General features: G+C 40.5%; 1 protein-coding gene across 1 annotated transcript; it reads right to left on the reverse strand.

Annotated features, from left to right (window-relative positions):
• Positions 1-97,541: 97,541 nt before the first annotated feature.
• Positions 97,542-108,091, reverse strand: LOC149147109 (uncharacterized). The gene is made up of 2 exons (XM_089442256.1): positions 107,118-108,091; positions 97,542-98,056 (listed from the first exon to the last, which is right to left on the reverse strand). Exons 1-2 carry the CDS (start codon positions 107,380-107,382, stop codon positions 97,737-97,739), a joined length of 585 nt encoding a protein of 194 aa, XP_089298382.1. The 5' UTR covers positions 107,383-108,091; the 3' UTR covers positions 97,542-97,736.
• Between the last annotated feature and the right edge of the window lie 468,625 nt (positions 108,092-576,716).

Here is a 576,716-nt window from a genome sequence, read left to right on the forward strand (position 1 = left end):
GTCGAGAAAAAGCTAAAGATGACTCTAGTCTCCTTCGATGTTTTAACGAGCCCGAAGTGACAAATGCTCGGATGGACTTTTTCTGTTATAGAGTCTGAAAAAGGCCAAAACAAACTGCTCTGGAGATCTAGGCAGAGGGTGTGCCAAACTTTTCGCAAAACCGCAGAATAATTTTTAGGGTACGGGCGGTCGATCTTCGTGAATGCTGTGTTCACTGCATTGCGATCAGTAGGGCGGCCGACACGGCTTCCTAAGGATAAAAGATATATGCCTATAGGGGTCTCCCAATATATACACGACGGTACGTGGGAGCACAAATCCGTACTAGCGCTACCGTCTCTCAGGAGGAATCACCCACCTTCTTCGAGATCGACAGTCACTAGGCTTAACGACGTCGGAACACGTCTCTAGCCTAGACCTCTATGTTGTGCGTTATGTTACAAATCGTTGTTAGGTTCATTCAGTTTATTTTAGGTTGATCTTTTTAAAGTTTGCCTTTCAAGGTTCACCACGAGATGTATGATACAAATTCCTAAATGCAGTCTAAGATGATAAGCAAGCTTTATAATCTTTTCAACTTTGAAAATCCTAGCTACTAAGGGAAAAGAGAAACACTATCTTTTCTCAAAGAGCAATCAGCACACTCTAATGCACTTTCCCTAAATCCAACATGCAAACTATCAAATGCAAAATGCACAATGCAGGTGTTTGTTTTCCACTTTCTTAGTATAAATGCCTACAAAGAAAGCTTTTTGCACAACTTTGAATTTGCTTTTAAAATGATCAATACAAACAAGTTCACTCTTTCGAAAACAACAAGGGTAGAAGAGATTACAATCACTTTGCTACTTTCGAAATAAATACTTGTTTTGACACTTAAAAGACACAAATTCAAACCAATAAGCAGAAGTAAATCTATAATCAATCTGCAAACAGCCAATGAACTCTCTTCTAAGACCACAATCAATCAGATCTGAATCAAAGGCTACAGGATGACTACTTTACTCATGCAAAGGAAGACTGTAAATGACACCACAAACACATAAAAACATTCACAATCTTTTTGTACAAAAGAAGGCTGAATCTAAGCAAAGAAAAAGGTTTATCAGACTGGTACCTATGCTAGTCAAAGGCTGCAAAAAACAGAGATCAAAACAGGGCAACAGATAACAGAGAACCCCAGCTGCACAAGGCCAAACTGGTTCAGCGCAACCTCAACACTGAGGACTTGACATTCAGCGCAGGTAGCCCCTTCGGGACCTGCGTTGAAATGCAGACTGCCTTCACAGCAGTTGCGCTGAAAGAGAAACTCTCGTTTCCCTTGGGTTCTGGGTCATAAAATGCTCAAAAATCAACTGTTTGAGGCCAAATCAGAAACACAATAAAGGTATAAACAGAGGGATGCTTTGAGAGGGTACTAAAGACTATCACAAAGGATCATCAAATCATTTGTGGATCTAGTTTATATCATAGACAAGTCCAGCAACTTTCTACTTTGCATCCGGGAAAGATGCAGTTCAATAGTTACTGCCAAGTCTATGAAATAAACAAATGACGGAAATACAAATGAAATGAATAAACAAATTCTTCCCCAGCGGAGTCGCCAATTTGTTGTGGGGAAAAATGCCTATGCAGGACGATCCTATCCACCTAAGGTGTGACAGTGCCTTAGCAACAAACGAATACAGCTACACTGGTTTCTTCCTTTATGAAATATGAAAGAGAGGAGATCGATAGACTTATCGTTGTCTTCCGTTTGTCCCTCGATCTAGATCCTCTTCTCTTTGGATGTTCACAGCTACTTGCCTCCTCGCTTGCTCAAGAGAACAGCTACTTGATTCCACGAGACCACAAGAGAACAGCTACCTGTGACAAGAGAGCAGCTACTTGCAACAAGAGAAGAACATAACACAAAGGCAAATATACATATTCATAAATGATTCAGGATTAGAAGTAAATCAAATACACTAATGCAATCATACAAATACACCAGCATATAGGAGCAAACCAAGATAGCTTTATTGATAAGTAACAGGGTTCAGGAAGAGATACAACCCATAGGGCTCCAATCCAGCATCTCCTTCCCAGCAGAATGGAATTCCTTCTTCAGCTCCCTTCAAAGCATTAAGCACCCAATGATCCAGTCTCAAACCAACAGCAATTCTTTACATTCACAAAATTCCAGCCTCCTCTTCCCATGGAGGAGAGATCTATATATAGATCTTTTGGAGAGAGGATGAGTCAGCTTGAGGCTGGTATGAAGCTGACTAGTGTCCTCTCCCTCTCTCAGTTCTTGAGTCCACTTGGAGGTTCTTGCTTCCACTTGGAGATTTGGAACCTCTTACTCATCACCAGTCGAATTCCCTGATCCAAGTGTCATTTTGGAAGCTTCCTGGGCATTGACACCTTGAGGAATGACTCTGCCACTTGTCCAAACTCGCTCAGCGCAGGTAGCCTTTGTTGGAGTTGGCATTCAATGCAGGTAGACAGTGGAGCAGTTGACATTCAGCGCAGATGCTCAGTGGAGCAGTTGACATGATCCAGAATTGGCTTGTTTTTGAGTGTTTTCAGGTGGAGAACTTCTGTGAATTGCTGTGGTTAGTTAGCCTTGTTCCTCTAGGGGTAGGAACAACATGTTTAAGGACTTTGGATCCCTTAGATTATGGACATTTCATGCTCAATGTTGTAAGGCACAAAAATGTCTATAACAGCAGGGAAGGGCAATGGCTGTAACGTCCCTGGGGATATGATTGTTTCTCCTTTGTGGCGCTGACACACATCACACTCAGCTACAAAAGTAAGAATGTCCTTTTTCATGCCTATCCAAAAGAATGAACGTCAAGGGTGAGCATAAGTCTTCTAAAATTCTAAATGGCCTGCAGTGGGAGATGAGTGCAACTCTGCCAAAATGCGACTTTTAAGGGTGGATGTTGGTGATATCACTACTTTGTCCTTATAGCGAAGAATCTCAGCCTACCAAGAGTAGCCTGCTATACTACAATTTATTAATGAGTTGGGAGAGCAAATGATGTGAAAACCATTCCTTGCGAGCCTCTTCAATCCATTTGGAATGAGAAGAGAGATTGCTAGAAGGGTGCTTTCCTCCTCAAATTGGCATGATAAAGCATCTGCTACGACATTTTCTCGCCCTTATTTTTAAATTATCTCATAATCATATCCCAAAATTTTGGCTAGCCATTTATTTTGTTGTGGCGAGGATAGGCATTGCTCCAAAAAATATTTAAGGCTTTGATGATCTGTGTGGATTTGGAAACGCCACCCCAATAAGTATGGTCGTCAGGTATCCACTACATGTAAGATGGCCATCATCTCCTTCTCATAGGTAGATTGTCCCATATTTGTCCCACTTAGTTGTTGGCTAGTGAAGGCCAATGGGCAACCTTCCTGCATTAAGACAGCCCCAATACCCGTACCTAAAGCATCACATTCAATCAAAAAAGATTTGGTGAAGTCGAGTAGTGCCAATACGGGAGTGGAACACATGGCATGTCTGAGAGCTATAAATGCCTGTTGTGCTTCATCATTCTAGAGGAATGAATTTTTCTTAAGAAGGTGAGTGAGGGGTCTAGCAATGTGACCATAATTGTGGAAAAATTTGTGAGCAGCCCGTGAGACCCAAAAATCCTCTCAAGCTCTTCAAGTCCTTTGGTTGAGGCCAATCCTGCATTGCCTGGATCTTTTTGGGATCCACCCTGACACCTTCACGCCCCACAATGTGGCCCAAATACTCAACTTCTTCCATGCCAAAAGAGCACTTGGACAATTTGACAAATAATTTATGCTTCCGGAGCAGTTGCAAGAGTAGATATACATGTTGAAGATGTTTTTCCCAGGTGAGGATGTAGATGAGGATGGCATCAAAGAAAACAAGGACAAATTTTCTGAGATATCGTTTGATCAGTTGATTCATGAGGCTCTGAAAAGTGGATGGGGCATTACAAAGACCAAATGGCATGACCAGGAATTCATAATGGTCTTCATGAGTTCGGAAAGTAGTCTTTGGAATGTCTACTTCTTTCATGTGAATTTGGTGATAGCCCGAGTGAAGGTTGAGCTTAGTAAAGAATTGAGCCCCATTTAGTTCATCCAGCAAATCATCAAAAACCAGGATGGAAAATTTATCTTTGACCATCAACTTGTTGAGGGCCCTGAAGTCTGGACACATATGCCATTCCCCATCTTTCTTGAGCACCATGACCACAGGCGATGAATAAGGACTAATGCTAGGACGAATGACACCGGCTTCCAGGGGTTCCTTGATGATTTTTGCAATTTCATTCTTTTGGGTGAAAGGATATCTATATGGGTGCACATTTTTTGGTTGTGGCCCTAAGACCAGAGTAATGCTATGATCATGTTCCCCTATCGAGGGTGGAAGCTCATGAGGCTTGTCAAAGACCTGCAGATGGTTGTTTAAGACCTGTTGCATCTCAGGATGAATATGAAGAGAAGTGGGTTCGAAGGCCTGGATGGAATTAAATTGGGCTATAACTCCATGGTGGCCCTTTTTTAACAATTTTTCCATCCTATGCAAGCTAATGATAGAAGGAGCACCTGCCTGGAGTCCACGGAGGGTATGTGTGTGGTTATTCTGCTTGAAGCTCATATATAACTCCTGGAAATCCATTGTGATTGGGCCAAGTGTGTGGAGCCATTCAGCACCCAAGACAATGTCACACCCACCCATGTTGATGGCAAACATGTGGGTCTTTAGGTGATAATCCCCCATTTGAAGTTTGACATTTTCACAGCGGCCTTCACATTTCATTGTCCCCCCATCAGCAATCTGGACCTGGAAATTAGAGACTGCTCTAACAAAACAATGCACTGCTTCAACAACTCTTTGTTGGATAAGTTATGCGTACTGCCACTATCAATCAAGACTACTATAGGGCAATGCTTAATAAAACCTCTGATTTTGAGAGTTTGGGGAGAAGAAATTCCTGCCAAAGCATGAAGAAATATAACTAGTTCTTCAGGTGTAGCTGGGAGCTCATTGTCCAGCTGGTTGTCCTCATCTTCTTCCTCTGGTCCCTCAAATGGTGGGGCTTCCTCAGATGGACTATGATCAGTAGCATCAATTTGAAATCATTTGGGTTCCTTACATTTATGTCTCAGGGAGTATTTCTCATCAGAGTAGTAACACAATCCTTCCTTTCTTCGTTTTGCCATTTCCACTGGTGACACCTTTTGAACCTTAAGTGTTTGGGTAGTGCTCAGAGCCTCGGTGGGGTGTCCCTTGGCTATGAAATTTGGACGAGTCAATTGGGCCGCTTACGCGCATTCTACTTCACGAGCTATCTTGCAAGCTTCCAGCCATGAGACTAGGTGTTGTAGTCAAATGTGGGCTTGTATGGCATCTTTGAGACCACCGATTCCAAGTAGAATTCATCTGCTAGACCTCCTGTGCGGAAGGCTAATGCTTCAAAGGCTTTAATATATTCTTGCATTGTGCCTATCTGTCGGAGCTTAGTATGATGACCCAAAAAGTTAGATTCATGGTCAAAGCGATTAGAAAGGGCTTTTGAGAATATCTGCCAAGTCAGTGGCATTGCATAGCAGCGTTGATGCCACTACCACCATTGCCATCTTTCTTGGTCCAAGTACAGGCTTCCCAGACTTAGCTTAGTCGCATCATCACTGATGTGATTCAATGTGAAATATTGCTCTAGTTGTTCTAGCCATATGGCTGGATAAGAGCCATCAAATTTATACATGTCAAGATAGGGTGGTCGAAGCTGGGACTGTCGGTGGTTTCCATAGAAGTGAAGAGAATGGCTAGAGTCGCCCTCAAGGTTTTCATTAAAAGCATATGCCTCTGATTGTTCCCCCGACTGTTGTGGAGAAAAATGCCTATGCAGGACAATCCTATCCACCTAAGGTGTGACAGTGCCTTAGCAACAAACAGAAACAGCTATTCTAGTATTCTTCCTTTATGAATTAAGAATGAAGAGAGATGGATGGACTAACCGGTGTCTTCCGTTTGTCCCTCGATCCAGTTTCTCTTCTCTTTGAGAGTTCCCAGCTACTTGCCTTCTCACTCGCCCAGCTTCAACAGGTTCCTGCAAGATCACAAGAAGGGAACACTACACAAAGACATAGATTCATATCCATAACTAGTTCAGGATTAGAAATAAACTAAATACACTAATGAAATCATACATCAAAGACACATCAGCATATAGGAGAAACAAAGATAGCTTTATTGATGAATAACAAGGTTCAGGAGGAGATACAACCAAGAGAGTTCCAATCCAGCATCTCCTTCCCAGCAAATGAAATTCCTATCTTCACCTCCCTTCAAAGCATTAAGCACCGAATGATTCCAATCTCAAACCAACAACAATTCTTTGCAATAACAAAATTCCAGCCTCTAGATCTCATGGAGAAGAGATCCATATATATATGTTTGGAGTGAGGATGAGTCAGCTTGTGATCTGACTAGTGTCCTCTCTCTCTGTCAGTTCTTACTTCCACTTGGAGACTAAGAGCCTCTTACTCATCACTTAGTCGAACTCGGCAAGGCAAGTGTCGTGGAGGAAGATTCTGGAAGCTTCCACAGTCTTGACACCTCTCACAAGAGACCCTGACATTTGTCACTTCCCGCTCAGTGCACCCTGGTAGTGCTTCCACCTGCGTTGCAATGCAACTAGCCAGTGTAGCTTCTGCATTTCAACGCAGGCAGCTAGTGGAGCTTCTGAATTGATCCTGAATTGACTTGTTTTTGAGCAGTTTCTGGTGGAGAACTTCTGTGAATTGCTGTGGTTTGTTGGCCTTGTTCCTCTAGGGGTAGGAACAACATGTTTAGGGACTTTGGATCCCTTGGATTATGGACATTTCATGCTTATAGCTGTAAGGCACAAAAATGTCTATAACAGTTTCCCTCTAAAGTATGAGGCCGTTTATCGAGTGAAATGCTTTATTAGGAGGATCCCAAGTTCTTTCAATGTTGGGAGGAGACCTGTAATACAATACAATACAATACATTATTTTCATACTTTTTTCATGATCTAGCTGAGGCGGGCATTCCCATGCTCAGCTTTATAAATTCATTTTCATGTACATATAACAGACAATCGTCTGATGATAGACTGATGATTCTGATAGAGCCATCATCCTTTTGATAGGATGATTATCTGTGCTGTAAAGCTGTACATTTCTATGTCTTTATTTTCTGAATATATATCGCAGCCCAGATGGATGAAACTAGATCCGGGGTCTTCAATCTCGTCCGATCTTCACTCTAAGTACAAGTCGATCCATGTGAGAATTGCTCTGAAGTCGAACATGGAAAGACATCGCTTGATTACCAGTCAATGATGTAAACTGTTAACAAGCGCGAGAGGAATCACTGATAATGAAGATGACCCTCAAGGTACTGCAGTACAATTCACGTGGTGTGAATAGAGGACTTGGCGTTGAACACCACGCAAAATCTTTCGGTCGAAGGTCATTGATGTATACCTGTCGCCGGAAGTGAGAAACTTGCCATTGAGGCATGCAAGCTTCAAAGTACTGAAGGGGGTGTTCCTAGATCAACTTCTTGGATAATGAGCTGATGTCGACAAGAAGCGATCCGTCAAAGGAGGGCCTTAATGAATCCCACATCGATGACACAGAACGGAGCTAATGATTTTGATGGAGGTGAAAACGATCTGATGACATATGATTCAGCGTGGCGGTCATGAAAGAGTATAATGTATGGTAGTGGATGGGACACAGGTGACTTCTCTGAACGACTTCTCTTGAACATATGGCGACACTTATGCGATGGATCGGTAGCATTACCCCAAATGGATGGTATGGCGAGACCATGGTGATGTGACCGGTGAATGAAACAACCCAACCCGATTGTGGTACGGAGGAAAAGTGTCATGTTCAAGAGCGACTTGCTACCATCAAAGTTTTCTCGAGTTTCTCCCAATTTTTCCCCAGTCATTGCTGACCAGTACCTCTTTATTTTTTTCAAGCTTGAGGAGGATAACATATGCTTGTTCTATAACTTGCCCTTCGGGCAAGCCCATCGCTATGTTTTAACGAGCCTAGCGATAGTGAAACTCGTTCTCGTCTAAAGACAAGTTTGTCGCTATTTCATGCATTTAACGAGTCTAACGACAAGGATAACTCGGTCCTTTTCATTTTTAGAGAGTCTGAAAAGGTACATAAAGTTAACTCCAAAAGTCCTTTTTCGTCATCTAATCCCTTAAGTCCGAAAAAGTATAAAACAATACAGAAGGGATGAATTTTCGATAGTTTTAATGAGCCGAATAAAACAAGCGCTCGATCTGTTTGTGCAATAATCCCTCAGGTCCAAAAAGATTAAAATCTAGAGGAGGGATAGCTCTTCCGGTCACTTTAACGAGCTGGAAGGCCAAAACTCGGCAATCTTTTCATATTTTACGAGTCAGATGAAAAGAGCTTAAAGAAGACTCGTCTTTTGAGGAACGAGTCATAAAAAGGGTTAGCAGCTGATTCCAGGTAAGGTTTGGAATTTCCAAATCACGGCAGTGTCACAAGGATGGCTAGTGAAATCACTCTTCGCAGCTGTTCCTCAAAATGGGTAAACAATCATATGGAGGTGAATGATCGGCCAATGGAAAAGTGGAGGTGGTGGGCAAACACGACCAAGGCTTTAATGGCTGATGATATTACATTCACAGTGGTTATTTACCGGAATAGTTCATTTTTTAACGAGCTTAAACGCGAGTGATTTGCTCGGTCTTATGTTTATTTTTTAACGAGCATGAACTATGCGCTAAAACTGCTCGGATCTTGCGTTTATTTTTTAACGAGCATGAACTGTGTGCTAAAACTGCTCGAACTTGCGTTTATTTTTTAACAAGCATGAACTGTGTGTTAAAACTGCTCGATTATGGTCTTGTTTTGGATTTTTACCATAAATAGCTTTGTTCTTTCAACAGATAGTACTGTATCTTCGACTGCTTCATCAAACGAGTTAGAAATAAACAATATTTGTTTGAAAATGAGATTGACACACTAAGATCTTACTTTGAACTACGTGAAAAGCAATTAAAAAGTGTTTTTACCTCTCATTTTACCATTTCATTTGCACTTGGTTTGTTGGAGCTTTGGAGGTGCCTCTTCCTCTTCGATTTTCATCAGCTGATTTCGGGAGATTCTGTGGACGATTCTCGGCGCCGTCTGGACCAGGTAGGAGCTAAACCCTAGCTCTTTCTTTTCATGGTTTCCTTTTTGCATTCTGTGCCTCTTTTCCTGTTTTTCTGAGCCCCTGGGGCTTCATGAGCTCGTTTTCTTATCAACGCACCTTGTGCCTAGCGAAACCTGCGCTGAATGTCAGCCAGTATGAAGGCAGTTTGACATTCAACACAGGTGAACCACTCTTGCAGGTGCGTTGGGCGAAAAAGAGGAACTTGTTGCACATTTTTTGATGAAAATTTTGCCTGTTTTGCATCAAAATCAGGATCTTACTCCTTCTCTTGTTTGTTTTGCAGGGATCTTTGAGCAAAATGACCCTTACATGGCGAGAACGAGAGCATGAAGAAGAGGACATGATTGCCCTACATGATCCAGTTACAGTGAACGCGCTGAGGAACTGTGGCTTGCTGAAGTTCTTCCGCATCTCTAGCATGAGACAGCAGATCAACCTACTGCAGTATTTGCTCGATGCTTGGGATCCCGACCACCAAGTTTTTCAGATTAGGGGCAAGTCCATCCCCTTGACAGCAGTGGACATCTATTTCTTGACTGGTTTGTCGAGGCGAGGTGCCCCCATCTCTTTGTCAGGTTCGGTCCGGGGGAGCGATTCTGTGAGAGATTATGTCCGCCAGTATTGTAGGGAAGGATCTCAGCCGAGTAAAGACGGCAAGATCGTCATCCGCGATGTCACCGACAGGCCCCTCAGGGCTATCTTGTTTACTTTTGGTAGGATGGCCGGTAGTGCTTATCTTCATGTAGCCAACAGGTCCTATATGCAGCATGCCTTGGAATGCCTCCAACCGAAATTGTTCAACTGGTGTTATGTAGTACTTCTGGTGATGAAAGAACAGTTGACCAAGGTAAAGACCGGAAGATTGAAGAACTTTGGGTTCGGTTCTATTTTGACCGCCTTTGCCCTAGAGAGGATACCACTAATGCAGCCTCAGTACATTGCACTTGACTTACCTTCTCCTACCGAACCACGTATGCAGAGATGGGTTGTTCACGTGTCTCGGCCTGCAGGCCAGTCTCAGATTTCCTTTTCTGATACCTTCTTCAGGTGGTTCGATCGTCAGGAGATGGCTTATGCCGAGTATCCATATGTTGGCATGGATTTCCGGGGTGATCCGGATTTAGTACTGCTGGCTGGCGAGCAGTGGGGTGCTATTGGTAAAATCTCTGACCATATCACTGTTTATTGTTTTTGTTTATAATGTTCTTGTGCTTTATTCTATCAAGACTTTAATCAAACTCATGTGTACATGCAGATGTTGGTCCTGTTGGCCCAGTAGCCCATCCGAGAGTGCCAGCTGTCGCCCCAGCAGGAGAGGCTGCCGAGAGAGTTATTCTTCGCGATCTTGATGTGGCTGAGACTCTTTCAGCTGTGCAGGAGCAGGTCGAGAGCCTTACTCTCGGTATTCCAGATGTGAGGATTGACGAGTTGCCGTTGCAGCTACAGCGGCATACTACTGGTGTGCCCAGACGATGGACTCGTCTCTTGCGCATGATTGCACAGGCCGTGACTTGCTATCACGATCATCATTAGACTAGGGTGCCCCCTAACATTTTGAGTTTTTGGGTCATATGACCGATTTTGTCTTGGTTACAGAACATTATATGTAAACCATAAACAGCTATATATATTTTTGATTTTCAGAGTTTTATTCTGGTTTATGTGATCCATATGTGAAACATTGATGATGCTTTTCTTTTTATCAATTTTGCAAATGTCTATCTAACACATATTTTGCTAATGAGTTGGTTAATGTGTTTAAGTTTCTGGAAATGTGTTGATATTGAATAAAATCAAATTGTCTTTCCAAAATCTTAACCCTTAGGAACTTGCGATAAATAGCTGGATTTCGGACAGAGTAGATACCAGTGAGTTGCAGTATTACGAGTTGTGAGTCTAGCCTGACGACTAGTCGGCGTATACCATGGGTGATGGCATCAGAGAGTAGTTATATCAACGCGCTATACTCAGCGATGTTATTCGTTGATTGACCAATACATACACCTCTGAAACTTACTAACTCGCCACTTGGATCAAAAATGGCCCAGGCTGCAGAGGATAGGTTCCGCGAACTACGACTCGCTCCGTCGGCATATCCAACACACGGTTCCAATGGATTTGACATCTACAATAAATGTAAAAAGTGGACTACTTAACCAAAATAAACACTTTAGCGAAAACAAAATGTAACAAAAGCATACAGGTTACTATTAGGCATAGTAACGCTTGAGGTACAACCCGTTACGAGGTTGCGCCAGTGGAATTCCGTCATAATCCATTAACTCGTAGGCTCCTTTTGCTAATACCCTTTTAACAATATAGGGGCCCATCCATAAAGACTTAAATTTATCAGCTCCCAATTTATCGGATTCTTGCTCGTAAAGCAAGACCAAATCACCTTCTGAGAAGACACGGGGTTTGACATTCTTGTCGAACTGCGCCTTGACTCGTTTCTTATGGGCTTCGTTAGCCAATGCAGCGTCACGACAGGTTTCATCCAATTGGATTAACTCCAAGAAACGAGCCTCTTCTTCTGAAGTTCCGGGGAGGAGATCAATTGCGAGTTTAAGAGACGAGATTTCACACTGGATTGGTAGGATTGCTTCCAGGCCATACACCAATTGGAAAGGTGTGAATCCAGTTGCATTCCTTACCGATGTTCGGTAGGCCCACAAAGCTGAGTACAGGATTAGGTGCCATCTTCTTTTGTGAACCCCAATCATCCTTTGCAGCATGCGCTTCAGGACTTTGTTGATTGCTTCAACTTGCCCGTTAGCTTGCGGATAATATGGGGTAGAGCTGTCGTGAGACAACCCTAGTTTGGCAGCTAATTCGACCATCATGTGATTGCGAAAATGCGATCCATGATCTGTAACTATAGCCTGTGGTACGCCGAATCTGGCGACTACATGATTGAAAAAGAATAGGGCAGATGTTTCACCAGTATTATCTAATGTAGGCATCGCCTCGGCCCATTTGATAAAATAGTCAACCGCGACTATGATATACCCATGCCCCCCGGTCGAGGTGGGGTTACATGTCATGAAATCGATGCCCCATTTGGCGAAAGCCCCCACAGCTACTATTGGCTGTAGCGGAGCGGGAGGTCTTCTGGTTTTGCTATCAAAAATCTGACAAGCATGGCAACTTCTGACGGCGGTTATGCAATCTTTGAACATGGTTGGCCAGAAGTATCCTGCTCGTAAGATTTTTTGTGCTGTAGCATAACCAGATTGATGCCCCCCACAAGCGCCTGAATGACACTCATTCAGGGCTTTTTCGGCTTCCTCATGGGTGAGGCACCTCCTCAGAACGACGGTAAAGTGTATCACCGACGATCATGTAGTCTTTTGCTTGGTATCTAATACGTTTTTGTTCTGAGTGGGAGGTGTTTGGCCGAAATTTTTGGGTTTGGAGATAAACGATTATATCTCTGTACCACTCATTGCTTGTGGATATCAGAAACAAACTTTCGTCCACGATTGATTCTTGGGATGTTTCATCGTTGGACGACGATGGGAGATCGCACAATAATTCTGCGAAAACCAAAGCTTTCTTTGATTTGGATTTTACAAATTCCAGATCAAACTCTTGAAGGATTGCTATCCATTTTGAATATTTGCCCCCCAGCAACTGTCGCGACAATATATAAGTCATGGGGTTGCAATCTGATAGAATGGTAGTTTTCCGAAAGAGGACATAATGCCGAAATCTCTGTATCGCTTGAACAGCAGCGAGTGCTAGCTTTTCAACGTAAGAATATTTGCTTTCTGTATCATTCAAGTTTTTACTTAAATAATATATAGGATGTTCAATTCCATCGACTTCTTGAACTAAAACCATCGCAATGGTCGTATCCGCTGCAGCCAGATACAGGTTAAAATCTCTTTGATAGTCTGGGGCATACATTAATGATGCTTTTACTAGAGAATCTTTCAGAGCGTCAAAGGAAGCTTGCGCCACCTGATCCCAGACAAAAGGTACATCCTTTTTCAAAAGACGAGTATAACCTTTAGCAAGTTCTGCGTAATTTGGAATGAACCTCCTCAGAAAGTTTGCTTTCCCTTGGAGTTTCTGAATCTGAAGCAAATTTGAAGGTGGAGGCAAATTTATGATTGCCTGAACCTTACAGGGGTCGAGACGAATCCCGTCCTTGGAGACTACAAAGACAAGTAAACGACCAGAACTTACGCAAAATACACATTTGTGTGGATTGAGTCGTATCTTGTAGTGTCGGCAACGTAGAAATATCGCTCTTAAATGCTGCGGATGATCAGTCCGCTTTCGCGAGTGAGATGGAAGGTCGTCGAGGTATGGTTGAACGATGTTCTTAATGTCATGGAAGGCATAATTCATTGCCCTCTGAAACATCGCCCCGACGTTCTTTAAACCAAAGGGTAATTTTCGATATGCGAATGTGCCCCATGGACAAATAAATGCAGTCTTTGACTGGTCCTGTGGGCGGATATTTATTTGATTATACCCGGAGAATCCATCCATAAATGAAAAGATTTCACATCCGGCGCATTCATCAATTATCTGGTCGATGAAGGGTGTAGGGTAGTTGTCTTTTGGACAAGCTTGATTTACATCCCTATAATCGACGCACACTCTGATTGTTCCTTGTTTTTTCATAACAGGGACAATATTCGATACCCAATCGGTTAGAGCAATCGGGTAGATGAAACCAGCATGGAGAAGTTTTTCAACTTCTGCCTTAATGGCAGCGGCTTTCTTGGGGTGCACCTGCCGAAGCCGTTGTCTTACTGGTTTGACATCAGGATACATCTTAATTTCATGTTCAACGATACTCGAGTCGATGCCTGGCATTTCATCATATGACCAAGCAAAGACATCTCTGAACTCGCGAAAAAGAGCGTTATATATTTCCAGTTCTGAAGGAGAACAACATTTGCCAACATAAATATTCTCTACAATATCTGTTTTGGTCGAGATATTTATGGCTATAGTCTCTTCAATATTGGATAGGTTCCGCTCAGAATCCACCGTATTTACAGTATTTGATAGGAATTCAAAGACTGAAGGATGATAAAGGTCATCCTGAGTATCTTCTTCACAATCCGGAAGAAGGGAACGATGGTGGCTATCATTCCATGGTGCCCCCTCAATCAACATTGATTGTATGATTCCTTCGTCGGTTCCATGCACTTGCGACCAAGGATCTAAGGGGGTGCCATATTCTCTAGACCTATCTACCCAAACGCACGATGAGCGTTGATTTGGGTTTGCCTCCCAAGCTAGGAACATTGATTGCTACAATATTTACGTTGGGCTTGGGGGCAAAACCATTGCATGATCCATGTTAATATCGTCTTCTGAAATCTTTTGTGCGGAAGATATCATGTTGCAGGCTCCTACCAACGCTACTTCTCCAATATAGATTGGAGGTGGAAGCGCGAAAGTTCCCATTAATGTGGGGTCTTTCAGTAGACCTACCCCGATATTTTGAAGCGAAGGGTTGCTCCCATGGATCATTGGAATGCTTCCCATAGCTTGAGAACCATTGGGGAGGAAGTTTTGCTGGTCGACGATTGTAATCCCTCCTTGGAAAGGGAATGCAATCTTTCTAAAATAGGTCGACACGACAGCTGCCATGGCATAGATCCATGGTCTTCCTAGTAGGATGTTGTAGTCAAGGTTCCCATCAATGACTTCGACATCTATTTCTACTGTTTTCCCTCCTAGTTCAACTTTCAAGTTATTCAGGATACCATATGGGGTATACGATCATCCATCAAATGCTTTTAATGTTGTCGATGATCGCGACAAGGTTGGAGATCCTAATGTTTTCCAGCAGCTCATCGACATAATACATGTGGATGCCCCCTCATCAATAATCGTTCGATGAACGGTTTTGTTGAGGGCTTTCACTTGAACAAGGAAAGCTAGTTGAGCCGGTAACTGAGGATCGTATCCTTTATGATCGAAGGATACAAGATTGGAATCCTTTGGGTCAACCCCACTGATAGCCGATAACAAGGACTACCTTTGGGATGGGCAATTCTGTAGTACTTCAAGAGTCGACATAGCCGATGGCGATTGGGCCAAATCTTCCACTATGTTATAATGCTGCGCTGCCCTAGCGCGAGGATTAAATGTCGACTTGTGTACTACTCCCTTTGGCGGTTTTATTGTTAATTCAGGAATGATGGGTGGTACAACTTCTGTCGAAGTTGTTGTCGAACTGCTTGGTTGATCTTTCTCCTTGTCGTTCGACAGCTGCGGATTCCCGTAATCTTTGTTCCTTGTCGAAATCAAAGCATCATTTTGTTGCTTGGAAATTGACAACATAAGCACTTGAGACGGGGAAGCATCTCCACTATCAACCAGATTTGTTCTTGGATTTGGAAACGGATCAGTTAACACTGCTGAGGTTTTCGAACTCTTAAAGAATTTCTTCAGTTCAGCTTTGTATGGACACTCCCTCGTCCAATGATCCTCATCGCATATACTGCATGGATATTCCCTATTTCCAGGAGGGTTTGAAGAAGGTTCTTCAGGTGATGGCTCATCCTGTTTCTTCTTCTTCCCTTTGTTTTGTTTCTTCTTGCTTCCTGGTTGTTTGGTTTCTTTGCCCTTATCTGTCGATACAGCATTTACTTCCGAAGCAAGAATTTCCCCTTTTGCATTTTGATCTGAAGTCTTACGGGCCTTCTTGGAGTTGGCCTTTGTCGACTTCGCGTTTGTCGTGCCAATCACGCCATCGCCGGCGTGAGAGTCATTGTTTGATTTAGGAGGAGGAGGAATTGAGAATTCCGGTCTAGGGGCGTCAGGTATTTTGTCGTAGAGCGTGCCAGACTGAGTATAGACCAAGTCTAGATATTGCGCACGAGCGATAACTTGCTCTTCAGTTACGACTCCCCCCTTTGCCACATCTTCCGTGATGGTAGGAAGTAATGACTTTATAAACCATTCAGCTAACAGCTGATCGGGAACGTATGTTTTTACCATCCTATGACGACGTCGCCACTCATGTATATGATCAGATATGTGAGTGGCCGTTGTCTATTTGAAGTTGGTAAGGATTTCCATTCCTGTTTCATACCTTATAGGTAATTGAAAATGGGTTAAAAAGGTAGTGGCTAAGGTGCTGAAATTGTCGAACGAAGCTCTAGGTAATTCAATATACCATTTAGCCGCTGGACCCGTTAACGTCCTCTGAAAGAGGCGAAGCCTTATCGAATCATCATTTAAGGTGTTTGACGAACACCATAGATGAAATTTCATCACGTGATTCGATGGATCTTCACCCGGATTTCCATTAAATTTAGGAATGTCTGATGGAAGTTTGTGTGGAATCGCTGGCCACCATGGGGCGTAAGCAATTGGATCGTTTGTTAACCGATGTAAATCAGGTAACTCTAGAGTTGCCACGAATGGTAACTGCTGGCTCAGGTTAGGTGAAGCATACCCAGGATACGATGGGATCGCCTGAGCAGTTGGTCTTTGCATACCAGCATAATGCAGCTGATGCTGGTATGACTGGTAGGGTTGGTGGACAAGACCATTATAACATGGTTGATTTTGACTGTTTTGAATGTACGGTTGCCCACTATTTGCAAAGATCTGTTGCTCAGAACCTTGGTATACTTGTTGGAATTGTGGTTGTTGGTATTGCACCAGCCATGGTTGAGAAGCCATGTGCTGTTGCGCTATACTAACCGTTGGACCAAGGTGTGGGGTAATTGTACCCGTTTGGACCTGTGTCGCCCCACTAGTTGGCGATTGTGGTTGAGTCGCAGGGTCAAGGGGTTGTTGCATTACAACCTGAGAAATCTGAGGTTGACATAAAACAGGCAACGCCTGAACTTGCGACACCGTCACAATCGCTGGTGTAGTTGGGATGTTTGACATAGGTACACACTGTTGCATCGAATAAACAACCCTTGGTTGTTGAGGTAGCATAGGCACCCAACCACTTGAAGCAATTCCAGTGTAACCTGAACTTTGTTGTGAACTCCCGTATGGATAGCCTCCCGGAGGGGGTAATGAAAGGGCATACTGCCCCCCATACGGTGGTGACCTGGCACTGAAGGGTATTGTTTGCCCTTGGGGACCGAATTGCCCAAATTGACCTCAAAACGGATCAATTTGTCGAGTTTCAACATAAGAGTTGCGGGTATTATTCCAGAAGAACAAACAGGAACAGACCATACTGTTGTAATAGCCCCTGAATGGGCTCCTTCCAGCGGTTGAGAGCTAGTTGGGACAGATGGTATGCCGGTGAACATTGTTGGAGTGACGGCAGGGAGTTCTGTTGTCGCTGTGTCAGGTGCCACAGTCCTAGATGTTGACGGTTGTTCAGACATATTTAGTCTATCCAAGAGATTCCCTAGCGATTCTACAGGAACTTCCGCTGGTGGTAGACTAACTTCTGAAGAAGGATATAGAGTGACCCCGACTCCAAAGTGAGTTGGAGTACTTGTTGGAGGGTCTTCTACAATTTCTTCAATCGCAATCAGACCAGGTGGAAGAGGAAGACCATCAGGTCCGTAAAATATTTCTGGTGCCGAAGAAGGGGTTGTATCGACAGCGACAGATGTTTGAAGAGCACCACTCTCCGAACCGGTTACTGATGGAACTGGTTCGGTAACACAAGTGTTTACTCTCAAAATAGGATCAGTATCACTGTCCCTCTGTGGCTGTTGAACTTCTTCTGTAGAGGCAGGGATTCCAGAAATGTTTGGAGTAACCGGAACCTCTGATGTCGTCGGAACACTTGTTCTAACTTTAAGAGGAGATTTGGAACCGGTTAAACGAGTTCGCTTTGTCCGTACTGGTTTCAATTCCGGAGACAAAGACGGTTGACTCGTAAGCCTCCGCAAACGACGGGGTTTCAATTGACTTTCTTCCACGATTACGGATTACTCGATCAACTAAAATAAACAGGGGAAGTATGTTTCCGAATTGAATGAATTTTAGACGCTTTTAGACACAACTTGCTTTTTCAATTTTAAAGAGTCAAGAAAAAGCTAAAGATGACTCTAGTCTCCTTCGATGTTTTAATGAGCCTGAAGTGACAAATGCTCAGATGGACTTTTTCCGTTATAGAGTCCGAAAAAGGCCAAAAGGAACTGCTTTGGAGTTCTAGGTAGAGGGTGTGCCAAAATTTTCGCAAAACCGCAGAATACTTTTTAAGGTACGGGCGGTCAATCTTCCTGAATGCTGTGTTCAGTGCATTGCGATCAGTAGGGCGGCCGACACAGCTTCCTAAGGATAAAGGTTTTATGCCTATAGGGGTCTCCCAATATATACTCGACGGTACGTGGGAGCACAATCCGTACTGGCGCTATCGTCCCTCAGGAGGAATCACCCACCATCAGCGAGATCGACAGTCACCAGGCTTTACGACGTCGGAACACGTCTCTAGCCTAGACCTCTATGTTGTGCGTTATGTTACAAAGCGTTATTAAGTTCATTCAGTTTATTTTATGTTGATCTTTCTTAGAAGTTTGCCTTTTGAGGTTCACCACGAGATGTATAGACAACTTCCTAAATGCAATCTAAAAGATGATAAGAAAATTTTATCTCTTTTTCAACAATGAAAATCCTAGCTACAAAGGGAAAAGAAAGACACCATCTTTTCTCAGAGAGCAATCAGCACACTCTAAATGCACTTTTCCTAAATCAATCATGCAAACTATCAAAATGCAAATGCACAATGCAAGTGTTTGTTTTCCGCTTTCTTAATATTGATGCCTAAAAGGAAAGCTCTTTGCACAACTTTGAATTTGTTTTTAAATGACAAATACAAACAAGTTTAATTTTCCGAAATCAGAAAGGGTAGAAGAGATTACAACACTTAACGATTTTCGAAATGAATACTTGTTTTGACACTCAAAAGAGACAAACTCAAACCAAAAGCAAAAATGAATGTATAACCAACTGTAAACAGCCAATGAACTCTCTCCTAAGATCACAATCAACAGATCTGAATCAAGGGCTACAGGATGACTATTTCACTCTTGCAAAGGGAAACTGTAAATGATGCCACAAACACATAAAAACACTCATAGTCTTTTGTACAAAAGGAGGCGGAATTTAAGTAGAGAAAAGGGGCTATCAGACATGTACCTATGCTAGTTACAGGCTGCAAAAATCAGAGATCAAAACAAGGCAAAACAGAGCAGAGAACCCCAGCTGCACAAGGCTTAACTGGATCAGCGCACCTGTATAACAGGGAAACTGAATTTCAACGCAGGTAGCCTTCACGGGAACTGCGTTGAAATGTAGAGTCTCTTCACAGAGCCTGCGCTGAAGGAGAAACGAGAGTTCCTCACTGGGTTCTGGGTCACGGTTTGCTATTTAATCTACAGTTTCAGGCCAAATCAAAGCAACAAGCAAGGTACAATCAAAGGGATGATTTGAAGGAGGACTAAGATCTATCACAAAGGATCATCAAATCATTTGTGAGTCCATTGTTCAGATCATAGACAAATCCAGTGATTGGATCAAAGCAGCAGCTGTCTACTTTGCATCTGAAAATAGCAGATGCAGTTCGATTGCTGCTCTTGAGTCTATGAAACAAACAATGATAGAAACACAAATAAAATGACTAAACAAATCTCCCCAGCGGAGTCGCCAATTTGTTGTGGGGAAAAATGCCTATGCAGGATGATCCTATCCACCTAAGGTGTGACAGTGCCTTAGCAACAAACAGAAACAGCTATTCTAGTATTCTTCCTTTATGAATTAAGAATGAAGAGAGATGGATGGACTAACCGGTGTCTTCCGTTTGTCCCTCGATCTGGTTTCTCTTCTCTTTGAGAGTTCCCAGCTACTTGCCTTCTCGCTCGCCCAGCTTCAACAGGTTCCTGCAAGATCACAAGAAGGGAACACTACACAAAGACATAGATTCATATCCATAACTAGTTCAGGATTAGAAATAAACTAAATACACTAATGCAATCATACATCAAAGACACATCAGCATATAGGAGAAACCAAGATAGCTTTATTGATGAATAACAAGGTTCAGGAGGAGATACAACCAAGAGAGTTCCAATCCAGCATCTCCTTCCCAGCAAATGAAATTCCTATCTTCACCTCCCTTCAAAGCATTAAGCACCCAATGATTCCAATCTCAAACCAACAGCAATTCTTTGCAATAACAAAATTCCAGCCTCTAGATCTCATGGAGAAGAGATCCATATATAGATGTTTGGAGTGAGGATGAGTCAGCTTGTGATCTAACTAGTGTCCTCTCTCTCTGTCAGTTCTTACTTCCACTTGGAGACTAAGAGCCTCTTACTCATCACTTAGTCGAACTCAGCAAGGCAAGTGTCGTGGAGGAAGATTCTGGAAGCTTCCACAGTCTTGACACCTCTCACAAGAGACCCTGACATTTTTCACTTCCCGCTCAGCGCACCCTGGTAGTGCTTCCACCTGCGTTGCAATGCAACTAGCCAGTGTAGCTTCTGGATTTCAACGCAGGCAGCTAGTGGAGCTTCTGAATTGATCCTGAATTGACTTTTTTTTTAGCAGTTTCTGGTGGAGAACTTCTGTGAATTGTTGTGGTTTGTTGGCCTTGTTCCTCTAGGGGTAGGAACAACATGTTTAGGGACTTTGGATCCCTTGGATTATGGACATTTCATGCTTATAGCTGTAAGGCACAAAAATGTCTATAACACCGACTTTCCCTTTGTGAGTGTGTCAGTTAAGGTCTGGATCTTCTTCATTAATGCCTCCAACTTTTGTCCAAGGGTGTCGATCTTCTCATTGGCCATAGCTTGAGCTCTGGTTTGTACCATGCACCAATCCGGTGCACTTGTCATCACTGTGAAAAAAAAATTGGGACCACCTAAAATTTTGACACTGACAAGTGAATGGTACCACCTTGCTTAGCCCATCGACCTCATTCTTATGGGATAAGTCTCCTATAAGCATCCCGAGAGGGTTTTTACTCCTTGCTTAGGAATATTGCAGTAGCCGATTCCCAGAAAAGTTAATTCTGCCCAATGTCTTGCAAGAACCACGCCCAGGTATACGAGCCACACAAATAGTCAGATCTGTTGGTGAAACCCTCAACTGTAGAGTATGAGTAGGAATGTGGCAGTGATTGAACCCCTGCTACTAGATCTGAATGGAAGATCTGATTGTTTGGACTGCTACAGAACCCAAACTACTAGATCTGAATGGCGGATCTGATAGATCTGATTGGCGGATCTGATAGATCTGAATGGCGAATTCGAGAGATTTGAATGGGGGGACTGATTGTTGCAGCTACGAAAGAACCCAACCTGCTAAATCTGATCTGGCAAAGATGATGCGTGATCTAGAGAGAGACAAAGGAACTATGGTCTCAAGGAGTGCTAGGTGCTACAGATCACAATATACATAAGGGTCCGACAGTAGTACTCGGCCCAATCTTTCAGGGCACTAACCAAGGAGGATCAACTGTACCCTTAGCCGTACAAACCGAATACACTATCATACGCACGAGTAATCTCCCCTAGTGCTGTTCTCGGTGTACTGTAGCAGTAAGACGGCCGACGGTTTATCTATGGCGAGATTTCAAGAGAGCCTAGGGGGCTTCCGATATACCCAGTGGGTACTTGGAAGACAGTCTGTGTGTAGTTCTTTCTAATGCGCTACTACTCGAAGGGGTACCCACAGGGGTTACAAGGGAGTCCAACAAGCGTGACCACCTCTTGTATTTCCTGTGTGCATTTTTCCCCAAATATATAGGTTTATGCGCTCAATGACAAATCCCGTGGTTTAAAGACGACAGAACACGTCTCTAGCCAAAAAACATTCTACTAAAAATGGAGATCCCACCGGCCCTGGAAAGTGCTCTGATACCACTTGTTATTCTCTTGACCTACGAGAAGATACCAGAATACCACGTATGCGAAGAAATATACCCATAACACAGAACAATAAGAAATAACAACATGTATTTTATTATTCAGAAAGGAAAGCAATTTTCACTTGCCTCTTCGAGGGGGCAACCTCCAATAGAGCTGGGTTCAATTACAAAATAAGACACGACGCTCCTCAAGAGAAGTCTCTATCCTTTATATAGGATTCATACATGCAATACCATGGGTCAATACCATGGTTCTTATTAATACCATCTATCTAATACCATGGCCCATTTGCAATTAACTGTGGTCCCTTCTTTAAATGCGGGTCAACCACTTACAATTATTAATATGGGCTTTATTGACTCTTTAACTAACTATGACTATGACTCGGCCCTATTACATAAATAAGGGGGTTAGGATTGAACCCTAACATTTTCCAGCTTGTACTATGTTGTGATATTATCTACTGAGCCTTGGAGTTTGTGCACAGTCATAGATTTATTTGTCATGGTGGAATAGATCATCTCACCTACCTGCTTATGGAATTTGATCTAGTCAATAGGGTGAACATCCCTAGCCAAAAATTCAAATTCAATTTCCTTGTAGTGAGCTGATGATTTGGGCTACTGCACTGTAGGCTGCATGAATGTCATTTGCATCTTCCCAGTCATGATGTCAAAGGGTGGCATTAACCTATTTTGATTGGCAGGTGTTTGCTTGAAGTACTGGGCATAAATCTCAGCCTTCAATGCCTCATTTCTCAACTTAATTTCTTTAAATTCTCCTTAATATCTTTCTCTTTATCCACAATCTTGCTGGATGAAGAGACTTCAATGCCGAGTTTTTTCTCAATAAGTTGGGTGTTTGAGGTAGAAGGCTAGTGTGTTTCTTCTGAAGCTGTTGGGCCTTTATTCATTCCAACCATTGTTTTAGTGTTAGTGATTTCCATTATGTCAATGGCATCTTCTTGTTCAGTTATAGGGTAAAGCTTGGGCCTCTCCTCGTAACTGATCTCAAATTGGTCATCTGTAGTGTCCATTGCTGAACTAGAACCTTCTTCCCTGGTTCTTTTCACATTCCTGTCTTCATTTGCTGGAGTCTGTAGGAGGGGAGTAATAGTCATTTGTTCCTATAGTTCTGGAACCTGCAAAAAGGAACTAGTATCAATCTGCTTTTCCACATCTAATAATATAGTATCCACATTTACTACAGTTTTTTCCATATCTATCAAAGTGCTTTCCAACCATTCTAACTGGTTGGAAAATCTCTTAATGTCTAGCCTAGGATGATGTATGAAAGGACCCAATTTGACTTTGAGCCTTAGTTTATTTATGAGTCCATGAGGGTCATATTGCCACATAAAACTATTCTTGAAATTCATCTGCTGTAAAATCTTATCTGCCTTTCGTTCAGCTTTCCTAGTATTACAAATACAGGGGCCCAATCCAGATATGTTCAGAAGAATCATCCAGAATCTCAGATTGTGGGGCAGAAAGAAGCAGGTGTACAAACAAGAAGAACAGTTGCAGAAGCCTCAAGCTATTTGGCATTACTCTCCTCTACTGAACCACAAAATGTGAAAGAAGCATGCAAAGATGAATGTTGGGTGAAAGCAATGGATGAAGAACTTGAGCAAATCGAAAAGAACAACACTTGGGAGCTGGTTCCTAGACCAAAGGATAAGAATGTTATCGGAACAAAATGGGTCTTCAAAAATAAATTGAATGAAAATGGAGAAGTAATTAGAAACAAAGCCAGACTTGTTTGTAAAGGGTATGCGCAGCAAGAAGGAATAGACTTTGAAGAAACCTTTGCTCCTGTTGCAAGACTTGAGGCCATCCGAATGTTCCTTGCTCTCTCAAATTTTCAAAACTTCAAAGTATTTCAAATGGACATGAAATCAGCCTTTCTGAATGGAGACTTGGAAGAAGAAGTGTACATTGAACAGCCAGATGGGTTCATTCTTGGAAATGATCCAAATCTTGTATGCAGATTGAAAAAGGCTCTCTATGGTCTCAAACAAGCTCCAAGGGCTTGGTAGTACCGTTTGGACAAATATCTTCATCAACAAGGTTTTTCAAAAGGTTCAGCAGATAGCAATCTTTATATAAAAGTTGAAAATGACAAATTGCTAATACTTGTTGTGTATGTAGATGACATTATTTTTGGCAGCAATGAAGAAGCTATGAGTCAAAGCTTTGCCTCGGTCATGCAGAAAGAATTTGAAATGTCCTTGCTAGGAGAACTGACATATTTCCTTGGTTTGCAAATCCAACAAAAAGAAGGAGGAATCTTTTTATCTCAAACCAAGTATCTCAAACAGATTTTGAAGAAATATGGCATGGAAGATGCAAAACCAGTATGTACACCCATGATCACAGGATGTAGTCTCAGTGCAAATGATGAATCTGCAGCAGTACATCAACCAACCTACAGATCTATGATTGGAAGTTTACTATATTTGACAGGTACCCGACCAGACATCATGCATGCAGTTGGAATAGTTGGAAGATTTCAGGCAAATCCGAAGGAGACTCATCTTCAGGCAGTGAAGAGAATTTTCAAATATCTTCAAGGGACTCAAAATTATGGCTTATGGTATCCTAGAGATACAGATCTTACTCTTCATGCTTATACAGATGCAGATTGGGCCGGAAGCGTGGATGACAGGAAAAGCACAAGTGGTGGTGCGTTCTTTATGGGTTCCAGACTGGTATCTTGGTTCAGCAAGAAACAGAGTTCGATTGCCTTGTCTACAGCTGAAGCGGAATATGTTGCTGATGCATCTTGTTGCACCCAACTTCTTTGGATGATGCAGACTTTGCAGGATTTTCAAATCACTTGTACACCACCTATCCCCATCTTATGTGATAACACAAGTGCAATCAGCATCTCAAAGAATCCGGTTATCCATTCAAAAACCAAGCACATACCAATCAAGTATCATTTTCTCCGGGAACAAGTGCTTGAACAGAAGGTCAACTTGGAGTATGTTCCTTCTAAGGAACAAGTTGCTGATATTCTCACCAAACCATTGCCCAGGGACACTTTTGAATACCTCAGGAAAAAGCTGGGGGTTGTTGATGCATCATCTTATTGTTGAATCTTTTCTGATTAATGGAGGGAGCATATAATGCATTGTTGGCATTATGGAGGATGGTCAGAAGGAGATCTTGGAAATAGCTGCAATATGTCTCTATCTCTTTCATGGAGGATTATGGTTCTTTGTTGCAGATCTGGTTCAGGGGGAGCATGATCTTAGGGGGAGCATACCCTTTGCCCTTGATGTCAAAGGGGGAGAATGAAGCAAAGTTTGTGAGGTTGCCATCAAGTCCAAAGGGGGAGATTGTTGGCATTATGTTTCAGGAATGGCTATATATGTTACAGATTTTGTACTTGATGGCAACTCCCGCAACTCCCCTGGAAAGGCTCTCTTTTTATTAAAAATAAAGAAGGACGCAGGAAATCAGTTCAGAAGATGCGTACCCGCAGGTACACCATGCAGAGGCCGCGTCCAGAGACGCAGGCCAGCCGTTCAGGAGGTGCGTCCACCCAGTGCACACATTTCAAGGTCACGTGGGGGTTTCTTGTGTTTTACTCTTGGTATCTAGCCGACGGTATTGTGTTATTATGGTGTCGGCTCGTGGTATTGTTCCATGATTTGAGGAGGAGCTTGCCTATTTAAAGCAAAGGAGATCATTTGGTTTGAGCAAGTCTTTGGTTGAATATCTTATGAGGCTAGATCTGGTCTAGATCTAAAAAGGCGAATCTTCTGAAAGACTGAGATCTCTTTGGCGCATGATCAGATCTGTAGATCTGACTGTTTGGGTTACTCTTAAAGTCTTGAAATCATTCATACCCGAAGGTACGCAGGTCCAGTGAAAGGCAAGTGTGCCTGGACGCAGTGCAGTAAGAAGAGACCTGCGTGGGGACGCAGGGCAAAATAAGGATCAGGTGCGTCTGGGACGCAATACAGTAACAGGCGCACTGCGTGGGGACGCGGAGCATAATAAGGATCAGGTGCGTCTCGGAGCAAAAAGACGCGGCGCGATAGTGTTTCTGGGTGCGTCCCTGCAGCAACAGGACGCAGTTCAGTTGAAGGAACAGTGCGTGGGAACGCGGCGCAGTAGAAGGATCTCTGCGTGTGGACGCAGGGGAGCAGAAGGTTAACTGCGTCTGGTCGCAGGCCACAGAAGGGAAAACTGTGTCTCTGTCTTAAGATGTTCTGTTGATTGAATTTCTCTGTTGATAAGGTGTTCTGGGTTAGTTCTGTTATTACTGATCTGATAACTGTAGTGGACTGTAACTGTTATGTACTTGATGATCATTTGATGCTCTATGAAAAGAAGTAGGGGGTTGTAGCTCCCTTCCAGAAGTAGTTGGAAAATGAGAAAGAGTTGTAGCTCTCTGCAGGTTGCAGCCTGCGTACTGGTAAAGGACTGCACCAGTACAAAATCATTGTAAAAGGAGTTTCTAATTTGAAAGAAGATAGAGACATATTGCAGCAGGTGGTTTTCACCCACATTGGGTTTCCACCTTACATCTTGTGTTCTTTGGTGTGACTATCTGTTTTCCTTGTTCATGCTCATTATTTTATGGTACTGACATGCAAAAATAATTCAAAGATCAAATAAGGAAGATTTATTAAATTGCTAGATAATACTGATTCACCCCCCCCCCCTCTCAGTATTATTTCCAACAAGGCAGGGGAAGCAGTGTCCTTGATTTGAAATTCTCTGTCGGCTAATGCAAGGTAGTCGATATCCAGGAGAGGGGTTTGTAGGGGTATTACATCCAGAGAGGTTTGGAAAGCCATAGTTTGGTGTGTTGAATTGAATTACTCTTTCTGTGGCTTTGGGAGTAATATTTTAGAAGCTATTGACAGTGAGAGGGTAATTTCAATGTGTAAAAAAGGGTTTGGATGCACAACAAGTATTTCTTCAGTTTAGGAAGGTTTCTTAATTAATTTAATTAATTAACCATTCAATAATTATTGTGCATCTTTGAAATTCACAAGGTTGTTCTAGTTTTTCCAAGGATACCTGGAAATTGGTGATTTGGTGTGTAGTCGAGGTTATGTGGTAGCTGCAGAGGGTACTGAGGCTTGAACTGGCTATTTTCTACTTCAATTTGGTGTCCGCGGCATCTTAAGGTGGAAAAAGGTAGCTAAATTGGTTGCTCAGAGGTTTAAGGTGTGACATATGGCTTAGCAAAGGTTTACAATGAAAATGAACAAAAAGAGTGAATTGGGGCATTTTCGGCCTTTTAACCAATAACGGTTATATTTTCGCGTGGAATTTATTGAATGAACAGTGTGCAGTTTTTGGTTTGAATGGGGAGGTGGTTTTGTGCGATATCGCGCCACTTTTGGATGGTGAGCGGTATTTTTCGTGAGCATGTGATATAACCTAGTACTACCACGTAGTAGAACAGTGCCCGCCAAAACTGCGTATCTCGCGTGCTCTCTGGTCATTAACAGTCAAAAGATGAATCCGCGCGATATGGTTGTGCGTCGTTTGATCTCAGGGTGGGAGATCGGAGGGATATCGCGCAATTGAGTTGCATGGATGGAGTTAGGAAAGTGGTTGGCAGGGTCCAAGGTTTAATTACAAAGAATTGTAATTAATTAATGAATAATGTCAGGATTTTTAATATAAGCCAATGGTTAACAAAGGTGGGACCATAGGTTATACGACGGGGTTTTTTAACTGCACCAAGAGTTGGTGGGTTAAAAAGGGTGTTGAGAAATTTATAACGTGGGGGATTTATAAGCAGGACTTTAGGAAAAACTTAGGATAAAGGGTTTTTGTGGGTTTTTAAGGGGGAAAAGGGAAATTAATAAGGGGGAAAGTGATATTTTTGATGGGGAATGGGTTTCACATTAGGGAAAAGGGTTTTGGGTAGAGGGAATGATTTTTGAAGGGTAATATCTGGGGATATGTGTGAAACCAAGGGGTAATGGTCAAAATGAGGGGAAAGGGTATTTATAAGTAATGAATGGATAATGGGGGAAATTATAAAATAAGTATGTGGGGGTGTAGTGAAATGAGGGGAAATTAGTAAACAAGCTTTGGTGAATATCCTTTCTTTTTCACAATTCCTCTTGCACATGAAACATAGGTTTAAGCATAATGAATGTGCTTTTGACTTAGCAACTTTGTGCATTTGCAACATTTATTCTACCTACCATTTATTTATCCTAGCATTTTCTCTTTTAATAGGTGCATTTGAGCTTGCTGACCCTTATTTCCTTTTCTTTTGATAAGCAAACTATCTAATTCTAACCTTATAACTTCCAAAGCCTCAGATTAAACTGATGAGCTCATTATTATTCTCTACCTAACTATTGATATACCAAGATTAAAAAATTTGGCTAGATCTTTATTCTCTATATATCAACATGAAATTTAAAGCATGAATGAGTCAAGATTAAACTATTTGACAATCATGGATTGTGGCATTTTTGACAAGTTGCACACAATATTATTTTGCAAAGTAAAGTAAAGGAGTGGCATTTGAATTTGCACACTTTCTTGATCTATTTTTATCTCTTTTTTCGGGTTCATATTTTTCACTTTTTTTTTATCTTTTTCTTTCTTTTTGTCATTTGATTATTCTTTTAGGACATACCATCTTTACATTTTTTAATTTTTAATATGGAAAAAAAAATTGTAGAAAGCAAAATAATGTACAATATTGCAAGAGTAACCATAGCCAATTCAAAATTATGAATCCTATTATTATAGGACCCTAACAATGGCTCCACATGGGGATGGCCTTTCCTGATGAAATGTCAAGAAATTTAAGGTTAGTAGCCTTTAAAACTTTGACTGTGGTTGCCTTGTAACTACTCCTTTGTGATTTGCGTTATTCATATATATGATGGTACACCTTTCAAAGCTCGGGGCCTTCTTTCTGGGCTTCAACCTCAAAAGATTATCATCCAATCCAATCTAAACTCTGCAATGTTATATACAATGAGTAAAATAAAATGAACTAGTGTTGATATGTGAATAAGTAATGCTTAAGAATTCTACCATTGATTGGCCCTCCTGGTAGATCTATTCCATCTAGCTCTCTCAAGAAAAATGTATTGTTACCTCTGTAACCATAAATGATGTAAGGGCCTTTCCATAGGAAATCAATTTTTCCATGTTTACCCTTATCTTCTCTTCTAGAATCCATTTGAGTACTTTGTCACCTATGTAAAAATCATCAGCTTTGGTTTTCTTGTCAAAAAACTTTTTGATTTTATCCTGGATCACTTGTGATTTTACATAGACTTCTTCTCTAGTTTGCTACAAATGTGTTGTCTGATTTATCCTCCTTTGGATATAATTTGGTTCTACTTGCAGCTCTTGAATCATTTTCATCACTGGTACTCCTAAGAAGGATAGAAAAACAACATCCATTCCATATGCTAGTTGGTAAGGAGATGTACCAATGGACTTTTTGGTAGTTAGTTTGTCTGCCCATAAGGCATTAACCAACTTTTTGTTCCAGGTCTTCTTGTTGTCTTCTAGCAATTTCTTGATGATATTGACAAGGCTTTTGTTTGAGGATTCTACAAGTCCATTACCTTGAGGGTAATAGGCAGTGGAATGGCCAAGGGTAATGTGATATCTGTTACAAAAGTCTACCATTTTCTTGGATTTGAAAGCAACTGCATTATCAGTAATGAGATTTTGTGGGCATCTAAATCTTGACAGGATATTGTTCTCAAGGAATGAAATGATGACAGAGTTTGTGGCTTGTCTAGAAGGGATGGCTTCTATCCATTTAGTAAAGTAATCAGTGGCTGTCAAAATCCATTTATGCTGGGCTGAGGAGGATGGGTGAATTTCCCCAATGAAGTCTAAACCCCATTGTTGAAAAGGCATTTCTGTGGAGATGGGTTTGAGAGGTAATGGTAAGAGTTTCCTTTTGCCTTCAAATATTTGGCACTTGTGACAGGAGGTCACATGTTTCTTGACATCTACAAAAAAGGGTGAGCCAGTAAAAACTTGCCCTTAAAATCTTATCAATAGTAGTTTTCCAATATAAGTGTCCTCCATAATCTTCTACATGAAATTCTTGCATAAATTTGTCAGCTTCATCTTTTGACAAACAATTCAATAGAATGCCACCATTATCTTTCCAAAATAAAGCATTGTCTATGATACAATATTTCATTGATTTCATTTTCAAAAATCTACTTTTAGTTCTAGATAAACCAGGAGGAGCTTGTAATTTTAGTAAAACAAATATAATATCTGCATACTAGGGTGAATCTATGAAAGCTTCACTGATATGCAGAGTCGCCATCTCTTCCTGATCATCTAGGGCACCAATGAAATTTATATCTAAGGCCTGATAATTTGATTCAGCCATGGGTTTAGTTAAACCTTTGCCTTTGATAAGTTTTGTAGGCTTTATTTCTATGTCATATTCCAAAATAGTGGCAATCCATTTGCCTCACTTTCCTTCAAGCCCATTCTGTGTCAGAATTTCCTTCACTACTGAATTTGGAACTGTCAGGCCAGGCCGTAACTCTCCAAAGGCAGAAAAAACTAATTCGTCTTATTATTCCATAGGTATGTTATTGTTTTATACATTAGGAGTGATTGTTCAGTTCATCTTCCGATGACTGTTCACATTCCTGATTTATTTATTTTACAAATTCCCCAATCATGAAGATTAGGTGTCAACATTCCCCCCCCTTAATCTGAAGGGATGTTGGTGAGTCCAAGCATCATTCTGAATCGTTCAAGCTTTTCCTTTCCAAGTGCTTTGGTGAAGATGTCTGCAATTTGCTCATTTGTGGAACAATGACGGAGATGGATTGTTTTGGCCTCAACATGATGTCGAATCAGATGATATTTAGTATTGATATGCTTTGTTCGATCATGGAACTTTGGATTATTGGCCAACTTTATTGCAGAGGTGTTATCAATCATGAGTGGAGTTGATTGTACTTGTTTTACCTGCAAATCTTCAAGAATTTTCCTGAGCCACACAATTTCTTTCGTTGCTTCAGCTGCTACCACGTTTTCTGCTTCAGTTGTGGAATCTGCTAGAACTGATTGTTTGCGTGATCTCCAGGAGACAACTCCTGATCCAAGACTCATAGCATATCCTGAAGTAGATACCCCAGTTTCTTTGTCTCCATCGAAGTCTGAATCAAAGTATCCAATCACGCTGAAGTCGTCCACCTGTGTATTCTTGATTCCAAGGTCTTGAGTTCCCTTCAAGTACCTTAGAACTCTTTTTGCAGCAGACCAATGTCCCTCACAAGGCTTTTGCATGAACCTAGAGAGGATTCCAACAGTAAATGAAATGTTTGGTCTGGTAGTAGTGAGGTAGATGAGACTTCCTACAAGCTGTCTATACTTTGTTGCATCCTCAAATTCCTTTCCTTCAATAAATGTGAGCTTTAAGTTTTGTTCCATTGGAGTAGAAAGAGGATTGCACTCTGTCATGCCAAATCTGTTTAACAAATCTCCAATGTATTTCTTTTGAGAAAGAAATATGGATTTTGGATGTTGGGTTACTTCAATGCTAAGATAGTAATGAACATAGCTCAAATCAGTCATTTCAAAACTTCTCCCTAATTCCTTCTTTATGGATGCAATGTAGCTTTCATTGTTCCCTGTCATTAAAAGATCATCTACATATACCACAAGATACACAACTATTTTTCCAACTTTCTTGACAAATAAAGTTGCATCATCAAGATCAAAATGATTGAAGTTGAGTTTCAGAAGATGCTTAGTTAGTTTTTCATACCAGGCTCGCGGTGCTTGTTTGAGGCCATACAAGGACTTCACAAGTTTGCATACTTTATGTTCATGTCCTTTCATAGCAAATCCTTTAGGCTGGGACATAAAAACATTCTCTTTTAGATCTCCATTCAAGAATGCAGTTTTTACATCCATTTGATGGACTTTCCAACCGTTCTAAGCAGCTAGTGCAAAGAGTGTCCGGATGGTGGCCCATTTTGCTGTGGGGGCAAAAGTTTCCTCATAATCGACCCCTTCCTTCTGTGCAAAGCCTTTTGCCACAAGCCTAGCTTTGTGCTTGTCAAGTGAGCCATCAGCTTTGTACTTGTTCTTGTAGACCCACTTGCAGCCAATTGGTTTGGTTCCAAATGGAGGATCAACCAGCTTCCAAGTGCCATTCTTTATGAGGGCATCATACTCCTTTGGCATCGCTTCTTTCCATTCATCATGAGAAGCAGCTTCTTTGAAGGAAGTTGGTTCAAAATCTGTAGACAATTTCAATTCACAATTATAAGTAACATCCATATCAACATGTGAATTAGAGTCATCTACATCACCTCCATCTTGTCGGTTTGAATTTCTGGTTCCTGTTTTTCCAATTTCATCAGGATGAACACTTTCAAGTGTCTTTGTCAGCCACTTTGGGGGACCTTTCTGAGATGGTCCAGGCTGCTCTGTTGATTGAGTTGGGACTGAATCAAGATTGAGTCTCCCAATTCTATCAATTACATCACTTAAAGCATCATCCGTTGTTGGAGTTTCATGCATGGGAGATTGTTCTTCAGAAGAAGATTCCACATGTTGATCTAGTATAGGAATCCCCCCTTCAAGATGTGGAATCTGATTATCAAATTCTTGAAATGATTTCATTTTTGCGAATCTATCCAAGCGATCAAGTTGCCGCTCAACAACATTGTCAGATTTGGATGATTCAAGAAAAATGACATCTCTAGATACAACAAACTTTTTATTTACTTCATCATATAGGCGGTATGCTTTAGAGGTGTTTGAATACCCCAGGAAGATACACCTATGACTTCTAGCACCAAGTTTGTTTCTATGTACCTTTGGTATCAAAGCATAATAGGTGGAACCAAAGATCCTGAGATGTTTTACCGAAGGAACATGTCCATACCACAATTCATAAGGAGTCTTGTTTCTTATAGCGTTAGATGGACATCTATTCTTTATATATGCAGCACATAGAACAGCATCAGCCCAAAACATTATCTTTACATTTTTGAAGAAAAGCATGGATCGTACCATATTCAAAATTGTTCTATTCATTCTTTCTGCTACACCATTCTGTTGGGGATTATAAGGTACAGTTGTTTGATGTTTGATCCCATGTTGGCGAAGATAGTTTTCAAATTCATTTGATGTATATTATTTTCCATTATCAGTGCGAATAGACCCAATATGAGATTGTGCATCATTTTCAATCCATTTATGAAAATTCTTGAATGTTTGAAAAGCATCAGATTTGTTCTTCAATAAATAAACCCAACACATTCTGGTGTAATCATCAATAAATGTCATGATATATTTATTTCCATTTGTAGAAGGAACAGGCATTGGACCACATAAATCTGAATGAATGAGTTCAAGCTTCCTATGTTCTCTTGAATGTGAATCATGAAAAGACTGTTTGCTATGCTTTCCTAGAATGCAAGCATCACATTGTTTATGTTTCCTAGGAATTGTAGGCAAGCCAGCAACACCATTTTTCTTCAATAAGCGGAGACTGTCATAGTTTAAATGTCCAAATCTAGCATGCCATAATAAACTTGATGGAAGTGTACCTTCTTCATGATGAGAAATATATGAGAAATGTTGTGCATGAGCAAGGTTCCTTGCAGTTTGAGAAGTCTTTCTTCTTCTATTCCCCTCATGACAAGTGAGTGGTCAGATGCTTTTCTTACCTCAAGCTTGCCATCAAACATATGAATGGAGTGACCTTGCTGGCGGATGTGGACCAAGGACAGCAAGTTTCTCTTGAGCTGTGGGAGATATAGAACATGATCCAGAAGAAAGTCTGGAAGACCAGGCAGTTTAAGCCTGATTGTGCCAAGCCCTGATGGCTTGATTTTTGACTAATCTGCAAAGTATACTGCTCCATCAACATTGTCAGTGAAATCTTCAAAAAAATCTTTTCTATGAGTCATATGACAGGTTGCTCCTGAATCAAGCAACCAATCATTTTTTGAAGAAGCAAGTGAAGCATTAAACAAATCTTCATTTACTCCAATGTTACATTGTGCCTCAATGTAGTGAGCGGATTCAGGTGCTTTACCTTTGTCTGTATCATCAGTTTTACCTTTCTGCTGGTTTCTTTTCTGCTCAATTTTGTCCCATGGTAGCTTGCATGTAGAAGCATCATGTGATCCATTTCGTTTGCAGCGAATGCAATGCAGATCTACCTTTTCTCCTTGAGAATGTCTGCCCCCCCTTCCTCTGAAGTATCTTCCTCTTCCTCTTCGTCCACCTCTTCCTCTTGTAGAATCTTGAGCAGGATGCTTTTCTTTATGAGCAAGGCACACAGTCTCTTCAGAAGATTCAGGAGCTGTCTTCTTTCCAAAGGCTTTCTCTCTTTCAGCAAACTTTTTCACAAGAGAGTCAAAGGTTATATCTTTAAGATTTCCATTTGCTTGTAAAGACTCAAGATAATTGTAGTAGGTAGGATAGAGTACCTTGAGAAAAGCAATAAGAGGGATATCTAGCTCAACCTTAGTGGATTTAATATCATGCATTATAGACTTTACTTCAGATGCAAGAGCAAGAGGATCATTATTTTTCAGTTCAAGAGTGAAGAGTTTAATCATGAGCTGAACAACTTCAAGTGCAGAATGTGAGTCATAGAGTTCTTTCAGCTTTTGTAAAGCTTCAAAGGCAGTTGAATATGATGAAATATGGCGACTTACTTCTTCATTACAGATGCTGTGATCAATGCATAGGCTTTGTTGTTCTTGTTTTCCCAAATGACGAGCTCTTTGTCTGATGTAGGCTGCACTGGGTCATTGTCTCCTTCTCCGACACACGCTCCTTTCCACAACTCATTGAAGATGAGGGTGTGTTTTATCATCCGGGACCATTCAGGATAGTTCTCCTTGCCAGTGAGAACTATCCCTACCATGGATATGATTGAATGCATTCTGTAAAAAAAATTTACTTTTGCTGATAGAAAAAATACTTCTGCCAATATACAGTAAAATTGTACTCAAAAGGGCATTACTAAGACTCAGCAAACCAGTGTTGGTGTGGCAGCAATTAATGTAATACACCAAGACTGTGTATTAAACATAAAACATAATAGTAGCTTCCTTGGTACAGATTACCGATTATTGAATCTTATAACCCAGGAGAAATATATATACAGGCAGAGTTCACATCAATATGAATAAACGCACGAAGCTATATTTTTAAGTAGGGAAATAGATGTTTTTCCACCACTACCAATCACCCATCGGAGACGACCTCATTTCATATATATATATATATATATATATTATATTGGAAAACAAAAGTATTTGCATAGCTGTGAAACCAACATCCAACAAACATATTCAATCTGCCATCCTGAGATTTGAAGTGGAGAGCTAAAACTATCCCCGGCTCTCCAGCAATGTAAGCGGAACTACAAACGCAAGATAGTCCAGCAATGCAAGTGGACCTGCATGGGCCACCATGGAACTAGCTGGAGGACAGTCCAACAATGCAAGCGTACCTATCGACGCTTGAATCCAAAAATCTTTGATCCACTGCACTCGCACTCCTAGGGGTAAAAGCCCACGAGGCTTAGAGACTAGCCGGCGAGGAAAATACAGTCTATCAGGACTGCCATCTGCGATTCCCTCAAAGAACAGTGGATTGCAACGCACACGCAAGAAGCAAAGAACAGTGGATCGCACACGCAATCAAAGGCCTCGGCCTCAGGGAAGATGGCAGAGCTTTTCCTCTGGTAGCGGGTTTCTTCGGACAGCAAGAAAGATATGATTCGATATAATTCGCCAAGTCAGGCCAGGTCCCTCAAGACTTGCTTGAAAACATTTACCTCGCAGGTGCGCAGGGTATGGTGAGGCCGACGGTTTGAATGTTGGTGCGCAGGGTATGGTGAAGCCGACGGTTAGAATGCTGGTGCGCAATTTTTGTTCACAATGGAGGGCACGCAAGCAGGCAGTTTTCGTTCAGAGATGATTTCAATCACAATCACAGTATGGACAGCTAGAACTGGGCGGGAGGAGAGCTCGGACGGTTATGAATTTCGGTGATGCAGCGTAGGTTTTGTTTAGAAAATGGTAGCAGCATAACAGTAGCAGCCTTGACAGAGAATGTCAGAATCTGGCACCAATGGATATATTGACAATGTATTGCAGGGAGCAGGCTCTGTATGGAGCAGAGTGCAGGTCATGGCAGACAGACAAGACACTCAGTCAGACAAGGGAGTTACAAGGCACAACAGCTAAAAATAGGAGCTGGCTCTGATACCATGTCAGGCCAGGTTGTAACTCTCCAAAGGCAGAAAAAACTGATTCATTGATTATTCCATAGGTATGTTATTGTTTTATACATTAGGAGTGATTGTTCAGTTCATCTTCCGATGACTGTTCACATTCCTGATTTATTTATTTTACAAATTCCCCAATCATGAAGATTAGGTGTCAACAGGAACATAAGCAATAATGTGTGAATACAAGATGTACACTATGAATCTTTAATAGCTTTCACTAAATCAAGTGCTTGTTTTTCTATTATGTTGTACTTTAGTGTAGAATCTCTCAAAGATTTTCTGAAAAATGCAATAGGTTGCTCAAAACCTTGATCATTCTTTTGCAACAAGACAACTGCAATAGTATGTTCTAAAGCAAAAGAAAAAATTATAAAATCTTTTTTGAAATCGGGACTTATGAGGACTGGTGTTTTAGTGAAGGCTTCTTTGATTGCCTCAAAAGACTATTTAGCCTCTACTTTCCACTTAAGTGTTGAATCTTTCTTTAACATGTTATTTAATTCTCTGATTAATTCTGCTAAGTTAGAAATGAACCTCCTAAGAAAATTTGTTTTTCCTAAGAATGAATGTAATTTTTTTATGTTTCTAGGATGAGTGATGGTCAGGATTTCCTCTATTCTAGCTGGATATATTCTAATTCCATCTTTTGATATTATATGTCCAAAGAGTTTACCTTCTTCTAGAACAAAGAGTGTCTTTTTGGGATTCAATAAAATGCCAAATTTTCTACATTTAATAAAAACTCTTCTTAGGTGATCAAGATGTTCATTATCTGATTTTGAAAACACTGTGATGTTATCCTAGTAAACTACTAGAAATTCATGGATTTCTTTTGCAAAGGCTATGTCCATTTCCCTTTGGAATGTCGCTTCAACATTCATTAATTCAAAAGGCATCTTCAAATACCTGAAAGTACCCCAGTGAATGGTAAATGCAGTCTTTGCTTGATCCTCTAGTTGAACTAAGATTTGGTTGTATCCAGAAAATCCATCAAGCCATGGAATTCTAGATGAGCCTACTACCCTTTGAAGAATGTGGTCCATTTTAGGGATAGGGTAGTTATCTTTTAATGACGCTTTATTCAAGTTCCTGAAATCAACATAGAGTTTGATTTCTCTTGTTTTCTTTCTAGTAGTGAGCAAATTAGATACCCAATCTGAATATCTAATTGGTGCTATGATTTGTGCATCATACATCCTTTTCACTTCTTTTTCAATTAGTGGCATAAGAACTGGATTAATTCTCCTAAGCATCTGTTTAAAGGGTTTTTGATCTCCTTTGAGGGGTATCTTATGTTGAATAATGCTGGTATCATAAGACTTAACGTCTTCATAACTCCAAGCAAAGACATATTGAAACTCTTTGAATAGATTTATGTATTTCAGCTTTTCATCTGAAGGTAATGCTTTGGATATTTTGATAAGCTTGGGTTTTTCTTCAGTTCCTATGTTCCATTCTTCTATATCTGCTCTTAGAGGCTCCATTTTTTGTTTTCTAGCTACATCATTTGAATCAAACAAAACCTCTAATGGGACTAATCCCTTAGGCAAAAAATTATTTTTAAGGTTTAAAATTTCAGGATCATCATTCATTATTTCTTCTATTTCTACCTTTTCTAAGTTATCTATTTCTACTTTAGTGAAACTAGTGGGTTTCTCTATATCTAAAGCATTTATATCTGTCTCATTATCTATTGTACAATCAGTATCTATGTTACAGTTTTGAAACTCTTCTTCAGCATTCATGAAATCATAGATTTGAGAATCTTGTGAGAATATCTACCAATATTTCAAATGTCAGGTATAACAGGTCTGTGTCTTACTTCTGTTGTGTACTGGTGGTTGGGCTAAAAAGGTAATTTGCAGGTACTAGCAAAAGTAGCCAAACTGTGAGCTTGCATGTTTTGTTTCCTAGGTATAGCAGCAAAATCAATTTCAAGAAGGTCCTTAATCAAATCTAGGACAGTCTCTCTGTATTGGCTAAGTTTGGAATTATTCACAGAGTATTCTCCTTTAATTTGTTTTATAATCAATTGTGAATCTCCCATGATAGAAACTATCTTGGCGCCAAGTTTTCTTACAATTTGTAGTCCTAAGATTAAAGCTTCATATTCTTCCATGTTGTTTGTGCATTTAAAGTTTAATCTAAAGGCATGACCTTCAGAATTATTATTCTCCATGTTATGAATCCAAACTCCTGCACTTGCTCCTAATCTATTCACAGAGCCATCAAAATCTAAATGCCATAGAGACTCATGAAATATGTTTTCACTATCAGGTGCTTTGTATTTTTCTTCTACAGTTGTGATCTCATTTTTGTCATTATCTGAATTATACAAGATAAACGAGTCCATATCATAATGCGTGGAGTAAATTAGGTAATTCTGTGGTTTTTCTGAACTACTTACCATGTACTTCATCAATGTTTCTCTGTAAAGTTTTCTTTGTTGACCAAACACATATGTGGTGGCATATGACATATCCAATTGTAGAGACCCCTGTAATTTTGCTCCCCGTGAGCGAAATAAGATAATTCCATACTTGGGTGGGATACCAGCAACTACTATGTCCATGACAATACTCTTTGTTGGGCACTGGACTAGAGTCACACACCGATTTTTAATCAGACCAAGGCATTTGACTTGGCTAGAATCAAAAGGAAAAGAGGTCCTTGTAGGGTCTGGTGATATCTAAGTTTAACCCCTCCATGATTTCTTTAGGCATTAATTTATGGGATGCCCCTGAATCTAGCATAGCATTATGTAAGATTTTGTCATGAACATTTAAGCTAATGTAGAATGGATGGATACCTCCTTGTTGATGTTTGCCATTTACTTCTGGACCAAATAATAACTCAGGTTGATCATCATTAAGGTTTACAGTGTCTTCTCCTTCACCTATGTTTAGTGTTTCGGTGATTTGTGTTCTATATGATTCATTTTTTACCAGCTCTTCCAAAGGATCTGATATTTTCAACTTGGCTATCTCAATCTTAATGTTGAATGGCAATTGAGTTTTTCTTGATTGTATGGGATCTTCCTTAGAAAATATGGTCTATGTAGTTTTATCTTCTTTTTCATCATTAGACAATTACATTTGTGTACCAGCGATTTTGTTTTGAATTCTCTTAATTGGAATGGTCTGAGTCACAGTTTCAATTTCAATTTCAGTGGAATTTATATCTACAATTTTTGGGCTGGAAGGCTCCTGAGTTCCTCAAGGGAGAATTTGTATAACTTTGGTCACAGGTGATTCTATTATCTTTTTAGTTTGGGTTTGGATTGATTTCTTAGTGGGAATTTCATTATTCTTTTTGCTTCTAAGGCTATATTGTTTGTGAACTTCATAAATAGTAGATTCATAGCCTTGTTTATAGTCAAACGACTCCCTAGATTCTAATTTCAATTGTTGTAACATGTACATTTCTTGTTCTTCCTGAGTAAGAAAAACAGCATCTTCATTTTTAATTCCTAATATATTTATATGGGTATCTTCCTTTTCTTCATGGTTTTGTGAACCCTCAGCATAGTTTTCCTGGAAAGGAGGTCTAATCTACTGATCTAGTATAACATTTTTTCCAATGTTAGGATTTTTCCTAAAGTTGGGGTTTCTTATGGGGGTGGCTGTTGATTTTCCCACTAAGTTTTTCTTTCCATGTTTTCTAATCTATCCACTATTCTTTCTACACTCTTAGCTAAACTAACTATTTTACCATCTTAAGTGGATGTTTCCTCTTTAATGACAACTCTTTTCTCATTTCTCATCCTAGCTTTCTTAGCTAATAAATTTGCTTCTACACTAATAGCATTACTTTGCATTTGTTCCAATGTTCCAAGGTTTCTTTCCCTCAACTGGTAAGACATGTCAGTGTCAAAACCATCAGGAAATTTGATTAATGCTAGGTCTGGTGGAGGTTTAATATTAACATGGACTGCATTGTAGATACTATTGAACCTAGTAAAATAGTCCTGAACAGACTCATTAGGATCTCTTCTAATGTTATCATATTCAGATAATATTTGTAAGGGGTTTTTCTTTCTTTCCCATCTATCAATAAAAAATATATGGAAAGCAGCTAAATCAGCAATATGATTGGCAGGTAAACCTTTGAACCATTTTTTAACATCCCCTGTTAATGTTTGGGCAAATAACCTCATTTGGACATCAGACTCATCAATCTCATGCAATTCAAAATAGCCAGTCATTTTATTCACATGTTGTTGGGTAGTATACTAACCAGTAGCATCAAACAAAAATATTTTTCTTTGGTAATATTGGGGCATGGCATGTAGTTGAGCTGGTAAAACCAAAGGTGCATATCTATCTACCATGGCTGAGATTTTGGTTTGACTGTGGGGAAAAGAAGTGGTGCTTGAAGAAGGACTTGAGATGGTTGTAGATGAACTAGATGACCTTGAGATGTTTGGTTGGAGAGGAATTTGAGGTATGAATGGTTTAGGGGAATGAATTATGGTGGATATTATAGGTGAGGTGGTAGTAAATGAAGTTGTATTTACAGTTTTTGAAGTCTCTGTAGAAATTTCAGAGGCAACAGCAGTGAGGGAAGCTAATTCAACTGATTGTTGAAGACAGGCATCGTCGATATGGTTTATCAAGGTTGATGTTAAAGCTTATAGTTTATTAAAAGTATCCAAAACAAGTTGATCTAAATTATGATGTATAGGCACCTTTTTTGACTCAATAAATTGAATAAAATTAGGGTCTCTTACAGTTTCATGAATTGAATTTTCTGATTTAGTTCTAAATAAAGAAAGCTCAAATGAGAGATCAAACTGAATAACCTCTAAACTTGTTAATTCTTTGGGGAGTGAATTTTCTTTAACTAACTGACCACTACTTCCTTGATTTTCTACCTTTTTTTATTTTCTTAAAATTCTGTCAAGGTCATCAACTATTGTTGCAGGCTTTGGATCTGGATTTGCCCTGGGATAGTGTGTTCTCCTGGAAGCTAGAATTTTAATTTTTTAATTGTTTTATGAAAATTTTTAACAACTCTAAGATGACCTTAAGGTGCAAAAGGTAAGATTTAAGATTTCCTTAAAGTTTTATTACATTGGGGATCCGTCCCCAGTATGGTCGCCAATACGTTATCACTCCAAAATTTCTCTAGAGTTGTTGTGAAAGAAATGATAGAGGTAACCACAACCCTACTTTGGAGATTAGGATCTAGCCTTCCTAATGCTCAAAGAGGCCATCAATTTGTCATTTATCACCAAAGGATTTGGCAGACCTTTCTGCCTTAAAACATCAAACTTTACCATGAACCTGTCTATAGCTAGCTGAATGGTTTGGCATTTGTCTTCAAGGTTCATCATCAAATTCCTATTAGTGAGCACCTTTTTCACTTCTAGTATGGTTCCAGTCCCGTCAGCTATGTCCATCTCCCGCAATTCATATTTACTTTTAGAGTTAAGGAAGTGGATTAATTTGGTGGCTTCTTCTGGCATGTCTCCAAGTTCAGCCTTAGCTCTTTGAATTGCTTCTGTAGCCTCTTTGACTAAATCATTTTTTTCAACTATGACTTGTATAGATGGCCAAATATCATTGACATAGTCAATGATATTGGCCCATAGTTGTTCTTTAGCTTGGCCAAGTGGTTCCTTCAATGTTAGCTCTTTCTCTAAGTTCTTTATCCTCTCATTCATCCTGGTTGACTTCTGAATTTCATCTTTGTGCATAATCTAATCCAATTTCTTCTTATCCTCCATTACTTTGCCCAATTTACTAGCCTCATCACTTGGCTGAGCTACTGTTGTTGTGGAACTTGTTGCTGATGTAGATGTTGTTGCAGTTGGAAGTGTTATAGCCAATGGTGTTGTGGGGGCCAATGAAGCTCCCAAGGTGGATGGTACTACTATAGTGACTGTTGGAATGGCAATGGCAGTCGCTGTCTCAAGGCTGGCCTGCTTTAACTGTATCAGATTATACAATTCCTTCTCCATTTCCTTTAATTGATCATTTAATTGGAGAATGAGGTCCATCATCTCCTCTTGTTGGGTTTGGCTTTCAAGGACCTCCTTGGTCTAAGGATGCTCTAAATGAGGCAGCTTTAGCTGCTTCTGTAAAGCATCAATATCCTCATTCTTTTTCTTTATCAGTTTCTCTGCAGCTTTAACATCACTGGGATTATACCCAAGCTCAATCACCAAGTCTTCTAGTGACTTGATTATGTTGTCCTTGGCCTATGAGGAAGCCTTTTCCAGCTTGTACTATGTTGTGATATTATCTAGTGAGACTTGGAGTTTGTGCACAGTTATAGCTTTATTTGTCATGGTGGAATAGATCATCTCACCTGCCTGCTTATGGAATTCAATCTGGTCAATAGGGTGGAAATCCCTAGCGAAAACTTCAAATTCAGTTTTCCTATAGTCAGCTGATGATTTGGGCTATTGGACTGTAGGCTGCATGAATTTCATTTGCATCTTCCCAGTCCTAATGTCAAAGGATGACATTAATCTATTTTGATTGGCAAATGTTTGCTTGAAGTACTGGGCATAAATCTCAGCCTTCATTGCCTCATTTCTCAACTTAATTTCTTTGTACTTCTCCTTAATATATTTCTCTTTATCCACTGGCTTGTTGGATGAAGAGACTTCAATGCTGAGATGTCTCTCAATAAGTTGGGTGTTTGAGGTAGAAGGCTGGTGTGTTTCTTCTGAATTTGTTGGGCTTTTATTCCTTCGTACCAATGTTTCAGTGTCAGTGATTTCCACTGTGTCAATGGTGTCTTCTTGTTCAGTTATAGGATTAAGCCTGGGCCTCTTCCTGTGACTGATCTCAAATTGGTCATGTGTAGTGTCCATTGTTGAACTAGAACCTTCTTCCCTGGTTCTTTTCACATTCCTATTTTCATTTGCTGGAGTCTGTAGGAGGGGAATAATAGTCATTCGTTCCTATAGTTCTGGAACCTACAGAAAAGAACTAGTATTAATCTTCTTTTCCACATCTAATAATGTAGTCTCCACATCTACTACAGTTTTGTCTATATCTATCAAAGTGTTTTCCAACCATTCTGGCTGGTTGGAAAATCTCTCAATGTTTGGCCTGGGATGATGTATGAAAGGACCCAATTTGACTTTGAGCCTTAGTTTATTTATGACTCCATGAGAGTAATACTGCCACATAAAAATATTCTGGAAATTCATCTACTGTAAATTCTTATCTGCCTCTGGTTCAGCTTCCCTAATATTACAAATAAAGGGGCCCAATTGATTTTTCATTTTGAACTAAGTCTTCTTCCTAGCTCATAGGAAATTGACTTCATCAGATTTTATAATCTACCTAAAGTATTCTAATGCAAATATCCTCATGGGGAGGTATTTGGGAAGTTTGTAGGGAGCTAGTTGGCATCCATATATTCTTATCTCTGTGTGGTCCTGGTATAGATACCAGTCTCCCACTCTATTGTTCTTTGACAACTATAAAATCCTTTTAATTTCCTAACTGGTCCTGGGTTTATAGCTACTGGTTAGCATAAACAAGATGCACAAATGAATCAATGAAGTCTTTATAGGAAAACATAGTGGAGTATTTTTGGATCAATGGTGTCCAATAAATGACAGATCTTAGATTGCCTTTGGTGTCTAACTTCTAAATGTTGACTGGAAATTTGTCTGACTTAAAGTACAAGAACATATGAAATAACACTGATGAATATTTGAAGACTCTCACATTTGGTAGTCTGATGAATTATTCATGGATTCTATCTACTATGAACTGAGCATAGTTGTAAATTGTAGCAGGAGGCTTCAAAAAATAGAAAGGAAAGCAAGGACAACCTCATCCACATGTTCATTTGTGGTGTGCCCTAGAATGCAAGAGAGCATGGTTATGATTTGACTTCCTCTCTCAGAAAAATGGTGGCAGCATATGGAGGACTATCTATTGGAGTATGAGATTCCTCTATGATGAAGGTTTGAAAAATATGAGCTTTCTTGGGAAGGTCTAGCTTGATGTAGAGGTCAAGTAAGCCTTCAATTGAATGTGGAGTCTCATTTTGGCCTGGTTTAATTTGTAGCATTTGATTAATTGATTCTGCAATAATGGTGAATAAAACTTGTTGGTCAAGGGTGACTATGGCTATTTGACTGGGAATATAGCAAGCTTGGAAGAAGTGGATGATTTCTGGGAATGGATGTACTTTTGGGAACAAATACTTGGGAAAATTGGACTCCCATAGGCAAATGTCATCATTCTGGTTCAAAAACTTGTCTTTACTCCAGCAGTAGAGTTTCAATAGGTAGGCAGGGGAAGCAGTGTACTTGATTTGAAATTCTTTGTTGGCTAATGCAAGGTGGTCGATATCCAGGTGAGGGGTTCGTAGGGGTCTTACATCCAGAAATGTTTGGGAAGCCATAATTTGGTGTGTTGAATTGAATTACTCTTTATGTGACTTTGGGAGTAAGATTTTAGAAGCTCTAGACAGTGGGGGGTAGTTTAAATGTGTAAAAAAGGGTTTGGATGCACAACAAGTCTTTCTTCAATTTAGGAAGGTTTCTTAATTAATTTAATTAATTAACCATTCAATAATTACTGTGCATTTTTCAAATTCACATGGTCATTTTGGTTTTTCCAAGAATACCTAGAAATTGGCGATTTGGTACGTAAACAAGGTTCTGTGGTCGCTGCAGAGGGTGCTGAGGCTTGAACTAGCCATTTATTGCTTCAATTTGGTGTCTGCAGCATCTTCAGGTGGAAAATGGTGGCTAAATTGATCGCTCAGAGGTTCAGGATGTCACATATGGCTTAGTAGAGGTTTACAGCGAAAATGAACGAAAAGAGTGAATTGGGGCTTTTTCAGCCTTTTAACCGATAGCTGTTACATTTTGGTGCATAATTTATTGAATGAATAGTGGGTAGTTTTTGGTTTAGGCGGGGAATTGCTTTTGTGAGATATCACACTGATTTTGGATGGCAGGTGATATTTTTCACGAGCACGCGATATAACCTGGTGTCATCACGTAGCAGAACAGTGCCCGGCCAAAACCACAAATCTTGCATGCTCTCGAGCCGTTAACAATTGGATGATGAATCTACGTGATATGGATGAGTGCCGTTGGATCTAGCGGTGAGAGATCTGAGGGATATCGCGCAGTTGAGTTGCATGGGTAGAGTCGGGAAAGTGGTTGGTGGAGCCCGAAGTTTAATTATAAAGAATTGTAATTAATTAACAAATAATGTCGGGATTTTTAATATAAGCCAATGGTTAATAAAGGTGGGACCATAGGTTATATGGCAGGGTTTTTTAACTGCACCAAGAGTTGGTGGGTTAAAAAGGGTGTCGAGGAATTTATAACGTGGGGGATTTATAAGCGGGACTTTAGGAAAAACTTAGGATAAAGGGGTTTTCTGGGTTTTTAAGGGGGAAAAGGGAAATTAATAAGGGGGGAAGTGATATTTGTGATGGGGAATGGGTTTCACATTAGGGGAGGGGGAATGAATTTTGAAGGGTAATATCTAGGGATATGTGTGAAACCAAGGGGTAAAGGCCAAAATGAGGGGAAAGGGTATTTATAAGTAATGAAGAGATAATGGGGTAAAATAGCAAATAAGTATGTGGGGGTGTAGTGAAATGAGGGGAAATTAATAAACAAGATTTGGTGAATATCCTTTCTTTTTCACAATTCCGCCTACACATGAAACACAGGTTTAAGCATAATGAATGTGCTTTTGACTTAAAAACCTTGTGCATTTGCAACATTTCTTCTACCTACCCTTTATTTATCCTAACATTTTCTCTTCATTTTAATGGGTACATTTGAGCTTGTTGACCCTTTATTTCCTTTTCTTTTGATAAGCAAACTATCTAATTCTAACCTTATAACTTCCAATGGCTCAGATTAAACTAATGAGCTCATTATTATTCTCTACCTAACTACTGATCTGCCAAAATTAAACAGTTTGGCTAGATCTTTATTCTCTATCTATCAACATGAAATTTAAAGCATGAATTAGTCAATATTAAACTATTTGACCATCATGGATTGTGGCATTTTTGACAAGCTGCACACAATCTTATTTTGCAAAGTAAAGTAAAGGAGTGGCATTTGAATTTGCACACTTTCATGATCTATTTTTATCTCTTTTTGGGGTTCATATTTTTCACTTTTTTAATCTTTTTCTTTCCTTTTGTCCTTTGATTATTCTTTTAGGACATACCCTCTTTACATTTTTTAATTTTTAATATGAAAAACAATTTTGTAGAAAGAAAAAGTATGTACAATATTACAAGAGTAACCATAGCCAATTCAAAATTATGAATCCTATTATTATAGGACCCTAACGCTGCAAAAAATCATCAAGCGATTCATGCGGGTCCTTCCTTTGTTGTAACAGTTTGATGTCAAGATGTTCTAGATCAAAATGATGGAAAGTATCTTCAATAGATCACAAAAGTTCTCAAGTGAGTGCACGTTGTCAATCGGTAGGCTGAACAGCCACCGTAGTGGGAATTCGTGCAAGTGTGTATGCAAGCAATAGAGTGGCTTGTTCGTCAGAACATCCATTTTCCTCGTCAAGCATGGCAAGGAAGTAATATAAGAACATAGGCCAAGCCACTTCACATTCACCATCATACGTGTATTTAGACAAGAGATAAAAAAAACTCCCTCGTGATGTGGACAGGTTAAGCATGCAAAAAACATCGTGGAGGGTTGAGTGTGCAAGACTCCATGATAGATGTGCAAAGGTTCAAAACAAGATGAGAGGCAGATCTTGTCATCTAGCCCTCCTTCTAGCACCAGAAATGTTTATGGTGTTGGACCCGCCAACATGTCAGGGGATCTCCCCGTTAAGAAGTCCCAATTAGACATCAGAGCGTTTGGTGTAGGAGTCCCAGCAGTGGGTCGTACGATATCTCCTTGACCGTGGTTTCACATAGAGGCAAGTAATATGTCCGTGTTGGTAGCAAGGGTGTGACATATGCAATAAGTCAAAGAAGGTGCATGAGTAGTTCTAACACACGGAAGGTGAGGTAAGTGCACCCCTTGGAAACCTATGAAAGCGTGAAGTGAAGAAGGGAACACACAAGTAACGATGCATTAGAACATGGAAGGCAAGTGAGCTAGCAATCCAAAGTGATGGTTAAACCAACAACACGTTTTAGTAAGATTCATACATACATATACAGAAAATAGCTACACATGCATGCGTAAGCAAATAGATACATATATCATTTAGAGTAAAAATGATAGATGAAATACAATACGACATATGCATGAAACGTGTTGACTCTGTTATATTAAGAAGTTTAAGTTCCAGTCATATAATACATACATGTCCAACAACTAGTTCTGATAGAGGAACATTACAGTCACTGTTGCATGCTCATCCAAAGAGATATACTATCTCTGCGTAGTGGAGAAGCCAAGGCTCCTTACATTATTGTCCAATCTCTCTCTAAGATATTCCTATCAGAAGCTTGGTTGATCAAAAGCCCCTACAATGAGTTATGAGGGACTATATATAACAGAGGGTGGGGTGGCCCCTGACATTCCCCTTTGTGACAGTTCAACTACCCTCATGACTCTTCATCTACTCTATCACTGTTACAGCTAACTATCGACACTTGAACTTAAACTTGACAAGACATTACATACAATCTGCACATGTACCCATGTGAGACAAAATAGGCTTGAGCGTGCCATGCAAGACATCACTATGACTCGGACAACTGTTGGAAGACTAGCTCTTCGACATCCTCATGGTGGTTGATAGTAGTGAATTGATGCCAAGCTCGTTAGTCCGCGCTGGTGTCTGTGTACTCTAAGGTGACGTCTTTCTAGAAACGAACCCTTGCATCCATAGCATCTGGGTACACTACTTGGGCTCCTCTATCTAACTCGTCTGATAGCATGCACATCATTGTCTTGAGTGTGGCTAGACTAGCAACATACATGTGCATGGTGTCTACACTAATCAACAAGCCTGGGTTGGTGGTTATGCGCATCAACTCGTCAAAGTACAAGTCAAGCTCCAGTCAGACTTGTGTCTTTGTCTTCACCTCAGCGAGTGTCCCAGTAGATGGGATCACATGTGCATGCACAACAACATCCATACTCTTGAATACCCGTGCATGGGAAACTTTTAGACTAGTGATGAGCTGCGAGAGATCTTCACAGTTCTAGATCTGACTGTGGATGCGTGCCTTCAGCGTGACCACTCTGGGATTCATTATCTTAAGGAGGTGTAACAAGGCTCCATTTTATCTTATTTTCCATGTTTGCATGTAATCAATAGTAGCATGCACATTCGATAAGATACATGCTCTTCTAACACATCATTGCTGCCAACTGTTGAGATGGACAACTGTCTTATGCACAGTACCAAACCCGGAATATGTAGGAATTTACAGGGTAAGTTCCTCAGACAGAACACCAAAAGGACACCGCTCACAACCATTTCGCAGATCAATACACCAGTATTTTGACGTGGTTAAAACCCTCAAAGAGGGAAACAGTCCACGGCCTGAGCCAACGCGGCCACTTCAGGCAATTTATTAATAGAAGAATGAAAATTTACATATGTTTCTCTCATGCACGGATTACCCTACAAATGACCCTCCATGCGCTTTAAATAGAATTCATGGACCAATCGGGTGTCAAGCCACGGATCAAGTGTCGGTAATACCGAGGAGAGAATGAACCGTCGGATCACTACATATCGTGACCGTCGGATTGTAAGTTACAAAATGTACAACGGTAAAGAAACACACTTTACCTAACTCTACACTAGACCAAGTTGTACTTAACTATTTCCTATGTGTCGGAATATCCTAACATCCCCCCTTAAGAACAACTTGGGATAGGATTGAAGGATTTACAAATATGACACAATAGGAGAAGGAAGGAGGCACTAGAGCCTATCCCCCCTTAGTGACAACTTCCTGAACTCCAACCATAAATCGAAGTTTAGTGAACTTCGCCTCTGTGAGAGCCTTTGTGAAGATGTCTGCAACTTGATCATCTGTTGAACAATATTGCACTTCAAGAACATGGTCGTGAATGAGCTTTCTGATGAAGTGCATGTGCAGTTCAATGTGTTTGCTGCGCTGATGTTGGACTGGATCTTTGCATAGCTGAATGGCACTTTGATTATCACACCAAAGTGTAGTCGGATGCTGCTGCTGAAAGCCAAACTCTGACAGGATCTGACGAAGCCACAAGGCTTCCTTACTAGCTTCTACGGCACCACGATACTCTGCTTCTGCTGATGAAAGAGAAATGGCAGCTTGTTTCTTACAAGCCCATGTAATAGGTCCTGAACCAAGAGTGAACACATAACCGGCAGTAGACTTCCAATCATCAGGGTCACCAGCCCAATCGGAATCTGTGAAACCAACCAATAGAGGAGATGCTGCGGCACTGTAATGAATCCCAAACTGAACTGTACCTCGAACATAACGAAGTATTCTTTTAGCTGCTTTCCAATGACTTTCACGGGGGTTTTGCATGAACCGAGCAACAAGGCCAACAGCAAAGGAAAGGCCAGGACAAGTATGAGTTAGATACAAGAGTTTTCCTACAAGTTGACGGTATAATGTAGCATCAACTTCAGGAGAAGTACAAGTGACTGAAAGTTTGACTCCAGACTGAAAGGGAGAAGGGGCTGGCTTACAGTCTTCCATGTGAGAATGACGTAGAATATCACAAGCATACTTGGACTGGGAAAGGGAAATACCCTCCTTGGATTGCAAGACTTGAAGACCGAGAAAATAGTGTAAGTGTCCTAAGTCTGTCATTTCAAATTTCCTTTTAAGGCTAGACTTCACATGGTTTATAAGGTTGGGATCACTACCAGTAAGGATAAGATCATCAACATAAAGAACAAGGATGATAAGAGAGTTTCCCACTTTCTTGGTGTAGACAGTATTGTCAGAATGACACCTAGAAAAGCCAGATTCTAAAAGAAAGCTATCCATTTTGGCATACCAAGCCCGAGGAGCTTGCTTGAGACCATAAAGGGATTTCTTAAGTCGACATACAAGGCTGGAGTCTGTTTGTATGAAGCCAATGGGTTGTTCCATATAGATTTCTTCATGCAAGTCCCCATGCAAGAAGGCAGATTTAACATCCATCTAATGGACTTCCCATTTGAAAGAGGCAGCAAGGGAAAGAACAAGGCAGATAGAGTTCATTTTGGCAACAGGGGAGAAGGTTTCGCTGTAGTCAATGCCTTCAACCTGTGAAAAACCTTTAGCAACAAGACGAGCTTTATGTTTATCAACTTTCCCATCTGGTCCATACTTGGTTCTGTAAACCCATCTGCATCTGACAAGTTTTCGTCCCTTTGGTAGAGGAACAAGATCCCATGTATCATTTGCCAATAATGAATGATATTCTTCATTCATAGCTGCTTCCCAATCTGGATGGCCTGAAGCCTCTGCAAAGGTGTCAGGATCATAATTTACTGGAGCTTGAGCCAGTAAAGAAGAGGCTCTCTCGAACTGAGAACGTGTACATCGCTGATCTGTAGGATCACCGGCAAGATCACCTGCTGCATCTCGATTAGCATGAACCCATTTTGGAAGCTCAGGAGCTGAAGGAGGATCCTGAGATGGTGGGGGGGGATTGTCATCCTCACTTTCATCATCTGAAGAAGAAATGTTTTCAAAAGTAGAAGAGATAGGGAGAGGTGGCACAACCGCCGGACTAGGCTCGCGGGCCGATATATTTTCATCAAATTTTACATCTCTTCTAATGATAACATTTTTGGACTTAAATGGAATAATTCTATAGCCTTTGACATCTTCACAATATCCAACAAAAGTACATTTTTCACTCTTAGGTTCTAAAGCTTTATGCTTTCCATCTGGAATATGGGCCCACGCTTCACTTCCAAAAACACGAAAGTGACTTACATCTGGTTTGATTGAGCTCCATGCTTCTTCTGGAGTGATATTCTTTAAAGCCTTAGTAGGAGTGCGATTTATTATGTAATTTGCACAGTTAATTGCTTCTGCCCAAAAACTAAGACCAAGTCCTTTAGATTGTAGCATACAATTAGCCATTTCCTTTAAGGTGCGATTCTTCCTTTCAGCTACACCATTTTATTGTGGAGTATATGGAACAGTATGTTGCATTTGAATTCCATTCTCAGTGCAATAGTTGATGAATGTGTTTTTAACATATTATCCGCCATTATCAGATCTTAACTTAAGAATTTGATGTCCAGATTGTTTTTCAACAAAGGCTTTGAAGGCCAAAACAGTGTTAAATACTTCACTCTTGAGTTTTAAGAAGTATACCCAAGTGCGTCTGGAGAAATCATCAATGAAAGTTAAGAAATACTTGCAGCCAGAGAATGACACAACTGGAAGTGGACCACATAAATCACTATGCACAAGCTGTAAAGGGGCTGAGGCGTGCCAAGAGGCACGTTTTTCAAAACTGTCCCGATAATGTTTTCCGAGTACACATCCGGAACAAACACCATCTCTGCAAGATACCATAGGAAGACCTGTCACCATATTTTCTTTACATAGATGCTGAAGGGAGCGATAGTTTAAGTGACCAAATCGCTCATGCCAAAGTTTGCTCACTTCATCGTTATGAGCAACAAATACTGAGGGAAGATTTGATGACCCAAAGTTGTGAAACTTATACAACCTTGTGGAATCATCAGCAATGCCAGTAGCCAAAATCTGTTTAGGATCTCTTAAGTCCTTGATTACAACATCATGAGGTGAAAATTCAACGATTTTACCTTCACCTGAATGAGTTATCTGATATACAGATAGAAGGTTGCAGGATAAGGTTGGAACACATAATACATCATTAAACTGACCATTGTCTAGATGAACAGTTCCAGTCCCTACAACATTAAGAGATCTATCATCACCAACATATATATTTTTGGTGTTACAATCATTTAAAGAAGAAAACATGGCTTTGTTTTTGGCCATGTGATAAGAAGCTGCAGAATCAATGAGCCACTCATGAGAATGAGAAGAAGAAGATACATTTAATGCATAGCCAGACCGAGATGCTTGACAACCACATGCAGAAAGTGCCATTCCTGAGGATGAAGTTGAAGTTGAGGATTGCCCCAAATGGATGTTATGCTTCTTCATTGCTGCTTCCAAGGCTTCCATCTTCTTAAAGCATTTTGATTCTAAGTGGCCATCTCGATTACAAAAATTGCAATGTCTATCAGTCTTCTTCCCTTTGTTTTTGTTTGTCTTATCATTTTGTTGAAATGATTTTTCATTTTGGGGCTGAAATTGCTTAGGACCCTTGTTTGGTTTAGGACCATTCTTTTTAGGATATGACTTCTTGGGATTCTTTGAATTTGGTTGCTGTTGGGCGGCTAATGCTTTCTTGGAAGAGTTTCCAAGATTAAGAAGACCAAGGTCTAAGAGTTTTTCTTGTTCTCTTATTAAAGAATCACAAAAAGAGTCAAAAGAAGGGGACTTGTAGTCTGTTCCTTGAGAAATGAAGGCTTCTCTTGTAGAATGGAAGGTGGAAACAAACACAGAGTAGGCTGGTCCCAACTTTGTAAGAATGGAATAGATAAGATTACTATCTTCTTTCTTAACTTTAACACCTTCCAAAAGATATCTAAGGGTCTTGAACTTGGACAAGAAATCTTCAATGCAAGAAAAATTATTAGGGTCCAATGTAAGCAACTCATTTTCAAGTTGATGGGCTCTAATTTCATTTTTAATGCCAAAAACTTTATTGATTTGTTTCATTGCTTCATCAGGAGAATCAATTTCTGCAATATGGAATCTAAGATCTGAAGAAATAGACATCCCTATCAGTCCACGTGCTTGATCTTGCCTATTTTCCCATTTAGCAGCCTTATCTTCATCCTTCGGTTTCTTTTCTTGGCCTGAGGCTATTCTGAAGAGACCTTTACTTCTAAGTAAATCCTCAATGTAAGCCAACCATTGGAAGTAGTTGGTGTTGTCAAAGGTAACTTGGTATTTACTTTCCATTTCAATGGAAACTGAAGCAAAATATGCTGAAAATAAGTGTTTCAATGGATAGATCTCGAAAAATTAGGCTGGTTTAAAAAAACGGCTCTGAAAACGGCTTCCGGATGAAGAAGTTATGGCTTTTTGAAAAAACGTTGTTGAAGTTGCCGACGAAGTGCGGGAATGTGCGGAAATGAAAAAGTCCGCCCCCACAAAATGGAGACTTGAACCCAAGACCTCTACTCTCTTAAAATAGCTTTGAACCAATTGATCTATACAAAAAATTTGAGAGAGAGAGAGAGAGAGGGGGTGCTTTGGGTTGCGTGCTTGCCTTGAGAAAGCTCTTTTTCCCTACAAAACACAAAACACAAAACCCAACACGGACATGCAAAGAAAACGAACCTTATGGCTCGAAGTTAGCTTTAGCCGAAAAACTAAATATTTTCAAAAATGAACCTTGCAGCTCAAAGTTAGCTTTGGCCGGAAACTAAATATTTTTCTCAATGTTTCTGATTTTCCGAGATCACCCTAAGGCGCAGGGAAAAGAGCATACGCATGAGAAAAATCCGTCCTTTCTGTTTCTGATTTGCCCAGATCGCACAGAGTCGCAGGGCAAAGAGCATACGCAGAAATGAAAGGTATAGATCCGGTAATAAAAAGGCTAAATAAACCGAAACCGAAATAAACAGAGAGAAAATAACAGTAAACTGCAAATAAACACTGTATACCTCCAGATCTTAAAAATGACGCAGCTAGGGCTACCGGAAACCTTTTCGCGTGAAACGAAAGGGGTTCCTCACTGGAATAGATGCTCCGAACACAACAAAGCAGTTCTCTCGGCCCAAAAGCAGTCAGAAACAGCAGATCTAGGAAATGGCAGTCGGATGCAGTTCTACCGGCTTCAGATTTGGATCACCAATGGACACGGCCCTCAAATAGCTCTGATACCATGTAGGAATTTACAGGGTAAGTTCCTCAGACAGAACACCAAAAGGACATCGCTCACAACCAGATCGCAGATCAATACACCAGTATTTTGACGTGGTTAAAACCCTCAAAGAGGGAAACAGTCCACGGCCTGAGCCAATGCGGCCACTTCAGGCAATTTATTAATAGAAGAATGAAAATTTACATATGTTTCTCTCATGCACGGATTACCCTACAAATGACCCTCCATGCGCTTTAAATGGAATTCATGGACCAATCGGGTGTCAAGCCACGGATCAAGTGTCGGTAATACCGAGGAGAGAATGAACCGTCGGATTGTAAGTTACAAAATGTACAACGGTAAAGAAACACACTTTACCTAACTCTACACTAGACCAAGTTGTACTTAACTATTTCCTATGTGTCGGAATATCCTAACAGAATACAACGCCTGCATGACTGTGTCAAGGGACAATACTTCATCTAGTATTTCCTTCTTCAACTTTGCTCGGGTGGATGTGTAACCAATTCTCCTCCCTTCTTGGCTGTCTATAGTTCCTTAGCCATTCACTCGTTCTTAGCTCTCAAAAAGCGAACACTCGAGCTAGCGGCTTCGGCATATGCTCTGGTAGCATCGGCTAATGTTGATGGATGTTTACGCGCATCAAACATGATCACTCGTTTCTCAAATTGCACAAGAGATGTATGATCATCTGGAATTGGCACTACGATATTTCACAACTCTATGTTGGGACTCGTCGAATGAGATGTTGTGCATCTCTCCTTCCCATTGATCTCCAAGGATATCAATGTCTCCTTGTTCGCTTGGGACTTTCTCCTCTTCTGGGTGTGGTGAATTTGGTGGGTCAACCTCTTGGTGGTGAGGCATGAGGTCGATTTCTTTCTCTAACTCCTATTGCTTCATATCCATATCCATTTTTCAAGTGCTTGCTCTATCTCTTGAGCGAAGTCCTTCTCCTATGATGGTTCACCCTGTCTGCCTGATGCCAGTTGTTCTGATGAGTCTACTACTTGTACGGGCGCAGTTTCCTATGTCTATACAAGTTGCACCCCCTGTTATACCTTTTCCTGTTGCACTTCCTTCTCCTATTTGCGTAGCTCCTGTTCCTTCAGGAATTGCTCCTTCAACTCATTCAACTCCTTCTCTGTTTCCTCGATTCTCTATTTTTCCCTTTTCCTTTCTGTGTTTCTCTTGTCGCATTGTTGCCTCTTCGACTCTATTGCCAAAGATGGTTTCTTCACAAGTGGGTCTGCTCGAAACTTGCAACTTTTCTCTCCCTCCATGTTGTCGACAATCTTCCTCTTGCCCTTGTTGCGCACAAGTATGTTTACCTATATTGTTGTTGCTTCTGGTGGTCTCCACAATGTTGCTTCACTACCCATTCCAAAGTGAGGCTGACCAGTTCATTGGGTCTGGAGAAACTGTAACAATATATCCATGGGTCTTCCTCCGCCTAATGACATGCCTTGTGGATCCAGTGAAACTATACTCTCGTTCAGTGGTCTTTCACAAGACAATGCGGGTCATACGAATTGTAACTTCGAAAGGCGAATGGATATTTCTTCATCTCCTCTGCTTTGACATCCGCTTGCTTGAAATTTTGTATCTCGTATAACCCGATCCGCAACGGAAGGGCGGACCAAGGTGCCTTCTTCTTCCAGTGCAGCCTACCTAATAATCATGTCAAGATGTGATATGATACTTCTTGCATGACAAGTTTGTCCAAGGAAAACTTCAGTAGAAAATGCAAAGGCTTCTCCGCATTGTACATCTGTATGAAGGTGCGAGATGGTAATGCATACCAATCAGCTATGTCAATCAGTGCCTCCATTGTTGCCTTCAACATGCAGGGTGGATCCTGTTCAAATATTATCTTGTAAACCAGGGTGACAAAATGATCGGACAACTGTGTGATAACTCCTCTAAAGCTCCATTCGGACGACATATTACAATAAGTGTTCACAGAGGTCTTCGCTGATGTCCATGCCCACTTCAAGCCCGGGAACTCCTAACAGGCAGAGATTGTATCCAAGATATAGGCGGGCATGTAGATTTATGTTTGCATACCTTTGGGCGACTGTAAAGCCCTTGTTACCTGTTCCTTCAACTGGTGAGCCAACATGTCGAACCAGTTGCATACTTTGCCTTCTCTGGCCAGTTGGTCCAACATGATCAGCCAACTCTGTGGGAAGGTTTCTGTGCTTTCTTGGCCATATAGACGACATGCAAATATGACCAAGTATGTATACACCTTCTACAGTATCTTCATCTTGTAGACCTAGTTAGGTGTCATCCTGAATTTAACTAGCTCCTTCACCCAATTCTTCAAGATATCTCTAGAATTGGCATTGTTGATGGGAAGGGAGTCTCCATGGTGATCACGGGCTTCAACATATGATACATCTATTCATAATCTTGTGCCCTAAAGGTAGCAATATTTGTTCCATTGACGTTGCTCAATGTCATCGTCTCAATATTAGTGTGCGAGACGATCCAATGTATCATGTCTGCTACTTCCATGCAATCTAGTACAAGACGGACTTGTGGATGTTCACATAGACTTGGCGGTCTTCAAGGTCTTCCCCAAATGTGCCTGCAAATGCATCATTGACCTCTTGCCATTTCATCTTGATGTCCTTCTTTACAATCAACTTAGTGTCTTCATATATCGGTAAACTTGTAGACACTCACTCAACTGCTACTCCAGTTGCACTTTCGTCAGTGTTCTTTGATCCTGGTCTCTTGGAGGCCATTGATCTTGAACTACTAAGAGTCGAACAAACACCTGCTAGATTTGGAGACATAGTGACATGCATGGCAAGAAATATGTCAGCTAAAACAAAATCAAACATGATGAATGACATGCAACATACCTGAAGATTGACTGGTAAGGATTGCGCAATTTTTCCTAGGAGGCTGGGAGACTGGATGCCGAAACTACGCAAAAGGCAGTCTGGGCTGTCTGGGAGGCTAGATGGCTGTTGGAACTGTGCAATACGCAATCCAGGCTGGCCTCCTGGCTACTGGAATTGTGCAATGTGCAATTTCAGCTAGCAATGGTTGCAGGCCCAGTGACTGCGTTATGCAATTTTCTGGCCCAATAGTCACTATCCCTAAGAATTGCACAATGCAAGACTAGAGGATAGTCACTGGCCAGAAATGTGAATTTTATGAGAAGAACACAGAGCCTTCCCTCTCAGGATTGTGCGATGTTGTCTTAGTGAGGTAGAGTCTGGGCCAACGCTGCCCAGACCTACCTGTTAGTGTCAGTCTTGTTATCCTTTCACCTGGATCAAATGTGATTTTACTATGCTTGCCGACACTATCAAAATCAATTTTTTTATGTCACTAGGTTTACACAGGAAAATTTGGTCACTGTTTGGTCAGTGTAGAGATGAGGTCAATCTTTTAGAAATTCACTCATGTTGGTCACCTATCACACTTTTATGGAGGTGTCATAATAAAAACATGTTAGTCATCATCATCATTCCATTTAGTCTCAGGTCATTCATTAGGTCGCTAGGGTTTCCAAGGTCCATTTTCATGAATAAATTCAGCAATGAATAGAGTATGACAAGCATCTCTTGGGTATTGATTTGTGAATTTTCACACATTCAACATGTTTTCATGTTCAAAAATTTCAAGAAGAAGGAGTTCCAGCACTCAGGAATGTAGAAGGCATCTCAGGTTTTCAGTGGTAAAGGTAACTTTGTTTTCATAAGTGAAAAATCAATTTTTAAAGGATGGTGGGTCCCATTTCTTTTTTAAAAAGAGAAATAATTTTCCCTATATAAACTCAAAAGCCCCCAAACTTGGTTCATCTACCTCCTATTCACTCTTGAGTATCGAGTTATCTCGTCCAATAGAGTACAAAAGTCAGTTTCCTGGGCAAATTTGGAAAAAATCTTGAGGCGTTGCACTCAGGAACAAAGCATTGCGCTCAGAGCAGAGGCGCTATGCTCAGGGACAAAGTGTTGCGCTTAGGACAGAGTGCCCAAAATTCACCCAAAACTCTCCCAAATTTCATTTTTTGGCTTGCAAGCTTAACTTCATTGACTTCTAAGCCAAGAGACAAATAATTACACCATCATTATCCCTCATTTTATTTTCAAAATCATCTCATGTCAATGATTCTTCAAATTAGGGTTTGTAGTGAAATTTTGCATGGGAAATGATATGATGATAATGGCCATTTTTATTTTTGGTTTCTAAAACATGTAAAATGTTATCCTACACCTGAATACATGTTTAATAAACCATTTTAACCATTTAATCCACCTCAAAACAAAGTTTTATTCCTCAAAAAGAAAAACCCTAGCTCATTCCTAGAGGTTTTTGGGCATTTTTCATTACAAACCCTATTTTTCCTCCTTGCAAGCATACCACTCTTCCATTGTTTCTTCACTCATTTTCATCAGCTTCCAAAGTTCATATCCACCTTTTTCAAACCTCCTCTATCATTTTGTCAAAATCCACCTTCACATCATTTCATTTCCATTCATACCTCACACTTTATTTTTCATTGCCTACTGCTAGGGTTTTTTGTCATCATGGAGGTAGAATCTTCACCAGAGAGGAAAAGACATCATAAGGGAGGGAAGATCCTTAGATATGATCCATCAAATGGTAATGAAATCAACTCCTATCCTTTCATCAAACAGTGCTTCAAGGATGTACATTGCTTAGAGTTTTGCAAAAGAGTGAGTGGGGTGGGGTTTAATGAACAATTAACAGATTGGGTGGCAACTCAGTTGAAAGGTGAAAGTGTTGTCATCGTTGGTGTTGAGTTCATTTTTTCAGTGGCCTCCATCTCACTTGCAACAGGGTTACCGAACAATGGTGACTATTGGTTCAAAGGAATGAGCCTAGATCTTGAATACTACAAGCCTTTCTTAAAAACACCATACAAGGAAAAACATGCTCACATTATGCCTTTCAGATACTTATTGGAGAAATATGCCCCTTTGATGAAGATTTTCATGAATTTCGTTACATGTGAAGGAAGACTCTCCAGGTTGTATGCTTATCATATTCGCCTCCTGATGCATTTCACCTCTCAAAATCCACTCAACATGTGTAACTACCTATCCAGGAGCATTTCCAAAATGTCAGAAAAGATATCACTGAAGAACAAAGAGCACTCCCCAAGCTTATTTCATCACAATCTAATCAAAACTGTTGTCCTTCACTAGCTTGCAGAGAAAGGTATGGCTTGGGAAGCCTTTTTGGAAACAACCCTAAAATGGCATGAAGCCAATGTAGCAGCTTAGTGTTCTAGTGTGCCAAAACAGCGAATGGAGGTGGGGTCCTCTATCAAATCAGTGGAGAAAACTCAAGTACCTAACCCTGAGGTGACTAAAGTGTGCAAGAGAGGACAGAGGTTTGTGTTTTCTTCTCATGGAGAGAAAGGGGCCAAGCCTTCTTCATCGACAAAGCAAGGAACGACAGCGAAAGATAAAGAAACAGTTGAGCATGAGTTTGAGCTAGTTGATTCAGAGGTAGAGGATCAGAATTCAAGCCTGCAACAGAAAATCAGAGATAAATACTATCAAATCAAGGAGCTTGCAATCAATATAGAAAGAGAAAATTATGTCATCTCATTCCTTGAACAGGAGAATAGTTAGTGCAAAGCAAAGGAATTGATCATGGAAAAAGAACAAGCCAAGTTATTGCAGCAGGTTGGAAAGGGTAAAGAGATCATGGAATCAAGCAAGCCTGAAGGATCAAAAGGGAAAGGAAAGAGGAAGAGGCCAAGAACAAAGGGCCTAAAGAAGGCATTGCAAGAATAGGAAAAGCACATTATGTTGAATGAAGACCTAGACCTAGAGGATAGGATTGCTCTTCAGGTCAATCAAGACAAGGAATATTGGCTCAACAGGGTGAATGAACACTTGGAGAAACTCCTTGAGAAGGAAAACAGAGATAATCAGTTGCTCAGACATATGGTGCACCACTACCAAGCTCAAAACATGATCACCAATGTCAAGGTAAAGCAGCTTGAAAACAAGTTCAAGGAAGCCAAAAAAAAAAGGATGAGGGAAACTTGGAGATGTTTGTTGAAGCATCTATGAAGGTTTAAAAAACATATTTTTACACCTTCCATCCAATTTTGAACAAATTCTAAGAACTTTAATTTTTCTGAGAATTTTTGGGCTAAATTCAAAAAATCAGCTACTCCAGAAGCATAGTGCCTCGACGCTGCGCTTTTTCATCAGGCCTCCATTTGAGGAAAATATTATATTTTTCGAAATATCTTTCCATCCTCTAAGAACCCATTTGCTCAAATTTCAAAGAGGTGGCTCAATTTTGGAGAAAAGTGTAAAAAAGTGGCAAAAAACTAGCATTCTAGACCCTTTTTTGACACGCGCTGCGCACAGGAAGTGCCCTTGGGAGAATAGATATTTGAAGGCCTTCCCATGGTCAAAATTCAAAAATTCAAACTGTTCTAAAAACTAGACTTGAAGGGCTAGTTGATCGTTCTCTCATTTTCGCATTTTGACCTTTGGAAGGCACCTGAAAATCAGCTCAAAGTCAGCATTGCGCTTTTGCACTTTTCTGTGTTTTAATTTGTAAATTTCACTATGTAAAATTTTTAGTTTCTAGTTGGACTCGGTCAAAGTCAAGATTCTCTATGTAATGGCACTAGTTTCGAGTCTAGGTGATATAGGCATGAATAAATTTACATCATAGGATTTTTTTATGTTTATTAGGCATCATAAAAAAAGCAAACTCCTAAACAAACTCTCCATGAAGTGTTTGAGTTTCACCTTCTCACTCTCACCTGTTAGTTGAGAGAATCTTGGAGTCAGTTCCTCCACCAAGGAATTCGACTCCTGAAGGTGGGAAAGTGGTCTAGGAGAGTCTATATGTATCATTTCTCTTGAGGAGAAGACAGTTGAACTTTTTGTGAAGGAAGCTTGCATGTAATCATCTTTTCAGCTAATACAAAGACAGGTTGCAGCTATTTTCAAGGAACTCTAGCCCAGTGAGTTCATGGTGCTTGTTCTTCATTCTATTTGTTTTCTAATGGTTTAAACATCTTTATCTACATGATATCTCTTCTTTCTATGGATGCCTTACAGTGAAATATATAGAATTCTTGTTTTTCAAGCTCTGTTATCTGGTTTTCATAGTTATGTTTATGTCTTCCTAAGCTAATGAAATCTCGTTTATTTATGCTCATTAGTTTCTTCTACACTTTATCCTCTATACTACACTGACAATATTCTAAATACACCATGGCTTCTAATATCTATCTCCTTCTCATATTTTCTCCTGCACTCCTACAGCTTAGACTTATTTGTGGCTCCAAACCCTAAGTTCAGCAAACCCTAAAACCCAAATTTTCACAAACAAACAAACAAATACATATATCTAGCCTAAAACTCATTTTCTTTAAAGTCATATCACTGATAAGAGACTTAGAGAGATCCCTCTCATGCTTAGTAGGGTTAGCTACTAAGCTGAAGTGGTTTGAGGTTACCCTTCTTGATTTCTTTTTCAGCCTAAGAGATTGTAAAGACTGACACAGCCAACGGGCAACTAAAAGAAAACGTGAGCGTGAATGCATAGAAATACTAAGTGTAAGCAGGAGTGAATGATCGTGCATACAAACAGTGAATGAAATATTCAAAAAACGGAACAACATGCATGTGGGTAAAGCGAGTTGCCAAATCGGCAATCGTTCATGCAAAACAGTTTCATGCATGTGACGGCAGTGAGATGCTAACAAAAATTGAAACAGTGCTAGTACAAGCTAGTATGCATGTAAACAATAACAAGCGTTCACAAAAATCAAGCACTCACACAAGACAAAACACAAAAAGCGACAGAAATGTTGCAAAAGACAAGTTATGTCGACTTACCTGGAAATAGTTGAGTTGGATGTGTTGAAGACTCCTGGATGTGTTGTGGGATGTCAGAGCTCCAAATGTGAAAAAATGAGCTCTGGAGCGCCGAATAAATAATTCTGAGGCTCATGATGCGCATGCCACAAATATAGAAAAAAGCGACACTTGGGGGAAAGTTTCTAAAACGATCTTTGCATGTAACCTCCAGTGGCTAAAAATAGCTCCCTAAAATCTAGGGATGCTTTTTGCATGTTTCCTTTTTCTATTCCGAGGAAAATCAGCCCATGCATGCAAGTCAAGTTTTCTCGGTCTCGAGTGGAACCGGTCAACTCAATGGCACATGCAACAGTCTGCTCACTTGAGGGGAAAATTTGCGCATTTCTGGGAGGGAGTTGGGTTGGTTTCCCAGAAGGATTGCGCAATTTCTGGGCTAAGCCACTGACCACTGCCCAGAATTGCGCAATTTCTGGGTTGAGCAGTCTTGCTGGGAGAGATTGTGCAATTTTTCCAGTGAAGGGTGACAGGCAGATTTGCACAATTCTAGAGCCCAGTAGGCTGCCAGACAGGATTGCGCAATTTTTGGAAGGAAGGTTGGTTCCCCTCCAGAATTGCGCAATTTCTTGAGGGATATGCTCAGCCTACAGCTGGACCAAGTCTGGGGAAACAGCGTGTGAGGGGGATGCAACAAGCTATCATGCACAGGCTAGCAGTCTGCTAGAAGATTACTGAATTTTGTGTACTTGACAAGGCAAGACATGCTGCTGAGGAAGGTTGGTAGGGAGGCCTCAAAACATATCTAAGGAAAAATTTTGGAGGGTGGTTGTAGCCGCTACAATACTTGGTGACACACTGGTAGAATTCCAGCTCTTTGAATGGACATTGTTCGTGAAAAGCAAGTCTAACACCTCCGAAAGTATTATTCATTTCTCAGTTCATCTTGGTTTCCACGCTTGATTGTAAGACATAGCATCTGCCAAGCTCTTGGTCAGTCGACTCACATTCCAGACCAATCAGCATTGTTGTTTCAATTGGGTTTGAGGGGTATATTGGTGCACAAGCAGTATAGTCATCAGAGTTTTAGTTTCATCTCCAGTGTTGCTCCACTGCCAGCAGGCCTAGACAATACCCCAGCAGAGTCACACAAGAACACAAACATCGCTCCACTGCCAGCGAGCTTGGTCAATACCCCGACGGAGTTAGTTGCATCGCCTCTCTACACAGGAAGCCTTTCTCTTCTTTCACCTTATTCATTTTTTATTTTTTCGAAATTTTTCACTTTTTCATTTTCATAATTGTGCATAGCACTTATTCATTTCAGAGGCAGAAGAGGGATCCCAACTCACTGAGAGCAAAAGAGGTTGTTCCTTCAGAGAAGTAGTTTATTATATACCTCTGACGCGCCTATTAAGCTTTTCCCCCTCACCTTACTCTACTTGACTAAGTTGCCAAGGGTTAACCCAAAAAAAACCAACTAGAGTAAGTGACACTAGTTAGTGCGAAAGTGTTGTGTTTTCACCAAGGTTCACTTCGAACAGTACATATTTTCCATTGACGTATCATGGACCAAAAGTAACAAGTTCTTCACACATAGATAGGATGATAGATAACCAAGTAGTGATAGTTGCACAAGGCCTCTTGTACTTTACCCAGATTTTTACAAGAGTCGCTCACGGTTTCATGCGAAACTAACCTAAGCAAACAAACAACAAAGCAAAGCAAAAGCAGAAGTGAAATAAAAGCGAGCAAGAAAATAAACGAGCATGCAAAGCAAATAAGCAAACAAGCATGTAAGCAAAAAATTTGAAAGAAAACACTACTACTCCTAAGCTAACGGTGCATGGCCTGATCACGTAAAGTGATACTTCCAATGCAGCCACTGGCGCATTGGTTGACCCATGTTGGTGAAGGCGTGGTCCGCGAGCAAACCGGTTGTATGAACCAACAAACAAGAAAGATATAACAATGAAGACAAACACACTTCATGTTTAAAAGTGTCCATAGAACATAAGCGAGTGAAAATACATGACATGTAGTCTGTGGACCTATCACGGTGTTGTGTGACACTATGTGCAGCTATGAAGCATATGCATACTCTTCACTATGACATGCAAGCAAGCGAAAGAAATAAAGACATCTTGCGTCGTGGACATGTGCTTGCAATGTAAGATTCCTCCAATGCATGAGTGATGGGATCGTGCAGTTCGAGTGGAGGAAGCATGATATGTGTGTGAGATTGATTTTAAATGCATACAGATGAGTGATGAGGAGCCTCAAGTGATTGAACAATTTCATAATCAGAAGTGAAACCAACCTCAGGACAACGAGGGCCTAACATAACCATCAGCTTGGGCTGAAGTGCCATGACATTTTGTGGGGTTTCGACTTCATCGTCAAATAGATCATCATAAACAGGTGGCTTCGAAAAATCAACTACGATAGAATCATGATCGTGATCGAATATGGGAATAAATAGATCACGACAGCTACAATCAAAAAAATCAATGATTTCATCGACATCGTCATGATCTGATAAATCAAACATAGGGGTAGATGAGAAGTAGACAAATTGATCCTCTGTGTTTCTAGAAAAAGAAGATGAAAGGTCAAGTGGATTTTCAATGAATAATTTATACTCTTCATTGTCAGATGATGGACTGACATCCGGTGTGTCCTACGAGTGATCAACAATGGGTGCATCCATAGATGAAGATACACATGCGAAACCATGCATGGCAAGTTCACCAGAGATATCAGGAAAGAATGAAGGAGGCTCGGACAGAAGGGAGTCATCCTTTGTTGAGTGTTGATGCTCAAGCTCCCAAGTCAAACTCTTCACAAATGATAGTGCATGTTGGTTGTGCAACACCAACTCTATCGTCGGCTTGATCCTCGTTCACAACAAGTGTAGAGTCCGGAATGGAATAACACAAGACAGTATCATCCATAGGATCATCCGAATACGAAGATGGAGGTTATGGTACAGAATGCATATGACAACTCGATGGACTCACAACCAAATATGCACGAAAATTAAGTGAAGTGATGTTGGGAGGATGTGACAGCGGAACAGATGTGTGCCTGATCTCCCGCATCACTTTTCAGTGGTGAGGTTGTTTGATAAGGGGACGGCGGACAGTCACTTGTGTTAGTGACCTTATTATTTTTTGATTACGCAGCTCCATCACTGAAGTATGTTGAGCAAGGCTTGGGCTCATATTTCTTCTTGGGATTGATATATTTGATAAGGAAAGACTTGAATCTGTCAATGAGATATTGAAACTTCATCTATCTTTTCGGAGCTTGAAACTACAAAACACGGAAGTGCTACCAAAAATCCTTAAGCGATTCATGTGGAGCCTTCCATTGTTGTAACAGTTTGTGGTCAAGATGTTCTAGATCAAAATGATGGAAAGTATCTTCAATGAGATCACAGAAGTTCTCAAGTGAGTGCACGTTGTCAGCCAGTAGGCTGCACAGCCACCGTAGTGAGGATTCATGAAATGTGTATGCAAGCAGCAGACAGGCATGTTCGTCAGAACATCCATCTTCCTCATCAAGCATGGCAAGGAAGTCATATAAGAACACCAGCCATGCCACTTCACCTTCACCATCATATGTGTATTTAGACAAGAGATCAAAAAACTCCCTCGTGATGTGGACAGGTTCGGCATGCGAAAAACATCGTGGAGGGTTAAGTGTATAAGACTCCATGATAGATGTGCAAAAGTTCAAAATAGGATGAGATGACACAACTTGTCATCTAGTTCTCCTTCTACCGCCAGAAATTTTGACAGTGTTGGACCCGTTAACATATGAGGGGATCTCCCCAGTAAGAAGTCCCAATTAGACCTCAGACCGTTTAGTGTAGAAGTCCTAGCAATGGGTCGTACGATATCACTTTGACCATGGTTTCACACAGAGGCAAGTAAGATGTCTTTTTTGGTAGCAAGGGTGTGACATATGCAACAAGTCAAGGAAGGTGCATGAGTGGTTCTAACACATGGAGGGTGAGGTGAGTGTGCCCCTTGGAAACCTGTGAAAGCACGCAGTTAAGAAGAGAACACAAGAGCAAAGATGCATCACAACATGGAAGGCAAGTGAGATAGCAATCCAAAGTGATGTTTAAACCAACAACACATTTTAGTAATATTCATACATACATATACAGAAAATAGCTACACATGCATGCGTAAGCAAACAAATACATATATCATTTAGAGTAAATGAGATAGCTGAAATACAATACGACATATGCATGAAACGTGTTGGCTTTGTTATATTAAGAAGTGTAAGTTCCAATCATACAATACATCCGTGTCCAACCACTAGTTCCGACAGCGGAATGTTACAGTCACTGCCGCCTGCTCCTCCAAAGAGATATACTAGCTCTGCGTAGTGAAGAAGCCAAGGCTCGTTACAAAACTATCCAAGCTCTCTCTAAGATAGTCTTATCAGAAGTTTGGCTAACCAAAAGCCTCTACAATGAGTCATGAGGGATTATATATAGCAAAGGGTGGGGTGGCCCTTGAAATTCCCCTTTGTGACAGTTCAACTACCCTCATGACTCTCCATCTACTCTATGACTGTTACATCCAACTATCTACACGTGAACTTACACTTGACAAGACATTACATACAATCTGCACATGTACCCATGTGAGACAAAATAGGCTTGAGAAAGCCATGCAAGACATCAATATGACTCAGACAATAGTTGGAAGACAGCGCTTTGACATCCTTATGGTGGTTGACAGTGGCGCACTGATGCCAAGCTTGGTAGTCCGCGATGGTTTTCGTGTACTCTAAGGTGACATCTTTCTAGAAACGATCTCTTGCCTCCATAGCATCTGCGTACACTACTCGGGCTCCTTTATCCAACTTGTCTGATAGCATGCGCATCATTGTCTTGAGTGCGGCCGAACTAGCAACATACTTTTGCATGTTGTTTGCACTGATCAACAAGTCTGGGCTAGTGGCTATGTGCATCAACTCGTCAAAGTACGAGTCAAGCTCCAGTCGGAACTGTGCCTTTGTCTTTGCCTGCATGAGTGTCCCAATAGATGGGATCGCATGTGCGCGCACAACAACATCCATACACTTGTTAGGGTCCCACCCTAACCCCCTTATTTATGTAATGGGATCACGTCATAGTCAAGAGTCAATAAAGCCCATATTAATAATTGTAAGTGGTTAATCCGCAATTAATGACAGAACCACAGTTAGTTGCAAATGGGCCATAGTATTAGATAGATGGTATTAATAAAACCCACGGTATTGGCCCGTGGTATTGCATGTATGAGTCATATATAAAGGATAGAGACTCCCTGCGAGGAGCATCGTGTCTTATTTTGTAATCGAGCTCTGCTCTATTGGAGGTTGCCCCCCTCGAAGAGGCAAGTGAACATTACTCTCTGAATAATAAAATCATTGTTATTCTGTGTTCTGGGTATCTTTTCTTCGCACATTCTGTATTTGGGTATCACTTTGCAGGTTAAGAGCATAACAAGTGGTATCAGAGCACTTTCCAGGGCCGGTGGGATCTCCATTTCTTAGGAAAAAAAAAATTGGCTAGAGACATGTTCCGGCGTCTTTAAACCACGGGATCTGTCGTTGAGCGCATAAACCTGCGGATTTGGGGAGGCATGCACGCAGGAAATACAAGAGGTTGTCACGTCTGTTGGACTCCCTTGTAACCCCTGTGGGTACCCCTTCGAGTAGTAGCGCATTAGACAGAACCACGCACGGATTGTCTTCCACGTACCCTCTGGGTATATCGGAAGCCCCTTAGGCTCCCTTGAAAACCTCGCCATAGATAAACCGTCAGTCGTCTTGCGGCTACAGTACACCGAGAATAGCACTCGGGGAGATTACTCGCCCGTACGATAGGGTAGTCAGGTTGTACGGCTAAGGGTACAGTCGATCCTCCTTAGTTAGAGCCCTAAAACATTGGGCCGAGTACTACTGCCAGACCCTTATGTATATTGCGATCTGTAGCACCTGACACTCCTCAAGACCATAGTTCCCTTTTCTATCGGGGGATCACACAGCATCTCTTCCAGATCCGCCTGTGCAAAGGGGTGCAGCAGCAGCAGACATCAATCCCGCAGTCTCGAGTTCGCAGATCAGCCATTCCGATCTATTAGATCCATCAGATCCGCAGAAACAGTCTGTTCTGCCATCAGATCTGCCATTCAGATCTCTCAGATCCAGGACGACGAGCTAAGCACGGTGGTACCATTCACTTCTTAGTGAAAAATTTTTAGGCGGTCCCAATTTTCAAAAAATCCGGTTGGTGTATGGTAGAAACTAGAGCTCAAGCGATGGCCAATGAAAGGATGGACAAACTTGAAGAATCAATGCACAACCTGTTGTTGGGAAAAGTATCCAATTCAGAATGCCCCTATCCCACTCTAAGAGGTGATAGTGCCTTAGCAACAAACAGGTAAACTTATTCGAGTATTCTTCTTTATGGAATGTAAATGAGGAAGAAGGATCTAACTAACCTGTGTCTTTCGCTAGTTTGCTGATCCAACTGCTCCTCTCTTCAGTAGCTCCCAGCTCTCAGCTCTCTCACTGGCCCAGCTTCACAGAATTCCTGCAAGATCACAAGAGAGAGAAAACTACAAGAAGATACAGGTATACATTCATAAAAAGCTCAAGATCAGATTAAGCTAAACATGTAAGCATAGCAAAACATCATTGGTATACAACATGTAGGAGAAACTCAAATAGTTTATTGATAGAGTAAATAAAGTCCAAGAGGAGATACAACCAAGTGAGGCCCGATCCAGCATCTACCTCCCAGCAATGGAATCCCTTCCTCTCCTCCAACAAAGCATAAATCACCCAATGTACTAATCTCAATCTCAAACCAACAGCGATTCTCTGCAAATACACAATTCCAGCCTCTTGAACCTCTGGGTGAGAGATCCATATATAGATGTGAGCAGAGAGGATGAGTCAGCTCATGTTTTGACTTGTGGCTTCTCTCTGTCAGTTCTTGCTTCCACTTGGAGGTTGAAAATCTCTTACTCATCACTAGTCGAATTCATTGAGGCAAGTGTCATTGAGGAAGATTCTGGAAGCTTCCATGGTCTTTCCACCTCGTTGAATGAACTTGCCATTTGTCATTTCCCGCTCAGCGCACCCTGGTAGTGCTTCTACCTGCGTTGCAGTGCACCTAGCCAGTGCAGACTTTGACATTCAACGCAGACAGCTAGTGGAGCCTCTGAATTGATCCTGAATTGACTGTTTCTGAGTGGTTTTTGGTGGAGAACTTCTGGGAGAAGCTGCCAATGGTTGACCTTGCTCCTTTAGGGGTAGGAACAACTCATTTAGGGACTTTGGATCCCTTGGATTATGGACATTTCATGCTCAATGCTGTAAGGCACAAAAATGTCTATAACAGTGGCCCCCTAAAGTATGAAGCCGTTTATCGAGTGAAATGCTTTATTAGGAGGATCCGAAGTTCTTCCAATGCTGGGAGGAGACCTGTAATAAGATACAATACAATACATTATTTTTCATACTGCTTTCATGATCTAGCTGAGGCGGGCATTCCCATGCTCAGCTTTATAAATTCATTTTTCTGTACATAGAACAGACAATCGTCTGATGGTAGACTAATGATTTTGATGAAATCATCATCCTTGTGGTAGGATGATTATCTGCTGCAATGCTGTACATGTCAATGTCTTTATTTTTCCTGAATATATATCGCAGCCCGGATGGATGAAGCTAGATCCGGGGTCTTCAATCTCGTTCGATCTTCACTCTAAGTACAAGTCGATCCATGTGAGAAATGTTCTGAAGTCGAACATGGAAAGACATCGCTTGATTACCGGTCAATGATGTAAACCGTTAACAAGCGCGAGAGGAATCACCGATAATGATAATGACCCTCAAGGTACTGCAGTACAATTCACGTGGTGTGAATAAAGGACTTGGCGTCGAACACCACGCAAAATCTTTCGGTCGAAGGTCATTGATGTATACCTGTCGCCGGAAGTGAGAAACTTGCCATTGAGGCATGCAAGCTTCAAAGTACTGAAGGGGGTGTTCCTAGATCAACTTCTTGGATAATGCTCTGATGTCGACAAGAAGCGATCTGTCAAAGGAGGGCCTTGATGTATCCCACATCAGTGACACGGAACGGAGCAAATGATTTTGATGGAGGTGAAAACGATCTGATGATATATGGTTCAGGGTGGCGGTCATGAAAGGATGAAGGATAATGTATGGTAGTGGATGGGACACGGTTGACTTCTCTGGATGACTTCTCTTGAACATATCGGCGACACTTGTGTGATGGATTGGTAGCATTTACCCCAAAGATGGATGGTATGGCGAGACCATGGCGATGTGACCAGTGAATGAAACAACCCAACCCGACTCAAGCACGGAGTGGAAGTGTCATGTTCAAGAGCGACTTGCTACCAATAAAGTTCTTTGAGTTTCTTCCCAATTTTTCCCCAGTCATTGCTTGAGGAGGATAACATATGCTTGTTCTATAATTTGCCCTTCGGGAAAACCCATCGCTATGTTTTAACGAGCCTAGTGATAGTGAAACTCGTTCTCGTCTAAAGACAAGTTTGTCGCTATTTAAAGTTTTTAACGAGTCTAACGACAAAGATAACTCGGTCCTTTTCATTTTTAGAGAGTCTGAAAAGGTACGTAAAGTCAACTCCGAAAGTCCTTTTTCGTCATCTAATCCCTTAAGTCCGAAAAAGTATAAAACAATACAGAAGGGATGAGTTTTCGATAGTTTTAACGAGCCGAACAAAACAAGCGCTCGATCTTTTTGTGCAATAATCCCTCAGGTCCAAAAAGATTAAAATCTAGAGGAGGGATAGCTCTTCCAGTCGCTTTAACGAGCTGGGAGGCCAAAACTCGGCAATCTTTTCATATTTTACGAGTCAGATGAAAAGAGCTTAAAGAAGACTCGTCTTTTGAGGAACGAGTGATAAAACGAGTTAGCAGCTGATTCCAGGTAAAGGTTGGAATTTTCCAATCACGACAGTGTCACAAGGATGGCTGGTGAAATCACTCTTCGCAGCTGCTCCTCAAAATGGTTAAACAATCATATGGAGGTGAATGATCGGCCAATGGAAAAGTGGAGGTGACGGTGCAAACACGACCAAGGCTTTAATGGCTGATAATGTAACATTCACGGTTGTTATTTACCGGAGGATAGTTCATTTTTTAACGAGCTTAAACGCGGAAAAACACTGCTCGATCTTATGTTTATTTTTTAACGAGCATGAACTATGCGCTAAAACTGCTCGATATTATGTTTATTTTTTAACGAGCATGAACTATGTGCTAAAACTGCTCGATTAATCCAGTCATATGATAAGAAAGTCTCATATAAAATGGAAACATTTAGATTTTGCCCCACATCCTTTCTTTATGCAAGTTAGGAAACGGCTAATCGCAAAAACAGATAAATAACCGCTCTTTGCTTGCACTCCAAAAGGTTTGCATGCCCCCAGGTATAAAACAGAGTTTCAAGGTTACCCCTTCTTAGTCCAATAAAACATTTGTTTTACCGGGAGAGGCCTACCTCTTTCAGGTTACCCAAAGATTGTTCTATTAATCTTTCAAACAAAACATTTCTTCGGCGGTGTCTACCGAGATAGACAAAGGTGAGTGACAACGAGCGCTAAACACATAACTTTGAAAAAAGAATCTTATTCCAGAACAACCCCTCTTCCATACATGGACAGGGTACGGACTAGTCATATTCTCCCGCGGAAACCTACCCTATACCCAAAGTTTTCCTGCCGAAGCAGACCAGGACGCATGCCCCCTGGGTTCCAGTCATATCCCTCCGAATTACTCCCGCTCATCGGGAGGACGAACCGTGGGTTGAGACATTTCTTGCGTGAAGAGACCATTTAGGGAAGGTATATGACTATTTGCGATGCATGATCTGGGAAATGAAAGTTGGTCCACGAGCTTGACCATTCTTCCTTCATGCGGAAAACACATTACTCTAAAGAGTGAAGAGACGATGGCTCCCATGCAATATATATAGTCTCGTCCAAGGAGTAGGTTGTAATCCAAGGGTCCTTGAATGACCATCACGTTCATTTGAACGGTCTTCCCTCTCAATGTTATGGGCACATTGGGGAGGATCCCTAAAGGTCGACTGGTTCCTTTATCGAAGCCTGTCAGATTTCTCATTTCAGGCAAAAGCGCTGGCGAACCAAGCGCTTTCCAAGCAACAGAGGAAAGGATACTCACAGATGCCCCCTCATCAATGATGGTGCCAGCCATGACCATTCTGTATATTTGGACGATAATTCTGAATGGTATGCTTGCTGGCAAACGGGGTCTGCCTAGTTGGTTCCAGTCGAAGGAGACAACTAGGTTGCTTGGTGGTGGGACCGAGTATACGGCCGGGTATCGCTCTGACGAACTTCCTTCCTATGATAAAGGAATGGGGGGAGTGCCCCCGTGCTCGTCGGAGTCTGTGTTGATGAAGAAAATTTGGATGGTGTCATCTTTATCCTCTTCAGTGACTGTATCATTCGAAGATAAATCCTCTGAAGGCAAGACCGGGTCAACTGCCGCCTCGACCTTTTGACTTTCGTCGGGTATGGATTCAGCTGGTTCATCTTCAATGACCGGCGCTTCAGCTGACCACTTGAGTGGGCCAGCTGGATTTTCAACTAACGAAGGACTCGGCAAGAGTTTTTTATATCCAGGAGGAAGTCGTAACGGTGAAACCGGACGATCATCCAAAACTCTTTTCGCTTCATCTAAGAAGGGACAACGGTGGATGGCATGGTCGCCTTTGCACAGTCTACAGGGGGATCTAGCTCTCCCTTTTTGTCCAAGGACTTAACTTTCGCTAGTTGACGGTGTGCATTCAACATGGCTATCATAGGTTGATGCTACCGGATTGTGCAAACGGGGAGACCAGTCCCTTAGTATCCGAGGGATGTAGGGACAATCTCTGTGGAAGTGGTCTCCCTTGCATATGACACATGGCGATTTAGGCCTAGTCAGTGCTGTGTGTGGATTTTTGTTAGACGACACTTGTTTGCCCCCAGTCGCTTTTGGCTCCTTCTTCTTCTTCTCTTTCTTCCTCTTTTCCTTCTTCTCCTTAGGAACTTAGTTTTTTGTTTTACCAGTTCCGTCAAGCAAAGAGGAAGGAGGAGAAGAAGAATTAGAGGAAGTAGAAGGCTGGTGGGCAACTCTGGACTGGTCTAACTGTTGATTCGACTGTTCAGGAATAGTGGTGTTCTGAACGACATTGGTTGAGAAGAGCCAGACCGGCAAGCCAATCGTTAGTCCTGGAAGCGACAATGTGGCCATATGGGGCGCACCAACATCTCCCCAAGAGGAGAAGGGACTAGGATTTCCACCAAGGGGAATTCCTTGGTTGGTGGGTTCCATTTTCTCAACCTAAAGATCAACGTAGGAAAAAGGGGTGATTGTTCCGTTTAAAATAAATTTTAACGACGCTTTAGACACAACTTGCTTTTTCAGTTTTAAAGAGTCGAGAAAAAGCTAAAGATGACTCTAGTCTCCTTCGATGTTTTAACGAGCCCGAAGTGACAAATGCTCGGATGGACTTTTTCCGTTATAGAGTCTGAAAAAGGCCAAAAGGAACTGCTCTGGAGTTCTAGGTAGAGGGTGTGCCAAACTTTTCGCAAAACCGCAGAATACTTTTTAAGGTACGGGCGGTCAATCTTTCTGAATGTTGTGTTCAGTGCATTGTGATCAGTGGGGCGGCCGACACGGCTTCCTAAGGATAAAGGTTTTATGCCTATAGGGGTCTCCCAATATATACTCGACGGTACGTGGGAGCACAATCCGTACTGGCGCTATCGTCCCTCAGGAGGAATCACCCACCATCAGCGAGATCGACAGTCACCAGGCTTTACGACGCCGGAACACGTCTCTAGCCTAGACCTATATGTTGTGCGTTAAGTTACAAAGCATTGTTAAGTTCATTCAATTTATTTTAGGTTGATCTTTCTTAGAATTTTGCCTTTTTGGATCACCACGAGATGTATGATACAATTCCTAAATGCAGTCTAAAGATGATAAGCAAGCTTTTATATCTTTTCAACAATGAAAATCCTAGCTACAAAGGGAAAAGGAAGACACAAACTTTTCTCAAAGAGCATAGAGCACACTGTAATGCACTTTTCCCTAAATCAAACCATGCAAACTATCAAAATGAAAATGCACATATGCATGTATTTCTTTTCGCTTTCTTAATATTGATGCCTAAAAAGAAAGTTGTTGTACAAATTTGAATTTGATTTCAAGTGAAAACATAAACAAGTTCCTTTTTCAAAATCAAAAAGACGATTACGACACTTTATGATGTACTTGTTTCGACACTAGAAATGCATAAATTCAAACCAAACGACAAAAGTAAAAGCTCAATCAACTGTGAACAGCAAACAAACTCACTCCTAAGATCAAAACGGCACTTATGACAGGTCAAGATCTAAGGCGACAGTATGACTAGTTTACTTTTGTAATGGGAAACTGCAAATGATGTAACAAATACACAAAGAACAAATACAGTTTCTTTATACAACTGAGGCGGAATTGAGGCAAAGAAAAGGGGTTTCAGATAGGTACACTGACTGATAACAGGCTGCAAAAAACAGAGATAAAACTGAGCAAAAGGAAGCAGGGAACCACAGCTGCACAAGGCAAAGACTGATCAACGCACCCCCAACACAGAGGTTTTGACATTCAGCGCAGGTAGCCTTCACAGGACCTGCGTTGAAATGCAGAACCTCTTCACAGAGTCTGCGCTGAAGCAGAAACGAGAGTTGTTTATGGGTTCTGGGTTACGGTTTGCAGTTAAATCTACAGTTTTTGGCCGGATCAAAGCTATCAATTAGGTACAATTAGGAGGATGATTTATAGGAGGACTAAGATCTATCACAAAGGGCTGTTAGATCACTTGTGGATCAATTTGTTCAGATCATAAAAACAGGTCCAGTGAGAGGACTAGAGTGGCAAATCTCTACTTTGCATTTGAAAATGGCAAATGCATTTCGATTCGGCACTTCTGAGTTTATGAGAAGAACAACAATAGAAACACAAATAAACCAACAAGATACGTTCCCCAACGGAATCGCCAATTTGTTGTTGGGAAAAGTATCCAATTCAGAATGCCCCTATCCCACTCTAAGAGGTGATAGTGCCTTAGCAACAAACAAGTAAACTTATTCAAGTATTCTTCTTTATGGAATGTAAATGAGGAAGAAGGATCTAACTAACCTGTGTCTTTTGCTAGTTTGCTGATCCAACTGCTCCTCTCTTCAGTAGCTCCCAGCTCTCAGCTCTCTCACTGGCCCAGCTTCACAGAATTCCTGCAAGATCACAAGAGAGAGAAAACTACAAGAAGATACAGGTATACATTCATAAAAAGCTCAAGATCAGATTAAGCTAAACATGTAAGCATAGCAAAACATCATTGGTATACAACATGTAGGAGAAACTCAAATAGTTTATTGATAGAGTAAATAAAGTCCAAGAGGAGATACAACCAAGTGAGGCCCGATCCAGCATCTACCTCGCAGCAATGGAATCCCTTCCTCTCCTCCAACAAAGCATAAATCACCCAATGTACTAATCTCAATCTCAAACCAACAGCAATTCTCTGCAAATACACAATTCCAGCCTGTTGAACCTCTGGGTGAGAGATCCATATATAGATGTGAGCAGAGAGGATGAGTCAGCTCATGTTTTGACTTGTGGCTTTTCTCTGTCAGTTCTTGCTTCCACTTGGAGGTTGAGAACCTCTTACTCATCACTAGTCGAATTCATTGAGGCAAGTGTCATTGAGGAAGATTCTGGAAGCTTCCGTGGTCTTTCCACCTCGTTGAATGAACTTTCCATTTGTCATTTCCCGCTCAGCGCACCCTGGTAGTGGTTCTACTTGCGTTGCAGTGCACCTAGCCAGTGCAGACTTTGACATTCAACGCAGGCAGCTAGTGGAGCCTCTGAATTGATCCTGAATTGACTGTTTCTGAGTGGTTTTTGGTGGAGAACTTCTGGGAGAAGCTGCCAATGGTTGACCTTGCTCCTTTAGGGGTAGGAACAACTCATTTAGGGACTTTGGATCCCTTGGATTATGGACATTTCATGCTCAATGCTGTAAGGCACAAAAATGTCTATAACACAACCTCCACCTTCAGCTTACCGGACTATGTAGCATGGTCGAGAAAATAGTCCCGAAGGGCAAGGAGCAAGCCCACGAGGAGGAGTATAATGGCACTAAACACAATGAGGGTGAGTCTAGCCACTCTCCTCACGTCTGGCACACCCACCCACCACCCAGTCAGCGACCTCCCAAGTTGGATATGCATAAATTTGACAGTTCTCACCCGTCGGCATGGATAGCACAAATGGAGCAGTATTTCAAACTGAATCACATCTTCGATGATGCGACTCAGCTTATGTTGGGGAGCATGTACTTGAACAATGAAAGGTGGCAATGGTGGGAATGGCATCAGCATTGCACTGGACCTTTTAGGACTTGGACCAAATTCACCAAAGCTCTTCAAGACCGCTTTGACCAGGAATCATCTTTTTTGGGTCGTCTTACTAAGCTCCGACAGACTGGTACAGTGGATGAATATATTACGGCTTTTGAAGCCTTAGCCTTCCGCACTTGGGGTCTCTCAGATGTGTTCTACACGGAATGTTTTATCAGCGGTCTTAAAGAAGCTATCAAAGCCCAAGTCCTACTGCACCACCCTCCCACATGGACGAAGGCTTGCAAGGTAGCTCGTAACGTGGAACGTGCATTAGCAGCCCAATACAGTCACCCAAATTTCTCCGCTAAAGGTCGCCCCCCACAGGCTCACAACACGACTCAAACACTTAAGGTCCAAAAGGTGTCACCTGCGGAAATGGCCGAAAGAAGAAAGCAAGGCCTATGTTACTACTGTGATGAAAAATACTCCCCAGGTCATAAATGCAAGGAGCCCAAATTTTTTCAAATTGATGCCACTGACTACAGCTCAACAGAGGAAGATCCACCACTGGAGGAACAGGAGCCGCTAGAAGAAGACAACCAAAAGGACAATGTATTTGACGAACCAGTTATTTCGTTGCATGCTTTGGCAGGGATTTCTTCCCCTCAAACTCTCAAAATCAAAGGTTTTATTAAACATCGCCCAGTAGTAGCCTTGATTGATAGTGGAAGTACACATAATTTCATACATCAAAAAGTCGCAGAAGCAGTGCATTGTTTTGTACGAGCAGTTTCTAACTTCCAAGTTCAAATTGCGGATGGAGGCACAATGAAATGTGAAGGCCGCTGTGAAAATGTCAAACTTCAAATGGGGGATTATCAGTTGAAAACCCACATGTTTGCCATACACATGGGGGGTTGCGACATTGTCCACGGCGCTGAATGGCTCCGCACTCTGGGGCCAATCACAATGGATTTCCAGGAGTTATATATGAATTTTAAGCAGAAAAACTACACACATACCCTCCGTTGACTCCAGGCGGGAGCCCCCTCTATCATCAGCTCGCATAGGATGGAAAAATTGTTAAAAAAGGGATATCATGGAGTTGTAGCTCAATTTAATGCCATCCAGGCAGTCGAAACAAAGCATCTACCAATTCATCCTGAGATGCAACAGATTTTAAATAACCATCTGTCGGTATTTGACAAGCCTCATGAGCTTCCACCCTCGCGAGGGGAACATGATCATAGCATCACCTTGGTTCCAGGGGCCCAACCCCCAAATGTGCGCCCATACAGATATCCGTTCACCCAAAAGAATGAAATAGAAAAAATCATCAAGGAACTTTTGGAAGGAGGTGTCATTCGTCCCAGCATTAGTCCTTATTCATCCCCAGTGGTCATGGTGCTCAAGAAAGATGGGGAGTGGCGGATGTGTCCCGACTTCAGGGCCCTCAATAAGTTGACAGTCAAAGATAAATTTCCCATCCCGGTGGTTGATGATTTGTTGGATGAACTCAATGGGGCTCAATTCTTCACTAAGCTGGATCTTCGCTCAGGCTACCACCAAATTCGCATGAAGTCGACATCCCCAAGACTGCTTTCAGAACTCATGAAGGCCATTATGAATTCCTGGTCATGCCATTTGGTCTTTGTAATGCCCCCTCTACTTTTCAGAGCCTTATGAACCACATTCTCAAACCATATCTCAGGAAATTTGTCCTTGTTTTCTTCGATGACATCCTCATCTATAGTTGCACTTGGGCCGCACATCTTCAGCATGTAGATCTACTCTTGCAACTGCGCTGCAAGCATAAATTATTTGTCAAGATGTCCAAGTGTTCGTTTGGCATGGCAGAAGTAGAGTATTTGGGCCACATTGTGGGGCGTGAAGGTGTCAAGGTGGAACCCAAAAAGATCCAGGCAATGCAGGAATGGCCTCAACCTAAGACCTTGAAGAGCTTGAGAGGATTTTTGGGTCTCACAGGCTATTATCGTAAATTTGTCCGCAACTATGGTCGCATAGCGAAGCCCCTCACCCAACTCCTAAAGAAAAATTCATTCTTTTGGAATGAGTAAGCACAACAGGCCTTTACAGCTCTAAAAAATTCCATGTGTTCCACTCCAGTCTTAGCACTACCTGACTTCACCAAATCTTTTGTCATTGAATGTGATGCTTCGGGTACAGGTATTGGGGCAGTCTTAATGCAGGAAGGGCGACCGTTGGCCTTCACAAGCCAACAACTCAGTGGGAGGAATCTGGGCCAATCTACCTACGAGAAGGAGATGATGGCCATCTTACATGCAGTCGAGACCTGGCGACCTTACTTATTGGGACGACGTTTCCAAATCCACACAAATCATCACAGTCTTAAATATTTTTTGGAGCAACGCCTATCCTCCCCACAACAAAATAAATGGCTAGCCAAAATGCTGGGATATGATTATGAGATCATTTACAAGAAAGGGAAAGACAATAGTGTAGCAGATGCATTATCTCGCCAATTTGAGGAGGAAAGTACTCTGCTAGCAATTTCCCTCCCCATTCCAGAATGGATTGAAGAGGCTCGCAGGGAATGGTTTTCACACCCCGGGCTCTCCCAACTCATTTCTCAATTGCAGGTAGATCCAAATTCCACCAAGGGCTACTCGTGGCAAGATGATATTCTTCGCTACAAGGACAGAGTCGTAATATCACCAACATCCACCCTCAAAAGTCGCATTTTGGCAGAATTGCACTCATCTCCCATTGCAGGACATTCGGGTTTTCAGAAGACGTATGCTCGCACCAGAAGATCATTTTTTTGGACAGGCATGAAAAAGGACATCCTTACTTTCGTAGTAGAATGTGATGTCTGTCAACGCCACAAAGAGGAAACCATCAACACACCAGGCACATTACAACCATTTCCCATTCCGGCATCAATTTGGACGGAGGTTTCTATGGATTTCATTACAGGTCTTCCAAAGTCAGGGAACAAGTCAGTCATCATGGTGGTTATGGACCGACTGTCGAAGTATGCTCATTTCTGCGCCCTACCCCACCCGTTTACACCAACTTTGGTTGCTCAATCTTTCATGGGTCAGATCTTCAAATTGCATGGCATGCCCACTTCTATTGTGTCTGACCGCGACCCGATCTTCACCAGTAATTTTTGGCAGGAAATCTTTAGAATACAAGGCACTCAACTCAAACTCAGTACTTCCTATCATCCGCAAACAGATGGTCAAACCGAAGCCGTCAACAAATGTCTAGAAACCTACCTTAGGTTTTTCACTTCAGAAAAGCAACACCTTTGGGTACAGTGGTTACCTCTGGCTGAATGGTGGTATAACACCAACTATCATGCCACCACCAAAATGACTCCCTATGAAGCAGTATATGGTCAACTCCCGCCTTCACCTACTTCGTATCTCAAGGGATGCTCAAAAGTACAAGCAGTGGATCAACTTCTACAACACCGCGCAACCATGCTCGCCCATCTTCGAGCGAATCTTCATCAAGCTCAGAACCGCATGAAGCAACAGGTAGACCAACATCGCTCAGAGCGCCAATTTCAAGAAGGGGATCAGGTCTTTTTACGGCTACAACCATATAAGCAAACATCACTCAAGAACAAGGGGTGTCAGAAACTCTCTCCCAAATTCTACGGACCATATCAAGTACTTCAGCGCATTGGAGAAGTGGCCTACAAGTTGGCCTTGCCACCTACTGCAAAAATCCATCCAGTTTTCCATGTCTCATGCCTCAAGAAAGTGATTGGGAACAATTGTAGAATTCAGACCAGTCTACCTGAATTGGACGAAGAAGGGTCCATCTGGCTTCAACCCGAACAGGTCCTAAACACACGAGACAAGCAACTGCGCGGCCGCATGATTAAGGAAGTCCTCGTCAAATGGAAAGACACCTCTCCGGAAGATGCAACTTGGGAACCAGCGACTATTCTTCAGCAGTTTCCGCAACTTCAGCCTTGAGGACAAGGCTCGTCTTAAGGGGGAGGGCATGTTAGGGTCCCACCCTAACCCCCTTATTTATGTAATGGGATCACGTCATAGTCAAGAGTCAATAAAGCCCATATTAATAATTGTAAGTGGTTAATCCGCAATTAATGACGGAACCACAGTTAGTTGCAAATGGGATGTAGTATTAGATAGATGGTATTAATAAAACCCACGGTATTGGCCCGTGGTATTGCATGTATGAGTCATATATAAAGGATAGAGACTCCCTGCGAGGAGCATCATGTCTTATTTTGTAGTCGAGCTCTACTCTATTGGAGGTTGCCCCCTCGAAGAGGCAAGTGAACATTACTCTCTGAATAATAAAATCATTGCTATTCTGTGTTCTGGGTATCTTTTCTTCGCATATTCTGTATTTGGGTATCACTTTGCAGGTTAAGAGCATAACATACACTTGAATACCCATGCATGGGAAGCCTTTAGACTAGTGATGAGATGTGGGAGATCTTCATAGTTCCAGATCCGACTCCGGATGCATGCCTTCAGCTCGACCGCTCTGGGCTTCATCATCTTAGGCAGGTGTAACGGGGCTCCCTTGTATCTCATTGTCCATGTTTGCATGTAATCAACAATAGCATGCACGTTCGACAAGATACATGCTCTTCTAGCACATTGCTGCTGCCAACCATTGAGATGGACAATTGCCTTATGCACAGTACCAAACTTGGAATACAACACTCGCATGACTGTGTCAAGGGACAATACTTCATCCAGTGTTTCCTTCTTGAACTCTGCTCGGGTGGATGTTGTAACCAATTCTCCTCCCTTCTTGGTCGTCTGTAGTTCCTTAGCCATTCACTCGTTCTCAGCTATCAAAAAGCGAACAGTCGAGCTAGTGGCTTCGGCATATGCTCTGGTATCATTTGCCAATGCTGCTGGATGTTTGCGCACACAATCACTCATTCCTCAAATTGCGCAGGAGATGTATGATCATCCGAAGTGGAAACTCTGCGAGATTGCACAACTCTATGTTGGGACTCGTCAAATGAGATGTTGTGCATCTCTCCTTCTAGCTGATCTCCAAGGATTTCAGTGTTTCCTTGATCGCTTGAGACTTGCTCCTCTTCTAGATGCGATGAAGCTGGTGGGTTTACCTCTTGGTGGTGAGGCATGAGGTCGATGTCTTTCTCTAACTCCTATTTCTCCACATCCATATCCATCTATTGAAGTGCTTGCTCTATCTCCTTACTGAAGACCTACTCCTGCAATGGTTCACCCTGTCTGCCTAATGTCAGCTATTCTGATGAGGCTACTACCTGTATGGGCGCAATTTCCTTTGTCTGTACAAGTTGCACCCCCTGTTGTACATGTTCCTGTCATGCTTCCTTCTCATGTCTACGTAGCTCCTGTTCCTTCCGGAGTTACTTCTTCATCTCATGCAAACCCTTCTCTGTTTCCTCCATTCTTTGTTTTTCCCTCTACCTTTGTGTGTTTCTCTTGTCGCGATGTTTCCTCTTCGCCTCTATTGCCAAAGTTGCTTTCTGCACAAGTGGGTCTGCTTGAAACTTGCAGCTTTGCTCTCCCTCCATGTTGTCGAAAATATTCCTCTCACCCTTGTCGCGCACTGGTATGTTTACCTCTACAGTTGCTGCTTCCGGTGCTCTCTAGGATGCTGCTTCACTACCCATTCCACAACAAGGTCGACCGGTTCATTGGGTCTGGAGAAACTGTAACAATATATCCATGGGTCTTCCTCTACCCAATGACATGCCCCGTGGATCCAGTTAAACTGTACTCTCGTGAAGTGGTCTTTCACAAAACAATGTGGGTCATATGAATTGTAACTTCGGGCATCGAATGGATATTTCTTCATCTCCTCTGCTTTGACATCCGCACGCTTGAAAGTTCGTATCTTGTATAACCCGATTCGCAACAGAAGCACTGGCCAAGGTGCCTTCTTCTTCTGGTGTAGCCTAGCTGATAATCCTGTCGAGATGTGATATGATACTTCCTACATGACAAGTTTGTCCAAGGCAAACTTCAGTAGAACATGTGGAGGCTTCTCCACGTTGTACATCTATATGAAGGTGTCGGATGGTGAGGCATACCAATCAGCTATGTCGATCAGTGCCTCCATTGCTGCCTTCGACATGCAGGGTGGATCCTGTTCGAATATCATCTTGTAAACCAAGGTGACAAAATGATTGGACAGTTGTGTGATAACTCCTTTGAAGCTGCATTCGGACAACATCTTACAATAAGTGTTCACAGAGGTCTCTGTCGATGTCCATGCCCACTTCAAGCTCGGGAACTCCTGACGGGCACAGATTGCATCCAAGATGTAGGCAGACATGTAGATTTATGCTTGCATACCTTTGGGCGACTGTCGAGCCCTTGTTACATGTTCCTTCAGCGAGTGAGCCAACATGTCTAACTAATTGCATGCTTTGCCTTCTCTGGCCAGTTGATCCAACGCGATCACCCAACTATGTGGGAAGGTTTCTGTGCTTTCTTGGCCATAAAGACGACATGTAAAGATGACCAAGTATTAATACGCCTTCCGCAGTATTTTCGTCTTGTAATCCTGGTCGGGTGTCATCCTGAATTTAGCTAACTCCTTCACCGAGTTCTTCAAGATATCTCTGGAGTTGGCATTGTTGTTGGGTACACTAAAGGGAGTCTCCATGGTGATCATGGGATTCTACATATGATACATTTGTTCATAATCTTGTGCCCTGAAGGTAGCAATCTCTTTCCCGTTGACCCTGCTCAATGTCATCGTGTTATAAAACCAGCTCACAAAAAGATAGAAAAGATAGTTTAACGCCTTAGAATTTAGCCTCTTCGAGGGGGAAACCTCCTTTATATTACACAAATGAACAATTCTTGGATGATACAAATGATAAGACCTCCTTTCTATATATAGGAGTCTAAGGGTTCATAATATAATCAGAGCCGACATAACAATAATAATGTAAGAGCACAATAATAACACTAGTGGGCTTCTATGGGGCATAATAATAACAATATGAGGACTACATAGGTACAAAAATATAATAAGGGGGTTGTACTAATAACAATAAGGGGTTACACTAGTAATATAGGGGCCTAACATGCCCCTCTCCTTCAAAAAGTGTTGTCCTCAATGCTTGAGTAGTTATTGATGCTTCTATATAAAATTCTTGTCCTTCCATGTGAAATCTTCAACAGGTAAGTTCTTCCACTTGATGAGATGCTTTGAAATTGATTGATTACGTCGCTGTCGAATTCTCGGTTCTGTAAATGCTTTAGGTTCCAATATGATTTTTCCTTCCTTGTCAAGTTCTGGCAATATTGTTGGAACTTGGATATTCGGCAACTTTTGAATGAGTTCCCACCCTGCTTCATCATTCTTCCATTCATACCTTCCTTTGTTTATCAAAATTGCTTGGATAATTGTACCAACCTCTACCATTTTTGCAACCATATGTCCAATTTCACTCCTTTGGGCATATGGATATCTATAAGGCTTAACGTTTGGAGGAACACATCCTGGAATAAAATGAATAGCATGATCATGATCACGAATACGTGGGAGACCTTTAGGAGTCTCAAATACCTTGGAATAATTGTCCAAGACTTTTTGGAGATCTGGAGAAATACATGATTTCGATGTGTGAACAGTTAGCGAAAATAATTTTACAATTACGCTTCATTGTTCTTTCTTTAGAAGCTTTGTCATTCCGTCAGAGTTGATTATCTTTCCTGGTTTCCCTGTGATACCCCTTAATTCAACTTCATTTCCTTCCAAAGAAAATTTCATAAATAGTTCTTGAAAATTAAAAGCTATTGTACCCAAGGATTGTAGCCATTGGACTCCTAGTACAACATCAGCACCACCCATTGGAACGGAAAACATTGGGCTATTCAATACATATTCTCCCATGGATAGCTTGATATTATGGCACTTTCTAGAGCAATTTATGGTTCCTCCACTTACAATCGTCACTTGACACTCTGGTGCTGGATCTAGGAAGGAATTCAAGTCCTTGGCTATATTACAATTAATAAAATTATGGGTACTACCCGAATTAATCAACACTATTACCTTTTTTTCTTGATATGTCCTTCTATCTTTACAGTTTGAGGAGTGGTAATTCCGACGAATGCATTACAAGATATGGTTGGATTCATTTCTTCTCTCTGGGGTTGGTTCCTGGTGAGTATATTTTTCTTTTGATGTTTCTTGATACTTTTCTTCCTGATATTTCACTGTTTGAACCTTCTTCTTCTTGATATGTCCTTCTATCTTGAGAGTTTGGGGAGTGGTAATTTCTTCCAATGCTTTACAAGATATGGTCGGATTCATTTCTTGATGCTCGATCTGATCTTTCACTTCTTGAACATTTTTCGTCTTAATATGTCCTTCTATCTTGATAGTTTGAGGAGTGGTAATTCTGGCCAATGCATTACAAGATATGGTTGGATTCATTTCTTCTTTCTCAATGTGATCTTTCACTTCTTGAACCTTTTTCTTCTTGATATGTCCTTCTATATTGAGAGTTTGAGAGGTGGTAATTCTTGCCAATGCTTTACAAGATATGGTCAAATTCATTTCTTCTTTCTCTGGGGTTGGGTCCTAGCGCATATCCTCTTATTTTGATGTTTCTTGATCCTTTTCTTCCTCCTCTTCATACTCTATGTAAAATAATTTCTTCTCAGCACACTTATGACCTTTAGTGCATTTGCTATTACGAATGTAACAAAGCCCTTTTTTTCTTTTTTCTTCCAATTGTTGTGGTGTAACCCTTGTAAGTTGTGGAAAGCTAGGAGAAACAACACTTCCATCTTTATAGTTGTGAGGGGTAGACTTCCTTGTTGTCATAATTTCGCTTTCAATTTTTCTTGCCAACTCGAATGCCTCCTCTAATGAATCAGGTTTCCAAAAACGAATCTCATGTTGAACGTTATCCTTTAAAGTCCCTATGAAGACATCAATCCTTTGTTTCTCTGGAATATAATTTACCCTTCTATTCAATTTTTGAAAGTCCTCAATGTTCTCTTCCATTGAACCCTTTTGTTTGAGATTTATCAATTGGATAAAGAATGAGTTTTTCTTTGTATCCTCATAATGTGCTATCATTTCCTCTGTGAAAATTGACCACGTAACAAGTGGTTTACGAGAACCCCTTTGTACCATAAAAATTGATCTAGTTCTAAATAAGAAGATGCAATACGTACCTTTTGTAATAGTTGCACCTCATGTAGATCGAAATATTGCTCCATCTGTAGTATCCAATTTACCGGATCCTTGCCATTAAACTTCCTCATATCGTTTTTTCTTGATTTTAGGAGCTCAATCTTGAAACGACTATAACTCTATAATTTCGACTCTTCCAGATCTAAAATTGTGACCTGCAATAGCCCTCTATGTCCTCTTACAAATGCCACCAGTCTGATCAAAATTGGATTCTTCAAGAAAGATTTATGCACAATCTCCCAAGATGACCTGATTATATACATTTTCAGAAGGGCAAATTTATATGCACAGCCCCCTTAGTACAGCCCCCTTATTAGAACAACATGCATGTGGGTGAAGCGAGTTGCCAAATTAGCGATCGTTCGTGCAAAAAAGTTTCATGCATGCAACAACAGTGAGATGCTAACGAAAACTGAAACGGTGCTAGTACAAACTAGTATGCATGTAAACGACAGCAAGCACTCATAGAAATCAAGCAAATAGCACTCAAACAAGACAAAACACAAAAAGCGACAAAAATGCTGCAAAAGACAAGTTAAATCGAATTACCCGGAAATAGTTGAGTTGGATGTGTTGAAGACTCCTGGATGTGTTGTGTGATGTCAGATCTCCAAGATCGATGTGAAGAAATGAGCCCTGGAGCATCGAATAAATAAGTTTGAGACTCATGACGCGCATGCCACAAATCTAGGAAAAAAGTGACACTTGGGGGAAGATTCTAAAACGATCTTTGCATGCAACCTCCCACTGCTAAAAATAGCTCCCTAAAATCTAAGGATGCTTTTTGCATGTTGCTCTTTGCTATTCCAGGAAAAAGCACCCCATGCATGCAAGTAAAGTTTTCTCGGTCCCGGGTGGAATCGGTCAACTCAAAGGCACATGCAACAGTCTGCTCAGCTGAGGGAAAAGCATTTATGGGAGGGAGATGGGCTGGTTGCCCAAAAGGATTGCACAATTTCTAGGCTGAGGCATTGACTGTTGCCTAGAATTCTGCAATTTTTGGGCTGAGCAGTCCTGCTGAGAGAGATTGCACAATTTTTCTAGTGAAGGATGACAAGAAAGTTTGCGCAATTTTGGAGCCCAGCAGGCTGCCAAAAAGGATTGCACACTTTCTGGAGGGAAGGCTAGTTTCCCTCCAAAATTGTGCAATTTCTTAAGGAAGTTGCTCAGCCTGCAGCTGGACCAAGTCCAGAGAAACAGCCTGTGAGGGGGATGCAACAAACTATCATGCACAGGCTGGCAGTCTACTAGAAGATTGTGTAGTTGACAAGGCAAGACATGCTACTAAGGAAGGTTGGTAGGGAGGCTCCAAAATGAAGCTAAGGCAAAATTTTGGAGGGTGGTTACAGCTGCTACAACAGATTCCAAAAGAAACTTTAGGGAAAATTAAATGACTTTGCTCAAGACATTGATAGGAAAAGGATGGCTTTAGCCTCTTGGAAAAGGATAGCCACTCCTAAATCAATAAGGGGATGAAGTTTATAGAACATTTTCCTCTTTTTAAATCCTTGGCAAAAAAAAAAGTTTCGAGGCTCATTCAAGGAGTAGGTCTATGGGCTCAAGCAACTAAAGCAAAAGGTTTCCCCCAAGAATCAAAATAATGGATTAGATTCAGAATCTTCTAAAGAAATTTTGGATTTGGTTTATAATATGGAAACTAATTCTAATTGCCTATCCCCTTATTGGGAAATTTTTGATTAGAAAATAGGAAATAGCACACAAGTTCTACAAGGCAAAGACCCTTGGATTAGTTGCAAAAACAAGCACGCCCCCCTACTCCTCTTATGCATGCTCTACATACATTGGGTCTCTATTATTTACATCAAATTGCTCATGGGAATCATGGAATAGGGCACTATCGATGGCTTCTTGGCAAGAAGTTGAACTAGGGGCTAAGCACGTTGACTAATGGAACACTTACACAAATTCCCTTATAAGCTCTTTCATACATCTCTCAGATTTAGATGACCAACTTTTATGGTCATTGAACCCCATTGGAGCCTATGAACCAAGAATTGGTTACAAAGCTCTCACCCCACGAAAATGAAAATTGTTACACAGTAATTTGTCACTGCCTTCCTGTCAGTCACCCTGCTGTGCCAATCACTAAGCTTCATGCCTTCTGAACTGGCCCAAAAAACCCATTTTCCTAAAGTTTTATTCACCAGCGCGTCTGTTTGCAAAATACCCGCGATGACTGGCGCTCCATAGTGTATCCTGTGCGCCGCCAGCTCGGAAGGACATCACTTTTCCGCGCTGGTAGCCAGCACTCCTTTCCCGTGTTCTTCCGCGCTGACATGACTGTCCTAGTTATGTGAACGCAGCGACATTGCGTCAGTTTCCTCATAATCCGCGCTGATCCAGTTTGGGCGAATTTGTTCAAACAACCAGCCTTCCAGATAACTCCAGGCTTGGTTGTTAGCTTTGTGAATGTCGACTCCCTTCTATGGCATGTCTGTTCGACCTTTTGCAACCATTTCCCTCAAGGATAAGCTCATCCTTCCACCCTTTTAGGAGGCTCCTTCTCCTACATATACTTCCACCATTACCATGAGCAGCTAGTTAGACTTAGCTTGGAATAGCTTGGATTGTACAGAGCTTGTAGTGCTCAGATTGCTGCTATAGGTTTGGTGTGCTAGGTGTGGAAGTGATTGATTGCTTAGGGAAGGTTGTTTTGTGCCATTTGTGTGAGAGAGAGAGTTGTTTGTCTTGGGAGAATCATCCTCAAAGGTGAATGCTTGAGATACATGCTGACTGGCCCCTCCTGAGAAGGTTACCGACGTCAGAACATTTGGTTGTACTCTTCTCTATTCTGATTAATAATAGATGACTGCTATTATTGTTCCATTCTCATTTGTCTATGCAATGGTTAAATGTGAATTACATCTTTTCTGACTGATGTATGGTTGCTTTTACTAGATTTCACGCTTGTGTTTGTTTCCCCTTCGTGTGTGTAGGTATCTATTCGCGGAGATCGCGGAGGATTGTGACCAGCCGAAGCGGAGGAGCGAAGGCAACATCTCTTCGTCAAATGACAGCGCAGGAATCCAAGTAGGTGCTCTTTACCTCTTGTTTAATTGTAATTAGGAACATGCGTAGCAGCATTGTGTGATTGTTGCTAGACCCCTGCTGGGCTAGTAGGGATCGCCTCTATCCGTAGAGGGGATTTACCTCTCCAACAAAAATCATTAATAAATTTAGTGGCGGGGTGGGGCGACAAGAATTTGGAAACTAAAGTGTGTGGCATATTCTTGTAGCTATTGCTAAACAACAAGAATCTTACACGAGACAAACGTCAGAGATATGAACAAAAAAAGGGACCTAGAAAGTGCCACCTTTGTAGGCAAGATATGGAAACTAATCAACACATCGTTCTTTCTTGCAATTTCTCACTAGAAGTATGACGAGTGGTTGCCTAAATAACAATACTATCCAATTCATGGACAAGAAACTCTATTGAAAAAGCTTTGAAAAAATGGCTCTCCAATCCTTCAACATCAAATTTCAAAGCTTTACCCCTATTAATTGCATGGAAAATCTTGATAGCGAGAAATTAATCTCTTTGAAAGTAGCGGCTTTATCCCTCTTAAATATAAAGCATAAACATCATTTCAACTTTTCCTCAACTTACTAAAACATCCCAATCGATCACTTCATAGGTAGATCCAATCAAAAGAGACAAATAGTGGGCCTCTTTTATGGAGCTTCTCAAGTAAACCCTCCGCAAAGAGGAGCTAAGGGCATTATTCATCTATCCAGTGATCATTCTTATCTCTTTTTTAGTTGGAACCCAAAATGAGACTAACATTTTCTATGAGCTCATGGTTCTAAAAGTCACTCTGCACCTAAGTTGCACGAAACTCTGAAACGTCTAGAAGTTTTTGAAATGGGGACGGCCTGAAATGTGACCCCCGGAAAATGGAAACGCAGCCGACATGTCATATATATATATATATATATATATATATATATATATATATATATATATAACATTATTTTGCAAGAAAAGAAAGAATGAGACATATAAATGACATTTTAGAAGGAAATCCAAATTTATATTAACTCCAACAGATGATTACATGATGCAAATATCCAAAATTAGCCTTTATAGATGAGGCTTTACATCCAAGACTCCAAAATTAGCCTTTATATGTGAGGCTATATGTGTTAAAACTGAAATAAAACATGAACTAAAGACAATCATGGCTACATTAACATATCATTACTAATAAAACTCCCCATCCTCATCAGTGAAGATAGAACAAGATGTTTTTTTAGCAGAAGAGGCAATTCTATTAGTACTTCCAGTTGCACTTGCATCACCGCTGGCACAAATATCAAGAGCAAAAAGAGAGAGCTCTAAATCTGGACATTTTGCATCCACATCCCAATCTTTATGAGGTCCACTTGTATATTCTTCACCCCTACGAGACACAAAGCATAGGTTTGAATGCACATATACAAGGTCCTCTACCTTATGTGATCCCAACCTGTTGTGCTTCACACTATGAATGAAACTATAGGTGCTCCAATTCCATTATGTTGATGAAGAGCTTGCCACTTGTGATAGAATACGAGTGGCAAGACTTTGCAAATGAACACCACTTGACCCATGACAATTCCATCGCTTAATTGGGTCCATGGTCCTCCTCTCATCCAAAGCTTATATGTCTGCAAAATCCTTTAATCCAATAGCAAAACAGGGAAATTATTACCTTACATCATTTTGTAAAGAAGCTGGAAATATCCTCTGAAAGGATTTCTTCACTCCATTGGCCACCTCTTTGTCCTTATGTGGAGCCTTCCTCTTCCCATTGCCTTCGGCAATGAATTCTTCATCATAAAATTTTGGATTCAGAGCATGTGCCAAAGTGTGCAATGGAGTGTTGAAGCTATTCCACCTTGTAACAATAATGGACCTCACTTGTTCAGCAAAATCAAAATCCACAAAAAGAAAAGTGGGAGCCTCCAGTGTAATAATTTCCATGGTTTTTTCAACCATGGTATCCATGCATCTTTGTGTCTGCATCTCGGAGAAGATCAAATGTAGATGATGTGAACTTGAGAAAGAAATCAATTTTGTTCCACTAATCTTCATCTACCAACACCCTCATCACCATACTTCTCTAAATCTACCTGTCTCCACTCAGCCCAAGTTGGACCACCACCATACTCATTAATGCATTTTTAACTTCAATAAGGTGAGGCACCATAATGAAGTTTGAGGCATACCTTGTCTCATTGACTTTCAACAACTCCAATTTGGAGTATTCTCAATATATTTCTTGAGATTGGTGGTGGTTGGTGATGAATTTTATAATCTCCATAGTCTGCCTTGTGACCTACTTAATCCATTATGTTTTTGCCTCAATCTCTTTTAAAATCATATTCAAATTGTGGACAATGCAAGGAGTCCAAAATATGTCATTGTATCTACTCTCAATAATCAAGCCTGCAGCTTTGCAAACAAGTGCATAATATGTGATAACTTGCACCACACTGTCTAACCCTACTTGTTCAATAGCATAAATTAAAATATCAGCAATGAACTTACTATCCTTTATCTCACCCGTACAATCTTTTGCTTTGATGAACATGGTTCATTTTGGTGATGATGCAACAACATTAATCAAAGGTTTGCGTCTTGTATCGGTCCAGCCATCTGAGATAATGGAAAGCCCTGTACTACCCCATGAGTTACGAATTGGTTTCAGAACATCATCAAGAAGTTGCCTCTCTTCTTCAGCAAAATTGTTCTGACTTTTTCATAGTTTGGGCCCTTGTGACCTTGCGGAGCTTTGTTAATCACTCACACCAAATCCTGCCAATACGGGGATTGAACCACATTAAAGGGGATGCCACGAGCAAAGATGGACCTTTCCACTCTTGAGTCGTCTTCTTCTCTCCCTTGACTATCAAGCATTTTCAACAATCTAATGTATTGAATTGGAGTTGATGACTTTGATAACTCTGCTTCTACTTCTAGTACCCTCCTATTTCTTGCTTCCTGAAAAATCATTGGCTCAATGTTATCAGACATGCGAGGATTGGTAGTACCCATGTTGATTTTGCTTCTTTTATCCTTCAACCTTTGAGCATCATCGCTCTCTTTCTTGAATTTAGCCCTCACCTCTGCATTTTTGGTATGTGCACACACATCAATACCCTTTATCTCTTCATGCAAAATGTGTTCCACTTCCATTCCCATGTACCATTAGAACCTGTCTACTTCACTTTGGTAACATACTTCCATGGAGGATAATATTCTTGCTGCTTGGTTGCTCGAGTGGATTTAGGGGCACTTTAAACACAACTTTGAGAAGCCATGAATGCTACAAAATTGCAATGATACAAAATGAAAAACTCACTCAATTTAGGGGCACCTGAAACACAACTTTGAGAAGCCAGGAATGTTGCAATATTAGTAAATGAAAAACTCACCAAACTAGTTGTTGCCCACGCCCTTCCTCTTACTGCCCACACTCCAAAACATAAATAAACTCCTTGATGGTGCTATAGGAACCTGATCTTGCAAAACAATGTATGACAAATGAGTGAATGAAGTTTCTTTTTAAAGAAAAGAAGAGGCGCATAAGGTTTCTAGAAAATTTTATTCTTTTCATTTTCTAGAGAATTTCATTCGTAATCTTTTTTATTAAATTTAGCTAACAACCACATTAAAATTGGTTTATAATGTGTTTTGGTGTTAGATGGGGCCCACGCCCTTTTTCCACTCCTTGGGATGGCCAACAAAGGCCAAAAAAAAAAAATTTCCTTTCCGCTCGCTGAAACTCGGCCTGTAGCAACCAAAATGCCAGCGGTCATACCGGACAATGTTTCAAAATTGCGAAACGTTGTACAGAACAGTCGGCAATGTTTCGGCCCCGTTTCAAGTCCGTTTCGGGTCATCCCCGGTACTGGTATGCCACCATTTTTGGTGTTTCCTACAACATAGCTTTGCACCTAGCTTGAGAAAAGGGCATCTCTCATTTACACATTTATGGTGATTCTCTATTAGTGATTCAATGAGGGCTTCAACCTCTAGAATTTCTCCTTCAATCCCCTTTCTCAAGAGATCCAAAACAATTCCAAGGAATTCTCTTACATATCTTTCAACCATGTCTGCAAGGACAAGAATCAAGAAACAAATGTGCTTTCTAAAATTAGATTAGCATTGGACTCATGCACATGAAAAAAGCCAATAAAATCCCTAGCTCTCATCTCATAATATTTTTATGATATTTAACTACAATAAACACAAAATGACTTTTTTTTGCTAATAAAAATAGTTAATAAATATAACTACTATATAAATAATAAATACTAAATTGCTATTGAAATTGTGTTCCTTGTGTTCCTCTATATATATTTTTTTTTTCTATTTCTAAAATTATCAAATAATCATAGATAATCAATCACTCAAATTTCATTTATAGATAATTTCAGTAAAGTGTTGCATTTAAAATCGTAATTTTATTTTTTTTTAAAGTAAATTACACAATTTAAAGGTAAAAAATCAAACTTAACTAAAAAGTGGCCCATAGTTTTCCAATAGGGTGAAATTAATCCAAACAAGTTGAAAAAGGTCCCCACATAAAATCAATGATTGCCTAATATTGTTACCCTTTTACCATAACTTTTCTTTACTATTACCCGCCACACCGTTCATTAGGACCAAAAAAACGTGAAGAATAACGGTCCACCACGTTGGAGACAATTAAGAGATAAGTGCAACAACTCCATTAAATAAGCTTTCTAATGATGCAAAATTCCAAAGAGATTGTACAATAATATACGTCAACATATTCCTCCTTATCTTGATTATAACGAAATATAATATAGTAAAATGGTTCTCTACTTTTCACATTTACTAAGTCAAACGTCCCCATCAACGAGTGAGATATTTAATGTCTTAGTTGCCCAGAACGTCTAAGATATTATTATTATTTCTCTTCTTTTTCTATAAAGATTATAGCCCCACCAAAAAAAATCATATCTATAAAAAAAATATAAGTGAAGATTTATATTTTCAGAAATTAATATATTGGCACAATATTAATACAACTAGTTAATATATCTATACCAACTTCACACGATAATCAAACATATTTAAAATACTAAATACATATAAAATAAAAATTTGAAATTTATTAACTACAATTTTCTTATGAAGTAATTTGATGTCTTCAAAATTAAAATGTATTAAAGAAAATGAATGGCAAATACAAAATATGATAAAATATTAGAATCATATATAGAAGAATTTAATCGCTAGTCAATAGTCTTTCGTATTAAAATTATCAAGGTTACCACCACTTCCAATGCTCTTTCATCCATCCAGTTCCAATCCAACTTGATCAACATTTACTATTGGTATAGAGGATGACCCCTCGAAAGGATCACCATCTTCAAAAGTGACCAACTCTACAAAACTAATTCATTAACATTCAAGTCGACCAATGCCAACTCAATGTAGTTGTCTAAATTCATATCGTTAGAAATACATCTCACATCTTTGTCTTTCCCTTCAACCACTCATCCTTCAAATAAGATGAAAGTTGGAATGCACATAAATTAGTGTCTTTGCTTTGGACTGCCCAAGCCTTCTCTTCTTCAAAGTGTGCAAATTCTCATATGTGCTCCATACATCGATGCCCAAAACATCAAGACATAGCAAGAGCACATGTCAGACACATTTGACAAGTGTCCTAGCATGCCTAGTGTTTGACACGGTATATAAACATGCAAGCCCTTTGGGTCATGCCCTATGTCCTAAATAAAAACCCTAGAAAATTTGGATAAGAACCACTATCTACCAATAACCATGAAGTAGCTCAATTATGGAATTGCTTTTAAAATTGGAAAAAAGAGTTATTAAGCATAATTTTTTATTCAAAAAAATGATTATAAAAATATGAAAATTTATCACTACAATTCTCCAAAAACAATGATGTCAAAACAACCATCCCCATCCCCATAGAATAGGGTCATTCTTAAAAATGGAAATAGAATTTGCTTTAAATACAATCCTTACCTAGTACCCAACTAGCTTGGGACCAAGGGTGGGGAGAAAGGAGTTTCACGCTAGTGGTCAAGGTTCCAATCCCACACTCCAACAACATTTCCCAGTGCCTCAACTAAATTTGTAGAGGCCCCTGAGGTAGGGGTTGAACTTGTGACACTAGGACGTGGCATCCCACATGTACATATTATGGACCCAAACCCACCCCCACATTTTCTTCAAGGTGAACATTGTTGACCATGTTTCATTCCTACAAGTTTTACCTAGCACATTGAGGTAGCCATGGCGGCTTAGAGATAGGGGTTGAATTTATGACACCAAAAGGTGATGTTCTACATGTACATATCACTAACCCAGGCCCGCCCCTATCTTATCCTTAATACATGTCATTTTTATAGTCAAGAAATTTGTGGTCATGTGATTAATCAAGTGGGATTTCTTTAAAAAAAACTGACTTAAGCCCCTCTAGAATATGTTTGCATGTGAGGATGTCTTTCGGATTAATCACATCATTAGAATTTGGTCATATTGACCAAATCCTAATGATGTGATTTATCCGAATATGATCAAACCTTAACAATGTGATTAATCTGAAAGACATCCTCACTTGCAATATGGATCACATAAGTCTAAGATCTAACAATATGTGTGCATGTTAATGTGCCCAATTGTTATGCTATCAGGTTATATCTCTAATTAAGTAACTATAGGCAACCTATCATAGAAAGTGTATCTGAACGAACAAGGATAGTTGCAAGTCTAGGATCATGGATAGTTACACCAAAGGTAGAGCCCACTTCAATAACAAAGGGCCATTTGCCAACCAAAAATGCAATCAATCCCTTCCTAGTGAAGATAAGGATAATGAAGAACAAATCACAATCAAACACATTAAGCAATAGAAAGATAAAACCCAAGGAAATTGAACTATGTAGCTGCTGCATTATAAATGAGGGGAAATGGCATCATACAAACCAAAAGCTGTTTACAAGGACTTAAAATAATAGTATTATTCTATGTTGCACAAGGACCTGTTCCCCTAAAAAGAAAATCCACATACCCTGCTTGGGTACCTTTAGGAAACATCCCCAAAACACTCCGAGCAAATTTTAGGGGTGTTTCAGATATGTTTCAAGGATGTTCTGGCAGATTTCAGAGACATATTGAGCAGATTTCATGGATATTTCAGGCATGTATCTTCAGTTTTGACTGGCAATTATGGACATTTATGATTGGACAATGTAATCAATTTTCCCATCCATTATTTTTGTACTACATTGAATCTAAATTTTTAGTACAAGTTTCAACTGGAAACATGGGTTTTGTATGATGGCTTTAATTTGAGTTTCTAGTGATTTAAATATTGTATTTTCAATGACAACATTACAATAAGCAAAGCCTCCATGTCAAGAAAACAGAAGATGCAACATTTCAAGGCGTTGATCTTTGTGGTTATTGCTCTTGTTCTCATTTTTCAAGTTATCTTAGTTTTTACATATTGTACATAGGTTAAAATAAACATTCAAGTTCAGTGGTTCCACCATCCTAACCTCAATCATTATGAAAACAATCAAATAGCAGTGACCAAGTTTGCATACAAAATGTTTAAAAAATTCTTATTCAATGACTTAATCTGAACTATAAATTTAATCTCTTTACAAAACTAAATTGATTTATAGAGGTTTTCAAAACCGTTGTAAAGTTTGCAAGACCTATTGCGAAGGGAATGCCTCACATGTTTTAACATAACAATCATTAAGAAGAAATACGAGTAAGAAAAGCTGCTACAGAGACACTGCGATCTCATAGACCCTTCCCAAATCCTATTGCAAATTGCAAAAGGTTGCACTTGAGTTTCCTATAGCTAAACTGCATTTTACTTATGTTTACAAGCCAATAATGGAAAGCCACTCAACCTTTTTTTAAATTACTCAAGCTTTTTCAAAATTGACAAGAGTAAGGGTTGTGCATAATACTCTATGGCATAGCTTATTATGCTTATAAACTTTTAAATTGCTCAAGCTTTTTCAAAATTGACAAGAGTAAGGGTTGTGCAAAATACCCTATAATATAGCTTATTATGCTTATAAACTTCAAGCAGCTATAGGTATTTATAATAAATGTTAAATTTTTCATATATATATATATATATATATAAGCGCTTTGTCTTTTCTTCGAGTTCTCACAAGTGCTTCCCTTTTTGGTATCTTTGGATATCTGACTACACATCGTTTGTATATCTAAAGAATGTAATTTTCACTCATCTGTAAATGGAATTACAGTTTCTTTTCTAAGGATATATATAAACTTGAAGTATAAGGGTTTATGGTGAATTTTGAATTATTATTATTATTACCGTCCCCAACTCGTTATCCCCTGCAAAATTTGGGTGTATGCTCTGGCAATCCTGAAGGCATGTTCCCCATCCCCACTGTTCCCTTGTCCGGAAAACCAGTGCAACATAGGTATTATTCATACAAGCATATAAGAAAGCCAAGCAAATAATACGAAGTCAACGAAGATGCTTGAGGGTTTTCAGTTTTGCAAGCCAGAAACTTATCTTGAAATGCTGATGAAGCACTTTAGGTCGATTCAAAAAACGCTTGAAGACTTTGACAAAATGCTGGGATTCAGTGGCAAACTGAATGCAAAGAATGACCTGCATATAACAAAAAATCTGACGGATTTCTCACCTCTCCATTCATTAGTCCAGTCTCTTATCAACGAGCCTGTGCTTAAAAGCGTCAGTAAACGAATCATGTGTAAACGGTTTAGTGTGTATACAACTGTATTAATAGCTACAAATGTATAGAATAAAAGGAAAATTCAACTATATTACTCTACAGGGCATTTTATTTTATAGCAAATAACAATACAGAATTGACCTAAATATATATACAAAAATACCGCCAATCTCTTCAGGCATCCTTTTGCAAAAGTACATCCAGCCATGATAATTCCAGTGCCAAGATAATAAATAGGGCTTATTTCAAGAAAAATATCTTCCAAATTCTAACTTTCTACCACTCCACGTATTTTTCAATGCTTGCAGTTAAAGTAGTCTTGGGCACAGCTCCAATTACAGTGTCTTTTTTCTCTCCATTCTTAAATAGCATGACAGTTGGAATGCTCCTGATGCCATATTCAGTTGCAATACGTGGACTTTCATCGGTGTTGAGTTTAAAGCATCTTATCTTTCCAGAATACTGCTTTGCAAGTTCATCTATCAAGGGTTCTATCATTCGACAAGGTCCACACCATGGTGCCCAAAAGTCAACAAGCACAGGAATCTCACTGTCCAAGACAAGACTCTTCCATGTCCCATCATTGACATCCTTAACTGCAGTACAAGAGATAAAATGTCAACAAGAGTTCTACAAGTGTATAACAATCACCAATGACAAGACTATGTTAACACTGAGAAATGATGGTAATTATCCCCAGAGGTTGTGCCTCCTTTTTGATAGTGAAAGGTGCAACCATCGTAACATCTAAAAATAGGCCTTTAATAGGATCATTTGCTAGTACACCGAATTCAATCTAATTCAAAGAACTGAAATATTAATGGACAAAAAAAAAGTCACTGTATTCTAAATCTTTCTATTATTTCTTTCAAGTACAACCAAAGAAAGAAAATTACTTCAAACAAAATTTACTATCAGTGTACAACCAGCTTTATTTGTTAGGGTAGGCACTAGGTAAGTTATTTTATTGAGGTACTTCTGATTGTAGAAACTCAGTGTTGCCATTGATGCATAATACTTTCTTATACTAATATAACCATGTATGAGATAAAAGCGGAGTGTATCTATCAATAGGGTCTAGCTTGGATGATTCAAATGAAGAATTTGTTATCCTACTTGCCCAGGTTCAAATACCACTTGTGACATGTTTGCTCTTCATGAGGCAATTGATCATGGCTCACACCAGGAGGAATATCTTACCCTTGCTCATAGGTTGGTGGGTGGAGTGCTTGGTTACATGTTTAAAAGAAAAAGAAAAAAAAAGCAAAGTGGATTTTGACATCCTCTGGTACTTAATTCTTTTGACTATAAAATTTGGATAATGGCATTAATTTATTATATTTCATCTAAGATGCAATTTAGTATATTGAAGCCAAAAAAATTATTACACCAAAAACACAACCCGACATCTTTCTATAAACCTCAATTAAACCTACTTTCAATTCAAAGGATTTGGATATTACGAGACTCAGAAAAAGCCGTCCACGCAATCTATGGTTGTTTCATGAACACTGATGTTTGACCCAGAACAAAGCATCGTGAAACAGGAACAAAATCTACATGAAATGGGAAAAATCTCTGCAAAGCAGTTTGGGTGCTACTATGATGCTGTCCTTTTAATTAATAGAACCTTAAAATGAATTAGTAAAATAAAAGATTTTAATATTGAAGCATTCCCATTTATTTCTGGCCATAGAATAAATAGGGTTTGGTCTAAGGGATAACATGTAGCAATTTAGTGATTTTCAGGTAGATCCATCTCACTCTTGATGAATAAAATCTGAAACCCGGTTTAATAAAAAATAAAAGATTTTGATATGTTCTAACTTCCAATTTTATGTCTGTCTATAGAACAAATCAGTTTTGATCTAATGGATAATAGATATTGTCTGCCGTTGGTTGACTATCAGGTTGATGCTCTTACAAGTGCACACAGTATATTGTATCAGTATCTTTAATGTCAATATTTGCATGTCTGTTTGGTTTTTCAATCCTAGTGATATAATCAGATCCCATAAAAGAGGAAAGAGAAAAGATATGTCCAGTACATGCAGTAAAATCTTGATTAAGTTAGGACAGGTGATTATTAGGGCCTTTTGTTCATTCATTCTTAGCCTTTCAAATTAATCTGATAGCAAGACTTTTCAAAAATTTGTATATCTGAAATGTTAACTTTAAAATTTGAACGTTGTTTTGTATATCCAAAACGACGTTTCACGAAGCGGGGACATTTTTTGGAAGCAGGGATGTTTTTTGGAAGTGGGGGCGTGGAAGCGTCAATTCCCAAAAATCTAGGAAGTGAACGTCTCGGAAGCATCTACTATATATATATATATATATATATATATATATATATATATATATATATATATTGCATTTATATCAAAAAAACATCCCAAATACCAAATTAGTTGTAGAAGACATGAAAACATGTCTACTTTTACATAAATCAAGATAGATATGGCATCCATGATTCCATTGTACATCAATGATTAATTATTCGAGCATCAACCATCTAGATTCTAGCAATTACAAACATACATCAAATTTTTAAGCATATCATAAAACATAAAACATTTAGAAGATAAAATCATCAAACATTCAAGTAACTTATCTAGCAAGTGAGCAACTGTCAACATGAATCATGTCCAAAATTCAAATAATAATGTTTACAAAATAGGCCACTTGGCCACCACCAAGACTCAAGTACACACTGAACTAGGAAGAGTAAGACAAAAAAGTTCAAATTCACAATAGGAGTCTACAAGTCTAATCTATGACAAAAGTAGTAAACTGTGAATATATCTACTAATCTCTCCTCCTTCCACCACGAACAGGACATGAGCCTCCATGTGGTGGCAATGAAGAAAATGGTGGCTCTAGAAGTTGTGGCAATGACTGTGGAACTGATTAATATGAAGCCCCTGTTGTTGTTGTTGAAGCATGGAACCTAGAAACCAAGGGACCGGATGGGGGTGTCATCTCAACTCGATCATCATCATCCTGGATAAGAGCATCCTCTAATTGCTCTAATCGCAACACTCCATCCTCCAAATTGGGCTCGTATGGATTTGTCTCAAACCTTAAGGTCTTTATTAGTCTTTGCAACATCACAGTAATGGGACAACAATCGCAAGTTGTAGTGAACATAAACCAAGCTCTCTACCCGATCTAAATTTAACTTGTTCCTTTTAACACTGTGGATGAAAGAATAAGAGCTCCAACACCTCTCTGCAGAAGAAGTGTTTACCACCTATGATAGCACTCCCAATGCCAAAGTTTGTAGAAGTAAAGTAGCACCTCCATGCATGTTCCACCACTCAAGAAAAGAAAAATTCTCTCAATCTCTAATTGCATGCATGCTCCCAAATGGACCAATACTAAGCGTATAGTTGCTCAATTGTTTTCGTACCATGGCAGCCTCCTCCTCATCAGGGACTAATTTATCCAATGCTCTCATATAACCAGATAGAACCTCTGGATCTAGGTGTGGTTTTCTCCTGCTCCCCCCCACCAGGTGCTAGTGTTGAAAGCCATGATGGATGATAGTATTTAGGTGTCAGAACATATGCTAAGGCATGCATTGGAACGTTTAGCATATCCCATCGTTTTTCCAACTTTGCACAAGTATAATTGTACAAGGTAATATCTCTAGGCTCAACAATGTCTTTAATCTACCCCAATATGCTATCCATTTGCTCGTACACCTCCCCAATTATTGGTCAATCTGAATCTGGAAACTTGATCATGTAATAAATTGGTTTGGTGAATTGCAAAACATATTTAATCTGTGACCAAAAGAACATGTCAAGAATAGTGTCATTGGCTATATTAGCACCACCTCTATCAGTGTTAATTTCCTTCCATGATTCGGAGGTCACCATATTAGTTAAAGCTTGTATCACCTTCACTAGCCGCCTAAAGGTGAAATAATAACTTGAAAATCTTGTTTTTGCAAGTTTAAGCAACTACAACTTGGAGTAAGTGCCATAAAAGTAATTTACGTTTGTATGCCCTGTGATAAATTTAATGAGTTGCTTCCCTCTCTTGTAAAGCTCATTAATCCATCCACATTCTTTATGCTTCACAATATCATGCATCAAAAGGTTCAATGTGTGCAACAAGCACCCAGACCAAAAGATGTGTGGATAAGTATGCTCAATAATTTTTCCTGTTGCCTTATAATTGCTGCATTATCAGTGATCACTTGCACCACATTATTAGGACCAACATCTTTGATTGATCACAATAGGAGATCTGCAATGTTTTGGGAAGTTGCACTAATAGAGGAGTCATGACATGTAATAAATACTGCACCACTAGCAGAAACACTAAGAACATTTATCAAATGTTGGTTTCTAATATTTGTCCACCCATCTTATACAATGGATACCCCACAATCCACCCACTCATTTGTAAAAGGTGTCAAAGCTTTTTGAACCTTTGCCTTTTCTCTTTCTAATAACATTGTTCTAGCTTTCTCATAGTTGGGGCTCTTGTATCCTTTTGGGGCTTCATTGATGGCCTTAACCATATCATGCCAATAGGGAGAGCAAAGCGCATTGAATGGTACACCGCAAGCACAAAGAAATCGGACTATCTTTCCATCCACATCATCCATCCTAGCAACTTTCAAGAAATCTCCTATTGTTCTTCTACTTCCAAAGGTTCCAAATGTACCATGAGAATGAGCTACCAAATCTAGAGGTTGCACTTGATTCAGACTGAGTTTTTTGTTTCTTGTTTTTTTGTTGTGCAACCTCCTCTATTTGGATGTATTTTCTTCTTTGTTCAGTTGAAACATTTAGGCAAATTTGTATTCCCACAACCCTTTTTTTCATCACTGTCCAACACCCCACAAAGATGCCTCCTCACACGGGTATATGAACCACTATATGGTTTTCCTCCATGACAACCATGAGGGCACAAAAACTTGTAGCTTCCACCACCTTTTCCCCCTTCAAGTTTGGTCACATAGTTCCACAAGGGTGTCAATGCAGCTTTCCCCTCTAGTGTTTCAATGTTCTCTTCAGGTTCATCCCCTTCCTCTTCAAACCCTTCCTCCTCATCATACATTGGGTCACTCATATGGGGACCACTATCCTCTTGTTCTTTTTCTCCTCTATTCCTACTCCCCCTTGCCATCATGAAAACCAAAGTGGAATGATACATAGAAGGCAAAAGAATACCATCTTGGAATATGAATATAGGTGGTGCACAACCTGCAATTACATGAGCAAGAAGAAAGAATGGGAAAGAGTAGGAGCGGGAGGAGAAAAAAATACTAAAAACAATGACAGAAAAATGAGGGAGTTTGGGGTTTGCACTTACCTCTTTAGCTCTTGTAGATGGAAGCCCTTCTTTACTCCTCCAAGCTCCTCCTCCTTCACTGCTCCTAGCTCCTCCTTCTTCACTCCTCCAAGCTCTCCTCAAGTCTCTCTTCTCCAAGCTCTCTTCTCCTTGCTTTCTCCTCTCTTCTCCAAGCTCTCCAAAAATACAAGAGTGAGGAAATGAGAGGAAAAAAGGAGTTGTATTCCCCTCATTCTTTTCCCTAACCCAAGCTAAACCCACCCCCAACCACAATTAAGCAACAAAAAAAAAAAGAATTTAGTGGGTCGGACCCGCGAAATCGGCCCACGGGCCTCAGAACTACTCAGGATCCACCCGGAGTCGGCCCCGATCCGCGAAGGATCCACGAGTGATCTGGCCTCGGAGTTGCCGCTCGGACGTACGGAACTACGGATCAGGCCGAACAGTTCCCACATACTAGGAATCATTTTTTCTGGCCTGATCTACAGTTCCAGGTCCAGATAGGCCGTGAATCTGGCTTTTGATCTGGGGGCGGGGGGGGCCATTTCGTGCAACACTGATCCAAAACACCATCCACATCCAGTACATTTTGTTATCCATCCAGTTAAGTTCCCATTTTGTTCTTGTCTGGAGAGAGAGATGTCTCTCCAGGACATTTACATTGCGGACTCTTCCATTCAAAGAGAAGTGGCAGTTTGGGAGCTCCTCAAGAAGCAAATCCACTTGATATTGTTTTGCTTATAGAAGGTCAAAGAAATTTGATTTTGACTTTGTCGTAAGCTTGCCAAGGTGCTGAGCCATTACATTTGAGTCATGGAAATTTTGTCTAATCTAATCAATGTCTCAGTTCAGGGTTTTTGTCCTCAAGAATGCCCTAAGCACCCTTGCTTGGGGATGCAAAGACCTCTCAAAAAGGCTTCTTTCCCCATGCGCAAAATGCAGAGTCCTCTCAAGAAACTTAGGATGCATTGAAGGCCCTCAGTCTTTCCAAGTGTTAGTTATAAATCTTGATCTTTCAACAAGGAACTCAACCCTATTTAAATGAGCTAGGAAGGTGTATTCAAAGAGTCAAATACATCTCCAAAAGCGTAGAAGCCCCTCCATTAGGGTATTCCTCAATCCTTCTTGCCTTCAGCATGCCCTAGCCACCTCCTTCAGGAGGGAATTCAACATTAAGTGGGCCTTTGACCATGCCAAGTGCAATTGTAGTCCCACATGGCACCCTTCCAAGTAGGGAATTTTTCTCTTGTGCTCCTTAACTCCCTTTCCTTGCCACAAATCATGCTTTGAGCCTCCAACAAGTTAGAGAGTGTTCCCTCATTAATGGGAGATTCTCCAATTCATAGTTCACCTTCCTCCTTCAAACCAACATTACTCCTTCACACCTTTGATCTTAACCTATATGATGAGTCAAAAGGTGCTTGGGCAAAGATAGAACAAGGCACATGACCTCAAAGTCTCTCCCCACAACCTGTAACAGCCAATAAACTCAAGGATATTCTGTTGTGCTTGTCAAGAGAAGAAAGCTCATGCAAATTCAAAATAAGAATACATTTTCAAGCCATGGCACATTGTTGATAGTTCCTTAGTTCATGTTCCTCGATTGCCGACACATATAGAAAAATTCAAAACAAATAGTGGCCAATTTATCAACAATGTACTCCGTTCCTCAAACCATATGAACAAATCATGGGCCAGACCTTCTAGATAATTTGAGGCGATTTTAATTCACTCATTGTCAACCATTCTCAAAATATTTTTCAATTTCGTTAATCCAAGTTATGCTTCATCAACCATCGAACTTTGTTATTTCCGGTGGCATGGTTACCATTCCTTTCTTTAATAGATTTATTCCAGCACTTGCGAATTAGTGGGCTCAAAGTGCAAAGGACCCACTAAAATAATATGCTTATTCAAATTCAACTTGACTAAAATGATATCCCTTAGATTTAAATTTGCTAGTAAAGTGTTTTACTCAAGCTTACTTCACTTTTACTGTAATGCTAGCTCCTAGTTTCTTTAATTTCCATAAAGCATGGTCAAGATGGTTTCTATTCTAATCACAATGGTCCACAACTCGATCGTCACAGCGAACAAGAACAGTCAGCTTCACGATTATTATGACGTACCTTTCTAAGAATGTAGCATATGTGCAAAAATCATTGTGAAATATAAGGAAATTACACCAAAAGAAAAATAGGGGAAACCCTGGAAATTGAATTACATCCTAATAATATCAACCGTGAATGATATTCAAAAGCTAAGTGAAGTCTTTGGCTCACATTCTGAAAAACTCACGAAGGAATATTACCCAACATTAATGGTTTATCTATTAACTAAGGTCAGCTGGTCTGTGTGGCAAGTGATGATTATTAATATTTGGACTAAAACACTTTCTTTCTTGGTGAGTTTTTCACTCCTGAAGATAATCCTAGAGTAGGATTGAAACTTGTTTAGGCTAAAAACCAAAACGTAGTCTCCAGGTTATAATTACACGAGCAGGATTGAGTCTTTTTGAGACTAAGAACCAAAACGTAGTCTCCGGATTATCATTACAGCTTTGTACAATGACCAGGAGATAAAAATTTTATGGTCTACAAATGGGTTCTGAAAACAAACTTGGATGGTTTTGTTGAAAAACATTAGGCAAAGTTAGGAGTTGAAGGTTTCAAATAGCAAGAACGTAATTTTCGAGATTTTACCAGCTAATTTTTCAGAAAAAAACAACTCCAAACCTAACGTCCTTGAAGGTCCTGCCACACATCCCTACTACCAATGATCCTGCCACACATCCCCTAAATTATACGTTTCAGTGAACTTCTCACAACATTGCCAGTGATGAACCACTGTCACTGATGCAATCCAAACACTTCACTGGATCAATCAATTGGTAGAACTCAGGAGCGACGGGGAATGTGTATCGAGCTGATGACACATACTTACTAGGAATTCTGCATTGAAGATCAATATTGCAATAATCGATCCCCATCATGATGCAATTTGAGAAGATTTCCCAGTCCTCTTGAACCAGGGAGAAAAACTCATTGACTGCATCAGTGTAGCACACGGGCAGCCCAGAACATCGAGGAGTATTTTGTAACAGTTGGGTGTATAGTGCCAAATTTTTACTGGATTTTTTTCTTCTGTTTTTACGTGTATCGTATTGATATTTAAATCCGAACTGGATAATTATGCACAAAAAACATTGGAGCAAATTAAGGAATTGGAACAAGAAAGCATGTGCCTCAATGAAAGACTGGAGCACATGGAGGCAGTGACTACCAAGACCAGGGTTTCAAGTCCAATTCCTGAGACAGTTCTAGGCTGACCATGGAGGAAAAAGACAGCAGCAACCAGGAGCCCTGGGAAACCCAGTCACAGTCAGAATTGAGTCAGCCCATGCAGACAATCCCTACACCTGAAAAATCAACCATCCTCCTCAGCTGCAAGCCATATATTTTAGCAGGTTTGTGGTTACAGTTTTGGTTTGGGGAGGACAGAAGTGCAGATATAGGCAAGTTAACAGAGGCTTCCATAACCTCTGATTCTGTACTATAACTGGCTACATGTATTTCTGGGCATTGGAATCATGCCTGTACAATATAATAAAAAAAGGAAAAAATTATACGAGCTTGTAAGGCAATCCAAGAGGAGCAGCATGCCCTTCGCAGAGATTTCATTCTCCTGGTCTACCGGCTTACTATTTCAAGAGATGCCACTCCATCAGGCCGAACAAACAACATAAGGGACATCGTTATTCAGCACCATGGGAAACTGGTCATGATAGGTCTGTAAATGTTGCAAATTTTCTGTTCTAGCTTTGCTTCTTTTAGATCTGTGCGTTCAGCAGTGAAAGGTAAGTTTCCATGTTATTAGGCAGAGAGCTATTTTGCCAAAAACGGGCTTTGATGGTAAGTATTAATCAAGCCCGGACGATTACACAAGGTTATGCCTGTAAGGGGCATAAAGGTAAAGTTAGAAACAGGGGAAGAATAGTCCTGAAATTCGCGATCAAGGCAATGTTTTCTTCGCCAATTTGGTTTGTCGCACTGGCCAAGAAAAAAGTTGTCAAAACCCCTGGTTCGGTCTTTTTATGGGAACCCATATTCGCAAGTACAAAGACCGGGATTCTGTAATTCTAGTGTAATTTATCTTATCAAAAGAAAATTTCTAACACCAAATAATCGAATTTTGAAGACCAGTATTGTGAAGATATGAATTCAGAAACCGTCACATAGAACCAGTACAATCTGGTAATGCCAGAAAAATATAAAACCAACAACAATAACAATTGGAAAAGATATAAAAACAGCACACCGGCCATCAATCAATTCCATGAATACCTACCTTGAGCCACCGTCTCTTGTGCCTCACAGACAACGCTCCTGAAGCCACGCGTCCTCTTTTCGTTGTTGGAAACAGACTGACCCCTGCTGTCCTGACCCTCAATCCTCAATCCTCTGCATGAAGGCAGATGATATAAGTTCTTCCTGTTGAAGCTCCTCCTGCCTCGTAGGACTGATGCGCGGGCCACTGAGTTGGATGTGCAGAAAGAACGCCTGGAGGTTGTTAGGGGGGAGGATATACCCACTGTCTCTAGTACACAAGCCATTACAGATCAAACAATAGACAATTAGTACAAAAAAAATTCTGCGGCCTCAACTCTAGGACGCAGGTGAGGAAATCTGCAATAACCAAGAACCCAAACAGGCTAATTCTCGAGTTTATAGGGACCCGAGTGAGGAAACCTACAATCCAAATGGTAAAAAAAACTCGTATTGAAGAACCCAAATCAGAATATGTGCCACGAGCAGGATAAATAGTGGCCTGTTGTATTAAGCAAGAGAGGAAATCCACGAAAGCTAATAACCCAAAAAATAAAAACCAGGTAAATACTCAGATCAAACCCCAAGCCACACGTACATTGGGGATGAGAATACAAATTTAGAGGAACCCACAGACGAAATCTGTGATACTTGACAACGAGGAACGAAACAGCATTTGATTCGGATAAGACCTACTGGAAATCTGTGATAATTGACAACGAGAAAGGATACAACATTTGATTCAGATCAAGACCTATTGGAAGTAAACAACATTTCGTTTCAGATCAAGGCCTATTGAAGAACTGCCTGTCTTTGGAACCAAAACTGCAAGATCTCCTTTTTTTCATATAATCTCCTTCGTTTTGGTGACCACTATTTCCAGTGAGATTTTAGAGTGTTTTTAATGGATGCATGCTAAATTCAGTGTGGATGAGGTTCTCGAGTGTGTGGATAGAATTCCGACACAGCAAGATTTTGATAGAGTAGTTTTTCTGATGGATAACATGAAAATGACCACCAAACAACCTCCACGGATGATTTAAAAAAAAAAGAGAGATGAATTATGTGAAAGCATAAAATGTTATGTGGTATTTGGTATTTTCCCAACACCCGTTAGTGACCATTTAATGGATAGCACCATGGCAAAGAGGCATTTTCCCAATCCTTCCACGTAGACCTTGAGACGTTGACCTTGAGGCGTAGGTAGACTCCTGGCCAGTCTTAAAAACAAGTCACTAAGCCAATGATTGTCTTAGTGATTCACCAACATGCATGCATGGTATGGATGGCATGTGCATATTTCCCAACGAATTAATAAATTTTTCTGGTAGATTGATCAACGGTGATGATTGATCGCTGATTAATGAGGAAATGGGTTGATTAATTCTTATGCGAAATGGGCGGCGTACTTACCTAGTCATACGTCAAGGTGTATAATACTTGGTGTGGGAGCCATACCAAAAATCTGGCTTGAGCATTTTAAGCAGGAGCAGCAGAACAGGTTGTCGAGAGGTGTGAAAACTTACCTTCGCAAGTTGTCGAGCATAACAGGTTGGTTTCCCTATTTTATGTTTTCGCATTTATAAATTGTGAAAATATAATGGCGAACAATGAACAAAGTATCTTAATTGTGTTTGATAAATTTTGAGTTTATGTCTGGTGTAAATATAAATATTTGCCAACATGTATCAACCAATGCACGACTAGGTCTCCACCCAATCTGTAACATAAAATTACCAAGCAAAGCAAGGCTAAGGTCTCCACGCAGTTTGTAACTGTAACATGTAACATAAAATTGAGTAGTATAATTTTACAGGGTAAAATATGACTTGGAGAACATAAAATCTCAAAAAGCATTGAGAAAAAGCATAACAAATTCAATTGTTGGGTTTGTCTTTATCAACATGAATTTGAAATGGGATCCAAGGTCGCTTAATTTGAAATGGAATCCAAGGTGGCTTAAGATTATTTATAGAGTAAAATAACTTATTGGGTTTGATATATCCGATCCATATAGATTATATATTTCACAAAGATGTGATGTTATATTTCCAGTTTTATGTATTTCTGTTATGCTTTTTCTCAATGCTTTTTCTGAGATTTTATGTTATCCACGTCATATTTTACCCTGTAAAATTATACTACTCAATTTTATGTTACATGTTACAGTTACAAACTGCGCGGAGACCTTAGCCCTGCTTTGTTTGGTAATTTTATGTTACAGATTGCGTGGTCGGTAATTTTATGCTACATATTGGGTGGAGACCTAGCTGTGCACTGGTTGATACATGTTGGCAAATATTTATATTTACATCAGACATAAACTCAAAATTTATCAAACACAATTAAGATACTTTGTTCAACGTTCGCCATTATATTTTCACAATTTATAAATGCGAGAACATAAAATGGGGAAACCAACTTGTTCTGCTCGGCAACCTGCTCGTGCTCCAGCTCAGAACTTGTTCTGCTTGGCAACTTGCGAAGGTAAGTTTTCACACCTCTCAACAACCTGTTCTACTCCTGCCTGCTCCTGCTGAGAATGCTCAAGCCAGATTTTTGGTATGGCTCCCGCACCAGGTATTAAACACCTTGACGTATGGTGGTTGGCAAGCCATTTCACCTTAATAAAACAATTAATTATGACCATGTTAGATCCCTATAATACTAGTGATTACCCCATTACTATTGTAGTTGTATCCCTTATTAATATTGTTATGCCCCTATTGTCCCCATATTGTTATCACTGTGCCCCATAGAATCCCTCTATTGTTATTTTTGTGTCTTTATATTATTATTGTTAGGTCGGCTGGGTTATATTGTGACTCCTTAGACTCCTATATATAAAAAGGAGATTTTGTCATTTGAATCATCAAAGAATTGTTCATTTGTGTAATGTAAAGGAGGTTTCCCCCTCGAAGAGGCTTATTTCTAAGGCGTTGATCTATGTTTTCTATCTTTTTGTGAGTTGGTTTCATAACATTTGGTATTAGAGCTTTGAATTCTATGGTTTCGCTGCTCCAAACAGGTCATCGTGGAATTTGCGCTATAACTTTTTTTCTGCGACGTTTCAGACGCTAAAAAAACCCATTTGGGCCGAAATCGTTCTGAACTGTAGGTCTGAATTTCAGAGTTTTTTGCGCTATATTTGCGGAGATATGATCTGAGGAAGTTGGCATTTTTGCAGACTCCCGAATTACATTCCAAACAGGTGACCTGGGGAAAATAGTCATAACTTTTGTTTTGAGCATCAAATTGAAATTTCATAAGAAGTTACAGAAAGAGGACGGACTGTAGTTTCCTGTATATATTTTTCAGATCCTAAGGTCGAAACAGTGACACGTGGCACTTCCTACAAGTTCGCTCTTCTTAAAAGGTCTATAATCAGGTCATCTTGGGAGATTGTGCATAACTCTACCTTGGAGAATCTAAATTCGATCAGACTGGTGGCATTGGAAAGAGGACACAGAGGGCTACTGCAAGTCGCAATTTCAGCACTGGATGATCCGAAATTACAGAGATACATCGGAGGCAATATCGAGCTCCTACAAAGTGAAAAAAGGTGTGTAGATTTTTTTAAAGTTTTTCTTAAGCTTGGTTTGAAAAATTATTTTGAAGGAATTCAAAGGGCATAGTAGAACATTATTATCAGTAATTGATGCCCCGAGGAAAGAAAATGCAAACACCTAGTAAGCAACCTGAAAGCTCTAGTATGACTTATGAAGAAGTGGAAGAAATGCAACATGATATATCAAAATTACGAGACCAAGTACAACAAATGTCACTCGCACAAAAAGTAACAAAATCTAAGATGGATGGTTTAAAGAAAGATGTAGAAGCTAAGATGAATGACGTGGAAGCTAAGATGGACGATTTGAAGATAGATTTGAAGACAAGCATGGCAGATTTGAAGACAGATTTGACAAATTTTCTACAAGAAATACTTACTAATGGTGAAAGGGTAGTAAAGGAAACTCATGATGAGAACAAAAGAAATGTTAATCATGATTTCATAGACTCTAATGTTGGATTGAAGACCCACCATATTCCAAAAATCAATATGAGGAAGTTTGATGGCAAGGATCCCGCAACATGGATATTACAGATGGAGCAATTTTTCGATCCCAATAATGTGCAAAACATACAAAAGGAACATATTGCAATTTTATATTTGGAACCAAATCAATTTGTATGGTATCAATGGCTTTGCTCTCATAAACAAATTATCACTTGGGCAATTTTTACAGAAGAATTGATAGCACATTATGAAGATACAAAAAGCAACACCTTTTTTAGCCAATTGATAAGTCCCAAACAAAAGGGTTCAATAATGGAGTACATTGAGGAGTTCCAAAAATTGAACATAAAGGTAAAAAATATTCTAGAGGAGCATAGGATTGATGTGTTCATACGAACTTTAAAGGATAATATCCAGCATGATGTTCACCTTTGGGAACCTAATTCATTAGAGAAGGCATTCAAGTTAGCAAGAAAAATGGAAAGCAAAATTATGGCAACCAGGAAGCATACCACTCACAACTATAAAGATGCAAATGTTGTTGCCCCTAGCCTTCCACAACCTATAAGGTTGACACCACAACAATTGGAAGAAAAAAAGAGCAAAAGGGCTTTGTTACAGTTGTGATAACAAATACACTAAAGGTCATAAGTGTGTTGAGAAGAAATTATTCTACATAGATTGTGAAGAGGAAGAAGAAAAGGAGCAAGAAAGGTCAAAAGAAGAGGATATACTCCAGGAACAAAGCCTAGATAAAGAAGAAATGAATCCGACCATATCTTATAATGCATTGGCTGGAATTACCACTCCTCAAACCATCAAGATAAAAGGACAAATCAAGAAGAAAAAGGTAATAGTGTTGATTGATTCAGGAAGTACCCACAATTTTATTCATTGTAAGATAGGAAAAGAATTGAATTGCTTCCTATATCTAGCACCAGATTGTCAAGTGATGGTTGCAAATGGAGGAATGATAAATTGCTCTGGAAAGTGTCATAATATCAATCTATCCATGGGAGAATATGTATTGACTAGCCCAATGCTTTCCATTCCAATGGGAGGTGTTGATGTTGTACTATGAGTCCAATGGCTACAATCCTTGGGTACAATAGCTTTTAATTTTCAAGAACTTTTCATGAAATTTTCTGCGGAAAGAAAGGAAGTTGAATTAAGGGGTATTGTAGGGAAACTGGGAAAGATAATCAACTCTAACGGTATGACAAAGCTTCTAAAAAGGAACAAAGAGGTGTAATTGCACAATTATGTTCGCTAGATGTTTCCACATCGAAATCATCTATTTCTCCAGATCTCCAAAAAGTCTTGGACAATCATTCCAAGCTATTTGAGACTCCCAAAGGTCTCCCACCTATTCGTGATCATGATCATGCTATTCATCTGATTCCAGGAAGTGTTCCTCCAAACATCAGGCCGTACAGATATCCCTATGCCCAAAAGAGTGAAATTGAACGTATAGTTGTAGAAATGCTAGAGGCTGGTATAATTCAACCTAGTCAAAGTTCTTTCTCTACTCCAGTAGTATTGGTGCACAAGAAGGATGGATCATGGCACATGTGTCTAGATTATAGGGAGCTCAACAAGCTCACTATTAAAGATAATTTTCCCATTCTTGTCATTGATGAATTACTAGATGAATTGCATGGATCAATTTACTTCACCAAGTTGGATCTTCGTTCAGGATATCATCAAATCAGAATGAAGACTGAAGACATTCCGAAAACAGCATTTAGAACTCATGAGGGTCATTATGAATTTTTGGTCATGTCTTTTAGCCTTACCAATGTACCTTCTACATTTCAAGGTTTGATGAATTCCATTTTCAAACCCTTCCTTAGAAAATTTGTGTTAGTATTTTTTGATGATATACTAATCTACAGTAAGTCTTGGAAGGATCATGTTGAACATGTTGACAAGGTGCTACAACTATTGGAGGAGAAACAATTATATGCAAAAAGATCCAAATGTTTCTTTGGAGTACAAGAGGTGGAATATCTAGGTCATGTTGTATCTCATGAAGGAGTTAAGGTAGACCCTATCAAAATTAAAGCCATTAAGGAATGGAAAATCCCTACATCCATAAAGCATCTGCGAGGATTTCTCGGGTTGACAGGGTATTGTCACAAGTTTTTTAAGAATTATGGGAGAATAGCAGCACCTCTAACAACATTATTGAAGAAAGATGCATTTTCATGGACTCCAAAAGCAGCAAAGGCCTTCGAACATCTTAAAGAGGCAATGTGCCAAGCACCGGTCTTAGCTACACTGGACTTCACAAAAACCTTTATTGTGGAATGTGATGCTTCAGGAAATGGAATCGGTGTTGTTTTAATGCAAGATGAAAGACCCATTGCTTTTGAAAGTCGTCCAATCAAGAGAAAGTTTTTACACAAATCTATTTATGAGAAGGAAATGTTGGCAATATTACATGCACTTAAGAAATGGCGACCCTACCTAATGGGAATACACTTCAAGGTAAAAAAGGATCATGATAGCCTTAAATACTTTTTAGAACAAAGATTATCCTCTGAAGAGCAACAAAAGTGGGTCACAAAGATGTTGAGGTATGACTTTGAAATCATTTACAAAAAAGGGAAGCAAAATGTGGTGGCAGATCCACTCTCAAGAAAGGATGAGGATGTGGAAGCATTGTTGTGCACCATTTCTATTATCCAACCAAATTGGATAAACGAAGCAAGGGAGGAATGGAAGAATGATGAAGAAGTGTGGGCACTTATTCGAAAGTTACAACAAGATTCCAGTAAATCTGATACATTTAGTTGGCAAAATGATTCGCTATGGTACAAAGATCGCTTATACCTCTATAAGAATTCCCAACTCAAACAAAAGATTCTTATGGAATTGCACACTTCTCCCTTAGGAGGGCACTCAGGATTTTTAAAAACTTACCACAAGGTTAAGAAGGAATTTTTTTGGGATGGCTTTAAATTGGATATTCCAAAGTTTGTGGCGGAATGTTTCGTTTGCCAACAAAATAAAGTTGAAACAATTAAGACCCCGGGTCTATTACAACCTTTATCCATTCCAAGCCAACGTTGGGAGGCGGTTTCAATGGATTTTATCACACATTTACCCAAGTTTGAGGGAAAGAGTGTCATCATGATGGTAGTTGACAAACTTACCAAGTATGCACACTTTTGTGCATTATCACATCCATGTAAATCCAGTACAGTTTCTACTGCATTTATGGAAACAATTCAAAAGCTACATGGAAACCCAAAGATTATTGTAAGTGACAGAGATCCCATTTTCACTGGAAATTTTTGGACAGAATTATTTTATTGTCTTGGTACTCAGTTAGCTCATATCTCATCTTATCATCCTCAATCTGATGGGCAAACTAAGATAGTAAACAAATGTTTGGAAGGATATCTTCGTTGCTTTGTATATGATAAACAAACACAATGGGTCAAATGGTTGCCTTTGGCTGAATGGTGGTATAACACTCCATACAGCAACAAAAATGACCACGTTTATGGCACTTTATGGATATCAGCCACTATCCATCAAATCATATTTAAGAGAAAATTCTAAGGTTCAAGCAGTGGAACATCACATTGAGCATCAACAACAAGTCCTCCAACTCTTAAAGGATAACCTCGTGTTGGCGCAGAGTAGAATGAAACAACAAGCAGATCAACATCGCAGCGAAAGAAGTTTTGATGTAGGTGATTGGGTATTCCTACGGCTACAACCATATAAACAAATGTCCCTCAAGCAAGCTAAGAAGGATAATAAATTATCACCAAAGTATTATGGTCCGTACAAGGTGTTGCAAAATATTGGTACTATGGCATACAAATTGGAGCTTCCTGCAGCTTCTCGAGTGCACCCAGTTTTCCATGTTTCATGTTTAAAGAAGGTTATAGGCGACAAGCTCCTAGTTCAAACAATATTGTCAGAACTTGACAAGGAAGGAAAAATTATATTGGAACCGGAAGCAGTCACAGAAACAAGAACCCGACAACTACGAAATCGATCAATTTCGAAGTATCTCATCAAGTGGAAGAACTTATCCGTTGAAGATTCCACATGGGAGGATGAGAATTTTATACAGAAGCATCCATAACTACTCAAGCGTTGAGGACAACACTTTTTTGAAGGAGAGGGGCATGTTAGGTCCCTATAATACTAGTGATTACCCCATTACTATTGTAGTTGTATCCCTTAATAATATTGTTGTGCCCCTATTGACCCATATTGTTATTACTGTGCCCCATAGAATCCCTTTATTGTTATTTTTGTGCCTTTATATTATTATTGTTAGGTCGTTTGGGTTATATTGTGACTCCTTAGACTCCTATATATAGAAAGGAGGTTTTGTCATTTGAATCATCAAAGAATTGTTCATTTGTGTAATGTAAAGGAGGTTTCCCCCTCGAAGAGGCTTATTTCTAAGGCGTTGATCTATGTTTTCTATCTTTTTGTGAGCTGGTTTCATAACAGACTAGGTAAGTATGCTGCCCATTTCGCATAAGAATTAATCAGCCCATTTCCTCATTAATCAACTGTCAATCATCACGGCTGACCAATCTACTAGAAAAATTTATCAATTCGTTGGGAGATATGCACATGCCATCCATACCATGCATGCATGTTGGTGAATCACTAAGGCAATCATTGGTTTAGTGACTTGTTTTTAAGAGTTGCCTAGACTCCTCTCTCCAACCGCAACCTCGGTACTCAGTGGGGTATGAAATGAAAGGAAGTTTAGATATTCTTTTTATCATTTTTTCCAAACTTAAAAGAAAAAATAGTGAAAAGTGAAATAAGTTTAAATGAATTGTGGGTATGAAATGAAAGGAAGTTTAGATATTTGCTTTTATCATTTTTCTCAAATTAAAAGAAACTTAGTGAAAAATGAAATAAATTTAAATTAAGTGTTTATTTTAAATGTTAAAAAGAAAGTGGAAGTGATGTGTAGTGACGTGGAGAAATTATGTTGGCTCCTTTTTAAATAAAGTCTTCCTAAATGTTGAGAAAGAAAGTGGAATTGATACTTTTCCTTTTATATTAAGAAGGAAAATATTGAAGCTTCACCATTCTAATGAGCTTGCAATGGAGTGATGCATTGCTTTATTGCAATGTGTAAAGAGAAATGAATTTGTCATAATTGTATCATTTTTTTGCATTTGTTTGAAGATGCACATATTGGCCTAACTATATCATCATTTTCCTTAGTGTCATCATTTTTCTCTCAAAATAATTTTTGTTTAAACAAAATGTAAGTTGACATACATTGTTTTTGATGTGGCATAACATGTGACTCTTAATAAAGCAAAGCCTTAATACACACTAGTCTCCTTAAAGCAGCTAGCATTTGCCTTTATTTTGCACACACACAAAAAAGTAAGTGTGTGCATTAGTGTGTATTTTGGAGCAAGGTTTACAGGTTTTACCGAGAGCTACATCTTGTAGCTCTTCCCCTAATGATCTTAACCACTTTTTAAGAGTAGTTATGTGTGCCATGAGTGGAGAAGATAATCAAGTAATCTTATGCTGGCAAATTCTCTCATGATCCTTTGTTTACAATTCATTTATGATTTTAAGCACTTCTTTGAGTTAGAAAACCCTTGTTTCTTTGTCTTTCTAGTGCCTTTTAGACTTTGATAGTGGCCTAGGGTGGAGAGATCCAAAGGATGGTTTTGACTAGTGGCTTCAACAAGAATTAAGTGATCTCTATATCATTGTACTGTTGTTAGATTTAATCAATAAAAAACTCGTTCTTCTTGTTCCCAATTCAGTGTTTTCATAATATAGTATATGATTACGAGTTATTTTAATGATTTGCTTCATCTATGACAGATCTTCATCAACCTTCATTCTCCCAGGTAAGTCCTTTAACCCTAGATATTTGTTCATAAATATTTCTTGTTGTTTGTGGATTAGTTTGAGTGTTTCTTAAGTCAGTCATGTTATGGTTTTAACCCTAACCATAGGAAAGAAATTTCTACAAACATAACTAGTGATTCCACTAGAAGGAAACTTGTCTAAGTTTCTCCCTTAAGGTTAGTTGGTTGCTTAAGGGTCAATTGGACTTTCTTTTATCCTTTTTCCAATTAGGTACTACTAGATTCAACCTTATTTATAGTTTTCTTCCTTCAATATTTTATTCCATTTATTGAGTTTTACTCTTGTTTTTTTTCTAAACATAAGTTTCTTCAGAAATAGTAGTGTATACATGTGAGTTTCCTAAAGAATGGGTGTGTATATATGTGATTTGTTTTAGCAACAGTCACGTATATGTCTTGAAGGTGGAAAACTTTCCATCTCCTTGACCGTGGAAGACATTTTTAAAAGGTTCTTGGATCTTTATCTGGGTTTTTATTGTAAGTTGAGTTTGTACGCTAGAGGTTTTAGTAAGTCTTTTTAGAATTGCCTTTTGATTTTGTGTGGAATTTTCCTTCCTTTCTAGGGTTAAGTTATTTTGGATCTAAAAAGTGTGATTTGTTTGGAAAAGTTCATTGCTCTTGTGTCTAGTGGTTCTTGATTTGTGTTTTAGCTTTTCTTCAAGTCTCATATTTCTTTTTTCATTAGCTTATTTCCTATTTTCCTTGCATCTCTTACCTTGGAAAGCAATTTGAAAAATATTTTTTTTCTTATTATGCATTGTATACCTTCTTCTTTTGCATTTAAGGCTTCTATTGCTAGCCAACAAAGACCATGGCCCTTGATCATGTGAACTGGCTTGAACTTTAAGTCATACTCCTACAAACCAATCATCCAATTCGCTCTTCTTTCACCCAACTCTTGTTGAACAAACAATGATCTGATTGTTAGGTGTAGCACAAAGATAATACAATGATTTTCAAGAGATAGGGTCGGAAGTGCTTCACCGCCTTATAGATTGCATAAGCTTGTTTGTCAATGGCAGGGTAGTTGAGTTTGGGTCCTTGAAGGCTAGCACTCATGAAAGATATTGGCCGCTCATTATTCTGATCATCCTTTTGTGTAAGCACAGTGGCAAGAGAAGTATTAGAAGCGAAAGTGTAGAGCAAAAAATATTTGTTGAAATCTGGGTTGTACAAAGTAGATGCATCTGCGATAGCTTGCTTGATATAGGAAAACACATCATTTTCTCTCTTATCCCACTTATATATCGCATCCTTCCTTACCATCTCCTGCACGGGTTTCACGATCTGAGTGTAATCGATGATGAATTTGTGGAGAAAATGTATCTTTCCCAGGAAGAATTGCATAGATTTCTTGTTTACTGGGAAGGGAATCTATGTTATAGGTTGACCCTTTCTCAATCTACCTTAATGCCACTCTTCACGATAATATGGCCCAAGATATTACCCTCGGACACTGCAAAAATACTCTTCTTGGGATTAAGGGATATCCCATATTTCCGACATCACTCAAAATTTTTCTTCAGATGGCGTAGGTGGTCAAATATTTTCTTAGAAAACACTATAACATCATTCTGATAAACCACTACGCTATGCCCGATCAATTCATGAAATTCGAATGTCCATTGCACTTTGGAATGTCACGTTGACATTTACTATCCCAAATGACATTCTTCTAAATGTGAACGTACCACACTTCGTGCGAAATGTTGTCTTAAGTATGTCAGGCTCTGAGACCAGAACTTGGTTGTAACTAGAATACCCATCTAGCAAAGAAAACATCTCTGATTGCGATATTGTCTTCAATATTTGCTCCATAGACAACACAAGGTAGTTATCTTTGTTTGAAGCGCAGTTTAAGTTGTGGAAATCAACACATAAGTTAATTTCCTATGACTTCTTTCTCGTTGGGACCGGATTTGATACTCAGGTCGAATGTCACACTTTATATATGATTCGAGCATCCAAAAACTTAACTCCTTTTGAATCAAAACCTCAAGCGTCAGATGTACCTTTCACAGCTTCTGTTAGAAATGCTTGACCCCTTCTTTAATCAGAATCATGTGTTGCATTATTCACGTATCATAAGTTTTGAGCTCGTCATACGTCCATGCGAAAACATCTCGATAATGCTTGAATAAGTGGATGAATGATTGTCACTCCTGTGGTGTGCAGTAAGTACCAAGATTGAAAAACTTCATATCCTTTTTTGTTCCAAGATTTATTTGTTCGTGCAACAATGTTGGACTATGGGTTTTTGCATTGACTGGCCCTCAAAATTGGTTCTGCAAGTCATACAACTTTTCCAATGATACCACGTCTTTCGACGTGGCATTCTCCTTATTTGCGCAAGCTACATCCTACAACACTTTCTCATGCTCATCTTCGTCGATAGTTGCATCCTTGAATACATCAACGTTTGCCATAAAGTGCAATATATGTTGGTCATCATTAAAAGCGCGAAAACTAGTAATATTATCAAGGACAGATGGTTTATAAAGAATTTCTACAAAAAAACCGTCCCTAAGCGATGATAACCTAACAATAGCATTTGCTAATGCATCCACAGTTGTGTTATGCATCCCAGGAACATAAACGATATTGAAAGCTTGGAAACGAGAAATAAAATGCCATACCTCTTGTTGATAACATTTTAGATGAGGTGAAACACAATGTATAGTATCACATACCTATCGTATGACAATTTCTGAGTCACCTACTGCTTTGAGAATTCCAACATTGAGGTCAATGGCCCTTTGTAAGCCCAAGATGAGTGCCTCATATTCTAAGGTGTTATTCATGCACTTGAATTCCAAGTGGTTTGAGATCAAATGTTTTCTTTGTTGCAAGTCTACTAAAACAAAACTAGCTTTAGAGCCCTCATGCGTCTTCGAACCATCAAAATACAAGGTCCAAACATCATATGAGAAAGGACTATGTCCTACACTAATACTATTACTACTACTACTTACTGTACAAATGTCATTTTCGCCAGTTGGACTAGGAAGGAGTTCCAACTGTGTGTCAGGTGGGACTAGGGATGGTTGAGAAAGATAACACCCCAGATCAGTTTCTAAAAAGTAATTTCCAAAAATAAGATCCACGAAAGCCACGGGTTCATTTTTACCTTCAAAGGGAGTGATAATATGTTTCATGTAAGGCTCTGAGTTAACCCGGATTTGATTGTTTCTTCCCTTGTACGAAAGCCATAAGTGTGACTAGTCCGTAGAAAAATACCCTTGTAATTTTTTGGACCAATCTCTGCTTAGTAATACATCGTATGCTTCCAGAATGTCCACAATTACTATATTTATACATTGGTGAACTCGTTGGTTGGATGATAAGCGTATAAGCACATTTCTAAGTTCACCAATAGCATGGACAAGAGTCTTGTCCAACTGAATGATCTGTGCATCTATTTTATCCCATTTTGCATTGATTTTCTTTGCTACAGATAAAGGCATTACGTTTACAAATGCATCGAAATCGACTAAGAAATTGTGCACATTATAATTGAAAATTTCAAATGTTAACAAAAATGGAGGGCAGAGTGTATTTGCATCCAATGTTAAAGCGTTAAGTACAGATTCCAGGGAACCAAAGGACTTACCAGATCCCTTCTGCGAAGAAGCATCGTTACTTGAGGTAGATTGTTTGAGTGCACGGACAAGCAGTTCCCACTGGCTCACGATCTTTGTTAGTTCAAAGAGTGAGATATTCACATGAGCTTTCTTCATGTCATAAACTATGCTATAAACCAGTGCGGGAGACATTGCCAAAATGTCTGGAGGAGTAACTTGGTCTGATACTTCTGGAACGATGGGCTTGCTTTTTTTGTTCGTAGAAGCATTTTTCGTTGTAGCCACATTTCCAGACTTGTTCTGAGTGTTATGGGATGAGTTGATGAGCGATGTGATATTTCTCACCAAATTCTCTTTCAATTTCTACCTCATCAACTCTGCCTCGGATATTGGCCCTCAACTTCTTAACTTGTATCGATTGTTTTGTAGTTGGGTCAGGGCCTCACTCAGTGGCTATTCTTCAACATTCTTCTTTTCAGATATGTAAATGAAAATGAATGTATTCACTGTGTGTCTGACACTCACAGTTTCTTCGGCAACAAAATTCTCGTCCTTTTCTTCTGTCAACTCAGTCTGGTCATTTGAAAGTATTGTATCAATGAAATGTGTATTAAGAGCATTCATGTTATGGTTCCATTGCGGGCATGTTTTTCCTGAATGATACTCTTTATGAAAGGAACAATATTAGTCCATGCCCATACTCTCAACATTCAACACAATGTTCAAGCTATGTGCAGACTTGGCCGGTTGGTTGTTGTTACTACCAGAGTTAGCATCCCTTCTTAGAATATTGAATCTAGGAGGCTTGTTGCTCATGGTGGTCTCGCTTGACCTCTTTTTCAACTATGCCAACTCATTTGAGAGAGACTTAATGGTACAGGTCAAGCTCTCAAGATCGGTTACTTCCTTCTCCTTGGTCTTATTTACATAGGCCAGAGACATTTTTCCCGTGTCTTTGGAGTCCTTTGATGGCTCATCATCTACAATGACTCTATTCGCATGCAATTCCTTTTCAACTGCAATTACCTCTTCGTAATTTTCAGCCAAAGTTGGCTTCGCATTTCTCTTTAAGAATTGCATAATGCTTGTTGGTAAGGCAGATGTGTAGTAATCGATAGTGATGGAGTCGTAAGGTTTCATGTCTACGGGAAATCTATTCAAGATATGATTAAACCTCTGATTGAAATCCTTCACTTTCTATTTTTGATCCATCTTAAGATTTCCCATCTCTCTTAACAACACGGCGAGGGCTTTATCAACAACAAACTTCTCAAGAAATAGTTTCTTAAAACCCCTCCAATTATGGATTGAATTCGGATGAAGGTTGTGATACCATACAACATCTCTGCCATCTAAGGTACATAGAAAAAGTCTACATGCAACATCATCGTACCGTACCTCAATCATTTGCAGATGTAGGTAAAATTTGTCCAAGTGGTCCTCTACCTTCATTGCTTTGTTAGGGTCATACTTTGTTAACAGCTTCTCCGAGCGCCTCAGCATCTTGTGTAACACACTTGACAATGTAAGTGGGCCCTAAGTCTTCTAGTCCAGATCTTCGTATGTCATATCTTCGTCTCTATGTTCATCGTCTTCGTTGGAGTTTGATGGAACTTCTTCTTCTTCTTCACCACCTAACCCGCGAAAAGTATCATATGAGAGTACAACATTACCTGCGTCACCTCCGTTAAAATGTGGAGGCTATTCTGGTTTCTCTGCACTTTTTGTAGTCTCTGCTAGTTATTCAAGAGTGGAGAGAACCAGATCTTCAACTGCCAAAACCACTATCCTAGTAGGAGTGGCCACATCCTAGTAGGAGTGGCCACATCCTTCTTTGGAAAATAATGTAGATTGTGTACTCCAGGAATTAGTTCAATAACCTTTTCAAACTTACAGGTTATAGGTCGGATGGCCCAGATGTGCTCATAAGAATTTCACAAGTTTGTTCAAGACCGGGCTAAGAAGATTCGCCAAATTCAGGAATGTGAGCAAGGGAGGTGTTGGGAATATTGTTGCCTTGACCAGAGGATGTATGGTTAGGGTGGGTGAGGTTATCAACCATAAAAGTCTAGTTTCCCTTCTTTTAGTGCTAGAAATGTTGACGGTGTTGGACCTACCAAGTCTCCCCGATATGTGGTCCCAATTAGACCTCACATTGTTTGGGATAGGAGCTCCATACGGAATATGGTTTGGTTGTCGATTTCTTGAATATTTGCCTTGGCTCTAACTATCAGTAAGAGAGAGGAATGTAGGTGTGCCTTCTAAAAGCAAGTAAGTGTGCCTGGTGAGTGTTCGGTTGTAGGTGTGTCAAGGTTCTTCTACCGCGGAGGGAAAGGAACGCAAGCCTCTAAGATAGAGGCAATAGTACCCCTCTGGTAGAAACACACACAAACGATAGATATCCATCTGAAATCCAATGAAATAGTCCATAAAGATGTGATAATCATTGCAACCATTACAACACATTCTCAATATGATAGGCACTAAAATAACCGAAATAGTTTAACTACTTTAGTACATGTGAAAACAAACATGAATCATAAACATTCACATAACAGTCTTACAAACATTTATAATCCATGCATGAAGAATGTAGGAATTTACAGGGTAAGTTCCACAGAAGAATACCAAAAGGACACCGCTCACAACCAGATCTCAAATCAATACACCAGTATTTTTGACGTGGTTAAAACCCTCAGAGTGCAAGGAGGGAAACAGTCCACGGCCTGTCCCAACGTGGGTACAGACAATTTATTAATCAAAGAATGAAAATTTACATAAGCTTCTCTCATGCACGGATTACCCGAACAATGACCCTCCATGCGCTTTAAATAGAACTCATGGACCAATCGGGTGTCAAGCCACGGATCAAGTGTCGGTAATACCGAGGTGAGAGTGAACCGTCGGATCACTACATATCGTGACCGTCGGATTGTAAGTTACAAAATGTACAACGGTAAAGAAACACACTTTACCTAACTCTAACCTAACTCTATACTAGACCAAGTTGAACTTAACTATATCCTATGTGTCGGAATATCCTAACATCCCCCCTTAAGAACAACTTGGGATAGGATTGAAGGATTTACAAATATGACACAATAGGAGAAGGAAGGAGGCACTAGAGCCTATCCCCCCTTAGTGACAACTTCCTGAACTCCAAGCATATATCGAAGTTTAGTGAACTTCGCCTCTGTGAGAGCCTTTGTGAAGATGTCTGCAACCTGATCATCCGTTGGACAATATTGCACTTCAAGAACATGGTCAAGAATGAGCTTTCTGATGAAGTGCATGTGTAGTTCAATGTGTTTGCTGCGCTGATGCTGGACTGGATCTTTGCATAGCTGAATGGCACTTTGATTATCACACCAAAGTGTGGTTGGATGTTGCTGCTCAAAGCCAAACTCTGATAGGATCTGACGAAGCCACAAGGCTTCCTTACTAGCTTCCACGGCACCACGATACTCTGCTTCTGCTGACGAAAGAGAAATGGCAGCCTGTTTCTTACAAGCCCATGTAATAGGTCCTGAACCAAGAGTGAAGACATAACCGGCAGTAGACTTCCGATCATCAAGGTCACCAGCCCAATCAGAATCAGTGAAACCAACTAACAGAGGAGCTGCTTTGGCACTGTAATGAATCCCAAACTGTATTGTACCTCGAACATAACGAAGTATTCTTTTAGCTGCTTTCCAATGACTTTCACGGGGGTTTTGCATAAAACGAGCAACAAGGCCAACAACAAAGGAAAGATCAGGACGAGTATGGGTTAAATACAAGAGTTTTCCGACAAGTTGACGGTATAAGGTAGCATCAACTTCAGGAGAAGTACAAGAGACTGAAAGTTTGACTCCAGACTGAAAGGGAGAAGGGGCTGGCTTACAGTCTTCCATGTGAAAATGACGAAGAATATCACAAGCATACTTGGACTGGGAAAGGAAAATACCCTCTTGGGATTGCAAGACTTGAAGACCGAGAAAATAGTGTAAGTGTCCTAAGTCTGTCATTTCAAATTTCTTTTTAAGGCTGGACTTCACATGGTTTATAAGGTTGGGATCACTACCAGTAAGAATAAGATCATCAACATAAAGAACAAGGATGATGAGAGAGTTGCCCACTTTCTTGGTGTAGACAGTATTGTCAGAATGACACCTAGAAAAGCCAGATTCTAAAAGAAAGCTATCCATTTTGGCATACCAAGCTCGAGGAGCTTGCTTGAGGCCATAAAGGGATTTCTTAAGTCGACAAACAAGGCTGGAGTCTGTTTGTATGAAGCCAATGGGTTGTTCCATATAGATTTCTTCCTGCAAGTCCCCATGCAAGAAGGCAGATTTAACATCCATTTGATGGACTTCCCATTTTAAAGAGGCAGCAAGGGAAAGAACAAGGCGGATAGAGTTCATTTTGGCAACTGGAGAGAAGGTTTCAGTGTAGTCAATGCCTTCAACCTGTGAAAAGCCCTTAGCAACTAGACGAGCTTTATGTTTGTTAACTTTCCCATCTGGTCCATACTTGGTTCTGTAAACCCATTTGCATCTAACAAGTTTGCGTCCCTTTGGTAGAGGAACAAGATCCCATGTATCATTTGTCATCAATGAATGATATTCTTCATTCATAGCTGTTTCCCAATGTGGATGGCCTGAAGCTTCTGCAAAAGTGTCAGGATCATGATTCACTGGAGCTTGAGCCAGTAAAGAAGAGGCTCTTTCAAACTGAGAACGTGTACGTCGCTGATCTGTAGGATCACCGGCAAGATCACCTGCTGCATCCCGAGTAGCACGGACCCATCTTGGAAGTTGAGGATCCTGAGAAGGTGGGGAAGATTATCATCCTCGCTTTCATCATCAGAAGAAGAAATGTTCTCAAAGATAGAAGAGATGGGAAGAGGTGGCACATCCGCCGGACTAGGCTCGCAGGCCGATTTATTTTCATCAAATTTTACATCTCTTCTAATGATAACATTTTTGGACTTAAATGGAATAAGTCTATAGCCTTTTACATCTTCAGAATATCCAACAAAAGTACATTTCTCACTCTTAGGTTCTAAGGCTTTATGCTTTTCATCTGGAATATGGGCCCATGCTTCACTTCCAAACACACGAAAGTGACTTACATCTGGTTTAATGGAACTCCAAGCTTCTTCTGGAGTGATATTCTCTAGAACCTTAGTAGGAGTGCGATTGATTATATAATTTGCACAATTAATTGCTTCGGCCCAAAAACTAAGACTGAGTCCTTTAGATTGCAGCATACAATTAGCCATTTCCTTTAAAGTGCGATTTTTCCTTTCAGCTACACCATTTTGTTGTGGAGTGTATGGAACAGTATGTTGCATTTGAATGCCATTTTCGGTGCAAAAGTTGATGAATGCATTTTTAACATATTCTCCACCATTATCAGTTCTTAGCTTAAGAATTTGATGTCCAGATTGTTTTTCAACGAATGCTTTGAAGGCCAAAAAGGTGGTAAATACTTCGCTCTTGAGTTTTAAGAAGTATACCCAAGTGCGTCTAGAGAAATCATCAATGAAAGTTAAGAAGTACTTGCAGCCAGAGAATGAAGCAACAGGAAGAGGACCACATAAATCACTGTGCACAAGCTGTAAAGGGGCTGAGGCGTGCCAAGAGGCACGTTTGTCAAAACTGTCCCGATGATGTTTTCCGAGTACACATCCGGAACAAACACCATCTTTGCAAGATACCATAGGAAGACCTGTCACCATGTTTTCTTTACATAGATGCTGAAGGGAGCGATAGTTTAAGTGACCATACCGCTCATGCCAAAGTTTGCTCACTTCATCATTATGAGCAACAAATACTGAGGGAAGATGGGATGACCCAAAGTTGTGAAACTTATACAACCTTTTGGAATCATCAGCAAGACCAGTAGCTAGAATCTGTTTAGGATCTTTTAGATCCTTGATTACAACATCATGAGGTGAAAATTCAACAATTTTACCTTCACCTGAATGAGTTATCTGATAGACAGATAGAAGGTTGCAGGATAAGTTTGGAACACATAATACATCATTGAACTGACCATTGTCTAGATGAACAGTTCCAGTCCCTACAACATTAAGAGATCTATCATCACCAACATATATATTTTTGGTGTTACAATCATTTAAAGAAGAAAACATGGCTTGGTTTTTGGCCATGTGACAAGAGGCTCCAGAATCAATGAGCCACTCATGAGAATGAGAAGAAGAAGAAGATACATTTAATGCATAACCAGACTGAGATGATTGACGATGACATGCAGAAAATGCCGTTCCGGAAGTTGAAGTTGAAGTAGGCTCCAGATGGATGTTATGTTTCTTCATTGCGGCTTCCAAGGCTTCCATCTTCTTAAAGCATTTAGATTCTAAGTGGCCATCTCGATTACAAAAGTTACAATGTCTTTCAGTCTTCTTCCATTTGTTTTTATTGGGCTTATCATATTGCTGAAATGATCTTTCATCTTGAGGCTGAGTTGGTTTAGGACCATTCCTTTGAGGATAAGACTTCTTAGGATTCTTTGAATTTGGTTGCTGCTGGGCGGCTAACGCTTTTGTGGAAGAGTTTCCAAGATTAAGAAGACCAAGGTGTAAGAGTTTTTCTTGTTCTCTTATTAAGGAATCACAAAAGGAGTCAAAGGAAGGGGGCTTGTAGTCTTTGCCTTGACAAATGAAAGCTTCCCTGGTAGAATGGAAAGTGGAAACAAATACAGAGTAGGCTGGCCCTAACTTAGTAAGGATGGAATAAATAAGGTTACCATCATCTTTCTTAACTTTAACACCTTCCAAGAGATATCTAAGGTTCTTGAATTTTGACAAGAAATCTTCAATGCAAGAAAAATTATTAGGATCCAAAGTAAGCAGCTCATTTTCAAGTTGATGGGATCTAATTTCATTTTTAATCCCAAAAACTTTAGCAAGTTTTTCTAATGCTTCATGAGGAGTTTCAATTTCTGCAATGTGGAATCTAAGATCAGGAGAAACAGACATTCCTATCAAGCCACGTGCTTGATCTTGTCGATTTTCCCATTTTTCGGCCTTGTCTTCATCTTTGGGTTTCTTCTCTTGGTCTGTGGCTATTCTGAAGAGACCTTTACTTCTAAGTAAATCTCCCATGTAGGCGACCCATTGGAAGTAGTTAGTGCTGTCAAGAATGACTTGGCATGGACTTTCCATTTTTGAAAAACAACTGAAGCTGAAGATGCTGAAAGTGAGTGGTCCAATGGATAGATCTCGAAAAAATAGGCGGTTTTAAAAAAAACGGCTCTGAAAAAGGCTTCCGGATGAAGAAGTTATGGCTTTTTGAAAAAAAATTGTTGACGTTGCCGGCAAAGTGCGCGAATGTGCGGGAATGAAAAAATCCGCCCCCACAAAATGGAGACTTGAACCCAAGACCTCTACTCTCTTAAAAGGTCTTTGAACCAATTGATCTATACAAAAGATTTGAGAGAGAGAGAGAGAGAGAGAGAGAGAGAGAGGGGGGGGGGGGGGGGGGCCTCGATTTGCGTGCTTGCCTTGGGAAGACTCTTTTCCCCTACAAAACACAAAACACAAAACCCAACACGAATATCCAAAGAAAAACGAACCTTACGGCTCGAAGTTAGCTTTAGCCAAAAAACTAGAAATTTTAAAAAAAATCTCAAAGTTAGCTTTTAGCCGAAAAACTAAATATTTTCCTCAATGTTTCTGATTTTCCGAGATCACACTAAGGTGCAGGGAAAAGAGCATACGCATGAGAAAAATCCTTTCTTTCTGTTTCTGATTTGCCCAGATCGCACAGAGTCGCAGGGCAAAGAGCATACGCAGAAATGAAAGGTATAGATCCGGGAAAAAAAAAAAAGGCTAAATAAACCGAAACCGAAATAAGCAGAGAGAAAAAGACAGTAAACTGCAAAAAAAACACTGTATACCTCCCGATCTGAAAAATGACGCAGCTAGGGCTACCGGAAACCTTTTCGCGTGAAACGAAAGGGGTTCCTCACTGAAACAGATGCTCCGAATGCAACAGAGCAGTCCTCTCGGCCCGAAAGCAGTCAGAAACAGCAGATCTAGGAAACGACAGCCGCATGCAGTTCTACCGGCTTCAGATTTGGATCACCAACGGACGCGGCCCTCAAATAGCTTTGATACCATGTAGGAATTTACAGGGTAAGTTCCACAGAAGAATACCAAAAGGACACCGCTCACAACCAGATCTCAAATCAATACACCAGTATTTTTGACGTGGTTAAAACCCTCAGAGTGCAAGGAGGGAAACAGTCCACGGCCTGTCCCAACGTGGGTACAGACAATTTATTAATCAAAGAATGAAAATTTACATAAGCTTCTCTCATGCACGGATTACCCGAACAATGACCCTCCATGCGCTTTAAATAGAACTCATGGACCAATCGGGTGTCAAGCCACGGATCAAGTGTCGGTAATACCGAGGTGAGAGTGAACCGTCGGATCACTACATATCGTGACCGTCGGATTGTAAGTTACAAAATGTACAACGGTAAAGAAACACACTTTACCTAACTCTAACCTAACTCTATACTAGACCAAGTTGAACTTAACTATATCCTATGTGTCGGAATATCCTAACAAAGAATGTGCTGGCCATCATGCTTCATATATTAAGTAAAAGTTCCAAGACACATGTATACATTGAACACAACTAGCTCCAATAATGGAGCGTTGGTGCCAACACTTTCTCCTCAAAAGAACTAGCTTGTCTCTTTAATGCCTTGCGGGAGGAGCCAATGTGAAAAGTCATGTGCTCATACAATGAGGGTGTATATATAACCAATGGATTGATGCTTCACCTCCCTAGTGACTTTTTGACTATCCTCATGATTGTTTGACTTCCTATGACTTTTTGACTTTACATGACTCTTCATATTTTGTATGTGTCCTTTGGACTTCCACTTTACAATACATTTTCGAATAAGAAATTACATAATCCATAATAATGATGTGGAATATGACAACCCATGACATGACATGATGTGACACTGTTGACATGGACTGCTTGATGACATGGAAATGTCAAGCCACTTTTGCTACTCCTTGTCATCTTCTTGAGAATGATTTTCTATACACCTCCATATGGCTTAGAAGTAAGGAGTCTTCAATGATATCAAGTCTTGAGCTGAGGTCGCAAACTGATGTCCCTTTGCTTTCTCTTGATTGATCAGCTTGCATAATTAGCTACAAATATGTCTTCCATCATGTTTCCCTTCTCCATCTCCTTCTTCATCACCTTGTCATGGTATGATAAAATACCTGCACCTGCAATTCACTAATGACAGGATGACATTAGTCTAATAAACCCCTAGTCTAAGATGGTGCATGTTGATCCATTGACTGAGCCAAAATTGGGTTGTAGGCTTAGGGAGAGGCTCGGTGATTGTGCAATTGTGCAACTTGGGCAGTCAAGGGTGAAGATTGATCCTTGAGACTACACAATGCCAGTTCAAGCTGGACTGGGCAGGCAGATTGTGTAGCTTTGGGACTCATTGAGCTAGGTTGAGGGATTTTGCACTGTTTCATCCAACTACATAGTTTTGGGAGGAAGATCAAATGTGGTGATTGCAAAATTGTGTAGCTCAGGAGCTCAAGGGCTGAGCTTGAGCTTAGAGATTATGTAATGTGCAGTTAAGGCTTGCGCAATTTTGGGGGCCAACGTTCAGGCTTGAGCAGTAGAATTGTATAGTGCACAATCCTAGGAGGCAAGAATTGTGCATTGCATAGTGTCAAGGTCTAGGGTTGCAACTTGAGGGTTGGAACTACGTAATGCATAGTTGAGGAGGGTTGGATGAGGCTAAGCTTCTGTTGAAGCCGCGAAAATCGGGTCGACGACAAGGGGGATACCCACCCGGTCCGGACCTTGGTTGGCAGCTCCTTATCCGTTTGGTATAGCGGGTCCGACTGGGGATAATGGGACCAGTTTCCCAATTTAAGGGTGTGTGTGTGTGTAGAGTTGGATGATGCTGATCTAAGAGTACTTAAAGCTAATTTAATTCAAACTTCTAAACTAACTCTATGCTATTGTAATCTAATGAGAAACAACACATCTAATCTACGCTAACCCGGGGTGAATTTCTTCTATTATGCGATCTAAAGAGATTTCAAACAATAACTGGTAATAAAGATCATTCAGCTATCATAAGAATAGAAATCAATTAAGATAAACCACTTTGCATAAAAAGTTAGGCAAAACAGTTGTGAACAGCATATCGCATAATAAGTTATTCATATATCAAACATAAATAAATGACTCCACCGTACAAAAGTGCCAAATGGTAACTGATACATTCATGCAGTAACATATAAACAACTAAAAACTGTATATCACTTTAAGAATATAAACAGAAACAGTCAAGAGATAAAAGTACCATTTATGACTGGTTCCACTCATAAGCTTCAAGCAACAATGATTTATCTCTCCTTGCTCTAACATCTACTAAGAGTACAGAAGTGCAACATCAGTAGCAGATATCAAATGCAAACATTAATAAACCTTGATCCATCCATTCATCAAAACCCCCTCCGAGGGTGCAAAAGTGCATGTTCTGAGGACAAGTTTTTTGACAAATTTCTGGACCCTTCTCCTAATGCCTGAGAAGGGTTTAAATACTGCTAACTAATTAACTTAATTACATAAATTTAGGATACGGTTTTAAATGACCGCCCTTCTGCTAAAGAAAAACTATTTCTAAAAATTGAATCTAATTCCTAACCATTTCTGTATTTGCTCCTTAGTGCTGCAAGCATGCAACATTCGCCTGGGAAGAGTTGGCTAGTCGCCTTCTGCTTTCGTTTGAGCTATGAAAATAGAAATAACAAGCGCTAGCACCACTTTTTGGTAAAATAGAAGATATTTTCGAGAATCTTCCTCTGGCTAGGTGTATTCACTGCGTGTATATTTGGTAATAACCCAAATTTCTCTCAAACTGATTCTGCTTTTGCTATTTCGGTTTCTGGCCTTGCGAATGACTGAACAAGTTAGGGATTTTGCTCTTTGAATAATTTTATGCATCTAAAACTGCCTCCGTTCTTTGTTCCGGGCTTTTCTGGTGTGTTTTCTTTCTTTAGCGCCTTTTTTCTTTTTGCTTTACCCAGCATAAGCTTCAGGATCTTTTGTAAACATGCTGCTTTTGTGCGCTTTTGACTCTGGGCGTTGGATGGCCTATTGACATCAGCATCTGTTGAGTGATACTCTGGAATCTGTGGTCCTGTTGCGTGCGGCATCCGTTTATGAAGGCATCTCTTCTCTGTTCTCCGAGCATTTGACGCTTTCCCCTTTTCCTTAGATGTTTCCTGCACATTGCTTCATGTTATTTCCTATCTTACAGTTTACGCAAAGGAAAAGAGTAATGATAATAAAGATTGACATGAAAGCTTTAAGCTCTTATGAATGCATAATCATGACACCCATAACTAACTGACTCTTCAAAAAACACAAAACTGTCCTTCTTGAATAATTTGGCGTACATTCATTAATTTCCTTTAAGGCGCGCGCCCAATTTTGGTTTACGGACAGCTTTCCTTGAATACTGCGCCGAGGAAAATTTGCGATGGGTGATTTCTGCGACTCGCATCGCAGCATCGCGGATCGCGTCGTCAAGATGTGTCATCGTAGAAATTTATGATCGCATTTATCGCAAATCGCATTCATCGCAGATCACAGATTGCGCTTAGTCATTCAATCATTGTGTGCTGCTTACGCGATGTTGCAATATGCGACGTCGCATATCGGCCGTCGGAGATTTCTTAAGATTTTTCTTTTAAGAGCGCTTCATAATGTATGCGATGTGATGAATTTCGCGTCGCTTCTTCGCAGTTTATTATGCTCATAAGAAAATGTTTTATTCTCTTCTTGCGATGCGATATAGTTTTAAGGAGTTGAATACAAAAATTTTCAAAAAAAAAAAATGTTTTTTGGATTTTTTATTAAGGGTCCCCATTTGTTTGGTGTTATTGCTAATACCAAACAAAGAGGGGGGTTGTTGGTGGCCACAACAATGGCGATTCACTGGGAAGAACCAGTTATCTCTGCTTTTCTATTGAATTTTAACTTCCAAAGCAGAAAAATTTTCATAAGTCTAAATTTTGTTATGGACAGATAGAGTACATTATGCCTTATCCTATCAATGATATTTTGTTTCAACCGTTTTCTATTCCAATTGTTTGCTTCCTCAGGCTTTGTCCTTGCATTTACATCAGCCATTACTTGGTCTTTTAAAGATAAAATAAGGTCTTCTCTGTGTGCTGGCTTTTAAAATATGCTCATTTGTCGTAGGTAGAGCCTCTGCTGCCAGCAGGCGTCCATAGCCTCGACAGGGTTACCTATTACCCAGCAATGATCCCTTATCCTGCTTAAGGCTATTTACAACTTTTTAGAGAAAAACCCATTTTGACACTTTTTTCCTTTTTTACTCTCTAAAGAACAATGTCTTGGTTTGGTGGCCAAATTATGACACAGTCATTCACTTGATTTACACTTTTGCTGAACAAGCTGGCTCGTGATGAGACCCCTTGTCTTTTGATTGCAACAATCTTGAGTCGTTGCCCTGTTTTGGTGGACAGTATTGGCAAAGTCAGCAAGTTATAATATCTGTGATCATGATAAGCCGGCTCGTGATGAGACCTCTTATTCTTTGAGATATAGTGTTTTCTCGGATTGTTCCTCTGAATGCTGCGATTTTCTTTAGCAGGGAGGAAATCATTGTTTTTCCTTAAGAAAGCTCTAGACGACAATAATAGAGTTTGAAAACAACAGTTTTACAGAGAATATTTATTTTGTTATTGATACCTTTCATTGTGCTGATATAAAACAATTTCTTCGCTAAAGGTTGCTTTCATCAAATTTTTTGAAGTTGAGACTAGTATCATATCTAGGCTAAAGTAACTCTATCTGTCAATAATAAAGATCAGATTTTTCGAAAATTTTACTACTTGTACAAGCGAAAAAAATCAAAATCTGATAGAGAATTGGTGTCTTTTTCGTGAACCCCTGTAGTAACCATCTACAACTGGTTTTATTATGAAAAAAAAAGAAAAAGAAAAACTAAAACTATCCTACATAATAGAAGAGTAATCTTCTATGGAAAATATATTTTAAGGATTTGTCCATTAACAGGCAAAGAATCCCTTCTACCTGCTAAATCCTGCAACACAAACGTTGATGGGCCTATGACTTCTACAATCTGAAAAGGACCAAGCCACATCTTCTGAAATTTTGCATGTTTGCCTTTTTCTTCATGAGCCTTATCCCATTTCAAAACTAGATCTCCCATCTGAAAAAAAAATCTGGTCATTATGCTTGAATGAAAAGAGGATTTCATTAGCGCTTGGTGATGAGCATGGGTTTTCTTAGCTTGTTCTCGTCGTTCTTCTAACTTAATTATTTCCATTTGTCTTAATTGTAAGGAGGAAGTAGATACTTCATCGATGTATTGTACTAAAGACAAGGAGGGGATCACTAAGTGAGATGGGAGAACCACTTCTTTCCCATAAACTAAATTAAAGGGAGAAGTGCCGATTGAAGCTTTCTTTGTTATTCTATCTGCCCATAAAGCATTTACCAAAGTTTTGTGCCAATTCTTTTGGTTCTGGTCAACTGTTCTTTTAATAATCCTGGTTTTGTGCCAATTCTTTTGGTTCTGGTCACTGTTCTTTTAATAATCCTGATTAGGTTTTTATTTGTTGACTCAGCCAATCCATTACCTTGCAGATAGTAGTTGGCTGAATATTTCAGTTTGAACCCTCTTTTAAGTGCAAACTCAGTCATTGCATTCCCAGAAAAGTATGAGGCATTATCAAACATTAAATCCGTTGGCAATCCAAACCTAGTGATTATAAATTGATCTATGAATTCAATGATGTTTTCAGAATTAGCTGTCTTGAGAGGAACTGCTTCTACCCATTTAGTAAAATAATCTGTTGCCGTGAGGATGTATCTATGCTGCTTAGAAGAGTGAGGAACGATCTCACCTATTACGTCCAAGCCCCACTAACTGAATGGTTGCTCGATGTTTACCGACTGTAGTGGCATGGACGGTTTCTTTTGTCTTCCTGCAGTAGTTTGGCAGAATTGGCATTTCCTCACGTAACTGTGTGAGTCTTTGAACAGCGTGGGCCAATAATATCCTACACGTAAGATTTTATGTGCAGTAGCATATCCAGCATAGTGTCCGCCTGCTGGTGCATCGTGGAGTTCCTGCAAAACCTTTTCGGCTTCAGTTTTCTCAAGACACCTAAGAAGAACAGAATCATAATTCCTTTTAAACAGAACATCATTTATGAGCTGATATTGTTTAGCTTTCAATCTCAGAGCTCTTTTCTTGGTGTGATCCAGGTGTGATGGAGCATACCCGTTCTTAAGATAATAAATGGTGTCAGCATATAATGATTCTGCATCGTTTAGGCTTACCTCATACATCTGTACCTCTTCAGATGAATTTTCAGGAATTTGCGATGCTCCAGCCAACATTTTGCAGAAGCCTTGACCTCTCACAATGCTTGCTGGTTTGATCTCAAGGTCGTATTCTTGTAAAGCAATGATCCAATTTGCTCTTTTTTCACCCACATCCTTCTGTATTAGAAGATTTCTTACCGCTGGAAACGGTACTATGACCTTAGTATGGGTTTTAAGTAAGAAAGGTCTGAAATATTTGACCGCTTTGAAAACAGCATATGCTTGTTTCTCCACGTCTGAATAGTTGAGTTCAGCACCTTGTAAATTCGAGCTAAAAAATGCGATTGGAGCTTCCGCTTTCTCTTGGTTTGCTTGAGTTAGGATCGCGGCATATGATTTCTCTGAGGCAAATGTGTATAAGATAAAAGATTCTGAAAAAATCGGGGTTGCTAAAGATGGAGCGTTAATGATAGCTTGTTTGATCAGGTTGAATGCCTCATGCTCATCTTGACCCCATTTAAAATTTGAATTCTTTTTAATCATGGTTTGCAAAGGAGAAACAATTCGTGAAAAATCTGGGACAAATCTCTTCACAAAATTGATTTGACCAAGGAAAAATTGCATGGCTTTTTTGTTATGAGGTAGGGATATTTCAGAAATTTCTTTGATTCTGTCAGGCTCAATGTGAATACTAGATTTTGACACTATGAATCCTAGAAGTTTTCCTTCACTTAATGCGAAAAAAGATTTCTTTGGGTTAAGTGAAATCCCATACCTTAAACATTGTTGAAAGATTTGTTTCAAGTCTTTGAGATGGTCACTTCGCTTCTTGGAGTACACTGTTATATCATCCAAATAAATTACTACAGATTTATTGACTAAACCCTTGAATGCGATGTCCATGGCTCTCTGAAATGTAGTGCCGGCATTGATCAAACCAAATGGCATCTTCCAATATGCGTATGTGCCCCATTTAGTTCGGAATGTGGTTTTTAACTGATCATCGGGATGTACCAGCACTTGATTGTATCCTGAAAATCCATCCAAAAAAGACATTAGTTCTGAGCCTGCTACTGCCTGTAATATCTGCTCCATAGGTGGGAGGGGAAAATTGTCTTTTTGACAGGCTTTGTTGAGATTCCGAAAATTGATGCAGATTCTAATATCTCCATTTTTCTTTCTAACGGGTACCATATTGGAGACCCATTTGGAATGTCTGATGGGGAAAATTATTCTGGCTTTTAATAACTTATTTAGCTCAGTTTTTATCTGATTTTCTAAATTGGGGTGGATTTTTCTGAGTTTCTGTTGGACAGGTTTTTCGTTGTCAATCATAGGGATAGTATGTTGAATGATAGAAGTGTCGTATGTCTTCAGCTCATCGTAATTCCAGGCAAAAACATTTTTGTATTGTCTCAAAAGACGAATATACACCAGTTTTTCTTCAGGGGCTAGGCTGTGGCCTAGATTAACGTTTTGTGGTTTATCATCGGTTCTTAGGTTCACTAATTCGTAGTTCAGAGTTGAACTGTAGAGCTTAGAATTGGTAGACCTTTTAAACCGACTTTTCAAATCGTATAAGTTTTCCAACTTAACCACCGATTTAGGTATAGCATTATCAATGCTATCTTGTTGTATTTGTCGATCGTGATGGTCTTCGTCAATTATCTGATTGGAGTAGGATCCTTCATAAGTGAGGAAATTTACAATATCAGGATCGTCATTGAATACTCTCCAATTTGTAATGTTGTCAGGGATGGACGGTCTAAAGATTAATTCTATTGAGAATCTATCCGGACTAAAATCTTCGGAGGGAATAAGTCTGGAGGCTACGTTAGCTAAAAGGTCTGCGCTCGCATTTTGGAGTCTTGGGATTGATGAAATATTGAATGCTATAAAATGCTCAGTCAGATCTTGTACTAAAGATTGATAGTGTTTCAAATGACCTGATAGGCAATGTATGGTGTTACGTACCTGTTTGACGACAATCTCAGAGTCTCCGAAGACTTGAAGATACTTGACGTTCAACCCGATTGCTTTGTATAGGCCTTGCACCAAGGCCTCATATTCCGCTGTAATGTTTGTGCAATCGAATTCAAGTCTGCACGTAAGCATGGTCTTATTTCCTTCTGGACTAATCAGAACACATCCTGCTCCTGCTCCTTCGTTAGATTTAGAGCCATCAAAATATAATTTCCAAACAAAGATGTATTTACAGGTTTATCTACAAAATTAACACACTTTGAATTATCAGTTTGGGAAAAATTTTCGACTTGGGACAAAACTGAATTTTCTACGTAAGGTGATGTTTGAGCATTGAAATTGCCGAGGAAAGAATCTACCGAGTAATTGCCTATGATACTGTTGTTATATGCTACTGCTTCATTTTCTCCCTCCAATACCGTCACTATGTACTTCTGGTGTAACTCTCGTTCAACCTTTATTTGATTCGGTTTACCATTGTAGGGTAACCACATGTGCGACCAGTCGGTTGAGAAGTATCCATGGATTTTTTTGGACCAATCCCTGCTAAGAATCAAGCCATAGAATTCTGGGATATCAGCTACTAGAATGTCAATAACCTGACATACCTTCGGGTTAGACGACAATCTTATGGTCACTTGATTAAGTTCACCAATCACTTCGACTTGAGATCGATCAAGCTGAACTATGCGCACTGCGGATTTTTGTGGTTGAACATTCAACTTGGCACATATTGATCTGGGTAAAATATTCGTTGAAGCACCAGAATCTACCAAACAATTGTGTACATTTTTATTGAAAATTTCATAGGTGAGAAGAAAAGGGGGAGTGTGAGACCTTGATCTTCCTCCAATCAAGGCGATGTCATTTGGATCAATCTTATTGATCGTGTTGGTTGGAGGTCTTCCCATGTTATGGGAAGCTACAGCTGTAGGCAAATATGTAGTAGGCACGGCATGTAATTCTTTCATCATTATTTTCTGTTGATGTTTCAATTTGCTCAATTCATAAAGAGTGATATTAGCCCTAGTCTTTTTCATGTCATCAATAATATTGTATTCCATTTCATCCGACACTATCAGTGTTCTTGATGGAGGTGTTTGATCTGGTTGGACTGGGCTAGATGGAGTCGCTTTAGCAGTCGTTTTCTTTGTTGCGACTTTATCTTTTGCTGCAGGGCTTGCGCCCTTCTGCTTAGGGGTAGTTTGGGGAGGATCAAGTTGATTTTTGCTTCGTGTGCTAACCGGAAATGCTTCTTGATCTTCTTCTTGTGGGAGGATGAAATCCCACATTCCTTGTAGTTCCACAACTTCTTCGTCATCGGTCTGCCCTTCAGTGGTACTCTCTTCTTCTTCCTCTTCTTCGGATTCGACATTTGAGATAGCGTTGGGTGGTTTGACATCCATTGAAGGGCCTCTTTTAAAAGCTCTGTAGGGCTTTTTTGAAGAAGTTTCTGCTACTTGTTTTTTTATGTCAATCATCTCATTGGACATGGTCTTTAATACTTTTTGCAATCCTTCCAAATCGAAAGGGTCTTTCGTTTGCTTCTTCTTGGGGTCTTCCTTGAAGGTGACTTTTTTAGATTTGCGTTCCTCTATCGCAGATCTCTTTTCCAGGGCTACTACGCGTTTCTCTACTGCTATCGCCTCTGTCAGGTTTTCAACTAAGGTTGTTTTATTCGCCCTATCCACGAAGATTGCTAAGTTTGATGGTAAGGCCGTAATATACCATTCACATCGTACTTCTTCGCTGGGTTGGGAAGCAGTGGGAATTTTGTTGAGGATTTTATTAAACCGTAAATTGAAATCTTTGATGGGTTCTCTAGCCTCGGCTTTAAGATTGGATAGGTCATTGATTAACGTCGCCGTTGATCTGTCATCACCAAACTTGGTAAGGAATTGACTTTGAAAAATGTCCCAACTTGTGATAGACCCGGAAGGTAATGAAAAGTACCATGACCCGGCTGTTCCTTGCATTGTATAGGGAAAAAGCCGGACAACAACATCCTCGTTGGTAACTTCGTTGAGATTGACAGAAAGCATGAAATTGTTAATGTGCTCTTCAGCTAGCATGCCTGCTTCTGGATTGAATTTGGGTAGCCATTTCTCAGGATGGGCCGGTATTTGGCTTAGGGGTGGAGGCATTAAAACTGCCCCAGGATTGTTCCATGGAGACTGGGCCATCGTTGAGTTGCTGGTAAATGAAAGTGCAGAGGATGATCCCTGAGGCTGGGAAGATGAAGATATAATGATCTTAGACGATTGAAGAAGAGGGGTTGTGGAAGATGGATGAGTGGTTTGGAATGAAGATGTGGGTGGCTAACTTCGTGGTGAGGGAGTTGAAATGGACGATGTAGATGAAAGAGTCTCACTGTCAGACTCCGGTGGTGTTTTCCTTGCTCTTTTCCTGGTGGGGAGAGGGAATTCAGTTGGCTGGATGCCAAATTTTTCACTCTTTAATCTGGTCAGGGGATGAGCAGGATTGTACTGCGAAGTCACGCTGCTTTGAGATTTATCAGACCTCTGTTTAGAAATAGAAAATCTCTGGAGTTTGCGAATCAGAGTTTGAACTTCAGGGGGTTCAATGGTAGATTGGTCTGAAATATTAGGGTATGTAGTAGCGGTTAATACTCGAGCGACTTCTGACTCTGGATTTAAACGTACTGGGGAAGTCGGGGGAGTTGATGAGGGCGATTTACTCTCAGAATGGTATTTAGATTTTGATTTAGGTGCCATTCATAGTTCGGGCCCTCCTTCTAGCGCCAAATATGTTGAAGCCCCGAAAATCGGGTCGACAACAAGGGGGATACCCACCCGGTCCGGACCTTGGTTGGCAGCTCCTTATCCGTTTGGTATAGCGGGTCCGACTGGGGATAATGGGACCAGTTTCCCAATTTAAGGGTGTGTGTGTGTGTAGAGTTGGATGATGTTGATCTAAGAGTACTTAAAGCTAATTTAATTCAAACTTCTAAACTAACTCTATGCTATTGTAATCTAATGAGAAACAACACATCTAATCTACGCTAACCCGAGGTGAATTTCTTCTATTATGCGATCTAAAGAGATTTCAAACAATAACTGGTAATAAATATCATTCAGCTATCATAAGAATAGAAATCAATTAAGATAAACCACTTTGCATAAAAAGTTAGGCAAAACAGTTGTGAACAGCATATCGCATAATAAGTTATTCATATATCAAACATAAATAAATGGCTCCACCTTACAAAAGTGCCAAATGGTAACTGATACATTCATGCAGTAACATATAAACAACTAAAAACTGTATATCACTTTAAGAATATAAACAGAAATAGTCAAGAGATAAAAGTACCATTTATGACTGGTTCCACTCATAAGCTTCAAGCAACAATGATTTATCTCTCCTTGCTCTAACATCTACTAAGAGTACAGAAGTGCAACATCAGTAGCAGATATCAAATGCAAACATTAATAAACCTTGATCCATCCATTCATCAAAACCCCCTCCGAGGGTGCAAAAGTGCATGTTCTGAGGACAAGTTTTTTGACAAATTTCTGGACCCTTCTCCTAATGCCTGAGAAGGGTTTAAATACTGCTAACTAATTAACTTAATTACATAAATTTAGGATACGGTTTTAAATGACCGCCCTTCTGCTAAAGCAAAACTATTTCTAAAAATTGAATCTAATTCCTAACCATTTCTGTATTTGCTCCTTAGTGCTGCAAGCATGCAACATTCGCCTGGGAAGAGTTGGCTGGTCGCCTTCTGCTTTCGTTTGAGCTATGAAAATAGAAATAACAAGCGCTGGCACCACTTTTTGGTAAAATAGAAGATATTTTCGAGAATCTTCCTCTGGCTGGGTGTATTCACTGCGTGTATATTTGGTAATAACCCAAATTTCTCTCAAACCGATTCTGATTTTGCTATTTCGATTTTCGGCCTTGCGAATGACTGAACAAGTTAGGGATTTTGCTCTCTGAATAATTTTTTGCATCGAAAACTGCCTCCGTTCTTTGTTCCGGGATTTTCTGGTGTGTTTTCCTTCTTTAGCGCCTTTTTTCTTTTTGCTTTACCCAGCATAAGCTTCAGGATCTTTTGTAAACATGTTGCTTTTGTCCGTTTTTGACTCTGGGCATTGGATGGCCTATTGACATCAGCATCTGTTGAGTGATACTCTGGAATCTGTGGTCCTGTTGCGTGCGACATCCGTTTATGAAGGCATCTCTTCTTTGTTCTCCGAGCATTTGACGCTTTCCCCTTTTCCTTAGATGTTTCCTGCACATTGCTTCATGTTATTTCCTGTCTTACAGTTTACGCAAAGGAAAAGAGTAATGATAATAAAGATTGACATGAAAGCTTTAAGCTCTTATGAATGCATAATCATGACACCCATAACTAACTGACTCTTCGAAAAACACAAAACTGTCCTTCTTGAATAATTTGGCGTACATTCATTAATTTCCTTTAAGGCGCGTGCCCAATTTTGGTTTACGGACAGCTTTCCTTGAATACTGCACCGAGGAAAATTTGCGATGGGTGATTTCTGTGACTCGCATCACAGCATCGCGGATCGCGTCGTCAAGATGTGTCATCGCAGAAATTTATGATCGCATTTATCGCAAATCGCATTCATCGCAGATCGCGCTTAGTCATTCAATCATTGTGTGCTGCTTACGCGATGTTGCGATATGCGACGTCGCATATTGGCCGTCGGAGATTTCTTAAGATTTTTCTTTTAAGAGCGCTTCATAATGTATGCGATGCGATGAATTTCGCGTTGCTTCTTCGCAGTTTATTATGCTCATAAGAAAATGTTTTATTCTCTTCTTGCGATGCGATATAGTTTTAAGGAGTTGAATACAAAAATTTTCAAAAAAAAAAAAATGTTTTTTGGATTTTTTATTAAGGGTCCCCATTTGTTTGGTGTTATTGCTAATACCAAACAAAGAGGGGGGTTGTTGGTGGCCACAACAACTTCTCGGAAATTTCTAGAATTTGGCTAAGTGTTGGATCAATGAACTGATATGATCAATGATATGACTTGACTATGATCACACACTTAGAACACTTGGCGACACAATAACATAAATCATCCATGACACATGAACCATGCATTTCCCTTGGTGCGAAAACTTCCTCACAACTTACGACAAGTGCGACACCAAATATACACTTTGGGACGACCGTGACGACACTTGTGCGATAGTGCTTAAGACTTTGGAAATGAGTACGACAAATTTTTACATGGTAGATTGACTCATTTACACAAGAGTGACCCTTGAAACCACCAAAACATAATTATATACATCGTGCAACACTTAATAGGCGAAAATATGACATTTTTCTTTTCTCTCAAAAGGGACCAAAATACTTAAATAAAACACAAGAAATCTATTTCAATGTTGCGACGACAATATACAAGACCAAGGTAGGCTCTGAAATTTGGTGTAGGCCAAAATTTTGGAGGGTGTTGTAGCAGTGACAACAGGTTTCTGAACAACCTACTCAATGATTGGTTGATCAAGTTTACAAGCCAATGCAATATTTAGCTAATTCCACTTGATTCTTTTGGGAGGGTAAATTTTTTACCAACCAAGTCTTATACATTTCTAGTTCAAAGACTTTTGGAAAAGGGAGAATTTCGCTCACTTCCAATATACCACCTCCAAGTTCTAAAAGAGTTTCCTTATATTAGAATAATATTGTTGAACCTCACCTTCATTCTTCTACACCTTTCCAAATAAAGGTTGGAGTTTATTTCTAAAATATCTACTAATGTATAGTGGATGAAGGATATTCTACAAGTATTTTATGTTACATCCTTGGTTAGAAATTCATGTAGAAAAATATAAGAGCAAGGTCATGAGACATGTATTACAAGTTGAATGGTGGGAAAAACATCATAGTAGGTGTTCACTTTAGTTTATTAAAGGCTATGGAAATTGGCAAAGGCATTGGTAAAGGAAAAGAGGCATTGATTGACATTCATTTATGAAAATAATGGAAAATATGAGAAAAGGAAGGTGAAAGGTCATAGATTTGCATGAGAGGGAAATTAAAGGAAAAATGAAGGAAAATGAAGAAATTAGAGGCCTCAATGATAAAAAGGATTTTGAGGATTAGTACATGGATATATATATATATATATAAAGCTTGGAGCTCTCTCTCATTCTATTCTCTCTCTCATACTCTTGCACACTTAGAGAAATCTTGGAGCATGCTTGGAGCACTCTAGTTTCATTAGATTTGGAGAAAGAAGGCAAAGGAAAACAGTAGAGCACAAGGGAACAGGTGGATTAACGGCTACAACTAGATTCCTTTGTAGGTATCAAGTTTCATGTATGACTTCCTTGCTAGTTTTGGGATGTATGGTACATGCCTTCGGTTTCTTGGTTATGAGTTGTCATTGGCATGGAGGATTCCCTGGATTAACAGTGGTTTTTCCTAGCCTTTCCATTTCTTTGATATCCATGGTGTTGTGGGTTTTTCATTTTGTTTTTTTGATTGGTGCTCATGTTCCTTGTGGCTGGAAGTTGAGTTATTAGTTCTTGGAGCCTTGGTTGGACAAACGCTATGGAAGTCCTGGAAAAACTTGGGTTGAGATACTAGTCCTATAAGCCTTGGTTGGAAAAACGCTCTAGAGCCCTTGGTCGGTTGAGTTACTAGTCTGTTATAGCTCCAAATCTCACTCTTGATGTTTTTGATGTTGTACTCATGGCCTAGGGCAACCCCTCCTTCTGGACTTGGTCCAAATACTTAAAAAACAGTGTTTTACTCCCTATACGCGACATTGCCCTGAGCTAAACGCATGTGTACGCGGGTCTGTGTATACCCAACCCGCGTATATGTCTTAAAAGACTTAAAAAATTAAATCTCCTTAATTTCAGGTGGAGATCACGGGTTTTACCTGTTGATTACCTATTAGTGCCCGTGGCCCAACTGTTCCCAACGAATTCCCAACTTAAAAACTACTTTGGGAGAAGTATAAAAAGACTTCAATGGGAAGGCCTAAGGAGGAAAGAATAGAGAGAAAAATCACCCTGTTGAGATTATCCTTGATTACGTCTGAAGATCCTTGTGCTTTCAGCACTTTCCCCCCTTTATAGGAAACCCTTGTTTCCTTGAGCTTTCATGTTATTTCACTAGTTGAGATACTTTGGTATGAGTCATGGAAGGAGTTTGTTAAAGGCTTGAGATTGGACGAATTCGGAGGACGGTTCCGCTTGGAGCCTGCGAAAGGAAGATTCAGGTGAAATCATTCCTTACTGTATTTTAGTTATCTATAATAAAAGAAACACTTGTCTTGTTCCTGATATGAATCTTCTTCATGCTTATGATATTAATGTTATGATTTACATATGAATGGTTGTTTCAATTGTATAACTAACTTTCAATATGCTATGAAGTTGATTTCCTTATGATGCTTGGTCCATATACTGCTATGCTTTCTTGAATTGATTGTTTTGCAGGTTGAAGGATCGAAAGGAATTCTAAGAGGGTTTGGACCCTAGCTAGATCTACCCAAACAAAGGACCCCCAGGTGCACCTCTCTTTGCGTAGTTTGCTTATATTAGTATCATGGCTGTATGGAATGCTTGTTCTTCATTGTAGATAACCCCTGCTCTGCTAGGGTATTGACCCAAGACCCTAGGGGACTTTGTCCCTCAACAGAATTGGCAAATCCACTGGGGGCAACAGTATTGTTGTTCTTAGTTTGGGTTAATTTAAGCCAATCAGGGTTCAACCTTTGATTTTCTTGCTGTGACTGAGTTGTCTGTTCCTATAGGAACTCAGACTTTAAGTTTGAACATTTTCTTCAGACCCCTTTTTTTGCTTTTTCTTGTGAACTGTTATATATGCAATTTTTCGAAGTCACAGAAGCATATGTACGCAAGTTTCCTCAAGTGAACCCGTGTATACGCAGGTTTCCTTGGTCTAAAACAATGTATACACGTAGATGTGCATTGACACAGTCACGTATACCTTAATTTTCCAAGAATTTTGAAAATCTTTCTTGTTCAGTAAATTTGTTTGCTGGTCTGAGTGCTTCCTGAGCAATCAAGTTTGGTTGTCAGTCTCCGTTTTTACAACAAGTTTCTTGTTTTGAAGTCTCTCCATTTGTGGAAAGTTTTGGTCCTGTTTTGTTTGGTTGCAAGTGTCATCATTTGTGTTTGAGCACACAAGATTTCTCTCTGAGAATCTTGGCTGTTCTGGTCTTCCAGAGCAAAAAGATTGTTTTCAATCTTTGTGGCAAACTTTATCTTTGTGGTCTTCCTGCTTTCTGTCAAAACTACACTTTGTGGCCATTTACTTTTCTTGCTTTTTGAAAGTTGTTGTGTGACGATTTTGAGAGTTGTCTTTCTTGATCTTTTGATCGTTGTCACCAAGCACTTTTTTGCTGCTTTTTGATTATTGAGAGCACACCTATTTTGTTGAGTTTTCACCCATTTTGAGTTGATAACTTGCAAAGTGTTTTGGTTGCTTATTCTTCGGTCTCAAAGCGTTCAATAGTGTTTGGAGCACTTTTGAAAAGTCATTTTTTGTTTTTGCTTTTGAAGAAAACTTCTTGAAAACTTGGGTTTTTGCTTTCTTTGGCCTTGTTTTGATTTAGTTTCTTTTTTGCGAGTGAAAGTGCATTTTTGTTTGTCTTGAAATTTGCTTTTAGTGTTTGGATGAAAATGAGCATTAGCAACTTATATTCTATCTAAACATCTTAAGTGGCCAATTAGAATTGATAAACAAGTTACTTTCATTCTTTGATTTAGAGTAGTCTTAAGTTTTGCATCAGCATGTACTCATTGCATTAGGATAAATTTGTGCATCTTTTAGGGAATTCATAGTTTTGTTAATTTTTGTGAGTGTGAAGCTTGAGTAAAAGAAAAGAAAAGAAAAATTTATTGCTTTCTTAGAAGTTCCTCAGAACCTAGTAGAAAGTTATTTCATCGAAGAACAAAACGAGTGCATTTGCATATAGTTTGGTTTTTATTAATTTCTTTTGCGTCAAAACACTACAAGTTTCATTTCCGCTTATCCCTTGACTTAAGAACAACCGATTTAAAAAAAAGTGCTAATTAAAATACACTAGAACTTTTTTATAATTGTAAATTTAGACATATCAAAAAGTTTTAGGATATTTTAGGGCCTTGGATTAGGCGTGTGGAGAGAAAACTCTCCAAGGCCATTTAAACTGTCAAACATAGGAGTTTGAATAGTGAGTGCAAATCCAATAGCGTTAGGAAGACCAAGAAAGGTTTGGATCTGGGAGTTAAGAACGAGGGTTTTTGAAGATAAGGAGGAGAGATATCCCCTCTCCTACTTGTCAAATCTTACCTCAACATTGTTCCGCCTAGCTTCTGACACGAGTTGGTAACCTTAGTTGCTTCTCCTAGGGATCTACATAGGTGGCTGCAAAGGGGAATCCCGTGGCACCTGAGGTCGACATTGTATCACTCTCAACGGTACTACTGGAGGGCACCCTTGCGAAGCTTGGGGGTTTGCACCGGTGCAGGCTGTTGTTAGGAGGTCAACGTAACTTCCTCTGTTACCTTCGCTGGTAGGATTGGGCCGTCATTATCTCAGACTATCTCTTAAAAAGGCCCCTTACTTCACTTTCTTGTATTTTGGTGTCCGGTCCTCATCACCCGGAGCGGAAATACTTGAAAGTTGTTTGACTGGTTGACATATTTTAGGGACTTTTTAGTGTGTGCTTTTTGCTCTTAGTTGGCCTAGCTTTTATTTTTTCTTGAGTCTTTAATTAGATCTTAATAAAAAATTCAAAGTGGCTAACCGATCGCCTTGACGATCTCGAAGACTTCGTGGTCTTTCACCACCAAGTTTAGAGCCTTCTCCTAGAAGGCGCAGAGGTAATATTGCCGATGGGTTTCATCCCTTGGCAGCGGACGCATCAGGGATTGATCCTCCCTTCGAGGGAATTAGTGTTCAGGATAGGCTTGGTACTTTCGCAGATCTAGAGAGGAACACTCCAGTTCTTTCTCGAGTTCTCTTTCAATCGGAAGATAACATAGAGGTAGAAGAACTCCCAGAGTCATTTGTGGCTTCGGATTCTCCTCTACCTTCTAACCATCCAGACGTATTACAATACGTTGGGACTTTGATGCATAGACCGTCAAGTCCAGGTCATATTACGCACTTATCTTCGATGAGCACCACTGGAAGCATGGCTTCTACCACAGGCGCTACAATCATGCAGACTCCAACATCAGTACAAGGGGGAGGAACTATTTCCATCCCCTCTGCATCTTTATTTGGGTCTTTTGCTACCACATCCTTAGTTGGGTCTACCTCCATTCCTTCTACGAGTGAAAATTCCCAAGCCAATGCATCTAGTTCTGGATTCTTCCCGTTTGGAACCCATTCACGGGGTATTCCGTTAGTTCCATTTATTGCCTCCACATCCATGATGGGTGGGTCGGCTTCATTTCAGGGTTTTCCTTTTGGAAGTGGTCATATACCACATTCCAACCCAACAATAGGATCTACGCCTTTTTCTTCTACAGGACAAGGCAGCAATCCCTTTCAAGGTTGGACTAACCCTGCGGTTAGTGGCATAGGAACTAGGAATCCATTTTTCAGCCAACAAGGGAATAGGCTGTACTCCACAGTGAGTTCATTTCGAAGTATTCCTCCCTTAACTTCTACTTGGAATCCTTATCAGGGTTTATTAACTCCTTATAATCCTTTAGATAATCCTTTAGGAGGGAGCTTCTCTAGTTATGGAGGTTTTTCGGCTGGAGTTGGTCAAACTCCGAGTTTTGCTGGATCACAAGGTTCACCTTTTGGTCCAGCTAATTCTACTGGTTACTTCGGGAAGCCTGGTGTCTTCCAAAATCCAGGCCAATCTTTTCAGAACTTTGGGAGCTTCGCCCAGTCTGGGTGGAGTCCCCAAGGTCCTCCTAGGATTTCTTTTCTAGCAACGTTGAACTTGCCAGATCTCACGAAATTAACAAACAATCCAATCAAATACAATCTGGCCTGGCCTCCGGTCCCAACCAAACTCCTTTCTGACATTCCAAAGTTCGAGGGGAAGGGCAGTGAAGATACGGGCAACCATGTAACCAAATTCCATTTGTGGTGCTCATCTAACTCCCTTATCGATGACTCGGTTAGGTTGAGACTTTTTGAACGCACCTTAACTGGTAATGTGGCCAAGTGGTATATAGAGTTGCCAGGGGGCAGCTTTACATCTTTCACCGATTTGGCTAATATTTCCCTAAATCATTTCCAGTTGCCCGTCCGTTATGATGCCGGAACTGAACTTCTGGCAATTTTCGTTAGGATATGGCAACTCATATTTTTGATCATATTCAGGAATGGAGATGGAGAAAGAGGCTCATTAAAGCCGAAATTCCTCTGGAATATCGTCTCGAATGGTTTTTGAAATCCTTACAACTTGAAATCTCTAAGGATGTCTCTCTGTTTGGAGTTTATTCCGAGGAGCAAGCTATTTTTAGAGCCCAACAGTTAGAGTTGATTTACTCTCAGTCTGGGATTCTACAAAAAATCTTGCCTGATGCTCCTGGGACTAAGGTTGATATAGCCAAGTCGAGGGCAGGTCCCCATGTATATGGTATCGTTGGATCTGTAGACACAAATACGGTGAACCTGTTGAGCCAATTGCAACAATTGTCTCTACAAACTGCTCCTAACAATCAGGTCACATCATCTAACCCTTCGTCTTCTCAACCCTCTTCTGTTAATGTTGTCCAATCTTCCAACCCCAAAGGAAATCAAAATTCCAATAGGAAAAAGAAAGGACGAGGTAAGAAAAAGAGTCAAGATGGGAAGACTGACGCAAATAAACCTGGCAATAATGCTGGTGGTGGTGGAAATGAGTCTAGAAAGAAAGTCAAGCTTCCATGCAAGCTATGCAGTGGAGACCATTTAACACATCTCTGCCCAAATATTCAAGACGCTCAGCATTTGTTAGGGTAGCAAGGGACTTCTAGCTCTCAAGTTGTGTTAACCAACCCTTTCCCCAAGGGCAACAAATGCTTGCTAGCGCGAGTTCAAATCCTGGTACCTCTGCAGGGGGCAACCAGGAAGGGGAGAAATCATTAAATGTTTTCATGATGGGTGCTAACGTCCATGTGGCCACTCGGTCATGTGATTACGTTGAAACTAAAACATCCAAGGACAAAACTGCTCCCGCAAATACCGACCTTCATATTGAGCGACTCCCTGTCAAGAATATACCATGGATACCGAAAGGTTCCGCTGAACGCGCAACTATCAATCCTAATGCTAGGGCCACCCAGAATTACTCCATTATTGAGTATCTAGCTCAGAGTCCATGCACGATGTTCACTTTAGAGGTTCTCCAGTCATGTTCGGCTCAACGAAGTGCTTTTCTTTCGGCGATAGGGGTAGTTGATCCAAATAACTCTTTAGTGCTCACTTTCAACATGCTTAATGTCAAAAAGTGATTCCCTAATCACACGGTTTTTTACATAAAGTCTACATACAGGAAAATTAACATTTTTCATACTGTTATTAATGAAGGAGCTTCCACGTGCGTCATGTCGATGTCATGCTAGAAGGCCATTGGATCGCCTTCGGTTGTTCCTTCACCTACCCTCCTGACTGCGTTTGATAGGCATTCTCATAAGCCGCATGGGATTATCCCGACCTTTCCCATATGTGTTGGAGGGAAGGTCATCAACATCGAAGTAGAAGTCATTGATGCTAACCTAGATTACAATCTCCTCTTAGGAAGGAACTGGGTATACGAAATGGATGCCGTTTTTTCGACTCTGTTTCGTGTCATTTGCTCTCCTCATGAGGGGAAAATCGTTAAGGTTGATCAATTGGATTATTCTCCAGTTGATCCTCGAACAACTTCAGATTCTACTGTTCCTTTGGTGGATAACCCTCGTCCGCCTACTGAGAATCTAGGAGTTGGGATGTATTCTTCATTGATGGGTACATTTTATTTCCCCTCACCTATCGCTAGAATCAATGTCGTTTCTTCATCCAAGGAGTCTTCACGGGAAGAGTTCTTCGGAACACATTATTTTTCAGACCCTTGGACCTTGCCTTCACCTACGACCACATTAGCTAAAGGACAAGTTGGTGGAATGGCATTTCCTATGTCTGCAGTAGAGCTTAGATATCAGTCTATCATCAACCCTGCAGACAACCATTCTACTCCTTTCTCTGAGGAGGAGCTAGACGCTGATGTGGCCTCGGCTTGGACCCTTGATTCTACCTCCGCTATGGATTGCTTAGACACCATTTTACCATTAGAGGAAGCAATCCTAGAAGTATTGATGGGTGTAGATCGACCTTGGTAAGACTTACACCATCGTTCATATTTATTCCTCCGTTGTCGGAAGTAGAATCTAGGTTCTCCGAGCTATTTACTAGTGATGTTTGTATGGTATCAAATCCTTTCGCTCCAGCACACTTTCGTGCCGAATGTAATATGTCGGTGATTTAAAAAACGATATCTATAAACATCTCTAGGAATCTTAACGTGATCGAGAATCTCTTCATTGGAGCTTAATGTTCCCCTGAAGAGATTCAAATTCACACCGACCTTTTTAAGGAGTTTCGAGATGTATTTGCTTGGTCTTATGAAAAAATGCCTGGCATTGATCCATCCATAGTTCAACATGAGATCAAGACGTATGAAAATGCTAAACCAATTCGTCAGAAGCTTCGGCTGGTTAATCCTAGGAAAGCAGCAGCCATTAAAGCTGAAGTAGAGAAGCTGCTGAAGGCGGGTTTTATATACCCTGTTCCTCTTACGGATTGGGTTTCTAATCTAGTCCATGTAGATAAAAAGCAAGGAGCAATCCGAGTATGCATTGACTTTAGAGACCTAAACAAAGCTTGTCCCAAAGATAATTACCCCACGCCATTTATTTATCAGATTATTGATGAGTGCATGAGTAATGAGATTTTCTCCTTCATGGACGGTTTTTTCGGTTATAATCAGATCTCTATTCGTCCTGAAGATCATCATAAGACAACTTTTATATGTCCCTGGGTTACCTTTGCATATAGAAATATGCCTTTCGGTCTTAAAAATGTTGGAGCTACCTTCCAGCGGGCCATGTCATACGCTTTCCATGACATTAAACATATCATCGAGGCATACTTGGATGATTTAGCTGCTCATTCTCGAAGGAGAACTGATCATCCTAGTCACCTTCGTTTGGTTTTTGAGCGATGTTGTTTTTACAAGATCCGATTGAATCCTAATAAGTGCATTTTTGCGGTTACATATGGTCAGTTGTTAGGGTTCATTGTGTTAATCAAAGGGATTCGAGTTGATCCCTTTAAGGTAAAGGCAATAATTCAGTTGCCTCCCCCGTCCTCAATTCGACAACTTCAAAGTCTTCAAGGGAAGGCTAATTTCTTAAGAAGGTTTATAGTGAATTATGTCGAGATCACTAAAGGGTTTATGCATTTCCTAAGAAAAGGAGTTCCATATGTATGGGACGACTTTGCACAGTGATTGTTCGATGCCTTCAAAAGGGCATTAGCCGCTGCCCCGCTTTTGAGTCCACCGGATTATGGTAGGGATTTCCTTTTATATCTTGCTACGGCAGAATAAACCATAGGTATGGTTCTCGTTCAGGAAGACGATGCTCTCATGGAGCATATGATTTATTATTTGAGCCGAGGCTTGATAGGTCCTGAACTCCGCTATTCTCCTGTTGAGAAGTTGGCTTTGGCAGCTATCCATGCTGTCTAGTGGCTCCGTCATTATATCTTGCTATGCAAAACTTTTGTCTTAGCGGCGGTCAATCCATTCCAATTTGTCCTCAATAGGCGAGTGATTGGGGGCAAATATAATCGATGGATAGTCATTTTACAAGAATTCGATCTCGAGTTCTTGTCCGCCAAGTCTAAGAAATCTATGGTTTTTGCGGAGTTAATTTCTGAGCTACCTTGTGGAGAGGATACTGTTTATGAGGAAAGTTTTCCTGATGAACATTTATTCCTCATCTCTTCACTCGACCCTTGGTATGGAGATATCATTGTCTATCTCTAGACTTTGAATTTTCCCTCTACTTTCTCTAAGGATGAACGCCGAAAGTTACGTCACCTGGCTAAGAACTATGTCATCATTGGTGATACATTATATTGTCGAGGGGTTGATTCAATCCTTCGGTGATGTTTAACCCTAGAGGAAGCAGAGTTAGTGCTCAATGATTGCCACAATGGAGCTTATGGTGGTCATCTTTCAGGGATTGCTACAACCTAACGTATCTTGCGTGCCGACTATTTTTGGCCTTCGCTCTTCAAAGATTGTGTTGAAGTAGTCAAACGCTGTCACCTCTGTCAAGTTTATACTTAGAAGATGTGCACACATCCTGCTCCTCTTTTTCCTGTTGTCACTGTCGGTCCTTTTACTAAGTGGGGTACTGATTTTACAACTTGTAATCCGCCTTCAGCAGCGAATCACAAGTACATTATCGTGGCCATAGACTACTTCACAAAGTGGGCTGAAGCCATGCCCACTTATAAAAATCATAGTGAAACAGCGACATTGTTCCTTTTCAATCAGATTATCTCAAGGCTTGGTATTCCAAAAGAGATTGTCACTGATCATGGCAGTCATTTCCAGAACCAACTAATGTCTGAATTGGCTCTTAAATTGGGTTTCTGGTAGGAACGCTCATCTCCATATTATCCTCAGGCCAATGGACAGGTTGAGGCAGTGAACAAAGCCCTTAAGATGATCCTGCAAAGGACGATTGAAAAAAATCGGTCTAATTGGAATCTTATGTTGTATCCGGCTCTTTAGGCATATCGAACTTCTGTAAATACTGCTACAGGTTTTACACCTTTTCAGTTAGTTTATGGGATGGAATCTATCTTTCCTATTGAATGTCAAATTCCATCTCTTACGTTGGCTATTGAGCTCCTTCCAGAGACCTCTAGTCTTGAAGAGCACCTCCTTGATTTGGAACACCTTGATGAGCAGCATCGATATTGGTGGGCTCCAGTATTGTAGCAATAATGCTACAACTCCTGGAGCTTCCTTCTCTAATTTTATCAACCCAGTAGTTCGTAACAAACTTGGAAGCGACGATGCTGTATGCACAAGTACTAGCTCTTGTCGCAGCTGTCACTTGGTCAGCTGGCACAAGTCCGCTAGGGCTCAAGCCAACTTCTATATGTTCTCAGAAGAAGCTTTTTAAGTGATGAACGAAAGCTATCTCAAAGGAAATTAACCTACTTTGCAAGAATGAACTGAAAGCCAACAAAGCATGGAAACCCTAGTAAACCCTAATCTGACCAGCTTAATCCTTATGATGCAATGGTGAGAATGCAACTTCTAAAAATGATGCCATTACTTCTAGTGAGATGAGATGCATGAGTTTAAACTACTTTCATCTGAAGAGAACATGTTCTTATATTTTTGCTCAAGTGGTTGGAGTTATTATGACTGTGCTTCTTACTGGGTCTTGACTGTGCAGGGGTAGTTCAAGGGTAGGAAGGCTTGGGAAAGGTCAGGAGGACTCTGAGAGGTTCCAGGGGATCCCTAACATCATTCCACAGAAGTTCACAATGTTCAGGTGCCTGGCAACCGTGTTTGCAAGTTTCTACAGGATGTCTGCAGGGGATCCTACAGGAAGCTCAGGATTTCTACAGGAAGTCTGCTAACTTCTACAGGATGTTCTGCAGTCAGAGTTTTGGGTGATGGAGGAGTGAATGAGTTGTATGGGTGGATAGGTAGGATGAGAGGGGAGCTTGTGATGGCCTATGGACAGAGAGATGAGATGGAGAGAGGGTGTGTAAAGCTGGTTGGTCGATAGAAGGGTAGAGGCAATGGAAGGCCGAAAAGATAAAACAACGTGGATAACAGAAGAGATGGTGGGCAAATGATCCAGCTGGGAGGTAAGGAGATGGCTTAGGCATGGCTGAGAAGGATAAGGACGTGATAGAGTGGTGCTGCGCAGTGTAAATGGAACAAATCACCTCTGTCTTGCACAAAACCGAGAATTCATCAACCTATTCTAACTGTTGTATTAAAAACCCAAAGAACAGCGATGGAAGTTAAGATAGAAATCGTGCATGGTGCTGAAACAAGGAGTTATTGCTCAAGATCTAAATGCATGGACACTCCTACCAATGGAAATCTGACTTCAAAGCATGCATGAACATGTAAAACTGCGTTTTTTTGGTGGTTGGCACGGTCTACACTCCCAATCTCTAAACAGAGGTGGAAGTGAGTGTACGATCAACCTTTCTTGGAACTCTGATGAATTCTAATCCTCCTACTCTAATCTAAGCTGCTGAAAGCACTTTATCCATACAACTAACCTACTTAATCACATCAAGAAGTTTGAATCAGCAGACTGTGTTTTCCAAATGCATGTCAAAGCAAAGAAACGAAATGCTGAAAGGAAAGACAAGTAACAATACAAAGAAAGGAGGCCTATTGCTCTCAGGTTGGGCCCAAACCTGAGAGCTATAGCTCCTCTAAGAACTCAGGATTGAACTCAAATCTGCCTGCCTTTTATTAAAAGATCATAATCAGAAGTCTAACAACATGCCAAGAATGGCTTACAAAGAGCAAAACAGAGCTATAGCTCGTGATTCAAAATCTGCAACAAAGGTTCAAAAGTCCCCATCGAAGGCTACAGCCTCAATATTTATACATTATGAGGGCCAAGCTGGCCTCCTAAATTAGTGGGGCTTGGCTGTCCAACTAAAAGTAAACTGTTGTTCCTGTAGAATCTGTTGGCTGCCTTCTAGCTCGGTGGTGATAGCTGTTGGAGCTCGGAGTTGGGGTGGAGATCACGAGGAAGGTCATTCAAGGCTGTGGACAACCTTCCTATAAACCCGCAATGCCACCTTGGCTGTCTCCTTGCCTCCATCTGCGTGGTTTTTGCTCCATTTAATGTCAAAAAACCTGAAATAAACATGTATTAGCCACATAGGCATAATGACTGCCCTCCTTCCTATGAATAACATGAATATACTAAGAAATGATGCATAAGTGATAAAAAATGAAGGGTTGAGCAAGGTAAGTAGGCCAAATGAGCCCAAAATGTTACCAAAATTTGGGGCTCATCATCACCCCCCAGCTAAAATATTTGCTCATCCTTGAGCAACTAGTCCAACTCTTCATCCTTCATTGCCTTTACTGCTACCCTTACATCCCAAGCCTCTGTAGTAGTGTCCTCCTTGCTGATATGAAACCCAGCCCTTCTGTTTACCTCTTCCCACTGTTCATTATCATCTTTCTCTGTGCTGCCTTCCATCAATCCTAGCAACAGTGGTCGGCTTAGCTTAAGGCCAATCTAGCTGGCCTGGAGGTTTTGCATGGATTTCTTATAGAGGGCCACTCGTACCAGAGCTTCCCTCATCCGAGTTGGGGTATGGTACTCTCGGATTTTCAGACTGTGGGCCAATGTATTCCATCTGCGGGTGCACGCTTGGACAACGTTGTCTCCTAACAGTCTCTCCATGTCCTCAAAATGAGCTATGGCTTGGGCCTGTTGATCCATATATCTTAATGAAGCTTGAGGGTCAGTGGACAAATGTTGGTGTGCTGAGATTAGTGCAACTGGATCCCCTGGTTCTGGTCTGATGAGCAATGGCTCGTTTAGCTCTCAGTTCATGACCGCTTTGGCTTCTGCTGCTCTTTTGTCCTCATGGTTCAGCCATGAGGCAAATGCCATTAATTGCATATCTCCCAAGGCCGTGTTGGGATCCCATGAAACTACATTAGGCAGGGCCAGATTTTGGAGGTAGAACTCCGCTAATTTGGCCCTATCCTCTGACGAACTAGTACTGCATACTTCAGCGAATTGCTGTGGGTCTTGGAGCTGAGAGATACCTCTTTGCGCCAAGGTATTGATTTGAAACTGCAGCCATTGGTCTTTTAAGTACAGGCCATAGGATTTGGCCGGCTGTCTGCATTGGATAGCATCCATGGCCCAGCTGGCCATGCAGGCCAATTGTGCCTCTTTCTGCTGCAGCTGTTCTCTGAGAGATTGCACCTCAATTTGTGCTTGCTGTTCTGCTTCCTGTAGATGTGTAGTGGGCTCCCCAAGACCAGTGTTCAGTTCCTCTTTGCCTTTCTGTTCTGCTGTGGTGTCCTTGGAGGATGTGCCTGTCCCTGCCCTCAGCTCCTGTAGCTGCAATATCAGCTTTTGGTTTTCTTCCTGTAGGAATACTCGTTGGCAATTTGCCACGTGTTTAGCCATGGACAATTCACTTCTGGCTTCCTTGAGCTGCTCCTGTAAGGGACCTATGTCCGCCACACCCTTTGACTTGGCTATTTTCATCCACGTGTGTGTACGGACTCTTTCTTCCTCCAATGCAAAAAACAGGGGCACAGTAAATTTCTGAGGTATAATTTTGCCAGCCTCTAAAAAGTTGTAATATGAACTCAGACTTGGCTGAGGGCTGGGCTCTGGTATATGCTCTGTCTCCACTTCTTTTGGTGGCTCTACTTCGCCCTCCCTCGGTGGTGATAAGGGCGCTTCTCCCTCCATTCTCTCAGTTTCTTTAAGTCTGGCTAAGGTTTCCTGTAGAGCATCTTCAGCATCCTGTAGCCGAGATTTTTTAGTCAACTGGTCTAACTTTTCTTGCCACGTAGTTTTCTTCGGGCTCCCCTCTCATAGGTGACTGATATCCTCGAGGGGGACCTTTCCTTGGGTGAAGTAGGGGCATCTTCAATAATGATTGGGCTGCTGGACGGAGGCTGTGGCTTGCCCGTCTTTATTCTCACACTTCTTCTGGCTTTAAAATATAGAGGGGTCTCCCTCTTTCTCTTCTCCTTTGGCTTAGGAGGTGTGCCGAGGGCGGCCAGCACAACTGCTGCCTCCCTTGCAAGAATGTCAGCTTTCTTCTCCTTGGGTTTCACTTTTTCAGGGCTTCCTGTATAAGACCCTGTTTTAGTTAATTTCGGGCTTCCTGTAGAAGACCCTTTTTCAGTTAATTTCAGGCTTCCTGTAGAAGCCTGTTTCGGTTTTCCTGTAGAAACAGGTGTCACCGCTTTGGTTTGTTTTGCTGCATGAGTTTTGCTTTTTGATTTGGTTGCAGTTGCTGTTGAGGCACTTTTGCTGATGTGGACCTTCTCAGTCTTGTCCACTCTGCTTTGCAATCTTTTCTCTCTTGCCGTCAAAAAGGGTGTGTCATCTTTCTCTTTGTCACCCTTTTTCTCTTGTTTCTTCTCTTGCTTTTTCTTCTGCTCCGTGGTCGGGGTCTTCTGGCGTTTTTCTTTCTTCGCTGCGGGCACTGACTCTTTCTCCTCACTGCTAGATGAACCGAGCTCTTCGGTCAGCATCTTTATATCACCATCCCTGGTCAAATTTCTGAAGGCTTCCCATGAGAGAGGAACCTTGTATGTGTGGAGCGCATCCTCCACAAGGAGTTTGATGAGTCCATGGTGGGCTACCTGGTCTGGTGTGCCTTCTTTCAACTTGGTTGCACACTCAATCAGAGACTGTAGTAGAAAGTAAGGGAGACTGAGTTTGTTTTCTACAGGTAGATCCATCTGGTGCCGTAATTCAGTGAGTAACCGAAAATGGTACCCATATACAATGCTAAAACGGCCTTCGCAGGTGATGTACTTCATAATCTGCAGGCTAACTTCATTCCACGGTGGCAGTAAACTGGTTCTACGAACCCCATTTTTATCTTCTGAGAATTCCTCCTCTGGTGGAAAGAATTCTTTCTTAGCTTGTTGGCCCAATTTCCTTTCTTCTTTATCCCATGATAATCCCATTGGGAGCTCAGTAACTCTGCTGATGAATTGTGGGGTGAGTCTGAGACTCAATCCCCTGAAGTTAACGGTGGCCAATGTTTTAGATTTCGACCTCAGAGCTTGCAAAAACTCCTCTGCCACCTCGTCGTCATAGCCCTGCAATTTGTCACAGAAGGATATCCATTGCGCTCGTGTGAAGAGCTCCACCACCTCAGGATTTTCTCTTAACTTCGTTGAATCAGTTGGTTCCCTTCTGATGAACCCACCCGGCATGGTGAAAAACTGCTGCATTAGCTGGAGGTGGCGAATGCGGAAGAAATTTGGTCTACTGGGACAGAGCGTAGAATTACACCTCTGTCATGCACATAATTCACGAAGCTTATCCCCTGAGGACCTTAACACAGCTTAATTACACTGACATCCTGTAGGACGACAATTCATGCAACGGCAGACAACATTTGCAAAAATTTTCTACGACCAGACTGTAGACGTCGATTCTGCCACCCTCAAAACCAATTGCATGGAGAGTTCAAGCTTACCTTTTTAATCCGCCACCTTCTGACGTGAGGAACCCGATTTCCTGTAGAAACAACTTTCCTGTAGGAGCAACGCGCGGATTTCGGAGGATACTGCAGTGGGTCTGCGCTCTTGGTGTTGCTTCACAGGCGTTAGAATGGCCAAAGACTTGGAGTGTCGAGCTGCAGAGGGATCCGGATAATCACTCGAGTTTCAAACAGTGAATGATAAATGCATGGGGTGGCAATCTAGCCGATCAGATTTGAATTCGGCGGAATCCGTGGCGCGGGGGTGAGCTGTCCCTGCCGGACTGTTGGACGACGTCACTCCATCATTCGTCTACGAGTTCCCTTACTGCCGCATCATTCCCCGCAGATCCGCCGCCGTCTCTTCTGTTTAAACTCATTTTTCCCGACGGGATGGCTCTCACGTGTGCACTGCCCATTCCTTTTTGCCACGACCACCGCCCAAACATCCGACTAGACCACTAACTGGTCGACGTGGCCAGTCGGATGGCCATACAACCGCTCAACCCATTCACTTCACACTTGCAAACATTTTCAAAGTAAAATTCATGCAATTCGATGGAAGAAAGGGTCGAGGCACTTACCTGTGCGGCCGCAACACGATTTTTCGGTTCTTGGACGACGATGAGTGGATTCATTTGCTGCTGGTGGATTTGCACAGGTCCGGCAGTTCATATTCATAGGCCGCTGATGATGAATTTGATGCTTCGGCTGCATGCGCCCGCGTTTTTATTGCATGTGGCAAGCGCTGTGAATGGTGTACACTCTAGCGGGCTTAACTGTTACGGGACTCCTGCAGGATGTCCTGTAACAGTTTTTCCTCCTCGGGTGCATGCTGCACGACGAAGGTGGTGGCCTCACGATCACGTTCACAGAGCCCACGGATGGCTGGGATGGATATGGTATGACATCTCAGCTTTCTTTTCCTTAAAAAATTGCTTCCTCTTGATAACTCAACGATCTGCTTTGATGGTGCAGGTATCTTCATTGCATGTCGACAGGGGTGGTAGAAAGAGGTGACAGCAGTGTGTAAGGGTGACAACAGTAGCTTGCATGCGTCCAAACCGATCCTTGGTCGTTAGATCTCCTCACACAATGAATTCTGGGCCATCCCGAACTTCTACAGGAAGTTTCCTGTAGAAATACAGAACTTCCTGTAGAAAGTTTGCACCTTCCTGTAGAAAGTCTGCGCCTTCCTGTAGAAGACTTAAGCTGTGATGAAATTGTGCCCATACCTTGGAGAAGATGAGTATTCTTGGAGGAGGTGCTGGTGAGGTCTCCTGGCAGCATGATAAGGATCCTTGGCTTTGAGTTGAGAGACCTCCTCTCCTTCATAGAATACCTGCAACCTGCATGCATTTCCACATTAGAAACTTGCTGTCCCTGTCTTTTTTGCATATTGTTTTTTTTTTTTTTTTTTGAAAGATAGCAGGGGCGCCTCAATGAGGTTTTCGCCCTTGCCATCTGCCTTAAGCGCCTCAGAGAGGTTTTCACTCAAGGATCTTTTGTCAAATCCTTTTTTTTTTTTTTTTTGAAAGATAATAGGGGCGCCTCAATGAGGTTTTCACCCCTACCACCTGCCTTGGGAGCCTCAGAAAGGTTTTCACCCAAGGATCTTTATTTTTATTTTTTTTATTTTTAGATCTTTCAGGGTATGCCCAAAGCAGAGGCAGAACCCTTCTCTATGACCATCACTGATTTCTCCATAGTTTTGATGAACTCTTGTCTTGAGAAAGGTTTCCTTTAGATCTTCAATCGATGCCCATTGACAAGCATGGGGATGGCTTCCTCATCAATGGTCCGAATAAGAACAGATCCATTGTCATGGCATTTTTCCACTGCATATGGTCCTAGCCATCTGGTTCTCAGCTTCCCCTTGAAATCTTTGTACCTGGAGTCATACAACAATGCCCAATCTCCTGGCTGGAATTGCTTGTCATTGAGGTGTTGGTCATGCCGCACCTTTCTCTGAAGTTGAACCACTTCTGAGTGAAGGAGGGCCTGCATCCGGTGCTCGTCCAGTCCATTCAGCTGTAATAACCTTTCTTGTTGTGCATGGCTGAGATCTAGGTCTAGCTGAGCTGCCATCCTCAAAGTTTTGTATTCAAATTCAATGGATAGCAAAGCTTTCTTCCCATAGACCAGCTCATAAGGTGTGAAGCCGGTGGTGGTCTTCCAGGTGGTGTTGTAAGCCCATGTGGCCTCAACCAGGCGATCTGCCCAATCTTTCCTACTGCTGCTCACCACCTTAGTCAAAATCCCTTCCAATGCTCTGTTGGTGACTTCCACTTGCCCATTTTCCTGTGGATGATAGGGGGTGGAAGTCCTATGCTTGATTTTGTGGTGAGCTAGTAGGTCTTCAATCAAGTTGGATGTGAACTGGCTCCCTTGATCGGTGACCAGCTCTCTTGGGTATCCAAATTTGTAGAAGATGTTCTCCCTTAAGAACTCAGCCACCTTTTCTTTTGTTGCTGCCTTGATTGCTTTAGTCTCTGCCCACTTTGTCAGGTAGTCAGTGCACACAATGATGTAAGACCTTTGCCTCGAAGGAGGGTTGATTGGACCCACAAAATCCATACCCCACTTCTCAAATGGCTCAAGAGTCACTTGAGGTTGCAGAGGCATCTCATCCCTTTGAGTCGGTCCCCCCATTCTTTGGCATCGGTCACATTGGCTGATATACCTTCTGACATCTTGATGAAGTGTGGGCCAATAGTAGCCTGCCTGCAGGATTTTGAAGGCAGTCCTCTTTGCTGCAAAATGTCCTCCACAAGGCCCATCATGACAGGTGAGGAGGATATCAAAGACTTCCTCCTCCCTTACACAACGCCTTAAGATCTGATCAGGGCCAAGCTTGAACAGATTGTCCCCGATCCAAGTAAATGAAGCACTTTTCCTGATGATTCTGCTCTTCTCTCTTGAAGATAGGTGCGGAGGGAACTGTGCTGAAACAAGGTAGTTTGCTATATCAGCAAACCATGGAGAGAGTACTGAGATAGCAAACAGATGTTCATCGGGCATCTGGTCATCCACTGTTCCATCCTCATCTGCAGACAAATCCAATCTAGATAAAAAGTCAGCAACAACATTTTCTTTACCTGGTTTGTCAACAATGGTCAAATCAAACTGCTGCAACAAAAGTAACCATCTAATAATACGAGCATTCACATCTGGTTTATTCATTAAATATCTAATTGCAGCATGATCCGTATGTACAAAGGTTTGATAGCCAGTAATATAATGTCAGAACTTGTTCAGTGCATGGACCACAGCCAAGAATTCTTTCTCGGTTATAGTGTAATTCAGTTCAGCTTTGGACAAGTTTTTGCTAACAAAGTAAATGGCATATGGAAGTTTTTGTTCAACTTGTCCTAAAGCTGCCCTTATGGCTTTGTTCGAGGCATCAGTGTGGATGTGGAAAGGTAGGGCCCAGTTTGGACCTCTCAAGATTGGGACTGACACCAACTTGTCCTTTAATTCATTCAAAGCCCTCTAACAATCGTCAATCCATTTAAACTCCACATCTTTTGCCAACAGGCCAAACAATGGCGAGGCTAGCTTGCTGAAGTCTTTAATGAATCTCCTGTAATACCTTGCTAATCCTAGGAAACTCTGGACATCCCTTACCTTTTGGGGAGGTGGAACCTTCTTGATGAGAGCAATTTTGTTAGGATCCACTTGTAACCCTTGGCAAGAAATGGTATGGCCTAGCACGGTCCCTTCAGTCATCAGGAATTCACACTTTTCAGGACTAAGGGACAGGTTCATCTCAATGCATTTAGTTAGGACCTTTCCCAGATTGGACAATGCTTCCTGGAAGTTGGACCCATAAGGAGTGAAGTCATCCATATAGATTTCCACCGCATCATGGACCAGCTCCGAGAAGATGCTCAAGACAGCTCTCTGGAAGGTAGTAGGAGCATTGCATAGCCCAAAGGGAAGAACTCGGTAGGCAAAGGTACCCCAAGGACAAGTGAAGGTGGTCTTATCTTGGTCTTCCGGGCTGATTTGGATTTGGTTGTACCCGCTAAACCCATCCAGGAAAGAGAAGAACTTCTTTCCTGCCAGTCCATCCAACACTTGATCTATGAAAGGTAGAGGGAAATGGTCTTTCTTGGTAGCTTTGTTCAGGTCTCGGTAGTCCACACAGATTCTCCACTTCCCATTTTTCTTGGGAACCAACACCAGAGGGGACACCCATTCACTATCTGAGATGGGGTAAATGAATCCGGCATCCAACAGTTTTTGCAATTCTTCCTTGACAATGTCCTTAAGGGCTGGATTCATTCTCCTCTGAGGTTGCCTAACCTGTTTACAATCCTCTTTGATGTATATGTGATGGGTACAGACCAAAGGATGGACTCCTTTCATCTCCTTATAGCTCCAAGCAAAAGCATCTAGATGACTGGCCAACAGGCTACACAGTTCCTTTTCCTGGGAAGGAGATAGGGAGGAGCTGATCTTTAACGTTCTCTTAGGGCCGAACTCCACATTCTTGACTCTGGGAGTGACAGGGTTGGTGGCACAAAGGTCCACTAAGGTGCTGGCTTGGGCATCCTCCACCAATTTTTCTAAGGATAGCGCACTGGAAGGTGGATTCCGGATCAAGGTCTCAATCAAGTCATCCTCGGTTGGGGGGTCTCTTCTTGTGGTGTCTAGGGTGCACAAAGGTGCTGAGTACACCTCATCCTCTTCTCCTTCCTCCAACCACAGTGGTAAGTCATGCTCTAAGGAGGGTTGGGCAGGAGGGTATAGGACTAGCTGCTTGGACATAGGACCATTTTTGATGGTCATGTTTCCTGCACGACAACTTATGTAAGCATCTGCAGTGGCTAACCAAGGCCTTCCCAAAATAAGAGGATATCCAGTAAGCTTTGCCTTGGGTTGCAGAACCAAGAAATCTGCAGGGTATTCCCAAGAGTTGACAGAGACCAGGACATCCTCCACAATCCCTTCGGGAGTCACAGTGGAGCGATCTGCTAGTTGCAGGACTGTCGAGGTCTTCCTCAAAGAACCCTGAAGATTGAGTTTGAGCATGGTATCCCTGGTCATCACATTAATGGCAGCCCCCAGATCAATCAAGGTGTGAGGTATGATGGTGCCATTGATGTGGACATCTACTACAGAACTCCCAGGATCTAGGTACTTTGGGCAGATGACTTGTCCTAACATAAGGTCAGACAGTTGTCCTAAGACATTGATGGTTGAAGCATCTCTCTTTCGCCTGCCTGGGTGTTTGAAACACTTTTCCTTAACCAGTTTGTTGTATATTGGCACATCCTTGATGGCTTGGAGAAGTGGTATTTTCACACACAACTGCTTGAGCTCTCCCAGAAGCTCATCCTCCTCTCGGTTGGGTTGTGTGGTGGCTGTTAGTCTCTCAGGAAAGGGTGGAATAGCCTTTGGTTCACTTTCCTGTTTGTCTTCCTCGTCCTCTGGGGGAGGAGGTTGGCGATCCGGAAGAGTCTTTCCAGATCGAAGATTGATCTCCTGGATCTCCACAGCATAGGTAGGGAATGATGTTTCCCCAGTGTATACCTGCTGGGCCTGTCTATTGTTGGGGTTCGGGTTCGGTTGAGCAGGCATTTGAGGTTGCCTTGGAGGAGCAGGAGGTAATGGTTGAGGTTGAACTGGTGGTGGAGGCAAAATGGCGGGAGGAGTGTTGTACTAGGGCCTCCACCCTGACTGAGGTGCATTCCACTGAGGCTGTGGCTGGGCATGTGAGTGATATGAATGAGTAGTGGGCTGAGTAGGGTACTGAGGTGGATAAGACCATGGAGGAGGCATGGACCAGGAAGGATGAGCAGGGGGACCCCAGGAAGGCATAGGAGTCGATTGGTTGGGGCTGTAATAAGCTTGGGGTGCCCCTTGCATCCCCTGCTGGTAAGGTCTAGGTCCTTGTGGCCTCCTTTGGTTGAGGAAATAGAGAGGTTCAGTGGGGGCTTCTGTCCCTTGGTACATGGCTTTAAGTCCAGGTAAGGTTGGGCATTGATTTGTGGGATGGTCCTCCTCACAAACGAAGCACACTTCAACCGAATGCAATGGGCATTCGTTCTTAGGGTGTCTCCTTGTACATCTAGGGCAGAAGATAGCCAAGGCCCTCTCAGCTTCTTCCTTCTTCTGCTGGATCCTGAATGTGTCAAGTTGCATGGCAATGGTCTGTCTCACCTCACTCTTAAGATCTTCTAATTGATTTGCAAACTCATGCTTGGAGAAAGGAATACCAGCTGAGAGAAGGTTTCCTCTACCTCGTTTCCGAGCTGCCCTAGAGTGGTTTCTAAACACAGTCTTGATGTCCTCATAAGGCAGTTGGTAAATATCTCCCCCAGCTAACATGTGAAGGGTATCTAAGAGGTCTTCAGGGACTCCTCGGAGCAGGACCAACTTGAGGGATTCAGGGTCAAGTGTGCTCCTAGCCCGTTTATAGCTAAGTTGGAACCTCTCCTCATAATCCTCTAAGGACTCATCATTTCCCATGGTCATCCGAAAGATTTCCCCCTTGGTTTCCTTGGACCTACAGTAGTCTTGATACTTGGTATTGAAAGCTTGCTGCATCTGAGCCCAAGTGGTGATACTATTCCCAGGTAAGCCCATGAACCGGCGTAATGCTGCATCCTTAAGAGTCAAAGGGAAGAGTTTCAGCTTCTGCTCATCTTCAGTATAGTCATAGGTTCGACAAAGGACAACAAACTCAAACAGGAAGGTATCAGGATCTTCAGTAGTCAGTCCATGGAAGTGAGGTAGAGCGGAGGGACTAATGTTTTTCATTTTCATGTCTCCATTGGTTTCTCGGATGGGGAAGGCACCTTCTATTCTCTCATCTTCTCCTCTATTGTCAGCCATAGCTTCAGATGGGATGGTCTCTAATTCTTCTTCTGCTATAGGATCTTCGTATATCTCAGGAGGTTCACCTATAGGTTCTTCTGGATCACTGTCACCGAAGAAGAGAGAAGGGTGACTCAGTGATGTGGTGGGGGTGTTGGGTAAGAATTTGCCTGTTTTATCTCGATTCCTACGAGGCATGAAATGGAAAGACTTCTTTGATTGCTTTTGTTTTTTTTTCTTTGGTACCTGCAAAACTGAAACAGATTGATCTACAACTAACTATCTTGCTGAAATAAAAATGCAGAATTGAAATGAAAGCAGGAAAGAACTAATCTACTTTGCTCAAATGGAATTGCAGGAATGGAAATGCTAGTCTACGCTTGCAGAATTGAAATGCTAATCTATGCTTGCAAAATTGAAATTGCAGAATTGAAATGCTAATCTATGAAAGCAGGAAATGTCTATGCTACTTTTGCAGAATGGAAATGAAATAAACTACTTGGCAGAAGGCGAGAGAAAAATAGAAGAAAAGCAACAATTACTAATACTCTGACGCTTCCCCGGCAACGGCGCCAAAAAGATGGTGGGCTCCAGTATTGTAGCAATAATGCTACAACTCCTGGAGCTTCCTTCTCTAATTTTATCAACCCGGTAGTTCGTAACAAACTTGGAAGCGACGGTGCTGTATGCACAAGTACTAGCTCTTGTCGCAGCTGTCACTTGGTCAGCTGGCACAAGTCCGCTAGGGCTCAAGCCAACTTCTATATGTTCTCAGAAGAAGCTTTTTAAGTGATGAACGAAAGCTATCTCAAAGGAAATTAACCTACTTTGCAAGAATGAACTGAAAGCCAACAAAGCATGGAAACCCTAGTAAACCCTAATCTGACCAGCTTAATCCTTATGATGCAATGGTGAGAATGCAACTTCTAAAAATGATGCCATTACTTCTAGTGAGATGAGATGCATGAGTTTAAACTACTTTCATCTGAAGAGAACATGTTCTTATATTTTTTCTCAAGTGGTTGGAGTTATTATGACTGTGCTTCTTACTGGGTCTTGACTGTGCAGGGGTAGTTCAAGGGTAGGAAGGCTTGGGAAAGGTCAGGAGGACTCTGAGAGGTTCCAGGGGATCCCTAACATCATTCCACAGAAGTTCACAACGTTCAGGTGCCTGGCAACCGTGTTTGCAAGCTTCTACAGGATGTCTGCAGGGGATCCTACAGGAAGCTCGGGATTTCTACAGGAAGTCTGCTAACTTCTACAGGATGTTCTGCAGTCGGAGTTTTGGGTGATGGAGGAGTGAATGAGCTGTATGGGTGGATAGGTAGGATGAGAGGGGAGCTTGTGATGGCCTATGGACAGAGAGATGAGATGGAGAGAGGGTGTGTAAAGATGGTTGGTCGATAGAAAGGTAGAGGCAATGGAAGGCCGAAAAGATAAAACGACGTGGATAACAGAAGAGATGGTGGGCAAATGATCCAGCTGGGGGGTAAGGAGATGGCTTAGGCACGGCTGAGAAGGATAAGGATGTGATAGAGTGGTGCTGCGCAGTGTAAATGGAACAAATCACCTCTGTCTTGCACAAAACCGAGAATTCATCAACCTATTCTAACTGTTGTATTAAAAACCCAAAGAACAACGATGGAAGTTAAGATAGAAATCGTGCATGGTGCTGAAACAAGGAGTTATTGCTCAAGATCTAAATGCATGGACACTCCTACCAATGGAAATCTGACTTCAAAGCATGCATGAACATGTAAAACTGTGTTTTTTTGGTGGTTGGCACGGTCTACACTCCCAATCTCTAAACAGAGGTGGAAGTGAGTGTACGATCAACATTTCTTGGAACTTTGATGAATTATAATCCTCCTACTCTAATCTAAGCTGCTGAAAGCACTTTATCCATACAACTAACCTACTTAATCACATCAAGAAGTTTGAATCAGCAGACTGTGTTTTCCAAATGCATGTCAAAGCAAAGAAACGAAATGCTGAAAGGAAAGACAAGTAACAATACAAAGAAAGGAGGCCTATTGCTCTCAGGTTGGGCCCAAACCTGAGAGCTATAGCTCCTCTAAGAACTCAGGATTGAACTCAAATCTGCGTGCCTTTTATTAAAAGATCATAATCAGAAGTCTAACAACATGCCAAGAATGGCTTACAAAGAGCAAAACAGAGCTATAGCTCGTGATTCAAAATCTGCAACAAAGGTTCAAAAGTCCCCATCGAAGGCTACAACCTCAATATTTATACATTATGAGGGCCAAGCTGGCCTCCTAAATTAGTGGGGCTTGGCTGTCCAACTAAAAGTAAACTGCTGTTCTTGTAGAATTCGTTGGCTGCCTTCTAGCTCGGTGGTGATAGCTGTTGGAGCTCGGAGTTGGGGTGGAGATCACGAGGAAGGTCATTCAAGGCTGTGGACAACCTTCCTATAAACCCGCAATGCCACCTTGGCTGTCTCCTTGCCTCCATCTGCGTGGTTTTTGCTCCATTTAATGTCAAAAAACCTGAAATAAACATGTATTAGCCACATAGGCATAATGATTGCCCTCCTTCCTACGAATAACATGAATATACTAAGAAATGATGCATAAGTGATAAAAAATGAAGGGTTGAGCAAGGTAAGTAGGCCAAATGAGCCCAAAATGTTACCAAAATTTGGGGCTCATCAGATATGCCGCCACAATCAATGAGGCTCATAAGAAAAGGGTTAAAACTCAGTATGATAAAGCTGTCCATCCTCAAGTCTTTTCTGAAGGCGACCTTGTTTTGGTCTATGACCAAGATAAGGACGCCTTGGGGGTAGGCAAGTTCAAGCCTATGTGGTACGGTCCCTTTATAATTAAACGAGTTTTAGAAAAAGGGGCATATGAGTTAATCAATTTTGAAGGAAACAAGCTGCCAGAGCCCTGAAACAGGCTCTACCTCAAGAAGTACTTTGCTTAAGTAGCAGCTACGCAATGGCTTCTTTGTACATTTTGTATTTTTGTACATATCTCATTGAGAGTTTTTGATATCGACACTTTTTGGTCTGCTGTGACAGGTGTTGATGGATGACTTGGTCTATTTTGGATTCGCCGTTGGTGCTAGTCGGCACACTCGGATCCTCGCTTCCACAGCTTGGGTAATCTATTATCCAACTGGTCAACTAATGGTGTCAAGGGGAGTATGCATTGGTCCTGCTTCAAATAATATGGCTGAGTATACTGCCATCATTAATTTACTATTCGAAGCAATTTCTTATGAAATCGATTCGTTGGTAGTCTATCTTGATTCACAATTGATTGTGTCACAATTGAATAACATTTATCGGGCAAGGGGTCCATGCTTATATCGCCAGTATTTAAGGGTGAGGTTGTTGCAAAGATCATTTACTTAAATTAATTATTTGCACATTCCAAGATCTCATAATTGGTTAGCTGATTCTATCGCTAATCAATCATTAGACTGGCACATCGTTCATTCATCACAATAAAATCAAGCATCAAAAAGTCAAAACTGTATATATATATATCATAAAATGTCTCGAGTGTACATAAGTGTGTCCAAAACAATATACAAAAATTGGGACTCAAATGCCCATAATCATGTCCAATACATCTAATGCCCCGGCTCAGGATGAGCAACTAAGTATGCGACTACTGCTTTGGCCACACGCCTAAGAGTGTGAACCCAGTCTTGTGGCATGCTAACCACATGACGTTGCATGTCTATAGGGAGATCCTCTATAGCCTCCATCGATACTTGGTGAGCTAATCTCACCAAGTGCCGCTGAACTGTGTGTAGGAGTCACTCTATGTCCGCAACTGCCTCTTCAGAACCTCGGCCGCAACGTCCATGCCGTGGGAACCCATCTGCTCATACCGACCCAATATCTGGAACATGATCATCATATTAGTCATTTGAATCTTATCAAAAAATAAAAATCATAAAAACCATAAAATCAAAAACATTTGTTACCTATATCGTCCCATGCTGTGGTTGGTGGTAAAGCTAGATCAGGATCTCCTTGGAAGTCCAACCCAGCATAGGGGTAGTCATCTACGGTGATGATTTGCTGCTCCCACTAGGAGAAGAAGTCATTGTCAAAAGCAGTCTGTGGAACGTCCCCACCTCCTAGTCATTTCATGAAGTCAGCCCACCTGCCCATTCGTGGATCTTGTGGGGTGCTGATCGAAACTGATACTCTAGGATGGGACGTTGGGACCCTCTCAAAGAAGAAAGAGCACAAAATAGTTCCACACTCGAAGTTTTTGGTCTGCCCCTTCTTGACAGAAGTTAGTTGGCTCTTCAGGTTGGTGAGAAGAGGAGTACACCAATCAAAGACTGTGGTGAGACAGTCTACCGCCAAGCTCATGGCTAGCCGTGAAGCCTGGTGTAAGGAAGCTAATTCGTTCACTCTCGCTATAGTGAACAAGATGATCCTCAATGATAAACTCTCCACATGCTTGATTGGAATTTGATTTCTAACCTTTTCTGGATGACCCGAGCAATATATATGCACGTAGTCCTCCATAGAGAGATTACCTCGTGATCTGCCCATGGAATGTACTACCTCTCCTCTTCGGGAAAGGCCTATGATGAAATAAATATCCTCAACCTCTATCTTGAGTGGCACTTGATCAATCATAAATGAGTCATCCTCGATGCTCCAGTAGTGAATGAGCATCTCGAGCAGGCAAGTGTTTGCTTTCATGTTTGGCATTTTAAAGAACTATAGCAAACCGCATCCTCTTAAGGCATCCAGGGCATTAGGATCGTTCATAACCTCATCATCCACTAAGGAATGCTCTCTTTCCCTCCAAGTGACTGGCATCCTGAAGAAAAAACAAATTTGGATCGTTAGATTTTTGTTTTGAAGTTTCCGCGGTGTATATGCAGGTCTGTTTCATACATAGTCGCGTCTAGGGCCTGCGTATACACGGGTTGCACATAGACAACCTGCGTATACACCGTGACAATTTTTTTGACAATAATTCAACGGTGAAACTTGAATTAAAAATTCTAAAACCAATCACAAATGAGTGCAAGATAAGTTTAATGGTTACCTGGTGATTTTGGGAAGATTTGAACAGTCGAATTTGGCAAATGGCAATTCTTGCTCCTTTTTTCTTCACTCCTTTACTCTTAAATCAAACGATGATAATGATGAGTCAAAAAACTATTTTATAAGCTTTGAAAATGTCAATTTTTTTCAAAACTTGATTTTGTTTTGTCTCATGTAACTTTTAACTTGGGAGCTTGGAATGTCGAGAATGGTTTGATTTTCAGGACATTTTAGACTCTTTTTCGACAATTTCGAAACGGTTCCATGACTGCTGACCCATCATGGAAAGTATCGTTTTCTTACTGGAATATAGGTTAGGGAAGCCATTTTTTCTATTGCATTATGCATACTAGCCTTCATTTTTCGATACACTTGCCATAGGGTCGATCCCATCATGTTATGGTTCGTAGACCATCTTCACTCGCCGATTTTTAAATCATGACATGATGGTAGAGCCATCCTTTTCATGGGCATCGTGGTTAGCACCTCACTAACATTGGTTGCCCATGCTGCTTCGATTTGAGTAGGCTCGGGAGTCCTCTGTAGTCCTGCCATGACGTATGCGATGAAGACTCATTCCTCTTTGCCTCTTCGCTTCGTTCTGGCCTTATACCCTAGAGGCTCCTTTGTGTTGAGTTGTACTACTTGTTTGGTCAATTTAGTGTGTCCTAAATTGCTATTTAAAATGTCAATCCGAGAGTCGTAAACTGCTGAAGTGAAGTGCACTGTATATGCAAGATAACCGATTTCTTAGTTCTTTGTCATTTTTGAGTTTTTGGGTTTATCTTCTGTTGATTCCCTAATGTGAGATGGCAGAATTGAAAGTCAAGTATGGATGGAAATGGTGATTTCTACAATGATTTTCCAAACTTTAAAGTTCTCAAAAAGGTTTCAAATTGGCTTTGATGAAATCAATTCTCAAAAGAAAATAAAAATGTACCAAAACAGTGAACTAGTGACAATGAAGCCCAGTATCCTTACTGTTGTATAAAAAGAAAATAAAAATTGAACTCAAAGCAATTCAAAGACTGTAAGCAAAGCAAACTAAATCACACTACTTCAACTCATATTCTGACCCTTCACCTTTCGACTCGCTCTGGCTATAGGAAGTAATCATAAACAAATTGAGTAATATGATATCTAAATTGCAGGAAATGAAATTGTATAAAATGAAACTAAGATTAAACTACTCATTCATACTTCAATCCCTGAAAATAACATAAGTAATTTAATCATTAACTTGCAGGAAAGTAAACTAAATCATACTACATCAAGTAATATTATGATTCCTCACTATTTGAGTCGCTTGGCTATAGGAAGGTAATCATAAACAAATGAGTAATATGATATCTAAATTGCATATACAGTGCACTTCACTTCAGTAGTTTACGACTCTCAGATTGACATTTTAAATAGAAATTTAGGACACACTAAATTGACCAAACATTTTAATCACTAACTTGCAGGAAACTGCTTCTGGCTGCGGAAACTGCTACCAGCTGCGGAAACTGACACAACACCCACTTAGCTGAACAAAGATAGTTAGATAATAACTAACTGAGTGAAAATGGTCCTGAAAGGGACATTTATTGATGAAATGAATGAAATGGAGTGAGATGAAGCGGAGTGAAGTGAAATGAAAATGAGATGGAGATGGATTGGAATGGCAAATGAAGTGGAGTGAAGATGGAAAAAGGAGAATTTTTTTTTTTTGGAAAATATAGAGTGTCAGGTGTCCCTAATTTTCACTCTATATTTTATGTATAAGACCGCCAATCTGTGATTGGTTTTCAGGCTTATACAATTTATTTATTTTTTTTGACTGAAAGAAACAAAGGCTAGGCTGGTGGGGAAGAAGGATTCTTCTTCACCAGCCTTATTGCAGAATTCTCTTGAAATATTTTGACAAATTCCTCTTTTGAGAGTGGCTTATGATAAATTTTCAATCTGTGGCCATTCACAATAAGAGGAGTTTGAAATTCATCAATGGTCTTGATTCTTACCGCTCCATTGCTAAAGACTTTGTCAATTTCATATGGCCCAAGCCAATGGGTCTGAAATTTACCTTTGAAGTCTTTAAACTTGGAATCAAACAGTAGTGCCCAATCTCCCTCTTGAAACTTTTTCTCTTTGATGTATCTGTCATGCCACTTAGCTCTTTGATGTTGAACTAGATCAGTTCTTAAGATTGCTTCTTGTCTGATCTCATCCAGCTCATTCAGCTCCTCCATTCTGTGCTTTTGGGCTTCTGATAGATTCATCCCCAACTGAACCGCCATCTTGAAAGTCTTGACTTGAAACTCAATGGGGAGCAGGACTTCTTTCCCATAAATGAGTTCATAGCGAGAATGTCCTGTTGTATTCCTCCATGTAGTTCTGTAGGCCCACAAGGCTTCAGGAAGCCTTTCTGCCCAATCTCTTATGTGTAGATGGACAGTTTTGGGGATGATGCTCTCAAGAACTTTGTTTGTAGACTCCACTTGGCCATTTGCTTGCGGATGGTAAGGAGTAGATTTTCTGTGCTTGATTTTGTATTCTTCCATCAGCTTCTCCATCAAGTTAGATGTAAATTGACTTCCCTGATTTGTCACAATTTCTCTTGGGACACCAAAACGAGTAAAAATATCCTCATAAAGAAAATTAAAAACTGAATTTTCAGTGGCAGAAGGCAATGCTTTGGCTTCTACCCATTTAGTGACATAATCAGTGCATACCAATATATACTTCTTCTGTTTAGATGGTGGATTAATGGGTCCAATGAAATCTAAAGCCCATTTTTCAAAGGGTTCGATGAGTACCTGTGGTTGTAATGGCATTTCATTTGAAAGAGTCGGTCTCCCAACTCTTTGGCAGTTGTCACACCTTCTGACATATTATTTTGTATCTTTGAAGAGGGAAGGCTAATAATATCCTAAAGAAAGGATTTTATAGGCCGTCCTTTTGTCAGCAAAGTGTCCACCGCATGGTTCATCATGACATGCCTTGAGGATGTCAGGCATTTCATCTTCCCGAACACATCTTCTGATCACACAATCTAGCCCTGTTTTAAACAATTCGTTAGAAATCCATGAATAATTTGAACTCTCCTGAATAATTCTTCTTTTTTCACTAGGAAATAAATGTAGAGGTAGCTTCCCTGTAACCAAATAGTTAGCAATATCTACATACCAAGGAGTTTAGTAGTTACTGCAAATAAATATTCATCTGGAAACTTATCCTCTACAGGAGAATCTTCATTAGTATTTTGGATCCTAGACAAGAAATCAGCTACTGTATTTTGTTTCCCTGGTCTATCCAATACAGTAATATTGAATTCTTGTAAAATTAAGAGCCATCTTGTAACTCTGCCATTAGTAACAGGTTTGTTCATTAGATATCTAATGGCAGAATGATTAGTATGGACGAAAGTTTCATAGCCTGTTATATAATGTCTAAACTTATTGATTGCATGAACAACAGCTAAGAACTCTTTTTCAGTCATAGTATAGTTCAACTCAGTGGGAGTCAAATTTTTACTAGTGTAGTAAATGGCATAAGAAACTAAATCCTTTTGACCCAACAAAGCTCCTAGAGCTGTGTCTGAAGCATCTGTAGAAATATGGAAAGGAAGTTTCCAATTTGGCCCTCTCAAAATGGGTGCTTCAGATATTCTTGTTTTCAAAGTTTCAAATGTAGATTGACAATCAGGATCCCATTTGAATTCACAGTCTTTTGTAAGTAATTTGAAGAGTGGAGATGCTATTTTGGTGAAGTTTTCTATAAATCTTCTATAGTATCCAGTAAATCCCAGAAAACTTCTAACATCTTTTTGACAATTTGGAATAGGCAACTTGGAGATGACTTCGACTTTTGATCTATCAAATTTAATCCCATCCCCTGAAATATGATGTCCCAAAACAATACCTTAAGTAAACATCATAAAGCATTTTTCATGACTCAATGAAAGGTTTGTTTCTTTACACCTTATAAGGACTTTTTCCAAATTCTCTAATGCCTCTTCAAATGAATCACCATAAATTGTAAAATCATCCATATAAACCTCTACACAATCATGGATTAAATCAGAAAAGATTCCTAGTACTGCCCTTTGAAATGTTGCGGGTGCATTACATAATCCAAAAGGAAGTACTTGGTAAGCAAAAGTTCCCCATGGACAGGTAAATGTGGTCTTATCTTGATCTTCAGGTGCTACCTAAATCTGATTATAGCCACTAAAACCATCCAAGAATGAAAAGTACTTCTTGCCTGCTAGAGTATCTAATACCTGATCGATAAAGGGTAAAGGAAAGTGATCCTTCAAAGTTGCTTTGTTCAATTCCCTGTAATCAATGCATACCCTCCATTTACCATTCTTTTACGTACTATAACCAAAGGAGAAACCCATCGGCTATCTGAAATTGGATAAATGAAGTTTACATTGACTAGTTTTTGGAGTTCTTCTTTCACTATCTCCCTAAGGTTTGGATTCATCCTTCTCTGAGGTTGTCTGATTGGTCTACTGTTTTCCTCGATGTAGATGTTATGAATGCAAGTCTTAGGGTCAATACCTTTCATATCAGTATACTCCCATGCAAATGCAGTAGAATGTTTTTGCAAGATTTTGGTTAGCTCTCCCTGTTGTGATTTTTCCAAGTTTTTGTTGATATTCAATGTTTTACCTGGAAAGATCTCAATGGCGGAACTACCAAACTCTTCCATAGAGAAAAGAGACATTTGTCTAGATGATAGATACCCAATGTCAGAATCTAACTGAAATTGTGTGTGGTCATATTCTGAAGATGTTTCAAAGTTTTCTAATGTGTTCAGAAATTGACTTTCTTCACTGATTTCAGAAATGGTAAAGACAGGTTGTATAGTATCCTCATCATCAACCCACTCATTATCTCCTATTTCTGTAATTGCTTTTGCTGGACGATACAGATTGAATTTCTTTGTCGAATTACCATCAGAAATATACATATCCCCAGATCTACAACTGATAAAAGCATCAGCTGTGGCTAGCCAAGGTCTTCCTAAGATGAGAGGGTGTCTTCCTAAATTACTCTTGGGAGTTAAAAGCATGAAATCTATTGGATATTCCCAAGAATCTAAGGAGACCGAAATGTCTTCTAATACACCATCTGGTTTGATAATTGATCGATCTGCAAGTTGCAGTAAAGTAGGTGTAAAAAGAAGATTAGGAAGTTTTAGCTGTTCCATAGTCTGTCTACTCATAATGTTGATAGCAGCCCCTAAATCAGTCAAAGTATTTGGAATTTCTACCCCATTGATATGTGTTTTGACAATTGGACTACCGGGATCTACATGCTTCTGCATAGTACTTTTTCCCATCATGATATCTGCAATTTTTCCTACCAGGTGGATTCTTCTTGTATCTCTTGGTTTCCTTCCTGGTCTTTTAAGACTCAACTCCTTTATTGTTTTTGCTAGAATAGGAATCTCTTTAATGGCTTGTAACAAGGGAATCTTGATACAAACATTCTTTAATTCATCTAGAAAATCATAGTCATGCAACAAGATTTGTTTTTCCACCCCTTTGTCAATTTGTAATCTTTCAGGAAAAGGAGGTGTGGATGAACATGCAGGTTGCTCAACTATAGGAGTTGTGGGGGTTGACTCTTTTTCTTTTTCTTTTTGAGTGCTTGGGTTTTGAAGAGATGCTTCAGAACCTTTATTGGCTTCAAGAGAATCTTCCTCAGAAATGCTTTGCTTTTGAGCATCTATAGAAGGCTTATCTAAAACTCTACCAGATCTGAGTTGTACATCATTGAGAGGAACAATCATATAGGTAGGAAATTGTTGTCCTTCTACCATGTAAGCATTTTGAGGGTTTTTATTGTTGGGGTTCAGCAATGGCTGGGAAGGTAGTTGATTTGTCTTATGTTGGAATGGAAGCAAGAGTTGAGAATTTGGATTCTGTTGAGAAGGTTGTTGTTGTTGTGGAAATGGCGATGATAGTTGTGGATTTTGATTTGGAAGTTGTGGAGCTTGTTGATTTTGAAAAGAAGGAGGATATTGATAAAATTGAGCAAATCTCCCATAATGATTTTTCATACCTTGTACCCATGATTGAAAAGGATTTTGAGGTTGGGACCAAGGTTGTTGCTAAGGATTCCAATTTGGTGGGGGTTGAAAGTTCATAGAGTTGTTAAACCCTTGATTTTGTTGCCCTTGCCAAGGTCTCCTTGCAACAAAACAGAGAGACTCAATTGAATTTGGATCTTCTTGAAAGACAGCTTTGAGCCTAGGAATTGAAGGACAATCCTTGGTCTCATGGTTTTCTAAACAAATCACACATGTTTCTACAAATTTTGCATCCAAGGGACATTCCTTAGAGCATGTTTCTTTCTACATTTTGGGCAAAAGATGGCCAAAGCTTCAGCTTCTTCTTTATGCTTGTTTTGTATCTTAAGGGTGTCTAGTTGCTCACTAAGACTCCCTAAGATATTAGTTTTGAATTCATCAAGCATGTTGCCAATCTCAGCCCTACTTACTGATCCAGTTGCAGATTTGTTTGCTCTAATGAGAGAAGGATCTCTAGGCCCTTTTCCAGTTTTAGATTTTCCCCTTGAGAGATGGACACATAGCTCTGCTATATCATGAAGTGGAAGTTGAGATATATCTCCTTTTCCCAACATGTTCAAAATATCTATCCACTCATCTCTAATGGCTTTTAATAGAAGGGCTTTCAAGGTTTCCTCATCTAAGTTATTCATTTTTGCTCTTTTCAAGTTGTATTGAAATCTTTCAAGTAAATCCTCCAAGTTTTAATCTTCTCTTTGCACCATTTTGAATACCTCATCCTTGTGATTGGTGGGCATACAATAGTCCAGGTATCTATCCAAAAATGTTTGTTTCATATCATTCCAAGTCCTAATGGATTGAGTGACTAATCCCATGAACCATTTCAAAGCAGCTCCTTTCAATGTTGAAGGAAACAATTTGAGTTTTTGAGAGTCTTCCAGATAATCATAAGTTCGACACACGACTTCAAACTCAAATAGAAATGTTTCAGGATCCTCATTTCTTAACCCATGAAAGTTTGGGAGGATAGATGGTGAGATGTTTTTCATTGTTGCTCGAGAATCCTCATCAACTATAGGAAATCCGAATGAGTTATCTCCATCCCTATTTCCCCCATTGTTACCTCTACCTCCTCCATTGTTTCCTCCTCCTCCTCTACCTCTACCTCTACCAAATCCGTTTACTACTTCCTTTGTCATGATAGTTTCCTCAGAGACTTCAGAGTCCTCTAGTTCCTCTACTAATGGCGAACGAGGAGGAATTTCTCCCTCTTCTTCTTCAGGTGATTCTACTTCTTCAATTACAATGTGTTTTCCTGTAGAAGTAAAGAACGGGTCTTTTCCTAATTCAGATTCGGTGGATGGTGTGGGAGAGTCTCCTAATTCAACTACTGCCTCTTGAATTCTAGGAATCCTAAGGCTAGGAGTGTGAGTTGGAGATGATGGAGGTGTCTCTTGTCTATTCCTTGAAGTAGATGGAGTTGTAAAAATCGAACTCTTGGCCCTAGCTAAAAACCTTCCCCTAGAATCTCTTGCTCTATGCATGTCATTTTTTTTACTTTTCTGCAAGTCGGGCTAATAATTCTCTTTCTGATCTTCCAGGTCACTCTAGGTGCAAAAAGAGAGCATACTCAAGAAATTATTAAACCAATAACTCTCTTTTCTGATCCTCCAGATCACACTAGGTGCAAGAGGAGAGCATACTTTGAGAAGTTATCAATTTTTACCTTGAAATTTTATTGTTTTTTTTTTTAAGAAATTTGCTACCTAGTTTCACTTCCCCGGCAACGGTGCCAAAATGTTTGGTCAATTTAGTGTGTCCTAAATTGCTATTTAAAATATCAATTCGAGAGTCGTAAACTGCTGAAGTGAAGTGCACTATATATGCAAGATAACCGATTTCTTAGTTCTTTGTCGTTTTTGAGTTTTTGGTTTGTTTTTGGGTTTATCTTCTATTGATTCCCTAATGTGAGATGGAAGATTTGAAAGTCAAGTATGGATGGTAATGGTGATTTCTACAATGATTTTCCAAACTTTAAAGTTCTCAAAAAGGTTTCAAACTGGCTGTGATGAAATCAATTCTCAAAAGAAAATAAAAATGTACCAAAATAGTGAACTAGTGACAATGAAGCCCAATATCCTTACTGCTGTATAAAAAGAAAATAAAAACTGAACTCAAAGCAATTCAAAGACCGTAAGCAAATCAAACTAAATCACACTACTTCAACTCATATTATGACCCTTCACCTTTCGACTCGCTCTGGCTATAGGAAGTAATTATAAACAAATTGAGTAATATGATATCTAAATTGCAGGAAATGAAATTGCATAAAATGAAACTAAGATTAAACTACTCATTCATACTTCAATCCCTGAAAATAACATAAGTAATTTAATCACTAACTTGCAGGAAAGTAAACTAAATCATACTACATTAAGTAATATTTTGATTCCTCACTATTTGAGTCGCTTGGCTATAGGAAGGTAATCATAAACAAATGAGTAATATGATATCTAAATTGCATAAAAATAAATAAGCAAAACAGAACTGAAAGAAATGACAATGATGGAATTAAAACTCAGAAAATGGATCAGTAGAAAGGACAAGATGATCTCATGTCATTAGTCATTAAAAATATGTAATCTTCCTAGGCTGCCTACAAGAACCTGAAAGAAAAATGCTGATCAGCTAACAATCATGAGAAAGCATAAAAGAAAAGATAGACATCAGTTAACATGAATATCAGAACAATGTAATATATACAAGCAAATGATTATAAAAGCAGTGACATAATGAAAGAAAGCAAGAAACTATACAGTAGATACAGAGCCTTGGTGTACAGGGGCCCTCTGCAACCTCGGCCAATCAATTCTCAGTCACAAATTGAACTTAAGAACGTTGTCTTCTCATATATTAAAGTGCAGTAAAAACATAAAGATAGAGCACGACACAGTGGGCTCGTAAACACAGTCAAGATTACATGTAAAAGCTAACTATCAAGCGTATGATAACGCATTATTTATAACTGAAGATGCTATAACTGATTCCTAAATTCTACGCTGCCAAACAGACACGTAAATCTCCACGTCCTGAGATCTAGCAGTATGGTAGCCGTGACAAATAAATCTATGGAGTGGTGGTTGTTCGATTTGGTTCACGGATTGATCCACAGGTGTTAGCACACCTTCGGAGATTGAGGAGCTTGCCACGCAAAACTTCACGTGGGCAAAATAGAGCCGTGCCACTGCAAAACTCTTGGTTTGACCACTACTTTGACCGTCCTTGACCATGGCTGTTTGTGAGTGATTTGGCTGAACCAAGGGGACACACTCCATGTACATGTCATTTGCAGCTTGCCCATATGGCCGGATTCTCCATTGGACACCTGTAACATAGTTTTCAACAAAATGGCTGCGGAAACTTGAGCTGGCTGCGGAAAGTGCCAAGTTTCCGCAGCTGATTGAACAAAAATCTAAATCAAACAGCAGTCAAAAACATAGTTAGGAAACCATTTTATAAGCTCTTTTTAAACTAATATCCAATGATTTGACAGCTTGGTGGGTCAAGTAAATGGAAAAGAAGGCTGAAAAGGTGTATAGGGAAGATGCAAGTTTGGGACTCAACACTACTGCATTGCATTTTGGCCATTTGCACCTTTTGGCCTTGAGCCGGCTTCACTTGGACTTGTGTTTAAGCCAACTTTTGACCATGATGACTGCAAAGTCAAACTTGCATTCCCTTAACTTCTGCAACTTGACACACCTTGACCTGTGGAAGGAACACACCTTTGAGTGTCTTTAACCCGTTTTCACCTCCCTGCATTGAGCATAGGATTGTTCCAATCCCAGGAACTAGATCATCTGTTTCATCGACACTCATTCTTTCCACTGCATTATAACATTCTTTTATTCTTTTTCCAGCTTAAAGAAAAAGACAAAAAAAATTATATATTCCAAAAAGAGCCGGAATGGGACAATATTTCCACTTATTGTTGACAGTTAGAGTCAATCATGTCTCCCTTGAACAAAGCACTCAAAACGAAGTCTCCTTCGTTTGGGTGAGATTTAGTTTGACTTAGGTACGCCTTAACCTTGTTATTGAGTCAGTTCTCCCACGATTGGTTATCTCTTTCAATCATATGGAGGGTTCGTTTGTGCCTCCTGCATGATAAACTTATACAGAGTCATCATGTGCTGCCACATAGTCACATTGAGTCATGCTTTTGTTCAAGGGAAGTTAGCCTAAGTCAGCCTCTCTGCGGTGTCTCTTGACTCATTTTCCAGTTGGCCATCCCTGGTTGTCAGTGTATTGTCTATCGTCACATCAGTTATATTGGTCCTTTACTCGTGTTGGTTTGAGAAGGTCTCCATTGAATTCTTGCTGGTCTTGTCCTTATCGACGACGACATCTTGCTCTGAGGACAGGCCTAGAGCCGCACCTTGGCCCTATTTTCATTATTTATAGGTCACCTTGTGCTCAGCATCGATCAGTATCATGGGTCTTTTACTGAGTGGTTTCCCTTGTGTTCAACATCAGCTTACACTATCACACATTGAGATTCATGCAGTACCTTGGTTTCCATTTGACCCTATTGGTGGATAACTTGCCTCTGTGTCAGCTTTCATTATTGGTTGGTTCAGAGGGTTTCTGTCGTGCACTAGCCACATCTTGTGTACGCCGGAAACGTGCTTCGATCGGGTTACTACATCTTCTTCGTCCGATTCCTTCCACATTATTGGCCTACGGGTTACACTCGCACTAGATTGATGAAGGTTGCCTTAGTGCCTTCCTTCTAGCGGATCTTTCCCTATCGACTACGACTCATTGCTTTGGGGCAAAGATCTAGAGTCCATTTGGCAGTACCTTGGGGTTTGGAGTCATTAGTGGCAGATCCTTCGCTATCGACAGTGGGAAACCATCATTGTCTCCTGATTGATAGATTCTTACATGTGTTCGACTCCAACTCATCTATTCACACTTGTTTGATTGTACTGGGTACCTTGACGTTCATTATCATTATCAGTGGGTAGTCTCACGTTTACTAATGGTATACATTAGTGACCGATAATCAAATGATTTCTCACATGGTCGACTTCAGATCATTTATTCCTATGGTGTAGAAATGTACCACGGTGGTCGGTGAAGACCTCAAGTTGCATCAACATTCATTGGTTCACTTGACAGTTGCTCCTGTTGCTGCTAGTTGATACCACTCCACTTTATATGTTGCAGTCATTCATGGTGACATTCTATATGCTGGCACCCGAGTTTGCAGTGTAGTACCATCTTATTCCATCATGTTCATTTGGTAGTTTTGGGATCAGTCTTTGATATCAGTGATCAACTTCATCCTTCAACATCATTGACATTCTTATATGTGATATTCAGACATGTACTTGTTCGATCATGATCAGATGATCCATTATGTATTTTCCAGTCTTTTATACTTGTATACTTAATGGATCCGCTTATACTTGATATGCGGACATGATTTACTTTTTCTGAGCATGGGTATGCCTGCCTCGGAAGTGTTTCTTTCTGATCTACTTTTGTGGCTTGGCAGGCTGAACTCTGGTGAAGTCCTTCTCAGTTTTTGACAGGTTTCCTTTCCATGCACTTAATACATTTCGGCCATCATGTACCCCTTCTGACCTCATATATTAGGGGGCATTTGTTATAGCTCCAAATCTCACTCTTGATGTTTGTGATGCTGCACTCATGGCCTAGGGCAACCCCTCCTTCCAGACCTGGTCCAAATACTTAAAAAAAAATGTTTTACTCCTTATACGCAACATTGCCCTGAGCTAAAAAAGTGTGTATGCGGGTCTGTGTATACCCAACCTGCGTATATGTCTTAAAACACTTAAAGAAATTAAATCTCCTTAATTTTGGGTGGAGATCACGGGGTTTACTTGTTGATTACCTATTAGTGCCTGTGGCCTAACTATTCCCAATGAATTCCCAACTAAAAAACTACTTTGGGAGAAGTATAAAAAGGCCTCAATGGGAAGGCCTAAGGAGGAGAGAATAGAGAGAAAAATCACCCTGTTGAGATTATCCCTGATTAGGTCCGAAGATCCTTGTGCTTTCAACACTTCCCCCCATTATAGGAAACCCTTGTTTCCTTGAGCTTTCATGTTATTTCACTAGTTGAGATACTTTGGTATGAGTCATGGAAGGAGTTTGTTGAAGGCTTGAGATTGGATGAATCCGGAGGATGGTTCCGCTTGGAGCTTGTGAAAGGAATATTCAGGTGAAATCATTCCTTACTGTATTTTAGTTATCTATAATAAAAGAAACACTTGTCTTGTTCCTGATATGAATCTTCTTCATGCTTATGATATTAATGTTATGATTTACATATGAATGGTTGTTTCAATTGTATAACTAACTTTCAATATGCTATGAAATTGATTTCCTTATGATGCTTGGTCCATATACTACTATGCTTTCTTGAATTGATTATTTTGCAAGTTGAAGGATCAAAAGGAACTCCAAGAGGGTTTGGACCCTGGCTGGATCTACCCAAACAAAGGACCCCCAGGTGCACCTTTCTTCGCATAGTTTTCTTATATTAGTATCATGGCTGTATGGAATGCTTGTTCTTCATTGTAGATAACCCCTGTTCTGCTAGGATTTTGACCCAAGACCCTAGGGGACTTGTCCCTCAACATAGTCCTAGAGCCTTGGTTGGACAAACGCTTCAGATACCTACAGTAGCTATTGGTTGAGTTACTAGTCTTCGAGTTGGGTTGGAACAAATTCTTTGGAGCCCTAGAGACTGATCTTATGATGGTTAGTGATGTTTGGCTGTGAGGTGGAATCACTTGTTGAGGGTTGAGGTGGTTTTGCCTCTAGAAGCCCTGGTTTGGTTTTGTTTTGGTTATTCCATGAGATCCCACGTTCATGCTTGATTATGGCATAGGGGTGATTGACTAAAAGAAAGACTTGGTTCAGCCCAATATATGGTCAGGTGGTACATGGAAGTCCATGACTTGGTTGGATTTTTCACATGTTAATAAGAGCTCTTTTCATAATATATTTTATGAGTACATGTACTTGTTATTATGTGGCTTTAATGGTTGTTTTATCATTGATATTTCTCTGGTCATATGTTGGTTATAAGCGTGGTTTATGACAGACTTGAGTTATGGATCTCATCATTTTTTTGTTAGTAAATGAAATGTTAATGAATACATGACCTAATAGATGATAATGCAAATATTATGAGAGGGCATCATACCTTCTTAATGATTCTCAGATAAGTATGAGCTCCCTATGTTCAGATGTGTATTTATGACCTGTACATTACATATTCATGATGTGTTTGACAAAATGACTATCATGGCTAGGCCTTGTTAGGTCAGGTTCTTGTCTAAGTTTTGTATGGAAGACATTTTCCCTATGTCATTTATCATTATTGAGAGTTTCATTAATTTCTGGGTAGTGGTCTCAAGACTAGCATTGAAAAAGTGCCTCATATCTCGCGGTCGTGGGCATAGAACTAAGTGAAAAAGATTGCAGTCACTCCCTTGCAGGCTTGTGCATGTGACTGGAGGGTTACAGTTGAATTCCAACAATGTTATGCCAACATATAGTGGCCAGGACACAAAAATAGAGGTTTAACTCAGGGTCTGCGCACCTGGAAGGGTGGTTTAGCCCTTGGGAGTCCTATAGCACCCAAGGGAGGTTAGTAAGGTCTTGGTTTTGTCGATTCCACTTGTTGAGGGACAAAGTCCCCTAGGGTTTTGGGTCAATACCCTAGCAGAGCGGGGGTTATCTACAATATAAAACAAGCATTCCACATAGCCATGATACTAAAATAAGAAAACTACACGAAGAGAGGTGTACCTGTGGGTCCTTCGTTCGGGTAAATCCAGCCAGGGTCCAAACCCTCTTGGAGTTCTTTTCGATCCTTAAACCTGCAAAACAATCAATTCAAAGAAGCATAACAGTATATGGACCAAGCATCATATGGAAACCAACTTCATAACATATTGAAAGGTAGTTAGTTATACAATTGAAATAACAATTCATATGTAAACCATAACAACAACATCATAAGCATGAAGAAGATTGATTTTAGGAACAAGACAAGTGTTTCTTTATCGTAGATAACTAAAACAAAGTAAGGAATGATATCACCAGAATCTTCCTCTCATTGGCTCCAAACAGAACCATCCTCCAGATTTGTCCAATCCCAAGTCTTCAAAAGGCTCCTTCCATGACTCACACAAGGATATCTCAACTAGTGAAAAGACATCATAACTTAAGGAGATAAGGGTTTCCTGTAATGGGCGAAGTGCTAGAAGCACAAGGATCTTCAGACTTGATCAGGGATAATCTCAGCAGAGTGATTTTTCTCTCTATTCTCTCCTCCCTTATGCCTTCCCATTGAAGCCTTTTTATACTTCTCCCAAAGTAGTTTTTTAGTTGGCTATTCACTGGGAACAGTTGGGCGACAGGCACTAATAGGTAATGAACAGGTAAAACCCATGATCTCAGCTTGAAATTAAGGAGATTTAATTTTTTAACGTGTTTTAAGACATATACGTGGGTTGGGTATACTCAGACCCGCGTACACACACGTTTAGCTTAGGGCAATGTCGCGTATAGGGAGTAAAACATTGTTTTTTAAGTATTTGGACCAGGTCTGGAAGGAGGGGTTGCCCTAGGCCATAAATGCAGCATCACAAACATCAAGAGTGAGATTTGGAGCTATAACAGATGCCCCTTAATATATGAGGTCAGAAGGGGTACATGATGGCCAAAATGTATTAAGTAAGTACATGGAAAGGAAACCTGTCAAAAACTGGGAAGGCCTTCACCAGAATTCAGCCTGCCAAGCCACAAAAGGAGATAAAAAAGAAACACTGTCTGAGGTGGGCATACCCATGCTCAGAGAAAGTAAAGCATGTCCGCATATCAAGTACAAGCGGATCCACTAAGTATACAAGTATAGAGAACTGGAAAATACATAATGGATCATCTGATCACAATCGAACAAGTACATGTTTGAATATCACATATAAGAATGTCAATGATGCTGAAGGATGAAGCTAATCACTGATATCAAAGACTGATCCGAAAAGTACCAAATGAACATGATGGAATAAGATGGTACTACACTGCAAACTCGGGTGCCAGCATATAGAATGTCACCATGAATGACTGCAACATATAAAGTGGAATGGTATCAACTAGCAGCATTAGGAGAAATTGTCAAGTGAACCAATGAATGCTGATGCAACCCGAGGTCTTCACCGAACGCCATGGTACATTTCTACACAATGGGAATGAATGATCCGAAGTCAACCATGTGAGAAATCGTTTGATTACCGGTCATTGATGTATACCGTTAACAAACGCGAGACTACTCACCAATAAGGATAATGAGAGTCAAGGTATCCAGTACAATCTAACAAGTGCGAATAGATGAGCTGAAGTCGAACACCTGTAAGAATTTATCAATCAGGAGACAATCATGGTTTCCCACTGTCAATAGCGAAGGATCTGCCACTGATGACTGCAAACCCCAAGGTACTGCCAAATGGACTCTAGACCTTTACCCAGAGCAATGAGTCGTAGTTGATGGGGAAAGATCCACTAGAAGGAAGGCATTAAGGCATCCTGCTTCAATCTAGTGCAAGTGTAACCCGTAGGCCAATAATGTGGAAGGAATCGGACGAAAAAGATGTAGTAACCTGACCGAAGCATGTTTCTGGCGTACACAAGATATGGCTAGCTCACGACAGAAACCCTCTGAACCAACCATTAATGAAAGCTGACACAGAGGCGAGGTATCCACCAATAGGGTCAAATGGAAACCAATGTACTGCACGAATCCCAATGTGTGATAGTGTAAGCTGATGTCGAACACAAGGGAAACCACTCAGTCAAAGACCCATGATATTGATCGATGTTGAGCACAAGGTGACCTATCAATAATGAAAATAGGGTGAGGGTGTGGCTCTAGGCCTGTGCTCAGAGCAAGATGTCATCATCGATAAGGACAAGACCTTCCAGCAAGAAGTCAATGGAGACCTTCTCAAACTGGCACGAGTAAAGGACCAATACAACTAATGTGATGATAGACAAGACACTGACAAACAAGGATGGCCGACTCAAAATTGAGTCAAGAGACACCGCAAAGAGGTTGACTTAGGCTAACTTCCCTTGAACAAAAGCACGAATCAATGTGACTATGTGGCAGCATATGATGACTTTGTATAAGTTCGTCATGCAGGAGGCACAAACAAACTCTCCATATGATTGGAAGAGATAACCAATCGGGGGAGAACTGACTCAATAACAAGGTTAAGGCGTACCTAAGTCAAACTAAATCCCGCCCAAATGGAGGAGACTTTGTTTTGAGTGCTTTGTTCAAGGGCGACACCACTAACTCTAGCTGCCAAAATTAAGTGGAAATATTGTCCCATTCCCGCTCTTTTTGGAATATATATATATTTTTTCTTTTTCTTTAAGCTGGAAAAAGAATAAAATAATGCTATAGTACAATGGAAAGAAAGAGTGTCAGGTGAAACAGATGATCTAGTTCCTGGGATTGGAACAATCCTATGCTCAATGAAGGGAGGCGAAAACTAGTCAAAGACACTCAAAGGTATGTTCCTTCCACGGGTCAGGGTGTGTCAAGTTGCAGAAGTCAAGGGGATGCAAGTTTGATTTTGCAGACGTCATGGTCAAAAGTTGGCTTAAACACAAGTCCAAGTGAAGCCGGCTCAAGGCCAAAAGGTGCAAATGGTCAATATGCAATGCAGTAGTACAACTCAACACAAAGGAGCCTCTAGGGTATAAGGCCAGAACGAAGCGAAGAAGCAAAGAGGAATGAGTCTTCATCGCATAAGTCATGGTGGGACTACAGAGGACTCCTGAGCCTACTCAAATCGAAGCAGCATGGGCAACAAATGTCAGTGAGGTGCTAACTACGATGCCCATGAAAAGGATGGCTCTACCATCATGCCATGATTTAAAAATCGACGAGTGAAGATGGTTTACGAACCATAATACGATGGGATCGACCCTATGGCAAGTGTATCGACAAATGGAGGCTAGTATGCATAATGCAATGGAAAAATGGCTTCCCTAACCTATATTCTAGTGAGAAAATGATACCTGCCATGACGGGTCAGCAGTCATGGAACCGACTCAAAACTATCGAAAAAGCGTCCAAAATGTCCTGAAAATCAAACCATTCTCGACATTCCAAGCTCCCAAGTTAAAAGTTACATGAGACAAAACAAAATCAAGTTTTGAAAAAATTTGACATTTTCAAAGCTTATAAAATAGTTTTTTGACTCACCATTATCACCGTTTGAGTTGAGAGCACAAGGAGTGGAGAAAAAGAAGCAAGCTTTGCCATTTGCCGAATTCGACCGTTCAAATCTTCCCAAAATCACCAGGTAACCCTTAAACTCATCTTGCATTCATTTGTGATTGGTTTTAAAAATTTTAATTCAAGTTTCACCATTGAATTTATGTCAAAAAATTTGTCGCGGCGTATACGCGGGTTGGCTATATGCAACGCGCGTTTACACAGGCCTTAGACACGATTGTGTATGAAATAGACCCACGTATATGCCGTGAAATCTTAAAAACAAAAAACTAACGGTCCAAAATTGTTTTTTCCTCAGGATTCCAGTCACTTGGAGGGAAAGAGAGCACGCCATAGTGGATGATGAGGTTATGAACAATCCACAGGCCTTGGATGCCTTAAGAGGATACGATTTGCTAAAGTTCTTCAAAATGCCAAACATGAAGGGAAACACTCGCTTGCTCGAAATGCTCATTCACTATTGGAGCATCGAGGATGATTCATTCATGATTGATCAAATGCCATTAAAGATAGAGATTGAGGATATTTATTTCATCACAGGCCTTTCCCGGAGGGGAGAGGTAGTACATTCCGCAGGCAGATCACGAGGTAGCCTCTCTATCAAGGACTATGTGCATATATATTGCTCGGGTCATCCAGAAAAGTTTGGAAGTCAAATTCCAATCAAGCACGTGGAGAGTTTATCATTGAGGATCATCTTGTTCACTATAGCCAGAGTGAATGGATCAGCTTCCTTACACCAGGATTCACAGGTTGCCATGAGCTTGGCGGTAGACTGTCTCACCACAATATTTGATTGGTGTACTCCTCTTCTCGCCAACTTGAAGAGCCAGTTAACATCTATCAAAAAGGGCCAGACCAAAAACTTTGGGTATGGAACAATTTTGTGCTCTTTCTTCTTTGAGAGGGTCCTAGCACTCCACCCTAGAGTATTAGTTTCGATCAGCAGCCTGCGAGATCCACGGATGGGCAAGTGGGCTGACCTGATGAAACGACTAGGAGGTGGGGACGTTCCATGGTCTGCTTTCGACGATGACTTCTTCTCCTGGTAGGAGTAGCAAATCATCGCAGTGGATGATTACCCCTATGCCAGCTTGGACTTCTGAGGAGATCCTGATCTAGCTTTACCACCAGCCGTGGCATGGGGTAATATAGGTAACAAATGTTTTTGATTTTTTGATTTTTATGATTTTTCAAATATTAAAATGAACTTTGAAAAATATTTTTGATAGGATTAAAATGAATAATATGATGATCATGTTCTAGATATTAGGCCAGTACGACTAGATGGATTCCCACGGCATGGATGTCGCGGCCAAGGTGCTGAACAGGCGGCTGCCGATACAGAGCGACTCCTACACACAGTTCAGCGGCACTTGGTGAGATTAACTCACCAAGTGCCGATGGAGGCTGTAGATGATTTCCCTATAGATATGCAGCGTCACATGGTTGGCATGCCACGGGACTGGGTTCAGACTCTTAGGCGTGTGGCCAACGCAGTAGTTGCATACTTAGCCGCTCATCCTGAGCTGGGGCATTAGATGTACTGGACATGATTATGGGCATTTGAGTCCCAATTTTGTATATTATTTTGGACACACTTATGTACACTCAAGTTTTATGTATATATATATATATATATATATATATATATATACAGTTTCAACTTTTTGATGCTTGATTTTATTGTGATGAATGAATGATGTGCCAGTCTAAAGCTTGATTAGCGATAGAATCTGCTAACCAATTATGAGATCTTGGAATGTGCAAATAATTAATGTAAGTAAATTATTTTTGCAACAACCTCACCCTTAAACACCGGCGATATAAACATGGATCCCTTACTCGATAAGTGTTATTCAATTGTGACAATATCAGTTGTGAATCAAAATAGACTACCAACGAATTGATTCCATAAGAAATTGCTTCGGATAGTAAATTAATAACGGCAGTATACTCCGCCATATTATTTGATGCGGGACCAATGCATACTCCCCTTGACACCATGTTGAAGCCCAAAAAATCGGGTCTACAACAAGGGGGATACCCACCCGGTTCGGACCTTGGTTAGCAGCTCCTTTTCTGTTTGGTGTAGTGGGTCCGACTGGGGATGTGGGACCAGTTTCCCAATTTAGGTGTGTGTGTGTGTGTTGGACTGATATTTCTGTTTCTAACAGTTTCTAAATGGAATACTTCTACTCTAATTCTAATCTAAAAATAAGGAAATTTTATTCTAATAAGCAGAAATATCTAAATCTACACTAACCTGGGGCGTAATCTTTCTTTTATGCGATCTAAAATGATTTCAAATAACAACTGGTAATAAAGATCATTCAACCGTTATGAGAAAATAATTCAATAAGGATGAACCACTTTGTATAAAAAGTTAGATGAAACAGTTGTGAAAAACATATCGCATAATAAGCTATTCATACAATAAGCATAAATAAATAGCTATCACCGTACAATAGTGCCAAATGATAACTCAGGCATTCATACATCAATATATAAATAACTGAACATGAAAATCACTCTAACACAAGGGCATAAATAGTTAAGAGATAGAAATACCATTTATAACTAGTCCTACTCATGAGCTTCAAGTGATAACGATTTATCTCTTCTTGATCAAATATCCACTAAGAGTACAAAATTGCAACATCAGTAGCAGATATCAAATGCAAACATCAATAAATCCTGTTACATTCATTCATCAAAACCTCCTAAGAGGGTACAGAAGTGCATGTTCTGGGGATAAGTTTTTGATAAATTTCAGGACCCTTCTCTAAATGCATGAGAAGGGTTTAAATACTACTAACTAAATCTAAAAATAAATTATTACAAAAATGTAGGATGCGGTTTAAATGACCGTCCTCATTTCAGGAAAATAAAACAAAATTAAAGCTAGAATCTAAAATTAAAACTACTTCTGTATTTGGTCCTTGAAATCGCACGCATGCACCATCTGTTTGAGAAGAGTCGACTGGCTGACTTCCAATTTTAGCTGAGCTGAGAAAATAGAATCGACAAGAGCTGGCGCCATCTTTTTGGCCGAATTGATGATACACTTAAGAGTTATCCACTAGCTATGTGGCTTTACCAAGTATGCCCAGTAATAATCCCAGTTCAACTTGGTTAACCCTTGGATTGCTTGTGCATTTTCTTTTGCCTTTTGCTTCCAATCTGCCTCTAGTTGTTTTTTCTTGCAATTTTTGGGGCTTGCAGGTGACTGGGCAATTAGCAGCTTGCCTTTTCGAGCAATTTTTCTCGGCGATGGCGCGTCAGAAACTGCTTCTGTTTCTTGGTCCGGGTTTCCTTGATGCGTTTTTCGCCTTTTGCACTTTTTCCTTCCAGCAGATATAAAGTTCAAAATTTGTAAAAATAATAATTCCGTAAGCTCTTGACCCTAAGTTTTAAACTGTCTGTTTCTGATATCCACGCTGTCCAGTATCCTCTTCACCATGTCCGTATATGGGAGAATTTTGGGTTTTGCTGCTATCCGGTGTAAGAATGAGCAAGCTAGCTCTGTGATGGATGCCTCAGATGAACTATTTGAGCCCGTAGTAGCAGCAACTTCCATTACTCTTGGATTCTCCTCTTCAAGCAGATTATACATGCCTTCCCACATAGCAATTCCTGCGTCTCTGTTACAGGTCGTGTCTGTATACAAGGGTGCCATTTCTTTTTCTTCGGAGCTCGGAGCTTTGCTTTTCTTTCCCATTTTAACCTGCGTATTGCTTTGTATCGTCCTCTGTTCTCCGTTCCTGCAATTCACAAGTGAAGTGAAAATAATGACAAGGAAGGGTGATGGGAAAGTTTTAAATGCTGAAGACACATCAAATATACCACCTTACGTGAGATGATTTTTCGATAAGCACGAACCCATATTCCATTAATAACTGGCAACTACCTCATTTATTAGCATTAAAGCACATAACTAGGTGTCAGCTTATGGAAAATACTTTTCTTGAATAACGCGCCCGAAAGATCTGCGATGGAGCGATTTTGCGATTTGCTTCGCAATATCGCAGATCGCAACATCACGAAATGATAACATCACAGAATCGTAACATCGCATTATCGCATTGTCGCATTATCGCTGTATCGCGAGATCGCATTCGCAATATCGCAGATCGCAAGAACGTTATATATGATAAACTTTGTTAACTCGTTTTCTACGAAATGCGATTTGCGATCGGCGTCATCGCATATCGGCAAATTAAAGTTTTTCAATGTAAATTGTGCTGTATGCGATGCGATATTTTTATCGCATATCGCAATCTCGCAATGTTTAAAATTCAGCTCATAAGGAGGTATCGCGTTATCTTTTTGCGATGTGATATTCCTAAGGAAAGATTTGTGTCTTACCTTATCATAAAACTTAGATTTTTTGGATTTTTCAAGGGGGCTTCCTAAGCTTATGATGGTAATTTTATTCAAAAAAGGAAATTTAAACACTACTTTGATTTTTAAATTTTTAACTAAGGGTCCCCACTTATTTAGTATTAGGAATTACACTAAATAAGAAGGGGGGTTGTTACTGGCCACAACACACCATCAACTAACCAGTTGGATAGTAGATTACCCAAACTACAGAAGCGAGGTTCCAAGTGTGCCGACTAGCACCATCGGCGAATCCAAAATAGACCAAGTCATCCATCAACACCTGCCACAACAGACCAAAAAGTGTTGATATCAGAAAAATCCCGATGAGATATGTACAAAAATACAAAATGTACAAAGAAGCCATTGCCTAGCTGCTACTTAAGCAAAGTACTTCTTAAGGTAGAGCCCGTTTCGGGGCTCTGCCAACTTGTTTCCTTCAAAATCGACTAACTCATACGCCCCTTTTTCTAAAACTTGTTTAATTATAAAGAAACTGTACCACATAGGCTTGAACTTGCCTGCCCCTAAGGCATCCTTATCTTGGTCATAGACCAAGACAAGGTCACCTTCAGAAAAGACTCGAGGATGGACAACTTTATCGTACTGAGTTTTAACCCTTTTCTTATGAGCCTCATTGATTGTGGCGACATCTTGACGCTGCTCATCAAGATGTTCCAAATGAAGGAGGTGCTCTTCGAGACTAGAGGCCTTTGGAAGGAGCTCAACAGCTAACTTAAGAGATGGAATTTCGCATTCAACAGGGAAGATAGATTCCATCCCATAAACTAACTGAAAAGGTGTAAAACCTGTAGCAGTTTTTACGGAGGTTCGGTATGCCCAAAGAGCTGGATACAACATAAGATGCCAATTGGACTGATTTTTATCGATTGTCCTTTGCAGGATCATCTTAAGGGTTTTGTTCACAGCCTCGACCCGTCCATTGGCCTGAGGATAATATGGAGATGAATGCTCCTGCTGGAAACCCAATTTAAGAGCCAATTCAGACATTAGTTGGTTTTGGAAATGACTGCCATGGTCAGTGACAATCTCTCTCGGGATACCGAACCTTGAGATAATATGATTGAAAAGGAACAATGTCATTGTTTCACTATCATTTTTATAAGTGGGCATGGCCTCAGCCCACTTTGTGAAGTATTCTACAACCACGATAATGTACATGTGATTCGCTGCTGAAGGTGGATTACAAGTTGTAAAATCAATACCCCACTTAGTAAAAGGACCGACAATGACAACGGGGAAAAGAGGAGCTAGATGTGAGCGCATCTTTCGAGTATAAACTTGACAAGGGTGACAACTTTTGACCACTTCAACACAATCTTTGAAGAGCGAAGGCCAAAATTAGTTGGCATGCAAGATACGCTGCGCTGTAGCAAGCCCTTAAAGATGACCACCACAAGCTCCACTGTGGCAATCATTGAGCACTAACTCTACTTCCTCTAAGGTTAAACAACGCCTAAGGATCAAATCAACCCTCGGCGATATAGCGTGTCACTAATGATGACATAGTTCTTAGCCAGATGACGTAATTTTTGACGTTCATCCTTAGAGAAAGTAGAGGGAAACTTCGAAGTCTAGAGATAGACAATGATATCTCCATACTAGGTGTCAAGTGAAGAGATGAGGAATAGATGTTCATCGGGAAAACTTTCCTCATATATAGTATTCTTTCCAAAAGGTAGCTCGGAAATTAACTCCGCAAAAACCATAGATTTCTTAGACTTGGCAGACAAGAACTCGAGATCGAATTCTTGTAATATGACGATCCATCGATTATATTTGCCCCCAATCACTTGCCTACTGAGGACAAATTGGAATGGATTGGCTGTCGCTAAGACAAAAGTTTTGCGTAGAAGATATATGACAGAGCCGCTGGACATCATGGACAACTGCCAAAGCCAACTTCTCAACAGGAGAATAGTGAAGTTCAGGACCTACCTGTTATAGACATATTTGGGCATTGCAACCCCAAACTCATATGTCCATAAACTAAGGGCTCTTTAAGTCCCTAAAAGTGTTGTTTCATACCCTAAAGGATCATGGTCAACTGATTACATCATTTCCCAGAAGTTCCACTTGAAAAACTACTCAGAACTGGCCAAAAATGGACCATATTGACTGCTCCATGGTCAAGGTGCGATGCATACTGGCTGGCACACTAGCCAAGTGTGATGATATTGAAATGGCCTTCTGTGGGGTGCGATGAGCAAGAATAGACAAATGGCAGAGACAATTTGCTAAGTGGATGATCATGGACCAGAAACTTCTCATGTGACACTTGCCTCTTTGAATTCGCCCATGGATGAGTAAGAGATCAATGAAATCTCCAATTGGAACCAAGAACTATCAGTGGAATGAAACTAATCAAAAACCCAGAGCTGACTCACACCCTTGCAAAACATCTATAAATGGATCCCTCATCTGAGAGATCTAGGAGGCTGGAATTTTGTATTTTGTAAGGAAGTACTATTGGTTTATCTGTGAGAAGATACATTGCATTGTTGGGTGAGTTGCTTATTCATGAGGTGAAGAGGGCTTCTACACTGGGAGGATGATGCTGGATCAGACAGCTGGGTTGTAATCGTCTCTTTCACTATTAATAAAGTTCTTTGAGTTTTCCTCCATATAATCGTGTATTTGTGAATCTTATTGTTTATGAATGCAATTGTATGGTCAATGCATTTCTGATTCTACATTGTTTATGATGTTTTAGATGGAGATGCTTTGATGGTTTTCTATTACTTTGACTCTACAGGTACTCTTTGAAGCGGGACAAGTAGGAGAGGAGTGGCAAATTCTATTAAGGGAGAGAGAAATCAAGCAAGGATCCAAATGAGAGATCGAGGTGTTGTTGGGAAAAGTATCTATTCAGAACGCCCCTATCCCACTCTAAGGTGTGATAGTGCCTTAGCAACAAACAAGGAAAACTACTTGAGTATTCTTCTTTATGAAATGTAAATGAAGAGGGAGGATGTAACTAACCCGTGTCTTTCGCTAGTTTGTTGATCCAATCGCTCCTCTCTTCAATAGCTCCTAGCTCCTTGCTCCCTTGCCGGCCCAGCTTCACCGGATTCCTGCAAGATCACAAGAGAGAGAAACTACACGAAGATATAGATATACATTCATAAAAAGCTCAGGATCAGATTAAGCTAAACATGCAAATATAACAAAACATCATTGATACACATCATGTAGGAGAAACTCAAATAATTTTATTGATATGATAAGAAAGTCCAAGAGGAGATACAACCAAGTGAGTCCTGATCCAGCATCTACCTCCCAGCAAAGGAATCCCTTCCCCTCCTCCAACAAAGCATAAATCACCCAATGTACTAATCTCAATCTCAAACCAACAGCAATTCTCTGCAAAGTACAAAATTCCAGCCTCTGGATCTCTGGGATGAGGGATCCATATATAGATGTAAGCAGAGAGGATGAGTCAGCTTATGTTTTGACTTGTGGCTTCTCTCTGTCAGTTCTTGCTTCCACTTGGAGACTGAGAGCCTCTTACTCATCACTTGGTCGAATTCAGTGAGGCAAGTGTCATTGGAGAAGATTCTGGAAGCTTCCATGGTCTTTCCACCTCGTTGAATGACTCTGCCACTTGTCATTTCCCGCTCAACGCACCTGGGTAGTGCATTCAAGTGCATTGCAACGCACCTAGCCAGTGTATTTGGGTGCTTTACAACGCAGGAAGCTAGTGGAGCTTCTGAATTGATCCTGATTTGACTAGTTCTGAGTGGTTTTTGGTGGAGAACTTCTGGGAGAAGCTCTCATTGGTTGACCTTGTTCCTTTAGGAGCTGTAGCAACATCTTTAGGGACTTTGGATCCCTTGGATTATGGACATTTCATGCTCAAAGCTGTAAGGCACAAAAATGTCTATAACAGTTGCCCCCTAAAGTATGAGGCCGTTTATCGGGTGAAATGATTTATTAGGAGGATCCGAAGTTCATTCAATGCTGGGAGGAGACCTGTAATAAGATACAATACAATACATTATTTTTCATACTGTTTTCATGATCTAGCTGAGGCGGGCATTCCCATGCTCAGCTTTATAAATTCATTTTTATGTACATAGGACAGACAATCGTCTGATGGTAGACTGATGATTCTGATGAAATCATCATCCTTTTGGTAGGATGATCATCTGTTCTGCAATGCTGTACATGTCAATGTCTTTATTTTTCCTGAATATATATCGCAGCCCGGATGGATGAAACTAGATCCGGGGTCTTCAATCTCGTCCGATCTTCACTCGAAGTACAAGTCGATCCATGTGAGAAATGTTTTGAAGTCGAACATGGAAAGACATCGCTTGATTACCAGTCAATGATGTAAACTGTTAACAAGCGCGAGAGGAATCACCGATAATGATAATGACCCTCAAGGTACTGCAGTACAATTCACGTGGTGTGAATAAAGGACTTGGCGTCGAACACCACACAAAATCTTTCAGTCGAAGGTCATTGATGTATACCTGTCGCCGGAAGTGAGAAACTTGCCATTGAGGCATGCAAGCTTCAAAGTACTGAAGGGGGTGTTCCTAGATCAACTTCTTGGATAATGAGCTGATGTCGACAAGAAGCGATCCGTCAAAGGAGGGCCTTAATGTATCCCACATCAGTGACACGGAACGGAGCAAATGATTTTGATGGAGGTGAAAACGATCTGATGATATATGGTTCAGGGTGGCGGTCATGAAAGAATGAAGTATAATGTATGGTAGTGGATGGGACATGGTTGACTTCTCTGGATGACTTCTCTTGAACATATCGGCGACACTTGTGTGATGGATTGGTAGCATTTACCCCAAAGGTGGATGGTATGGCGAGACCATGGTGATGTGACCGGTGAATGAAACAACCCAACCCGACTCAGGCACGGAGTGGAAGTGTCATGTTCAAGAGCGACTTGCTACCAATAAAGGTTCTTTGAGTTTCTTCCCAATTTTTCCCCAGTCATTGCTAACCAGTACCTCTTTATTTTTGTCAAGCTTGAGGAGGATAACATATGCTTGTTCTATAATTTGCCCTTCGGGCAAACCCATCGCTATGTTTTAACGAGCCTAGCGATAGTGAAACTCGTTCTCATCTAAAGACAAGTTTGTCGCTATTAATGTTTTTAACGAGTCTAACGACAAAGATAACTCGGTCCTTTTCATTTTTAGAGAGTCTGAAAAGGTACGTAAAGTTAACTCCGGAAGTCCTTTTTCGTCATCTAATCCCTTAAGTCCGAAAAAGTATAAAACAATACAGAAGGGATGAATTTTCGATAGTTTTAACGAGCCGAACAAAACAAGCGCTTGATCTTTTTGTGCAATAATCCCCCAGGTCCAAAAAGATTAAAATCTAGAGGAGGGATAGCTCTTCCGGTCGCTTTAACGAGCTGGAAGGCCAAAACTCGGCAATCTTTTCATATTTTACGAGTCAGATGAAAAGAGCTTAAAGAAGACTTGTCTTTTGAGGAACGAGTGATAAAATGGGTAGCAGCTGATTCCAGGTAAGGGTTGGAATTTTCCAAGCACGGCAGAGTCACAAGGATGGCTAGTGAAATCACTCTTCGCAGTTGTTCCTAAAAATGGGTAAACAATCAAATGGAGGTGAATGATCGGCCAATGGAAAAGTGGAGGTGACGGTGCAAACACGACCAAGGCTTTAATGGCTGATAATGTTGCATTCACGGTGGTTATTTACCGGAGGGTAGTTCATTTTTTAACGAGCTTAAACGCGGATTGAAACATTTGCTCGATCTTATGTTTATTTTTTAACGAGCATGAACTATGTGCTAAAACTGCTCGATCTTATGTTTATTTTTTAACGAGCATGAACTATGTGCTAAAACTGCTCGATCTTATGTTTATTTTTTAACGAGCATGAACTATGTGCTAAAACTGCTCGATAACATGGTCTTGTTTTGATTTTTTACCATAAATAGCTTTGCTTTTTCAAAGATAGTACTGTTCTTTCAATTGCTTCATCAAACTAGTTAGAAATGAACAACATTTGCTTGAAAATGAGATTAAAACGCTAATATTTTACTTTGAACTACGTAAAAAGCAATTAAAAAGTGTTTTTACCTCTCATTTTACCATTTCATTTGAACTTGGCTTGTTGGAGCTTTGGAGGTGCCTCTTCCCCCTTGATTTTCATCAGCTGATTTTGGGAGATTCTGTGGACGATTCTCGGCGCCGTCTGGACCAGGTAGGAGCTAAACCTGAGCTCTTTCATTTCATGGTTTCTTTTCTGCATTTTGTGCTTTAGTCCCTGCTTTTCTGAGCCCCTGGGGTTTGATGGGTGTGTTTTGCCATCAACGCACCCTAGGCCTATCGAAACCTGCGCTGATTGTGGGTCATCATGAAGGTGACTTGACATTCAACGCACCCATAACACATGTGTAGGTGCGTTGGGCGCAGAAAGGAAAGATGTAGCACAGTTTTTAATGAAATTTTTCCCTGTTTCTCATCAAAATTAGGATTTAATCTCCTCTCTTGTTTGTTTTTGCAGAGATATTGGAGCAAAATGACCCTTACATGGCGAGAACGAGAACATGAAGAAGAGGACATGATTTCCCTACATGATCCTGTTACAGTGAACGCGCTGCGGAACTGTGGTTTGCTGAAGTTCTTCTGCATCTCTAGCATGAGACAGCAGATCAACCTACTGCAGTATTTGCTCGATGCTTGGGATCCTATCAATCAAGTTTTCCAGATTAGGGGCAAATCCATCCCCTTGACTGCAGTAGACATTTACTTCTTGACTGGCTTGTCGCGGCGGGGTGCCCCCATTTCTTTGTCAGGTTCGGCCCGAGGGAGTGACTCTGTGAGAGATTATGTCCGCCAGTATTGCAGGGAAGGATCTCAGCCGAGTAAAGACGGCAAGATCATCATCCGAGACGTCACTGACAGGTCCCTCAGGTCTATCCTGTTCACTTTTGGTAGGATGGCCGGGAGTGCATCTCTTCATGTAGCCAACAGGTCCTATATGCAGCATGCCTCCAATCGAAAATATTCAACTGGTGTGATGTAGTACTTCTTGTGATGAAGAGTCAGTTGACCAAGATAAAGGATGGGAGGTTGAAGAACTTTGGGTTTGGTTCTATTTTGACCGCCTTTGCCTTGGAGAAGATACCACTGATGCAGCCGCAGTACATTGCACTTGACATACCTCCTCCTACTGAACCACGTATGCAAAGATGGGTTGACCATATGTCTAGGCATGCTGGTCAGTCTCAGATTTCGTTTTTTGATACCTTCTTCAGGTGGTTTGATCGGCAGGAGATGGCTTATGCCGAGTACCCATATGCTGGCATGGACTTCCGGGGTGATCCGGATTTAGTACTGCCAGATGGCGAGCAGTGGGGCACTATTGGTAAAATCTTTGACCATATCACTGTTTACTGTTTTTATTTATAATGTCCTCGTGCTTTATTCTATCAAGACTTTTAATCAAACTCTTGTGTTCATGCAGATGTTGGTCCTGTTTGTCCAGTAGTCCGTTTGAGAGTGCCAGCCGCTGCCCCAGCAGGAGAGGCTGCCGGGAGGGTTATTCTTCGTGACCTTGATGTGGCCGAGACTCTCACAGCTGTGCAGGAGCAGGTTGAGAGCCTTACTCCCGGTATTCCCGATGTGAGGATCGACGAGCTACCTTTGCAGTTACAACGACATACTACTGGTGTGCCTAGACGATGGACTCGGCTCTTACGCATGATCGCATAGGCTGTGACTTGCTATCACAAGCATCATTAGACTAGGGTGCCCCCTAGCATTTTGAGTTTTTGGGTCATGTGACCAATTTTGTCTTGGTTACAGAACACTATATGTAAACCATAAACAACTATATATATATATTTTGATTTTCGGGGTTTTATTCTGGTTGAGTTATATGATCCACATGTAAAACATTGATGATGTGTTTCTTTTTATAAATGTCACAAATGTCTATCTAACACATAATTTGCTAATGAGTCGGTTAATGTGTTTAAGTTTCTTGAAATATGTTGGTATTGAATAAAATCAAATTGTCTTTCCAAAATCTTAAGCCTTAGGAACATGCGATAAATAGCTGGGTTTCAGACGGAATATATACCGTTGAGTTGTAGTATTACGAGTTGTGAGTCTAGCCTGACGATTAGTCGGCGTATACCATGGGTGATGGCATCAGAGAGAAGTTCTATCAACGCGCTATACTCAGCGATGTTATTCGTTGATTGACTGATACATACACCTCTGAAACTTACTAACTCGCCACTTGGATAAAAAATGGCCCAGGCTGCGGAGGACATGTTCCGCGAACTACGACTCGCTCCGTCGGCATATCCAACACATGTCTCCAAAAGGTTTGACATCTGCAATAAATGTAAAAAGGTGGATTACTTGACCAAAACGAACACTTTAGCGAAAACAAAATACAACAAAAGCATATTGGTCACTATTTAAGCATAGTAACGTTTGAGGTACAACCCATTACGAGGTTGCGCCAGTGGAATTCCGTCATAATCCATTAACTCGTAGGCTCCTTTTGCTAACAATCGTTTAACAATATAGGGGCCCATCCATAAAGAATTAAATTTACCTGCTCCCAATTTATCGGATTCTTGGTCGTAAAGCAAGACCAAGTCACCTTCTGAGAAGACACGGGGTTTGACATTTTTGTCGAACTGCGCCTTGACTCGTTTCTTATGGGCTTCGTTAGCCAAAGCGGCATCACAACGGGTTTCATCCAATTGGATTAATTCCAAGAAACGGGCCTCTTCTTCTGAAGTTCCGGGGAGGAGATCGATTGCGAGTTTAAGAGACGAGATTTCACACTGGACTGGTAGGACTGCTTCCAGGCCATATACCAGTTGGAAGGGTGTGAACCCGGTTGCATTCCTTACCGATGTTCGGTAAGCCCACAAAGCTGAGTACAGGATTAGGTGCCACCTTCTTTTGTGAACTCCGATCATCCTTTGCAACATACGCTTCAGGACCTTGTTGATCGCTTCAACTTGTCCGTTGGCTTGCGGATAATACGGAGTAGAGCTGTCGTGAGACAATCCTAGCTTGGCAGCTAATTCAAGCATCATGTGATTGCGAAAATGCGATCCATGATCCGTGACTATAGCCTGTGGTACACCAAATCTGGCGACTACATGATTGAAAAAGAAAAGGGCAGTTGTTTCACCAGTGTTATCTAATGGAGGCATCGCCTCGGCCCATTTGGTAAAATAGTCAACTGCGACTATGATATACCCATGCCCCCCGGTCGAGGTGGGGTTACATGTCATGAAATCGATGCCCCATTTGGCGAACGGCCCAACAACAACTATTGGCTGCAGAGGTGCGGGTGGTCTTCTGGTTTTGCTATCTAAAATTTGACAAGCATGGCAACTTCTGACTGCGGTTATGCAATCTTTGAACATTGTTGGCCAGAAGTATCCTGCTCGTAAGATTTTTTGTGCTGTAGCATATCCAGTTTGATGCCCCCCACAAGCTCCTGAATGACACTCATTCAGGGCTTTCTCGGCCTCCTCATGGGTGAGGCACCTTCTCAGAACTATATCGATACCACGACGGTAAAGTGTATCACCGACGATCATGTAGTCTTTTGCTTGGTATCGTATACGTTTCTGTTCGAAGTGAGATGTGTTAGGCCTAAACTTTTGGGTTTGGAGATAAATTATTATATCTCCATACCGCTCATTGCTTGTAGATATCAGAAACAGATTCTCATCCACGATTGATTCTTCGGATGTTTCATCGTTGGACGACGATGGGAGATCGCATAATAATTCTGCAAAAACTAGAGCTTTCTTTGATTTGGATTTTACGAATTCCAGATCAAACTCTTGAAGGATTGCTATCCATTTTGAATATTTGCCCCCCAGCAACTGTCGCGACAATATATAAGTCATGGGGTTGCAATCAGACAGAATGGTAGTTTTCCGAAAGAGGACATAGTGTCGAAACCTTTGTATCGCTTGAACAGCTGCAAGCACTAGTTTTTCAACATAAGAATATTTACTTTCTGTATCATTTAAGTTTTTACTTAAATAATATATAGGGTGTTCAATTCCATCGACTTCTTGAACTAAAACCATTGCGATGGTCGTATCTGCTGCAGCCAGATACAGGTTAAAATCTCTTTGATAATCGGGGGCATACATTAATGATGCTTTCATTAGGGAATCTTTTAAAGCATCAAAGGAAGCTTGCGCAACCTGATCCCAGACGAAGGGTACCTCCTTTTTCAAAAGACGTGTATAACCTTTAGCAAGTTCGGCGTAATTCGGAATGAACCTCCTTAGAAAGTTTGCTTTCCCTTGGAGTCTCTGAATCTGAAGCAAATTTGAAGGTGGAGGCAAATTTATGATTGCCTGTACCTTGCACGGGTCGAGACGAATCCCATCCTTGGAGACTACAAAGCCAAGTAAACGACCAGAACTGACGCAAAATACACATTTGTGCGGATTGAGTCGTATCTTGTAGTGTCGGCAACGTAGAAATATTGCTCTTAAGTGCTGCGGATGATCAGTCCGCTTTGGCGAATGAGCCGGAAGGTCGTCGAGGTATGGTTGAACGATGTTCTTGATGTCATGGAAGGCATAATTCATTGCCCTCTGAAAGGTCGCCCCTGCGTTCTTTAAACCAAAGGGTAATTTTTGATATGCGAATGTGCCCCATGGACAAATGAATGCAGTCTTTGACTGGTCCTGTGGGCGGATATTTATTTGATTATACCCGGAAAATCCATCCATGAATGAAAAGATTTCGCATCTGGCGCATTCATCAATTATCTAGTCGATGAAGGGTGTAGGGTAGTTGTCTTTTGGACAAGCTTGATTTACATCCCTATAATCGACACACACTCTAATTGTCCCTTGTTTTTTCATAACAGGGACAATATTCGATACCCAATCGGTTAGAGGAACCGGGTAGATGAAACCAGCATGGAGAAGTTTTTCAACTTCTGCCTTAATGGCAGCGACTTTCTTTGGGTGCACCTGCCTGAGCCGTTGTCTTACCGGTTTGACATCTGGATACATCTTAATTTCGTGTTCAACGATACTCGAGTCGATGCCTGGCATTTCACTGTATGACCAAGCAAAGACATCTCTGAATTCGCGAAAAAGAGCGTTATATATTTCCAGTTCTGAAGGAGAACAACATTTGCCAACATAAATATTCTCTACAACATATGTTTTAGTCGAGATATTTATGGCTATAGTCTCTTCAATGTTGGATAAGTTTCGCTCGGAATCCACCGTATTTACAGTATTTGAAAGGAATTCAAAAACTGAAGGATGATAAAGGTCATCTTGAGTATCTTCTTCATAATCCGGAAGAAGGGAACGATGGTGGCAATCATTCCATGGTGCTCCTTCAATCAACATTGATTGTACAATTCCTTCGTCGGTTCCATGCACTCGCGACCAAGGATCTGAAGGGGTACCATATTCTCTAGACCTATCTACCCAAACGCTTGATGAGCGTTGATTCGGGTTTGCCTCCCATGCTAGAAACATTGATTGCTACAATATTTCTATTGGGTTTGGGGGCAAAACCATTGCATGATCCATGTTGATATCGTTTTCTGAGATCTTTGTGGAAGATATCATATTGCAGGTTCCTATCGACGCTACTTCCGCCAAGTTGATTGGAGGTGGAAGAGCGAAAGTTTCCATTAGTATAGGATCTTTTAGTAGGCCTACTCCGATATTCTGAAGTGAATGGGTGCTTCCATGGATCATGGGAATGCTTCCAGTAACTTGAGAACCATTAGGGAGGAAGTTTTGTTGATCGACGATTGTAATCCCTCCTTGGAAGGGGAATGCAATCTTTCTAAAATAGGTCGACACAACAGCTGCCATGGCATATATCCACGGTCTTCCTAGTAGGATGTTGTAATCAAGATTTCCATCGATGACTTCAACATCTATTTCTACTGTTTTTCCCCCTAGTTCAACCTTCAAGTTATTTAGGATACCATATGGGGTATATGACCTTCCATCGAATGCTTTTAATGTCATCGAAGATCGCGACAAGGTTGGAGATCCTAAAGTTTTCCAGCAACTCATCGACATAATACATGTAGATGCCCCCTCATCAATAATTGTTTGATGAATAGTTTTGTTGAGGGCTTTCACTTGAATAAGGAAAGCTAGTTGGGCTGGTAACTGAGGATCGTATCCTTTGTGGTCGAAGGATACAAGATTGGAATTCTTAGGATCAACCCCACCAATGGCTGATAACAAAGCCTGCCTTTGGGATGGGCAATTTTGTAGCAGCTCAAGAGTCGACATAACGGATGGCGATTGGGCCAAATCTTCCACTATGTTATAATGCTGCGCCGCTCTAGCGCGGGGATTAAACATCGACTTGTGTACTACTCCTTTGGCGGTTTTATTGTTAATTCAGGAATGATGGGTGGTACAACTTCTGTCGAAGTTGTTGTCGAACTACTTGGTTGATCTTTATCCTTGTTGTTCGACAGCTGCGGATTCCCGTAATCTTTGTTCCTTGTCGAAATCAAAGCATCATTTTGCTGTTTTGAAATCAACAACATTAGCACTTGTGACGGGGAAGCATTTCCACCTTCAACCAGATTTGTTCCTGGATTTGGAAACGGATCAGTTAACACAGCTGAGGTTTTCGAACTCTTAAAGAATATTTTAAGCTCAGCTTTGTATGGACATTCCGCTGTCCGATGATCCTCATCACATATTTGAGATGGATATTTCAGTTTCCTATTTCCAGGAGGGTTTGAAGAAGTTTTTTCAGGAGATGACTCACCCTGTTTCTTCTTCTTCCCTTTGCCTTGTTTCTTCTTGCTTCCTGGTTGTTTGGTTTCTTTGCCTTTATCTGCTGATACGACATTTACTTTCGAAGCAAGAATTTCGTCTTTTGCATTTTGATCTGAAATCTTACGGGCTTTCTTGGACGTAGCCTTTGTCGATTTCGCGTTTGTAGTGCCAATCACGCCATCGCTGGCGTGAGAGTCATTGTTTGATTTAGGAGGAGGAGGAATTGAGAATTCCGGTCTAGGGGCGTCAGGTATTTTGTCGTAGAGCGTGCCAGACTGAGTATAGACCAAGTCTAGATATTGCGCACGAGCGATAACTTGCTCTTTCGTTACGACTCCCCCCTTTGCCACATCTTCCGTTATGGCAGGAAGTAACGACTTGATAAACCATTCAGCTAATAGCTGATCGGGAACGTACGTTTTTACCATCCTACGACGACGTCGCCACTCATGTATATGATCAGATATGTGAGTGGCCGTTGTCTCTTTTGAAGTTGGTTAAGATATCTGTTCCCGTTTCATACCTTATCGGTAATTGAAAATGGGTTAAAAAGGTTGTGGCTAAGGTACTGAAGTTGTTGAACGAAGCTCTAGGCAATTCAGTATACCATTTTGCCGCTGGACCCGTTAACGTCCTCTGAAAAAGGCGAAGCCTTATCGAATCATCGTTTAGGGTGTTTGACGAACACCATAGATGAAATGTCATCACGTGATTTGATGGATCTTCACCTGGATTTCCATTAAATTTAGGAATATCTGATGGAAGTTTATGAGGGATCGCTGGCCACCAAGGGGCGTAAGCAATTGGATCGTTTGTTAACCGGTGTAAATAAGGTAATTCTAAAGTTGCCACGAATGGTAACTGTTGATTCAGGTTAGGTGAAGCATACCCAGGATATGATGGAATTGCGTGAGCAGTTGGCCTTTGCATACCAGCATAATGTAGTTGATGCTGGTACGACTGATACGGTTGGTGGACATGACCATTGTAAAATGGTTGATTTTGACCGTTTTGAGTGTACGGCTGTCCACTATTCGTAAAGATCTGCTGCTCAGAACCTTGGTACACTTGTTGGAATTGTGGTTGCTGGTATTGCACCAGCCACGGTTGCGAAGCCATGTTCTGTTGCGCTATACTAACCGTTGGACCAAGGTGTGGGGTAATTGTACCCGTTTGGACCTGTGTCGCCCCACCAGTCGGCGATTGTGGTTGAGTCACAGGGTCAAGGGGCTGTTGCATTACAACCTGAGAAATCTAAGGTTGACATACAATAGGCAGCGTTTGAACTTGTGACACTGTCACAATAGCTGGTGTAGTCGGGATGTTCGACATAGGTACACATTGTTGCATAGAATACACAACCCTTGGTTGTTGGGGTAGTATAGGTACCCAACCATTTGATGTAACTCCAGTATAACCTGAATACTGTTGTGAACTCCCGTATGGATATCCTCCCGGAGGGGGTAATGAAAGGGCATACTGCCCCCCATACGGTGGCAATCCGGAAATCAAGGGGATTGTCTGCCCTTGGGGACTGGATTGCCCAAATTGACCTCCAAATGGATCAATTTGGCGAGTCTCAACATAAGAGTTACCGGATATTATTCCGGAGGAACAAACAGGAACGGACCATACTGTCGAAATAGTCCCTGGATGGACTCCTTCTAGCGGTTGTGAGCTAGTCGGGACAGATGGTACGCCGGCAAACATTGTCGAAGTGACGGCAGGGAGTTCTGCTGTCGCTGTGTCAGTCGACACAGTCCTAGATGTTGACGGTTGTTCAGACATTTTGAGTCTATCCAAAAGATTACCTAGCGATTCTACAGGAACTTCCACTGGTGGTAGACTAACTTCTGATGTCGAAGGAAATAGAGTGACCCCGACTCCAAAATGTGTTGGAGTACTCGCTTGCGGATCTTCTACAATTTCCTCTATCGTAATCAAACCAGGTGGAAGGGGAAGACCGTCAGGTCCGTAAAATATTTCTGGTGCCGAAGAAGGGGTTGAATCGACAGCGACAGATGTTTGAGGAGCAAGACTCTCCGAACCGGTTGCAGATGGAACTGGTTCAGTAACACAAGTGTTTGCTCTCAGACTAGGATCAGTATCACTGTCCCTCTGTGGCTGTTGAACTTCTTCTGTAGAGGCAGGGTTTCCAGAAATGTTTGGAGTAACCGGAATCTCGGATGTTGTTGGAACACTTGTTCTAACTTTAATAGGAGATTTCGAACCGGTTAAACGAGTTCGCTTTGTCCGTACTGTTTTCGATTCCGGAGACAAAGACGGTTGACTCGTAAGCCTCCGCGAACGACGGGGTTTCAATTGACTTTCTTCCACGATTGCGGATTACTCGATCAACTAAAATACAAAAGGGGAAATATGTTTCCGAATTAAATGAATTTTAGACGCTTTAGACACAACTTGCTTTTTCAATTTTAAAGAGTCGAGAAAAAGCAAAAGATGACTCTAGTCTCCTTCGATTTTTAATGAGCCTGAAGTGACAAGTGCTCAGATGGACCTTTTCCATTAAGGAGTCTGAAAAGGAACAAAAGGGACTGCTCTGGAGTTCTAGGTAGAGGGTGTGCCAAACCAATCGCAAAACCGCAGAATACTTTTTAAGGTACGGGCGGTCAATCTTCCCGAATGCTGTGTTCAGTGCATTGCGATCAGTAGGGCGACCGACACGGTTTCCTATGGATAAAGGTTTTATGCCTATAGGGGTCTCCCAATATATACTCGACAGTACGTGGGAGCACAATCCGTACTGGCACCTATCGTCTCTCAGGAGGAATCACCCAACCATCAGTGAGGCCGACAGTAATCAGGTTTTACGACGCCGGAACACGTCTCTAGCCTAGACCTCTATGTTGTGCGTTAAGTTACAAAGCGTTGTTAAGTTAATTCAATTTATTTTAGGTTGATCTTTATTAGAAGTTTGCCTTTTTGGATCACCATGAGATGTAGATACAATTCCTAAATGCAGTCTAAAGATGATAAGCAAGCTTTTATCTCTTTTCAACAATGAAAATCCTAGCTACAAGGGGAAAAGAAAGACACAATCTTTTCTCAAAGAGCATAGAGCACACTGTAAATTCACTTTTCCTAAATCAAACCATACAAACTATCAATATGCAAATGCTCAAATGCATGTATTTGTTTTCACTTTCTTAATATTGATGCCTAAAAAGAAAGCTGTTGTACAAATTTGAATTTGATTTCAAGTGAAAACACAAACAAGTTTCTTTTTGAAATCAAAAAGACGATTACGACACTTTATGATTTTGAAGTAAACACTTGTTTCGACACTAGGAATTCATAAATTCAAACCAAAAGACAAAAGTAAAAGCGCAATCAACTGTCAACAGCAACAAACTTTCTCCTAAGATCAAAACGACACTTACGACAGGTCTAGATCTAAGGGCGACAGTATGACTAGTTTACTTTTGTAATGGGAAACTGCAAATGATGTAACAAATACACAAAAACAAATACAGTTTCTTTTATACAACTGAGGCGGAATTAAGGCAGAGAAAAGGGGTTTTCAGATAGGTACACACACTGATAACAGGCTACAAAAAACAGAGATAAAACTGAACACAAGGATGCAAAGAACCACAGCTGCATAGGGCAAAGGCTGATCAGCGCACCTGTTGCACAGAGAAACTGAATTGCAGCGCAGGTAGCCCTCTCGGGACCTGCGTTGAAATGCAGAACCTCTTCACAGAGCCTGCGCTGAAGCAGAAACGAGAATTGTCTCCGGGTTCTGGGTCACGGTTTGCAGTTTAGTCTATGGTTTTTGGCCGGATAAAAGCTATCAATAAGGTACAATTAGAAGGATGATTTAAAGGAGGACTAAGAGCTATCACAAAGGGCAGTTAGAGCATTTGTGGATCAGCTTGTTCAGATCATAAACAGGCCCAGTGAGTGGAATAGAGTGGCAGATCTCTACTTTGCATTTGTAAATGGCAAATGCAGTTCGATTCGCCACTCCTAAGTTTATGAGAAGAACAACAATAGAAACACAAACAAACTAACTAGATACAATCCCCAGCGGAGTCGCCAATTTGTTGTTGGGAAAAGTATCTATTCAGAACGCCCCTATCCCACTCTAAGGTGTGATAGTGCCTTAGCAACAAACAAGGAAAACTACTTGAGTATTCTTCTTTATGAAATGTAAATGAAGAGGGAGGATGTAACTAACCTGTGTCTTTCGCTAGTTTGTTGATCCAATCGCTCCTCTCTTCAATAGCTCCCAGCTCCCTGCTCCCTTGCCGGCCCAGCTTCACCGAATTCCTGCAAGATCACAAGAGAGAGAAACTACACGAAGATATAGATATACATTCATAAAAAGCTCAGGATCAGATTAAGCTAAACATGCAAATATAACAAAACATCATTGATACACAGCATGTAGGAGAAACTCAAATAATTTTATTGATATGATAAGAAAGTCCAAGAGGAGATACAACCAAGTGAGTCCCGATCCAGCATCTACCTCCCAGCAAAGGAATCCCTTCCTCTCCTCCAACAAAGCATAAATCACCCAATGTACTAATCTCAATCTCAAACCAACAACAATTCTCTGCAAAGTACAAAATTCCAGCCTCTGGATCTCTGGGATGAGGGATCCATATATAGATGTAAGCAGAGAGGATGAGTCAGCTTATGTTTTGACTTGTGGCTTCTCTCTGTCAGTTCTTGCTTCCACTTGGAGACTGAGAGCCTCTTACTCATCACTTGGTCGAATTCAGTGAGGCAAGTGTCATTGGAGAAGATTTTGGAAGCTTCCATGGTCTTTCCACCTCGTTGAATGACTCTGCCACTTGTCATTTCCCGCTCAACACACCTGGGTAGTGCATTCAAGTGCGTTGCAACGCACCTAGCCAGTGTATTTGGGTGCTTTGCAACGCAGGCAGCTAGTGGAGCTTCTGAATTGATCCTGATTTGACTAGTTCTGAGTGGTTTTTGGTGGAGAACTTCTGGGAGAAGCTGTCATTGACCTTGTTCCTTTAGGAGCTGTAAAAACATCTTTAGGGACTTTGGATCCCTTGGATTATGGACATTTCATGCTCAAAGTTGTAAGGCACAAAAATGTTTAAAACACCAGGTTGGTCCTCTTTTCTTCCCTCTAATCTATCACACTTAAAGGAACTCTCGAAAGGCTTGGATTGTTTGTTTCTAAGATAGCTACCCATCTTAGTGGGACTAGCAATTCAAATCAACACTAGTTTTCCCTGAAACAAATTGGCGACTCCGCTGGGGATCGAATAGGTTGTTTTGTTTGTTTATTGTTTTTTTTATAAATTGCAGACGGAGCCTGAAGTTAGCCAGCTAGCTTTCGAAATGCCTTCGTTATGCAATTGCGAAGTAGATGAATGTTGCTTCAGTCAATTTTCAGGTTGGTTTATGAACTGAACATCTGACTTACAAAGCATTCTAAGTGCCCTTGTGGTAGCTCATAACCTGATAATATCTTACCCCTATACTTTGTTTTCACTGTCCATCATAACTCAGCCTAAATCACTGAACTTAGCCACAAATTTTGAGCAAAAACCAAGCTTAGTTTCGCTCCCTGGTCCATCACACTGTCTGTAACTAGGTAACCTGTATGCATCGCACCTCCCATGTGTTGCAGGTGAGATGCATCCCTGTTTCCTTGTGTTGCAGGTGCGATGATTGAGTGATACTGTTTTTCTCTCCGAGAGTTGGTTTTTTCTCCTTGTTTTCAGCTCTATTCAGTAGTTTTGCTATTCATGATCAATATCTTCTTGCTGAAACCTTCTTCCTTCACATATTTCAGCCTCCATTAGTTAGGAATTGTAAATGTTTTTGTGTATTTGTGAATCATTTACAGTCTTCCTTTGTCGAAAGTAGCTTAATCGAATTGTCGTTTTTGATGCAAGTGTCGTAATTGTCATTTTGAATCAAAAGAAGAGTGTCGTAAAGTCTTCCTCTTCTAGATAGTTGATTGTAATTTTGTCATTGTGCTTGATTTGAATTATTAGTATTTGAAGTGTCAAAAACAGTTTTCAATTCGAAATCGAAAAGTGTAGTTTTAGCCTTCCTTTCGTTTTGAAAAGAAAATGTTAGAAATGTCGCTTTAAAACAAAATAGTTCAGATCTGTACTTAGCTTTCCTTTTTGGCATTCACAGATTAAGGAAGCGGAAAACAAATACATGCATGTGCATTTGCATTTTGACTGCATGAGAAATTTGATTTAGAAAAGTGCATCTAGTGTGTGCTCTATGCTCTCTGCCGAAAGAAAAAATCATAATCTTCTTTCCTTTGTAGCTAGGATTTTCATTGCTAAAAGAAAATAAACAACTGTTTATCATTTTAGATTGCATATTTAGGAATTTTACATCTACATCATGTGGTGAACCTTGAAAGACAAACTTCTAAGCAAGATCAACTCTAAAATAAATCTCAATGAACATAAAAACACTTTGGAACCTAACGCAACACATCTAGAAGTCTAGGCTAGAGACGTGTTTCGGCATCGTAAAACCTGGTAACTATCGTTTTCATCGAAGGTTGGGTGATTCCTCCTCTTTGATACGACAAGTGCCAGTACGGACTTGTGCTCCCCATACCGTCGAGTATATATTGGGAGACCACAATAGGCTGATATCCTTTATCCTTAGGAAGCCGTGTCTACCGCCCTATCAATCGCAATGCACTGAACACAACATTCGGGAAGATTGACTGTCATACATAAGTCCTTGGTAATTTCTCTATCATTTATCACCAAGGTGTATTTTGCAGTTTTGCGATTGGTTTGGTAATCCCTCTGTCTAGATTTTCAGAGTAGTCACTTTCATTCCTTTTCGACTCCTTAAAAGAAAAGGTCCATCTAAGCACTTGTCACTTCAGACTCATTAAAAATCGAAGGTGACTAAAGTAACTTTAGCTTTTTCTCGACTCTTAAAAATTGAAAAAGCAAGTTGCATCAAAGCGTCTTAAAATTTATTTAAATCGAAATAACATCCCTATTCCTTCATTGATCTGAGGTTGAGATAATGGAGTCCACCAATCAAGGAATCCTTCTTGGAGGGAATCCTAATCCTTTCTCCTCTTGGGGAGATATTGGTTCTCCATATATGGCTACATTGTCCCTTCCAGGAATCACAATTGGCCTACTGGTATGGCTTTTCTCGACCTCTGTCATTCAAAACACCGTAATTCCTCAACAATCTAATCAACAACCAGATGATACTGAAGTTACCCCTTCACCTTCTACTTCGTTTGTTTCTCCTTCCCCTTCTTCCTCTTCGCTTGGTGAAACTAGTGACACTAAAAACCAAGTAACTGAGAAGAAAAAGAAATGGAAGGAGAAGAAGAAGATGCAGCTAAACAAGGAGGCAACCATGCATCATCCGGTGAAATTCCACACACTAAACTTTCCAAACCAAAAACTCCATGTGCAATTTTCAAGGGAGACCACTACCATCGAGATTTCCCTTGCATTCCGCAGATCTTGAGAGAATGGTCTCCCCATTTGCACCATTTGGTATCATCAACCTCTAGCAGTCAGGTTGACAACACATCATCAACTAGTGAAAATGAAGTCAATAGACAGAAAGGAAAAGTCAGATTTCCATGTAGGTTATGTGATGGTAATCATACTCTTCACCGTTGTCCTTTTCTGGATGAAGCCATAAGCATTTTGGATAACCATACTACTTCACCGCAGCGACTTCAACCTGGATACAGGAAACTCCTGCCAAGTCCTTCGCTAGTTGAAAACTCGATTGACATAACTCAATTGTCGATCGAATCACCTATCATTGAAAGTGAACCTTCTGAGTCCATACCGGACCAAAGTCAACTGGTCGAGATGGCAGTCGACCTAATCTTGCCTTCGGAAGGCCCACCTTCGGATGATACAATTTTCAAAGAGAATGAGAATGACACCATTCAAATCCTTTTTGTCGAAACAGAGTCTAATGAACTTGGGGGCAATCCACCCATTCCTTTACAACAAGAAGAGACCCCCCTAGTTCATGAGATTTATTCAGCCATTTATCCGGTACCCCCTTCGAGCAGTCTAACCGTTTTCTTTGATTGGAATCAACTAGAAAAACCTGCCTTCCATCTAATGTACCATTCCGAATCATAGTACAAGTTTACAAAATGATCGTATCTAGCACTATCATAGATGAAGGGGCTTCAGTGAGTATCCTTTCCTTAACTGCTTGGAAAGCACTTGGTTCTCCATCACTTTTTCTTGAAAAACAAAATTTGTCGGGCTTCAACAAAGGAACCAGTTGATTGTTAGGGATCCTTCCAAAGTTACCAATAACTTTGAGAAAGAAAACCGTTCATTTGAATGTGATGGTAGTCCAAGGGCCACTAGATTACAATCTACTCCTTGGACGTGACTATATATATAGCATGGAAGCCATTGTTTCCACATTCTTTCGAGTGATGTGTTTTCCACATGAAGGCCAACTGGTGGAAGTAGACCAGCTTTCATTTCCTAGTTCAAACACAACTATGAATCAACCATCATCCCTAAATGGTCTCTCTGCGTCAACAATGTCTCTTCAACCTTCATCCCATCCACCTAATTACCGCGAGTAGTTTGATGAATGTAACGAAGTTTAGGGGGCATGCAACCTAGTCTGCTTCGGCAGGCGAACCCAGAGGAAAAGAGAGATTTTCTTGAAGGTCATAATGATTGGACTGAAGAAACATTCCCGTGTAGGTTATGTGATCAGTCTGAAACAAATATTTCCTTGTATGTTATGTGATTGGAAGCTCACACCATTCACCTTCGTCTACGTTATGTGATTGAAAGCTCACACCATTCACCTTGATGGAAAAAGCAAAGGAAGAGTTTTTGTCGGCCGACAGAAATAATCCTGCCTAACCTCAGGGACTTCCATTTGGTAACCTGGAAACTCTCCTTTTACTGAAACACCTAGGGGCATGCAAACCTTTATATGTAAGCGAAAAACGACCTTTGATTTTTTTTATTTGTAGGTTCTCAACCCTTTAACCTCGTCGCTTGGTCGTTTCTAACCTACATAAAAAGGCAATGAGCACATGTTATAGTAGTGTTCAAGCTCAACAAAAAAAAAAAAATCTACCAAGAGACATCTTCAAAAGACTGGTAAGAGCAATGTTCCCGTAAGGTTCAAGCTCGTTAAAAAATAAACTTGCCACTGAGCATAGTTTCTCCTGGTTCAAGCTCATTAAAAAATGAAACCACCTTTGGTAAATAACATTGTGATCACCTTTCTATCAGCCCTTTTGAACCTTGGTTGTGTTCCTACTGTCACCTCCATTAATTTGACCAACCATACGCTTCCACTTGATTGTTTACCCTTTTGAGGAACAACTGCGACGAGTGATTCTGATTGCCACCCTCTTCACACTGCCATGTTTTGAGAATTTCCAAACTTACCTGGAACCGGTTGCTACCTGAAAATATCACTCGTTCCTCAAAAACGAGTCCCTTTTAAACTCTTTTTAGACTCGTTAGATATAAAAAGATTGTCGAGCCATTGGCCTTTCCAGCTCGTTAAAGTAAGGGGAATGCCATCCCTCCCATATATTTTAATCTTTTTGGACCTGATGGATTATTAAACAAAAAGATCAAGCGCTTGTCTTTGTCGGCTCGTTAAAGTGATCGAAAAGTCACCCCTTTCATATTATTTTATACTTTTTCAGACTTAAGGGATTATGCCACCAAAAAGTACTGTTGGAGTTTCCTTTTCATCCCTTTTCAAACTCTCTAAACATGAAAAGGATTGAGTTATATTTGCCGTTAAACTCATTAAAACAATAGCGACAAAACTTGTCCACCTAGACAAGAACGAGTCTCATTGACGCTAGGCTCGCTAAAAACAGAGCGACAGGTTTGCCTGAAGGGAAAATTATAGACCAAGCATATATTATCCTCCTCAAGCTTGACAAAAATAAAGAGGTACTGGTCAACAATGATTGGGGAAAAAGGGAAGAAAACTTGAAGAATTTTATTAGTAGTAAGTCGCTCTTGAACATGACACTTTCACTCCATCACCATGATTGAGTTGGGTTGGGTTTTTTCTGTTCACAATCACCATTGGTCCTCCTTACCATCCATGGAGTTAATTCTACCAGTCCATATCAGTGTCACCAATATTTTCAAGAGAATTCATTTAGAGAATTTTCCATCCAGCAAACACCTCATCTACTGCAATACTTCCACCCTTCATTTTTAATGATAGCCATTCCTGAACCTTATGTCATCAGATCGTTTTCACCTCCAGAAAAATCATTTGCTTCGTTTCGCGTTGTAGATGTGGGATACATCAAGGCCCTCCTACAACAGGTCACTTCTTGTCGACTTCAGCTCATTATCCAAGAAGTTGACTTAGAAACAACCCTTTCAGTACTTTAAAGCTTGCATGCCTCAATGGCAAGTTTCTCACTTCCGCCGACAGGTTTACATCAATGACCTTCGACTGAAAGATTTTGCGTGGTGTTCGACATCGGCTCATATATTCACACCACGTGAATTGTACTATAGTACCTTGAGGGTCATCATCATTATCGGTGACTCCTCTCGCATCTGTTAACAACTTACATTATTGGCTAGTAATTAGGCGATGTCTTTCCATGTTTGACTTCAGAACATCTTTTCACATGGATCGACTTGTACATCAGGCGAAGATTGAACGAGTTTTGAAGACCTTGGATCTAGTTTCATCCATCCGGGTTGCGATATATTCAGGAATATAAAGACATCAAATGTGCATGGAATCTACACAGATAGTCATCTAAGCAAAAAGAAGATGACTCTTCATGCGAAGAATCACCAGTCTGCAACAGCAGACAATTGTCTGTCCTATGTACATGAAAATGAATTTATAAAGCTGAGAATGGGAATGCCCGCCTCAGCAAGATCATGAAAATAATATGACGATGATGTATTGTATTGTATCTTATACAGGTCACCTTCCAGCTCGAATACCTCAGATCCTCATGATAAAGCATTTCACCCGACATCAGAAGATTTACGACCTCATGCTTTAGTGGGCAGCTGTTATAGACATATTTGGGCACTGCAACCCCAAACTCATATGTCCATAAACTAAGGTCTCTTTAAGTCCCTAAAAGTGTTGTTTCATACCCTAAAGGATCATGGTCAACTAATTACATCATTTCCTAGAAGTTCCACTTGAAAAACTACTCAGAACTGGCCAAAACTGGACCATACTGACTGCTCCATGGTCAAGGTTCAATGCATACTGGCTGCCACACTAGCTAGGTGTGATGCATACTGGCTTCCACACTAGCCAGGTGCGATTCATACTGAAATGGCCTTCTGTGGGGGGCGATGAGCGAGAATAGACAAATGGTAGAGACAGTTTGCTAAGTGGATGATCATGGACTAGAAACTTCTCATGTGACGCTTGCCTCTCTGAATTTGCCCAAGGATGAGTAAGAGATCAATGAAATCTCCAAGTGGAACCAAGAAATATTAGTGGAATGACACTAATAGAAAACCCAGAGCTGACTCACACCCTTGTAAGACATCTATAAATGGATCCCTCATCTGAGAGATCTAGGAGGCTGGAATTTTGTATTTTGTAAGGAAGTGCTATTGGTTTATCTGTGAGAAGAGACATTAAATTGTTGGGTGATTTGCTTATTCATGAGGTGAAGAGGGCTTCTACACTGGGAGGATGATGCTGGATTAGACATCTGGGTTGTAATCATCTCTTTCACTATTAATAAAGTTCTTCGAGTTTTCCTCCATATAATCATGTATTTGTGAATCTTATTGTTTATGAATGCAATTGTATGGTCAACGTGTTTTTGATTCTGCATTGTTTATTATGTTTTAGATGGAGATGCTTTGATGGTTTTCTGTTACTTTGACTTTGCAGGTACTCTTTGAAGCGGGACAAGTAGGAGAGGAGTGGCAAATTCTATCAAGGGAGAGAGAAATCAAGCAAGGATCCAAATGAGAGATCTAGGTTGGTCCTCTTTTCTTCCCTCTAATCTATCACACTTAAAGGAACTCTCGAAAGGCCTTGATTGTTTGTTTCTAAGATAGTTTCCCATCTTAGTGGGACTAGCAGTTCGAATCGACACCAGTTTCCCCTGAAACACTACCAAGCCTTGGCTCAAGTAATAAATCACATGCTCCATGAGAGCATCGTCTTCCTGAATGAGAACCATACCTATGGTTGATTCTGCAGCAACGAGATATAAAAGGAAATCCCTACCATAATCCGGTGGACTCAAAAGTAGGGCAGAGACTAATACCTTTTTCAAGGCATCAAACGACCGCTGCACAAAGTTGTCCCATCCGAATGGAACTCCTTTCCATAGCAAACGCATAAACCCTTTAGTGATCTTGGCATAATTCGCTATAAACCTTCTTAAGAAATTAGCCTTCCCTTGAAGACTTTGAAGTTGTCAAATTGAGGACGGGGGAGGCAATTGAATTATTGCCTCCACCTTGAAGGGATCAACTCGAATCCCTTCAGTTGACATAATGAACCCTAATAACCGACTAGATGTAATCGTGAAAACGCACTTATTGGGATTCAACTGGATCTTGTAAAATCGACATCGCTAAAAAACCAATCGAAGGTGACTAGGATGATCAATTCTCTTTCGAGAACGAGCAGCTAAATCATCCAAGTATGCTTTGATGATATGTTTGATGTCATGAAAAGCGTATGACATGGAAGGTAGCTTCAGTATTTTTAAGACCAAAAGGCATCTTTCTGTATGCAAAGGTACCCCAGGGACATATAAAAGCTGTCTTATGCTGATCTTCAGGATGGATATAGATCTAATTATAACCAGAAAAACCATCCATGAAGGAGAAAATCTCATTACCCGCACATTCATTAATAATCTGATCAATAAATGGTGTGGGGTAATTATCTTTGGGACAAGCTTTGTTTAGGTCTCTAAATTCAATGCATACTCGGATTGTTCCTTGCTTTTTATCTACAGGGACTAGATTAGAAACCCAATCCGTAAGAGGAACAGGGTATATAAAACCCGCCTTGAGTAGCTTCTCCACTTCAGCTTTAATAGCTGCTAATTTCCTAGGATTAACTGGCCAAAGCTTATGATGAATCGGCTTAACTTTTTCATACGTCTTGATCTCATGTTGAACTATGGATGGATCAATGCCAGGCATTTCTTTATAAGACCAAGTGAATACATCTCGAAACTCCTTAAAGAGGTCGGTGTAAATTTTAATTTCTTTAGGGGAACATTCGGCTCCGATGAAGAGATTCTCGATCACATTAGGGTTTCTAGAGATGTTTATAGATATCATTTTTGAAATCACTGACATATTACCTTCGGCACGAAAGTGTGTTGGAGCCAAAGGATTTGATACTGTACAAACATCACTAATAAACAGCTCAGAGAACCTATATTTTACTTCCTACAACGGAGGAAGAAAATATGAATGATGGTGTAAGTATTCCCAAGGTCGATCTACACCCATCATTACTTCTATTGCTTCCTCAGATGGTAAAACCATATCTAAGTAGTCCATAGAAGAGGTAGAATCAAGGGTCCAAGCTGGGGCCACATCACCATCTAACTCCTCTTCAGAGAAAGGAGTAAAATGGTTGTCTGCAGAGTTGACGATAGACTGATATGTAAGCTCTGCTGCAGACATAGGAAATGCCATTCCACCAACTTGTCCTTCATCTAATGTGGTCATAGGTGAAGGAAAGGTCCAAGGGTTTGAAAAATAATGAGTTCGGAAGAACTCTTCTCGTGAAGACTCCTTGGATGATGAAACGACATTGATTCTAGCGATAGGAGAGGGAAAATCAAATGTACCCATCAATGAAGAATATATCCCAACTCTTAGATTCTTAGTAGGTGGACGAGGGTTATCCAATAAGGGAACAGTAGAGTCCGAAGTTGCTTGAGGATCAACTAGAGAATAATCCAATTGATCAACCTTAAAAATTTTCCCCTCATGAGGAAAGCAAATGACATGAAACAGAGTCGAAACAACAACATCCATTTCGTATACCCAGTTCCTTCCTAAGAGGAGATTGTAATCTAGGTTAGCATCAATGAATTCTACTTCGATATTAATGACCTTTCCCCCAACACATATGGCAAAGGCCGGGATATTCCCATGCGGCCTATGAGAATGCCCGTCAAATTCTGTCAGGAGGGTAGGTGAAGGAACAACCAAAGGCGATCCAATGGCCTTCCAACATGACATCGACATGACACACATGGAAGCTCCTTCATCAATAACTGTTCGAAAAATGTTAATTTTCCGGTAGGTAGACTTTATTTGAAAAGACGTGTGATGAGGGAGTCACTTTTTGACATTAAGCATGTCGAAAGTGAGCACGAGAGAATTATTTGGATCAAATGACCCTATCGCCGAAAGCAAAGCACTCCGTTGAGTTGGACACGACTGGATAACCTCTAAAGCAGACATAGCGCATGGACTCTGAGCCAGATCCTCAACAATGGAGTAATTCTGGGCAGCCCTAGCATTAGGATTGATAGTCGTGCGTTTAGCGGAACCTTTCGGTATCCTAGGTATAGTCTCCACAGAGGGTCGCTCAATATGAAGGTCGGTAGTTCCGGGAGTAGATTTGGCCTTGGATGTTCCAGTTTCTGTAATCACGTGACCGAGTGGCCACATGGACGTTAGAACCCATCACGTGATTCGATGGATCTTCACCTGGATTTCCATTAAATTTAGGAATATCTGATGGAAGTTTATGAGGGATCGCTGGCCACCAATGGGCGTAAGCAATTGGATCGTTTGTTAACCGGTGTAAATAAGGTAATTCTAAAGTTGCCACGAATGGTAACTGTTGATTCAGGTTAGGTGAAGCATACCCAGGATATGATGGAATTGCGTGAGCAGTTGGCCTTTGCATACCAGCATAATGTAGTTGATGCTGGTACGACTGATACAGTTGGTGGACATGACCATTGTAAAATGGTTGATTTTGACCGTTTTGAATGTACGACTGTCCACTGTTCGCAAAGATCTGCTGCTTAGAACCTTGGTACACTTGTTGGAATTGTGGTTGCTGGTATTGCACCAGCCACGGTTGCGAAGCCATGTTCTGTTGCGCTATACTAACCGTTGGACCAAGGTGTGGGGTAATTGTACCCGTTTGGACCTGTGTCGCCCCACCAGTCGGCGATTGTGGTTGAGTCACAGGGTCAAGGGGCTGTTGCATTACAACCTGAGAAATCTAAGGTTGACATACAACAGGCAGCGTTTGAACTTGTGACACTGTCACAATAGCTGGTGTAGTCGGGATGTTCGACATAGGTACACATTGTTGCATAGAATACACAACCCTTGGTTGTTGGGGTAGTATAGGTACCCAACCATTTGATGTAACTCTAGTATAACCTGAATACTGTTGTGAACTCCCGTATGGATATCCTCCCGGAGGGGGTAATGAAAGGGCATACTGCCCCCCATACGGTGGCAATCCGGAACTCAAGGGGATTGTCTGCCCTTGGGGACTGGATTGCCCAAATTAACCTCCAAATGGATCAATTTGGCGAGTCTCAACATAAGAGTTACCGGATATTATTCCGGAGGAACAAACAGGAACAGACCATACTGTCGAAATAGGCCCTGGATGGACTCCTTCTAGCGGTTGTGAGCTAGTCGGGACAGATGTTACGCCGGCAAACATTGTCGAAGTGACGGCAGGGAGTTCTTCTGTCGCTGTGTCAGTCGACACAGTCCTAGATGTTGACGGTTGTTCAGACATTTTGAGTCTATCCAAAAGATTACCTAGCGATTCTACAAGAACTTCCACTGGTGGTAGACTAACTTCTGATGTCGAAGGAAATAGAGTGACCCCAACTCCAAAATGTGTTGGAGTACTCGCTTGCGGATCTTCTACAATTTCCTCTATCGTAATCAAACCAGGTGGAAGGGGAAGACCGTCAGGTCCGTAAAATATTTTTGGTGCCGAAGAAGGGGTTGAATCGACAGCGACAGATGTTTGAGGAGCAAGACTCTCCGAACCAATTGCAGATGGAACTGGTTCAGTAACACAAGTGTTTGCTCTCAGACTAGGATCAGTATCACTGTCCCTCTGTGGCTGTTGAACTTCTTCTGTAGAGGCAGGGTTTCCAGAAATGTTTGGAGTAACCGGAATCTCGGATGTTGTTGGAACACTTGTTCTAACTTTAATAGGAGATTTCGAACCAGTTAAACGAGTTCGCTTTGTCCGTACTGTTTTCGATTCCAGAGACAAAGACGGTTGACTCGTAAGCCTCCGCGAACGACGGGGTTTCAATTGACTTTCTTCCACGATTGCGGATTACTCGATCAACTAAAATACAAAAGGGGAAATATGTTTCCGAATTAAATGAATTTTAGACGCTTTAGACACAACTTGCTTTTTCAATTTTAAAGAGTCGAGAAAAAGCAAAAGATGACTCTAGTCTCCTTCGATTTTTAATGAGCCTAAAGTGACAAGTGCTCAGATGGACCTTTTCCATTAAGGAGTTTGAAAAGGAATGAAAGGGACTGCTCTGGAGTTCTAGGTAGAGGGTGTGCCAAACCAATCGCAAAACCGCAGAATACTTTTTAAGGTACGGGCGGTCAATCTTCCCGAATGCTGTGTTCAGTGCATTGCGATCAGTAGGGCGACCGACACGGTTTCCTATGGATAAAGGTTTTATGCCTATAGGGGTCTCCCAATATATACTCGACAGTACGTGGGAGCACAATCCGTACTGGCACCTATCGTCTCTCAGGAGGAATCACCCAACCATCAGTGAGGCCGACAGTAATCAGGTTTTACGACGTCGGAACACGTCTCTAGCCTAGACCTCTATGTTGTGCGTTAAGTTACAAAGCGTTGTTAAGTTAATTCAATTTATTTTAGGTTGATCTTTCTTAGAAGTTTGCCTTTTTGGACCACCACGAGATGTAGATACAATTCCTAAATGCAGTCTAAAGATGATAAGCAAGCTTTTATCTCTTTTCAACAATGAAAATCCTAGCTACAAGGGGAAAAGAAAGACACAATCTTTTCTCAAAGAGCATAGAGCACACTGTAAATTCACTTTTCCTAAATCAAACCATACAAACTATCAATATGCAAATGCTCAAATGCATGTATTTGTTTTCACTTTCTTAATATTGATTCCTAAAAAGAAAGCTGTTGTACAAATTTGAATTTGATTTCAAGTGAAAACACAAACAAGTTTCTTTTTGAAATCAAAAAGACGATTACGACACTTTATGATTTTGAAGTAAACACTTGTTTCGACACTAGGAATTCATCAATTCAAACCAAAAGACAAAAGTAAAAGCGCAATCAACTGTCAACAACAACAAACTTTCTCCTAAGATCAAAACGACACTTACGACAGGTCTAGATCTAAGTGCGACAGTATGACTAGTTTACTTTTGTAATGGGAAACTGCAAATGATGTAACAAATACACAAAAAAAAATACAGTTTCTTTTATACAACTGAGGCGGAATTAAGGCAGAGAAAAGGGGTTTTCAGATAGGTACACACATTGATAACAGGCTACAAAAAACAGAGATAAAACTGAACACAAGGATGCAAAGAACCACAGCTGCACAGGGCAAAAGCTGATCAGCGCACCTGTTGCACAGAGAAACTGAATTGCAGCGCAGGTAGCCCTCTCGGGACCTACGTTGAAATGCAGAACCTCTTCACAGAGCCTGCGCTGAAGCAGAAACGAGAATTGTCTCCGAGTTCTGGGTCACGGTTTGCAGTTTAGTCTATGGTTTTTGGTCGGATAAAAGCTATCAATAAGGTACAATTAGAAGGATGATTTAAAGGAGGACTAAGAGCTATCACAAAGGGCAGTTAGAGCATTTGTGGATCAGCTTGTTCAGATCATAAACAGGCCCAGTGAGTGGACTAGAGTGGCAGATCTCTACTTTGCATTTGTAAATGGCAAATGCAGTTCGATTCGCCACTCCTAAGTTTATGAGAAGAACAACAATAGAAACACAAACAAACTAACTAGATACGATCCCCAGCGGAGTCGCCAATTTGTTGTTGGGAAAAGTATCTATTCAGAACGCCCCTATCCCACTCTAAGGTGTGATAGTGCCTTAGCAACAAACAAGGAAAACTACTTGAGTATTCTTCTTTATGAAATGTAAATGAAGAGGGAGGATGTAACTAACCTGTGTCTTTCGCTAGTTTGTTGATCCAATCGCTCCTCTCTTCAATAGCTCCCAGCTCCCTGCTCCCTTACCGGCCCAGCTTCACCGAATTCCTGCAAGATCACAAGAGAGAGAAACTACACAAAGATATAGATATACATTCATAAAAAGCTCAGGATCAGATTAAGCTAAACATGCAAATATAACAAAACATCATTGATACACAGCATGTAGGAGAAACTCAAATAATTTTATTGATATGATAAGAAAGTCCAAGAGGAGATACAACCAAGTGAGTCCCGATGCAGCATCTACCTCCCAGCAAAGGAATCCCTTCCTCTCCTCCAACAAAGCATAAATCACCCAATGTACTAATCTCAATCTCAAACCAACAGCAATTCTCTGCAAAGTACAAAATTCCAGCCTCTGGATCTCTGGGATGAGGGATCCATATATAGATGTAAGCAGAGAGGATGAGTCAGCTTATGTTTTGACTTGTGGCTTCTCTCTGTCAGTTCTTGCTTCCACTTGGAGACTGAGAGCCTCTTACTCATCACTTGGTCGAATTCAGTGAGGCAAGTGTCATTGGAGAAGATTCTGGAAGCTTCCATGGTCTTTCCACCTCGTTGAATGACTTTGCCACTTGTCATTTCCCGCTCAATGCACCTGGGTAGTGCATTCAAGTGCGTTTCAACGCACCTAGCCAGTGTATTTGGGTGCTTTGCAATGCAGGCAGCTAGTGGAGCTTCTGAATTGATCCTGATTTGACTAGTTCTGAGTGGTTTTTGGTGGAGAACTTCTGGGAGAAGCTGTCATTGGTTGACCTTGTTCCTTTAGGAGCTGTAAAAACATCTTTAGGGACTTTGGATCCCTTGGATTATGGACATTTCATGCTCAAAGCTATAAGGCACAAAAATGTCTATAACACCAGGTTGGTCCTCTTTTCTTCCCTCTAATCTATCACACTTAAAGGAACTCTCGAAAGACTTGGATTGTTTGTTTCTAAGATAGCTACCCATCTTAGTGGGACTAGCAATTCAAATCAACACTAGTTTTCCCTGAAACAAATTGGCGACTCCGCTGGGGATCGAATAGTTTGTTTTGTTTGTTTATTGTTTTGTTTATAAATTGCTGACGGAGCCTGAAGTTAGCTAGCTAGCTTTCGAAATGCCTTCGTTATGCAATTGCGAAGTAGATGAATGTTGCTTCAGTCAATTTTCGGGTTGGTTTATGAACTGAACATCTGACTTACAAAGCATTCTAAGTGCCCTTGTGGTAGCTCATAACCTGATAAGATCTTACCCCTATACTTTGTTTTCACTGTCCATCATAACTCAGCCTAAATCACTGAACTTAGCCACAAATTTTGAGCAAAAACCAAGCTTAGTTTCGCTCCCTGGTCCATCACACTGTCTGTAACTTGGTAACCTGTATGCATCGCACCTCCCATGTGTTGCAGGTGAGATGCATCCCTCTTTCCTTGTGTTGCAAGTGCGATGATTTAGTGATACTGTTTTTCTCTCCGAGAGTTGGTTTTTTCTCCTTGTTTTAAGCTCTATTCAGTAGTTTTGCTATTCATGATCAATATCTTCTTGCTGAAACCTTCTTCCTTCACATATTTCAGCCTCCATTAGTTAGGAATTGTAAATGTTTTTGTGTATTTGTGAATCATTTACAGTCTTCCTTTATCGAAAGTAGCTTAATCGAATTGTCGTTTTTGATGCAAGTGTCGTAATTGTCATTTTGAATCGAAAGAAGAGTGTCGTAAAGTCTTCCTCTTCTAGATAGATGATTGTACTTTTGTCATTGTGCTTGATTTGAATTATTAGTATTTGAAGTGTCAAAAACAGTTTTCAATTCGAAATCGAAAAGTGTAGTTTTAGCCTTCCTTTCGTTTTGAAAAGAAAATGTTAGAAATGTCGCTTTAAAAAAAATAGTTCAGATCTGTACTTAGCTTTCCTTTTTGGCATTCACAGATTAAGGAAGCGGAAAACAAATACATGCATGTGCATTTGCATTTTGACTGCATGAGAAATTTGATTTAGAAAAGTGCATCTAGTGTGTGCTCTATGCTCTCTGCCGAAAGAAAAAATCATAATCTTCTTTCCTTTGTAGCTAGGATTTTCATTGCTAAAAGAAAATAAACAACTGTTTATCATTTTAGATTGCATATTTATGAATTTTACATCTACATCATGTGGTGAACCTTGAAAGACAAAGTTCTAAGCAAGATCAACTCTAAAATAAATCTCAATGAACATAAAAACACTTTGGAACCTAACGCAACACATCTAGAAGTCTAGGCTAGAGACGTGTTTCCGCATCGTAAAACCTGGTAACTATCGTTTTCATCGAAGGTTTGGTGATTCCTCCTCTTTGATACGACAAGTGCCAGTACGGACTTGTGCTCCCCATACCGTCGAGTATATATTGGGAGACCACAATAGGCTGATATCCTTTATCCTTAGGAAGCCGTGTCTACCGCCCTATCAATCGCAATGCACTGAACACAACATTCGGGGAGATTGACTGTCATACATAAGTCCTTGGTAATTTCTCTATCATTTATCACCAAGGTGCATTTTGCAGTTTTGCGATCGATTTGGTAATCCCTCTGTCTAGATTTTCAGAGTAGTCACTTTCATTCCTTTTCGACTCCTTAAAAGAAAAGGTCCATCTAAGCACTTGTCACTTCAGACTCATTAAAAATTGAAGGTGACTAAAGTAACTTTAGCTTTTTCTCGACTCTTAAAAATTGAAAAAGCAAGTTGCATCAAAGTGTCTTAAAATTTATTTAAATCGAAATAACATCCCTATTCCTTCATTGATCTGAGGTTGAGATAATGGAGTCCACCAATCAAGGAATCCTTCTTGGAGGGAATCCTAATCCTTTCTCCTCTTGGGGAGATATTGGTTCTCCATATATGGCTACATTGTCCCTTCCAGGAATCACAATTGGCCTACTGGTATGGCTTTTCTCGACATCTGTCATTCAAAACACCGTAATTCCTCAACAATCTAATCAACAACCAGATGATACTGAAGTTACCCCTTCACCTTCTACTTCGTTTGTTTCTCCTTCCCTTCTTCCTCTTCGCTTGATGAAACTAGTGACACTAAAAACCAAGTAACTGAGAAGAAAAAGAAATGGAAGGAGAAGAAGAAGACGCAGCTAAACAAGGAGGCAACCATGCATCATCCGGTGAAATTCCACACACTAAACTTTCCAAACCAAAAACTCCATGTGCAATTTTCAAGGGAGACCACTACCATCGAGATTTCCCTTGCATTCCGCAGATCTTGAGAGAATGGTCTCCCCATTTGCACCATTTGGTATCATCAACCTCTAGCAGTCAGGTTGACAACACATCATCAACTAGTGAAAATGAAGTCAATAGACAGAAAGGAAAAGTCAGATTTCCATGTAGGTTATGTGATGGTAATCATACTCTTCACCGTTGTCCTTTTCTGGATGAAGCCATAAACATTTTGGATAACCATACTACTTCACCGCAGCGACTTCAGCCTGGATACAGGAAACTCCTGCCAAGTCCTTCGCTAGTTGAAAACTCGATTGACATAACTCAATTGTCGATCGAATCACCTATCATTGAAAGTGAACCTTCTGAGTCCATACCGGACCAAAGTCAACTGGTCGAGATGGCAGTCGACCTAATCTTGCCTTCGAAAGGCCCACCTTCGGATGATACAATTTTCAAAGAGAATGAGAATGACACCATTCAAATCCTTTTTGTCGAAACAGAGTCTAATGAACTTGGGGGCAATCCACCCATTCCTTTACAACAAGAAGAGACCCCCCTAGTTCATGAGATTTATTCAGCCATTTATCCGGTACCCCCTTCGAGCAGTCTAACCGTTTTCTTTGATTGGAATCAACTAGAAAAACCCTGCCTTCCATCTAATGTACCATTCCGAATCATAGTACAAGTTTACAAAATGATCGTATCTAGCACTATCATAGATGAAGGGGCTTCAGTGAGTATCCTTTCCTTAACTGCTTGGAAAGCACTTGGTTCTCCATCACTTTTTCTTGAAAAACAAAATTTGTCGGGCTTCAACAAAGGAACCAGTTGATTGTTAGGGATCCTTCCAAAGTTACCAATAACTTTGAGAAAGAAAACCGTTCATTTGAATGTGATGGTAGTCCAAGGGCCACTAGATTACAATCTACTCCTTGGACGTGACTATATATATAGCATGGAAGCCATTGTTTCCACATTCTTTCGAGTGATGTGTTTTCCACATGAAGGCCAACTGGTGCAAGTCGACCAGCTTTCATTTCCTAGTTCAAACACAACTATGAATCAACCATCATCCCTAAATGGTCTCTCTGCGTCAACAATGTCTCTTCAACCTTCATCCCATCCACCTAATTACCGCGAGTAGTTTGATGAATGTAACGAAGTTTAGGGGGCATGCAACCTAGTCTGCTTTGGCAGGCGAACCCAGAGGAAAAGAGAGATTTTCTTGAAGGTCATAATGATTGGACTGAAGAAACATTCCCGTGTAGGTTATGTGATCAGTCTGAAACAAATATTTCCTTGTATGTTATGTGATTGGAAGCTCACACCATTCACCTTCGTCTACGTTATGTGATTGAAAGCTCACACCATTCACCTTGATGGAAAAAGCAAAGGAAGATTTTTTGTCGGCCGACAGAAATAATCCTGCCGAACCTCAAGGACTTCCATTTGGTAACCTGGAAACTCTCCTTTTACTGAAACACCTAGGGGCATGCAAACCTTTATATGTAAGCGAAAAACGAACTTTGATTTTTTTTATTTGTAGGTTCTCAACCCTTTAACCTCATCGCTTGGTCATTTCTAACCTACATAAAAAGGCAATGAGCACATGTTATAGTAGCATTCAAGCTCAAAAAAAAAAAAAAATCTACCAAGAGACATCTTCAAAAGACTGGTAAGAGCAATGTTCCCGTAAGGTTCAAGCTCGTTAAAAAATAAACCTGCCACTGAGCATAGTTTCTCCTGGTTCAAGCTCATTAAAAAATGAAACCACCTTTGGTAAATAACCTTTGTGATCGCCTTGCTATCAGCCCTTTTGAACCTTGGTTGTGTTCCTACTGTCACCTCCATTAATTTGACCAACCATACGCTTCCACTTGATTGTTTACCCTTTTGAGGAACAACTGCGACGAGTGATTCTGATTGCCACCCTCTTCACACTGCCATGTTTTGAGAAGTTCCAAACTTACCTGGAACCGGTTGCTACCTGAAAATATCACTCGTTCCTAAAAAACGAGTCCCTTTTAAACTCTTTTTAGACTCGTTAAATATAAAAAGATTGTCGAGCCATTGGCCTTTCCAGCTCGTTAAAGTAAGGGGAATGCCATCCATCCCATATATTTTAATCTTTTTGGACCTGATGGATTATTAAACAAAAAGATCAAGCGCTTGTCTTTGTCGGCTCGTTAAAGTGATCGAAAAGTCACCCCTTTCATATTATTTTATACTTTTTCAGACTTAAGGGATTATGCCACCAAAAAGTACTGTTGGAGTTTCCTTTTCATCCCTTTTCAAAATCTATAAACATGAAAAGGATTGAGTTATATTTGCCGTTAAACTCATTAAAACAATAGCGACAAAACTTGTCCACCTAGACAAGAACGAGTCTCATTGACGCTAGGCTCGCTAAAAACAGAGCGACAGGTTTGCCTGAAGGGAAAATTATAGACCAAGCATATATTATCCTCCTCAAGCTTGACAAAAATAAAGAGGTACTGGTCAACAATGATTGGGGAAAAAGGGAAGAAAACTTGAAGAATTTTATTAGTAGTAAGTCGCTCTTGAACATGACACTTTCACTCCATCACCATGATTGAGTTGGGTTGGGTTTTTTCTGTTCACAATCACCATTGGTCCTCCTTACCATCCATGGAGTTAATTCTACCAGTCCATATCAGTGTCACCAATATTTTCTAGAGAATTCATTTAGAGAATTTTCCATCCAGCAAACACCTCATCTACTGCAATACTTCCACCCTTCATTTTTAATGACAGCCATTCCTGAACCTTATGTCATCAGATCGTTTTCACCTCCAGAAAAATCATTTGCTTCGTTTCGCATTGTAGATGTGGGATACATCAAGGCCCTCCTACAACAGGTCACTTCTTGTCGACATCAGCTCATTATCCAAGAAGTTGACTTACAAACAACCCTTTCAGTACTTTAAAGCTTGCATGCCTCAATGGCAAGTTTCTCACTTCCGCCGACAGGTTTACATCAATGACCTTCGACTGAAAGATTTTGCGTGGTGTTCGACATCGGCTCATATATTCACACCACGTGAATTGTACTATAGTACCTTGAGGGTCATCATCATTATCGGTGACTCCTCTCGCATCTGTTAACAACTTACATTATTGGCTAGTAATTAGGCGATGTCTTTCCATGTTTGACTTCAGAACATCTTTTCACATGGATCGACTTGTACATCAGGCGAAGATTGAACGAGTTTTGAAGACCTTGGATCTAGTTTCATCCATCCGGGTTGCGATATATTCAGGAATATAAAGACATCAAATGTGCATGGAATCTACACAGATAGTCATCTAAGCAAAAAGAAGATGACTCTTCATGCGAAGAATCACCAGTCTGCAACAACAGACAATTGTCTGTCCTATGTACATGAAAATGAATTTATAAAGCTGAGAATGGGAATGCCCGCCTCAGCTAGATCATGAAAATAATATGACGATGATGTATTTTATTGTATCTTATACAGGTCACCTTCCAGCTCGAATACCTCAGATCCTCATGATAAAGCATTTCACCCGACATCAGAAGATTTACGACCTCATGCTTTAGTGGGCAGCTGTTATAGACATATTTGGGCACTGCAACCCCAAACTCATATGTCCATAAAATAAGGTCTCTTTAAGTCCCTAAAAGTGTTGTTTCATACCCTAAAGGATCATGGTCAACTAATTACATCATTTCCTAGAAGTTCCACCTGAAAAACTACTCAGAACTGGCCAAAACTGGACCATACTGACTGCTCCATGGTCAAGGTGCAATGCATACTGGCTGCCACACTAGCTAGGTGTGATGCATACTGGCTGCCACACTAGCCAGGTGCGATTCATACTGAAATGGCCTTCTGTGGGGGGCGATGAGCGAGAATAGACAAATGGTAGAGACAGTTTGCTAAGTGGATGATCATGGACTAGAAACTTCTCATGTGACGCTTGCCTCTCTGAATTTGCCCAAGGATGAGTAAGAGATCAATGAAATCTCCAAGTGGAACCAAGAAATATTAGTGGAATGACACTAATAGAAAACCCAGAGCTGACTCACACCCTTGTAAGACATCTATAAATGGATCCCTCATTTGAGAGATCTAGGAGGCTGGAATTTTGTATTTTGTAAGGAAGTGCTATTGGTTTATCTGTGAGAAGAGACATTGCATTGTTGGGTGATTTGCTTATTCATGAGGTGAAGAGGGCTTCTACACTGGGAGGATGATGCTGGATTAGACAGCTGGGTTGTAATCATCTCTTTCATTATTAATAAAGTTCTTCGAGTTTTCCTCCATATAATCATGTATTTGTGAATCTTATTGTTTATGAATGCAATTGTATGGTCAACGTGTTTTTGATTCTGCATTGTTTATTATGTTTTAGATGGAGATGCTTTGATGGTTTTCTGTTACTTTGACTTTGCAGGTACTCTTTGAAGCGGGACAAGTAGGAGAGGAGTGGCAAATTCTATCAAGGGAGAGAGGAATCAAGCAAGGATCCAAATGAGAGATCTAGGTTGGTCCTCTTTTCTTCCCTCTAATCTATCACACTTAAAGGAACTCTCGAAAGGCCTTGATTGTTTGTTTCTAAGATAGTTGCCCATCTTAGTGGGACTAGCAGTTCGAATCGACACCAGTTTCCCCTGAAACACTACCAAGCCTTGGCTCAAGTAATAAATCACATGCTCCATGAGAGCATCGTCTTCCTGAACGAGAAGCATACCTATGGTTGATTCTGCAGCAACGAGATATAAAAGGAAATCCCTACCATAATCCGGTGGACTCAAAAGTAGGGCAGAGACTAATACCTTTTTCAAGGCATCAAACGACCGCTGCACAAAGTTGTCCCATCCGAATGGAACTCCTTTCCATAGCAAACACATAAACCCTTTAGTGATCTTGGCATAATTCGCTATAAACCTTCTTAAGAAATTAGCCTTCCCTTGAAGACTTTGAAGTTGTCGAATTGAGGACGGGGGAGGCAATTGAATTATTGCCTCTACCTTGAAGGGATCAACTCGAATCCCTTCAGTTGACATAATGAACCCTAATAACCGACTAGATGTAATCGTGAAAACGCACTTATTGGGATTCAACTGGATCTTGTAAAATCGACATCGCTAAAAAACCAATCGAAGGTGACTAGGATGATCAATTCTCTTTCGAGAACGAGCAGCTAAATCATCCAAGTATGCTTTGATGATATGTTTGATGTCATGAAAAGCGTATGACATGGAAGGTAGCTTCAGTATTTTTAAGACCAAAAGGCATCTTTCTGTATGCAAAGGTACCCCAGGGACATATAAAAGCTGTCTTATGCTGATCTTCAGGATGGATATAGATCTAATTATAACCAGAAAAACCGTCCATGAAGGAGAAAATCTCATTACCCGCACATTCATTAATAATCTGATCAATAAATTGTGTGGGGTAATTATCTTTGGGACAAGCTTTGTTTAGGTCTCTAAATTCAATGCATACTCAGATTGTTCCTTGCTTTTTATCTACAGGGACTAGATTAGAAACCCAATCCGTAAGAGGAACAGGGTATATAAAACCCGCCTTGAGCAGCTTCTCCACTTCAGCTTTAATAGCTGCTAATTTCCTAGGATTAACTGGCCAAAGCTTCTGATGAATCGGCTTAACTTTTTCATACGTCTTGATCTCATGTTGAACTATGGATGGATCAATGCCAGGCATTTCTTTATAAGACCAAGCGAATACATCTCGAAACTCCTTAAAGAGGTCGGTGTAAATTTTAATTTCTTTAGGGGAACATTCGGCTCCGACGAAGAGATTCTCGATTTCATTAGGGTTTCTAGAGATGTTTATAGATATCATTTTTGAAATCACCGACATATTACCTTCGGCACGAAAGTGTGTTGGAGCCAAAGGATTTGATACTGTACAAACATCACTAATAAACAGCTCAGAGAACCTATATTTTACTTCCTACAACGGAGGAAGAAAATATGAATGATGGTGTAAGTATTCCCAAGGTCGATCTACACCCATCATTACTTCTAGTATTGCTTCCTCAGATGGTAAAACCATATCTAAGTAGTCCATAGCAGAGGTAGAATCAAGGGTCCAAGCTGGGGCCACATCACCATCTAACTCCTCTTCAGAGAAAGGAGTAAAATGGTTGTCTGCAGAGTTGACGATAGACTGATATGTAAGCTCTGCTGCAGACATAGGAAATTCCATTCCACCAACTTGTCCTTCATCTAATGTGGTCGTAGGTGAAGGCAAGGTCCAAGGGTTTGAAAAATAATGAGTTCGGAAGAACTCTTCTCGTGAAGACTCCTTGGATGATGAAACGACATTGATTCTAGCGATAGGAGAGGGAAAATCAAATGTACCCATCAATGAAGAATACATCCCAACTCCTAGATTCTTAGTAGGTGGACGAGGGTTATCCACTAAGGGAACAGTAGAGTCCGAAGTTGCTTGAGGATCAACTAGAGAATAATCCAATTGATCAACCTTAACAATTTTCCCCTCATGAGGAAAGCAAATGACATGAAACAGAGTCGAAACAACAACATCCATTTCGTATACCCAGTTCCTTCCTAAGAGGAGATTGTAATCTAGGTTAGCATCAATGACTTCTACTTCGATATTAATGACCTTTCCCCCAACACATATGGCAAAGGCCGGGATAATCCCATGCGGCCTATGAGAATGCCCATCAAATTCTGTCAGGAGGGTAGGTGAAGGAACAACCAAAGGCGATCCAATGGCCTTCCAACATGACATCGACATGACACACATGGAAGCTCCTTCATCAATAACTGTTTGAAAAATGTTAATTTTCCGGTAGGTAGACTTTATTTGAAAAGACGTGTGATGAGGGAGTCGCTTTTTGACATTAAGCATGTCGAAAGTGAGCACGAGAGAATTATTTGGATCAAATGACCCTATCGCCGAAAGCAAAGCACTCCGTTGAGTTGGACACGACTGGATAACCTCTAAAGCAGACATAGCGCATGGACTCTGAGCCAGATCCTCAACAATGGAGTAATTCTGGGCAGCCCTAGCATTAGGATTGATAGTCGTGCATTTAGCGGAACCTTTCGGTATCCTAGGTATAGTCTCCACAGAGGGTCGCTCAATATGAAGGTCGGTAGTTCCGGGAGTAGATTTGGCCTTGGATGTTCCAGTTTCTGTAATCACGTGACCGAGTGGCCACATGGACGTTAGAACCCATCATGAAAACATTTGATGATTTCTCCCCTTCCTGGTTCCCCCTACAGAGGTACCAGGATTTAAATTCGCACTAGCAAGCATCTGTTGCCCTTGGGGAAAAGGGTTGGTTAACACAGCTTGAGAGCTAGAAGTCCCTTGCTACCCTAACAAGCACTGAGCGTCTTGAATTTTTGGGCAGAGATGAGTTAAATGGTCTCCATTGCATAGCTTGCATGGAAACTTGACTTTCTTTCTAGACTCATTTCCACCACCACCAGCATTATTGCCAGGTTTATTTGCGTTAGTCTTCCCATCTTGACTCTTTTTCTTACCTCATCCTTTCTTTTTCCCATTGGAATTTTGATTTCCTTTGGGGTTGGAAGATTGGACGACATTAACAGAAGAGGGTTGAGAAGATGAAGGGTTAGATGATGTGACCTGATTGGTAGGAGCAGTTTGTAAAATACAATTATTGCAATTGGCTCAACAAGTTCACCGCATTGGTGTCTATGGATCCAATGATACCATCCACATGGGGACCTAGATTTGACTTGGCCATATCAACCTTAGTCCTAGGAGCATCAGGCAATATTTTTTGTAGAATCCCAGACTGAGAGTAAATCAATTCTAACTGTTGGGCCCTAAAAATAGCTTGCTCTTCAGAATAGACTCCGGACAGAGAGACATCCTTAGAGATCTCAGGTTGTAAGGATTTCAAAAACCATTCGAGATGGTATTCAGGAGGAATTTTAGCTTTAATGAGCCTCTTTCTCCATCTCCATTCCTGAATATGATCAGAAATGTGGGTTGCCATATCCTGACGGCAATTGGCCAGAAGTTCAGTTCCAGCATCATAATGGACGGGAAATTGGAAATGGTTTAGAAAAATGTTAGCCAAATCGGAAAAATATGTAAAGCTGCCCCCTGGCAACTCTATATACCACTTGGCCGCATTTCCAGTTAAGGTGCGTTGAAAAAGTCTCAACCTAACCAAGTCATCAATGAGGCAGTTTGATGAGCACCACAAATGGAATGTGGTTACATGGTTGCTTGGGTCTTCACCACCCTTCCCCTCGAAATTTGGAATGTCTGATGGGAGTTTGGTTGGGACCGGAGGCCAGATCGGATTGTGTTTGATTGGATCGTTTGTTAATTTCGTGAGATCTGGCAAATTCAGCGTTGCCAAAAAAGGAAGTCTAGGAGGACCTTGGGGGTTCCACCCAGATTGGGCAGAGTTCCCAAAGTTCTGAAAATATTGGCCTGGATTTTGTAAGGCACTAGGCTGCCCGAAGTAACCAGCAGAACCAGCTGAACCAAAAGGCAAACCTTGTGATCCAGCAAAACTCGGAGTTTGACCAACTCTGGCCGAAAAACCTCCATAACCAACGAAGTTCCCTCCTAAAGCATTATAGGGAGTCGATAACCCTTGGTAAGGATTCTAAAGGAGGAATACATCGAAACAAGCTAACTGTGGAGTACGGCCTATTCCCTTGTTGGCCGAAAAATGGATTCCCAATTCCTATGCCACTAACCACAGGGTTAGTCCAACCTTGAAAGGGATTGCTGCCTTGACCTGTAGAAGAAAAAGGCATAGATCCTATTGTCGGGTTGGAATGTGGTATATGACCACTTCCAAAAGGAAAACCCTGAAATGAAGCTGACCCACCCATCATGGATGTGGAGGCACTAAATGGAACTGACGGAATACCCTGTGAATGGGTGCCAAACGGGAAAAATCCAGAACTAGATGCATTGGCTTGGGAATTTCCACTTGTAGAAGGAATGGAGGTAGACCCAACTAAGGATGTGCTAGCAAAAGACCCAAATAAAGATGCAGAGGGGATGGAAATAGTTCCTCCCCCTTGTACTGATGTTGGAGTCTGCATGGTTGTAGCACTTGTGGTAGAAGCCATGCTTCCAGTGGTGGTCATCGAAGGTAAGCGCATAATATGACTTGGACTTGATGGTCTATGCATCGGAGTCCCAATGTATTGTAGTATGTCTAGATGTTTAGAAGGTAGAGGAGAATTCAGAGCCGCTAACGACTCTGGGAGTTCTTCTACCTCGATGTTATCTTTCGATTGAAAGAGAACTCGAGAAAGAACTGGGGTGTTCCTCTCTAGTTCTGCGGAAGTACCAGGCCTATCCTAAAAACTAATTCCCCCGAGGGGAGGATCAATCCCTGATGCGTCGGCTACCATGGGATGAAACCCACCGGCAGTATTACCTCTGTGCCTTCTAGGGGAAGGCTCTACACTTGGTGGTGAAAGACCACAAAGTCTTCGAGACCATCTAGGTGATCGGTCAGCCATTTTGAATTTTTTATTAAGATCTAATTAAAGGCTCAAGAAAAAATGAAAGCTAGGCCAACTAAGAGCACAGAGCACACACTAAAAGGTCCCTAAAATATGTCAGCCAGTCAAACAAGTTTCAAGTATTTCTGCTCTAGGTGATAAAGAGCGAACACCAAACTAAAGGAAAGTGAAGTAAGGGGCCTTCCAAAGATAGTTTGGGATAATGATTGCCCAGTCCTACCAGTGAAGGTAACAGAGGAAGTTACGCTGACCTCCTAACAACAGCCTGTGCTGGTGCAAGCCCCCAAGCTTCGCAAGGGTGCCCTCCAGAAGTACTGTTGAGAGTGATACAACATCGACCGCAGGTGCCATGGGATTCCCCTTCGCAGCCACCTGTGTAGATCCCTAGGAGAAGCAACTAAGGTTACCAACTCGTGTCAGAAGCCAGGCGGAACAGTCTTGAGGTAAGATCTAACAAGTAGGAGAGGGGGCATCTCTCTTCCTTATCTTCAAAAATCCTCATGCTTAACTCCCAGATCCGGAGCTTTCCTGGTCTCTCTAACGCTATTGGATTTGCACTCGTTATTCAGACTACTATGTTTGACAGTTTAAAGTGGCCTGGGAGAGTTTTCTCTCCACACACCTAATCCAAGGCCCTAAAATATCCTAAAACTTGTTGGTGTGTCTAAATTGACAATATAAAAAAGTTCTAGTATATTTTAATTAGTGCTTGTTTTTAAATGGGTTGTTATTAAGTCAAAGGATAAGCAGGAATGAAACTTGTGGTGTTTTCCAACGCAAAATAAATTAATAAAAACCAAACTATATGCAAATGCACTCGTTTCGTTCTTCGATGAAAGAAATTTCTACCAGGTTCTAAGGAACTTCTAAGAAAGCAATAAATTTTTCTTTTCTTTTCTTTTAACAAGCTTCACACTCACAAAAACTAACAAAACTATGGATGCCCTACAATATGCATAAACTATCCTAATGCAATGAGTATATGTTGATGCAAAAACTTAAGACTATTCTAAAGAAAAGAATGAAAGTAACTTGTTTATCGCATAGAGTCACCAATTCTGTTGAGGGACAAAGTCCCCTAGGGTTTTGGGTCAATACCCTAGCAGAGCAGGGGTTATCTATAGTAAAAAAAAAGCATTCCACACATCCATGATACTAAAATAAGCAAACTACGCGAAGAGAGGTGCACTTGGAGGTCTTTCATTCAGGTAGATCCAGCAAGGGTCCAAACCCTCTTGGAATTATTTTCAATCCTTAAACCTGCAAAACAATCAATTCAAAGAAGCATTGCAGACCAAGCATCATATGGAAATCAACTTCATAACATATTGAAAGGTAGTTAGTTATACAATTGAAACAACGATTCATATGTAAACCATAACAACAACATCATAAGCATGAAGAAGATTGATTTCGGGAAAAAGACAAGTGTTTCTTTATTGCAGATAACTAAAACAAAGTAAGGAATGATATCACTTGAATCTTCCTCTCGTTGGCTCCAAGTGGAACCGTCCTCCAGATTTGTCCAATCCCAAGTCTTCAAAAGGCTCCTTCCATGACTCACACAAGGATATCTCAACTAGTAAAAAGACATCATAACTTAAGGAAACAAGGGTTTCCTGTAATGGGGGAAGTGCTGGAAGCACAAGGATCTTTAGACATGATCAGGGATAATCTCAGCAGAGTTATTTTTCTCTCTATTCTCTCCTCCCTTACGCCTTCCCATTGAAGTCTTTTTATACTTCTCCCAAAGTAGTTCTTTAGTTGGGAATTTGTTGGGAATAGTTGGGCCATGGGCACTAATAGGTAATGAACATGTAAAACCCATGATCTCCATTCGAAATTAAGGAGATTTAATTTTTTTAAGTGTTTTAAGACATATACGTGGGTTGGGTATACTCAGACCCGTGTACACACGCATTTAGCTTAGGGCAATGTCGAGTATAGGGAGTAAAACACTGTTTTTTAAGTATTGGGACCAGGTCTGGAAGGAGGGGTTGCCCTAGGCCTTAAATGTAGCATCACAAACATCAAGAGTGAGATTTGGAGCTATAACACCACTTCCTTATCTAGGAGGTTGAATCATATCATAGTATCTCTTCATCATATATTTACCTCGGTGGACCGATAAGCTTGGGTAAGTGTGGGAGGAGGGTGTTGTATTTTATCCTCCTTGGCTTGGAAGGTTATGGGTTATCCAAAGCTAATGATAGCTGCTAGTTAGTTATTGGATTTTGATAGAAGACCTAGTGAATCTTTGGGGATTCCTTCTAAGTTTATCAAATTAGGTGGGAAGACTATCTTTATCAATATGGTAGCGGTGGATCGCTCATTAGACTGCAATATTCTCCTTGGGCGTGATTATGTCTATGCTATGAATGATGTGGTGTGTGCACTCTTTCAAGTGATGCATTTTCCTCATAATGGAAGTATTTCCACTATTGAACAACTTGCATCTAACAATCACCATCCTAATTCTACTTTATCTCATAGTTCCCCTTTTTATGTTCCCGACGTTCAGGTCAACTCTACCCTGCCACACATGAATTATGTGGCATCATACCCTCAAAGTTAAAGTGATTATAAGAATGGGACTTTATGCTTAGGTTTTCCTTCTTAGGGCATGGTCTCTACAATTGATCAAGTGATTTCTCCAATGGGGCATGAGATCCCTTGCTTCCCCTTATTGATATATCTAGTTCTCATGATTTATTGGATGTTGAATTGCATTCACATGAGGCTTTCCTTGAAGTTATGACTATGGTTATCGATTGCATTTTCTTATTGAACTGGATGCTTTAGGGTTTCATTACCAAATGAGTCCTTGGATTCATCCTCGCAAGGGGCTTGACTTGAAGAACAATCATGGGTAAGTTGCAAGGTTGTGTGGCTCTTTGTACCATAATGCATATATAAGGTTTGTTGTTTTTCAAGTTTTGTATTGCATAACACAAGCTATTATCCAAGGTTATGTATTGGATTTATTAATTTTTGGTCTATTGTAGTTAATTATGTTTATAGGACTTCAAAGACTCCTTATTTGGTATTTTATAGGTTGATATGCTTTGACATATAATGAATCTATAAACTAGCATATAGGTTAGGTTCGCCACCTTGCATTGTGCATTATTATTTTCTTGTCCATTTTTTCCATAGGATCAACCCCACCAAATTGTAACATTAAACCTTCTCACCCTAGAAGTGTCATAATTTGTGTGGTAGAGTCTACCATTCATGGGTGCCCTAGTTAGTATCTTGTTGTTATTTGGCACCCATGATGAAGTTTTCTTCATAAGTTTGTGAGTCTATTTTAGCCTTGGCACGACTGTTAATGAAGCTGCATACTTCCTCTTAGATATTGCTTTTCCCATTTCCCAAGGGGAACCCAATGTTGAGTTGTACTATTGCATTACATTAAATTTCTTACATTTTTGAACCTGTTGATGCCTCGAAAATCGTTGTATCAACATTGGGGGATAACCACCCGGTCCGGACCTTAATACAGCTCCTTCTCCGTTTGGAATGGTGGCTCCGACTGGGTATAATGGGACCAGTTTCCCAATAATGAATAAAAGGGGTGGATGAACGATTGATTTTCTAATCTAACGATAGGTGAATAATTTAATCTAGCAGCAAAAATAAAAGAACTACTACTAATCCCGGGAACTATTATTCTTTGAAATGAGCGCTTGATGATCTTTGTTTATTGACAGGCATATAGATGATTCTATCTAATAAACATAGACATTTATTCATTCAATGATTACTTTGTTTAAATAGTTAAACAAAGTGATTAACACAATATTGCTACACTTATCATTTATATTATCGATACATATATGATCAAAAGAAAAGCATGTTGTAAACATCCAATAGTGGAAGGAATAAAGAATGTTGTTAAAAAGACATGCATATATCCGATAATAGCAAAAGCGATCAAACGACAATTCATATAAAAAGAATGAACTCAGACACAGATAATGGTACCATATGAGCTGCTAATCACTCCCAATATCAATCGCTATTTGAAATTCTTCTTTTGACTCAGAAATACTTTCAAACAAAGATAGTAGTGCACATTCGCATAAAAGCTTCGTTGTCAAAATCAAAATGATTGGCCCAGTTTTATAAAAGAATATGCCTGAAGTACAGTAGTGCAACTTCAGGTTTTAAGTCATATACAAAACTTACGACCCTTTCTAAATACATGAAAGGGTCTATAAATACTTGATTAAGCTAACTACCTATGAAACTAAAATCCTACTTAATTGGTATAACTTGATTCTAAATATCTCCTTCACGGCAATCTGGCAGTCGGTGGCATGAATCATCACTTAGGCTGTTTGCCTTTATACCTGAGCTGGCATATCGCAAGCATTGGTTCCACTTCTGGTGGTCTGTTGAGATGAGAATTGAGTTGGGCAGCATAGGTGGCATCCTGTATATCGGGAATGATATACCCGATTGCATCTGTGAGGCATTTGAGGGCAGCTCTCTGGCTATATGGTTTGACTAAGAACAACCAATAGGTGTCCCATGTCAAACTGTTAATTCCTACGATCAATCTCCCAATTTTCTCTAGTTCCGGATAACATGACTGCTCCAATGTTTTAGCCGCTGTCAATTTACCTAGGGTACATTGAGAAATCATGTTAGACAAGTAGAGAGTATCATTAACCAATTCAACCAAATTACTTGTGGTTAATTTGCATCTTGAAACTGCTCCCTCTGCTTTCATTAACTGGGACTGCCATTCCGTAAATAATATCTCCTTATGTGATTCTAGGATTTTTGGCAAATTAGCCTCCTGTCCCTCATCGGTGTCTTGCCACTCAAGAAAATTAGTTAGTGTTTCATCGGCTTGATCTAAGTCTGTTCTAGCTTTTTCCGATTTTTCAGCTATTGATGTTGTCAAGTCGCATAAAGGTTCTGCTGGGCGATTTGTTGACATAAAAGCTTTATCTGTGTTATCAATGCCTTGTTTATCTTTAATGCCTCTGCTCTGAATTCAGCCGGCTGTGGAAGATTCTTTGTTTTCTCTAGCTGGGCTGATAGTTGAGCAATTTTCTCATCTTTCAACTTCAACATTTGTTCATTCACTGCTTTTAGTTGTGCCAATGCCTCAGACAGCTCTTTCTGCTTTTGAGCTGCACTGTAATCAATCCTCTGTTTCTCTTCCTCCAATTGTTTATTCAATTGATTATTTATTTGTTGCTATGTAAACAATTGCCATTCTGCTTGCTCTACCTTATGCTGTGCCTCTGATAGTTGTGCTTGTAGTGAAAAGATCTCCTGGTCTTTTCCTTTTAATAAATTACTCACCTCTGATGCCTTGTCTATTGTAGCTGCCGAATAGGCTCCAACATATTGGGATAGTTTTTTTAGGTCATCAGAGGGATCAAATTCCTCTTTCTAAACCACGTTTCCCGTCACTGTTTGTTCAGGGAATAGGGAAGGTTGATCAGTACTTCTCCTTTTCCACTGTCGTTTTACTACAGCCTTGTGTTTTGGGTTGTAAAAGACATCTAAGGGAGGAATTTCTTCTACTTGCAAAATAATATGATCGGAGGGATCCTTAGGGATTATCTCTACTTCTTTAGAACTGGGTAGGCCGCTGATTCCACTTGGAACCTGTTTTGAAGTTGTCTCCTGTGTGTCAGCCACTTTTGATGTTTCGGCTTCCTTCGAGCACTCAAGATTGCTGATGATTGAGTCGAATTGCTGCCATTCCTGGAGCAATTTTGGGTCAATCTGGGCATCTACATTCATCTTTGTGCTGCTCTGTTCCTGCTCTTTTGTCTGGGTTTCCTCTTGTTTTTTCATATGCACTTCCTCCTATTCTTTTGATGTAACAGGAGGTTCCTTAGTGAGTCTGTTATCACCTAGAACTGTAGTCACATGTACATAAATTGTGTCCAAAATTTCATTGTCAAAAATGGGTGTCAAATGGTTGTTGTCTTATGTTTACTACTTAGGGGTCATGTTTTTCAATGATATTGATGAGAATCATTTTCAAAACCGTTAGTCATCCTCCATCATGATTGATTAAGACATGTCTTATCTCGTATATGTCATTTGTCCTTTTCGCAGTTTCGCAGCGCAGTTTGATTGGTTGATTTTGAAGCGCAATAATGTTTTAGCCTTTTCGTAGCGCCAGCCATTTCGCAGCACATGTCGCTAAGTTATAACTGTCTGCGCTACGAAATCGCGGATTCGGGGATTTTGTAGCGCAGATCCTTAAAATATCATGTCTGGGGATGAGTCATTGTGTCCGTCCAGTTATTGTCAGTTGGCGTACATTCTAAACACTTACGAGCCATCATTCCACCAATAGGTTCATAGTCATGTGCATTAAGTCCATTCAAATGTTTTTGTCATGCATAGTTGTGTCATGATGTTCTGTTAACATTACATGAAGTGGCCAGCTTATATGTTAAGATATTTGAATTGAAATGAACCCGAGTTTCTTCTTCAAAGGAGTTGCATTTCAAGCGAGCCCGCGTTCTAAAATTTGAACTTGCTTTTTGAGTTGAGGCTGCCGGTGTTTCTCTGTGCAAAAGATTTCAAAGCGTAATGGAGAAGAAGGAGCATCGGTCTGGAAGGTGTCAGAGGGTAGAGCCCGAAGGATTGGACCTGGCATTGAGGGATGAAGGTGTTAAAAAGGCCTTTAAAGACGCTGGTTGCTGGAGTTTCTGTGAAAAGCTGAAGGGAGGTCACACTCAGGTAACAAAAGAGTTTGCCTTGAATTTTACAGGCTTAAGTTCCAAGGTATCTATGTTAGAATTCCCAGTATCTCCAGAGGTTATTGCTAGTGTAACTGAGATTCCCAGAGGGGGGCAGGAGTGGTTTAAAAATTTCAAATTTGATATGAGCCCTTGTAAAGAATTCTTGAAAGAAGTCTATGTGAATGAAGATTTAACCAAGGCTGTGCCTAGAAGTTATGTTAAGGAGAGTTATGCTATGCTTCTTACTTGTATTCAAAAGTATTTAACTTGTGAGGGTAGATATAACAAAGTTTATTCCTATCATTTCAAGTTGTTGCTGCATTTTACGGGTAAAGCATCTCTAGACCTCCCATTTTACTTGTTTCGTAGCCTCAGCAAGATGTGTGATAAAATCCAATTGAGGAAGGATGATTGTGAGACATCATTGTTTCACCATGGCCTAGTTAAACTGTTAGTGCTGGATGGTTTGCAGAAGATTGGTAGGGATTGGAATTCTTTCATCTATATGGCTGGTTTCCAGAGTAAGATAGGCCTCACCCCACAGCCACTTAGATAAAGAGAAGAATCAGTGGAGGAACCTACTATTGCTGAGCTTAGAAAGGAGGCTAGGGAGAAAAAGAAGGTTAAATCTTAGTTGAACAAACCAGTCAAGCCCTTGGTTATTAAAGAGCCATCTCAGCCACCTCAGTCATCATCAAAGGAAAAGGTCAAGCACAAGAAAGAGGTACCTGGATCAGCTGGGTATGAAAGTGTATCAAGAGTTAAAACAAGAGGTCAATTAAGCAAAGAGAAGGGCAAATCAGTAGCTGTGGAGGAAGGTCCAATTTCAAAGGCCAGCCTAAGTGATTTACTTGAGGCTATTGAATTTGAGCAGGAAGAACCAGTTCATCTTGAACCCATGCATATTGATTTGACCCAATCTTCTCCTGAGAGCACTAAGAAATCAAAAGCTTCAAAGAGATTAAGGTTTGATGAGACTAGTGAGGAGTTTATGTTCAAGCCAAGAAGGCCAGTTACAAGGAAACAAATTAGAGAAGCTGAGAAAGTGCATAAAGGAGAAGAAGCTGTAAAGGAGAAAGTGCATAAAGGAGAGAAAGCTGTAAAGTCACCCAGAACAGAGGTAATTGAAGTATTGACCAAAACAGTGGAGGCAGTCAAACATAAAGACAAGAACAGAAAGGTTATCATCACCCAAGGAGGAAATGTGATTGCCATAAAGAATCAAGTGGGAGCAGCCAAAGAGGAAATTGTCAAAACAAAGAATGTGATTAAGGAGCGTGCAGTTAGGTATGCCAACTATAGAAAAGCTGTGTTAAAGGGTAGCAGAAGCCTAGTGAGTCATGTAGATTCAGTGGCTGATGTATTTACCTGGACGGTTCCAGCCCCCAAACAAGCTAAACATATCAGGAAAATGAACATGACCCTGAGAGCTAAAAACAAAGCTTTGAAGAAGGAGATTGCAAATTTGAAGACACAGCTAGGTCAACTAGCTCACTGATTTGAGGAAAAGGTGATATTCTTAGTTTTGGTCAATTTTGTTTAAGTTCCACTATTTTGAGATTACCTAAGTCTTTGACACCTGTAGAAGAAGTTTGAAAAGTCATAAGTTCAAACAAAAGACGCTTTAGTGCAAATGTACTCTGTTTTAGCAAAAACAGCAGTTTCGTAGCGCGCTACGAAACTGCTGTAGGTGCTGTTTTATAAGAAAAACAAAGAGTTTAATGATGAGGTCAACAAATTTTTGAAGGAAATGACTCAAGAACATAATGGAGACCATAAAAGACTCTCCTAGCTATTCAGAGAATGACAGATGTACATTTTGGGAAAGGTGAAATATTTTGTTTTTAGCTAAAGCTTCGTTAAAGGTACTTTATGACCGAATTGTTAGGGTTCTGGTTAAGGTTACCGGAGATTTTGGTTTGTACACCTGTTCAGTCCACAAGGCTTCCAGCTCATTGGGGAGTATGGTGATATGCGTTGTTTTTGAAGAATTAAAGAGAGGGGAACATGTTCTTTAAGTAGTGAAGAATGATGGGAGACAAGGACCGTGAAAACAGGGCACTTATCTTGATTGATTAATGAGCCATCTACGCAGCCAGTATCCAAAGCCAGCTTGTTCAGTGTATTCTCCTCCAAGATATCTCGACCAAAACAGAAAAAAGACATGTGTCAAAGAGTCAGGAAGGAAGCATGATACGAGGAGGACAGATTTTGAGTTTTGAATAAATTAGGACCCTTTGTAGTTACAGTTCAGCAATTATGTAATTAATGAATTAGTTACATAGTAGATAGGGATAGTTAATAGCAGCCTTTGATGCTCCCCTCATGCTAGAGGAGGAAGCTCGAGGTGGTTAAGCATGTATTCCTATGTATGGATCAGACTTGGATGTAATTGGGGTTGGAGATTTTGATAAAGAACAAGTCTATTTTGGTTTATGTAAAAAAAGCAGATTTCAGTAATACAAACAGCTGTTGTTTCTTCTCAAGATTCTCAATAGATCTTATTGTTCAAATGTATGGTGGTTTATTCTCTTAGTGTTCTTTTACAGTCTTGTTACAGCATAATCACTCAGAATTCATGTTTCATGCTCTAACTTCCTATATGCTTTGCAAGCTGTGTTTTATGTAAAGTATGTTTGAACATCTGATGTAAAGAGCCTTGATTTCCATGAAAAGATAGTGTTTTTGTTTGCTGAGATGTGTGAGACTCCATAAGCCCAATGGAGATTAATTTGATATTTGTCCAACCAGCTTATTTTTCATGTGTTGTTTAAAGAGTTAGCCATCTTTCCTTGTCATTAATCCATATTCATAATCTGTGAGAGAGCCCTCTCTGACTAAGGAGGCTAAGCCTTAGTCTAAAGCCTGGTTTGAAATAGTTACATAAGATCTTGCTAAGTGGCAGCCCTTAGTACCTGATTTTGTGATAACAGAGTCACTGCTCAGGCTCGCTTGATTCTGTCGTTGGGGTTGTTGCTAACAGATCTAGAGGCAGAGTTTGCAACCTCTGTTCTCTAAGTCTGTTGAATTAAACTAACCCGTCATCCTTATATTCCATTCTGGCCAGTGATTTAACTTGGGACATTGACTCGGCTGAGGAGAACAGGTCATCGAACATATCTTCTTTATGATCAAACTTTGTCAATTTTGCCTGTTCAAGTGCATTGTAGGCGACTTTGTTTGGATCAAATCGCCTATTAGGAAGAGTTGCTAGACTTAATGCCTTTATTTTTTCAGCTTCTTTCTCTGCATGTTTAAAGTCATGCAGAGCGTAGACACCGCATCTTAGAGGAAAAGAGGGCCAAACCTGCTTCTTTTTGTTCTTTAGAGTTTGTGTAACTCCTTCGGATGTAATCTGATAGGCTATCTCCCTAGCCAACAGTTTATCAGGTATGTACAAAGGGAGGACATGAGGTTTGGCTTGGCTGCCGAAAATTCTTACATAGGTAAATTTTTCCTCTCCGAACCATCTTCCTATGGATGTCAAATCAACCCCTGCTTGGTAGGAAATCTTAGGAGCAGGTTTATCAAAAATAGAGTAGTGAATGGGTAACATAAAACCATTGCAAACTTGATATAAATGGTGCTTATAGTAAGTTTTCCACAACTTCTGATGGTATATATGAATGGGCATGGGGTCTTGTGGAATCCACCTCCATCCAAGCATAGGAAATTCAGAATTAAAACACAGGGTGTCCAAGATATAAGCACTATAGTAGAATGGGGGAATAAACCTTTCAATGATGCGAGTTTTGCTTCTAAAATCAAGAACTACGGTTGCTAGCTTATCCGACAGTACAGTTTCCCAATCCATTATTTCACTATTACATGCTGCCTCCATTAAAGGAACCATTTCTATAGTGAAATTTGCGGAATCATGTAACCCCCACAATCTACACATCATTATCCCGGCATAACAATAAGGAGAACACAGAGAATCAACAGAGTACTTACCCAAAGACTCATGCTTGTGTTTTGCTGGATTTTTCCTCCAATCCTGGATGGGTTCGGATTCAATTTCATTCTCTTTTCTGAATTTCTCCAGGAATGCCTTGTTGTACTTCTTCTCCGGTACAGGCAAATGATACATTTTCCTCAAATCATTAGGTTGAAATGAATCGAAGATTCTCCCATCCATGGTGCAAAAGTTTCTGTTTGTGATTGGGATTTCTTCAATTGCCCACCTCACTACATCTGTATATGGGAGAATTTGTTCCCGGGCTGCTATCCGATGAAGGAAAGAGTCGGCTAAATCCTTTAGAGTAGCATCAGATTTTCGAGTCGTATCTGCTGTGGCTTGTACTGCTGTCACCTCGGGTTCTTCGGCCTCAATCAAATTATAGGTACTTTGCCAAGTAGTTTTGCCGAGTCCTAGACATGTAGTGTCGGATATCAATCCTTTTCTTTTAGTTCCTGGATCAGCGATGAGTTGTCCTGTGGCTGGCGAAGCGGAGGCTATTGCAGTCTTCTTAGACTTCTTCCCCATTCTGCTTAAATCTACTGCTTCGGAAGAGCTATGCACAGGAGTGAAAATGAACGTAATACAGAGAATTGGTAGTGCAAACCAAATATGAGCGAGATATATTAATCAATGCATGATGAAGGATTAACTTAAAGTGGTCGCGGATACAATCTGTGAAAAGATTTTTAGACTTACTATTTCATTAAATGGTCGTTAAAACCTGTCAATCCTTTAATTGCCCATCATATCGTTTATTGTTCGAATGATTCGTTTAAGAGTGTCTTGGATGTTTTGGCGGTTGAGCGCAAGTGAATCGCTATTGGGAAGATAAGGCCTTTAATACGAATTAACCGTAATATCCCCGCTTTATCAATTTTTTGAAATTCGCGCTTTTAGCTTTATCGCAATCGGCTGTCGGGGAAAACTTAAATCGTTATATTGGTTCCTTTTGAAATCCCCGATTGCCGATAGCGATATCGCCAATTCGCATCGGGAGTATTAATTGAGAACTTTGAAAAGCATGCATGGTACATCTCCGATCGCCGATAGCGATATCGCATCGCATCGAAGCGAAAGGGACTTTTGTTATGATAACTCGTTATTGCCGATATCCGATAGCCTTTTGCGTGTTGTCACGTCGGAGAAAACCAATGGGTCTTTAAGTTATGCCTCCTTTGTCATTGCGATATGCGATCTTGCGATCGCTTTATCGCAATGATAAAAGATTACTCATTTATATATTATAAGACCAATTAATTGGTTTATCAAAAAAGTTTTGTAATGTTTTCATTTTGTTTTCGGATCTTTTTGAATAATAATAAGTTGATACCAATTAAAATAAAAAGGGGCCCATTTCATATTATAGTTTTGAGAACAAACTTGATATGAAATGGGGGGTTATTGTAGAGCACAACAATTGGCGATTTGCTGGAAGAAACAGTTATCTCTGAAAAGTACGGAAATACTTAAACTTTTTCAAAATAGGAATCTCATCAAAGGGGAAAATTCTAATATAACTAGGTATATATGCATTCCAAATAAAATGAAACTATCTTTGCTAATTTCCTCTCTTGTTTAAAATTAGATACATTCTAAGTTTTAAATTGGCATCTATTGGTTGATAATGATAAAACAGAAAACCCTTCCAAATCAGCTTTTAGAATTGACTCCTTTGTCATAGGTAGAGCCTCTGCTGCCAGCAAACGTTCATAGTTTCGATAGGGATACCTTTTAACCATGTTATTGTCCATTATCCCATCCATTTCAGAGTATGATTAACAGAATGAATTCAAAACATGCTTTCATATTTTGCATTTCTTTTTTACTTTTCTGTTATTTTGTAAGATAAAAAGCCATTGTCCTGGTTTGGTGACCAGCTGAGTGACAATGCCATTCACTGGTAGTAATTTAACCGAACAAGCTGGCTCGTGATGAGACCCCTTGTCTTATAATCCTAAGCCATTACCCTGTTTTGGTATGCAGTATTGGTAATGTCGGTTAAACTATTTCCCTATGATCATGGTAAGCAGGCTTGTAATAAGACCTCTTATCTTTTATATCAAATATTTTAGAATTACACTCTGAGTAATCATAAGCTTTGGTGAGTGGGATGGACAATTTTCTCCTTAAGAGTAAATGGATGACATGGTAAGAGTTAAAGATGCTGAAGTTGGATTAGTTCCTGTTTTGATATTGATAACCTTTTTGTGACCAATTTGAAAACATAAAATGATTTATAGTACTTCTAAACTTTGAGAAGCGTTCACAAAAATTGAAGTGTGGTTTCAGAATGCAATTATACCTAGTTTCCTAGAAATTATCCCTTTTGTTTAAGACTTCTATTATTTTAAAAGAAAATATCAACACTACTTCTTTTGAGCAACTTTTAAATACAGCAAAGGTCAATGGAAGATACCTTACAACTTTATTTTCTAATGGTCCTACAAACTACAAAATTCCACTAAACTAAAAAGGAGAAGGGGTTACCTCCTCAATTGAAGAATTTTTTTAAGATAAGGCCATTAACAGGGAGAGAATCTCTCAAACCTGATAAATCTTATAATATGAAGGTCGAATGGCCTATCTTCTCACAGATCGGAAATGGCCCAAGCCACATCTTCTGGAACTTGGTGTGTTTTCCCTTATCTTCATGGGCTTTGTCCCATTTCAGAACTAAATCACCGACTTGAAATTGTTTTGAACCGGATGAAGCTGAATCAAAGGATGACTTGATAATTCGCTGATGTTTTGCATGAATAACCTTGGATTTTTCTCTTTCCTCTTCTAATTTTAGAATTTAGTCATGTCTAAGTTGAATAGAAGAAGAAGGGCTTTCCTCAATAAACTGAACTAGGGCTAGAGAAGGAAGGACAAGATTTGTTGGTAGCACTGCTTCTTTTCCATATACGAGATTGAACGGAGAAGAACCTATGGAAGCCTTCTGCCTTATCCTATAAGCCCATAGTGCAAATATTAAGGATTTGTGCCATTTTTTATGATTTGTTCGATAGTCTGCTTAATAATTTTAATTAGATTTTTATTTGTGGATTTTGCTAAACCATTACCCTGGGGATAGTAATTAGTAGAATATTTCAATTTAAATCCTCTTTTAATAGCAAAATCAAACATAGCATTGCCTGAGAAGTAAGATGCATTATCAAAAACAAGAGCATTTGGGACACCAAACCTGGTAATGATGAATTGATCTATGAATTCTATAATTGCCTCAGAATTTGTTGTCTTTAAAGGAATTGCTTCAACCGACTCAGTAAAATAATCAGTAGCGGTAAGGATATACTTATGCTGTTTGGAAGAATGTGGAGTAATTTCTCTAATGATGTCCAATCCCCATTGCTCAAATGGTTGTTCAATGTTGACTGGTTGCAAAGGGAAAGCTGGCTTTCTTTGTCTTCCACTAGAAGTTTGACAATTTCGGCATTTCCTTACATATTCATGAGCATCTCTAAACAGAGTGGGCCAATAATATCCAGCTTGAATGATTTTGTGGGCCGTTGTGTCAGCTCCAAAGTGTCCTCCTGCTGGTCCATCATGTAATTCCTGCAAAACCTTTTGTGCTTCAGGTTTTTCTAGGCATCTTAATAAGATTGAATCATAATTTTGCCTAAAAAGCACATCATCAATAATTGTGAAATTTTTTGCTTTTAATCTAATGGCCCTTTTGTTTATGTAAGACAGGTTAGGAGGTGCATATCCATTTTTCAAATAAAAGATCAGGTCAGCATATTGTGATTCAGAATCAGTAATACTTATCTGGTTGATCGCTTCGGTTTGATCTATATCATTTGATTCTTGAATGTTGGATGCTCCTGCCAATAACCTGCAAAAACGTTGGCCTCTAACAATATTTGCTGGTTTAATTTCCAAGTCATATTCTTGAAGTGCTGTAACCCAATTTGCCCTTTTTTCACCTAATTCCCTTTGGATTAATAGTTGCCTTACTGCAGGGAAAGGAACTATAACTTTTGTATGGGCTTTTAAAAGGAAGGGTCTGTAATGTTTGACAGCTTTATATACATCAAAGGCTTGTTTTTCTACTTCGGAGTAATTCAATTTAGCACCCTGAAGATTTGAACTATAGAATGAAATGGGTGCTTCCAAGTTGTGATTGTTAATCTGTGTGAGTACTGCTGCATAAGACAAATCGGATGCGATAGTATACAATGTGAAATGATTAGAAAAATTAGGAGTATTTAAAGCGGGGGCATTGATTATTGATTGTTTGATTAAATCAAACGCTTCCTTTTCTGCTGATACCCATCTAAAGACTGAATTTTTCTTAATCATAGTTTGAAGTGGCAAAATGATTTGAGAAAAGTCTGGAACAAATCTTTTGACAAAATTCATTTGGCCTAGAAATGATTGCATGGATTTTTTATTATGAGGGAAAGGGATTTCAGAGATTTCTTTAATCCTATCCGGATCAATATAAATGCCATCTTTAGAAACAATAAAGCCTAAGAGCTTTCCTTGGTCAAGAGCGAAGAAGGATTTTTTTGGATTAAGTGAAATACCGTACCTTTTGCAGCATTGAAAGATTTGATTTAAATCATGCATATGATTGGATTTTTTTTTAGAAAATACAGTAATATCGTCTAAGTAGACAACTACTGTTTTGCTAATCAATCCTTTGAAAGCTATATCCATCGCTCTTTGGAACGTGGCTCCTGCATTAATAAGTCCGAAAGGCATTTTCTGATAAGCATAAGTTCCCCATTTTGTTCTGAATGTGGTTTTGAGTCGGTCATCAAGATGGACCAAAACTTGGTTATATCCTGAAAAACCGTCTAAAAAGGACATCAACTCAGAGCCTGCCACTGATTGGAGTATCTGCTCCATAGTAGGTAATGGGAAATTATCTTTTAGGCTTGCCTTATTCAGATTTCTGAAATCTATACAAATCCTGATGTCGCCATTTTTCTTTCTGACAGGCACCATATTGGAGACCCAGTTTGAGTGCCGAACGGGAAAAATAATCTTAGCTTTCAAGAGTTTATTGAGTTCTGATTTTATTTAACTCTCTAAGTTCGGATGTATTTTCCTCAACTTTTGTTGAATTGGTTTCTGTTCGGGAAGCATTGGAATGGTATGCTGGATGATGGATGTATCGTATGTCTTTAAATCGTCATATTTCCAAGCGAAAACATGTTTATTTTTCCGTAACAGTCTAATGAATGCTTCCTTTTCTTCCACGGAAAGTCCTAATCCTAAATTAATGTTTTGAGGATTTTGCTCAGTGCCAAGGTTTATCAATTCAAACCTTAAGGTGGAACTTTGGAGCTTTGTATTGGTCACAGGTTTAAACCTGTCTTTAATATCATAAATATCCTCAAGCTTCACCACAGGCTTTGGTATTGAGTTTTCCTCATGTTTTCCTCTCATTTGAAGGTCATGCTTGCTTTCCTCAATGATTTGATCATCATAGGACTTTTCGGAAGTTAAAAATTGTAAAATGTCTTCATCGTGATTGAATACTCTCCAATTAGTGACATTGTCAGGAATCGATGGCCTAAAAAGTAATTCTACTGAAAATCTATCTGGGCTATAATCTTCGGAAGGTAGGAGCTTGGAAGCAACATTGGCTAGCAAGTCGGCTGCTGAATTTTGAGACCTGGGGATGGAAGAAATATTGAATGCTGAAAAGTGGGAGGTGAGTTCCTGTACTAGCGACTGATAATGTTTGAGATGGCTAGAAAGACAATGAATTATATTCCTCACCTGTTTAATAATAATTTCAGAATCTCCAAACACTTTCAAATATTGAACCTTGAGGCCAATCGCTTTATATAGTCCTTGGACTAAGGCTTCATACTCAGCTGTATTATTCGTGCATTCAAACTCCAACCTACAGGACAACATTGTTTTTTCTCCCTGAGGGCTAACCAAAATACATCCTGCTCCCGAGCCTTCGCTAGACTTAGACCCATCGAAATATAGTGACCAAAATAAAGAAGTATTAACAATTTTATTTACAGTTTCCTCAGTATCATTAAAACATCTTGACCTATCTGTTTGTGAATAATTTTCGATCTGAGATGTAGAATTGTTTACTGAGAAAGGAGATGGTTGGGCAGTGAAGTTGCCAAAGAATGACTCAGATGAATAATTCCCCAAAATGTTGTTATTAAATTCTATTGGTTGATTTTCTTGTTCAAATTTTGTAACTGTATGGGTCATGTGTTTCTCCCGATCGATTTTTATTTGATTTGGCTTTCCCTTGTAGGGAAGCCACATATGGGACCAATCGGTAGAAATATACCCATGGAGTTTTTCAGACCAATCCCTACTCAATATCAAACCATAAAATTCAGGTATATCCGCGATTAAGATATCAATTCTTTGAACTACTCTAGGATCAGCTGATAGCCTGATAGTTACTGAGTTGATTTCCCCTAAAACCTGGACTTTAGTCCTGTCCAACTGCACAATATGAATAGCGGACTTTTGGGGTTTAATGTTCAGTTTGGAACAAACTGAAGCTGGCATTATATTAGAGGATGCCCCTGAGTCAATCAAACAGTTGTGCAGGTTTCTATTGTAGATCTCATAGGTTAGAAGGAAAGGTGGAGTATGAGAATTTGATCTATCTCCAATCAGAACTGCATCAGTAGCTTCGACCATACCAGAAGGTGGTTGACCTAAATCATTTGCAGCTTTAGCACTGGGAAGGGGTGAAGAAGGAACATCATTCAATTCTTTGAGAAGCAATTTTTGCTGATGTTTCAATTTACTAAGTTCAAACATGGTAATGTTTGCCTTAGTCCTTTTCATGTCATCAACAATATTGTAATCCATTGAATCAGATACTACCAATGTCTTAGATGTTGACGGAATATTTGAGGTCGAAGGTTGGTTTTGCGGAACTGTTGCAGGTGGCTTCTTTGGGGGTACCTTTTCCTTTGTTGTAGTAGCACCTACACTCCTTTTCTTTGAAGTTGTCTGAACAGGTTCGGACGTACTTTTACTCCTAGTAGTGACAGGAAATACTTCTTCTTCATTTTCTGTATCAGAGTTAGGCAATATAAAATCCCACATTCCATGACATTCAACAACTTCCTCTTCTTCATCAGTTGGTGAGACTGTTTTCTCTTCTCCTTCTTCAGGATCTGAATCTACATTAGATATAACATTCGGTGGTTTTGATTCAGTTTTCTTGTAATTCTTAAAGGGCCTTTTGGTTGAGGTTTCAGCTACTTGTTTTTTGATTTCAACCATTTCATTTGACATAGTCTTGAGGACCTTTTGTAGACCCTCCATGTCATATGGATCTTTAGGGGTTTTGTTCTTTGAATCATCTTTAAAAGAAACTTTTTTGGTTTTTCTATCTTCAAGAGTAGCTTTCTTCTCTAGAGCATTAATACGTTTCTCCACAGCAAGTGCTTCTTTCATGTTTTCAGCTAAAGTTGGTTTTCCAGCCCTATCTACAAAAATAGCTATATTGGCAGGTAGGGTAGTTATATACCACTTGCTTCTGATTTTCTCACTTGGTTTGGAGGCCGTTGGGATTTTATTCAAGAGTTTATTGAATCGCGCATTAAATTCTTTAATCGGTTCCCTATGCTCTATCCTAAGATTGGAGAGATCATTTATTAATGTAGCTAAAGACCTATCATCACCATACTTAGTAAGAAACTGTTCTTGGCAAGTGGTCCAACTGGTAATGGAACCAGAAGGCAAGGAAAAATACCAGGATCCTGCTGATCCTTGCAAAGTATAAGGGAAAAGCCTAACGACAACATCTTGCTCTGTTACTCCCTTCAAATTAACTGCTAACATGAAGTTATTAATATGTTCCTCAGCTTGTGTTCCATCATCTGGATTAAACTTGGGTAGCCATTTCTCAGGAGCATTAGGTAATGCATGCAATGGTGTAGGCATGTTGACTGCACCAGGCCTGTTCCATGGATCTGCCATTGTAACTGCAGTAGTGGATGATACTACTGTTGAAATTCCAGATGTTTGGGAAGGAGTTGATATTGAGGATTGCGCAGGTTGGGATGTTGAAGTTGCTAATCCCTGATGAACAACAATGTGTAATGAGGGAGTGGATGGTTGACTTCGCACTGGGGAAGATGAGATGGAGGATGTGGATGAAAGTGCTTCACTGTCAGATCCTTCAGTGTTCTTCTTCGCCTTTTTCCTTTTGGGTAAAGGGAACTCAGTAGGTTCAATACCGAGCTTTCCACTCTGAAGTCTGGTGAGAGGGTGAGGTAAATTGAATTGCGAAGTCACACTGCTTTGAGATACCTCAGATTTCTGTGGTGATATCGAGAAGCTCTGAAGTTTATGGATGAGAGACTGAACTTCAGGAGATTCAAGACTTAATTGTTCTGGAGTATCGTGGGTTTGAGCAGTGGTAGTTGATTCCTCTTCTTCTTGTTTGGATACTGGAGAACCAGCATGCAATTGGGAAGTACGAGGTGATGTGGAGGGAGAATTACTCTTAGAATGGTCTGTAGATTTGGGTTTGCTTGCCATTCACAGTTGAGGCCCTCCTTCTAGCGCCAAAAATGTTGATGCCCCGAAAATCGTTGTATCAACATTGGGGGATAACCACCCGGTCCAGACCTTAATACAGCTCCTTCTCCGTTTGGAATGGTGGCTCCGACTAGGTATAATGGGACAATTTCCCAATAATGAATAAAAGGGGTGGATGAATGATTGATTTTCTAATCTAACGATAGGTGAATAATTTAATCTAGCAGCAAAAATAAAAGAACTACTACTAATCCCGGGAACTATTATTCTTTGAAATGTAGCACTTGATGATCTTTGTTTATTGACAGGCATATAGATGATTCTATCTAATAAACATAGACATTTATTCATTCAATGATTACTTTGTTTAAATAGTTAAACAAAGTGATTAACACAATATTGCTACACTTATCATTTATATTATCGATACATATATGATCAAAAGAAAAGCATGTTGTAAACATCCAATAGTGGAAGGAATAAAGAATGCTGTTAAAAACACATGCATATATCCGATAATAGCAAAAGCGATCAAACGACAATTCATATAAAAAGAATGAAATCAAACACAGATAATAGTACCATATGAGCTACTAATCACTCCCAATATCAATCGCTATTTGAAATTCTTCTTCTGACTCAGAAATAATTCAAACAAAGACAGTAGTGCACATTCGCATAAAAGCTTCGTTGTCAAAATCAGAATGATTGGCCCAGTTTTATAAAAGAATATGCCTGAAGTACATTAGTGCAACTTCAGGTTTTAAGTCATATACAAAACTTACGACCCTTTCTAAATACATGAAAGGGTCTATAAATACTTGATTAAGCTAACTACCTATGAAACTAAAATCCTACTTAATTGGTAAAACTTGATTTTGAATATCTCCTTCACGGCAATCTGGCAGTCGGCGGCATGAATCATCACTTAGGCTGTTTGCCTTTAGACCTGAGCTGGCATATCGCAAGCATTGGTTCAACTTCTGGTGGTCTGTTGAGACGAGAATTGAGTTGGGCAGCATAGGTGGCATCCTATATATCGGGAATGATATACCGGATTGCATCTGTGAGGCATTTGAGGGCGGCTCTCTGGCTGTATGGTTTGACTAAGAACAACCAATAGGTGTCCCATGTCAAACTGTTAATTCCTGTGATCAATCTCCCAATTTTCTCTAGTTCTGGATAACATGACTGCTCCAATGTTTTAGCCACTATCAATTTACCTGGGGTACATTGAGAAATCATGTTAGACAAGTAGAGAGTATCATTAACCAATTCAACCAAATTACTTGTGGTTAATTTGCATCTTGAAACTGCTCTCTGCTTTCATTAACTGGGACTGCCATTCCGTAAATAATATCTCCTTATGTGATTCTAGGATTTTTGGCAAATTAGCTGCCTGTCCCTCATCGGTGTCTTGCCACTCAAGAAAATTAGTTAGTGTTTCATCGGCTTGATCCAAGTCTGTTCTAGATTTTTCCGATTTTTCACCTATTGATGTCGTCAAGTCGCATAAAGGTTCCGCTTGGGCGATTTGTTGACATAAAAGCTTTATCTGTGTTATCAATGCCTTGTTTATCTGTAATGCCTCTGCTCTAAATTCAGCCGGCTGTGGAAGATTCTTTGTTTTCTCTAGCTGGGCTGATAGTTGAGCAATTTGCTCATCTTTCGACTTCAGCATTTGTTCATTCACTGCTTTTAGTTGTGCCAATGCCTTAAACAACTCTTTCTGCTTTTGAGCTGCACTGTAATCAATCCTCTGTTTCTCTTCCTGCAATTGTTTATTCAATTGATTATTTATTTGTTGCTGTGTAAACAATTGCCGTTCTGCTTGCTCTGCCTTCTGCTGTGCCTCCGATAGTTGTGCTTGTAGTGAAAAGATCTCCTGGTCTTTTCCTTTTAATAAATTACTCACCTCTGATGCCTTGTCTATTGTAGCTGCCGAATAGGCTCCAGCATATTGGGATAGTTTTGTTAGGTCATCAGAGGGATCAAATTCCTCTTTCCAAACCACGTTGCCCGTCACTGTTTGTTCAGGGAATAGGGAAGGTTGATCAGTCCTTCTCCTTTTCCGCTGTCGTTTTACTACAGCCTTGTGTTTTGGGTTGTAAAAGACATCTAAGGGAGGAATTTCTTCTACTTGCAAAATAATATGATCGGAGGGATCCTTAGGGATTATCTCTACTTCTTTAGAACTGGGTAGGCCGCTGGTTCCACTTGGAACCTATTTTGAAGTTGTCTCCTCTGTGTCAGCCGCTTTTGATGTTTCGGCTTCCTTCGAGCACTCAAGATTGCTGATGATTGAGTCGAATTGCTGCCATTCCTGGAGCAATTTCGGGTCAATCTGGGCATCTACATTCATCTCTGTGCTGCTCTATTCCTGCTCTTTTGTCTGGGTTTCCTCTTGTTTTTTCATATGCACTTCCTCCTGTTCTTTTGATGTAACAGGAGGTTCCTTAGTGAGTCGCTGCTCAGGCTCGCTTGATTCTGTCGTTGGGGTTGTTGCTAACAGATCTAGAGGCAGAGTTTGCAACCTCTGTTCTCTAAGTCTGTTAAATTCAACTAACCCGTCATCCTTATATTCCATTCTGGCCAACGATTTAACTTGGGACATTGACTCGACTGAGGAGAACAGGTCATCAAACATATCTTCTTTATGATCAAACTTTTTCAATTTTGCCTGTTCAAGTGCATTGTAGGCGACTTTGTTTGGATCAAATCGCCTATTAGGAAGAGTTTCTAGACTTAATTCCTTTATTTTTTCAGCTTCTTTCTCTGCATGTTTAAAGTCATGCAAAGCGTAGACACCGCATCTTAGAGGAAAAGAGGGCCAAACCTGCTTCTTTTTGTGCTTTAGAGTTTGTGTAACTCCTTCAGATGTAATCTGATAGGCTATCTCCCTAGCCAACAGTTTATCAGGTATGTACAAAGGGAGGACATGAGGTTTGGCTTGGCTGCCGAAAATTCTTACATAGGTAAATTTTTCCTCTCCGAACCATCTTCCTATGGATGTCAAATCAACCCCTGCTTGGTAGGAAATCTTAGGAGCAGGTTTATCAAAAATAGAGTAGTGAATGGGTAACATAAAACCATTGCAAACTTGATATAAATGGTGCTTATAGTAAGTTTTCCACAACTTTTGATGGTATATATGAATGGGCATGAGGTCTTGTGGAGTCCACCTCCATCCAAGCACGGGAAATTCAGAATTAAAACACAGGGTGTCCAAGATATAAGCACTATAGTAGAATGGGGGAATAAACCTTTCAGTGATGCGGGTTTTGCTTCTAAAATCAAGAACTGTGGTTGCTAGCTTATCCGATAGTACAATTGCCCAATCCATTATTTCACTATTACATGCTGCCTCCATTAAAGGAACCATTTCTATAGTGAAATTTGCGGAATCATGTAACCCCCACAATCTACACATCATTATCCCGGCATAACAATAAGGAGAACACAGAGAATCAACAGAGTACTTACTCGAAGACTCATGCTTGTGTTTTGCTAGATTTGCCTCCAATCCCGAATGGGTTCAGATTCAATTTCGTTCTCTTTTTTGAATTTCTCCAGGAATGCCTTGTTGTACTTCTTCTCCGGTACAGGCAAATGATACATTTTCCTCAAATCATTAGGTTGAAATGAACCGAAGATTCTCCCATCCATGGTGCAAAAGGTTCTATTTGTGATTGGGATTTGTTCAATTGCCCACCTCACTACATCTGTATATGGGAGAATTTGTTCCCGGGCTGCTATTCGATGAAGGAAAGAGTCGGCTAAATCCTTTAGAGTAGCATCAGATTTTCGAGTCGTATCTGCTGTGGCTTGTACTGCTGTCACCTCGGGTTCTTCGACCTCAATCAAATTATAGGTACTTTGCCAAGTAGTTTTGCCGAGTCCTAGACATGTAGTGTCGGATATCAATCCTTTTCTTTTAGTTCCTGGATCAGCAATGAGTTGGCCTGTGGCTGGCGAAGCGGAGGCTATTGCAGTCTTCTTAGACTTCTTCCCCATTCTGCTTAAATCTACTGCTTCGGAAGAGCTCTGCACAGGAGTGAAAATGAACGTAATACAAAGAATTGGTAGCGCAAACGAAATATGAGCGAGATATATTAATCAATGCATGATGAAGGATTGACTTAAAGTGGCCGCGGATACAATCTGTGAAAAGATTTTTAGACTTACTATTTCATTAAATGGCCGTTAAAACCTGTCAATCCTTTAATTGCCCATCATATCGTTTATTGGCCGAATGATTCGTTTAAGCGTGTCTTGGATGTTTTGGCGGTTGAGCGCAAGTGAATCGCTATTGGGAAGATAAGGCCTTTAATACGAATTAACCGTAATATCCCTGCTTTATCAATTTTTTGAAATTCGCGCTTTTAGCTTTATCGCAATCGGCCGTCGGGGAAAACTTAAATCGTTATATTGGTTCCTTTTGGAATCCCCGATTGCCGATAGCGATATCACCAATTCGCATCGGAGTATTAACTGATAACTTTGAAAAGCATGTACGGTACATCTCCGATCACCGATAGCGATATCGCATCGCATCGGAGCGAAAGGGACTTTTGTTATGATAACTCGTTATTGCCGATATCCGATAGCCTTTTGCGTGTTGTCGCATCGGAGAAAACCAATGGGTCTTTAAGTTATGCCTCCTTTGTCATTGCGATATGCGATCTTGCGATCGCTTTATCGCAATGATAAAAGACTACTCATTTATATATTATAAGACCAATTAATTGGTTTATCAAAAAGGTTTTGTAATGTTTTCATTTTGCTTTCGGATCTTTTTGAATAATACTAAGTTGATACCAATTAAAATAAAAAGGGGCCCATTTCATATTATAGTTTTGAGAACAAACTTGATATGAAATGGGGGGTTGTTGTAGAGCACAACAGAACCTAATGTCAACTTCAGCTTGCTCACTTATATCATATTTCCTGTGCATTCTCTTCAATTGCTAGATTTGCATCTATTTCTTTTGCAGCTCAAAACCTTTAAATCTGGAGGGAGCATCCCCTACATGTCCATATCTTTCACACCTCCCTTGCATTGAGCATAGGAATTTTCTAAGCATTGAAACTAGTTTTCCTATTCATGACACCCATTCCCTCCACTGCATCAAAACATTCTTTTATTCCTTTTCAGGATTTTTATAATAGGAAAAAGACAAAAAAAAAATAATAACAATAAAAGAGAAGAAAAGACATATGAGTTTCTTCAATATTTTATTGGCAGTAGTCTTGCATCATATTTCCCTTGAACAAAGCACCAAGTTATGAGTCTTTCCTTATCAAGTTGCATTATAGTGTGACCTGAAGAAACTAAACCTTGTTTTTTGATTTTTACTCCTTCAATTGGATACTCTTCCAATCATATGGGGAGTGTGTTGATTCCTCATATGCCACATACTTTTATCATTCTTCATTCTTGAGTATATGTTTACCCAAGCCATCATTATGTCATGCTTATGTTCAAGGGAAGTTAAATCTGTGTTGGCTATTTTGCAGTTGTCTCTTAACTCATTTCTTGGTTGCCAATTCGCTTTCATTATCAAAAATTTATTTTTCATGTACTTGTGTCAATATAAAGGGTATTCATTGACTTCTTGTTGCTAATACATCTTCTCTTATCAACTTCGACAAATTGCTATAAGATTCGAATCTAGAGTAGCACCTTAGCCCTATTTCCATCATTTATAGAAGGCCTTGTGCTTAATAATTATTTTCATCGTTGGTCATTGTCTGGGTGGTTTCCCCATGTGTTTGATGTCAACTCACATTATCACACATTGGTATTCATTCAGCACCTTGGGCTCCATTTTCCTCATTCATGGAATTCCTCACATATGTCAGTAGCTTTCATTCTCAGTTATTACTCAAAGGGTCTCTTTCATGAATTATTCTATCTGATTTATGCAAGAGATGTACTTGGTTGTGGTCCTTACAATATTTCGTCTGATTCCTTCCAAATAATTGGCCTTTTTTTTACACTCATGTTGGTTAATGGGGGATGCCTCAATGCCCTCCTTCCATTAGATATTTTCCCATTTGCATCAACTCTTTTTCTCTAGGAATGAGGTCTAAAGTTCATTTAGTGCCTTGGGTTTTGTAGTCATCGGTGGAAAATTCCCTCGCTATTAACTGTGGAAATCCATCAATGTCCCTTAATCGATAGATTTGACAAGTGTTCAACTTCAACACATCTATTCACACTTGTTAGAATGTACTAGGTACATTGATGCTCGTTATCATCAATGATGGGTTTTTTTAATGTTTGTTAACGATATACATTAATGATCGGTAATAAAACGATTTATTTCATGTTCAACTCCAACTAATCTATTCACATGGTCTAGATTTGTATCTTCAAAAGTCAATTTGAAGACCTTGAGTTTGTGTCAGCATATTCGTTTAACTGGAAGCATCATCAATTTCTATTAGTACACCTTCCTTGTTATTTTGCTCTCCATTTTAGTAGCAACTTTCATAGTGTTCATATTCTAGAATAGTCAATGTTTCGAATCCTAAATTTGATTCTTGATCAGGACCAAGTGTTGAGTAAGAAAAAAGGAAGAGATCCGTTATTAATGGGTGAGAGATAGGAGGACTAGGGGAGGATAATGATAAGGAAAAGGAGAGGTTAACTACACAAGAAACCTATAAAAATTAGAAAGAGGAAACACACCATATAAAATAAATAATATAAATATCAGTGATAATAATAATAATACTATAATATAAAAGTATTAAAAATATAAATATAAATATGAATACTATAACATTTTTATCTTCAGGATGATATACTTTATTTTCATGATTTCAGGGCTAGTTTTTGCAACCCGTTTTTTGTCTTTTTTTGTTCCTTTGGGACAGTGGCTGAATGCACTTGATGCATATATTGTATGTTAATAAAAAAGTTATGATTTTTTATTTGGAAAAAAATGAAAATTATAGCATTGATAATATAATATGAGAAGTATACATATAAATATTAATGATAATATTATAGTGCTAATAATATAAGTAATATAATATTATGATTTATAATAATAATAATAATAATACCATAAAACTAATATTATCATATCTTCTTTTGTGTGAAGTTTTCCTTTTTATTACTGAAATAGAGATTTACATAAGATAATTCTTTGTGTTATTGGTTTGCCCTCCAGCAAAACTAGACCAGTAACATATATTGAGAGTCTTAAGATTACATATGTCCCTTTTTAATAGTTTGGTAGACAAAAAGAAAACATTTCCAATGAATACATAGAGATGCAAGAGAGAAAAATTATGGGAGCTATGCTTTGCGGAGTATATTTGGCTGAACCGTAACACCCTCCTCCACATTTACCTAAGCGAACCAGTCCACTGGGGTAAAAATGTGACGAAGAGTTACTATGATATGATTCAACTCCCCAAGTACAGTTAAGGAAGTGGAATCAGAAAACCAAAGCCAAACTGACCTTCCTTAGGACCTACAGACCTTTAGGAGCCAACCAACCCCTCTAGATGTCCAACCTCTGAGAGAACTTGTTTCTGGACTGAACTAGACCCCCAAATGCTCCCATGAAAAGCCCTCCATGTGACTGAGACCCTCTACTCACTCCCATAGCAAGGCCTCCATGCGACTGTGAATTTCTTAGGTAGTTTTGTGCCAACGACCTTGAATTATGAGCCACATTTTCAGGGCCAGGGTTCAGGCCTCTGCCCAGAACTTCATGAAACTTCCAGAGATGATAAATAATAAGATGATAATAAGATTACAAGGCCTCTAATGCAAAACTTGAACAAGGACCTGACCTGAAAAGGCCTAGCCATGACATACATTCCATCAAACACATCATGAACATGTAATTTATAGGTCATATAAACACATATGAGCATATGGACTTCATACTTATCTGAGATTTGTCAAGAAGGTATGATGCCCTCTCATAATAGCTACATTATCATCTATTAGGTCATACATTTATTATTCATTCATTTACTAATCAAAACATGATGAGATCCATAACTCAAGTTTGTCATAAACCATGCTTATAACTAGCATGTAACCAAAATAATAATAATGATAGAACAACCATTATCATCACATAATAATAAACATATTTACACATAATACACAAGAGGAAAAGAGCTCTTATCAACATATGAAAAATGAAACCAAGCCAGGGACTTCCACATACCACACGACCATAAATTGGTTGAACCAAATATTTCTTTCAGACAATCACCCCCGTGCCATATTCCAAGCATGAATGTGGGACTCATAACAAAACCAATCAAGGCTTCCTCGGGCTTTACCGTGTATCCCACCAAGGGATTTCTAGTCCCAAACAATAAACATACACTACAGGCTTTATGAAAATCCCGCCATATATCGATCAAGGGATCACTAGGCCCTAAACAAGCATGGATGCCTCCATATCTCTCCACCTAAACTGTGAGGAATTTGTCTATCTCCACCCTCTAGGATTTACTATGTATCCCACCATTACCGGTCAAGGGATTCCTAGGCCCAACGAGGGTATACACCTTTAGGCTTTACCGTGTATCTTGCCATTACTGGTTAAGGGATTCCTAGGCCCAACGAGGGTATTCACAACCAAGATTTACCGTGTATCCCGCCATTACCGGTCAAGGGATTCCTAGGCCTTGTGATTTTTCCTGAGACCACCCCACTTAGTTTCGAAACCATATGGCAATCCAAATCAACCAAGTAAGAGAGACCTCATCACACCATGGCTATCCGGAAATGGAAATGCAAGGCTAAAATCCATTGTCACACCTAGCAAGTTTTGGCATTATGATGAATGTGTTGTACTTGATGGCAACCCTCCTGTAGTAGAACAACTCACTTATACATGGTAACTAGATGAATCTACAGAAGAGATATCAGATGTGACAGAATGCATGACAGTAGTATTTGCAGGGCAGCTTCAAGGAATCAGTTCAGATGGCAACTCACTCAGATGACAGTTCAGGCTCTCAGAATGAAGAAAAGATATATATGCAGGTTCCCCTTGACCAAGTCACATATATACGCAAGTTAGCAATACAGAAGGCGCGTATACGTATACACGCACTTTCATGCAAGGAAAGGCGTGTGCATTTGGTTTTGGTCCATGGTATTTGGACCATGGTATTATGATCCATGGTATTGGTCCAAGGTATCTTGTCCGACGTGTTGACCCCAGGTATTTGGTCCAAGGTATTGTTCTAAGTGGTTTTGGACCATGGTATTGAGTAAGGCCTAAGACGATAAAAGGAGGAGAAGATCATTAGGCAAAAGCACTCAGAAAGTCTCAAATATCTGATGAAGTGTGAGATCCAATATGCAGGTTATGGGTTTATAATGCTTTACTTGATTTGAGCCAAGGAGGAATCTCAGTGGTTGATGGAGGACAAGATCTAATGGTGGATCAGGATCTTATGGCTTGGAATGAATCATCTCTATATGGTTTAATCATGCTTATTCTAGATCTGTATACTGACACATGTAATGTTATGTAAATATTATGATTTGGGTATAACTCAAGTTTGGAATAGCTGCAAATCATGAATGAATATTTACAGATGTATACGCTGGTTGACTTTGATAAAAGCACGTACATACACAGGTTAGATACATCTAAATAGCGTATACCATATAAACTATGATGTTTGAAGTTATAGGTGGTTCTGGTTGTTGATGCAAAGTTTTGAGTTCTGGTGACTGTTTACTGGTGTCAGTATTCTGCATATTCAGATTGGTTGATTGTGTTTAGCTTCAGTGTTGATGGATGAGATCTAATAATGGATCAGGATCATAATGACTTATCTTTATGTGATCTAATGGACTAGATCTGGTTTCTAACACACGTATTATCCTTTTGTATGTAATGATTTGGGTATGTCTAAAGTTTGGAAGTGCAGCGAAGTTATAAGTAAGTATTTGATGACATATACACTGGTTCGTCTTGGTGAAGTTGCATATACATGCTGGTTAGGCTCTTCCAAGTAGCGTATGCACTCTGATGCATGATTTTTTATGATACAGTTGGCTCTAAATATTGTTTTAGAGTTCTGTGTTCTGCTCTGTGTTCCGGTGACTGTATTTTGTTGACAGGGTTTCAGTGATTCAGTATTGGGTGATTCAGAGATTGATGATGCAAGTGGTGATTGATTTTATGCTTCAATGATATTGATGGGTCCAGTATGAAAATTGGATGAAATGTGTCCTTCAGATTATGATGTTGTGTTCCACGAGTATCCAGTCTGAAAATTTATGAAACGTGGTACATGGAGGAAGAAAGAAGGTTGTAGCCTTCTGTAGGTTAGCACCTACGTACTAGTATATTAGCTAGTACAAGAACTAAGGGGGTTGTAGCTCCCTTCTAGGAGAAGCTAGAGAATGAGAGAAGGTTGTAGCCTTCTGTAGGTAGAAGCTTTCATACTGGTATAAGACTGCACCAGTACAGAAATGTAAAAAGAAGTTTCTTATTAAAATAAGATAGAGACGAATTGCAGCAGGTGGTTTCACCCACATTGGGTTTCCACCTTATATCATGGTGTTCATGCGTGCTTCTCATGTGTGATGATCTGTTCTGTTTTACTGCACCTGTTTAATGTTCATATGGTTAGTGAAGTTCTAATACACTGATTAAAGATCGACATTTAATGAATCATAAGTTTACTGGACATATGCTAGTTGCATTAGACAAAGTTTCATGTACACACAGGTTCCCTTAACTGAAGTAGCGTACATAAATCTAAGTCTAGAAAAGAAAAAGATTATTGATTTGCTAATACTGATTCACCCCCCCCCCCCCCTCTCAGTATTATTTCCAACAGCAAGACCCATGCCAATGAAGACAAGAGAAACAAGTACACACATGCATGTACCATGTATGCCAAAACTAGCAAAGAAATCATACACAACTCGATACCTACAAGTAATCCTGCTGTAACATCTTGATCCCTCTCTTTCTTGCTTGATCTTTTCTTCCCTTTGCTTTCTTGTCCCTCCTTTTCCTTTCTTCCTCCAATGCTAAAGTCCTCCACGAATACTATAAGTGTATGAGAGTATGAGATATTAAAGAGAATAGAGAGAGAGCTCCAAAGCTAAACTGAAAAAAGGTTGTGAACTGATCCTCATAATCCTTTTTATTAATGAGGCCACCATTTTATTCATTGTCAATTATTTTACTTCATTTCCTCCTCACATGCACCCTATGACCTTTCACCTTACTTTTCTCCTAATTTTCTTTATTTTCATAAATATAAATGCTAATTAATGCCTCTTTGCCTTTTCAAAGCCTTCTCCATTGCCTTTACCAATTTCTTTAGCCATAATAAACCAAATGAACACCCACACTAGGATGTTTTGCCCAACATTCAACTTGGAATAAGTGTCTTATGACCTTGGTATTATTTTTCCTTTATTAAATTTATTACATGGATTTTTAACTCAGGGTTGTTACATGAACCATGACAAAATTGAGCTTCCTATTAGAACTTAAAACATAAAGTAAGGCTTTACTATAACCTAAAGGAACCATGTTGAAAGCCACTAGGGTAGAGACATGCGTGGACTTTCCACCCATAGACCACAAGATGACCAAGAACCTCGCTGCAACGATGAGCCACCATAGAGCTAGAGGAACCATGGTGAAAGCCACATGTGCAAAGCCACCCTTAGATGTTCCTCCAAAAAACCACTAGTTGACCAAGAACATCGGTTGTGATGGAAAGCTACCATAGAATAGGAGGATCCATGTTGAAATCCACGGGTGTAGAGCCATGCAAAAACAAGCCACCCACGAACTATAAGTTGACCAAGTGCCTCGACAACGATGATGAGCCATCAAGGAGCTGCCATAACAAACTAGTGAAGCTTGATAACCCCGATGACACCTTCCCAACGACAATAGAAGATGAGTAAGTTGAGCAGAGCACGATCTGAAAAAAAACCCCACCTGAAGCCACGAATTTCTTGAAATGTCAAAGGGAGGCTTTTAGGCCCCTCAACATGTAGAACCAAGTCGACAAGACTAATTCTCGAGATGAAAATAAGAGGCTGTTGTTGGTTAAGAGGAAATATACCATCGAAATGAGGAATTATTAAAGCCTCTCGCTCGCCGAGAGGAAGCAGAGTACTTTCCTTGAGAGGCACGCCATCAAAGAGAATCGAGAAGGCTAGGTGAAGCCCAATATTCCCCATGTTCTCACTGGAGGATGAAAGTTTCCAAAATAGAGGAGGATGTATATATTGACACTCTAATTTAATGAAGACTAGTGCAATCCAATGTAGGGGCCAACCAACCATTTCATGGAGATAACCAGGAAGGCATGCATGACAACGATGAACCGACAAAAGGTAAGCACAAAACATAGTCGAAGAGAGTAATGACATTATTGAGCATTGTTACCACTCAATTTAGGAGGGGTCATAGGAGGGGTTCCAAAGGGACTACTGTTTTGGGAAATTTTAGTGTTCTTGGATAAACGCCTAACCCTCTAGACTAGTAGCTTAATCTAGAAACAACAGTACAAAGCATTCTCTACCTTTTCTATAAAAAATAGATAAAATAAGAGAATAGAGAACCTACTTGCAGCTTCCACTTGTTCCTTATCTCCCTTGATCGATTCTGTTGCTTCTTCCAGTACTTAAGCCGCTTGAGAATTACCTGCACACAGATAGAAACAAGAACCCATTAAAGCATATGATAATGATTTATTGATTAAACATAGCATGGAATCAAGTACATGACAAACATATGAAAGCATCAAAATACAATACAAGCATATGGAAAAAGTTTTGAACACTTTATTAGTAAAAGGAAGAGTTACAACCCTATTTTCCTAATTCAGCATCACTCCTCCAGTTCAATCCCATCCTCTCCCCACAACAAGCAAGACACTTTGACATCATTACAATACTTGCAATCAAGTCAAATCTCATACCAATAGCGTCTCTTTGTTGGCATTATGATTCTGGTATGGCTCTATGTTACAGGTGTTACAGGTGTTGTACTTGATGGCAACTCACTCAAGTGGCAATACTCTGTTCAGGCTCTCAAAATGATGGAAATTAAGAGGTTCACAGGTGAATGGTTCAAAAGGTGCAGACCCGCAGGTTCTGCGTTGAGGAGGTGCGGTCATACCCGCAGGTTATCCGTTCAGAAGGTGCGGTCCCCCAGTTCACTCACTTCAAGGCAGAGAAGCGCGCTCACGTGGGGTTTCTTATGTTTGGCCCATGGTATTTAGCCCGCCGTTCTTGATCCTATGGTTTTGGCCCGTGGTATAGGATCTAATTTAGCCCCGGTTTGGATCCCTTGTATTGGTTATTGATGGTTTTGTCCCATGGTGTGGATAAGTGCTTGACTATAAATAGGGAAGGAGATCACTTGGCCAATGTATCTTTCCAAATTGAATATCTTAAAATCTGAAATATTGGGTTATTGGTTTAAAAAGCTTGATCTATATAAAAGTGAAGTTGAAAGTGAATCTATTAAGTTGTGATCTCTCAGGCGCATGATCAGATCTGTGTATCTGACTGTCAGGCACTTTGGTGGATCATTTAATTGGGTCCTAATCAGAGGTATGCAGACGATTCACTGTGAAAGTGCGGGCGCACGCAGCAGAGCGAAAGTCCCGGTGCGGAGGAACGCAGGTGATACACAGTGAAAGTGCGAGGGTACGCAGCGAAGGCAAAGTCCTAGTGCGGAAGTACACGGCGTGATAGAGGTTCAGGTGCGGAAGAATAGTAAAGGTACGCGTCATGGCAGAGGTTCAAGTTTGGAGGCACAGTGAAAGTACGCGGCGCTACAGAAGCCGCAGGTGCGTAGATACGCGGCACGATAGAAGCCGAGGGTGCGTGGCCACAGTAGTAGTACGCGGCGTGATTGAAGGAACAGTGCGTGGGTACGCGGTGCAGCAGAAGGCTCTCTGCGGGGATACGCAGAGATGCAGAAGGTGAAGTGCGAAGCCACGCAGCCCAGATAAAGATAAATTGCGAATCTGTCTTAAAACATTTGTTGGTCATCTTTTATTTATTGCTGCAGAGTTCTGGGTTTATATTTCTGGTACTATCTTTCTGTTTACAGCATTCTGAGAAGTTGGGTGATTTTTGGTTGATTGTATAAGGAGTTTGGGCAATTTGCATGTACTTGATGATTATTTGATATTCTTGGATCCAGTTTGAAAATTTATGAAAAGTGGTCCTTGAAAGAAAAGAGCTAAGGGGGTTGTAGCTCCCTTCCAGGAGAGACTGGAAAACGAGAGAGAGTTGTAGCTCTCTGCAGGTTGTAGCCTGCGTACTGGTAAAGGACTGCACCAGTACAAAATCATTGTAAAAGGAGTTTCTAATTGAAAGAAGATAGAGACATATTGCAGCAGGTGGTTTTCACCCACATTGGGTTTCCACCTTATATTTGGTGTTCTTTGGTGTGACTATCTGTTTTTATTGTTCATGCTCATTATTTTATGGTGCTGACATACAAGAATAATTCAAAGTATAAATAAGGAAGATTTATTAAAAGAACTTGATAATACTGATTCACCCCCCTTTCAGTATTATTTCCAACAATTGGTATCAGAGCAGGTCCTTCAGAGAAGCTTGATCGCTTGAAGGAAGATCATTCATCATGAGCAACTACGAGAGGGAAGCATCAATTAGGCCACCAATTTTTGATGGGACAAACTTCAATTATTGGAAGGTAAGAGTTACTGCCTATCTTCAATCTCTTGGTACAGAAGTTTGGGATATCATAGATACAGGCTACACTTTTCCTTCAGCTACTCCTATAGATCCGGCCGAGAAGAAGAAATATGAAACAAATGCTAAAGCAGTCAATACTCTGCTGGGATGCTTATCTCAAACAGAATTCGTGAAGGTTATGCAATATAAATCTGCAAAAGAAATATGGGACAAGATTGTCTTGAGCTACGAAGGAGATGAACAGGTAAAGCGTGCTAAACTTCAAACCCTCAGGATTCAGTATGAGAATCTCAGAATGTATAATGATGAAAGTGTGGCTAACTATTTCCTTCGAGTAGACGAGATTGTTAATTGCATGAAAAACTTGGGTGAAGAAATAAAAGAGGCTATTGTGGTTGAAAAAGTTCTAAGATCATTGTCCCCCAAGTTTGAATCTAAAGTGTCTGCAATAGAAGAAAAGGAAAATCTACGAACTCTTACTATGTCTCAGCTACACGGAATTCTAACTGCTTATGAAATGAGAAAAGGAGGTCCATCAGACAGGAAAGAAGCTGCTTTCAAGGCTTCAGGCAAAGGAGACTACTATGAAGCAAGTCACGTGCCAGAAGAAGAAGAAGAATCAAATTTTGTCAGAAATCTTCAACGGGGAACTGGAAGGTTCAGAGGTAAGTTACCTTTTAAATGTTTTGCTTGTGGAAGAGTAGGTCATTATGCTGCAAAATGTCCTCATAAGGATAAGATTGACAAAGGAAAGGAACCTGCTAGATGGAACAAGAAACAGAATGCAAATAAGAAAAGCTACTACACTCATGAAGATAGTTATGGTCTATCAAATAGTGATGAAGAAGAACGAGGTAATGACTATAAACTTTTAATGGCATTTGAAGATGATGATTACATGGATGATATAGATGTGGATAGCTTTTATGAAGAAATTTCTAGACTCAAGACATGTATAGAAGAAAAGAATATGATCATTGATACTCTACAATTTCAAATTGATGAAAAAGAAAAATATCTTGAAAAGTTAGAAGGTGAAATTGTTGGTCTTAGAAAAGAGATTGAGAAAACAAAGGCTATTAATCTTAAGTTTGTCAAAGGATCTGAAACTCTGGATGAGATCATCAATGTACATCGTTCTCCACTAAACAAGACAGGTCTGGGGTATAATGGAGAAACTTCTCAAACATCCACCTCAAAGAGTTATCTTGATGCAGCAAGAAGGAATGAGAAAAAGCACAATGGAGATCACCAGGTAAAGCAGGGACGAATTACATCAAGAACAAACAAAGACTATCAGGTAAACCAGGGGCAATCCGTCTTAAGGATGAACAAAAGCTACAACCAACCACAGGTAAAATCCTCTCAATTTGCTTCAAGAATGGATGACAATAGAAATTACAATCATTTGGCTGGTAGATTTGATAACCGCAGAAGTTTCTTCAATGGACAATGCTTCTCTTGCCATAACTTTGGTCACAAAGCAGCTCAATGTGTTGCATATAAAACAATCATGACTAGAGAAGCTCAAAAACAAAGAAGTATGACTGGGATTACAAAAAGGACCTATAACAACTTTTCGACTCTTGAAAATGAAGTTGAATGTTCTATTTGCAATAACTTTGGTCATGAAGATTCTGAATGCAGGAGCAAGTTTCAGCAGACAAAGGAACAAGCCTCAAGCACCAGAACATGGAGAATAAAGGAACCACAAACAGAAAGATGTGGGATAGCCTTTTATGCAGAGGGACAAGAAAATCTATGGTACATCGACAGTGGATGCTCGAAGCATATGACAGGTGATAAAGAAAAACTTGAATCATATTCTGCTTTAGAAAAGGGAAAGAAAGTTTCTTTTGGCAATGATACTCCTGCAGCTATAAAAGGAAAAGGCACTGCTCAGTTAAAAGAAAAGGTCAAAGCTGGAAATGTTTTGTATGTTGATGGATTGAAGCATAATCTTTTGAGTGTCAGCCAGATGTGTGATCAAGGAACCGAGGTAATATTTAGATCAAATGGATGTCGTGTTCGTGATCTTAATACAGGTGAAACAGTGATCAAAGGTGTAAGAACTCCAAATAATCTATACATATTTGAAGAAGGACAACAGCAATGCTATTTGAGCAAGGATGATGAACACTGGTTATGGCACCAGAGGTTGGGGCATCTAAGCTTTTCACAAATAAGGAAAGCATGCAAATATCAGGCAGTTCGTGGTCTTCCAGATATCAAAATTCCAGACAACACCATATGCAAATCATGTCAGTTTGGAAAGCAAACCAGAACTAACTTCCCAGAGAAGGAAGGATTAGCTAGCATGCCTCTTGAGCTAGTCCATACAGATGTATGTGGTCCATTTAGGAAAAGGACACCTCGAGGAGAAGAATACTTGATATTATTCATTGACGATTTCTCCAGGTTTGTTTGGTTAGGACTTATGAAGCACAAAGACGAAGCATTCAAAAAATTCAAATCCTTCAAAGCCTTGGTTGAAAATGAATCAGGTTACAAAATTAAGTGCCTCAGGTCCGACAGAGGTGGGGAGTTTACCTCAAATGAATTTTTCGATTTCTGTGAAGAACATGGGATAAGAAGAGAATTCTCTACAGCTAGAACTCCTCAGCAAAATGGAGTGGTGGAAATGATGAATAGAACAGTCCAACAAATGGCTCATGCTATGCTGGATGAGTCTGGAACTCCCGCAACTTTCTGGGGTGAAGCTGCATATGCTGCGGTTGTTATTCTCAACAAAACAAATGTCCGAGTGAACAGCACTCAAACTCCTCATGAGCTCTGGTATGGTGAGACTCCTTCGGTAAAGCACTTCAAAATCTTTGGGAGCAAATGCTATATTAAGAATACTGATGAGCAACTTGGCAAACTTGAACCTAGAGCAGATGAAGGCATTCTTCTTGGTTAGTCTCCACACAGCAAAGCATATAAGTGCTACAATAAAAGACTTGGAAGAATTGTTGACAACATTGATGTAGTGGTTGATGAAAAGGGATACATTCCTAGGCAAGTAAATCATGAAAATATCGAAGAAGATGAAGACTACCCTCAAAGATAGAATGATGAAGAAGAAGAACCTCAAGAAGCACCAGAAGAACAAATAAGGATAGAAGAGAAGACTCCATCCCGGTACGTTCAGAAGAATCATCCAGAATCTCAGATTTTGGGGCAGAAAGAAGCAGGTGTACAAACAAGAAGAACAATTGCAGAAGCTTCAAGCTATTTGGCATTAGTCTCCTCCACTGAACCACAAAATGTGAAAGAAGCATGCAAAGATGAATGTTGGGTCAAAGCAATGGATGACGAACTTGAGCAGATCGAAAAGAAAAACACGTGGGAGTTGGTTCCTAGACGAAAGGATAAGAATGTTATAGGGACAAAATGGGTCTTCAAAAATAAGTTGAATGAAAATGGGGAAGTAATTAGAAACAAGGCCAGACTTGTTTGTAAAGGGTATGCGCAGCAAGAAGGAATAGATTTTGAAGAAACTTTTGCTCCTGTTTCAAGACTTGAGGCCATCCGAATGTTCCTTGCTCTCTCAAGCTTTCAAAAGTTCAAAGTATTTCAAATGGACGTGAAATCAGCCTTTCTGAATGGAGACTTAGAAGAAGAAGTATACATTGAGCAACCAGATGGTTTCATTCTTGGAAATGATCCAAATCTTGTATGCAGACTGAAGAAGGCTCTCTATGGTCTTAAACAAGCTCCAAGGGCTTGGTACTATCGGTTGGACAAATATCTTCATCAACAAGGTTTTTCAAAAGGATCAGCAGATAGCAATCTTTATATAAAAATTGAAAATGACAAATTGCTAATACTTATTGTGTATGTAGATGAAATTATCTTTGGCAGCAATGAAGAATCTATGAGTCAAAGCTTTGCCTCAGTGATGCAGAAAGAATTCGAAATGTCCTTGCTTGGAGAATTGACATATTTTCTTGGTTTGCAAATCCAACAAAAGGAAGGAGGGATCTTCTTGTCTCAAACCAAGTATCTCAAGCAGATTTTGAAGAAATATGGCATGGAAGATGCAAAACCAGTATGTACTCCCATGGTCACAGGATGTAACCTCAGTGCAAATGATGAATCAACAACAGTGCATTAACCAACCTACAGGTCTATGATTGGAAGTCTACTTTATTTGACAGGTACCCGACCAGAAATCATGCATGCAGTGGGAATAGTTGGAAGATTTCAGGCAAATCCAAAGGAAACTCATCTTCAGGCAGTGAAGAGAATTTTCAAATATCTTCAAGGGACTCAAAATTATGGCCTATGGTATCCTAGAGATACAGATCTCACACTTCATGCTTATACAGATGGAGATTGGGCCGGAAGCGTGGATGACAGGAAGAGCACAAGTGGTGGTGCATTCTTTATGGGTTCCAGATTAGTATCTTGGTTCAGCAAGAAACAGAGTTCGATTGCCTTGTCTACAGCTGAAGCGGAATATGTTGCTGCTGCATCTTGTTGCACTCAACTCCTTTGGATGATGCAGACCTTGCAGGATTTTCAAATCATTTGTATACCACCCATCTCCATCTTATGTGATAATACAAGTGCAATCGGCATTTCAAAGAACCCAGTCATGCATTCAAAGACCAAGCACATACCGATCAAGTATCATTTTCTCCGGGAACAAGTACTTGAACAAAAGGTCAAGTTGGAGTATGTTCCTTCTAAGGAACAAGTTGCTGATATACTCACCAAACCATTGCCCAGGGAGACCTTTGAATACCTCAGGCAAAAGCTGGGGGTTGTTGATGCATCATCTTGTTGTTGAATCTCTTCTGATTGTTGGTTGTACGCAAGGTTCATCTGGGGTATATGCGTACATGTGCTGGGTTGCGGATTGGTTGAAGATCGAATGGCACAGGTTCAGGGGGAGCATATAATGCATTGTTGGCATTATGGAGGAAGTACAGAAGGAGATCATGGATGATGGTCTGAATATTGCTGCAATATGTCTCTATTTCTTTCATGGTCATTTATGGTGTTTGGTGGATTATGATTCTTCTTTGCAGATCTGGTTTATAGTCAGGGGGAGCATGTTCTTAGGGGGAGCATAACCCTTTTCCCTTGATGTCAAAGGGGGAGAATGGCGTTGCGGATTTTTGAGGTTGCCATCAAGTCCAAAGGGGGAGATTGTTGGCATTATGATTCTGGTATGGCTCTATGTTACAGGTGTTACAGGTGTTGTACTTGATGGCAACTCACTCAAGTGGCAATACTCTGTTCAGGCTCTCAAAATGATGGAAATTAAGAGGTTCGCAGGTGAATGGTTCAAAAGGTGCGGACCCACAGGTTCTGCGTTGAGGAGGTGCGGTCATACCCGCAGGTTATCCGTTCAGAAGGTGCGGTCCCCCAGTTCACTCACTTCAAGGCAGAGAAGCGCACTCACGTGGGGTTTCTTATGTTTGGCCCATGGTATTTAGCCCGCCGTTCTTGATCCTATGGTTTTGGCCCATGGTATAGGATCTAATTTAGCCCCGGTTTGGATCCCTTGTATTGGTTATTGATGGTTTTGTCCCATGGTGTGGATAAGGGCTTGACTATAAATAGGGAAGGAGATCACTTGGCCAATGTATCTTTGCAAATTGAATATCTTAAGATCTGAAATATTGGGTTATCGGTTTAAAAAGCTTGATCTATATAAAAGTGAAGTTGAAAGTGAATCTATTAAGTTGTGATCTCTCGGGCGCATGATCAGATCTGTGTATCTGACTGTCAGAGGCACTTTGGTGGATCATTTAATTGGGTCCTAATCAGAGGTACGCAGACGATTCACTGTGAAAGTGCGGGCGCACGCAGCAGAGCGAAAGTCCCGGTGCGGAGGAACGCAGGTGATACACAGTGAAAGTGCGAGGGTACGCAGCGAAGGCAAAGTCCCAGTGCGGAAGTACGCGGTGTGATAGAGGTTCAGGTGCGGAAGAACAGTAAAGGTACGCGGCATGGCAGAGGTTCAGGTGCGGAGGCACAGTGAAAGTACGCGACGCTACAGAAGCTGCAGGTGCGATATACGCGACGCGATAGAAGCCGAGGGTGCGTGGCCACAGTGGTAGTACGCAGCGTGATTGAAGGAACAGTGCGTGGGTACGCGGTGCAGCGGAAGGATCTCTACGGGGATACGCAGAGACGCAGAAGGTGAAGTGCGAAGCCACGCAGCCCAGATAAAGATAAATTGCTAATCTGTCTTAAAACATTTGTTGGTCATATTTTATTTATTGCTGCAGAGTTCTGAGTTTATATTTCTGGTACTATCTTTCTGTTTACAACATTCTGAGAAGTTGGGTGATTCTTGGTTGATTGTATAAGGAGTTTGGGCAATTTTCATGTACTTGATGATTATTTGATATTCTTGGATCCAGTTTGAAAATTTATGAAAAGTGGTCCTTGAAAGAAAAGAGCTAAGGGGGTTGTAGCTCCCTTCCAGGAGAGACTGGAAAATGAGAGAGAGTTGTATCTCTCTGCAGGTTGCAGCCTGCGTACTGGTAAAGGACTGCACCAGTACAAAATCATTGTAAAAGGAGTTTCTAATTGAAAGAAGATAGAGACATATTGCAGCAGGTGGTTTTCACCCACATTGGGTTTCCACCTTATATCTGGTGTTCTTTGGTGTGACTATCTGTTTTTCTTGTTCATGCTCATTATTTTATGGTGCTGACATACAAGAATAATTCAAAGTATAAATAAGGAAGATTTATTAAAAGAAATTGATAATACTGATTCACCCCCCCTCTCAGTATTATTTCCAACACTCTTTACAATTCAATAATTTCCATCCCCTGATCACTTAGATGAGTGGTCTTTTTATAGGTGAATGAAGGAGGTTATGCCATGAATGGTGATAATGAATGCCCTCCTAAATTTAGAATTCAATTCCATGGAAGAAGGGATAAGGGGATTGATGTTCCTTAACTCCCTTCCTCATCCAAATGCGAACTCAAAGGAGTGGATAGCCTTGAGAAACTTCTAGAGGCATCTAATGGATAAGGAATCTTTCAAACTCTCATGAAAATTCGCTCAAATTCACCCAATGCAGGCCAAAGAGGGACCAAGTGCACTGCATAACACCCTGACAGTGTATGGTTTGCATTGCAGCACACCCTAATGAAGGCCTACCTGCGCTGATCTTCTTAGAGGCAGTTCTTGGATGTTTTCGGTGATGGAACTTCTTGGGAAGTGAGGCATTCTGATGTTTAACTTCTTTATGACATGCAACAACTGCATTAGGGGTTGATGGGCCATAATAGTATCGATCTATAAGTTGGGGTTGATGTGCCCAAATGGATCTGTAATAGTTGCCCCCTAAAGCATGAAGTGGTAAATATATATGTCGAGTGAAATGTTTTATCACGAGGAGAGGAGGTTTCGAAACGGAAGGTGACCTGCATCAATTACAATACATAGATCATGATAATTTGATTTTTCTCATGAACTAGCTGAGGGAAGGCATACCCATGCTCATCTTATAAAATTTCATTACATGTACAAATATAGTCGTCTACAGATATAGACCCATGAATGGTTGACCATGAATGTAAGGCCATTGTACATTTGATATAGTACTCCTGAATATATCGTAGCCCGGATGGATGAAACTAGATCCAGGGTCTTCAATCTTGTCTAATCATTCGCTCAAGTACAAGTCTAACCATGTGAATAGATGTTCTGAAGTTAAACATGGGAAGACTTCATCTGATTACCAGCCAATAATGTAAGCTGTTAGCAGACACGAGAGGAATCACCGATAATGATAATGACCCTGAAGGTACTACATTAAATTTCGCATGGTGTGAATAAATGATTTGATGTCGAACACCATACAAAGTCTTTCGGTCGAAGGCCAGTGATGTCAACCTATCTCTGGAAGCAAGAAACCTGCCATTGATGTATGCAAGCTTCAAGGTACTGAAGGGGTGTTTCTAAGTCAACTTCTTGGATAATCTGTTGATGTCAACAAGAAGCGACTCATTGTAGGAGGGCCTTGATGTATCCCACATCAACGACACGAAACGAGGTAAATGATTTTGGAGATGAAAAATTGACTGACGACACAAGGTTCAGGAATGGTGGTCATGAAAATGAAGGTTTATGGTATTGCAAAGGATGAAGTTTGAACTGAATGACTTCTCTTGAACATGTCGGTGACACTAAGATGAATTGGTAGCATTGACCCACAACAATGTAATGGAAGGTGTGATAGACCAACAGTGTGATAACCATCAAGCTGAATAACCCATCTCACATAGTCACGGTGATGAGGTGAAAGTGTCTGTTGGGTCCCTATAATACTAGTGATTACCCCATTACTATTGTAGTTATACCCCTTATTTATATTGATGTACCCATGTAGTGCCCATATTGTTACTATTGTGCCACATAGAAGCCCACTATTGTTATTGTTGTGCCCTACAATATTATTGTTATGTAGGCTTTGATTGTATTGGGACCACTTAGACTCCTATATATAGAAAGGAGGTATTTTCATTTGTATCATCCAAGAATTGTTCATTTATGTAATGTAAAGGAGGTTGCCCCCTCGAAGAGGCTGAATTCTAAGGCGTGGATCTCTCTTTTCTATCTTTTTGTGAGCTGGTTTCATAACATTTGGTATCAGAGCTTTGGATTTTAGGGTTTCGCTGCTCCAAACAGGTCATCGTGGCATTTTCGCTATAACTTTTTTCTGTGACGTTTCAGAAGTCGAAAAAAAAAACCCATTTGAGAAGAATTGGCGCTGAACCTTCGGTCCGAATTTCAGAGCTTTTCGCGCGATATTTTCGGAGATATGATCTGAGGAAGTTGGCCTTTTTCAGACTCCTGAATTACATTCAAAACAGGTGACCTGGGGAAAATCGTCATAACTCTCTCTCTGAGGATCGGATTGAAATTTCGTAAAAAGGTATAGAAAGAGGACGGACTGTAGTTTCTTGTGTGTGTGTTTCAGATTCAAAGGTTGAAACAGTGACTCGTGGCACGTCGTACAAGTTCGCTCTACTGAACCAGTCTAAAAGCAAGTCACTGTGGGAGATTTCACATAACTCTTCCTTGGAGAATCCAATTTGGCTCAGACTGGTGGCATTGGAAAGAGGACGCAGAAGGCTACTACAGGTAGCAATTTCAGAATTGGAGGATCCGAAATTACAAAGATACATCAGATTCAATATCAGGCTTCTATAAAGTGAAAAAAGGTGTGTAGTTTTTTTTTTAATTTTTGTGTAAGCTTGCTTTAACGGAATTCAAAGGGCATAGTAAAACTTTATTATCGGTAACTGATGCCCCGAGGAAAGAAAATGCAAACACCTAGTAAGGAACCTGAAAGCTCTAGCATGACTCATGAAGAAGAGGAAGAAATGCTACATGATATATCAAAATTACAAGAACAAGTGCAACAAATGTCACGCTCACAAAAGCTAACAGAAGCTAAGATAAGTGGCGTGGAATCTAAGGTAAATGGCGTGGAATCTAAGATAAAGGGAATGGAAGCTAAGATGGATGGCATGGAAGCTAAGATTGACGCTAAAATTGATGGCATGGATGCTAAAATTGATGGCATGGATGATAAGATGGATGAATTGAAGAAGTTGCTACAAGAAAGGGTCACTAATGGTGAAAAGGTAGTAAAGGAAACTCATGATGAGAATAAAAGAAATGTTAATCATGATTCCATAGACTCTAATGTTGGATCGAAGACTCACCATGTTCCAAAAATCGATATGAGGAAGTTTGATGGCAAGGATCCCGCCACATGGATATTACAGATGGAGCAATTCTTCGATCTCAATAATGTGCAAAACACACAAAAGGTACGTATGGCAACTTTATATTTGGAACCAAATCAGTTTGTATGGTATCAATGGCTTTGTTCTCGTAAACAATTTATCACTTGGGCAATTTTTACGGAAGAATTGATAGCACATTATGAGGATACAAAAAGCAACACTTTTTTTAGCCAATTGATAATCTCAAACAAAAGGGTTCAATAATGGAGCACATTGAGGAGTTCCAAAAATTGAACATAAGGGTAAAAGATATTCCAGAGGAGCATAGGATTGATGTGTTCATAGGGTCTTTAAAGGATAATATCCAACATGATGTGCGCCTTTGGGAACCTGATTCATTAGAGAAGGCATTCAGGTTAGCAAGAAAAATGGAAAGCAAAATTATGGCAACTAGGAAGCATACCATTCACAACTATAAAGATGGAAGTGTTGTTGCCCATAGTCTTCCACAACCTACAAGGTTGACACCACAACAATTGGAAGAAAAAAGAGCAAAAGGGCTTTGTTACAATTGTGATAGCAAATACACAAAAGGTCATAAGTGTGCTGAGAAGAAATTATTCTACATAGATTGTGAAGAGGAAGAAGAAAAGGAGCAAGAAAGGTCAAAAGAAGAGGATATATTCCAGGAACAAAGCCTAGATGAAGAACAAATAAATCCGACCATATCTTGTAATGCATTGGCGGGAATTACCACTCCTCAAACCATCAAGATAGAAGGACAAATCAAGAAGAAAAAGGTAATAGTGTTGATTGATTCAGGAAGCACCCACAATTTTATTCATTGTAGGGTAGCAAAAGAATTGAATTGCTTCCTATATCCAGCACCAGAGTGTCAAGTGATGATTGCAAATGGAGGAACAATAAATTGCTCTGGAAAGTGCCATAATATCAAGCTATCCATGGGAGAATATGTATTGACTAGCCCAATGCTTTCCATTCCAATGGGAGGTGCTGATGTTGTACTAGGAGTCCAATGGCTACAATCCTTGGGTACAATAGCTTTTAATTTTCAAGAACTTTTCATGAAATTTTCTGTGGAAGGAAAGGAAGTTGAATTAAGGGGTATTGCAGGGAAACCAGGAAAGATAATCAGCTCTAATGGTATGACAAAGCTTCTAAAAAAGGAGCAAAGGGGTGTAATTGCACAATTATGTTCGCTAGATGTTTCCACATTAGAATCATCTATTTCTCCAGATCTCCAAAAAGTCCTGGACAATCATTCCAAGGTATTTGAGACTCCCAAAGGTCTCCCACCTATGCGTGATCATGATCATGCTATTCATCTGATTCCAGGAAGTGTTCCTCCAAACATCAGGCCGTACAGATATCCCTATGTCCAAAAAAGTGAAATTGAACGTATGGTTGCAGAAATGCTAGAGGCTGGTATAATTCAACCGAGTCAAAGTTCTTTCTCTGCTCCAGTAGTATTGGTGCACAAGAAGGATGGATCATGGCGCATGTGTCCGGATTATAGGGAGCTCAACAAGCTCACTATTAAAGATAAGTTCCCCATTCCTGTCATTGATGAATTACTGGATGAATTGCATGGATCAATTTACTTCACCAAGTTGGATCTTCGTTCAGGATATCATCAAATCAGAATGAAGATTGAAGACATTCCGAAAACGGCATTTAGAACTCATGAGGGTCATTATGAATTTTTGGTCATGCCTTTTGGCCTTACCAATGCACCTTCAACATTTCAAGGTTTGATGAATTCAATTTTCAAACCATTCCTTAGAAAATTTGTGTTAGTATTTTTTGATGATATACTAATCTACAGCAAGTCTTGGAAGGATCATGTTGAACATGTTGACAGGGTGCTACAACTATTGGAGGAGAAACAATTATATGCCAAAAGATCCAAATGTTTCTTTGGAGTCCAGGAGGTGGAATATTTGGGTCATATTGTATCTCATGAAGGAGTTAAGGTAGACCCTAGCAAAATTAAAGCCATTAAGGAATGGAAAATCCCCACATCCATAAAGCATCTGCGAGGATTTCTTGGGTTGACAGGGTATTATCGCAAGTTTGTTAAGAATTATGGGAGAATAGCAGCACCTCTAACAACATTATTGAAGAAAGATGCATTTTCATGGACTCCGGAAGCAACAAAGGCCTTTGAACATCTTAAAGAGGCAATGTGCCAAGCACCGGTCTTAGCTACACCGGACTTCACAAAAACCTTTATTGTGGAATGTGATGCTTCAGGAAATGGAATTGGTGCTGTTCTAATGCAAGATGAAAGACCCATTGCTTTTGAAAGTCGTCCAATCAAGGGAAAGTTTTTAAGAAAAGCTATTTATGAGAAGGAAATGTTGGCAATACTCCATGCACTTAAGAAATGGCGACCCTACCTAATGGGAAGACACTTCAAGGTAAAAACAGATCATGATAGCCTTAAATACTTTTTAGAACAAAGATTATCCTCTGAAGAGCAACAAAAGTGGGTCACAAAGATGTTGGGTTATGACTTTGAAATCATCTACAAAAAAGGGAAGCAAAATGTGGTGGCAGATGCACTCTCAAGAAAGGATGAGGATGTGGAAGCATTGTTGTGCGCTATTTCTATTATCCAACCAGATTGGATAAATGAAGCAAGGGAGGAATGGAAGAATGACGAAGAAGTGTGGGCACTTATTCGAAAGCTACAACAAGATTCCAGTACGTCTGATACATTTAGCTGGAAAAATGATTCGTTATGGTACAAAGATCGCTTATACCTCTGTAAGAATTCCCAGCTAAAACAAAAGATTCTTATGGAATTGCACACTTCTCCCTTAGGAGGGCACTCAGGATTTTTAAAAACTTACCACAGGGTTAAGAAGGAATTTTTTTGGGATGGCCTTAAATCAGATATTCAAAAGTTTGTGGCAGAATGTTTGGTTTGCCAGCAAAATAAAGTTGAAACAATTAAGACACCGGGTCTATTACAACCTTTATCCATTCCAAGCCAACGTTGGGAGGAGGTTTCAATGGATTTTATCACAGGTTTACCCAAGTCTGAGGGAAAGAGTGTCATCATGGTGGTAGTTGACAGACTTACCAAGTATGCACACTTTTGTGCATTATCACATCCATTTAAAGCCAGTACAGTTTCTACTGCATTTATGGAAACAATTCAAAAGCTACATGGAAACCCAAAGATTATTGTAAGTGACAGAGATCCCATTTTCACTGGAAATTTTTGGACAGAATTATTTTCTTGTCTTGGTACTCAGTTAGCTCATAGCTCATCTTATCATCCTCAATCTGATGGGCAAACTGAGATAGTAAACAAATGTTTGGAAGGATATCTTCGTTGCTTTGTATCTGATAAACAGACACAATGGGTCAAATGGTTGCCTCTGGCTGAATGGTGGTATAACACTTCCTTTCATACAGCAACAAAAATGACCCCATTTATGGCACTTTATGGGTATCAACCACCATCCATCACATCATATTTAAGAGAAAATTCTAAGGTTCAGGCAGTGGAACATCACATCGAACATCAACAACAAGTCCTCCAACTCTTAAAGGATAACCTTGTGTTGGCACAGAATAGAATGAAACAACAGGCAGATCAACATCGCAGTGAAAGAAGTTTTGATGTAGGTGATTGGGTATTCCTACGGCTACAACCATATAAGCAAATGTCCCTCAAGCAAGCTAAGAAGGATAATAAATTATCACCAAAGTATTATGGTCCGTACAAGGTGTTGCAAAAGATTGGTACTATGGCATACAAATTGGAGCTTCCTGCAGCTTCTCGATTGCACCCAGTTTTCCATGTTTCATGCTTAAAGAAGGTTATAGGCGACAAGCTCCCAGTTCAAACAATATTGCCAGAACTTGACGAAGAAGGAAAAATTATATTGGAACCGGAAGCAGTTATAGAAACAAGAACTCGACAGCTACGAAATCGATCAATTTCAGAGTACCTTATCAAGTGGAAGAACTTATCCGCTGAAGATTCCACATGGGAGGACGAGAATTTTATGCAGAAGTATCCTGAACTACTCAAGCGTTGAGGACAACACTTTTTTGAAGGAGAGGGGCATGTTGGGTCCCTATAATACTAGTGATTACCCCATTACTATTGTAGTTATACCCCTTATTTATATTGATGTACCCATGTAGTGCCCATATTGTTACTATTGTGCCACATAGAAGCCCACTATTGTTATTGTTGTGCCCTACAATATTATTGTTATGTAGGCTTTGATTGTATTGGGACCACTTAGACTCCTATATATAGAAAGGAGGTATTTTCATTTGTATCATCCAAGAATTGTTCATTTATGTAATGTAAAGGAGGTTGCCCCCTCGAAGAGGCTGAATTCTAAGGCGTGGATCTCTCTTTTCTATCTTTTTGTGAGCTGGTTTCATAACAGTGTCATGTTCAAGAGTGACTTGCTACCATAAAGTTTCTCGGCTTTCTCCACTTTCCCCAGTCACTGCTGACCAATACCTCTTTATTTTTTATCAAGCTTGAGGAGGATAACATATTATTGTTGTATAAATGCACCCTTCAGGTGAATCCATCGCTATTTGATGCTTTAACGAGTCTAGCGAAGGTGAAACTCAGCCTTGTCTAGATGGACAAGTTTGTCGCTATTTGATGTTTTTAACGAGTTTAACAACAAAGACAACTTGGTCCTTTTCATGTTTAGAGAGTTTTAAAAGGGATGAAAAGGAAACTCAACAAGTTCTTTTTCGTAAAATAATCTCTCAAGTCTGAAAAAGCGTAAAATAATACAAGAGATATCATTTCCAATCCTTTAACGAGTTGGAATAGACAAGCGCTCGACAATCTTTTCATATTTAGAGAGTCTAAAAAGAGTTTAAAGAGGACTCCAAGGGGGTTCCTTTTTCGTTTTTAACAAATCTTGAAAAAGAGACAAAAGTTTGCTTTGTGGTCAAAGATGTTCAATTTACACTTGAGTACGTCAAATTCTACTTTTCAGCTGTTAAACCTGCTCAAAAATCCATCAAAGTGGATTAAAAGTACCTCCTCATGGATAAAATGAATAAAAACTAATGTTTACTCGATTAACATGCAAGAAATAAACATAAAAACAAGTTTTATTATTCATTTTTACCATTTCACTTTTACCCTTTGACTTTGGTGCTCTGGAGCAGTTTTCTACCTCGAAGTTCACTAGCTGATTACGTAGGATTCAGTGGATTTTTTCTCATGCTATTCGGGCCAGGTAGGAGCTATCCCTGTTCTCTTTAATTTTATTCCATTTATTTTCAGTTTTAAGCAAAAAATTTGGGTTTTTGAGGCCCCTAGGGTTTCATTTTTCGAACTCTGGATCAGCGCACCCTTTCAATATCGAAAGGTGCACTGCATTGCACACACCTAGAAGGCTGTATGCATTACAACACACTGTCTCTAAGGGAGGGGTGTGATGGGCGCAAAAACCAAATTTTGACAACTGTTTTCTCCCAAATTTTCCACTGTTTTTTTGCAAAAAATGGATCCTAATTTGTCTAATGCATTGTAGACATTCATCGAATCAAAATGGTGACAATATGGAGAGAATGAGAGCATGAAGAACAAGATATGATTGCCCTAAATAATTAGGGAATAGTTGATACCCTAAGAAATTGTGGGTTACTCATGTATTTTTGATTATCTAGCATGCGGCAACAGATTGAGCTTTTATAGTTCCTTGTTCGTTCTTGGGATCCTACCGATCAGGTCTTTCACATTAGGGGAAAAGTGATCCCTTTTACCATCGATGAAATCTATTTTCTAATTGGACTGTCGAGGCAGGGTGCCCCCATCTCATTATCAGGATTTACCAGAGGAGGTGAATTAGTAAGAGACTATATATGACAGTTCTGCCAGGAAGGAGCTCAACCTAGCAGAGATGGAAAGATTAACATCAAGGATGTTAGTGATGTACTGTTGAGAATGATCCTTTTTACCCTCGCCAAACTGGCTAGCAGCACGACATTACACTTGGAAAACAAGTCATATATGCAGTATGCTTTAGGGTGTTTGGAGCCAAAAGTGTTCAACTAGTGTGCGACAGTTCTTTTATCCATGAAAGAACAACTGACCAAGGTAAAGAATGGAAAAACAAAAATTTTTGGCTATGGGTCAATCTTGATTTCTTTTGCCTTGGAGAGAATTCCACTCATGTAGCCACAACTCATCTCACTAGGAGTACTTGGACCTAGAGACCCATGGATGCAGAGGTGGGTAGAGCTTACGGCTAGGCATGCTGGCAGTCATTGATCTCATTTACCTCTACTTTCTTTGAGTGGTTTGACTGATAGGACATGGCCTTCATAGAATATCCATATTCAGGAATGGATTTCTGTGGTGATCCAGATCTGATGTTACTGGTTGGATCGCAATGGAGTGCTATTGGTAAATTGTTTGACCAAAGTATTTTTTCTTTTTAAATTTTCTACTTTTTTTGTGTTTTTTTATTATTGCCAAGATTAAACAAACATTTTTTTTATATGTTTGCAGATGTTGGACCTGTGCGACCTGCGGGACACCAATAAGAGGTGGGTGTGCCAGTACAGAGATCTGTTGGGAGAGTAGTTCTCTGAGACTTGGATTTAGCAGAGACATTGGCCAAGCTACAAGATCACATAGAGGGTTTGACCCTGGGTATTTTGGATGTCTGGATCAAGGAGTTACCTATGCAATTGCAGCGCCACACCATTGGTGTGCCGAGTCGTTGGATGAGACTCCTATGCATGATAGCACAGGCTGTGACCTGTTATCATGAGCAGCACTAGTCTACTTGGATATTTTCTGCATACATTTTTGAGTTTTTTGGGTCAGATGACCAATTTTTGTCTTGGACACAAACTGTTTGTAAAAACTTATATACAACTATCTATTTTACTTTCAGAGTTTTATTATGGTTAAGTGATGCAATCCTATTCAACTGATGATGTGAATTGAAAATATTTACTTTACATATGTCGCAAATGTCTATTTAACACATAATTCGCTAGAGAATAAATTAATGTGTTTAGATTTCTAGAAATATGCTGATATTGAATAAACTCAAAATACCTTTCCAAAATACAAACTCTAAGGAACATGTGATGATTTGCTGGGTTTCGGACGGTATAGACACCAGTAAGTTGTAGTATAGTTGTGAGTCTAACCTAATGATGATTCAGCGTATGCCAAGTGAAATGGCATCAGAGAGGAGTTCAATCAACGCACTGTTTTTCAATTGTCCAATACATGTCCCTCTAAAACTCACTAACTCACCACCTAGAGCGAAAATGGCCCATGCTGCAAAAGATAAATTCTGCTTACTACGACTAGCTCCATCGGCATAACCAACAAATGGTTCCAAAAAGTTTGACATCTGCAACAAATGCGAAGTGGATTACTTAACCAAATAAGAACTCTAAAAGAAACACACACACACACATGCAATCAAAGCATAACGTTTAAGGTACAACCTATTTTAGGGCTGCGACAATGGAATCCCATCATAGTCCACTAAGTCGTAGGCACCTTTCATCAACACATGCTTAACAATATAAGGGCCCATCCATAGTGGTTCAAATTTTCCCGCTCCAAGTTTATCAGACTCCTGATCATAAAGCAAGAGCAGGTCACCTTCTGAGAAGACACGAGGCTTGACATTTTTATCATATTGTGCCTTCATACGTTTCTTATGCGCTTCGTTAGCCAATGCGACATCACGATGGATTTCGTCTAGATGGATTAACTCTAAGAAACATACTTCTTCTTTAGAAGTGTCAGGTAGCAGGTCAATCACGAGTTTCAGAGACAAAATTTCACATTGAATTGTTAAGACTACTTCCAAACCATACACCAATTGGAAGGGTGTAAATCCAGTCGCATTTCTCATCGAGGTTCGATATGTCGACAAAGCCGAGTACAGGATTAAATGCCAATTCCTTTTATCAACTCCAATCATTCTTTGCAACATGCGCTTAAGGACTTTGTTGATAGCCTCAACTTGTCCATTAGCTTGTGGGTAGTATGGAGTAGAACTATCATGTGACAGTCCTAATTTGGCAGCTAATTCAACCATCATGTGATTGCGAAAATGTGGCCCATGATCTGTAACTATGGCTTGTGGTACACCAAACCTAGCAACCACATTGTTGAAGAAAAACAAAGCAGCCGTTTCGCCACTGTTGTTCAATGTTAGCATCGTCTCGGCCCATTTGGTAAAATAGTCAACGATGACTATAATATACCCATGCCCCCCAGCTGAGGTGGGGTTACATGTCATAAAGTCAATGCCCAATTTTGTGAATGGGCCAACAACAACGACTAGATGTAGTGGTGCAGGTGGTAATCTAGTTTTACTGTCAAATATCTGGCAAGCATGGCAACTTTTGACAACAAGAATGCAATCTTTGAATATGGTTGGCCAGAAGTAACCAACACGTAAATTTTTTTGTTCAGTTGCGTAACCAGATAAATGCCCCCCACAAGCACTTGAATGACACTCATTCAAAACTTTTTCAGCCTCCTCATGAGTAAGGCACCTATGTAAAATCGTATCGACACCATGACGATAGAGTGTATCACCAATGATTAGATAATCTTTGGCTTGGTATCGAGTACATTATTGTTTAGAGTGAGAGGTATTAGGCTGAAAAGCTTGGGTCTGGAGATAGATCAGTATATCTCCATACCATGGATCACTTGACGAGATAAGAAACATAGACTCATCCAAGATTGATGCTTATGATGTTAAATCATTAGAGGATGAGGGAAGATCGCAAAGTAACTCGGAAAAGAGGAGATTTCTTTGATTTATATTTGATGAATTCCAAATCAAACTCCTACAAGATAACTATCCATTTAGAATATTTGCCCCCCAAAAATTGACGTGACAAAATGTATGTCATAGGGTTGCAATCTAATATAATGGTATTTTTGCGGAGGAGGATATAATGACGAAATCTCTGCATAGCTTGAACGACTGCCAAGGATAACTTTTCGACATGTGAATACTTACTTTCTGTATCGTTGAGATTACAACTCAAATAATAAATAGGATGTTCAGTTCCACTTTCTTCTTGGACTAAAACCATACCAATGGTTGTATCTGCAGCGGTGAGATACAGGTAAATGTATTTTTGATAGTTTGGGGCATACATTAATGATGCTCTAATCAGGGAATCTTTGAGAGCATAAAAAGAAGCTTGCGACTTGGTCCCAATGGAAGGGTACCCATTTCTTCAATAGACGCGTAAAACCTTTAGCCAATTCATCATAGTTTGGAATGAACCTCCTCAGAAAGTTTGCCTTCCCTTGAAGTCTCTGTATCTGTAACAAATTTGAAGGTGGAGGCAAGTCAAGGATTGCCTGAACTTTAATGGGATCAAGTCGAATTCCATCTTTTGAAACTACGAACCCAAGCAATCGACCAAAGCCAACACAAAACACACATTTATGTGGATTGAGTCTTATCTTGTAGTGTCGACACCATAAGAATATTGCTCTCAAATGTTGCAGGTGATTAGTCCGTTTTCGTGAATGAGCAGGAAAATCATCAAGATAAGGTTGAACAATGTGCTTGATGTCATGGAAGGCATAATTCATCACCCTCTGAAATGTAGCCACTACATTCTTCAAACCAAAAGGTAACTTTTGATATGCGAATGTGCCCCATGGACAAATAAAAGTGGTTTTTGATGGGTCCTATGGGCAGATATTGATTTGATTGTAGCTAGAAAATCCATCCATGAATGAAAAGATTTCACATCCGGCACATTCGTCAATAATCTAGTCGATAAAAGGTGTAGGATAATTGTCTTTTGGACATGCTTGATTTACATCCCTATAATCGACGCACACTCGAATTGTCCCTTGTTTTTTCATCACTGGAACAATGTTTGATACCCAGTCGGTAAGAAGTACAGGAAAAATGAAACCAGCACGCAAAATTTTTTCAACCTCTGTTTTAATGGCAGTGGCTTTCTTAGGATGAACAGGTCGAAGCTGCTGTCGTACTGGTTTGACATCAGGGTAAATTTTAATCTCATGTTCAACAATACTTGAGTCAATGCCCGACATCTCCTTGTAAGAGCATGCAAAAATATCTCTAAATTCATGAAACAAAGCACGGTAATTATCAAGTTCCAATGGAGAACATGATTTGCCGACATGAATGATTTCTATAATGTTAGGCTTGGTTGAAATGTTTATAGAAATTGTTTCTTCTATGTTTGACAAATTATGCTCGGAATCTACAATATTTACAGAATTTGACAAGAAATCAACGATCGATGGGTGATTTAGTTCATTTGAATAATCTTCAATGTCATCTAGAAGGTGGGAACGATGATGATAATCCTACCATCGTGCCTCTTTGATGGAGGGAAATGTTCCCCTAGGGATTTTTGGGTTGAAACCCTAGCAGACTGAAAGTTGTCTATTCAAAGAAGCACACATTCACACAGCCATTACGCTATTATAAGAAAATTATATTGTAAAGGGTACGTACCTTAAGTCCTACGTTTGAGAAGGCCTTTAGGGTCCAAACCCTTCTTGGAGTTCCCTTCTTCTCTTTTGTCCTGCAAAACAACCAATTCTAAAGAACACAACAGTATATGGACAAAACCTTATAAAGAAACCATCTTCATGCTATAAAGAAAGGTAGTTAGTTATGAAATCCAAACAACCATTTACATATGAATTCTAAACATGAATATCATTAACATAAAGAAGATTCATTTCGGGAACCAAGACATGTGTTTCTTTTATTATAGACAAATAAAGTACATAAAAAGGAATATTTTCACTTGAATCACCTTCAGCAGGCTCCAAGCAAAGCTTCCTTTAGGATCCATTCTAGCCTCAAGCCTTTAACAAGCTCCTTCCATGACTCTCTCCATGATGTCATAAATGGTGGATGAACATCAACACACAAGGAAACAAAGGTTTCCTAGACAAATGGGGGAAGTGCAGAAGGCACAAGGGACTTCAGACCTGGTCAGGGAAAAATCTCAGCATAATAACCTTTCTCTCTCTTCTCTCCTCCCTTAGGCCTTCCCTTTGAGGTATTTTTATACCCCTCCCAAAGTAGTTTTTTAGTTGGGAGTTGGTTGGGAACAGTTGGGCCACGAGCACTAACAGGTGATCAGCAGGTAAAACCCGCGATCTCCGCCCGAAAATAAAGGGTTTTATATTTTTTTAAGTGTTTTAATACATATACGCGGGTTGGGTATACACAGACCCACGTATACACGCGTTTAACTCAGGGCAATGTCGCATATAAGGGATAAAACACTGTTTTTTAAATTTTAGGACCAGGTCTGGAAGGAAGGGTTGCCCTAGGCCATGAGTACAGCATCACAAACCATAAGAGTGAGATTTGGAGCTATAACAGATGCCCCCTAATATATGAGGTCAGAAGGGGTACATGATGGCCGAAATATATTATGCGAGTACATGGAAAGGAAGTCTATCAAAAACCGAGGAGGACTTCACCAGAATTCAGCCTGCCAAGCCACCAAAGGAGATCAGAAAGAAACACTGTCTGAGGCGGGCATACCCATGCTCAGAAAAAGTAAAGCATGTCCACATATCAAGTACAAGCGGATCTACTAAGTATACAAGTATAAATGACCGAAAGATGCATAATGGATCATCTGATCATAATGAACAAGTACATGTCTGAATATCACATATAAGACTGTCAATGATGCTGAAAGATGCAACGGATCACTGATATCAAAGACTGATCCCAAAAGGTACCAACTGAACATGATGGAATAGGATGGTACTACACTGCAAAATCAGGTGCCAGCATATAGAATGTTGCCATGACTGACTGCAACATATAAAGTGGAGCGGTATCAACTAGCAGCAACAGGAGCAACTGTCAAGTGAACCAATGAATGCTGATACAACCTGAGGTCTTCATCGAGCGCCGTGGTACATTTCTACACCATGGGAATAAATGATCTGAAGTCGACCATGTGAGAAATCATTTGATTACCGGTCATTGATGTATACTGTTAAAAAACGCGAGACTACTCACTGATAATGATAATGAGTGTCAAGGTACCCAGTACAATCTAACAAGTGTGAATAGATGAGCTGGAGTCGAACACCTGTAAGAATCTATCGATCAGGAGACAATGATGATTTCCCACTGTCGATAGCGAAGGATCTGCCACTAATGACTGCAAACCCCAAGGTACTGCCAAATGGACTCTAGATCTTTGCCCCAGAGAAATGAGTCGGAGTCGATAGGGAAAGATCCGCTAGAAGGAAGGCATTAAGGCATCCTTCATCAGTCTAGTGCGAGTGTAACCCGTAGGCCAATAATGTGGAAGGAATTGGACGAAAAAGATGTAGTAACCCAACCGAAGTACGTTTCCGGCGTACACAAGATGTGGCTAGCACATGACAGAAACCCTCTGAACCAACCAATAATGAAAGCTGACACAGAGGCGAGGTATCCACCAATAGGGTCAAATGGAAACCAAGGTACTGCACGAATCCCAATGTGTGATAATGTAAGCTGAAGTCGAACACAAGGGAAACCACTCAGTCAAAGACCGATGATACTGATCGATGCTGAGCACAAGGTGACCTATCAATAATGAAAATAGGGCCAGGGTGCAGCTCTAGGCCTGTCCTCAGAGCAAGGTGTCGTCGTCGATAAGGACAAGATCCGCCAGCAAGAAGTCAATGGGGACCTTCTCAAACCGGCACGAGTAAAGGACCAATATAGCTAATGTGATGATAGACATGACACTGACAACCAGGGATGGCCGACTGAAAAATGAGTCAAGAGACACCGCAGAGAGGCCGACTCAGGCTAACTTCCCTTGAAAAAAAGCACGACTCAATGTGACTATGTGGCAGCATATGATGACTCTGTATAAGTTTGCCATGCAAGAGGCACGAACGAACCCTCCATATGATTGGAAGAGATAACCAATCGGGGAGAACTGACTCAATAATAAGGTTATGGCGTACCTAAGTCAAACTAAATCCCACCCATGTGGAGGAGACTTTGTTTTGAGTGCTTTGTTCAAGGGCAACACGATTGACTCTAGCTGCCAACAATAAATGGAAACACTGTCCTGTTCCCACTCTTTTGTGGAATATTTATTTTTTTTGTCTTTTTCTGTTAAGCCGGAAAAAGAATAAAATAATGCTATGGTACAGTGGAAAGAATGAGTGTCGGTGAAACAGATGATCTAGTTCCTGGGAATGGAACGTTCCTATGCTCAATGCAGGGAGGTGAAAACTGGTCAGTGACACTCAAAGGTGTGTTCCTTCCACGGGTCACGGTGTGTCAAGCTGCAGAAGTCAAAGGTATGCAAGGTTGATTTTGTAGTCGTCATGGTCAAAAGTTGGCTTAAACACGAGTCCAAGTGAAGCCGGCTCTAGGCCAAAAGGTGCAAGTGGTCAACATGCAATGCAGTAGTACAACTGAACACAAAGGAGCCTCTAGGGTATAGGGCCAGAACAAAGCAGAGAAGCTAAGAGGAATGAGGCTTCAATGCATAAGTCATGGCGAGACTACAGAGGACTCCTGAGCCTACTCAATGGAGCAGCATGGGCAACAAATGTCAGTGAGGTACTAACTACGATGCCCATGTAAAGGATGGCTCTACCATCGTGTCATGATTTAAAGAATCGGCGAGTGAAAATGGCTTACGAACCATAACACGATGGGATCGACCCTATGGCAGATGTATCGGCAAATGGAGGCTAGTATGCATAATGCAACGAAAAAATGGTGTCCCTAACCTATATGCCAGTGAGAAAACAATACTTGCCATGACGGGTCAGCAGTCATGGAACCGTCTCGAAACTGAAAAACGTCCAAAATGTCCTGAAAAACAAACCATTCTCAACATTCCAAGCTCCCAAGTTAAAAGTCACATGAGGCCAAACAAAATAAAATTTTGAAAAATTTTTGCATTTTCAAAACTTATAAAAAGCATTTTGGACTCACCATTTTTACCATTTGAGTTTGAGAGCAAAGGATTTGGAGCAAAAGGAGCAAACTTTCCACAGCCAGATTCAACCGTCCAAATTCATCAAAAACCTCCAGGTAACTCTTATACTTAGCTTGCAATTGATTGTGACAATTTTTAAGATTTTTGATTGATGTTTCACCGTTGAACTTTTGTCAAAAATTTCCCCGCAGCGTATACGCGGGTTGGTAATATTGAACCCGCCACTGTGTGCACAGGGACCCGCGTATACGCCGCGAACCATTTTTAAACAAAAACTAACGGTTTTAAATCGATTTTTTCTCAGGATGCCTGTCACGTGGCGTGAAAGAGAGCACGCAGTGGTAGATAATGAAGTTATGAACAGTCCTGAAGCATTAGATGCCCTACAGGGATGCAGTTTGCTTAAATTTTTCAAATTGCCAAACATGAAAGCGAACACGCGTCTGCTTGAGATGCTCATTGATTATTGGGACGTCGAGGAGGAAGCCTTTATGATTGGTCAGATGCCACTCACGGTAGAAGTGGAGGATATCTATTTTATCACGGGCCTTTCCTGAAGGGGAGAGGTAGTACATTCCTGAGGCAGGACACAGAGTAGCCTCTCAATAGAGGACTATGTACAGATATACTACCCGAGACATCCCAAGAAGGTTGGGAGCCAGATTTCCATCACACATGTGGCGAGTTTGTCACTTAGGATAATCCTGTTCACCATAGCTCGAGTGAACGGATCATCCTCTCTGCATCAGGCATCACGGGTCACCATGAGCGTGGCAGTTGACTGTCTCACTACTGTGTTTGACTGGTGTACTCCTCTTCTAGCCAACATGAAGAGCCAGCTCACTTCTATCAGGAGGGGACAGACCAAGAACTTTGGATATGGGACTATCCTGTGTACTTTCTTTTCGAGAAGGTTCCCGCACTCCGCCCTAGGGTAGCGGTTTCCATCAGCACCCCATGCGATCCACGCATGGGCCGGTGGGCTGATCTGATGAAACGTCTGGGGGGTGGGGAGGTCCCAAGGACTGCCTTCGACGATGACTTCTTCACCTGGTGGGATCAGCAGATCATCGCCGTGGATGACTACCCCTATGCTGGGCTGGATTTCCGAGGAGATCCTGATCTAGTGTTACCACCGAACGCAGCATGGGGCGAGATTGGTAAGAATTTTTTGTTTTTATGATTTTTTTGGATTTTTCAAATATAATGATGCATTTTGAAAAATATTTTTGATGAGATTCAAATGACTGATATGATGATCATGTTCCAGATATTGAGCCGGTACGACCAGATGGGTTCCCACGGCATGGACGGCGTGGCCGAGGAGCCGAAGAGGCGGCCGCTGATACAGAACGGACTCTAAACAATGTCCAGCGACACTTGGCGAGACTAAGCTGCCGAGTACCGATGGCCGTCATAGAGGACCTTCCTGAGGATATGCAGCGTCATGTGGTTGGCATGCCACGTGACTGGGTTTGCACTTTTCGGCGTGTGGCCACTGCGATAGTTACATACTTAGACGCTCATCCTGAGCCGAGGCATTAGATATGCCGGACATGATTATGGGCATTTGAGTCCCAATTTTGTATATTTTTGGACACACATATGTACACTCGAGACGCTTTATGATATATAGATATATATACAGTTTGACTTTTTGATGCTTGATTTTATTATGATGAATGATTGATGTGCCAGTCTAATGCCTGATTAGCGATAGAATCAGCTAACTAATTATGAGATCTTGGAATGTGCAAATAATTAATATAAGTAAATGATCTTTGCAACAACCTCACCCTTAAATACTGGCGATATAAAGATGGATCCCGTACCCGATAAATGTTATTTAATTGAGACACTATCAATTGAGAATCAAGATACACTACCAACGAGTCGATCCCATGAGAGATTGCCTCGGATAATAAATTAATAACGACAGTATAATCGGCCATATTGTTTGAAGCAGGATTGATACACATGCCTCTTGACGCCATCAATTGACCAGTTGGATAATAAAGTACCCAAGCTGCGGAAGCAAGATTCCGAGTGTGCCGACTAGCACCATCAGCGAACCCAAAATAGACAAATCATCCATCAACACCTGCCACAGCAGACCAAAAAGTGCTGATATCAGAAAACTCTCGACGATATATGTACAAATATACATAAAGTACAAAGAAGCCATTGCCTGGTCGAAACTAAGCAAAGTACTTCTTGAGGTAGAGCCCGTTTTGGGGCTCCGCCAGCTTGTTTCCCTCAAAGTCGATTAACTCATACGACCCTTTTTCTAAAACTCGTTTAATAATGAAAGGACCGTACCACATAGGCTTAAATTTGCCTGCCCCCAAGGTGTCTTTATCTTGGTCATAGACCAGGACAAGGTCACCTTCAGAAAATACTTGAGGACGGACAGATTTATCATACTGCATTTTAACCCTTTTCTTATGAGCCTCATTCATCGTGGCGGCATCTCGACGCTACTCATCGAGATGTTCCAAGTGAAGTAGGTGCTCTTCGAGACTCGAAGTCTCTGGAAGGAGCTCAACAGCCAGTTTAAGAGATGGAATTTCACATTCAACCGGAAAGATAGATTCCATCCCATAAACCAACTGAAAAGGTGTAAAACCAATAGCCGTTTTCACGGAGGTTCGGTATGCCCAAAGAGCCGAATACAACATAACATGCCAATTGGACTGATTTTTATCAATTGTCCGTTGGAGTATCATCTTAAGAGTTTTATTGACTGCCTCGACCTGTCCATTGGCCTGAGGATAATAAGGAGACGAATGCTCCTGCCGGAAACCTAATTTGAGAGCAAATTCAGACATCAGTTGATTCTGAAAATGACTGCCATAGTCAGTGACAATCTCTCTTGGGATACCGAATCTTGAGATAACTTGATTGAAAAGAAACAATGCTGCCGTGTCACTATCGTTCTTATAAGTAGGCATGGCCTCAGCCCACTTCGAAAAGTAGTCTACGGCCACGATAATGTACCTGTGATTTGCCGCTGAAGGCGGATTACAAGTTGTAAAGTCAATGCCCCACTTAGTAAAGGGACCGACAGTGACAACGGGAAAAAGGGGAGCTGGATGCGCGCGCATCTTCCGAGTAAAACTTTGACATGGGTGACAGCGTTTGAACGCTTCCACACAGTCTTTAAAGAGTGAAGGCCAAAAATAGCCGGCACGTAAGATGCACTGGGCTGTAGCAAGCCCTGATAGATGACCACCACAAGCTCCACTGTGGCAGTCATTGAGCACTGAATCTGCTTCCTCTAAGGTTAAACAACGTCGAAGGATTGAATCAACCCCTCGACGGTATAATGTGTCACCGATGATAACATAGTTTTTAGCGAGGTGACGTAATTTTCGACGTTCATCCTTGGAGAAAGTAGAGGGAAACTTCGAAGTCTAGAGATAGACAATGAAATTTCCATACCAAGGGTCGAGTGAAGAGATGAGGAATAAATGTTCATCGGGAAAACTTTCCTCATAAACAGTATCCTCTCCACAAGGTAGCTCAGAAATTAGCTCCGCGAAAACCATGGATTTCTTATACTTGGCAGACAAGAACTCGAGAAAGAATTCTTGCAAAATGACTATCCATCGATTATATTTTCCCCCAATCACTCGCCTACTGAGAACAAATTGGAATGGATTGACCGCCGCTAAGACAAAAGTTTTGCGTAGCAGAATATAATGATGGAGCCGCTGGATAGCATGGACAGCTGCCAAGGCCAACTTCTCAACCGGAGAATAGCGAAGTTCAGGACCTATTAAGCCTCGGCTCAAATAATAAATCACATGCTCGGTGAGAGCATCGTCCTCCTAAACGAGAACCATACCAATGGTTGATTCTGCTGCCGCAAGATATAAAAGGAAGTCTCTACCATAATCCGGTGGACTCAAAAGTGGGGTAGAGACTAATGCCTTTTTCAAAGCATCAAACGACCGCTACGCAAAGTCGTCCCACACAAATGGAACTCCTTTCCGTAGCAAACGCATGAACCCTTTAGTGATCTCGGCATAGTTTGCTATAAACCGTCTTAAGAAATTAGCCTTCCCTTGAAGACTTTGAAGTTGTCGAATCGAGGACGGGGGAGGAAACTGAACTATTTCCTCAACCTTGAAGGGATCAACCCGAATCCCTTCATTGGACACGATGAACCCTAACAACCGATCAGACGTAACCGCGAAAACGCACTTGTTGGGATTCAACCGGATTTATAAAAACGACATCGCTCGAAAACCAATCGAAGATGACTAAGGTGATTAGTTCTCTTTCGAGAACGAGCAGCGAGATCATCCAAGTATGCCTCGATGACATGTTTGATGTCGTGGAAAGCATATGACATGGCCCGCTGAAAAGTTGCTCCAGCATTTTTAAGACCAAAAGGCATCTTTCTATATGCAAAGGTACCCCAGGGACGTATAAAGGCTGTCTTATGTTGATCTTCAGGACGGATAGAAATTTGATTATAACCCAAAAAACTATCCATGAAGGAAAAAATCTCATTACCCGCACACTCGTCGATAATCTGATCAATGAATGGCATGGGGTAATTATCTTTTGGACAAGCCTTGTTTAAGTCCCTAAAATCGATGCATACTCGGATTGTTCCTTGCCTTTTATCCACAGCGACTGGATTAGAAACCCAATCAGTAAGAGGAACAGGGTATATGAAACCCGCCTTTAGCAGCTTCTCAACTTCAGCTTTGATAGCTGCTGCTTTCCTAGGGTTAACCGACCGAAGCCTTTGACGAACTGGTTTGGCATTCTCATACATCTTGATCTCATGCTGAACTATAGAAGGATCAATGCCAGGCATTTCCTCATAAGACCAAGCAAATACATCTCGAAATTCCTTAAATAGGTCGGTGTAAATTTGAATTTCTTCAGGGGAACACTCAATTCCGATGAAGAGATTCTCGATGACGTTAGGGTCCCTATAGATGTTTATAGGTATCGTTTTTGAAATTACCGACATATTACCTTCGGCACGAATGTGTGCTGGAGCCAAAGGATTTGACACCGTACAAACATCACTAGTAAAGAGCTCGGAGAATCTAGATTCTACTTCTTGCAATGGAGGAAGAAAGTACGAACGATGGTGTAAGTCTTCCCAAGGTCGATCTATACCCATCATTGCTTTGAGGATTGCTTCTTCGGAAGGTAAAACCGTATCTAAGCAGTCCAAGGCAGAGGTAGAATCAAGGCTCCAAGCTAGAGCCACATCACCATCTAACTCCTCTTCGGAAAAAGGAGCATAGTGGTTGTCTGCAGTGTCTACGATAGACTGATATCTAAGCTCAGCTACAGATATAGGGAATGCCATTCCATTTACTTGTCCCTCAACTAATGTGGTCATAGGTGAAGGCAAGGTCCAAGGGTCTGAAAAATAACGAGTTCGTAAGAACTCTTCTTGAGGAGGCTCCTTAGACGATGAAATGGCATTGATTTTAGCGAAAGGAGAAGGAAGATCAAAGGTACCCATCAATGAGGAATACATTCCCACTCCTAAATTCTCAGTAGGCGGGCGAGGGTTATCCACTAAAGGAATAGTAGAGTCAGAGCTTGCTTGAGGATCGACTGGACAATAATCCATTTGATCAACCTTAACGATTTTCCCCTCATGAGGAAAGAAAATGACACAAAACGGAGTCGAAACAACGACATCCATTTCATATACCCAGTTCCTTCCTAATAGGAGATTATAGTCTAGGTTAGCATCTATGACCTCTACTTCAACATTGACGACCTTCCCCCCAACACATATAGGAAAGGCCGGGATAATCCGATGTGGCTTATGAGAATGACCATCAAATGCAGTCAAGACGTTGGGTGAAGGAACAACCAAAGGTGATCCAATAGCCTTCCAGCATGACATCGACATGACACACGTGGAAGCTCCTTCATCTATAATGGTACGAAAAATATTAGTTTTCCAGTATGTAGACTTTATTTGGAAAGCCATATGATGAGGGAGTCGCTTTTTGACATTTAACATGTCAAAAGTGAGCACTAAAGAATTAGCTGGATTGATTGCTCCAATCGCGGAAAGTAAAGCACTTCTCTGAGCCAGACACGACTGGAGAACCTCTAAAGCGGACATGGCGCACGAACTCTGAGCCAGATCCTCCACAATGGAGTAATTCTGGGCGGCCCTAGCATTAGGATTAATCGTCGCACGTTTAGCGGAACCTTTCGGTATCCGTGGTATAGTCTCGACAGGGGGTCGCTCAATATGAAGGTCTGTGCTTTTGGGAACAGTCTTGTCCTTGGAAGTTTCGGCTTCACCATAATCACGTGACCGAGTAGTCACATGGACGTTAGAACCCATCATGAAAACATTCGATGATTTTTCCCCTTCCTGGTTGCCTCCCATGGAGGTTCCAGGGTTTGAACTCGCGCCAGCAAGAAGTTGCTGCCCTTGGGGAAACGGGTTAGTTAACACAGCTTGAGAACTAGAAGTCCCTTGCTGTCCTAACAAGCGCTAAGCATCTTCAATCTTAGGGCAGAGATGAGCTAAGTGGTCTCCATTGCACAACTTGCATGGAAACTTGACTTTCTTTCTCGGCCCATTTCTACCACCACCAGCGTTGTTGCCGGATTTATTTGCACCAGGCTTCCCATCCTGGTTCTTTTTCTTACCTCGTCCTTTCTTTTTCCCATTGGAATTTTGATTTCCTTTGGGGTTATCAGATTGGACGGCATTAATTGAAGAAGTTTGGGAAGCCGGGGGATTAGACGATGTGACTTGGTTGTTAGAAGCAGTTTGTAAGGACAACTACTGCAATTGATTCAACAAGTTCATGGTAGTTGTGTCTACTGACCCGATGATACCATCTACGTGCGGACCGAGCTTCGACTTAGTTACATCAACCTTAGACCCAGGAGCATCTGGCAAGTATTTTTGTAGGATCCCAGACTGAGAGTAGATCAATTCTAATTGCTGGGCCCTAAAAATGGCTTGCTGCTCAGAATAGACCCCAGACATGGAGACATCCTTGGAGATCTCGAGTTGTAAAGATTTAAAAAACCACTCGAGACGGTACTCCGGAGGGATTTTGGCTTTAATGAGCCTCTTTCTCCGTCTCCATTCCTGAATATGGTCAGAAATGTGAGTTGCCTTATCATGACGAAAAGTGGCCAGAAGTTCAGTTCCGACATCATAGCAGGCAGGCAACTGGAAATGATTTAAGAAAATATTGGCTAAGTCAATGAAAGATGTGAAGCTGCCCCCTGGCAACTCTATATACCATTTGGCCACATTACCAATCAAGGTGCGCTGAAAGAGTCTCAACCTAATCGAGTCATCGATAAGGGAGTTAGATGAGCACCACAAATGGAATGTGGTTACATGGTCGCCTGGGTCTTCACCGCTCTTCCCTTCGAATTTTGGAATGTCCGAAGGGAGTTTGGTTGGGACCAGAGGCTAGGCCGGATTGTATTTGATTGGTTCATTTGTTAACTTAGTGAGATCTGGCAAGTTCAACGTTGCCAGAAATGGAAGCCTAGGAGGACCTTGGGGATTCCACCTAGACTGGGTAGAACTCCCAAAGTTCTGAAAAGATTGTCCTAGGTTTTGGAAGGCACCAGGCTGCCCGAAGTAACCCGTAGAACCGGCTGAACCAAAAGGCAAGCCTTGTGATCCAGAAAAATTCGGAGTTTGACCAACTCTAGCCGCAAAACCTCCATAACCAGCAAAGTTTCCTCCTAAAGGATTATAAGGAGTTGATAACCCCTGATAAGGTTTCCAAGCTGAAGCTAGGGGAGGAATACTTTGAAACGAACTAACTGTGGAGTACGGCCTATTCCCTTGTTGGCCGATAAACGGATTCCTAGCTCCCGCGCCACTAACCCCAGGGTTATTCCAACCTTGGAAAGGATTGCTGCTTTGTCCTACAGAAGAAAAAGGCATGGATCCTATCGTCAGGTTGGAATGTGGTATATGACCACTTCCAAAAGGAAAACCCTGGAATGAAGCCGATCCGCCCATCATGGTCGTAGCGGCACTAAACGGAACCGATGGAATACCCTATGGGTGGGTGCCAAATGGGAAGAATCCAGTACCAATAGCATTGGTTTGGGCATTTCCACTCGTGGACGGAATGGAGGTAGACCCAACTAAAGATGTGCTAGCAAAAGATCCAAACAAGGAAGCAGAGGAGATGGAAATGGTTCCTCCCCCTTGCACCGATGTTGGGGTTTGCATAGTCGTAGAACTTGTAGAAGCCATGCTTCCAGTAGTGGTCATCGATGGTAAGCGCGTAGCATAACCTGGACTTGACGGTCTATGCGTCGGAGTCCCAACGTATTGTAATATGTCTGGATGACTAGATGGTAGTGGAGAATTTGGAGCCGCTAACGACTTTGAGAGTTCTTTTACCTCTATGTTATTCTTCGCTTGAAAGAGAACTCGAGAAAGGACTGGAGTGTCCCTCTCTTGTTCAGAAGTGCCAGGCCTTGCTTAAACACTAATGCCCCCGAGAGGAGGATCAATCCCCGATGCATCAACCGGCGTGGGACGTAACCCGCTGGTAGTATTGCCTCTGCGCCTTCTAGGAGAAGGCTCTAAACTTGGTGGCGAAAGACCACAAAGTCTTCGAGACCGTCTGGGAGATCAGTCAACCACTTTGAATTTTTTGTTATGATCTAACTAAAGACTCAAAAAATTGAAAGCTAGGCCAACTAAGAGCACAGAGCACACACTATAAAGTCCCTAAAGGTACAGCCAGTCAAACAACTTCCAAGTATTTCCGCTCCGGGTGATTAAGACCGGACACCAAAATATGAGAAAGCGAATTAAGGGGCCTTCCAAAGATAGTCTGGGATGATGAGGGCCCAGTCCTATCAGCGAAGGTATCAGAGGAAGTTACGCTGACCTCCTAACAACAGCCTGCGCCGGTGCAAGCCCCCAAGCTTCGCAAGGGTGCCCTCCAGTAGTACTGTCGAGAGTGATGCAACGTCGACCTCAGGTGCCATGGGATTCCCCTCCGCAGCCACCTGTGTAGATCCCTAGGAGTAGCAACTATGGATACCAACTCGTCGCAGAAGCCAGGCGGAACAGTCGTGAGGTAAGTTTGGACAAGTAGGAGAGGGGGTATCTCTCTTCCTTGTCTTCACAGACCCTCGTGCTTAACTCCCAGATCCGGAGCTTTCCTGGTCTTCCTAACGCTATTGGATTTTCTCTCGTTATTCAGACTCCTACGTTTGACATTTATATGGCCTTGGAGAGTTAACTCTCCACTCACCTAATCCAAGGCCCTAAAATCCTAAACTTGTGGGTGTAACTGACTAAAACAAAAAGTTCTAGTGAATTTTAGTTAGCGCTTGATTTTAAATTAGGCTGTTCTTTAAGTCACAAGGTAATAGAAGTGAAACTAGTGGTGTTTTTTGACGCAAAAGAAATTAATAAAAACTTAACTACATGCACATGCACTTTTTCATTTTTCGATGAAGAGCAATTTCTATAGGGTTCAGAGGAACTTCTAATAAAACAAATTTTCTTTTCTTTTCGTTAATTCACGCTTCACACTCACAAAAGCTAACAAAACTATGTATGCCTAAAAGGGGATGCAAATCTATCCTAATGCAACAAATATATGCGGATGCAAGATTTAAAACTACTCTAAAACAAAAAATGAAAGTTGCTTGCTTATCAATCTTTATCTTGCCACTTAAAATGCCTAGATGGAATATGAGATGTTACAATTCATTTCATCTAAACCCTAAAAACAAGTTTTAAGACAAACATAAAGCACTTTCAGTCACTAAAAGGAAACCAAATGAAATCCAAGTTCAAGAAAGAAAAACTAAGTTTTTCAAAAGATTTTCTACAGCAACAACAATAGAAAAGTCTTTTCGAAAAATGCTCTCAACAACACTGAAACTTGTGATTGAAGAATAGGCAATCAAACACTTTTGCAAGTTGACACCACACAACGGATGAAAACTCAACAAAAATAAATGTGTTAAAAAGTGCTCTTAACAATCAAAAGCAGTAATGAAAGCTTTGGCAATGAAAACCAAAAAGATCAAAAAGACAAATTCCAAAAAAGTGTCAAACAACAATTTTCATGAAACAAAGAAGTAGATGGCCACAAAAAGCGGTTTTGTCAAGAAAACAAAAAGTCACCAAAAGCAAGATTAGCACAAAGATTGTGATCAATCTTCCTACCCTGATGAATCAGAGTAGCCAAGATTCCTAGCAAGAAATCTTGCGTGCTTTAGCAAAAACGATGATGCTTGCAATCAACAAAAACAAGACCAATACTCCTTGTAATCAGAGAGAATTCGGAACAAGATGCTTGCTGTAAAACAAATAACTGATACTGGAAAATGATTGTTTCAGACTGACTCAAACTACCAGACAGACCTTCAGGGACAAAAAGATTTACAAATCTTGAAAATTGAAAGATAAACGCGACTGTGCTTATGTATAGAATGCGTGTATATGCTACTGTAACTAAGGAAACTTGCGTATACATGGGTTCACTTAAAGAAACATGCGTACATACGCCTCTGTAACTAAGAAAAACAATGTATATAAAAGGTTTCAAGAAAAAAAAAAAAAAAACAAACTGAAGAAACTGGCAAAACTTAAAGTTCAAAAACAGACCAGACAACAACAACAAACAAACAGGCAACTGAGCCCTGATTGGCTTGAAAAACACCCAAAATAGGAACAACAAGAGTGTTGTCCACAGTGGAGTCGCCAATTCTGATGGAGGGAAATGTTCCTCTAGGGATTTTTGGGTTGAAACCCTAGCAGACTGAAAGTTGTCTATTCAAAGAAGCACACATTCACACAACCATTACGCTATTATAAGCAAATTCTATTGTAAAGGGTACGTACCTTAAGTCCTACGTTTGAGAAGGCCTTTAGGGTCCAAACCCTTCTTGGAGTTCCCTTCTTCTCTTTTGTCCTGCAAAACAACCAATTCCAAAGAACACAATAGTATATGGACAAAACCTTATAAAGAAACCATCTTCATGTTATAAAGAAAGGTAGTTAGTTATGAAATCCAAACAACCATTTACATATGAATTCTAACATGAATATCATTAACATAAAGAATATTCATTTCGGGAACCAAGACATGTGTTTCTTTTATTATAGACAAATAAAGCACATAAAAAGGAATATTTTCACCTGAATCACCTTCAGTAGGCTCCAAGCAAAGCTTCCTTTCGGATCCATTCCAGCCTCAAGCCTTTAACAAACTCCTTCCATGACTCTCTCCATGATGTCATAAATGGTGGATGAACATCAACACACAAGGAAACAAAGGTTTCCTAGACAAATGGGGGAAGTGTAGAAGGCACAAGGGACTTCAGACCTAGTCAGGGGAAAAATCTCAGCATAATAACCTTTCTCTCTCTTCTCTCCTCCCTTAGGCCTTCCCTTTGAGGTCTTTTTATACCCCTCCCAAAGTAGTTTTTTAGTTGGGAGTTGGTTGGGAACAGTTGGGCCACGGGCACTAACAGGTGATCAACAGGTAAAACCCACGATCTCCGCCCGAAAATAAGGAGTTTTATATTTTTTTAAGTGTTTTAATACATATACGTGGGTTGGGTATACACAGACCCGTGTATATATGCGTTTAACTCAGGTCAATGTCGCGTGTAAGGGATAAAACACTGTTTTTTAAATTTTAGGACCAGGTCTGGAAGGAAGGGTTTCCCTAGGCCATGAGTACAACATCACAAACCATAAGAGTGAGATTTGGAGCTATAACACTCTCCTATCATCATTGATTTGACGATTCTTTCATCCGTAGAATGTATACGTGAAAAAGGATCTGAAGAGGTACCATATTCTAACGATATATCTACCTATACAATTGTTGAGTGGGGATTAGGGTTTGCCGCACAAGCTCAAAAGTTTGATTGCTATGATGATTCAATGGGGCTTAATGGCAACACCTCACTATGACCATCAATTTCAAAGTGGTTGGAAATCCTCGTAAAATCAGATGATGTAGAAGAAATTATGTTGCAAGTCTTTACTCTTGCCACTTCCGCCAAACCAGATGGTGACGGGAGGGTGAAAGTGCCCATTAGGGAAGGATCTTTAAGGAGACCTACTCCAACACTTTGTCGAGGGTCCGTGTATCAACAAAATGCTTCCCGTAGCTTGTGAACTATTGGAAAAGAAGGCTAGTTGATAAATGACTGTGATTCCACCCTTTAAAGGGATTGCAATTGTATGAAAGTATGTGGAAACGATAGCAGCGATAGCATATACCCAAGGCCTCCCTAGTAAAATGTTGTAATAGAGGAGTCGTCAACTACCTCAACTTCAACAGTAACTATTTTTACCCCTACTTTGATTTGCAGGTTACTCAAAATCCCATATGGAGTATATGTTCTTCGATCAAAGGCTTTTAACGTAGTTGGTGATCATGACAATGGTGGTGAACCAAGTGTTTTTCAACAGCTCATGGACATAATGCAAGTAGATGACCCCTCATCAATAATAGTTTGGTGAACATTCTTATTGACAGTGTTTACTTGGATTAGGAAGCTAATTGCACCGGTAACTATTGTGAATATCCCACATGGTTAAAAACCAGAAGAATTGAATCCATAGGATCTATTCCACCTATTGCTGACAATAAAGCCTGTTTCTGGGAGGGACAGTTTTGCAACACCTCGAGTGTCGACATAGCAGAAGGTGATTGAGCCAGATCTTCCACTATATTATAGTTTTCAGCTACTCAAGCACAAGGGTTGAATGTTGATTTGTGCACAAACCCCTTTGGTGGTTTTATTGTCAATTCAGGTACAACTAGTGGAACAACTTCAGATGAAGTCGAGGTCGAAGTACTAGGTTGATCAATGGCCTTATTATTCAACGACGATGGATTTCCATAATATTTGTTTCTTGTAGACACCAAAACATCGTTTTGTGGATTTGTGATGGATAACATGAGTACTTGGGATGTGGAAACATGGTCAGGTGCAACCAAATGTGTCTCCGGGGCTGGAAACAGATCTATCAACACTACTGATATAGTTGAAGTCTTTGAAAATGTAGAGACCTCAGAGCGATGTGGAAAATCTCTTCTATAAAGCTCATCATTACATATCATACATGGATAATGAGGTTTCCTGGCTGTGGTAGGGGAATCAGATGATTTCTCGGGAGAGGAATTTTCTTGTTTACTTTTTATTCTTTCCCTTTTTCTTACCTCCTGGTTGCTTTGGATTTTTGCCTTTTTTAGATGACATGGCATTAATCTTTGAGGTAAGAGTGTTTTCTGATGCATTTATAGTTTGATTGGAAACAACAAGAGTTTGACCAGATGATCTTCCTACCACCCGTGTGCTTGAAGAGTCGATCACACTGTCGCCGGCATGAGAGTCCTTGATTGTGGAGGTGGTGGAACAGTGAAAGCTGGTCTAGGTGCATTGGGAATTTTATCATAGAGCGTGCTAGATTGTGTGTAAATCAAATCCAAGTATTAGGCACGAGTGATGACTTGCTCTTCTTTGACAACTCCACCTTTTGCCACATCCTCAGTGATTGATGGAAACAAGGACTTTATGAACCACTCAGCTAAAAACCGATTGGGAACATATGTCTTAACCATTCGACGACGACGCTACCGCTCATGAATATGATCTGATATATGGGTAGTAGTGGTCTATTTAAAGTTGGTCAAGAGCTCCGTTCCAGTCTTGTATCTGATAGGTAACCGGAATTGGATCAAAAAGGTAGTGGCTAAAGTGGTGAAGTTACCGAAAGAAGCTCTTGGTAATTCAATGTACCATTTAGTAGCTGGACCAGTAAGTGTTCTTTGGAAAAGACGAAGTCTGATTGAATCATCATTCAAAATGTTGGATGAACACCATAAATGAAAGGTCATAACATGATTCGATGGGTCTTCTCCAGGATTTCCATTAAACTTCAGAATATCATATGGTAACTTATGCATAATTACTGGCCACCAAGGTGCACATGAGATTGGATAATTGGTGAGCCGGTTTAAATCTGGTAATTCTAAAGTTGCTACGAATGGCAACTGTTGATTCAAGTCAGGTTGAGCATACCCAGGATATGATGGAATTTCCTGTGCAATAGGTCTTTGCATACCAACATAGGGCATATGCATTTGGTAAACTTGTTATGGTTGTTGAAAAAAACCAGTATAAGGTGGTTGTTGATAGCTAGACTGAATTTGTGGTTGTCCATAACCTGCAAAGCCTTATTGTCTAGGACCTTGGTAAGCTTGATATTGACCAAATTTAGGTTGAGCTTGTGAACCAAGTCCAAACTGAGGTTGGAACTACTGGAACTAGGGTTGTTAGAATTGCGGCATCCACGGTTGTTGAACCAACTGTTGTGGACTTAATTGTTGTTGCTCAGCAATGAAAGATTGACCAGGTTGTGAATCAACTATACCTGTGTAAGCCTGGGTCAGTCCAGATAAAGGTATACTAACCTAAGGTTGTTGCTGAACTCTAGAAACAAGTGGTTGTCGTATAACAACTTGAGAAACTTGAACCTCTTGACTTGAAACTTGTGGTTGCAAGGGAGAAGGATCAGTTTGTACCGGTTGAGATACAATAGTTTGAGCTTGTGACTGTGGCACAGTAGTAACAACAGGTGTAGTAGGAATAGTTGACACAATTTGCATTGGTTGTGTTGGATACACAAGCCTTAGTTGAGTTGGCATTGCTGGTTTCCATTGACAAACTCTAATTCCAGGTTGACTTGAATATTGTGGGAAATTACCATATGGTTGTCCTCCGGGATAAGGAGGATATGATGAATAAGCATATTGCTCTCCATATGGTGGCAATCCAATATTTAATGGATACATAGGTCTTTGTTGACCAGATTTCCCAGCCTGATACTAATGTGCAGGATCAAATTGTTGAGTTCCCATTAGAGAAGAACCAAGTAAAATTCTAGTTGAGGACATGGGTGATGACCATGGTGCAGAAGCAACCCCTGAGTGGGTTCCTGACAATGATTGGTAACCAATCGAGATGGATGATTCACCATACAGGTGCGAATCACGTGTGGTAGAAAACATTAAGGAGTTACAACAGAAGATTTTGTTGCAGCTGCATCAAATGCTACAGTCTGGGATGTTAACGGTTGTTCAGCCATAGTTAACTAGCCCAAAATTTGTCCTAAAGATTCGATGGCTACTTTAAAGGAAGTAGGATTAGATGAAGCAAAGTAATTAGGAGTAGTAGGGTAAAGATAAAGCCCAGTTCCAAAGTGAAACGGGGTTCTAGGTGTGGAATCTTCTATTGATTCCTCCTCTATGGCAATCAAATCTGGTGGAAGAACTTGACCGTCAGGTCCATAAAAGATTTCTGGTGTTGATGAAAGTGTAGTTTCAACAGTTACTGATGTCTGAGGGGTAACAACTTCTGAATGTCAAAATTCGAAGTCTAGATGTTTAGGTAAATGAACAACAGTGTCAAAGGGAGGTTCCTGAAAAACTTCAGGTTCAGATGTAACCTCTATTTGAACTAGGATAGATTTTGAACTAACTTCTGGTTAAACTGATTCAAGTTCAGAAGCACTTTCTTTTTGAACAATTTCAAGTTGAGTATCAACTTGTTGTTGGACAACTTCGGTTACTGTTTCTCTAGGATCAGTGTTAATGTCCTCAGGTAATTGTGAAACTTCTTCTTTAGGAACGGATGTACCAAAAATAGCCGGAGTAACTGGAGTCTCTGTACTTACTGAAATAGATGTTTCAAGTAACTCAGATGAATAACTAGGAGTTTTTGATGTACTAGACTCAGTTAAACGAGACCGCTTTGTCCGAATTGATGTCACTTCAGGAGGCAAAGGCGGTTGGCTCGCTATTCTCTGCGAATGATGGGGTATGGGTTGATGTTCCTCCACGATTTCTGATTAATTTTATTATAAAAAAGAAATAAACAAAAAGGGGTAACTAGGCAAAAGGTTTACCAAGCAACTGTGAACTGCAGAATACCTCCTGGTGAACCAAGAAGTATAGGCAGGCAATCTCCCTGAATGCTGTGTTCAGTGTATCACACTTGCAAGGCGGCCAACTCAGTTACTTAAGGATGGAGAGAAACCTAGTGTTGTCCTCCCATATATACTCAAAGGTACGTGGAGGCTTAGTCTGTATAAGCGCTATTTAATGCAAAACCGCACAGTGAGAGCATTCTCATATACTTTATGTACTGTAACACCACCCTATATACCCGAAGGTACGTGGACGAGCTACGATATACTCACGTACTGGAATGAGGTATCACACTCAGGATGTATTGCAGACAAGTTAGCGACAACTGCTTGGTTTAACGACGCCATAACATGTCTCTAGCCTAGAACCACTAAATTTTTTCGTTAATGACAACGCTCCATTAGGTAAATTGATGTTTATTTTAAGTTGATCTTGCTTTGGAATTTGTCTTTCAAGTTCACCATGTGACGTATTCTGAAATTCCTAGGAATGCAACTATCATGATAAGCATTCTTTCCATTCAGTTTTAACAATGAAAATCCTAGCTACTTAGGGATAGAGCAATCAGATTTCTTTTGATCAAAGAGCAAAAAGCACAATCTAAATGCAAATTCCCTACACTATTCCTTTTAGCACACACAAACTCTTTTCAATGCAAGATGCATGTATTTCTTTTCAATTTCCCTTAATGTGAATGATTTAGAAAGGAAAACTAATGCACAAATGATTAGCAAACTCTTTTCACAAAAATGACGATTTTGCGAAAATTTCTTTTCAAGGAAAAGAAGACTCTATGAAACTTACATTTTCAAAGAAATGAGGAATTACGACACTTTCAAAGAAAATACTAATCATATGCACATATCAACCAATCGATCTTTCATGAATGAAGATTTGAAGACAATTCAACTTTCGAAGGGAAAAGCGATTTTACGACACTTTCTTTTGCTAAAGACCATTCGATCAAAACTAACTTTCGACTATAGATTGAAAATGACAAAGTAAATACATAAGGAACATTTATCAATCCTAGTCTAAGTAGTGCCAAGTTAAGGAAATGAAAAACTATTTTTAGAGACAAAACATCATTGACATTCAGCAACTCATTCAACCAAGAGAAAATTGGCAAAAACTTTCAGTTCCTAGATGCGAAACTGACCCTCTGTTAGAGACAGTGCACTGAATTGCACTGGATCTATGTGGGAAGTGCACTGCAGTGCACTGTGTCCTTCATTAGACTGCGCTGGTGACAGTAAGCCATTCTGAAGGTTATTTGGACACAGTTTCGACTCAATTTTCAATGAAAGAAGACTGAAATTCAATCAAAGACCACAAGTACAGTATGTAGAAATGTCTTAAGAGGCTAATAAGCTACTAAGATTGATGAATTCTCCCCAGCAGAGTTGCCAATTTGTTTTGGGAAATTTTAGTGTTCTTGGATAAAAGCCTAACCCTCTAGACTAGTAGCTTAATCTAGAAACAATAGTGCAAAGCATTCTCTACCTTTTCTATAAACAATAGATAAAATAAGAGAATAGAGAACCTACTTGCAGCTTCTGCTTGTTTCTTATCTCCCTTGACCGATTTTGTTGCTCCTTCCCGTACTTAAGCCGCTTGCGAAGTACCTGCACACAGACAGAAACAAGAACCAATCAAATCATATGATAATGATATATTGATTAAACATAGCATGGAATCAAGTACACGATAAACATATGAAAGCATCAAAAGACAATACAATCATATGGAAAAAGATTTGAACACTTTATTAGTAAAAGGAAGAGTTACAACCCAATTTGCCTGATTCAGCATCACTCCTCCAGTTTAATCCCATCCTCTCCTCACAACAAGCAAGACACTTTGACATCATTACAATACTCGCAATCAACTCAAATCTCATACCAACAACATCTCTCTACAATTCAATAATTTCCATCCCCTGATTACTTACATGAGTGGTCTTTTTATAGGTGAATGAAGGAGGTTATGCCATGAATGGTGATAATGAATGCCCTCATAAATTTAGAATTCAGTTCCATGGAAGAAGGGATAAGGGGATTGATGTTCCTTAACTCCCTTCCTCATCCAAATGTGAACTCAAAGGAGTGGATAGCCTTGAGAAACTTCTAGAGGCATCCAATGGATAAGGAATCTTTCAAATCCTCATGGAAATTCACTTAAATTCATCCAGCACAGGCCAAAGAGGGACCAAGTGCACTGCATAGCACCCTGACAGTGTATGGTTTGCATTGCAGCGCACCCTAATGAAGGCCTACCTGTGCTGATCTTCTTAAAGGAAGTTTCTGGATGTTTTCGGTGATGGAACTTCTTGGGAAGTGAGGCATTTTGATGTTTAACTTCTTTAGGACATGTAACAACTGCATTAGGAGTTGATGGGCCTTAATAGTATCGATCTGTAAGTTGGGGTTGATGTGCCCAAATGGATCTGTAACAACTACTAATAAAACAAGTGGCAACAATGGGACAAGGACCCACTGTCACCTCATTCAATGTACGATACTCTCTACAGACCTTCACTGATGGGAAGAATATCGGTATAAGGAAATCACTAGGAATTATGAATTAGTGATAGGATAGGTAGTAATTTCTAAGGCCCATTCATAAGATAGACTCAAATAGTAGGTTTTCGCTTGCTTTAGAAGCAAGGTGAAAGGATCTCTAAGAAAGGCCAAGGGAGGCCTAGGCCCATGGATTAAGGGTATTCCTTAATGAGGGATTCCCTAGATCTAATATTCATTTTAGAAACAAGGTTTCTAAGTAGCCTTGTGAGATAAGAAATGATAGAGATGCGGGACCACAAAGAAGCCCAAAGGCACCTAAATGAGACCTAGGGTTTCAGGTGAAACTTCAAACAAAAATTCTAGGCCAAGCAAGGGAGAATAAGGGATCAATAAATGATGAACTTCCTTCAAGTTTTCAAGCATAAAGGATCCCTAAGAATGTCACTAACCTAGTAGGACCAAAAGCCAAATGATTTTGGACTTAGGGCTTGGCGTATCTCACAAACCAACCGTGGGATTGACTTCAAATTTGGAGGGCATGTGGAGGACACCCCAATGCAGTTCCTAGCCAAATCGATAAGCAAGATGATGGCTATAATAGAATTTGGTGGATGCCCTTGTTTGACTGTCTAGGGTTAGGGTAGAAATTTTTTGAAAGAAGTAAAATTTAGGGTGATCAGAAAGGACTTAAGACCAATGCCTAGCCAACTATAGAGAATGGAGTCAAAGTGATTTTGATTTAGGGTTTCCGCTCTTCCAAGGAGCCTAGCTGCAACTTCGCATGCCCTAGAGAAGCAACTACAAGGTCACAACAAGGATTTATACTTCGACTTGCCAATTAATGGAGTTTCAAGGTGTAAAGAGTTAACCCACCCCTAGGAATAGTTCGATCTTCTTGCCAAGATGAATAACATATACAATGAGCCAAGATTACCAAGTGTTTATGAATTCACATTAATAGTTAGGGCACAAAAATAAGCATTGCATAATGTTCCATACATTAGAAAATAAACATGAAAAATTTCACATAAAGAGCAATTACAAGACAAGAAGATTATATCCATCCATTAGAATTACAAGAATGAAGCTACAAGGAAAGATAACAATTATCCAAATATCAAAATGCATCAAATAATGTCCAATTTTTCCTACAATAACAGGTTTGAAATCTTTTCTCCAAAGAGATACAAATACAAGTGATGATGAATGAGAGAGAAGACCTCTCTTATATTTTACAATCTTCTAAGGGGTTCGAATGGCCTAATTATGCCTAATAATGCCCCTATAATAAAAATAATGGGAAAAATAACATCCTTTTTGTGACAAGCCCGCTTAATAGCTCCATAGTATGGGAAATAAGCCTCTCTAGATGGCCAAAATGATAATACAGTAGCTACGAGGGCCGTCGAAAGGCCTAGTGAAGTCCCTCATGTGTTATAATGAATAGGAGGGCTCGAATAAAAATGATGAAGGGGGTGGCCCCTTGATCTCAAAGCAAATGACTTGTGGTGCTCCTAAGTGGCTGTGGGGGCACAAAATAATCCTCATGTTCTCCAAGTGAATCAGACAAACCTATTTCCCATATGCAATGGCTAGAACAATGATGTAATCCCTCCCTTATCTCCCATGGCGAGACAAAACCACATCTGGGTCATGGATAATCTACCAACTTGTTGAGCATTGGAAAATGTATGTATTTACCATTTATTTCTTTATCTTTTTCTTTGAATCATAACTCCTTTACATTCTAAGATAATAATATGTTAAAGAGTTATGATAGAATTAAGGAGATTTGTGATTGATGCAAAATGACTAATTATTGTCTTTTTCTATACAGAAAGTGAAGAAAATGGAAAATCACTATTCAGGAGGAAAAGACGAAGCAGAAGCAACTGCTGTCCCTTTGATAGGAAGCCATATCTAGACGAGGAGATCAAGATCAGAGTGCATGATCTAGGAAAAGGAAGAGAAAGCACGACATCAACGCAAGAAGACAAAACGATGAACTGGAGATTAAAGATATAGCGAATCCCTGAGGATCCTGTGATCCTGAGGGATCGTTGCTTCAAGGCTTATCTGTATTCTTGATACTTTTGCCTAGCCATTATAAAAAGGGACAACGCTGGTAGCCTAGGGGGGCAGATTATTGTCAATTTGTAGAACTTATTGTTGTAATCTTAACTTTGATCATCGACTCTCTTTGAAGAGCGATAGCTGTAACTCTGCCATTTATGATTAATATATAACTCAATTGCTATTCCATTACCTGATTCTGGAGTAATTGCAGCAGTGCTTCCATGGTGGCTAAGGGCCCGACCCTAGTGGATCCACTTGCTTCTTGTATCATTATTTTACGATTACAGTTGTGTGTGGTTTGATTTCCTTTACATTTCCTTAACTTGCTTTACTCAGTAATCTTCTGTTTCTGAACATTTCACTGAATTGCTCTGTTATATTGAAATCGTAATTGGATAGCTAGATTGTTATTTACAACTGAATTGTTATGCTATTCATTTTGAAATAATATTGCACTATCTAATTCGGATTCGTTCATTCTGAAATAATATTGCACTGTCTAATTCGGATTCTTCTGTTCATTTACAGATTGATATTTCTGTGCATTTACAGTTGTGATTGCTGTTCATTTAGCTACGGTTCACTTACAATTGCGATTGCTATTCATTTGATTACTATTCCATTATAACTGCAATTGTCGTTCCTTTATATCTGTGGTTAATGTCCTGCACGCTAGAATAAGATTACTGATTCAATTACTCTATATTCGCTGTGCTTACACTTAATTCGGTTTGCTGTTCCTTTCTTGGATTGCTGTTCAATTCCTTTATTAGTTGAAGATTGCTGTTCAATTCATTTAAGCTTTGCTACTCAATTCATTCCTGTAGATTAAGCTTTGCTGTTCGATCTTTCCAATAGATTAGTTGCTGTTCCTTTTCTACTAATTGAATTGTTATTTCCCGCATTTGCTTTTGTGTGGATGGAACAATCTACAACTGTAACGAACATTGACTACTGCTGTCCAAGTTCTCAAATTGGAGATCTTATCTGTGATTGATTTTCATTTACATTAGTTTACAGGGGAAAGATTTATCGTTACTGCATCCTTTACTGATGATTTCTGTAGTTCCTTGAGTGAATGATTTAGCTACAAAGCATTTAAGTTTCTTGCCATTAAAATTAGATTTTGTTTCCAGCATTCAGTTACTTTTGTAAGCACTATACTGCAAACATTACTCTTGAACAAGTGATCACCTCAGATTGAGTACACTCTTGAAATAAAAAACTGTACCTGGATTGATAATTAATGTAGGGGAAATAGGGATTAACAGACACCTTTTTATCACTCAACATTTTGGCGCCGTTGCCAGGGAGAGTGTAGCCATTTGTTTCTTTTGAAAAGAGAGTAGTGTAAGTACCTGCTAGGAGAGAGTTGGGTTCTAAAAATGGAAGGTAAGAACCTGTGTACGGAGCATGTAACAACCCTGCTCCCCCACCCGCTTTCCTGTAGATTTGTTGTTATTTTGGGTAGAAATAAGTATTTGATTTGTGTGCATGAATAAGAAGAAAAAGCTTGAAAAGAATCTTAAACCGCTACCCAAACCTGATAAAGCTAAGGGACCGGTGACCCTTGGCTGATCGACCTTTATAGATGAAATACTTAAAAAAGTAGAATCTCAGCCATCGGTAGGACATAGGAAAGCTGCTTCTAGACAACCTACTAGTTCCCTTCGGGCCACAGAATCACCATCTGTAGCCTTTGCTGAGGTGCACAACCAAATAAAGGAGCAAGATTTTCAAGAAATTGAGAATTCTAGCCCAAAATCATTACAAGAAGGGAACCTTAGTAATCTCTGTGAAGGAGGAGGAGAAACAGGGGAAACCAAAGAGCCAAGATCTCCTCTTGGAATAGTTCAGCCATTAAGTAGCCTAGATAAGGGAAGTGCTGTCAAAATCATTCAGAACAAAGCTGAAGAACTTGAAAAGTTAGGATCCCCCCAGACATTAGTTTAGCAAGGAACTCTCATCATCCCAGACAAAGGAAGTGCTGATAAGGCCATTCCTGCTCCTTCTAACTAGCCTAGGAATACACCCCTAGAAATCCCAGAAGGATATTGGCACATATTTGACCAAATGGCCCAGAACCATCAAACACCTCAAACCTCCACACTGCAATATCCCATTGTAGATACTGCAGTTAATGCACCTATGAAGGGCATCCCTCTCCAGCATATTCCTACATTCCATGGCTTAACATCAGAAGATCCAAATGCATTTCTGTTCAAATTCGATGTATTATGCCGGGGGTATGACTATACCACCGATCCCCAAAAGATAAAATTGTTTCCCTCCACATTAAAACGAGCAGCTTTACTATGGTTTATGGGGTTAGGTGGGGGTGTTATAAACGACTAGGAATAGATGAAAGGTGCTTTTCTAAAGAAATATCAGGATTATTGTAGGTCTAGAGAATTAAAGGATGAAATATTTCAGATGGTAGCTAGACCTAATGAGACATTAGAAGAGTACGTTGAACGTTTTCAATATAATCTTCAGAGATCTCCTTATGCATCATTACCCTTACCTGACAATGTATTAAAAATGACATTAATTAAAGGAATGAAGGAACAATGGGTTGAAACACTAAATATTATGGGAAAAGGTGACACCTATCAAGAAAATTTTGCTGATATTATTGATTTGTGCATTAGGAGTTCACGAGGTAGTACAAGGCTAAAACTAGCAGAATGTGACATGCTCACAAGGGACAACAAGATCTCAGGTGGAGGAGTAACCTGCGCAGAAATCGGGAATTTACTGGAGAATTTAAAAACTGATATATTGGGGACTCTGAAAACGCAGCTCGACATTATGCAAGCTAAACAAAAACAAGCAAAAGCAGAGCAAAACCTGGCAATATTCTGCCCTAGATGCAGAATGAAACACAACCATAAAGAGCGCCCACTGGATGCAGTTCAAGTCTACGTTATTTGTATAAAAGAACACTCCACAGAGAACTGCCCCTCACTCCCAGGTTTGAAAGTAGTGTACAAGGAAGCGAAGGAAGAATTAGAACCAATGTACCTACTCAATCAGCGCCGTCAATGGCAGCCATGACAACCAGATATGCCCTCTGATCCATCTTCTTCTTTTCAATCTCCGCAATATCATGCTCAACAATATAATACAATGTGGCAAAATCAGCCACCCTTTTCAAACTGGGCACAACAACCATTTCCTTCATCACCATGGCCAAATCAAACAAGCCAAACTAATTGGCCAAATTTTCCCTACTCTCCACCATATTGGCAAAACAATGCATATCCAACACAATGGTCCCCTCCCACTTCACAGAGTCAAGCTTGGCAGTCAAACTGGCAAAGACCGATGAATCAGCCAGCTGGAACCATCCCACTCCCTCAACCCACACTGCCAGCGCCATATACACTACAACAAAATCCCCAGTCCAACTTAAGACCATAACTCCTAGCCCAACCCAACTCGAACCCAAATAATAGACCGGTTCAATCTGTTCAAATAATTGAAACACCAGAACTAGAAACGAATGTAAGGGAGTGCAATGACCTTCAATTAAGGTCTGGGTGCATAATAGAAACTAAGGGAGCTAATCATGCTCAAATTGAAAATCAGTTACCTATAGAACAACCATTACAAGAAGAAGAGGTGGTCAGACAACAAACTCACAACCAAGCAACCACGTCTTCTCCCCCATTCCTAGAACGATTAATCATATCACGCCCTATAGAACATCGTGACTTTGATATTCTGGGAGAACTAAGAAACTTGCGTATAAAAATCCCACTCGTCCAAGCTATCCAAGATATCCCAATACATGCAAAATCAATCAAAGGGTTATGCATAAGAAAGCCAAAGAGGAGGATAAAAACTAACCCAACCGTCCAAGTAGTTGGCACCCTATCTGATCTGTTATCAGGAAGAGAAGCACCTGTCAAATATGAAGACCTAGGGAATCCTATAGTGATGGTGCAAATCAATGAACAAAACTTTTCAAATGCCCTAGTTGATTTAGGGGCTGCAATTAATATTTTAACAACCACCACTTTTCAAAAACTGGGCATTACATTAGTGGAACCAACCTCCACCTTATTGGAACTAGTTGACCGATCAGTAGTTAGGCCAGAAGGTACACTACATGATGTAATGGTATCCGTAGATTCCTGTGAATACCCTGCCGACTTTCTGATAACCAACCCCAAAAACCGACTCGATGAACACCCTTTAATCTTAGGTAGACCTTGGCTTGCGACTGCTGATGCTTACATTGGCTGCTGACAAGGCAGTATGACTATAACTAGAGGGAGAAATATCAAGAATCTAGCTCTATACCCTCCAGCCCAGCCAAGTTTGACAATAATGAAAACTAACAAGCAACTTGTATCATACCTCACAGAAAACATTAGGTCCACATTAACCATAGAAGTTGCCCTCGATTTTGAAGATCAAACAGAGGATGATGTTATTAACAACTTCATTAACCAATCTGAATCCAGATCCCATGTACAATGTCACATGATAGAGGCAACATTTGACAATGATCTAGAAGAAGATCCCCTCAAAGACACTCATGATCAAACAACACCCACTACCTCTGTTTCAAACAGCAAAACTATAGAGATTGAGCCAGGAAAAACCTTGAACATTAACAATAACCTGACTCCTGAAAAAGAAGAAAAGCTGGTCCAACTACTGAGAAAATATAAGGAAGCTTTTGCATGGGATTATCTGGACATGAAGGGAATTGATCCCCAGCTATGTATGCACCACATTTATACAGAAAAGGATGTTAGACCCGTTCGCCAACCCCAATAGAGACTCAACCCTCACCTGAAAGATATTGTGAAAGCTGAATTACAAAATTTTTTGGATATAAACTTTATTTATCCAATCTTCGGTAGCAAGTGGGTCTCTCCACTAGTAGTGGTGTCAAAGAAGAATGGAAAGTGGAGGATTTGTGTAGATTACAAAGAATTAAACAAAACAACCCAGAAAGACCACTTTCCCCTTCCATTCATTGATCAGGTATTAGACACAGTAGTAGAAAAGAAATTCTTTTCTTTCTTGGATGGCTTTAGTGGATACAATCAGATTCAGATTGCCCCTGAAGACCAGGACAAAACTACTTTTACCTGTCCTTGGGGAACATTCGCTTACAGAGTCCTACCCTTTGGCCTATGCAATGCCCCTGCCACATTTCAGAGGGCCATCCACAACATCTTTTCAGATTTAATAAATGAAGGTCTCGAAGTATACATGGATGATTTCACACCATATGGAGACGATTTTGAGCCAGCACTAGACACATTGGAAAATGTGCTGCAACGATGTATTGCCACCAGGCTCTGCTTGAGCCATGAAAAGTTCTATATGATGATGACCGAAGGGCTCATCCTAGGTCATTATATCTCAGCAGCTGGAATACAGGTAGACTCGGCCAAAATTCAAATAATTTTGTTAATACCTACTCCTACCACACAGACAGAGGTACAGAGTTTCCTAGGATTTTCTAGTTATTATAGGAGATTCATAGAACATTTTTCTCAAATAGCTGCACCTCTATACGCATTGACAGGGAATGTTGATTTTATTTGGACAGATAAATGCGACCGTGCTTTTTAGGATCTAAAAATACTTGTGTCAACTGTAGAAATTTTGAATAATATGACACTTATTCACAGAGATTATCCTGATTATACACTATTGCGGAATAGCATCCTACAACTCATAGACCATGATCCATATGTCTAAAAATAGACATAGTCTAAAAACAGACTTTGCGCCAAAAATAGCCTGCGGGCCCACTTAGTGAAGGTGACTTCTTTCCACTAAGCTCCATCATCTTGTTGCATTTTCAACACTCCCTCTCAACAAGATATGGATTATCTGCAACCCCTATCCCACAACTCTGGAATGTTCTGCATGCAACACATTTTCCCGGTCCACTTGCTCCAACAACACTTGGAACAAAAACACTCCCAACCGACCACTCTGTTGGGCTAGGAACATACTCTGATGCTGAAGCTCTACCTGCTGCTGACAAGTGCTCCCTCTCTGACATCTGCGCTACTACAACATCTCCATGCATCTCTCACCATTGCACACTTCTCTGTCCCACCTAGCACTGTGTAAAACACTTGTGCCTCTCGCATTGCTGCAGCCTGCTAGCTATGCGCTGTCCTGGGATTCCCTACACTATCGCTCTCTCTGCCGCTCCATCCACATCTGTCTCTACCCAATCAGTCAGTTCCTGCTACTCCACATGGGGGCTCCCATAGCAAAGTCTCATCCAAGAGGTTGGGTACCTCAAGGATCCTACCCCTCCTCCTTGGGATGATCAATCCACATCACCCTCCTCCTACTTGGAGGTATGGCTGCATGCGATCCCTCTTCCCACCTGGCTCAAAGTTTCCCTCTACTAGAGGTCTCTGCATGAGTATATGTCTCTACTCAATCTCCTCTCAGCTTCCCTTGTTGTGGCTGCTCCACAACCTCCTGAAGCTGCTGCACCAATCGTGGCTCCTCCACAATCGTCTGAGACTTCTTCTGGCTCTGCATGTTGAGAGGTAATATACGCTCCCTCTCAACCACCAAGTCTCCATCAGTTGCCTCGTTGCTCAAGGCTTTGCATGCATCTTGAACCTCAAGAGCATACAGGTTCTTGACCCGTGAACCAATCTGCTTCACCTGTCTATTGATGATGTGTCCAAGGAAAACCTTTCCCTTACTGAAGACTACATCATAGCCTCCATCTTCCAGCATCGCGATCGACACCAAGTTTCTCTTCAGTCCTGGTACATACTTGACATCGGTCAAGGTAAGGCGAGCTCCATGCTCCCTCTGAAAAATAACTATGCCTACACATGAGACACTATACTTCTCATTGCTATGAGTATCTGGAGATCTTTCTTCTCCAAAGTACTGAACAAAGTCTTGTCACCGATCATGTGGAAAGAAGCTCCACTATCAAGAAACCAACCACTTCCCACCATGGATGAAACCATGCATGCGAGGAGTGTGAAATCCAACTCAAACTGTGAAGCAAGTGCCTCACCTTCAGATCCTTCCTCGGATCCCTTCTTGGATATCTTCTTTGGGCAATTAGCAGCATAATGGCCCAACTCATGACAACAAAAGCATCGCACTTTCGATTTGTAAACCTTCTTCCCATCATTGGAAGAATTGGATTTGGAAAGAGAACCCTTCTCCTTCCCCTTCTTTTCTTTGGCAGCCAAAGCACAATTTTCTTCATCAGATGCCTTTGATGAAGATCCATCCCTCGTATTCCGCCTGATCTCCTCTTGCACAAGATCTGACCAAAGTATCTCCCATCCTGGCAATTTCTCCTGACCATTGACAGAGTCCTGATAGGAATGCCAACTCTTCAGAAGACCAAGGAGAGCCAAGCTCACCAAGTCCTCATCATCGACAGTCACCCCCACACTTCCCAGCTCATCCCGGCACTGGGTGAACTTTGTGAGATACCTGGGCATACTGTCTCCATTCTCACACTTAATGTTTCTAAGTTTATCCTTGAGCGCCAACTTCCTCTGGTCGCTCTTTCTTTGGAATAGATCTGTCAACACTTTCCACATCAAGTATGGAGAAACCTTTCCATGCAGGCTAGACATAATGTGATCCTTCAAGCCCTCCAACAGAATCCTTCGACACTTTGCTGTCTTCTTTTGCCAAGCCTCAAGTTGAGCAGTATCAGTAGGCTTTGGGACCTCAGCCTCTATGAAATCCTTCAGCCCATTATCATCTAACACCGCCTCCATCTTGTCCTTCCATGCAATATAGTTCGAGCTGCCCTCAAGAGCATACTCTAATCGTAATCCGTTGAAAGACATTGCCACATTGACACCAAGAAAACACTGCTACAAATTCTAATTCCACCAGCTCAAAACTCAACTACCTCTGATCTATAATTCGTGAGAAAAAAGTATTTCTTGTACAGAGATTGACTGTATGGGCTTTTACCGGATATCTCACCTTCCAAAAGAAGGATGAATCCAGAGGCTACCTGGCCCGATTACAGACTCTGCCTGAAGAAATAAAATGTAAACACTTTTTGAATAATAGATCTGATGATCAACAGCTCTGATACCATGTATAAATTTTGAATAATATGACACTTATTCACAGAGATTATCCCGATTATACACTATTGCAGAATACATGCATAATACATAACCTCCTCTACGTTGATCATCAATTTAGCAGCATTAAAAACAATGAAACATCAATCGCATGCGCACATTAACACAGTATGTAACCCGGGGAAAGCATACAGCTAAAAACCCCCAACTATCTGTATATTATAATGATTGAGAACATGTAACAATACATAGTACAATACTCCTCTCAAGTACTCAGTATTATCTCCACCTGTTACACACAAAACTAGCTCAGATCTGAATCAATCACAGGTTCAAATCTTCTCCACTGGCTGCCTACCTCCACTGCACAATCCTGCAAGAGAATAATGATGAATGACTAAATCAAACTTGTATTTCCTTGGCTGAACCATGCAATCCTCATTGGCATTACTCAATCCCACTGATTGTGCAAGATCTCATGCACAACTATAGTCACAACTGATAGCAATCTCAACCTCTAACACTTGTCTCCACTGAACTGTCCATGCATTGAGTTAACTGATGTATTCTTTAGTTGCTTTATGAGTTAATAATTAGTGAATTAATTAACAATTAATTCACATCAATCATCACTAGTGTATTTTCAGCTAAACTAAATACAACTAGTTCAACCAAGTCAAACTGAACACAACTCCATCAACTCCATAATCAACTCCACCAAAACTCAACCACATGTGTTCTAACTGAAGTCTTGCATGCAATAGCTCAACTGACCCACAAAGAAAGCATATTTCCTTCTGACAGCTGCATGTGCCACATCTGTAGCTCAAACTGAAGTGCTCCAAGAGGATAAGATAATGTTTATAGTCCAAATATTAATATGAGACAATAATATTCGACTGTTCTATTTTTAGCCTGGCAGTCTAAAAATAGAAACCTGCCCATATGTCTAAAAATAAAAGTCCATCTATTTTTACCAACATGACCAATCATCCACAAATAACATCCTGCAACTCATATACCATGATCCATATGTCTAAAAATAGACATAGTCTAAAAATAGACTTTGCGCCAAAAATAGCCTGCGGGCCCACTTAGTGAAGGCGACTTCTTTCCACTAAGCTCCACCATCTTGTTGCATTTTCAACATCAACAGCCCTAGTGCTCAGAGGCCCAAATTGGGACTTGCCATTTCAAATTTCATCAGATGCTTCAGACACAGCTATTGGAGTAGTCCTGGGGCAGGAAGAAGACAAAAAACCATATACAATTTATTATATTAGTAAAAATTTGTCTCCTGCTGAGCTAAACTATACCGTTACTGAAAAAGAGTTTTTAACTGTAATACATGCTGTAAATAAATTTAGGCATTATATCATTGGATATCTTGTTGTTTTATATACAGATCACTCTGCCATAAAATATTTAGAAAATAAACCTATTACAAATGGTAGAGTAACAAGATGGTTGATTTTATTGCAGGAATTTGACATCACAATAAAATATCGACCTGGGAAAGAGAATCCTGTAGATGACTTTCTCTCACGAATGCCGAAGCTAGTGGATGCAGTAGTAGTCGAAGATCAATTCTCAGATGAGCATTTGTTTGCTGTTACTGTCAAGACACCTTGGTATGCTGATGTTGCAACTTATTTAGCAGTAGGAAAATTACCAAGGCATCTAACCTCCAATGAACAAAAATAGATTGTGCAACGTAGTACCCGATTTTCTTGGATTGGGGGCTACCTATTTCATATAGGGGCAGATATGCACATCAGAAGATGCGTTCGAGAAGACAAAATATTTGACATTCTGAAAGCCTGTCATACGGACCGTGCAGTGGACATTTTGCAGATCGCAGGACTAGTCACAAGTTTTTGCAAATAGGTTATTACTGGCCCACAATCTTTAAAGACACTAAGAAGTTTGTGCAAGCCTATGAAAATTGCCAAAGAGCAGGATGCCTTGGATAGTCTGACAAAATGCCTTTAAACCCACAGTTAGTAATCGAACCATTTGAGCGTTGGGTGCTTGATTTTGTTGGTCTGATCAACCCATCATCAAATCAGAAAACATATATTCTAGTAGCAACAGAGTATGTTACCAAATGGGTTGAAGCAGAGGCACTCCCAAGAGCTACAGAGGACTCTGTAATTCATTTCCTGTTCCAAATATTTATGCGATATGGCCTCCCAAGGGACATAATCATGGATGGAGGACTGCAATTTGTAGGTAATAAAATGGCTGCAACATTAAAAAATTATCACATTCAACACAAAATTACCACTCTGTATGACCCACAGGAAAATGGCCAAGTAGAGAGCACGAACAAGGTGATAGAGGCAATATTGACAAAAACTATTGCATCACACAGGTGTGATTGGGCTTCAAGATTGCCTGAATCCTTGTGGGCATACTGAACAACGTGGAGAAACACCACTAGTTATTCACCATATCAGCTAGTATTTGGAAAGGAACCCATCTTTCCAATAGAGTTCGAAATACAAACCTTAAGAACAACACAGGAGATCAGTCTGGATTTAAATGAGGCCCAGACTAACAGACTACAAAATATTAACGAGCTAGATGAAATTAGGCTCTTAGCTCTTCAACACACTGCATTAATTCAACAACAGAGAGCAAAATGGCACAACGCCTGATAAAAAAGAAAATCTTCCATGAAGGAGATTGGGCACTCCTATACGGTTCCAGGTTTCAAGATTTTTCGGGAAAACTTCAAACTCGATGGCTTGGACCATATGAAATCCAAAAAGTGCATGACAATGACACCATTACCTTGACTACTATTGATGGATCTGGACATACATTTAGAGCACATGTTCACCAAGTGCGACTGTACCATAATTCGCTTACTCGGGAATCCTTTTACTAGCAGCTTTGGGAAGATTTTGATATGCAGATTCTTGCTGAGGAAGATAATCCTTCCTCGACATTGGTTCACTAAATAATTTCTTTTTTCTTAAATTTTGTACATAAGTTTTTCTTTTCTGCTTGTATAAACTACTTTCTGTACAAATTTTTGCATTTTTTTATTTTTTTTGCATTTTGTTGTTCCTTTCCTAAGGAACAACATTTCCGCCTTTTTGCTGTTCCTTTCCTAAGGAACAACACTGTTGCATTTTGTTGTTCCTTTCCGAAGGAACAACATTTTTGCCTTTTTGCTATTCCTTTTCGAAGGAACAACACTTTTGCATTTTGGTGTTCCTTTCCGGAGGAACAACATTTTCGCCGTTTTGCTGTTCCTTTCCGAAGGAACAACACTTCTGCATTTTGTTGTTCCTTTCCGAAGGAATGGCATTTCTGCCTTTTTGCTGTTCCTTTTCGAAGGAACAACACTTTTGCATTTTGCTATTCCTTTCCAAAAGAACAACATTTCCTCCTTTTTGTTGTTCCTTTCTGAAGGAATAGCATTTCCACCTTTTTTGCTGTTCCTTTCCGAAGGAACAACACTTCTGCATTTTGCTGTTCTTTTATGAAGGAACAACATTTCCACCTTTTTGCTGTTCCTTTCCGAAGGAATAATACTTTTGAATTTTGCTGTTCCTTTCCGAAGGAACAACATTTCCGCATTTTTGTTGTTCCTTTCCGAAGGAACAACACTGTCACATTTTGCTGTTCCTTTTCAAAGGAACAACACTTTCGCATTTTTGCTGTTCCTTTGCAAAGGAACAACATTTATGCATTTTTGCTGTTCCTTTCTGAAGGAACAAAACTTTCATTTTTTTGCTGTTCCTTTCCGACGGAACAACATTTTCGCATTTTTTTTCTTTTTTCCGTTCTTTCCGAAGGAACAACAGTTTCGATTTCTGATGATCTTAGACTGTTTCGCCAAAGGACTGGTATTTTATTTCACGCTTGCTTTATTTGCTGTTCTGTTTAAGGAACAACTGCTGTTCCTCTTAAGGAACAACAGTTTCGAGTGTATTTTTTTCTTTTGTTTGTTGTTCCTCTTAAAGGAACCATGGTTTTTGCATGCAGATGTTCTTTTGCTGTCCCTTTTAAGGAACAACAACTGTTCCATCTAAGGAACAACACTTTTTGAGTGCATTTTTGTTTTTCGTGTGTGTGTGTTTCATCATTTAGAGGATTTTTGTGAATGATGGTTCATTTAAGGCACATGTATACATTTATGCAAGAACACAAAAACTAGAGGATACTGAAATCGACAAACCAAAGAAAAATCGTTATCTTTAGAGAAATTGCTTTGAATCAATAAGAAAAAAGAGGAAAGGACACAACTATTTATATCACTTTGCTGTCTTTATTTTCACTAAAACCAATTTGATTGATTATTTTTATCATGTTGGTTCTTTCTTAATCTTCATAATTCTCTTTGATCATTATTATTGAATAAGAATAAGGGCATATTTTCCTCTATTGAGATGTTTAGACTTCTTCCACCATCCCTACTCTTAAGGAGTGTTGAGCCATCCTTTGTATATAAATAGGAAAGTGCTATATAAAAGAAAAGAAAAAGAAAAGAGAAAATATATATCTATATGATTACTAACATGATTTGTCAGATGAAGGATAGGGAGTCTCATCAAGAGCCATCCTACCATGATCATAAGGAAGCAAGTGAAGTGGCATTCCTGCTATGGCCACCACACCAAGGATATGATCCAAGAGGCATATCAAAAAAATAAAAATTTCCTTGGAACATGAGGTCTGATCACGAGCCAGCCTGCCCACCTTTCACTCCTTCCTGGTGAATGGCACTGTGATTCATCTGGTTACCAAGCCAGCACTATGGCCTCCATTCTGACATCGCACAACACTTTCCTAGGCATACACAAAGGATTATGGTTCCAAGGGTGAAACAAGCAACTCTATCAAGGTTATGGACACCTGTGGGCAACAAAGCTCTGCTAATAGTATTGAAGTCATATTTTTCATACAACAATAGTCATTATAAACCCTTTTTCTTATATCTTTATATTGATGTCAAATGAGATTATGTTATATAACACTTTCAAACCTTTCATACATGAAAAATCATTTATAAATCAATCATAATGGTTAAAGTGGATAATGACCGCATAAGAACTTTTACTTACATCAGCTGTCCTGTCCTCTATTTTTTGCATCATTTCATGGCATTTCCATATCTATTTGCAATTTCCATCATAAGCCTCGATTTCAGTAATCTGCTGATTTTTGTAATCATGTCATGGATATATATGCCGTTCCTTTATTTTACTGTATGACTGTAGTCCAGCATGCTGCTCCTTTATTTGCCAGCCGAGGACGGCCTATCACATTTCAGGGGGGTGCGGGTGACCTCCATAATACACTGGCATACGTGTCAACTCCTTATTTGGAGGTACTATGACTCCATCAAAACTTGGGAATAGCAAGTTTAACGGTATTGATATTTCCCAATATGCACAGCTTGTTGTTCCATCATCATTTCTATGTTTTTTCTCTGTAAAAAATTAACAGTGTGCTAAAGCTTGAACAACTTGCTGTTCCATCATCATCTTTGTGTTTTTGTTCTGTGCTAAAGCTTGAACAACTTGCTGTTCCATCATCATCTCTATGTTTTTGCTCTGTAAAAAAGTAACAATGTGCTAAGCTTGAACAAAATGGGAGGCAGATCAATACGCAACAAACCATAGGTGTTAATGATCTCCGACGCAACATGCGAAATTTTAATAAGAGCATGATGGATTGCCTACCTTAACTGACTATAGTAGTCTAATGAGATGGTGGCCATTGAATTTCTGCAGAATTTGCAAGAAGATTGTTCCATGTTGAGGGGGAGGAAAATAATAGTAACAGATGCGATAATTGTTGAAGTATTAGGATTGCCAGCTATTGGACTAGTATGGACCCAGAAAAAAGTGAGACTTCAAGATGCTATAACCATCTTTCGGGACGAGGGACAGAGCCTTACGGTCAAAGGAAAAGGAGTCCTGCCTACAACCCTGGGAGAACCTTGGGAAGAATTAGCCAGGATTGTGCAAAGTTACATCACATGCGATGGCAGAAAAGATGTGGTAAGACCACACCATCTTAAACTGTTAGCTGTATTAAAACAAAAATGTGTTGTGAATTTGCCTGCATACTTAAATTCTTTATTGCATGATGCTGCTCGAAGTATGAGAAAATCTCGTCATGTAGAAACGGTAGTAAGTCATCACAGCTTAATTCGGCTAATAGTCAGTTATAGTCTCACTCAACAGTAGAGTAGTTGGGAAGAATTGGTTTTCTCAATAGATGGGGGATTGGCCTTACCAGCCCCAAAATGAAAAAGAATTGCTAGCACATCACTTAGACCATAGAAACGCAGACAGTCTGCCAGACTGGAGAGAAGTAGAGGAAGGTTGGGAAATCCCCAAGAAAACAGTAGCTAGCCATTAGAGATATATGACTCAGAGGACGAGCAACCCCCACAACTTGAAGGAGGGGAAAATGAAGAAGAAGAATTAGAAGAAAATGAAGAAGAGGAACTGGAAGAGGAAACTGAGCACTCTGGTGAGGAAGAAGGGGAGGAAGCAGAGCAACCCAACGAAGGCCCATTACAAAACCATTTGCAAGAAGATGAATTGGCCCAAATTTTGGCTAATATGGGTGAATACATCCAGCCCCACAGCCCACTCAACCTTGATATTGAGGCAGGACCATCATAGGAACACTCTGCTCATAGTAAGAGTGCATCCGAAGAAATGAATGACAAAGAGGAAGTAGAAGCAGAAGCCGCCCAAGAAATAGCAGATCAAACCAGGGTTTCCTCCCCTGAGAAACCTAATAAGGAGGACAAGAACATTGAAGAAGTGTTCCAAGCAGAAAACATGGAGATAAGCCAGGGCGAGGGTACAATCCCTGAAGAACAAAGCCCAAGCCCGAGAAAAGAAACAGTTGTTCCTTTGAAGAAAACGAATGAAATCAAAAGGCTGCGAAAGGAACAACAGAGACTACTAAATGTAGTAAAATAGCTCAGACAACAAATAAGGGTCCTAAAAATGGGGAGAATCTAAAAAAGAACCCCTGAAACAAAGGATGCAGCCACCCAGATGAAACCCCATAAAATGAAGACCAAAAATACTCAAACTAAACCCATTATCATTCAGGACCGCAAGGAACAGCATGCGGCTGTTGCAAATGCAGAGGCCCAAACAGAAGATGCACCAGTCTCTAATAAGGACGTCTAGACAGAGCCATTGTCCTCTAGCACCATGACTGATCAGACAGTTCATGAGAAGGAAACGCAGACTATAGGAACCAGATGTCGCAATAAGGAGATCCAGGTAGATCTCCAGCCCAAAAAATTTTTGATGGACAATGATCCGAGGATATTGAGACTTCAAAAGGATCTAGCATAGGCCCAGCAAACGATAGAAAAGCTCACAGAGGAAACTGTTCCTCATGAGAAATATCAAAAATTACAGTAGCAAGTAAAGAACATCAATGCATTGGAGAACAAGGCCTTCGATAGATGTCAGAGAGCAGAGGAAAAAGTTAAAAAGGTAACCTATAGACTAGACATAGTTCTGAGTCAAATGGATACTCTCTGTTCCCTATATACTGATGTTCTAGCATGTAGGGCACCTGCCAAAAACTATGCTTTGTTTTTGATGGAAAGGTACTTACAATTAAAAATTAAAGCTGTCAAGGCAAGGGTTCCTATAGATTTAAAAACTATTGATTATTTTATAAACTGTTGTAAACATTACGGGGTGAAAGTCCAACGATTGCTATGTGAGTTTTATTTGCATAATCTTGTGTTGGACGGTGAAGCGGAAGAGAACCCTAGTCCTTTTGTGGCTGATATTCAAGTTCAGGCATTCATCTCTTTTGTTGTTAACCAGATAAAGTGGCTTAAAGCCCATAATACCTTTCAGAGACGGGAGAACGGGTTAGATCTGTGGATAAGGGGTGAACCAAGAAACCCATTACGACTGTGGAATAAGCATAGGAGCTTAATGAGAAAGAAGGGTGTGATCCAGACATTGGGACCCATTCACACAGCAGTTGTCTAACAAGGGGTAGAATACTTCCTATCCATCAAAGACCTTGCTATAGCAGCAACTAAACTCCGATAAAAGACTTCCAATCGGAATGTTTAGGACACAGAGCCATTCAATTACGAAAATTTTAAGTCAGCTGCTGATTGCTTGGTCACCTATAGTAACCTCATCCTGAGAGAAAGCCCGTATTAGCTATGTTGTAGGTTTCGAAGTCCAATTATTTGGTATCCTGCACCAGGGTATAAGGCCCCATATGAATTTCCTGAAGGCCAGACAGGGCATATTTTTGAAGTTTTAGCTAGACACCATGGTTTCAGACCACTGTATGAAAATCCTTCTCCGGCCTATTCCCTAACTCCCTTGCATGTAAATTACAATGTTTTCATGAGGGCATGAAAAAGGGTAAGCAGGGGGGTGTGTTGAGCATTGGAAAAGGTATGTATTTACCATTTATTTCTTTATCTTTTTCTTTGAATCATAACTCCTTTACATTCTAAGATAACAATATGTTACTGAATTATGATAGAATTAATGAGATTTGTGATTGATGCAAAATGACTAATTATTGTCTTTTTCTATACAGAAAGTGAAGAAAATGGAAAATCACTATTCAAGAGGAAAAGACAAAGTAGAAGCAACTGCTGTCCCTTTGATAGGAAGTCCTATCCAGATGAGGAGATCAAGATCGGAGCGCATGATCCAGGAAAAGGAAGAGAAACAGTGGCATCAGCGCAAGAAGACAAAACGATGAACTGGAGATTAAAGATATAACGAATCCCTCAGGATCCTGTGATCCTGAGGGATCACTGCTTCAAGGCTTATCTGTATTCTTGATACTTCCGCCTGGCCATTATAAAAAGGGACAGCGCTGGTAGTCTAGGGGGGCGGATTATTTTCAATTTGTAGAACTTATTGTTGTAATCTTAACTTTGATCATCGACTCTCTTTGAAGAGCGATAGCTGTAACTCTACCATTTATGATTAATATATAACTCAGTTGTTGTTCCATTACCTGATTCTGGAGTAACCACAGCAGTGCTTCCCTGGTGTCTAAGGGCCCGGCCCTAGTGGATCCACTTGCTTCTTGTATCATTATTGTATGATTACAGTTGTGTGTGGTTTGATTTCCTTTGCATTTCCTTAACTTGCTTTACTCAGTAATCTTCTGTTTTTGAACATTTCAATAAATTTCTCTGTTATATCGAAATTGTAATTAGATAGCCAGATTGTTATTTCCAACAAAATTGTTATGCTGTTCATTCTGAAATAATATTGCACTGTCTAATTTGGATTCGTTCATTCTGAAATAATATTGCACTGTATAATTCGGATTATGCTATTCATTTACAGATTGATATTGCTATGCATTTACAGTTGCGATTTCTGTTCATTTAGCTACGGTTCACTTACAATTGTGATTGTTGTTAATTTGATCATTGTTCCATTATAACTGCAATTTCCGTTCCTTTATATCTGTGGTTAATTTCCCGCATGCTAGAATACAATTACTAATTCAATTACTCTATATTCGCTATGTGCTTACACTTAATTCGATTTGCTGTTCCTTTCTCGGATTGCTGTTCAATTCCTTTATTAGTTGAAGATTGTTGTTCAATTAATTTAAGCTTTGCTGCTCAATTCATTCCTGTAGATTAAGCTTTGTTGTTCGATCTTTCCAATAGACTAGTTGCTGTTCCTTTTCTGCTAATCGAATTGTTATTTCCCGCATTTGCTTTGGTGTGGATAGAAATATCTACAACTGTAATGAACATTGACTACTGCTGTCCGAGTTCTCAGATTGGAGACCTTATCTATGATTAATTTTCATTTACATAAGTTTACGGGGGAAAGAGTTATCGTTACTGCATCCTTGGCTGATGATTGTTGTAGTTCCTTGAGTGAAAGATTTAGTTACAAAGCATTTAAGTTTCTTGCCATTACAATTAGATTTTGTTTCCAGCATTCAGTTACTTTTGTAAGCACTATACTGCAAACATTACTCTTGAACAAGTGATCACCTCAGACTGAGTACACTCTTGAGATAAAAATCTTACTTGGATTGATAATTAATGTAGGGTAAATAGGGGTTAACAGACACCTTTTTATCACTCAACACAAGTGTGTGGTGAAAATGTGCAACCAACTTGGCAAGGTGGTCTAGGTGCATCACCATCATCAAATAAGTTGGACATGAGTGAGCAATGAATGGTGGTGAAGGATCCCATGGTGTGGCTATCTACTTTCTTCTATGGTGGAGGATATGAAGACCCACTTACAATCCTATATAAGATCCAATGCATATCCTCACATTCCAATACAAAAATTCATTAGTGTAATTGAGTAAATGAACTTACAAATCATGGAACCAAGTGGGCACTTCATAGTGGCATGCCCTTCCATAATTGACTTTCGAATGTGAAGACGTCCCTAGGCTCAAGAAGGAGTTTAATCAAGGACCCTATTATGGGGTTTCAACCTCTAATGGAGTGACAGGTCCATGGTACATCTGTCAAATGATAGGTGTCATATGAAATAATGATGTGACATATTGGGGTAGTAGAGGAAAGCTCCAAGCCACATGTTATGGTAAGAGGGTAGCTATAATGAGGAAATCCAACACATGGGTGTATAGATGTGGTAGGTAGAAATCGTGGTACATGAGTTACTCCGACCTTTGTTTTTCCACCCCTCTTCATATGTTTTTTTTCCTTTTATTAATTTTTATTTTTATAACTACTCGAGGCTCCAAGGAATGAGAGCGTGAAATGAATGATATAACAATGAATACCCCCTTAGGGTAAGGAATTTCATTGCCTACCAGGGGTTGGGACAACCATGTTTTCCTTAATGATGCAGGGGGCTCACATAAGGGCCCTAGGAACTAGGGTAAGGGCCATAATGATAGGGATAGAGCTCATGTTTGGCTTTTTTACACGTGCTAAATTTTTATGTCCCAACCATATTTTACATTTTATGGTACATTTCCTGTTGCAAGTGGCCAAATTATGCTTTTAAATTTTCTTTTAGCTGCATCAACTTTTGGGCCATCGTTCTAAGCCCAATCCAAAGTGTGGACAAGGGGAGGGGAACACTAACTTCTTGTGGAGCCAATGGAAAAATGTGGACCGTGATGGGAAACATGTGAAAAGGGGTTATAATGAGTGTAGGGGAGTAATGTATATGGTGTCGAGAAGTGGGACCTCACAACCAAAATCAAGGTTTCCCTTGTAGTGCCACTCCTAAAACTAGTAGCCAATAGAGGAGATTCCATGAGACTAGGATACAAGGTTAACCACCAAGTTGGACAAGGGGACAAGAGTACAGACCAAGCCCATTCTTTCCACTAAATCCCCCCACTAATCCATGCCTAGAAGTGTCCATGATAAGTAAGTAAAAATACCCAACTACGTAATGAAAGCCATACCTTCGGAGTTGGAAGGCCCACCTTTAAGCATACGATCATGACATATGGGCGAGGGTGCATCATGGTTGGCTAAGTTGGTGAAGATGTTGGAAAATCGATTTATCTGGCAGTTGTAAGGGGTTGTTGGCTGTCAATTTAAGATAATCTAGGAGAAAAATTTCTCCTACGGGTGTCACCTACAGGTGGTGGGTAACATCTGGCTCCAATTGGGACATGATCTCTCAGTAGAGTGCATTAACATACGTGAAATGGGAGGTCATGAGAACACTAACAATCTCTTGGGATTATAGACATATTACCTGCACATCAAAGACGAAGCACATGGGGAAACATGTTTTTTCATTGCCAGCTGATCATCAATGCTTATGTTAGGCCATAAAAATCAGTAAGAAATAAAATTTGTTTCTAAAATGAAAATTTAATCTAAATGCATCTATTCCAGTATGAGAACATAATCTGGTGATGTTAGATATGAAAAAATCAATATGCAATGCATCCTACTCTAACATGCATGATTACATTGAGAAAATGTTAAGTGAAATCATAAATCCAATGCAACCAACATATCACTTAGTCAATGTGATAATAATCGACCCTAATATTACCCACGTGATAACAAAAATAACAAAAATCATAGATAGAGTCACGAGGGTGGGAGGTGGGTAAATGAAATTACCTTGTATTAAGGATCGTGGATGATGAGAGAAAAGAAGAATGGAATGTGCACCCTTCTTGCAACCAAAAGAGGGATATATCAACAATCAGGATCATAAATCTTCGATGAATGGAAACTTCAGGCATATCATCCTCGTCACGATCCTTAATGGTAGCATGTTTCATGGTTTATTTAAGGTCATGATGAGAAAGAACAAGATGGAACACGGGGTCAGAGTCTACTAGGCGCTTTCCCAAATTATCAAACTTATAAATGGAATAAGGATCACTAATGGGAGATTGACAAGGAGTAAGAGTGTTAGGATATTCCGACACATAGGATATAGTTAAGATCAACTTGGTCTAGTTTAGAGTTAGGTATAGAGTTAGGTAAAGTGTCTTTCTTTACCGTTGTACATATTGTAACTTACAATCCGACGGTCACGATATGTAGTGATCCGACGGTTCACTCTCACCTCGGTATTATCGACACTTGATCCGTGGCTTGACACCCGATTGGTCCATGAGTTCTATTTAAAGCGCATGGAGGGTCATTGTTCGGGTAATCCGTGCATGAGAGAAGCTTATGTAAATTTTCATTCTTTGATTAATAAATTGTCTGTACCCACGTTGGGACAGGCCGTGGACTGTTTCCCTCCTTGCACTCTGAGGGTTTTAACCACGTCAAAAATACTAGTGTATTGATTTGAGATCTGGTTGTGAGCGGTGTCCTTTTGGTATTCTTTCTGAGGAACTTACCCTGTAAATTCCTACATGGTATCGGAGCTATTTGAGGGCCGCGTCCGTTGGTGATCCAAATCTGAAGCCGATAGAACTGCATGCGGCTGTCGTTTCCTAGATCTGCTGTTTCTGACTGCTTTCGGGCCGAGAGGATTGCTCTGTTGCGTTCGGAGCATCTGTTTCAGTGAGGAACCCCTTTCGTTTCACGCGAAAAGGTTTCCGGTAGCCCTAGCTGCGTCATTTTTCAGATCGGGAGGTATACAGTGTTTTTTTTGCAGTTTACTGTCATTTTCTCTCTGCTTATTTCGGTTTCGGTTTATTTAGCCTTTTTTTTCCCGGATCTATACCTTTCATTTCTGCGTATGCTCTTTGCCCTGCGACTCTGTGCGATCTGGGCAAATCAGAAACAGAAAGAAAGGATTTTTCTCATGCGTATGCTCTTTTCCCTGCACCTTAGTGTGATCTTGGAAAATCAGAAACATTGAGAAAAATATTTAGTTTTTCGGTTAAAAGCTAACTTTGAGATTTTTTTTTAAAAATTCTAGTTTTTTGGCTAAAGCTAACTTTGAGCCGTAAGGTTCGTTTTTCTTTGCATATTCGTGTTGGGTTTTGTGTTTTGTGTTTTGTAGGGGAAAAGAGCCTTCCCAAGGCAAGCACGCAAATCGAGGCCCCCCCCCCTCTCTCTCTCTCTCTCTCTCTCAAATATTTTGTATAGATCAATTAGTTCAAAGACCTTTTAAGAGAGTAGAGGTCTTGGGTTCAAGTCTCCATTTTGTGGGGGCGGATTTTTTCATTCCCGCACATTCGCGCACTTTGCCGGCAACGTCAACAATTTTTTTTTCAAAAAGCCATAACTTCTTCATCCGGAAGCCTTTTTCAGAGCCGTTTTTTTTAAAACCGCCTATTTTTTCGAGATCTATCCATTGGACCACTTACTTTCAGCATCTTCAGCTTCAGGTTTTTTTCAAAAAATGGAAAGTCCATGCCAAGTCATTCTTGACAGCACTAACTACTTCCAATGGGTAGCCTACATGGGAGATTTACTTAGAAGTAAAGGTCTCTTCAGAATAGCCACAGACCAAGAGAAGAAACCCAAAGATGAAGACAAGGCCGAAAAATGGGAAAATAGACAAGATCAAGCACGTGGTTTGATAGGAATGTCTGTTTCTCCTGATCTTAGATTCCACATTGCAGAAATTGAAACTCCTCATGAAGCATTAGAAAAACTTGCTAAAGTTTTTGGGATTAAAAATGAAATTAGAGCCCATCAACTTGAGAATGAGTTGCTTACTTTGGATCCTAATAATTTTTCTTGCATTGAAGATTTCTTGTCCAAATTCAAGACCCTTAGATATCTCTTGGAAGGTGTTAAAGTTAAGAAAGAAGATGGTAACCTTATTTATTCCATCCTTACTAAGTTGGGACCAGCCTACTCTGTATTTGTTTCCACTTTCCATTCTACAAGGGAAGCTTTCATTTGTCAAGGCAAAGACTACAAACCCCCTTCCTTTGACTCCTTTTGTGATTCCTTAATAAGAGAACAAGAAAAACTCTTACACCTTGGTCTTCTTAATCTTGGAAACTCTTCCTCGAAAGCGTTAGCCGCCCAGCAGCAACCAAATTCAAAGAATCCTAAGAAGTCTTATCCTCAAAGGAATGGTCCTAAACCAACTCAGCCTCAAGATGAAAGATCATTTCAGCAAAATGACAAGACCAATAAAAACAAATGGAAGAGGACTGACAGACATTGTAACTTTTGTAATCGAGATGGCCACTTAGAATCTAAATGCTTTAAGAAGATGGAAGCCTTGGAAGCCGCAATGAAGAAACATAACATCCATGTGGAGCCTACTTCAACTTCAACTTCCGGAATGGCACTTTCTGCATGTCGTTGTCAATCATCTCAGTCTGGTTATGCTTTAAATGTATCTTCTTCTTCTTCTCATTCTCATGAGTGGCTCATTGATTCTGGAGCCTCTTATCACATGGCCAAAAACCAAGCCATGTTTTCTTCTTTAAAAGATTGTAACACCAAATATATATATGTTGGTGATGATAGATCTCTTAGTGTTGTAGGGACTGGAACTGTTCATCTAGACAATGGTCAGTTTAATGATGTATTATGTGTTCCAACCTTATCCTCCAACCTTCTATCTGTCTATCAGATAACTCATTCAGGTGAAGGCAAAATTGTTGAATTTTCACCTCATGATGTTGTAATCAAGGATCTAAAAGATCCTAAACAGATTCTAGCTACTGGTCTTGCTGATGATTCCACAAGGTTGTATAAGTTTCACAACTTTGGGTCATCAAATCTTCCCTCAGCATTTGTTGCTCATAATGATGAAGTGAGCAAACTTTGGCATGAGCGATTTGGTCACTTAAACTATCGCTCCCTTCAGCATCTATGTAAAGAAAATATGGTGACAGGTCTTCCTATGATATCTTGCAGAGATGGTGTTTGTTCCGGATGTGTACTCGGAAAACATCATCGGGACAGTTTTGACAAACGTGCCTCTTGGCACGCCTCAGCCCCTTTACAGCTTGTGCACAGTGATTTATGTGGTCCTCTTCCTGTTGCTTCATTCTCTGGTTGCAAGTACTTCTTAACCTTCATTGATGATTTCTCCAGACGCACTTGGGTATACTTCTTAAAACTCAAGAGCGAAGTATTTAACACTTTTTTGGCCTTCAAAGCCTTTGTTGAAAAACAATCTGGACATCAAATTCTTAAGCTACGAACTGATAATGGTGGAGAATATGTTAAAAACACATTCATCAACTTTTGCACTGAAAATGGAATTCAAATGCAACATACTGTTCCATACACTCCACAACAAAATGGTGTAGCTGAAAGGAAAAATCGCACCTTAAAGGAAATGGCTAATTGTATGCTGCAATCTAAAGGACTCAGTCTTAGTTTTTGGGCCGAAGCAATTAATTGTGCAAATTATATAATCAATCGCACTCCTACTAAGGTTCTAGAGAATATCACTCCAGAAGAAGCTTGGAGTTCCATTAAACCAGATGTAAGTCACTTTCGTGTGTTTGGAAGTGAAGCATGGGCCCATATTCCAGATGAAAAGCATAAAGCTTTAGAACCTAAGAGTGAGAAATGCACTTTTGTTGGATATTCTGAAGATGTAAAAGGTTACAGACTTATTCCATTTAAGTCCAAAAATGTTATCATTAGAAGAGATGTAAAATTTGATGAAAATAAATCGACCTGCGAGCCTAGTCCGGCGGATGTGCCACCTCTTCCTATCTCTTCTACTTTTGAAAACATTTCTTCTTCAGATGATGAAAGTGAGGATGACAATCCTCCCCCACCTTCTCAGGATCCTCAACTTCCAAGATGGGTCCGTGCTACTCGAGATGCAGCAGGTGATCTTGCCGGTGATCCTACAGATCAGCGACGTACACGTTCTCAGTTTGAAAGAGCCTCTTCTTTACTGGCTCAAGCTCCAGTAAATCATGATCCTGACACTTTTGCAGAAGCTTCAGGCCATCCACATTGGGAAGCAGCTATGAATGAAGAATATCATTCATTGATGACAAATGATACATGGGATCTTGTTCCTCTACCAACGGGACGAAAACTTGTAAGATGTAAATGGGTTTACAGAACCAAGTATGGACCAGATGGCAAAATTGATAAACATAAAGCTCGTCTTGTTGCTAAGGGCTTTTCACAGGTTGAAGGAATTGACTACACTGAAACCTTCGCCCCTGTTGCCAAAATGAACTCTATCCGCCTTGTTCTTTCCCTTGCTGCCTCTTTAAAATGGGAAGTCCATCAAATGGATGTTAAATCTGCCTTCTTGCATGGGGACTTGCAGGAAGAAATCTATATGGAACAACCCATTGGCTTCATACAAACAGACTCAAGCCTTGTGTGTCAACTTAAGAAATCCCTTTATGGTCTCAAGCAGGCTCCTCGGGCTTGGTATGCCAAAATGGATAGCTTTCTTTTAGAATCTGGCTTTTCTAGGTGTCATTCTGACAATACTGTCTACACCAAGAAAGTGGGTGACTCTCTTATCATCCTTGTTCTTTATGTTGATGATCTTATCCTTACTGGTAGTGATCCCAACCTTATAAACCATGTGAAGTCTATCCTTAAAAAGAAATTTGAAATGACAGACTTAGGACACTTACACTATTTTCTCGGTCTTCAAGTCTTGCAATCCAAGGAGGGTATTTCCCTTTCCCAGTCCAAGTATGCTTGTGATATTCTTCGTCATTTTCACATGGAAGACTGTAAGCCAGCCCCTTCTCCCTTTCAGTCTGGAGTCAAACTTTCAGTCTCTTGTTCTTCTCCTGAAGTTGATGCTACCTTATACCGTCAACTTGTAGGAAAACTCTTGTACTTAACCCATACTCGTCCTGATCTTTCCTTTGCTGTTGGCCTTGTTGCTCGTTTTATGCAAAACCCCCGTGAAAGTCACTGGAAAGCAGCCAAAAGAATACTTCGTTATGTTCGAGGTACAGTACAGTTTGGGATTCATTACAGTGCCAAAGCAGCTCCTCTGTTAGTTGGTTTCACTGATTCTGATTGGGCTGGTGACCCTGATGATCGGAAGTCTACTGCCGGTTATGTCTTCACTCTTGGTTCAGGACCTATTACATGGGCTTGTAAGAAACAGGCTGCCATTTCTCTTTCGTCAGCAGAAGCAGAGTATCGTGGTGCCGTGGAAGCTAGTAAGGAAGCCTTATGGCTTCGTCAGATCCTATCAGAGTTTGGCTTTGAGCAGCAGCATCCAACCTCCCTTTGGTGTGATAATCAAAGTGCCATTCAGCTATGCAAAGATCCAGTCCAGCATCAGCGCAGCAAACACATCGAACTACACATGCACTTCATCAGAAAACTCATTCATGACCATGCTCTTGAAGTACAATATTGTCCAACAGATGATCAGATTGCAGACATCTTCACAAAGGCTCTCACAGAGGCGAAGTTCACTAAACTTCGATATATGCTTAGAGTTCAGGAAGTTGTCACTAAGGGGGGATAGGCTCTAGTGCCTCCTTCCTTCTCCTATTGTGTCATATTTGTAAATCCTTCAATCCTATCCCAAGTTGTTCTTAAGGGGGGATGTTAGGATATTCCGACACATAGGATATAGTTAAGATCAACTTGGTCTAGTTTAGAGTTAGGTATAGAGTTAGGTAAAGTGTCTTTCTTTACCGTTGTACATATTGTAACTTACAATCCGACGGTCACGATATGTAGTGATCCGACGGTTCACTCTCACCTCGGTATTATCGACACTTGATCCGTGGCTTGACACCCGATTGGTCCATGAGTTCTATTTAAAGCGCATGGAGGGTCATTGTTCGGGTAATCCGTGCATGAGAGAAGCTTATGTAAATTTTCATTCTTTGATTAATAAATTGTCTGTACCCACGTTGGGACAGGCCGTGGACTGTTTCCCTCCTTGCACTCTGAGGGTTTTAACCACGTCAAAAATACTGGTGTATTGATTTGAGATCTGGTTGTGAGCGGTGTCCTTTTGGTATTCTTTCTGAGGAACTTACCCTGTAAATTCCTACAAAGAGAAGGATCAATTGATAAATTAGATATTCCTTCGGGGTCATAGGGAGAGATATGGGCCCTAATGGTGTCAATGGTATCATAGGTAAGGCTCCTCAGTTATAGTGGAGGTCCATTATTTCCCTTTCAACATAAGAATGGTTAGAAATATCCAAATGGGAAATGGAGGAACCTCCTCAAGGGCTTCATCATGGGTGATGAGAGGAAGATTATCCTTAACAAGTGGAGGGACAGCCCTAGCCTCTTCTTTCGAGGTGCATTCTTCATTGATATTACTCGTTCCATCGCTTAATTCATGTTGATAATGTAGAAAGGGGTATTTTTTACTCTCTACTTATTCATTTACCTCACATTTGGATTCATCAAGACGAAAGTGAGTTTGGTTTTATTTGCTCTCTTGAGCATTGCTAATATTGCCTTAATTAGTCCATATCTTCATGAAGATATCCTCAAATTGATCAAAATATTTAATACTTTTGAAGGGAGGTTGGCACACTTGTCACTAGTCTTTCCCTCAAGTGAAAATGCAAAAGAGCATCATAAAATTATCCTCATCATCTTGATTAGGAATTCAAAAATTAACTTCCCATATAGAGTCATCCACATGCTTTTTGGCATCAACATTGCTTCCATTAAACTTGGGAAACCACCCATGATGTTTAGCAAATAACAGGTGAGGAGTAATGGGGTGCTTTGAATGAATTTAAGCTTTGGATGGCATCTTCAACCACTTGCAATTTGAGCTTCTCATGTGTTAGGAATCGGTCAACTAAAGTAGATAAATAAGGGACACTTTTGGGTCCACATGATTTTTCAAGCCAACCTTGAGACTTGGTCTCAACTGAGGTGATGAATATTAAAATAAGAACATCTTCATGAACCACATTGACATTTGAGATATATGCTTTGAAATTAGCCACATGGTTAATTGTTGTAGATGGGTCACCATCAAACAATGGCAAGGGTTCCTTATGATTACAATTAATGGAATTTATGTATCCCAGAAACCATTTAATATCTAATGTTGGGTGGTTTTCTTCGTGATCCCACGTTGTGTTGAGTATTCTATGTTGGTCATATGAGGATTCTCCAGGGTGATTGAAATTGCCTTCACAATTTTTTTCTTCACCCTACAAGCATTAGCTTTAAAGTTTAATGAGGAAATAGGGCTTCATTCCTCTAATGGAGTCACCAATAGATATGTCAATATTGTTGTAAGGGAACAAGGCATATGTCTCATGTATTCGACAACGATGCCAAAAATGTTATCGCTCAATTTAATAGGTGTCCTAGGAGGGGTTCCTGTGATGCAGGAAAGTGTTCCCTCTACGGACAAAGGCAACCCCTCTAGCCCTAGAGTGGGTCTAGTCACAAACAAGGACAGATCAACAATAGTTTTCCTTAAATAGTCATAGTTGGAGGCCTACCTCAACTGGTGGTCGATGGAGTTCCGTTGCACTGCTCCAGCTTCTGCTTCCTTCTCCTTACGAGTGATCAACCTGAAACAATGCAAAGGAAATACAACAAAGCATGTAACGGAACAACAATGATCTATTTACTCACAAAGTCAAGAAGTCATGAGCTATCAAGTACATTACATACAAGACATAGGAAAACATCATTGATTGCATTAATAATGAAATAAGAGTAAGCTTACAACCAAAGTCTTGACGTCACAAGCCTTCTCGAGGGATCCAGCCAGCCTGTTCTTCAAGCATTCACTCTTTGAAGATGGATCTCCCAAAATGCAAGTCTCTCTCACTCACAAGTTTTACACAATATTAAGGGCACTTCAAAACCTTCCACAAGCTATCAAAAATCCCACACTTGTCACACTCACGCCAGCTATCTAGCAAACTCACAAACACTAACAGCACTGCTCAACTAGCCAACTATTAGAAGCTAGCAATGCATAGCAATGGTGAGAGTTTAAATAGGAGAAGGAGTCTCCATGAAAGGTGGAAGAGTGAGCTTATCTCCAAGGAAGGTAGCACAAATGACGGAACAACCATGCTAGAGAAAGGAGGGCGATACAAACTATGCCAACAACCAAGTCTAGAGTCATCTGGAAGGCCGAATGTTGGAACAAATTCGCCCAATCTGGATCATCGCGGGGGCATAACTGATCTATAGCACTGACATCGCCATTGAACAACATAGCTAGTCAGGTCATCGCAAAATATTATAAACAACCTCGCACTAGGACATAAAATCGGACCATCATGGGAATCAGGTGTACTTCTGCGATGACAGCGCTTCTGGACTGTTTATGAGCGCCCTTCAGCGCGTTTATTTAGCCAACAGACGTGATGAGGAAGATAACTTAGGAAAAGTGGGTCATTTGGCAACATCAGAGAGAATTCTTCTAACATGAGCATGTTTGACTTGAACACATGACACAGTAGAAGGACTGGAGTGAAGACAGTGACAAATTACTGTGTAACAGATGCCCCCTAAAGTATGAAGCCTGAGAGAGTGGGAGGGGTGAAATGCTTTACGAAACTGATTGAGCTGGAACACCAATTGGAAGAACCTGTGCACAAGTACAACTGATATCTCTGATAATGAAGTACATGTAGTCTAGGCACGGGCGCAACCATCCAAAAGACATACGAAATAGGTTTATGGTATGGACGCAGCCATCCAACGAATGAGACCATGATAATGATAAAGGTATGGTCGTAGCCATCCATGAAGACTCAGGTATGGTCGCAACCATCCATCAATGAGTCATGTAATCATAAACCAATCCACGCAGCCTGAACACAGGTAATCTGAGTTCGGGGTCTTGAACCCATCCGATCATAGTACAAATTCTAGCATGCGAATAGAGGTGCTGAGGTCAAGCATGATAGAAAGTCACTTGATTACCGGTCAATGATGAAAACCATTAACAAGCGCGAGAGAAACCACCAATAATGCCAATGGTTCTCAAGGTACTGTCTAGCACAATCCATGAAGTGTGAAGAAGGAGCTGAAGTTGAACACTCGTGGAATCACCCAATCGACGACCAATGATGAAAGCCGACTATCAGGTGCAAAGAACTTTCCATTGAGGCATGCAAGCTCTAAGGTACCAACGGGGATCTCCAGATCAATCTCCTGGATAATGAGCTGATGTCGACAGGAGACGACCCGTCGCAGGAGGGCCATAATGTTTCCCCCATCAACGACACGAGATAAGGAACAAGCGGTAGATGGCGAAACAGAGTATCAGAGGAGAAGGTGAGGGTGTAAACTGCAGAAGGATTATACTCTTGAACATGTCGGCGACCCAACTCCAGAGGGTGGCAACATTCAGGTACCAAGGGATCAGAGGCTCAATGGAAAAGGCATGAATCAGATGGAATGAGGTTAAATGACAATACTGACCCGTGGAAGGCCAAATGACGATGTATGGAAGGCCCAACCCGACAAGAGTCGATGTTCAAGAGTGATTAGCTGCCATAGACAATCAATGATAAACCTGATGTTGAATCCAACCTAGTAATAGTTTAATGAGTCCTAGGAAGGAGAAGCTCGAGTCTCATCATGGTGACGAGTCCAATGTCGTCAGGGTTTAACGAGTCCGAAATAGGTGAAACTTAGAGCCTTTTTCATATTTAGAGAGTTTGAAAAAGACACGGAAAAGAAAACTCCAGGGGGTCCTTTTTTGTAGATTTGTGTCTCTTGAGCCCGAAAAAGTATAAAACGATACTTGAAAGAACCACCCGACCATTACGATTGAGGAGTACTTTTCGTAACTAGTGACTTCGACCCGAAAAAGTAGAAAAACGGTCGGAATCATGTCGTTTTGGAACCAATAACGAGCTTGAAACGACAAAGGCTCGACAATCTTTTCGTTTTTACACGGTCGGAAAAGAGATTAAAAGCGACCGTCTCTTGTTTCTTTTAACGAGTCAAGAGGGAAAACTCGGCTATCTTTTCTTTTTCAAGCCGGAAAAGAGCTTAAAGACGACTTTTCGGATCAAGTGTTCACGAAGCTGACATAATTCCACTACCTGTAGCTCTACACAAAGCATGTCAAACGTAAACCCATTCGATATAAAATTAACAATAATTGTAGAAACATAGTTAAAAAGCCAAATTTTTACTAACCATGTGACAAAAAATGAGAAAAACCCTCATTTATAAAATATATTTTTTTAATTCTGAAAAATTACTATAAAAAGAGGTTAATCCATCCATTTTTACCATTGTTACTGTTCGTTCCACTGTGGAGCATTTTGGAGCACCAAAGTTGGCGAGCTAATTTCGGCCTTGTTCGTCCACCATTCACCCTAAAACTAGTTCCAGGTAAACAGTCCTTCTCCTGCACTTCAATTCAATACTTTTTTCATGCATTTTGAACGTTAAATGTGTTAGTTTAGGCGGATTTTTGGACCAGGCTTTGCCGCTCGATCATCGCGGGTATACCCCTCGGGTCCGCGATGACCGAAAAAATTCACACATAATGCGCTCCGATCATCACAGGAAAGTGGTGTACTTCCACGATGACCGCGAAAAAATAGAACTAACGACCTCGCGTCATCATGTCTGTTTTAAAAACAGACGCGATGACGACACGAACTTATATTTTTATGCAAATTACGCGTTGAATTTTGCAAACGAAGTGCTAATTCATTTTTTCTCGTTATGCAGGCCATAATGGTGTTTGTCTGGCAAGAACGAACGCATGATGAAAATGATGTGGAAGCTTTCACTGATGTGGGGTGCCGAAATGCATTACGAGCATGCAGATTGCTCAAATTCTTCCTTACTCCGCACCTTCGGTCACAACCTGATTTACTGGAGCTACTGATCCGGGCCTGGAATCCCACAGATGGGAAATTCATCATCCGAGGCTGGGATATCGAGTTTGACGCTACAGACATATATTTTTTGACCGGGCTATCCCGTCGTGGTGAGAGGCCCATTCTGGAGGGGCAGCGACCCGGGGGCGATTCCTTAGAGATGCTGATGGCTCAAGTGTGCCCATGGGCACACAAGATGAGGAGCGGGAAGGTGGCAATCTCGACAGTGGAGGACGTAGTCCTTCATGCTATGCTATTCATGGTGACACGGGCAGTGGGCTCCCAAGCCTAACACGAGGCTTCGAAGACCCATCTTCGGCTGGCTCTCGAATGTCTCAATCCAACCATGTTTAACTGGGCAGAAACGGTGACGGCAAACATGAAGAGGCAACTTACCAACTGCCGTCGAGGAGAGATGAAGCAGTTTGGCTACGGGTCAATCTTAGTCCCGCTCATGCTGGAGCTGGTGCCAGCACTACAGTTACAGGACATGGTTCTGGATTTGCGTAGACCACATGAGCCCAGGGCCACACGGTGGGCACACGTCATGCCACGAGGAGGTGGTGGACGACCAGTGTCATGGGGGACACTGTTTCAAGGTTGGAGCGCTAGACGATCTTCTTTGAGGATTGGCCATATGCTGGCATGGACTTCCGCGGAGATCCTGACATGCAGCTGCCCGCTGGAGAGCAGTGGGATGATGGTGGTAAGACACTTGATCACATTTTTTATTTTATTTTATATGATGTTTTTTGATTTTTCATGTACATGTCCTAATGACGAACACTATAGTATATAGACGTAGGACCAGTGAGACCTGTCGGGCTGGCTCCATAGGCGCGGAGGGATGCGCAGGGCATTGCAGCACTAGCCTTGGCTCCCCCAGCTAATGATATGGCGGAGACAGTGGCCCGGAACCTTGAGGGCCTAATAGTAGGGATTCCAGATTACATGGGGATCGAGGAGGTCCCCATAGCATTCCAGATCCATACAGTAGGAGTGGAACCTAGGGTGCACCACCTGCTGAGGTGGGTGGCACAAGTGGTGGTATGCTATAGGGAGCATAACTTGCAGCAGTAGACGCCTAGGTTTTATTTCCTGCTGATGATTTTTTGAGAGACATGTGTCTCAGATGTATGGAGAACACAGACTCTATTTGGACATGTACACTTATTTTTTGAGCGCCTCAGTGCACCACATGAGATATATATATCTATATATCTATATATCTATATATATATATATACATATTCCTATGGTTCATTATTGTGTTTTACATGCTTCTTATATGCTGTTTTGATTACATGTTACGCAAATGTCTGTCTAATACATAATTTGCCAATGCATCAATTAACGTGTTTAATCTTCGTGGAATATGCTGATATGTGATGAAATCAAAATTCCTTTCTAACAATTTAACACATAAATACAACCTTAAAATCCGATGGTCTCTGATGGAATATCGCCCATTGAGCTGGTGGACGACAAGCTGAGAGTCCAAGTTCACAACCAATGTATGAATACTGAGATTGATCACCTCGGCCAGTAACTCAATAATAGCACTATATTCAGCGACATCGTTCGTGGTACAACCTAGACAAACATCTTGAAGGTCTATTAACTCACCATGAGGATCGTAGATCACCCATGCCACAGAAGACAAGTTGCGAGTACTGCAGCAGGCCGAGTACTGCGGCAGGCACCATCAGCGAAACCAATGTAAGATGAACCAGACATCTACACAAGAAGCAAAAGACACAATAAGCGGCAATCATGCCTACAGACCAAGCCAAAACATGAAAACACACACACAACACACCTGCTAAAAACACATGTATGTACAAATCAAAGTGCATGGAATTCACGCATAATACTTTTTCAAGTAAAGCCCATTTCGAGGCTTATCCAGAGGATTCCCTTCATAATCAATTAGCTCATAGGCCCCTTTTTTCAAAAATCGCTTTACAATATAAGGCCCGTGCCACATGGGCTCGAATTTGCCTGCCCCCAGCTTATCATTCACTTGATCGTAGAGCAAGACTAAATCTCCTTCAACAAAAGAACGAGGATGGACAGTATGATTGAAGTTAGCTTTCACTCCTTCTATGCTTAAATAGCTAGAGAGGCTAGTCGACGAGTCTCGTCCAGCCGCACTAGGTAGAGAAGGTGTTCTTCTACCAAAGTAGTGTTGGGGAGTAATTCGAAGGCTAATTTCAAAGAAGGGATCTTGCACTCGATGGGAAGGGTAGCCTCCAGTCCGTAAACTAATTGGAATGGAGTGAAATTGGTGGCATCCTTCAGAGAAGTTCGGTAGGCCCATAAGGCAGAGAACAACATCAAGTGCTAGTTAGACTTGTGCATGCCAATGGTGCGTTGAAGCATCGTAACTAGAACCTTGTTGACGCCTTCTACTTGGCCATTGGCCTGAGGATAGTATGGAGTCGAGCTATCGTGCCTCAAGCCTAGCTGGGTTGTTAGCTCAGTCATCATATGATTACAGAAATGCTTACCGTGATTAGTGACGATAGCCTGAGGGACTTTGAACCGTGAGATAACATGATTAAACAAAAATTGCGCCACTGTGTGACTGTCTTCAGATAGTGTGGGCATCGCCTTGACCCATTTTGTGAAGTAATCAACAACAACGATGATATACCCATGCCCCCCGGCCGAGTGAGGGTTACAGGTCATATAATCAATGCCCCATTTTGCAAAAGGGCCAACGGTAACAACAGGGTGCAATGGAGTGGGGGGCGCACGCATCTTTCGCTGGTAGATTTGGCACTCGTGATAGGAGCGGACGGCTAGAATGCAATCCTTAAAGATGGAGGGCAAAAACAACCGGCACGGAGGATATTTTGAGCAGTAGCATATCTGGACATGTGACCACCATAGGCACCAGAATGGCAATCATTCAAAACTTGCTCAGCTTCCTCGAATGTTAAGCATCGGCGGAGAATAGAGTCGGCGCCGAGACAGTATAGGGTGTCCCCAATAATACATGATAGGGTTGAGACTGATGACGAATCCGTCGCCGAGCATCCTTAGACACATTGGGACGAAAAGAGGACATCTGCAGATAGACAATAATATCCTCGCACCAGGGATTGAGGGTGCTAATTAAGAATAGAGTTTCATCCGGAATATGGTCCTCTAACCGAGAGGGTGTGGTAAGAGATGGTAGAGAGCAAAGCAACTCAGCAAAGACGAGGGATTTCTTAGACTTGGCGGTGGTGAAGTCCAAGTCAAACTCTTGGAGGATAACAATCCACTTTGAGTACTTGTCCCCCAGAAGCTAACGTAACAGGATGTACGTCACCGGGTTGCAATCAGAAATCACTGTCGTAGTGTGCAACAAGATATAATGGCGGAAATGTTGGACGGCACAAATGGCGCCCAATGCCAACTTCTCGACATAAGCATATCGAGTTTCCGTATCTAGAAGATTGCAGCTGAGATAATAAATGACATGCTCAGTGTCATCGTCATCATCTTGAACGAGAACCATGCCAATAGTGGTATCGGTAGTGGCCAAATACAAAGTGTAGTCACGATGATAATTTGGAGGACGCAACAATGGAGCAGAAACAAGGAGAACCTTGAGACACTCGAAGGACTCTTGAGAAGCGACATCCCACAGAAAAGGGGTATCCCACTTAAATAACCGTGTAAGACCTTTGGCCACGGCATAGTTCGAAATGAATCGTCGTAAAAAATTAGCTTTGCCTTGCAAACTTTGGAATTGCTGCAAAGAAGCAGGGGGAGGAAGATTCAAAATAGCCTCGACTTTAAGGGGATCCAAACGGATGCCCTCTCAGGAGACGATGAACCCGAGAAGTCTGCCTGACTCGATGCAGAAGACACACTTATGCGGATTAAGCCAAATGCGGTAGTGTTATGCTCTTAACCTGCAAAGCAATACCCAAACATAGAATTTGCGAAGAAAAGATACCGAGAACACAGAATATGCGAAGAAAATATACCCAGAGCACAGAATAGCAATGATTTTATTATTCAGAGAGAAATGTTCACAGGCCTCTTCGAGGGGGCAACCTCCAATAGAGCAGAGCTCGATTACAAAACAAGACACAATGCTCCTCGCAGGGAGTCTCTATCCTTTATATATGACTCATACATGCAATACCACGAGCCAATATCGTGGGTTTTATTAATACCATCTATCTAATACTACCGCCCATTTGCAACTAACTGTGGTCCCGTCATTAATTGCGGGTTAACCACTTACAAATATTAATATGGGCTTTATTGACTCTTGACTATGACGTGATCCCATGACATAAATAAGGGGGTTAGGGTGGGACCCTAACATGCCCTCCCCCTTAAGACTAGCCTTGTCCTCAAGGTTGAAGCTGCGGAAACTGCTGAAGAATAGTGGCTGGTTCCCAAGTTGCATCTTCCGGTGAGGTGTCTTTCCATTTTACGAGGACCTCCTTAATCATGCGGCTGCGCAGGTGCTTGTCTCGTGTGTCTAGAACCTGTTCAGGTTGAAGCCAGATTGACCCTTCTTCGTCCAATTCAGGTAGACTGGTTTGAACTCGGCAATTGTTCCCAATCACTTTCTTGAGGCACGATACATGGAAAACTGGGTGGATTTTTGCTGTAGGTGGCAAAGCCAACTTGTAAGCCACTTCTCCAATGCGCTGAAGTACTTGATATGGTCCGTAGAATTTTGGAGAGAGCTTTTGACAGCCCTTGTCTTTGAGTGATGTTTGCTTATATGGTTGCAGCCTCAAAAAGACTTGATCCCCTTCTTGAAATTGGCGCTCTGAGCGATGTTGGTCGGCCTGTTGCTTCATACGGTTCTGAGCTTGATGAAGATTCTCGCGCAGGTGGGCAAGCATGGTTGCACGGTGTTGTAGGAGTTGATCCACGACTTGTACTTTGGAGCACCCCGTGAGATAAGAAGTAGGGGAAGGCGGAAGTTCTCCATAGACGGCTTCATAGGGAGTCATTTTGGTGGTGGCATGATAGTTGGTGGTATACCACCATTCCGCCAGAGGTAACCACTGTACCCAAAGGTGTTGTTTTTCTGAAGTGAAACACCTAAGGTAGGTTTCTAGACATTTGTTGACGGCTTCGGTTTGACCATCTGTTTGCGGATGATATAAAGTACTGAGTTTGAGTTGAGTGCCTTGTATTCTGAAGAGCTCCTGCCAAAAATTACTGGTGAAGATTGGGTCGCGGTCGGACACAATAGAAGTGGGCATGCCATGCAATTTGAAGATCTGATCCATGAAAGTTTGAGCAACCAAAGTGGGTGTGAATGGTTGGGGTAGGGCGCAGAAATGAGCATACTTCGACAGTCGGTCCACAACCACCATGATGACTGATTTGTTCCCAGACTTTGGAAGACCTGTAATGAAATCCATGGAGACCTCCGTCCAAATTGACGCCGGAATGGGCAATGGTTGTAATGTGCCTGGTGTGTTGACGGTTTCCCCTTTGTGGCGTTGACAAACGTCACATTTTGCTACGAAAGTAAGGATGTCCTGTTTCATTCCGGCCCAAAAAATTGATCTTCTGGTGCGAGCATATGTCTTCTGAAAGCTCGAATGTCCTGTAATGGGAGATGAGTGCAATTCTGCCAAAATGCGACTTTTGAGGGTGGATGTTGGTGATATTACGACTCTGTCCTTGTAGCGAAGAATATCATTCTGCCACGAGTAGCCCTTGCTGGAATTAGGATCTGCCTGCAATTGAGAAATGAGTTGGGAGAGCCCGGGATGTGAAAACCATTCCCTACGAGCCTCTTCAATCCAGTCTGGAATGGGGAGGGATATTGCGAGCAGAGTACTTTCCTCCTCAAATTGGCGCGACAATGCATCTGCTACCCTGTTGTCTTTCCCTTTCTTGTAAATGATCTCATAATCATATCCCAGCATTTTGGCTAACCATTTATTTTGTTGTGGGGAAGATAGGCGTTGCTCCAAAAAATATTTAAGACTGTGATGATCTGTGCGGATTTGGAAACGTTGCCCCAACAAGTAGGGTCGCCAGGTCTCGACTACATGTAAGATGGCCATCATTTCCTTCTCATAGGTAGATTGGCCCAAGTTTTTCCCACTTAGTTGTTGGCTGGTGAAGGCCAATGGTCACCCTTCCTGCATTAAGACTGCTCCAATACCTGTTCCCGAAGCATTAGATTCAATGACAAATGATTTGGTGAAGTCTGGTAGTGCTAAGACCGGAGTGGAACACATGGCGGTTTTGAGAGCGGTAAATGCCTGTTGTGCTTCTTCGTTCCAGAAGAAGGAATTTTTCTTTAGCAGTTGCGTTAGGGGCTTCGCTATGCGGCCATAGTTGCGGACAAATTTTCGATAATAGCCTGTGAGACCCAAAAATCCTCTCAAACTTTTCAAGGTCTTAGGTTGAGGCCATTCTTGCATTGCCTGGATATTTTTTGGGTCCACCTTGACACCTTCACGCCCCACAATGTGGCCTAAATACTCAACTTCTTCCATGCCAAACGCACACTTAGACATCTTGACAAATAATTTATGCGTGCGGAGCAGTTGCAAGAGGAGATCTACATGCTGAAGATGTGCTGCCCAAGTGCCACTATAGATGAGGATGTCATCGAAGAAGACCAGGGCAAATTTTCTGAGATATGGTTTGAGGAGGTGATTCATAAGGCTCTGAAAAGTAGAGGGGGCATTACAGAGACCAAATGGCATGACCAGGAACTCATAATGGCCTTCATGAGTTCTGAAAGCTGTCTTGGGAATGTCGACTTCATGCGAATTTGGTGGTAGCCTGAGCGAAGATCCAACTTAGTGAAGAATTGAGCCCCATTGAGTTCGTCCAGCAAATCGTCAACCACTGGGATGGGAAATTTATCTTTGACTGTTAACTTATTGAGGGCCCTGAAGTCTGGACACATCTGCCACTCTCCATCTTTCTTGAGGACCATGACGACTGGAGATGAATAAGGGCTAATGCTGGGACGAATGACACCTGCTTCCAACAATTCCTTGATGATTTTTTCTATTTCATTCTTTTGGATGAACGGATATCTGTATGGCCGCACATTTGGGGGTTGGGCCCCTGGAACCAATGTGATGCTATGATCATGTTCCCCTCGCGAGGGTGGAAGTTCATGAGGTTTGTCAAAGACCGTCCGATGTTTATTTAAAATCTGTTGCATCTCAGGATGAATTGGCGGAGACATGGTGTCTATCACCTGGATGGCATTAAATTGAGCTACCACTCCATGATGGCCCTTTTTTAACAATTTTTCCATCCTATGCGAGCTTATGATAGAGGGGGCTCCCGCCTGTAGTCCACGGAGGGTATGTGTGGAGTTGTTCTGCTTAAAACTCATATATAACTCATGGAAATCCATTGTGATTGGCCCAAGAGTGCGGAGCCATTCCGCACCGAGGACAATGTCGCAACCCCCCATGTGTATTGCAAACATGTGGGTTTTCAATTGATAATCCCCCATTTGAATTTTGACATTTTCACAGCGACCTTCACATTTCATTGTGCCCCCATCTGCAATCTAGACTTGGAAGTTAGAAACTGCCCGGACAAAACAATGTGCTGCTTCAGCAATCTTTTGGTGGATGAAATTATGGGTACTTCCACTATCAATCAAGACTACTACTGGGCGATGTTTAAGAAAACCCCTGATTTTGAGAGTTTGAGGGGAAGAAATTCCTGCCAATGCATGTAGCGAAATAATTGGTTCATCAAATACCATCTCCTGTTGGTTATCTTCTTCGATTGCCTCTGGTTCCTCAAGTGGTGGATCTTCCTCGGTGGAGCTGTAGTCAGTGGCATCTATTTGAAAAAACTTGTGCTCTTTGCATTTATGACCCGAGGAATATTTTTCATCACAGTAGTAACATAGTCCTTGCTTCCTTCTTTCGGCCATTTCCGCAGGTGACACCTTTTGAATCTTAAGTGTTTGAGTCATATTGGGAGCCTATGAGGGACGACCTTTAGCGGGGAATTTGGGGCGGCTGGATTGGGCTATTAATGCACGTTCCACCTTATGGGCTACCTGGCAAGCCTCGGTCCATGTGGGAGGGTGGTGGAGTAGAACCTGAGCTTTGATGGCTTCTTTAAGACCGCTGATAAAGCATTCCATGTAGAACTCATCTGTGAGACCCTTAGTGCGGAAGGCTAAAGCTTCAAAAGCAGTCATATATTCCTCCACTGTACCCGTCTGTCGAAGCTTAGTGAGACGCCCCAAAAAAGAGTCTTCCTGTTCAAAGCGACTGCGAAGAGTTTTGGAAAATTGGGCCCAATTCTGAAAATGTCCATTGCAACGTTGATGCCATTCCTTCCATTGCCATCTTTCATTGTCCAAGTACATGGTGCCCACCATAAGCTTAGTCCCCTCATCTGTGATATGATTCAATTGGAAATACTGCTCCATTTGTGCTAGCCATGCTGACATGTGAGAACCGTCAAATTTCTGCATATCCAACTTAGGAGGACGCTGACTGGGTGGTGGACGGGAGTGCCAAACGTGAGGAGAGTGGCTAGACTCACCCTCATGGTAGTCATGGCCATTATACTCCTCCTCGTGGGCTGGCTCCTTGCCTTTTGGGAGTGCTTGCTGTATCTGGTTACTCATTCCTTTAAGCTCAAGTTGTATGAAGTTACTCATTCCTTGAAGCTCATGTTCGATCTTGTTCATCGTAGTTTGGAGGGACTGCATATGGTTTTCAATTTTGTCGATCCTTTCATTGGCCATCGCTTGGGCACGAGTTTCTACCATACACCAACCTGATGAAAAATTGGGACCGCCGAAAATTTTTTACTAAGAAATTGAATGGTACCACCTTGCTCAGCTCGTCGTCCTGATACTGATGGGCTAGGTCACCAATAAGCGTCGCGGAAGATCTCAAACTTTTTTTTTTTTTGGAAAACTTTTAACGGAGTTTTACTCCTTCCTGATCAATACTGCAGTCGCCAAATCCTCAAAATGTCAATGCCGCAAAAAGTCCTGCGAAAATTATATCCAAGTACAGGAACCCTTCACAACTACTCCGATCTGGTGCTGCTGCTGATCTGGAATATCCGCTCTGGTGGATCTGAGAGATCTAAATGGTGGAACAACTGCTGCTGCTGCTCTGGAATATCCGATCTGGTGGATCTGAGAGATCTGAATGGTGGAACAACTACTGCTGCTGATCTGGAATAGGTGATGTGTGATCCCCCGATAGAAAGGGAACTATGGTCTTGGGGAGTGTCAGGTGCTACAGATCGCAATATACATAAGGGTCTGACAGTAGTACTCGGCCCAATGTTTCAGGGCTCTAACTAAGGAGGATCGACCGTACCCTTAGCCGTACAACCCGACTACCCTATCGTACGGGCGAGTAATCTCTCCGAGTGCTGTTCTCGGTGTACTGTAGCCACAAGACGGCCGAAGGTTTATCTATGGCGAGGTTTCAAGGGAGCTAGGGGGCTTCCTATATACCCAGAGGGTACGTGGAAGACAGTCCGTTCGCGGTTCTCTCTAATGCGCTACTACTCGAAGGGGTACCCACAGGGGTTACAAGGGAGTCCTACAGACGTGACCACCTCTTGTATTTCCTGCGTGCATGCCTCCCCAAATCCGCAGGTTTATGCGCTTAACGACAGATCCCGTGGTTTAAAGACGCCGGAACATGTCTCTAGCCTAAAAAATTTTTGCTAAAATTTGGAGATCCCACCGAGCCCTGGAAAGTGCTCTGATACCACTTGTTATGCTCTTAACCTGCAAAGCAATACCCAAACATAGAATTTGCGAAGAAAAGATACTGAGAACACAGAATATGCGAAGAAAATATACCCAGAGCACAGAATAGCAATGATTTTATTATTCAGAGAGAAATGTTCACAAGCCTCTTCGAGGGGGCAACCTCCAATAGAGCAGAGCTCGATTACAAAACAAGACACAATGCTCCTCGCAGGGAGTCTCTATCCTTTATATATGACTCATACATGCAATACCACGAGCCAATATCGTGGGTTTTATTAATACCATCTATCTAATACTACCGCCCATTTACCATCTATCTAATACTACCGCCCATTTGCAACTAACTGTGGTCCCGTTATTAATTGCGGGTTAACCACTTACAAATATTAATATGGGCTTTATTGAATCTTGACTATGACGTGATCCCATGACATAAATAAGGGGGTTAGGGTGGGACCCTAACAGGTAGTGTCGATAGCGGAGAAAGATTTCGCGAAGGTGAGCGGGGTGCCCCTGGCATTTAGCTGAATGAGCTGGTAGGTCATTCAGGTACAGTTGCACAATGTGTCGAATATCATGGAATGCATAAGACATTGCACGTTGGAAGGTAGCACCAGCGTTTTTCAAACCAAAAGGGAGCTTTTTGTAGGCGAAAGTGCCCCACGGACAGATAAAGGCGGTCTTGTGCTGATCGGCGGGTGTAATATTAATCTGGTTATAACCAGAAAAACCATCCATGAATGAATACATTTCACTCCCAGCACACTCATCAATGAGCTGATCAATGAAGGGTGTGGGGAAGTTATCTTTGGGACAGGCCCGATTAATATCACGGTAATCAACACAGACTCTGATAGTGCCTTGTTTTTTAGTCACAGGGACGATATTGGAGACCCAATCTATGAGTGGGATGGGGTAAATAAAACCAGCCTTAAGAAGCTTTTCAACTTCCGATTTAATAGCCGCTACCTTTCGGGGGTGCACGGGGCGTAGATGCTGGCGAACAGGCTTAGGACCTGGATATGTAGGTATTTCATGCACCACGATACTAGGATTGATGCCGGGCATTTCTTCGTAAGACCAAGCAAAGACATCACGGAATTCGCGAAAAATCAGTATAGAGCTGGATCTCCTCCGGAGTACAAGTCACTCCAGCATGGGGGGAAGAACCCAAGGATCAGAGCGAACAGAAATCATATTAATAGGATCGATGTTGGTAGGTGGGAGTGAAAAAGCACCCATAAAGGCAGGATCTTTAAAAAGTCCAGCTCCCACACTCTCACATGGGATAGAGGTATGCTCCACAAAAGGCACGTTGCCTTCGGAAGAGGAGGCGAAGAAAGACAGCTGGTCTACTGTGACGATCTTCCCCTGATGAGGGAAACGAATGACACGAAATAGAGATGAAGCCACGGCTCGCATGGCATATGTCTAGCTTTGTCCTAGAAGGAGATTGTAAGTAAGATTGGCATCAACAACTTCAACTTCCACTTCGACCGTCTTCCCTTCCAAAGTAATAGGCAAGCGTTGGAGTATACCATAAGGGTGAGACTCTCTCCCATCAAAGGCTTCCAAGGTCGTAGGAGATTGGCTCAGAGTCAGAGAACCAATAGCCTTCCAACAAGAAACAGACATTATGCAAGTTGAAGCGCCTTCATCAATGACGGTACGATGAATCGTTTTAGAATTGATGATGACCTAGATAGGGAAGGCAATTTGGTGAGGCAGTTGTGGTATATAGCTCTCTAGGTCAAAAGTGATCAGATCCGAGTCGGTTGGGTCAATGCCACCGATAGCCGATAGCAAGGACTTCCTCTGAGAGGGGCAGCTCTGGAGAACTTCTAAAGCGGACATAGCTGACGGAGCCTGGGCTAAGTCCTCAACGATGCTATAGTGCTGAGCAGCATGAGCATTAGGGTTGTAAGAAGATTTCCAGAGTACACCTTTAGGAGGGGGTCAGATGGGCGTCTCAGTGCTAGGTCTCTCGATATGGAGCAGACCAGAACTGGATGGAGGAGTGCTAGAGGGGACCTCGGGTTCTTTCCCAGCAGGCAACGGATACTCTTTTTCCCGAGTACTAATGTGGACGGGAATCGTCCTAGCCATAAACACTTGAGAACCGAAGGGAGAAGAGGATTGGGATGGATCAGCCACCATTTACATTTGTTGCGAGGGAAAATGCTCTTTGAGCGTGGCAGGAGTCCCGGGAGCACCTTTCAACAAACGACTAACTTTAGACCACCTCGGGCAGTCTTTTGTATAGTGATCCTCATCACGGATAAGGCAAGGATACTTGGGCTTGCGTTTGGCACCTTCCTCGGGTGGAGGTTTAGGGGAATCCTGCTTGGGTTGATCAGCTTTATTCTTTCCCTTCCCCTTCTTCTTTCCTTTCGAGGCTTTATTCGCCATGGTGGACTGGCCGACGTTAACCTCAGAAGTATTACCAGAATTGGATACAGCCTGAGAAGTATTTTCATTCGGAGCATTCGACTTTTGCTTCCCAGGGTTCATGGAAGATTTCTTAGAAGGCGGATTAACAGAACCAATGACACCGTCAACAGATGGTGTTGGCGGGGCTTTGGAAGTTTCGGGTCTTGGGGCATCAGGCAAATAATCATATAGCGTACCGGACTGGGAGTAAACCAAGTCAAGGTATTGAGCACGCGCGATAGCCTGCTCCTTAGTTACACATGCCCCCATAGCAATGTCCCGCGCTATCGGACCGACAAATGAGGTCGTAAACCAGTCGGTCAGAAGTTGATCGGGTGTTATAGACATTTTTGTGCCTTGCAGCATGAAGCATGAAATGTCCATAATCTAAGGGATCCAAAGTCCCTAAACATGTTGTTCCTACCCCTAGAGGAACAAGGCCAGCAAACCACAGCACTCAACAAAAGTTCTCCACCTGAAAACACTCAAAAGCAAGCCAATTCTGGATCATGTCAACTGCTCCACTGAGCATCTACGCTGAATGTCAATTGCTCCACTGTCTACCTGCGTTGAATGTCAACTGCAAAGAAGGCTACCTGCGCTGGGCGAGTTTGGACATGTGGCAGAGTCATTCCTCAAGGTGTCAACGCCCAGGAAGCTTCCAAAATGACACTTGGATCAGGGAATTCGACTGGTGATGAGTAAGAGGTTCCAAATCTCCAAGTGGAAGCAAGAACCTCCAAGTGGACTCTAGAACTGAAGTGGGAGAGGACACTAGTCAGCTTCATGCCAGCCTCAAGCTGACTCATCCTTTCTCCAAAACTCCTATATATATATCTCTCTCATGAGGTCTAGGGAGGCTGGAATCTTGTGAATGTAAAGAATTGCTGTTGGTTTGAGTTTAGAACTATTGGGTGATTTGCTTTGAAGGAGGTGAAGAGGAGATTTCTTTCTGCTGGGAAGGTGATGCTGGATTGGGCCTCTTATGGTTGTATCACTTCCTGAACCTTACTTCTTCCATTAATAAAGCATTTGAGGTTCTTCTATATACATGTGTCTCAATGATGTATTGTTATACTTGTGTATTTGATTTATTCTAATCCTTGAATCAATTATGAATGTATGCTTCTTGTAGTTTCCCTCTCTTGCCATTTTGCAGGATCTTGGTGTAGCTTGGCCAGTGAAAGAGCAAGGAGCTGGGGGCAAGCAGCAAGGAGAGAAGATTGGATCAACCATTAATGAAAGACATCGGTTAGTGGATCTCTTTCTCCCCTCTTTTACATCTCATAAAGAAGTAATCTTAGATAGCTTTGCTTTGATTGTTGCTAAGGAACTATCACCCTTAGAGTGGGATAGGGTCATTCCGTATTGGATACTTTTCCCAACAACAAATTGGCAACTCCGCTGGGGATCGTATCTTGTTGGTTGTTTGTGTTTTTGCTATTCATTTCCTAAACACAGGGAGTACCGAATCGAACTGCATTTGGATCTTTCAAATGCAAAGTAGAGGGCAGCTACTCTAGCTCAGTTTCTGGGCATGTTTATGATTTGAAGAGCTGATCCACAAGGACTCTGAACAGCTCTTAGTGATAACTTTTCATCCTCCTTTGAATCATCCTTTAGTGTGTACTTGATTGGTAGCTTTGATTTGGCCAAAAACTGTTGATTTTTGAGCAATCTGTGACCCGGAAACCAAGAGAAACGAGAGTTTCTCTCTTCATTGCAGGCACTGTGAAGGTAGTCTGCATTTCAATGCAGGTCCCGAAGGGGCTACCTGCGCTAAATGTCAAACTGACAGTGTTCTACCTGCGCTGAACCAGTGAGGCCTTGTGCAACTGGGGTTCTCTGCTTTCTGTTGCCCTGTTTTCATCCCTGTTTTTGCAGCCTGTTATCAGTCAATGTACCTATCTGAAACCACCTTTCTTTGCCACTATTCCACCTCGGTTGTATAAAGAAATTGTATTTTTTCTTTGTGTATTTCTTACATCATTTGCAGTTTCCCATAACGAAAGTGAACTAGTCTTGCTGTGGCCTCTTAGATCTAGACCTGTGATAAGTGTCGTTCTGATCTTAAGAGTTAGTTTGTTTGCTGTTCATAGCTGATTGAGCTTTTGCTTTTGTCATATGGTTTGAATTTATGTATTTATAGTGTTAAAACAAGTAAAACTTAAGGTGTCTTTTGATTTTGGACAAAAGCTTGTTTGCTTTCACTTGAAATTGAATTCAAAGTTATACAACAGCTTTCTTTTTGTAGTACATCAACATTAAGAAAGAGAAAAGAAATACCTGCATTGTGCATGTGCATTTTGACAGCGTGCATGTTGATTTAAGAAAAAGTGCATTAGTGTGTGCTCTATGATCTGTGTGAAAAGATGATGTCTTTCTTTTCCCTCAGTAGTTAAGATTTTCATAAGTTGAAAAGATTGAAAAAGCTTGCTTCTCATCTTTAGATTGCATTTAGGAGTTGTACCATACATCTCGTGGTGATCCATAAAGGCAAATTGCTAAACAAGATCAACCTAAAATAAATTGAATTTACATAACAACGCTTTGAAACATAACGCAAACACATAGAGGTCTAAGCTAGAGACGTGTTCCGGCGTCGTTAAACGTGATATCTTAGCGTTGAGTGGTTGGGTGATTCCTCCACGGTGAAGCGATAAGTATCAATACGGACTTGTGCTCCCACGTACCGTCGCGTATATATTGGGAGACCCCTATAGGAACAAAGCCTTTATCCATAGGAAGTCGTGTTGGCCGCCCTACTGATCGCAATGCAGTGAACACAGCATTCACGAAGATCGACCACCCGTACCGTAAAACGTATTCTGTGGTTTTGCGAAAAGTTTGGCACACCCTCTGCCTAGAACTCCAGAGTAGTTTCTTTTTGCCTTTTTCAAACTCTATAACTGAAAAAGTCCATTCGAGCATTTGTCACTTCGGGCTCGTTAAAACATCGAAGGAGACTAGAGTCATCTTTAGCTTTTTCTCGACTCTTAAAAAGTGAAAAAGCAAGTTGTGTCTAAAGCGTCGTTATAAAATTTATTTTAAAACGGAACATAATCACCTCCTATTCCTGCGTTGATCTGTAGGTTGAGAACATGGAACACACCAACCAAGGAATTCCCCATGATGGAAATCCTAGTCCTTTCTCCTCTTGGGGAGAAGTTGGTGCGCCCCACATGGCCACATTGTCGCTTCCAGGACTGACAATTGGCCTGCCAATCTGGCTATTCTCAACTAATGTAGTTCAGAACACCATGGTTCCTAAACAGTCGAGTCAATAGTTAGATCAGTCTAGAGCTGCCCACCAGCCTTCTACTTCCTATAACTCTTTCTCCAATCCTTCATCTTCGCAAGGTAGAGCCGGAAAAAGCCAAGCTCCCATGGAGAAGAAGGAGAAGAAGAAGAGAGAGAAGAAGAAGAAGGAGCCTAAGGCGACTGGGGGCAAGCAAAAGACATCTGACAAAAATTCACACACAGCACAGACCGGGCCTAAATCTCCATGTGTCATATGTAGAGGAGACCACTTCCATAGAGATTGTCCCTGTATTCCCTGGATACTAAGGGACTGGTCCCCTCGTTTGCACAGTTCGGGAGCATCAACCTCTGATAGCCATGTTGAATGCTTACCGTCAACCAGCGAAAGTGAAGGTTCAAGACAAAGAGGGGGAGAAAGATCCCCCTGCAGACTGTGTGAAGGCGATCACGCCATCCACCGTTGTCCCTTCTTAGACGAAGCGAAGAGATTTTTGGAAGCTCGTCCGGTTTCACAGTTGAGACTTCCTCCTGGATACAAAAAACTCGTGCCAAGTCCTTCGTTGGTTGAGAATACAGCTGGCCCGCTCAAGTGGTCAGCTGAAGCGTCAGTCACTGAAAATGAACCTACTGAATCCAGACCGGACGAAAGTCCAAAGGTCGAAACGGCAGTTGACCCGGTTCTTCCTTCAGAAGTTTCATCTTCAAATGACACCGTCAATGAAGATTTATCTTCAAATGACACCCTCACCGAAGAGAATAAGGATGACACCATCCAGATTCTTTTCATCAACACAGACTCTGACAAGCGTCAGGGTAATGCGCCCATTCCTTTATCGCAGGAAGGAACATCGTCAGGGTCATATCCAGCCGTGTATTCGGTCCCACCACCAAGCAACCTGGTTGTGTCCTTTGATTGGAACCAACTAGGCAGACCCCGGTTGCCAGCCAGTATACCATTCAGAATCATAGTCCAAATATACAGAATGGTAATGGCTGGCACTATCATTGATGAAGGGGCATTTGTGAGTATCCTTTCCTCTGTTGCTTGGAAAGCACTGGGTGCCCCGACGCTTTTACCTGAGATAAGAAATCTCTCGGGTTTCGATAAAGGAACCAGTCGACCATTAGGGATCCTCCCCAATGTGCCCATTACATTGAAAGGGAAGGCCGTTCAAATGAATGTGATGGTTGTTCAAGGACCCTTGGATTATAACCTACTCCTTGGACGAGACTATATATATTGCATGGGAGCAATAGTCTCCTCACTCTTTAGAGTAATGTGTTTTCCACACGAAGGAAGAATGGTCAAGCTCGTAGACCAACTTTCATTTCTGGGATCACGCATCGCAAATAGTCACATACCAACCTTGAATGGTCTATTCAATCAAGAAATGTCTCCACCCCCAGTCCTTCTTCCCGATGAGTGCGAGTGATTCGGAAAGATGGGACTGGAACCCAGGGGGCATGCGTCCTGGTCTGCTTCGGGCAGAGAAAACCTCAGGTATAGGGTAGGTTTCCGTGGGAGAATATGACTAGTCCGTACCCCATCCATCTAGGAAGAGGGGTTGTTCTGGAATAAGATTCTTTTGTCAAAGTTATGTGTTTGACAGAACAGGGTCATTCACCTTTGTCTATTTCGGTAGGCATTGCCGAGGAAGTGTTTTGTTTAATCTGCTAACGAGACAATCTTTGGGTAACCAGAAAGAGGTAAGCTTCCCTCCGTAACACAAATGTTTTGTCTTTGAGTAGTGTTCTTCTCTTGTCACAAGTAGCTGTTCTCTTGCGATCTTGCGAAAAATCTATTAAAAGTTGGGCTAACGAGAGTACCGTATAGACCCGTTAAAATTAACGAGAAGACAAGTATCGTTAAAACTGGACTAGCAAGACGACAAGTAGCTGTGAACACCCAAAGAAAAACAGAAGTGAGAAGGAGGAGGGGCAACCTTGAAATTGTATTTTATACCTGGGGGCATGCAAACCTTTTGGAGTGCTTGCAAGGGGCGACTATTTATTTTTTAAATTTTTAGGTCCTTCCCTTTAAACCTGTAGGTCTAACCCTTTAAACTCGTAGGATTAGTCGTTTCCAAGCTTGCATAAAGAAAGGATGCGGAGCAAAGCGTGGTGAGATGAAGCTCCATAAAAAATAGCGATCTCCAATGAGACACTCTTATCATATGACTGGTATTTCGAGCAGTTTTACCGCGGAATTTATGCTCGTTAAAAAATAGAAAAGCAAAGATCCGAGCAGTTTTAACGCGGAATTCATGCTCGTTAAAAAATAAACATAAGCTTGAACAGTGTTTTGGCGCATTCAAGCTCGTTAAAAAATGAACCCAGTACCGGTAAATAACCATTTGAGACCGTAAATTCATCAGCCATAAAAGCCTTGGTCGTGTTTGCACCGTCACCTCCACTTTTCATTTGGCCGATCATTCACCTCCACTTGATTGTTTACCTATTTTGAGGAACAGCTGCGAAGAGTGATTTCACCTAGCCATCCTTGTGACACTGCCGTGATTGGAAAATTCCAACCTGTACCTGGAATCTGCTGCTATCCCTGTTTATCACTCGTTCCTCAAAATACGAGTCTTCTTTGAGCTCTTTTCTCCTGACTCGTAAAATATGAAAAGTTTGCCGAGTTTTGGCCTTCCAGCTCGTTAAAATGACCGGAAGAGCTATCCCTCCTCTAGATTTTAATCTTTTTGGACCTGAGGGATTATTGCACAAAAAGATCGAGCACTTGTCTGGTTCGGCTTGATAAAACTATCGAACATTCATCCCTTCTGTAATGTTTTATACTTTGTCGGACTTAAGGGATTAGATGACGAAAAAGGACCTTTGGAGTTAAATTTACGTACCTTTTCAGACTCTCTAAAAATGAAAAGGACCGAGTTGTCTTTGTCGCTAGACTCGTTAAAATGCATTAAATAGCGACAAACTTGTCTTTAGACGAGAACGAGTTTCCCTATCCCTAGGCTCGTTAAAACATAGCGATGGGCTTGCCCGAAGGGCAGGTTATAGAACAAGCATATGTTATCCTCCTCAAGCTTGACAAAAATAAAGAGGTACTGGTCAGAAATGACTGGGGAAAAATTGGGAGAACCTCAAAGCTTTAATGGTAGCAAGTCGCTCTTGAACATGACACTTTTCCTCCGTACCACATCGGGTTGGGTTGTTTCATTCACCGGTCTCATCACCATGGTCTCGCCAAACCATCCACATTTGGGGTAATGCTACTGATCCCTCGCATCAGTGTCATTATATGTTCAAGAGATGTTGTTCAGAAAGAGTCAACCGTGTCCCATCCACTACCATACATCATCTTTCATCCTTTCATGACCGCCACCCTGAATCATATTTCACAGATCGTTTTCACCTTCATCACAATCATTAGCTCCGTTCTGTGTCACTGATGTGGGATTCATTAAGGCCCTCCTTTGACAGATTGCTTCTTGTCGACTTCAGCTCATTATCCAAGAAGTTGATCTAGGAATAACCCCCTCAGTACTTTGAAGCTTGCATGCCTCAATGGCAAGTTTCTCACTTCCGGCGACAGGTATACATCAATGACCTTCGACCGAAAAGATTCTGCGTGGTGTTCGACGCCAAGTCCTTTATTCACACCACGTGGATTGTACTGCCGTACCTTGAGGGTCATCATCATTATCGGTGATTCCTCTCACGCTTGTTAACAGTTTACATCATTGACTGGTAATCAAGCGATGTCTTTCCATGTTCGACTCCAAGAAATCCTCACATGGATCGACTTGTACTTAGAGTGAAGATCGGACGAGTTTGAAGACCCCGGATCTAGTTTCATCCATCCGGGCTGCGATATATATTCAGGAAATAAAAACATTAACATGTGCAGCAGATGATCATCCTACTCAAAGGATGATAATTCCCACAGAGAATTATCAGTCTACCATCAGACGATTGTCTGTTCTATGTACAGAAAATGTATTTATAAAGCTGAGCATGGGAATGCCCGCCTCATCTAGATCATGAAAGAAATATGAAAAATAATGTATTGTATTGTATCTTATTACAGGTCACCTCTCAGCGATTGAATGAACTTCGGATCTTCCTGATAAAGCATTTCACCCGATAAACGACCTCATACTTTAGGGGGCAACTGTTATAGACATTTTTGTGCCTTGCAGCATGAAGCATGAAATGTCCATAATCTAAGGGATCCAAAGTCCCTAAACATGTTGTTCCTACCCCTAGAGGAACAAGGCCAGCAAACCACAACACTCAACAAAAGTTCTCCACCTGAAAACACTCAAAAACAAGCCAATTCTGGATCATGTCAACTGCTCCACTGAGCATCTACGCTGAATGTCAACTGCTCCACTGTCTACCTGCGTTGAATGTCAACTGCAAAGAAGGCTACCTGCGCTGGGCGAGTTTGGACATGTGGCAGAGTCATTCCTCAAGGTGTCAACGCCCAGGAAGCTTCCAAAATGACACTTGGATCAGGGAATTCGACTGGTGATGAGTAAGAGGTTCCAAATCTCCAAGTGGAAGCAAGAACCTCCAAGTGGACTCTAGAACTGAAGTGGGAGAGGACACTAGTCAGCTTCATGCCAGCCTCAAGCTGACTCATCCTTTCTCCAAAAATCCTATATATAGATCTCTCTCATGAGGTCTAGGGAGGCTGGAATCTTGTGAATGTAAAGAATTGCTGTTGGTTTGAGTTTAGAACTATTGGGTGATTTGCTTTGAAGGAGGTGAAGAGGAGATTTCTTTCTGCTGGGAAGGTGATGCTGGATTGGGCCTCTTATGGTTGTATCACTTCCTGAACCTTACTTCTTCCATTAATAAAGCATTTGAGGTTCTTCTATATACATGTGTCTCAATGATGTATTGTTATACTTGTGTATTTGATTTATTCTAATCCTTGAATCAATTATGAATGTATGCTTCTTGTAGTTTCCCTCTCTTGCCATTTTGCAGGATCTTGGTGTAGCTGGGCCAGTGAAAGAGCAAGGAGCTGGGGGCAAGCAGCAAGGAGAGAAGATTGGATCAACCATTAGCGAAAGACATCGGTTAGTGGATCTCTTTCTCCCCTCTTTTACATCTCATAAAGAAGTAATCTTAGATAGCTTTGCTTTGATTGTTGCTAAGGAACTATCACCCTTAGAGTGGGATAGGGTCATTCCGTATTGGATACTTTTCCCAACAACATCGGGAATCCAAAACTTAGTCAAATGGCGACGCCGTCTCCATTCATGGATATGATCAGAGATATGTGTAGCCGTTGTTTGTTTCAAGGATGTTAGGAGGTGTGTGCTTGTTTCATATCGAATCGGCAACTAAAAATGAGTTAAAAATGCCATAGCCAACGAGTTAAAATCCTGAAAAGATCTGCGAGCTAACTCAATATACCATTTAGCAGCAGAGCCAGTGAGGGTTCGTTGAAAAAGGAGGAGCCGGATTGAATCATCAAGCCACGAATTTGACGAACACCATAGATGATAAGTCATAACGTGGGCTTGGGTATCTTCTCCAGCTTTACCATCGAATTTGAGACAATCACCGGGAATCTTAGTTGGAACCGGTGGCCAATACAGATTATGAAGAATTTGATCATTTGTTAGTTTGGACACATCCAGTAATTCCAACATGGCTAAAAAGGGTAATTGAGGGTTAAAAGACATCTGAGGTCGTGGGTAGGAGGTAGCACCAGAGTTCCAGCCAGCTGCTTATTGCCCCCATTAATTTTGTCAGGACGGATTTGGCCCAGGAGGGTTCTGTCCGTAGGGATTCTGTCCATAGGGGTTATAGGATGGCTGACCCTAGATCTGCCCCCCAGCATTCCATTGATTACCAACTTGGCCTGCAGGAGCAAGATACGGTTGCTGGTAATTTTGATAAGGACTCACCTGCAGTTGTTGATAATTTTGGTACGGGGCAAATTGGGTTTGCCCTTGGGATTGCTGGAAACCATAAGGCGGCTGGGCTTCGAACTAAGCCTGGGAGCCAGGCTACATTTGATAGGCCGGTTGAGATTGAGATCCAACTTGCATTTGAAAACCAGATTGGGTCTGGAGCCCAGACTGGGGCTGAAAACTGGGTTGAGCTTGAGAAGCAACAATCATTTGAGTGCCCGCTTAAGCAGGCCCAGATGGATGTCCTTGAGAGAATTGAGGCTGAGCGATTTGGCTAGAAGGTTGACCTAGTTGAGATTGAGATTGTCCCATTTGCCCAGAAGGTTGAACTTGCTGGGTATCGGGTTGTCCTTGCACAACTGAGGGCTGTCCTGATGGACCGGATGGCTGAGCAGACTGGACAATTTGTTGACCTGATTGGATTTGAGGCTGACCAACTTGTCCAGACGGTTAACCAGACTGGACAGTGGGTTGGCCTTGCTGAATGTAAGGTTGACCAACTTGCCCAGAAGGGTAGCCTTGCTGGACACCAGGTTGGCCTTGTTGCATGTAAGGTTGTCCCGGATTACCAAAAGGTTGCCTGAAATAGGTAAAAGATGAACCACCAGAGGCCAAAGGTTGTCCCTGGAAGGGTTGTCCTTATGGGCCTCTAGGTTGCCCTGGATAAGGCTATTCGTAATACTGCTGCCCATAGGAGGGGTGCGTGTAAGACGGCTGACCTTGATAAGGTGGTCCTTGAAAATTCGCAGGGGATACTTGGGCACCATGATAACTGGTGGTACCCCAAGCAACAGATAACGGGACTGTAACCTCAACCGTAGGCTGAGAGGGTAAAGGTCCGGGGTGATAGATGTGAGCTCCTCGAGAATCGTAATAATGAAACGGATCTTGAGGGTCTGAATTCTGAAGAGCATGCAAATATTGATCGTATGCCCCCCTGTTGGAATAGAACCACAAGAAGGTGGGGCACTTAGTGTAGGATCAACAACTCCGGGTACAGATGCCGATGGGCCACTATTTTCCGATCTGGAGGAAGGTTTAGTAACAGTGGTCACAACTGTGGATGCAGTAACGACACCAACAACAGGGGTTGAAGAAGCCACACAGACAGTTGGAATAGTCGGGACTGAAGTGACAGACACATTGTGAATTTGAGGAATAAAAGACTCTGAGGTCAGAGTGACGGTGTGAGACCACATAGAACTCGTAAGGGAGGTCTTAGAACCCATAACATCCCTCAAAGCCTTATAGCGTAAAGGCAATGTGACACCAAGAGGGGTGACACGAAAAGGTGTAGTTTCCGTTGAGATAGGAATTTCATTGCTGGTTGCAACGGATTCTTCACTCGTAACGGGGGATGTGTCCTCCATTTCGGAAGAAGACATTGGGACCAAAACACTAGGAGGAGTACCGGGAATATATTCTTCGAAAGGCTGCCAAACGAGGTTCCAGTGAATATCATAAGACTCGTCTTCTGGAGCGCGAGAGTTAATCGGTTGGATACTCAGAATAACAGGGAGAGTATCACTAACAACCGGTACCTCAGGAGCAACAGAAGAAGGAGACCCTTGGTCACTTGGAATGGGAGATGGGATCGGTGATTCCGCCAGGATGATGATTCAAAAACCCTAGGAAAACTAATGAGAAAGAACCCTACTCAAGCTAACGCAAACAAGATCTAACAGGGTAAATGTGAATCGTGGCCGAATAAATTTTAAGACACAGGAACAGAACTTGACCTTTTCATCTTTAAAGAGTCGAGAAAAGGACAAAAATATGACTCTAGTCACCTTCGAATATTTAATGAGTCTGAAGTGACAAGTGCTCAGATGGACCTTTTCTTTTAAAGAGTCTGACAAGGAACGAAAGTGACTACTCTGGAGAACTAGGCAAAAGGTTTACCAGACAAATCCGTAAAACTGCATATACACCTTGGCAGTCATATGAAAACCAAGGACTTTCCGTACGGCAATCAATCTTACTAAATGCTATGTTCGGTGCGTTACGGTTTGTAAGGCGGCAGACACGACTTCCTAAGGATAAAGGATGATAACCTAGTGGGGTCTCCCAACATATACTCGATGGTAAATGGGAGCACAATTCCGTGCTAGACCACTATTGAGTCACAGAAGGAGGAATCACCCAACCTTGAGTGGAAACAAAAGTGACTAGGTTTAACGACGTCGGAGCACGTCTCTAGCCTAGACCTCTAAACAGTGTGCGTTATGTTCCAATGCGTTGTTATATTTATTCAGTTCATTTTAGAGTTGATCTTGGATTATGCTTCAGTTTTCAGGCCTTACTGTATGTATACAACAAATCCTAGGATGCAGCTAGAATGAATGAAATATCCTTTTTCTTCGATGAACACTTACCTACGGGAGGGTAGAGAGATCATTCCCAAACCAAGAAAACCAAGATAACAAAGGCAGTCACTCAATGCATACAAACATCAATTCCTAAAGTGCACGGATACTACTAATGAGAAATCTTATATTTTTCTTTCCAATATGTAAACTTGAAATGCAAATTCACTTTCACTTTCATATACTAAATGAATGCAATCTTTTTGATTTTGATGCCTTTTAATCTAGAAGAAACAAATAAGCAACAAGCAAGTGTGGAAAAACCCGGTTGATCCAAACAATTGTGATCTATGTTTGGTAGTGAAAATAAATCGAATCAATGCCAAATATTGTTTCAATAACAGTCACTAAACAATCAACCAAAAACAAGCAAAGGGGAAGGTTCAATCAAACCAACAACAAGCTGCAAAAGAATCTTTGAGCAAACAAGCAACCAAGCCAAACTGATCCAAGAGACTTGAAACAATGAACTAGGTCACATAAGCAAAAACAAGATTCATTCAACAAAGCTCACAAGAGAGTGCCTTAATCATAAACAGTGAAAAACAAATTATCAAACAAGTGAGAAAAGCAAGGGACCAGTAGGACTGATGGACTCAGGAGGCAGAATTGAGAAAATCAATTCTACAGCAATCAGCGCGAGTAATACACAAGCAACAAGTGTTGATAAAGCACTAGCTGTAGCAACAAAGCGATGTTAGCACAGAAGTACGTGACTTTTCCGCGATGGTCCAATTTTCAGAACTGTCGCGATTGTAAGGCATAATTACGCGATGAACAGGATATTACAAAGGGGTGAGCACGATGACAATGCGACTGTTAAATTTAAAGCCGCAATGATGTTCAAAACAATAATAGGCGAACCAAAACTCCCAAATCAAAAGCAGACAATCCTTCAGTCAAATAGGGGTATTTCCTAGATCAACCCAGGAAACTCAGAAGACTGGTAACTAATCCCCAAAACTTCAAAAGAGACCAAATCAAAAATCAAAACAAGAGTAAACAAGAAAAGAACAAAGGCCAAATCTCCCCCGCGGAGTCGCCAATTTGTGATGCAAGAAAATGTTCCCTCTACGGACAGAGGCAACCCCTCTAGCCCTAGAGTGGGTCTAGTCACAAACAAGGATAAATCAACAATAGTTTTCCTTAAATAGTCATAGTTGTAGGCCTACCTCAACCAGTGGTCGATGGAGTTCTGTTGCGCTGCTCCAGCTTCCACTTCCTTCTCCTTACGAGTGATCAACCTGAAATAATGCAAAGGAAATACAACAAAGCGCGTAACCGAAACAACAATGATCTATTTACTCACAAAGTCAAGAAGTCATGAGCTATCAAGTACATTACATACAAGACATAGGAAAACATCATTGATTGCATTAATAATGAAATAAGAGTAAGCTTACAACCAAAGTCTTGACGTCACAAGCCTTCTCAGAGGGATCCAGCTAGCCTGTTCTTCAAGCATTCACTCTTTGAAGATGGATCTCCCAACATGCAAGTCTTTCTAACTCACAAGTTTTACACAAGATTAAGGGCACTTCAAAACCTTCCACAAGCTATCAACAATCCCACACTCACACTAGCTATCTAGCAAACTCACAAACACTAACAACACTGCTCAACTAGCCAACTATTAGAAACTAGCAATGCATAGCAATGGTGAGAGTTTAAATAGGAGAAGGAGTCTCCATGAAAGGTGGAAGAGTGAGCTTATCTCCAAGGAAGGTAGCAAAAATGATGGAACAACCATGCCAGAGAAAGGAGGGCGATACAAACTATGCCAACAACTAGGTCTGGAGTCATCTGGAAGGCCGACTGTTGGAACAAGTTCGCCCAATCTAGATCATCGCGGGGGCATAACTGATCTATAGCACTGACATCGCCATTAAACAACGTAACTAGTCAGATCATCGCCAAAGATTATAAACAACCTCGCGCTGGGACATAAAATCGAACCATCGTGGGAATCAGGTGTACTGCCACGATGGCAACACTTTTGGACTGTTTATGAGCGCCCTTCAACGCGTTTATTTAGCCAACAGACGCAATGAGGCAGATAACTTAGGAAAAGTGGGTCATTTGGCAACATCAAAGAGAATTCGTCTAACATGAGCATGTTTGACTTGGAAACATGACACAGTAGAAGGACTGGAGTGAAGACAATGACAAATTAATATGTAACAGTTCCAACGGGACTAGTACTAGATCAAGTGGAAACAGTGGGATGAGGACCCATTGTCACCTCAGTTGATGTCTCCTCCTCTTTACAGAATTTCATCGATGTGAGGAGTCCCTGTATAAGTAAATCACTAGGAATGATGAATTAATGATAGGTTAGGTAGTAATTTCTAGGTCCCATTCACAAGAGAGGCTCAAATAGTAGGGTTTGCTTGCTTTAGAAGCAAGGTGAAAGGCTCTCCAAGAAAGTTCAAGGGAGGCCTAGGCCTAGGGATTAGGGGTATTCCTTAATGCGGGATGCCCTATACCTAAGATTCATTTCAGAAACAAGTTCTCTAAGTGGCCTTGTGAGATAAGAAATGATAGAGATGTGGGAACACAAAGAATCCCAAGGGCACCTGAATGATACCCAGGGTTTTAGGTGAAACTTCAGACAAAAAGTCTAGGCCAAGCAAGGAAGAAGAAGGGATCAGTAAATGATGAACTTCCTTTGAGTTTTCAAGCACAAAGGATCCTTAAGAATGTTGCTAACCTAGTAGGACCAAGAGCCAAATGATTTTGGACCTAGGGCTTGGTGTATATCACAAACTGACTATGGGATTAACTTCAAATTTGTAGGGCATGTGGAGGACACCCAAACACAGTTCCTAGCCAACTCCCTGAGCAATATGATGGCTCTAATAGAATTCAATTGATGCCCTAGCTTAACCATCTAGGGTTAGGGAAAAAAATTGTGAAAGAAGGAAAATTTAGGGTGATCACCAAGGACTTAAGACCAGTTCCTATCCAATTGTAGAGAATGGAGTCAAAGTGTTTTCGATTTAGGGTTTTCACTCTTCCAAGGAGCCTAGTTGCAACTTTTCATGCCTAGAGAAGCAACTACAAGGCCATAACAAGAATTTATACTTTGACTTGCCAATTAATGGAGTTTCAAGGTGTAAAAGGTTAACCCACCCCTAGGTATAGTTTGATCTTCTTGCTAAGATGAGTAACATATAAAATGAGCCAAGATTACCAAATTTTTATGAATTTCACATTAATAATTAGGGAACAAAATAACCATAGTGTAATGTTCCATACATTAGATAATAACATGAAAAAGTTCGCATAATCATCACTTACATGACAAGAAGATTATATCCATCCATTATAACTGCAAGAATGAAGCTCCAAGACAAGATACCAATTATCCAAACATCAAAATGCATCAAATAATCACCCATTCATCCAAAAATAGCAGGCCTGAAATATTTTCTCCGAAGAGATACAAATCCAAGTGATGATGATTGAGAAAGAACACCTCTCTTATATTTATACAATCCTCTCAGGGGTTCAAATGGCCTAATTATTCATAATAATTCCCATACAATAAAAATAATGGGAAAAATAACATCATTTTGGTGACAATCCCACCAAATAGTTCCATAATATGAAAAATAAGCCTCTCAAGAGGGCCAAAATGATAATACAATAACTAGAAGGTCTGTTGAAAGGCCTAATGAAGTCCCTCATGTGCTATAATGAATAAGAGGGATTCAATAACAGTGATGAAGGGGGTGGCCGCTTGATCTCCAAGAAAATGACCTGTGGTTCTCCCAAGTGGTTGTGGGGGCACAAAATCATCCTCATGGTCTCCAAATAAATCAAACAAGCATGTATCCCATTTGAAAGGGCTAGAACAATGGTCCAATCCCTCCCTTTTCTCCCATGGTGAGACAAAACCACATTTGGGTCATGGATCAAATGCCAAGTGTGTGGTGAAAATGTGTATTTGATTATGCAAGGTGGTCTTGGTGCATTATCGTCATCAAATAAGTTGGACATGAGCGATCAATGAATGGTGGTGAAGGATCCCATGGTGTGGTTATCTGCTTTCTGCTATGGTGGAGGCCCATGGATCTCAACGCTCACCCTATAAGTGCCATTAAGAACCTTTGGAGGGCTTGGATATCAATAGGGAAACCAAACCCCAAGATGAAGACCCACCTGCAATCTTGTATAAGATCCAATGCATATCCTCACCTTATAGTACAACAATTCATTAGTTCATTTGAGAAAATGGGTTTACAAATCATGGAACCAAGTGGGCACTTCATAGTGGCATGCCCTTCCATAATGGGCTTTAGAACGTACAAGTGTCTCTAGGAATAAGAGGGAGGTTAATCAAGGACACTATTAGGTGGTTTAAAACCTCTAAGGGAGTGAGAGGTCCATGGTACATCTATCAGATGATAAGTGTCCTATGAAATAATGATGGGACAACATGGGGCAACAGGGGAAGGCTTAAAGCCACATGCCATAGTACAAGGGTATCTAAAATGAGGGAATCCGACACATGAGTGTATAGATGTTGGAGGGAGAAATCATGGTACATGAGTTACCCCAACCTTTATTTTTCCACCCTTCTTCATATACCTTTCACCTTTTATTCATTTTTCTTTTTATAGCTGCTTGGGGTTCTAGGGAATGATGTGAATGATATATTAATGAATACCCCCTTAGGGTAAGGTAGTTCATTTCCCACCAAGGTTTGGGACAATCATGGGTTCCTTACTAATGCAGGGGGCTCACATAAGGGCCCTAGGAACCAAGGTGAGGGCCATAATGATAGGGGTAGAGCTCATGTTTGGATTTGCCCACATGCTAAATTTTTATGTCCCAACCATATTTTGCATTTTATGGTACAAATCATGTTGCAAGTGGCTAGATTATGCTTATAACTTTTCTTTTAGTTGCATTAACCTCCAAGGCATTGTTCTAGGACCAACCTAAAGTGTGGACAAGGGGAGGGGGAAGCTAACTCCTTGTGTACCCAATGTATAAATGTGGATTGGGATGGGAAATATGTGAAAAGGGGTTATAATGAGTGGAGGGGAGTGATGTATATGGTTTATGGAAATGGGACCACACAACCAAAATTAGGATTTCCCCTGTAGTGCCACTCCTAAAGCTAGTAGCTAATATAGGAGATCCCACGATACTAGGATACAAGGTTAACAACCAAGTTAGACAAGGGGACAAGAGTACATACCAAGCCCATTCTTTCCATCGAATCCCCCCACTAATCCATGCCCAGAAATGTCCATGGTAAGTAAGTAAAAATACCCACATACATAATGAAAGCCATACCTTCAGGGTTGTGTTAGATACCTATACCAATAGGTTTCATATTTCATGATTGGCTATGGAAGGTCCAAATTTGTTCTGCTTTGATGACTCAAAGATCACATATTTCCAAGAGAACCCAATCTATGCTTATAGCTTGGTATGAGCTTCAAATTTTGATGGATGATTCAACAGCTTAATCTGAATCATTCCATGGTTTAAATTTACAGTTGTAGAATAGAGAAAGGAGTCTGTCCAAACTGTTTAATCTTGGCAGACAAGTAGTTCAGGTAGAGAAGAAAAGGCTCCCAACCACTTAATCTGGGACCTTGGAAGCAATAAGGTTAGAAGTAGATAGGAAAATAAAAGAAAAAGCCAAAGAAAAGAAAAGGCAAGTAAGGGTCTGCAAGTCCAAGTGCACCCTCCAAGAAGAAATAAAAAATGCTAGGCAAATAGTTGGGTAGGTAGTGGTGGTTGCAGAAAAAGGCTACCTTCACCATTGCAGGCATGGTGACTATGATTACCAAGGCAAAGTCTATCAAATGACAAGGGGTGCATATTCATCAAGTTGCAGCAAGGACCGTAACTAACCTCCCTCCTTCCCCCTTTCTTTTTCATTTGCTAACATCCCTCTATGAGCTGAGATTCAGGGAGGAAGATCATGGTTTCATAATGATTCTTGTTCATCCAAAGCCACATTTCTTGTCTAAAAATCTTTTCATTTTGATCTACTCCCTAAACTAAGTAAGTTTCAAATGAACTTAGTGTTTTTCCCCCCATTCACTTCCATCATCCATGCTAACACTAACTCTATTATATAGATCCCTTATATCACCTTTTCCCTAATATTACTAACACCATGGTGTATAAACCCCAAATTTTATATAAATACCCACCCCTTTGGTACTATAGCCAATAAGTTACATGTCAGGGATCAGATGACACCTGGTCATCTTGATAAACCTAAGCTAAATCTCCCTTTTCCTCTGCAAATTCATTTCCTCATTTTTTGACCCCCAGTTGCTCATGAAAACCCCCCTAAAAGCCCAATTTCTACCCTTACCCGCTTCAAAATGGCTAAAAACATCAAAAAACCAACATTTTTCTCTTATCCTAAGTCTAAAGGGCGGGTCTATTTTCAACAAAAATCATGAAAACCCACTGTTCCAAAGCTTCCGCCAGTGCACAGATCCCCAGGACAATATTAAAATAGGCCTCTGCCTTTCCCCGTACTTGGTTATCGCTTCACCTTCCCGATGACCGTCCGATCAAGCAACTCCAGATCCGACGGCCCTTATCACATCGGACCCCTTCCGACGCCCGATCATTAACTGTACTATCCTCCTGTCACGTCAAGCTCCCGACAACCGTTAGATCTTGCTCCTCCAGATCCGACGGCCACTACAGCATCGGAGCCGATCCGCTGCCCGAACGATATCTCCCGACGGCCGTATTTTGGCTACGTCATGCGGCAGCCACGCGTCCACTCCACAGCCCATCGGAGGTACCACTGATGCATACCTCCACCGTACCGTAGGTGGTGCGATATGAAACCGCCTCGGTTTCTGGTTTTATCATTCCCGCTTGTATTACCTCACCGCCACGTCACTGCTCCGTCACCCCACGTCACCCCCAGGTACGCCGTCGCATCATTTCTCCGCTCAACCACTGGTCCACTTGTCCTGCCATCTCACTGTCCCCGTGGACCAACCAGAGGCCGCCACCTGGCCGGATGATGTCCTGCTGACGTCATCCGACCCTGACCCCACCGGTGACGTCATGCTGACGTCAGCGCGAAAACGCGCCAAAATCACCAAAAGATATATTTATGCCAAAAATCGTGTTTTTTGCTATTTTTGGGCGCAAGCTTTGTTGTTTGTTCTGCATGTAAATTCACGTCCAAACCTGCACCAGCCGTGGAAAAGACTTCCGGACCGCTAGAACGTCCATCCCTCAAAGTGCTAGCAAGTTCTAACCGACCAGATTCTACAGGTACTTCTCATTTGCACTCTAAAGCTCCATTTTCACTGAATTTCGGGTATAACTAGTAACAGACCTCCAAACTCAAAATTCACCATTAAAGGACCACTGAACTAGCATTCAGACCAAACCAGAGCTGCCACTACACGTTTATAGGGCCACATTGGGCAAGTTGAACGTAAACTTATTACTGGTTCGCGCAATCGTGAACCAGTCACCTGCAAGAAGCTAATTTGCCTCAAAAACAAACTCTGCTAAGGTCTGCAACTCACCTATTAACTCAAAAGCAGCATTTCAATCGCTACAACCTTTCCCATTCACTCTTTGTCCTCAGAAATTCTCATTTTCCTCAGAAAAAGCGCTGTTTGTGTTACTCTGCATAGTAACACCAGTCCTTGAAAAAACAGAATCCTAAGAAGAACCATGGATCCCCCTGTGGCTCCTATAGCCCTCAATGTAGCTCCTCTGAATGCCCCTCACAAAGCATTGGGCTGGAAAGCATTAGCTGACTTAGACTATAACATATCAGAAGAAATGCTAAGCAGGAGCAGGTTTCATCTCCAAATACTAAATGAAATTAAAATCAAACATCAGAATGGGACAGACATCTTGGGAATTTGGGATTCCTCTCTCCCAATTTTCAAGCTACCTCAGGTCAACCAATTCCCAGAACTCATCCACCTATGTGCTGAGTATTATGATGCATCCCAGAGGGCGGTGCTTGATTCTTCAGGTGCAATTCTGTTTCTCATTACCCCTGAAGCCATCAGGGAAATGCTGCAGTTCAAAACAGATAAGAAGTTGGTTCCCCTATCATTAGCTGATTTGATAATGGAGGGAGCCAGAATGACAGAGGCCCAGATTACAAAGCTCAACCAGTTATTCATCAAAGCTGACACTGTACAAACTCCTCCCATCAACTGTGTCTACCTCAACCAATTGGGCCTGGACCTTGTTGACATGATCAGTCCCATCCTGGGATATGATTCAGTGGAACATGTGGATGAAACGGTTATGCACATAATGCTCATGTTTGCTCCAGCTAGAAGACCAGTCTGCTATGACTATGCCACATACATCTCTGACAAGATGCATGAGCAGTTGATGAACCTATCAAGAGATAGGGTATTTAAATACACTTCCTACATATATCATTTGCTTCTATACTTCTAGCATGAGAAGTTCTCCTTCCCAATGAAAAGAGAAGATGCACAGGGAAATTTGAGATCGGTGGTGTACTGGACATCTGCTTTCCACCTCAATTTCTATTCTCCGTACACCTACTGTGAGTTCATTGATCACTTCATTCATCCAGCCATGACTCTACTTTTGGGCTCACCTCCTCCCAGATTGACAGATGAGATGCAAAGACTCCTGCATTTATCAAAAGCATACAGTATTGGGGATTGGTACTTCTACCAACACCACACCGTCATCAGAATATATGGGTGTGAGTTGCCCCCATTTAGACTACCCAGATTTGTGCCTATGAGACTACTTGCCTTAGAATACTTCAGGCAGTTTGGCTTTGTGGATATGTTCCACTTTTCAGGCAAAGGTAAGAAGGCACAGCTAAAGGTCAAAAGTCAACTTGGCCATTTCCTCTATAACGAAAGGGAGGAAGGGTGGAAGGAAGCAGATAGAATACTTGGGGGCCTTGGTCTCAAATACAGCTTCCTATGGAAACCTTATGACCCTAACAACTTCATTACCATGAGGAGGCTTAAATACAAGTTGTCTGCTTATGATCATTGCAGCCTTCCTCACATAGAAAAACATGCCAATCAAAGTAAATGGAGGAGAGGGACTTTAGAAGAAGCTGTTACTCAAGAAGAGCTTAATCAAAGAGCTCTAAGAAACCTAGAGAAAATGGCTGACCTTGAGTTTTATTCACAGGTCAGCTCACTGCCGAGCACACAAATTGGAGCAGCAGCATCCTCTTCAACCGCCCAACAGCAAGCTACAAGAGTTGCTGGAAATATATCAGAAAAGGGAAAAGAACAGGTGATGGAGATAGAGCCAGAGCAGCGAGAGAAAGAACAGGCAGAGCAGCAGCAACAACAAAAACAACAACAGCAGCAAGGAGAAGGGCAATCTGAAACACAGCAGCCCTTGCAGCAAGAAAGAGTGGTAGATACCCCACCTACCACTGAGCAGCAGGCCCAAAATGTAGAACACTCAAGGCCTGAAAACATTACTGATGCCTCGGTCCTTCAAACTCCACAGAAGGAGGACCTAAGTAGAAAAAGAGACATAGAAACACCCATGACTTCATCCATCAACCAAGGGGAGAAGAGACAAAGATTAAATGACTTCTCAGAGGATGATGCGGCAATTAGACAAGCAATGGGTATGGGCCCACCCAGCAGGGAAGCCTCGGTCAGTTCCTTCCACCAAGAACAAGACAGAATCATGGGAGGGGAGGTCACTTCCTCCAGCCAGCAGAGGGAAGGAGAGGTAGGCATCAAACAGCAGTTTATAGACATCAAAAGAAGGAGTGAGCCCATGAAGGTCAAATTATATAACCATTTGTTGAAAATGGCTCCCTCCAACCAACAAAGATTAATGGCTGCCTTTGATGTGGACGAAGGCAAGTTGACTATGAGTCACTTCATACCAACCACACTCCAGCCACAATCTACTGCAGATTATCTCAGGACTAATCTAGAGGTCCTGGCCAAGGACATCCACCCAATGGATAAAATTGAGCTGCACAAGCAAACTGGCGAAATGGTGTATGCCTCCTTAGCAGACAAAACGTTGGAGAATTACAAATTAACAAGCAGCCTCAATGCCACAGCCTCTCAACTAGAATTGGAGAGGGCTTCATCTCAGGCCAAAGACAACAGGATAAGATCCCTAGAGGACATCATCGTGGAAATTGGGCATAACCCCAATGACATCAAAGGGATACAGGAGATCTTGAAACTAAGGGATGCTGACATGGCTGCATTAAGGAAGAAAATCAAACTCCCAGCTACCATTCACCCCCAAACAGATGAGGTAGCCCAACAAAGGATGGAAAAGGATGCCACAGATCTGCTAATATCTATATATAAGCAGCTCCTGCAGACACAAGAGAAATTAGGAGAGTCTGAGGCTACTCAAGCGGCCTTACAAGCAGCACTAAAGCAAAGACAAGAGGGTCAGACTTCTCAGCCTCCTCCTCAAGTTATCAATCTTGAGGATGCTGCTCCTACCACTGTGCCTCCACCTCAACAAACTGAACAAACAGCTACATCCACTTCAGCAGCACCTACAAGTACAGAACAGGCACATAGCCTAGACATGCAGAAATTAAAGAATGAAATACAAATCTTGGAAGCTCAGATGACAGAGCTGCATGAAACCAGAGATAAGCTGGCCAAGGTCAATGAAAGGCATGATAAGACAAAAAGAGAGGTGGGAGAAAAGTCCAAGGAAATCAAAGCCCTTAAAGATAGGATCAAGGAACTTGAGAATGAGCTCAAGCTAGATAAAATCATATCTGAGATCAGAGCAATGATATGGTCCAATATTGGCCAATCCATCACCAACCAATGGCCATATATTGAGACAATCCATGAGCAACTAGAGCTCATCCCAAAGGCACAGAAGGAAATCCGAACATCAAGAGCCTTATTAGGAAATATGCCTGAAGTTGCTACAAGAATGATCAATGTGCTTAACCACAAAACAAGTTCTCAGTTAGCCACCATTGGAATCACAAATAGAACTGAGACTATTCAAATGATCAAGAGGGTTCTTACTCTTAGAAATCTGGTACAGACATTGGACAGAAGAACCCAGGATATGCAGACAGAGGTGAATAGGTTCATGGAGAAATTTTAGGTATTGCAAAGTAGAGGACTCCCTAGCTTACTGAACAGCGGAGGGAAATTATTCACCCATGAGCAGTATGCTAAAAGAGTAAATGTTTTTGCCTCAGCACAGATCAATGAGAGGGCCAGCACTTCAGAAGACACAGGGCCTATTACAGGACAGGTTTTCTATAGTAAGATAGAAAATCTATTTTTTATAATGAATGAAATTAATCACTTGTTTGATGTGGCCCCAAATTTTTTCAAATATACAGAAGCAGAAGAGACAATAGAGGCCATCCTCAGGCATCAGCTCCCTACACAGGAATGGTGGACAGATGCAATACAGAGAATTTTGTAATCAGTAAGGCATTCACCAAATTTCTGTTTTTTACAAATTTTTATAAAAAGCACAGTTCAGCAAAGTCAGCATGCAGCATAAATCAAAGCTGAGCCAACTCAGCGGATGTAGCGGCCAACAAAGCAGAAATAGAAGACCACAGCTGGCAAAACCCGAGAATGCACTGCGCAGCCAAAAGTAAATGCGTATTTCCAGAATTAAAACAGAGTAATGCAACCGACTCAGTGACTCTCAAAAGTCAAAACAATCCTCTGACAGACATAAAGAGCATTTACGCTGCATTCAAAATTGTAATAACTCCTTGCCTACTTTCTGAACGTAATAATGAAGATATTTTCTCTCTCAGATGACTCAATGCCTGAGATATTTTGTATACGCATTTCTATAAAGTCCCCTTCGCATAAGATTGCAAGGGTTGTTGTTGATTTCTCCTGAAGAAGTTCTTATGCTGTAATCCTTTCAGAAGTTAATAAAGAAAGCAATGGGATTTCTCGGATTTCTGAAGTGCTGAATGCGTTCTGGTGCCCGTTGATAACTGCTAGATTCCTGTGTATTTCATCATACAATAAGTCTCTGTAACTCTCTTTGTCAATTATTTATTTAGTTAAGAACCCACACATGTTATCTGATTTCCGATACTAAGCAACAAAGAGAAAGAATAACTTTCAGGATTTATTCACTGAATACCCTGAGTTCAATCTGTGTTGTTTATGAATGTTTTCTTCAGGTTTAATCTAGATAAGTGTATTTCTTAATTGCTGCACTTTCAGAATACACCTTTCACAGTGGCCCTTGTCACAGGAATTCAAATTTTGCTCCTGTGCAGTGCGCTCACCTTCACCCCACCAACTTAATAGAAAATCCTTAATTGCTTTCTGTTGGTTGACATACATCACCATTTGATCTAATTTTGTCTGTCTAAAATACACAATAGGCCCTGCAGTTTGAACACCACCAATCCAGCGTATCAGATCATTTCACAACTCCAGACTCCATTGCCCAATGGTATTATACTATCTAAACACTATATCATAAGACCTAAAGGAAATCCTCCAACCAAAACATAAACCAAAACCTGAGCATAATAGCTAGCCTAAAAACACCATCATAACAGAGACAAATCATAAAGAGAGAGCCCTCTCTGATCACAGTTTGGCTAGAGACTGTGATCCAAAGATTGGTTAGTGGTTACCCCAGCCGTATTCCCTTGGGAGTCATAGGGAACAACCTGGGTGTTAACATAATTGGCGACTCCACTGGGGACTTCTTAGGATTTTTTCAATTACTATCTGTCTTACAAAGCTACCATCAAGCCTGAAACCAGCCAAGAGGCCTTAGAACTGTTTCTGCATCACATTAACAGCTTTAAGGAGGAGCTTGTTTGGGGAATCTTCGTCTTAGCTCTGAGAATATATAGCCATTCCAAAATCTTCATCCAGTCCTTGCAGATATAAAAACTTCCTACAAAATCCAAAAAAAACAGGTTGGAAGCTGGCTCCTAAGAATAATCCACGGCATACTAGGGCAAATCCTGACCCTAATCCACCCATCATTGTTGATAATCCAAATACCATCCGAAGAAACATCAGGAGACAACAAAAGCAAGAGAAGCCTGCTGATGCAAATATAAGTTCGGATCATCCCAGCCTCATTCCCACTCCTTGCAAAGTTCTTTTCCGGTCCACCCTTAGTTCCCCTAGTTCACCATCAACATCGCAAAGTCCTCCTCTCACATCTTCATCCACTGCACATACTCCTTTAACCAGTCTCCCACTAGCTACTCATCCCATTAACCCTGTTATACCAGTGATCCCTGCTGTCCCGTTTGTTCCTATTAACCCTCTAAACCTCATAAATATGGCTAACAGGTATGCACCTCTGCAGATACCAGCTAATGCTGCGGCTTTACCTCAAGATTATCAAAGCAAAATCTCATATTTTGACTCCAATGGCTCCCTAACAGCTATCCAGCATGCTAAGAAGATGCAAGACCACTTTGAGACCTATGAAATAGATGATGACAGTGTCAGAATGAGAATTTTTGTTCAAAGCTTAACTGGGGATGTTAGAACTTGGTTCAGATCCCTGAATGCAAACTCCATCACAACTCCTGATCAGCTTTACGAAGTTTTTACTGACAGATGGGAAAAGAAGAAAGATCCTCTCCACGTACTTGGTGAATATGACACTATTAAGAGAGGTCCCCAAGAGACAGTTTTGGAATATTGTGCTAGGTTTAACAATGTATATAATGCTATCCCACAGAACTTAAGGCCCCCTCCTGATTTAGCCCTGTATAAATTCCCTGATGGTTTTGACCCTGATATGGCCTATCAGTTGAAGGAAAGAGATCCTCCAACCCTTGAAGAAGCTCAAAGGGTTGCTGTCACAGTGGAAGCTAACCTAATTGCCAAAAGAAACAGGGCAAAGTTGGAAAAAAGGACTGCCTTCAAAGAAGAACCCTCGGGCTTTGATCAAAAGCTGGATGCAATACTAAATAGCATGAAGAGATTGGGTGAAAGAGTGGAATCGGTTGAAAGAAAGTCATCATGGGAAGCACCACAAAACAACCCTCCTAGAAATCCGAATTTTAGGAGAACTCAAAACCAAAACATTGGTAGGACAAGTGCTGACCAAGACATAAGAACCCCTTTCCAAGAAAATTATGCAGAAACTTCAACATCAACTGAACCCAATGAAGACCCTGAGATTAATCTAATGGGTCTAGATGGTAAAAGCCAAGTTTTCTTAACACAAGAGGATCATGAGGATGATGAAATCAAAACATTCCAAACTAAATCAGGAGAATCCTTTGATTTTAAACAAGGATATGATACTGCTGTCTATGAAGTCCATAAACAGTACAAGCTAAGGAGTAGGACCGTGAATGTAAATCAGCCTGATAAGATAAAGGATAAACAGAAGTCTAAAGGAGCCATAGTCACATAACCTAATGACAAAACAAACTTGCCTGCAGAAGAAGTAGTGGTTGAAGAGGTTACTGAACTATTGTCACCACTACAACAGCCTATGGCAACGTCGTCCTCTCACCCTGATTTAAATATTACCCCTCAAGACATGAGTGAAAGGGGCAGGTCTCGAAGTCAAGATGAAAACCAACAAGAAGATTTAATGAACAAAGAAAGGGCTGCTATCCGTGACTCCAAAACCCAAGCTGACAAACCTTTTGACCTAGGCACAGAGATTGGCAAGCTAAAGATAGCAATTCCCCTCTCAGAACTAGCCAAGCATGACATCTATAAGCAACAGATTAAGAAATCCCTTCAACTCACTAATAGCAAAGATGATGTAAATGTGTTAGATGACACTCCGGAATTACTGTTTGGCCCAGAGGTAGATGGAAAAACAGTAGTTACAGGGATATTACCTTTTTATGTCAGCTTGCATATTCATGACAAAATACTGCATAATGCGATGTTTGACTCAGGTGCCTCTCATAACCTCATGCCAAAAGCAGTCATGGAAAGATTGAATTTGGATATAACAAGACCATACAAGGACCTGTTTTCCTTTGACTCCAGCCAAGTCAAGTGTTTAGGTCTAATAAAAGATTTATGTGTGTCTCTGGTTCAATACCCCAACAAAACCATTCTAATGGATGTTGTAGTCGCTGATATCCCACCTAAATATGGGATGCTGTTATCAAGATCATGGGGAGCTAAACTCCAAGGCTCCCTGCAATTAGATATGTCATATGCCACCATCTCTGTCTTTGGGCAACCAAATAGACTCTACAGAGAAACACTCATGAAATACATGGTCAGCAGTGAGGAAAAGCCTCAAAACTTTCCTGTATATGCTGTCCATTTAGACATAGATTCGTTCATTCTCTTCAATGACAGCGCAAGCCTCTCAAACAATGATATTAGGACCAAAACACTCATGCAAGAACAAAACATTAATCAAGGAAGTACCACCCATAAAACATCGATCAGTCAAGCACTGGACACTACCCCTCCTCTGGTTGTCAAAGATTTTCAATCAAGTGATGAAACTGTCCTAGAACACAAGCTAGAGAAGAAACCCCAACTCCTGCTTACATTGCCATCCCATGAACAGATCTTTAAATCTCCTGTCAAGCAAGATATTCTGTGGGTCTTAGAATTTGATGGCTCAGTCAACAAGTTAGGGGCAGGAGCTGGAGTTTGGATACATAACAAAGGGAAAGACCATGCGGAAGGCAGAGCTTATAGATTAAACTTTAGATGCACTAATAACATGGCAGAGTATGAAGCTCTGATACTAGGTCTCAAACTAGCAAAGTCATTACAAGCTCCTAGGGTCTCCATCATGGGAGATTCTGATCTAGTGATTCAACAAGTAAAAGGAAATTTTGTCACCAATGACAAAAGGTTGAGGTCTTACAGATCTGCTGTAATTGAACTATTGGACACTTTCTCCGAGTTCCTTATCACAAAAATTTCAAGGAGCCACAATCTCCATGCGCACAGTTTGGCAACATTTGCCAGCACCTTCAAATTTCCACTAAAACCCAACAACTGCTTCACAGCCGAGGTCAAGTACAGACCCTCCATTCCAAACAATGTCAAAGAATGGCAAGTATTTGAGGATGATATGCAAATAAACAATTTTCTAACCTTACAACAAGAGTTTGCAGGATTAAATATTGACATTGACAGAGCAAGTCAATCACAAATACTTGAGTCAGCAAGTCAATCACAAATACTTTTTCAACAAATGGTTCATCCAATATCACCTAGAACAGCAAAACAATTACTGAATCCAACCATTTTCAACAACGAAAACATTCAGCAAATTCACCAAATTGACTGTGAAGAGGTGACCAGCGCTGAAGCTGAAATCATAGAACTCAAAGACAATTTCCTTCCAACAGGCCTTACCCCGCTAGAGGACATTTTTGATTCAAATGACATCCCTAGGAAGCCAAAAATGCAGCCATTAGATGCAGCCATTGAAGAATGCAATATTGGTACCATTGACAAGCCCAAAATACTAAAGCTGTCTGCTTCTTTGCCCCCTGATCAAAAACCCAAGTACATTGACCTCTTTAAAGAGTTCCAAGATGTCTTTGCATGGGGTTATGAGGATCTAAAGTCCTATGATAATTCTGTCATCCAGCATACCATTCCCCTCAAGCCTAATCAAAAACCATTCAAGCAGAAGTTGAGAAGGATCAATCCTATACTCCTTCCTTCCATTGAGAAGGAATTGCAAAAAATGTTCAAAGCTGGCATCATAGCACCAATCAGATTCTCTGAATGGATTTCCAACTTAGTCCCTACAAGAAAAAAGACTGGTGAGATTAGACTTTGTGTAGACTTAAGGAATCTAAATCAAGTATCACTCAAAGATAACTACCCTTTACCCAAAATGGATCACATTCTCCAAAGAGTGGTGGGGGCTTCAAGGATTTCATTGCTTGATGGATTCTCAGGCTTTAATCAAATCTTGGTACACCCTGATGACCAAGACAAAACTGCATTCACAACCCCATGGGGAACTTTCAAATATGTAAAGATGCCCTTTGGATTGAAAAATGCAGGGGCAACATTTCAAAGAGCAATGGATATTGCTTTTGCAAAAGAGATTCATGACTTCCTAGTCATTTACTTAGATGATCTTACACCCTTTTCAAAATCTGACCAAGAACATCTGAAACATTTGAGACAGATTTTCCTAACATGCAGGAAATATGGTATTTCCTTAAATCCCAAGAAGTCATTATTTGGCTTGGAAGAAGGTAAACTCTTAGGACACATTATTTCAAAAGATGGCATAAGAATTGATCCAGATAGGATACAAGCTATCCTACAAATGCCCCACCCAAGGAATGTCAAGGAGTTGCAGGGATTCTTAGGAAAAATCAATTTTTTAAGAAGGTTTATCCCAAACTTAGCAGAACTAATCAGATTATTAAACAACATGTTAAAAAAGGATTCAAAAGTAAAGTGGACTGTTGAAGCAAAACAAGCCTTTGAAGGTATAAAATTGGCCTTGACTCAAACCCCAGTGTTAACCAATCCTCAGTTTGACAGAGACTTTATCATTTTCTCTTTCGCCTCCCAGTATACTATTGCTGCTGTTTTGCTGCAAAAAGATGACCAAGGAAATGAGAAACCAATTGCTTTCTTTAGTAAAGCCCTTAGAGACGCACCTCTGAAATACCAAATCATGGAAAAGCAAGCTTATGCTTTGGTCAAAGCAATTAAGGATTTTAGGATTTATATCCTTTATTCCCATGTCATAGCATATGTGCCAAGTCCTATTGTCAAAGACATTCTCACCCAAGAAAACTTAGAAGGCAGAAGAGGAAAATGGATAGCCAGTATCTTGGAATTTGACATTGAGATAAAACCACAAAACTAATAAAAGGGCAAGGCTTGGCCAAATTAATGACGGAAACAAATTTTCAAGCCTTAGATATCAATCAGCTGGACAGTGAAACAGAGCTGGCAACTCCAAAGATCAATGTAGCCTTTGAACAATCCCCTTGGTACTCTGACATCTGTTATGTGTTACAAAACCTGTGTGCTCCCCCAGGACTGTCCAGAACTAAGTGTAGGTTCTTAAAAATGAAAACATCTAGATTTTGTGTGATGGATGGAAATTTACTTTGGAAAAACCATGAAGGTATATTGCTGCACTGTTTAATGGAAAATGAAACTGACAATATCATGCAAGATTTTCATGCAGGAGACTGTGGTGGACATTTGTACTGGAAATCCACTGTGGACAAAATACTGAGGGCTGGTTATTACTGGCCCACCATGTTCTCTGATGTCAAGAAATTCACAACCTCATGCCACAAATGCCAAGTGTTTGAGGGCAAAAGACAGTTGCTGCCACTTCCCCTAAGACCCATTGCAACAGAGAGACCTTTTCAACAATGGGGCTTGGATTTCATTGGGGAAATTCATCCCTCATCTTCAGGCCAACATAGATGGATTTTGACAGCCACAGACTACTTCACCAAATGGATTGAAGCTGCCCCATGCAGACAAGCAAATGACTCAGTAATCATTCAGTTTTTGGAAAACAACATACTGGCTAGGTTTGGCTGTCCTGACAAAATAATAACAGACAATGCTGCTGCTTTCAGATCCAAGAAAATGGTAAACTTCTGCCACAAATATCATATTACTTTGGGTCACTCTACTGCATACTATCCCCAAGGAAATGGCCTAGCTGAATCATCTAACAAGAGCCTGGTGAACATCATAAAAAAGGTGCTGGAAGAAAACAAAAAGAATTGGCACAAGAAACTAGTCAATGCCTTATGGGCAGATAGACTAACAACCAAAAGATCAATTGGCACCAGCCCATATGAGTTGGTTTATGGACTAGAAGCCAAATTTCCCTCATCAATAGGAGTACCTGTTATGAAGCTTCTTCAAGAAAACCAAGCTGAACCAAATGATATGCAAAGAAGGATAAATCAAATCATATGTCTGCAGCAAACTAGAGATCAGGTGTTCAGCAGAGTTCAAGGGTTACAAGAAAAATTAAAGAAGGCCTTTGACAGGAGAACCAAAGCAGAAGATTTCAATGTGGGAGACAAAGTCCTAAAGTGGGATGCAAGAAGAGAAGAAAAGGGAAAGCATGGAAAATTTGATTCCTTATGGAGGGGACCATTTGCTGTCCAAGCAGTACAAGGTAACAACACTTACTTCCTCAAAAGTCTAACTGAAGCTGACTTGGATGAAGGTCCTGTCAATGGCAGGATGCTGAAGCATTATTTTGACTATTTCCCATGAGTGCAACCTGAGGTTCCCTTGTATATATGCAGATGTACATATTATTTTCTGTTTAGATTGTAAAAATGCAGTTTTCCAAGTGATTCACCAACCAGCAAAAGGTAAATAGAATCAGAAGTCTACCAAGAAGGGAAGCACGAAATTTGGTACTTCAAAGCAGCAAACTTTAAGGATGATATAGGCAGCAATGGAGCAAGGCAATCTGACCTGCTGTTCTTGGTCTTTCAAAAGAAACACCATCCCCATGTGGAGCCACTGTTAGATACCTATACCAATAGGTTTCATATTTCATGATTGGCTATGGAAGGTCCAAATTTGTTCTGCTTTGATGACTCAAAGATCACATATTTCCAAGAGAACCCAATCTATGCTTATAGCTTGGTATGAGCTTCAAATTTTGATGGATGATTCAACAGCTTAATCTGAATCATTCCATGGTTTAAATTTACAGTTGTAGAATAGAGAAAGGAGTCTGTCCAAACTGTTTAATCTTGGCAGACAAGTAGTTCAGGTAGAGAAGAAAAGGCTCCCAACCGCTTAATCTGGGACCTTGGAAGCAATAAGGTTAGAAGTAGATAGGAAAATAAAAGAAAAAGCCAAAGAAAAGAAAAGGCAAGTAAGGGTCTGCAAGTCCAAGTGCACCCTCCAAGAAGAAATAAAAAATGCTAGGCAAATAGTTGGGTAGGTAGTGGTGGTTGCAGAAAAAGGCTACCTTCACCATTGCAGGCATGGTGACTATGATTACCAAGGCAAAGTCTATCAAATGACAAGGGGTGCATATTCATCAAGTTGCAGCAAGGACCGTAACTAACCTCCCTCCTTCCCCCTTTCTTTTTCATTTGCTAACATCCCTCTATGAGCTGAGATTCAGGGAGGAAGATCATGGTTTCATAATGATTCTTGTTCATCCAAAGCCACATTTCTTGTCTAAAAATCTTTTCATTTTGATCTACTCCCTAAACTAAGTAAGTTTCAAATGAACTTAGTGTTTTTCCCCCCCATTCACTTCCATCATCCATGCTAACACTAACTCTATTATATAGATCCCTTATATCACCTTTTCCCTAATATTACTAACACCATGGTGTATAAACCCCAAATTTTATATAAATACCCACCCCTTTGGTACTATAGCCAATAAGTTACATGTCAGGGATCAGATGACACCTGGTCATCTTGATAAACCTAAGCTAAATCTCCCTTTTCCTCTGCAAATTCATTTCCTCATTTTTTGACCCCCAGTTGCTCATGAAAACCCCCCTAAAAGCCCAATTTCTACCCTTACCCGCTTCAAAATGGCTAAAAACATCAAAAAACCAACATTTTTCTCTTATCCTAAGTCTAAAGGGCGGGTCTATTTTCAACAAAAATCATGAAAACCCACTGTTCCAAAGCTTCCGCCAGTGCACAGATCCCCAGGACAATATTAAAATAGGCCTCTGCCTTTCCCCGTACTTGGTTATCGCTTCACCTTCCCGATGACCGTCTGATCAAGCAACTCCAGATCCGACGGCCCTTATCACATCGGACCCCTTCCGACGCCCGATCATTAACTGTACTATCCTCCTGTCACGTCAAGCTCCCGACAACCGTTAGATCTTGCTCCTCCAGATCCGACGGCCACTACAGCATCGGAGCCGATCCGCTGCCCGAACGATATCTCCCGACGGCCGTATTTTGGCTACGTCATGCGGCAGCCACGCGTCCACTCCACAGCCCATCGGAGGTACCACTGACGCATACCGCCACCGTACCGTAGGCGGTGCGATATGAAACCGCCTCGGTTTCCGGTTTTATCATTCCCGCTTGTATTACCTCACCGCCACGTCACTGCTCCGTCACCCCACGTCACCCCCAGGTACGCCGTCGCATCATTTCTCCGCTCAACCACTGGTCCACTTGTCCTGCCATCTCACTGTCCCCGTGGACCAACCAGGGGCCGCCACCTGGCCGGATGACGTCCTGCTGACGTCATCCGACCCTGACCCCACCGGTGACATCATGCTGACGTCAGCGCGAAAACGCGCCAAAATCACCAAAAGATATATTTATGCCAAAAATCGTGTTTTTTGCTATTTTTGGGCGCAAGCTTTGTTGTTTGTTCTGCATGTAAATTCACGTCCAAACCTGCACCAGCCGTGGAAAAGACTTCCAGACCGCTAGAACGTCCATCCCTCAAAGTGCTAGCAAGTTCTAACCGACCAGATTCTACAGGTACTTCTCATTTGCACTCTAAAGCTCCATTTTCACTGAATTTCGGGTATAACTAGTAACAGACCTCCAAACTCAAAATTCACCATTAAAGGACCACTGAACTAGCATTCAGACCAAACCAGAGCTGCCACTACACGTTTATAGGGCCACATTGGGCAAGTTGAACGTAAACTTATTACTGGTTCGCGCAATCGTGAACCAGTCACCTGCAAGAAGCTAATTTGCCTCAAAAACAAACTCTGCTAAGGTCTGCAACTCACCTATTAACTCAAAAGCAGCATTTCAATCGCTACAACCTTTCCCATTCACTCTTTGTCCTCAGAAATTCTCATTTTCCTCAGAAAAAGCGCTGTTTGTGTTACTCTGCATAGTAACACCAGTCCTTGAAAAAACAGAATCCTAAGAAGAACCATGGATCCCCTTGTGGCTCCTATAGCCCTCAATGTAGCTCCTCTGAATGCCCCTCACAAAGCATTGGGCTGGAAAGCATTAGCTGACTTAGACTATAACATATCAGAAGAAATGCTAAGCAGGAGCAGGTTTCATCTCCAAATACTAAATGAAATTAAAATCAAACATCAGAATGGGACAGACATCTTGGGAATTTGGGATTCCTCTCTCCCAATTTTCAAGCTACCTCAGGTCAACCAATTCCCAGAACTCATCCACCTATGTGCTGAGTATTATGATGCATCCCAGAGGGCGGTGCTTGATTCTTCAGGTGCAATTCTGTTTCTCATTACCCCTGAAGCCATCAGGGAAATGCTGCAGTTCAAAACAGATAAGAAGTTGGTTCCCCTATCATTAGCTGATTTGATAATGGAGGGAGACAGAATGACAGAGGCCCAGATTACAAAGCTCAACCAGTTATTCATCAAAGCTGACACTGTACAAACTCCTCCCATCAACTGTGTCTACCTCAACCAATTGGGCCTGGACCTTGTTGACATGATCAGTTCCATCCTGGGATATGATTCAGTGGAACATGTGGATGAAACGGTTATGCACATAATGCTCATGTTTGCTCCAGCTAGAAGACCAGTCTGCTATGACTATGCCACATACATCTCTGACAAGATGCATGAGCAGTTGATGAACCTATCAAGAGATAGGGTATTTAAATACACTTCATACATATATCATTTGCTTCTATACTTCCAGCATGAGAAGTTCTCCTTCCCAATGAAAAGAGAAGATGCACAGGGAAATTTGAGATCGGTGGTGTACTGGACATCTGCTTTCCACCTCAATTTCTATTCTCCGTACACCTACTGTGAGTTCATTGATCACTTCATTCATCCAGCCATGACTCTACTTTTGGGCTCACCTCCTCCCAGATTGACAGATGAGATGCAAAGACTCCTGCATTTATCAAAAGCATACAGTATTGGGGATTGGTACTTCTACCAACACCACACCGTCATCAGAATATATGGGTGTGAGTTGCCCCCATTTAGACTACCCAGATTTGTGCCTATGAGACTACTTGCCTTAGAATACTTCAGGCAGTTTGGCTTTGTGGATATGTTCCACTTTTCAGGCAAAGGTAAGAAGGCACAGCTAAAGGTCAAAAGTCAACTTGGCCATTTCCTCTATAACGAAAGGGAGGAAGGGTGGAAGGAAGCAGATAGAATACTTGGGGGCCTTGGTCTCAAATACAGCTTCCTATGGAAACCTTATGACCCTAACAACTTCATTACCATGAGGAGGCTTAAATACAAGTTGTCTGCTTATGATCATTGCAGCCTTCCTCACATAGAAAAACATGCCAATCAAAGTAAATGGAGGAGAGGGACTTTAGAAGAAGCTGTTACTCAAGAAGAGCTTAATCAAAGAGCTCTAAGAAACCTAGAGAAAATGGCTGACCTTGAGTTTTATTCACAGGTCAGCTCACTGCCGAGCACACAAATTGGAGCAGCAGCATCCTCTTCAACCGCCCAACAGCAAGCTACAAGGGTTGCTGGAAATATATCAGAAAAGGGAAAAGAACAGGTGATGGAGATAGAGCCAGAGCAGCGAGAGAAAGAACAGGCAGAGCAGCAGCAACAACAAAAACAACAACAGCAGCAAGGAGAAGGGCAATCTGAAACATAGCAGCCCTTGCAGCAAGAAAGAGTGGTAGATACCCCACCTACCACTGAGCAGCAGGCCCAAAATGTAGAACACTCAAGGCCTGAAAACATTACTGATGCCTCGGTCCTTCAAACTCCACAGAAGGAGGACCTAAGTAGAAAAAGAGACAGAGAAACACCCATGACTTCATCCATCAACCAAGGGGAGAAGAGACAAAGATTAAATGACTTCTCAGAGGATGATGCGGCAATTAGACAAGCAATGGGTATGGGCCCACCCAGCAGGGAAGCCTCGGTCAGTTCCTTCCACCAAGAACAAGACAGAATCATGGGAGGGGAGGTCACTTCCTCCAGCCAGCAGAGGGAAGGAGAGGTAGGCATCAAACAACAGTTTATAGACATCAAAAGAAGGAGTGAGCCCATGAAGGTCAAATTATATAACCATTTGTTGAAAATGGCTCCCTCCAACCAACAAAGATTAATGGCTGCCTTTGATGTGGACGAAGGCAAGTTGACTATGAGTCACTTCATACCAACCGCACTCCAGCCACAATCTACTGCAGATTATCTCAGGACTAATCTAGAGGTCCTGGCCAAGGACATCCACCCAATGGATAAAATTGAGCTGCACAAGCAAACTGGCGAAATGGTGTATGCCTCCTTAGCAGACAAAACGTTGGAGAATTACAAATTAACAAGCAGCCTCAATGCCACAGCCTCTCAACTAGAATTGGAGAGGGCTTCATCTCAGGCCAAAGACAACAGGATAAGATCCCTAGAGGACATCATCGTGGAAATTGGGCATAACCCCAATGACATCAAAGGGATACAGGAGATCTTGAAACTAAGGGATGCTGACATGGCTGCATTAAGGAAGAAAATCAAACTCCCAGCTACCATTCACCCCCAAACAGATGAGGTAGCCCAACAAAGGATGGAAAAGGATGCCACAGATCTGCTAATATCTATATATAAGCAGCTCCTGCAAACACAAGAGAAATTAGGAGAGTCTGAGGCTACTCAAGCGGCCTTACAAGCAGCACTAAAGCAAAGACAAGAGGGTCAGACTTCTCAGCCTCCTCCTCAAGTTATCAATCTTGAGGATGCTGCTCCTACCACTGTGCCTCCACCTCAACAAACTGAACAAACAGCTACATCCACTTCAGCAGCACCTACAAGTACAGAACAGGCACATAGCCTAGACATGCAGAAATTAAAGAATGAAATACAAATCTTGGAAGCTCAGATGACAGAGCTGCATGAAACCAGAGATAAGCTGGCCAAGGTCAATGAAAGGCATGATAAGACAAAAAGAGAGGTGGGAGAAAAGGCCAAGGAAATCAAAGCCCTTAAAGATAGGATCAAGGAACTTGAGAATGAGCTCAAGCTAGATAAAATCATATCTGAGATCAGAGCAATGATATGGTCCAATATTGGCCAATCCATCACCAACCAATGGCCATATATTGAGACAATCCATGAGCAACTAGAGCTCATCCCAAAGGCACAGAAGGAAATCCGAACATCAAGAGCCTTATTAGGAAATATGCCTGAAGTTGCTACAAGAATGATCAATGTGCTTAACCACAAAACAAGTTCTCAGTTAGCCACCATTGGAATCACAAATAGAACTGAGACTATTCAAATGATCAAGAGGGTTCTTACTCTTAGAAATCTGGTACAGACATTGGACAGAAGAACCCAGGATATGCAGACAGAGGTGAATAGGTTCATGGAGAAATTTCAGGTATTGCAAAGTAGAGGACTCCCTAGCTTACTGAACAGCGGAGGGAAATTATTCACCCATGAGCAGTATGCTAAAAGAGTAAATGTTTTTGCCTCAGCACAGATCAATGAGAGGGCCAGCACTTCAGAAGACACAGGGCCTATTACAGGACAGGTTTTCTATAGTAAGATAGAAAATCTATTTTTTATAATGAATGAGATTAATCACTTGTTTGATGTGGCCCCAAATTTTTTCAAATATACAGAAGCAGAAGAGACAATAGAGGCCATCCTCAGGCATCAGCTCCCTACACAGGAATGGTGGACAGATGCAATACAGAGAATTTTGTAATCAGTAAGGCATTCACCAAATTTCTGTTTTTTACAAATTTTTATAAAAAGCACAGTTCAGCAAAGTCAGCATGCAGCATAAATCAAAGCTGAGCCAACTCAGCGGATGTAGCAGCCAACAAAGCAGAAATAGAAGACCACAGCTGGCAAAACCCGAGAATGCACTGCGCAGCCAAAAGTAAATGCGTATTTCCAGAATTAAAACAGAGTAATGCAACCGACTGAGTGACTCTCAAAAGTCAAAACAATCCTCTGACAGACATAAAGAGCATTTACGCTGCATTCAAAATTGTAATAACTCCTTGCCTACTTTCTGAACGTAATAATGAAGATATTTTCTCTCTCAGATGACTCAATGCCTGAGATATTTTGTATACGCATTTCTATAAAGTCCCCTTCGCATAAGATTGCAAGGGTTGTTGTTGATTTCTCCTGAAGAAGTTCTTATGCTGTAATCCTTTCAGAAGTTAATAAAGAAAGCAATGGGATTTCTCGGATTTCTGAAGTGCTGAATGCGTTCTGGTGCCCGTTGATAACTGCTAGATTCCTGTGTATTTCATCATACAATAAGTCTCTGTAACTCTCTTTGTCAATTATTTATTTAGTTAAGAACCCACACATGTTATCTGATTTCCGATACTAAGCAACAAAGAGAAAGAATAACTTTCAGGATTTATTCACTGAATACCCTGAGTTCAATCTGTGTTGTTTATGAATGTTTTCTTCAGGTTTAATCTAGATAAGTGTATTTCTTAATTGCTGCACTTTCAGAATACACCTTTCACAGTGGCCCTTGTCACAGGAATTCAAATTTTGCTCCTGTGCAGTGCGCTCACCTTCACCCCACCAACTTAATAGAAAATCCTTAATTGCTTTCTGTTGGTTGACATACATCACCATTTGATCTAATTTTGTCTGTCTAAAATAAACAATAGGCCCTGCAGTTTGAACACCACCAATCCAGCGTATCAGATCATTTCACAACTCCAGACTCCATTGCCCAATGGTATTATACTATCTAAACACTATATCATAAGACCTAAAGGAAATCCTCCAACCAAAACATAAACCAAAACCTGAGCATAATAGCTAGCCTAAAAACACCATCATAACAGAGACAAATCATAAAGAGAGAGCCCTCTCTGATCACAGTTTGGCTAGAGACTGTGATCCAAAGATTGGTTAGTGGTTACCCCGGCCGTATTCCCTTGGGAGTCATAGGGAACAACCTGGGTGTTAACAGGTTGGAAGGCCCACCTTCAAATATATGATCATGAAAAATGGGCGAGGGTGCATAATGGATAGCTCATGTGGTGGAGATATTGGCACATTGGGCTATCTGGTGGCTATAAGGGGCTGCTAGCTACCAGTTGAAGAAAATCTAGGATAAAAAAATTCTCTTATGGGTGTCACCCACAGGTGGTGGGAAACAAGCACCACACCTGGTATGGATATAAATTTGAGGAAGTGTGTTGGTTGGCCATGATGCTACCCTCACACAACCCCAATTAAAACCTTTCCTCATAATAATGAGGTCTCATGATTAATCTACGAGCCACGAGAGATATCTCGTACCAAAACCTGAAATATAAGAGTACATCCATCACTCTCGAATAAATCCGAACATGTCAACTTGCAAAGGTGTTTATGTGATACATATGGCTGTCTAATATGCAAGCCTTCTACATGGTTATGACATCTGGCTGGACTTCACACTCGTCATTGGGGACCTATTATTATCATATCATTTGATTATACATTCATATATTTTGTTAGTATATTATATGTACACATCTGAGTTATTTGCATGTCACAAAATGTTATAATTTTTATCTTTCATGATTTCCCCTGAATTTTTGGACAATACCACTCTTATCCTCATGATGTTGGTACTTCAAAAGGGGATCTATTTGTTCATTTCATTTCTCTAGATATCCTCCCGCTTTATGAATTGAGACACAATTCCATTGTATATTTTTTGTGGCTATGATCTAATGACATTGATCCCTTGTGTATTCTCTTTGTGGCCATCCTTGTCATTCTTTATGCATACTTAATGGATCCACAATGTTATTGCTTGGTGGCCATGTTTTTCTATCTCTGAGCATGGGTATGCCCACCTCAAGAAAAAAAAATGTCTTAACTTGGTTTCTTTATGTAGGTGTTGTTTTGGTTCATTTATGGTAAACACTTCCTAGGGCCACTCACATTATCCTCTCAATTTTATATAATGTATTTTGGCCATTAGATACCCTTTCAGCCTCAAAAATTAAGATTCGTCAATGGTTTAATAATTTATGCGTAATAATCATGGGATTGGGAGAAATACAATCCAAACATGAGATTAAATGTGTAAAGTCTTTCTTATGAAATATCAAGAATATTGTAAAGCCATCAATTTAAGAGATTATATTTTTAAGATGACACAAAAAGATGAAGAAAGTCTAGAGGATTACCTTGAAATATTTTTGTACAATCTCCAACAATCTAAGAAAAACAAGCTTAATTGAGGTAACATTAGAATCATCTTTTTAAGAGGAGTTTTAGATGAATCCATTAATCTTCTCAATTTGATGGGAGTTTGTTAGGTCCCTATAATACTAGTGTATTCCCTTATTATTATTGTCATTGTAGCCCCTTATTGTTATTGTTGTTCCCATGTTGTCCCCATATTGTTATTATTGTGCCCCATAGAAGCCCACTATTTTTATTGTTGTGCCCTTACATTATTATTGTTATGTCGGCTCTGATTATATTGTGACCCCTTAGACTCCTATATATAAAAAGGAGGTCTTGTCATTTTTATCATCCAAGAATTGTTCATTTATGTAATGTAAAGGATTTTTCCTGCTCAAAGAGGCTACTTTTGAAGTCATTGATCTATCTCATTCTTATATTTTGTGAACTGGTTGCATAACAATTGGTATCAAAGCTTTGGATTCTAGGGTTTCGCTGCTTCAAACAAGCCATCATAGAATTTTCGCTATAACTTTTTTTCTACGAATATTCAGAAGCTTAAATTAAAACCCATTTGAGCTGAAATCGTGATGAACTACGAGACCAAATTTTAGATCTTGTCTCACTATATTTTCGGAGGCCTGAACTGAGGAAGTTAGGGTTTTTTGTAGGCTCCCGAATTTGATCTCAAACATGTCACCTTGGGAAAATAGTTATAAATTTTTCTCTGAGCATTATATTGAAATTTCATAAACAGTGAAAGAAAGAGGATGAAATTTAGTTTTTTGTGTATCGTTTTTAGGTCTGAAGGTCGAAACAGTGACATGTGGCACTTCGTACAAGTTCACTCTACTTTACCAATCTATAACAAGGTCATCGTGGGGGCTTTGACATAACTCTTTCTCGGAGAATCCAATATAGATAAGACTTATGGGGTTGGAAAGAGGACACAGAGGGATATCATAGGATGAAATTTTAGACCTTGGAGATATGAAATTACAGATATACAACAAATTCAATATCGAGATCCTACGAAGAGAAAAAAAGGTGCGTAGTCTTTTTAAAAAAATTGCATAAGTTTGGTTTGAAAAATTTGTTTGAAGTGATTCAAAGGGCACAGTGAATCATATTTATCATTAATTGATGCCCTGAAGAAATAAAATGGAAATAGCTAGTAAGCAACCTGAAAGCTCTAGCATGATGTATGAAGAAGAGGAAGAAATGCAACATGTGTAGAGCTTTGAAATTACACCTCTCCTACACATTTTCCCAAACTTTTCTCCCTTACCAGCACTCCATAAGCTATCAGAGATCATTGCATATTGATTTTAAAAGAGCATTTAAGTCGTTTTCTGACTATATTTTTGTGTTTGCTATTTGAACTAGATTTTGCTCATTAGCTGCGGAATCCAATCACTTTCCGCAGCTGATTCAACTTTCTGCAGCTGTTTTTGTTAAACTTTATGTTGCAAGTGTCACCAGGCAAAACAAGCCACATGGGCAAGTTAGAAATGACTTGGACATGGATCAAGTCCTATTGGTTCAGCTGAATTCATCAAGGGAAGCTGTGGTCAATGGTGGTCAAACGGTGGTCCAATGTAAGAGTCCTACGACAGCAAGACTCTGTGTTCCAACACGTGAAGGATTCTGAAGGATGCGTGGCTGTTCCTAACTCTCTGGGGTCTGTTGCCACCTGTAGACTAACCCATGACGAGAATCTAAGAACCACAGTTGATAGATTTAATATTCTCGCCAACCAGTACGCTAAATCCATGTACGTTGTCTTTTACGTGTCCCCTGTTCACGCAGTTCTACAAGAAAATAGTTATGTAAACTTTGTTATAAATAACGCGTTTCTATAACGCATAGTCTTAGTCTTTTTGAATGTAATTTTGCTGTTAAAAACCCACTGTGTCGTGACACTAGTTTTATTGCTGTAACTGTGTTTTGAAATATATGAGAAGACTCTGTTTCTACATGATTGCGTGAATATAATCTTGGATTGATAGCCTGTTGACCGAGGCTGTGCAGAGGGCCCCTGTACGCTGAGGTTTCGTTTCCCTTGTTGCTGTAAAGTTTTATGCATCGTTTTCTTATTTCCATTGCATATATTCCACATGTGTATATTTCAATTGTCATGATATTAACATTCCACTTCTGTTCATGATTTTACAGCTTTGTATAACACTGATCAGTGCATGTATGTTTCAGGATAGAGTAGGCAGCCCGGGCATCTGCATAACACTGATCAGTGCATGTATGTTTCAGGATAGAGTAGGCAGCCCGGGCATCTGCATATAATTTTCACAATGACTAATGACATGGGATTAATTCTCTGCTGACTTTGCTTTTCCTAGTTTTTTAGTTCCAATTCCGTTTTGTTGATTTCAGTTTTGTTTACTTGCTTTGTTAGTTGACTTAGATATTAAATTGCTCATATCATTGATGGTTACCTCTGAAAGCCATAGCTAGACTAACTTGCGAGGGATCAAATTATGAATGTGTGATTTGATTTTAGTTTTACTTTTCTGCAATTAGATATTAAATTGCTCATATCATTGATGGTTACCTCCGAAAGCCATAGCTAGACTAACTAGCGAGGGATCGAATTATGAATGTGTGATTTGATTTTAGTTTTACTTTTCTGCAATTAGATATTAGATTGCTCATGTCATTGATGATTATCTCCGAAAGCCATAGCTAGACTAACTGGCGAGGAATCAGATTATGAATGTTGTGATTTGATTTTAGTTTTACTTTTCTGCAATTAGATATCAGATTGCTCATGTCATTGATGATTATCTCCGAAAGCCATAGCTAGACTAACTGGCGAGGAATCAGATTATGAATGTTGTGATTTGATTTTAGTTTTACTTTTCTGCAATTAGATATCAGATTGCTCATGTTATTGACGATTATCTCCGAAAGCCATAGCTAGACTAACTGGAGAGAGGTCGAACTATGAATGATGTAATTTGATTTTAGTTTTACTTTCCTTGCAATTTTTGATTTCTTTGAGTGCAGTAGCTTAAATCATTTTTCTGTATTTAGACAGCAGCAGAGATGATAGTTTCATGATCAATAGTTCATTACTTACTTGTTTTAGATAGCAGCACATCTTTCATTCTTGTTCAAGTATTACTGTCATCACTAGTATATTCTAAGATCTTCTGGAGTGTTAAGTGCTAGAAATCATTATAGAGGACATAATTGCCTAAAATCTATATCCATACTTGCCTTCTAGAGACTTAAGAATAGGATTTTCATTCATAATAGGAGATAAACGAAGATAAAAACCCCCAAAACAAAATAAAAATCGAAAACGACAAAAAGTAAGGAAAGATTATCTTGCACATAAAGTGCGCCACACTTCATTAGTTTACGACTCCCGGATTGATAATTAATGTACCAATTTAGGACACACTAAATTGACCAAACAACATGATATATCAAAATTACGAGACCAAGTGCAACAAATTTCACTCTCACAAAAAGTAATAGAAGCTAAGATGGATGGTTTAAAGAAAGGCATGGAAGCTAAGATGGATGGTGTGGAAGCTAAGATGGATGTTTTAGAAGTAAACATGGAATATTTGAAGAAAGACATGGAAGGTTTGGAAGGAGGTTTGGCAAAGTTGCTACAAGAAATGCTTCCTAATGGCGAAAAGGTAGTAGAGGAAACTCATGATGAGAAAAAAAGAAATGTTAGTCATGATTTCATAGAATCTAACATTGGATTGAAGATCCACTATGTTCCAAAGATTGATATGAGAAAGTTTTATGGAAAGGAACTCGTAACATGGATACTACAGATGGAGCAATATTTTGATCTCCATAATGTGCAAAACACACAAAAGGTATGCATTGTGACTTTATATTTGGAACCCAATCAATTTGTATGGTAACGATGGATTTGATCTCATAAACAAATTGTCACTTGGGAGATTTTTACGGAAGAAATGATAGCACATTATGAGGATACAAAATCAACACTTTTTTTAGCCAATTGATAAATCTCAAATAAAAGTGTTCAATGGTGGAGCACATTGAGGACTTCCAAAAATTGAATATAAGGGTAAAATATATTCCAGAGGAGCATAGGATTGATGTGTTCATAGGGAGTTTAAAGGATAACATCCAACATGAGGTTTGCCTTTGGGAACCCGATTCATTAGAGAAGGCATTCAGGTTGGCAAGAAAATTTGAAAGCAAAATTATGGCAACAAGGAAGCCTACCAATCACAACTATAAAGATGGAAGTGTTTTTTCCCCTAGCCTTCCACAACCTATAAGGTTGACACCACAACAATTGGAAAAAAAAAGAGAAAAAGGGATTTGTTATAGTTGTGATAGCAAATACACTAAGGTCATAAGTGTGTTGAGAAGAAATTTTTTTACATAGATTGTGAAGAGGAAGAAGAAATGGAACAAGAAACATCAAAAGAAGAGGATACACACTAGGAAAAAACCCTAGAGAAATAAGAAATGAATCTGACAATATATTGTAATGCATTGGGTGGAATTACCACTCCTCAAACTATCAACATAGAAGGACATATCAAGAAGAAAAAGGTAATAGTGTTGATTGATTCGGGAAGTACCCATAATTTTATTCATTGTAAGATAGTGAAGGAATTGAATTGCTTCCTATATCCAGCACCAAAGTGTCAAGTGATGGTTGCAAATGGAAGAACCATAAATTGCTTTAGAAAGTGCCATAATATCAAACTATCCATGGGAGAATATCTGTTGAATAGTCCAATGTTTTCCATTCCAATGGGTGGTGCTGATGTTGTACTAGGAGTCCAATGGCTACAATCTTTGGGTACGATAGCTTTTAATTTTGAAGAACTTTTCTCAATTTTTTTTTAGAGGGAAAGGAAGTTGAATTAAGGGGTATCACAGGGAAACCGGGAAAGATAATCCGCTCTAACATCATGACAAAGCTTCTAAAGAAAGAACAATGTGGTGTAATTTCATAATTATGTTTGCTAGAGGTTCCCACATCGAAATCATCTATTTATCCAGATCTCTAAAAAGTCTTGGACAATCATTCCAAGGTATTTGAGACTCCCAAAGGCCTCCCACCTATTCGTGATCATGATCATGCTATTCAGTTGATTCCAAGAATTGTTCTTCCAAACATCAGGCCTTACAGATATCCCTATGCCCAAAAGAGTGAAATTGAATGTATGGTTGCAGAAATGCTAGAGGCTGGTATAATTCAACCTAGTCAAAGTTCTTTCTTTGCTCCAATAGTATTGGTGCACAAGAAGGATGGATCATGGTGCATATGTCCATATTATAGGGAGCTCAACAAGCTCACTATTAAAGATAAATTTCCCATTCCTGTCATCGATGAATTATTGGATGAATTGAATGGAGAAATTTACTTCACCAAGTTGGACCTTCGTTCAAGATATCATCAAATCAGAATGAAGACTGAAGACATTCTGAAAACAACATTTAGAACTCATGAGGGTCATTATGAATTCTTGGTCATGCCTTTTTACCTTACCATGCACCTTCTACATTTCAAGGTTTGATGAATTCTGTTGAAATGTGGCAACAAGAATATTCCAATTTAATTTTTCCTTGAATTAAATTGTGAATTAAAATCAAATTTAGTCTTAACAGCTACTTGGAAATAATTAATTAATTTATTTTGAATTAATTAGTTGGAGAAATTCAAGTTAGAAGTCTTTCTGAAGTCATGAAAGAGTTATCCCTTAAATTAAGGAGATAAGATTGAGTTATATTTGAGTTGTAATTAGTTAACTCAATTGACTGAGTTAAGTCCAGTTAAATTAGTTCCAAACTATTTGAGGAACTAATAGAGAGTTAAGAGTCAGTTGATGCATGCATGCACTCAACTAGTGTGCTCTAGGTAATTGAAGATTCCCTCATTAGAAACTCATGCATGTTTATTCTGAGAATGACGCAGTTGAGATTAAAAACAAGGATAATGTACTATCAGTTGCATGTGTTTTCTTAAAAAGAAAACTCATGCATGCAGTCAAGGCATCATGCCTTGGGGATTGCGCAGTTCTGACAGTGTGTCAGATCAGAGTTTTCCACTTGGTTGAAGGAGATCATCCACAAGGAAAAACATAAGGAAATAGGAGCTTGGAGGGTAGAGAGGAAGGCTGGAGAGAAGCCAAGATTGCTTGTGAGCATCTGTGAGGATTTTACTGAGAGATGGCTAGTTGTGAGAGCTAAGGCTTTGTATAGTTCCTATGTATTTCTGATGAGCCCCATAAATGGGTAATTATATGGGCTTATTTTGCCTCCTAAAATAGTTTAATCAAACATTCTCTTAGCTTATTGCATGTTTTTTTATTATATTCATGCCTATGGGGTGAGTTGGGTTGGTTATGATGCCATGGAGTCTAATATGTGTTTAAGGCAGATTTTTGTTGAATTTTGAAGACAAAGTCAAAGATTTAATGGACAATTGGCAGCAATAATTTGAAGTGGACAAAGGAGAGGGTTTATAGGAGGGTATACCCCTCATTTATGACTCCCAAATTCAAATTCTCCTTCATGCAGCTTGGAGCAAAAACAACCAAATCAATGCACTAGGAGGCAATCGAGTAATTGAAGGATAACTTCTATTTATGTCAAGTTTTGGGAGCTAAGCTTCCCTGATTTTAAGGAAGTTGTTGGGAGCTTCAGTTTTATAAGTAGAGAGGCCGGCCTCATTAGGGAGTTAGTCAAATTTTTGACTTTTTGTTGCAGCATTGCTCTGCTCAACTTCGAGCTTACTTTTGTTGACAGTTTCACGTAATCCTATTATTATTTTGATAATAAAGATGAGATCCTTTTTGAGCTACCACTGAGTTACCTCAGAGGGCTGAAGCTCTTGGGTTAGGGCCCAATCCAAGTAGCCAAGCTCCTCTTTTTTTTATTTATATTCTTTGTTTCAATTTAAGGATTAGTTGCTGCTAGATAAATTTCTTTCTTGGTTAAGAATAGGTTGCTTTTGGTAATTTAGAAGGTTGTTTCCATTTGATTTTTCTATAGCAGGTTGAATAGGGATAGAAAGAAGATACAAAAAGGCCATCAATAGAGCCTTGGCCTCCTTTCCTCCCTTTGGGACCATGAACTAAGGCCAAGACCCTCTTGATGCCACAAAAAAACACAGATTCGCATCCTCCATAGGATTTCTAGTGTTGCAGTTTGTTAGAAGGTTAATGCTTTTCTTTAGATCTCTTTCACCGTGCTCATTTTTGACTTGCAATAAGTTTCCTTCCATGCTTTTTCTCATTATAGCATTTTTTAGCATTTCTTTCCATAGCTCATAATCTAGATTATCTTGATGCAAAATTATGTTTTTTGATGTTCTTAGTTTCCTTGCTTGCTTGATCTCCTTGTTTGATTTTTAGGTCCTTTTGTAGCAAATATCTTCTCATAGCAAGTCAACCTACCAGCCATCACATTCTCTCCCTGATCTATGCCCTACATGTCGCCCAAAGTTCACCTCAAATCTGCCTTAGTTTTTTGCATTTTTCCATAGGATTTCTTCCTCTCTCTCGACCATCTTTTCCTCTCCTAGCAATCCTTGGTGACCCCTAGGTGCCTTAACACATCATCCCAGCCTTCAGCTACCCTTTCCAGCCACTCTCACACCTTCAAAACCTTCAAAATGGCTCTCAGCATCCTCTTGTATACCTCCTGTAGAACCCGTGCATCCTCTTGTAGACCTCCCGTAGATCCCTTGCATCCCCCTGTAGATTTTCCTGTAGGCTTCCGTTTGAAGTCCGATTGTAGGAAAAGTCTCTAGAAGGCCTCCTAAGACCTCCTAGGACCCATCCACACCTTCCTACATCCTCTCAAGTCCCAAAACCACCCTCCATCGCCACCTAATCACTGCCACATTCACAAACAAATAAATTACATGCATGACAATTTCATATAAAAATACATAAAAATCCAAAAAGATGTTTTTTCCTCATTTCCTTCTAGAAATAGCTTGAATAGATGTTGTTTACTTCCTATAATAGGTAATGGCATTCATTTCATGGTTTTCATAGTGCTTTCTACAAAAGTAGGATTAGTTGGTTAAGTAGGGTCTGCTAGGTTTGCTTCACATTTCAGTCTTCCTTTCTGCAAGTAGAGTAGCCTCTGTAGAGTAAGCTTTCTTTTCTTTCATCACATATAAAGCTTCTTTTGGAATCCATAGAAGTTGGTTTGAGCTCCTAGTGATCTTGCGCTAGCTGACCAAGTGACAGCCTGCAGTAAGAACTAGTACTTGTGCATACAGCACTGTCGCTTCTAAGTTTGTTACGAACTACTGGGTTGATAAAAGTAAAGTAGGAAGCCCAGGAGTTGCAACATTATTGCTACAATACTGTTGCCCACCACTTTTTGGCGCCATTTTCGGGGAAGCGTTAGAGTATTTTGTGATTACTTTTCTATCGCAACATTCTACTAAGTAGTTTATTTCAGCAAAAGTAGAGTAGTTGTTTCTTTCAGTTTCTGCATTTCCTTGCTTTCCTTTTCAATTCTGAAATTTCCATTTCAGCAATTTCCCTGCTTTCATTTTCAATTTTGCAATTTCCATTTCAGCAAAAGTAGATTAGTCATTTCCTTGCTTTCAGTTTTGCATTTCATTTGCTTTCCTTTACAGTTCTGCAATTTCATTTCAGTTAGTTGCAATTTGTTTGTTCAATCAATTTCAGTTTTGCAGGTACAAGAAGTGAAAAAACAAAAACCAACCAAAAATATTTCCTTTCATGCCTCGTAGAAACAAAGATAATTCAAGAAAATTCTTGCCCAACACCCCCACTACATCACATAGCCAACCTTCTCTCTTCTTCGATGGCAGTGATCAAGAAGAACTTGTTAGTGTCAATCTTTGCAGCCTTCCTCCAGTGATCAAACATGCTCTTACAAAGTGATTTTAAGGTGTCAAGGTCAAATTTTGTCATTTCAGTGAGTCTTCAAGCAAAAATTGGGTCATTTCAGTCATTAGGTCTAGGGTTTAGCGAATTTAGTTTTCAAAGTGTCCAATAATGCCAGCAGGCCAGAGGGAGGTTTTAAACAAGTTTTTATTTCAAAAATTTCATCGTCATATAGTTGGACTATGACTTTTCTTCAAAACTCTATTTTGAAGAAAATTCCACATTTCGTCTTTTGTAATAAATTGCCATGTAAATTTCAAAATTTTTAGTTCTTGGATATTTCAGATGCAACCCTGGTCATCCTTTGTCGACATCTAGGCCATCATCTTGGCAAAAAATTGACAAAAGTTTCATCATTCTAGCCAAAAATCAAAGAGGAAACAAAAAGAACAGAGTTGTATTAAAATGAAAAAGTGCCAAAACTAAAACATAAGAAAGTGGTTTTTGAGAAAAAAAAATCAAACCCATCAATATATAAGATATTTTCACTGTTTGAAACACCCATTGGAATGCCAAGAGATCAATTGAAGTCGACTTGAGTTGGGAAAGAGCAAATTTTGTGTATGAAATCCAAGACTGTGTGTTGGAGTGTGTGTGGCGCATTGGAGGAAAGCATGATGCACACAGGCCGCGCGACGCATTGGGCCAATTTACGCTGTGTAAAATTGCACTGTCGTGGCGCATCCAGGAGGCGCGACGCACTGGGTTTGTGCACGGCGCACAGAGCCGACGAGCCAATTTTATATCATTGCTGTCATCAAAAAATCAAACAACTCCATTTCTTCTGCTCCAAGTAAGTTTGAGAGTTCTTGCCATTGAAATTAGCTTGTGTTGGGTATTGTTTGGAGGGAAGATTTGAAAATTTAAAGTTTGAAAATATAAACCCTATATTTATATCGAAATCTGCTCCTTTGGGTTTTGGAATTGGTGTTTTGAAATTGTGATTTTGGTGCCAAGTCTCCTTTCCTACCTGTGATCCTTTCCCTTTCATAATTCTATCATTATAGTTAATCCCTTATGCCCTAACCTCCCAAACCACTCATATCCCTGCTTCCCATTTTCCCTATCCTAAAATCCTATCATTCCCTATCATTCTCCCTCTCCCATATCATTTGCAAAATCCCTAAATCCCCAATTCCCAACAGTCAAGTGATTATTATTGCACACCTTAATTTCACTTGACAAACTCCACTTTTCCCACTGTCCCTATTTATCACAGTCCATCATTTCCCTGTGGCACATTTGGCATTGAAAACAAAACACCTATTTCTCATTTTCAAACCAAACCAAACGCATACTTGACATACACTTTTTCAGCACCATGACAGACACTGATTCATCATATGAACAAGATAGTGATTCTACCACAGAGCTTCATGCATCGAGGAGGCCTCATAGAGGTGGAAAAACATCCGTGAAGACCGGCACGCTGCCTAAAGAAGCCTAAATGAGATGACACCCATTCAGCAGGAGATAGAGGCTGATCGAGAGATTTGGCTTGAGAGGATCAACATTCATCTTGAGAGGCTATTGGCGAAATCAAGCAAGGACAAGGACATGCTCAAGCACATGAAAAACCATTATTGGGCACGAAATCATGTTTGCAAAGCGAGGATCAAAATCCTGAAGGCAAGACTAAGGAAAGCACTAAAATGACGCAAAAGGCATGATAGGCTCTGAAACTTGGCCAAAGCTTCCTTGGCTGAGCATGATACTTGATGATGGACCTTAAATCCAAATTTCAGCAAATTTGGAGAAAATTTTGTCAATTTTTAATTTTTTGGCTTCAAAACAGATTTTCCTGCCCAACGCGTAGCGCCACTTGGCGCACGCTTATAATTGGGAGATCATCTGGAGGAAAACTTTACATTTTTGGATTTTTCATCAAAATTTATGCATGCTCATGGATTACCTAAGGATTTCATCAAGTTCTGGGTTGCCTAAGGGGTCAAAAACACCCTAAAAATGACCTCTTTGCCACCTTTTGCACCCACAGGAAGCAGTGTTGGGAGATTGGATTTTTGGAGGGTCAAATGGACACCAAATCTAGAAATTCCACTTGGGTTGGAAAGTAGACAGGTAGGGATTTCCAACGAGCTATCATGAGCTCAATTTGGACTTCGGGAAGGCCCTCAAAATCAGCCTCAAAGTTGTGCTATGCATACAGATTTTAGGCGCGACGCATAGGGAAATTTGGCCTATTTTTCACTCAGCAGCTCAGAAATCGTCTAGTTTTGCCTAGTTTGACTTTTTCACTTTCCTAATGGAAAATTTGTGATGTAATTTGATGTATATTGATGGATCATGATGTAAATATGTTAGATTTTCACTTGTGGAGGTAGATTCATCAGTTTAAAGGTTGTTTGAAACTGAATGAATCAGTTTCCTTTTATATAGAGGCAAGTTGTTTCATTGCCTATTTTTCAGTTCCTTGTTTAGATATGGTTGAAACAGCTCCTAGAATGATGAGCTCGACCCCTAGAGGCATGGGAAGGAGTTAGGCTTGTCTATATCATGTAATTTCTCAGTCATTTTCAGGGTTGGACACTTGGGATTGCTTAGCACTTCATTGTACATTCATTTTCAACATTTTTGGCAAAGGAAAGACCAGGGTTTTGCAGCACTTGTTGGGATCCTTGTGGCACTGTGTTTTGATGGTATTTTTCTTCATGTAATTGTAAGTTCATTGATTTTTTATGTATTCCATTTCCCTTCTCTTTGCTTCTGAAATTAAACAAATTGAATGACAAAGGTAGAATTCATGAGTTTGTTGTGCTCTACCTTAAACTTTGTTTAGTTTTACATGTTTTCATCTGTTTGGAGAGGATTCTTGCAGCCTCTTGCCCTCTTCAACTCCTCAGTGGTCTTTTCTATCTATTCATTTAATCTAAAGCATTAAAACTACTACCTACCTTGCCCCAACCAGAACTCTGCAAAAATTTGGCCTCATCCCCAGACCCAAATTTGCCTTTCCCTTTTTCCAACAAAACTCCAAAAAAATCAAATCAAATCCTTGCACTTCATACCTAGCCTAATATCAGCTTTTATTTCAGTCATCTCAAGCCCCATCGATTATCTTTTGCTGAGATTGACTCGGAGAGAGCCCTCTCCTGTCCTCGTAGGGTTAGCTACGAGGCTGAGCGTGGTTTGATGTAGACCTAGAATCTTACCTTTTCAGCCTGAGGTAAATCTAGGATCTAACAGAACCTTTAGGTGAACAACCAAAGATATTTGAAGAACCTATAGGGGAAGAAGAAGAAGAAAACATCCCTCCTGAGACAAAGGCTTGTTAGAGCCTAGTTTGACCTCAAGTTGAAGGGAGGCAATCCTAGGATAACCACAAACCAAGCTTAACCTGGTAGCTAGCCCTACCAAGTTGGGAGAGGGCTCTCTCCTTATCAATCTCAGTCAAGATGACTGGATTAAATTTTGATTTTAGGCTAGGTATAGTAGCTCTAGGGTTTTTGATTGATTTTGTTGGTTTTGTTGCTGGATCAAAGGAGCAGGCAGCTTTGGGTCCGGGAAATCAAGTCAGGAATGAAGGGTTTTCTATGGGCTGAGGTAGGTAGGTATTTTGGCACTTGAAATTGAGTGAGATGGTAGGTCTAAAACTGGTGAGGAGCTAAGGAGTGCATGCAAAGATCATGTATCCTTCTCAAACAATAGAAAACATCAAAAACTAAATGGTTTCCCAAGTAGAGCACTGTAACCAATGTATACTACCTATCTATCTTGATATCATTTAGCTAGAAGAAATGAATTAGATTGTGGCACACATAACACATGAGAAAAAATAATAACAAAAGGATAAACTATGCAAAAACACTTTACCACAAGTATCCCATAAAAATAGCTGCAAATCCTGGTTTATTTCCTTGCCAAACTGTTGGTAAAGATGTACAATATAGCTCAGAGCATCTAAGAGAGTCCAACCTTTTCTAATGACAGAAAAAATACATAATATACACATCAAACCACCTATGCTAGCCATTAGGGGTCGAATCCAAGAGATAAGGAACTGTTACAACCATTTCCAAACAAGGAACAGGAATATAGGTAGTGGAACAACTTGCCTCTATAAGCATGGAAACTGATTCAATGACCCTCAAACTACCTCAAACTGATGAATATACCCTCTAAGATCATTTAATTATTACATTTACATACCAAGGCATTAATTACAATCATAAATTCATCTATGAAGAGAGAAAAAGTCAACTTGCAGTGAAAAAAGGCGAAAACTGGATTTTTAGGCAAACCGGCTCTATGTGCAACGCCACTAGCCAGGTGCATAGCTTCGCTTCGTAGCCACTTTTGGAGGTCTTCCATTTAGCCAAATTGAGCACAATATAGCTCATTTGAAAGGTATTCCTGTCTAGTTTCTGGAATATCTTGAATTTTTGCATTTGGAGGTCATTTGACCCCTCAAAAGGGAAATCTCCCTTACTAGTTCCGACATCCAAGTCTGAGGGGGTGTGCCACTCTACTGGCCATTGCTTGATTACCTCCTATATGTTTGTATATGTGACCAAATATGGAAAGTCATGCAATTTCTGCTGCAGGTCCTTTCATGCATGAATGTAAACTTGGTGGAAGTTATCTTTGAATGCGACATAAGTTAAAAACTGCTTGTATAAGGTCGGGGACAACCTTGGGCGCTGGTTGATGGCCATGAGGAGGCTTGATTCCATCAAAACCCAGAATATTTTGGTTTCCATGACTCGCGCGGGGTCCTTTGTGGCCCATAGGGAGGCAAACTACGCGGCCTCCGACAATCCTTCTTTTAATGGAGGAAACTGGCTATCCTCCGGCAGCTCCCATGCGACCAACACAATGGAAAGCAACAACCAAGCACAATGGAATGGCTTGGTCTCATCCTGGACCTCGTGGTAATTCGTGAGGAACTCCTGGCAGAGGTACCTTGACTATTTGAATTGCACACCCTTCGTGCATTGTGCAGCTAGAGAGACCACAGGTGCCAAAACTTCCTCCACATGTGTTATCAGGAAATCTAGTGTGTATGCAGAGCTGCTAGTCCCACTAAGGCTGGTAGCTACCTTAGAAACAAACAAACTAAAACCACTTTCGTTTTCCTTTATGAGAAGTAGATAAGAGGGGGAACAAAGGAGACCAACCTCTGTCTTACGCTTGGTTCCTTGCTTGATTCCTCTCCCTTCTGATAGATCTTTGCCACTCGCTTCCTTGTGTACCTAGCTTCAAATAGCACCTGTAGAATCAAAGCAGCATAACACTATTCAAGAACATAGATCTACTATCATAAACAATATAGGACCAGATATATATTGACCACACAAATGCATATATTATTAATCATACAAGAATGTGGAGGAAAACTTGAATAGCTTTATTAATAATCAAGAATAGCAAAGAGGATTACAACCAATTGTTCTGACCCAGTGTCATCCTCTTAGCAAGAAATCCCTTCTTCACCTCATGAAAAGCTTAGATCACCCAACACTATGATGTTACACCAAGAAACCAGCAACACTTCCTTACAAGATACAAAATTCCAGCCCCCTGGATCTATGGGATGAGGGATCCATATATAGATGTTTGCAAGGGGGGTGAGTCAGCTTTTGAGATTTGATTAGTGTCCTCTCTCTGATAGTTCTTGATTCCACTTGGAGATTGATGATATCTTACTCATCCCTGGGCGAATGCAGAGAGGCAAGTGTCACAGGAGAAGTTTTTGGAAGATTCCATGATCTTCCACCTCACAGATTGACCCTGCCATTTGTCCACTCTCACCCATCGCACCTCATAGAAGGGCTTTTAAGTATGCATCAAACCTCCCGTGTGCATTTAGGTGGGATGCAGCACACTTTGACCATGGAGCATGTGAGATGGTCCAATTTTGATCAGTTCTGAGTAGTTTTTCATGGAGAACTTCTGGGAGATGATGTAATCAGCTGACCTTGTTCTTTTAGGGGTTGGAACAACACTTTTATGGATTTAAGAGCCCTTGGTTTATGGACATTTATGATTGGGGTTGCAGTGCCCAAAAATGTCTATAACAGTTTCCCCCTAAAGCATGAGGTCGTTAATCTTTTTTGATGTCGGGTGAAATGCTTTATCATGAAGATCCGAAGTTTTTTTTTTAAGCTAGAAGGCGACCTGTAATAAGATACAATACAACACATTATCTTCATAACATTTTCATGATCTAGCTGAGGCGGGCATTCCCATGCTCAACTTTATAAATTCATTTTCATGTACATAAGACAGACAATCGTCTATGTGCAGATTGATGATTCTGGTAGAGCCATCATCCCTTGGATTGGATGATTATCTGTGCAGCAATGATGTACATTCGATGTCTTTATTTTCCTGAATATATATCACAGCCCGGATGGATGAAACTAGATCCGGGGTCTTCAATCTTGTTTGATCTTCACTCAAAGTACAAGTCGATCCATGTGAGAGATGTTCTGGAGTCGAACATGGAAAGACATCGCCTGATTACCAGCCAATGATGTACGCTGTTAACAGGCACGAGAGGGATTACCAATAATGATGATGACCCTCAAGGTACTATAGTACAATTCACGTGGTGTGAATAAGGGACTTGGTGTCGAACACCACGCAAAATCTTTTGATCGAAGGCCATTGATGTAAACCTGTCGCCGGAAGTGAGAAACTTGCCATTGAGGCATGCAAGATTCAAAGTACTGAAAGGGTTGTTCCTAGATCGAATTCCTGGATAATGAGCTGATGTCGACAAGAAGCGATCCGTCATAGGAGGGCCTTAGTGAATCCCACATCAATGACACGGAATGGAGCAAATGATTTTAATGGAGGTGAAAACGATCTGATGACATAAGATTCAGGGTGGCGGTCATGAAAGAATGGAGCGTAAATGTATTGCAGTGGATGAGACATAGGTGAATTCTCTGAGCGACTTCTCTTGAACATATCGGCGACACTGACATGATGGATTGGTAGCATTAACCCCAAATATGGATGGTGTGATGGACCAATGGTGATATGACCAGTGAATGGAACAACCCAACCTGACTCAGATGCGGAGTGAAAGTGTCATGTTCAAGAGCGACTTGCTACCAATAAAGTTTCTTCAAGTTTTCTTCCCAATTTTTCCCCAGTCATTGCTAACTACTACCTCTTTATTTTTGTCAAGCTTGAGGAGGATAACATATGCTTGTTCTATAATCTTCCCTTCGGGCAAACCCATCGCTATGTTTTAATGAGCCTAGCAATAGTGAAACTCGTTCTTGTCTGTATGGACAATTTTGTCGCTATTCGGTTTTAACGAGTTTAACGACAAAGATAACTCAGTCCTTTTCAATTTTAGAGAGTCTGAAAAGGGACGTAAAGAAAAATCCAATAATCCTTTTTCGTCATATAATCCCTTGAGTCCGAAAAAGTATAAAACAATACAAAAGGGATGAATTTTCGGTAATTTTAACGAGCCGAACGAAACAAACACTCGATCTTTTTGTGTAATAATCCCTCAGGTCCAAAAAGATTAAAATATAAAGGAGGGATAGCACTTCCGGTCACTTTAACGAGCTGGAGAGGCCAATCGCTCGGCAATCTTTTCATATTTTACGAGTCAGTTGAAAAGAGCTTAAAGGAGACTCGTCTTTTGAGGAACGAGTGATAAATTCGGGTAACAGCTAATTCCAGGTAAGGTTTGGAATTTTCCAATCACGGCAGTGTCACAAGGATGGCTAACAGGATCACTCTTCGCAGCTGTTCCTAAAAAAGGGTAAACAATCAAATGGGGGCGAATGATTGGCCAATATAGAGTGGAGGTGATGATGAGAACATGACCAAGGTTTCAAAGGCTGATGATAATGCATTCACGATTGTTATTTATCGGAAATTGGTTCATTTTTAATGAGCTTAAACTCTGGGGGAACATTTGCTCATTGCTTATGTTTATTTTTTAACGAGCTTGAATTTCGTGTTAAAAATGCTCGATCCAGTCGTATAATAAGGATTTCTCATTTAAAAATGGCATTTTTTCAAAGCTTTGTCCCGCATCCTTTCTTTGTGCAAGTTAGGAAACGACCAATCCTACGAGTTTAAAGGGTTAGAGGACCTACAAATTTAAAAAATAAATGGTCACTCTTTGCTTGCACGCCAAAATGTTTGCATGCCCCCAGGTATAACGAAAAATTTCCAGGTTACCAAAGATTGTTCTATCCATACTTCAGGCAAAACACTTCCTCGGCGATGTCTACCGAAATAAACAAAGGTGAGTGGCGCAACTAGCTCCACTCACATAACTTTGACAAAGGAATCTTATTCCAGTCTAATTTCATAAACTAGTCATATATCCTTCGCGGAAACCTACTCTACACCCAAGGTTTTCCTGTCGAAACAAGCCAGGGTGCATGCCCCTTGGGTTTCAGTCATGTCCTCCGAATCACTTGCGCTCATCTGTAGGAAGGACTGGGGATTGATGAGACATTCCTTGCGTGAAAAGACCATTCAAGGATGGTATTTTACTATTTGCTATGTGTGAACCGAGGAATGAAAGCTGGTCTATGAGCTTGACCACTCTTCCTTCATGCGGAAAACACATTACTCTAAAGAGTGAGGAGACAATGGCTCCCATGCAATAAATATAGTCGCGTCCAAGGAGTAGATTATAATCCAGGGGTCCTTGGACGACCATTACGTTCATGTGAACGATTTTCCTTCTCAATGTTATCGACACATTGGGAAGGATCCCTAATGGTCGACTGGTTCCTTTGTCAAAGCCTGTTAGATTTCTCATTTCAGGCAAAAGCGATGGCGAACCAAGCGATTTCCAAGCAGTTGAGGAAAGGATACTCACAGAAGCCCCTTCATCTATGATGGTACCGGCCATGACCATTCTATATATTTGAGCAATGATTCGAAATGGTACACTAGCCGGTAAGTGGGGTCTGCCTAGTAGATTCCAATCGAAGGAAACAACTAGGTTTCTTGGAGGTGGGACCAAATAGACGGCTGGATACGACTCTGACGAACTTCCTTCCTGCAGTAAAGGAATGGGTCGACTGCTCCCATGTTCATCGGAGTCTGTTCTTACAAAGAGAATTTGGACGGTGTCGTTCTTGTTCTCTCCGGTGACTGTATCATCTGAAGATGGATCCTCTGAAGGTAAGACCGGGTCAACTACCGCCTCGACCTTTTGACTTTCATCTGGTGTGGATTCAGATGGTTTATCTTCAATGATAGATGCTTCGGTCGACCACAATGGCGTGTCAGCCGGATTTTCAACTAGTGACGGACTTGGCAAGAGTTTCTTCTATCCAGGAGGAAGTCGTAACGGTGAAACAGGACGGTCGTCCAAAACTCTTTTAGCCTCATCTAAGAAGGGACAACGGTGAATGGCGTGATCACCTTCACACATTTTACAAGGAAATTTACATTTTCCTTTTTGTCCAGGGGTATCACTTTCACTAGTTGACGGTGTATTTTCAACATGATCATCAGAGGTTGATGACACCAGATTGTGCAAATGAGGAGACTAGTCCCTTAAGATCTGAGGGATGCAAGGACAATCTCGATGATAGTGGTCTTCTTTGCAAATGACACATGGCGATTTAGGCCTGGACGATGCAGTGTGTGGATTTTTGCTAGACGATGCCTGGTTGCCCCTTTTTGCCTTTGGCTCCTTCTTCTTCTTCTCTTTCTTCTTCTTCTCCTTCTTCTTCTCGGTTACTTGATTTTTGGCTTTACCAGCTTCATCAAGCGAAGAGGAAGGAGGAGAGGGAGAAATGGATGAAGTAGAAGGTTGGGGGGGTAACTCTAGTATCGTTTAGTTGCTGATTTGATTATTCAAGAATCACGGTGTTCTGAATGACAGAGGTTGAGAAGAGCCATACGGGTAAGCCGATTGTCAATACTGGAAGCGACAATGTGGCCATATGGGGTGCACCAACATCTCCCCAAGAGGAGAAAGGACTAGGATTTCCTCCAAGGGGAAATCCTTGGTTGGTGGACTCCATTTTTCTCAACCTAAGACCAACGCGGGAAAGGTGATGATTATTCCGATTAAAATAAATTTTAGATGCTTTGACACAACTTGTTTTTTCAATTTCTAAGAGTCGAGAGAAAACAAAAGATGACTCTAGTCGCCTTCGATTTTTAATGAGCTTGAAGTGACAAGTGCTCAGATGTACCTTTTCCTTTAAGGAGTCTGAAAAGGAACGAAAGAGACTACTCTGGAAACCTTGACAGAGGGATTACCAAACCAATCGCAAAACTGCAGAATACATTTTACGGTACGGCAGTCAATCTTCTCGAATGCTTTGTTCAGTGCATTGCGATCGATAGGGCGGTAGACATGGCTTCCTATGGATAAAGGATAAAGCCTATTGTGGTCTCCCAATGTATACTTGACGGTACGTGGGAGAACAAGTCCATACTGGCACTTATCGTCTCAAAGTGGAGGAATCACCCAACCAGCGATGAAAACAACAGTTACCAGGCTTTACGACGCATGAATACGTCTCTAGCCTAGACTTCTAAATGTTGTGCGTTAGGTTCCAAAGTGTTTTTAGATTCATTAAATTTATTTTACAGTTGATCTTGCTTAAGAAATTTTCCTTTCAGGTTCACAGCGTGATGTAGATATACAATTTCCTAAAATGAAATCTAAGATGATAAACAATCGTTTAATCTTCTTTTTGCAATGAAAATCCTAGCTACTAAGGAAAGAGAGACGATATTCTTTCAACATAGAGCATAGAGCACACACTATATGCACTGTCCTAAATCAAACCAACAAACAGTCTAAATGCAAATGCACATGCATGTATTTGTTTTCAGCCTTCTTAATGTGTGAATGATAAAAAGAAAGCTAAGCGCAAATCTAAATTATTTTTCAAAGCGACATTACTAACAAGCTTCTTTTCAAGACAAAATGAAGATAATGATGACACTTTGCGATTTGGAATTGAAAACTTTCTTTCGACACTTGAAAAACTATTAATTCAAATCAAATACAAGAGTAACAGTGTAATTGACTATCAAGAACAACTGAATTCTCTTCTATGACTGAAAACGACACTTGCGACACTTCCAAATCAAGAAACGACAGTTCAATTATGCTACTTCTTTGTAAAAGAGAACTGAAAATGGCTCAAAATACATAAAAACATTTACAGTTCTTTGCACAATGGAGGCAGAATAATGGTGAGGAAGGGGGTTCCAATAGAGGTATACTGACTACAGATAGCAAAACTCCTGAATAGAGTTGAAAAAAGTGAACACAGAAACCAAAATCTAAGAGCAGAAGAGGTCTTGTCTAATCAGCGCACCTGTAACACAAGGAAAGTGAGATGCAACGCACCTACTACACATGGGAAGTGCGATGCATCCAGATTCCAAAGAAGAGACAGTGCGATGGTTCAGGGACGAGACTTCAACTGGGTTCTGGGTCACAGTTTGCAGCTTAGTTAAGGGATTTAGGCCGAGCAAGTGGTAATCAGTAAATAAATCACAGGGGTAGATCTAAAGAGGTTACTAGAGCCACCACAAGGGCAATTAGAGAGCTTGTAAATTGATTGTTCAATTCATAAACAAAACCCAGAGATAGACTGAAGCAGCATTGATCTACTTTGCACTTGCATAGCAAATGCAGTTCGAAGGCTAGCTGGCTTGACTTCAGGCTCCATCTGTAAGTTTATAAAGCAAACAAATATAGACAAACAAAAAATCTATTCGCTCCCTAGCGGAGTTGCCATTTTGTTATCGGGAAATCTAGTGTCTATGTAGAGCTGCTAGTCCCACTAAGGCTGGTAGCTACCTTAGAAACAAACAAACTAAAACCACTTTCATTTTCCTTTATGAGAAGTAGATAAGAGGGGGAACAAAGGAGACCAACCTCTGTCTTACGCTTGGTTCCTTGCTTGATTCCTCTCCCTTCTGATAGATCTTTGCCACTCGCTTCCTCGTCTTCCCAGCTTCAAAGAGCACCTGGAGAATCAAATCATCATAACACTATCCAAGAACATAGATCTACTATCATAAACAATATAGGACCAGATATTTATTGACCACACAAATGCATATATCATCAATCATACAAGAATGTGGAGGAAAACTTGAATAGATTTATTAATAATCAAGAATAGCAAAGAGGATTACAACCAATTGTTCTGACCCAGTGTCATCCTCTTAGCAAGAAAGCCCTTCTTCACCTCATGAAAAGCTTAGATCACCCAACACTATGATGTTACACCAAGAAACCAGCAACACTTCCATACAAGATACAAAATTCCAGCCCCCTGGATGTCTGGGATGAGGGATCCATATATAGATGTTTGAAAGGGGGGTGAGTCAGCTTTTGAGATTTGATTAGTGTCCTCTCTCTGATAGTTCTTGATTCCACTTGGAGATTGATGATCTCTTACTCATCCCTGGGCGAATGCAGAGAGGCAAGTGTCACAGGAGAAGTTTCTGGAAGATTCCATGATCTTCCACCTCACAGATTGACCCTGCCATTTGTCCACTCTCGCCCATCGCACCCCATAGAAGGGATTTTCACTATGTATCGCACCTCCTGTGTGCATTTAGGTGGGATGCAGCACACTTTGACCATGGAGCAGGTGAGATGGTCCAATTTTGACCAGTTCTGAGTAGTTTTTCATGGAGAACTTCTGGGAGATGATGTAATCATCTGACCTTGTTATTTTAGGGGTTGGAACAACACTTTTAGGGATTTAAGAGCCCTTGGTTTATGGACATTTATGATTGGGGTTGCAGTTCCCAAAAATGTCTATAACAACATGACACTTCATCATTACCTTCCATGCTAAGATTTGTGTGGAAATTTGCACCGCGGGGTCGTTTACGAAAATGATTGAGTATCCGCATGACTTTTTCACAAGGGAAAATTCCTTCTTCATATTTTCTGCCAAATCCTTTTCTCCTATCTTTTTGCCAAACTCCTTGGCTGGATTCAAACCCTCACATGGCAGGTGCTTGATCCTATGGATGAACATATCAGTGATGGGTATAGGCCCACCTAGCTATAATCACCCATCATGCACCAGAGTAAGTAGTTGACGCACTCAAGTGGTGTTAATAGTGGTGCGATGATAATGGGGCAACCACAATAGGTTCAACAACCTTGAGTTCTCCACTTCACTGATCCATTACACCATCTCTAGCTCGGTGACTCCTGAGTCCGCGTAGTAGATGCACTTCATATAGTTGGCTGTCGCTAGGTGAGGGAACCCATCATGATCTGCAAGGTCCCAATCTTCCATCTTTAGCAGGGGGATCCGTGCAAGGCACATACCTTTGAGGGGAACTTGCTCCGATAGCAGGGGTGTAGAAATGACAAATTTGTTGGAGTTTGGGTCCTTGGTGAGATTTTCCTTCCCCTTACGTAAAGGGATATAGTCAGGCAACTTTGTAATGGGCTCCATCCCCTCAGCATCTATGTCTTCACTGCCCTATCCTTCCTGGGCCTCCAAATTGAAACCTTCACGAGATGCTTATCTTTCTTCTGTTTTTGAGTTGTAGAGTGTTTTCTGGGTGATTCGCGTATTGGTACCAGCTTCTTCTATTTATCCTTCTTTGGTTTCTAGGTTTCTCTAACAGGGGTAGGCTTCAGCCTAGGCGACCTCAGCGCTATAGACACACGAGCCAGAGCTTCCATACTTATTACCTTTGGAGCAGCTCCTTCAGAGGTGACATATCCCCCAGTGTTCATAGTCTCTGCAGGGCTTGGTCCTAACATGGTTTCAAGGATGAATTTATGATTCAACTCCGATAACTTGGGAAATGCAGGGCTCGCGACCAAATCCTCAAAATACACGCAGTTCATAGCCAACAAATAACACAACTCAACAAAAACTCTAAGGGTGAAAAATGTTCTCTGTTGGACTGGCATGTGTAATTTATAGGGGTTTTCTAATTCAAATTCAATCGTTCCCCCCAAAATTCAACTATTAATGTTGTTTTGGTAGCAGATATTCAAAGATTTTGGCCTTAAATGCTGCCAAACTACTCCTCTCAACCATCTTCTAGCTGTCAAATCATGAACAATGACTCCAACGATCACTTTCCTGCTGTGTTGCATGAGACCTCCCTCCATAGCGCAACTTCTTGTGGGCAACTTCTTATACTACAACTTCACCACTTTCTACGCATCTCGCCTGTCGCATAGTCCTCCAACCCTGGCTGTGTAGTTTATAGTCTCGCACTCCCTTACAACTACCTGGAGCACTAAGACTGTTCTGCCGCCATATAGTCATTATGCAGGATCCCCTGTATATGGCTTCAATCAGCTTCCATTCACCCTTCCCGTAAAAGGTTCTCCATTCAACTTTGATAGCTGAATTGTGCCTCCATCAATAATTTCTTTGATAATATATGGGCCCAGTCAATGCATCTGAAATTTCTCTGGAAACTTAGTGAATTTACTATCATATAATAATACCAGATCATTTACTTTGAAGGTGCGAAGCTTGATGTATCGATCATGCCATGATTTTTCACATTCCTTCTGCACCTTTGATGGAATCCAACGAAGAATCCATCTTCTTCAAGTTCCATCAGTTGTGCGATCCATTCTTCCAAGGCTTCACGATCTACCATACCTGTGAAAGCTACTATGCATAGACTAGGGATGATATGTTCCATAGACATCACAACTTCTACACCATAGACCAATCCAAAAGGTGTATGCCCTGTCAACTTTTTACAAGTAGTCCTATATGCCCATAGTACTGCAAGTACACACACATCCCAGTCATTTCATTGTGCGTTACAAATCTTCATCAGTGCGTCTCCAAAATATTATTACAGGCCTCTACTATTACATTAGCTTGAGGATGATACAGGGTTCTCTTCTGATGATAGACCTAGAACTCCTCAATCAACGCAATGATTGTCTCATTTAGGAAGTGCGTACCTCGATCACTCATCAATGCTTTTGGGCAGCCAAATCTGGTTAACACATATTCAAACAAAAACTTCACTATTGTAGCCCCTATGTAATCCTTAACTGGTTGTGCCTCGTCCCATCTAGTTAGATACTCCGTCACATTGATGATATAGCGCGCACCTGTCTTCTTCCCTGGGGACTGAATTGGCCCAACGAAATCAGTTGCCCATTTTTCAAATGGCTGCAATGATACTTGAGGATTCAGTGGAAACTCATCCCTCCACGATGGTCTAGCCGTTTGTTGACATGCATCGCATGCCCTATAGTATAGCTTATAATCTTTATTCAGCATAGGCAACCATAAACCTATGTGCAAAATCTTTTGTGTTGTTGCCTTTCCTACATAATGTCCTCCCGCAACCCCTTTATGAGCTTTAGCGATGCTATTCCACTCAAAATATGGCACATATCATCACAATATCTTGTCTGCACCCATCTTATACAAATGTCCTGCAATCACTGAGAAATCCACCGCACGCACTACTAGTTCCTTCTTTTGCTGACTTGTATACCCTTTTGGTGCCATTCTTGTAGTCAAAAAGTGAATAATATCTGCAGAGTGGTTATCTTCTACTTACATCGCAAAGAGCTGCATATTGGGCAACCCTTCATCCAAATTGGTAGGCTCCTCTCCTGTCTTGATCTGCGATATATGGACAGGTCTTGCATTCAACCTTCTTGGCTTCACAATCACCTCAAAGTCATACTCGTGGAATAGTAGCAACCATTGACAGATCTTCCCCCCCAACACATGATTATTTACCAAGTATTCCAAGGTAGAATGATCTGTGTACATTTTGAAATGTCCACCCAAAAGATAGTGCCTGAACTTTTGAAGTGCATACACCATAGCCAATCCTTCGCGCTCTATCTTTGAGTAATTTTTATCAGCCTTCGATAATTTCCTTCTCGTGAAGGCTATAGGGTGGTCCATTTCTCCTTCACTGGTTTGCGTTATCACTGTTCCCAACGTAAAGCAAGAGGTATTGACATTTACATGGAATTCTTTCTTCCAATCCAAGAAGACCAAAATTGGCACGGTGACCAACTTCTCCTTTAATCCATCCAAACTACGCTGACATTCTTCATCCCAACAGAATGTAGCATCCTTCTTCAGTAGTTTTTCCATGGGCACGGTAATTTGAGCATAAGACTTGATGAACTTCCTGTAATATCCTATATGCCCGAGCATTGCGTGCAACTATTTGACACTTCTTGGGGCCTCCAAATTTACTATCACCGTGATCTTGAAAGGGTCCACCATCAACCCTTTCTTGCACACCACATGACCCAGCAAGATTCCAAAGGGGAGACAGAACAAACACTTCTTCAGATTCAGCGTGATCTGGTATCTATGACACTTATCTAGCATCAGTCATAGACTTTCTACATGGTGCTTCACTAAACAAAACACCGTCCAGTCATCAAAATGCACCTCCAATAACTTATCATTGGACTCCTTAAATGCTGCTATAACTACGCGAGAGAATATCACAGGCACATTCTTGAGTCCAAATGGAATTACAGTGTACTGGAAACAACCCCATTCTGTCTCAAAGGTTGTTTTTCTCCTCCCCTTTGGCGTGATCTTGATCAGATGGTACCCCGAAAACCCATCAGTGAACGAGTAGGTCTCCTGCCCTCTGACATTGTCTTATACCTCATCTGTAAACAGTGTCAGGAATGGGTCATGGACACATGCATCATTAAGCTTCCTCAGATGTATGCAAATTCTTATTTCCCCCTTCTGTTTCTTCTCCTGAAACACCATCGGGCTCACCCAATCAGATTCATCCACAGTTTCGATGATGCCTACTTCTAACATCTTATCCAACTCCAAGTAGGCCTTTTCCTTGTATTTTGGATTAAGGCGATAGGACCTCTACTTAATAGGCTTCGCATCTGGTTTCAAAGTGATTTTCATCACACCCAAGTTTCCTATTATGCCCTTCAGGTCTGAAAAATTGGTAGGAAAAAGATCTTGGTACTCGTGGAGTAACTCAACAACTTTATCCACTGTGGCATCGTCCCAGTAATCCCCAATATTCGCAAATTTTGGCTTTGCTTCAGTACCAATGTTCACTTGCTTGGTTTTTAATGGCGCGGTGATGTCCGGGTTTTCTATTTGTAAACCTTCGACCTCGTGATGGCCTTCTGCCTCTAGAATATTAATATTTCTTGGATCTTCATCCTCCCCTTCAGTGGTCACATTATATCATTCCAGCGCATGGCACAGCTGGGTGCTCTAATCTAGTTGAACCCATTCCAAAGGGTCTTGTGGTATTATAAAGATTACTGCCTTAATATCTTGCAGGGCTTCATCACTGCTCTCGAGCCCATGTTCAAAATTGAAGGTCATTAATAATTGGTCCCTTAATATATCCCACTCTGCGGTGCCATGGCGGAGCTCTATTTCTAGATACCAATTCATAGGAATTGTATCCAGAGTATGACAGAATAAGTGCACCCACTCCGGCTGCAGCTCCATTCCATAAGCTTTAGTCCTCTTCACTAGATGATCACGTGGATCATTTCTCCCATCGTATTTCTCAGTCAGTCAAATTTTAGGATGACCAAATTGCAACCTCATCATCCTTTTATAATCTCTCCATTCATCAAAGCTATCCTTGTACATACCTCACCATCATGCGGGCATAACGCGAAACTCCAAATCTAGTGCTTGGAAGTGGTGATCCTGAGGGAATTCTCATTCAAAGACATCCAAAAAATTATCTACATCAGTTAAACCATCATAATAGGGTAAATTTCTTACCTCTAATGACACACAATGCAGCGATTTAGTCATCATGTTACAACACAGCGTAGATACTTCATGCAACCTATTTTGCCAGTGCTCCAACTCTTCATCTAAATTTGAGGTACAAGAACTTTCCTGGTCCCATGCAATCCTTCCATCCGCCGTCAGGTTAGCTCAGTCCTGGTCTCACGCAGTTATTTTGTAGATTTGATCCAAGTCATCATCATTTTCTTCATAGTCATGGACCGGTTTAGTACAATGCAGTCCTTCTGCAGGGTCCAACGGTGCTACAACCTGTAGCAATTTCCTCTCAAATGACATTGTCCTCTTTTTCAAGTTGATGAATCCGTTCATATCTATGGTCCAGTCAATTCCAAGGAGTGCGGGGTATGGATTGTTGTCGTCGATGATCTCTATTACATCAAAATTAGCCAGCACGCTTGCACCTTCTATATCGACTGTTACTCCATGTAGTTGTCCCATAGGAATGATCTTCTGCTGGTTGGCCATTCTAAGCTGGATCAGAGACCACTGTAGTGTAGGTCTCCCCATTCTCTCCCATGTTTGTTTAGGCAAAATTTTCATGTTAGACCCCAAATCCAGAAGGACTTGGTTCATCTCATAATCTCCTATCTGCGCGGTGAGCTCCATCTCGCGCCCTATTCTTGCCTTATGTTTGCCAATTTTTCTTACTACATGGTGTCCATCAAGAGTGTTTTCTTTTCCACCAAATTTATTTATTAACTCATGTAGACCCTTCACAACCTACCTATCACACAGAAGTTTCATGCAGGTCTCCAAGAACGTGGTAAGAATAGAGGGATCAACCTCTGATGGCGAGCTGGTTTCTGGTACCTTGTTTTGGCTTCCTAAGGTGTAGGCCTCAACGAAGTTTTTCTTGGCTTCCATAAACATTTCCTTCGCACGCACCAAATCAAAACTAACTTCCTGTTCTAGGGCAACAAATGACAATTATTCATTACATGTTTTCCAGGCACCTAACAAATAACACGCCACAATGCGACCCCCGCACTCAGTCCTATTGGAGCTCCTGGCCTCAGGGGAATTGGTCCCCACCTATAATATAATTTGCAAAGATAAGGAAATGGTATTTATCATGCCCCTGACTTTTACACTTTAGGCACCAAACTTCCTCGCGCACCTCTGACCTAGCCTCCTTCTCTTTTTTCAAGCTGTGCAATTCCAAGAAGAGGTTATGCAACCACGCATGAATTTGTTGGACTTCCAAAGTCATGTCTAAATAGGTGTCACATGCAATCTCATCGCGATTTATAGGGCTTCTACCTGAGCTCCTATATTTTGTTGTGAAAAAGTAATCCTTAGGTGGGGCAGAAGTGAGGTTATAAACCACTCGCAGTGCTGACCATCGGTGAGCTGCATATTAGCTTTGCGGATCACACATTTCAACCTTTGATCTAACTCCCAAGGCATTTCATTGACCCTCATCGTGATCTCCTTAAATCCAACCACTGACTGCGGTCAAACTTAGGCTTACTAAACTCTTTGTTTAAATCATCCTTAGTCTCTGCTAGTGTTGCTATAGGATGATCAACACAGTACTTAATATAATATGTCAGTGCACGATCTTGCAGATCAGTAACTAACTACACCTTATTTATGTTTTCATCAGTGATCTACTACATGGTCCACACAGAATTCACAACAAACCAGAACTAATCTGTATCTTCGCTCCCTATACCCTTGAAAATTGGCAGCTTTATTGTGTACGACATGTTGAACAACGGTGGTGGTGGCGGAGGTGTGGGCAAGGGCGTATGCTATGGAGGTGAAGGTGGAGGTGGAGTGGATGGATGATGTATCTGCGGAAAACCCTATCTTGTTAGCTAGACAACACTCTGCTGTGAGGCATGTACCGTTCCCTTGTCGTCGCTTGAAGGAGGTCCAATCAATGGGCTATATTTAGGACCTCCTTTCTCTCGATTTCTAAAGAGTTTTCCATTTCACGTAGATCCAAACATCAAGGTAATGACATAACCCGTTTCTCACACAAGAACATCTTAATCTAGGTATTCAAAGATCTCAGATACTTACCTCGTGGTCCCTTGAAGAAGCATCGCTCTGCTTCGCTGTAGCTAACTGAGGTATCAACTGCGAATTCTGTTACAAATCCTCCTATAATCCGATCGAGCCAGTGATAAAAAACCTGTGTGATCTTATCTTCAGAAGCTTCCGACCTTCGTACTAGCTCTGGAATCCACATTATTGCATCATCAAGCTTCCACCTCCCTTGGACATCTGCCAACTTAGTTATCCACTCGTATAATTCGATCGGGAAAGTGCAAAAGAAAATTTCGTGTATTTATGTGTACACATATCTATCCAACCACTACTCCTTTGACAGGCACGAATTATTTTTTTCCTGCACCGCGAATTCGTGAATCTTTCTATCCAACCACTTTTCAATTTCCTTCTTGGTCGGTTTCCAGTCACGCGACATCACACATCTCCTTAAGCAAATCCCGATCCTGGCAACAGAACCATTTGTTGGCTTAGTGGGTCCTGATGTAGGTTCAGAGTTAATTGCACAAAAAAAGCCCTACACTACTAGCCCTATTTGCATCAACCCACGTAGCGCAGGCTGCAGTCTCACCCGTAGTAGTATGGGGGGATGCTGGAACCAAGTTTCCGCATCCAGAGATTAGTGTGATGTCTTTTATGGACCTAGATTTTCCTTTATGCAAATCTATGAGACCCTAGGGCTCAGTACTGCAACTTCCTTTAAAAGGCCTCTAGCCCTTCGCGAAGGTCTACGATAGGTCTTTGCGGACCCTTAGCAGTTGAATTATCCACTTACGCACATCAGAAAATAGCCCTAGATCTAAGTTCACACGGATCTACTTAAGTATTTAATAAACATAACCAAATGTATTATAATCTTCGCAAAAGTACTTAACATGCATTGCGTACCATTATTAAGACTTATCCCATAGAGTCACACATTAGTAGATCAATATTTCATTAAGACATTATTCAATCACAGCATATATCACAAACATAAATAATAGAAGTAAACAGATAAACACAGGGATTCTTCAACAGTGTTCTTTATTGATCTTCAATATGGTGTTACAGACTCAAAACCTCTTTGCACACTTAGCTGCAGGGGTCGCGCACTCAGCTGTGGACGCTACTCTAGGCCTCTGCACACTCAGCTGTAGAGCCTTTCTCTCACCTATGACTCACTTCTCTACGCTATCTTCTATCGACCCATTACATCCATCATCATCAGATTATCATCCTTAGACTCTTTAAGACACACTTATAAAATCCCATGGTCCGCAGATCATGGGTGGATCTCAAAACCAACTCAACTTTACATAGACAAGGGGCTAAAACCCTTTTACTCCTAATTACCTACGTGCTCTGCATCCACAAATCACAGAGACTTTACATCTTTTCATAAAAAGTACATCAAAACTTGGGTTTTTAACCCCAAAACTGATCCAAGGGACCCCATCCCAACACATTCATTGAAATTGATGAAAACTTTTAAATAAAAGGCAGGAGCAGGATCATGAGGGGTGTAATAAACATTCTAGTTCCAAAGCCTATTATTTACAACCAAAACGGAAAGGTCAATGAGGATTGTAGAGATTTTAAACTAAGGAGATGGTTAGAAGCAATATGAAGAAGAACAAGGTCTAATAAATCACGCACTTAAGAATTTGAGCTTTAACCATGCAGAAACAATGGCGAAATGAACAAGAAACTGTGAATGAATTTCTCGAAAAAGTGCAGCTCATATTAACGGATTTAAATCAAAACATGAGTACCATTTATGAGGTAAATTCATAGTCCTAATTTTAAATAGCCCCACTTCTACATACACATAGTCAGTTGAAGAAAAACGTAAATGAAATAGTAAACACATAGAAAGGATGATTATATTGCAATTTATTCAATGCTGGAATCAAATTGGTATTTCATTGATACAATTCTTGCGAGACTTCATCATGACCTTCCTTTCCAATTCTCAAACTCTGAACCCTTACAAAATGTTCATTTTAAATTTTTGTCCTCTTTCCCAGGCTAACTGCTTTGATCAATTATGGAACAATTTTTCCAAGCAATTATAAAACTGTTTTATCTTTTAAATCGGGTTAACTTAAACATTTAAAACATTTAAATATTATATATAAAAATATATATAATATTAAATCCTTGTTTGTGACAAAATAGAATTCTGCTCCCCAAACTTTGTAATAATACATTTGTATATACAATGAAGTTTTAACTAAATGGATGAATATTGTTACATAGTAATTTGTCACCGTCCGTGTTACCCCTTTTCCCGCACATTGGAGGACTTATTCTGGGACCTGTGAGAAGTGACATAACCTGAAAACACTTGCATTGTATCCCCTTGAGTATGTACTTCATATGCCCTGAAGACACCTTCTGCAAAATACCCATAAAAATAACCCTTTTTCCATTGGCGCGGTTCCACTGTGTATCACTCACGCCAATGGGGGGAAATCCTCCAAAGAGGGTGCGCCAACGGGCGCTCTGTCTTAAAGTCGCACTCGCGCTAGCCCAGTTGGGTAAAGTTTTTAACAAACCAACTTACGAAGGTTCTTCCTAACCTATTCATGAACTGATTCCATCTTGAGTTAGTTCAGTTGGGCTTCGAATCTCCATAGAAGGGAAGTAGTTCTCCACCTCTCATGGAAGCTTCTTAGTGATAAAGCCAATCCCATGAATCTTGTGGATGCCCCTAACTCCTTCTCCTCTATCTATAAAAGCTTGTCCTTTTGCCTTTGACAAGTTAGTCTCCAAGTTCCAAATTCTAAGTCCCAAAGTCTGAGAATTGCTAAGCTCATGCTACAAGAAGCCTTCTTCATTCCCATGAAGCTAAATCTAAAGTGAGGAGATTCTTGTCCAAGTAACCAAGGAGAGAGAGGCTTGTTCCCCATTCTCAACAAGCTTTGCAAGGCATGTGTTGCTGATCACCCAGCCTAAGGAGGATTTGACATCAGAACTATGGTTGTATTCTTCTTTGTTTATTAATAATAGACGACTATCATTATGGTTCCACTCTTATTGTCTTTGTAATGATGATTGAGTTATATCCTTTTTGATTGATATATAGTTGCATCTATTGGATTTTATGCTTGTATTTGTGTCGTTCTTTACATGTGCAGGTGTTCGTTCACGAGGATCGTGGGGATTGTGACCAGCCGAAGCAAAGGAACGGGAGCGACGACTCTTCTACAAATATTAGCGTTGGAATCCAGGTAGGCCCTGATCATCGGTCTTTGATTTGAAATTAGGAACCTGCGTGTTAGCATTGTTTGATTGTTGCTAGACCCCATTTGGGCTAGTAGGGATTGCCTCTGTCCGTAGAGGGGATTTACCTCCACAAAAATTTGGCGACTCCGCTGGGGAGTTGGATTTTTGCCTTGTTGTTTGTTTTGTCTTGTTGTTTGATTTATAAACTTTAGACGGAGCCTGAAGTACGGCCAGATAGCCTTCGAAACGCTATTGCTTCGCATTAGCAAAGTAGATCAACGCCACTTTAGTCCATCTCCGTTTTGGTTTACGAACTGAACGGCTTGGAACTTGCCTTGTTTCTTGGTTTCTCCTACTTGGTTAGCCTTCTGGGTTGAATCCCTGTGTTGCTTCTTGCTCTTCGGTGTACCTGGGTACTATTGACTTAGCTTTGGCTCGTTTGTTTTTTATTTTTCCATATCAAACTCGGCTGGCGCTTTTTTATAGCGTTACAGTCGCACTAGTTGGCGCTAGTTGCACATTGACAACCCGCACCAATACTTGAAAGGCGCTATTTTTAGCCTGACAGTCGCGCTGGGCCTGGGAACTTTTGAAGTTTGCTCGTTTCTGAGCCTCCTGAGCTTGGTTTTTGTTCTGGGTACCTTTTTTCGACTACTTGAGTGTGTTGGAGTCTTGTTTGACTGGTTTTGAGTATCTTTTTTGAGAAATTATTAATTTGATTTCCTTTGGTCATTACTTGGAGGTTTGTCCCCTTGAGTGTTAATCGCCTTTGAGTGTTTTTATTTTTTTTGATCTTTGGAACTCTCACCCAATTTTCTTGATTTGCACTTGATTGGTTCTTGGATTACATTAGAATCATCTTGTGTTTGAGAATTCTCTTGCATAGATCACACTTGCATAATTAGAATTCTCATTTTTAGAATGTGCATAGATTACATTTGCATACTTTTCAAGTGAATTGTGCATAGATTACCTTTACCCTTTGGATGTTTTCCATTTTCTATCGATTTCACATTTCTAGCCCTAGGGCATCTAGTGGCTTTGTGTGTCAAGCCTTCCTTAGGAGTTTTCGTCTTCTATTAGTCCAGTCAACTTTCAAATTGCTCCCTTGCACTCGTTTAGTGGTTGTTAATCGTTTTATTGTGTTATTTGGGTGACTTGTTTTGTTTTCACTTGAATTCTGCTTTGTTTCACTTTGAGCCTAGATTACACGACCCATTGGTATCTTTGGGACTTTTCTTGTTCTTTGGAGGTTTGCTTGGTGATTTAGGGAACTGAATGTGCTTGTATTGAATAGAATTTGTTTGTTATCGTTTCTCAAAGTTTGTTTAATGCACTTTGCCATCAACAAAAGAAAAAATCTCTTTTGCTTTGTATTAGTTAATGAGAATTAGAAGCTTTTCATTTTGATTAGTGATTAGTGATCTCGAAGAAAAGTTTGTTAATTTCCATTAGCTGCATTAGGGAAGTTATTTGTTGTTTTGTGATCATTTCGTTTGCGTGAAAGCTCTCAAACCCTCTCGTAACTAGCATTCATCGAATGAAATGACATATTTTGGCATATAGTTTACATTTAGGGAATTTTGAGAGATTACATACGGTAAGGCCTGAAAACTGAAACCTAATACAAGATCAACTTTAAAATGAACTGAATAAATCTAACAACGCATTGGAACATAATGCACACATTTAGAGGTCTAGGCTAGAGACGTGCTCCGGCGTCGTTAAACCTAGTCACTTTTGTTTCACTCAAGGTTGGGTGATTCCTCCTTCCATGACGCAATAGTGGTCTAGTACAGATTTGAGCTCCCACGTACCGTCGAGTATATGGGGAGACCCCACTAGGTTATCATCCTTTATCCATGGGAAGCCGTGTCTGCCGCCTTACAAGCCATAACGCACCAAACACAGCATTCGAGAAGATTGACTGTTGTACGGAAAGTCCTTGGTTTTCATATGACTGCCAAGGTGTATATGCGGTTTTACGGATTTGTTTGGTAAACCTTTTGCCTAGTTCTCCAGAGTAGTCACTTTTTGATCCTTTTCGGACTCCCTAAAAGAAAATGCTCATCTTAGCACTTGTCACTTCAGGCTCATTAAACATTCGAAGGCGACTAGAGTCATCTTTTTGTCCTTTTCTCGAATCTTAAAAAATGAAAAGGTCAAGTTATGTCCTTGCATCTTATAATTTATTCGGCCACGGTTCACATTTACCCGGTTAGATCTTGTTTGCGTTAGCTTGAGTAGGGTTCTTTCTCGTTTGTGATGGAAACTTTTCTGGAGTTTACCAACCCAGGCATCCCCTCTGATGGGAATCCTGGTCATTTCCCTCCTTTTGGAAATGTTGGTGCTCCTTAAATGGCAACATTGTACCTTCCTGGGTTAACTGTTGGGTTGCCTATTTTGTTGTTCCCAACCGCTCTGGTCCCTACCATCTCAACTGCTGGTCAATCAGTTCCTCCACCCGAACAACATCATGTTGATTCTAAGGTGGACCTCTCCCCTTCTTCGCCTGTTTCTGCGTCCTCATCTTCTACTTCTCCTGGTGAAAGTTTGGATTCAAGTAACCAGGTGGCTAAGAAGAAGAAGAAGAAGAAAAAGAAGAAGAAGTCTCCTAAGCGAGAGGTTAAAAGTACAACTCAAGTCGAGCCACCTTCTGCTCCTCCGCGGAAGGTCAAATTTCCTTGTAGATTGTGCAAGGATGACCACCTTCTTTGTGATTGTCCTGGCATTCCCAGGATCCTAGAAGTATGGTCTCGCGATCTGGCTCATACCTCATCGTCCTTTAAAGCTCATGGCGATGCCACCCTATCAACTAACAACATTCAGGAGAAAGGGAAGATTCGAATCCCCTATAGACTATGTGAAGGCAATCATCCCCTTCACCTTTGTTCGCTCATGGATAAAGCTTCCGTTGTTTTGGAAAGTCTTACAGCTTCTTCACCCCAACTTCCTGTTGGTTATCAGAGGCTCTCTTCTGACCCCCTCCTTGTGGACAAAGAGATCGACTTAGATTCTTCTCTTGTCTGTCCTCCTCCTTCCGAACCTGGCTGTGCCAAGCCTGCTCCAGACCAACCATTGGTCAGAGAGAGTGTTGACTTGGGTTCACCACCTGTTGATTACTCTGTTCCAGAGGAGCATCATGATTCTACTGCTCATGTTCTTCTCATCTCGTCAGATTCTCCTGAGTCTCAGAACGACCCTCCTATCCTCGCTGATCAAGAGGGTCCTTCTTCGTCTCCTGTAGCACAGGGGGGCAATCATACGATTCCCCCACCAAGTAGTTTAGTCGTTTCCTTCGACTGGAATCATTTGACTACATTCCGCCTTCCATCCCATGTGCCTTTCCAGATTACAGTACATGCCTATGATAATGCAATACCTGGCACTGTCTTGGATGAGGGTGCATCTGTCAGTCTCATGCCTTTCACTACTTGGCAAGCTTTGGGCTCCCCACAGCTTGTGCCAACCACACAGAATCTGTTGGCATTTGACGGAGGAACCAGTCAACCGTTAGGGATCCTCCCGAAGTTTCCTATTACTTTGGGAGGCAAAACCGTCTATATAGACGTACTGGTTACCCAAGGTGCTTTAGATTTCAGTCTTCTCCTTGGCCGTGACTATGTTTACGCCATGGTGGCCCTTGTCTCTTCACTTTTCCGTGTGGTTTGTTTTCCACACGACAAAAGAATCATGACTATAGATCAATTATCATTCTTTAGTCCCCCGGTGCCTCCTACGCAGTTGTCATCCCCTCCTGGTTTTTATCCACCAGTTGTATCTGCCCCACCACAAGTCAACTACGTGGCTACTTATCTCGTGCCTGTATCCAGTGATTATGCCGTTGTGCATGATGTCCTGGGGGCATTGGGTCCTGACTTCCGATATGTTTTCCTTCCACCAGGAGTGGCCCTCTTGGAAGCCTTGACTTCCTGTTCATTATGATGAAGTTCGGTCGGAGCATAGTTCGTGTTCCTATGTAAGCTCCTTAAAAAATGAAACTAGGTATGGTCGGAGCATAGTTCCTTTCCTATGTCAAGCTCCCTAAAAAATGAAACTAGGTTTGGTCTGGTCAGAGCATAGTTCGCCTTCCTATGTCAAGCTCCTTAAAAAATGAAACTAGATCTGGTCGAGCATAGTTCTTGATCTTGTTTCAAGCTCGTTAAAAAAATGAAACAAGGGTTATGAGGATAGTTCTTTTACTGTGTCAACCTCATTAAAAAATGAAACAACTCCCTTTTCCAAATCGAGTCTTTGATTAAGATCTCGTAAAATCCAAGTCGAGTCTTTCCAAGATCTCGAAAGTGAACCTTCATTCCATCCACTTTGTTGAATGCAATGAAGCTTGGGGGGCATGTACCTCGATTTGCGTCATTATGCTGGGGGCATGCGAACTTATAACAACCATAGTTTTTCGTTTCAAGATTGTGTAAACATGAAACGAAATCCAAGCAGAGTTCTCCATGGTTCAAGCTTGTGTAAAAATGAACCCATACCTGGTTTACATCTCGTGATTGCCGTTTATCTGCTAAATTCTGCTAGATGAGCCTTGGTTTTTTCATTCCATTGCCACCATCTCTTTGGCTGATCATATGCTTTCACTTGGTTGTTTTTCCTTTCCTGAGGAACCACATCGATGAGTGGTTTTATTAGCCAGCCTCTTGACCACTACATGTTTTGAGTAGTTCCACCATTGCCGGAACTAGTTGCTACCTTTTATACCACTCGTTCCTCTAGGATGAGTCAGCTCATTTCTGACTCGTAAAATATGAAAAGATTGCCAAGTATTTTCCCTTTTTGACTCGTTAAAGAGAATAAAAATGGAGGTCTGCTTTTAGCTCTTTTCTGACCATCTAAATATGAAAAGATTGTCGAGTTATTCCTCTTGACTCGTTAAACGTAAATAAGAGGCGGTCGTCTTTAAACTCTTTTATGACCGTGTAAAAACGAAAAGATCGTTGGACCCTTGTCGTTTCAGGTTCGTTAACGGTTACGAAGTGACGTGGTTTCGATCGCTTTTTTACTTTTTTCAGGTCGAAATCACTACTCATGAAAAGTACTCCTCGATCGTAATGGTCGGGCGGTTCTTTTGAGCATTGTTTTATACTTTTTCGGGCTCGAGAGACACAACTTTACGAAAAAGGACACCCCTGGAGTTTCCTTTTCTGCTGTCTTTTCAAACTCTCTAAACATGAAAAGACGCTGAGTTCTTCCTTTGTCAGACTCATTAAAACTTAATGACACCGGATTCCGTCGAAATGACGCTTTAAAGCATATGCTATCCTCGTCAAGCTTGTTGATAAAAATAACTGGGGTACTTGCAAGAAATGGTGGGGAAAAACAGAACCACAATCATTGTCGTGTCGGTAGTATGTCGCTCTTAAACATGGCACTTGTCTGCATTTGTGTCTGGGTGGGGACATCTCATTTTGTTTTTACACTTGCCTCCGTGGGTTTGGGTTATCCTATTTGACCTCTCATCTGCTCATTACCTCGTCACCATGACCCTTGATCATTTGATGTCAAATACTACCAAGTCCACTGTCGTGCCGCTAATATGTTCAAGAGAAGTTGAACTCTACAGAATACTCAACCTCCCTCTGATACCTCACACAAAACATCTTATCCTTCTCTGTCTCGTGTCGATGATGTGGGAAACATTATGGCCCACCTTCGATCAAGGTCACTTCCTGTCGACTTCAGCTCATTATCCAGGAAGTTGACCTAGAGACTCCCTTCAGGTGCCTTAGAGCCTGCATGCCTCAATGGCAGGTTCTTCATGTTCGACGCGAGGTTTTCATCATTGGCCTCCGATCAAATGATTCTACGGGTGTTCGATGCCATCTCACTGATTCGCACGCTGTAGATTGTACCTATAGTACCTTGAGGACCATTGTCATTATTGGTGGTACCTCTCGCGTATGTTAACAACTTTCACCATTGGCTGGTAATCAGACATTGTTCTTGCATGTTCGACTTCGACTCCCATATTCGCATGCTTGAACTTGTACTTTGTTCGGGTCGAGATGGAGCGCAAGACCCTGGATTTTGTCTGTTGAGATCCAGGTTGCGATTTTGTGGATTATTATGATCATTACATGACTCATTCACTGGATGGCTGCGACCATGCCTGAGTCTACTTATCGATCCTTACTGGATGGCTACGCCCATGCCTGGGATCTGGATTTTCATGTACTCTGCTATGGATGGCTGTGCCCATACCACATATATCATGTACTTGAGATATCAGTTGTACTTCTTCATGCAGGTTCTCCAGCGGCATTGTTTTCAGTTGGCCATGTTCTTGTAAAGCATTTCACCCCTCTCTCTCTCTCAGGCTTCATGCTTTAGGGGGCATCTGTTACATAGTAATTTGTCACCGTCCTTGTTACCCCTTTTCCCACACATTGGAGGACTTATTCTGGGACCTGTGAGAAGTGACATAACCTAAAAACACTTCCATTGTATCCCCTTGAGTATGTACTTCATATGCCCTGAAGACACCTTCTGCAAAATACCCATAAAAATAGCCCTTTTTCCATTGGCGCGGTTCCACTGTGTATCACTCGCGCCAATGGGGGAAATCCTCCAAAGAGGGCGCGCCAGCTGGCGCTCTGTCTCAGAGTCACACTCACGCTAGCTCAGTTGGGTAAAGTTTTTAACAAACCAACTTACGAAGGTTCTTCCTAACCTATTCATGAACTGATTCCATCTTGAGTTAGTTCAGTTGGGCTTCAAATCTCCATAGAAGGGAAGTAGTTCTCCACCTCTCATGGAAGCTTCTTAGTGATAAAGCCAATCCCATGAATCTTGTGGATGACCCTAACTCCTTCTCCTCTATCTATAAAAGCTTGTCCTTTTTCCTTTGATAAGTTAGTCTCCAAGTTCCAAATTCTAAGTCCCAAAGTCTGAGAATTGCTAAGCTCATGCTACAAGAATCCTTCTTCATTCCCATGAAGCTAAATCTAAAGTGAGGAGATTCTTGTCCAAGTAACCAAGGAGAGAGAGGCTTGTTCCCCATTCCCAACAAGCTTTGCAAGGCATGTGCTGCTGATCACCCAGCCAAAGGAGGATTTGACGTCAGAACTATGGTTGTATTCTTTTTTGTTTATCAATAATATACGACTATCATTATGGTTCCACTCTTATTGTCTTTGTAATGATGATTGAGTTATATCCTTTCTGACTGATATATAGTTGCATCTATTGGATTTTATGTTTGTATTTGTGTCGTTCTTTGCATGTGCAGGTGTCCGTTCATGAGGATCGTGGGGATTGTGACCGGCTGAAGCAAAGGAACGGGAGCAATGACTCTTCTACAAATATTAGCGTTGGAATCCAGGTAGGCCCTGATCATCGGTCTTTGATTTGCAATTAGGAACCTGCATGTTAGTGTTGTTTGATTGTTGCTAGACCCCATTTGGGCTAGTAGGGATCGCCTCTGTCTACAGAGGGGATTTACCTCCACAACAAATATAGATCTCCACCATATATATAAAAATTGTTTGGAATGTGTGAAGGATTATGCATGTCATTGGTTGTTGTCATGCACTTATCAAAAACCATTTTTAGTTTCATGGAAACTGGTGGTAGCTTTTTGATGGGTACCTCTAACGGTTTCTAGAAATGTAGGGTACCTGTTGGAATGAATAATGGTCATAGATTTTTAGATGACTAGCTTTTGAAAAATAATTCTTTACTATCCCTGAGCTTAACTTTTATGAAACCAACTCACAGAAAGATAGAAAAGATAGATGAACGCCTTAGAAATAAGCCTCTTTGAGGGGGCAACCTCCTTTACATTACACAAATGAACAATTCTTGGATGATTCAAATGAAAAACCTCTTTTCTATATATAGGAGTCTAAGGGGTCACAATATAACCAAGCCGACCTAACAATAATAATATAAAGGCACAAAAATAACAATAGAGGGATTCTATGGGGCACAATAATAACAATATGGGGACAATAGGGGCAAAACAATAACAATAAGGGATACACCGACAATAGTAATGGAGAAATCACTAGTATTATAGGGACCTAACATGCCTCTCTCCTTCAAAAAAGTGTTGTCCTCAATGCCTGAGTAGTTTTGGATGCTTATGTATAAAATTCCCATCCTCCCATGTAGAATCTACAATGGGTAAGTTCTTCCACTTGATGAGATACTATGAAATTGATCGATTTCATAGCTATCGAGTTCTTGTTTCTGTGAATGTTTCAGGTTCCAATATGATTTTTCCTTCCTCATCAAGTTCTGGCTACTGGGTGCACTCAGGAAGCTACAGGAAGCTCCAATTTGTATGCCATAGTACCTATCTTTTGCAACACCTTTTACGAACCATAACACTTTGGTGATAATTTATTATCTTTCTTAGCTTTCTTGAGGGACATTTGTTTATATGGTTGTAGCCATAGGAATACCCAATCACCTACATCAAAACTTCTTTCACTGCGATGTTGATCTACCTATTGTTTCATTCTATTCTGCGCCAAGGTGAGGTTATCCTTTAAGAGTTGGAGAACTTGTTGCTGATGCTTGATGTGATCTTCCACTGTTTGAAACTTAGAATTTTCTCTTAAATATGATGTTATGGATGGTGGATGATATCCATAAAGTTCCATAAATGGGGTCATTTTTGTTGCAGTATGGAAGGATATGTTATACCACCATTCAGCTAGAGGCAACCATTCGACCCTTTGTGCCTGTCTATTAGATACAAAGCAATGAAGATATCCTTCCAAACATTCGTTTACTATCTCAGTTTTCCCATCAGATTGAGGATGATAAGATGAGCTATGAGCTAACTGAGTACCAACACAAGAAAATAATTTTGTCCAAAAATTTCCAGTGAAAATGGGATCTTTGTCACTTACAATAATCTTTGGGTTTCCATGTAGCTTTTGAATTGTTTCCATAAATGTAGTAGAAACTGTACTCACTTTAAATGTATGAGATAATGCAAAAAAGTGTGCATACTTGGTAAGTCTGTCAACGACCACCATGATAACACTCTTTCCTTTGGACTTGGGTAAACCTATGATAAAATCCATTGAAACCTCCTCCCAACGTTGGCTTGGAATGGATAAAGGTTGTAATAGTGTTGGGTTCTTAATTGTTTTAACTTTGTTTTGTTGGAAAACCAAACATTCAACCACAAACTTTTGAATATTTGATTTTAGGCCATCCCAAAAAAAATCCTTCTTAACCCTGTGGTAGGTTTTTAGAAATCCTGAGTGCTCTCCTAAGGGAGAGGTGTGCAATTCCCAAAGAATATTTCGTTTGAATTGGGAATTCTTACATAGGTATAACTGATCCTTGTACCATAACAAATCATTTTTCTAGCTAAATGTATCAGATGTATTGGGATCTTGTTGTATCTTTTGAATGAGTGCCCACACTTCCTTGTCATTCTTCCAATCATACCTTGCTTTGTTTATCCAATCTGGTTGGATAATAGAAATGGCACAAAGAAATGCTTCCACATCCTCATCCTTTCTTGAGAGTGCATCTTCCACAACATTTTGATTCCCTTTTTTGTAGATGATTTCAAAGTCATAACCCAACATCTTTGTGACCCATTTTTTCTGCTCTTCTGAAGATAATCTTTGTTCTAGAAAGTATTTAAGACTATCATGATCTGTTTTTACCTTGAAGTGTCTTCCCATTAGGTAGGGTTGACATTTCTTAAGTGCATGTAGTATTGCCAATGTTTCCTTCTCATAAATAGCTTTGTGTAAATACTTTCCTTTGATTGGACAACTTTTCAAAGCAATAGGTCTTTCTTCTTGCATTAAAACAACATCAATTCCATTTCCTGAGGCATCACATTCCACAATAAAGGTTTTTGTGAACTTTGGTGTAGCTAAGACTGGTGATTGGCACATTGCCTCTTTAAGATGTTCAAAGGCCTTCATTGCTTTTGGAGTCCATGAAAATGCATCTTTCCTCAATAATGTTGTTAGAGGTGCTGCTATCCTCCCATAATTCTTAACAAACTTGAAATAATACCCTGTCAACCTGAGAAATCCTTGGAGATGCTTTATGGATGTGGGGATTTTCCATTACTTAATGGTTTTAATTTTGTTATGGTCTACCTTAACACCTTCACGAGATACAATATGACCTAGATATTCCACCTCTTGTACTCCAAAGAAACATTTGGAGATTTTTGCATATAATTGTTTCTCCTCCAATAGTTTGAGCACCATGTCAACATGTTGGACATGATCCTTCCAAGACTTGCTGTAGATTAGTATATCATCAAAAAATACTTACACAAATTTTCTAAGGAAGGGTTTGAAAATGGAATTCATCAAACCTTGAAATGTAGAAGGTGCATTAGTAAGGCCAAAAGGCATCACCAAAAATTCATAATGACCCTCATGAGTTCTAAATGCTATTTTTGGAATGTCTTCATTCTTCATTTTGATTTGATGATATCATCAATGAAGATCAAAATTGGTGAAGTAAATTGATCCATGCAATTCATCCAATAAATAATCAATGACAGGAATGGGAAATTTATCTTTAATAGTGAGCTTGTTGAGATCCCTATAATGTGGACACATGCGCCATGATCTATCCTTCTTGTGAACCAATACTACTGGAGGAGAGAAAGAACTTTGACTAGGTTGAATTATACCAGCCTCTAGCATTTCTACAACCATACGTTCAATTTCACTCTTTTGGACATAAGGATATCTGTAAGGCCTGATGTTTGGAGGAACACTTCCTGGAATCAAATTAATAGCATGATCATGATCACAAATAGGTGGGAGAACTTTGGGAGTCTCAAATACCATGGAATGATTGTCCAAGAGTTTTTGGAGATCTGGAGAAATGGATGATTTCAATGTGGGAACCTCTAGTGAACATACTTGTGCAATTATGCTTCATTGTTCTTTCTTTAGAAGCTTTTTCATTCCGTTAGAGCTGATTATCTTTCTTGGTTTTCCTGCAGTACCCATTAATTCAACTTCCTTTCCTTCTGAAGAGAATTTCATGAAAAGTTCTTGAAAATTAAAAGTTATTGTACCCAAGGATTGTAGCCATTGGACTCCTAGTACAACATCAGCACCACCCATTGGAATGGAAAGCATTGGGCTATTCAATACATATTCTCCCATGGATAGCTTGATATTTTTGCACCTTCCTAAGCAATTTATGGTTCCTCCACTTGCAACCATCACTTGACACTCTAGTGCTGGATATAGGAAGCAATTCAATTCCTTGGCTATCTTACAATGAATAAAATTATGGGTACTTCCCGAATCAATCAACACTATTACCTTTTTCTTCTTGATATGCCCTTCTATATTAATAGTTTGAGGAGTGGTAATTCCAACTAATGCATTACAAGATATGATTGGATTCATTTCTTCTTTTTTTAGGGTTTGTTCCTGGTGTATATCTTCTTCTTTTGACATTTCTTGTTCCTTTTCTTCCTCTTCACAATCTATGTAAAATTATTTCTTCTTTGCACACTTATGACCTTTAGTGTATTTGCTATCACAAATGTAACTAAGCCCTTTTTATATTTTTTCTTCCAATTTTTGTGGTGTCAACCTTGTAGGTTGTGGATGGATAGGGGCAGTAACACTTCCATCTTTATGATTTAGTGGTAGGCTTCCTTGTTGCCATAATTTTTCTTTCAAATTTTCTTGCCAACCTGAATGCCTTCTCCAATGAATCTTGTTCCCAAAGGCGAACTTCATGTTGGATGTTATCTTTTAAAGTCCCTATGAAAACATCAATCCTATGCTCCTATGGAATATATTTTACCCTTATGGTCAATTTTTGGAAGTCCTCAATGTGCTCCATCATTGAACCCTTTTGTTTGAGATTTATCAATTGGCTAAAAAAGGTGTTGCTTTTTGTATCCTCATAATGTGCTATCATTTCATCCGTAAAAATAGCCCAAGTGGCAATTTGTTTACGAAAGAAAAACCATCGATACCATACAAACTGATTTGGTTCCATATATAAACTTGTAATGCATACCTTTTGTTTGTTTTGCAAATTATGGAGATCGAAAAATTGCTCCATCTATAGTATCCATGTTCCGGGATCCTTGCCATCAAAGTTCCTCATATCGATATTTGGAACATGGTGGTTCTTCGATCCAACATCAGATTCTATGAAATCATGATTAACATTTATTTTGTTCTCATGATGAGTTCCCTTTCCTACCCTTTCGCCATTAGTAAGCATTTCTTGTAGAAACTTTGTCAAATCTGTCTTCAAATTTGTTTGCAAATCTTCCACGCCTTTCTCTAAATCATCCATCTTATCTTCCACGCCATCCATCTTAGCTTCCATGCCATCCATCTTAGCTTCCACATCGCCCATCTTAGCTTCCACATCATTCATCTTAGCTTCTACACATTTCTTTAAACCATCCATCTTAGCTTATACGCCTTTCTTTAAACCATCCATCTTAGCTTCTACGTCTTTCTTTAAACCATCCATCTTATTTTCTATTACTTTTTGTGCGAGTGAAATTTGTTGCACTTGGTCTCGTAATTTTGATATATCATGTTCCATTTCTTCCTCTTCTTCATGAGTCATGCTAGATCTTTCAGGTTGCTTACTAGTTGTTTCCATTTTCTTTCTTCGAGACATCAATTACCGATAATAATGCTTCACTATTCCCTTTGAATTCCTTCAAACTAATTTTTCAAACCAAGCTTATGCAAAAATTTAAAAAATAACTACACACCTTTTTTCACTTTGTAGGAGCTCGATATTGAATCTGATGTATCTCTATAATTTTGGATCTCCCAGGTTTGAAATTTCTTCCTGTGGTAACCCTCTAAGCAATATTTCTAACCCCACAAGTCTGATCAAGATTGAATTCTCCAATAAATAGTTAGGCCAAATCTCCCACGATGATCTGAGTATAGACTGGTTCAGTAGAGCGAACTTGTACGACGTGCTGCGGGTCACTGTTTCAACCTTAGGTTCTAAAAATGATACCCAAGAAAACTACAGTCTGTCCTCCTTCTGCAACTTCTTATGAAAATTCAATCTGATGATCAAAGCGAAAGTTATGACAATTTTGCCAAGGCGACTTGTTTGGAATGTAATTCGGGGGTCTGCAAAAACCCTAACTTCCTTAGATTATATCTCCGAAAATATAGCGAGACATGATCTGAAATTTGGCTTGAGATTCAGAACGATTTCCTTTCAAATGGGTTTTTTTTAGCTTCTGAAACTTTGTAGTGAAATAGTTATAGTGAAAGTCCCACGATTTTCCTGTTTTAGATGAAATTTTGGAGCTTGCAAAAACCCTAACTTCCTCAGATCATATCTCTGAAAATATAGTGAGACAAAATATGAAATTTAGACCAGAGGTTCAACACGATTTCGTCTCAAATGGGTTTGTTCTTTAGCTTCTGAAACGTCGCAGAAAAAAAGTTATAGCGAAAATTCCATGATGGCCTGTTTGGAGCAGTGAAACCCTAGAATCCAAAGCTCTGATACCAAATGTTATGAAACCAGCTCACAAAAAGATAGAAAAGATAGATGAATGCCTTAGAAATAATCCTCTTCAAGGGGGGAAACTGCTTTACATTACACAAATGAACAATTCTTGGATGATTCAAATGACAAAACCTCCTTTCTATATATAGGAGTCTAAGGGGTCACAATATAACCAAGCCGACCTAACAATAATAATATAAAGGCACAAAAATAACAATAGAGGGATTCTATGGGGCACAATAATAAAAATATAGGGAAAATAGGGGCACAACAATAACAATAAGGGATACAACGACAATAGTAATGGGGGAATCACTAGTATTATAGGGACCTAACATTAACACCAGAAGACCAGTGATCTATTGATTTTTTATTACAATACTCCTCAAAAAATAGATGATCTAGGAAAACTAGTTAGAAAAGTCAATGAAATAATTGCCACTTTGACTTGGCAAGGTGTCATTTGGAATGCCAACAATTGTAGGCCCGTGCAAGGTGTCGATTGAGAAGCTGAATTGAACTGTGTAAGAATTCCACTATTGATACAATTGCTCATTGGTACATCAATTAAATAATATGTGCCCCCAATAGAAACAACTGGTTTAGATTTTAGTTTTCATGAACTGTAAATGGTTCCCCAATATATTCTAGATCATATGATTCTACAACAATATTTTGTTTGATTTCTTTAGTGTGTTTGCAAAATATAACAAATTTCTTTATCATATAGCTCCTTCTAATGATAAACAATTAAGATTTGAAAATCATACAATAGAAGAATATGAGGAAGATGAGGTTCTTTCAGTTTTTCTTTGCAATATCCATCTATCAATGTAACATAAGTAAAGTCATGTAGAATGAAGCCTTTCTAATTGGATGATGGTGAGATTTGTTTGATAGTATTGGGGCTTGAGTCGAATTCATATTTACAACAAACACCTCCATTTATTCTTAATAATCGTGAATTTCAAAACCATGGTCGTGTAGGTTATAAGTTGCCTCATTAAACAGAAATTTCTCTTATTGTGATTCTTAATGCGCAACTAACAATAACAAATTTTGTCATGCAAATTTTGGTTACAACACACTTTGAATATGAGTTGATGATATAATTAAAGAATGCCTAGATTAAATTTTCCCTATTACAAGAAACTAACAACATCCCAACCTATGCCAAAGCTGTTAGGGAATTTTGTTTAAAGAAACCAAGAAAGAAAAAAATGGAAGCAAAATCTATTCTATTTATTGGAAAAATGAAAAAACTTATGTCAGGACAAAATAATATAAAAAATAATTAGATTGTGGTAGTCCCATTGTTTTTGTCTATATTAATGGAATCCTTATCCCAAATGTTTTAATTGATTTAGGAGCAACCATCAACATAACGACCAAGCAAACCATGGAAAAATTAAATTTTTTAATCTCCATCCTACACCCATTGTCTTAGATTACTTGATAGATAAAAAGTTAGACCAGAGGGTGTATTGGATGACATAATTGTCTCCTTAGATTCCTAGGAGTACCCTGTGGATTTTATGGTGCTACAACCTAAAGTTTTTGTAGCTAGACATCACATGATCCTAGGAAGGCCATGGCTAACTACTACAAATTCTTTAATTTATTGTCGATCTAGAAACATTATCTCACATAATGATTCTATGACAAATATGACTTTATATATGCTTGCTAAAACCACTCATGAAGATACTTTGTGGCTTGATAACACTAATGGTGATGAAGAAAATATTTGTTGGGTATGTGTTATATTGTTTCTATGACTGTCTCATGGGAGCTTTTGCACATGGTTTTGGCATGATGGTTTTCTTCACCTGGTATTTTGTAGATCCAGTCAAGGGAACTACAATTTTGTTCTAATAAAGGGTTAGTGGATTCGGGTTTATGAATTCTTCGGCATGTATATATATGTATCCTAACATTGAAAGGAAAATAATGAAAAATAAATCTGGTAGTCTCGATTTTGGGATCCAAGGGAAAATCTTTGTGTATATTTGTTTTATGTTCCTGCCATTGTATATTTTTTCTGTTTGAAGAATTCATTTGTAGGTAGTTTCTATACAGGTTTAAAACCTACAATATTGAACTTATCTTTACAGTCGATCAAATTATGAAATTCAAAGAATCTATTGAAGAAAAACAGATCCAAAATTTTCTTGTTAATTTATAAACTTTACAAAATCCTTAATCCTTTTAATAATATTTTTAGTACAAATTTTCAAGAAAATTAAAATTCACATGATCTATCATCACTATAAATTGTTGCAATAGCCACAAGAAATTCATGATAATATAACATTTCCATTGAAATCAACCCAAGAAAAACCTTACATATAATTTCTCAACTTGAACCGTCTCAATAGGATCTATTAGTTAACATGTTGCAGAAACATATTGATGCATTTACCTGGAACTATTATGACATGAGATATATCCATCCCAACACTTGTACACATCATATTTCTACTCGGGAAGATACCTACCCCATTAGGCAGCCTCATGAACCGGGCCTTAAAAGAAATTGTCAAAGAGGAGTTTCAAAAATTGTTAAATGCTAATTTCACTTATCCAATTTCTGATAGCCAATGGACTTCACCCCTGGTAATAGTGCCTAAAATGAAAAGTAAGTGGTGTATTTGCATTGACTACAAAGAATGGGTTTCAACCCTAGCAATAGTGCCCAAAACAAACTGTAAGTGGTGGATTTGTGTTGACTATAAAGAGTAGGCTTCACCCGTAGTAATAGTGCCTAAATGAGTAGTAAGTGGCAAATTTGTGTCGACGACAAAGAACTTAATAAAGCTACTTTAAAAGATTATTTTCCCCTTCCTTTTAATGATTGGGTTTTGGTAGCTTGTAAGAAGTACTTCTATTTTCTTGATGGTTTCAGTGGTTATAACTAGATATGAATCACACCTAAAGATCAAGATAAGACTAATTTTACATGTCCTTAGGGAACATTTTCCTACCGATTATTTCCCTTTGGGTATGCAATGCTCTTGTCACTTTCCTGAGAATAATATTAGCTATCTTTTATGATCTCATTCATGATTGTGTAGAAATATATATAGATGAATTTTCTATGTATGCTGATTCTTTTGATGAAGCATTAAATATTTTAGAGAAGGTTTTGATTAGATGTCAGGAAGCTAACCTTGGTTTGAGTGATGTTAAATGTCATATGATGTAGACTACAAGGATTTTTCTTGAACATCTCATATCTTGTGCAGCGATTCAGGTTGGTCCAACAAATATTGAAAGTATTACAAAGCTAATTGTTTTTGAAATATCCAAAGGATGTAGGAAGCGTTTTAGGCCATGCTAGTTTTTATATAAGATTTATAGAGAATTCCATGGAAATTTTCATTCTGTTTAAATTGCTTAAAAAAGATATTAACTTTTCTTGGGATGAATACTACCAAGTTTCTTTCGAGGGATTAAAATACAAACTAACTAAGGCACCCATCTTGAGGGGACCTAATTGGTCTCTTCCATTTCATATTTCAACAGATTCCTTGGACATGACCTTTGCAGTGGTTTTAGTACAATAAGAAAATTGGTTATATTATGCCATTTATTTCATTAGCACGAATATAACGCCTACTAAAATGAACTATACAACCATGGAAAAATAATTGTTAGCAATCATGCATGCAATCAATAAATTTAGGTATGAGGTTTCATTCATACCAACCATTATGCCGTAAAATATTTAATGAACAAGTCTGTGTCTAATGGTAGAATCACTAGGTGGATTTTATTATTGTCGAGTTTAACAATACTATCTTAGGAAAACTTGAAAAAACAAATATAGTAGTGGATTTTCTTTCTATGATTGATAATGAAGGATAAAAAATTCTTGTAGCTGATGATTTTCCTAAGGAACATTTTTTTGTTGTGTTTTATAATGCTCCATGGTTTGTAGATATCATAAATTATTTGGTTGCATGGAAGTTACCACAACATCTCTCACCTAAGGAGAATCAGAGAATCATCAAACTCAATGCCTCCTATTCCTCAAATGGAGGAGATATCTTATGCACAAGACCTGATATGATCATCATAAAATGTGTATGTGAGGACTAGATGTTTGATATTTTAAAATACTGTCATTATGAATCATGTGGAGGACACTTCACTAACAAAATAATAACCTACAAAGTTCTTCATTCAATATACTATTGGTCTACCCTTTTTAGGGATACTAAAGAGTATATTCAAAGATGTGATAGTTGCCAATAGATGGGCCCCTTGATACGATTTTATGATATGCCTCTAGAACCACATGTACTCATTAAAACTTTCAAAATGTGAGCTCTATACTTCATGGGACCCATTGCTCCAACATTGAGGAAAAAGAGCTATATTTTAGTTTGTATTGATTATGTAAAAATTGGGTAGAAGCAAAAGCTTCTTTCTCTGTTATTGAACCAATAGTTGTAGCATTTCTATTCAAGGGTATTTTTACCCATTTTGGTGTGCCAAGAGAAGTTGTGACAAATTAACGAGACTAGTTCACATCAAAATTGGAGGAAGCTATCACTCAACGATATAATATTAAACACGAAAAGTCTTACCCATACCATCCACAATCTAATGGGCAAGTGGATCCAACTAACAAGGTCCGTGAAGCATTTATGACCAACTAAATATAGTTATATCATAAGGATTGGGAGTATCAACTTCTTGAGGTACTCTAGGCCTACATAACTACATGGAAGGACATGTAAGTGGAGTCAAATAACAAGGTCCTTGTAGCAATCATGACCAATAAAATATAGTTACATCATAAGGATTGGGCATATCAACTTCTTAAGGAACTTTGGGCCTACATAACTACATGGAGGGACATACAAATATTTACACCATATGAGCTTGTATATGGAAAACATGCTCTTATTCCAATAGAGTTCTAGGTGAAGACCTTTAAGAATAGAATTCAGTTGGGTATGGATCTTTCAGAGGCACAACACTAGAGAATAATTCCAATAGAGTTCTAGGTGAAGACCTTTAGGAATAGAATTCAGTTGGGTATGGATCTTTCAGAAGCACAACACTAGAGAATACAACCCAATTAAATGATTTGGATGACATTCACTTGGAAACCATTAAACACACCACTCTCATCCTACACAAAAGGAGTAAGTGGCATGAAAAGTTTGCTTGGAAAATGCAATTTAAACCAAGTGATTAGTTTCTACTTTTTGATCCAAAATTCAAGGATTTTAAAGGAAGGTTCATTACATGCTAGTTAGGCTCTTATGAAATTAATCAAGTATTTGATAATGGTTCAGTCATAATTAAAATTATTGATGGGGAAGGAATCTCTTTTCTAGTTAATGGGCATTGATTAAAAGTGTACCAAAAGCCTATTAACCAAGAAGAATTTGTTCAACATGTTTTATAGTACTCTAAGGTATAGATAGTGTTTAGGGAAGAATCTCAACCTATTGTAACTTCTTGATCCATTATTTTCTTTAAAAAACATTAAAAGAAAAAGAAAAATAGTAAAAAGGTAAAGATAAAAATAAGGGCTCAATTTTGAAAACCATTCTTTTAGTGAATTGGATAAGAATTTTGCTTGAAAACTAGACAACTCGTAGGGAAATATTCCCAAACTTTCTTCTTATAAAAATGGGAGAAATTGACATGATTTCTCTCATTTCCCCTCAAATTACATAGGCATGATTACACCATGAGAATGGTGTTCACATAGGGATTTGATGGACTAATTTCCTGAATTGGTGATTTGTGAATGTCAGTGATAGAGGAATCCATTTACCAAGACACTAGACTTCCATAAATAGGGGATCATTGGTTCAAGAACAAAGAAGTGGAAAAGGGGCTATGAGCGAGTTTCCTATGTTTAATTGAACTAAATTTGTATTGGGGGAAGAACATGCATCAATTGTGGATCGTGGAAAAGTAGAGGAACTTGTTATTCATCTTGAAAAAATACATAATGTGTGAAGGCAGGTATGCCATCACATTTCTTTACCACATCTGGTTGCTTCTCCATTTTGAGGCTGATGAACATTTAAATTTCCCCTTTTATCTTTGCAAGATTCTAGGCCACATCGTAAACAAGTTCAATAGAACCCTAAGAATATTGGTCATAGCCTCTATCACCACCACTTGATAAAAAAATTAATTATAGAAGAGCTACAAAAGTAGGGTGACACATGGGATTCCTTCTTGACAAGAAATAAATCAACCCCTGATGGTATTCCAAAACCACCAGAGGAAACACCCAAGAAACATGTTAAAGAAACACAAATAAATTGATCATAAAGAAGATTCTATGCATGGTGATAAAGATCATAGTGGGGTTGACAATATTCATGAAGTTGAGGAATTCACTCCTTGTGGGAAGAGATCTAAGAGAACCAAAAGGAAGGGTGGAAAACCTATTGTCACACTAGGAAGGGTCACCAAAAGAATGGATAAGAGAGAACCTCCAAAGCAGATTGAAAAGGCTCCATCACCTCCTCATGAACCCTTTAAAAAGGCTACCTTGATATCCCCTACACCTTTTAAAGGTGCCAATTATGAGCATATGCCCACTACACATAGCCATGTTATGTAGAAAGAATCCATGACCTCCTTATTTAGGAAACCTAGAACCAAGTTTTCATAACATTAGATTCTTGATTTCCATTTGTATTACTCGACTAACTCATCAATGCAAAATTATTTTGAGCATACCACTGATTACTATGAGCCCATCAAAACCACTGTGTCTTTGATCACTCTAAGTACACTTGCAACATCCAAACTTAGGAAGAAGAACAAGAAAATTGAGAAGTTGAAGGTTGAGGTTGAAGAATTTAAGGTCCTATATAGATACATTAAATATGAGAATTATATCTTGAAGAGTAAGAACACCCAATTACAAGAAGACATTCGAGTTGTCCTAAAAGTGGTTTAAAAAAAATCATTAGCTAGAAATGCGTAATAGGGCCCTGGAAAAGTGTTAGAAAATTATATATTATAGAGCAATGGAACACATAAAATATTGTAGAAACACAAACACATAAAACGCATAAAACAAGAGAGACACATATATACGTGGTTCACCAATTTGGGATATGTCCATGGAGAAACATGCAGTCCTTCCTTTATATTATCTAGCAAAACAAAGAGATATAACCTAAAACAGATCCGCTGTAATTTCCTCTTCTCTCTCATACAGTCTCCTATAATTTTTTGCTCATAATACACACATACTTAGCATCAATACAATTTCCTCATATATAGTGACGGGTTGTATTCTAGGGAAAAAACCCTAAATTAAACATAACTTCTATCGTCTGATCATCCACATAATGAACGGCTCAAATTGACTACGAAATTACAATATTTTGCAAGGAAACTTTACATCTACTTTTATCTTTGGGGTCCAACCCGGCGATACCTCTGAACAAAGAAGATAATTAGGCTCCATACCCAACAATCTCCTAACCTAGAGACTAATTAGTGCAACTCCACCACTACTTCATTTGCTAGAAAATGCTTCCACTTTGGACATGGATGTTTCTCATCTTCATCATCATACTTGAAGATCAATTGAAACTGAGCAAAATCTCAGTTTCTCCCTGGTTACAACTTTTTTTAACATATCTGCAGGATTTTGGCTAGTGTGTATCTTTTCCAGCTTCAACTGTCCATCTTCCAACACTGACCGTATCAAATGGTACTTTAGTTGTATATGTTTAGTCTTGGAATGAAATGTTGAGTTCTTTACAAGATGAATGACACTCTGGATGTCACTGTATAACCTACCCATCTCTTTCTTCTTACCCATTTTATCCATAAACCTTTGTAACCAAACCATTTATTTATTAGCCTCTGTAGCAGCGACATACTCTGATTTTATCGTTGAAAGTGTAACAACACTTTTCATTTTTGAAACCCAACTGATAGTTGTTCCATCTACAGTAAACACATACCCTATGGTGCTCCTCCTGTTATCTCTATCACTTGCCATATATGCATCAACATGTCCCTATAGAGCAATGTTTTAACCACCAAAGCATAATGCTTGATTTGTGGTACCTCTCAAATACTTGAGAATCCCCTTCACTTCCATCCAATGTTCTTTTCCACGACTATTCATGTACCTGCTTACAACTCTCACTGCATGTGAATATCAGGCCTTGTGCAGACCATTGGATATATTGATCTTCCAACTGCTTATGCATATGGAACTTTAGACATATAATCCATCTCTTCATGAGTCTTGGGACACATCTCCTTACTTAGTTTGAAATGGCTAGCTAAAGGTGTACTAACTGGTTTTGCATTCTTCACATTAAATCTTTCCAAGACCTTTTGTATGTACTCACTTTGAGACAATGTTAATTTGCGATTTTTCTTGTCTCTAGTTATTCTCATACCAGTGATTTGTTTTGCAACACCCAAATCCTTCATTGCAAATGAATTTTCCAATTTTCCTTTGAGCACATTTATTTCCTGCATGTTAGACCCTGGAACAAGAACGTCATCTAGATACAATAACAATATAATATAACTGCTATCATTTTGCCTTTTGAGATAAACATAATGATAAGAGTGACATCTAGTATAACCTTGTTTATACATAAACCTGTCAAATTTTAGATACCACTACCTTGGAGCCTATTTTAAGCCATACAAGCTCTTCTTCAACTTGCACACTAATTTCTCCTTCCCTTTGACCTCATATCCTTGTGGTTGCTACATATAGATCTCTTCCTCCAAATCCCCATGGAGAAAGGTCATATTTACATCTAACTACTCAAGATGTAAATCTTCTGCTACTACTAGACTTAAAATAGTTTTGATTGAAGTCATTTTAACAACAAGAGAAAATATTTCATCAAAGTCTATACCTTTCTTCTGTGCAAACCCCTTTACCACAAGTCTATTTTTATATCTTTTTCTACATCTATTTTCTTCATTCAAACTATAAACCCATTTATTCTGCAATGTTTTTTTACCTGCAGGCAATCTGACTAAGTCCAAAGTCCGGTTATGTACCAAGGAGTCCATATCTTCTTCCATGTCTAGCTCCCACTTCTTCTCGATTTCTACCTGCATTGCTTCTTCATAACATTTTAGTTCACCAGAATCAGTCAACAATACATAATATAATGAAGGAGAGTTTCGTTCAAGGGGTATACTTATCCTTGTAGATCTTGTAACACCACTTTTAGGTGTTTGAGGTGCATGTTGCTATTGTGGTTGTTGTTATGGCTGTTGATCATTATGATTTTCAGACACCTTTACTTTTTTTGTGATCTCATCAAGCACTGTGTATTCTCTATTTTCTTTTTCCTGTTTATTTTCCTACATTTAATCCTTATACAATACCCTTTCATTAAATATGAAATCTCTACTCCTAATGATTTTGTGATTTTCATAATAATAAAAGCGATAACCAAAATCATTAACACAATATCCAATAAAGGCACATTTCTTTGATTTTTCCTCAAGCTTTGTTCTATTTTATTTATTAATGTGGACAAAGGCTTCACAACCGAAAGTCTTTAAAAATGATTAGTTTACCATTTTACCAGTCCATCCCTCCTTTGGAATACTACCATCCAGGGAATTTGAAGGTCCTCTGTTTATTAGGTAAACAATAGTATCTACAACATCTGCCCAAAATTGTAAAGGCAATCCTGCATGCAATCTCATGCACCTTGCACGCTCCACGATTGTCTTGTTCATCCTTTTTGACACACCATTTTCCTGTGGTGTTCCTGGAACTGTCTTCTCTCTGCGAATTCCATGATCTGAACAATGCTTATCGAACTCTTTGTTGCAATATTCACCTCCATTATTTGATCCGAGACACTTCAACTTCTTTCCTATCTCATTCTCAACCAAAGCTTTCGATTTCTTGAAAGTATCAAAGGCATCAGATTTATTTTGAATACAATAAATCTAGGTTTTTCTGGTTGCATCATCAATAAAAGTAACATAATAACAAGAGCACCAAGAGATGATACCTGAGCAGGTCCCCATACATATGTATGCACAAGATCTAATTTTTTGCTCTTCTTTTCTTTCCCAACTCTAAGGAATCCAACTTTCTTTTGTTTTCCATAAACACGATTCTCACAGAAATCAAAATCAACATGCTTCAAACCTGACAAAAAATTTCTTGAGTGAAGAATCTGCATCCCCTTCTCACTCATGTGATTGAACCTATGATGCCATAATTTTGTATCTGCTCATGTAGAGGTTAAAGAATTAAAAAAATTAGAAATATGATTGCATAAATACAATGTACCAACCTTTTCTCCTTTTTCTATTACCAGAACTCCTTTAGCGACCATCCAGGTTTTATGTGTAAAAGTAGTTACACAACCTTCACTTCCCAACTTCCCTATTGAAATTAGATTTTTATTAAGATCTGGAATCCATTCTGTTGTTTTATAAAAAACTTACCCATTCCAACAATTTTACAGGGTTTATCATCACCCAGACGAACCTGTCTAAAATATCCTTGAACATAATCATGAAAATGTTTCCTATTAGGTGTGGCATGGAATGAGACCCCTGAATCTACCACCCAATAATTAATAATATTTTCTAATGAAAGAATCAAATCATATTGCAACACATCACGTGTCACATTCACTTCATGATTATTTTATTACTGTGTGTCTCCTTCTTTTCCCTTCCGAGACTTACAATCTTTCTTTAGGTGTCTTTTCTTCCCGCATTTCCAGCACACTATCCCTGATATAGACTTGGATCTACCTTTCCTTGACTTACTTATCCTAGGCTCTTTCCTTTTTTCATTTTTCCTCCCCTAGTCTCTACAGTCAAAGTGTTACCTGATGTCTCACCGAAGCTTTTCCATCACATTTCCTCACTAAGGATTTCACTAACAACATCATCAAACTTTAAAGTACTAGTCCAGAGACAAAGTTAGTAATGGCCATAACTAAACCATTCCAACTTTCTGGCAATGAGCACAAAAATAACAGAGCCCTAACTTCATCATGAAAATTTACCCCTACAGAACTTAATTGACTGGTAATCGTATTAAATTCATTTAAATGATCAACAATAGATCCACCTTCTGACATCTTCATATTAAATAAACGCTTCATAAGGAATACCTTATTTGAGGCGAGGGGATTTTATATAGTTTGGTCAATGCTGACATTAAACCCTATGTTGTCATTTCCTTTGAAATATTAAAGCTTACCGAAGTCGCTAGGCACAACCGTATTGTTCCAAGTGGCTTTCTGTCAAGAATTTCCCATTCTGTGTTTGTCATACTCATCGTCGTCTTTGTTTTTCCGCTCAATGGTAGGTATAAATACTTTTGATACAAATAATATTCTATCTGCATCTTCCATAGTTGGTAGTTTTGGACATTAAATTTCTCAACCCTAAACCTACCATCTTCTGCCATTACTCCCACTTGAACTAGGAACCCTTATCTCCTGCGAGTTTATCAGCCAAATAGACCTTCAACTCTGATACCCATTGATAGAAAATTATATTACGAAGTAATGGAACACATAAAATATTGCAGAAACACAAATACATAAAACACATAAAACAAGAGAGACATAGATATACGTGGTTCACCCAATTTGGGCTACTTCCACGGAGAAACAACCAGTACTTCCTTTATATTATCCAACAAAATGAAGAGATACAACCTACAATAGATCCAATGTAATTTCCTCTTCGCTGTCACACGGTCTCCTCTCTCTTTCTCGCTCAGAATACACACATACTTAGCCTCAATATATTCCTCATATATAGCGAGGGGTTTCCTTTTAGAGAAAAAACCCCTAAATTAAACATAACTTCTACTGTTAGATCATTCTCCTAATGAATGACTCAGATTGACTACAACTTACAATATTTTACAAGGCAATTTTACATCTAATTTTGGCTTCGGGGTCCAATGTGGTGATACCTCTGAATAAAGAAGATAATCAGGCTCCACACCCAACAAAAAAAGCTTCAGGTAACAAGGAAAAGGAGTGGGGCCAGTATGATAATCTCCATTAGCAACTATTAAACTGTAAATCATGTTTTTCCCAAGTTTTGCTCAATTTTGCTTGGTTGTGCCCAATTTTGATTGAGATTATATAGAGTAATAAATACATCTTTTTTTGCATGAGGAAATACAAATAATTAGGAACGAGGAAGATGTTAAGGCTTTGAATTGACATTGTCATCGCTTCTATTCAACCCTTTTTGATCCCATAAATTCCACTCTTATTTGAGTATTACCCTTGTTTTCGCGTCATTAATGAGAAATATCCACTTAAAGGGGCCTTATGGTAAATTATTTTTATTTATTATTAAAACCATTCTTTTAATGAGTAAAAGGGACTTAATTGAGATTAATTGGCACTAATGAAATTTTTTAGCCAGGTCCTATAACCCACATGGCATCTAGTAACTTGCCTCCATGATTGACATGGTTTCACATCTCTATAGTGAAAACCATGCAATGGGTTTTCTTTCAAGCCCCTTTGTGAAGCTCTCATGTTCATAGGTCAGACCCCAGGTTGTTTGAGGTATGTGTTCACTGTTGCTTAAGGCAGTAGTCAACAAAACCCCAAAATTGAGCATTCAAATAGAGTACTAGGTTAGCACAAAAAATTCACCCAAATCAACATGCCAACAAATAATTGTAGTTGTGTAGTTGAGTTTGAATCTAAATATGTAAACGAATTCATCTGGATTACTTATTTCTTTTCGTTCTATTATGTATCGATTAGTCCCAGGCACAAGATAGGGGAATCATGGAATCCACCTACTTTCATATCTATCATGTAAATACTTATATAATTAAACCCTCGTGCTTTAATGGTCGACTAGTCTAAGGATAATTAGAATACATTGTTTGAGTTTGTGATTCAATTGATTTGATCGTTGGGAGCTTGTACATTTATATGTGCTTGAGTAATATAAAGCCCATTTACTGGTGTTTTCCATGATATGATTGTGGCTTGTTTCTTGCATATAATTTAGTTTGTCCTCACGAAACATGAGTTAGTTGGGAGGGAGCCTAGAAATATTGAAATGTGTTGAGAATGCAACAAGATGATGGAGTTTAGTGGAAAGAAGTCGCCTTCACTAAGTGGGCCCGCAGGCTATTTTTGGTGCAAAGTCTATTTTTAGACTATGTCTATTTTTAGACATATGGATCATGGTCTATGAGTTGCAGGATGCTAGTTGTGGGTGATTGGTAATGTTGGTAAAAATAGATGGACTTCTATTTTTAGACATATGGGCGGATTCTATTTTTAGACTGCCAGGCTAAAAATAGAACAGTTGAATATTATTAGCTCATAATAATATTTGGACTATAAACATTATCTTATCCTCTTGGAGCACTTCAGTTTGAGCTACAGATGTGGCACATGCAGCTGTCAGAAGGAAATACGCTTTTCTTGTGGGTCAGTTGAGCTATTGCATGGTGGACTTCAGTTAGAACTCAAGTGGTTGCGTTTGGTGGAGTTGAATGTGGAGTTGATGGAGTTGTGTTCAGTTTGACTTGGTTGAACTAGTTGTATTTAGTCTAACTGCAAAATACATTAGTGATGAGTGATGTGAATTAATTGTTAATTAATTCACTAATTATTAACTCATAAAGCAACTAAAGAATACATCAGTTAACTCAGTGCATGGACAGTTCAGTGGAGACAGGTGTTAGAGGTTGAGATTGCTATCAGTTGTGACTATAATTGTGCATGAGATCTTGCACAATCAATGGATTGAGTAATGCCAATGAGGATTGCGTGGTTCAGCCAAGGAAATACGAGTTTGGATCAGCCATACTCATATATTCTCATGCAGGATTGCACAATGGAGGCAGGCAAAGCAGTGGAGGAGATTTGAACCTGTGATTGATTCAGATCTGATCTAGTTTTGTGTGTAACAGGTGGAGATAGTACTGAGTATTTGTGAGGAGTATTGTACTATGTATTGTTACATGTTCTCAATCATTATAATATACAGATAGTGTGGGGTTTTCATCTGTATGCTTTCCCCGAGTTACATACTGTGTTAATGTGCACATGCGATTGATGTTTCATTGTTTTTAATTCCGCAAAATTGATGATCAACGTAGAGGAGGTTATGTATTATGCATGTATTCCGAAATAGTGTATAATCTGGATAATATCTGTGAATAAGTGTCATATTATTCAAAATTTCTACAAAATGTGGCAACAAGAATATTCCAATTTTAATTTGTCCCTGAATTAAAATTCGAATTTAGTCTCACCAGCTGCTTGAAAAATAATTAATTAATTCATCTTGAGTTAATTAGTTGGAGAAATTCAAGCTAGAAGTCTTTGTGAATTCATGCAACAGTTATCTCTTAAATTAAGGAGATTATCCCTTAGTTAAGGAGATAAGGATGAGTTGTAATTAGTTAGCTCAGTTAATTGAGTTAAGTCGAGTTAAATTAGTTCCAAACAGTTTGAGGAACTAATTGTGAGTTCAGTCAATTAATGCATTCATGCATGAAACTAGTGTACTCCAGATAACTGAATATTCTCTCATAAATAACTCATGCATGTCAGTTCAGAGAAAGACCCAGTTGAGATTAAAGGCAAGGACAATGTACTATCATTTGCAAGAATTTTCCTATAAGAAAATCTCTTGCATGCAGAAGGAATTCATTCCTTGAGATTTGTGCAGTTTTACAGTATGTTGGAGCAGTGTGTGAGATCAGTGTCACACAAGGTTACAGCTGGAGCACCCAGGGAAAACTGCATAAGGAAATAGGAGGCTCAAAGGACAAAGGAGAAGGCATATGAGTTGTTTATTCTGTCTATGAGCAGCAGTGAGGGATTGTACTGAGAGCTAGATAGCTGTGACAGCTAAAGCTGTGTGTAATCCTGAGATATTTCCACTTGTATGATAATACAGATAGCAAGGTTTTTAGCTAAGGCTTTCCCCATCGTATTCTTCTGTGTTTCATGTGTATTGATTCTTCTTCTCTGTTATATGTGTTCTATTTGATCTTGCTCAAATCGATTAAGATTCCGCAAGTTTGATTGTAGAAGTAGATTAAGTATTTTGCTTTAGTTATATTGCATAATCAGGTTAATCTACAGTGGGAATTTCTACAAGAAACTCAGCCACGTTGCCACGTTGCCTTTGTTTTCATTAGTTTTGTAGTATATTTGGTTTGTGTTTCATTTATAAAGTGTGTGATAAATTCTTTGGATTGTAACTAGACTACACATCAATTCGTTTTCATGAGCAGGTTGTGTGATTGTTCTTTGATAACCAAATTGTGTATTGCAACATGACTAGAATGATTGATAATCATTGTAACTAGATTGTGCATCAATTTAATTTTTATGAAAAAGATGTAAGAATACTCTTTGACACTTGTGTATTGAATCCTCTACAATGTGACTAATTGCATCTATGATCAAAGTTGTGATTTGATATCCCTTGGTTTCATAATAAAAAATGAGTGCTCACTCTTTAATTTATGATTCTATTTTCATTTCATTTCGTGGAATACATTGATGCTTTGTTTTGGTCTACAACTCTTCATGGTTCGATGAACACTTTATAGAAACATCATGGAAGATTGTAGCTTGTCATGAAGGGGATTTATTTTGTCATCCCAATGATCACAATATCTCTTAGATTTCCTTTCTTTTGCATTTGTAGGAATGATTGATAAAAGGGGATTGCTTATTGAAGGGAATGACATGCATTGTAAATTTTCTTTGGTTGCAAGAATATTTTAAACAATTATGGTGAATAGACCTTGTATTAATACCCCAAATAGAAAACATCCCTTAGATTTCATTTGCGAATGCTTTTCTTTGTTAGTAGCTACAATGGACTAGGTCCTACTGAAGACAAGGTTTGAGACTTTGTTTTGTAAATGAGATAGGAACACTATGTTCACAATTGAGTGAAATAGTATCTCCTATACCCTCACAAAACTTCCCTTACCCATCCCATCTAGTGAATAAGTTCCTTGTAGCCTTGGATTGCAATTTGTTTGTTTTCTTATGATATTTCATTTTTGTAGTGATAAGATAGAAGGAACATTAATGTTCTGACGTCCACACATATGGTGTAGTATCTTTAAGTTTATGCTCTTGGATTGATAACTTAATGTTTGAAATTTAAGAAATTAAATTGACTAACACACTGCAACTCTGTTGTTGCAATTTCACTAATCTATTTGTATGGAAACAACACTTATTGTGACACCATGATTAGATCACGTTGCAACTTTGGATTAATAGTTGAAGTGTTGCAACTCTCACATCAACGAGTATTATGTTGACACCACTTTCAGCAATAGTTAAGACTAACCTAAGTACCCACATGCACCTATCGCTGCCTTAACAGCGCAATTCGTCAATTGCCGTCACTTTCAGCAATGTTACCTCATGCAAGCTCAACTAATTCTCTTGCCTCACCACATCCAAGTTTTCCGCCTCAACTTCTCATTATATAGCTTCACCTCCTTCTTGCCGAAATTTCTTGGCTACATTGGTATAAGCCTAACATGTTATGTGAATTTTCATGTGCCCTTTAAATAAAAGGGATCATTCCCTTCCTATGAAGAAAAAAAAAGGCTTATTACTTACCCACTATTGTTAAAAGTCCTCATTAGTTTTTTTTTTTTTTAATAAAAAAAGGGAAATGAAGTTTTCCCTAACGAAAGCTATGTTTTATTACCCAAGACCTCGCTAAGCTCAATCCCTTTGGTCTATTCTGGAACGTTCTAATGGGACGCAAGACGGGAGTGGTGTGGTGTCTATCCAGAACGAAGCTCTCACTGAACTTCCCCCACCCACCGGGAATTTCTCACAAATCACCATCAATATTTGCTAGCAATGGTCACTAAACTTCCCCCACCCACTGGGAATTTCTCACAAATCACATCAATATTTTGCTAGCAATGGTCTTGATGTGAAGGACCTGTTTGTGTTATCTGGTAAGAAATTCATACTTTCCATACTCCACGTCATAATCGAGAGAGGCCCGAACCACATGTCTCACGACCCATAGTCTGTGAGGAGTTCTCCATATTTACGAAATAATGGTATCAACGCCAGGATATGTGTCATATATACTATCTTACCCCATGTATGTGGGATATAAAATTCATTTAAACAAATACATGTTATGTATATGATGCCAACAAAAATTTCGATTGGCACACCAGTGCCAAGACCTGACCACGCTGCATGTGGGACCATCAAAGTTATAGCCCACGCAACCATCCAAGTCAATGTAGCAGAAATAATGATATATGTACAATGAATTATATTTGTACAATGAAAGATATATGTAAAATGGATGTGAGAAATTAGATTTTATTTCTATTAAAAGGAAATTTCACTTTACATGATAAACAAACCCACAATAAAATCATAAGGAACATATTTTCGTGTCATGTTAATCTCATGTACTGGGTAGTTATTTACTAGCAATTGCACCAGATGTTGCAAAGGAATGCCATAAGGCATAACTAACTATTATATTTCTCAACAAAAACATAATTATTATCTTTATCATTTTTTACTATAACATATTGCTATTTTATCTTGTCTGCGTGTAGTGTAGGGCAGCTTAGTTTGTCCATATATTCCTTCCTCCTTCCATTCATTAAAATGATAATTTGAGTAGACTTACATGAAGAATGAATAATATCTTCTCTAGGATCTTATTCTAGTATGGGGTTTAATTGCCATATATGAATAAACCTCCAATCTAGAAATATAAGCAAATAATTATAACCATACATTGACTGAGTTCGAGCTTTATGGGGTTTAATTACCCTATATGAATAAACCTCCAATCTAGAAATATAAGCAAATAACTATAACCAATATCTTCTCTAGGATCTTATTCTAGTGTGGGGTTTAATTACCCTATATGAATAAACCTCCAACCTAGAAATATAAGCAAATAATTATAACCATACATTGACTGAGTTCGAGCTTTATGGGGTTTAATTACCCTATATGAATAAACCTCCAATCTAGAAATATAAGCAAATAACTATAACCATACATTGACTAAGTTCGAGCTTATAGAACAAAGAGTCAAATAGACATCAAGAAACTAGTTAAAGAGAATTTCACAATAGAATGAATATTTCTAAATTGAAGTAATTTAAAAATTGGTCGGCTTGGTAGCCAAAAGTAAGTAGGGTGGTTCTGTTTATTTTCAACTAAGTCCTGCATTGTTGTTGGTCATTTTATCTCCATCAAAACTGCATGGCATCTTTCACTACTTCAAAATTGCCCAACGTCTTTCACTAAGAGTTTTTGCTATTGACTGCAATTTGGATTTCAGCAAATCAAAAGAATTGTGGTTCAATTACTGTGATAGAGAGCTCATAGTGTTAACTAGCCTTCAATCGACAATGTAAAGTCGAAACCATTTTGGAAGGATCAAATTTGTGCTCGTAAGGCGATTAGGGAGTTCCAACTACCTCAGCATAATCGAATGCCTCAACATGGTTCAATCGTCTAGCATATCATCTAATGGTGCATAGTAATGACACGTGGGCCAGAGAGAAAAGTTTCTTTTAGAGGGAGCAAAGTTTCTTTCAAAGGGAACGCCTTACGGATTAATTACAAATAAAAACTTGTTTTTGAAAAAAATATTCCTAAAACATTTCAAATAGTTTTACTACTTTATATTTCAGTGTTTTTTAGGTATATTTTTTGTCAATTTTGAGTAAAACTTTGTTGAAATTGCAAATTTAAGTTGTGAAGACTTTTCAAGTATATTTTTTTTTGTCAATTTTCACTAAAAAAATTGTTGAAACTACATATTTAAATTGTGTAGACTATACAATAAGTGTCCAACTAAAATTTTATTTGTTTTTGTCAATTTTCACTAAAAAAATTGTTGAAACTGCATATTTAAATTGTGTAGACTATACAATAAGTGTCCAACTAAAATTTTATTGGAATTACAGATTTAAGTTGAGTAGATTTACTTTGTGTAGATTTAAATTGTGTAGAGTACACAATCCAAGTACTCCAAATAATTGTTTAGATTACACAATCCAAGTACCCTTACCCCAAATAGTTGTTTAGTACACAATCCAAATGCCCAATTTTCAATCATTAATCCAAATTGTTGTTCTCAATCATTAACCCAAATAGTTGTTTAGAATACACAATCCAAGTAGCTCAAATAGTTATTTAAAACATACAATCTAAGTGCCCACATTTAATCATGAAATCTATTTATAGATTCAAAAATACAATTTAAGTTTAGAATGCACAATCCAAGTAACCCAAATAGTGATTTAAAATATACAATCTGAGTACCCAATTTTCAATCATGAAATCTATTTATATATTCAAAAATACAATTTAAGTAATACAAAAATTAACATATATATATATATATATATATATATATATATATATATATATATATATATATATATATATATATATATATATATATATATATATATATATATATATATATATATATATATATATATTTCCACCTAAAAATCCATAAATAATAAAAAAATATTTTGGCATTGATATATATATGATTTGTAGCTACAAAAATTCCATCCTTCTCACTGCAGTTAAGATATATATATATATATATATATATATATATATGGTATCATAACAATTTGAAACAATTTAATCATATTCCTTGCTGCTTGTTTTATTGAAAATATTACTCCTTTGCCTCCTTACTGCTCGTTTTATTGAAAATGTTAGTCCTTTGCTTTCTTTTTTGAATGCTCTTATTGAAATCAATAATATTCATGAAAAAGAAAAATGAACCTGCCCTATTCAATATATATCTGGAACTTGCTCCCTCTGGATCATTGACCAGATCATAATCAAAACGAGCTGCCTTGTAAAATATTCAAAGATTTGGAACTCCTCTCTTATTCAATATTCAGTATTCAAAGATTTGGAACTCCTCTCTTATTCAATATTTAGAGATTTGGAACTCCTCTCTGAATCAACACGGTTAATTCAAGAAAATGTGATATTGATCTATAAAACGATTACCTCATGTCTCGGAGAAAAATAGGTTCTACCTATTTTTGTTATTTTTTTATAGAAAATATTCACTATTCAGAGTTCATAACTCAAAAGAAAACAGAAACTACCCTTTTTCAATATTCAAAAATCTGGAATTCCTTCATTCTGAATCAACCCAGTGAATGCAACACCCTTTTTCAATATTCAAAAATCTGGAATTCCTTCCTTCTGAATCAACCCAGTGAATGCAACACTCTTTTTCAATATTCAAAAATCTGGAATTCCTTCTTCTGAATCAACCCATTGAATGCAACATGATCAACCTAGTGAATGCAACAAGATGTGACACTAACCCAATAACAATAACAATTTAAGGTGATGGCCAGGTGAAAAATAGGTTCTACCTCTTATCCTCTAATTCCTGTGTGTTTTACTCAATATTGAAAAAGTCATAAATCATCATGCCACACTATTGTAAACATGGAAAATTTTAGGGGCTAATGTTCGCCCAGTGGGCTAATTTTCCATGATTTTTCCACAAAAAAGATTCGCCAATTTCCAATTTTATAAAAGATGATTCGCCCAAATTTTAGAATATAAAATTATTTTACCTTAAAAATCGCCAACATTATATAGAGACTATATATAAAATAATTATAAATTTGAATAATTTTACAAATATATCAATAAACATTTATAATTTGCATATTAGGGATTAGTGAGATTCGCCAATGTTTTAAACTTCAAGAAAATTTTCCATCCTTAAAATTTTCCTTGATTGTAAACACAAAAATAAGGATTTATATAGGTAACCACTATTTGACAAAAATTTTCATCACAATTTCAATTAACAATCTTCTCATGACATAAAATATTTGTAAGCAAAAATTTGTCACAATTCAATTAACCCTATTCTCATCAAATAAATCTTTGTAAGAGAAAATCCATATGGAGATAGACAAACTATTTGTTTTCTGCATGTTACATTCAAAGTCTAAACAACCTTGTCTGAATCCCCGAAAATAGGGAACCTCGCTCTGGTCTTTTCTTACCTGACTCGACTGATATATGAAGTAAGCCATAAAGTATGAAGGCATGATGCAATAGAGGCAGAGGCGAAGAATGGATCAAGAATTATTCGAGAAATACTCACTAATAGTCAAGAACACAACTTTGAGATCAGCGTCTCAGATATAGCTCCTTCACTGAAAATTAGGACTTTAGTTCTGAGAACAGTTTTGTGGCTGCTATTATGATGTGGATCCCAAATAAAGTTCTTGTTTCCTTCCTGCAATGAAGAATAATTCACTCTGGACGATGCAAGGTCAGGTGGAACTTGGTCGATGTGAAATGGAATTTTGAAGTTTTGGTTATGGACTTGTTGATGCCTCGAAAATCGTTGCATCAACATCGGGGGATAACCACCCGGTCCGGACCTTAAAGCAGCTCCTTTTTCATTTGGTGTGGTGGCTCCGATTGGTTTAACTAGGTTCAGTTACCTTCTCCCTATTGCTATTGGTTTATGATGTATCTCTACCTACCAATAGACAGGGATATCAGATCACTTCTTCTTACTGATCAGGTAAGAGAATGACCCTTAAGCTGATTTGGGTTCAGCCAAGCCACAACTAAAGTTTTGCCTCTTTGAGGAGAGGACTTAAAAGAATGTAGAAATTACTCTAAATGCAAGCTTATTCTATGATGCAAGCAAAAGAAACTAATCTAAATCCTATCTTAATTAGGTAGATATAGATCTAACCCAACTAAGAGCAAGATAATTAAAGTATTGGGATTTAGATATGTCTTGTTTATAATGAATATCAAATTAATTAAGTAGTTCAATTAACTGACATTATGGATGCCAAAACACATACTATTGAAACCTCTTAACTGAAATAATAAACCAACAACATTCAGGAAGTAGTTCACAAAAATGATATTGATTATCAAATCAATATATCCAATAATTGAATAATGATATGTGGAAATAGTTCACAACACATTACCATTCAATAAATCAGTTTTATAAGATAGATTTCTGAGTAAGTAGTTACTCAAAAATGAGAAATTAATCCATAAAAACAGAGATACATAATAACGAGATTGAGACAAATTACCCATATTGACAATAGTGCACAAATATGAATAAAATGAGACATTCTTGTTACCATAAAAATGAAACTGATATTTGAAACAATAGTATTAAAAATACCAATTTACTGCATCCATTTCTTTGATCTTGGTCTCCAACAGTCCTTTACATTGCTTGAACTTCTGCCTTCAAAACTAGAGCCACAATAGTGCAAACTCTGCCCCTCATACATAATTCAAGATACAAAGGAAAAATCCTCAATAATCCCCAAATCTGAGATTTTCTCTCTTCTCTCCTACAACTCTAAATTCCTACTACAGTAGTGCTTTCAGAAGTCTAAAATTGCAGAGGAGAGCAGCCCCTCATTACATTCTGCAATCTATTATTTATACTATTTGCAAAGGAATTTTGGAGAGGAGAGTTTGTTGAAGAGAAATCCGCCAAATACAATTTTATTTGTTCAAAAGTCCAATCTTTAATTGTTGGAGCATTCTCATTGATTGAAATCCTTTTCTCCATATCTCTTCTACTGTTTCCCTGCAAGAAGAAATCAAAATAAATTAAAATGCAACAATAAAATCAAAATGGCATTGCTGGCATTTAATTCAAATCCAATCAAATTCTATTTAAATAACTAATTGAAAATAAAATATAAGCTCTCTATTGATGCTTGGGATAGTTTAATTGGCCAAGGATATTATTGACGAATGGATCTACAATTAGAAGAGGCTTGGACAAATGAAAATGCAGAAAATAACTCAGAAAATTGATTTTGCTTTAGAAATTCGGAGCTTGATTTTCTGCCTGATTTTTGATCCAATAAATGACCAAATCTATTAGTGAAACCTCCTTAGAAATATTTTCCTTGATTTTATCTTTCCAATGAGCTGTCCTGGGCCTCATTTGGCCAAGTAAAACTCAATCTATGGGCCTCCAAAGTTGGTGAATCAATTCTGGCACAATTCTGGAATTTCTGTCGCTGGGCTAAAAATCAAGATTTTTAATTAGAAATCTAATAATAATTTAAAATTCTAATTTATTTGTTAATTATAAACTAAACTAATTAATTAATATCTAATTAACTAAAATATTAACTATTTATAAACTAATTAATATAAATATAAATAATATTTAAATTTTAATTAAATTAATTAAATCTTACATATTATTAATTAATTTAATTAATATAATATATTACATATAAAATATTAATATAAAAACTAATATTAAAAATATAAGTATACACTAACCTCATTTTTATTTAATTCACTCATACGTATGAGTGATTTGAAAATTCAAACAAATATAAAACTTAAGACATGCCTTTGTTTTAATGCCCCATGCCTTATTGAACCATCGCATATCGGCGATCGGGGAAGGAGGTTATCGGGGGTTTTCAAACTTTGTCATATGCAATAGCTCTGATCCGATCGGGTAATGAAAAAAAATATTTTAATATTAAACCAATGAACTTGCCATGTGACATGCCTTTTCGCAATCGATGTTGGGAGGGGTATCAGGGATTTAAGAGATGTGTTTATTAAAAAGTCCCGATGCGATCCTCAGATTGCGAAATAATTTTTTTACATATATTTTTATATATTAAATTTTAATTTAATTTAATTAATTATATTTTAAATAATAATTAATTTAAGATTTAATATTAAAGATCAATTTTTATTTTGGTTTTTATTTTATGAGATTTATTTTATAAACTACAGCCACTTTTAATAAAAATGAAAATTAAACCACAACGATTTTGAAACTAAATAAAAAATAAATTACAGCCACTTCGAAATTATGATTTTTCGAGATTAGTAATTTATTGGAGTAAATTACTAAAATCCAGTTGCTTCATGATTTGGCTGTATAATTTAAAAAACGAAAAAATGTTAGTAAGAACTAACTAGGGGTTAATATTTAAAATGGATGCAAAATTGAACTAATTTATTTACAAAATGCAATATTGTACATTTTATGCATTTTTAACCCAGGCTACATAAATAATCAGATTTTCAAAGGAGTGCCATTTTCAAACCAGTTGACCAAATGAGGCAAAACAAACGTCAATGGGAAGCTTATAAAAAATCGATTCTAACAAAGCAATCAAAGCAAGATAAAAAATTAACAAAAGCATAGGGTAATCAACTAAATAAAAATTCAAAAAGATGTTTAGCCAAAAATTTTATAGAAAGGGTCCCCATTATTTGAAGTAAACAAGTCAAAAATAGGGGGTTGTGTTTTTACCACAACAATGGCAACACATGGGAGAAGAACCAATTATCTATGTTTGATATGAATGAGATTTTCCTAAAATTAAAGTAAAAATAATTAAAGAAGAGAAAATTATGTTTGAAATGCTTGACTAGGTTCATTAGTATGGATAAAAACAAGAATCATCTAACTGTAATATTTCTCAAAATTTCTCATAAATTAAAATATTGCAAAACTCTATATCAGTCATTAATTAGTTGAACAGATAAAGCAGGGGTCACTTTACAACTTAGCTTTTAAAATATACTCATTTGTCACAGGTAGAGCCACTGCTGCCAGCAAACGTCTATAGTCTCATTAAAAATTATTGACCTAGAGATAAATCCATTTATATATGTCTATTTTCTTTGAATTTTTATTTTTTATTATTCTTAAAAGCCATTGCCCTAGTTTGGTAGCCAGATAATTGACAATGCCATTCGCTAGTTATAATTGGACTGAACAAGCTGGCTCGTGATGAGACCCCTTGTCTTATAATTGTTGGCAATCATAAGCCATTACCCTAGTTTGTTTAGCAGTGTTGGTAATGTCAGCCTATTTTTCCCCTATGATCATGGTAAGCAGGCTCATGATGAGACCTCTTATCTTTTAAGTTTAAATATATTTTTGGATTACACTCTAGAAAAATAAAACTCTTTGGGACGGGGAGAATCATTGACTCCTTAAGAGTTAAGAATGAGAATTTCAGAGTTACATGTGCTTTGCTGTCAAGTGTCTTTACTTGGTTGAAAATAACTTTTCTTGACTGATAATAGAACTTTGAAAGATCCTAATAAAATTTTGAAATCTCAAAATGATTACAATTTTGATGAAAAAGAAATTTCTCCAAATTTTATGATACTTTGCCAACTTCTCTTTTTTTCCCATGAGGAAAATATCGTAACTTCTATTAATTGAGAAATTACATTTTACAGATGTAGTTGCATTCGAGATTGTGGAACGGTTATCGTCTGGTATGGAGTCCTAACAGCTAATGCTGTAATATGCCTGTAATGAACTTTCACATTCCAGCTCTGCGCAGAGAGCCCAGCTGTTGCTGGTACAACTACAAAAATGTTATAAATAAAATGTAACAGCTGATCATGTAAACTACAAACAAAAAACCTAGATTATGAGGGACCAAGCCCAGATCTATGGAAAATTTTGAAATGGTCTGTGGTAGTATTGATGGGATGATCCATCAATCTCCTCTTGGATTAGCCAGCCGTCCCTTTGAATTTGAGTTGCTACTTTGGAAAGCTGGTCCGCCTCAGTGTTCTGTTCCCTGTATATGTGGCTGCAGTTGAAGGATTCAAGTGATGCTATCAGCCTTTTTGTCTCTAGGAGAATGTGGCTCAGAGAGTATGTATGGCAGTGTGCTATATCGTTCAACCAATTGCATACAATTTGTGAATCTCCGAATAACTGAAGATGGCTGCAATGTTTCTGTATGGCAAAGTGGATGATATGCTTTGCTGTACATAATTCATCAAAATTGTTGGTACCACGACCCAGATTTATCTGAATTTTATAGAAATGGGTATCGCTGAGATAAAGGAGCGCTCCTCCACCACAGCCTATTTCTTGTGCAGAGTCATCGAAAAAAGCCCAGGGCATCGATTTATCCAGGTTGATTTGTCTAAAGGTGCGTGAGGTATTTTTTGGTACAACTGTGGGAAGTAAATCAAAATCTGCTATAGTGTGTCTCAGTATGACAGGCCACTGTGGCTCCCTGTTTTGAAAAATAACCTGGTTTCGGGCAATCCATATTGCCCAGCAAACAAGTAAGGGCATGTTGACGGATTTGCCTGTGTGGGATCGACACCAATCGCTCCATGTATCCAAGAGATTCTGTCCCTACCAGGTCTTGAGGGATGGATAATGTGTAACGATGCTTTGCCAAAATGCAAAAGTGACCTGACAAAAGAGGAACAAATGTGCAGTGCTTTCCTCACCTGAACGGCACAAGTGACATCTGAACGGGCCGTGGAATGCACGCTTCATGAGTTTGGAACCAGTTGGAATTTTATCAGCAAGGATGTTCCACATAAGGAGGCAAGTTCGGGGGGCAGCGTCCAATTTCCAGAGCTCTTTCCAGACAGGGAGAATAACCGTGGGCTTGTATGGCTCCATAAGAGTAATATATCCCAGCCTGGGCGAATAGGTGCCATGGGGTGTGATTGCCCAGATTAATTCGTCGTGGCCTTCGGTAAGTCGAATGTGGGCTTGCGACAGAGCATCGGTATAATCCCGCCAAACTGGATGCCATTGTTCAGGTAATTCTAAGGTACGGGGAGATGCCCACGCTTGATGCAGGAAGGTGGTGTTCGCCCTGTCCCCGATTTGCCTGATATGTGAGATTCCATTGGCATGGAGGTGCGCTAATAACTCATCTGGTAACCTGTGTGAATTACCACACCCAACCCACGGATCCACTCCAATCCTAACACTGTTACCCTCTTTGATGCGCCAGGTGATTCCTTCCCTCAACAGTGGCAACGAATGGAGGACTACTTTCCAGATATTTGAAGTATTTCTGCCCGGGTTGTGTTGTAGACGTAGCCAGTCCATAAGGTGCATTGGTTTGATGTATTTTGCCTGTGCGACTCTAGTCCATAGGCTGTCCGTGGTCAAGAGGCACCACCCAAGTTTGGCAGCCAACGCATTTGCAAAGTAGTCGAGGTTTTTAATGCCCCAGCCTCCCCATCGCTTGGGTTTTGCTATGGTAGCCCAATTCACCCAGGCAAAATGCTTCCCTGTATGATGCCCATTCCATAAAAATTTAGCACATATGGTTTGTAATCTGTTCAGGATGCCCCGAGGTATCCATGCCAAGGTCATCCAGTATACTGGAGTGGCCTCAATGACTGCTTTGATAAGAGTCAATCTACCGGCTCTGGAAAGATATCGGTGATACCAAACCTGCAATCTTTTCTCCACCTTTGCTATTAACCACGACCAATCTGCAATCCGATAGCCAACAGGTTTTAATCTGTACCCCAGGTATTTGATGCCTTCAGTTAATGATAAAGAGATGAAGGGGAAGCGCTGAAGAGCAAAGGTATATTCATGTTGTGAGCAGCCTACAACCGTAATTGTGGATTTGTTCTCATTGATCTGCATGCCTGTGGCCTGTTGAAAGAGAGCAAAAATGTTCTGGAGAGTAGTGGTGTCACCTGTGCAACCATTAAGAAAGATGAGTATGTCATCGACAAACAAGAGGTGCATAAGATGAAAATACTCTAAGATGTTGATGCCATTTAGTTGATTCCTGTCTCGGGCAGATATGATAAGCCGAGTCAAACCTTCCATGATGAGGAGGAATAGAAGCGGTGATAATGGGCATCCTTGCCTGAGCCCTCGTTCAGAGGTAAAGAAGGATGTGGCTTCACCATTAAGAAGAATGCTGTAGGGCACATCAGAGATGCAGCCCATTATCCATTTAGTGTAGCTATAGGGAAAGCCGAGATGAGTCAGGAGAAGCCTGATGTAGAGCCAGTTGGCTCTATCGAATGCTTCTGACAGGTCAACCTTTAAAATCAGGCCCTTTTGTTTTTTAGTATGGAGAGTATGTAGGAGCTCTTGTGCGGTGGCGATGGCCTCATGAATCTGTCGATGATGGAGGAAAGCAAACTGTTCAGGGGATATGTGGCGAGATAAAATGGGTTTAAGACGATTGGCGATGATTTTAGCGATGATTTTGTATAGGCAGTTGCAGAGGGAGATGGGGCGGAAGTCATTGTAGGATGAAGGGCGATTGGCTTTCGGGATGAGAGCGATGAAGGTGGATTTAATAGCTGATGAAATCCTGCCAGATCTTCTGCTTTGCTCAATAATATTGAGGAGATCATTGCCCAGCAGATCAAGGAATGCAATGTAGAATTCGATGGTCCAGCCATCAGGACCGAGGCTTCTATCCTTCTTGAACCACTTAATGGTGGATTCTAGCTCCTCCATGGTGACAGCCTTAGTGAGCTCCTCTGTATCATCTTGAAGGACGAATCTGGGAAAATGCTCTGCCACTCTCATAATCTCCAGGATGTTTGCCACTCTGGGGGCATTATAAATGCCTTTGAAGTGATCAATCGCTAAACGGGCCAGGTTCTTCTGAGATGTAATTGACTGATTTTGTTCATCCCTTAGCTCCCAAATAGAATTGATAGCTTTTCGACCGTTGGCGAACTTGTGATAGAAAGTAGTGTTAGCATCTCCCTCGTTAAGCCAAATGGCCCTGCTGCGCAGCCGCCAGCTTTCCTCTCTGATTTTCAGAATCTGTGTGCGCTCGGTAATGAGGGAGTTGAATTGCTCTTTGCTTCCTGCGGTAGTGTAGATGCCGTCAGAAGAGGTCTCATATGCTGCAATGGATTTTTTAGCTTCTTTTAAAGTGTGATCGTCCCGGACCCGCTTCTGGTGTGCCCAATGCTTGGATAAGCGCTTTAATTCAGCTAGTTTCCTCACAAATCCGGCCGAGAGTTCCTCATGTTCTCGAATTGGATTGTTCTGCCAATATTTGGTGACCAAGTGAATATAGGAGGGATCCTTTAACCAAGTAGAATTGAATTTAAAAGGGCTCTTGATCTTGTCATAGAAATCAGCTGTCTCCAGGAAGATAGGGCGATGATCGGAGATGCCGCCGGAGCCGACCCACTGCCTAGTGCGAGGGAGATGGTTATAGAGGGTTTCTTTAAGCAGGAACCTGTCTAATCTTCTAGCCAAGCTCTGATTTCCACTTCTGTTATTCGTCCAGGTGTGCTGTAGTCTGGCAGAGGGTATGTCTACCCAATGATGCTCCTCCAACAGGTTGGATATGGTGTCCGAGAAAGGGTCTGTCAAGGCAGAGTGACCCCATGACTCACACTGACCCATTGTGAAGTTTAAGTCGCCACCAAGCATAATATTGTCCTCCTTCAATAGGTCAGATTCAAGTAGCGCACTCCAGAAGGGAGCCCTGCTAGTGCATGGACCATAAACGTTGACAATACGCAGGCTCATTTCCATGGAGAGAACATAGATGTCTAGGCCTATGAAGCCCCTGCCGCCCCAAATGTTACAGATCTTGATAGCTTTGTTGAGGATCCCAATAGCTAATCCGCCCGATCTCCCTGATGCGTCAATAGCATGAAATGTCCAGTATGGCATCCAAGATTTGAAGGACTGGATGAGAGTGTCTGCAGGACAGAGGGTCTATTGTAGTAGTACGATATCTGGTTGAGATATGGAGAGCAATCTCCTGAGCGCTAATTTTTTGGGGGAACTAGCAAACACCCTGCAGTTGAAAGAGAGTACCTTCATGAGGGAAGAGGGGCAGGGCCATGCTTTGCTCTAAGGGCCCAGGGGATGGTTTGTTGTCGCCCAATGGCAACTTCAGCATCGGCAGTGTGTCTGGCTTTAGAAATACGCGATGGTCGACCACGAGATAGCTTAATAGGAGATGTTATAATGTCAAGGCCGAAAGCATCGCCACCTCTGTCTTTAGATCTGGATCTGAGGGCATATCGAGGGGAATTTGGGGGGGATGGAGCAAGGGAGGCGGATATGGATGGAGTGCTCAAGGAGGGCGAACATGGGGAAAAGCGGGAGCCAGAGGCGGAATGGAGCAAAAGAGGGAGGGAGGGGGAAACCCTGAAAGAGGTTCAGATCCAGAAGGGCAAGGGTTTAGGTGCGGAGCAGTATCAACAATGGGAGATGGATGTATTGGAGGGGAGGAGGTATGAGGGATCGATGAACTATCACCCATCTGATGAGGAAACTCTTGCGCTTGGTCAGACAATGTACAAGAAGTGGGATCAATAGCGCAGCCCGGAGGGTCATGTGTAACATCAGTAGCCTGAATATGCTCCGATGAAGGCGTCTCCGATTCATGCAGATCAGGGTAGTGAGGGGGAAGTTCAGTAGCCTCATCCTGTGGTCTCTGCTTACCCTTGTGAAGGAGAGGGAAATCCCGGTATAGATGTCCAACTTGGTGACATCGGCGACATCTATACGGGATCCCTTCGTAATCGATAATCTGTTTACACGCCAAGTCCCGCCAGTGAATAGTAATGTGTTCTTGAAGGCCACCCCTGGTGTCCAGATTGATGAGTAGACGAGCATAAGTCATCACACCTGTATGGAGGAAGGATCGATCATAATCCAAGTAAGAGCCCAATGCATTCCCAATTCTTCTGAAGATGTCTTCAGACCAATACTCTATAGGGAGGCCTGGGAGCCGAATCCATATAGGCCCAGTGCCGATCAGCTCCGATTCGGGGTCAAACATGGGAGTCCAACGTTTAAGGAGGACTGGGGCATGTTGAAAATGCCAATGAGCAGATAAGACCCAGTCTGTGTGTTCGGCAAGAACAAATTTTATTGCAAACCATCCTCTAGCTAATATCTGTACTAAGGGGGGATCCCTCAGATGGTGTCCCCAAATATCAGATATCCAGGCCTTCAATCGAGAAACCGAGTATTTCTGACCCCTTATTCGGCCCACCAAGACTTTGTCAGAATGATCCATTATCTCACCCCACTGGACATCCTCCTCAAGTCTGAGAAAGACATCCTCTGCTTTGGATTTAAAACATATGTTATTCCTTTTTGGTTTTGGATCCAGAGGTGAACACCGCGCACGATGCGGTGGCGGGGAGGCACCTGAGACAGGAGGAGGGACAAAGGAGGATGTGGGGATAGCGTAGCCGCCGAAAGTGTTAATCGGATCAGAGGGAGAAGGATGACTAGGGTGACCTCCATGGAGGGGATCTGAAGACGGTGATACGGAGAAAGTGATGGGAGGCGGTACAGTATGAGCGAGACCCTGAACTGAAGCAGAGAAGGAAGGAGGGGGGGGGGAAGGGGGAGCACAATCCACCGTAGATCCGAGGGTCGCCGGAGAAGAGAGGTCATGCCAGGAAGGTGTAAGGATCGGATGAGTCGCCGGACAAGAGAGCGACAGATCCCCAATAGAAAAAGAAGCCTGGTTATACATACCTCGTGAAGCATTTGGGGTACGCCAGATAGGTACACCTTCCAGAGGGTCGGCAGTGTAATCGACAGCTTCATAATCTCCCATGAGAACAGCAGGTTCCAGAGTGACAGTAGATCAGAGAGCAGGTGTTAGGGGACTGTAGATACAGGACGAGATCGTCCGCCAAAAGTAAGGGCAGATGCGTCCAGTGGTAGCGGGTCAGGGATATCTCGCAGGCTCAGTAACCTGCAAAAAAATGTCGAACCCTAGCTAGCCATATCCATCGTCATCGATACCCCTGCGCTCCATCGCCTCGCGCTCCTGCCCAGACCTTCCGCAGCTCGAGCCATAAAGATTATCATAAACCAGATGTTTTCTTTGCCAACTTCTCTTGATTGGTAATCTCTTCCTTAAGTATGTCTACATTTATAATAAGAAAATCAAACTTTACTAAGAGATTTAAGAAAAAGCTAATAGGTGACTATTAACAATTTTTCTCCATGTATGCTGACCATAGTTTGGTAACAAAAAGGCCTTCCATATAAATCATGGTAAAGTCATCAAAATCAAAATTGAAAACTAAAAAAAAAATCTTAAGCCAAAGTGAAAAAGAAATCAACAAACAAAATAAAAATGAAGAAATTTTAAAAGTGGAAAGGAAAATCCAAGTTTTAAAAGATAAACTCAAACAAGAATGTTTATACCAATGTCTCAACAATATGAAGAAAAAGAAAATAATCGTATAATCATTTCTTCTTATGTCGAGATTTAGAAAAATCATACCTTGCAGGGTTGTAAGTGTTTTAGGCTTTTAGGATAGCAGCAACAATAAAATTCAGCCACAATGAAAATTTCTGTCTGATATCAATCTTCTTGTTTCAAAGCATCATCTTAATCATTTTCTAATAAAATGAATGCTTAAAGAAACAAGCTAAAGGTTCTGAAACTTCCTGGTGTAGCTGTTTCAATCAGGATTATCGCTACTTATTGAAATAAAGCCAGGAGAAAAGTATAGGACTTCGAAAATATGATCCGGCAGAGGATTGAAAGTTTTTATGAAGAGCTGCAAAACAGATTTATATATCAGAAAAACAAAACTGAAACTAAAGCAACAAAATGGAAATTAATGAAAGTGGGTACATGAATCTTACCATTGGATAATTGCTTTTGATCTTACCTAAAATGTATCAGTGTCTTCAAACTAGCTGACTTCTTATTTTAATTATCATTAAAAACATGAAGAAGTCAAACTAACCAAAATTCTATAACCCAAAATCATTATTTATTTTATTTACACTAAAGCAAGTAGTAAAATGTAAAAATAGAATGCTTAGTGCTCAAGGGAATTGAAATTAAAAGAAATGCATCAGAAATGAGAATGAGAATTTGCAGTAGCGAATGTTTCTCAAAATATTATAAGTTTCATATAAACTCCATGATTTTATAAATTGTTCAGAATCAAGACCAAATCCAAGATAATAAAATTTAAATATGAATATAGAGAGGTCTTGAATTCCATTTTTAATTATGGAATTATATATTTCAAACTAAAATGTATGAGAAATTGAAATGATTTTTATATGTTGCAAATTTTTCATCAATTGCTTTTTTTCCCATAGTGGTTACCCAAGCTCGCTTTTAAAATAACACATCGCCGTATCGGATGATTCACATAACATGTTTCTTCACCATGCTTCAAGTTTAATTTGCAAGACTTCACCTTTTTTGCTATGCCATATGTAGATTAAATGTTAATGGCTCAAAGGCATGCATTGGAAGGTATTGCATCGGTGGTTGAAATATCAAATTGCAGATATGAGATCATGTGAAGAAAATATATGCGGTGAGCTGTAGTGATCGCATTATTGAAGCACTGTTATATTGCGAATCGGGGACAGTCATGTTGCGATTCTTATATTTCACATCGTATCTCGCGATTTGTATTTTGCACATTGCACATTGCGCATTGCAAATTTGGAATAGTGATATGGCCATAAAAATGTGATGAAGAGATTGCAATATGGGCGATGCGATGGATATCATAACTAATCGGCGATTGACAAACTTAAGCATCTGATGTAACACAATATATTTCTTGCAATGCCGATATGCGATGAAGAGCGGACCCGATAACTTTTTATGATGAGATTTTAATAACATATCGAATCCGAGACATCGGCCCTTTTAAAGTTATGCTCCTACCATTATTGCAATTAAAAGGACACGATATTTTTTTAAATTTGATTTGAATTGCATATCGGGTCCGAAATTATGTGGTCATCGCAATATCGGTAAAGTCGATTATCAAAGATTGGCGATTCACGATAATGGAAGTATACTTCAACTGCAAAGCTCCGATATGCGAAATGCGATATGGCATATAAGTAAGATAATATATCGAAGGTCTTTTATGAACAATTTGTTATCAAAAGAAATGCTAAGAACTACTTCTGATGAAATCTTATGATGCTAATAGTCTTATGATATTCCTTGAAATTTCAATTGGGTTTTCTAATGAATGAAAGCAAAGCTAAAAAATGCTTAAATGCTAATGAATCAAAAGTAAAATTTCCCTGAACCTGTTGCAAATTTGAAATGGATTTGCTACCTACTTTATGTTTTGAAAACAAATAAAAACCTGCAAATAAAACAGAACACGAATCAAAAATAAAATAAGAAAAAGAGAAACTAATAATAGATGAGAACGAACTTGTAAATGCGTACATGGAAGGAAATTCTCTGTAGTTTTTACCTCATGAATCTTCAAATCCTTCCTTGGATTTATCAAAATTTTGACTTTGTTCAAAATCATCTCATCATTTATTCTAAATCGGAGTGTGCAATCAACCGAAGGAAATCAATTATTCATGTTCAGGAAATATATAAAATTTACCAGAAATAAATATGAAACTATGCTTCCCTTTTGAATTACAACAGCCATTTATTACCTCTGCTCATTCCGAATTAACTTGAGAAAAATCTGTATTGTTATAGTGACTGTTCAATAATGCTTTTAGTAAATAAATATGATGTGCATTACAACATCAAATAATAAACTAAAGATCAGAATGGGATAAAGCCACTAATTGTGGAAAAATGTCAAAACAGATTTGTATGTGTGCACAACAAAATGGGCATCCTTAAGGTCAGCTTAGCAAATTTCAAGGAAGATAATATGAACTTCATATGATTACCATGAAAGGTTAGACTGACTAATAATGATTGAGTCAGAATTAAGCTTATCATAGACAGTCATACATTTCATGAGATAATGAGATCGTGAAGCTTTTATATCCTCAAAACCTTTATCATATAAATTTCGAAAGAAAATCTTAAAAGGAAATCCTGAAATGAAGAAAAGTGGCTTTGAGACGATTGATTCCAAGTGCAATCTTAATTGAATTTAATCAAGACATTATTAAAAAATAGGCAGAGTAGAGGTATTGCTGTAAAAAACTTAAAAAAGAAAGCAAGAATTAAAATTTTCTGATAGGAAAAAATGTTTTCACTGAACATGTATGAGAATGGCTGATTACTTTTTTTTATTTAATCTACAACTGTTGAAAATAAATTAACTACATAAAACAAAATAACTAAATTAATTCTACTCCTATTCTAACCATATACATGGAAATGACTAGGTATAGTCATATTTCCAGTGTAACCATTATCTCATTTTTATTCCCGCATATATGTACAGTTCAAATGTTAGTAATAAGAATACAAATCTAACTAAGCTAAGGAAAATAAATATGAAATGAGAATGTACAGTTATTGTTAGCAACTTAATTAAAACCTCTTTCTCTTGAAATTTCCTTTCCAATTGAATACCAATTGGATCATAAAAATCTGGATGGATTTCTATTAAAAATTGGGAAATGTTCAAAGGAAGAAATAACAAGTCAGATTGTAAAGATGAACTTTTAGATTTAAAGGCCTGAAAAAAATTGTTAGTGTTATGTACAAATATTAACTTATTGACAATTTTCTTTGAGGGAAAAATTTCCAAATATTTTTCAAATAAATTAATGAAAAATGGATGAAAATCTTTCAAATGAAATGAAAAATTATTAATTAAATTGGATAGCTGGCAGATTTCTAAAAATACATTCTCTTGTTGATATTTCCTTTGAGAAGATAGAAGCTTTTGATAAAATATTAGCATCGATTGAAATTGAAATTGAAATAGCTTTTGTTGCTCTTGATTATAATATAAAATTTCAATTTTCCAACAGGGCAATGCATCAATTGAATGTTTCATGGTAAAGTGCTCAATATGCCAGCGTAATATATCAAAAATTTGAAAAATAAAATTTTATTTTATACAAAATAAGTGAGGAAATAAAAATAAAATGAAATCACTATTTTTACAACTAACGTTACAGCACGATTGGGATCGTTTTGAAATGATTTTTTTTTTCACAAGGATTGGCCAGAATTATGGAATTTGAGTAATTTCGAATTCCAACTTGTGAACTAGAAAACGAATTATGATTATGAGTAGAAATGAGAGTTTGATCATGACATGAATCATAAATTGGAATGTTTTCTCGAATGGTGAAATCATGAAGATAATTTGCTACTCTAAAATGAGGATAGGTTGGAATAATTTCTAAATTGAAGCGTTTCTCATTCTTAGATGTTATTTGAATTTTATCATGAGGATTCTCTTGAGAAAAATAGAAATCACCATCCTCAATGTCAGAGTAATCATCATAAATGACTTCATAAGATTGTCTAGAATTCCCTTCAATCCCATCTAATATATCCAAACAAGGAGGAACAAGAATTTCATGTTCATTAATGGCAAAAGAATGATCAATTATTGTTTCTTTATCTTGATAAAAATTTATTGGTAATTCATTTAAATCATCCTCTTTAATTTCTGAAATATCATTAATACCAAGAGGGGAAAAATTACCATTATTAAAAATATCAGGATAAAGGGAAAAATGTGAACCTGAAACAATGCATTTAAAACTGTCTCTGTTTGAGAACTCTTGTGCATTATGCTCATTGTAAATTTCAGATTGTAAATCATTCCTTTGTGCGCTCATTCTTTCTTGAAGAAGGCTGCTTTGCTGCTCTGATTTTGACATTTGCTCATTATGGAAAAATTCAGAAATTTGCACAGCAGTTTGCATGCTATTATTTACTTTGATTGCTGCTTGCACTTGTTGATTTACGATCTGATTTTCTGAATTGACCGCAAAGTAATTTTCAGATTCTAAGACAACTCTTTCTCCAAAATTGCTGCTGTTGTTTTCTTGCATTTGAATAGAAATATTTTTCAAGCTTTGTGAAACCACTTCATCACAATTTATTTGTACATCCAAATTGGAATTCTCATTTATGTTGGAAGGGGATGGTACAAAACTTGAACTAATTTCATATGGATTGGAAATGGAAGGAAGAGAACAAATATATTCAAACCAATCTAGTGATTCTTCTTCCGTAGGCTTATCTTCAACTTTAAATTTTAAACAATTCAAATGAAATCGAATATTGAAATCTTGAACGGATTTATTTTCAAATCTTCGCAGATATTCAATTTCTTCACATACTTGTTCATAATCATAAACGTCAAATTTACAAATGAAAATTGTAAAAAATTGATCCCAGTTGTGGATTGAAGCAACTGGAAGAGTTCTACACCAGCTTCTGGCTTTTGCCGCAAATGTGAGAGTAAAAATTCTTCATAAAATGCCTTCATCAATCCCTTGAAAATCATAATTTGAAACATTTTGAATAAATTGAAAGACATGGTTAAAAGCAGAATAATTTCTCTTACCATTGAACTTTGCCTGAGACAAGAGTCTTACCACTTTGGGTGGAGTATTGGAAGATGCACGTCCATGGATACAACTCCAAATTGGAAGCTTAAGAGGAGCCATCACAATAAATCAAACGTTAAAATTGAAAAGACTCCAATAGACAAAAAGTCTCTGCCCTCCTTCTAGCGCCAAAAATGTTGATGCCTCGAAAATCGTTGCATCAACATCAGGGGATAACCACCCGGTCCGGACCTTAAAGCAGCTCCTTTTTCGTTTGGTGTGGTGGGTCCGACTGGTTTAACTAGGTCCAGTTACATTCTCCCTATTGCTATTGGTTTATGATGTATCTTTACCTACCAATAGACGGGGATATCATATCACTTCTTCTTGCTGATTAGGCAAGAGAATGACCCTTAAGCTGATTTGAGTTCAGCCAAGCCACAACTAAAGTTTTGCCTCTTTGAGGAGAGGACTTAAAAGAATGTAGAAATTACTCTAAATGCAAGCTTATTCTATGATGCAAACAAAAGAAACTAATCTAAATCCTATCTTAATTAGGTAGATATAGATCTAACCCAACTAAGAGCAAGATAATTAAAGTATTGGGATTTAGATATGTCTTGTTTATAATGAATATCAAATTAATGAAGTAGTTCAATTAACTGACGTTATGGATACCAAAACACATCCTATTGAGACCTCTTAACTGAAATAATAAACCATCAACATTCATGAAGTAGTTCACAAAAATGATATTGATTATCAAATTAATAAATCCAATAATTGAATAATGATATGCGGAAATAGTTCACAACACATTACCATTCAATAAATCAGTTTTATAAGACAGATTTCTCAGTAAGTAGTTACTCAAAAATGAGAAATTAATCCATAAAAACAGAGATACATAATAACGAGATTAAGAGAAATTACCCATATTGACAATAGTGCACAAATATGAATAAAATGAGATATTTTTGTTACCATAAAAATGAAACTAATATTTGAAACAGTAGTATTAAAAATACCAATTTATTGCATCCATTTCTCTGATCTTGGTCTCCAACAGTCCTTTACATTGCTTGAACTTCTGCCTTCAAAACTAGAGCCACAATAGTGCAAACTCTGCCTCTCATGCATAATTCAAGATACAAAGGAAAAATCCTCAATAAACCCCAGATCTGAGATTTTCTCTCCTCTCTCCTACAACTCTAAATTCCTACTACAGTAGTGCTTTCAGAAGTCTAAAATTGCAGAGGAGAGCAGCCCCTCATTACATTCTGCAATCTATTATTTATACTATTTGCAAAGGAATTTTGGAGAGGAGAGTTTGTTGAAGAGAAATCTGCCAAATACAATTTTATTTGTTCAAAAGTCCAATATTTAATTGTTGGAGCATTATCATTGATTGAAATCCTTTTCTCCATATCTCTTCTACTGTTTTCCTGCAAGAAGAAATCAAAATAAATTAAAATGCAACAATAAAATCAAAATGGCATTGCTGGCATTTAAATCAAATCCAATCAAATTCTATTTAAATAAATAATTGAAAATAAAATATAAGCTCTCTATTGATGCCTGGGATAGTTTAATTGGCCAAGGATATTATTGACAAATGGATCTGCAATTAGAAGAGGCTTGGACAAATGAAAATGCAGAAAATAACTCAGAAAATTGATTTTGTTTTAGAAATTCAGAGCTTGATTTTCTGCCTGATTTTTAATCCAATAAATAACCAAATCTATTAGTGAAACCTCCTTAGAAATATTTTCCTTGATTTTATCTTTCCAATGAGCTGTCTTGGGCCTCATTTGGCCAAGTAAAACTCAATCTATGAGCCTCCAAAGTTGGTGAGTCAATTCTAACACAATTCTGGAATTTCTGTCGCTGGGCTAAAAATCAGAATTTTTAATTAAAAATCTAATCCTAATTTATTTGTTAATTATAAACTAAACTAATTAATTAATATCTAATTAACTAAAATATTGACTATTTATAAACTAATTAATATAAATATAAATAATATTTAAATTTTAATTAAATTAATTAAATATTACATATTATTAATTAATTTAATTAATATAATATATTACATATAAAATATTAATATAAAAACTAATATTAAAAATATAAATATACACTAACCTCATTTTTATTTAATTCACTCATACGATTTGAAAATTCAAACAAATATAAAACTTAAGACATGCCTTTGTTTTAATGCCCCATGCCTTATTGAACCATCGCATATCGGCGATCGGGGAAGGAGGCTATCGGGGGTTTTCAAACTTTGTCATATGCAATAGCTCCGATCCGATTGGGTAATGGAAAAAAATATTTTAATATTAAACCAATGAACTTGCCATGTGACATGCTTTTTCGCAATCAGCGTTGGGAGGGGTATCGGGGATTTAAGAGATGTGTTTATTAAAAAGTCCCGATGCGATCCTCCGATTGCGAAATAATTTATATATATATATTTTTTATATATTAAATTTTAATTTAATTAAATTAATTATATTTTAAATAATAATTAATTTAAGATTTAATATTAAAGATCAATTTTTATTTTGGTTTTATTTTATGAGGTTTATTTTATAAACTACAGCCACTTTTAATAAAAATGAAAATTAAACTACAACTATTTTGAAACTAAATAAAAAATAAATTACAGCCACTTCGAAATTATGATTTTTCGAGATTAGTAATTTATTGGAGTAAATTACTAAAATCCAGTTGCTTCATGATTTGGTTGTATAAGTTAAAAAACGAAAAAATGTTAGTAAGAACTAACTAGGGGTTAATATTTAAAATGGATGCATTATTGAACTAATTTATTTACAAAATGCAATATTGTACATTTTATGCATTTTTAACCCAGGCTACATAAATTATCAGATTTTCAAAGGAGTGCCATTTTCAAACCAGTTGACCAAATGAGGCAAAACAAGTGTCAATGGGAAGCTTATAAAAAATCGATTCTAACAAAACAATCAAAACAAGAATCCAAAGAAAATAAAAAATTAACAAAAGCGTAGGGTAATCAACTAAATAAAAATTCAAAAAGATGTTTAGCCAAAAATTTTATAGAAAGGGTCCCCATTATTTGAAGTAAACAAGTCAAAAATAGGGAGGTTGTGTTTTTACCACAATAGGACTCCATTTCATCCGAGAAGTGATCCGATGCAGAGTCCAAAAACTGCTTGCGAGTCACAAAAATGAGACTACCCACGCACATCAAATCCCTCATAACAAAATCAAGTGAGAACAACTGTGAGAAGAATCAAACAGATCTCCTCAATATTTCTTTGAGGCATACAAAACTCGACAGACATCATACTTGAGCTTCTTGGCTTCTAAACTCTTCCAAAATGCTTCTGCAGAGCAGCCATTTGGCTTACTCAACGCAGCAGACACTGCATCTACACTTTCCCACTTCCCCAGTCCAATTATACGCTTACCATCCATGGAATCATAGAATGTATAGGAATGCAAACCGTTGCTCTTTGTGAAGTAAGACTTCAATAAAGCAAGACAACAGTAAGATAATTTGTCATGATTTTTACCTCCCGAATAGATCCTTCGCACACCAACAACGTCTCCTACACGCTTTTGCCTGAACGCTGGCAACCCCAATTTGGTCTCTTCGCAGTTCATTTCAAACCACCCTGAGTCCACCATTCGAACAGCCGAGGAAAATCCCTTTGTGAATGCCGCAGCCTGCAACACACAAATTATCAATCCCTGAAATAAATAGATTTGAATAGAAAGAACACAGAAGATGGAAATGAACTGCAATATTGTTCTGTTTGAGGAATGTCCAGGTTACCTCTGGAAGATTTAACCAAGGATTTCCATCTTCCTGGCCCCTTTTCTCAGCAACAACTGCAGCCTGCGATTAAGAAATTTAGTAAAATCCCATCAAATATTGTTGTGTGACTAGAGAAAGCAAATGTAGTTGAAATAAAAAAAAAAAGTTGGTCATTTTTTCTCCTTCAAAACTGCATGGCGTCTTTCACTACTTCAACATTGCCCGGCGTCTTCCACTGAGAGGTTTTGCTATTGACTGCCATTTGGATTTCAGCAAATCAAAAGAATTGTGGTCCAATTATTGTGATAAAGAGCTCATAGTGTTTTACAGCCTTCAATTGACGAAGCAAAGCTGAAACCGGACCGAAATCGTTTTGGAGGGATCAAATTTGTGCTGGTAAGGCGGTTAGGGAGTTCCAACTACTTCAACTACCTCAGCGTAATGGAACGACTCAACATGGTTAAATCATCTAACATATCATCTAACAGTGCACATTGATGACACATGGGCCAGAGAGAAAAGTTTCTTTTAAAGGGAACGCCTTACTGCGTAATTATAGCTGTGGGAATTTACCTATATTTGCATGATGCATTCAAATCTACATGGTTTGTTCTTAGGGTTTTAATTATTTATTAAAGTTTTGTTTTATATTTTGATTGTGTTTGTATATATTCTTTAAATTTTTTATTTTCATTATTTTTACTAAAATGAAAAATAATTGAAATTTTAGAAATACAAAAAATAACATATTTCTTGGCATGCATGTGAATATTCATTTTATTTTTGGTTAATTTTACTGTATGTTCATTATATGCACTAAGGGTATAATATAATATAAATTTTGTTTTATTTATTTAATTTTTTTAATAGATTACAAATTTCTTTTATTTAATTGTTGTTAAATATTTTGTATTTTTTTATGTGATTAATATTCAATTTTACATTTAATGCAAAGTGATAATTATAATTTAACAATCGTTAAAATCATTCAAAAAATTAATTTTTCTTCTTTAGTTTTATAAACTTAAATTATTTAAATATTTCTATTTTAAAAAGATGGTGTTTATTTTAATCTATTCTATTGCATTTAAGAAATACTATAATTTAACTTATATGTTTTTAGGGTTAAGGTAGGTAGTTTTTTTTTTACTTTTCACTTCTTTTGTCAAGTTGACATTTCCTTGTGGGCCATGATTCTCTCGAGAAAGATGATGAGTTTGAGTTGTGCTAGTCTCGGAGTGGACTTTACTCTGTTGGGTTGTGTGATATTCTTTCGACGACTAATCTACATAGTGAACTGGGGGGTTAGAGGGGGGAAGATCCCCCCCTTTCATTGCGCCGATTGCGCAGCGGGGGGGGGGGGGCGGGGGGTGTTTGAGGGGGGTGGGCAGCCCCCTCCTCTATGGGGTTCGGGTGATCTGAATATGAAACTACTTGAAATTTGTTTGCAAGGTATTCAATTCAGAAATAAACATATTTAAAAGCTTCCCATGTCTTGCAGAAATGAAACACATGAACTTTTCAGCTGATTACAACCCATTTAAGCATAGCAGAATTATTTCCTTTTACTGTTTAACACATAAAAACGAAATTGTTCTGCAAAATAAACCAACCACATATGCACAAGAAGTTGATAAAGCAGTTCACCCCCTCCAGGGCTACGTCTGCTGGGTCCAAAGCCTCCAAATGGGCTTGTCCTTGTTTTTATTAAATGCTCAAATTGAAAATACAGCTGAATAGAAGCATCTACAGGAGAAATAGATGGTAGAAATGGATTCAGAACACATGAATCCTTCAGGATTGACTATTGGATCACCTCCAATGGATACCTGCAACCCTGTACAGTCTTCCCAATACTGGCCCCTGGTGGCTCCTAGAACTTTCACGGCTCCAAAACGTATGCAAATGACCTCTGATGGCTGTAAGACCTGCACCAATGGCTTCAGAAGGTCGAAATTATCCAAAATCAAAAAAAAATTCGTCCAAAACCGATTTTCTGGGCCAAAGTTATGGCCATTTACTCCAGACTGCCAGTTTCCCCTAAAAGCACTCCAGCGAACTTTAGCTAACTGCAGTTAACCCCGACAAATATGGCAATTCCGCCAATTTTGGAGCGCTCCGCCAAAAACTCCGCCATATCTGCAGTTACAATAAATGTCTTCCTCGGGTTGCGTGCTGACCGTTTGGGCTGGCGGTTAGCTTAAGCTCCTGGTTCCGGGTCAAGGTCATATGGAGGGCGGGCTGGCCCTTAGGGGCTGGCCCCCTTTGTTTTCCCGCCCATGAATTTTTAAACCTTAACTTTAATTTGTGCTGCCAATATTTCAAACGTAGCTGCGGTGGTGCAACGGTAAGCATGTTCAGTAGCGTGTGGGAGGTCTCGGGTTCAAACCCGACCAATGCCAAAAACTTTTAAATACACCACACCGCCCATCCAATTTGGCTGACGTCATCATGGGGCCACGTGGCCTCCTCCGGGCCTGCCACGTGGCGGCCTGTCATTGGCTGCTTCAGAAAGAATATTCCCTGGAATATTCCAAGGGATATTCTTCGGAATATTCTTTTTTTAATTTTTTAAAAAAAAATCAATTTTCTAATGTTTTGGGCAAGATATTGTTTTGGCCATATCTCCCTCATACGGCGACCGTTTTCCGAACCGTTTGCGGCGCCGGAATCGTGAGGACGAGCACTTTCCAGTTGTTCAGCTGTGAACCAGTTCTGAGCACTTTGAATTTTGAGCATTTTTACAACACCTAGGACATGAACACCTGATCACGCCTCCCCATTGGGAAGCTTTTGGACCCCAAAAGCCTTCAATTACCTGTTAAAGAGGTGAGGGTACAGCTCCCTCACTCTGTCCACCTCCATCCACTTTGCCTTGTTCGGTTTGCTGCCTTTGAAACCAACCCGAACATAATCTACACTGCCCCTCCTTGAAGTGCGTGTCCTTCTGTCAAGGATTGTATCTTCTTTCAGCTCATCTAAGAATTCTGGCGAGAAATCTTCTATAGATGGCAGCTGAACAGCACTTTCATGATCAGCAATCAAAGGAGGTTCATACAAACGTAAGTTCTCCACATTGACAACAGAATACATTTGCATGTAGGAAGGCAAATCTAATTGAAAAGCATTATTTCCAACCTTCTTGAGGATTTTGAATGGACCATAACGAATAGGCTTCAGCTTTTTACCTTCTCCTTGCATTCTTTCCTTACTAATGTACAGCCATACCTCATCCCCTTCTTGAAACTTGTGATCGACTCTATGCTTGTCGTGCCTTTCCTTGTACTTGCCTTGACTTTTCTCAAGCTGTTCTTGAATTTGCTGATGTATTGGCTGAATTCTTTCAATGAATGAACGAGCTTTGTCAATGTCACTATGTCCCTCAATGGCGACATCTTTCTCAAGAATGAAATCAAGAGGTGATTTTGGCAAGTAACCAAAACAAGCTTCAAACGGTGAGGTGTTTGTGGAAGAGTGCTTGGCACGGTTGTAAGCATGCTGTATGTAGTGCAAATGTTCATCCCAAAGCTTGGGATGCTTGCTGCAATAACCTCTCAAGAGGTGCACAATGGTTCTGTTCACAACTTCAGTATGTCCATCTGTTTGCGGATGGAAAGCAGTACTTTTCTTCAACTTGGTGTCCATCATCTCCCATAGGTTGGACCAAAAATTCCCCACAAATCTTGAATCCCTGTCACTAATAATGGAAGTAGGCAAACCAAAGTGAATCCATACATGATGAAAAAATAATTCAGCAGTTTGTTCAGCAGTTATAGTTTTCTTACAAGGCATAAGTATACACATTTTGCTGAAACGATCAACTACTACATATAAATAATCATGCTGCTTTCTAGATGTGGGCAAACCTCCTACAAAATCCATAGAGATGCTCTCCCATGGTCTAGAAGGTACCGGCAAAGGAGTATACAAACCAAGCTTCCTATTGCTAGGCTTGCTTGTAGCACATAATGAACAACCTCTTATGAACCTTGAAACCGAATCTACCATGCGAGGCCAATAGCAATACCTCTGTAGATGTGCAACTGTTTTGCTCACACCAAAATGGCCAGCAATAAGAGAAGAATGAGCTTCTCTCATGACATTTATTCTCTCCCCCTGTGGTATACACAACTTGCCCAAATGAAACAGCAAATTGTTATGCATGTGATAATCATTTTCCTCTACATGATTCCCTTTACTCAAGTTAGCATACACATCTTTAAAGTCATCATCAGATGCATATTGTTCTATGTAACTATCATGTACAATGGAATCATTCTTAAGTAAAGTAACAGCACCAATAATAGGCCTTGAAAGCATATCAGCAACCTTATTCAAAGTACCTTTCTTGTACCTTATTACCAAATGGAACTGTTGCAAGAAGCCCATCCATCTGAAGTGTCGTGACTGTTGTAACTTGCTTTGTGATTGCAAGTACTGTAAGGGCTGATGGTCGGTATGTATAACAGTTTCTTTGCCCATCAAATAGTGTTTCCACTTTTTGACGCTTTGTACCAACGCATACAACTCCTTATCATATGTAGGATAATTTACAACAGCACCATTAAAAGTTTCAGAATGAAATGCAATAGGCTTACCATGCTGTAGAAGAACTGCACCCATAGCATAATCACTAGCATCAGTTTGTATCTCAAATGGCTGTCTCAAATTCGGTAATGCAAGGACTGGAGCTGAACTAATCTTCTCTTTCAAAGATTCGAAAGCTTTTTGCTGCTTGCCTCCCCATTGGAAAGCATGCTTCACACTTGTCACTGCATGCATAGGAGCTGCTATAGAAGAGAAGTTAGAGATGAACTTCCTCCAATATTGAGCTGCACCCAAAAAACTTCTTACCTCTGTTATGGATTTGGGAGTAGGCCACTTCACAATAGCCTCAATCTTAGCAGGATCAATTCTCAAAGCACCTCCTCCTACTATGTGTCCCAAATAAACCAAAGAAGTCTTTCCAAATTCACACTTTGACATTTTAAGAAATAACTGATTCTTCTTCAAAACATCAAGTACTTTTCTAACATGCATGACATGATCTTCTCTAGACTTGCTGAAAATTAAGATGTCATCTAAGTAGACAATAACGAAATCATCAAGAAAAGGACGCAAGACATCATCCATTACCCGCATGAAAGTTGCAGGTGCATTGCACAAACCAAATGGCATCACAAGCCACTCAAAGAGTCCTTGTTTGGTTTTAAATGCTGTCTTCCAAATGTCACTTTCTTCAATTCTTACTTGATGATATCCACTACGCAAGTCTAACTTAGTGAAATATCGAGCATCTTTCAGCTGGTCTAGCAAATCATCTATCCTTGGGAGTGGGTAACGATTCTTTACCGTTATCTTGTTCAAGGCCCTGAAATCAACACACATACGCCAAGTGCCATCTTTCTTTGGAATCAATACAATCGGTGACCCACATGGCGAAGTACTTGGCCTTATGAAACCCTTGTCCAACAAGTCCTTGATTTGCTTCTTTATTTCAGCATTCTCCATAATAGACATGCGGTACATGCCTATGTTTGGAAGAGGACAATCTGGATGCAAATGGATTTCATGCTGAATCTCCCTCTTAGGAGGCAAACCTGTAGGCTCCTGAAACATCTCATGATATACATCAACTACATCATACAGATCTGATTTAAGTTTTGGATCACAATTGTCAAATGACTCATGATTCACATCAACCTTGGGCTTAATCATAAGAAGAACAAAATTCTTACTTGAATTGACCAGCCTTTTTACCTGTCCTGCATTCACCATCGCTATATTTGTCTTCTTGCGATGAGCTCTAACAATGAACTCCTTACCATCTTTGAACAGATGATATTTGTTTTCATGGCGATGAAAGATAGCTTTCCTGTCAAACAAATAAGGACTTCCCAAAACAATTCCTGCTATATCAAAAGGTACCACATCAAGTTCAACTGTATCAATAAAATGTGCAGTAATTGCAAAGCGCAATGTGCACTTTCTTGAAACTTGTAAATTTGCATCCTTGCAAATCCATCCAAGTGGATATGGCTTCGGATGTGGAACGGTCTCAAGTTTAAGCTGCTTGACCAAGTCCTCTGATATAAGATTTGATTGTGACCCACTATCAAAAAGTGTGTCAATCTTAGTATGTTTTGAAATCACCCTCACATGAAACAGTTCAATTCTTTCTTCCTCATTAGGAGCTTGTACATGGCAGTTTGAGGTACTAGTGCTGGCTTGAGTTTCTATTTCTTTTCCCTTCAAGTTTTTCAAACCCATGGCTGTAATTTTGGTTTCATCACCTGAATCTTCCCCTAAATCTTGTGGTGTAGATGTAGTAGCAGCAGTTTTCTGTTTCCCTTTGGATTTGTTAAATTGAGGTCTTTTTTCAGGATGTAATTTCCAACAGTTTTTCTCCTCATGGCCTGGTTTAGAACAGTGTTTACATATCACTTTCTCACTCTCCTGTTTGATAGATGCATTCTTTTTGCCCTTTCCCTTGGAGGTTTTCTCTTTGCTTTTCCCCTTGGGGGGCTTGTTTCTACCCTCTTCAAATGTGTTTTTTCCCCTTGCCTCTAAATGGGTAGCTTGGACACAAACCTCGTCCAGGCTAGTAGGGTTAAACATCAAGATGGTGTGTCTAAGGTAGCTATGCAAGCCACCAATGTATTTCAGCAAGGTGTCTTGGGTCTGTAAATCTACCCCTAGCAAGAGAGCTCTTCTCCTGAATTCTTGGGTGTAGTCTTGGACACTCTGACCCTTAAGTTGTCTGAAATTTTGCCAGTTCATAATGGCTTTCTGCATGTGAGCAAGAGGATAAAATTGCTTTTTAATAGCTAACAGAAATTCAGGCCATGTTAAGGTAACCTTACCAAATTTCTTGATCTCCTCTTTAGTCTTGGCTTCCCACCAGACTAAGGCTGCTCCATCCATTCTCAAAGAAGCCAACTGAATCTTTGTGGCATCATCATGCATATTTTGGATCCTCAAGTAAACTTCCAACTGCCTAATCCAGTTGTCAAGCTTTTCTGCATTCACTTCACCATTAAACATAGGTAATTCGAATTTTACATCAAGCTTTAAAAAAGGACTTTTTCCAGAGGATCTATGCTTATGAACAGAAGAAGACGAAGATGAAGAGGAAGAAGGTGAAGATGGGGGTGGTGGATCACCATTTCCTCCATGTCCTTTCTTGGAATGATCATCATCCTTCTTACCTCCTGAAGAGCCTTCTCCTTCAGGTGGATGTTTGGACCCTTCTCCAGACAATTTCTCATTTCTTTCTTGGTACAATATCCTCACCATTTCAGTGAGATCTAAGAAAGCCTTTCTGAAGACTCTTTCTTCTTCTCTTGAATCTGTCTCTAGAGGAATTTCTCCTCCATGCTCAGACATCCTTGAAGCTTCTGCTGAGACTCTTGAGGGTGAAATTGAAGGTGTAGGTGATGGCTCTCTGGCCTTCCTTGACTGAGGATTCTCTCTTTCTCTAGTCAACTGTCCTTCCCCTCTTTTAAGTTTCAACCTGGTAAGCATCAATACTTGCAAGACAATTAGAAGATCTTTGCACAAAAACCCTGAGCTCTGATACCAACTTGATCTGAATATGAAACTACTTGAAATTTGTTTGCAAGGTATTCAATTCAGAAATAAACATATTTAAAAGCTTCCCATGTCTTGCAGAAATGAAACACATGAACTTTTCAGCTGATTACAACCCATTTAAGCATAGCAGAAATATTTCCTTTTACTGTTTAACACATAAAAACGAAATTGTTCTGCAAAATAAACCAACCACATATGCACAAGAAGTTGATAAAGCAGTTCACCCCCTCCAGGGCTACGTCTGCTGGGTCCAAAGCCTCCAAATGGGCTTGTCCTTGTTTTTATTAAATGCTCAAATTGAAAATAAAGCTGAATAGAAGCATCTACAGGAGAAATAGATGGTAGAAATGGATTCAGAACACATGAATCCTTCAGGATTGACTATTGGATCACCTCCAATGGATACCTGCAACCCTGTACAGTCTTCCCAATACTGGCCCCTGGTGGCTCCTAGAACTTTCACGGCTCCAAAACGTATGCAAATGACCTCTGATGGCTGTAAGACCTGCACCAATGGCTTCAGAAGGTCGAAATTATCCAAAATCAAAAAAAAATTCGTCCAAAACCGATTTTCTGGGCCAAAGTTATGGCCATTTACTCCAGACTGCCAGTTTCCCCTAAAAGCACTCCAGCGAACTTTAGCTAACTGCAGTTAACCCCGACAAATATGGCAATTCCGCCAATTTTGGAGCGCTCCGCCAAAAACTCCGCCATATCTGCAGTTACAATAAATGTCTTCCTCGGGTTGCGTGCTGACCGTTTGGGCTGGCGGTTAGCTTAAGCTCCTGGTTCCGGGTCAAGGTCATATGGAGGGCGGGCTGGCCCTTAGGGGCTGGCCCCCTTTGTTTTCCCGCCCATGAATTTTTAAACCTTAACTTTAATTTGTGCCGCCAATATTTCAAACGTAGCTGCGGTGGTGCAACGGTAAGCATGTTCAGTAGCGTGTGGGAGGTCTCGGGTTCAAACCCGACCAATGCCAAAAACTTTTAAATACACCACACCGCCCATCCAATTTGGCTGACGTCATCATGGGGCCACGTGGCCTCCTCCGGACCTGCCACGTGGCGGCCTGTCATTGGCTGCTTCAGAAAGAATATTCCCTGGAATATTCCAAGGGATATTCTTCGGAATATTCTTTTTTTAATTTTTTTTAAAAAAATCAATTTTCTAATGTTTTGGGCAAGATATTGTTTTGGCCATATCTCCCTCATACGGCGATCGTTTTCCGAACCGTTTGCGGCGCCGGAATCGTGAGGACGAGCACTTTCCAGTTGTTCAGCTGTGAACCAGTTCTGAGCACTTTGAATTTTGAGCATTTTTACAACACCTAGGACATGAACACCTGATCACGCCTCCCCATTGGGAAGCTTTTGGACCCCAAAAGCCTTCAATTACCTGTTAAAGAGGTGAGGGTACAGCTCCCTCACTCTGTCCACCTCCATCCACTTTGCCTTGTTCGGTTTGCTGCCTTTGAAACCAACCCGAACATAATCTACACTGCCCCTCCTTGAAGTGCGTGTCCTTCTGTCAAGGATTGTATCTTCTTTCAGCTCATCTAAGAATTCTGGCGAGAAATCTTCTATAGATGGCAGCTGAACAGCACTTTCATGATCAGCAATCAAAGGAGGTTCATACAAACATAAGTTCTCCACATTGACAACAGAATACATTTGCATGTAGGAAGGCAAATCTAATTGAAAAGCATTATTTCCAACCTTCTTGAGGATTTTGAATGGACCATAACGAATAGGCTTCAGATTTTTACCTTCTCCTTGCATTCTTTCCTTACTAATGTACAGCCATACCTCATCCCCTTCTTGAAACTTGTGATCGACTCTATGCTTGTCGTGCCTTTCCTTGTACTTGCCTTGACTTTTCTCAAGCTGTTCTTGAATTTGCTGATGTATTTGCTGAATTCTTTCAATGAATGAACGAGCTTTGTCAATGTCACTATGTCCCTCAATGGCGACATCTTTCTCAAGAATGAAATCAAGAGGTGATTTTGGCAAGTAACCAAAACAAGCTTCAAACGGTGAGGTGTTTGTGGAAGAGTGCTTGGCACGGTTGTAAGCATGCTGTATGTAGTGCAAATGTTCATCCCAAAGCTTGGGATGCTTGCTGCAATAACCTCTCAAGAGGTGCACAATGGTTCTGTTCACAACTTCAGTTTGTCCATCTGTTTGCGGATGGAAAGCAGTACTTTTCTTCAACTTGGTGTCCATCATCTCCCATAGGTTGGACCAAAAATTCCCCACAAATCTTGAATCCCTGTCACTAATAATGGAAGTAGGCAAACCAAAGTGAATCCATACATGATGAAAAAATAATTCAGCAGTTTGTTCAGCAGTTATAGTTTTCTTACAAGGCATAAGTATACACATTTTGCTGAAACGATCAACTACTACATATAAATAATCATGCTGCTTTCTAGATGTGGGCAAACCTCCTACAAAATCCATAGAGATGCTCTCCCATGGTCTAGAAGGTACCGGCAAAGGAGTATACAAACCAAGCTTCCTATTGCTAGGCTTGCTTGTAGCACATAATGAACAACCTCTTATGAACCTTGAAACCGAATCTACCATGCGAGGCCAATAGCAATACCTCTGTAGATGTGCAACTGTTTTGCTCACACCAAAATGGCCAGCAATAAGAGAAGAATGAGCTTCTCTCATGACATTTATTCTCTCCCCCTGTGGTATACACAACTTGCCCAAATGAAACAGCAAATTGTTATGCATGTGATAATCATTTTCCTCTACATGATTCCCTTTACTCAAGTTAGCATACACATCTTTAAAGTCATCATCAGATGCATATTGTTCTATGTAACTATCATGTACAATGGAATCATTCTTAAGTAAAGTAACAGCACCAATAATAGGCCTTGAAAGCATATCAGCAACCTTATTCAAAGTACCTTTCTTGTACCTTATTACCAAATGGAACTGTTGCAAGAAGCCCATCCATCTGAAGTGTCGTGACTGTTGTAACTTGCTTTGTGATTGCAAGTACTGTAAGGGCTGATGGTCGGTATGTATAACAGTTTCTTTGCCCATCAAATAGTGTTTCCACTTTTTGACGCTTTGTACCAACGCATACAACTCCTTATCATATGTAGGATAATTTACAACAGCACCATTAAAAGTTTCAGAATGAAATGCAATAGGCTTACCATGCTGTAGAAGAACTGCACCCATAGCATAATCACTAGCATCAGTTTGTATCTCAAATGGCTGTCTCAAATCCGGTAATGCAAGGACTGGAGCTGAACTAATCTTCTCTTTCAAAGATTCGAAAGCTTTTTGCTGCTTGCCTCCCCATTGGAAAGCATGCTTCACACTTGTCACTGCATGCATAGGAGCTGCTATAGAAGAGAAGTTAGAGATGAACTTCCTCCAATATTGAGCTGCACCCAAAAAACTTCTTACCTCTGTTATGGATTTGGGAGTAGGCCACTTCACAATAGCCTCAATCTTAGCAGGATCAATTCTCAAAGCACCTCCTCCTACTATGTGTCCCAAATAAACCAAAGAAGTCTTTCCAAATTCACACTTTGACATTTTAAGAAATAACTGATTCTTCTTCAAAACATCAAGTACTTTTCTAACATGCATGACATGATCTTCTCTAGACTTGCTGAAAATTAAGATGTCATCTAAGTAGACAATAACGAAATCATCAAGAAAAGGACGCAAGACATCATCCATTACCCGCATGAAAGTTGCAGGTGCATTGCACAAACCAAATGGCATCACAAGCCACTCAAAGAGTCCTTGTTTGGTTTTAAATGCTGTCTTCCAAATGTCACTTTCTTCAATTCTTACTTGATGATATCCACTACGCAAGTCTAACTTAGTGAAATATCGAGCATCTTTCAGCTGGTCTAGCAAATCATCTATCCTTGGGAGTGGGTAACGATTCTTTACCGTTATCTTGTTCAAGGCCCTGAAATCAACACACATACGCCAAGTGCCATCTTTCTTTGGAATCAATACAATCGGTGACCCACATGGCGAAGTACTTGGCCTTATGAAACCCTTGTCCAACAAGTCCTTGATTTGCTTCTTTATTTCAGCATTCTCCATAATAGACATGCGGTACATGCCTATGTTTGGAAGAGGACAATCTGGATGCAAATGGATTTCATGCTGAATCTCCCTCTTAGGAGGCAAACCTGTAGGCTCCTGAAACATCTCATGATATACATCAACTACATCATACAGATCTGATTTAAGTTTTGGATCACAATTGTCAAATGACTCATGATTCACATCAACCTTGGGCTTAATCATAAGAAGAAAAAAATTCTTACTTGAATTGACCAGCCTTTTTACCTGTCCTGCATTCACCATCGCTATATTTGTCTTCTTGCGATGAGCTCTAACAATGAACTCCTTACCATCTTTGAACAGATGATATTTGTTTTCATGGCGATGAAAGATAGCTTTCCTGTCAAACAAATAAGGACTTCCCAAAACAATTCCTGCTATATCAAAAGGTACCACATCAAGTTCAACTGTATCAATAAAATGTGCAGTAATTGCAAAGCGCAATGTGCACTTTCTTGAAACTTGTAAATTTGCATCCTTGCAAATCCATCCAAGTGGATATGGCTTCGGATGTGGAACGGTCTCAAGTTTAAGCTGCTTGACCAAGTCCTCTGATATAAGATTTGATTGTGACCCACTATCAAAAAGTGTGTCAATCTTAGTATGTTTTGAAATCACCCTCACATGAAACAGTTCAATTCTTTCTTCCTCATTAGGAGCTTGTACATGGCAGTTTGAGGTACTAGTGCTGGCTTGAGTTTCTATTTCTTTTCCCTTCAAGTTTTTCAAACCCATGGCTGTAATTTTGGTTTCATCACCTGAATCTTCCCCTAAATCTTGTGGTGTAGATGTAGTAGCAGCAGTTTTCTGTTTCCCTTTGGATTTGTTAAATTGAGGTCTTTTTTCAGGATGTAATTTCCAACAGTTTTTCTCCTCATGGCCTGGTTTAGAACAGTGTTTACATATCACTTTCTCACTCTCCTGTTTGATAGATGCATTCTTTTTGCCCTTTCCCTTGGAGGTTTTCTCTTTGCTTTTCCCCTTGGGGGGCTTGTTTCTACCCTCTTCAAATGTGTTTTTTCCCCTTGCCTCTAAATGGGTAGCTTGGACACAAACCTCGTCCAGGCTAGTAGGGTTAAACATCAAGATGGTGTGTCTAAGGTAGCTATGCAAGCCACCAATGTATTTCAGCAAGGTGTCTTGGGTCTGTAAATCTACCCCTAGCAAGAGAGCTCTTCTCCTGAATTCTTGGGTGTAGTCTTGGACACTCTGACCCTTAAGTTGTCTGAAATTTTGCCAGTTCATAATGGCTTTCTGCATGTGAGCAAGAGGATAAAATTGCTTTTTAATAGCTAACAGAAATTCAGGCCATGTTAAGGTAACCTTACCAAATTTCTTGATCTCCTCTTTAGTCTTGGCTTCCCACCAGACTAAGGCTGCTCCATCCATTCTCAAAGAAGCCAACTGAATCTTTGTGGCATCATCATGCATATTTTGGATCCTCAAGTAAACTTCCAACTGCCTAATCCAGTTGTCAAGCTTTTCTGCATTCACTTCACCATTAAACATAGGTAATTCGAATTTTACATCAAGCTTTAAAAAAGGACTTTTTCCAGAGGATCTATGCTTATGAACAGAAGAAGACGAAGATGAAGAGGAAGAAGGTGAAGATGGGGGTGGTGGATCACCATTTCCTCCATGTCCTTTCTTGGAATGATCATCATCCTTCTTACCTCCTGAAGAGCCTTCTCCTTCAGGTGGATGTTTGGACCCTTCTCCAGACAATTTCTCATTTCTTTCTTGGTACAATATCCTCACCATTTCAGTGAGATCTAAGAAAGCCTTTCTGAAGACTCTTTCTTCTTCTCTTGAATCTGTCTCTAGAGGAATTTCTCCTCCATGCTCAGACATCCTTGAAGCTTCTGCTGAGACTCTTGAGGGTGAAATTGAAGGTGTAGGTGATGGCTCTCTGGCCTTCCTTGACTGAGGATTCTCTCTTTCTCTAGTCAACTGTCCTTCCCCTCTTTTAAGTTTCAACCTGGTAAGCATCAATACTTGCAAGACAATTAGAAGATCTTTGCACAAAAACCCTGAGCTCTGATACCAACTTGATCTGAATATGAAACTACTTGAAATTTGTTTGCAAGGTATTCAATTCAGAAATAAACATATTTAAAAGCTTCCCATGTCTTGCAGAAATGAAACACATGAACTTTTCAGCTGATTACAACCCATTTAAGCATAGCAGAATTATTTCCTTTTACTGTTTAACACATAAAAACGAAATTGTTCTGCAAAATAAACCAACCACATATGCACAAGAAGTTGATAAAGCAGTTCACCCCCTCCAGGGCTACGTCTGCTGGGTCCAAAGCCTCCAAATGGGCTTGTCCTTGTTTTTATTAAATGCTCAAATTGAAAATACAGCTGAATAGAAGCATCTACAGGAGAAATAGATGGTAGAAATGGATTCAGAACACATGAATCCTTCAGGATTGACTATTGGATCACCTCCAATGGATACCTGCAACCCTGTACAGTCTTCCCAATACTGGCCCCTGGTGGCTCCTAGAACTTTCACGGCTCCAAAACGTATGCAAATGACCTCTGATGGCTGTAAGACCTGCACCAATGGCTTCAGAAGGTCGAAATTATCCAAAATCAAAAAAAAATTCGTCCAAAACCGATTTTCTGGGCCAAAGTTATGGCCATTTACTCCAGACTGCCAGTTTCCCCTAAAAGCACTCCAGCTAACTTTAGCTAACTGCAGTTAACCCCGACAAATATGGCAATTCCGCCAATTTTGGAGCGCTCCGCCAAAAACTCCGCCATATCTGCAGTTACAATAAATGTCTTCCTCGGGTTGCGTGCTGACCGTTTGGGCTGGCGGTTAGCTTAAGCTCCTGGTTCCGGGTCAAGGTCATATGGAGGGCGGGCTGGCCCTTAGGGGCTGGCCCCCTTTGTTTTCCCGCCCATGAATTTTTAAACCTTAACTTTAATTTGTGCCGCCAATATTTCAAACGTAGCTGCGGTGGTGCAACGGTAAGCATGTTCAGTAGCGTGTGGGAGGTCTCGGGTTCAAACCCGACCAATGCCAAAAACTTTTAAATACACCACACCGCCCATCCAATTTGGCTGACGTCATCATGGGGCCACGTGGCCTCCTCCGGGCCTGCCACGTGGCGGCCTGTCATTGGCTGCTTCAGAAAGAATATTCCCTGGAATATTCCAAGGGATATTCTTCGGAATATTCTTTTTTTAATTTTTTAAAAAAAAATCAATTTTCTAATGTTTTGGGCAAGATATTGTTTTGGCCATATCTCCCTCATACGGCGACCGTTTTCCGAACCGTTTGCGGCGCCGGAATCGTGAGGACGAGCACTTTCCAGTTGTTCAGCTGTGAACCAGTTCTGAGCACTTTGAATTTTGAGCATTTTTACAACACCTAGGACATGAACACCTGATCATCGGGGCAGTGCCCTTGGAAATTTTTTTTGGACCCTATATTAGGTTGGGCGGACCTACCTATGGTTTTCGGTCCATGGCTGTTGGGTAGAGGATCCCCTGCGTAACGGTTTTGGGGCTTAAAGCCAAGTTTTGGGTCAATGTAATGCGGAGCGTGAGAGTCTAGGGTAGTCTGCCCTAAAATATTGTAATTTAAATATAGAATATGTCGGCCTACCCATGGTTCATGGACCATGGGAATGTATAAATAGAGCAAGGCTCTAAGTGTAGAAGTCAGTTCTAGATTAGATCTTAAGTGATATGGGATTTTGAATGCGATATTCGCTCTAAGTCTGTAAGTCCAAGTTTTGAATCGTAGTAGTAGATAGAGGCTCCGCAGCTGTGTGCGAGGAGACCTAGTAGAGTCTGCAGTTGTGTGCGCGGACCCCTGCAGCTGTGTGCGCATGGTAGGAAGTGGATTGTAACTGAAGAACACATTAATAAAGATAAGTTTGTTTTGGAATATCGCGTATCTGTTTCTATGTTCCTATTATGCATCTATTCATAGTTTATGATTGCGCACATGTCTGTTTATGTTGAATGGTGAATGAAAGTATCAGGCCCACTTAATTTAATTCAAGATCTATAATAATAATAAGCACAGTAAAGGGTAAAGAACATTCACGCTCGTCATCCAAGCCACGTGAAGGTAGTTGCACTGAACAGATAGCTGCGCGGAAGTAGCGCAGCACGTAGGATCGGTTCGCGAGCTTTCCAGATCTCATCATGACATCCCTAGGGTGCGGAAATCTGGTTCCAACACCCTCCCGTACTACCTCGGGTGAGACCTCAGTCTGCGCTCCACGGTCTGTTGCCGAAAGTGCTGGTAGTTTCGGGATTTGTTTGGCTAAAACACTTCTGAACCTGGGTTAGGCCCCAACAAGCCAACAAATGGTTCCATTGCCGGGATCAGGATCTGCCTAAGGGATGTCTAATGTCGGAACACTGGAACCCTACAAAGAAGGAAATTGAAGATTGGTTGGATCGAAAGCTTCACGAGTTCGTAACACAGGAGAACATAAATCCACAGATATTCGAGAAGAGGTGGCTGGATTGCTACGTATATACGGAAATCCACGAGATCTTCTTCGCGATCTTCTCTTTGGAGCTGTATGATTGGATCATGAGGTTAGCCGATAGCCAGGGAAGGTACAAGCTTGATCAACCGATAGTGTAGACTCCAGAGTTAGTGCGCATACTAGAGGCATCAGAAGATAAGATCGCGCGGGCCATGGACCATTGGCTCGACCGGATAATAGGAGGGTTCATCACTGAGTTCGTGATAGACACAACCATGGGCTATAGCGAAGCAGAACGACGCTTTCTCAAGGGACCGTGAGGTAGGTACGTCAAATCCCTCAATACCTAGATTAAGATGCTGTTATGTGAGAAGCGGGTTATGTGAATACATTAATGATTGGAACGATGCAAAGTGGGAAGATCTACAAAGGGATCGAAGGGTTAGGAAATAGTCCTTTAATTTCACCACCGTGAGCGAGCGAGGAAGAGTGCGCTCGGGCTTCCTTGAGAAGTGTAGTCAGTCTGATAAGGCAACGCTTTCTGCAGTTATCACCTCCACTTATGCCATCACCCACTTCACCTACTTCACCTCCATCTTAACCCACCCCACCTCCACCAAACCCGTAGTTCAGCATGGTAAGCACGATCAAGCTACCTGTATTCAAAGGAGTAGGAAACGAAGATCCAGACCAGTTCTGGTTCACGGTAAGAGTAGTGTGGGAAGCCCAAGGAGTCACGGATGACAACATTAAGAAGGCCACGTTGGTGAGCGCATTGTAGGATCATGTGCTGACCTGGTATATCAAGCACTCGAATGATCACCCAAATGCAGGAATAACGGAGATCCATAATGTGTTGACCAAAGAGTTTAGCCAACCGAAATCAGAGACATAGTCAATCATCGGATTTAAAGAGATCGTGATGCTTCCAGGTGAGACCCCCTGAGATCTGGATGAGATACTGAAGAGTATGATCCGAGAGGCTAATATGATGCTAATAGATGTGTAGCACCGCGCTGGTTTGTGGTGTCTTTGACACTGCACCTGAGGACGACGTTGTCAAAGCAGAAGCTTTCAACCCAGGCAAAAGCGTTGGCGATGGCGATGAGGTTGCATGAAACCATGATACAGGATCCTGGGTTGGGAGTCCAACAGATCCACATGCAATAATAAAACCTATGCTTGGAGATGTAGAGATTGAAGTAGGATAGGGAATCATGGCTAGAGGTGTGCGAAGAAGTGTGGTGCATAAAGTGTAAAGGCCAGGGCCACGATAAGGATCACTGCCTAGTATTCGCGAACTATCTGGTAGGAGTGGGGCCAAGGCCATTGAGACCAGAGGCACAGGCAGGCCCAATTGCGGCACCCGCGCTCTGGTGCACGATCTGTTAGGTGAGAGGAAAGCACACGACAAACAACTGTCACTTGTTGAAGAAGTATACATAGACTCCGCAACAACTATTTTGTAATTTCTGTAGATCAGTGGGCCACGATGAGCGAAACTGTCGAAGTTATGAATTGTTGATGGATCAAACACCTACCTACAGGATGCAGACCGAGGCGTGAGGTCAGGATCCAGCCGCAACAATAGCACGTAGTGGATTCCAAGGGTGAGGGTAAGGACGAGGAGGAATGGGGCCCGGAAGGGGCTGCGGGCAGCAAATATATTATAATTGTGGAGGACCAGGGCACTACACTTGTGATTGTACCAACCCAATGAGAATATCTTATTCGTACTGTGAGTAGTTTCATCATGAATGGTCGATTGTCCGACGCTGATCACACAAATGCACGAGAAAGAGGTACTACAGCCTGCTCCGACTCAAAATATCCAAATGATGAGGTCCGAACTGCGCGAAGAAGATCCCAACGTGAACATGATGCTAAGAAGTGGCACAACTATAGGGGAAGATAAGGGGAAACAACCCGAGGAAGATACATGGGTTCACAAGGCTCCTACAAAGGAACCTGAGTTTGACTTGGAATGCGCAAAGGAGACATTTATGGAAGCTAAGAAGAGCTTCGCGGAGGCCTCTACTTCAGGTAGTAAGGATCAACCATAGACAAGAATGGATCCTTCTATGCTAACTACCTTCTTAGAGACATGCATGAAGCTGTTGCGTGACAATAAAGCAGTTAAGGGACTACAAGAGGTGATCACTAGGTGCACAGGGTCGGGTGAACTGCGCATAGTCCGGAAATTGGGAAAGCATGCATTGCACACCTGGAGGGAAATGTAATTGACGGCGGAGATTGGCAAATATGAGATGGATCAGGTAATCCTGGACTTGGGTTCGGATGCGAATGTGTTACCAAAACAGACATGGGAATGCATGGGTAGGCCTGCATTACAGTGGTCTCCTATTCAATTACGGATGGCGGACCAACAAAAGATCTTGCCTATGGGAAGATTGCAAGGGGTAATAGTGGATATCGAAGGTGTGAGCACACAGATGGACTTTGAGGTAATAGAGATTGTGGATGACAACAACCCTTACCCTGCATTGCTAGGAATAGACTAGGCCACAGATATGAATGGAGTCATCAACCTGAAGAAGCAGAAGATGATTTTCGAGAAAAAGTCCCTATGCATAGTAGTTTTGCTAGATTCAGCCAAAGGAGCACGCTACACTGAACCTGTGCGCGAGGATGACAACGACGATGAGTTGGATTGTAACTACAAGATAACTATGCGAGATCAGGAGTTGGTGAATCTGGCAGCAGATGGAAGGGTCTCATGGGAGCGCGCAGGGTCTTGAATCTCAGATTCAGACGAAGAAGATGAACGCTAGCACAATCGGTTGAACGAAGTGACAACGCTGAATTGTAACATGATGACTAAATCATTGCGTTGTGTAACAGCCTAGGTCCAAGATCTACCGACATATGATGGATTGATAGCAGTAGATGAATTCTTGAATGAGTTTGAGAGCGTAGTACCAGAGCACCAATAGTTCGATGCATTGAAGTGGGTGCTGCGTGCGACACCTGCACGTTGGTGGGGAACACATAAAGGAAACTTTGAAAAATGGCGCAGCTGCAGGAGGATGATGCGGCTATGGTTTGGGAAACTAGAACTACAGATAACAGCATATGATGGATGCGATGAACCGTTCACGCACCTCATAAAATGGACCAAGGCCTATGGAGAAGAACCTTAGCCTGAATGGGTACACTTATTCTATCATACCCTAGATGTCATACCAAGGAACTAGTATACCTAGACAAAACTCCGACATGGTATGGGCGAATGGGATGTGTTGCACGAGGGATTTTTGTTAACATTCTCATTTGAGGACCCATGGGCGGATACTGTTGACGACGTGTTACAAGTTGTGAAAGCTGCCATTATAAAATACCACAAGAACCACGGGAAATAGTTCAACCAGTATGGTCACCTCAGTTAAGCCATACCCTAGAATGTTACAACATACAAGTGGAGGATGATGATGACGACCCCTGAATATTAATATTTAAGGACCATCAATTGAGGACCCCGACATCACTGTACCACTGAAAACCAAGCAGGTAAACATTGGTATAGATGCGGAGCCGAAGTACACGACGCTTGGGGACTATTGAGATGATGCCTCGGTGGATAAAGTCGTCGAGTTACTTCGCGAATATCAGGATTTGTTCCTGACCAAAATCACGGATTTAAAGGAGTTCCTTGGTGACTTAGGGATGATGAAGATTAATATGAAACTGGATGTGAAGCCAGTTAAGTAGCACCCTTACTGTTTGAACCCGAAGTACAAGGAAAAGGTCTGTGAAGAGTTGGAAAAAATGCTTGCAGCAGCAATTATTGAACCAGTGGAAGAATCCGACTGGGTGAGTCCTATGGTAGTGCAGGAGAAAAAACAGAAGGGTGAAATTCAAATTTGCGTGGACCTCAGGAAGCTTAATGACGCCTGTGTTCACGATCGATTCCCGATGCTATTTATAGATGAAGTATTGGAGAATGTGGGTGGACAGGAAGCTTACTCATTCACGGATGGGTTCTCAAGGTATCATCAGATCAAGATCACGTCGGAAGATAGGAACAAGACAACCTTTGAAACTGAATGGGGTTGTTTTTAGTACATTGTTATGCCCTTTGGACTGAAGAACGCGCCAACGATATTTTCGCGCGTAGTGGTGGCCGTGTTCAAGGAATTCATCCACAAGTTTTTGGAGGTCTATTTCGATGATTGGACTGTATTTGGGTTAGTTAAAAACCATATAGCAAGCTTACGGTTGATGCTAGATACTTGTCAATGACACCAGATTGCATTGAATCTTAAGAAGTGCACCTTCCTCGTCCACTTTGGAAATTTGCTCGACCATGTGGTCTGCAAACAAGGCCTAATGTTGGACCATGCGAAGATTGCTGTCATTCTCAATCTAGAAGCACCGCAAGGTGTCAAACAACTACGCGCCATGTTGGGGCACACTGGCTACTATCGAAAGTTTATTAAGAGCTATGCACAAATCACGACACCAATGGAACAGTTGTTTAAAAAGGATGCTACATATTGTTGGAATGACGATTGTAAGAAAATTCTGGAGGTTTTCAAGGAAAAAATGGCATCCACTCCCATTTTGGTCTTCCCAAAATGGGACATCGAATTTCATGTACATGTTGATGAGTCGTGTATCATGCTGGGCGCTGTACTCATGCAGGAAGGTGCAGAAGGCATCGATCACCTGATTGCATTTGCAAGTCAGCAGTTGTCCAAAGCTGAAAAGAACTACTCTACTACTGAGTGCGAGGGATTGGCGATGGTATATGTTCTCTAGAAATATCGCCACTATCTACTTGGTGGGCACTTCAAGATGTATACCGATCATTCCGCGTTGAAATACTTGGTGAAAAAGCCTGTGTTGGGGGGGCGCATATGCATATGGCTTTTACTATTTCAAGAGTATGACTTCGAGGTCATTGTAAAGTCGGGACGCTTAAATGCAAGACCAGATCACCTGTCACGAATTGAGAATGGTGAGGAGCCAACAAATTTGGAGGAAGGACTACCTGATGCACAGTTCTATGCAGTGCGCGTCGCAGACGACCACTTCGAAGATATAATCCATTTCTTAACCACAGGGACCGAACCGTAGGGATATTCTGTCTAGCAGAAGAAAGAATTGGTGGTATGCGTGATGGATTTTTCCGTTATCGCGGGGCACCTCTACAAAATGGGAAACAATGAGATACTACGAAGATATGTACATGAATTTGAACAAGGATAGATCCTTGCAAAAGCACATAGGGGAGTTGCAGGAGGACACTATACAGGATGGGCAATGACACAGAATATTCTTCACGCCAGACTATGGTGGCCAACTCTACATCAAGATTCAAAAGCGTACTATCAGGCCTGCGACATATGTCAACAGACTAGGAATCCATCGCGAAGAGATGAGATGCCACTCAATCCACAGATGACGCTGCAGCCATTCGAAAAATGGGTGATACTTTGTGGGGCCCATCAAACCTCAAGGGAAGACGGGTGCGTGCTACATTATCATCGCAACAGAGTACCTGACTCGATGGGCAAAAGCATAGTCGGTTAAGAAATGCACGGCCGCTACAGCTACAAATTTTTTGTTCGACAACGTGTTGACATGGTTTGGGTGCCTGAAAATTTTAATGAGTGACCATGAAATGCACTTCTTAAATAAAACTATTAGCGCACTCACTGAGGAGTTCCAGGTGTATCATCAGCAAAGTATGCCATACCATTCGCAAGCTAATGGGAGAGTAGAAGCATTCAACAAGATTCTAGAGACTGCGCTGACCAAAGTGTGTAACTTGCAACAAAATGATTGGGACTTTCACATACCTACCATGTTATGGGCATACAGAACTACATGCAAGAAGTTGACGGGTCAGACACCATTCAGGTTAGTATATGGTACAAAAGCAGTCATGCCAATGAAATACATTGTACCCAGTTTGTGGATAGCAGTGACGACAGGCATGGTAGACACACAACCTTGGAAGAGAGGCTCACGCAATTGGAATAACTTGAGGAAGAACGGTTTCTGGCAGGATTCCATTAGCAAGTACAGAAACAATGCAAGAAAGCTTGGCACAATTTCCATATAAATATGCGCACGTTCAAGATAAATGATTTAGTGTTGTTGTATGAAAATAAGTTCGAGAAATTTCCTGGGAAAATCAAAATGCATTGGTTAGCACCATATGTAGTAAAGGAGGTCACAAACGGAGGCGTAGTCCAGCTAGCCAAACTTAATGGAGAGCCCTTCCCAGGAAGAGTTAATGGCAGTCACCTAAATCCCTACACGGGTGGGCCGATTGTCTGATTAACTGACTGAAGCACAATCTTAGTGCTCCAAGTAGTTGAAAGAAGGCGCGGGACTATAAATGAGTCTACAGGAGAGTTGCGTGGAAAGGGGGTTCCACGTAGGGCTAGTATGTCATAGGGATTGTGGTCACGCAGAAGGTGCTACGCTGCTGCGCAGACAGGTTGGAAAGTGACTATTGATGTCACTATTCATGACAAGATGTCAGAGTTACGGTGAATAGGAGCGGGCGGCGGGCAATTAAGACACGAAGTCAGAACTAGATTTGAAACGATTTGTCACTAGTATAGCATTAATGAGCTACAGAAGGGGGGAACGACCGAATTTGAATATCAACAGGCCTATAAATCATAGCTGGTCATCCACCGAACAAACCGTGGCATCTTGAGACTTAAGTTATTGCGCTATCCAATAGGTATGGACCCGTCGAACTTCGATGCTTTGAGAGTAAGCCCAGTGGTTGCAACAATGCCAAAAGAGATGTAGGACCTTTGGGACAGCGTAATGTCGACAGCCACGATCGCCGCGCCGAGCCCATCGCCAATGGTGGGAGATGTACCAGAAATTCCCAAACAGATAGCAGGATCAGTCCGGATGTCATCGCGAAACCTGCGGTCTGGTAAGCGATCTATGAAAGATAAGGGCAAGATGGTGAATCTTGGGACGAAAGGCAGAATGTCCTTGAAAAGTGCGTCCCTGGGTTGTGTGCCCACAACGAAACTTGAAGATTGGGACCTCGTGGATAGCAACAACTCTCTTGCAAAAATGCAACACAAGCTTTAGCAGACATTGAGTATACTGGACCAGAGATCGCAAGCTTGCTGCTCTTGCACAAAAGTTCACACATTTGACATCTCAACTAGAACTAAAATCCTATGAGGGGTCGCTTTTTGTTAACCTAGCAGAGTAGAATGAGCATCATCAATTAAGCGAATTAGTAGGGGAAATGGAGCAAGAGCTTGAAGAAGCATTGCAGGAGGCAATGATGGAGCAACAGATTGTAGTGTGTCACTCACAGGGATGGTGGACCGTGAAGCCTTGGCAACACGTCTTGCCACATCGACGAGTGACTTAGGATGAGTCACGATGATTGTGTTGGGGGCCTGTTGGGTAGCGGATCCCCCGCTTAATGGTTTTGGGGCTTAAAGCCAAGTTTTGGGTCAATGTAATGTAAAGACCACACAAAATCCGAGTGCAAAGTGAGAGAGTCTAGGGTAGTCTACCCTAAAATATTGTAATTTAAATATAGAATGTGTCAGCCTACCCATGGTTCGTGAACCATGGGAATGTATAAATAGAGTGAGGCTCTAAGTGTAGAAGTTAGTTCTAGATCAGATCTTAAGTGATATGAGATTTTGAATGTGATATTCACTGTAAGTCTTTAAGTCCAAGTCTTGGGTCGTAGTAGTAGATAGAGGCTCCGCAGCTATGTGCGCGGACCCCTGCAGCTATGTGCACAGGGTAGGAAGTGGATTGTAACTGAAGAACACATTAATAAAGATAAGTTGGTTTTGGAATATCGCGTATCTGTTTCTATGTTTCTGTTATGCATCTATTCACAGTTTATGATTGCGCATATGTCTGTTTATGTTGAATGGTGAATGAAAGTATCAGGCCCACTTAATTTAATTTAAGATCTATAATAATAATAAGCAAAATAAAGGGTAAAGAACATTCGTGCTCGTCATCCAAGCCACGCGCAGGTAGTCGCACTGAACAGACAGTGGCGCGGAAGTAGAGCAACGCGTAGGATCAGTTCGCAAGCTTTCTAGATCTCATCAAGAAATCCCTAGGGTGTGGAAACCTGGTTCTAACACCCTTCCATACTACCTCGGATGAGACCTCAGTCCGCGCTCCGCAGGCTGTTGCCGAAAGGGCCGGTAGTTTCGGGATTTGTTTGGCTAAAACACTTCTTAACCTGGGTCAGGCCCCAACAAGCCAACAATGGTTTTTGACATGATGGTTTTCGGTCCATTGTATTGGATGCTTCGGTATGTATAAATATGTATTGTAACATTGAAAGGAATATAATGAAAAATCAAGCTGGTAGTCCCCGTTTTGGGATCTAGGGGAAAATCCCTGTGTATATGTGTTTTATGTGTTGTGCTCTCGCATTGTTTATTTTCTGTGTTCTAGAATTCGTATGCAAGTAATTTCTGTACAGGGTTAAAACCTACATACTCTACCTACACAACTATAAATACAAGGGCAGGTGCACCCAATGCTTCTTGCAAGATGCTGAGAAGTTCAAAGGGTTGGTGTCCAGATTGAGCCATTTTGAAATATCAACATATTTCTAGTGACCATACTGGGGAATGAGATTAATTTTCCTCAGTTTTTCATTTTGTATAACATGCACAGTTCTTTTCAAATTTTGATTGATAGTTTTCCTTGACATATTTACCGCACGTTCAATTCTCATCCTACAAAGTCTTCCCATGCTCATGTTGATAACTTGATAATTTTTTTCTAATATGTAGAGGTTCATGACACACTTACTGCCTCTCATTTATTTCCTTTCACCCTTTCTAGAGAGGCAAAATATTGGTACCCTATTATTGTAGGGTCAACCCTCTTTGATAAATTTATTCATGATCTCCCTTGTTTACCCATGCCTTTGCAACCCTAGTTTTGGTGTAACCTTTATGAGAGTCCTCATGACTTGTCAAATACTCTTTGAAGCTAAGAGACAATACAAGCTTGAAAGGGAGAATCATATTACTTCCTATGGGTGGGAGTTTATATATCCTGAACTTTCATCTCCCACTCTAGACTAAGAGGCCACTCCTGATCCCTACCTAGCTAACTCACCAACTCCATGTCATGTCTTCCTATTTGATGACTAGTTCTTTTAAGAATATCCCAAGTTTCATGCATACCAAGTTTTCATGTCAGAATTATTTTCGTGTCTTGGTACTCAGAGTGAATATCGCTTTCAAAATCCCATATCACTTAAGATCTGATCTAGAACTAACTTCTACACTTAGAACCTCGCTCTATTTATACATTCCCATGGTCCACAAACCATGGGTAGGCCGACACATTCTATATTTAAATTACAATATTTTAAGGCAGACTACCCTAGACTCTCTCGCTCCGCGCCCGCATTTTGTGGGGTCTTTACATTACATTGACCCAAAACTTGGCTTTAAGCCCCAAAACCGTTATTTGGGGGATCCGCTACCCAACAGGCCCCCAACATAATCATCGTGACTCGTCCCGAGTCACTCGTCGGTGTGGCGAGGCACGCTGCCAAGGCCTCGTGCTCCACCATCCCTGTGAGTGACACACTACAATATGTTGCTCCATATTTGCCTCCTGCAACACTTCTTCAAGCTCTTGCTCCATTGCCCCTACTAATTCACTTAATTAATGATGCTCACTCTACTCTGCTAGGTTAACAAAAAGCGACCCCTCATAGGATTTTAGCTCTAGCTGAGATGTCAAATGCGTGAACTTTTTGTGCAAGAGCAGCAAGCTTGCGATCTCTGGTCCAATATACTCAATGTTTGCTGAAGCTTGTGTTGCATTTTTGCAAGAGAGTTGTTGCTATCCACGAGGTCCCAATCTTCAAGTTTCATCATGGGCAAGTGTCCTAGGGATGCACTTTTCAATGACATTCTGCCTTTCGTCCCAAGATTCACTGTCTTGCCCTTATCTTTCATAGATCGCTTACCAGACCATGGGTTTCGCGGTGACATTCGGATCGGTCCTGCTATCTGTCTAGGAATTTCTGGTTCATCTCCCACCATTGGTGATGGGCTCAACATGACAGTCATGGCTGTCGACATTACGCTGTCCCGAAGGTCCTGCATCTCTTTTGGCATTGTTGCAACCACTGGGCTTATTCTCAGAGCGTCGAAGTTCGACAAGTCCATACCTATTGGATAGCACAATAACCTAAGTCTCAAGATGCCATGGTTTGTTCGGTGGATGACCAGCTGTGATTTATAGGCCTGTTGAAATTCAAATTCAGTCATTCCTCCCTTCTCTAGCTCATTAATGCTATACTGGCGACAGATCGTTTCAAATCTAGTTCTGACTCCGTGTCTTAATTGCCCGCTGCCCGCTACTATTTGCCATAACTCTGACATCTTGTCATGAACAGTGACATCAATGGTCACTTTCCAGCTTGTTCGCGTGGCAGCGTAGCACCTTATGTGCAACCGCGATCCCTGTGACATACTAGCCCTATGCGGAACCCCCTTTCCGCACAACTCTCCTGTAGACTTGTTTATAGTCTCGCGCCTTCTTTCAACTACTTGGAGTGCTGAGACTGTGCTTCAGTCAATTAGTCAGATAGTCATCCCACCCGTGTAGGTCTTTAGGTGATTGCCATTTACTCTTCCTAGAAAGGGCTCTCCATTAAGTTTTTCTAGCTGGACCGTGCCTCCGTCTGTGACCTCCTTTACCACATATGGTCCTAACCAATGCATTATGAGTTTCCTAGGAAATTTCTTGAACTTGATGTCATATAAAAACACTAAATCATTTATCTTGAATGTGCACATCTTGAAATTTCATGCATACCAAGTTTCTTGACATTTCTTGTTCCTTTTCTTCCTCCTCTTCACAATCTATGTAGAATAATTTCTTCTCAGCATACTTATGACCTTTAGTGTATTTTCTATCACAACTGTAACAAAGCCCTTTTTCTCTTTCTTCTTCCAATTGTTGTAGTGTCAACCTTGTAGGTTGTGGAAGGCTAGGGGTAGCAACACTTCCATCTTTATAGTGGTAGGCTTCCTAGCTGCCATAATTTTGCTTTCCATTTTTCTTGCTAACCTGGATGCCTTCTCCAATGAATCAGGTTCCAAAAGGCGAACCTCATGTTGGATATTATCCTTTAAAGTCCCTATGAACACATCAATCCTATGCTCCTCTGGAATATTTTTTACCCTTATGTTCAATTTTTGGAACTCCTCAATGTGCTCCATTATTGAACCCTTTTGTTTGAGACTTATCAATTGGCTAAAAAAGGTGTTGCTTTTTGTATCCTCATAATGTGCTGTAAATTCTTCCGTAAAAATTGCCAAAGTGATAATTTGTTTACGAGAGAAAAGCCATTGATACCATACAAACTAATTTGGTTCCAAATATAAAGTTGCAATACATACCTTTTGTGTGTTTTGCACATTATTGAGATCGAAAAATTGCTCCATCTGTAATATCCATGTTGCGGGATCCTTGCCATCAAACTTCCTCATATCAACTTTTAGAATATGGTGGGTCTTTGGTCCAACATTAGAGTCTATGAAATCATGATTAACATTTCTTTTTTTCTCATCATGAGTTTCCTTTACTACCCTTTCACCATTAGCAAGCATTTCTTATAGAAACTTCGTCAAATCTGTCTTCAAATCTTCCATGCCTATCTTCAAATTTTCCATGCATGTCTTCAAATCTATCTTCAAATCGTCCATCTTAGCTTCCACATCATTCATCTTAGCTTCTACGCCTTTCTTTAAACAATCCATCTTAGCTTCTTTGTCTTTCTTTAAACCATCCATCTTAGCTTCTACATCTTTCTTTAAACCATCCATCTTAGATTCTGTTACTTTTTGTGCAAGTGACACTTGTTGCACTTGGTCTCATAATTTTGATAAATCATGTTGCATTTCTTCCTCTCCTTCATGAGTCATGCTAGAGCTTTCAGGTTGCTTACTAGGTGTTTGCATTTTCTTTCCTCGGGGTATCAATTACCGATAATAATGCTTTACTATGCCCTTTGAATTCCTTCAAACTAATTTTTCAAACCAAGCTTATGCAAAAATTTAAAAAAACTACACACCTTTTTTCACTTTGTAGGAGCTTGATATTGAATTTGATGTATCTTTGTAATTTCGGATCATCTAGTTCAAAAATTACAACTTGCAGTATCCCTCTGTGTCCTCTTTCCAATGCCACCAGTTTGTTCCAAATTGGATTCTCCAGGGAAGAGTTATGCCAAATCTCCCATAGTGACCTGATTATAGACTAGTTCAGTAGAGAAAAATTGTACGACGTGCCACGAGTCACTGTTTCAACCTTTGGCTTTGAAAAATATATACAAGAAACTACAATCCATCCTCTTTCTGTACCTTCTTACGAAATTTCAATTCGATGCTCAGAGAGAAAGTTATGATAATTTTCCCCAGGTCACCTGTTTGGAATGTAATTCAGGGGTCTGCAAAAAGACCAACTTCCTCAGATCATATCTCCGCAAATTTAGTGTTAAAATATTTGAAATTCGGATCCAAGGTTCAATGCAATTTCGTCTCAAATGGGTTTTTTTTTTAGCTTTTGAAACATCGCAGAAAGAAAGTTAAAACGAAAATGCCACAATGACCTATTTGGAGCAGCAAAACCCTAGAATCCAAATCTCTGATACCAAATGTTATGAAACCAGCTCACAAAAAGATAGAAAATATAGATCAACGCCTTATAATTCAGCCTCTTCGAAGGGGCAACCTGCTTTACATTACATAAATTAACAATTCTTGGATGATTCAAATGACAAAACCTCCTTTCTATATATAGGAGTCTAAGGAGTCACAATATAACCCAGCCGACCTAACAATAATAATATAAAGCCACAAAAATAACAATAGAAGGATACTATGGGGCACAGTAATAACAATATGGGGACAATAGGGGCACAACAATATTAATAAGGGATACAACTACAATAGTAATGGGGTAATCACTAGTATTATAGGGACCTAACTTGAACCTCAAGCCAACCCCAACCTTCTTTATCCCTCGAACAATGTTACTCATGGAAATTATTGACCCAGGTGGATATTGGTGGCCACTCGACTATTCCACTTGGACCCCCAACACTGTCTCTTTTGGTTTCCTTAATTGTAGCACAATTACTATTTTTGGCAGTTTTTCGGGTCGTGAATTTCTAGAGCCGTTTTGAGGCCCAATGCAACGTTTTTAGGGAAAATGAAGAGACCAATGATGTCCCAAATTAGCTTGCCTAATAGTTTTTGGCCTTCTATTCAATATATTCAAAACAAGGTATTATGATAGCCAAACTGAGATCGTATGCCAAAGTTACGACCTTGGGACCTTGATGTACCAATTTACCCAAATGGGGCCCACAGTTTTGGCGCTTCATCTCCTAGGGTTAGGTTTTTGGATGTTTAGGGTTTTCCATTGTTTCTCAATAATAAATAGGCCTTTGAGCCTCATTGTAACACGGTTTAGAGGCATGTAGCTACCACATCTCTTCTCAGAGATAAGCTACCATCGCCTGAGCTATCTTATTTCCATTCTGTTTGTAAGAATAATTCAATATTTTTTTATTAATGAAATGAAGTGTTTTTCTGCTGCATCTTTGTATTTATGATTATATCTGTAAGTTGTTGCATTCTTGTTTAAGTTTAGATCAGTGGTATCAGAGTGGTCTATTCTTTCTCTATTTTTCTTTGTATGTCCCCATTGAGGTCAGGGTATAAGGAGTTAGGCTCGATCTGGTTGAACCATTGCAAGACTAGCCTCGCAAAACCCAACGACCTCCCATGGCGAAAGAAAAGAAAGACGAGGGGTAGGAGATCCTTTCAAAATGTTGCTCAAGGAAGCCCTCAAGTGACAGAGGGATGCGATGATGGATAACTTTGCCCAGATTCTTTGACGACTACCCACATACAATGCATCTTCATCCATAAGCCACTCTGGAGTTGCTACTCCTTTTAGGGTACAAGTTAACTTCGATATTCCCATATTTTAAGGCCTGATAGATGCAGACGTCATAGATAAATGGTTAAATCTGTTGGAAGGATATTTTTTTAGTTCATGACTTTTCCAATCCAGAAAAGGTTACTTTTTCACTTCTCAAAGCCACCCCACACGTCAAGGATTAGTGGGAAACCTAGTGTGAACAAAAGGGCGAGAGTGAACCCTTGTTGTTTTCAGCCGCACCCACTTGGGATTCTTTCCATGACACCATCAAGGAACAATATTACCCTGTCAGGAGCTATGAAGACAAATACATAAAGTGGACCACACTACGGCAGGGAAGGGACCAAGATGTGTTGGAGTTCACAATTATTTTCCATACTCTTCACATGAAGTTGGGTATCAAGGATACAGAGCGACATTTGGTGCTATAGTACTACGACTGTCTACACAAGTACATCTAGGACGAGATGGAGTCCCTGGACATTTCCTCGCTCAGCATGGCGTACCGGTACAGTGTCAAGATTGAGAAAAAGTTTAAACAAGAGAAACGAGACTTTGGATCTATGAATCCAAAGCAAGGAAAAGGTGCCCCCAAACCACATAACAAAGGACCAAGCCAAGGCGGGGCTACCCAGGATAGCTCGCCAAAGCCGCAAGAAAATAACAACACCACGAAGATGAAGAAGGACATGGGAAAATGGTGTGAGTTCCATAAGAGCTCCACTCACAATACAAGTGAGTGTTGGGCCAAGCAGTCACTGGTGGTCGAGATGAATGCTTCTGAATCAAACGCAGGTTCTGACTCTGAATCAGAACCTGATAAGGTAATTGACAAAGGGAAGCAAATCATTGATGCGGAGCCTAGTGCCACTGTGGCCACCACAAAGATCTAGAAGATTGAGCCTGGAGATTTAGAGGAGGGGGAATGCCTATTCCAATCACAAATGTGGGTGAAGGGTTCTCTCTTGTAGTTCATTGTCAACAGTGGGAACCAAAAGAACATCATTTTAGCAGAGGTCATGAAGTGGTTTGGCCTAAATACTACAACAAATCCACAGCCGTACACCACTAGGTGGATTCACAAAGGACAAGATCTTCACGTTAGACAAAAATGCTTCCTTCCCTACAACATCAAGCCCTTCATGGATAAGGTACTATGTGATGTCATTGCTCTTGAAGTTTTTGATGTATTATTGGGCCAACCATACTTGTGGAAGTGACATGCTGTATATGAGTCTAGACCTCTCTCTGTGATTATTATTGTTGGCTTGATGGGCCCTGACTCAGGTTTAGCATTAACCAACCAAGCAAATCCCTACACCATTGGCCCTTTCGACATCAATCTGTGGAGCACGGAATGAAGTCTCACTTGAAGTAGTATGGGGGGATGCAGGAAACAAGTTTCCACACCCTGAGATGGTTGTGATGTCGGTTATATGCCCTAAACTTCCTTCATGCAGACTGATAAGCCCTTTAGGGTTTATCAAAGTACTTCTCTTATTTTTTCTTGAAGCCTCCACTAAAGTCTTCGATCATCCTTCATGGACCCTAAATAGATAGATGAAGCACTTAAATGCCTCTATAATTACTCTTACTTCTATACTTACTCAGATTCACTTAATTATTGGTTAACTTTAACATGCATTATGGTTATCTTCACGTACACAGATATTCTTACTTGCGTTCATATGAAAAAGTAAAATACATGAATTCATGCATCAATATAGCATTAATTCATAACCCCAATATTCAACATAACATAATCACACATTCATAATAGAAGTAAAATAACGTAGACACAGATAATTGCAAAATAATTCTCTTTATTGATAATCCAGATTCCTAGTACAGAGTTTGACTACCCTGCGCACATAGCTGTAGGGGTCTTCGCACTCAGCTGCGGACTTCTACCCTAGGCCTGTTATAGAAATATTTGGGCACATCGACCCCAAACTTATATGTCGATGTATTAGGGCTCATCAACCCCTAAAAGAGTTGTTTCATACCCTAAAGGAACATGGTCATCTGAATACATCATTCCCCAAAATTTCCATCTGAGAAACCATCCAGAAATGGCCTAAAATGAACCATATTGACTGCTCCACTGGAAACGTGCGATGCATACTGAGTGGTACACTGCCAGGGTGCGATGCATACTGATTAGGCCTTCTATAGGGTGCGAAGGGTGAGGATGGACAAATTTCTGGGATAGTTTTCTAAGTGGATGCTCATGGAATCTTCTAGAAACTTCTCCTGTGCCACTTGCCTCTCTGAATTCGCCCAAGGATGAATAAGGGATCTAAAACCATCTGTTATCCATTCTCTTATGGAACCAATTGCAACAAGTGGAATGACACTTATCAAACCCCATGGATGACTAACACCCTTGCACACATCTATAAATGGATCCCTCATCCAAGAGATCTAGAGGCTGAAATGTTGTGAATTGCAAGAAAGTGCTGATAGTTTGTAAGTGAGGAGAGAGCATTGTATTCTTCTTGGAGTGATCTTACTATTTCATGAGGTGAAGAAGGATTGAAATTGGGAGGATGATGCTGGATCAAACAACTGGGTTGTAATTCTCTCTTTTATCAATAAAGCTCTTCAAGTTTTCTTCCATATGATTGTGCAGTTGTGAATGTTATCATTTGTTCATTATATATATGATTCTGTAATGTTTATGTTGTAATAGATCACGATGCTTTGATGGTTCTTTGTTGCTGTACATGTGTAGGTACTCTACAAGCGTGTTAAGTACAGGGAGGAGTTGCAGGATCTGTCAAAGGGGAGAGAGATAAAGCAAGGGATTAAGCAGAAGTTCCAGGTTCATTCCATTATCTTTCTCTTATCTGTTACATATAGAAGAAATCATTGGATTGCTTTAAACTATTGTTTCTTGGGTAGCTGCCAGACCTAGAGGGTTAGCATTCTTTAGGAATACTAGTTTTCCCAGAAACAAATTGGCGACTCCACTGGGGATCGAATAGATGTTTGTTTGTTGTTATTGTTTGTTTTATGTTTGATTTGATAAACTATAAACAAAGTTTGAAGTCAGCCAGGTAGCCTTCGAACTGCTCTTGCTCTGCAATTGCATAGTAAATGAATGCTTCTTCAGTCAACCTCTGGTTTAGTTTATGATTTAAAAATTTGACTTGCAAGCACATCTAGATGCCCTTTTGGTAGCTCATTAACCTCTCAAGACATTCCATCATACTTTGCTCATCATTGTTCATCAAAACCCACCTTAACTCATTGAAAACAACTCCACATTTGAGCCAAAACCCATTTCAGTTGCGCTCCCTGGACCATCGCACTATCTTCCACTATGACTGAGTATGCATAGCACCTCCCGAGTGTAGTAAGTGTGAAGCATCTCATATTCTGTGAAGATTTATTGACTGAACTCTTTTTCCATCTAGAAATTGAGGGTTTTGACCTTGTTTTCAGTTTTGTTTGGTTGTTTTGCTGTATATGAACAATGCCTCTTTACTAAATATTACTTGCAATTCACAACCTTTCAACCTCATGTACATTAGGATTAGTGAATTTTTTGTGTATTTGTTCCTCATTTACAATTCTTTGTAGAAAAGTTGTTTAAATCGATTTGTCGCTTTGGTACAAAAAGTGTCGTAATTATTGTTTTGTGTCGAAAAGAGAAGTGTCGTAAATTCTTCCTTCCCTTGATGGTCGATTGAAATTTTCTTGATGCATTTGATTTGATTTGATTATATTAAAAGTGTCAAAAGCATTTTTATTCAAAATTGAAAGTGTCATTTAGAGTCTTCCTTTCTCTTTTGAAGAAGAAATTGTCGAAAATGTCATTTTGAGTGAAATATTTCAGATCTTTGCTGCATTTAGTTTTCCTTTTGGCATTTTTCACATTAAGGAGAATGAAAACAAATACATGCATTTGCATTTAGCATTTTTTTGATTTTTGTGTGAAAAGATGATTTAGGGAAATGCACTAGTGTGTGCTCTTTGCTCTTTGCTTAAAAGCACTGTTATCTTCTTTCCCTAGTAGCTAGGATTTTCATTGCTCAAAGTAAACAAAGATTGTTTATCATTGTAGATTACATCTTAGGAATTTCAGATCATCATCACACGGTGAACCATTGAAAGGAAAACTCTAAACAAGATCAACTTTAAAATGAATTTCAATGAATCTAACAATGATTTGGAACTTAATGCAACATATCTAGAGGTCTAGGTTAGGGATGTGTTTCGACGTCATTAAAACTAGTGGCTATTGTTTTCATTGAAGGTTGGGTGATTCTTCCTCCTTGATATGACAAGTGATAGCACGGACTTGTGCTCCCTGTACCATCGCGTATATATTGGGAGACCACAATAGGCTTAAATCTTTTATCCATAGGAAACTGAGTCTGCCGCCTTATTGATCGCAATGCACTGAACACAACATGAGGAAAGATTGACTGCCGTACATAAGTCCTTGGTAATTTCTTTTTAATTTATCACCATATTGCAGTTTTCCGATTGGTTTGGTAATCCCTTTGTCTAGATTCTCCAGAGTAGTCACTTTCATTCCTTTTCGACTCTTTAAAAGAAAAGGTCCATCTGAGCACTTGTCCTTTCAGACTCATTAAAAATTGAAGGAGACTAGAGTCATCTTTAGCTTTTTCTCGACTCTTAAAAACTGAAAAAGCTAAGTTGTGTCCAAGCATCATTAAAAAAAATTGAATTTGGAATAACATCCCTATTTCTTAGTTGATCTTAAGTTGAGATATATGGAGACAAATCCGAAGTCAACTGATCAAGGAATCCCTTTTGATGGGAATCCTAGTCCTTTTCCTCCTTTCGGAAATATTGGTGCTACTTATATGGCTACATTGTCCCTTCCGGGAATTACCATTGGCCTGCTAGTATGGTTTTTTTCAACCTCTTTGGTTCAAAATGTCGTGATTTCTCCATAATCGAGTACACCTCCAGTTGATTCTGAAGTTAACCTTTGCCTTCTTCCTCGTTTGTTTCTTCCTCCCCTTCTTCCTCTTCGCTTGGTGAAAGTATTAATACTAGTAACCAGGTGGCTAAGAAGAAGAAGAAAGGGCAGGAGAAGAAGAAGAAGCCAATTCAACAAGGGGGCAACAAAGCAACATCTAATGAAAATCTGTCCATTAAGCTTCCCAAAGCCAAATATCCATGCATAATTTGTGTGGAAGACCATTTTCATCGAAATTGACCTTACTTTCCTCGGATCTTGAAAGAATGGTCTTCCCGTTCATGCCATCCCGTGTCATTAACCTCTGGGGATCATGTTGGTAACACACCATCAAATAGTGAAGTAAAGTTCATGGACAGAAGGGAAGGGTCAGGATTCCATGTAGGTTATGTGAAGGTAATCATTCCCTTTGCCTTTGTCCCTTTTTGGATGAAGCCAAAAGAGTGTTGGATAACCGTCCTGCTTCACCGCAGCGACTTCCATCTGGTTACAGGAAACTATCCCTGAATCCTTCATTAGATGATGAATCAACTGACTTAAATTAACCATCGGTCAAAACCACTCTCTCTGAAAGTGAATCGTATGAGTCTATACGCAACCAAAATCAACAAGTCGAGGTAGCAGTTGACCCGATTTCACCTTCAGCTAATCGTACCTTTCCCGAAGAGAGTGAAAATGATACCGTTCAAGTTCTTTTTGTTACTTTAGATTCTAACGACTTTGGAGGCAATCTGTCTGTTCCGTCAAGGCAGGAGGAAAACCCTCCAGTTCTCGTAACTCAAGAGGTTAATTCTCTCGTTTCTTCGGAACCCCCTCCAAGTAGTCTAGTCACTTCCTTTGACTAGAATCGACAGGTAGGATCCTGCCTTCCTTCTTATGTGCCTTTCCAGATCATAATACAAGTTTGTAAAATGACTATGTCTGGCACTATTATAGATGAAGGTGCATCCGTGAGTATCCTTTCCTCAACTGCTTGGAAAGCACTTGGTTCACCACTGCTTGTTCTTATTACACAGAATTTGTTAGGCTTTAACAAAAGAACCAGTCAACCGTTAGAGATTGTTGTGGGGAAAAATGCCTATGCAGGACGATCCTATCCACCTAAGGTGTGACAGTGCCTTAGCAACAAACAGAAACAACTATTCTAGTATTCTTCCTTTATGAATTAAGAATGAAGAGAGATGGATGGACTAACCGGGGTCTTCCGTTTGTCCCTCGATCTAGTTTCTCTTATCTTTGAGAGTTCACAGCTACTTGCCTTCTCGCTCGCCCAGCTTCAACAGGTTCCTGCAAGATCACAAGAAGGGAACACTACACAAAGACATAGATTCATATTCATAACTAGTTCAGGATTAGAAATAAACTAAATACACTAATGCAATCATACATCAAAGACACATAAGCATATAGGAGAAACCAAGATAGCTTTATTGATGAATAACAAGGTTCAAGAGGAGATACAACCAAGAGAGTTCCAATCCAGCATCTCCTTCCCAGCAAATGAAATTCCTATCTTCACCTCCCTTCAAAGCATTAAGCACCCAATGATTCCAATCTCAAACCAACAACAATTCTTTGCAATAACAAAATTCCAACCCCTAGATCTCATGGAGAAGAGATCCATATATAGATGTTTGGAGTGAGGATGAGTCAGCTTGTGATTTGACTAGTGTCTTCTCTCTCTGTCAGTTCTTACTTCCACTTGGAGACTAAGAGCCTCTTACTCATCACTTAGTCGAACTCAGCAAGGCAAGTGTCGTGGAGGAAGATTCTGGAAGCTTCCACAGTCTTGACACCTCTCACAAGAGACCCTGACATTTGTCACTTCCCGCTCAGCGCACCTTGGTAGTGCTTCCACCTGCGTTGCAATGCAACTAGCTAGTGTAGCTTCTGCATTTCAACACAGGCAGCTAGTGGAGCTTCTGAATTGATCCTGAATTGACTTGTTTTTGAGCAGTTTCTGGTGGAGAACTTCTGTGAATTGCTGTGGTTTGTTAGCCTTGTTCCTCTAGGGGTAGGAACAACATGTTTAGGGACTTTGGATCCCTTGGATTATGGACATTTCATGCTTATAGCTGTAAGGCACAAAAATGTCTATAACAGTTGCCCCCTAAAGTATGAGGCCGTTTATCGGGTGAAATGCTTTATTAGGAGGATCCGAAGTTCTTTCAATGCTGGGAGGAGACCTGTAATACAATACAATACAATACATTATTTTCATACTTTTTCCATGATCTAGCTGAGGCGGGCATTCCCATGCTCAGCTTTATAAATTCATTTTCATGTACATATAACAGACAATCGTCTGATGATAGACTGATGACTCTGATAGGGCCATCATCCTTTTGGTAGGATGATTATCTGTGCTGCAAAGCTGTACATTTCCATGTCTTTATTTTCTGAATATATATCGCAGCCCGGATGGATGAAACTAGATCCGGGGTCTTCAATCCCGTCCGATCTTCACTCTAAGTACAAGTCGATCCATGTGAGAATTGCTCTGAAGTCGAACATGGAAAGACATCGCTTGATTACCAGTCAATGATGTAAACTATTAACAAGCGCGAGAGGAATCACCGATAATGAAGATGACCCTCAAGGTACTGCAGTACAATTCACGTGGTGTGAATAGAGGACTTGGCGTCGAACACCACGCAAAATCTTTCGGTCGAAGGTCATTGATGTATACCTGTCGCCGGAAGTGAGAAACTTGCCATTGAGGCATGCAAGCTTCAAAGTACTGAAGGGGGTGTTCCTAGATCAACTTCTTGGATAATGAGCTGATGTCGACAAGAAGCGATCCGTCAAAGGAGGGCCTTAATGAATCCCACATCGATGACACGGAGCGGAGCTAATGATTTTGATGGAGGTGAAAACGATCTGATGACATATGATTCAGGGTGGCGGTCATGAAAGAGTATAATGTATGGTAGTGGATGGGACACAGGTGACTTCTCTGTACGACTTCTCTTGAACATATGGCGACACTGATGCGATGGATTGGTAGCATTACCCCAAGTATGGATGGTATGGCGAGACATGGTGATGTGACTGGTGAATGAAACAACCCAACCCGATTGTGGTACGGAGGAAAAGTGTCATGTTCAAGAGCGACTTGCTACCATCAAAGTTTTCTTGAGTTTCTCCCAATTTTTCCCCAGCCATTGCTGACCAGTACCTCTTTATTTTTGTCAAGCTTGAGGAGGATAACATATGCTTGTTCTATAACTTGCCCTTCAGGCAAGCCCATCGCTATGTTTTAACGAGCCTAGCGATAGGGAAACTCGTTCTCGTCTAAAGACAAGTTTGTCGCTATTTAATGCATTTAACGAGTCTAACGACAAGGATAACTCGGTCCTTTTCATTTTTAGAGAGTCTAAAAAGGTACATAAAGTCAACTCCGGAAGTCCTTTTTCGTCATCTAATCCCTTAAGTCCGAAAAAGTATAAAACAATACAGAAGGGATGAATTTTCGATAGTTTTAACGAGCCGAATAAAACAAGCACTCGATCTTTTTGTGAAATAATCCCTCAGGTCCAAAAAGATTAAAATCTAGAGGAGGGATAGCTCTTCCGGTGACTTTAACGAGCTGGAAGGCCAAAACTCGGCAATCTTTTCATTTTTTACAAGTCAGATGAAAAGAGCTTAAAGAAGACTCGTCTTTTGAGGAACGAGTGATAAAACGGGTTAGCAGCTAATTCCAGGTAAGGTTTGGAATTTCCAAATCATGGCGGTGTGACAAGGATGGCTAGTGAAATCACTCTTCGCAGCTGTTCCTCAAAATGGGTAAACAATCATATGGAGGTGAATGATCGGCCAATGGAAAAGTGGAGGTGGTGGGCAAACACGACCAAGGCTTTAATGGCTGATGATATTACATTCACGGTGGTTATTTACCAGAATAGTTCATTTTTTAACGAGCTTAAACGCGGGTGGAAACATTTGCTCGGTCTTATGTTTATTTTTTAACGAGCATGAACTATGCGCTAAAACTGCTCGGATCTTGCGTTTATTTTTTAACGAGCATGAACTGTGTGCTAAAACTGCTCAATTAATCCAGTCATATGATAAGAATGTCTCATGTAAAACGGAAACATTTAGATTTTTCCCCACATCCTTTCTTTATGCAAGTTCGAAAACGACTAATCCTACGAGTTTAAAGGGTTAGACCTACAGGTTTAAAGGGAAGGACCTAAAAATTTAAAAAATAAATAGCCGCCCTTGCTTGCACTCCAAAAGGTTTGCATGCCCCGAGATATAAAACAGAGTTTCAAGGTTACCTCTACTTCACTTCCGTCAAAACAATTGTTTTACCGAGATAGGCCTACCTCTTTCAGGCTACCCAAAGATTGTTTTGTTATTCTTTCAACAAAACATTTCTTCGGCAGTGTCTACCGAGATAGACAAAGGTGAGGCGCCAAACACGTAGCTTTGACAAGAGAATCATATTCTAGAATAACCCCTCTTCCAACCATGGACGGGGTACAGACTAGTCATATTCTCCCGCGGAAACCTACCCTATACCCAAAGTTTTTCCTGCCGAAGCAGACCAGGACGCATGCCCCCTGGGTTCCAGTCATATCCTCCCGGATTACTCGTTCTCATCAGGAGGACGGACCGTGGGTTGAGACATTTCTTGAGTGAAGAGACCATTTAGGGATGGTATATGACTATTTGCGATGCGTGATCCGGGGAATGAAAGTTGGTCCACGAGCTTGACCATTCTTCCTTCATGCGGAAAACACATTACTCTAAAGAGTGAGGAGACGATGGCTCCCATGCAATATATATAGTCTCGTCCAAGGAGTAGGTTATAATCCAAGGGTCCTTGAACGACCATCACGTTCATTTGAACGGTCTTCCTTTTCAATGTGATTGGCACATTGGGAAGAATCCCTAAAGGTCGACTGGTTCCTTTATCGAAGCCTGTCAGATTTCTCATTTCAGGCAAAAGCGCTGGCGAACCAAGCGCTTTCCAAGCAATAGAGGAAAGGATACTCACAGATTCCCCCTCATCAATGATGGTGCCAACCATTACCATTCTGTATATTTGAACGATAATTCTGAATGGTATGCTTGCTGGCAATCAGGGTCTGCCTAGTTGGTTCCAGTCGAAGGATACAACTAGGTTGCTTGGTGGTGGGACCGAATAGACGATCGGGTATGACTCTGACGAAGTTCCTTCCTGCGATAAAGGAATGGGCAAATTGCCCCCTTGTTTGTCGGAGTTTGTGTTGATGAAGAGAATTTGGACGGTGTCGTCTTTATTCTCCTCTGTGATGGTATCATTCGAAGATGGAGCCTCTGAAGGCAAAAACGGGTCGACTGCCGCTTCAACCTTTTGACTTTCGTCAGGTATGGATTCAGACGGTTCATCCTCAATGACAGGTGCTTCGGCTGACCACCTGAGCGGGCCAGCCGGGTTTTCAACTGGTGAAGGACTTGGCAGGAGTTTTTGATATCCAGGAGGAAGTTGCGCTCGTAAAATCGGGCGATCTTCCAAAACTCTTTTAGCCTCGTCTAAGAAGGGGCAACGGTGGATGGCATGGTCGCCTTCACACAGTTTGTAGGGAAATCTAGCTCTCCCTCTCTTTCCTGTGGCTTCACTTTCACTAGTTGACGGTGTGCTGTCAACATGGCTATCAGAGGTTGACGCCACCGAATTGTGCAAGCGGGGAGACCAGTCCCTTAGTATCCGAGGGATGCAAGGACAATCTCTGTGAAAGTGGTCTCCCTTGCATATGACACATGGCGATTTAGGCCTGGTCAGTGCAGTGTGTGGATTTTCATTAGACGCCATTCGCTTGCCCCCAGTCGCTTTTGGCTCCTTCTTCTTCTTTTCTTTCTTCTTCTTCTCCTTCTTCTCCTTAGGAGCTTGGCTTTTGGCTTTGCCAGCTCCATCAAGAGAAGAGGAAGGAGGAGAGGAAGAGTTAGAGGAAGTGGAAGGCTGGTGGGCAGCTCTGGACTGGTCTACCTGCTGATTCGATTGTTCAGGAATAGTGGTGTTTTGAACAACATTAGTTGAGAAGAGCCAGACAGGCAAGCCGATTGTCAGTCCTGGAAGCGACAATGTGGCCATATGGGGTGCTCCAACATCTCCCCAAGAGGAGAAGGGACTAGGACTTCCACCAAGGGGAATTCCTTGGTTGGATGGCTCCATTTTCTCAACTGAAAGATCAACGCGGGAATAAGGGTGATTGATTATTCCGTTAAAATAATTTTTAATGACGCTTTAGACACAACTTGCTTTTTCAATTTTAAAGAGTCGAGAAAAAGCTAAAGATGACTCTAGTCTCCTTCGATGTTTTAACGAGCCCGAAGTGACAAATGCTCGGATGGAATTTTTCCGTTATAGAGTCCGAAAAAGGCCAAAAGGAACTGCTCTAGAGTTCTAGGTAGAGGGTGTGCCAAATTTTTCACAAAACCGCAGAATACTTTTTAAGGTACGGGCGGTCAATCTTCCTGAATGCTATGTTCAGTGCATTGCGATTAGTAGGGCGGCCGACATGGCTTCCTAAGGATAAAGGTTTTATGCCTATAGGGGTCTCCCAATAAATACTCGACGGTACGTGGGAGCACAATCCGTACTGGTGCTATCGTCCCTCAGGAGGAATCACCCACCATCAGCGACATCGACAGTCACTAGGCTTTACGACGCCGGAACACGTCTCTAGCCTAGACCTCTATGTTGTGCATTATGTTACAAAGCGTTATTAAGTTCATTCAGTTTATTTTATGTTGATCTTTCTTAGAAGTTTGCCTTTTGAGGTTCACCACGAGATGTATAGACAACTTCCTAAATGCAATCTAAAAGATGATAAGCAAATTTTATCTCTTTTTCAACAATGAAAATCCTAGCTACAAAGGGAAAAGAAAGACACCATCTTTTCTCAGAGAGCAATCAACACACTCTAAATGCACTTTTCCTAAATAAATCATGCAAACTATCAAAATGCAAATGCACAATGCAAGTGTTTGTTTTCCGCTTTCTTAATATTGAATCCTAAAAAGAAAGCTCTTTGCACAACTTTGAATTTGCTTTTAAATGACAATAAAAACAAGTTTACTTTTTCGAAATCAGAAAGGGTAGAAGAGATTACAACACTTAACGATTTTCGAAATGAATACTTGTTTTGACACTCAAAAGAGACAAACTCAAACCAAAAGCAAAAATGAATGTATAACCAATTGTAAATAGCCAATGAACTCTCTCCTAAGATCACAATCAATCAGATCTGAATCAAGGGTTACAGGATGATTATTTCACTCTTGCAAAGGGAAACTGTAAATGATGCCACAAACACATAAAAACACTCATAGTATTTTGTACAAAAGGAGGCAGAATTTAAGCAAAGAAAAGGGGCTATCAGACAGGTACCTATGCTGGTTACACGCTGCAAAAATCAGAGATCAAAACAAGGCAAAATAGAGCAGAGAACCCCAGCTGCACAAGGCTTAACTGGATCAGCGCACCTGTATAACAGGGAAACTGAATTTCAACGCAGGTAGCCTTCACGGGAACTGCGTTGAAATGTAGAGTCTCTTCACAGAGCCTGCGTTGAAGGAGAAACGAGAGTTCCTCACTGGGTTCTGGGTCACGGTTTGCTATTTAATCTACAGTTTCAGGCCAAATCAAAGCAACAAGCAAGGTACAATCAAAGGGATGATTTGAAGGAGGACTAAGATCTATCACAAAGGATCATCAAATCATTTGTGAGTCCATTGTTCAGATCATAGATAAATCCAGTGATTGGATCAAAGCAGCAGCTGTCTACTTTGCATCTGAAAATAGCAGATGCAGTTCAATTGCTGATGTTGAGTCTATGAAACAAACAATGATAGAAACACAAATAAAATGACTAAACAGATCTCCCCAGTGGAGTCGCCAATTTGTTGTGGGGAAAAATGCCTATGCAGGATGATCCTATCCACCTAAGGTGTGACAGTGCCTTAGCAACAAACAGAAACAGCTATTCTAGTATTCTTCCTTTATGAATTAAGAATGAAGAGAGATGGATGGACTAACCGGTGTCTTCCGTTTGTCCCTCGATCCGGTTTCTCTTCTCTTTGAGAGTTCCCAGCTACTTGCCTTCTCGCTCGCCCAGCTTCAACAGGTTCCTGCAAGATCACAAGAAGGGAACACTACACAAAGACATAGATTCATATTCATAACTAGTTCAGGATTAGAAATAAACTAAATACACTAATGCAATCATACATCAAAGACACATCAGCATATAGGAGAAACCAAGATAGCTTTATTGATGAATAACAAGGTTCAAGAGGAGATACAACCAAGAGAGTTCCAATCCAGCATCTCCTTCCCAGCAAATGAAATTCCTATCTTCACCTCCCTTCAAAGCATTAAGCACCCAATGATTCCAATCTCAAACCAACAGCAATTCTTTGTAATAACAAAATTCCAACCCCTAGATCTCATGGAGAAGATATCCATATATAGATGTTTGGAGTGAGGATGTGTCAGCTTGTGATCTGACTAGTGTCTTCTCTCTCTGTCAGTTCTTACTTCCACTTGGAGACTAAGAGCCTCTTACTCATCACTTAGTCGAACTCAGCAAGGCAAGTGTCGTGGAGGAAGATTCTGGAAGCTTCCACAGTCTTGACACCTCTCACAAGAGACCCTGACATTTGTCACTTCCCTCTCAGCGCACCCTGGTAGTTCTTCCACCTGCGTTGCAATGCAACTAGCCAGTGTAGCTTCTGCATTTCAACGTAGGCAGCTAGTGGAGCTTCTGAATTGATGCTGAATTGACTTGTTTTTGAGCAGTTTCTGGTGGAGAACTTCTATGAATTGCTGTGGTTTGTTAGCCTTGTTCCTCTAGGGGTAGAAAAAACATGTTTAGGGACTTTGGATCCCTTGGATTATGGACATTTCATGCTTATAGCTGTAAGGCACAAAAATTTCTATAACAGGGATCCTTCCTAAGTTACCTATTACTTTGGGAGGAAAAACCATTTATCTAAACATGTTGGTAGTCCCAGTACCTTTAGATTACAATTTACTTCTTGGGCGTGACTATGTTTATAACATGGAAGCTATTGTTTCAACACTCTTCTGAGTGATGTGTTTCTCGCATGAAGGCAAGATTGTCAGCATTGACCAGCTTTCATTTCCCAGTCCAAATATAGCTCCAAGTCAACCATCATCCCTAAATGGTCCACTTATGTCAATGGTATCATCCCTGCCATGGGTTAATTATGTGGCAACCTGTTCCATACCTACATCGACTGACGATCAATTTAGTGATGTAGTACATTATGTACTGGGGACACTACAACCAAATCTTACCTTCATGACCACTTATGAGTTGTGACCGAAGGGTCTTAGAGGATAGTTCGTTATCTTGGGTCAACCTCATTAAAAAATGAAACCAAGGGTCTCTGAACATAGTTCCTTGTCTTGTGTCAAGCTCTTTTAAAAATGAAACAAGGTCCCAAGTTCAAAGTCGAGTCTTTCACTTAATATCGTAAAAGAACCTTCATTCCATCCACCTGATAACCATGAGAAGTCTACTTAGGTGAATGTAATGAAGCTTGGGGGGCATGCACCTTGTGGTAAAGATAAGCCTCCATATAGGTTATGTGATTGGTCTTTCACACCATTCACCTTTTTCTATCTGAACGAAGCCAAAGAGGCGTTGGATAACCGTCCTACTTCACCACAACGAATTCCATCTGGTTACAAGAGACTCTCCTTTTCATCATGCTGGGGGCATGTAAATCAATTCAATCATAGTTTTTTCATTTCAAGGTTGTGTAAACATGAAACCGAATTCAAGTAAAGTTTTTTTGTTTCAAGCTTGTGTAAAAATGAAACTAATTTCAAGCAAAGTTTTTTCGTTTCAAGCTTGTGTAAACATGAAACTGAATCCAAGCATAGTTCCCCCATGATTTAAGCTTTTCTAAAAATGAACCCATTTTCAATTTTTAACCCTTGTGATTGCCATTCTATCAGCCTTTTGAACCTTGGTTGTGTACGTCCCATCACCACCATCTGTTTAGCTGATCATACACTTTCACTTGGTCGTTTTTCCCTTTTGAGGAACAATTTCAATGAGTGGTCTTATTAGCCAGTCTCTTCACATAAATTAACATGTTTTGAGAAGTTCCAACATCACCGGAACTAGTTGCTACCCTAGATACCGCTCTTTCCTCAAAATAGAGTCCTCTTTAAACCCTTTTCAGATTTGTTAAATATGAAAAGATTGTCGAGCGCTTGTCTTTTCCAACTCGTTAAAGTATTGGAAATGTCATCCCTCTTGTATTATTTTATCATTTTTCGGACTTGAGGGATTACTTTACGAGAAAGAAATTATGGAGTTTTCTTTTCATCTCTTTTCAAACTCTCTAAACATGAAAAGGACCAAGTTATCCTTGTTTTTAAACTCGTTAAAACAATAGCGAAAAACTTGTCCATCTAGACGAGACTGAGTTTCACTGTCGCTAGACTCATTAAAACATTAAATAGCGACAGGTTCACCCAAAGGGAAAATTATAGAACAAGCATATGTTATCCTCCTCAAGCTTGACAAAAATAAAGAGGTACTGGTCAGCAATCACTGGGGAAAAAAGGGGAAAAAAACTTGAAGAATTTATGGTAGCAGGTTGCTCTTGAACATGACACTTTCACTTCATCTCCATTATTGAGTTGGGTTGGGTTATTCCGTTCACTGGTCATCTCACCATTGGTCTTTCATACCATCCATATTTTTGGGTTAACGCTACCAATTCATCTTAGTGTCATCGACATGTTCAAGAGAAGTCATTCAGTTGAGAAATCACCATTCAGTTAATGTCTCATCCACTACAATACCTCCAACCTTAATTTTTCATGATCACCATTCCTGAACCTTATGTCGTCAATTCTTTTTCACCTCCAGAAATCATTTGCTTCGTTTCGTGTCGTAGATGTGGGATACATCAATGCCCTCCTACGATGAGTCGCTTCTTGTCGACATCAGCTCATTATCAAAGAATTTGACTTAGAAACAACCCCTTCAGTGCTTTGAAGCTTGCACACATCAATGGAAAGTTTTTCACTTCTGGAAACAGGTTGACATCAATGGCCTTCGACCGGAAGATTTTGTGTGGTGTTCGACATCGGACCATATATTCACACCACGTGAATTGTACTGTAGTACCTTGAGGGTCATTATCATTATCGGTGATTCATCTCGTGTCTGTTAACAGCTCACATCATTGGCTAGTAATTAGACGATGTCTTTCCATGTTCGACTCCAGAACATATCTTCACATGGATTGACTTGTACATCGAGCAAAGATTGAATGAGTTTCGAAGACCCCGGATCTAGTTTCATCCATCCGGGCTGTGATATATTCAGGGATATAAAAACATCAAATGTACAAAGTGTAGAAATTTTGAATAATATGACACTTATTCATAGAGATTATCCCGATTATACACTATTGCGGAATACATGCACAATACATAATCTCCTCTACGTTGATCATCAATTAAGCAGCATTCAGAAACAATAACATGCGCACATTGAAGCATCAATCACACATATCAACACAGTATATCACGAGGAAAGCATACAGCTGAAAACCCCACACTATCTGTATATTATTGATTGAGAATATGTAACAATACATAGTACAATACTCCTCACAAGTATCTATCACTATCTCCACATGTTACACACAAAACTAGCTCAGATCCGAACAAGTCACATGTTCAAATATTCTCCGCTGCTTTGCCTACCTCTATTGCACAATACCAAGTGAAAATCACGTGAGAACAGGCTATTTCACTAGGCATATACTATGCAATCCTCATGGGCATACTCAATCCATTGATTGTGCAAGATCTCATGCACAACTATAGTCACAACTGATAGCAATCTAAACCTCTAACACCTATCTCCACTGAACTGTACATGCACTGAGTTAACTGATGTATTCTTTAGTTGCATTATGAGTTAATAATTAGTGAATTAGTTTAACAATTAATTCACACAACTCATCATTAGTCTATTTGCAGTCAGACTAATTACAACTAGTTTAACCAAGTCAAACTGAACACAACTCCATTAACTCCACAATCAACTCCACCAAACTCAACCACATGAGTTCTAACTGAAGTCCTACATGCAATAGCTCAACTGACCCACAAGAAAAGCGTATTTCCTTCTGACAGCTGCATGTGCCACATCTGTAGCTCAAATTAAAGTGCTCCAAGAGGATAAGATAATGTTTATAGTCTAAATATTATTATGAGACAATAATATTTGACTTTTCTATTTTTAGCCTGGCAGTCTAAAAATAGACTTTGATCACTCCACTGTGAACTAGAAATAGAAGTCCATCTATTTTTCCCAACATGACCAATCATCCATAAACAACATCTTGCAACTCATAGACCATGATCCATATGTCTAAAAATAGACATAGTCTAAAAATAGACTTTGCGCCAAAAATACCCCGCGGGCCCACTTAGTGAAGGCGACTTCTTTCCACTAAGCTCCATCATCTTGTTGCATTCTCAACACTCCCTCTCAACAAGATATGGATTATCAGCAACCCCTAACCTGCATCAATGGTATTCGAATTTTCTCCTGGTGAGCGCCTTCGTTAAGATACCAACATCCTGATCCTCCGTTGGAATGTATGAAAGTAACATGATTCTCCACTGCACACAATCTCTGATATGATGGTACCTGATGTCAATGTGCTTAGATCTATCATGAAATACAAGATTAGACAAGAGTTTAATGAAACTCTGATTATCACAATACATCACAATAGTCTCCAAGTAAGAACCGAACAAACCAACTAGAATCTTCCTCATCCATATAGCCTTGCATGCAGCCAATCTTACTGCCATATACTCGGCCTCTACTGAACTGAGTGCCATGGATCTCTGCTTCCTACTGTACCAAGAAACTGCTGTCGACCCGATACTGAAGACCCCTTCTGATGTGCTCTTTCTATCCGTTGGGCTCCCTGCCCAATCTGCATCTGTGAAGCCACATAGCTTCACCTCATCCTCCTGTTTGTACCACAATCCATATCCCGATGTGCCTCTCAAATAACGCAATACATGCTTGCCTGCCTTCCAGAAGAGCTTGGTTGGCTTAACCATAGCTTGTGAAAGCTGGTTAACAGCATAGCATATATCGGGTCGTGTATTGACTAGATACATAAGCGACCCCGCCAACTGTTGATAAACAGTGGCATCCTCCTTCCTCCAACCTCTAGGAAGAGGAGTATCAACAGGCTTGCAGCCATGCATGTTGAACTTCTCCAATATCTCTTGAGCATACTTACCCTGAGAAACAAATAGTCCATCACTGCGCTGCCAAATTTCCAATCCCAGGAAATAATGAACGAGGCCCAAGTCCTTCATTTCAAACTCCTTAGCAAGATCTTCCTTGCATGAAAGTATCAACAGCTCATCACCCGTTAGAATCAAATCATCTACATAAAGTACAATGATAATCAACTTACCCTCCACCACAATCTGGTATAGGTTAGGATCCGCCTCACTCTTGGAGAATCCAAGTCTGGTGAAATAACTGTCTATCCGTGTGTACCAAGCACGTGGTGCTTGTTTCAACCCATATAGCACTCTCTTGAGCCTGCACACATGCGACTCGCTGCTGAAGATCTCAAAACCTTCGAGATGTTCTATGTACACCTCCTCCTCAATGAATCCATTGAGGAACACAGTCTTCACATCCATCTGATGAATGTGCCACCCCATCTGCACTGAGAGAGCAAGAATCGTCCGTATGGAAGAATACCTTGCGACAGGTGCAAAGGTCTCCTCATAATCGATCCCCTCTATCTGTGAAAAGCCTTAGGCAACAAATCTTGCCTTGTACTTCTCCACACTCCCGTCAGCTGCCTGCTTAACTTTGTAGATCCATCTCGAACCCACCACTGATTTCCATTCCGGTCTTGGGACAATCTCCCATGCACTGTTTCTGACAATCGAATCATACTCTTCCACCATGGCGTCTACCCATGCGGGATCCTCCACAGCTTCTTCGAAATAGGATGGTTCAATCACAACACATTTGCTCATAAGAGCCATGTATCCAGTGTACCCATCAGGTGACTGTCTCTACCTGCGTTGGGCTGTAGGTGGTCCTACAACTTTCTCTACATCTTGAGCCAGTCGCTCAGCTTCTGTCAAGCGCTTTCGCCCTCTGGTGGTTGGCGCTGCATGAGTGGTCTCTTCCACTCCATGAACCTCGTGCTATGGCTGATCCAAATCCTGAAGCTCATCCTTAGGAACTAATAGCTCCTCATCTACATGCAAGTGTGGCTCCCTCTCTAGCGAACACTTCATGGCTTTCTCCTCCTGAAATTTTATATCCCGTTGCACAACAGTATTACCACTGTCTGGCAAATACACACGATAGTTGTGGGGTGTATCAGTGTACCCCACAAATATCCCAACCTCTGCGGTCGGCTCCAACTTCTTCCTGGCATCCTTCGTCACATGCATTTAAACGTTAGCACCAAAAATCCTCAAATGAGAAAGATCAGGCTTCTTACCAGAATAAGCCTCCTCGAGTGTACTCATGCCAAGTATCCTGTGAGGACAACGGTTCTGTACATATACTGTAGTATTGCATGCTTCCACCCACAAGTGAAGGGGTAGGCCTTGATCATGCAAAATCGCTCGTGCAGCACCCACGATCGTTCTGTTCTTCCACTCAGCAACCCTGTTCTGCTATGGGTTATGGGGAGCTATGAGCTCTCTTCGAATCCCTTCTGCACTACAAAAGTCCTTGAATTCGCCAGAGATGTATTCACCACCATTATCGCTCCTAAGAGCCTTCGCCTTCTTCCCTGACTCCTTCTCGACCAGTGCTTTGAACTCACAGAACTTTGAGTATGTCTCGCTCTTCTTTTGTATGAAGAAGATCCAGCACTTATGAGAGAAATCATCAACAAAGATCACATAATACCTGTGTTTTGCTGTTGAAGCTACTGAGAAAGGTCGACACATGTCTGTTTGAATTCTCTCAAGGATTGTCGTGGCACGACTATCCTTCTCGTGAAAGGTGGCTTTCACAAACTTTCCCAAAGTACACCCCTTGCACTGATCTGACTGCGCAAGAGTGCCTTTAGGAAGCCCTGTAGTGATCTGCTGTAGTATCTTCAAGGCTCCATGGTGAAGGTGACCCAATCTCCTGTGCCACAGCTCACCATCATCCCGCCTCACCAATCCTTCTACCTTGCATGCCATTACTACGCAACCGTCTACATGTAACCGATAAATGTTCCTCACTCGAACCCCTATCTTCCGGGTTTCTCCAGTTGTCTTACTGCGCAGGAAAGCCTTTCCCTCGCTGAAGACAAAATCATATCCCTTGCCTTCTAACATCGCCACAGAGATAAGATTCTTCTTCAATCCTGGAACATGCATCACTTCCTTCAATCTGAAGGGTTTACCAGACTCCCTCTCAAAGGAAATGGTACCGATACCGGTCACGCTGTATCTACCATCATCGCCCATCTCGATGTGCACTCCAATATCTTTCTCCTCCAGATCAAAAAAAAAATCTTGATCTCCTGTCATGTGAAAAGACGCACCACTATCCAAGAACCACACCGATCCCATCACACTTGAAACCAAGCATGCAATCAATGAAAAATCAAGCTCAAACTGCGAGGCTAGAGCCTCTCCTGATGCAGATCCAGCAACTTTCTTGTTCTTCTTCTTCTGCGGACAATTAGTGGCATAGTGTCCGTGCTGGTGACAGTGAAAACACTTCACCTTAGACATATCCTGCTTCTTGCCTTTCACACCGAAATGAGAAGCCTTCTTGTTCTTCCCCTTCTTTGCTTTGGCAGCCAAAGTGAAATTTTCTTCATCAGGTCCCTTTGATGAAGATCTGTCCCTGGTATTCCGCCTGATCTCCTCCTGCACAATATCTGACCAAAGTCTCTCCCATCCTGGCAATTTCTCCCGACCATTGACAGAGTCCTGATAGGAATGCCAACTCTTCGGAAGACGAAGGAGAGCCAAGCTCACCAAGTCCTCATCATTGACAGTCACCCCCACACTTCCCAGCTCCTCCCGACACTAAGTGAACTTTGTGAGATACTTGGGCATACTGTCTCCCTTCTCACATTTTATGTTTCTGAGTTTATCCTTGAGCACCAGCTTCCTCTGATCGCTCTTGCTTTGGAATAGATCTGTCAATGCTTTCCACATCAAGTATGGAGAAGCCTTTCCATGCATGCTGGACACAATGTGATCCTTCACACCCTCCAATAGAATCCTTCAACACTTTGTTGTCTTCTTTTGCCAAGCATCAACTTGCACAGCATCAGTAGGCTTTGGGACATCAGCCTCTATGAAATCCTTCAGCCCATTATCATCCAACACTACCTCCATCCTATCCTTCCATGCAATATAGTTTGAGCTGCCCTCAAGAGCATACTCCAATCGCAATCCGTTGAAAGACATTGCCACGTTGATACCAAGAAACACTGCTGCAAATTCGAATTCCACCAGCTCCAAACTCAACCGCCTCTGATCTAGAATTTGTGAGAACAAATTATTTCTCGTACAGAGATTGACTGTATGGGCTTTTATCGGATATCTCACCTTCCAAAGGAAGGATGAATCCAATGGCTACCTGGCCCGATTACATACTCTGCCTGAAGAAATAATATGTAAACACTTTCTGAATAATAGATCTGATGATCAACAACTCTGATACCATGTAGAAATTTTGAATAATATGACACTTATTCACAGAGATTATCTCGATTATACACTATTGCGGAATACATGCACAATACATAATCTCCTCTATGTTGATCATCAATTTAGCAGCATTTAGAAACAATCACATGCGCACATTGAAGCATCAATCGCACATATCAACACAGTATATCATGGGGAAAGCATAGAGCTGAAAACCCCACACTATCTGTATATTAATGATTGAGAACTTGTAACAATACATAGTACAATACTCCTCACAAGTATCCAGCACTATCTCCACTTGCTACACACAAAACTAGCTCAAATCCGAACAAGTCACAAGTTCAAATATTCTCCGCTGCTTTGCTTGCCTCTATTGCACAATACCAAGTGAAAATCACGTGAGCACAGGCTATTTCACTGGGCATATACTGCGCAATTCTCATGGGCATACTCAATCCATTGATTGTGCAAGATCTCATGCACAACTATAGTCACAACTGATAGCAATCTCAACCTCTAACACCTGTCTCCACTGAACTGTACATGCACTGAGTTAACTGATGTATTCTTCAGTTGCATTATGAGTTAATAATTAGTGAATTAGTTTAACAATTAATTCACACAACTCGTCATTAGTCTATTTGCAGTTAGACTAATTACAACTAGTTTAACCAAGTCAAACTGAACACAACTCCATCAACTCCACCAAACTCAACCACATGAGTTCTAACTGAAGTCCTACATGCAATAGCTCAACTGACCCACAAGAAAAGCATATTTCCTTCTGACAGCTGCATGTGCCACATATGTAGCTCAAACTGAAGTGCTCCAAGAGGATAAGATAATGTTTATAGTCTAAATATTATTATGAGACAATAATATTTGACTTTTCTATTTTTAGCATGGCAGTCTAAAAATAGACTTTGATCACTCCGTTGTGAACCAGAAATAGAAGTCCATCTATTTTTCCCAACATGACCAATCATCCATAAACAACATCGTGCAACTCATAGACATGATCCATATGTCTAAAAATAGACTTTGCGCCAAAAATAACCTGCGGGCCCACTTAGTGAAGGCGACTTCTTTCCACTAAGCTCCATCATCTTGTTGCACTCTCAACACAAAGGCTCTACATAGATGGTCATCCTAACCATGGATGATGACTCTATATATGAAGAATCACTAGTTTGTATCTGTAGACGACTATCTGATCTATGTACATGTAATGAAATTTATAAAGCTAAGCATGGGAATGCCTCCCTCAACTAGATCATGGAAATCATATTATGATAATGTATTGTATTGTAACTGATGTAGGTCATCTTCTAGTTCGAAATTTCAGATCATCATGATAAAGCATTTTGCCCGACATGAATATTTACGACCTCATGATTAGGGGATAACTGTTATAGACATATTTGGGCACATCAACCCCAAACTTATATGTCTATATACTAGGGCTCATCAACCCCTAAAAGAGTTGTTTCATACCCTAAAGGAACATGGTCATTTGAATACATCATTCCCCAAACGTTCCATCTGAGAAACCATCTAGAAATGGCCTAAATTGAACCATAGTGACTGCTCCACTGGCAAAGTGTGATGCATACTGAGTGGTACACTGCCAGGGTGTGATGCATACTGATTAGGCCTTCTATAGGGTGCGATGGGCGAGTATGGACAAATTTCCAGGATAATTTTCTAAGTGGATGCTCATGGAATCTTCTAGAAACTTCTCCTGTGCCACTTGCCTCTCTGAATTTTCCCAAGGATTAATAAGGGATCTAAAACCATATATTATCCCTTCACTTATGGAACCAATTGTAACAAGTGAAATGAAACTAATCAAACCCCATGGATGACTCACACCCTTGCACACATCTATAAATGGATCCCTCATCCAAGAGATCTAGAGGCTGAAATGTTGTGAATTGCAAGAAAGTGTTGATAGTTTGTAAGTGAGGAGAGAGCATTATATTCTTGTTGGAGTGATCTTGCTATTTCATGAGGTGAAGAAGGATTGAAGCTGGGAGGATGATGCTGGATTAGACAACTAGGTTGTAATTCTCCCTTTTATCAATAAATCTCTTCAAGTTTTCTTCCATATGATTGTGCCATTGTGAATGCTATCATTTTTTCATTATATATTTGATTCTGTAATGTTTATATTGTAATAGATCACGATGCTTTGATGGTTCTTTGTTGCTGTACATGTCCAGGTACTCTCCGAGCGTGTTAAGTATGGGGAGAAGTTGCAGGATCTGTCAAAGGGGAGAGATATCAAGCAAGGGATTAAGTGGAAGTTCCAGGTTGGTTCCATTATCTTTCTCTTATCTGTTACACATAGAAGAAATCGTTGAATTTCTTTAAACTGTTGTTTCTAGGGTAGCTGCCAAACCTAGAGGGCTAGCATTCTTTAGGAATACAAGTTTTCCCAGAAACAAGGCCTCTACACACTCAACTGCAGAGCCTATTCCTAGGCTAAGACTCTTCGTTCTAAGCTCTCATAGACCCATGCATAAAAACATAACAAGACTCCCTGAATTGAACTGCCTTAGACTCTTCTAAGACTCCCTTTTTATACAATCCCATGGTCTGTGGACCAAGGGCATATCTCATCAAGCTGACACAACTATCTAAACTAAGGGCGGAAAACCATTTTTGATTGCCTACATGTTCGTGCTCCACAAAATGCGGAGACTTTACATTCTTTACTACAAAATTGGGCCTTTAGCCCCAAAATTTACCGCATGGGACTCGTTTGCAATAGACCCCCAACACAAATTTTGTGACTCGCCCTTGAGTCACTCTGCTAGCGTGGAGATCCTGTTGTGAAGACCTCCCAGCTCCACTTGTACCACTGCAACTTCAGCGGTGAACTGTGTTGCACCTGCTTCATCTGCTTGACCAGCTGCTCCGTCGCTGGCTCTGCATCATCTACCTAAACCTTCTGTTGCATTTCCTATAGACTAGCCAGTTTGCCTTCAATGGTGGCTGTGAGCACATATGCTTCATCTAGCCAAGGCTTCAATCGAGCCTTCAATAATACTTCCCTGTGATGTGCTACGTCCACCTTCTCTTTCAGTGCCTTTTATTCCTACAAATTTTCTAGCCTTTGGGTAAGGGCGACAGTGCGTGCTATCACTTTAACCTCATCATATCATTGCTGCAGCTCCCGTGCCTTTGTTTCCAGCCTCTACACGTTGGTATCCTCCTGTAAATTGGTGACTACTTCGAGCGACTACCCAAAGAGCACAGTGCAATCCTTTACTGCGCTATCTATGGTTGCAACAATGTCCTTAACAGCTACCTTGCGCTGCTGTCTGACTTATGGCAGAGTCGAAGGCTGGGCCTTCAATTAAAGTTCTGCAATCTTAAGGTTCAATTCAAACTGAACCTTTTCCAACTCTATTCTCACATCACGCACTCTGATAGTGAGCTTCTGAATTTGCACATCCATTGGCTCATCTTTGGTAATTTCCAGTTCTGGTACAGACTTTCATGCCTTAGCCACTACCTTGGTCGTGTGCTCATTCTTGTTCGTGATGGCGTTAAAGATATCAATAACGAATTTCTTATGTGCAACCATCTGAGCATTTTTCATCCTCTTCTCATTGATAACCTGTAGCATGCACTGTTCGCGGGCCCAAAGTTCTGCGATCACACCATCTTGCAAAGGGTGAACGGCTTCACTTGGAAGCACGACCAGATTGAGTCCAGTGCCCTTGAGGGCACTGATAGTGGCCTTGTCAGATTCTGCTTTTGTAGTCAACGCTCCATTCGTCAGTGCTATTGCCCTGGGATCTAGTGTGCACACCATCCCTGCTGCTTCCAAGGTGCTAGGCGCCAAACTAGTTGATGCCGCACTACTTCATCCCACACCGGTCTATACCTGCAACGCCTGGATCTGCAACTCATGCAGACCTGTTTGAATGGTGCATAAGGCCTATTTCTGTTGCTGTAGCAGTTCTGTTGTCGCATCCCTCACCACATCACTAATTTCATTCAAATCACCTTTAGTCAACTTTGTGATTGGGTCGAGGGAAGTCTTGCTGGCCTTGGACTTCTTCCGCGGCCCTACTTTCTCCTGTTCCCTGATGCGCTTAATCTGGAATGGAGTAGTCTCCGAGTCCACTCCTCCCTGCTCTGATTGCTGTTCTTCCTCCTCTGTCTTTGGGGAAGGTGACTTTTGACTCCTGTCAGAGCCACGCTCCTCCTCTTCTTCCTGTCCTCCTGTTTTCTTTGCAGTAGAGTGCTCCATATTGATTTTATCCTCAAAATTCTTCTTCCTCTTCTCAGCTAATTGTTCCATCTTCAACCTAGCCTCTTCCTTTTTTCGCTTCGCTACAAACTTTCTAGACCTAGTTGTCAGGTTTGAAGTGGTGTGCTAATCTGCCGGCTAGTGGTCAAGGAATGCTGCAATCACATCGTTTGTGGCTTGGTATGGAAGGTCATACCACTTTTGTTCAGGATCCTTCAACGTGTGCATGGAGACCCAGTGGAAGTCTGCCTTAAACTCCAAATACTCTGTCAGCTGATCATAAACTATTGGCGATAACGTGGCTTGTGGTTGATGGTCAGGTGGATATTCATCTCCATAAAGATCCAGAAGACCTTCCTGTCCTTGACCCTTTGGGGGTTCTTCATAGCTCAGAGTGAAGTGAACTTCACCGCTTCCAGTAGGTCCTGCACGACCAGAGGAAAATGACTATACTCTGGCACCTCCCACGCAACCAGCACTACAGATAGCAACAACCATGCATAGTGAAATGTTTTTCTTTGATCTTGTGCCTCTCTATAGTTCACAAGGAACTCACTCCAGAGGTAGTGCACCTAGTTGAACTGTACGCCCTTCGTTCACTGGGCCGCTAATGACACTATTGGTGCCAACACTTCATTGGTGCAACACTTCCTCATAATATTTCCTACCAGGATCTGAGTGGCTACCTTGATTGCGGGATTATGCTAGTGATAGAGTAACCATGCAGCTTCTTAGCGAGCTTAAATTTATCCTTCATTGCTTCGGCAAGGTTGTGCCCACCTGTATTTTCACCAAATTCCATGGCCATATTTTCTCCTGTGTGTGGCAGCCGGGTGATGCTATAGATCAGCATGTCAGTGATCGGTATCGGCTCCTCTAGCCACAAGCACCCATCATGCACCAAGCACATCAGCTACTTGATCACTATCATGGTTATGGGTGTGCGGTTGTAATGCGGTACCCATAACATGTTTAACAGACCAGCCTTATCCACCCCTTTTACCCACTTTCTTGGCTCCAGCGTGGTCACACCAGAGTCTTTATAGAAGATGCGGTGCATGAGTTGATCTGTCACTAAGTGGGGAAAGCGCTCCGTATCAACCAAATCCTAATCCTCCAATTTTAAATGGGGGATGCGTCCCTGGTGTGGTCCTTCAATGACGATTTTGTTTGACAGTAGGGGTGTATACATGACCTTGCTTTCATCAATGTCCTTCGAAACCTTTGTCTTGCCTCTTCATGGAGGAATGTACTTAGGTAGCTTATAGATAGGGACAGACACCTCAACATCAATGTTCTCTACCCCCATGTCCCATGTCAATGTCTTCCTCATCCATATGGATTTCTTCAACATCCTCTTCAGGCTCCAGGTCAATTAGCTTGCCCTTCTCTTGCATAATGGGCTTTTCCTTCTCTGGCTGCTTTTTGGGTGATGCGCGCACCGGCTGTGGCACTTTCTGCTTATATTTCTTTATTTTTGGACCCTCTTTGGTCAACGTAGGCCTCATCCTAGGCGACCTCAGTGATTTAGGCACTTCTGCCAGTACTTCAATGCTCGTAACCTCCGTGGCAGCCCCCTTAGCTACCATTGATACTTCTGGGGCAGTTCCCTCAGCTGCCATTGCTTCTCTAGCGATCGCGGTTTTTTCAGGTGCTGACATGATACTAGACAACAACTCCTGCGTTTCCTTTGGCAACTTATCAAACACTGAACTCGTTATCAAAGCTTCAAAGTACTCACGGTTCATACGTGCCTGAGAGCTCAACACCTCAATTATCTGATATGGAATTTATCCAGAACAAAGAATTTAAAGGTATTACAGACTCATGTGCATGGATATGCCTATGTGACTTTATGCAATGGATCAATAATATTGCAAAATACGTAGACACTAGGGTAGTTATAGAAAACATAACAGGAAAACCTGTAATACAACAAGTTTAATAAGGAGTTCACCAAATACTCCTGGGCTACGTCTCCTGGTCCTGCTTTCAGTGGTGGCCTTTCTATTATGTTTTCAAAGCAAAGTTTCTTTACAACAGTGAGCTCAATTTGAGTCTCACTCAATAGATATGAATCAGTAGGATTTGAGTACACAAACTCTCCTTACTGGCACTTGACCTCTACTGGTCACAGTAGTATGAGCCCAATCTGAAACTCATACTTGACGGGCCTAAATCAAGGAGCTCACTTGAACCTCTCAAGCTTTCTTTGGAGTGCACAAACTCTCTGGCTCTCTCTCTGGCTCTGTCTGGCTCGATGCTGCCTCCAGGTCAGCTCAGCTCCTACTCTCTATTCTCTGCTCTTAGCTTTCTACAACTAACTAACTCCTCTCTTCCTCTCTGTCTATTAGTTCATGGCTTTAAAGCCAGTATTCTTTCTATTGGTTCATTTTCGCTGCTCGGCATTCTGGTTTTCCTTCCTCTGTCTGTTTGAATTCCCCTGCTTTGTGTCATCATCACTGTGTAACGCTTCATAGGGAGGTGGCCACCTGTTTCTTAACGAAATGGGTGTCAGATTCCTTGAATCATATTTGAATGGCTGTTAATTCCGTTTGCCTCAAGATCGCCCGCGAATTCATTTGGTCTACTGAAAGTGAATTTTCATTTCAAGTTGCATATTGAAAAGCGAATGATTAAATCTCTCATTAGCAATATTCGTGAACTTTAGGGATTGATGTATGTTTGCATTGAGTGACTACTTTGTTGTCTTGGTTTTTGTCACACGGAATCTGTCAAGGGTGCGGACACGACTGACCTTCCTAGAAGTCTAAGACATTCTAATGACAAACAAGACAAAATGGAGTGATCTTTCTCTAAATACACCTTTTACAACATGAAAACTACAAGTGTTTAGGCTTACCTTATTCCAAAACGCTGTTGTTGAAGTCCGTTCTTGACGATCCGGATGAGCTCTTCCTTCAAGTCAATTCCTGCAACCACAAACAATCAAACAATTACCAAGCACTTGCATTTCATATAATAAAAAATATATTCAACATGCAGACCAAGGAACACATGAAATAACTCATTAACACAAGCTATTGAGAAAAATAAACCAGTTTGTATTAATAACGAAACAAAGAAACTCTTACAACCTGGCCTTGGTGTTGTGCAAGTTCCTCCCAGGGTCCATCAAGGGTTTTCTTCTACTTTGACAAAGCTCACCCTCTCCCAAGTAGAATCAAGTGAAGACAATTTCTCCTCACAAAGGCTCTAATGGAAGACCTAAATCCTGCAGCATTTACCCAAAGAAAATGTATAGCTCCAACCTCTTCTCCTTTTGGCTCAATGCCTTTATTTATAGTGCTGTAAAGAGGTTATTCAGGTCCACTATCAATGGGATCATCCCCCTCTATGGGTGGGATAGCTCCCTTATTGATGGGATAAGTTCCCCCTTAATAGAGATACATGAACCAACTGGAGGCGCATCCATTTCATCAAACCGACCTCTAGAATGTTCTAGAAGTAACCACAAGTAACTTTTTCAAGATAAAACTCGCGCATTTTGCCTTTTACAGAGGGACGCACCTGTCCCTTAACATACAGAGCGTCCATGGACGCAGATTTTGTGAACATGGTCAGCGTCCCCGCAGGTAAGGCTAGAGAGAACCTGCGACCCCAGAGATAAACATAGTTTTTACAAGACTTTCTCTCTTCTTTGAGTTTGAGATGGATAACAGAGGCATGAGACTTGCCTAAGAGGGTAGCATGACTGTTGATTTGAGCCATACTAACTGTAAGTAGTCAAGGTGACATTTTTTAGTGTAACAGATTGCCCCCTAAAGTGCGAAGCCTGGAATAGAATAGGGTTTTGTAATTCTAGGAAGGGTGAAGCGCTTTATCATTTCAAGGATTGCCTTGTGGATGGCCTGGTTGGAACCTGCAATTTTCAACACAAAATACATGGATAAGATTATATCATCACTGAGGTAGGCATTCCCATACTCAGATTTAAAACTTTAACTAATGGACTAACTATTCTGATACAGGAATGATCTTGCAGTACATCATTTTTATAGACTTTTGTAGATACAGTATGGACGCAGCCATCTGTTTATGATAAGTCTACATAGACAATGAATACAAAACTCCTCGCAGCCTGGATGGTAGAAACTAGATCCAGGGTCTTCACTTCTACTTCCCGAATTGGTACGATTCTAGCCATGTGATTAAATGATTCGATGTCGAACATGGTAGAAACCACTTGATTACCAGTCAATGATGTAAACTGTTAACAAGCGTGAGAGAAACCACCAGTAATGTCAATGGTCCTCAAAGTACCAAGCACAACCCGTGAAATGTGAATAGATGTTTTGATGTCGAACACTTCACGGAATCCTCTGATCGAAAGTCAATGATGTAAACTGACGTCAAAGGCGAGAAACCTGCCATTGATGCATGCAGACTTCAAGGTACTGTCGATTCCTAAGTCATCTTTCTAGATAATGTGTCGATGTCGATAGAAAGCGACCCGTTGCAGGCAAGCCCGCAACACGAAATCATTGTTCAAGTTGAAGAAATGTTGCTGTAAGGACTGACTCAGGGATGGTCAAATGGATGACAAGTATTTTGCAGATGAAAGTTTTGCTTGCAGACCTCTTGAACACATAACGACACAACAGATGGTTTGGTGACGAATAACTCAAAGTTGATCCCTGAACCCGGTTAAAGATTTTCAAAGTGATTTGGTCAACTGTGAGGTAAAAGATTTCCCAACCCAGGTGAATGAAAAAGTGTCGTGCTCAAGAGTGGTAATAAAGTTTCTTTGAGACAAAAGGTGACAAACAGGTTCATTCTTCTCTTTTTTCCCCCACCATTTCTGGCAAGTACCTCTTTATTTTTAACAAGCTTGAGGAGGATAACATATGCTTGATTATAAGCTCATCCTTCGGACGAGTCCAACCTAGTTTAAATTCGAACCCTAGGAAGGAGTGGTTCGTTCCTGTTTGTAATTGAACAGGTCCTCTACTGTAAAAGTTTAACGAGCCCAGTATAGGAGAAACTCGGCGTTTTTCAATTTTAGAGAGTCTGAAAAAACTAAAGGATACTCCACGTTGAACTTTTTCGTAAGTTTGTGTCCCTCAAGCCCGAAAAAGTATAAAATAATACCTGGGGGAACCGCTTGATCTTGCGACCAAGGAGTACTTTCATAATAGTGTCGTTGACCTGAAAAGTAAAAAGCGATCAAAGACACGTCGTTTTATTTCCTTATCGAGTTTGAAACGACAAAAACCCGGCAATCTTTTCCTGATTTTGCGGTCAGAAAAGAGCTAAAAGGGGACCGTCTTTTAATTCCGTTTTAACGAGTGAAAAAGAAACACTCGGCGATCTTTTCATGTTTTAGGAGTCAGAAAAGGGCTTAAAAGATGACTCTGAAATTTTGTTTGTGAAAAATTACAATTTCCCTCGAAATCCCTTCGTCCTGCACAAAAGCGACACATTACTCATACCTGTTTAAAATAGGCAAAAATACATTCGAAAACATCTTTTCATGGTAAAAAATGAACTAATTCATCCAAAAAACCTATAAAAAGACCTTTTACCATGTCATTTTTACCGTTTCACTGTTGAGGTTGAAAAAGGAGCTTTTGACAAGAAACTTCCCGTGGTTGCTGCGGAAAATCTGACCGTCGGAATCGAACGCCGCTTCACCGAGGTATTTTACACATCCCACTCTTCATTTTTATCCGTTTAGTTTTTTGTTTTTGGTCTCTGTTTCATTTTTTGGGGGGGTTTTGGGTTCAGAATGCGCCCCTCGGCGGACGCAGGTGCCCTTCGGGTGACCTGCGTCCCCCGACTTTTTCTCACACGGGAAAAAGGTTGGGGGACGCAGTCCGCCTTCAGGCGAGCTGCGTCCGGACGCCCTGTGCTACAAAGCCGGGGTGCGTCTTCCGCAAAGGGCGCATTTCAAAACCCCAACTCTCTCAAAAAACCACCAAATTTGCTCAAATTAATTTCTAATTGACTCTTTTGATGTGCAGGACCTAAAACATGTTAGACTGGAGAGAGAGAGAGCACGTAGAGGACGATGAAGCTGCGATTAACCACCAACCCTCTCTGGATGCCTTAAGAACATGTGGATTGTACAAATATTGGACCATACCGGGCATGAGGGGCCAGGTAAGATTTTTGGAATGGCTGGTTGAGCGATGGAACGTTCAAGATCAATGTTTTTACATTGGAGGGCACCAGCTCGAGATAGAGCCCTCGGATGTATACTTTCTCACTGGCTTGCCAAACAGAGGTGAGCAACTCAACCTTGCGGGGACCAGGCCGGGTGGCCAATCCCTTGATGATCTCCGCGAGGAGTGGTGCAGACCAGGGACTCGCCATAAAAAAGGCGTGGAGATAAAGCACATCGCTCTGGCGGAACTTAGAGTTATTGCATTTACGGTCACCAGGATTTGTGGCGCGGCCGCCTTGCACATTGCCTCCGGATCCCAAATGCGGATGGCAGTTGACTGTTACCAAGGCACCATCTTCAACTGGTGCGAAGCTGTGTCGGCTCATATGAAGAGCCAACTAACCAAGGCAAAGAACGGACGACTAAAAACTTTTGGATATGGGCCTATAGTCGTGAGCTTTGCCTTGGAGAGAGTTCCTATGCTGATCCCTCAGCAACTCACTGTTGATGACTTGGGTCCTCGGGAGCCAAAGCTTGTTCGATGGGTTGCGGTGATGGCCCGGCATCCTGACGAGGGTGCTGCAGTGGTTCGATTCTCAGACAGTTACTTCGACTGGCTAGAGGGCCAGCTTTTTGTGATACAAGACTTTCCATATGCCGGAATGGATTTCAGAGGTGATCCGGACATGGTTCTTCCACAGGGAGAACAATGGGATGACAGAGGTACTTTCATTTTCACAAGTTTTCTAATTATGTATTTTTTATTTTTCATATATATCGTCTCAAAGTAACAGTAAAATTTTAAAAATGCAGATGTTGGACCACAGCGTCCAGCCAATCTCCGGCCTTACGACAGACGACATCCAGCTGCACCGGCACCGGCCCCACAGGACGCGCTGCAGAAGTACTAGCTGATTTGGAGCATGATCTAGAGCGTCTCACGGCAGATATACCTGAGACTACTATGGATGATATTCCTATGAGGCTTCAGCGCTTCGTAGTCGCGGTCCCTGGACCGTTTAGGAGATTTTTGCGTAAGGTAGCCCGCGCAGTGGTGTCGTACAGAGAGCACCACCAGTGATTGACTAGTCACTTTTGTAGTCACATGTGACATTTTTGACTTTTTGTACTATCATTTTGCCGATCATAAGGTGTGTTAAACCTATGATCGAAGACGATGTATATATTTTTGGACACACTTCTATCTATATCTATATATCACTATTACCGGCTTATCTTGTTTAACATGTATGATGAAATGTCTTTAAATTTACTTGCATGATTATTATAAATGTCTGTCCAACACTCGAGAAGCAATTGCATCTGCTAATGTATTCAAAGACCTTGGAATATGTTGATATTCAATGTAATCAAATTCACGTTCCAAGAGACGCACTCTCAAAAACAACCTTAATAACACAGGATTTCTAATGGCATAAACTCTATTAAGCTGTAATACAACAAGTTCAGAATCTAACCTCACTATCAAACGTCGAATTCCAAATGAAATAGATTCGGATAATAATTCAACCACTGCACTGTATTCTGCAATGTTATTCGTTGTTTGACCGAGGCTTACCCCATGCATAGAAACTAACTCGTCAGAGGGTGAATAGATAACCCAAGCTGCGGAAGAGATATTCCGTGTACTACGACAAGCACCATCAGCAAATCCAATGTATGTTTGGAGAGGCGTCGACATCTACAATATCAAGAGTAAAACCAAGATGAGCCAAAATAATGACGAAAAACCACACTTGCTAAGCTAAGCACACTGACTAAACTAACACACTTGCTAGCTAGAAAGGAAATCTAACCTATCTAAAAATTTCTCCATCCATCATTTTAAGCATAATACCTCTTTAGGTAAAGTCCATTTCTGGGTTTGCCCAAAGAGTCCCCATCAAAATCAACTAACTCATAAGCCCCTTTTGCTAGCTTTCGCTTTACAATGTAGGGCCCATGCCACATGGGAACGAATTTTCCAGCACCTAGCTTATCGTTCGCTTGATCATATAATAGTACTAGGTCTCCTTCCGAAAAACTTCGAGGGGTTACATTTTTATCGTACTGAGCTTTCATTCGTTTTGCGTGAGTCTCGATAGCTAAAGTAGCGTCACGTCGAGTCTCATCTAATTTAGCCAAGTATAACAACCGTTTCTCCTCTTCGGAAGTAGCTGGAAGTAATTCGACAGCCATTTGAAGTGATGGGATTTCGCACTCAATAGGTAACACAGCTTCTAAGCCATAAACTAGCTGAAAAGGGGTGAAACCTGTTGAATTTTTCACTGAAGTTCGATATGCCCATAGCGCCGAAAATAACATGTTATGCCAATTCGTTCGATGGATACCAATGATCCGTCGAATCATGACGACTAGAACTTTGTTGATTGACTCAACCAAACCGTTGGCTTGCGGATAATAAGGTGTAGAGCTATCGTGGCGCAAACCAAGCTGGCTTGTAAGCTCAGTCATCATGACATTTCGAAAATGGCTTCCATGGTCCGTAATGATTGCTTGTGGGACACCAAACCTAGTTATGATATGATTGAATACGAAAAGTGCAGCTGTCTTGCCGCTTGCGTCGAATGTAGGCATCGCCTCGGCCCACTTAGTAAAATAATCAACCGCAAGGATGATATACGCATGCCCCCCGGCCGAGTGAGGGTTACAAGTAATAAAGTCAATGCCCCATTTGGCGAATGGACCAGCGGCAATTATAGGGTGGAGAGGAGCAGGTGGAGCGCGCATCTTGCGATCAAACACTTGACAGTTGTGGCATTTTCTGACGGCAAGGATACAATCTTTAAACATAGACGGCCAGAAATAGCCAGCGCGCAACACCTTCTGAGCTGTGGCATACCCAGACATATGACCGCCACATGCTCCAGAGTGACAATCATTCAAAACTCTCTCAGCCTCATCGTGAGTTAAACAACGTCGAAAAACTAAGTCTGCCCCCAGGCGATAAAGTGTATCTCCAATAATTCTGTATTGCTGGGATTGAAACCGAATTTTTCGACGGTTTTCCTTGGAAGCTTCAGGCCGAAAGGTTTGGGTTTGGAGATAGATGATTATATCCCCATACCACGGATCTACAGTGCTAATAAGAAACAAAGATTCGTCCGCAATGGACTCCTCTGCCACAGTCTCTGTGTCAGCACTCGGGAAATCACACATTAATTCCGCGAAGACTAAAGATTTCTTAGACTTGGACTTCTCAAACTCCAAGTCGAACTCTTGCAGGATGACGATCCATTTAGAGTACTTGCCCCCTAGCAGTTGTTTTGTCAAGATATAAATCATAGGGTTGCAATCCGAAATAACAGTAGTTTTGCGGAGAAGAATGTAGTGACGAAAACGCTGGACAGCTTGAACGGCTGCCAGGGCCAATTTCTCCACATGTGAATATTTTAACTCAGTTGGATTTAAGGTTCTGCTAAGGTAATATATCACATGCTCTGCCTTGAATTCATCTTCTTGAACTAACACCATTCCAATGGTGGAATGCGAAGCTGCGAGGTATAAGAAGTAGTCCTGGTTGTAGTTGGGAGGATGCAATAACGGTGCATGGGTCAACGCGTGTTTTAATGCATCAAAAGATTGTTGAGCAATCTCGTCCCAAAAGAATTGTACGTTCTGTTTCAACAACCGTGTAAAACCTTTAGTGACCTCGGCGTAGTTAGGGATGAATCGGCGTAAAAAGTTCGCTTTCCCTTGCAAACTTTGGAGTTGGCGCAAACTCGAAGGAGGAGGCAATTGGATGATAGCCTCGACTTTCGAGGGATCGACGCGAATGCCGGTTTTGGAAACAACAAATCCCAGCAATCGACCTGTTTCTATACAGAAAACACACTTGTGGGGATTCAACCGAATTCGATAATGCCTACACCTCATAAAGATTGCTCGTAAATGGACAAGGTGATCAGCTCGGTGTAAAGAATGAGCAGGCAAATCATCGAGATAGGGTTGCACAATGTGCTTGATGTCATGAAATGCATAAGACATGGCCCGTTGAAAAGTAGCACCGGCATTCTTAAGGCCAAAAGGTAATTTGCAATAAGCAAATGTCCCCCATGGACAAATGAATGCCGTTTTTGGTTGATCGGCAGGTAGAATATTGATTTGATTATAACCTGAGAAACCATCCATGAAGGAAAACATCTCACTTCCGGCACAATCATCAATAATTTGATCGATATAAGGCGTAGGATAGTTGTCTTTTGGACAAGCTCGATTGATATCCCTATAGTCGATACAGATTCTTATTGTTCCTTGTTTTTTATTGACGGGAACAATATTCGATACCCAATCCGTTAACGGGATCGGATAAATGAAACCTGCTTTCAACAGCTTTTCGACTTCGGCTTTGATTGCAGCTGCTTTTCGAGGGTGAATCTGACGCAACCGTTGCCGAATGGGTTTAGCATCCGGGTAGGTTTTGATTTCATGAACAACAATGGCAGGATCGATTCCTGGCATTTCTTCGTAGGACCAGGCAAACACGTCGCGGAATTCTTGGAATAGGGCCTTGTAAGTTTCAATTTCTTCTTCAGTACATGCGGCACCTATATGAATGTTCTCCTCGATTCCGGGCTTCACTGAAATATCAATGGGAATAGTACGAGAAATATTCCCTAAATTCAGCTCTGAATCAGAATGTTTCGTTGGATCCTGAGCGTCTTTGACATATTCAGCGGTAAAGATAGATGAAAAATCATTTTCAAATGCATCATCCTTAGGTAAAAACGAAGATCTGTGATGGAGATCTTCCCATGGTAGATCATCTACACTTAGGATTTCGCGAAGTTGTTCGTCAGATGACACTTCTTCGGGAAACGTTATCCGTTCTAAGGGTGAGGTGAAAAGTGACTCTTCACTGACCACATTCATTTGGTCGGTTGAATGAAAGTCGGTAAAAGACATAAGAGCTTCATAAGCAATCTCATACGGACTCAACGGCATAACATCACCGAGTGAGTCTAGCTCAGAGTCAGAGGGAACATACCAAGGATCATCATAAATAATGTTTTCTGACGTGATCATATGAATTGTTGCGAACGAAGGGTCTGCATTGAGTGGAGGGAGAGGAAAAGTTCCCAGTAAACCGGAATCCTTAACTAAACCTACACCAATGTCCCTATAAGGGATTGTCGTTTTACCAACATGCTGGATAGTTTCTAAAGAGGTTGGGTCGGATGAAAAGTATGTCAGCTGATCAATAGTCACGATCTTACCGTTATGTGGAAACTTAATGACTCTGAAGACCGATGAAACGACCGCTGTCATAGCATATGACCAACTTCGACCCAAAAGAAGGTTGTAGTCTAGAGGGGCATCAACCACTTCCACATCCAGACTAACGGTTTTACCTTCGACCCCTATAGGCAATTCTTGTAGAATACCAAACGGACGGAACCCACGGCCATCAAAGGCCTTAAGGATGGTGGGGGATTGGTTCAACGAAGGAGAACCAAGCGATCTCCAACATTGAATCGACATAATACACGTAGAAGCTCCCTCATCAATCACAGTCCGATGAATAGGCCTGTTTTTGACTATCACTGGAATTTGGAAAGCCATTTGATGGGGGAGACGCGGTGTACTACTTTCTAGATCAAAGATCATTAGGTTCGGGTCCTGAACATCGACAGCTCCAATAGCCGACAAAAGCAATTTTCGTTGCGCTGGACATGATTGCAGCACTTCGAGTGCCGACATTGCTGAAGGTGAAACAGCTAAGTCTTCAACAATGTTGTAATTCTGGGCTGCTCTCGCATGTGGATTGAAAGCAGACCTTCGAAGTACACCCTTGGCGGGCGGCTTAATCACTAAGTCTGGGTTAGGTTTTTCGATCTGTAGTGGATCGGAACCAGGAGCTGAGGTTGATGGGTTAGAGTGAGAAGATTCTGCTTCTTTACCATCAACAGGAGCCTTACTACCATAATCTTGCGATCGAGTCGCAATCCTGACATGAGACATCATCAAAATGGGTTCTTCACTGGCATTCGAAGAAGAACCTATCATCTTATTTTCCTGCTCGGGAAATGGATTCTTTAACACAGCAGGAGTCGGAGAACCTTTGACTATTTTCACTACCTCGGCCCGATGAGGGCAGTCTCTCGTAAAATGATCTTCTTCACAAATAAGACAAGGATAACGAGGTTTGCGCTTTTCGTCATTGGTTTCCGACTTTTCCGTTTTCTCCTTTGGAGCCTTGTCTGCTTTAGCCTTCTTCTTTCCTTTCTTCTTTCCACCGTTTTTGGATTTGGCCGTAGATGACTCTACAGCGTGAATGTCGGCGGTAAGTTCAGGAGGAGAAGACTCTCCTGTCGGAGAATCAGGCAAAGTGATAATTGGAGTATTGGAGGTCTTGGAAGACTTCTTCTTACTCTTCGTAGTCACGATACCGATCATACCATCAGCGGCATGAGATCCCGAAGGAGCAGCAGCGATTTGGTTTGACTTTGGAAGATCCGGAATTTTCTCGTGTAACGTACCCGACTGAGTGTAAACTAAGTCAAGGTATTGTGCCTGAGCAATGACTTGCTCCTCAGTAACTACGCCGGCCTTAGCTACATCTTCAGTAATTCTTGGTAATAATGATTTTACAAACCATTCAGCTAAAATTTGGTCCGGGATAAAAACTTTCACTAATCTTCTTCGACGTCTCCACTCATGGATGTGATCAGAAATGTACGTGGATGTCGATTGTTTTAGCGAAGTTAATAATTCTGTACCATTATCGTATCTGACTGGTAACTGAAAATGAGTTAAGAATGAAGTAGCTAACTGGCTAAAGTTGTAAAAAGAAGCCCGTGGCAACTCAATGTACCACTTGGCTGCGAGACCAATGAGTGTACGCTGGAAAAGACGTAAGCGGATAGAATCATCTGAGATGGAATTTGATGCACACCAGAGGTGGTAAGTCATCACGTGATTAGACGGATCCTCTCCAGACTTACCTTCGAACTTGGGTATATCGCTGGGCAACTTATTTGGCATTGGCGGCCAGAACGGAAGATATTGAATTGGATCGTTCGTTAGGCGCGTCAAGTCGGGTAAATCTAAAGTCGCAATAAACGGTAACTGCCGGTTAGGATCTCTAAAACTCTGAGTCACAATACCAGCCCCAGGAGGAGGATATCCAGGATAACTAGGAACAGGAGTCGCATTTGGGATATTATATCCTCCTGGAAAACCAGGATTAACCGGACCGTACTGGGGTTGCTGAGGTGGTTGATAAGTGTACCCAGGATACGGTTGATACTGGTAAACCGGTTGTTGGGCAGCTTGCCCAGGTTGATACTGTCCCTGGTACGGAGGTTGAACAAATTGAGGTTGAGTAGTAACAACCGTACTTGTACCAGGTTGGCCTGCAGGCATCTGGACTGTGGTTTGAACCGTGGGTCCAGACAACGGTACAGATGTCTGAGGAGCGGTTACAGGGACAGTAGAAACCGGAGCTGCCGATACTCCAGAAGTAAGCATGGTAGATGAAGCGGTAGTTGCTGCAGCCGTGTGAGGAGGAGTACTAGGTGCAATTGGCGGCTGAGTAACTACGGAAGTTACAGGGGTCTGAACACTTGACTGGACAGGTTGCGGTTGCTGGGGTGGACCAGGAACTGCAGGTTGTCCTGCTTGAGGTACCGACTGTATACTTGGTTGCGACATCTGTTGACCCTGTGACGGATCCCATGTTAACATTCCAGGGTATTGACTCGTAACAGGTTGAGGATACTGAGATCCATAGCCGTATTGAGGATAGGGTTGATAACTGTAAGGTGTAGTCCCATATGATTGCCCTTGAGGTGGTTGATAACCTTGACCAGGGTATTGACCCGTAGGTTGATAACCTTGAGGTAAATACGAATACTGGGGTTGACCTTGACCTTGAGGTTGGTATCCTTGAGGTTGATACCCTTGGGGTTGATACCCTTGGGGTTGCCATCCTTGAGGTTGCCATCCTTGAGGTTGATACTGATACTGAGGTTGACTTTGGGGTACATATTGAGGCTGGGGTTGATACCCTTGGGGTTGATACCCTTGAGGTTGCCCCCCAGTCACAAATGAAGTACCTTGAGGTTGCCCCCCAGGCATTAACGAAGGTTGCCCCCCAGGCGGTAATTGGCCACCTTGAGGTTGGTTAATGGGAGTTGAACCTGACATCATATAAACTTCACCTATACTCAATGGTACATTACCACTGTTTCCAACTAATAACCCATGATCAATGGGTTGAGGAGATGCTCCCGCAAAGGTACCAGAAAGTGATTGATACCCAGTAGGAACAGAAGGACCGCCATGTAAAAATGATTCAGGACTTTGTGAAAACACAGATGACTGACCAGACATATTTACAGGAGAATGAATTCCTCTAGGTGGAACCGGAGTACGAGGTGTAGAAAAACCTACTGAGTTGTCTAAAAAATTGGTTAATGCAAGGTACCAAGATTCACTTCTAGGAGGACTGTAAAAGATGGATTCACGCTCCCTTAGATCAAGGGTAATTAGATCTTCAGAATCAGAAACGCCTATTTCTTCCTCTGGAACAAGTTCTTCTATAGCAATTAATCCAACAGGAAGATTTTCGGTGATAATTCTTTCTATTCTTGGTGAATCAGGAACACTAGGAGTTGGAGTAACAGGTTCTGAAATTTCAGGTTCTTCGCCTGTTTCACTGGCAGATGAAAAACTACCAGCAAGCTCGGAAACTGTAACAGCTTCGGGATTGTAACCTGTTTCTAATCTTTGGTAATCTGGATGGACTACCAAGGAAGATTCTCCTTCTTCAGGTGATCCTACTCTACTGCCACTAGGAGGAGTTACAAGGACCTTTAACCCTTCTAAATGACCCGGAATGTCTTCAGGAGATTCACCCCGCGATTTACGGAGTTTTCTTAACAAATCTATCCCGGTAACAATCTCAGGAGACTTGCCCCGAAGTCTACGGGACTGTCTCGGTAATTCCGCCACAATTAAAGATTTTAACTACAACACACGAAATCAAAGTAAAAAATTTCAAATCAAACCACCTAAAGTCTTCTAAAGAACCAATCAAATTTGAAGCACACGCCTAAATAATCTAGAGCGTCAAACCACACACAAACAGTAGTCTTCCGGACCAAAAGCGCTAGTTGGTGATTAGGCCCAACCTCGCAGGATTCAGTACAGAAATAGTGGGTGGAACAGTTACCCCGGCAACCTGCTTAATGAATAGACTGGACCAAGTTCCTCCACTTTAACCGTCTCGAAGTGAAGCGAACCCCCCAGAAAATCCAAGTGAGTATAACCGACGTCTGCTCCAGGTACAGTGGGACCTTCCCTCCACCGTCACCTTGGGTAGAATCCTAGATATTATGGCCACTAAGGTTACCAATCACAACAATTACACCTGGGGGAACAGTCTAAACTCCGACAGCACGCAAGGGCAGAGTAGCAAGCTCCAATCCCCTTACCGGCTCCTTGACAACAATCCAAGGTTTACCGATAAGTGACCCCTGGCTCCTCGACAATGGTTAATCCGAGGTTTACCGTTTGTAATACGTACTGCCTGGCGTCGTTCCCAACGAGGGAGGAATGATCCCCTCACTGGTTCGGACACGAGCTCGTGTTTCTCCTTTAAGAGGAGCTTTCCCAGAATGTAACTGAAACAATTGGATTTGTTCTACTCAAGATAGACTATCTGTTTGGTTTTGTAGTCTTGGAGAGTTAAGTACTCACCTACTCCAAGACCCTAGCCTAAGCTATGTTGGTGCTTCAGAGCCCTAGAAAAATAAAGATTACTAGATTGATTTTAATTTAAGCGTTACTTTTAAGGTTGTTTTTTAAGTCAAAAGGTGATGGAAGTGAAACTAGTGGTGTGTTGACTCGACTCGAAACCACTACAAAATGCACCTAAAATGATTTATCCACTACTTTACTTTTTCGATGAATTGCTTAACTAAAAAGTTGAGAGAATGCAATCTTTATAAAAGCAACTTCTTAATTGAAGACAATCAAAGAAACAATTCGTTTTTCTTTTCCAAGCATAAAAACATAACTTCTCTTTACATGCACGAAAAACTCTTTTCTTCTTTTGAAAACAAAAAGCTACTTGAAACAAGACTTTTTAAGAAGATGTTTTTGTATTTTTCTTTTAATAAAGCAAGTAAATCTAATATAACCAAAAATCAATCTTAACAACTCTTAAAATCTATGAAAATGCACTCATAAGCAAACTAAAGGCAAATTTACTCTAAGCAATCTTAACGAGGCCAAAACTAACAATGATTATTTCTAAGGTGTTTTACTTGATCACAATCAAATCAAGGACTAGCTTATTGCAGAATCAAAAACTATCCAAAACAAAACTCTAATCTTTTTGTTCTTTTTGTAAAATGGAAATCAATACTTTAAAAACAAGCAAAGCGAAATTTGACCCAAAACAACTCAAATGACAAGTTGCTCAAACAAGGAGACTTTACGACAGGCTCAACTTCTAAGAAGGTTGACTAACCAGAGATATCTAAGGCTGGACAACTTTCTACTATCAAAGTCACTACAAAGCCTTTCCAAAAATCAAACCCTAGGTCTAAACTTCGTTGAAAACCACTAAAACACTCAAAGCTCACAAAACTAGTTCAGGTGAGAATTCTTGACAGGGTACTAAAGGATCTGGGCAGAAAACACTAAGAAAAAACAAAATCTAAAAGTAATTTAAAGCAAAAATGGAATTTTCTTAACTTTTACAGGAAGACGCAGGCCACCCGTTGTCACAGGTGCGGCCCCGCACTGTGCAGTCGACAACAGCGCGTCCAAGGACGCACTGTGCAGCACACAGAGACTGCGTCCTTCTGGAAAAAGGAAGAAAAACTAAAGCCAACTAAATCTACAGCTAAGCCACCCAAATACTAATTCTCACAGTCAAAAACCAGAAAATAAAAATGATTTTCTCAAAGCAAAGTTCATATAAAGGAAAAGACTCTCTCATTAATGGATTCCCCAGTGGAGTCGCCAATTTGTCACACGGAATCTGTCAAGGGTGCGGACACGACTGACCTTCCTAGAAGTCTAAGACATTCTAATGACAAACAAGACAAAATGGAGTGATCTTTCTCTAAATACACCTTTTACACATGAAAACTACAAGTGTTTAGGCTTACCTTATTCCAAAACGCTGTTGTTGAAGTCCGTTCTTGACGATCCGGATGAGCTCCTCCTTCAAGTCAATTCCTGCAACCACAAACAATCAAACAATTACCAAGCACTTGCATTTCATATAATAAAAAATATATTCAACATGCAGACCAAGGAACACATGAAATAACTCATTAACACAAGCTATTGAGAAAAATAAACCAGTTTGTATTAATAACGAAACAAAGAAACTCTTACAACCTGGCCTTGGTGTTGTGCAAGTTCCTCCCAGGGTCCATCAAGGGTTTTCCTCTACTTTGACAAAGCTCACCCTCTCCCAAGTAGAATCAAGTGAAGACAATCTCTCCTCACAAAGGCTCTAATGGAAGACCTAAATCCTGCAGCATTTACCCAAAGAAAATGTATAGCTCCAACCTCTTCTCCTTTTGGCTCAATGCCTTTATTTATAGTGCTGTAAAGAGGTTATTCAGGTCCACTATCAATGGGATCATCCCCCTCTATGGGTGGGATAGCTCCCTTATTGATGGGATAAGTTCCCCCTTAATAGAGATACATGAACCAACTGGAGGCGCATCCATTTCATCAAACCGACCTCTAGAATGTTCTAGAAGTAACCACAAGTAACTTTTTCAAGATAAAACTCGCGCATTTTGCCTTTTACAGAGGGACGCACCTGTCCCTTAACATACAGAGCGTCCATGGACGCAGATTTTGTGAACATGGTCAGCGTCCCCGCAGGTAAGGCTAGAGAGAACCTGCGACCCCAGAGATAAACATAGTTTTTACAAGACTTTCTCTCTTCTTTGAGTTTGAGATGGATAACAGAGGCATGAGACTTGCCTAAGAGGGTAGCATGACTGTTGATTTGAGCCATACTAACTGTAAGTAGTCAAGGTGACATTTTTTAGTGTAACAGTTTTCTTAGTTTAGGAATGATCTCTCTACCCTCCCATAGGTAGATGTTCATCGAAAAAGGATATTTCATTCATTCTAGCTGCATCCTAGGTTTTGTTATATACATATGGTAAGGCCTGAAAACTCAAACATAATCCAAGATCAACTCTAAAAGTAACTAAGTAAATCTAACAATGCATTGGAACATAACGCACACATTTAGAGGTCTAGGTTAGAGACGTGCTCCGACGTCATTAAACCTAGTCACTTTTGTTTTCACTAAAGATTGGGTGATTCCTCCTTCTGTGACTCAATAGTGGTCTAGCACGGAATTGTGCTCCCATGTACCATAAAGTATATGCTGGGAGACCCCACTAGGTTATCATCCTTTATCCATAGGAAGCTGTGTCTGCCACCTTACAAGCTGTAACGCACTGAACACAACATTCGGGAAGATTGACTGCCGTACAGAAAGTCCTTGGTTTTCATATGACTGCCAAGGTGTATATGCAGTTTTACATATTTGTCTGGTAAACCGTTTTCCTAGTTCTCCAGAGTAGTCACTTTCGTTCCTTTTCAGACTCCCTAAAAGAAAAGGTCCATCTGAGCACTTGTCACTTCAGGCTCATTAAATATTCGAAGGCGACTAGAGTCATCTTTTGTCCTTTTCTCGATTCTTTAAAAATGAAAAGGTCAAGTTTTGTTCCTGTGTCTTAAAATTTATTTGGCCACGATTCACATTTACCTTGTTAGATCTTGTTTGCGTTAGCTTGAGTAGGGTCCTTCCTCGTTAGTTTTCCTAGGATTTTTGAGTCATCATCCTGGTGGAATCGCTGGTCCCGTCTCCCGTTCTGAGTGACCAAGGGTCTCCTTCTTCTGTTTCTCCTGAGGTACCAGTTGTGAGTGATACTCTCCTAGTTATTCTGAGTATCCAACCGATTAACTCTCACGTTCTAGAGGATGAGACTTACGATATTCACTGGAACCTCATTTGGGAGCCTTCCGAAGAAGATATTCCCGATACTCCTCCTAGCGTTTTGGTCCCAATGTCTTCTTCTGATATGGAGGACACATCCCCTGTCACAAGTGAAGAATCCATTGCGACGAGCGATGAAATTCCCACCTCAATGGAAACTACACCTTTTCGTATCACCCCTCTTGGTGTTACATTGCCTTTACGCTATAAGGCGTTGAGGGATGTTATGTCTTCTAGGACCCCCCTTATGAGTTCTATGTGGTCGCACACCATCACTCCAACCTCGGAGTCCTTTATTCCTCAAATTCATAATGTGTCTGTCACTTCCATCCCGACTATTCCAACTGTCTGTGTGGCTTCTTCAACCCCCGTTGTTGGTGTTGTTACTGCATCCTCAGTTGTGACCACTACTGCTGGACCTTCTTCAGGCTTAGCTAATAGTGGCCCATAGGCACCTGTACCCGGAGTTGTTGATCCTACACTAAGTGCCCCACCTTCTTCATGTTCTATTTCAGCAGGGGGGGCATATGATCAATATCTACATGCTCTTCAGAATCCGGACCCTCAAAATCTGTTTCAATATTATGATTCTAGAGGGGCTCATCTTTATCACCATGGACCTTTGCCACCTTAGCCTATGGTTGAGGTCATGGTCCCATTATCCATTGCTTGGACCACCACTGGTTATGGCGGTGGCCAAGTATCGCCTGCACATCTTCAAGGACCACCTTATCAAGGCCAATCGTCTTACACGCAACCCTCTTATGGGCAGCAGTATTATGGGCAGTCTTATCCAGGGCAACCTAGAGGCCCACAAAGACAACCCTTCCAGGGACAACCTTCGGCCTCTGGTGGTCCGTTTATTACCTATTTCGCTCAACCTTCTGGTAATCCTGGACAACCTTACATGCAACAAGGCCAACCTGGTGTCCAGCAAGGCTACCCATCTGGGCAAGTCAGTCAACCTTACGTTCAACAAGGCCAACCCACTATCCAGTATGGTTAACCATATGGACAAGTCGGTCAGCCTCAAATACAATCAAGTCAACCAAATGCCCAGTCCGCTTAGCCATCTGGTCTATCAGGACAACCCTCAGTTGTGCAAGGGTAGCCCAACACCTAGCAAGCTCAACCTTTTGGGCAGATGGGTCAATCTCAATCTCAACTAGGTCAACCTTCTGGCCAGATGGCTCAGCCTCAGTTCTCTCAAGGACATCCTTTTAGGCCCACTCAACTGGGCACTCAAATGATTGTTGCTTCTCAAGCTCAACTCAGTTTTCAGCCCCAGGTTAGGCTCCAGACCCAATCCAGTCTTTGAATGCAAGTTGGATCTCAATCCCAACCGACCTATCAAATGCAGCCTGCCTCCCAGGCTTAGTTTGGAGCCCAACCGCCTCATGGTTTCCAGCAATCCCAAGGGAAAACTCAATTTGCCCCGTATCAAAATTATCAAGAACTGCAGGTGAGTCCTTATCAAAATTACCAGCAACCTTATGTTGCTCCTACAGGCCAAGTTGGTAATCAATGGAATGCTGGGGGGAAAATCCAGGGTCAGCCATCCTATAACCCCTATGGACAAAATCCCTACGGAAAAAACCCTCCTGGGCCAAATCCGTCTGGACAAAATCAATGGGGGCAACCGGCAGCTAGCTGGAACTCTGGTGCTACCTCCTACCTGTGGCCTCAGATGTCCTTTAACCCTCAATTACCCTTTTTAGCAATGTTGGAATTACCGGATGTGTCCAAATTGACAAATGATCCTATTCTTCATAATCCGTATTGGCCCCCAGTACCAACTAAGATTCCCGGTGATTGTCCCAAATTCGATGGCAAAGCTGGAGAAGATCTCTAGGCTCACATCATGACTTATCATCTATGGTGTTCATTGAATTCGTGGCTTGATGATTCAATTTGGCTCCACCTTTTTCAAAGGACTCTCACTGGCTCTACTGCTAAATGGTATATTGAATTATCTCGCGGATCTTTTCAGGATTTTAACTCGTTGGCTATGGCATTTTTAACTCATTTTCAGTTGCCGATTCGATATGAAATGGGCACACACCTCTTGACATCCTTGAAACAGACAATGGCTACGCATATCTCAGATCATATCCATGAATGGAGACGACGTCGTCGTTTGATTAAGTTTTGGATTCCTGACCAGCTTCTCACCCACTGGTTCACGACCTCATTTGTCGGTCCGATAGAACGGGAAATTTCTATGGGGGCATGTGTAACTGAAGAGTAGGCTATTACGCGTGCTCAGTACCTTGACTTGGTTTACTCCCAGCCTAGTACGCTATATGATTATTTGCCTGATGCCCCGAGACCTGGAACTTCCAAAGCCCTGCCAACACCCTCTGTTGACGGTGTCATCGACTCTATTAATCCGCCTTTAAAGAAAACTTCCTCGAACCCTGGGAAGAAAAAGTCGAATGCTCCGAATGAAAATACTTCTCAGGCTGTATCGAATTCTGGTAGTACTTCCGAGGTTAACGCCGTTCAGTCCACCATGGCAGAAAAAGCCTCGAAAGGAAAGAAGAAGGGAAAAGGAAAGAATAAAGCAGATCAACCTAAGTAAGATTCCCCTAAGCCTCCACCCGAGGAAGGCGCCAAATGCAAAGCCAAGTACCCTTTTCTTATCTGTGATGAGGATCACTATACCAAAGACTGCCCAAGGTGGTCTAAAGTTAGTCATTTGTTGAAAGGTGCTCCCGGGACTCCTACTGTGCTCAAAGAGCCTTTTCCCATCGCAGAAACGCAAATGGTGGCTGATCCATCCTAATCCTCTTCTCCCTTTGGTTCTCAAGTATTTATGGCTAGGACGATTCCTGTCCACATCAGTACTCAGGAAAAAGAGTATCCATCACCTACCGAGAAAGAGCCTGAGGTCCCCTCTAGCGCTCCTCCGTCCAGTTCTGGTCCACTCCATATCGAGAGACCTAGCACTGAGACGTCCATCCGACCCCCTCCTAAAGGTGTACTCCAGAAATCTTCTTACAACCCTAATGCTCATGCTGCCCAGCACTATAGCATCGTTGAGGACTTAGCACAGGCTCCGTCAGCTAAGAAGTACTCTAGAGTTGCCCCTCTCAAAGGAATTCCTTGCTATCGGCCATCGGTGGCATAGACCCGGCTGACTTGGATTTGATTTTTTTTGACTTGGAAAGCCATATACCAAGACTACCTCACCAAATTGCCTTCCTCATTCAGGTCATCATCAATTCCAAAACAATTCATCATACAGTCATTGATGAAGGCACTTCAACTTGCATCATGTCTGTTGCCTATTGGAAGGTTATTGGTTCTCTGACTCTGAGCCAGTCTCCTACGACCTTGGAAGCCTTTGATGGGAGAGATTATTGCCCTTATGGTATACTCCAACATTTGCCCATTACTATGGAAGGGAAGATGGTCGAAGTGGAAGTTGAAGTTGTTGATGCTAATCTTACCTACAACCTCCTTCTAGGACGCAACTGGACATACGCCATGCGAGCCATGGCTTCATCTCTATTTCATGTCATTCATTTCCCTCATCAGGGGAAGATTGTCACAGTAGACCAGCTATCCTTCTTCACCTCCTCTTCCGAAGGCAATGTGCCCTTCGTGGAGCATACCTCTGTTCCATATGAGTGTGGGAGCCGGACTTTTTAAAGATCCTACCCTGATGGGTGTTTTTTCACTCCCACCTCTTAACGTCACTCCTATCAATATGATTTCTGTTCACTTTGATCCATGGGTTCTTCCCCCCACTGATCAAGTAGAATCTTGGGGCGATGAGATGCCGTTGAGTCCTGTCAAGCTCAACTACGTCGAAATTGTTTCTGCATCGGCTCCACCTTTTGAACCTGCTCCCTTGAGCAGAGCTCTTGACTCGTATGCTCATTCTTGTTGGCTTGGAGATGACGCTTCTTTGGATCCTTTAAAGGAAATATTTCCTTCTGATGAAGCCATTATCGAGACCATGTCTCTCGAGGAGCCCCCTTTGTCTGATCATCACCATTGTTCCTCGTTTCTCCCTGCCCACCGGGAAATCCTTACCTGTCTCAATCGGTTTGCTCCTTGTCTCCCATCCCAACCCCTTCAGGTGCCCATCCACATTTATCAAGTGTCTTCTGAAGGAAATATGGGAAACATCACGCAGACCCAACCCATCGACATCTTTGTGAAACCAGGGATTATCGAGCATATCCATGTCGGAGTAACTTGTACTTCGGAGGAAATTCAACTCTATACTGATCTTTTTCGCGAATTTCGTGATGTGTTTGCTTGGTCCTACGAAGAAATGCTCGACATTGATCCTAGTATCGTGGTGCATGAGATACCTACGTATCTGGGTGCTAAGCCTATTTTCCAGCGTCTACGCCTTGTGCACCACCAAAAGGCTGAGGCTATTAAAGCAGAAGTTGAAAAGCTTCTTAAGGCTGGTTTTATTTACCCCATCCCACTCATAGATTGGGTCTCCAATATCGTCGCTGTGACTAAAAAACAGGGTACTATTCGAGTCTGTGTTGATTACCATGATATTAATTGGGCCTGTCCCAAAGATAAATTTCCCACACCCTTCATGGACCAGCTCATTGATGAGTGTGCTAGGAGCGAAATGTATTCATTCATGGACGGTTTTTCTGGGTATAACCAAATCAACATTGCACCTGCAGATCAACACAAGATTGCCTTTATCTGTCCATGGGGCACTTTTGCCTACAAAAAGCTCCCTTTCGGTTTGAAGAATGTCGGTGCTACCTTCCAACGTGCAATGTCATATGCATTCCATGACATCCGACAGATTGTACAACCGTACCTGGATGATCCACTAGCTCATTCAGCAGAACGCCAGGACCATCCTGCTCATCTTCGCGGAATCTTTCTCCGCTATCGACACTATCGTATTAGGCTTAATCCTCATAAGTGTGTCTTCTGCGTTGAGTCAGGCAGACTACTTGGGTTTATCATCTCCCGAGAGGGCATCCGTTTGGATCCCCTTAAAGTCGAGGCTATTCTGAATCTTCCTCCCCCGGCTTCTTTGTAGCAATTGCAGAGTTTGCAGGGCAAAGCAAATTTTTTAAGACGATTCATTCCGAACTATGCCGAAGTGGCTAAAGGTTTCACGTGGTTATTAAAGCGAGATACCCCTTTTCATTGGGATGCTGTTGCTCAAGAGTCCTTCGAGCGTCTCAAGGGTCTCCTTGTTTCTGCTCCATTTTTGTGTCCTCCGAATTATCATCACGACTACACTCTGTATTTGGCCGCTGCTGATACCACTATTGGCATGGTTCTTGTTCAAGATGACGATGATGACACTGAGCATGTCATATATTATCTTAGCCACAATCTTCTAGATACAAAAACTTGATACGCTTACGTCGAGAAGTTGGCATTTGTCGCCGTTTGTGCCATCCAACGTTTCCGCCATTATATCTTGTTGCGCACTACGATCGTGGTTTCTGATTGCAACCCGATGACGTACATTCTATCACGTCAATTGCTGGGGGCAAGTACTCGAAGTGTATCGTTATCCTCCAAGAGTTCGATTTGGAGTTCACCACCACCAAATCTAAGAAATCCCTTGTTTTTTGCTGAGTTGCGTTGCTCTTTGCCATCTTCTACCGTGCCCTCTCAATCAGAGGACCATATCTTGGATGAAACTCTGTTCCTAATTGGCACCCTCGATCCCTGGTACGGGGATATCATCGTATATCTACAGATGTCCTCTTTTCATCCTGATGTGTCTAAGGATGCTCGACGATGGATTCGTCATCAGTCTCAGCCCTATCGTATTATTGGGGACACCCTTTACCGTCTCGGTGCCGACTCTGTTCTCTGTCGATGCTTAACATTCGAAGAAGCTGAGCGAGTTTTGAATGACTTCCATTCTGGCGCCTGTGGTGGTCACATGTCTGGATATGCTGTTGAGCCCCAAACTTGCATCTTTCCTACACACCTTTCTAGACTTTTTCCATTTACCTGGACCTCCTAAGCTGTCAACATCATTGCATATTGAGTTTAAAAGAGCACATAAAGTGGTTTCCTAACTATGTTTTGTGTCTGCTGTTTGAATTAGATTTTTGCTCATTGAGCTGCGGAATCTTGTCACTTTCCGCAGCCAGTTCAACTTTTCGCAACCTTTTTGTTAAAGTCTATGTTACAGGTGTCTTCAGGCAAATCGAGCCACATGGGCAAGCTGGGAATGACGTGGACATGGACCGAGTCCTATTGGCTCAGTCGAATTCATCAAAGAAGGCCATGGTCAAAGGTGGTCAAAGGTGGTCAAATATAAGAATCCCATAGCAACAAGACTCTGTTTTTCACCACGTGAAGACTTGCGTGGCCATTCCTAGATCTCTGGGGACATATCAACACCTGTGGACTGCTCCATAAGGCGAATCCAACAGCCACCCTCAATAGATTTAATCATCACGGCAACCATGATGCTAGATCCCTGGATGTCGTTGTTCACGTGTCCTCTGTCAGCGCAGTTTTTAGGAAATATGTTATGTAAACGTCTGCTATAAATAATGCATTTCCATACACATAGTAGTGAGTCTTTTGTAATGTATTTTTGACTGTTAAGAAAGCCCACTATGCCGTGACATTATTTCTTTGTTATGACTACATTCTAAATATATGAGAAGACTCTATTTCTAAGCATAACTTGTGGTTGATAGTTGTTGCCCGAGGTTGTGCAGAAGGCCCCTGTACACACCAAGGTGTTGTTTCATACTACTGTACATTTTCACGCTGTGTTTCTTTACGTTCATTATTCCATAATTATTCACTTGTATATATTGCATTTCTTATGATATTAACGTGTTATTTCTGTCCATAATTTTACATGCATTATACTGTTGTTAACTGATCAGTGTATTTGTTCCAGATTACAGTAGGCAACTCGGGCATTTGCATATAGTTTCCACAATGACTAATGACATGGAATCAGTCTTGTCTTTCTGCTGATTTATTTTTCTTAGTTTTTAATTCCAGCACTGTTTTTTTTATTTCAGTTATGTTCATTGGTTTTATTAGTTAGATTAGATATTAAATTACTCTTATCATTGTCAGTTACCTCCAAAAGCCATAGCGAGACTAATGGTGAGGGATTGAAGTATGAGTGTGTAATTTGATGTAGTTTATTTTTCTGCAAATTAGATATTAAATTTCTCATGTCATTATCAGTTACCTCCGAAAGCCATAGTGAGGCTAATGGTGAGGTGTCAGAATATGAGTTGATGTAATTTGATTTTAGCTTTACTTTGCTTGCAATTTTTGGATTTCTTTGAGTTCAATTTCTTTTGTATTTAGACAGCAGCAAGGATAATGGTTTCATGATCGATAGTTTACAGTTTGTTTATTTAGAATAGTGGCACATTTTCATTCTCTTTTAGGAATTAATTTCATCATTGCATGTTTTAAAACCTTTTTGAAAAGTTTGAAGTTTTGGAAATCATTTTAAAGGACATCATTGCCTTGAACATTTATATCCATACTTGTCTTTTAGAATTTTCATCTCACATTAGGAAATCAACAAAGATAAACCCAAAAATGAAATAAAAATAAAAAACTCAAAAAGTAAGAAATAGGTTATCTTGCACATATAGTGCACCACACTTCAACAGTTTACGAATCCTAGATTGACAATTAATATAGCAATTTAGGACACTCTAAATTGACCAAACATATGCTACCGCTCAAAAGATCCTCCGCGCCGGTTATTTCTGGCCCTCCATCTTTGAGGATTGCATTCTTGCCATCCGCTCTTGTCACGAGTGCCAGATCTACCAACAGAAGATGCGTTATCCTCCCACTCCATTGCACCCTGTTGTTACCGTCGGCCCTTTTGCAAAATGGGGCATTGATTATACGACCTGTAAGCCTCGCTCGGCTGGGGGGCATGGGTACATCATCGTTGCCGTTGATTACTTCACAAAATGGGCTGAGGCGATGCCCACATTATCTGAAGACGGTCACACAACAACGCAATTTTTGTTTAATCATGTTATTTCACGGTTCAGAGTCCCTCAAGCCATCGTCACTGATCACGGGAAGCATTTTCGTAATCACATGATGACTGAGCTAACAACCCAACTAGGCTTGCGGCATGATAGTTTGACTCCATACTATCCTCAGGCCAATGGCCAAGTAGAAGCCGTCAACAAGGTTCTAGTTACGATGCTTCAGCGTACTGTTGGCATGCACAAGTCTAACTGGCACTTGATGTTGTTCTCCGCCTTGTGGACCTACCAAACCTCTGTAAAGGATGCCACCAGTTTCACTCCATTTCAATTAGTTTACGGACTAGAGGCTACCCTTCCAATCGAGTGCGAGATCCCTTCCTTGAAATTGGCCATTGAATTACTCCCCGACACTACTCCGGTAGAAGAACACCTTCCTTACCTAGAATGGCTGGACGAGACCTGTTGGCTAGCCTCTCTAGCTATCGAAGCATAGAAGAAGAGAGTGAAAACTCACTTCGATCATACTGTCCATCCTCGTTCTTTTGTAGAGGGAGATTTAGTCCTGCTCTACGATCAAGCGAATGATAAGCTGGGGGTAGGAAAATTTGAGCCCATGTGACACAGGCCTTATATTGTAAAGAGAGTTTTGTAGAAAGGGGCCTACGAGCTAATTGATTATGAAGGGAATCCTCTCGATAAGCCCTGAAATGGGCTTTACTTGAAAAAGTATTATGCGTGAATTCCATGCACTTTGGTTTGTACATACGTGTGTTTTAGCAAGTGTGTTGTGTGTGTGTTTTCATGTTTTTGGCTTGGTGTGTAGGCGTGATTGCTGCTTATTGTGTCTTTTGCTTCTTCTGCAGATGTCTGGTGCACCTTACGTTGGTTTCGCGTATGGTGCCTGCTGCGGTACCCGCAACTTATCTTCTGCAGTGTCGGTGATCTACGATCCTCATGGTGAGTTGATAGACCTTCAAGGTGTCTGTTTAGGTTGTACCACAAACAATGTCATTGAATATAGTGTTGTGATTGAGTTACTGGACGAGGCGATTAATCTCGGTATTCATACATTGGTTGTGAACCTGGACTCTTAGCTTGTCGTCCACTAGCTCAATGGGCAATATTCCGTCAGAGATCAGTGGATTTTAAGGTTGTATTTGCATGTTAAATTATTAGAGAGGAATTTTGATTTTATCACATATCACCATATTCTACGATGATTAAACACGTTAACTGATTCATTGGCTAATCATGTATTAGACAGACATTTGTGTAACATGTAATCAAAACAACATACAAGAAGCATGTAAAAAACAATAATAAAACCATATATATATATATATATATATATATATATATATCTCGTGTGGTTCACCAAGGCGCTCAAAAAATAAGTGTACATGTCCAAATTGAGTCTGTGTTCTCCGTACATTTGAGATGCATGTCTCTCAAAAAATCACCAGCAGGAAATAAAAACCTAGGTGTCTACTGTGGTGGGTTATTCTCCCTATAGCATACCACCGCTCGTGTCCCCCACCTCAACAGGCGGTGCACCCTGGGTTCCACTCCTACTGTGTGGATCTAGAATGCTCTGGGGACCTCCTCAATATCCCAACCTCGGATGATGAATTTCCCATCTATGGGATTCCAGGCCCGAATCAGTAGCTCCAGCAAATCAAGTTGTGATCGGAGATGCGGAGTTAGGAAGAATTTGAGCAATCTGCATGCTCGTAATGCATTTTGGCACCCCACGTCGGTGAAATCTTCTATATCATTGTCATCATGCGTCTGCTCTTGCCAAACAAATGCCATTATTACCTGCATGACGAAGAAAATTGAATTAGCACTTCGGTTATCAAATTTCAATGCATAATTTGTATAAAACATAAGTTCGCATCGTCATTGCCTCTATTTTAAAAACAGACGCGATGACGCGAGGTCCCTAGTTCATTTTTTTCGTGATAATTGTGGAAGTACACCACTTTTCCGTGATGATTGGAGCATGCTATGTGTTAATTTTTTCGACCATCGTGGACCCAAAGGCTATAGCCGCGATGACCGAGTGGCAGAGCTCGGTTCAAAAACCTGTCAAAATTAACACATTTAACGTTCAAAATGCGTGAAAAAGGTATGAAATTGAAGCGCAGGACAAGGACTACTTGCCTGGAACAAGTTTTGGGGTGAATGATGGACAATCAAAGCCGACTTTAGCTTGCCAAATTCGATGCTCCAAAATGCTCCACAGTGCAATGAACAGTAACTATGGTAAAAATTGTTGGATTAACCCCTTTTTATAGTAATTTTTGAAAATTAAAGAATTATATTTTATAAATGTGGGTTTTTTCTCATCGTTTTGCCACATAGTTAGTCAAATTTTGTTTTTTTAACTATAACTATGTATATTGTTCATTTTATCTCGAATGGGTTTACGTGTGACGTGTTTTTGTGCAGAGCTTCAGGTAGTGGAACTATGCCGGCTTTGTGAGCACTTGATCCTGGGAAGTCGTCTTTAAGCTCTTTTCTGACTTGAAAAATGAAAAGATAGCTGAGTTTTCCTCTTGACTCGTTTAAAAGAAACAAGAGGTGGCCACCTTTAAATCTCTTTTCCGACTGTTTAAACACAAAAAGATTGTCGGGCCTTTGTCGTTTCAAGCTCGTTATCGGTTACGAAACGACGTGCTTCCAACTGCTTTTCTACTTTTTCGGGTCGAAGTCACTAGTTACAAAAAGTATTCCTTGATCGTAATGGTCGGGCGGTTCTCTCGAGTATCATTTTATACTTTTTCGGGCTCGAGAGACAAAAATTTATGAAAAAGGGGTCCCCTGGATTTTTCTTTTCCATGTCTTTTTCAAACTCTCTAAACATGAAAAAGGCTCCGAGTTTTACCTATGTTAGACTCGTTAAATCCTGACGACATTGGACTCGTCACCATGACGAGACTTGAGCTTCTCCTTCCTATGGCTCATTAAACTATTACTAGGTTGGACTCAACAGCAGGTTTATCATTGATTGTCTATGGCAGCTAATCGCTCTTGAACATCGACACTTTTGCTTCTTGTTGGGTTGGGATATCCATACATCGTCATTTGCCCCTCCGCGGGTTTGGGTTATCATTCTAGCCTCATTCCATCTAATTCATGCCATCTTCTTCGAGCCTCTGATCCCTTGGTGCCTGAATGCTGTCGCCCCCCTCCGGAGTCGTGTCGCCGACATGTTCAAGAGTATAATCCTTCTGTAGTTTACACCCTCGTCTTCTCCTCCTGTATAAATTTTGAATAATATAACACTTATTCACAAAGATTATCCTGATTATACACTATTTGTGGAATGCATGCATAATACATAACCTCCTCTACCATTGATCATCAATTTGCAGTATTCAGAAACAATCGCATGCACACATTGAAGCATCAATCACACATATCAACACAGTATATCACGGGGAAAGCATACAGCTGAAAACCCCCAACTATCTGTATATTATATTGATTGAGAACATGTAACAATACATAGTACAATACTCCTCCACAAGTACTCAGTACTATCTCCACCTGTTACAGACAAACTAGCTCAGATCTAAATCAATCACAAGTTCAAATCTCCTCCGCTACTTGCCTGCCTCCACTACGCAATCCTACATGAGAATGAATGAGAATGGCTGATACAAACTCGTATTTCACTTGGCTGAACCACGCAATCCTCATTGGCAATACTCAATCCATTGATTGTGCAAATCTCATGCACAACTATAGTCACAACTGACAGCTGTATTGCCCTTTCACTCACCTCTAACACCTGTCTCCACTGAACTGTCCATGCACTGAGTTAACTGATGTATTCTTTAGTTTCTTTATGAGTTAATAATTAGTGAATTAATTAATAATTAATTCACATCACTCATCACTAGTGTATTTGCAGTTAGACTAAATACAACTAGTTCAACCAAGTCAAACTGAACACAACTCCATCAACTCCTCAATCAACTCCACCAAACTCAACCACATGAGTTCTAACTGAAGTCCACCATGCAATAGCTCAATTGACCCATAAGAAAATCGTATTTCCTTCTGACAGCTGCATGTGCCACATCTATAGCTCAAATTGAAGTGCTCCAAGAGGATAAGATAATGTTTATAGTCCAAATATTATTAAGAGCTAATAATATTCGACTGTTCTATATTTAGACTAGCAGTCTAAAAATAGACTCCGCCCATATGTCTAAAAATAGAAGTCCATCTATTTTTACCAACATGACCAATCATCCATAAACAACATCCTGCAACTCATAGACCATGATCCATATGTCTAAAAATAGACATAGTCTAAAAATATACTTTGCACCAAAAATAGCCTGTGGGCCCACTTAGTGAAGGCGACTCCTTTCCTCTAAGCTCCATCATCTTGTTGCATTTTCAAGACTCCCTCTCAACAAGATATGGATTATCTGCAATCCCTATCCTACAACTCTGGAATGTTCTGCATGAAACACATTTGCCCGATCCACTTGCTCCAACAACACTTGGAACAAAAACACTCCCAACTGACCACTCTGTTGGGCTAGGAACATACTCTAATACTAAAGATCTACTTGCTACTGACAAGTGCTCCCTCTTTGAAATCTGCGCTACTGCAACATCTCCATGCATCTCGCACCATTACACACCTCTCTGTGCCACCTAGCACTGTGCAAAACACTTGTGCCTCTCGCATTGCTACAGCCTGCTAGCTATGCACTGTCTTGGGATTCCCTACACTGTCGCTCTCTCTGCCGCTCCATCCGCATCTGTCTCCACCCAATCAGTCAGTTCCTGCTACTCCACATTAGGGCTCCCGTAGCAAGGTCTCATCCAAGAGGTTGGGTACCTCAAGGATCCTGCCCCTCCTCCTTGGGACGATCAATCCACATCACCCCACCTCCTACCTGGAGGTATGGCTGCATGCGATCCTTCTGCCCACCTGGCTCAAAGTTTCCCCCTACTGGAGGTCTCTTCATGAGTAGATGTCTCTAATCGATCTCCTCTCAGCTTCCCTTGTTGTGGCTACTCCACAACCTCTTGAAGCTGCTACACCAATCGTGGCTCCTCCACAATTGTCTGAGACTCTTCTGGCTCTGCATGTTGAGAGGTAATATACGCTCCCTCTCAACCACCAAGTCTCCATCAGTTTCCTCGCTGCTCAAGGCTTTGCATGCATCTTGAACCTTAAGAGCATATAGGTTCTTGACCCGTGAACCAATCTGCTTCACCTGTCTAGTGATGATGTGTCTAAGGAAAACCTTTCCCTTACTGAAGACTACATCACAGCCTCTGTCTTCTAGCATCACGATCGACACCAAGTTTCTCTCTAGTCCTGGTACATACTTAACATCGGTCAAGGTAAGGCAAGCTCCATCCTCCCCCTGAAAAATAATCGTGCCTACACCTGAGACACTATACTTCTCATCATTACCCATCGCTATGAGTATCTGGAGATATTTCTCCTCCAAAGTACTGAACAAACTCTTGTCACTGGTCATGTGGAAAGAAGCTCCATTGTCAAGAAACCAACCACTTCACACCATGGATGAAACCATGCATGTGAAGATTGTGAAATCTAACTCAAACTGTGAAGCAAGTGCCTCACCTTCAGATCCTTCCCCAGATCCCTTCTTGGATTTCCTCTTTGGGCAATTAGTAGCATAATGGCCCAACTCATGACAACGAAAGCATCTTACCTTCGACTTGTCAACCTTCTTCCCATCATTGGAAGAACTGGTTTTAGAAAGAGAACCCTTCTCCTTTCCCTTCTTTGCTTTGGCAGCCAAAGCATAATTTTCTTCATCAGATGCCTTTGATGAAGATCCGTCCCTGGTATTCCGCCTGATCTCCTCTTGCATAAGATCTAACCAAAGTCTCTCCCATCCTAGCAATTTCTCTCGACCATTGACAGAGTCCTGATAGGAATGCCAACTCTTCAGAAGACCAAGGAGAGCCAAGCTCACCAAGTCCTCATCATCGACAGTCACCCCCACACTTCCTAGCTCATCCCAGCATTGGGTGAACTTCGTGAGATACTTGGGCATACTGTCTCCATTCTCACACTTAATGTTTCTGAGTTTATCCTTGAGTGCCAACTTCCTCTAATCACTCTTGCTTTGGAATAGATCTGTCAACGCTTTCCACATCAAGTATGGAGAATCCTTTCCATGCACGCTGGACACAATGTGATCCTTCATGCCCTCCAACAGAATCCTTCGACACTTTGCTTTCTTCTTTTGCCAAGCCTCAACTTGAGCAATATCAGTAGGCTTTGGGACCTTAGCCTCTATGAACTCCTTCAGCCCATTTCCATCTAACACCGCCTCCATCTTGTCTTTCCATGCAATATAATTCGAGCTGCCTTCAAGAGCATACTCCAATCGCAATCCATTGAAAGACATTTCAACTTTGACACCAAGAAAACACTGCTGCAAATTCAAATTCCACTAGCTCAAGAACTCAACCGCTTCTGATCTAAAATTCGTGAGAACAAAGTATTTCTTGTACAGAGATTGACTGTATGGGATTTTACCGGATATCTCACCTTCCAAAGGAAAGATGAATCCAGAGGCTACCTGGCCCGATTACAGACTCTGCCTGAAGAAATAAAATGTAATCACTTTCTGAATAATAGATCTGATGATCAACTTTGCTCTAATACTATGTAGAAATTTTAAATAATTTAACACTTATTCACAGAGATTATCCTGATTATACACTATTTGCAGAATGCATGCATAATACATAACCTCCTCTACCATTTATCATCAATTTGCAGTATTCAGAAACAATCGCATGTGCACATTGAAGCATCAATCACACATATCAAAACAGTATATCACGGGGAAATCATACAGCTGAAAACCCCCAACTATATGTATATTATATTGACTGAGAACATGTAACAATACATAGTAAAATACTCCTCCACAAGTACTCAGTACTATCTCCACCTGTTACACACAAACTAGCTCAGATCTGAATCAATCACAGGTTCAAATCTCCTCCACTTCTTGCTTACCTCCACTGCGTAATATTGCATGAGAATGAATGATAATGGCTGATCCAAACTCATATTTCACTTGGGTGAACCACAAAATCCTCATTGGAAATACTCAATCCATTGATTGTGCAAATCTCATGGACAACTATAGTCACAACTGACAGCTGTCTTGCCCTTTCACTCACCTCTAACACCTCTCTCCACTGAACTTCCATGCACTGAGTTAACTGATGTATTCTTTAGTTTCTTTATGAGTTAATAATTAGTGAATTAATTAATAATTAATTCACATCACTCATCACTAGTGTATTTGCAGTTAGACTAAATACAACCAGTTTAACCAAGTCAAACTAAACACAACTCCATCAACTCCTCAATCAACTCCACCAAACTCAACCACATGAGTTCTAACTGAAGTCCACCATGCAATAGCTCAACTGACCCATAAGAAAAGCATATTTCCTTCTGAAATCTGAATGTGCCACATCTATAGCTCAAACTGAAGTGCTCTAAGAGGATAAGATAATGTTTATAGTCCAAATATTATTAAGAGCTAATAATTTTTGACTGTTCTATATTTAGACTAGCAGTCTAAAAATAGACTCCACCCATATGTCTAAAAATAGAATTCCTTCTATTTTTACCAACATGACCAATCATCCATAAACAACATCTTGCAACTCATAGACCATGATCCATATGTCTGAAAATAGACATAGTCAAAAAATAGACTTTGCACCAAAAATAGCCTGTGGGCCCACTTAGTGAAGGCGACTCCTTTCCTCTAAGCTCCATCATCTTGTTGCATTTTCAACACCTCCAATATTCTGTTTCTCCATCTACCACTTGTTCCTTTTCTTGTGTCATTGATGGGGGAAACATTATGGCCCTCCTGCGACGGGTCGTCTCCTGTTGACGTCAGCTCATTATCCAGGAGATTGATCTATAGATCCCCTTTGGTACCTTAGAGCTTGCATGCCTCAATGGCAAGTTCTTCGCACCTAATGGTCGAATTTCATCATTGGTCATTGATTGGGTGATTCCACGAGTGTTCGACTTTAGCTCCTTCTTCAAATTTCGTGGATTGTGCTAGAAAGTACCTTGAGAGCCATTGGCATTATTGGTGGTCTCTCTCGTGCTTGTTAATGGTTTTCATCATTGACCGGTAATCAAGCGACTTTCTATCATGCTCGAATTCAACACATCTATTCACATGTTAGAATTTGTACTATGATCGGATGGGTTCAAGACCCCGGACTCAGATTACACATGTTCGGGCTACGTGGATTGGTTTATGATTACATGACTCATTGATGGATGGCTGCGGCCATACCTGAGTCTTCATGGATGGCTGCGACCATACCTTTATCATTTTCATGGTCTCATTAGTTGGATGGCTGCGTCCATACCACAGACCTATTTCGTATGTCTTTTGGATGGCTGCGCCCATGCCTAGACTACATGTACTTCATTATCAGAGATATTAGTTGTACTTGCGTGCAGGTTCTTCCAGATGGTGTTACATCTCATCCAGTTTCATAAAGCATTTCACCCCTCCCACTCTCTTGGGCTTCATACTTTAGGGGGCATCTGTTACACAATAATTTGTCACTGTCTTCATTCCAGTCTTCCTACTGTGTCATGTGTCCAAGTCATTCATGCTCATTTTAGACAAATGCTCTCTGATGTTTCCAAATGACCCACTTTTCCAAAGGTTTCTGCCTCATCGCATCTGTTGGCTAAATGAACGCGCTGAAGGGTGCTCAAAAACAACCCAGAAGCACTGCCATCATGGAAGTACACCTGATTCCCGCGATGGTCCGATTTTATGCGCCAGCGCGATTGTCTCCTGTAGTCTTCAGTGATGACCTGACTAGATACGTTATTCAATAGCGATGTCAACGCGGAAGATCAGTTATGTGCCCGCGATGATCCAGATTGGGAAAATTTGTTCCAACAGTCGGCCTTCCAGATGACTCCATACTTGGTTGTTGGCATAGTTTATGTCGCCCTCCTTTCTCTGGGGTGGCTGTTCCGTCATTTGTGCTACCTTCCTAGGAGATAAGCTCATTCTTCCACCTTTCATGGAGACTCCTTCTCCTATTTAAACTCTCACCATTGCTATATGCTGGAGTTCTAAGTTTTTGGAACGGTTGCTGATAGTGTTGTTAGTGCTTGTGAGTTTGCTAGATAGCTGGTGTGAATGTGACAAGTGTGGGTTTGTTGATAGCTTGAGGAAGGTTTTGAATTTCCCTTAATCTTGTGTAAAACTTGTGAGTGAGAGAGAGTTGTGTATTGGGAGATCCATCTTCAAAGAGTGAATGCTTGAGTAACAAGCTGGCTGGATCCCTTCTGAGAAGGCTTGTGACGTCAAGAATTTGGTTGTAAGCTTACTCTTATTTCATAATTAATGCAATCAATGATGTTTTCCTATGTCTTGTATGTGATGTACTTGATAGCTCATGACTTCTTGACTTTATGGGTAAATAGATCATTGTTGTTCTAGTTACGTGCTTTGTTGTATTTCCTTTGCATTGTTTCAGGTTGATTACTCATTAAGAAGTAGAATTTGGAGTAGCACAACGGAACTCCATCGACCACCGGTTGAGGTAGGCCTCCAACTATGACTATTTAAGGAAATCTATTGTTGATCTGTCCTTGTTTGTGACTAGACCCACTCTAGGGCTAGAGGGGTTGCCTCTGTCCGCAGAGGGAACACTTTCTTGCATCACAATGCTTGAATGCTTCATGTACCATGTTAGCTCTCGGTCCTGTAGTGTGTTGACTAAGATGGCTTTCTTGATGTTATCATCCGTGACTTGCTATGCGTTCAATACTAATGTTAGCATAAACCAAAATTGTTCCGGGTCTTCGCCTCCAACTCCCTTAAATACTGGTAACTGAATTGTGTTTGTCATCGTTACCCTTGGTCTATTACCATCCCTGATCCTCTTGAATTTTCAACGCTCTTTCTCTATAGGGTCCCCACGTCCCACACCTAAACACCCCTTACGTAGATCCCGGTCCTGGCAACAAAACCATTTGTTGGCTTATATGGGCCTGACTCAGGTTGGAAGAGTTATTTAGCCAAACAAATCGCACAGCTATCAGCCCTTTCGGCAACAACCCGTGGAGCGCGGACTGAGGTCTCACCTGAGGTAGTAGGGGAGGGTGCTGGAACCAGGTTTCTGCACCCTAGGGATGTCTTGGTGTGGTTTGGAGGTTTCACGCACTGATTTATAGCTCTGCGTTGCTTGGTACTTGCACAAATCCAGAGTGATTATATCTTTCTTAATAATGTGCTCTTCTACTGAAGGAAGTGGTTATGATTCAGAACTACTCAATAGGGTCTTTAAACCAACATTTAACCAACATAATTAATTCAAACACTAAATGAACCTAGATTCACATACACTTATCACATTTACATTAACCAGATATAGAAAGGTAAACCATAAAGATAGATGAGCAATAACATAGAATTTATAGAAGCAAACTTATCTTTTATTATTATTCTCCACCAATACATCCAGATCTACCCTGCGCACCCACCTGTAGGCATCCACGCACACAGTTGTGGACTTTCCAGGCCTCTGCACACATAGCTGCAGAGCCTCTACCTACTACCCAACCCTCGTCTTGGACTT

The sequence above is a fragment of the Pinus tabuliformis genome, chromosome 9 (genome assembly GCF_031772625.1).
Source record: "Pinus tabuliformis cultivar Carrire ecotype Pingquan chromosome 9, CPIR1, whole genome shotgun sequence".
NCBI classification, from domain to species: Eukaryota; Viridiplantae; Streptophyta; class Pinopsida; order Pinales; family Pinaceae; genus Pinus; species Pinus tabuliformis.

Bases quoted from the DNA above. Each gene is read 5' to 3' on its own strand.
- LOC149147109 (XM_089442256.1), bottom strand. From the start codon at position 107,382: ATGGCTTGTGTACTAGAGACAGTGGGTATATCCTCCCCCCTAACAACC. The intron at 98,057-107,117 runs GTAGGTATTCAT...CTTGTACTGCAG, and splicing joins ACAAGAGACGGTGGCTCAAG to TTAAGGATGTCAATGATGGG.